Source organism: Bufo gargarizans, chromosome 1 (genome assembly GCF_014858855.1).
Source record: "Bufo gargarizans isolate SCDJY-AF-19 chromosome 1, ASM1485885v1, whole genome shotgun sequence".
In the NCBI taxonomy this organism is placed as follows: Eukaryota; Metazoa; Chordata; class Amphibia; order Anura; family Bufonidae; genus Bufo; species Bufo gargarizans.
In genome coordinates, this window is record NC_058080.1 from 576819793 (window position 1) to 577396508 (window position 576716).

At 43.5% G+C, this 576716-nt stretch overlaps 3 protein-coding genes across 6 annotated transcripts; 2 read left to right on the plus strand and 1 right to left on the minus strand.

Moving 5' to 3' along the window:
• Positions 1 to 16982: 16982 nt before the first annotated feature.
• Positions 16983 to 190961, minus strand: P2RX7 (purinergic receptor P2X 7). 3 transcript variants are annotated; one of them, XM_044275759.1, is made up of 14 exons: positions 190911 to 190961; positions 167398 to 167497; positions 137623 to 137755; positions 116607 to 116678; positions 110237 to 110309; positions 107152 to 107245; positions 79840 to 79920; positions 75854 to 75983; positions 71227 to 71363; positions 48773 to 48866; positions 42961 to 43026; positions 42749 to 42871; positions 30482 to 30589; positions 16983 to 18107 (listed from the first exon to the last, which is right to left on the minus strand). In XM_044275759.1, the coding sequence occupies exons 2-14, from the start codon at positions 167448 to 167450 to the stop codon at positions 17601 to 17603; spliced, it is 1671 nt and encodes a 556-aa protein (XP_044131694.1). In that variant the 5' UTR covers positions 167451 to 167497; positions 190911 to 190961; the 3' UTR covers positions 16983 to 17600. The 3 variants fall into 3 exon arrangements, with proteins under 3 accessions (XP_044131694.1, XP_044131693.1, XP_044131692.1); XM_044275758.1 differs by lacking the exon at positions 190911 to 190961 and adding an exon at positions 148940 to 149087 and having other exon boundaries at positions 167398 to 167444; XM_044275757.1 differs by lacking the exons at positions 167398 to 167497; positions 190911 to 190961 and adding an exon at positions 148940 to 149114.
• Positions 169595 to 325961, plus strand: IFT81 (intraflagellar transport 81). The gene is given in 20 exon segments (XM_044275756.1): positions 169595 to 169682; positions 171502 to 171666; positions 180908 to 181011; positions 215120 to 215300; positions 238874 to 238963; positions 239470 to 239535; positions 239844 to 239954; positions 240842 to 240926; positions 245771 to 245934; positions 253023 to 253115; positions 253552 to 253698; positions 260476 to 260625; positions 263576 to 263704; positions 276916 to 276945; positions 276947 to 277006; positions 278686 to 278772; positions 283920 to 283991; positions 284068 to 284153; positions 308589 to 308634; positions 324053 to 325961. Coding segments are annotated over 20 exon segments (2079 nt in total). The 5' UTR covers positions 169595 to 169652; the 3' UTR covers positions 324236 to 325961.
• A 148569-nt stretch (positions 325962 to 474530) lies between these two features.
• Positions 474531 to 516031, plus strand: ATP2A2 (ATPase sarcoplasmic/endoplasmic reticulum Ca2+ transporting 2). Of its 2 annotated transcripts, XM_044275761.1 has the most exons (21): positions 474531 to 475062; positions 475867 to 475884; positions 475967 to 476049; positions 481770 to 481874; positions 485699 to 485837; positions 487188 to 487268; positions 489053 to 489138; positions 489227 to 489691; positions 494168 to 494256; positions 495311 to 495413; positions 495853 to 495984; positions 497400 to 497522; positions 497865 to 498083; positions 498217 to 498552; positions 500568 to 500788; positions 500997 to 501199; positions 501966 to 502051; positions 502142 to 502275; positions 502595 to 502712; positions 502811 to 502931; positions 515242 to 516031. In XM_044275761.1, exons 1-21 carry the CDS (start codon positions 474945 to 474947, stop codon positions 515253 to 515255), a joined length of 2994 nt encoding a protein of 997 aa, XP_044131696.1. In that variant the 5' UTR covers positions 474531 to 474944; the 3' UTR covers positions 515256 to 516031. The 2 variants fall into 2 exon arrangements, with proteins under 2 accessions (XP_044131696.1, XP_044131695.1); XM_044275760.1 differs by lacking the exon at positions 515242 to 516031 and having other exon boundaries at positions 502811 to 504519.
• Positions 516032 to 576716: the final 60685 nt, after the last annotated feature.

Genomic DNA, 576716 nt, shown 5'->3' on the forward strand with positions numbered 1-576716 from the left:
CAGTTTCGCCAAAGGAAAAGCCAGGGCTTGTATTCGCCTTTGGATGGACAACGTTTCTGCTGTCCGTTACATCAACTCCATGGGGGGTACCCGATCCAGGATGCTAACTCATCTGGCAAAGGAGTTCTGGGACTTCTGCCTCTCCAACAATGTGTCGGTGGTGGCGGAATATCTGCCGGGTCTTCACAACACCCAGGCCGATTGGAGTTCTCGTTTCATGTCCGATTCCAGCGACTGGAAATTGGACGAGGAGATCTTCGCCAATGTGTTATCTCTATGGGGTCCCTTCTCCATCGACCTCTTTGCAGCTCGATGGAACGCCCAACTGCCCCGGTACTTCAGTTGGAGACCAGACCCGTCCGCGGAAACGGTGGATGCATTTCTGCAACAGTGGTCGGGGGACCTGATGTACGCTTTTCCACCCTTTTCCTGATTCCACTGGTTCTGGCCATGGTTCGCCACCAATTGGCAGACATGGTTCTGGTGGTCCCATTTTGGGGGACCCAGTCTTGGTTCCCGCAACTCCTGGAGATGCTGGTCGACAGACCCCTGCTATTACCCCAGTCGCCGAACCTGCTGCTGGGACCATTGCGTCAACCTCACCCTCTGGTTTTAGCCGATTCCTTGCTCTTGCTGGCTTGCAGGGTATCAGGGATCCCGGGCATCTCTCAGAAATTTCGGAAACGGCTAGATTCCTTCTGGAGAGTGCATGGGCCCCCGGAACCAGAAGGGCTTATGGGTCAGCCTGGCAGTCATGGGCTGATTGGTGCTTGCTTAGGGACCTGGATCCCACTACGGCTTTGGTGAATAATATTATTATTTTTCTTTCTTCCCTGTACAAGGATGGTAAGGCTTACCGCGCTATAAACGTTGTTAAATCTGCCATCTCTTCGGCACATAGGGGCTTTGAGGGATGCCCGGCTGGGCGCCATCCCCTCGTGTGTCGCCTGCTTAGAGGCTCCCACCTGACCCGCCCTCCGCGCCCCCGTTTTTCAAGTTTGTCAGACGTTACTACGGTCTTATCCTTTCTGTTGGCCTGGCCGGCTAATAATGAGTTTAGTGTTGATCACGAATATTCGAATTTCGAATTTTTATCGCGAATATAGGTACTTCGAAAATTCGCGAAATTTTCGAATATAGTTATATATATTCGTAATTTCGAATATTCGAATTTTTTTTTTCATATTTTTTTTTTTATTAATTTTTTTTTTTAAATCAGTACACATGATCCCTCCCTGCTTCTAGCTTGTGGGCCAATAAGAAGGCTGCAATATACTTGACTTTAGGAGTAGTAGTGTTTGCGAATTTTGCTCTATATTCGTTTTTTCGAATATTCGCTATATAGCTATATATTATTATTTTTAGAATATTACGAATATTCGAAAAAACGAAGTTATAGCAATATAGCGAATATTCGAAAAAAATCGAATATAGAGCAATTTAGCTAATATAGTGCTATAATCTTCTTTGTCTAGTAGTTGTAAGTTGAAAAATTCGCAATAAAAATTCGAATTCGAAAATTCGAATGTCGAAAATTCGCATATTATACAATCATTACCTTGCCGATTTTTCAAGTAAAAAAATATTCGCGAATTTTCGAATTTTCGAAATATTCGCGAATATTCTAAAAAATATTCGCGAAATATCGCGAATTCGAATATGACCCCTGCTGCTCATCACTAAATGAGTTATCATTACGCCAGTTGTCGGCGACGTTAGTTACCCTCCTATGCCTCATTTCTTGTAAAAGGGTCTCGGATGTTCGGGCGTTGGACTACGACGCCCACTCGTTCACCCCTGAAGGGGTAACATTTAATATCTCATGCCGTACTAAGACCAACATCAAGTCAGTGGCTTACCCAGCTTTGACGGGGGTTTCCGCGCTCTGCCCTGTTGCGTGTCTTAGGGAGTAGGAGGGTAGGACTTGTTCCTAACGTTCCCCGGCTCATCCTCAGCTGTTCATTTCATTTTGCCGCCTTTACTCACCGTTGGGTGAAATGGATCCTGTCCCTGTCCGGCATTGACACCTCCATTTTCACGGCGCACTCGGTGCGGGGTGCTTCTGCCACTTCTCTGGCTTTGTCAGGAGCTAATTTGGAGGATGTCATGAGTTTGGCGGACTGGTCTCGAGTCTCTACTTTTAGGGAGTCTTACTTCAGACCGGATCCGCATGTGTTTCCCTCCATTGTAAATAGGCTTTAAACTAGCAATAGGAGCCTCCATGTCTTGAGATAAAATTGTAGGATTTTACTAGTGTATGACGTAAAGTCATGATTTTATGAAAGACACGGAGCCGAGTATTGTCCCCCCCATATCACCCTCCTCTCTATATGGTCTATCTTTTCCTCTGTACTGTGCATTGTATTAGCTCTGGCTTAAGCCTGTGCGTTTTATTGTAATAGCACTCCTACGTAGATTCTTTTCTACTCGTTGCTACTTCTATTTATTTTCTTTCCAGGTTGATTCCAGGTTTCCTGCTGCCCGTGGCTGATCATGCCCTGGCTTTGTGCTTCGCTCCACCAGGACTTCAGATTTTGAGCCATTCTGTTTCCCCGGCATAGTTGGATGTCACGCCGATTCTCCGTTGAGTGTTGGACGTCCCAGTTTGAGTTGGAATTTCCGTTATCAAAGAAAAAGTAAGATGTGGTGTGAAGGAGGTCCCTATATAGGAGATCTAAGGGGAGGGACTATATCCTCATTGGTTAAATGTTTTTTCTGATTGTCTTCTTTGCTGCTGTGTTTCAGTAAAGAAAGAGTTAAGCAATACTCGCCTCCGTGTCTTTCATAAAATCATGACTTTACGTCATACACTAGTAAAATCCTACAATTGTGTCACATAACCGTGACATTGGTATATCACAGGTGAAATTAGGGGTATGGTTGGATAATTTAAAAAGATATCCCTAAATTAGGTGATGCTCGATGGGGAACATCTTAAGATATATAAAATAATAAATATTGATAATAGTAATAATGATGAATAGATTCACTGGGTATATAAATATATAAAAATGACAAAACTCGCTACACAAAACAGAAAAGCAATATTCTGTATCTATAAAAGGAATAGTGTATGCTCTAAGGGGTGAAAATGGTATTTAGAGACGCATGTATATAGCTTACAAGAAGTAAAAATTGGGGAATAAAGCATAAGTTGTTGTATGTGTCATAAAATACAAAGATGATATAAATATAAGTGGTAATTGATAAAAGGTGGTCTTTTGAGATAAAGGGTTGATAATGGGTTCCCATTAGAAAGAGAGACGCTGGAAGATGAGTCATATATAGTGATTCACCCGGACCCAATAAAGAAAGTACCATGTGAAGCTAATCTTGACGAGGTGCTATGGAGTATTAAATTAGGGTTAATAATTTGACTTAGTAGTTAACATGTTCCAATGTTTCATTAACCACCTCCCGTCCGCACGTTGACTATAAACATCCGGGAGGTGGTTCTCTATTTCTGAATGGACATTCCAGAACGTCCGTTCAGAAACTGCAGCTGCACGCTAATCGTGCAGCTGCTGATCGGGTTGCCCGCTGTCAGTGACAGCAGGGCAACCCAGAGAGAAGGCAGGGACAGTGCCCAGGTGTCCCTGCCTTCTGGATCGCTGCATACACAGCGCTCACTGAGCGCCGGGACCGGAGAGTGCAGGAGCTGTGTGAGGTCTTTCAGAGACCTCGATCAGCCCTTCACTGAGGCTGTACAGCGCTGTATTGCGCTGTACAGCCTCTCTGGGGGGTGTATTTCTCCTGTAACTGGGGCTACTATGTCAGCCCCAGTTACAGGAGAAATCAACAGTGACCTTATATGACCTTATAAGGGACGAAAAGTGTAAAAAAATAAATAAAAAAAGAAAGTGTTAAAAAAAACAGTCGGCTCTATAAATATATCACAAAATCGACCCAGTCTGATAAACAACATTAAAAAACAATAAAATAAAAAATAACTGTCAAAAAAAGCCATTTTTGTCACCTTACATCACAAAAAGTGCAACACCAAGTGATCAAAAAGGCATATGTCCCACAAAATGGTACCAATAAAACCGTCACCTCATCCCGCAAAAAATGAGCCCCTATATAAGAAAATCTCAAAAAATAAAAATAAAAATATAGCTCTTAGAACATGGAGACACTAAAACATAATTTGTTTGGTTTAAAAAATGCTATTATTGTGTTAAAGTGAAATAAATAAATAAAAAGTATACATATTAGTTATTGACGCATCCACAAAAACCACCTCTATAAAAATATCACATGACATGACCTAATACCTCGGGTGAACAAATAAATATAGCAGATGAATGTTGTAAAAAAAAAAAACTGTGCCAAAACAGTCATTTTTGGGTTACCTTGCCTCACAAAAAACTTAATATAGAGCAATTAAAAATCATATGTACCCCAAAAGAATACCAATGAAACTGGCACCTTATCCCCTAGTTTCCAAAAATGGGGTAACTTTTGGGGAGTTTCTACTCTAGGGGTGCATCAGGGGGGGCTTAAGGGCTGTTTCACACGAGCGGATGCCGTGCGTGACATCCGCTCCGTGAATGACAGTCAAGACCCGATGCAGACTGCAGAGGCACGGAGTATTAACTTGACTGATAATGCTCCGTGACCTCTTTACTACAAAATCACAGTGAGATAAAGTTGTCACTGTGATTTCGTAGTAAAGAGGTCACAGAGAGGCACGGAGCATTATCAATCATGTTACTGCTCCGTGCCTCGGCAGTCTGCATCGGGTCTTGGCTGTCATTCACGGAGCGGATGTCACGCACGGCATCCGCTCGTGTGAAACAGCCCTAAAATGGGACATGGCATCTAAAAACCAGTCTAGCAAAATCTGCTTTCCAAAAACCCTATGGCGTTCCTTTCCTTCTGCGCCCTGCCGTATGCCCTTACATCAGTTTACGACCCCATGTGGGGTGTTTCTGTAAACCGCAGAATCAGGGTAATAAATATTGAGTTTTGTTTGGCTGTTACCCCTCGATGTGTTAAAGAAAAGAATTGATTAAAATAGAAAATCTGCCCAAAAAAGTGACATTTTTAAATTTTCAGCTCCATGTTCCTTTAATTCTTGTGGAACACCTAAAGGGTTAACAAAGTTTGTAAAATCAGTTTCGAGTAGCTTGAGGGTTGTAGTTTCTACAATGGGGTAATTTTGTGGGTGGTTTCCACTATGTAAGCCCCACAAAGTGACTTCAGACCTGAACTGGTCCTTTTAAAAAGTGGGTTTTGGAAATTTTCTTAAGAATTGCTTCTAAACTTCTAAGCCTTCTAACGTCCTAAAAAAATAAAATGACATTTCCAAACTGATGCTAACATAAAGTATACATATGGGGAATGTTAAGTAATAAATATTTTATGAGATATCACTTTCTGTTTTAAAAGCAGAGAAATTGAAATTTAGAAAATTGCGAATTTTTAAAATTTTGGGGGAAATTTGGGATTTTTTCATAAATAAAGGTGAAATATATTTACTCAAATTTATGACTATCATTAAGTACAATGTGTCACGAGAAAACAATCTCTAATTGACTTGGATAACTAAAGGCGTTCCAAAGTTATTACCACATATAGTGAGATATGTCAGTTTTGAAAAATTAGACCTGGTCAGTAAGGGGGCAAATGGCCCAGATGGGAAGTGGTTAAGACCATATGGTGTGAGGGTGTTCATCTGGTAAATCTAGAACATCTCCTTCCGACACAATTGTTGGAAGAAAGATTGTCAGAAACCACCCTGATATAGTTTACCTTGCCCTCAAGTTTGCCCTCAGTCGAGATGGTGGATTATGTGTTTCCTAGTTGCCATCTCACTTCCTGTTCCTGTTCCTTTTTAAACTGGCCAGACCTTCCTGTCTTTGCTGGAGTATTGTGTTTGGCTTTCAGTCCGCAATCCTCTTGCTGGAACTTATTCCTCCGTGTGTTCTGTGCCCTAGCGGTTCTCCCTGCTACCTCCTGTTGCCGACCCGGACTGTTCTTAGACCTTCGTACCTGCTTGCCGCCTGCCCTGACCTTCTGCTCGTCTACCTTCCTGCCAGCTTGCCGCCTGCCCTGACTTCTGCTAATCCTGACCTCGGTTCTCGTCTACAGACTCTGCCTCATCTGTGCGGGGCACAACAACGTGGGTTCTGCTACATCCGTACTATATATACTCTGCTCCCAAGTCCTGGCCATCGGATTCCAGTTCTGTTGCACCAGTATCGTGACAAAGATGGAGTCTGCTCAAGGGGGGTAACTTTAAGGCCTGTGAGGTTTCCATCATATATTAGTGTAAAATGGTGTGACACGCTGTGGATGGTGACCTTCCTATTGATATTAGACCGGTGTTCGTTCTTACGTTCCCTAAGCGTTTGTGTGGTGTAGTTTACATATTAGAGATTACAGGGGCATTGTAGTAAGTATATTATGTTTTTACTCCCACATGTGATGATGTTGGAACTGTATTTTACCTTTAGGATATAATAATTTGACTTCTCTCTGAGCTGTAGTGATCATCTTACAGCATTTACACTTATGTGCTCCACATTTAAAGGACACCTTTGTTTCTGATTATAATTTTTTTGATTTGTTTTTGTGTTTGAGGGTGTTTGTTCTTTGGACACGAGGGGGCCAGCATATTTTTTATTTTTTTTGTTCATGATAATGCAAATGGATCCGTTTTGACTTACATTGAAAGTCAATGGGAGGCGGATCTGTTTTCAATTGCACCATATTGTGTCAGTGAAAACGGATCCGTCCCCATTGACTTACATTGTAAGTCAGGACAGATCCGTTTGGCTCTGCATCGTCAGGAGGACACCAAAACGCTGGTGTCTGCCTCTAGTGCGGAATGGAGGCGGAATGGAGCCAAACTGATGCATTCTGAACGGATCCTTATCAATTCAGAATGCATTGGGGCTAAACTGATCCGTTTTGGGCCGCTTGTGAGAGCCCTGAAACGGATCTTACAAGCGGACCCAGAAACGCCAGTGTGAAAGTAGCCTTATAAGACTGACCAGTGTTTAGTTAGAATATGTAGAATCAATTTGTGTTTACAGTCGTATCTGGTTATCAGGCCGGGTCTAAGGGATTCAAAGAGGTTTTTTTTTTACAGTTTTTTTGTTAAAAACTTTGTTTTTCGTTTATTTGGAGAGTTCTGTTTTTTTAATTTTTTTATGAGCTTTGGGGGGTATCCTTTGTCAATGAACCTTGTGCCAAGAGTGTCTGTTTCTTCATTGTATCACTATCTGTGCAGTTGCTTCTGATCCTTTTCATTTGACTGAATGGTATGTTAGTTTTCCATTTGTGGTAATGGCAACTTTTGAAATCTAAAAAACTGTTCGCATCAACGCTTTTGAAATGTGTGCTGGTGGAGATTGAATTGTTAGTGCTGTTGAGATGGAGGTCTAAAACAATAGCTTCCCTAGAGTTGGACTCTGAAGTGAAATGTAAATTCCAATTGTTATTATTTATTGTCTTAATATATGATTCCAATTCGTCAGTGCCCCCCTGCCAAATTAGAATCACATCATCAATATACCTTTTGTAAAAAAAAATATTGGGATGGGTAAGCAGACCAATGTGTTTTGCAAATGAGCCCATTAATAGGTTTGCGTATGACGGCGCGAACTTTGTACCCAGTGCCGTTCCTTTCCCTTGAATATAAAATGTGTCATTAAAAGAGAAATAATTGTGCTATAAAATAAAATCACACGATTAAAGAACAAAGTCTTTCTGTGTGGGGGGCATGGTGGTGTCGGTGTCTAAAAATTCTTTAGTGGCTTTCATGCCTATTGAATGTACTATATTGCTATATAGTGACATAACATCTTAGGTTGCCCAAATATAGTTTTCTTGCCAAACAACGTCTTCAAAATTTTGAATCAGATGTGCCAAGTCTCTTAGATATAAAGGAAATGTATTGACATATCTTTAGAGAATGCCATCAATATATTCTGACAAGTTTGAAGTAAAGGAATCTATACCGGAGATTATAGGTCGTCTGGGTGGGTTTACTAGGGACTTGTGTATTTTAGGGAGAAAATAAAAAAAGTGCAACAGTAGGGTGTGATACCTTGAGATATTTTTTATTTTTTATCTAGAACACCTGTAAGGGACCCATAGTCTATTAATTCATAGAGCTGTTTCTTAAAATCTCTAGTAGGGTCGTTGGTAAGTGGTCTGTAGTAATCGGTGTCTGAGAGGATTCTTAAAGCTTCATTTTCATAATAACTAGAATCCAAGATGACTATTTCACCATCTTTTTGGGTGTTTTTAATGACTTTGTTTTTATTTTGTTTGAGTTTTGGGTTGAGATCTGGCTTGAGATTATTTGGTTCTGGTTTGTATAATATTGATTTTCTCTTGCTATTGGAATGAGGGTTCTTGTGGCCCGAAGTAGGAAAGGCTATATGGGGGCCCCTGCTTTCTAGAGGATAGAAAGATGATTTGTTTTTTATTGGTGGTTTATGGTACTAGGTGTATAATAATAAACAATAAAAAAATAAATCATCTTTCTATCCTCTAGAAAGCAGGGGCAGGGGAGCTGCAGTCTCAGCTCAGTGGGCAAACCCAACCCTCCTAAGGTAAATACCCCAGTGGCCAGTCTGGCTAGGAAAACTTTTTCTCTGGTATTTGGTTATTCCCTGTTAGGGACACTATGGTCAGAAAGATTGTTTCCCTATTGAAACATAGTGATTCCTTGGCTATGGCAAAGTGCAAAGCAGCTTTTGCTTCGGTTATCTAGGGACATAGGGGATAGCTTCGCCAGGAAGGTCACTAAAATTGGGGGTCCGTTCGCAGAACCATATCTGTTTTTGTGGACCACAAATCGCAGGTCCACAAAACACAGATGCCAGCCATATGCACGGATGCCGCTTTTGAGGATCAGAACATCCTGCCTTTATTGGCAATGCCTATTCTTGTATGCAAAATGGACAAGAGTGGGACATTTTCTATATTTGTTGTGGGGCCCCGGAATGGAAGTACGGCTCACCTTGGGCTGTCCATATCTCTCCGTTCCATTGAAATCAATGGGTCCACATAAGATCTGCAAAATTATGGGATTTGTGTGGAAATAAAAAAATACAGTCGTGTGAATGGACCCTGAATGTACCTCTAAGTTCCATGTGATCCCCATAGGCACTCTCTGTGCAGAGGGACATTCTGGTAAAGCACCATTTTGTTCCTTACCATTTCATCTGTCTAGGAGGTTTCGTCCAAAATTAATAATATATAGAATAAATTTTTATTACAAAATGGGTCTCCTTTCCTCAATACACCTCTAGGTCTAGATTCGTTCTTGGCATCATCATTCCAAAGATCACCTAAGGGGGTTCTGAGAAGACAGACAAAGGAGATTTAGTTCAGAGTTTTCAGGCTCTCCAAGCACTAGAAAGTAGAAATTTGAAACAGGAAAACATAAAATATAGGACGTCAGGCTTACAGTGGGAATAAGATTACACAACCTTTTCTCAATTTGTGCAAAGATTACATCAGGCACAGGATAGAATCTTGTATTCAGAAAGGTTTCTCCCTCAGGTAGTGGAAATTGCCCCCAACGCACATATGTGGGTCCCACATGCCCAGTGGCTCAGTCCCACCACCCAGATCCTCCTGTCCTTGGGCACCTGAGTGATTCCTGACTTTGTGCAGCCCAGCCAATAAGGATAAATAGATTAGAATCAGCTTCCATTCACTGCACTAAGCAGATTATGAGAGAACTCTAAAATGGTTTCAGAAGACCACCAGGGGCCACCATAACAAGAATGTAACAGTGAACTCTAGACGAAGATTTTTTTTTAATTATTCCATTTGTTATATATTATCAAAAGAGGGAGCTTCATTTTAAAATGCATGTTCTGTCCACCTTATGTGTGAGTAGGGCATAAGGTAATAGACAGCTAAACTCCCTCGTAGCAACTCACTGACACAGGAGTAACATCAACTTAAACTTTTATTGCAAGCACAGGGTCAAACTGAAAAACAGAAAGAAGATACACTTTCTATAGTGAATGAGCATGTGGCAATATGCTATAACAAATTACAGTAATAAAAATTATTTAAACATGTGCATAAATACAGAATACATTCAATACAGCATATCAATATTCATGAATATATAATGACAACTAACAGTCTAAATGTGTTAGCTATGCCTCCATTAAAGGGGTTGTCCGGGCTTTTTAATATTGATGACCTAGCCTAATTTACACATTACTGCTTTATTCACAAGCACAATATATGATTATAGACACAAGTAATGTGTGTTGGCTTATAGGCATAGAAAAAAATTTGATCTCTAAGTGGTGATGCTGTAGCTTGGTGGTATAGTGGTTTACCATGCTTGTGGAGATCTTAGGTTCAAATCCCAAAAGAGAGATACATTTTCTTTCTGTTATTTTTTTCCTCTTATTGAAAACCATATTAAAAGGCTATACTATAATAAATAATATATAATCATATTATAATATCAATAAAAAAGGCCTTACTATATTGAAAATAGGGGGGGTTGCTAAAACCTATTACCTATTTATTCACAGACAATACATAATTAAAAAGAAACCAGTTATATTTATTAGCTCTCTAAAAAACATTATTCTCAGTATGATAGACATAGACTTTTGTTATGGGATAAATGTGGAAGAAAAAAAAATTGATGTCTCTCCCAAGATCGTGGTGAAGCTTTCAATCAATGGGAGGGGGGAGAGTGTGTAGAGCACAGAGGGTGTTACAAAGCAGTGCTTAGATGATTCAGCCTCGCTTCCGCGTGCTCAAAATTCTAATTTGCATATGAATAAAAACACAGGTACAGTTTTAATCAGCAGGATGAGTCCTACCAACCAGTATGCCTGATTTAGTAGGGTTCATCCTGGCCACAGGGCCCTATTAAAGCCAATGTACACCTTTGCAATTTTTTTATGATTGCATTTTACTCATTTTTGGCTAAAATCATATTTTCAATTGGCCTGTATTAAAGATATTGAGCCACTCTGTCACACAGTGTTAACTGGTTAACTGTAAGACTGGTACTTTCATTTTCCCTTTATGCCGTTCATCTAAATAAACCTTATCTCTAAACTACTAAGGGTGCATTCACATCACAGTTTAGCTTTCCGTTCTTTTGATCAGTCAAAAGAAGAGAGAGAAAAAAAACTGGTAAAAAATACAGATCCGGTTGTATCACTTATGCATCGGATCAGTTTTTTTACAGGATCCAGTGAAAAAACTGATCCTGTTGCATCAGTTGTCATCCGTTTGAGCCATTTCCGTCTGAGATCAGTTTTTTTTAGACGGAAACAAAAGTACTGCATGCAGGACCTTTTTACCCATCTAAAAAATAGATCTCAGACAGAAATGGCTCAAACTAATGACAACTGATGCAACAGGATCCGTTTTTTTACAGGATCCTGTTTATTTTTCTCTTTCTCTTTTCTTCTGACAGGTCAGAAGAACGGAAAGCTAAACAGTGATGTGAATGCACCCTAAGAGGTTATATATACTTATTTAAGCCACATTGTTATTAGAAGGATAAGACCTGAGCTATAATAAGTGTTTTTAATGTCAGAGAGCAGAGATAAGGACTAGAGATGAACCTTGCTCGTTCGCGGTGTGCCGAACAGGCGAACATATGGCGATGTCCACCGGCGCCATATTCTTTTGCATTGTGCAGAACTTTGACCCATGACACATCCATCAGGTGGGACAGGACAGACCAATTGAGACGTTTCAGGACATGGACACACCCCCTACCCTATAAAAAAACCTGATCTGGCAGCCATTTTAGATTCTGTTTTTTGCCAGTGTAGGGAGAGGTTTCTGTGTGGAGCAGGGACAGGCTGTTAAGGACAACAAACGTTAGCTAATAGGGCAACAAAAGTCCTTTTAAGGACTGGTATAGGTGTGCTATCGATAAGTGTGACATACTGAGGGGTGTGATATACTTATAATATACTTTCTAACATAGAAACATAGAAAACATAGAATGTGCCGGCAGATAAGAACCATTTGGCCCATCTGGTCTGCCCAATATACTAAATACTATGGATAGCCCCTGGCCCTATCTTATATGAAGGATGGCCTTATGCCTATCCCATGCATGCTTAAACTCCTCCACTGTATTTGCAGCTACCACTTCTGCAGGAAGGCTATTCCATGCATCCACTACTCTCTCAGTAAAGTAATACTTCCTGATATTACTTTTAAACCTTTGCCCCTCTAATTTAAAACTATGTCCTCTTGTGGCAGTTTTTCTTCTTCTTTGTGCTCTGTAGAGCGGCATGAGCACCTCCCTCTTTTTACTGGTAATGCCTCTCCCTATACACCCAAGCATTCTGCTAGCATTTCCTGCTGCTCTATTACATTGTCTGCCTACATTTAAGTCTTTAGAAATAATGCCCCTAAATCCCTTTCCTCAGATACTGGAAAGGGATATTCAGATACTCAGAAAGTATATTATAGAGCATTTGTATTGTGCAGCAGTTGTGTGTGGTTCTGCTGAGATACCGCAGCTAGATAGAGGGACAAACGCTATTGGAATAACTAATTGCAACTAGTGTGATATACCTGTTGCCCCAATTAAGGGGTTTGATATCCCTGCTTCCACAAAAAACTGATTGAGGGGTATGATACACTGCTTCCACAAAATATTGTTTGAGGGGTGTGATACACCGGCTTCCACCAAATTTTGATTAAGGGGTTTGATATACAAGCTTCCAGGAAATACTCATTAAGGGGTTCTATATACCTGTTTCCACAGAATACTGATAGAGGGGATTGATATACCCGGCTTCCACCAAATATTGATTGAAGCCAGCGATACACCGGCTTCCACCAAATATTGATTAAGGGGTTTGATATACCTGCTTCCACAAATACTGCTCTTCTATAGGGACTTTGTCACAGGGTCATTTTGAAAATGACAGGCAGAGGAAGAGGCAGGCCATTCCACAGGGGTGGTAGGGGTCTGGCAGGTTCACCAGGCCGGAGCCTAAGTGGGAAGTTGGGGAAGGTGCGTGCAATTACCTCAAAGGACACACCAGAGTTGGTTGAGTGGCTCACTAAACCTTCTGCTTCTGCACCCTACTCATCTTCTGTATCTGCACCCTCCTCACTCTCTGCTGTGTCCACCCCTAAAGACACCACCACCACCACTACAATAGCCCCTCCACTCAAGTCAGAGGAATTATTTTCCCATCAATTCCCAGACCTTACCGATGCGCAGCCATTCTCGGCATCGGATGAGGAAGAGGAGGTAGCAACGGCCACCACCCAGCGGTCTGACGACAGTACCCAGTTCAGCCCAAGGACGGAGGTCCCCACTGTTGCTGCCTACTCCGAGATCTCTAATGTCAGTGGTGGTGAAGGTGACCATTATGACGTGTCAATGGATGTCATGTGGGTGCCCACAAGAGAGGAAGAGAAGGGGAGTTCAGAGGGAGAGACAGAGCAGCAGATAGGGGGTAGAAGGAGAAGCAGGCAGAACTTGCAGTGCACAGGAGGTAAAAAGCAGACTGCAAATGTATCTGGAGCGAGCCATCCACCATGCCGGCACATGGCTCCGCAGTGTGGGCTTTTTTTTTTAAACGTGTCAACTGCTAACAATAGTGTTGCCATCTGCAGCCTGTGTTGTCAACGCATAAGTCGCGGTAAGCCCAACACTCACCTAGGGACGACCGCCTTAAGAAGGTACCTGGCCTCCCATAACCGAGCCCAGTGGGAGCAACAACGTCAGAACCCACAAAGCTACACTCCCAGTGCTCCACATTCTGCCTCTTCTCCATTTGTTCTCCACTCCACCTTCCACCGTGCCGTCGTCACGTTCATCTGGCAAAAGGCAGGCTTCATTGGCCCAAATGTTTGAATGTAAAAAGTTGATGACGCCGGATAACCCTCTTGCCCAAAGGCTGACCACTGGCTTGTCGGAACTGCTAGCCAGCCAACTACTGCCATATAAACTGGTGGACTCGGAGGCCTTTAGAAAATTTGTGGCCATTGGCACACCGCAATGGAAGGTCCCCGGAAGGAAATATTTCTCCCAGAAGGGCATCCCAGAGCTATATGGCTATGTTCAGCGGCAAGTGAATGTATCTCTGGCACGCAGTGTCGGTACCAAGATACAACTGACCACAGACACGTGGTCTAGCAAACACAGGCAGGGAAGGTACATAACTTTTACTGCTCACTGAGTGAACCTTCTGACGGCTGTCAAGCATGCAACCCCTGGCACCTGTGTGGATTTGGTGTTACCTCCACGGATTGCATGCAGGCCTGCCTCTTCTTCTCCTCCTCCTACTTCATTCTCCGTCTCCTCCTCGGCTGGCTCCTCCTTTTCCACTGCTACCGCCTCTTCCGCTGCACCCCCCAGGCTCCCCAGAACCTATTCGATGTGCCAGGTGAGACGATGCCATGCTGTTCTGTGGCTGTTGTGCCTGGAAGCCAAGAGCCACACCGGTCCTGCACTGCTTTCAGTTCTGCGGTCACAGGCCGATCAGTGGCTAACCCCACTCAATTTGACAGTTGGTAAAGTGGTGTGCGACAATGGTGCCAATCTGCTGAGCATGCTGAAACAGGGCAAAATTACAAACGTGCCATGCATGGCACATGTCCTGAACTTAGTCTTGCAGTGATTACTTGCCAAATACCCTGGGGTCCAGGATGTCTTGCAGCAGGCCAGAAAAATCTCTGGCCATTTTAGAAGATCTTACATGGCGATGGCTCGCCTTGCTGACGTTCAGCGGCGACACCACTTGCCCGTCAGATGTCTGATTTGTGATTGCCCGACGCACTGGAACTCCACCTTGTATATGCTTGATAGGCTGCTCCAGCAGAAACGTGCAGTTAACGACTACCTGTACTAATTCTGCAGCAGAACAGGTTCTGGGGAGTTTGGTTTCTTTTCACCGTGCCAGTGGCTGCTCATGCGTGACGCATGCAGACTTCTGTGGCCATTTGATGAGATCACCAATCTGATCAGTAGCAGCCAAGGCACAATCAGTGACATCGTACCTTACGCCATCTCTCTGGAGCGTGCATTGCCTTCTCTCGAGGAGCAGGAGCTGGAAGATGAGAAAGTCGCAATGCTGAATGAATTCCCAGGGGGGGCTACTCCATCTGAGACAAGTCAGCAGGAGTCTGAAGAGGAGTCAGTGGAAGATGGTGTCTGGGGGGAGGAGGAGGAGCAAGAAGAGCAGGCTTTAAACTTTTCTGGGATCCCTGGTGTTTTCTGTGGATGGGGGGAGGAGACCAAGGATGACATTCTCCTGGGCAATGAGCAGGAGCCAGGCCGCTCCACCGCTTCCAATTTAGTGAAAATGGGGGCCTTCATGCGCCAATGTTTGAAGAGGGACCCCGTATAAAAAGCATAAAGGGCAAGGACCAGTACTGGGTGGCAATGTACATAGGCCCCCGGTACAAACACAAAATGACTGACATGTTACATGTTACCAGCATCACAGAGGATGCAGAATGCAGCATTTCCAGGCCTTGCTGCCAAAGATGCTGCATTCTGCTTCTGCGGGTGCTGGCAGATGAATTTCCACCCACAGGGAAACAGTTGCGGGTACTAATCCTACCGCGCCTGCAAGAAGAGGGCGGTTTTAAGATGTGTTGGTCACTTCGGATATGAGATCATTCATGCAGCCAACCCATCGACAGCCGCCCTCCGGATCCAACCTCAGGTAACACCTAGACAGACAGGTGTCTGAATACATCGGGTTAACGGCCGATGTGGACGCTCTGAGAAGCAAGGAACCCCTTGACTACTGGGGTATGCAGGCTTGACCTGTGGCCAGAGCTGGCACAATTTGCCATGGAACTGTTGGCTTGCCCCTTGTCCAGTGTCCTGTCCGAAAGGACATTCAGTGCAGCAGGGGGAATTGTGACCGATAAGCGCACTTGCCTAGCTCACGACAGTGTGGACTACCTAACATTTCTAAAAATGAATGAGGCATGGATCTCAGAGAAATTCAACACCTGTGATTACCACGTTTAATTAAATTTCAACTATTCCGATAGTTTTTTTTTCAAGAGGGGGGATTTCGTTAGCCAAGTTTTTAATCTAATTTTATATTTTTAGTTCTTTTAAACATATGTATTTGATGTTTACTGTCACTTGATGTTTACTGTCCGGTGAATGCCTAATGTTTGGGGCCTGTAATCTAACTCGCCAACAGTAAAATTGCTATACGGTGACCGCCGAATGTACCTCCAGCCACATAATGACTCGATCTTTTCTGTACGTTGAATGCACAATTTTTGGGGCCTGTAACGTAACTGACCAACAATAAAATTGTTATACAGTGACTGCCTAATGTACCTCCAGCCACATAATCACGTATTCTTTTCTGTACGGTTAATGCCTAATGTTTGGGGCCTGTACTCCACTGGCCTGCAGTAAAATTTATATCCAATGACCGTCTAATATACCTCTAGCCACATAATCACTTGATCTTTTTTGTACGGTGAATGTCTAATTGTTGGGGCCTCGGAGGAATTCAACACCTGTGACAACCACGTGTTATCGAATTTCACCTATTATCATTTGGGGGTTTTTCAAGAGGGGGATTTCGTTAGCCATGTTTTTAATCCAATTTAATATTTTTAGTACTTTTAAAAATATATATTTGACATGTATTTGTACTGGCCTGCAGCAAAATTGATATCCAATGAGCGTCTAATATACCTCCAGCCACATAATCACTTGATCTTTTCTGTACGGTGAATGCATAATTTCTGGGGCCTGTAATCTAACTGGCCAACAATAAAACTGTTATTCAGTGACCGCATAATGTATTTCGAGCCACATAGTCACAATTTCTTTTATGTCAGGTGCATGACAAATTTTTTAGGGCCCGTAATCCCGTGGCCTAAAATAAAAATGTTCTAGGCTCCAGCAGGGAACATTTGAGAATTTCCCTTTGAGACGCATAAAAATGGCCCATGATTAAAATACATATTTTTTTAGGGAATTTTTGTCATTGATCCTCCTCTAGTATGTCATTGTCCATGTTGTGGGACTATTTGTGCACTTTTAGTAAGTATTTGGTGGCTGCAAATATGACCTGAGAGTTTTTTTGTTTGCCTGCCATTAAAGTGAATGGGGCCCGCCGCGATCTTGCAGTCCGCAAACATTTGACCGCTTTTGGGTGACCGCGTTCGCGAATTGCCCCGGCTGTTGTTCGCCTATCACTAATAAGGACACCATCATCTCCCCAATTGACAGAAAAGACAGAAAATCCATAAGCTGCTACTACAACATCTCAGCTAAGTACACAAAAAAGGATTCCAGATTCTTAATAAAGACCATTTTAAAAAATGACTTTAAGCTCCAAATAAGTTTAATACAATAATAAAAAAAATGCCCCCCAAGGTGTATATAGCCTTTAAAGGGACACTGACAGGCCTTATAAACACATTTAGTTATTCCTATGCAGTCATAGGTCTATTAAAGTGTACTTGCACAAAAGGCCACTAGATGGAGCTAAAACAACATGAATACTATCACACTAGATTTACCATACAGATAAATGTGTAAAAGGAGGTATGACAGTTCAATAACCTGTACATAATAGAAAAAATACTGTACATTAGCAAAGTTGCTACTGGTAGTATAATCATCACTAATAATGTTGTTTTAGCAGGGGTCTCTGTGAAGCATCTGATGATTGTACTTTTGCATCTAACAAAGTTTCTTGAATGTTACTGTCGAATACATTTCTAATCTCATATTGACAGCAGCTTGGGACTTTTGAAAATCCCATTGTGTCTTTATTAGACCCAAAACGCCACTGTATATATTGCTGCTCTGCGCAGTTTACAAGATTTTCACTAACTATAGAGTGTGTTTTTAATAATGGATCATTGTACTGAAGAATGTAGATCAGTGCTTGTCTGTCCAGGACCAGTCTCTTAAACATATCCGAGTTTGTAATGCACTCCCCTCTTTTTGATCGGCAGCAAAGCTGATTCTCAAACATGTTTTCCTTGTGGCATTTCAAACATTGACACCATGCAGGAATTTCTGAGGCTGTACTCAAGCCTTTTGTGGTTTCAGGTAATTGTTCTATTCTAATCGCTGCAGAATCATCCATCCATTTAAAGATTTCATTAGAAGAAAATGTTCCTTTCTGAAAAGTATAAAGTATTTAAAAATTGTTAAATAGCAACATAATTTATTCTGTTATTTTTCTATACTGTATGACTATTATTATTTCATGTATATTTCCCAATTCATGTATTTTTTTTTGTCCAATAGGATGAGTTTAAAGAGGACCTTTCACTAGTTTAAAAACTAAAAACTAACTATATCAGTGGGCGGAGCGGCGCCCAGGGGTCCCCCTGAACTTACTAGTAAGTCTGGGCGCCGCTCCGTTCGCCCGGTATAGGCTCCGGTGTCTGCAGCATCCTCTGTTGTACTGGGCGGAGTTTTTGTATTAGGCGTGTCCCTTGCTGCAGCGCTGGCCAATCGCAGCGCACAGCTCATAGCCTGGGACTCCGCTCTGCCCACAGATATAGTTAGTTTTTAGTTTTTAAACTAGTGAAAGGTCCTCTTTAAGCAACAATTAGAAATCAATGCAAAGCATTAGGAACAGTCTATGAATGAACACGTATGCTATTTGGTAAGGGGTTGTCCTATAATAACAACTTGTGTCCTATCCACAGGCTAAGGCCCCATGCACACGGCCGTAGTTTTGGTCCGCATCCGAGCCGCCGTTTTAGCGGCTCGGATGCGGACCCATTCACTTTAATGGGGCCGCAAAAGATGCAGACAGGACTCCGTGTGCTGTCCGCATCCGTTACTCCGTTCCGTGGCCCCGCAAAAAAAATATAACATGTCCTATTCTTTGCGGACAAGAATAGGCATTTATATTTAAGGCTGTCTGTGCTGTTCCGCGAATTGCCATCCGTGTTTTGCGGATCCGTGATTTGTGGACCGCAAAACACACCACGGTCGTGAGCATGAGGCCTAGGTAGTAAGTGTCTGATCACTGAGCATCTCACCTTTAGGACCGCCGCCAATCAGAAGGCTGGGGGTTTGTGTCCCCCCCGCTACTTGAATTAATGACCACACATGTGTGGCTATGCTTTATTCAGAGTCTATGGAACTGCCGAACTAGCACTGTACTAGGCTATCTTCATCAGCCTGAATGGGAGCTGAGCTGCAGTAACTCAGCACAGTCACTACACTTTGAATGGAGCTGTACAAAATGCTAGTTCCAGCATTGGTAGGGGTACCGGGTGCCTGACCAGCAAAGTCATGTGATATTGATGGCTAATCCTGAGGATAGGTTATCAATATGTGTAGCCTGGAAAAATGTAACTGTCAATTCAAATTATTTTTTGCCTTTTTAACGTATAGGGGACATAATTAGAAGTAATCTTCTAAAACAATTTAACTGATTTTATATATAAATATATATTATATAAAAATATTTATTAAATAATTAATAATTAAGGATATCTCCTCTATGTCTCTAGCTTGTCCTGGCAGCTAGTAAGTTAGTAAGCAAGCAAGGGAAATAGAGGCGAGGCGGCCTGTCAGCAATCAGTACTGATAATCAGTCACCGGGGGCAGGCAGTTCCGAGAACAGCCCGATGAAGGCCCCTGGCGGCTGTTCTCGGAACTGCCTGCTCCCGGTGGCCGCATTTGATTTCAGACTGGCTCCCGGCACAGGCACAGGTAAGGGCTTACCTGTGCATCGCCGGACTTGTAAGATGGCAGCCCGCATGTGTTCGCTGGCGAACACTGCGAACTGGCCATCACTGATGATAATATAAGGATTCCTTAACACTGCAGATTTTGTTGCAGAAATTTCTGCTATTGAAAATAAGTTCCATTCATCTGAACGGAGAGGCAAGCTCATGGATTTCTGCAAGCCCCATTCAGATTAATGGAACTGATTTTCAGTTGCAGAAATCTCTGCAACAAAATTCGTAGCATGTGAAGCCACCCTAAGGCTAGGTCTACACAACAACATGTGTCGCACAACAATAAGTCGCAACTACACTGCAACATGTGTCGTATAACCTTTTGTCGCACCAATGTCATGCGACAATTTTTATAATGTTCTATGGTGTCGCACTGCAACATGCTGCGACTGCGACGTGACAGCATGTTGCAGTGCGACACCATAGACTACCATTATAAAAATTGTTGTGCAACAAATATCGTTGTCTAGACCTAGCCTAATAGTCATGGAGACATGGAGAAAGTGTTTCAATGTGACATCGGGACAGGTAAAAATTTTTTTTGTGGGAGGAGAGGCGACCGAAAAACAACAAATTGGCCATTTTGACTTCTTTTCAGTTTTGCTGGTTTCCATATGGGATTAAATTTTTTATATTTTAATAGTATGGGCATTTTTGCACGATACCTATGATGTGCATCTCTTATTTTTATGTTTTGTTTTTGTTTTTCATTTTGGGGAAAGGGGAGTGATTTGAATTCTTATATTTTTTTTATTTATAAAATGTATAAATAAAAATATATATATTTATATATATTTTTTTACACCCATAGGGAACTATAACAAGCAATCATTGGACTGCTTTTCTTATAGACTCCAATACATTAGCATTGGAGTCAATAAGGACTTTACTGTATTTATATGGAGCCCTACCATAGACAGGAGCTCCATAGAAATTACTAATCAGTAGTCTCCTGTCACACACTAACACACCTGGCAGAGGAATTTCCACCCACAGAGAAACAGTTGCAGGTACCAATCCTACAGCGCATGCAAGAAGAGGGCGGTTTGAAGATGTGTTGGTCACTTCGGATACGAGATTGTTCTTGCAGCCAACCCATCAACAGCTGCCCTGCGGATCCAGCCTCAGGGAACGTCTAGCCCGATGTGGATGCTCTGAGAAGAAAGGAACCCCTTCACTACTGAGTGTGCAGGCTTGACCTGTGGCCAGAGCTGGCACAATTTTCCATGGAACTGTTGGCTTGCCCTCGTCCAGTGCAGCGGGAGGGGGGGGGGGGATCGTGACTGATAAGCGCACTCGCTTATCACAGTGACTGCCTAATGTACCTCCAGCCACATAATCACTTATTCTTTTCTGTACGGTTAATGCCTAATGTTTGGGGCCTGTAGTCCACTGGCCTGCAGTAAAATTGATATCAATTGACCGTCTAATATACTGTACCTCCAGCTACATAATCACTTGATCTTTTTTGTACGGTGAATGCCTCGGAGGAATTCAATAACTGTGACGACCACGTGTTATCGAATGCAAACTATTATCATTTGGGGTTTATTCAAGAGCCATGTTTTTAATCCAATTTTATATTTCTAGTTCATATGTATTTGACATGTATTTGTACTGGCTTACAGTACAATTCTTATCCAGCGACCGCCTAATGTACCTCAAGCTACATAATCTTATAATCTTATAAACTTGATCTCTTCTGTCTGTAAATGCCTAATGTTTGAGACCTGTACTCCACTGCCCTGCAGTAAAATTGATATCCAATGACCATCTAATATACCTCCAGCCACATAATTACTTGTTCTTTTCTGTCCCGTGAATGCCTAATGTTTAGGGCCTGTACTCCAGGGGACTACAGTAAAATTTTTATCCATTGACCGCATAATGTACCTCGAGCCACATAATCACAATTTATTTTATGTCAGGTGAAAGCCTAATTTTTAAAGCCCGTACTCCCGTGGCCTAAAATAAAAAAAATCTAGGCTCCAGCATTGCACATTTTTTGAGAATTTCCCTTTAAAAAATGTCCCCTGATTAAGATACATATTTTTTGTAGGAATGTTTGTCATTTATCCCCCTCTAGTATGTCACTGTCCATGTTGTGGGACTATTTGTGCACTTCTACTAAGTATTTGGTGGCTGCAAATATGACCTGAAGGTTTTTCAGGTTCGTCTGCCGTTAAAGTGAATGGGGCCCGCCTCGAACTTGCGGTTCACGAACGTTCCGGCCAATGTTCGCCCATCACTACTTATGGATTCTCCAAAGACAGGATCCGTTGTGTTTATAATTTTCTATTTCTTCTGATGGATCAAAAGAAAGGTAAAATCAAGGTAAAAGTGGTGTCAAGAAGGCCAAACAAGGTCACTAGTGGCCCCAGAACAGTCTGAGGGTGTCAACAGCATGAGGAGTCTGTTTGCTAACTCGGCAGTAGTCATCCCTCTGCCAAATAGTGATAATGCGGCTGTCACTTCGCAAGCAATGCAGTATGCATATGGCCACATTTATGAGCATTTGCTCAAGGACCTGAAGGAGTGGAATTACATCATTCATCCCATAGTCCTGGCGACTGACAAATAAAGTGATCTCCTCAAAGGGCTTGAACGGCAGGTGTCACGCATGAGCTGCCACCAGCTAACATCAAAATTACATAGGGGAGTACTCCTGTAAGCTGCATCATCAAGAAATCATTCACGGCTTTCCTTTGCTCAAATACTCGGTCCAACATGTGGAGGGTGGAGTTTCAATTTAAAGGGTAACTGTCATGTTTTCATCAAAAAATCAGTTAGCATATGTTACTGCTGCTGCAGCATTATGCACTTTAGTTTCTTCACATACCACTGTTTTCCTTGAGTTTTTCCCTTAGTTACAGCTGTTTAAAAATTTACAATATGAGGTCCTGCTCAAGATGGCTCCTCTGCCAGTTCTCTGAGGCCAAAACTGCTTTCCCTCACTTCCCATACACACTTGCTGTAGCCAGCAACTCCCTGCCAGCCAATCAGATTAGATTACTGAGAGACATGCCTCCTTACTCTGAAGCCTAATGCAGGCATGCAGTGTGAAGAACCGCCCCTCTGTCTTCTGTTTAGATTAAGTTGGGAGACAGACAAGCCCTAGTAACAGTCTTTTAAGGGAATAGTGAAAAGGGACAGAGGACATTAATGAAAGCTGTTATTATAAGGTAATTACATATCTTTTGACAATCATTCACAGACTAACTCAGGTATACATACCTAACTCTAATAAACTAGAAATAAAAAATATATGACAGTTACCCTTTAAGGATTCGATTTCTTGACGAAGGACACAGAGCAGTTCCTCCCCAGTGTTCGTCCAGGCTGGCCAGGTGCAGAACAGCATGACATTACCATGCTCTGCATAGGTGTTATGCTGGAGGACCACTCAGAACTGTATGTACAGTGGAGGCTGAGGATAAAGTGGAGACAGAGGAGGACAATGGCGTGGAAATCACAGCATGAGAACCCAGGGGCGGCATTGCCATCACCTGGCTAAGTTGCTGTTTTGCCAGGGTAGGAGCCACATTTACCCAATGGGCTGTAAAGGACATATATTTTCCTGGACCATAGTTACAGCTCCACACGTTGGCGCTGCCATGAATTGTACCAGACAACAACAGGCTCAAGGACTGGCCCACCTTCTGCTGTATGTACGTATGCAGGGCTTTTACAGCTTTTGTAGAGAAGTATTGATTGGTTTGGGACTCTCCACCTTGGCTTGGATGCAGCTATAACTAATATGTCTACCCAATTTGAGAATCAAGGCGTGATAGAATTGCTTATCTATTAAATAAGGTGGACACTCCAATAACAGTAGAACTAGACAGTTTAATCACACCAATTTGAGAATCAAGTTGTAATAAAATTGCTTATCTATTAAAAAAGGTGTACACCCCAATATCAGTAGAACTAGACAGCTTAGTAACCTCAATTTGAGAATCAAGGCCTAATAGTATTGTTGATCTATTAAACAAGGAGGACACAGTTTAATTAGATAGCTCTAGCACATATGAACAAGGGATCAACACAGCAAGAGTGTGGCTAGCAAGGTAGCTGGTAGAGGTGGAGTGACCAGTTAGAGAGGTCATACTAGCCATGGCCAGAACCAGAGGGGGAAAATGTCAAAATCAAATCAGTAACCAGTATCTACAACAGATAAGCAGGGTGAAACCAAGAGAGAAAATCAGCACAGAAATGAAAGGCAGGAGAATAGTCAGAAAACAGTCAATAGCAAACACTAGGAAGATGGTAAAAGAGTAGTTGAATAAATAAGCTGGGTCAATATACATGCATGGGCGGACTGACCATTCAGGCACTCGGGCATGGACCGAGGGCCCGCAGACACCAGGGGGCCCTGTCAGGGCCGTCTGCTGCACTCACATGTAATGGAGTGCTCTGATGGGGCGTGGCATGAAGTACAGTGACCATGCTGGGCCCCGCCAGAGCGCTCCTCAAACATGTATAATATGAGGCAGGGGAGGGTGTGACGCGCACTCACACACCCGGCAGTTCTTGTCACTGCCGGGCTGTTGTTTCCTCAGCGAAGCAGGGAGCGCTCTCCGTTCCCTGCTTCACTGTTGTGAGCGCTCCCCCTCCTGGCCACACATTGCGCTGCTGGCTGTGGGAGGAGCGATGAAGGCCCGGGAATCGGCCTCCAGCACAGCCAGCAGTGCGATGTGAGTGTGGGAGCCCGTCATCAGGAAAAAAGGTAAGTATGTGTTTTTGTTTTGTTTTTATAAAGCTGCAGACTGGGGGCAACAACTACTGTGAGTGGACTGTGGGCATAACTAATTTGAAGGGGCACATATCTTGGCATAACTACTATGCACATATCTGGCTTAAATACTGTGAGGGGGCACATATCTGGCCATAACCACTGTGAGGGGGCACATGTCTGGGCATATCTACTGCGAGAGGCACATAATCTAGCAAAACTGCTGTGAAGAGGCACATAATTTGGCAGAACTACTGTGAGTGGACACATATTCTGGCATAACTACTGTGAGGATAAACAAGAAAAAGACAGTGCCTCATGTGTGGTACCGCCTTATAGATAATACAGTTGTATGGGGCGTATTCCCCATATGTCTACTTTATGTTGGCATCATTTTGGAAATGTCATTTTATTAGGACGTTAGAAGGCTTAGAAGTTTAGAAGCAATTCTTACAATTTTTAAGAAAATTTCCAAAACCCACTTTTTAAGGACCAGTTCAGGTCTGAAGTCACTTAGTGGGGCCCCCATAAATGACCCCATTGTAGAAACTACACCCCTCAAGTTACTCAAAACTGATTTTACAAACTTTGTTAACCCTTTAGGTGTTCCACAAGAATTAAAGGAAAATGGAGATGAAATTTCTAAATTTCACTTTTTGGGCAGATTTTCCATTTTATAATTTTTTTTCTTTAACACATTGAGGGTTAACAGCCAAACAAAACTCAATATTTATTACCCTGATTCCGCGGTTTACATAAACACCCCACATGTGGTCGTAAACTGCTGTACGGGCACACGGCAGGGCGCAGAAGGAAAGGAATGTCATACGGTTTTTGGAAGGCAGATTGTGCTGGATTGGCTTTCTGAACGCCATTTGTTTTTTATTTTTCTGCCGATTGTCTTGTGCAGGGGCTAGTTTTTTGCAGAAAGTGTTGAAGTTTTTATTGGTACCATTTTTGGGTAGATAGGATTTTTTGATCATTCATTATTACACTTTATGGGGCAAGGTGACCCAAAAATTGCCTGTTTTGGAACAGTTTTCATGTATTTATTTTTACAGCTTCATCTGAGGAGTTAGGTCATGTGATTGTTTTATAGAGAAGATCGTTACGGATGTGGCAATACCTAATATGTATACTTTTTCTTATTTATTTAAGTCTTACACAATAATAGCATTTCTGAAACCAAAAAAATTATGTTTTAGTGTCTCTATAGTCTGAGAGCCATAGCTTTTTTATTTTTTGGGCGATTGTCTTAAATAGGGTGTCATTTTTTGTGGGACGAGGTGATGGTTTGATTTGGGGGTCATAAGCCTTTTTGATCACTTGCTGTTGCACTTTTTGTGATGTAAGGTGACAAAAATAGCTTTTTTGGCACTGTGTTTTCATTTTATTTTTATGGTGTTTATCGGACGGGGTCTATCATGTGATATATTTATAGAGCTGACACTCTCTGCTGATGGCGGCGGCTCAGTAATGGAGCCGCCGCCATCACACACAGCAGGGGGATCGGGGGCAGCGCTGGAAAGGGGGGGATCGGGGGCAGCGCTGGAAAGGGGGGGATCGGGGGGGTACCGCCGCCAATATTGAGGGAGCCTGGGGCAGGAGGGGCGGGTGAGAATGAATGCATGGGGCGGGGAGGGGGCGGACCGCATCAGGGCAGCTGCCTCTAGGAGATGAGCTGCAGGCAGACACAAGGGGGGGCTTGGAGGGGCACAGATGGAGGCACAGCCACAGATCGGGGGCACAGATCGGGGGGGGGGGGATTACGAGGACCCTACCTGATTTCAGGCTCTGATCTGCAGAGCGCAGATCAGAGCATGAAACCGGCATTTTTTTCACTGCTGCGATCCGATTGGTTAGTCTGCACAGACTAACCAATCGGATCGATTGTCGGCAAGGGGCCACTCTGATTGGTCCCTTGCCGGCATTACTGCACTGTATGCTGTCCGTGACAGCAGCATGGCAGGGGCAGAAGCTTTAATCCAAGCGCTTTGCAGCACTTGGATTAAAGAGCTGCCAAAACATTTATATACGTGGTAGCTGCACGGGGTATGTGCAGCTATCACGTATATATACGGATTGCGGTCGGGAAGGGGTTAACATTGGGGGTCTGATTGGTGGTCTGACCTGAGGTGTAATGAAAAATATTTTTTTTCTTAATGACCCCCTCTAAAACCTAGGTGCCTCTTATAGGTCTCCTGAACTGCAGAGCGGTGCCCACTTCCAGCCCTGAGCCCAGCTGCTCCCTGCCCAGAGCACGGATCCTGAGCCTGCTGGAGTCTTCAGAACTGTAAGTATTTACAGTAATTCACTGTAAGCTATATTATATATATATTACTTGTTTTATGTGAGTAAGGGTGCTGGGTGGTTGGAGAAGTTGGGGGGGGATGGTAAAGAGAAATTCTGTACCAAGTGTAGGTGGTGTGAGCGGTGCAATATGTTGGATGGGGCTGTGTGTGGGTGTGAGGGTGTGACTTGAGGGTGGGAGGGACACAGGGGCCCCATAATCTCTTATTGCCCGGGGGACATGAGTTGTCAGTCCGCCCCTGTATACATGAATCAACTCACAACATGCACAGAGAAACAAACAAGGGTAATAAATAACAACTGGCATTAAAGGGAATCTGTCACCTATTTTGACCATATAAAACCGTTAACATAGCAATGTGCAATAAAGTACCTTCTTACCTACATGTGTCTTCTTTCTTTTATTTAACTTTTCATCCATTAAAAAGCGATTTTTCTGATATGCAAATTAAGTCTCAAGGTGCCCAGAGGGGCGTTATTACTCTGCTCTAGTGCCCAGTAACGCCCCCCCCCCCCCCCTGCAGTGCCCAGCCCGCCTTTCTTCCAAGCCCTGCACGCCTCCTAAGAAATACATTTCCTCCCATATACTTGCCGTACGGCGCCGCCCCCTCCACTACGTGATTTAATTTATTCACTGCATCGTCTGTGCTCCCTCCTCTCTTTGCCTACGGCGCCGCCCCATCCCCACTACGACATTTAATTTATGGGTTGCTCCTCAGGACGCGCTTAGCAATATTAATGAGGGAGAGAGGACTCATAATATTGCACCACAAGGCATTTCTAGAGAGAGTTTCCTGCATTCCACTCCTTAGTCTTACTATGTCAAGAGATGTGTCACCTTCAGAGTATGGCCCCTTTCACACGAACGATCCGGATTAAGTCCGGATGCGTTCAGGAAAACTCGCACCATTTCGCAAGCAATTGCAGTCAGTTTTGTCTGCGATTGCGTTCAGTGGTTCTGTTTTTTTCGCGCAGGTGAAATGCACATTGATGCTTTTTTTCACAAGTGTGATAAAAAACTTAAGGTTTACAAACAACATCTCTTAGCAGCCATCCGTGAAAATCGCATCCACACTTGCTTGCGGATGCGATGCGTTTCTCAAGACGCCCCATTCATTTCTATTTGGGGCTAGCGTTGCGTGAAAAATGCAGAATATAGAACATGCTGCGATTTTCACGCAACGCACAACTGATGCGTGAAAAACAACGCTCATGTACACAGACCCATTGAAATTAATGGGTCCGGTAGTGCTGGCACAATACGTTCGCGTCACACATTGCACCCACGCGGAAATCACGCTCGTGTGAAAGGGGCCTAATGCTCACATGCTCACTTCACAGTGGTAATGCCTAGATGTGCCCCATTCAAAGTGGTAATGCCTAGATGTGACCCCTTCACAGTGGTAATGCCCAGATGTGCCCTCTTCACAGTGGTAATGCCCAGATGTGCCTCCTTCACAGTGGTAATGCTCACATGCCCCCTTCACAGTGATAATGCCCAGATGTTCCCCCTGCACAGGGGTTATGTCCAGATGTGCCCCTTTCACAGTAGTAATTCTTACATGTGCCCCCTTCACGGAAAAAATGCCCAGATGCGCCCCCTTTACAGTAAAAATGCCCATATGTGCCCCTTTACAGATAAAAATGCCCAGATATTTACCCCTTCACACGTAGTAATGCTCACAATGCACTACTTTCTGGCAAAGCTACCTGGTTCTGGCCCGTGAAATTTATACCATGTCTAGTGTGGCCCTCAAATGAAAAATGGTTGGGCACCACTGGTCTATTAGGATGAGCGACCACAGTAGCGATAGTTGCAATTACATGCACCAATTACCTCAAATGTATGGGGGAAAATGAGTACTACTGCAGTCCCCATACAGATTGATTGTTTATGGGCACCAAATCACTGTTTACACAGAACAATCTGCTGTCCGGAGTTTATGATATTTGGGTGCTGCATCAGCAGTGCTTTCACTAAATGAATTGGCATTTTCTCATGCATTTGGTGATTGGCAGCACTTTTACACAAGCCAATTATTGGGAATGATAATAAGAATATTCGAGTACTTTCCGATAGTTGGACTGTATAAAGGGGCCTGAATGCAGCTCTCATCTCTTATGTTGAGCAGGGAATTATCAGGAACCATTGCCTGCTTAAGTTGGACCATGTAAAGAGGCGTTTAAAGGGTTGGTACTACCGCACTTCCTATACTAATGGTAAGCATGGGACAAAAAGGTTAGGACCTTTGGATATAAAAGGGTGGGGTTAAAAAGAGCCCACATAGACCTAGAACATGCCCTGAGTTTAACCTCTTCACTGCCACTGATGTAATAGTACATACGTGGGGCACAATGGGCATATTGAGCCGCTTGCTCGATTCCCCTCCATACAGTGGGCAGATGCTGGCTGTGTAATACAGCTCACACACTTTGGAGATAACTCAGTTCTTAGTCATTTAACCCCTCAGATGTCACAGTCAATAGCGACCATAGCATATGGGTGGTTAAACAGATGAGGGGAACATCCCATTCTTTGATGCGGCAAAATCTTAAGGTACTGATCGATTGCTATGGCAGCCTAGTGTCTTGCTTTTAGGCCTGCCATAGCAAACTGCCTGTTTATGGAATAAATTAAAAAATTCTAATCACACCCCTTTCCCAGTTTTACATATAAAAAAAAACAATAAAAAATAAACATCATTTCACACAAGTGTATTCAGTACATGAAATACGCTCTGTGTGACAGCAGCTGTTCCTGCCCAATTGAAGCTGCACTAGTTTATACTCCCATAATGCTGTCAGTACAGTTCAGTACAACTCAGTTCAGTCAGGAGAAAACTGTCACTGTCTCTAACGTGATAGGTGTCAGAAGATCTAAAAGTAGCTGCATGTGATGTGATCTGATAGCCTCTTTGGTTTCACTTGTTTTCAGTGTTGTTGCTGGTAATGACCACACCTCTTGTCTCAGGTGTAGCTTAGTGGTCATTCCAACTCCTCTATTTAGTCTGGCTTCACACATCATGCTGTGCGGTTGATAGCTTCAGTTTGGTATTGGAAGTGCTGGTGTGGTCCTCTTCTGAGTCCCTGCTCATCCATTTACTTCAGAAGTTAAGTGTTACTGCCCTTTTATATTTTGTTTTTTCCCCTCTGTCTTTTGTTACTACGCCTCAGGGAGATGCTGGTTCTTTCATTTGAGAAGGAACCTGCCATCTCTAGCCCAGACACTACTCCAGGGCAATTAACGGTTAATTAGATAGATAGAGGCCAACAGCAGCCCCAATGACCATACATCGAATCCCCAGCCTAGTCACTTGTCATTATAATGAGGTAGACATTTTATGAGCACTCTACTCAGTCATTAATGAATTGATCATAATTTGTTATAATTAAAAAGTATGTCTTATCATCTGAAGCAATACATTTTTGTTACAGCAGCCACCAAGAGCAATACACTCACTCTCAATAGTGCTGTGCCTATCTTAACACAATACTAGAAGATGGGCAGTTTTTTTATTTTCAGTGCGAAACTACCTTAGTGAAGCACCACTTCTCCCTTTTTTCTCTTTTATAATAATTTTAGTATTACTTTGTAGGGGAAGTATTTTTTATTTTTTTTTGCCCATAGTACAATGCTCGCGACAAGGCACTGGTTACAAAGCAAATAAAATAGTGTAGGGTCCCTTTTAATATTACTAGGACTCTTGCGTATAGTTGTTTGCAATGTACTTAATTGTAGAAAGAACATACCTTTATTTGATGACCCTTTGTTTCTTGTAAACTTTTACTCAGCTTTGTATCCACCATGATAATATCATTTTGATCCACAAAGGACACAAACTTGAGATCCAGACATGACTAAAAACAAAAGTAAGTTTATCATGCAGTTAAAATTTATTGTGCAAGCACTAGGGACCAAATGCAAAATCTGTAATGGGGTCCCCAACTATAATGCATCATTTATGGGACTAGTCTCCAGAGGCTACTTTCACGTATGCATTAAAGCTATCCATCAGGCTGTTCTGGCATAGGAAAAACCTGCCAGAGTTCACTGTATCCGGCCGTAGCCAGATAGGATGAGCACCGCCAGACCCCAATGACTGTATTGGGACCTGGCGATTATGTAGTCAGTTACCGGCATGAGTGCTGGGATTCAGCAGAACAAAAACTAGTGCTTGCACTAGTGTTTGTTGGGCCAAATCCCGGCACTCATTACAAAAACCAGCTGGAACCCCACTGGGTCCCATTATAGTCAATGGGTTCTGGCGATGAACAGAAGTATTGGGCTATGCATATGTTAAACTAGCCTTAAATGAGGCAGAGCGACCTTCAGTAAAACTGCAACCTCTACATCATAGATAGTTCCATTCTTGTGTATAAAACATAACCCACTTCAGGTATTTAAGGTAATTATGGCTAATCACCAGCATACTGGAGATTTGGCTTTAAAACTGCAGATGTCGATTTCTTTCTGCTCCTGGTACAGACTGCTGTGAGTAACATACTGCTGTGGTAGGCTCAGCTCTCATAGGATACCTTTGTTTAGTTAGTGGCCAGATGGAATTCTGGAACTGAAAAGTAAATAAAACTGGTTGCAGCCAGTTGCACACATTGGGCTGGTGTGACCTGTGTTCCTGATGTGCCAGAAAGTGCCTAATCCAGGAGACAGCGGTCCAGGAGCTAATCCCTTTAAATACACGGTCGAGTGATATTATGACCAGCTAATATCCAGAGTATCCTCCGTGTGCAGCATGGACAGCAACTAGACAGTCTGGGAGTGACTCAATAAGGTCTTAGTAGGTTGTCACATGTATCTGGAGCCATGAGGACTGCATACAGCTGCAGGAGGGTGTTTAGGGGAGGATCCATAGAGCAAACACAATGATCAAGGTTGTCCCACAGATGCTCAATTGAAATCTAGGGAATTAGGGGGCCAGGGTAGTAATGGAAGTCTTGTCATGCTCTTTCAACCAATGTTGAACATTTCTAGTCGTGTGACATGTCGCGTTGTCTTGTTGGCAGATCCCATCCACCACCAGGGAAAACAATCAGTATGTAGGTGTGTACGTAATCTGCAAGGATGGATTCATACCCAAATATGTTGAGAGTGCCTTGAATGAAGAAGAAAACATGACTTATTGGGAACACCAACCATTTGCAATCAGCAGAGGTATATTCCGATACAGCCATGAACATTGAAGCATTTTATTCCAATGCAATTTTGTTAGCAGAGATGCAGTCACCATCCATCTGTCCCGGAGCACCATACTCAGTAGGATTTGTTAAACAGTTTTAGACACATGTCTGGTAACCCACTGGTTTATTTTGGCTATGAGCTGCTACACTGTAGTGTGTTAGTCTGCCCTCACACACCTTCCTAGCTGACGTTCACCTCTCACATCGATGGCACGTGGTACTCCACAGTTTCCATGACGCTTATTCGCAATGGTGCCATTTATCCACTCACTATACATTTTCCCAAAGCAGCAGGCAAACAGTTCAAAAACTGCACAGTTTCAGAAATACTGCCACCCTTGGCCCAAAAGCCAATAATCAGCCCTTCTTGCAACTCTGATAAATCACCCCTTTTACCTATGACAGCAACAAAAGATATGTTTGCAAACACATCTAATATACCCACCAATCCAGCTCATGACATGTGACTTTCTTCAAGATCTACATGCTGCCGACATCGAATTTAGAAAATGGTCATAATAATGTCACTCTACTGTGTAGATATATACAGTGGGATGCGAAAGTTTGGGCAACCTTGTTAATCGTCATGATTTTCCTGTATAAATCGTTGGTTGTTACGATAAAAATTGTCAGTTAAATATATCATATAGGAGACACACACAGTGATATTTGAGAAGTGAAATGTAGTTTATTGGATTTACAGAAAGTGTGCTATAATTGTTTAAACATAATTAGGCAGGTGCATAAATTTGGGCACTGCTGTCATTTTTTTGATTCCAAAACCTTTAGAATTAATTATTGGAACTCAAATTGGCTTGGTAAGCTCAATGACCCCTGACCTACATACACAGGTGAATCCAATTATGAGAAAGAGTATTTAAGGGGGTCAATTGTAAGTTTCCCTCCTCTTTTAATTTTCTCTGAAGAGTAGCAACATGGTGGTCTCAAAACAACTCTCAAATGACCTGAAGACAAAGAATGTTCACCATCATGGTTTAGGGGAAGGATACAGAAAGCTGTCTCAGAGATTTCAGCTGTCTGTTTCCACAGTTAGGAACAGATTGAGGAAATGGAAGACCACAGGCTCAGTTCAAGTTAAGGCTCGAAGTGGCAGACCAAGAAAAATCTCGGATAGACAGAAGCGACGAATGGTGAGAACAGTCAGAGTCAACCCACAGACCAGCACCAAAGACCTACAACATCATCTTGCTGCAGATGGAGTCACTGTGCATCGTTCAACCATTCGGCACACTTTACACAAGGAGATGTTGTATGCGAGAGTGATGCAGAGAAAGCCCACAGCACAAAAAGTGCCGCTTGAGGTGTGCTAAAGCACATTTGGACAAGCCAGCTTCATTTTGGAATAAGGTGCTGTGGACTAATGAAATTAAAATTGAGTTATTTGGCCATAACAAGGGGAATTATGCATGGAGGAAAAAGAACACAGCATTCCAAGAAAAACACCTGCTACCTACAGTAAAATATGGTGGTGGTTCCATTATGCTGTGGGGCTGTGTGGCCAGTGCAGGGACTGGGAATCTTGTCAAAGTTGAGGGACGCATGTATTCCACTCAGTACCAGCAGATTCTGGAGACCAATGTCCAGGAATCAGTGACAAAGCTGAAGCTGCGTCGGGGCTGGATCTTTCAACAAGACAACGACCCTAAACACTGCTCAAAATCCACTAAGGCATTTATGCAGAGGAACAAGTACAACGTTATGGAATGGCCATCTCAGTCCCCAGACCTGAATATAATTGAAAATCTGTGGTGTGAGTTAAAGAGAGCTGTCCATGCTCGGAAGCCATCAAACCTGAATGAACTAAAGATGTTTTGTAAAGAGAAGTGGTCCAAAATACCTTCAACCAGAATCCAGACTCTCATTGGAACCTACAGGAAGCATTTAGAGGCTATTATTTCTGCAAAAGGAGGATCTACTAAATATTGATTTCATTTCTTTTTTGTGGTGCCCACATTTATGCACCTGCCTAATTTTGTTTAAACAATTATAGCACGCTTTCTGTAAATCCAATAAACTTCATTTCACTTCTCAAATATCACTGTGTGTGTCTCCTATATGATATATTTAACTGACATTTTTTATCGTAACAACCAACGATTTATACAGGAAAATCATGACGATTAACAAGGTTGCCCAAACTTTCGCATCCCACTGTACATACAGTACAGACCAAAAGTTTGGACACACCTTCTCATTCCAAGAGTTTTCTTTATTTTCATGACTATCAAAATTGTAGATTCACACTCAAGGCATCAAAACTATGAATTAACACATGTGGAATTATATACATAACAAAAAAGTGTGAAACAACTGAAAATATGTCATATTCTAGGTTCTTCAAAGTAGCCACCTTTTGCTTTGATTACTGCTTTGCACACTCTTGGCATTCTCTTGATGGGATTCAAGAGGTAGTCACCTGAAATGGTTTTCACTTCACAGGTGTGCCCTGTCAGGATTAATAAGTAGGATTTCTTGCCTTATAAATGGGGTTGGGACCATCAGTTGCATTGTGGAGAAGTCAGGTGGATACACAGCTGATAGTCCTACTGAATAGACTGTTAAAATTTGTATTATGGCAAGAAAAAAGTAGCTAAGTATAGAAAAACGAGTGGCCATCATTACTTTAAGAAATGAAGGTCAGTCAGTCCGAAAAATTGGGAAAACTTTGAAAGTGTCCCCAAGTGCAGTCACACAAACCATCAAGCGCTACAAAGAAACTGGCTCACATGCGGACCGCCCCAGGAAAGGAAGACCAAGAGTCACCTCTGCTGCGGAGGATAAGTTCATCCGAGTCACCAGCCTCCGAAATCGCAGGTTAACAGCAGCTCAAATTAGAGACCAGGTCAATGCCACACAGAGTTCTAGCAGCAGACACATCTCTAGAACAACTGTTAAGAGGAGACTGTGTGAATCAGCCCTTCATGGTAGAATATCTGCTAGGAAACCACTGCTAAGGACAGGCAAGAAGCAGAAGAGACTTGTTTGGGCTAAAGAACACAAGGAATGGACATTAGACCAGTGGAAATCTGTGCTTTGGTCTGATGAGTCCAAATTTGAGATCTTTGGTTCCAACCACCATGTCTTTGTGCGACGCAGAAAAGGTGAACGGATGGACTCTACGTGCCTGGTTCCCACCGTGAAGCATGGAGGAGGAGGTGTGATGGTGTGGGGGTGCTTTGCTGGTGACACTGTTGGGGATTTATTCAAAATTGAAGGCATACTGAACCAGCATGACTATCACAGCATCTTGCAGCGGCATGCTATTCCATTTGCGTTTAGTTGGACCATCATTTATTTTTCAACAGGACAATGACCCCAAACACACCTCCAGGCTGTGTAAGGGCTATTTGACCATGAAGGAGAGTGATGGGGTGCTGCGCCAGATGACCTGGCCTCCATAGTCACCGGACCTGAACCCAATCGAGATGTTTTGGAGTGAGCTGGACCGCAGAGTGAAGGCAAAAGGGCCAACAAGTGCTAAGCATCTCTGGGAACTCCTTCAAGACTGTTGGAAGACCATTTCAGGTGACTACCTCTTGAAGCTCATCAAGAGAATGCCAAGAGTGTGCAAAGCAGTAATCAAAGCAAAAGGTGGCTACTTTGAAGAACCTAGAATATGACATATTATCAGTTGTTTCACACTTTTTTGTTATGTATATAATTCCACATGTGTTAATTCATAGTTTTGATGCCTTCAGTGTGAATCTACAATTTTCATAGTCATGAAAATAAAGAAAACTCTTTGAATGAGAAGGTGTGTCTAAACTTTTGGTCTGTACTGTGTATATATATATATATATATATGCACACACACACACACATTATTGTAAGAAAAAAGCGTAATGTAGTCTACCTGCCATAGGCATCTAGATCTGTAACTAGACGCGCTTTGCCGGCCCGCGCATGCGCAGTTCGGGCCGGCATTTCGTCAAGGGGGGTCGCGTCATCAGCTTGCCAGCCAATGATCGCGGCTGGCAAGCTGATGATTTTAAAAAATCCAATGAGAAGCCAGATAACAGATCATATTAGTAAATATGATCTGTTATATGGCTGCCCTGCTCCTCTGCTGGTCCTTTTCGTCGGTTGGATCCAGCAGAGGAGCAGGCTTCACAGTGAGTAGCACCAACACTACATACTTAGCCCCAGATCACCCCCTGCACCCCAATTAACCCTTTGATCACCCCTTTGATCGCCCCTGTCAATCACTAGTGAAAGGAAAAAAGTGATCAGTGCAAACTGTCACATTTTTTTTTCACTGGTATTGACCGTTAGGTTTTAGGATAGTTTTGGCCCCTTGGTTAGATAGTTTAGGGATCGGTTAGCGCCCAGCCCACCGCACCGCAGTCACTGATTCGCTGATTAGCGTATCGCTAATCAGCATTTGTACTTTTATAGTATCTGGAAGTGATCAAAACTGATCACGGTCAGACCTATAATTGTATTAGTGTCACTTTAGTTCTCCCTCCACCCAAAACGCAGTGTTTGCCCGATCAGGCCTGATTGGTCGCCCACACGTGCGTTCGCCCACACCCGCCCCACCACAGTGACCCCAAAAATATTTTTTTTGATCACTGCACATTCACTTTACACGCGCTGCGGCGATAAAAAAATCAGTTTTGGTATTTTTTATCAACCGCAGCGGCCTCCGGTACTTCGCTAGCCTCCCCTTTGTAAGACAGGCTTGCTTTTTTTCTTGGGTAGTCTCAGGGAATACCCCTAAATTTAGTTGCCCAAATGTCAAACAGGGGGTATTCTTCTGAAGAGGCCTACAGGCTTCTGACCCAGTCGGATGAGGAATGGGAACCCTCATCTGATGAATCTAGCGGGTCAGAATACGAACCTGTAGAAAGCAGTGGCTCTCTGACCTGACCCAAAGTTCGGACGAGGAGGCTGAGGTCCCTGATAGCACCAGGCGTACCCGGCCCCGTGTCGCTAGACCACGGGTTGCGCAGAATCCGCTTCAAGAGCAGCAGAGTGGGGCTGCTGCTGTCGGATTACGTGGTGAGGCATACACCAGCAGCGCAGCCCTCCCTGGACCTAGTACCAGCACTGCCGTACAACCTGGTGAAGTGGCGAGCACCAGAAGGGCAGTTGAAGCTGGTACGGTGGCACGAGCAGTAGTGACCCCGTCGCAGCCACCGCAAAGACGTGCCCGTAGAGCCCCTAGAATCCCTGAGGTGCTGTCAAACCCTGATTGGCAGTCCCCAACTTCAGCCGCACCTGTAGTTTTCCCTTTCACTGCCCAGTCTGGAGTTCGGGTTGAGACAGCTCAGATCGGTTCGGCCCTGGGATTTTTTGAGCTGTTCTTGACTGCGGAGCTCTTAGACATAGTTGTGGCCGAAACAAACAGGTATGCCACACAATTTATAACCGCCAACCCGGGAAGCTATTATGCCCAGCCTTTCCGGTGGAAACCAGTCCAAGTTTCCGAAATTAAAACTTTTCTGGGCCTTCTCCTCAACATGGGTCTAACTAAAAAGCATGAATTGCGGTCATATTGGTCCACGAACCCAATTCATCACATGCCCATGTTCTCTGCTGCTATGTCCAGGGCACGTTTTGAGGCCATCCTGCGTTTCCTGCACTTTAGCGACAACACCGCCTCCCGTCCCAGAGACCACCCTGCTTTTGACCGGCTCCACAAAATTCGGCCCCTCATAAACCATTTCAACCTGAAATTTGCAGATTTGTATACCCCAGAGCAAAACATCTGCGTAGACGAGTCCCTGATACATTTTACCGGGCGCCTTGTCTTCAAACAATACATCCCAAGCAAGCGCGCCCGGTATGGGGTCAAATTGTATAAGATCTGTGAAAGGGCCACAGGCTGAGGGAAAAGATCAGACCCTGGAGCCGGTCGGTTGCCCTGACTAACTGGGGAGCAGTGGGAAGACAGTCTGGGACTTGGTGTCACCCTTATTCGGCAAGGGGTACCATCTTTATGTGGACAATTTCTACACAAGTGTGGCCCTCTTTAGGCATTTGTTTCTAGAACGGATTGGCGCCTGTGGCACCGCGCGAACTAGTCGCGCAGGCTTCCCCCAACGGCTCGTTACCACCAGTCTTGCAAGGGGGCAGAGGGCCGCACTGTGTAACGAAGAACTGCTCGCGGTGAAATGGAGAGACAAGCATGACGTTTACATGCTCTCCTCCATTCACGCAGACACGACAATACAAATTGAGCGAGCAACCCGTGTCATTGAAAAGCCCCTCTCAGTCCACGACTATAACCTTCACATGGGAGGGGTGGACTTCAATGACCAGATGTTGTCTCCGTATTTAGTTTCCCACAGAACCAGACGCTGGTATAAGAAGGTGTCTGTATATTTAATTCAATTGGCTCTGTATAATAGTTTTGTTCTCTACAGTAAGGCTGGGAGAACTGGATCCTTCCTCAAATTTCAGGAAGAGATCATCGAGAACCTCCTGTACCCAGGAGGTTCCGTGGCCCCATCCACCAGTGTAGTTAGCAGTCTACACGAGCGACATTTCCCCAATGTCATTCCTGGTACCTCAACCCAACCGTCACCCCGAAAAAGATGTTGTGTCTGTAGCAGGAGTAGAATAAGGCGTGACACCCGCTATTTCTGTCCTGACTGTCCTGACCACCCTGCCCTATGCTTTGGAGAGTGTTTCCGGAAGTACCACACACAGGTGCACCTAGCATAGGGATCATCTCACCAGGACAGGCACACAGGGCTATTAGGGCCCATTCACTCACAGCTGCTGCAAACCTCTCCTTTCACCTGGGACAAAGTGCATAACGCACTTCGCCACATCTTTGGGCGATTTGCGCTTTGCACATTGACAGAGGTTTGTTCTATAAAAAGTGTCACACATGTTGTATCGCCGTACTCAGGAGAAGCTGGGGAATGTGTTTTGGGGTGTCATTTTACATATACCCATGCTGGGTGAGATAAATATCTTGGTCAAATGCCAACTTTGTATAAAAAAATTGGAAAAGTTGTCTTTTGCCAAGATATTTCTCTCACCCAGCATGGGTATATGTAAAATGACACCCCAAAACACATTCCCCAACTTCTCCTGAGTACGGCGATACCAGATGTGTGAAACTTTTTTGCAGGCTAGGTGGGCAAAGGGACCCACATTCCAAAGTGCACCTTTCGGATTTCACCGGTCATTTTTTTACAGATTTTGATTGCAAAGTACTTCTCACACATTTGGGCCCCTAAATTGCCAGGGCAGTATAACTACGCCACAAGTGACCCCATTTTGGAAAGAAGACACCCCAAGGTATTCCGTGAGGGGCATGGCGAGTTCTTAGAATTTTTTATTTTTTGTCGCAAGTTAGTGGAATATGAGACTTTGTAAGGAAAAAATAAAAAAAATAAAAATCATCATTTTCCGCTAACTTGTGACAAAAAATAAAAAATTCTAGGAACTCACCGTGCCCCTCACGGACTAACTTGGGGTGTCTTCTTTCCAAAATGGGGTCACTTGTGGCGTAGTTATACTGCCCTGGCAGTTTAGGGGCCCAAATGTGTGAGAAGTACTTTGCAATCAAAATGTGTAAAAAATGGCCTGCAAAATCCGAAAGGTGCACTTTGGAATATGTGCCTCTTTGCCCACCTTGGCTGCAAAAAAGTGTCACACATCTGGTATCGCCGTACTCAGGAGAAGTTGGGGAATGTGTTTTGGGGTGTCATTTTACATATAACCATGCTGGGTGAGAGAAATATCTTGGCAAAAGACAACTTTTCCAATTTTTTTTATACAAAGTTGGCATTTGACCAAGATATTTATCTCACCCAGCATGGGTGTGACCCCATTTTGAAAAGAAGACACCCCAAGGTATTCCGTGAGGGGCATGGCGAGTTCCTAGAATTTTTTATTTTTTGTCGCAAGTTAGTGGAATATGAGACTTTGTAAGAAAAAATAAATAAATAAAAAAATCATTTTCCGCTAACTTGTGACAAAAAATAAAAAGTTCTATGAACTCACTATGCCCATCAGCGAATACCTTAGGGTGTCTACTTTCCGAAATGGGGTCATTTGTGGGATTATTCTACTGTTTGGGCATTGTAGAACCTCAGGAAACATGACAGGTGCTCAGAAAGTCAGAGCTGCTTCAAAAAGCGGAAATTCACATTTTTGTACCATAGTTTGTAAATGCTATAACTTTTACCCAAACCATTTTTTTTTTGCCCAAACATTTTTTTTTTATCAAAGACATGTAGAACAATAAATTTAGCGAAAAATTTATAAATGGATGTCGTTTTTTTGCAAAATTTTACAGCTGAAAGTGAAAAATGTCATTTTTTTGCAAAAAAATCGTTACATTTTGATTAATAACAAAAAAATGTAAAAATGTCAGCAGCAATGAAATACCACCAAATGAAAGCTCAATTAGTGATAAGAAAACGAGGTAAAATTCATTTGGGTGGTAAGTTGCATGACCGAGCAATAAACGGTGAAAGTAGTGTAGTGCAGAAGTGTAAAAAGTGGCCTGGTCATTAAGGGGGTTTTAGCTAGCGGGGTTGAAGTGGTTAAAGGGGTTCTCTGGGAATTCATAAAATAAAATTACTGAAACTACTTAAATATTACTTTATTATATATACATTCCTAAGTACATTTCATTAGTTATAATGGCTCGTTTTCGAGACACAGCTGAAGTACAGAGGACAGATAGTGGTAATGTGTTGCTGTAGTGTAGGGCTGTGATAATGTAGCCGACTGCACACAAGTCCTTCACTGTCTCCTCATGCAGGGGCGTACATAGTAATCATGGGGCCCCATAGCAAAACTCTGAATTGGGCCCCCCTCCCAAAGGGTTAAAATGGCAGAACTGGATCTAGTTCACACCTGTCAGTTTGAGCAATATATCAGCTATATAGCTGACACCAAAAGGTGATCACTGTGCGATACATCTACAGAGCAGGAAACGGGTAAAGTAGAACTGGCTTAGTCAGTGTGATAAATATAAATATATATATATAGAGAGAGAGAGAGATCTCATTCTTTCTCTATCTATAAAAATATATATAGAGGGTTCAGTCTCTGTCTCTTATTGCACTATTAGGTTTCCTGCACACAAACGTGTGCTTCCCGTTGCTGTATTGAGGACCGAATTTGCGGATCCACAATACACGGGCGCCGTTCCGTGGCCACTCACTTCAATGGGTCTGCAAATCCAGACATGCGGAATGGTGCGGAACAGAAGCACGGAACGGAACCCTACTGGGGAGCACTACGGAGTCCTTCCATTGGGTTTTGTACCGTATCTCCGTTCCGCAAAAAGATAGAACATGTCCTATGTTTTTGCGGAACGGCCGGATCACGGACCCATTAAAGTGAATTGGTCCGCGATCCGCTGCGGCTGCCTCGCGGACTGCAGCACGACCAGGGGGCGCACACGTTCGTGTGCAGGAGGCCTTAGAAATACGCTATTTGTAATAGGGCAATGAGGGGCAAAGACTGAATTCCCAGAATTTCAATCATGTGTCTGTGAGTGGTAGAAAGCATATGTAGGCTCCTGTGTAGTCAGTAAGCAGTGTGTGTGTGTGTATATATATATATATATATATATATATATATACACACACACAGTATATAAACACACACACAGTATATAAACACACACCAAGCACTCCTACTAATAATCCTGTCCCTGCTACACATATATGACTCAGCCAGCAGACACAGCAGTCACCTATGATTATTGTAGTGAGCTCACTGTCTGCTGGGTCTGTACCAGCTTAGTTTGGTCCCTGGAAGAGTGAATCCCTACCTCTGCAGGTCACTGCTCGGTAGGAGGTTCTTAGAGCAGTGAAGCTCTGATGAAGTTGCCGGCCCCTCTCTGTAACGGAGCTCTGCTGGGCGCATCAGGCAGTGAAGCAGCAGAGTGAAGACTGGAGGACAGGTCAGGTCATGGCCCCGAAAATTCAGCTGGTCAACAAGCAGAGCAGGGAACACAGCATCTCCCTGCTTATTTACCATCCCGGTATCTTGGGCAGTTGGCAGCAGCTGCATGGGCCAGGAGGAAGGGAGCTGTGCATTTAGGTTGGAAAGGGGGCGGGGCCATTCAGCCTGGTTGGCCCTTCACACTCACGGGCCCCATAGCAACTGCCTAGTCTGCCTATATGGGCAGTACGTCAGTGTCCTCATGGACTCCATTCCTACAGAGACTCATCTAAAGGTCTTATCAGCTGTATTCAGGATCATAATCCCTGACAAGTAGAACAGTTAGGAGGCAGAGGAAGCTTTTTTGCTCAGTGTTCTGAAGTAACGTCCTTTTGTGTGATTAGGACAGATTTTTATTTTCCCTGATGATTGTTTCCTTGGCAAAAAGAGCCATTATAATTAATCAAATGCATCTGGGAATATATTTATAATAAAGAATTATTTAAGTATTTTCAGTCATTGTAGTATCTGAATTACCAGAGAACAACATTATGACCAAGCACTGTACATGTAAAACTTTTCACTTCGAAGGTGTGCTGTTCTAACAGGCTCCTAGTCTAGAGAAGAGACAGGTAGTGCCATGGCCTGTGGGAGCTGCAGAACCATATGTATGGTGTGAACTCTTGAGTACTGTGTAGTTAGTGGCCAGACAGCCTGGGATTTGTGCTGTATCCTGTGAATTGGACTCAAATCTACCATGTTGGAGTGGCCTCTTGATATATACCAACTGGCTTATCAAGAAGATGGTGATCCCAGAAATCTAAGTGACCCCCAAGTTGTCACAGTATATATACATGCATATTATATACAAACGTTGGCTACAGACATTAGACTAAAACATTTAGCAAATATTTAAAATTAATAACATAAATTGATTACTTTGAAGACACTGGGGCCTTCTATTTCTTTATACTTCTGCTCATCATAGTACTTCTGTCCTGAGTTCGGACTGCAGCAACATTGATAATATTGGCTTATGAGGAGATCAATCACTACTGAAGCCTACATGTAATAAACAAGAATAAAAGATAATGATATAAGTTGTTTTAGTTTAGATTACATTCTTAAACAGGTTGAAATGAAACACTCACCAGTCCAAAGTAGGATAGATAGGATCCAATGAATATCACCAATTCTAAAAATCTGAACTGTCCGCCCTGCACAGAGACAAATATCTAATGTATCACAAGTTCATGTTTTGTTCAAACATTTATGAATTCATCATGATCATCACTTCAATCTACTTATAGGGGTGGATTTACTAACATTACCATATTACAGCACATTCAACAAAGTCAATAGATACTTTTCAATTTTTTTTTATAAATAAGTCAAGTACAAATTCTTAACTTCCAGCATGATCTAATTGCCCATATTAAAAGGTTTTCCAGGACACCTATATTGATGGCCTATCCTCAGGATAGGTCATCATTATCTGATTGATGGGGGTTCAACTCCTGGCACCCCTGATGATTACCTGTTTGAAGAGGCAGAAGTACTCTGGGGAGGCCTGTTGCCTCCTCACAGCTATCCAAGCACAGTGCTGTACATTGTATAGCGGTTGTGCTTGGTATTGCAGTTAAGGACCATTCAGTTGAATGGGACTGAACTGCAACTAGGTCATGTGATCAATGAATGTGACATCACTGGCCTAGGAAGAGTCCAATGCACTCACAGGAGCTGATTACCAGGTCCCCACTATCATATATTGGTGACCTATTCTGAAAATAAAAACCAACACAAAAATGATAAACACATCCTGCATGATATGATAGATAAATAAATAAATGTACATGGCTACAATTAAAGACAAAACACAACAGCACTCTCAAAACTCTAAATGCAAAATAATACAACAGCACTCTCAAAACTCTAAATGCTAAATTGTAGCTGGCCAGCTAAGACTTGTCCTAGGTTGCTAATATAGCTTAACTGTTTATACCTCTCTCTCTCTCTCTCCATATATATATATATATATATATATATATATATGTATGTATATATATATATATATATATAATTACACCATGAGGGGTTGTGTCTGGCAAGGCAGGTATTTTCTTCCCAGCATGTGCGGCTGGGCTGGTTTCCAGCTAGGTGAGGTCAAATACCGGACCGGAGTTTAAGTGCTGTCCGGATTTTTGCAGCACCTGGCTGTCCTTAAATAGGCAGCTGGGCTCATCAGAGATGTCTCTGCTTTTGGGATCTGAGGCTTTGTGCCGTACTGGAGGGCTGAGAGCCGCATGCTGGGGAAACAGGCCCCCTAAAGCCTGCTGTGGACTACTGGAGGCAGAACTGCCAGCAAGGTGACTTGTGTTATATGAACTTTCCATTGTGTGTGAATTAACACAAGACTGCAAAGTTATGTGCTGTTTTGTGCAATTGCCTCAAGTGTGAATAAACACTGACTTTTTGAGTTAAGAACTTGTATTTTGCCTCTATACTGCGCTCGTTTACCCTATCTACCAGAGCGAAACCCCACAATATATACACTAATACTGTATTTTATATGATAAAAAATAGCAAATATATTTTGGTCAAAAATATCTGAACCCACCTACGGTACCTGGCCAGGTTACCTCATTCCATGCAGGAACCTACTCTAAATGTAATACCTATCTCTATGCTAGTGGGCATTTACGTTCAGGAGAGCACAACCTGCACATATACTGTGTTGCTATTTGTTACCTCTGCGTGCATTTACGCATCCAATGACAGGAAGAGCAAATGCTACATGTATCACCTAAATAGAGTAGGTTTTTGCCTGGTAAGAGTTCACATTGCCAGGGTAGGTGGGCTCAGATATTTCTTCATCAAAATATATTTGCCAAGAACTTCTGTTTTCTGTTTTATTCTTTGTAGTACATACTCGGAGGTGTGACCACATCAAAGTCTGAATGCACTCCTATTATCTCCCCTATTCCACATGCTGTTTTTAATTAGGTGAAGTGAGTTTGCTCTTTCTCTCATTGGATGCTTAAATGCATGTAAAGGCAACAAGTAGCAACAGGTTCTGTTCTCCTGAATGTAGGTGACCACTGGCATAGAGATAGGTATTAAATAGAGTAGGTTGCTGCCTGGAATGAGCTCACCTTGCCAGGTAGGTGGGCTCAGATATTTTTTATCAAAATATATTTTCCAACAACCACATTTTTTTTCATTACATCCAGTAATAGTTAATATACAGATTTGCATTTAACGTTTTGAGAGTGCTGTTGTGTGCTGTCTAGCCCAGTGGTGGGCAAACTTTTTTGTCAACTGAGCCAAATATCGCCAAAACCACGATTGAAATTTCTTTTGAGAGCCACATTTTTAAAACCTAAAATATTGCGTCAACAGTACCAGTGAGGACTATTAGGGCTCATGCACACGAACGTGTGCCCGCCGTTGCCATATTGCAGGCCACATACGGCGGGTCCGCAATACACGTGCACTGGCTGTGTGCAGCCCGCATCATGGACCCATTCACTTCAACATGCACTACTTTTTTGCGAAGCTGGCAGTCGGATGTGGATTGCAAACCCCATTCAAGTGAATGGGTCCGCGATCCTCATGCAGCTGCCCCATGGTCTGTGTCCGTGCATTGCGGACCGCTATTTGCGGTCCGCAGCACAGGCACAGCGCCCTTACATCTGTGGGCATGAGCCCAGAGTGTCGTTTCACATACTTTTATGTGTACTTTCTTTTATTTGGATCTTGATTATTATTTCATTTTATCTTTATCATTTTTTACTTTTATTAAACTTGTCTGCAGATGTGGATGTAATGTGGCTGACGCACTTATGGGGGATACAGTGGAGGAAATAATTATTTGACCCCTCACTGATTTTGTAAGTTTGTCCAATGACAAAGAAATGAAAAGTCTCAGAACAGTATCATTTCAATGGTAGGTTTATTGTAACAGTGGCAGATAGCACATCAAAAGGAAAATCGAAAAAATAACTTTAAATAAAAGATAGCAACTGATTTGCATTTCATTGAGTGAAATAAGTATTTGAACCCTCTAACAAAAAAGACTTAATACTTGGTGGAAAAACCCTTGTTTGCAAGCACAGAGGTCAAACGTTTCTTGTAATTGATGACCAAGTTTGCGCACATTTTAGGAGGAATGTTGGTCCACTCCTCTTTGCAGATCATCTCTAAATCCCTAAGGTTTCGAGGCTGTCTCTGTGCAACTCTGAGCTTGAGCTCCCTCCATAGGTTTTCGATTGGATTAAGGTCCGGAGACTGACTAGGCCACTCCATGACCTTAATGTGCTTCTTCTTGAGCCACGCCTTTGTTGCCTTTGCTGTATGTTTTGGGTCATTGTCGTGCTGGAACACCCATCCACGACCCATTTTCAGTTTCCTGGCAGAGGGAAGGAGGTTGTCGCTCAGGATTTCACGATACATGGCTCCGTCCATTTTCCCGTTTATGCGAATAAGTTGTCCTGTGCCCTTAGCAGAAAAACACCCCCAAAGCAAAATGTTTCCACCCCCATGCTTGACGGTGGGGACGGTGTTTTGGGGGTCATAGGCAGCATTTTTCTTCCTCCAAACACAGCGAGTTGAGTTAATGCCAAAGAGCTCTATTTTGGTCTCATCAGACCACAGCACCTTCTCCCAGTCACTCTCTGAATCATTCAGGTGTTCATTGGCAAACTTCAGACGGGCCTGCACATGTGCCTTCCTGAGCAGGGGGACCTTGCGAGCCCTGCAGGATTTTAATCCATTGCGGTGTAATGTGTTTCCAATGGTTTTATTAGTGACTGTGGTCCCTGCTAATTTGAGGTCATTAACTAACTCCTCCCGTGTAGTTCTAGGATGCTTTTTCACCTTTCTCAGAACCATTGACACCCCACGAGGTGAGATCTTGCGTGGAGCCCCAGAGCGAGGTCGATTGATGGTCATTTTGTGCTCCTTCCATTTTCGAACAATCGCACCAACAGTTGTCACCTTCTCTCCCAGCTTCTTGCTAATGGTTTTGTAGCCCATTCCAGCCTTGTGCAGGTCTACAATTTTGTCTCTGACATCCTTGGACAGCTCTTTGGTCTTTCCCATGTTGGAGAGTTTGGAGTCTGCTTGATTGATTGATTCTGTGGACAGGTGTCTTTTATACAGGTGACTAGTTAAGACAGGTGTCCTTAATGAGGGTGACTAATTGAGTAGAAGTGTCTAACCACTCTGTGGGAGCCAGAACTCTTAATGGTTGGTAGGGGTTCAAATACTTATTTCACTCAATGAAATGCAAATCAGTTGCTATCTTTTATTTAAAGTTATTTTTTCGATTTTCCTTTTGATGTGCTATCTGCCACTGTTACAATAAACCTACCATTGAAATGATACTGTTCTGAGACTTTTCATTTCTTTGTCATTGGACAAACTTACAAAATCAGTGAGGGGTCAAATAATTATTTCCGCCACTGTATCTGTGGCTGACGCACTTATGGGGGATATCTGTGGCTGAAACATATATAGCATAAGATGCTATATATGTGCCCTCCACAGATATCCCCCCAGAAGTGCCCTCCACAGATATCCCCCCCCAGAAGTGCCCTCCAGTAAGTAAAATAATGTATTAGTGGGGGGGAAGGGAGGAGGCAGGGACACTTGCTGCAGGGCTGGTGCTCCTACCTTTCTGCTGCAGGACATTTCGCTCCTCCTGTGCGGCGGCCTCTTCACCACTCCTCATGTGGCTGGTGTTCTGCCGAAAGTCCGCCGCTGCCCGCCCTTCTGCTGCTGTGCGCAGCGTGACATCTCACCCTCCGTCATGCGCCTCCTGCCCCGCCTGCCTGCTTCATTCATAAAGTGGAAGGAGCAGACAGACGGGCAGGAGGCGCATGACGGACATTTTGCAAGCAGCTTGAGCGGCGTGATATGGCTGCGCGGCCGCCCACCAGCCAGCCCGCACCAAAGAGCCGCATTCAAGGATCTAAAGAGCCGCTTGTGGCTCGCCAGCCGCACTTTGCCGACCACTGGTCTAGCCTGACAGAATCCTATCTCCTGATTTCTCCAGAAAATTCTTGGTGCAAGAACAATGCAGATGCCTACTATCATAATGGTTTATTAACCTAAAAACAGATCTTAGCTATTTTTATTGAATACACATATAATTATGATTGCTTCTGTATAATATATGGCTACTGATAGTATTGATTCTTGTATGTTCACAACATGGCTGTTTCTTACTTCCTTGTTTTGCTATGTCTTTTTGTAGCATGGAATTGCTCCTCCTGGTATACGGATGTGTTTTCATGTTAGTTTTCATGCTATGATTAGTATCACAGTATGCACTTGAAATATGTAAGCAGTTATGAATGTTTCTAATTATTTACTTTCCATGGATTTAATAAAAGGCAAGCTTTTAAAAGTCCTTTGAGTATACAGTACTGAGGATAGGTCATCAATATAGGAGTCTCAGAAAACCCCTTTAATTCCTGACTGCCATACCACAGCATTGTGAAGTAACTATTGCTCCATATTAACGGACTTATCCAGAATTAGAAAAACATAGCTGCTTTATTCCAAAAGAGGCCTACATGTGTCCATTGGTTGTGCCTGGCATTGTAGCTCAGCTCCAATGAATGAAATGGACTGAACTGTGATACCACACACAATCTGTGGACAGGTGTGATACTGTTTTGTCTAGTCCTAGATAGCCACTTTGGGGAGCCACAGACAGCCAAGAACACTGCTTTGTTGTGGCCGTACTGATACATGAGGTACTGATACATTTCCTGACCAACATATGCAAAATGAGAGAACTTGAGCAACACCTGTTAAACTCAGTTTTCTAGAATCACATTCAGCAATATACAAATAAGCCATTATGTCCTGGTCTGTCGGACGTGATGAATCACATCCTACTGGAATGTTTATTACCGGCTTAAAACCTAGTTACTTAAAAATAAATGAAATCATTACTGTGCCATAGACTTGAATGTCAAATCGTATCCCATATGCCTTTATTAGAGTCCTCTGCTCTGTCTGATCTGCGGCCTTGTAGTACTTTGCAAATCTGTAGGCAAAGAACATTTTACATTTTCTAAGAACATAGTAAGTGAAAAAAATAATATAGACAAAAAGATACTCAAATGCACATTAATGCTCTTTGTGCAGTAATTTATTCTGCTATCATATAAAAGACATTTTGGGTAGAAATGCTCAGTCACTTCTATAAACCTCTTAAAATCGGAAAAAAGCTATATTCTAAAATCATTAGACTGCACTCAGCACATATACCAAAGGCTTCACAATTTGGGCAACAATTAGATATAAAACTAAACATGTTTTCAAAATATAAATACTTATTCTCCATTATTGAAAATGAAAAAAGCTGTTGATTAGGAACTAGCAAATCAGTTTGTAACAAACCAGGTTAGTTACGAAATTTCCTAAATTTTGTCCAGCAGATCAACCTGAAGCTTTTCTAATCTCACAGAAAGACAATTGAAAATGTTCTGTTCCTAAATTAATAAAGCTCACTGCCTAAAAGAATGGTTAAAAGTAACATAACAGAACTTTATTGGATCAATATATACTAAAACACGGCTAATCCCTCTATTTTATGTATAGAGATAGGTAAATGGGTAATATGCTGGGTGAGGGTATATATGTGTACTCCCATCACTGTGCAAAAGACAGCGTATACAGACTGGTAGTGCTGATTGACATACACACTAGCCAGAGATCAGTCCGCAAGTCTCCCCAAGAAAAACAGGACAAAAATGGTCCACAGGATAGACTGGGCTGCTGTGATTGTGCAGTCCCAGTCGTGCAACCACTCAGCACCATATCAGGACCAGGCAATAGTCACTGTTCTGGATAAATATAGTGTGCCTAAATTGTAAAGGGGTCCAATTCAGTGTTCCGGGCTAGGCACAATGGTGTCAATGGATCCAATGACACCATTGTGCCTAGCCCTAACCTTACAAGAGGAACCCCATAATAAATAAAAATAAAAAAACACTGAAACAATTGCCATTTTTATCCCCTTCACCTCCACAATTTTTTTTATAAAAAGTAATCAAAAAGATGTATGCACCCCAAAATAATACCAATAAAAACTATAGCCCGTCCTGCAAAAAACAAGCCCCTACACTGCTACATTGGTGAAAAAATAAAAAAAGTTATGGACTTTAGTATATGACGATGCAAAATCTAATTTATTTTTAACACAAAAGTGATTTTATGCTGAAAAAGTAGTAAAACATAAAAAACTATATTAATTTAATATCGCCCTGCAGAATAAAATTATAATATCATATTTAATGCAAGAGGAACCCCATAAAAAGTAAAAATAAGAAACACTGACACAATCTCCATTTTACCTACTTCATCTCCACAAAAAATGTTATAAAAAGTGATCAAAAAGACATATGTACCCCAAAATGATACCAATAAAAACTACAACCTGTCCCGCAAAAAACAAGCCCTCACACAGCTACATTGGTGAAAAAATTTAAATGTTATGGTCCCTGAAAACAATTTCAGCAAATTATATGCAAGAAAATCCTAATGCCACTCCTTCCCTTCTGAATGCTACAGAGGGTAGCGTTTTAACTGTCTGAGTGATAACGTGAAATGCTAGGCCGAAATCTGTGTCAGGGCATCTCCAGACAGTTAGATTTTTTTTGGGGTGGGGGGGTGGTTGGAATAATAGCAATATATGTCTGTCTTACAATACAGATGGTGGCATTTTAAATCTCTGAGTGAAAAGATGAAATACTAGGCCAAAATCTGTATCTATGCATCTCCAGACAATTCAAGTTTTTTTGGGGTGGCTGGAAAAATAGAAATATATGAGTATCTTACAACACAGAGGGTAGTGTTTTGAATCTGAGTGATAATGTGAAATCCTAGGACAAAATCCGAAATGGTGCATCTCTAGACAATTCAAGTGTTGATGTGGGGGAGGGGGAGGGATAATTTCGTAGTAGGTTGACACTAGAAAAAGTTTTTTCCGAATTGCCATATTTGAACACACTTAAGAAATTTGGCCCAAATCCATTAGTAGCACCAATACTGCATTATTTCCAAAGTCAATTGTCAGTAGGAGTGTCTATAGTATGTTTGTGGAAAGAGAAAGGCATTTTATTGTGCTTCCTTGTCTTTAAAGGGGTTTTGCCATCTCAGACAATGGGGGCATATCGCTAGGATATGCCCCATTGTCTAATAGGTGTGGGTCCCACCTCTGGGACCCACACCTACAACGAGAACGGAGCTGGGAAATGAACGGAGGGCACACTGCGCATGCGCAGCCACCCTCCATTCATTTCTATGGGGACTCTTTTTCCGTCTGCCCCATAGAAATGAATGGGAGCAGGGGCCGCGCGTGTGCGGTGCGCTCCCATTCACTTGTATGGGAGCAAAGGGGCGTAGCTCTTGGTGGTGGACGGTCCTCCAGCCACAGCTCTCCCGGCTCCATTCTCCTTGTAGGTGCGGGTCCCAGAGGTGCGACCCCCACCTATCAGACAATGGGGGCATATCCTAGCGATATGCCCCCATTAAATGTGATGGGAATACCCCTTTAAAGGCTATGTACACCTTCAGGGACAATTTTTTTATGATTGCATTTTACTCATTTGGGGCTAAAAATAGTTTTTTCAATTGGTCTTTATTAAGATTATTGAGCCGTTCTGTCACATAGGGTTAACAGTTTTTCTAGTTGTGTGCTTCTTACTTTCACTTTGTGCAGGTCATCTAATAACCCTTATCTCTAAATTACTAAAAGGTAATAAACACTTATTTCAGCCACATTCTTATTAGTAAGATGAGTGTTTATAAGGTCTGAGAGCAGAGATAAGAAGCCCATCAGCTCCCTGCCTGACGGAGCAGAGAGAATATTCGGATCCTGCTAACAGATCATCTCAGCTCTGTACAGAGAAAAAGACTCCATATTTTTAATGAAGACCAATTTTTTTTTAAATGACTTTTTAGCTCATAATGAGTACAATGCACTGATAAAAAAAAATGCTCCCAAAGGTGTACATAGCCTTTAAGTTTCAGAAAACAGACTTGCAAACCGTTCCATACTTTGTGTTACTATGTACATTTGGCCCAAATGTCAAAAATACGGATGTGTTTCAAAAGAAAGACTCAGGGCTAAAGATGAGTGAATCGAAGCTGCCGAAGTGGAATTCGATCCGAATTTCAGGAATTATTCGATTTGCACCGAATCCGAGTTTCTTCACGCTCTGTGGTAACAAATCACATTTTTTCCTAAAATGGCTGCTGCACATGTTAGGACATAGAGCAAGAAACTCTGGGAACGAGGGATCACCCATAATGCCATGCATGCAGCCAATAAGCAGCCAGCCAGCCCTGTGATGTCACAGCCCTATAAATAGCCTCAGACATCTTGGATTCAGCCATTTTCCAGTGTACTTAGTGCAGGGAGAAACGTTAGCAGGTTCTAGGGACAGTGCTAGGAAAGACTTGAAAACTTATATTTTGTTCAATAGAAGTTCAGGGAAAGAGCATTAGAAGTGGAGAGAAAGGATAGGGGGGATTATTACACAGTATTGAAGCAGAACAGTGTTCAAAAGGGGTGTTTACAGCCTGGGTAATAGGAACAATCCTATTACACTTTGCTGCACTGACTGGGGATCCAAATTGCCATTATACTGCTGCTCATTTCAGGGTTGCAATACCTCTGTAATTTCAGCAAACCGTTCTTGTTATTGGGGTCTTATTAGCCCTTGTGTGATGCAGTTATATATATACATTGAGGAACAGAAGTATTTGAACACCCTGCGATTTTGCAAGTTCTCCCACTTAGAAATCATGGAGGGGTCTGAAATCAACATTGTAGGTGCATTCCCACTCTGAGAGACAGAATAAAATTAAAAAAAAATCAGGAAATCACGTATGATTTTTAAAGAATGTATTTGTCTTGCACTACTGAACATAAGTATTTGAACACCTAGAAACAGCTAGAATTCTGGCCATCAAAGACCTGTTACTGTGCCTTTAAAAGGTCCACCTCTACTCCACTCATTAATCTAACTTAGTAGCACGTGTCTGAGCCCTTTAAAGATACCTGTCCACCCCACAGTCAGTCAGATGCCAACTACTACCATGGGCAAGACCAAAGAGCTGTCAAAAGACACCAGAGACAAAATTGTGGACCTCAACAAGGCTGGAAAGGGGTACGGTGCAATTGCCAAGCAGCTTGGTGAAAATATATCAACTGTTGGAGCAACTGTTAGAAAATGGAAGAGGCTAAAGAAAGACGACTGTCCGTCTCCCTCGGACTGGGGCTCCATGCAAGGTTTCACCTTGTGGAGTATCACTGATGATAAGAAAGGTGAGGAAACAACCCAGAACTACAAGGGAGGAGCTGGTCAATGACATGAAGAGATCTGAGACCATAGTTTCAAAGGTCTCTGTCTGTAGAACACTACGCCATCATGGTTTCAAATCATGCATTGCACAGAAGGTTCCCCTGCTCAAGTCATCACATGTGCAGGCCCATCTGAAGTTTGCAAATGACCATCTGGATGATCCAGAGGAGGCATGGGAGAAAGTAATGTGGTCAGATAAGACCAAAGTAGAACTTTTTGGTCTAAACTTCACTCGTTGTGTTTGGATGAAAAAGAAGGATGAGTTGCATCCCAAGAACACGATCCCTACTGTGAAGCATGCAGGTGGTAACATCATGCTTTGGGGGTGCTTTTCTGTGAAGGGGACGGGACGACTGCACTGTATTAAGGAGAGGATGAATGGGGCCATTTATTCTGAGATTTTGAGCAACAACCTCCTTCCCTCAGTCAGAGCATTGAAGATAGGTCATGGCTGGGTCTTCCATCATGACAACGACCTGAAGCATACAGCCATGATAACCAAGGATCGGCTCCGTAAGAAGCATATCAAGGTTCTGGAGTGGCCTAGCCAGTCTCCAGACCTAAATCCAATAGAACATCTTTGGAGGGAGCTGAAACTCTGTGTTGCTCAGCGACAGCCCTGAAACCTGACAGATCTAGAGGAGATGTGTGTGGAGGAGTGGGCCAAAATCCCTGTTGCAGTGTGTGCAAACCTGGTCAAGAACTACAGGAAACATTTGACCTCTGTAATTGCAAACAAAGGCTTCTGTACCAAATATTAACACTGATTTTCTCAGGTGTTCAAATACTTATGTTCAGCAGTGCAAGACAAGTACATTTAAAAAAAAAAAATCATACAATGTGATTTCCAGATTATTATTATTTTCTCTCAGAGTGGGAATGCACCTACAATGTGAATTTAAGACCCCTCCATGATTTCTAAGTGGGAGAACTTGCAAAATCACAGGGTGTTCAAATACTTCTGTTCCTCAATGTATGTTCTAATCTAAAGCCTTTTGTCATGTATTAGTGGGGGGGGGAAAGGGGGCTTATTAGCCGTTGTGTGTTGAAGTGAGAAAATTACTGCCCCTTTTGGTGTGTTTTAGTGGCAAAAAAATGTTTTATTTACCGTTCACGGCCGCAGTTATATGTTCTAAAGCCTTTTTTGGCATGTATTAGTGGCGAAAAAGAAACAGGGCTTATTAACCATTGTGTGGTGAAGTGAGAAAAATAAAGCTCTTTTTGGCGTTTATTAGTGGCAAAAAATAAAAATTATTTGCAGCTCATGGCTGTAGTTATGTTATAAAGCTTTTTTTGGCGTGCATTAGTGGGGGAAAAGAAAAAAGGGCTCATTAGCCATTTTGGAGTGTATTAGTGGCAAAAAAAAAAATTATTTGCTGTTAACAGCCCCATGTATATGTTCTAAAGCCTTTTTTTGGGCGTGTATTAGTGGGGAAAAAGAAAAAAGGCTTATTAGCCGTTGTGTGGTGAAGTGAGAAAATGAAAGCCCTTTTTGTCGTGTATTAATTTGCTTTTTATTTACTTATTTGATCTAACAGTATGTCAGACAGAGAAGTGACAGGCCTTGCACAGGGGATGGGTACAGGCCTAAATGTTTCTGGTGTAGGCAAAGGTCACAGCAGAGTAAGGGGGAGTGGCAGCAGGGATCACTTCGAGAGGCCTGAGCTCCCAGTGTCAGCTAGCGGTCGTGTCTTGACCAGCAACCCAGAGGTTTTGAATGGTTGACTCGATCTTCAACTTCGTCGCAAGTGACATCAGACACCCTCAGCCAAGAGTCGGTGGGTTCATCAGACACAACTTAGTTGGCATGGCCCACCTGTTCTTAACCTGCCTCTGTCCTTTTCTGTTCCCTCAGCAAGAGTACTATATGCTGTGGGCTCAGCTCCACTATACAGCAAGGACGAGCTGCTAGAGGACAGTCAGCAGCTACTGCCCAGCCAAGATCCGGAGGAGACATCCGCTGCTTCCTCCAGTAGGCGGGCAAGTAGTCATGAGGAGAGTGGCATGGGAGCTGGTGTTGCGAGCGGTCAGGCTCCTGGATCAGAGACCGTTGAGGAGGACATCAGTGACATGCAAACAGTACTCGATGATGATGTAGCCGATCGCAATTGGGAGCCAGGTGAATTAGGGGCTTCATCATCATCTGGAGAAGAGGGTGGCACCTTGTGCGTGAGACAGCAAGTCGGTATGCGTGGCCAGGAGTCAGCAGGTTGTCAGAAGTGGGAGGTCGGAAGCCAAATGTGCCCGGGGTAGACCACCTGCTTCGCAGGAGCCTACCAGCCCGGAAAGTAGTGGTGCAGGGGTTCACGGATAGTGATGGACGAACATCAGCCGGGACCGTTCGCGAATGCACGTTTGCGATCAAATACTTACTAGAAGTGCACAAATAGTCCCACAACATGGACAGTGACATACCAGAGGGGGATCATTGGCAAAAATTCCCACAAAAAAATATGTATTTTAATCAGGGGCCATTTTTATGCGTCTTAAAGGGAAACTCTCAAAAATGTGCCCTGCTGGAGCCTAGAAAAAAATTATTTAGGCCACAGGAGTACAGGCCCCAAAAATTAGGCATTCATCTGACAGAAAATAACTTGTAAGTATGTGGTTGGAGGTACATTATGCGGTCACTGGATAAAAATTTTACTGTAGGCCACAGGAGTACTGTCACGGCTTGGTGGTAGTTTGCCATGAAACTTTCGCAGCTCATGATGGTTGCCGGTGGCTGGTTTGTATAGGGTTAAGGTGTGTGCAAGGTGGAGCTAGGTGTGGCCTCTTGGCTCTTATTGTTCTGAATTGTGAGCCTGAGGTCAGATTGTCTTCAGTGTCTTGAGGAGCTGGTGCTATTCCATCTGCCCAGTCCTTGAGGGCCACCTTATGAGACAAACTGTCACGGTGGGGAGTGGGGGATACCCCCCACCATACAATGTGGGGGAAAATAGGGTAGGAGCTAGGACTGGAAACAGGGAAAAGGGAGCTGGTAACCAACTACTGTAAGTATTCCTAAATACTATTACTGACCTCCTGACTGTATGAGCCACCCTCGATGGTAGGGGGGCTCATACAGTCAGGAGGTTAGGAATAAACCTTTTATGCCGCTGTATATACATATGACAAGTACTATTCTTTGTTCTGGTTGGTGGCGGATATGTGTGGGCTTGCATGAGGAAATTCAATTACACGTGGTCGTCACAGGTGTTGAATTCCTCTAAGATCCATGCCTCATTCATTTTTAGAAATGCGAGGTAGCCCACACTGCAGCAAAACCGCAAACCAATGCTGCACTACCCAAATGCACTATATAGAAAGTATATACTTGGAATATAACACCCCTGCTTCAATCAGTTTTTTTGTGGGGCAACTGGTATATCACACCAGTAGAAATTATTTGTTCCAATGGCATTTGTGACTCTGTGTAGCTGAGGTAACGCAGCTAAACCGCAAACAAATGCTGCACTACCCAAATGCACTATATAGAAAGTATATTATTGATATATAACACCCCTGCTTCAATCAGTTTTTTTGGGGGGCAACTGGTATATCACACTAGTAGAAATATTTTGTTCCAATAGCATTTGGCACTCTGCGTAGCTGCAGTATCGCAGCAGAACCGCACACAACTGCTGCACAATACAAATGCACTATAATATACTTTCTATGTTAGAAAGTATATTATAAGTATATGACACCCCTCTATATCACACCTATCGATAGCACACCTATACCAGTCCTTAAAAGGACTTTTATGGCCCTATTAGCTAGTGTTTGGGGTCCCTAAAAGTCTGTCCCTGCTCCACACAGCAACCTTTCCCTACATTGGCAAAAGACTGAATGTAAAATGGCAGCCAGATCAGGTTTATTTATAAGCTAGGGAGTATGTCTATGTGCTGTAACGTCTAAATTTGCTGTCCTGTACCACCTGATGGATGTGTCATGGGTCAAAGTTCTTCACAATGTAAAAGAAAATGGCGCAGGCGGACATCTCCATATGTTCACATGTTCGGTGAATCGCGAACGAGCAAAGTTTGCAGCAAAACAACCGCCGGGCGAACCGCAAGGCAATCTATATTCACCACCACTGACATTTGACATCTTAGAGAAGGCAGCAAGAGCGGGGACCACGCTCCTTGGGCTGACCTAGGTACTGTCGTCCGATGTCACAAATGGCTGCGCATCGGTAAGGTCTGGGAATGGATGGGAAAATAATTCCTCTTACTCTAGTGGAAGGGCTATGATAGTTGTGGTGGTGTATTTAGGGGTGCACACAGCAGAGAGTGAGGAGGGTGCAGATACAGAGGACGAGGAGGGTGCCTGGTGCACCTGCCCGACTCCTACTACCCCTGCGGAATGGCCTGCCTCTTCCTCTACCTGTCATTTTCAAAATTACCCTGTGCCTAAGTCCCTAGAGAAGAGCAGTATTTGTGGAAGCAGGTATATTGCAGGCCTCAATCAATATTTGGTGGAAACAGGTATATCGAACCCCTTAATCGGTATTTTGTGGAAGCAGATATTGTCTGGGAAGGTCTGGGAATGGATGGGAAAATAATTCCTCTTAATCGAGCAGAAGGGCTATCATAGTTGTGGTGGTGTATTTGGGGGTGCACACAGCAGAGAGTGATGAGGGTGCAGATACAGAAGATAAGGAGGGTGCAGAAGCAGAAGGGTGAGTGAGCCACTCAACCAACTCTGGTGCGCCCTTTAAGTAATCGCACGCGCCTTCTCCAACTTCCCACTTCGGCTCCGGCCTGGTGCACCTGCCCGACTCCTACTACCCCTGCAGAATGGCCTGCCTCATCCTCTGCCTGTCATTTTAAAAATGACCCTGTGCCTAAGTCCCTAGAGAAGAGCAGTATTTGTGGAAGCAGGTATATCGCAGGCCTCAATCAATATTTGGTGGAAACAGGTATATCGAACCCCTTAATCAGTATTTTGTGGAAGCAGGTATATCGCAGGCCTCAATCACTATTTGGTGGAAACAGGTATATTGAAGCCCTTAATCAGTATTTTGTGGAAGCAGGTATATTGCAGGCCTCAATCAATATTTGGTGGAAACGGGTATATCGAGCCCCTTAATCAGTATTTTGTGGAGGCAGGTATATTGCAGCCCTCAATCAGTATCTTGTGGAAGCAGGCATATCAAACCCCTTAATCAGTATTTTGTGGAAGCAGGTATATCGCAGGCCTCAATCAATATTTGGTAGAAAAGGGTATATCAAACCCCTTAATCAGTATTTTGTGGAAGCAGCAGGTATATCAAACCCCTTAATCAGTATTTTGTGAAAGCAGGTATATCACACCCCTCAATATTTTTTTTTTGCCACAACAGTTATATCACACCACCCTGTTTATTTGGGGCAACAGGTAAATCGCAGCTCTCAATCAGTATTTTGGGGCAACACGTATATATCACACCTGTTGCAAATAGTTGTTCCAATATATATAGCTGCGGTATCGCAGCAGAACCGCACACAACTACTGCACAATACAAATGCACTATAATATACTTTCTATGTTAGAAAGTATATTATAAGTATATCACACCCCTCAGTATATCACACCTATTGATAGCACACCTATACCAGTCCTTAAAAGGACTTTTGTGGCCCTATTAGCTAGCGTTTGGTGTCCCTAACAGCCTGTCCCTGCTCCACAAAGCAACCTCTCCCTACACTGGCAAAACACAGAATGTAAAATGGCTGCCAGATCGGGTTATTTTATAGGGTGGGGGGGGTGTCCATGTGCTGAAATGTCTCAATTGGCTGTCCTGTCCCACCTGATGGATGTGTCATGGATCAAAGTTCAGTGCAATGCAAACTAATATGGCGCTGGCAGACATCGCCATATGTTCGGTGTATCGTGAACGCGCAAAGTTCGCCATGAAACAACCGCCAGGCGAACCATAAGGCCATCTCTATTCACAGAGGCAGTGGTGGTAGCAGTCAGTCAGTGCAGAGTGTTGGGGGTAAAATCACCAACTCAGCGGTGTGGCAGTTTTTTTTTAAGCAGCTGGGGGAGATGAACATGGCCATTTGTCGAGTCTGTGGGCAGTAGGTGAAGCATGGCCAGGGTGCCAATGTTGGCACCACGGCCCTGTGTCAACATATGCAGTGTCACCATAAAGTGGCCTGGGAGAACCGTGGCTCCAATGTTGTGGTCCAGCCTGCCACAGCTACCACTGCATCACCCAGTGGTATGCACCCGATTTCAGGCAGTCAAGGCTCCACCAACTCAGCTGAAGGAAGCTATCTGTCCTTCCCATCATCTGCTGGTCCTGATGCTCCTGCTCCCCCTCCTTCTAGTCAGTCATTCCATCAGCAATCAATCACCAAAGCGATTACCAAATGAGACAACAGTATGTGTGTACTCATCCAACGGCGCAGAAGCTGAACATGCTCCTGGCCAAGTTGCTGGTGCTGCAGTCCCTCCCTTTCCAAATAGTGGACTCTGCACCTTTCAGAGAACTGATGGCTTGTGCCGAGACAAGGTGGAGAGTCCCAAGCCATCATTTATTTGCCAAAAAGGCAGTACCAGCCCTGCACACATAAGTAGAACAGAAGGTGAGACAGTCCTTGAGCATGTTTGTGTCTGCCAAAGTGCACGACAGCGCCGACATGTGGAGCCGTAACTACGTTCAAGGACAATATACAGTATGTCCTTTACAGCCCACTGGGTAAACGTGGTTCATGCCCAGCCAAACCAGCAACTTGGCCAGGTAACGCCGCTTCCGCCTCCACGTTCTCATGCCCCTGCCTCCTCATCCTCCACCTTGTCCTCAGCCTCCACTTCAGGGACAATTCACAGTGCCACATAAACATACCACATGTGCAGGGCACGGCGGTGTCACGCTATTCTGCACCTCGTTTGCCTGGGCGAACGGAGTCACACAGGGGAGGAACTGCTCCGCATCCTATATCAAGAAACCAAATCTTGTCTTTCTCCGCGACAACTGAAAATCGAAATCATGGTGACCGACAACGGGAAGAACATGGTGTCGGCGCTGCGTCAAGGAGGGCTGAGCCATGCTCCCTGCATGGCGCACATGTTCAATCTGGTTGTAAAGCGTTTCATGAAGTCTTCCACCCATTTGCAAGACATCCTAAAAATGGTCATTAAACTTTGCATGCACTTTAGCCACCCATACACCACCAAGCACACCCTCCTTGAGCTACAGCGGCAGAAAGGCCTCCCTCAACATAGGCTGATATGCAACGTTTCCACCAGTTGGAATTCCACCCTCCATATGTTGGACTGACTGTACGAACAGAGAAAGGCCATAAACGATTTCTTTTCGGACAGAGTTACTCCCCTGTGCAACTTTGATTTTAGCCAGTGGCAGCTCATGCGTGACACCTGCAGTTTGCACGGGCCCTTTGAGGAGGCAGCTTTATTTGTCAGTCACCAGGACTACGGGATGAACAACATCATTCCACTGATTCATATCCTGGAAAAAATGCTGGTAAATCTGGTTGGTCAGGGGACTGGAAACGTGGCGCCTACATCTCACGGCCACGTGAGCCCTGTGGGGGCTGAACTGGAGGAGGAGGACATTGGAATACAATGTGTAGCGAATTGAGTAGTTTTTCTACACAGGTGAGGAGGAGCAGGAGCAGCCGGAGGAGTAAGAGGGAAATGAGGAAGATGAGGCACACCGTGGCAGTATGCAATGGAGATGGAGGCATGCTCACTTGCTTATGTAGTGACAGCTGAATTGTCACCATTCGGGAGAGGGGTGACTACTGGCTCTCCATCATGTTAGACCCTCGCTACCGGTCTAAAATAGGGGCCTTTTTTTACACCAGCTGAGAGGGAGGACAAACTAAACTACTATAGGGACATCCTATGTAGTCAGTTGGCGACTGCCTATCTGCGCCATTGTCCATCCTCTCGCAGGTCTGACTGGGGGGGGCCCTCTGCGCCCACTTTCCACTGCCATGGATGCTGGAGGGAGGGGGGTGGCAGGAGCAGTAGCAGTTCCATCAGCAGCATCCTGAGTCTAGAGTCTTTCTTTACCCGCATAGTGAAGAAACTACTCACCAGCAGCTAGACATAGAGCAGAACCTGAACCAGCAGGTGGTGGCATACTTAGAGGGCACCCTGCCAGCCGTCATTAAAGATCCATTGGACTACTGGGCAGCCAAACTGGATTTGTGGCCGCAACTGGCCGAGTTTGCCCTGGAAAAGCTGTCCTGCCCTGCCAGTAGTGTGGCATCAGAGTGGGTGTTTAGTGCGGCAGGGGCATAGTTACCCCAAGGAGAACTTGCCTGTCCACCCAAAATGTGGAGAGACTGATCTTTGTCAAGATGAATCAGGAGTGGATTAGCCAGAATTTCTACCCACCAATACCTGATGCATCAGATTACATCGTCCATGCTGCCTCATCCAAACTATGACAAAAAAGATTGGTTTCTTCTGGCTACCTGCCTCAGCTATTATTCTGATGCTGCCACCCACCTGATGCCAAGTTGTCCTTCTTACACCCAGCATCTTCAGCAGGTACTGTTAGTGCCACCCACCTCCCCACTCTGTCACCGGGTCACTATGTGGTCTCCTGATGCTGCTGCCACCTCCACACTGTCACCTTGCCACTCTGTGGTCTCCTCATATTGCTTCCACCTCCACACTAGGTCACCTTTCCACTCTGTGGTCTCCTGATGCTGCTGCCACCCTCTCCACTCTGTCAGGGGGGCTCTACTTGTATAAGCGTTTAATAGAACAGGTTCTGTAGACATCTATGTGGAATCAGCTGACGTTGATGTTAAAAGAGTGCGCTCTTTCACGCTATAGGGGGATCTTGAGTCTCTGCACGGTTCTTTATACCTGACGCTAACATCGACCTGTAAGGTTGAGTTCACACTTGAGTTATTTGGTCAGTTTTGGCCCCGTAACTGCCCAAAGAAGTGAAGTGTGCTGTGATTCTAAGAGCGACGCCTGTCATCTGCATGTCTTACTGACTCACAGTATTGTTTTACCACCACAGCAGACTCACTATGCATTTTGCTGCAAGGCACAGTTTTCTACACCACTATACAGGCTCTCTGCAGCCAGGAAATAGCTGTTTTTTAAAGCAATTCGCCACAGATGAATTCGGATCGAATCAAATCTTTTCGGAAATTCCATGAACTGACCGAATTGAATTTTTGAGAAATTCGCTCATCTCTACCCAGGGCCATGCCTTGTTCTCCCAGAGCCAGATTGTGTGTAGTAGCAGCACCAACTATCTGGCCAAAAGTAGTAGTAGTAGGCTTCAGAATGGTGCAACATGATCATTAAGGAGAAAGAGGATGAGATTGTGGATTGGATGGCTCACTCCTCCTCTCAGCTATAGCAGGATGACGTGGAGGTGTCTGACACAGTGCCTTAGATCCAGGGGTCACAGCATTACTCCTGCTCCTCCTCCTTGCAGCCCCAGGGAAGGCTTTCACTGTAATCTTCTCCATTTTTACTGCCCCTTCCTAGTGGGGCACCGTTCTTTTTACTAAGAAGTGGCAAGAAAACTCCACTATGCCCTACAGCAGATAGTCAAGAGAGTTTTGCTGTTCAAAACGGCAGTCAGCATTCAGACTGCCGTGAGAAGGAGGTGGCTGTGATAGCCATGGCATTGGCAGTGGGGGCAGTGACAGTGGCAGTCAGGAAAATGTAGAGCAGAGGAGGGGGGCCAAGGAGCCCACCATAATATCTCACAGTCTGATAAAAGTGGCAGGATGGGTAAGGACTCATTGGGTGGGTAAGGATGTTGATTGTGTGTTGGACAGGACCTGGCAGCCATATTGGGGTGCTGAGACAGATGCAACATCAGAGGAGTAGAGTGGTGGCAGCAGCAGCAATAAAGAGTAGAGGCGATGTAAGTCCCAAAAAACTGCCAGGGGCATATCTGCTTTGGGATCTTGTGATGCCGCTGTGCCAGTGCAAAGACTAACTCGGCAGCCTCTAGCTCTGCAAGAGTATCACCCATCTGTCAGTTCTTCTCCACGTGTCACGGCGGACAAGCACTCAGACACACAGAGAAACCAACAACCAGGTTCTGAGCGAGAAGCAGGGGAAGGGTCACCTCCTAGCTAATCCCTAACCTCTCTCCCTGCACTGCTCAGCCCACAGGCAGACCTTGGTGGTAGGAATGCTGTGTCCTCGTGCCTGGGCTAATTCACCCTAAATTCCCTGAGATGGTGAAAATGGGAAATAGGAGCAGCCTGCTCGCACAGAACCTAGATGGGAGAGATGACGCAAACACAACTACAACAGCAAACAACAAAAACAGAAACCACACTTATCTTATCAGAGCTGGGACAGAAAACCTTCCTTCCTTGCTTGCTTGCTTCCTAGGCCAGACTGATTTCTATAACCCGCTCAGGGCACTGGAATTGAGAGCCATTTAAACTAATGACCCCACCCAGTGCACCTGATGGGAGGCGGATCCAGCACGACTCCAAAACAAACACTAAACACGTGCAGCTATTCTGGCTGACCTCCGCACATAGTCAGAGCCGGGCATGACACCACGCTGCCAGAAGACAGCTCTGCTGCCCTGTGAAAGATCTGCAAGAATAAAATAAGCCCTGGGCAGCGAAACACAAACATAGGCACCATAGCTCTATATTCACATGAAGCGGCATACCGTGGCAAACAAAGGTAAAAAACAGCTACTGCAACAAGAGTTTCGTCCTTCTCTTGATCTCCCTTGTGACAGTAAGGCAGCATCCATGGGTAGTACAGTGTAGTGCTTGCTTTCTACCTCTCCTACTCAGACTTTGCCTCCTCCTCTCCATTGTCAGCCATCGATAACAGAATGCATGGACAGGAAACAACTATACAAGCCCAGTAACCTGCTTGTGCGCAAGCGTAATTCCCACTTGGCCCAGCTGCTGGTGGTGCAGTCGCTGCCGTAACATTTAGTGTCTGCTTCCTCTTGGGAGCTGATGACATGCTCTCAGCCTCAGTGGAAGATACCTAGCCAGCATTATTTTGCACAATAAGACATCCCTGCCTTGTACTCTCAAGTGAGGTTGCTGGTGAGCTGGGTATCACAGGTGTCTTGATGCTACCCAGGGGGCGCCACAAAGTCTCCAGTACTATCAATAAAATTTTACAGTTGTAGTGGAATACACTATGAAAAAGTTACACTTACTTCACCGGGGAGGAGGGTATAGGATAAAGCTCAAGACACCTATACCTCAATCTTCCCCACCGAGGTCGCTTCAAATGATGTAGTAATAGCTTCCTGGTCCCCAAAAGGATGACACTGGGGCTCCAATGTATATAGGAAGTCTTTTATTAATTCAGCTCGACGCGTTTTCGGGAATATATCCCTTATATCCTTCCTATATACATTGGAGCCCCGGTGTCATCCTTTTGGGGACCAGGAAGCTATTACTACATCATTTGAAGCGACCTCGGCGGGGGAGGTTGAGGTATAGGTGTCTTGAGCTTTATCCTATACCCTCCTCCCCGGTGAAGTAAGTGTAACTTTTTCATAGTGTATTCCACTACAACTGTAAAATTTTATTGATAGTACTGGAGACTTTGTGGCGCCCCCTTGGTAGCATCAAGACACCAGCGATACCCGGCTCACCAGCAACCTCATTCTAACTTCAGTCCACCAGTTGGTACTGAATTTCCCCCCTTTTTTCTAGGGGGTCCTTGGGGAGCTGCCTATTTCTCTCCATCCTATATACATTCCTCTCAACCCTGTTCCTTTTTCCCACCAAATTGTGGTTATCCCTTGGCACCTTATTCATTTCCCTCTCCCCCACCCCCCTATTTTTGTACACCCGTGCAGAATATCCCGTCTTCAAAATCTTTTTTTCTCTTTGCATTGTACTCTCAAGTGGCGGAGAACGTGGCCCCCTCCACGCGATTCTCACTGTGCAGCAAGGTTCACTCCACGTTGGACACCTGGATGACCTGTCACAGGCAGGGACAGTACAGGTCTTTCACTGTCCACTGGGTCAATGTTTTTTGCAGCAGTGGTAAGGCAGCACCCTGGCAACAAGGTCAGTTCCTTTTGATGACCCAAGAACTACAGTCATGTGAAAAAATTAGGACACCCTTTGAAAGCATGTGGTTTTTTGTAACATTTTTAATAAAAGGTTATTTCATCTCCGTTTCAACAATACAGAGAGATTAAAGTAATCCAACTAAACAAAGAAAACTGAAGAAAAGTCTTTTCAAGATCTTCTGTAAATGTCATTCTACAAAAATGCCTATTCTAACTGAGGAAAAAGATAGGACACCCTTGCCCCTAATAGCGAGTGTTACCTCCTTTGGCTGAAATAACTGCAGTGAGACGGTTCTTGTAGCCATCTACCAGTCTTCGACATCGGTCTGAGGAAATTTTACCCCACTCCTCAATGCAGAACTTTTTCAGCTGTGAGATGTTTGAGGGGTTTCTTGCACGTACAGCCCTTTTCAAGTCACCCCACAGCATCTCAATGGGATTCAAATCTGGACTTTGACTTGGCCATTCCAGGACTCTCCATTTCTTCTTTTTCAGCCAATCTTTGGTTGATTTACTAGTATGTTTTGGGTCATTGTCATGTTGCATGGTCCAGTTCCGCTTCAGCTTTAATTTTCTAACTGATGGTCTCACATGTTCTTCAAGCACCTTCTGATACACAGTAGAATTCATCGTGGATTCTATGATGGTGAGCTGACCAGGTCCTGCTGCAGCAAAGCAGCCCCAAACCATGACACTTCCACCTCCATGCTTCACAGTTGGTATGAGGTTCTTTTCTTGGAATGCTGTGTTTGGTTTACGCCAAACATGTCCTCTGCTGTTGTGTCCAAATAATTCAATTTTGGACTCATCTGTCCAAAGAACATTATTCCAGAAGTCCTGGTCTTTGTCAACTTTATCTCTGGCAAATGTCAGTCTGGCCTCGATGTTTCTCTTGGAAAGCAAAGGTTTCCTCCTTGCACACCTCCCATGCAAGTTAAACTTGTACAGTCTCTTTCTGATTGTAGAGGCATGTACTTCTACATCAACAGTAGCCAGAGCCTGCTGTAGTTCTCGAGATGACACTTTAGGGTTTTTGGAGACCTCTTTTAGCATCTTGCGGTCTGCTCTTGGGGTGAACTTGCTGGGGCGACCAGTCCTGGGCATGTTGGCAGTTGTTTTGAAAGCCCTCCACTTGTAGACTATCTTCCGGACAGTGGAATGGCTGATTTCAAAATCTTTTGAGATCTTTTTAAATCCCTTCCCAGACTCATAGGCTGCTACAATCTTTTTTCTGAAGTCCTCTGACAGCTCTTTTGCTCTCACCATGGTGCTCACTCTCACTTCAACAGTCAGGAGCACACCAAACTAAATGTCTGAGGTTTAAATAGGGCAAGCCTCATTCAACATGCAGAGTAACGATCTACTAATTATGTGCACCTGGTGTGATATACCTGTGTGAGATCTGAGCCAATTTAAGAGGGAATACATGTGAGGGTGTCCTATCTTTTTCCTCAGTTAGAATAGGCATTTTTGTAGAATGACATTTACAGAAGATCTTGAAAAGACTTTTCTTCAGTTTTCTTTGTTTAGTTGGATTACTTTAATCTCTCTGTATTGTTGAAACGGAGATGAAATAACCTTTTATTAAAAATGTTACAAAAAACCACATGCTTTCAAAGGGTGTCCTAATTTTTTCACATGACTGTATGTGTTGGGCTGGCTTCCACTCTGGCAATTATCCATCTCCTCCACCTTCTCCTCCATGGACAGGATGATAATGATGGCACTGGCCATGACACCTAATTGTCTCAGTGGGGAGTGAAGCCAGAAAGAACTGGCTCCTTGGGAATGCTGGCCAGAATGGTGATCTGTGTGCTCACTTGCTTATGCAGTGAAAGGTGTATCATCGGCATCAAGTAGTCTGATGATTACTGGATAGCCATGCTTTTAGACCTTCACTATCAAAGCAAAATGGGAGAATATTGAATTTTCCTCCCACTGAAAGGGAGGCCAAATTAGTTATTACCAGGAAGCACTGTGTACGCAGCTTGCCGCAGCTTTTGGCCTGCCACTAGAGTGTTTGAATGGGAGGTCCCTCTTCACCTCCCACAGAGTTATCCACCTTCCACCTCCTAAAGCAGCAGAAGCCGCAGTTGCAGCAGCAGCCAGTTTAATCTCCCCAACATGATGGCGCAGTTTCTTTTCAATGCCGCACCAGGTTGAGGCAAATCAGCAAGCTGAGACATTCTACGCTCTGGCCTGTCTCCAGTGCATACTATGTTTCCTCACTCCATGGATTTCTGGGCAGGCAGACTAGAACAGTGGCCTGAACTGGCATAGTACACTCTCTTTCTCGCCCAGCCTCCAGTGTCATCTCGGAGAGGGTTCTCAGTGCCGCAGGGGTGTACTGACACCCAAACCGATGAAGTTGTCCTCCGCCCATTTCCAAAACATCACTTTTGTCAAAATGAAACAAGCCTGGATTCGGGAGGATATTCGCACTCCTCCGGCTGAGGTCAATGAATAGATCTGGCCTTGCTAGCAGTGTTCTATCTTGCCACTGTTGCTGTCTGCCTGCCTGCTATCGTGCCTATAATCATGTTCCCTGGCTACCATCATATTCCCTAAGGCTGCTGCTGCGACTGCCTCAATCATGTCACTATCGCCATCATGTCACTGCTGCTGGCTGCCTACTATCATGTTCCATAAGGCTGCTGCTGCATCTATCATGTTACTGCTGCCATAATGACACGGCTACTGTCTACCTATCAACATATTCCACACAACTGCTGCCTCCAACATGCCACTGCTGCTGCCTGCCTACCGTCATGTTCTGTATAGGTGCTGCTGTCTCCACCTTCCTGCTGCTGCATATGTACCATATGGCTACTTCTGCCACCATTGCCTTAGCTGCTGTTCCTAGCAGCTAATCCCCTACTGTCGCCAGCATTAACGCTACGCATCTGTCACTATTACCACTATCACTACTACTATGACTATTACTACTACCATCATAGACAGCCGATCTACTGCCTTGTATGTTCCATTCTATGCTGCTTCTACTGCTGCTACTATTGCAGAAACATTCCTCTAAGGGCTGTTTCACACGAGCAGATGCCGTGTGTATCATCTGCAGCGTGAATGACATCCAAGCCGCGCTCTGGACAGCAGAGACACAGAGCATTAACATGATTGATAATGCTCCGTGCCTCTCTGCGATCTTTTTACTGTAAAATCACAGTGAGATAAAGATGTCACCATGATTTTGTAGTAAAAAGATCACAGAGAGGCATGGAGCATTATCAATGATGTTAATACTTCATGTCTCTGCAGTCCAGTGCGGGGCTTGGCTGTCATTCACGCTGCGGATGACACGCACGGCATCCGCTCGTGTGAAACAGCCCTAATACCCTACCCTTTCCACATACACACTGTGCTGCTGCAGCTCCCAATTAAAAGGTGGAATTTTTCTAGGCTCGTTCACAACTAGCCACTTTTTCTTCTGATAACCAACACTTGTGCATTTTGTATGGGCAGGCATTCTTACCCCATCAAGGTATAAGGTATTTTTAGATGCTTAGTGCCCCAGCAAACCACTGTTTCTTTACTTTTTTAATCCCATAACACCATGTGTGCTTAAACAAAATATGGCCCTAATATGGGACGATTTTTGGAAGCTTTGGAATATGAAAAAGTATACCACGTGACAGTGTTTTCAATCCTTAGGATCCCAGCGCCATACATGTATAGTGCTGCGAGATGTGACTTAGGTCCCAGCAGGACTTAAAGGCTATGTACAGCTTTAGAGGCAATATTTTGCATTTTACTAATTTTGGGCTAAAAATCATATTTTAAATTAACCTTTAATAAAATTACTGAGCCATTCTATCACAAAGAGTTAAGTGTTTTTCTAAATGTGACACTGGTACTTTCACTTTCACATTGTACAGGTCATCTAATAAACCTTATCTCTAAACTACTAAGAGGTCATAAAAACTTATTTTAGCCACATTATGTTTGAGCCTTAATGTTTATAATGTCAGAGAGCAGAGATAAGGGCCCCCCATAAGCTCCCCAAAAGACAGAAAAGACAAAAACTCCACATGCTACTACTACAGCATCTCAGCTATGTACACAAAAAATGATTCCATATTTTTAATAAAGACCAATTTAAAAATGTATTTTTAGCTCACAATAAGTACAATGCAATAATATTTAAAAAAATAAATAAAAAAATTGCCCCCAAAGGTGTACATAGCCTTTAAGGGAAAAGCCCCTTTCCCATAGTAAAGTGTAAAACATAGAACAAAAAACCCAAGACATATTAGGTACCGACCCATCTGTAACGACCTGCTCTATAAAAATATCACATGTTCTACTCCCTGAGGTGAATGCCGTAAAAAAATAAATAAAAACTGTGCCAAAACAGACATTTTTGGGTCACTTTGCTCTAAAAAGTGTAATATTGAAGGATCAAAAAAACTGATGTACCCAAAAATGGTACTAATAAAAACATCAACTCTTCCTGCAAAAAACGAGCCTCCTACAATCGGGAGAAACATCGGGAGAAACATTAAAAAATATGGCTTTCAGGAAATGCTTTTATTGTGTAAAACCGAAATAAATGTAAAAAGTGGACATATTAGTTATTGCTGTGTCTGTAACGACCTTCTCTATTAACATTTCACATTGTCTACACCCTCAGGTGAATGACATAAAAAAAGTACGGTATAATAACTCTGCCAAAACAGACATTTTTGGTTACCTTGCCCCAAAAACATGTAATATTGAACAATCAAAAAATCATGTGTACCCAAAAATAGTACCAGTAAAAATGTCTACTCCTTCTGCAAAAAACAATCACCTACACAAGAGGATCAGCAGGTTTATGGGTGGTTTCTACTATGTATGCCCCACAAATTGATTTCAAAATTGAACTGGTGCTTAAAAAAGTGGGTTTTGGAAATTTTCTTAAAAATTTTAAGAATTGCTTCTAAAATTCTAAAACTTCTAACATCCTAAAAAAAAATATGACATTTACAAAGTAATGCAAACATAAAAGTAGAGTAATGGAAATGTAAAGTAATAACAATTTAATGGGGTATGCCTATAGATAAAGGTAAAACATATTGACAATGTATCACGAGAAAACTGTCTCAGAATGGCTAAGCATTCCAGAGTTATTACCACTAAAGTGACAAAAATCGGCCTGGGATTTAAGGTGAACAGTGGCTTAGTACTGAAGGTTCGTTAACGCCATCAAACATGCATTTACCCATAGCTATGTATGTCAGTGTCACTCAGACATGATTTACTATTGCTGTTATTGCGTTCAAGATCTTAGGGATGGGGGAGAGAAAAAGCAAACATTCATAAAAATGAACAAAAAGAGATAACATTCTGAGTCCTAGGAGACTAGAGGGTGTTATATACCAGTATCCATGGCGATTAGAGACAATCTGGTTTGGCCCAAACCGATTCAAGTCCAAACTGAAAGTTTTTTTAAAATTCAACAAACCTGGACCAAACCAAACCTCGACATGTTCGCTCATCTTTAGTAGGAACCAATGAGATCAATATCCAATTGCCAAGAGCCTGACCAGGCCCCCGCCAATCTTTGGAATAAAGTGTCAGCGGCACTATGAAAGCATTGGGCCACCTTGCCTTCTGGCACCTATGCTTGTTGCTTATCGTAGATTTTTTTTTTTATAGGTAGCTACATACTATTGATAATTATAGGGTGACCTAGTGGTGATGCCATTTTGTTCTAGTGATAGGGAGAAATCACAGTGGTCAGACCCCTAACAATCAGACCCTGATGGCATATTAATATCATTTTGCTCTAGGTTTGCTACGAATGACAGATGGTTTTATTATTTTACACCCCAGTAAATAGGGGAGAATAATGCTACATAAACCCCACAAGGGATAAAAAAAAATCCATCTCAACTAAGTAAAATATTGTAGTGGCAAAAATATCTCAAAATACTTCTTTTTCGGATCCACTCAAAAACTACACAAATACATGCACCGTGTAAACAAGGCATTTATACATAGCAGTAAAATATGTCATTCTTTTTGTCAGCATGATGTCCTATTACCTGAAACTTAAGCCAGGAAACAAACTCTCATCAACAGCCTTATCATCCAAACGTCGGAAGCTATATTCTGGGTGGCAACTGAAAGCCCAAGGGTCGAGATCACAATTCCAGTTGATTTCAATGCCCATTATGCCACCCTAAGGAAAAAAAATCATATAGATAAAGCAGCTTTATACATACAGTATAAAGACATAAGTACACATAATAGAGGAGATTTAGAGGAGATCTATCATCCCCCCCTACACCAGAAACTGGCATAAATGATGACTGAGATCCACATCGGAACAAGCTGGAGTAGGTTTTAGTCAGGAGCACAAACTGCCAAAGGATGCATTTAATTTATGGTGAGGCCTGAACTGTCATATGTTAAATGCCTCTGACAGTGCAGGGCCTATCAAAAACAGTATAGCACATAAAATTCTTGATACATCAGGGCCTTAGTATTGCAATTACAAAACTTTGTCATATTTTAAAAAATATGTTCATTGTGAGCAACATATTTATTCTCCCAAACACAAATTGGGGTCATTTATCAAACTGGTGTAAAGTAGAACTGGCTTAGTTGCCCATAGCAACCAATCAGATTCCACCTTTCATTTTCCAAAGGAGCTGTAAAATGAAAGGAGGAATCTGATTGGTTGCTATGGGCAACTAAGCCAGTTCTATTTTACACCAGTTTGATAAATCTTCCTCTGTGTGTCATGTGCACACAACCAACATGACAGAAGTGTGCGCCATACAGGCTCTGTAAAATTGTTCTTAGTTAGTCTCTTGAACACTTGTGTGTCTTGAAATTTTGCTATAGCCAGTTCCACAATGTCTACAGGCAGACCATATATATAGATTTCTACGTCTGGCCATAGGGTCTAGAACGAGGTCTGTGGGCCATCTTGACTGGTCCTTAGTCACTGGGAAAGCATTACTGATAAGAAAAAAACTGCACGCTTGGTTTATAGTAATAACATACAGTACAGACCAAAAGTTTGGACACACCTTCTCATTCAAAGAGTTTTCTTTATTTTCATGACTATGAAAGTTGTAGATTCACACTGAAGGCATCACAACTATGAATTAACACATGTGGAATTATATACATAACAAAAAAGTGTGAAACAAGAAAATATGTCATATTCTAGGTTCTTCAAAGTAGCCACCTTTTGCTTTGACTACTGCTTTGCACACTCTTGGCATTCTCTTGATGAACTTCAAGAGGTAGTCACCTGAAATGGTTTTCACTTCACAGGTGTGCCCTGTCAGGTTTAATAAGTGGGATTTCTTGCCTTATAAATGGCGTTGGGACCATCAGTTGTATTGTGGAGAAGTCAGGTGGATACACAGCTGATAGTCCTACTGAATAGACTGTTAGAATTTGTATTATGGCAAGAAAAAAGCAGCTAAGTAAAGAAAAACGAGTGGCCATCATTACTTTAAGAAAGGAAGGTCGGTCAGTCTGAAAAATTGGGAAAACTTTGAAAGTGTCCCCAAGTGCAGTCACAAAAACCATCAAGCACTACAAAGAAACTGTCTCACATGCGGACTGTCCCAGGAAAGGAAGACCAAGAGTCACCTCTGCTGCGGAGGATAAGTCACCAGCCTCAGAAATCGCAGGTTAACAGCAGCTCAGAATAGAGACCAGGTCAGTGCCACACAGAGTTCTAGCAGCAGACACATCTCTAGAACAACTGTTAAGAGGAGACTGTGTGAATCAGGCCTTCATGGTACAAACCGGATTCCAAAAAAGTTGGGACACTAAACAAATTGTGAATAAAAACTGAATGCAATGATGTGGAGATGGCAAATGTCAATATTTTATTTGTAATAGAACGTAGATGACAGATCAAACGTTTAATCCGAGTAAATGTATCATTTTAAAGGAAAAATATGTTGATTCAAATTTTCACGGTGTCAACAAATCCCCAAAAAGTTGGGACGAGTAGCAATAAGAGGCTGGAAAAAGAAAATTTGAGCATAACAAAGAGCTGGAAGACCAATTAACACTAATTAGGTCAATTGGCAACATGATTGGGTATAAAAAGAGCTTCTCAGAGTAGCAGTGTCTCTCAGAAGCCAAGATGGGTAGAGGATCACCAATTCCCACAATGTTGCGCAGAAAGATAGTGGAGCAATTTCAGAAAGGTGTTACCCAATGAAAAATTGCTAAGACTTTGCATCTATCATCATCAACTGTGCATAAAATCATCCGAAGATTCAGAGAATCTGGCACAATCTCTGTGCGTAAGGGTCAAGGCCGTAAAACCATACTGGGTGCCCGTGATCTCCGGGCCCTTAAACGACACTGCACCACAAACAGGAATGCTACTGTAAAGGAAATCACAGAATGGGCTCAGGAATACTTCCAGAAACCATTGTCAGTGAACACAATCCACCGTGCCATCCGCCGTTGCCAGCTGAAACTCTACAGTGCAAAGAAGAAGCCATTTCTAAGCAAGATCCACAAGCTCAGGCGTTTTCACTGGGCCAGGGATCATTTAAAATGGAGTGTGGCAAAATGGAAGACTGTTCTGTGGTCAGACGAGTCACGATTCGAAGTTCTTTTTGGAAATCTGGGACGCCATGTCATCCGGACCAAAGAGGACAAGGACAACCCAAGTTGTTATCAACGCTCAGTTCAGCAGCCTGCATCTCTGATGGTATGGGGTTGCATGAGTGCGTGTGGCATGGGCAGCTTGCATGTCTGGAAAGGCACCATCAAAATATATTCAGGTTCTAGAACAACATATGCTCCCATCCAGACGTCATCTCTTTCCGGGAAGACCCTGCATTTTTCAACAAGATAATGCCAGACCACATTCTGCATCAATCACAACATCATGGCTGCGTAGGAGAAGGATCCGGGTACTGAAATGGCCAGTCTGCAGTCCAGATCTTTCACCTATAGAGAACATTTGGCGCATCATAAAGAGGAAGGTGCAACAAAGAAGGCCCAAGACGATTGAACAGTTAGAGGCCTGTATTATACAAGAATGGGAGAGCATTCCTATTTCTAAACTTGAGAAACTGGTCTCCTCGGTCCCCAGACGTCTGTTGAGTGTTGTAAGAAGAAGGGGAGATGCCACACAGTGGTGAAAATGGCCTTGTCCCAACTTTTTGGGGATTTGTTGACACCATGAAATTCTGATTAAACATATTTTCCCCTTAAAATGGTAAATTTTCTCAGTTTAAACTTTTGTTTCGTGATTTATGTTCTATTCTGAATAAAATATTAGAAGTTGGCACCTCCACATCATTGCATTCAGTTTTTATTCACGATTTGTATAGTGTCCCAACTTTTTTGGAATCCGGTTTGTAGAATATCTGCTAGGAAACTACTGCTAAGGACAGGCAACAAGCAGAAGACACTTGTTTGGGCTAAAGAACACAAGGAATGGACATTAGACCAGTGGAAATCTGTGCTTTGGTCTGATGAGTCCAAATTTGAGATCTTTGGTTCCAACCACCGTGTCTTTGTGCGACGCAGAAAAGGTGAACGGATGGACTCTACATGCCTGGTTCCCACCGTGAAGCATGGAGGAGGAGGTGTGATGGTGTGGGTGCTTTGCTGGTGACACTGTTGGGGATTTATTCAAAATTTAAGGCATATTGAACCAGCATGGCTACCACAGCATCTTGCAGCGGCATGCTATTCCATCTGGTTTGCGTTTAGTTGGACCATCATTTATTCTTCAACAGGACAATGACCCCAAACACACCTCCAGGCTGTGTAAGGGCTATCTGACCATGAATGAGAGTGATGGGGTGCTGCGCCAGATGACCTGGCCTCCACAGTCACCGGACCTGAACCCAATCGACATGGTTTGGGGTGAGCTGGACCGCAGAGTGAAGGCAAAAGGGCCAACAAGTGCTAAGCATCTCTGGGAACTCCTTCAAGACTGTTGGAAGACCATTTCAGGTGACTACCTCTTGAAGCTCATCAAGAGAATGCCAAGAGTGTGCAAAGCAGTAATCAAAGCAAAAGGTGGCTACTTTGAATAACCTAGAATATGACATATTTTCAGTTGTTTCACACTTTTTTGTTATGTATATAATTCCATATGTGTTAATTCATAGTTTTGATGCCTTGAGTGTGAATCTACAATTTTCATAGTCATGAAAATAAAGAAAACTCTTTGAATAAGAAGGTGTGTCCAAACTTTTGGTCTGTACTGTATATCATTTTAATAAATTATTAAAAGGAAACTGTCACCATGAAAACTCAATGCAATCTGCACAAGTTATAGAGCAGAAGGAGCTGAGTAAGATAATATATAGTTTTATGGGAAAAGATTCAGTACAACCTGTCATGTATGCATTGAAACCTCTGCTCTTTCTGTACCTTAGGAATCATATGGACGTTGCTATTTACTGATTGACAGCTACCTCTTTATGCTAAATCATGCAAAGTCAGCAGTCAATCACTGTAGTTGAACCTCCTACATGACTCCTAAAGATAGGAACAGCAGAGGTTTAAATATATAAAATGCAAGTTGTACTGAATCTTTTCCCTCAAAACTATATATCAACCTACTCAGCTACTCCTGCTCTATAGCATGTTCCCTGCATATTGCACTGCATTTGTATGGCGACAGGTTCCCTTTAAAGGCAAGTTATTAACATCAATAGAATATACCAGAACTGCAACTTGAGAAAATGTCTCCCCCGCTTCTGTTACAATATCACCAAGTCTGAATATGGGGCATCGAGGAGCCATCACTTTGTTATACTTGCAGGTTACATTGTATTCTGGGAGGATGTTCTTCCTAGTATGGAAGCAAAATTGACATCATGGTGAAAACAGGATACATTTATACAACAGTAATAATGCCAATCCAAACAATCTTTTGATATGGGCATAGATACTGTATGTGTAAGGCTGACCATACATGTTAGAAAAAAGCCAACCAAATTTGGCTGCAGCTATCCCTCTCAACCTCCCCGACACGCAAGCATGCTTGATGAATACATAAAGAGATGTTTTTTGACCTTTTGTTTACTTTTATACTGTTCACATTTTACAATAAATAATTTGCTAAATTCGTTCATTCATTTATTACAGTCTTGTGGGTACCTAATAAGTGTAGGTATTTTTTTCTTTTATGCCAAGAATGCACAGTAAAATGTAGTTTGTACTTTTATATACTTTTAATTACAGTTAATACATTTTTAATCCCATCAATGGATTCCTACTTGCTGTATTTATTTTAAACGTATAATGTATTAGCATATTCCTGCATGCAAATTCATTATACACCATGTCATTGCTGGTGCCTTTTCCTATATTGCGCAAGCATGGCCATTACTGCTGGACTGTAGGGTGGTCGTAACCCCTGGATCTGAGCAGTGTATAATGCGATGAAAAAATAAATCAAGCCAGCAAAGGAAGCAATATGGACAATCACAACTTTGGCTGCATGATAAATTCAATTTGCTGAAGTAAGACAACTCCTTTAATAACTATTAGAAGCACTATGTGGTACGGGCATTATAACTACTGGGCCACTATAGGGGAGCATGATAACTGCTGGGGTCACTATACGGACCATTATAACTACTGCAGGCATGATAGTGCATAATAACTACAAGGGGCACTTTGGGGAAAATAATTTCTACTATGGGGGCATTATTACTATTGTGGGTACTATAGGAGACACAATTATTATTGGGCACACCATGGACAGTATTACTACTAATGGGGGCACACTAGGGGAGCATTGTCACTGTCAGTGGCACTGTTACTGAGGGTACTCTGGGAGAGAATTATGACTACTGGTGGAGCTTTTGGGTTTGCTATTATAATGGGGGGGCTATCTGTATAGCACTATTATTTCTGCAGTACAGTATTTTGGTCCATGGGGACCACAGCGGGCAGAATATTGAGGGTAGAATGGGCATAGGCGCACCCAGAGGAGGAGGATGATAGAAAAATGAAGAACCTAAGATGTCTGTGTAGGAAACTCCGTAGAGAAGACACATGCCTGAGAGAAATCATCACGGTGGTCTGGCCCAAATGGAGAAGATGAGGAAAGAGATTATAAGTTATTGCATGGCCTTCTCCACCTCTGTACCAAAAAAAATTTGACAGTCGCCCAAAAACTAAAAAATAAACTATGGCTTTCGGAATATGGAGACATTAAAAAAATCATTCAAAAAAAATACTATTGTGTAAAACTGAAACAAACAACCCAAAAAAGTAGTCATATTTTGTATTGTCGAGTCCGTATCAACCTGCTATATAAAAATAGCACATGATCTACCCTGTCAGATGAATGTTGTAAAAAAGAAATATAAAAACAGTGCCAAAACAGCTATTTTTTGGTTACCTTTCCTAAAAAAAAGTAATATAGAGCAATTAAAAATCATATGTACCCCAAAATAGAACCAATAAAACTGTCACCTTATCCCCTAGTTTCCAAAATGGGGTCACTTTTTGGGAGTTTCTACTGTAAGGGTGCATCAAGGGGGCTTTAAATGGGAAATCTGCCTTTCAAAAACCATGAGGCACTCCATTTCTTCTGCGCCCTGCCGTGTGCCCTTACATCAGTTTACGACCACATGTGGGGTGTTTCTTTAAACCGCAAATTCAGGGTAATAAATATTGAGTTTTGTTTGGCTGTTAACCCTCGATGTGTTAAAGGAAAAAAAATGGATTAAAATAGAAAATCTGCCACAAAAAAAGTGAAATTTAGAAATTTACAAAAGTTTGTAAAATCAGTTTTGAGTAACTTGAGGGGTTTAGTTTCTACAATGGGGTCATTTTTGGGAGGTTTCCACTATGTAAGCCTCACAAAGTGACTTAAAAAGTGGGTTTTGGAAATTTTCTTAAAAAGTCCTAAAAAAATAGAATGACATTTACAAAATAATTACCACATAAGTTATTACCACATAAAGTGACACATGTCAGATTTTCAAAATTAGGCTTTGTCAGGAAGGGGGTAAATGGCTCGGATGTAAAGTGGTGAAAAAACAGCATGTTTTCAAGGGAAAAAGCCAGACATGTGTCCACAAAAACCAGACAGACTGACCTTTTGGATGTCTGGTTTAGCCATGTTGCTATATCTGAAAACCTGTTTTTGTCTGGAAAGACTGCTGTGTCATTGCCATTGAGTATCACTGAAGCTCCAATGCAAGTCTATGTAAGACGGGAGTTGTAACATTGTATTTGTTTTTGCTGGGTTTATCCTCTCCACCCTCACCACTAGATGGTTCTAGTTTGGCCAGAAACTGTATATAGTTAGAGCAGTCAGAGCCCCTAGTGTTCTGTGGTTAGGGAACAGTGCTTAGAAGAGGAGACTCGCCAGACTATTGAATTACCAGAAGAAGACAATGAGACAGGGATACTCTGCCACAGACCCTGGATCACCATCCTTTGGCCAGGGTACCAGCCTTCTCAGAGAGAGAGGGACAGCTAGCTCAGTCCTTTCCTCATCATCAAACCCTTCTTCTGCCAGACTAGAAAAACCAGCCCTATGCCTCACCTGTATTATTTTGCACCTGAATTCCTCCAGTAAATAAGCACACTGGTTTACTGCAGACCCTGACTCTCTGGGCTTATCTCCAATTGGGGTTCACCATGCCTTACCACCTATTCCGGAGAACAGCAACACTTGGTGACACCTCGATGGTGTCCAGAGGCCACAGCGTAGCGTTGCTGCCATCCCAAACCCGGCCACTGCTTAGTGCAAGAAAAATATGCCATGGTATGTGCGCTGCTGATAACATCCCTTGTTAACCAGGATCAGGGTCATAAAACAGAAATTTTAGCATTACATTGCCAGTTATAATACACAAAATTCTTCTGAGATCAGTATCCACACTGTCAGTAAGTAATGGTGCTCCATGTCATCGGTCAGTAATAGCATTCATTCAATATAAAGGAAATCCACAGCGCTCACCATTAAAACTTTATTTTTAGGTAATACATGCGAGGCAGACACATAGGGAGTCATTTATTACACTGAAATACAGCCTATATTAGGCGTATTTCATGTGCAGATGGCAGCATAATGGTAAGTTGCGCTATCTGCAACTTTTCCCAGCTCACACCAGGGCTAAAATTGCAGGTTGGGAAGGGGACGGGCCGGTAGGCCCATCTCATTTACCATTTTGTACGCCTGCTTTAGGTGTAGAAAAAGGTCTAAATGTAAGACAGCTTGGAAGCTGTCTTATGTTTAGAAGTGGCGCTGGATCCTCCTCCAGCTATGGGGATTTATTTTAGATGCCGATCTTAATAAATGTGCCCCATAAAGATCAGCCAGTAACTGTTTTGTGTCTCCTGATGCTTTCTGCAGGGCAGTCTCCATGTGTATGTACAGATGTAGTAGAGTTAACACACATGCTTTATGAGACGTGTTATCTAAACTAAATGCGTTAAACAAACACCTTTCCAATGCTAACGTGCTGAGTTAAGACATTTGCGTTAAGGCTTTGTGTGTTAATCCTGCTACATCTGTAATAAGGCTTTCTGCTGTTATAATGGTTATTGATGCATGTATGGCGTGTATATGATGAAAGTGTATTTATGCATGGTGTAAATGTGTCATGATGCAGCATGTCTGCAATTCCCCTCTAAGTAAGGAACTTGTTAAAAATGTTAATCCCACTCCTGCTTTGACCTACCTTGTATAACCAAATGCTGCGAAGTGGATTGTGTTCTTTATCAAAACTGTGAAATGTTCTGCACTTGCCAAAATGGCAGGTCTAAAAGGGAACAAATGAGACATTTATTGTACACAGACATACAGTAACAATATAATGGTTTTGAATGTTTCATATAATTTAGAATGTAAAAAAATATTTCAATTGTGTTCAAAAAAATTTCATGGCAGCCCCTTATTACAAAGCAATAAGGTAAAGGATCCCAGCAGACGTGACTTGGATGCTTGTAAAGGTTTATTGTCAAAGTAACATTTGTCAAAGTAACAATGACGCGTTTCGGCTATATTAGCCTTTTTCAACAAAATATCCATCATACAGCACAGGTTTATATACACCTATAATGCCAGGGATAGGGTGCCGCCCCGTGACATCAGACCCCAAAAGGGGGTGGTACATGGGAGGTAACCAAAGAGTAACAGAAAATATATTTTGTATATAACAAAAGAAAACCATATTTTTGAAAAATGCAAACACACTATTGCTCAATTAAAATTTCAGGTGATAGAACGGGTAATGAGACCGCGAAGGGGAGGTGATGTGAAGAAGCTATTATTACCCCGAGAGGCCTATTGGATCCATACCCTAGATACCCTACATCCTAGAGGTCTGAATAGGGACTATGAAATTACACATATCTAGGATCCCATCTCAATTAATGCATTATTACTGTTTAATCCGGTGATCTAATATATATCATTATTATCATTATTTTTTAGACATCATCTACTCATTGAAGAATCTCTCATCTGAGATGGTATCTATAATATATAATATAAAATATAACACGTAGTGTTGCCGTTATATGGTTTTCTTTTGTTATATACAAAATATATTTTCTGTTACTCTTTGGTTACCTCCCATGTACCACCCCCTTTTGGGGTCTGATGTCACGGGGCGGCACCCTATCCCTGGCATTATAGGTGTATATAAACCTGTGCTGTATGATGGATATTTTGTTGAAAAAGGCTAATATAGCCGAAACGCGTCATTGTTACTTTGACAGATGTTACTTTGACAATAAACCTTTACAAGCATCCAAGTCACGTCTGCTGGGATCCTTTACCTTATTGCACGTGGAAATTGATCCTGATCCCACGCGGCGTGCATCAAGCGAGTGCTGACCAGCTACTTTCACCTTATTAAAAAGCAACTGATGGGGAATCTGTCAGCCCCAAACTAGAGTAAGCGATGTATAGGGTAAGTGCGGTATAGTGTAGTGTATAGTGACACTGAGTTCGGTTATGTCATTTATATCTTTATACTCACTTGCATTCCAACACTGTGCTCCTGCAATCCAGCAGTATAATGCAGAGAACTCCCCCTTGAATCCTCTGCATTGTGTGTGTGAGCTCAGGAGTCCCAGTGCAATTTACTATTTAAGATAAAAATGTCATAACCAGACTCAGCTTCAATTACAATATACATGGCCTAATCGAGCTTGCGGGTCTGTGTTGGGGTGACAGACCACTAAATCAAACCAAATTCATGAATCTGAGTTTCAGTCCCATTTTTTTTATTTATTTGGCCATCATTACAGTTGTGCATATAACCTAAAGTGCTACAACCATACAAACAACAAAAAAACATTGGAACACTAGACTGGAGAGTGGCTTACATGAAAAATATTTCTCACAATATGATAAAAAAAATTCCATGGACAATCAGTTAAACTGTGGGAAAGTATCATTTTTTATTGTCCCACATTTTTTTCTCCAATCTTAGTAAAGTATATGCTACCATTTATTAGCAGGTAGTAGTATTTACCAAAAATGAAAGGACATTATAAAGCATAAGAAGTGTTCAGACCAATGGAACGGATTTCTATAACTTGGAAATAACTGGTTTTAAGATATAGATAAAAAAAAGTTAGAGTTAAAAGTGTTGTCTGGCTGGTGTACAGTATATGGATAGCACTGTGCTTGGTAAGCTGCGAGGAGTCTCCTTCCACAACTAACTGGCAGGCAGTGGGGTACCTTAAATAAAAGCAGACCACGTAACTGCTTCTTCCTTAGGCCTCATGCACACGACAGTTGTTTTTCTCGGTCTCCGTTACGTTTTTTTGCGGATAGGATGGGGACCCATTTATTTCAATGGGTCAGCAAAAAAATGCTGATAGTTCATCCGTTTGTGTTCCGCGTCCACTGTCCGTGTTTCCCTTCAGCAAAAAAAATAGTGCATGTCCTACTTTTTTCACATTTGCGGACAAGGATAGGCATTTATTACAAGGGATCTGTGGGAAAAATCTGTTTTTTTTGGCGGACGCACAATTTGCGGATCCAAAAAACAACTGTTGTGTGCATGAGACCTTACTGAAATGCAAAAACTAGGGGGCTCAGTGTAAAGACATTATGATAACTTCCTTTGCACTGTATAAATTCCTAGCCACTGAGCTCCCCCTAGTGGTAAGCTGCAGGCAGCCAGCTTTGTAATATATGCGAATATGTAAGGTCGGAAAAATTGTATAAGGCCAAGGTTGAGTTTTTTATTATCATTTTTAAATTACATTTTTTACTGCTTAATAAAAATATTGTAAATTCATTAGAAATCGGGGGCACTGTGCCAGTCAATCTGAAATTGATGACCTATCCTAAGGAACGCAGGAAATATGACCACTCTATCAAACTGGCTGCATTACTAATATTGTTTGGCTGAGTTGTTACATTTCTGCTTCTCTCTCTTGCCACTCCCCCTCCCAGTGAGATTGACAGAACCAGGCATCCTCACTGCTCCAATTCATGCCCTTGACATTATTCATTCATGAGCTGGCAACAGTATCATCAATGCATGTGCAGTGAAGATCCCAGAGCATGAATGACCGCTCTGAGATCCTCACTGCACTGATGCATGCATGAGATTAGTATGCATGGAACGAATTATCAAGCATATTGTAAAGACTGTAAAAAACAAGGAAACTAGACTATATTAATCAGATTTTCATTGGCAGAAGTTTCTGCAATAAATCTGCTTGTTTAAATATACACTAAGGGTGCATGCGCATAAGGCCTCATGCACAACCATTTTTTTTTAAGGTACGCAAAAACGGGGTCCATAGTTGCGTGATCCGTGTCCGTTTTTCCTTCCGTGGGTCTTCCTTGATTTTTGGAGGATCCACAAACATGAAGGAAAAAGTCGTTTTGGTGTCCGCCTGGCCGTGCGGAGCCAAACGGATCCGTCCTGAATTACAATGCAAGTCAATGGGGACGGATCCATTTGACGTTGACGCAATATGGTGCAATTGCTAGCGGATCCGTCCCCCATTGACTTTCAATGTAAATTCAGGAGTACCTATTATACCATCGGATCTGAGTTTTCTCCAATCCGATGGTATATTTTAACTTGAAGCGTCCCCATCACCATGGGAACACCTCTATGTTAGAATATACCATCGGATTTGAGTTACATCGTGAAAACTCATATCCGACAGTATATTCTAACACAGAGGCGTTCCCATGGTGATGGAGACGCTTCAAGTTAGAATATACTAAGAAGTGTGTACATGACTGCCCCCTGCTGCCTGGCAGCATCCGATCTCTTACAGGGGGCTGTGATCCGCACAATTAACCCCTCAGGTGCCGCACCTGAAGGGGTTAATTGTGCGTATCATAGCCCACTGTAAGAGATCAGGGGCTGCCAGGCAGCAGGGGGCAGACCCCCCTCCCTCCCCAGTTTGAATATCATTGGTGGCCAGTGTGCGCCCCCTCCCCCCGCCCCCCCTCCCTCCCGCTATTGTATTATCATTGGTGGCCAGTGTGCGGTCCCCCTCCCTCCCTCTATTGTATTATCATTGGTGGCCAGTGTGCGGCCCCCCCCCCGGACCCCTCCCTCTATTGTATTATCATTGGTGGCCAGGGTGCACCCCCCCGGCCCCCCCTCTATTGTATTAATATCATTGGTGGCCAGTGTGCGGCCTCCCCTCTCCCCGATCATTGGTGGCAGCGGAGAGTTCCGGTCGGAGTCCCAGTTTAATCACTGGGGCTCCGATCGGTAACCATGGCAACCAGGACGCTACTGCAGTCCTGGTTGCCATGGTTACTTAGCAATATTAGAAGCATCATACTTACCTGCTGCGCTGTCTGTGACCGGCCGGGAGCTCCTCCTACTGGTAAGTGACAGGTCTGTGCGGCGCATTGCTTAATGATCTGGCACTTACCAGTAGGAGGAGCTCCCGGCCGGTCACAGACAGCGCAGCAGGTAAGTATGATGCTTCTAATATTGCTAAGTAACCATGGCAACCAGGACTGCAGTAGCGTCTTGGTTGCCATGGTTACCGATCGGAGCCCCAGCGATTCAACTGGGACTCCGATCGGAACTCTCCGCTGCCACCAATGATCAGGGGGGGAGGGAGAGGGGAGGCCGCACACTGGCCACCAATGACATTAATACAATAGAGGGGGGCTGGGGGGGCCGCACACTGGCCACCAATGATAATACAATAAAGAGAGGGGCCGCACACTGGCCACCAATGATAATACAATAAAGGGAGGGAGGAGGGGCCAGGGGGGCCACACTGGCCACAATGATATTAATACAATAAAGGGAGGGGGGCCGAGGGGGCCGCACACTGGCCACCAATGAAATTAAAACTGGGGAGGGAGGGGGGTCTGCCCCCTGCTGCCTGGCAGCCCCTGATCTCTTACAGGGGGCTATGATACGCACAATTAACCCCTTCAGGTGCAGCTCCTGAGGGGTTAATTGTGCTGATCACAGCCCCCTGTAAGAGATCAGGTGCTGCCAGGCAGCAGGGGGCAGTCATGTCCACAGTTCGTAGTATATTCTAACTAGAAGCGTCCCCATCACTATAGGAACGCCTCTGTGTTAGAATATACTGTTGGATCTGAGTTTTCACGAAGTGAAAACTCAGCTCTGAAAAAGCTTTTATGCTTTCCGTCTATATATAAGTAGCCTACGGACATGGATCACGGACACGGATGCCAATCTTGTGTGCATCCGTGTTTTTTCACAGACCCATTGACTTGAATGGGTCCGTGAACCGTTGTCCATCAAAAAAATAGGACAGATCATATTTTTTTGACGGACAGGATACACGGATCACGGAGGCGCATGACAAACGGTGCATTTTCCGAGTTTTCAACGGACCCATTGAAAGTCAATGGGTCCGCAGAAAATCACGGAAAACGGAACAACAGCCACGGGTGCACACAACGATCGTGTGCATGAGGCCTAACAGTGTAGTTTATGTGGATTTTCTGGGCAGATTTTGCCATAGATTTACCTCATATTTTCTGTTGCAGATTTTTTTATGTGGATTTCCCATAGATTTGCATTGCACTATGATTTGCCATAGATTTGCATTGCACTGTGTAAAGCCTGGCCTAAAGCTGCATTCACAGTTTTTTATCACATAGTTTGTGGTAATTACATGGTGTTTTTCAAAGACACAGTGGTCAGGTGTTACATCAAAGTCACCAGTTTTCTCCTGGCATTGTTGAGAGGTTTTGCAGTTTTTGGTTTGTTTTTTGAGAATTTCTATTCTCCAGCACAAAACTCAAGAGTCAATAAAAATTAAGGGGGGCATCTTCCACACCTGCCTTAAGCCCCCCTGTGCTGCTGGAGGAAGCGCCAAAGTTATGCAGAGGTGCAGGCTATTACATAAGTTTGCAAATCTACACCAGCTCTATTACTGGCATAAATTTAAGCCATCTTCCATGCCAAAAACTGCTGGCCCACCAGCTTTCCCACTCACACCATTCCCCCTTTTCTCGCCACTTCGGAAAAGTGGCGTGAGGGGAAAAAGTCACAGATTTTGCACCAAATGGCATGAGAAAAAATCTTCGACTTATACGTCACTATAATAAATGTCACCCTAAGGGTCCATTCACACGTCCGTAAGTGTTTTGCGGATCCACGGATCCCGCAGATCTGCAAAACACGGACACCGGCAATGTGCGTTCCGCATTTTGCGGACCGCACATCGCCGGCACTAATAGAATATGCCTATTCTTGTCCGCAATTTTTTTCAGGAACGGAATTGCAGACCCGGAAGTACGGATCCGCAATTCTGGATCCGGGCAGCACATCGTGCGTCCCCCTAGAAATGAATGGGTCTTCAATTCCATTCTGCAAAATGCGGAATGAAATTGCGGACGTGTGAATGGAGCCTAAGAATTTCAGCATCGTGCTGGGGCTACACAGCTACATGTGTCTCACAACATTAAGATTGTGATGTCACATTGCAAAATTGCATCTAAAAAACATAAATGGGGTCGCAATGCGAAACCTAACATGCTGCGACCGATGAAGAATTAAACTAATTCTTCATAATTTAGCTTGATTAGTTGGGTTATAAAATGGAGAATCTGAAAAGCACTCATGATTTCTATAAAACAGTGCAGTTACACAGCAAAATTTGTATGTTAAGCATTAACTAAAAAATAAATAGGAACTAGCAAGAAAGGCAAATAAATATAGTTTAATTAAGGAAAGGTTATGGCCACTCTTAGGGTCAAGTCACACGTCCGTATGTGTTTTGCGGACATGGACACCGGCAATGTGCGTTCAACATTTTGCGGACCGCACATCGCTGGCACTCTCATAGAAAATGCCTTTTCTTGTCAGCAATTGTGGACAAGAATATGACATGTTCTATTTTTTTGCGGAACGGAAGTGCGGATCCGGAAGTGCGGATCTGCAAATGCGGATGCGGACAGCACATTACGTCCCTATTGAAAATGAATGGGTCCGCACCTGTTCCGCAAAATTGCAGAACCGATGTGGACCCATTTTGCGGACGTGTGAATGGACCCTTATATACATCAAATGAAGAAGTTACTGGACTTTGTGATTAACATGACGTCTCATCTTACAATAATAAACAATTTGTGGTTCATAATTCTCATTGGATAAAAACTATGCATTTTTTGTTCTGTTCTACCTTGATCAGAGTATTGTAGCTACTAACAAACTTTTTTACTTTCAAAAGAAGGTGATGTCCTGGAGTCCTTCCTGAAGATTGAGAAGTTTTCTACAACAGCGACTGCAACATGCCTGTAGCAGGAAACCCCAATATAGAAAATTCAGGGGTTGGCAGCACTACTCATCCCACTCATTTGGGTACTGACCAGGAAATGGCTTACAAGCCAAATGGTGCGCGCAGATAGGGATCCTGGCTGGGGGCCCCAACGCATCCAGACAATTCAATAATCCGCAGCACTCGCCGGTAAATGATGAAAATAGTGGTGATTTATTCACTCAAGCAGCCAGTATACAGCGACGTTTCGACCTCAGTTGGTCTTTATCAAGCAGTGTTTGATAAAGACCAACTGAGGTCGAAACGTCGCTGTATACTGGCTGCTTGAGTGAATAAATCACCACTATTTTCATCATTTACCGGCGAGTGCTGCGGATTATTGAATTGTCTGTAGCAGGAAACCCAATACCATTGAATTTTGGATTCCAGGTCATTAATCAAATTGAACTAGACCAAAAGGCAAGGTTGTGCGACTGTAACCTGCTTGCAACATTTCTGTTATTTGGTTATGCTGCAGGAACATATTAAAAATCATTTTTACTGAGAAACCCCTTTAAATGGCGACATTTCTTTCCTCACTCCTATTCACAAATGAGCGCTTTCTTTCACTCACTGGTTCTTACCGCCTTATGGACCCCCAGATTTACTGTAGGTGCCCTGCAATAACCAGTAAGCACTTTCCCTGAGGGCTCATGCACACGACCATTGTTTTGGTCCACATCTGAGCCACATTTATTGCGGCTTGGATGCGGACCCATTCATTTCAATGGGGCCGCAAAAGATGCAGATAACATGGTATCCTTGTTTTGTGGACTGCAAAACATGGTATGGCCGTGTGTATGAGGCTTGATTGGTTAACCCTATAATTGCCTGGCCTGAAAAGGCCTTAATGACTAATCACTTTTTTGTGATTTAGCGAACGTGGTTCAAACACTTTTAACTTTTTTATTTGTTGGACTACCAAAACAACTTGCAACTTTTTATTACTAGACACAGGGCTTTTTAATATATTTTTTGTTTTATTAAGGGGAAACTGTACAAAAAAATGTAAAGTCTTTTTTATTCAAACTATAGCTCATTCTTTAAATATGCAAATTACTATAATTATTTCCCTATTTTGTATTGGATGATTTTATTATATAACATGTATAGTTACAAGTGATAATGGTGATGGTTTTGGTTGGTGTGTTTTTTTTTTCTTTTATGTATTTTATTATTAATCTTTTTTTACTTAAAGACTGTTGGGGACAGTTAATTTTCTTTTTGCACTTAATTTTTATTGTTTTCTTTTACTTTTAATCTATTTATTGATTTTTCAATTTTTTTTGTTATATATATATATATATATTTTTTTTTTTTTTTTTTTATTATTATATATATTTTTTTGCAATACTGTATGTCCCCCAAAAGGTCTGTAAAAGACCTCTGGGGGACACTTTTTTTTTTATATTTTGCACTTCTTCCTTTAGATATACCGTATTTTTCGCCGTATAAGACGCACCGGCGTATAAGACGCACCTAGGTTTTTGGGGAGGAAAATAAGAAAAAAAATTTTTTTAACCAAAAGGTGTGCTGTGGGTTTGGAACTAGGTGGTCTGTGGATGGCACTATTACTGGGGATCTGTGGATGACGGACACTGTTATGGGGGGATCTGTGGATGACGGACACTGTTATGGGGGGATCTGTGGATGACGGACACTGTTATGGGGGGATCTGTGGATGACGGACACTGTTATGGGGGGATCTGTGGATGACGGACACTGTTATGGGGGGATCTGTGGATGACGGACACTGTTATGGGGGGATCTGTGGATGACGGACACTGTTATGGGGGGATCTGTGGATGACGGACACTGTTATGGGGGGATCTGTAGATGACGGACACTGTTATGGGGGGGATCTGTAGATGACGGACACTGTTATGGGGGGAACTGTGGATGACGGACACTGTTATGAGGGAACTGTGGATGACGGACACTGTTATGGGGGGAACTGTGGATGACGGACACTGTTATGAGGGAACTGTGGATGACAGACACTGTTATGGGGGGATCTGTGGCTGGCACTGTTACAGGGGGGGGATCTGTGGATGGCACTGTTACAGGGGGGGGATCTGTGGATGGCACTGTTATACATGTGTCATCCACAGACCCTCCCAGCCCATAACTGTGCCATCCACAGATCCCCCGCCGCTCCAGTATACTAATATAATATGTCTTATTCAGTTAATAGTTATTAAATATGCCTCTTTATTCCTAAAAGTACCTTAAATCCTAAGCGCTTTAGTACAATGCCGGCAGGCCGGGCAGCCGGCGCGGCGCGTCACTCACTGACGTCACTTGCCTGCGCCGCCTGCTTCATTCATAAAGTAGGCGGCGCAGGCACGTGACATCAGGGAGTTACGCTGCCGCCCGCCCGGCCTGCATTGTACGGATGCGCTTAGGATTTAAGGTACCATTAGGCATAAAGGGGCATATCTAGTAACCATTAATTGAATATGACATTTTATTAGTACACCGGAGCGGCGGGGCGGGCCTTTAGTACAGTGACTGCACCGCCCCGCCGCTATTGCCGGCCCCAGCTCCTCCTCCCAGTCCCTCCCCGAGTCCCCGCTCGCTTTACATCGCATCCAGCGATGTAAAACTGACTGCATTCGCCGTATAAGACGCAGGGGCATTTCTCCCCCATTTTGGGGGAAGAAAAAGTGCGTCTTATACGGCGAAAAATACGGTATATATATATATATATATATATATATGTATTTTTTCCACATATTTTGTCCCCAAAAGGTCCATGAAAGACCTTTGGAGAGACAGACCTTTTTTTTTACTATTTTCACTGTTACTGGGGCATACACAGGAGCCCCAATTAGAGGGGAAAACAGCCTGCTGGGGGGTCTTTGTACAAGGCAGAGCTGATCAGGGTCTACATACCCTGCAGCTCTGCGCTCCTGGGCCCCAAGACACCAGGCGATCATGTGATCGCTGGGGTCCACCCTGCATAGCGCTCCTTGAAGAAAATGGCAAAAGCGTCTGCCTTCTCCTCGGCTCCCCTGCTGTCACTTACAACCAGGGGCTGACATGCTCCTGCTACAGTGCAGGAGCTGTCATCCATTGCCGTGCAGTGCTCCAAGAAGAAACACAGCTGATCTCAAGGCAGGGGCCGCAAACCGTGGCTCTGGGGGCCGCATATAGCCTGCAGGTTGTGCACCCCTGCTGTATAGTTTCATGGATATCACACAGTGGGGGCTTGTAACTGAGAGCACTATTGGTCAAAAAATGTTATTGAGCTCAAATAGTTTTATTGAATACAAATAAATTAATGTGATGGAAACGTTTCCTATGGGCCCTGCATGTGTTCACGTCTGTATTGTCAGATTTGTTTGTTTCTATGTGTGTATCGTTACATGTTGACTGTTACATGTTAAATGTTCTGATAACACCAGAGATATGTCCTCATGAATGGTTAAGGGTAGACTGACTAGAAGAGGGATGATCGCACCGTCAGACTAGAAGGAGTGAGCTTAGATGACCTAGAGGGGAGGGAGGAGAAAAGGGGAACGTTACAGACAAAGAGAGCCCTTTTGCCCATCCTTTAATTATAAGACACCCCCATGAAAGAAGACGTCCTTTGTGAAAAAAAAGTTAAGTTTTTCTGTGTTCTGTTGTATGCCTTCATGGTAAAAGACTATATATTTTGACATCAAGAAAAGCTGGGTACATCTGCAAAAATACCTAAGGGTGTCTGAATAAATATGAGATGAATGGTGTTCAGTTTTATGATTGACAATCAAAGGCGGATGTCTAAACTGTTATTATTGGTTAAGGGGGTTACATTGTAGAAGATACCAATGAATTATGACATATTACAACAAATGTATGTTTTTTGGTTTATGAATATTCAAATGTACTAAAACAAAAAAGAATTTGATAAATATGGCATTGTTATCTTGTGATAAGGACCATCAAAGACAATTGAACATTATTTTTAGCTATTGTGTTGTAGAATGAAGACGAGGATCACCATTACATGTAAATTGATATGTATAAGTTTTGGTTTAAAGTGTTATTACACATTGCATCAAATATTACTTAAAGTTGTTGTCCAGTTTAACAGCTAAACCCGGACATAACCCCTTCTTCACCCATTCACCTACTATGAGTGAAGTATTGGAGTATTTCATGCTCCAATGCTCTCCCTTGCCCTGCGTTGGGCAAGGGCTTTTTCTTCAGATCTGATGATGGGCATGCTAGGCAGAGGTTTTGTGTGAAACAGCCTAGGGCAGTGCTAAGGAATGCCCAAGGTGGAACCCTCTACCTAGCAGTGTGTCAATGTAAACAAAACATCCCTTGCCCTGCGCGAAGCAGCGCAGGGCAAGGGGAAGCATGGAAGCATAAAATGCTCTGATGCTCCACTCATAGGGGCTAAATGGGTGAAGAAAGGGTTAGAAACCCGGACAACCCCTCTAATATAAAGGCAATTACATGAGGTATAGCAATTAACTAAGTTTATTTTGCTTTGGCAGAGGACCTCTATGGTACCATTGGGAAATGTTATCCAAATGCAGTGAAGTACTTTTGTTTGTTGTGGTTAATACCTCTGATGCAGGAGTGGGGAGAAAACCATATTCACCCCATCAGCGGCTCATTCTGACATGGACTGTGTAATCTTTTAGAAATCCAATGGTTCCAAAATGTTTTTTATGTTAAATAACTAGGGTTTATATTATGTTATGTTACAGTACTATATTTTGGGATAGGTGACAATTAATAAAAGTGGAAGAACCAGGGGTGGAATGTGTTGTAAGGGTATTTTACATACTTAAGTACTGATTGGTTCTGCCCCCTTTAATTCTGTCCTCTTTTATATTATCTTCTATATTCTGTGTAATGATATTCCTTGTAATGTAGTTAGTCAGTAATAGTTAGATAGCTCCATTGTGCTGAGAAGGCCAAATTCCTGAGTACTTACCTCACATACATAAGTGCTGTACACTGGATATCCTTGGGAGGAGGAATGGAAAAGCTATACAGTCTTATGAACAAATACAGTTAATTGGCACTCCATTGAGGAATATCATCCAGGTAGGATGTTGTGATTAAAACATTATTTCTTTCTTGTATCATCATGGGCTGTAGGCCATGTGCTACGACCTGGTGACCAGAGTGCATCCCATATTGTGTGTCAATGATTGTTATTTACTTATTTACTTAATATTCTGCATGTGATTTGTCTGTTTTATATTTCTTATTATCACATTTAGTGAATATATTTGTTCACTTAGCCTGTGTAAGGTTATTTATTCTCAAATCTTTTGAATTCACGTTATAAAACACTGAAATTTATGCTGGAAATCGGCCAGATCACCCCGGACCTCATTGCATTCAATAGGGATCTGACAGAGAAGTAAAGGATCGGGCATCTATGAGAACTGGAGGGTTGCTCTGTGCCGGAATAACCTCCTGACTCTACAAACAAAGAGGTGAACGAAGCTTAAGCAAGATACTTTCCCGTTTTTGTACACTATTCCCTTACTAGAATAAGATTACACCCTTTTTATGAGTTTTTAAAAAAAGTCACAGTTGATAAATCTGGAGTTAAACTAAACATAGCTAACCATGCCATATTTACTGTAAAGGTAAGTTATCCAAATCTGTGGCACAGCTGCCCAATAGTAGTTCTGCAGACCACTGACTGTCTATATTCTGCTCACTGATAGTTATGGCAACCGATAGGGATTTAAAATGCATCTAGAAGTCATGCAGTATTTTAAGTTGTTTCTGTAACTATCATTAGGAATTTTAAAGGGCATCTGTCAGCAGATTTCTACTTGAAACTAGCTGACATGTTGTATGTGCTCTTGGCAAGTGAAGGTATCAGTGTTGGTCCCATGTCCACATTACTGAGAAAAATTATGTTTTAATATCTGCAAATGAGCCTCTAGCAGCAACAGGGAAGTTGCCATTACACCTAGCAGCTCTACTCTTTTACTGCCACACCCTCTCCACTTTGATTGACAGGGCCAGGCAGTGAAATCAAAGTGGAGGGGGCGTGGCAGTTGCAGAGAGAACTTAGCCTCTAGAAGTAACAGCAACATCCTCGTTGCTCCTAGAGGCTCATCAGCAAATATTAAAATATAATTTTTCTCAGCAATGTGGGCACATATGAACATGGGACCATCACAGATGCTTTCAGCTGCCAACCACACATGCAACAAGTCAGCCAGTTTCAATACAGTTCAGAGAATGTCAGAGAATGGGCATATAGGTAAATCCCTAAAATAAATGTCAAGTAAATCCAAAGTCCAAATTTACACATCCTAATAAATACCTAAAGGGGTTGTTCAGGATTAGCAAAAGGATCTGCTTTTTGCCATAAACAATACCACTCGTGTCCATGGGCTGTGTTTGATATTGTAGCTCATCCACGTTCAAATGAACTGGGCTGACCCTTTATACCAGACGCAGTCCATGGACAAGGGTGGTGTTGTGCCTGGAAAAAAACAACTTATCTTTTTCTTATCCTGGACAGCCCCTTTCACACCAGGTCTAAGCAAATACAGTTTGATTTGGTAAAAAAATGAAGTGATACCACATTTAGATGGAACTCAAAAAGAATCTGAGCCCAGATACAGAAACAAACATAAAATTACATATAGAGGCCTATCCAAAATAAAATGCCAGCCCTTGATATTCTATGTATTTATACTATGGTGACTCAGACTTGGAAATAGGAAAATCACATTGTCCTATTGACTAGATTTTTTTTCCATAAATTACAATTCCTGTTGGCAAAATCACTTACTATAAAGAGAACATGATGTGTGAATATGATGGTCGGGTGGACTATGGAGGACACAAGTTCACAACTAGAGATGAGCGAATCGAAGTAGACGAAGTGGAATTCGATCCGAATTTCCGGAAAAATTTGATTTGCACTGAATTTCCGCACGTGCTAGGACATGGAGCAAGGAACTCTGGGAGTGAGGGATCACCCACAATGCCATGCATGCAGTCAATCAGCAGCCAGCCAGCCCTGTGATGTCCCAGCCTTATAAATAGCCTCAGACATTTTGGATTCAGACATTTTCAAGTGTACTTAGGGCAGGGAGAGGCGTCAGCAGGTGCTAGGGACAGTGGTAGAAAAGACTTAAAAACTTTTACTTTGCTGTATAGAAGTTTAGGGAAAGGATAGGGAGGAATCATTCCACAGTATTGAAGCAAAACAGGGTTCAGTAGGGGAGTTTACAGCCTAGGTAATAGAAACAATCCTATTACACCTTGCTGCACTAACTGCAGATCCAACTTGCCATTATACAGCTCTGTAATTCCAGTAAAACGTTCTTGTTATTGGGGTGTAAGTGCTGTTTGATACAGCCATTAACAGGGTTTATTGCAAGGAAATATTTCTATTATTTGCCCTTGTGCTGTGCAGTTATGTGTTCTAAAGCCCTTTTTGGCGTGTATTAGTGGCAAAAGAATATATATTATTTGCCGTTCAGCGGTGCAGTTATATGTTCTAAAGCTCTTTTTAGCGTGTATTAGTGGCAAAAAAAAATCTATATTATTTGCCATTCAGGTGTAGTTATATGTTCTAAAGCCTTTTGTGGCATGTATAAGTGGGAAAAAAATAAGGTCCTATTTGCCGTTCAGCGGTGCAGTTATATGTTCTAAAGACCTTTTTGCCAAGTATTAGTGGAAAAAAAATATATTATTTGCCGTTCAGGGGTGCAGTTATATGTTCTAAAGCACTTTCTTACGTGTATTAGTGGCACAAAAAAAAGTATTTGTCATTGTGTGGTGAAGTGAGAAAATTACAGCCCCTTTTTGGCGTGTATAAGTAGCAAAAAATATATATTTGCCGTTCAGATGTGCAGTTATATGTTCTAAAGCCCTTTTTGGCGTGTGTTAGTGGCAAAAAAAAAATATATTTGCCATTCAGTGGTGCAGTTATATGTTCTAAAGTCTTTTGTGACGTGTATAAGTGGAAAAAAATAAGGCCCTATTTGCCATTCAGCGGTGTAGTTATGTTCAAAAGCTCTTTTTAGCATGTAGAAGTGGAAAAAAGTAAGAGCCTATTTGCTGTTCAGCAGTGCAGTTATATGTTCTAAAGCCCTTTTTGGTGTGTATACGTGGGAAAAAAGGGGCTTATTAGCCGTTGTGTGGTGAAGTGAGAAAATTGCAGACTTTTTTGGGGTGTTTTAAATTTCTTAATTTATTTGATTTAACATTATGTCAGACAGAGAAGTGCCAGGTCCTGCACAGGGGAGTGGCAGAGGCCTAAGTGTTTCTGGCACAGGCACTGGTCGCAGTAGAATAAGGGGGCGTGACAGCAGGAGTCGCAGCTAGAAGCTTGAGCTCCTGGTGTCATCTAACCGTCATGTCTTGACCAGCAACCCAGCGGTTCTTGAATGGTTGACTCGGTCATCCACTTTGTCCCAAGTTATATCAGACACCCCCAGCCAAGAGTCGGTGGGTTCATCAGACACAACCCTTAGTTGGCATGGCCCGGAAGAAGGCCCTGTGCCCTCACCTGTCTTCAACCTGCCTCTGTCCTTTTCTGTTCCCTCAGCCAGAGAATTATTATATACTTTGGGCTTAGCTCCACTACACAGCGAGGACGAGCTACTTAAAGGACAGTCAGCAGATACTGGCCAGCCAAGATGTGGAGGAGACACTCGCTGCTTCCTACGGTAGGCGGGCAAGTAATGATGCGGAGAGTGGCTTGGGAGCTGGTGTTGCGAACGGTCAGGCTCCTTACCCAGAGATCGTTGAGGAGGAAATCAGTGACGTGCAGACAGTACTCGATGATGATGATGTAGCTGATCAGACTTGGGAGCCGGGTGAATTAGAGGCTTCATCATCATCATCGGGAGAAAAGGGTGGCAGCTTGCCCGTGAGGCAGCAGTGGAGCCAGCAAGTCACTAGCGTGGCCCGGAGTCAGCATGGTGAGAGCAGTGGAAGGTCGGGAGCCAAATGTGCCCAGGGTAGACCACCTGCTTAGCAGGAGCCTACCTGCCCGGAAAGTAGTGGTGCAGGGGTTCACGGAAGCAGCAGCAGTAGCAGTCAGTCAGTGTGGCGTGTTGAGGGTAAAATCATTCACTCGGCGGTGTGGCAGTTTTTTTGTTAAGCCGCCAGCGATGAACATCGCTATTTGTAGAATTTGTGGGCAGAAGTTGAAGCATGGCCAGTGTGCCAATGTTGGCACCACGGCCCTGCGTCAACATATGCAGCGTCACCATAAAGTGGCCTGGGAGAACTGTGGCTCCGATGTGGTGGTTCAGCCTGCTGCAGCTGCATCAGCCAGTGGCACGCACCCGATTTCAGGCAGTCAAGGCTCTCTGTCCTTCCCATCATCTGATGCTCCTGCTCCTCCTCCTAATCCTCATCAGTCATTCTGTCAGCAATCGATCACGATTGCCAAGAGACAACAGTATTCGTGCACTCATTCAACAGCGCAGAAGCTTAATGTGCTCCTGGCCAAGTTGCTCGTGCTGCAGTCCCTCCCTTTCCAAGTGGTGGACTCTGCACCTTTCAGAGAACTGATGGCTTGTGCCGAGTCGAGGTGGAGAGTCCCAAGCCATCATTTCTTTGCCTTAAAGGCAGTACCAGCCCTGCACACGTATGTAGAACAGAAGGTGGGCCAGTCCTTGAGCCTGTCTGTGTTTGCCAAACCACACGGCCGTGCAGATGTGTGGAGCTTTAACTATGGTCAGGGACAATACATGTCCTTTATGGCCCACTGGGTGAATGTGGTTCATGCACAGCCACACCAGCAACTTTGCCAGGTGACATTGCTTCCGCCTCCACGTTGGTCCTGCGACAATGTCCGCCTCCTCATCCTCCATCCTGTCCTCCACTGCAGGGACAATTCACAGTGCCCCTCCAGCACACCACATGTGTAGGGTACTGCAGTGTCACGCTGTTCTGCACCTAGTTTGCCTAGGTGAATGGAGTCACACAGGGAAGGAACTGCTCCACATCCTTCATCAAGAAATCGAACCTTGGCTTTCTCCACGACAACTCAAAATCGGAACCATGGGGGCCGACAATGGGAAGAACATGGTGTCAAAGCTGCGTCAAAGATGGCTGCGCCAGGCGCCCTGCATGGCAGACATGTTCAATCTGGTTGTCAAGCGGTTCTAAAAATGTCCAGGAAACTTTGCATGCACTTCAGCCACTCGTACCCTACAAAGCAAATCCATCAATGATTTCTTGATGATCCAAGCAGAAAGGAGTACACCCTGTGTAACTTCGATCTAAGCCAGTGGCAGCTCATGCGTGACACCTGCCGTTTGCTCAGGTACTTTGAGGAGGTCACGTTTTTTGTCAGTCGCCAGGACTACAGGATGAACCACATCATTCCACTGCTTAATGTACTGGAACAGATGCTGGTAAATCTCGTTGGTCAGGGGACTGAAGAGATGGCACCTAGATCTCACGGCCACATGAGCCAGTGGAGGCTGAACTTGAGGAGGAGGACATTAGAGCACAAGCAATGTGTAGTGAAATGGGTGGTTTTTCTACACAGGTGACAGGAGGGGAGGAGCAGGAGCAGACAGAGGAGCTACAGGGCGATGAGGAAGATGAGGCAGAGTACCCAGACACACCGTGGCAGTATGCAGTGGAGATGGAGGCAGGGAGTCCCTCCGAGTCACTTGCACAAATGGCCCAATGCATGCTCACTTGCTTGTGTAGTGACAGCCGAATTGTCACCATTTGGCAGAGGGATGACTTCTGGCTCTCCAACTTGTTGGACCCTTGCTACTGGTCCAAAATTGGGCAATTTTTACACCCGGTGAGAGGGAGGACAAACTGAACTACTATAGAGACATCCTATGTAGTCTGTTGGCCACTGCCTATCTGCTCCATTGTCCATCCTCTCACAGGTCTAACTGGGGGGGGGGGGGTCCTCTGCGTTCTCATTCCACTGCCATGGCGGCTGGGGGGGGGGCAGGAGCAGTACCAGCTCTATCAGCAGCAGCCTAAGTCTAGAGTCGTTGATGAGCAGCTTTCTTCACCTGCATAGTGAAGAAACTACTCACCAGCAGCTAGACATAGAGCAGAACCTGAACCAGCAGGTGGTGGCATACTTGGCGTGCACCCTGCCAGCCGTCATTGAAGATCCGCTGGACTACTGGGCAGCCAAACTGGATTTGGGGCCGCAACTGGCTGAGTTTGCCCTGGAAAAGCTGTCCTGCCTGGCCAGTAGTGTGAGCAGGTGTTTAGTGAGGCAGGGGGCCATAGTTACCCCAAGGAGAACTCGCCTGTCCACCCAAAATGTGGAGAGACTGACCTTTGTCAAGATGAATAAGGCGTGGATCAGCCAGGATTTCCACCCACCAATGCCTGATGCATCAGATTAGATCATCCATGCTGCCTCACCCAAACCTTGACAAAAAATATCGGTTTCTTCTGTCTACATGCCTCAGCTACTATTCTGATGCTGCCATCTGCCTGATGCCACACATCTGATGCCAAGTGCTCCTTCTTACACCCATAATCGTCAACGGGTACTGTTAGTGCCACCCACCTCCCCACTCTGTCGCCAGGTGACTCTGTGGTCTCCTGAGGCTGCTGCCACCTCCACACTATGTCACCTTGCCACTCTGTGGTCTCCTGATGCTGCTGCTGCCTTCACACTATGTCACCTTGCCACTCTGTGGTCTCCTGATGCTGCTGCCACCTCCACACTATGTCACCTTGTCATTCTGTGGTCTCCTGATGCTGCTGCAACCTCCACACTGTCATTGTACCAGCCTGTGGCCTTCTCCTGATGCTGCTGCTGCCGCCACCTCCACGCTTTGTCATTGTGCCACTCTGTGGCCTCCTGATGCTGCTGCCACCTCCACACTGTCATTGTGCCACGCTGTGGCCTCCTCCTGATGCTTCCACCTCCAGACTCTGTCATTGGGCCACTCTGTGGTCTCCTCATACTGCTTCCACCTCACCAGTATGTCACAGGGCAACTCTGTGCACTTCTCATGCTGTTCCCACCCTCCCCTCTTCATGACTAGGCCACTATTTTGCCTTTTGGCCTGGCTAACATCATCATTTATTTGACCATTCTTCTGATCTGTCAGAAGAATGAAAAAATCAGACACACAACAGATCCTGTCTATAAACAGCTGTAAGGCCTACATGACATGGTCTGCATCAGAATTGGCTTATGATTTGGTAGCCAAAAGCAGGAGTGGTTACAAAACACAGAAGACATTCAAATATTCCATTCACGTGTCATCTCTGTATTGGATCCACTCCTGTTTTTTTTGCTTTAGCAATACTGGTTGATTACTGACCAAAGGCTGACCGAGTGAAGGCATATGCTCCACAGACAGAATCGTTTTTTGGGGGTTATTGTCCTGACGGATCAGAGGAAGGGCAAAAAAAACAAGTGACGTCAGCACAAACTTACTGCTGACACCCTCTCCACTCTGTCTGGGGGGGGGGGGGAGTCTACGCGTATAAGTGTTTAATAGAACAGGTTGTGTAGACATCTGTGTGGAATCAACACAGGCAATCAAATAAAATACAAATTTTATTCTAACATAAATTATTTAAAAAGGCCAAAAACATGTAGTATGAATGAGAGTAAGGATATAAAAGTCCAATTGATGCCTATTATGTTCTAGTGTTTTGACCTGAGGTGAGTATATTTAATACCCAACATATAGTGCATTTGCTTTAAGGCTACTTTCACACTAGCGTTCGTATTTGCTTTAAGGCTACTTTCACACTAGCCCTCATATTAATGCAGACGGTGGCTCCGTTCAGAACGGATCCGTCTGCATTATAACTTAGAAAAATTTTCTAAGTGTGAAAGTAGCCTGAGCGGATCCGTTCAGACTTTACATTGAAAGTCAATGGGGGACGGATCCGCTTGAAGATTGAGCCATATGGTGTCATCTTCAAGCGGATCCGTCCCCATTGACTTACATTGTAAGTCGGAACGGATCCGCTCGCCTCTCGTTCAGGTGTCCGCTCACTGAGCGGAGCGGAGGCTGAGCGCTGGCAGGCGGATGCATTCTCAGTGGATCCGCCTCCACTGAGAATGCATTAGGGCCAGACGGCTGCGTTCAGGGCCGCTTGTGAGCCCCTTCAAACGGAGCTCACGAGCGGACACCTGAACGCAGGTGTGAAAGGAGCATTACTTGGGTTAAAAATACACAAAAATCATACACAACAATTAAAAGACTTTTAACATTTTTAACTTATGAAAAAGTCCATAAAAAAGCAGACATATAGAGTTATCTTTTCCTTCTTTGGGAATCACTGATATATGGGCAAGTAATGACTCTGTCCTGAGGGGATTATCGGTCGATATTCTATTAAAATAGTTGGTTAAATGGGGGGCCAGGATATCTCTAAATTTTTTATAATAGCAAATCGCAAATCCATCAGGGCCTGGGGTCTTACCGTTTGCCATTGAATCAATTGTTTTTAACACTTCCTCAGTAGTGAATGGAGCAGTTAATTCGTCCGCCTGTTCTTTAGACAGTCTAGGGGTTTCTATTTTACTAAGGTAGTTATCAATAAAACGTTTTAAAGTGGGATCATTCCTCTTATCTGGGCGGATGTTATATAATTCTGCATAAATTTTTTTGAAGGAGTTAGCTATACCCTCTGAGTCATATACGTCCAAATTATTATCCGATTTTATTTTAGGTATACATGTTGTAACTCTGTCTTTCCGTACTGCATTTGCCAGGGTTTTACCACATTTGTTTGCATTTAGATAATGTTTAAACCTGGCCATAAATAAATATTTGTGGGAATTAACATCAAGCAGTTCCTTCAGCTTAATTCTAAGCTGCGCTAGTTCATTTTCTACCTTTTTACATAGAGAGACCTTATGCATACTTTCTAATTTCCTAATTTGTGTCATAATAGCATCTATTTCCCCGTTTCTCCTCTTCTTTTCTCTTGCGCCCAATTGTATGAATATTCCTCTAAGGACCGCTTTGTGTGCCTCCCATGTAAGGGAATCACAGCCACTACTGGCGTTGTTCTCCTCGAAAAAAACCTTTATCTGAGAGGCAATTGTATCTACGTTAACTTTTTGGGACAGTAGACTTTCGTTCAGTCTCCAAGATATATGCTTTTTGGGGTTTGAATTAAATTGTAGTCGAACCTGGAGGGGAGCATGGTCCGAAAAGAGAATGGAATCATATTCAATCTTTTTGATTGCATTAATCTCCCTCTGGGTAACTAAAATGTAATCTATCCTTGAATATGTTTTGTGAACCTTAGAATAAAAGGAAAAATCTCTAACTGTTGGATTGAGTATCCTCCAGGCATCAACCAAGTGATACTGTTGGAATAATTTCTTAATCCTTTTAAACTATAGGCCCATATCGTTGCTCAATAACGATATAAATTTTTTTGCGAAGGTATTGGCAACCAGACTGAAGAAATTTATGGGGTTGCTTGTAAAGGAGGACCAAGTAGGATTTATCCCGGGAAGGGAAGCAAAAGATAATACTATAAAAGTCTTACAAATTATCCAAGCGGCAAAGCTGAAGAAGGTCCCCATGTTAATGGTGGCTTCGGACGCAGAGAAAGCCTTTGATAGGCTGAATTGGGTTTTTCTGCGCTCAGTATTAAATAAATTTGCCTTTCCTTTGGGTTTTATAGAAAAAATTATGGCTCTCTACACTACCCCTTCTGCACAAGTTAGAGCTAATGGTACTCTTTCGGATACATTCAACATATATAATGGGACGAGGCAGGGTTGCCCTCTATCCCCCCTCCTTTTTGTCCTTTTGCTTGAACCCTTCTTGTCCAGGATCAGAGATAACCAGAATATTAAAGGGTTGACAACCAAATCGGGTAATCATAAAATAGCCGCCTTTGCGGATCACACCCTCTTTGCTTTAACAGACCCTCTAAACTCTTTGCCGGAACTCATTAAAGAGATTGAAGCCTTCAAGGAAGTCTCAGATTTTAAGATTAACCTTCACAAATCGGAAATATTTAATGTATCACTAGATAGCACCACCTGGGCGAAAGTAAAAAAGTTAAGTGATCTCAAACCGGCCCTTCAATCCTTTAAATATCTAGGAGTTAACATATGTTTAGACCAATCAGAGTTATATAACCTAAATTACGTACCCCTCTTAAAAAACATTGAGAAACAGTTGAAGGATTGGGAACCGCTATTTCTCTCTTGCTTCGGGAAAATTAACGTCATAAAAATGATGATTCTACCTAAACTCTTGTACTTGTTCCAGACCCTCCCGACTGAGGTTCCTAAAGAATTTTAAAAAAAAAATCAAACGTCTTCTCTTGAAATTTGTCTGGCAAAACAAACACAATAGGCTACCATACCACACCATGACAAAAAGTAAGAAAGAGGGAGGTACGGGTCTTCCAGACATAGAAGGTTATTATAAGGCTGCCCTGATATCGCGATTACTGGAATGGGGGGTCTCGCCAGCCCAAAAATTGTGGGTCGATATAGAAACAGATTGCTCGGAGGTAAGCCTGTTTTCTATGTTATGGAAGACAAATACCTATAACCAAAACTTGAGAAAGGTCAATAATCCTTTAACAAAATTTTCCCTCAAAAGATGGCATGCACTTAACAAAACACTTAATTTTCTTCCTAATACAAGCCCAGATACACCATTCATAGGTCTCGTCCCCAATGCCTGGCAAATTTGGCATAAGATACTCGCCAATAATAATTCCCTGGGTGAGACTCCTTTTAAAAACATTTATGAAAATGGAAAAATTTTGCCCCTAAATAAGCTGAAACTTATCTATAGTCAGGTTAACATCCCTACTGCCCAATACCAAAAACTTTCTGTTCTTCTAGATAAAGTTCACCCTGACCATGTTAAATCATCTGGAGACAATATAGTTTCATCTCTCCTACGTAGTCGTTCCTCCAAAGATCATCTGATCTCCTTATGTTATAAGTTAATAACAAGTTCATCTAAACCCTTAACTTACTTGGATCCATGGAGTAAGGACTTGAACTCCCCACTCAATGCGACACAAACTAACCACATACTAAAATATGCACACTCAATCTCGAAATGCTATTTATATCAAGAAATGCAATACAAATTGACATCACGGTGGTATAAAATACCTGCTTTATTACATAGAATAAATCCTGAAATCCCTGAGCATTGTTGGAGATGTGGAGGTGAGATAGGGACATACCCCCATATTTGGTATAAATGCCCTCTAATTGTCCCCTTCTGGGAAAAGATTAACAAAGTTGTTAATGAGGTCTTTAAAACCAATACGAAATTCTCTCTGCATCTGATTTTGTTTAATTGGTTTGATGTGTGTCATGTGGAAATCAAGTCGGAGTTATGTATTCTTTTCCTCAATGCGGCCAAGATACTAATACCGAGGAAGTGGTTGCAGAAAGAACCTCCAACGCTGAAAGATTGGTATCTGGAGGTCAAGAAAGTACAGAGTTTTGAAAAAATGAGGTGGACTTTAGCCTATAATGTACAAAGATTTGAAGAAATATGGGAAAAATGGACTTCTTACATGTCACCAGAAAAGACAAAGATGTTCTTAGAGGACTGTGCTTAATTGTTTAATTATGTTTATTTTGAGTCGAGACTAAACAGACTGTTCTCTGTTTCTATACTCCTTAGAGGTCTGTTTATAGATCATTCTCTAAAAGGTTTACTAATTTGCTAAATTGACTGGTAACCATTATCTTCTCCTTTACCTGTTTTTCCTTGTCTTATCCTTCCCTCCTCTCTCCCTCCTTCCCTATTCTTTCCTTGTTAGTCTCCTTCTGTTTTGTTGATCATGTATCAATAATGTTATATTTACATTGGAAAAAAATATTTCATTACCTTTTTATTTATTTTCCGGATATGTATATGGATATATATGTATATTATTTATCAGATATTTAGAGAAATCTTTATTATTATTCATTTGGAGTGACGTAACTCCAAAATATATATCCTTAAAATTCCTTTAAAAATAAAATATTTACACATAAAAAAGCAGACATTGGTGTATTTTTCTGAGAATATTTACAGTTGATTATATAAAGCTGCTTTGTTAGTCTGTGTTAACCATCCACATATCCAGTGTTCAAGTTCATATACAGTATATCCTGTGATTAGGTGAGTGGTTAAAAGGTTAATGATTCATCCCCAAAGGTAAGCAAGTGGTGAGTGGTTAAATGGTTAAAAGTTCCCAAAGGTAAGTAAGTGGTGAATAGTTAAATGGTTAAAAATTCATATCATTAGTATTACATATTGTCCATGATGTGTTATGCATATATTAGTCTGGCTGATTGCTCTCTATAGGCATGATATTGTTGCAGCAAGATTTTATGTGAGCTAATTTATTACTTTGTTACTCACTATTTGCTGGTATGGTGTCTTCATTGATACCGGTGGCATCCCACTCGGTAATCAGCAACACTCACTCTACTTATTAACTCTCTTTAGTGTCGAAAGCTGTGGCTGTGTTTGGAGTTGGTATCCGGCATAGTGTCCTCCTTGACTCTGGCTGTGCAGTTCATGCGTCCGAATCGGCGTCCCACGTGTTGCGCTTCATGTCACGTGGTTTCCTGCTCCCAGATCAGCTGTTCCTGTTTGCTACGCTTCTGTATGATAACCCCGCTCTTTCTTTTGTTAGATCGCAGTTGGAGGAGTTGGGCAATATTATAGAAAAATGATATCCCTTGAAGTGAGACAATATGGGTTTTGGTGGGTAGTCTCAATGATGCCAAGTAATGCCAGACGCGTTTCGAGGTGCTCCAACCTCTTCCTCAGTGGCCATATTTTAAATTGCAAGTTTTCCCTCTTATATACCCACTTAAAAAAGGCCCAATCAAAACCTTACATGGAGTCTATTCACAAGGATTTAGGCCATCAGGTAGCAATGTCTCAAAATCGTAAATACGTCTAGATTCCTGTCTTGACATACGTGAGATTGAGATGTGATCTCCTCCTTTCCAATTTATTTCTTTTTCAAAAGCTATATATATTAGCTGACTTGCATCCTTATTGTGGTAGTGTTTGAAGTGTTTCGATAGTGGTGTTTCTCATATCCGTTTTTTATGTTATTCATATGTTCGGATAGAATTTTTTTTTAATACTCTTTTGGTTCTCCCTACGTATGTACTGTTTTTTACAGGGGCACTCGATCATATACAGTACATTAGATGAGTTACAGGATAGAAAATTATCAATCTCATAAGTAAAAGAATTAGTCGTTGAGATTTTCGTTGTTTTTCTTGGAAAATTTGTATTCCTACAGTTACAGCTTCGGCCGCATCGATAGAAACCTTTTAGGTTGAACCAGTTGTGGGGAGTCTCAGTACTCTGTGTTTTTATTTTATTTTTTACTGTAGGTGCTACCTTAAGTGCCAAGTTGGGTGCTTTGGTATATGTAATCTGTGGTGTGCTATTCAAGAGAGGGCCGACTGGTTTGTCTTTTAATACATGGTGCCAATGTTTTTTGATAATTGTTTCCACTTTTTTGTATTGGGCGTTGTATGGTAGGATATTTATGAAATCATCGGCCTCTTCGTCTATCTTTATGACATTTGTTTCTGATTTGAAGAAATGCTCCCTTTCAATATCTCTGACTTTGGATAAGGATGTATCCAAAAGGTGGAGTGGATAATTCTTAAATAAAAACTCATCTGTAGTGCCTCTTTTTCAAAATCGTCCTCAGTGGTACAATTTCTTTTCAGACGTCTAAATTGTGCGGTGGGAATATTAAGCAGCCATATTGGTAGGTGACAGCTTGAATAAAGTATATAATTGTTTTTTAAAGCATCTTTTTGTAACCTTTGAACCATCCACCTAATCACTGGATATATATGAACATGAACACTGGATACAGACTAACTGAACACAGACTAACATAGAAGCTTTATATAATCAACTGAAAATATTCTCAGAAAAATACACTAATGTCTGATTTTTTATGGACTTTTTCATAAGTTAAACATTTTTCAAAATGTTAAGGTTCTGAAGTCTTTTAATTGTTGTGTATGAATTTTGTGTATTTTTAACCCAAGTATCTGCTAATGCAAATGCCTATATGTTGTGACATTGGGTATTAAATATACTCACCTCAGGTCAAAACACTAGAACATAATATCCTTATACTCATTTATACTATATGTTTTTGGCCTTTTTAAATAATTTATATTAGAATAAAATGTGTATTTTATTTGATTGCCTGTGTTGAGTCAGATGGTGAGTGCCTGTCTATTGTTCTTTTATAATACAGTCCCTTAACAAGTGGGAGGCACATATGCAAACTGTTGTAATTCCTACACCGTTCACCTGATTTGGATGTAAATACCCCCAAATTAAAGCCGACAGTCTGCAGTTAAAGCCCATCTTGTCCGTTTTATTTCAAATCCATTGTGGTGGTGTATAGAGCCAAAAATGTTAGAATTGTGTCGATGTCCCAATATTTATGGACCTGACTGTATATATGCTTTTAGTGACTGGGTGAGCCACTCCAGACAGAGCACCAACCCACAGCAATAGGATAGGAGAGCCGCTATAAACATTTTTGTTATCTTTGTGGAATCAGCTGCACCCAGAGTAAAAAGAGTGCACTTCTTCTTGACGCTAACATTGACCTGTAAGGCTGAGTTCACACTTGAGTTATTTGGAGAGTTTTGGCCCCGTAACTGCCCAAATAAGTGAAGTGTGTAGTGATTCTAAGAGCAATGCCTGTCATCTGCATGTCATACTGACGCACAGTATTGTTTCACTACCACAGCAGACTCCCTATGCATGTTACTGCAAGGCACAGTGTTCTACACCACTATACAGGCTCTCTGCAACCAGGAAATAGCCGTTTTTTAACGCGATTCGCCACAAATAGATTCTTATCAAACCAAATTTTTTTTAAAATTCGGAGAACCGGACGAATCAAATTTTTTAGCAATTCGCTCATCTCTAGTTTCAACTATGTACATCTTCTGGTCTCATGTATGCAATAAGGATTTCAACGGGACATGCCAAAGACAAGTGCACTAAGCATAATGGTATCAACTGAAAGAAAGGGAAAAGTCTGTGGAGATTATATTAATCATAAAGTGCATGATTCATTCTGTGATCTATGCTACGACATGTAAACACGAAAATGCTGGAATGTAATTATATCATAGAGACAGAGATGTCATTGTCAGAAGGCCTGCCTTCAGATTCACAAGTACAGTATACACAATGTACTATTGTGAGTGCATTGCAGCTGGTGGTAAATCCTATCTTGTAGCTAAAATGTCAACTTTTACTATGAGAAGATGGTTAGAGAACAGAACTTACTCTGGAGTTCTTCCGGACTCCACTGGGCACCATGCTCTAACCTGACACGTCTTATGAGATGAGTTGTATGCTACACAGAGCCCAGTCTGAATTCCTGGGACAAACATAATAACAGGGTTATTCATCCTGCAGATCTGCATGACATGATTTCATACAAAGTCAAATAAAACAGTTGGATTTATTTTATGCACTTATATAGCACTACTATATTCCACAGCGCTTTACAGATATTAGCATCAGGCTGTCCCCAATGGGGCTCACAATCTACGGTCCCTATCTGTATGTCTTTGGAGTGTGGGAAGAAACGGGAGCACCCGGAGGAAACCCACGCAAACACAGGGAGAACATACAAACTCCATGCAGATGTTGTCCTTGGTTGGATTTTATGAATACAATTTTCATCCACTGCCACCAAAATTCACCAAAATGAGCTATTTATTTATTTTTTGTGCAGCTTTGCGCCAATATTGCAGAGAGTTTTCTGCAGCTTCCAACCATTGCTTATAACAAGAATTCTATTATCCTGTAAACTCTCATAACCAGTCCCCTGCTCTAGTAAACTCTCTCATAGTTATAGACCTTGGTGCAGAAAACTCTCATATGGCAATGGTAAGCTGTATAAGGGCTCCTGCACACATTTGATCCGCTAAAAAATTGAGACACAAAAGATGCAGTACCCGCAAAAAAATAGAACATGTCCTTTTTTGTCGATATTAGGCTACTTTCACACTAGCGTTTTCAATTCCACTATTTAGATCCATCATAGGGTCAATGGGGACAAAACTGAACTGAACAAAACGGTGTGCACCAGAATGCATTCTGTTCCATTTGGTTGCGTCCCCATCACGGACAGAATAACGCTGCTAGCAGCGTTTTTCTGTCCACAATGTCGTACGGAGCAAGACGGATCCGTCATGAACACAATGTAAGTCAATGGTGATGGATCCTTTTCTCTGAAACAATAGAAAACTGAACCGTCCCCCATTGACTTTCAATGGAGTTCATGACGGATCCGTCTTGGCTATATAAGACATAATACAACCGTATCCGTTCATGACAGATGCAAACGGTTGTATTATTGTAACTGAAGCGTTTTTGCAGACCCATGACAGATTCGCAAAAAACGCTAGTGTGAAAGTAGCCTAAGGCTAGGTCTACACGACGACATTTGTCGCGCATCATTTTGTCGCACCTATGTCATGCAACAATTTTTATAATGGTAGTCTGTGGTGTCGCACTGCGACATGTGACATGCTGCAATTGCGACACGACAGTCGCAAAAATAAACATTCAAGATGGATTTTTCTGTGACTGTCGCGTCACATTCGCAGCATGTCGCATGTTGCAGTGCAACACCATAGACTACTATTGTTAAAATTGTCGCGCAATATTAATGTTGCATGACACATGTTGCAGTGTAGCTGTGCCCTATGTGTCGCACGACTTACTGTTGGTGACACATGTCGTCGTGTAGACTAGCCTTACAGACAAGAATAGGATAGTTCTACAGAGGGCCGGACATTCCATTCCACAAAATGCAGAATGCACACAGCCAGTATATGTGTATTGCGGACCACAAAAAGGGCTACGACCGTGTGCTTGAGCCCTAAAAAGGAGTCAAGGTTTGTGAGTTGATCAAAGGTTTCTGGTAGGCACCCTGATAATGTGGGGTTGGTACCCAGTGGTAGGACTATATCCAAAATCCTTTAGCGGGAGAAATATGAAACTCAAAATTGCAGTAAACAAAGGCCAGTTCCTTTTTTAAATTAAACCAGAGTAAAACCATTTGGGTTGATCGGTGCTTCATGTCACACTTCTGCGGAGGCCACGAACAAGGACTGAAATATTGTCCAGAACTGTATTTTTGAATGAAATTACGATGGATTAGTGAATAAAAGAAACTGATTTATTTACTGCAATTTTGATTGTGGTGGATTTCCTTCCAAAAGGTTTGTGAGTAGAACAGGGCATACAAATCCAATATCAGGAGAGGTCTTGACTTCAGGGAAAGATGTTTGTCACTACCAGAGCTTTGAGACGTTCTCACAGCTCTGTGTCTCCACCCCTGTGATGATGTCACTTAGAGTTTGGAGGTGTTCTCACTGTTCTGTTTCTCCGCCCCTGTGATGAGGTCTTTACTCCCAGCTGTCTCTCCTGCCTTTGATTTCCCTGCCTTTAAATCACCCCTCCTCCTATTGCAGGGCGTGGATTATATTTCTCTTTTCAGTTGTAGCTCTGCCTTGAGTATCTTCACTTCTTTAGCTACTAGTTCTCTGGACCTGTGTTCTGCTGCTGCAAGCACTCCGGATATTGCCAGCGGCCCTTGGATCCGTCTTCTCTGCGGCTGCAGCTCCATCAGCTAAGTGTGCAGACTTTGTTGTGTACCTGGTGATTTCCTGACTGGATCTGAGGTGGCCACGGTTCACTCCATATTCTGAGCAGGGCATCGGTGGCCGTGCCCCTTCCACTATTATAGGGGTTACAGGGCTCATCAGTCTAAGGTACGTGAGCATGCCTCGTTTCACCATTTGGATCCGGGCATGTGCTTTAGCAGCATAGGGAGAGTGTTGAGGGTCTGACAGGGGTCACCCTTTCTCTTCCCTAGTTTGGGGTCCGGTCAGTAGCTCTTCTTACTGTGTATGCTCTGGTTACCCTTAAACAGCCGTGACAATGTTATAGTTGTGGCCATGTGCTGAGAAGCTGAGTGCAATCAAAATCACACTGAGACAGGATAATCATTTTAGAAATGCAGTTCCTTAAACATTTAGCTAGGGCAATCGGTTTCTCTACCTGTGCAAGTTGTTTATATTTCATAAAGAAAATTAAAAACTCACGATCTCCCTCCACATAGGGCTCCTCATATTTTGGATGACCCAGCTCACCCATTTGTCACATGATTGGCCATTTATTTGAATAGCTTACATGTATTGCCAAATTTATGTAGCAATACATGTATCCCAACACATGCATAATGTATAGCAGGCTGCAGCTTTCCCTGAAGATAACAGCTGATTGACAAGGGTTTCTGTGACTACCCCATTACATTTCCTTTACCAACAGCAAAAAGCATTGTAAAAGTACATACCGTTACTATACGTATCAGCATAACCCTTCTTACAGATATTATCTTGAGAACAAATAGTTTTCCGATGAGGGTACTACAAAGAAGGGGACAGTATAATTAGCCATTAAAAGTGTTTTCGTTGTTGAAATATTCTAACACAACAGCATGTTAAAATTAAATAATTGTGCTACAACCTGAGTGAAAATTGAAAAATGTGTGAAAGTTACACAAAGGTTATAATTCACTCAGCAAACCATTGCAAAAAATATACGCTGAACAAAAATATAAACGCAACACTTTCGGTTTTGCTTCCATTTTGCATGAGCTGAACTCAAAGATAAGAAACATTTTCTACATACACAAAAGGATCCATTACTCTCAAATATTGTTCACAAATCTGTCTAAATCTGTGTTAGTGAGCACTTCTCCTTTGCCAAGAGAATCCATCCCACCTCACAGGTGTGGCATATCAAGGTGCTGATTAGACAGCATGAATATTGCACGGGTGTGCCTTACGCTGCCCACAATAAAAGTCCACTCTGAAATGCAGTGCAACACATCTCCGTCACATAGAGTTGATCAGGTTGTTGATTGTGGACTGTGGAATGTTGGTCCACTCCTCTTCAATAGCTGTGAGAAGTTGCAGAATATTGGCAGGAACTGGAACACTGTCGTATACGCCGATCAAGAGCCTCCCAAACGTGTTTAACCACTTCCAATCTGGGCCATTTGCCCCCTTCCTGACCAGGCCTAATTTTGCAAAACTGACATGGAACTTTGGAACGCCTTTATTTATCCAAGTCATTCAGAGATTGTTTTCTCGTGACACATTGTACTTCATGATAGTCATAAATTTGAGTCAAAATATTTCACCTTTAATTATGAAAAAATCCCAAATTTACCCCAAAATTTGAAAAATTCGCAATTTTCAAAATATCAATTTCTCTGCTTTTAAAACAGAAAGTGATACCTTATAAAATATTTATTACTTAACATTCCCCATATGTCTACTTTATGTTGGCATCATTTTGGAAATGTCATTTTATATTTTTTAGGACATTAGAAGGCTTAGAAGTTTAGAAGCAATTCTTCAAATTTTTAAGAAAATTGCCAAAACCCACTTTTTAAGGACCAGTTCAGGTCTGAAGTCACTTTGTGGGGCCTACATAGTGGATACCCCCATAAATGACCCCATTGTAGAAACTACACCCCTCAAGGTATTCAAAACCGATTTTACAGACTTAAAGGAAAATGGAGATCAAATTTCACTTTTTTGGCAGATTTTCCATTTTAATCAAATTTTTTCTTTAACACATCGATGGTTAACAGCCAAACAAAACTCAATATTTATTACCCAGATTCTGCGGTTTACAGAAACACCCCACATGTGGTCATAAACTGCTGTATGGGCACATGGCAGGGCGCAGAAGAAAAGGAACTCCACATGGTTTTTAGATGCCATATCCCATTTGAAGCCCCCTGATGCACCCTTACAGTAGAAACTCCCAAGAAGTGACCCCATTTTGGAAACTAGGGGATAAGGTGCCAGTTTTATTAGTACTATTTTTGGGTACATATGATTTTTTGATCACTCATTATAACACTTTATGGGGCAAGGTGACCAAAAAATTGGTTGTTTTAGCAGTTTCTATTTATTTATTTTTACAGCGTTCACCTGAGGGGTTCAGTCAAGTGACATTTTTATAGAGCAGATTGTTATGGACGTGGCGATACCTAATATGTATACTTTTTCTCATTTATTAAAGTTTTACACAATAATAGCATTTTTGAAACAAAAAAATGATGTTTTAATGTGTCCATGTTCTGAGAGCTATAGTTTTTTTATTTTTTGAGAGATTTTCTTATGTAGGGGCTCATTTTTTGCGGGATGAGGTGACTGTTTTATTGGTACCATTTTGTGGGACATACGCATTTTTAATCACTTGGTGTTGCACCTTTTGTGATGTAAGGTGACCAAAATTGCTTGTTTTGACACAGTTTTTTTTTTTTTTTTTTTTTACGGTGTTCACCTGAGGATTTAGCTCATGGGATATTTTTATAGAGCTGGTTTTTACGGACGCGGCAATACCTAATATGTATACTTTTTTTATTTGTTTCACTTTAACACAATAATAGCATTTTTGAAACCAAAAAAATTGTTTTAGTGTCTCCATGTTCTAAGAGCTATAGTTTATTTTTATTTTTTTGAGAGATTTTCTTATGGAGGGGCTAATTTTTGGCGGGATGAGGTGACGGTTTTATTGGTACCATTTTGTGGGACATACGCGTTTTTGATCACTTGGTGTTGCACCTTTTGTGATGTAAGGTGACAAAAATTGCTTGTTTTGACAGTTTTTTTTTTTAACGGTGTTCACCCGAGGGGTTAGGTCATGTGATATTTTTATAGAGCTGGTTTTTACGGACGCGGCAATACCAAATATGTCTATTTTATTACATTTTTTCTATTTTGAAATTTTTTTTTTTATTCCTTACTTGGGGACTTTTTTTTTTTTACATGTGAAACTTTTTTTATTTTATTTTTTCAACCCTTTATTTTTTATTTTACACTTTTCGTCCCCCATAAGGTCATACAAGACCTCTGGGGGACATTTACTTCACTTTTTCTTTTTTTTTTCACTGTTGATTTCGCCTGTAACTGGGGCTGACAGTTACAAAAGAAATGCACCCCCCAGAGAGGCTGTACAGCGCAATACAGCGCTGTACAGCCTTAATGCAGGGCTGATCGAGGTCTCTGAAAGACCTCACACAGCTCCTGCACTCTCCGGTCCCGGCGGTCACATGACCGCCGGGCCGGAACAGGAAGCGCATGTATGCAGCGATCCAGAAGGCAGGGACACCTGGGCACTGTCCCTGCCTTCTCTCTGGGTTGCCCTGCTGTCACTGACAGCGGGCAACCCGATCAGCAGCTGCACGATTAGCGTGCAGTTGCAGTTTCTGAAAACGTCCATTCAGAAATAGAGATCCACCCATAGGACGTTTATATCCTATGGGCGGACGGAAAGTGGTTAATGGGTGACATGTCCGGTGAGTATGCTGCCATGCAAGAACTGGGATGTTTTCAGCTTCCAGGAATTGTGCACAGATCCTTGCAATATGGGGCCATGCATTATCATGCTGCAACATGAGGTTATGGTCGTGGATGAATGGCACAACAATGGGCCTCAGGACCTCGTCGCGGTATCTCTGTGCATTCAAAATGGCATCAATAAAATGCACCTGTGTTCATTGTCCATAACATACGCCTGCCCATACCATAACCCCACCGCCACCATGGGCCACTCGATCCACAATGTTGATGTCACCAAACCGCTCACCCACACGACACCACATGCTGTCTGCCATCTGCCCTGAACAGTGAAAAACGGGACTCCGTGAACAGAACGTCTCTCCAATGTGCCAGATGCCATCAAATGTGAGAATTTGCACACTAAAGTCGGTTATGACGACAAACTGCAGTCAGGTCCAGACCCCGATGAGCATGCAGATGAGCTTCCCTGAGACGGTTTCTGACAATTTGTGCCGAAAATCTTTGGTTATGCAAACCGATTGTTGCTGCAGCTGTCCAGGTGGCTGGTCTCAGACGATCGTGGAGGTGAACATGCTTGATGTGGAGGTCCTTGGCTGGTGTGGTTACACGCAGTCTGCAGTTGTAAGGCCGGTTGGATGTACTGCCAAATATAGATGGCCTTGCGGTTCACCTGGTGGTCGTTACGCGGCGAACTTTGCGTGTTCGATTCGCCGAACATTCGAACATATGGAGAAATTCGCGCCCGCCATATTCTTTTACATTGTGAAGAACTTTGACCCATGACGCATCCATCAGGTGGTACAGGACAGCTAATTGAGACATTTGAGCACATGGACATACCCCCTACCTTATAAATACACCTGATCTGGCCGCCATTTTACATTCAGTGTTTTGCCAGTGTAGGGAGAGGTTTCTGTGTGGAGCAGAGACAGGCTGTTATGGACACAAATCGATAGCTAATAGGGCCACAAAAGTCATTTTAAGGACTGGTATAGGTATGCTATCGATATGTGTGATACACCGAGGGGTGCGATATACTTATAATATACTTTTATAATGAGTCAAAAACACATAGATCTATATAGTGATCACCTGGAAGTCAGGGGCCTAGGGGCTAAGGGCTTACTAGGGCCATTTTTATATAGGGTAAGGATCCGGGCGGGGTCATTCTTATCAGGGCGGGTGGTCTGTGGTTAGGCTATCAGGACCTGAATAGCACCCCCTGTAGGGCAATATCAGGGACAGTTCTTTGCCCACCCTGTCCTTCAATACTACATCATCATCTATCCCAGGGATGGATGTTTTTTTGCTTTCCCTCCTGGATTCATGGATGTGCACTGGAACCCCCCGGATTGTGGTAGGACATATGGTTTCTGATTTGGTGCTGCCGAGCACCTGATTTAGTGCCGCTGAGCACTTGTTATTGCCTACCCCATCTATACTTTTTTGCTTAACTTTAATAATTTTATTTTCATTTTGAGGGATATCTTTTCCATTCACACGTCCGCAAAATGGGTCCGCATCGGTTCCACAATTTTGCGGAACAGGTGCAGATGTATCCATTTTCAATGGGTCCGGAATGTGCTGTCCGCATCCGCGTTTGCGGATCCACATCCGCATTTGTGAATCCGCACTTTCGCATCTGTGCTTCCGTTTCTGAAAAAAAATAGAACATGTCCTATTCTTGTCCACAATTGCAGACAAGATTAGGCATTTTCTATTATAGTGCCAGCGACGTGCGGTCCACAAATTGCGGAATGCACATTGCCGGTGTCCCTGCTTTGCGGATCCGCAAAACACGTACGGACGTGTGAATGGTTCCTCATAGTAAAATTTTTAAAGGTTACGTTTTATCTTCATGTATATTCTAATGGATTACCTTCCTTGTACAATATTATAATATACTTTCTATGTTAGAAAGTATATTATAGTGTGTTTGTATTGTGCGGCAGTTGTGTGCGGTTCTGCTGAGATACTGCAGGTATATAGAGGGACAAGCGTTATTGGAACAAATAATTTCTACTGGTGTGATATACCAGTCGTCCCCCAAAAAAACTGATTGAAGTGGGGTGTTATATACCAATATACTTTCTTTATAGTGCATTTGGATACTGTATAGTCCTTTTGCGCATGCGCGTATGCGAAAACGATATTGCCGATATTTTGCATAATTTTTTTTTATGGAGATCACAAATTCGAATAATACATCTGGTATGTCACTATCCATGTAGTGGGACTATTTGTGCATTCTAGTAATTATTTCTTGGCTGCAAATATGAGCTGAAGGTTTTCCAGGTTCGCCTGCCATTAAAATGAATGGGACCTGCCGCGAACGTGCGGTTCGCGAACATTTGATCACGTTCGCGAACCGTCCCGGCAAATGTTCGTCCATCACTACTGCCAAATTATCTGAAACGCCTTTGGAGACGGCTTATGGTAGAGAAATGAACATTCATTGCACGGGCAACAGCTCTGGTAGACATTCCTGCAGTCAGCGTGCCAATTACTCGCTCCCTCAAATGTTGCAACATCTCTGGCATTGTGCTGTGTGATCAAACTGCACATTTCAGAGTGGCTTTTATTGTGGGCAGTCTAAGGCACACCTGTGAAATATTCATGCTGTCTAATCAGCACCTTGATATGCCACACCTGTGAGGTGGGATGGATTATCTCGGCAAAGGAGAAGTGCTCACTAACACAGATTTAGACAGATTTGTGAACAATATTTGAGAGTAATGGGTCCTTTGTGTATGTAGAAAATGTTTCAGATCTTTGAGTTCAGCTCATGGAAGCAAAACCGAAAGTGTTGCATTTATATTTGTGTTCAGTGTATTAGAAACTTCTATATGTTTTCTTTATACAATAAATAAGGCCTAAATCCCGTTTAAATGGGGCAATGATTCGGCCAATGGAGGAGAACAGGGTAAAAGATGTTATACTCTAATGAAGTACAGTCTACACAATCAACAGGAAACAACAAAGTAGATTCTATGTTAATTTTGGACAAGAAAGCCATAAAGGGGTTGTTCTACCTTGGACTTTCATGGTCGAGATGCAAATAACCACAGTAAAAGCCGACCTTTGGTGAATGGACTTATCGAAATGTCTGAGTGACCAGACTCTACAGAAACAGCGCAGCTAGCTGTACTATGCTGTTTGAGTTTCTCTCATTCACTGCTTTGGAAATTAAGGAAACAGTGTAGCACTGGACACTTGGACATTTCCATAACTCCCCCTCCCCTTGGCCCATGAAGGACCAAGATATTACCGCCAGTTTAATTCCCATTTTTCTACATAAAAAACATCCAAACCAAATAGGTGGAATTAGTAAGATTACTTTACCTCTGCACAGATGCTTTGTTTTTGATTTTCTGTTTTTACAATATTAGTTACTACAAAAAATGAAGAACCATCCTGTGAAAAGAAAAAAATAGTCTCCATGATGCACCTTTCAATATAGTGACAAATCATAGACAACAGTACAGTCAAATGGGCCCTTGTATTCTCAGACGTACCAGGCCTTATTCTAGGATGCCACCTTTTTATGGTGGCCTGAAATAAGCACTACACAGTTCTTCCGGGCAGCAGAGAGCAGGAGCTCAGCAGCCGTGCTCCTGCTCTAACGTCTAAATCAGGCTGAATAGTGACCATGGCATCTAAGTGAGGAGGGGGCTTCTCTGTTATGCATCAGCACCACACAAATGAAATCTTGGGATGCTGATATCTTTGCATGGCAGCTGGGGCCAGGAGCATAGCCTGATAGTGCCTGTCAGTATCCCACTGACAGTATAATACCCCGTATTACATAAGTAGTACAGTGTATTATTGAAGCAATCAAAGGATTGCATGTCCAAGTCCCTTTGTGGGACTAATAAGCAGTAATAAAAATAAAAAGTTAAATAAAGTTTCATTTAAAGGGAATCTGTCATCAGCGATCTCCCTATCCCACTGTTTGCATAGACGCATAACTGTGGTCGCCTGAATAAAACTCTGATTTTCTTTTGTTGATCCGAGGTTGCCTTCCCAAGTTATGATACTTAGGCCTCATGCACACGACAGTTTTTTTTCACGGCCCGCAAAAACGGGGTCCGTGGGTCCGTGATCCGTGACCGTTTTTTCGTCCGTGGGTCTTCCTTGATTTTTGGAGGATCCACGGACATGAAAAAAAAGTCATTTTGGTGTCCGCCTGGCCGTGCGGAGCCAAACGGATCCGTCCTGAATTACAATGCAAGTCAATGGGGACGGATCCGTTTGATGTTGACACAATATGGTGCCATTTCAAACGGATCCGTCCCCATTGACTTTCAATGTAAAGTCTGGAGTTCTGTTATACCATCGGATTGGAGTTTTCTCCAATCCGATGGTATATTTTAACTTGTAGCGTCCCCATCACCATGGGAACGCCTCTATGTTAGAATATACTGTCGGATATGAGCTACATCGTGAAACTCATTTCCGACAGTATATTCTAACACAGAGGCGTTCCCATGGTGATGGAGACGCTTCAGGTTAGAATATACAAAAAAACTGTGTACATGACTGCCCCCTGCTGCCTGGCAGGTGCTGCCAGGCAGCAGGGGGCAGACCCCCCCCTGTTTTTAACTCATTGGTGGCCAGTGGGCCCCCCCTCCCCTGTTGTTAACTCGTTGGTGGCCAGTGTGCGCACCCCCCTCCCTCCCTCCCTCTATTGTTTTAATACATTGGGGCCAGTGTGCGCGCGCCCCCCAACCCCCCCTCCCTCCCTCTCTTGTTTTAATACATTGGGGCCAGTGTGCGCGCGCCCCCCCAACCCCCCTCCCTCCCTCTATTGTTTTAATACATTGGGGCCAGTGTGCGCGCGCCCCCCCAACCCCCCCTCCCTCCCTCTATTGTTTTAATACATTGGGGCCAGTGTGCGCACCCCCCCACCCCCCTCCCTCCCCCCATTGTAATCATCATCGGTGGCAGCGGAGTAGAAGATTTTCATACTTACCTGGCTGCTGGCTGCTGCGATGTCTGCGTCCGGCCGGGAGCTCCTCCTACTGGTAAGTGACAGCAATGCGCCGCACAGACCTGTCACTTACCAGTAGGAGGAGCTCCCGGCCGGACGCAGACATCGCAGCAGCCAGCAGCCAGGTAAGTATGAAAATCTTCTACTCCGCTGCCACCGATGATGATTACAATAGAGGGAGGGAGGGGGGGGGGGGGGTTGGGGGGGGTGCGCACACTGGCCCCAATGTATTAAAACAATAGAGGGAGGGAGGGGGGGTTGGGGGGGCGCGCGCACACTGGCCCCAATGTATTAAAACAATAGAGGGAGGGAGGGGGGGTTGGGGGGGCGCGCGCACACTGGCCCCAATGTATTAAAACAATAGAGGGAGGGAGGGGGGGTTGGGGGGCGCGCGCACACTGGCCCCAATGTATTAAAACAATAGAGGGAGGGAGGGAGGGGGGGTGCGCGCACTGTGCCACCAACAGTTAACAGGGGAGGGGGGGGCCGCACAATGATATTCAAACTGGGGAGGGGGGGGGTCTGCCCCCTGCTGCCTGGCAGCCCTGATCTCTTACAGGGGGATATGATGGGGTTAATTGTACTATCATATCCCCCTGTAAGAGATCGGGTGCTGCCAGGCAGCAGGGGGCAGTCTTGTACACAGTTTGTAGTGTATTCTAACTAGAAGCGTCCCATCACCATGGGAACGCCTCTGTGTTAGAATATACTGTCGGATCTGAGTTTTCACGAAGTGAAAACTCAGCTCTGAAAAAGCTTTTATGCAGACGGATCTTCGGATCCGTCTGTATGAAACTAACCTACGGCCACGGATCACGGACACGGATGCCAATCTTGTGTGCATCCGTGTTCTTTCACGGACCCATTGACTTGAATGGGTCCGTGAACCGTTGGCCGTGAAAAAAATAGGACAGGTCATATTTTTTTCACGGCCAGGAAACACGGCTCACGGATGCGGCTGCCAAACGGTGCATTTTCCGATTTTTCCACGGACCCATTGAAAGTCAATGGGTCCGTGAAAAAAAACGGAAAACGGCACAACGGCCACGGATGCACACAACGGTCGTGTGCATGAGGCCTTATTCTTATTAACCAAATTAGGCCTTTGGTGCAATGAGGGTGTCACCATTGCTTTGTTGCACCCAAACTCCACTGATTTCTGTGGCCACAGCCTGACAACATTAATTAAAGTAGCCAGGTCGGAGCTGGCCACAGAAAGAAGTGAAGCTTGAGCTGCTAGATTGCAGCAAGAGCAAAGGTGACATCCTCATTGCATTTAAGGCCTGATTTGCGTTTATTACTATATTAAATTATCTTAATTATAATACTTTTTCTTACTATAATATATATAATTATCACAACTCGTTAATACAACCTCGGATCAACAAAAGTAAAACAGCGTTTTGAACCCCAACTATATGTCTATGCAAACTGTTGAATAGGGAGGCTGCTGGTAACAATCTCAAAATTAAAATACACCCTATTTCATTGAAAAAATGCATTTCATTGGAAAAAGATGCAAAAATGAAACCACCTCCACATCTTTGGTATCTCCCCATTCGTAGCAACCCACACTATACAATTATCATGTAATTTATCCCTCACGATGAACTGAGTGAACATAAATCAATAAATCAATAGATAAAAATAGCAGAATTGCAGTTTTGTTTTGCTTATTTGTAGAATGAAAAAAGTTATGAGTGCGGCGATGCAAAAACATATTTTTTAAACGATTTTTATTATAGAAAAGTAATAAAACTATGGGGGAGAGCTATCAAAAGTTGTTTAAAGTGTAACTAAACTAAATAGTCCTAAATGCCCTAATAATTTTTTTATATACTTTATTATATATAATATTATATTAATATAATAGTAATAATATATATATATATAAATATATATATAACTACTTTAACCACCTCCCGACCGCTGTACGCAGATATGCGTCCGGGAGGTGGTTGCTTTACTCCTCCTGGACGCATATACGCGTCATCTCGCGAGACGCGAGATTTCCTGTGAACGCGCGCGCACAGGCGCGCGCGCTCACAGGAACGGAAGGTAAGCGAGTGGATCTCCAGCCTGCCAGCGGCGATCGTTCGCTGGCAGGCTGGAGATGTGATTTTTTTAACCCCTAACAGGTATATTAGACGCTGTTTTGATAACAGCGTCTAATATACCTGCTACCTGGTCCTCTGGTGGTCCCTTTTGTTTGGATCGACCACCAGAGGACACAGGTAGCTCAGTAAAGTACCAGAAAACACTACACTACACTACACCCCCCCCCCTGTCACTTTTTAACCCCTTATGCACCACTGATCACCCCATATAGACTCCCTGATCACCCCCCTGTCATTGATCACCCCCCTGTCGTGGTTCACCCCCCTGTCAGGCTCCGTTCAGACGTCCGTATTATTTTTACGGATCCACTGATACATGGATCGGATCCGCTAAACACATGCGGACGTCTGAATGGAGCCTTACAGGGGGGTGATCAATGACAAGGGGGTGATCACGCACATAAACTTCCTGATCACTTCCCTGTCATTGATCACCCCCTGTCATTGATCACCCCCCTGTAAGGCTCCATTCAGATGTCCGTATGATTTTTACGGATCCACTGATACATGGATCGGATCCGCAAAACACATGCGGACGTCTGAATGGAGCCTTACAGGGGGGTGATCAATGACAAGGGGGTGATCACGCATATAGACTTCCTGATCACTTCCCTGTCATTGATCACCCCCCTGTCATTGATCACCCCCCTGTAAGGCTCCATTCAGACGTCCGTATGATTTTTACGGATCCACTGATGCATGGATCGGATCCGCAAAACACATGCGGACGTCTGAATAGAGCCTTACAGGGGGGTGATCAATGACAAGGGGGTGATCACGCATATAGACTTCCTGATCACTTCCCTGTCATTGATCACCCCCTTGTCATTGATCACCCCCCTGTAAGGCTCCATTCAGAGGTCCGCATGTGTTTTGCGGATCCGATCCATGTATCAATGGATCCGTAAAAATCATACGGACGTCTGAATGGAGCCTTACAGGGGGGTGATCAGGGAGTCTATATGGGTGATCACCCCTCTGTCATTGATCACCCCCCCCCCCCCGTAAGGCTCCATTCAGAGGTCCGCATGTGTTTTGCGGATCCGATCCATGTATCAGTGGATCCGTAAAAATCATACGGACGTCTGAATGGAGCCTTACAGGGGGGTGATCAGGGAGTCTATATGGGTGATCACCTCTCTGTCATTGATCACCCCCCCCCCCCCTGTAAGGCTCCATTCAGACGTCCGCATGTGTTATGCGGATCCGATCCATGTATCAGTGGATCCGTAAAAATCATACGGACGTCTGAATGGAGCCTTACAGGGGGGTGATCAGGGAGTCTATATGAGTGATCACCCCTCTGTCATTGATCACCCCCCTCCCTGTAAGGCTCCATTCAGAGGTCCGCATGTGTTTTGCGGATCCGATCCATGTATCAGTGGATCCGTAAAAAATCATACGGACGTCTGAATGGAGCATTACAGGGGGGTGATCAATGACAGGGGGGTGATCAATGACAGGGGGGTTATCACCCCATATAGACTCCCTGATCACCCCCCTGTCATTGATCACCCCCTGTAAGGCTCCATTCAGAATTTTTTTTGGCCCAAGTTAGCGGAAATTTTTTGTTTGTTTTTGTTTTTTCTTACTAAGTCTCATATTCCACTAACTTGTGTCAAAAAATAAAATCTCACATGGACTCACCATACCCCTCACGGAATCCAAATGCGTAAACATTTTTTAGACATTTATATTCCAGACTTCTTCCACGCTTTAGGGCCCTAAAATGCCAGGGCAGTATAAATACCCCACATGTGACCCCATTTCGGAAAGAAGACACCCCAAGGTATTCCGTGAGGGGCATATTGAGTCCATGAAAGATTGAAATTTTTGTCCCAAGTTAGCGGAAAGGGAGACTTTGTGAGAAAATACAAAAAAAAACAATTTCCGCTAACTTGTGCCAAAAAAAAAAAAATTCTAGGAACTCGCCATGCCCCTCACGGAATACCTTGGGGTGTCTTCTTTCCAAAGTGGGGTCACATGTGGGGTATTTATACTGCCCTGGCATGTTAGGGGCCCGAAAGCGTGAGAAGAAGTCTGGGATCCAAATGTCTAAAAATGCCCTCCTAAAAGGAATTTGGGCCACTTTGCGCATCTAGGCTGCAAAAAAGTGTCACACATCTGGTATCGCCGTACTCAGGAGAAGTTGGGGAATGTGTTTTGGGGTGTCATTTTACATATACCCATGCTGGGTGAGAGAAATATCTTGGTCAAATGCCAACTTTGTATAAAAAAATGGGAAAAGTTGTCTTTTGCCAAGATATTTCTCTCACCCAGCATGGGTATATGTAAAATGACACCCCAAAACACATTCCCCAACTTCTCCTGAGTACGGCGATACCAGATGTGTCACACTTTTTTGCAGCCAAGGTGGGCAAAGGGGCACATATTCCAAAGTGCACCTTTCGGATTTCGCAGGCCATTTTTTTACACATTTTGATTGCAAAGTTCTTCTCACACATTTGGGCCCCTAAATTGCCAGGGCAGTATAACTACACCACAAGTGACCCCATTTTGGAAAGAAGACACCCCAAGGTATTCCGTGAGGGGCATGGCGAGTTCCTAGAATTTTTTATTTTTTGTCGCAAGTTAGTGGAATATGAGACTTTGTAAGAAAAAAATAAAAATAAAAAATCATCATCATTTTCCGCTAACTTGTGACACAAAATAAAAAGTTCTATGAACTCACTATGCCCATCAGCGAATACCTTCGGGTGTCTACTTTCCGAAATGGGGTCATTTGTGGGGGTTTTCTACTGTTTGGGCATTGTAGAACCTCAGGAATCATGACAGGTGCTCAGAAAGTCAGAGCTGCTTCAAAAAGCGGAAATTCACATTTTTGTACCATAGTTTGTAAACGCTATAACTTTTACCCAAACCATTTTTTTTTTTTGCCCAAACATTTTTTTTTTTATCAAAGACATGTAGAACTATAAATTTAGTGAAAAATTTATATATGGATGTCGTTTTTTTGGCAAAATTTTACAGCTGAAAGTGCAAAATTTCATTTTTTTACAAAAAAATCGTTTTATTTCGATTAATAACAAAAAAAGTAAAAATGTCAGCAGCAATGAAATACCACCAAATGAAAGCTCTATTAGTGAGAAGAAAAGGAGGTAAAATTCATTTGGGTGGTAAGTTGCATGACCGAGCGATAAACGGTGAAAGTAGTGTAGTGCAGAAGTGTAAAAAGTGCTCTGGTCATGAAGGGGGTTTCAGCTAGCGGGGCTAGTGGTTAATAATGCTTCGCTAAGCTAAGAGTCGTGCATGTCAGCTTTTAGCTTAGTGAAGCAGGCATAGGCAGGAGCCTGCTTAGCTCAGCTAATTCTGGCATAGCACATGGTTACAGAGTAACCCGCAAAAATGAAGCCCTTGTATGGCTACATTGATGTACAAATAAAAAAGTTACAGCAATTTTGAATGCGACAATCAGGGCCGTCTTTAATATTGATTGGACCCTGGGCAAAAATTTACTTGGGCCCCCTGGATCCCGCCTTCCCACACCTTAGCAGGCAATCACTCCCTCCACCACAACACACACACAAAAAATCCACACATCTGGTAGAGTATAGTGAATGACTGTAAATACTTCCAGTTCTGAAGACTCCAGCGGCTCAGGATCAGTGCTCTGGGCAGCTGGGCTCAGGCTGGAAGTGGGCACTACTCTGCAGGAAGGAGAACAGGGCTCGGCTCACCCTAGTGTTACAGTGCACCCCAGCACGCCACAGTATGCAGTATAGTACCCTATAGTATACAGCAACCCACAGTATGCAGTATAGCACCCTATAGTATACAGCACCACACAGTATGCAGTATAGCACCCCACACTATACAGTAACCCACAGTATATAGTAGAGCAGTATAGCACCCCACAGTATACAGCACCCCACAGTATACAACACCTCACAGTATACAGTAGAGCAGTATAGCACCTCACCGTATACAGCACCTCAAACTATACACTATACAGCCCCCCACACTATACAGTACAGCAGTATAGCACTCCACAATATACAGCACCCACAGTATACAGTATACAGCCCCCCACAGTATACAGTACAGCAGTATAGCACTCCACAATATACAGCACCCATAGTATACAGTATACAGCCCCCCACACTATACAGCCCCCCACAGTATACAGGTGTTATGGACTATTGATACAAAATGGATACTTGCTTGTTGAGCTAAGATGGTGGCCAGGCATTCAGCCAACACCTATAAACTAGAATCTTACTTTGTGTTTTTATCATGTGTTTCTTTGTGGTTTCTGTTCAGCTCAAGCAAGCAGCTACAAAGAAAGAAGTAACGGTTTCACCCAGGGGGGAGGGAGGAGGAATTTCCTCTGGCCGTCAAGGTTACAGAAAAGTAGAGAGTTCATAGCCAATAGAAAATATATACTTTATCTTTCACCCCCCTCCCACTCCCTCCTCTCATGAAACCCATGTTGTTTTCAGAAATAAACCAGAGATACTGATTAACTCCATGTAGTGAGTTGTCTGTCTGATCTCTCCGTGCACGTATCTTAATTAATTAATTTGGAGCAGTACATCAACTGAACTGGCAGCTTTGTCAGAACCAGAACAATTTTGGCACCCAACGTGGGGCTCGAGGATTGGACCCTCTGTTCCCGTACCCCCAGAGACCAGACGAGGAGAGGCGCACTAACGGACACCGGGATCGCAACCCGTGATATGAGGTAGGAAAATTGAGTCATCTTGCCTATAAAGTGTCCCCTGGTGTAGCCTCTTGGTGTTCGTCTGAGGGAGGGGTGCGGAAGCAGTCTGGGACGTCCTCGAGGGCATGAAAGTAAGAACCCCATATGTTTTCTTAAAGTCTTGATGTACTGTGTTGTGCCTATAAGTTGTGAAGACCCTGTTGACAAGTATCATTGACTGAGACACGGAGTTCTCCTGTGTTCCTGTATCGGAGTTCAGCCCGGTGTCTGACTCGAATCTCCATAAAGGGGACGATCACAGATGGGTGGAGAGCGGTTCGCGGTAGCCCAGAGTGTGCTGACCGGGACTCAAAGGTCTTCACGTCCAGTGATTACTCTATGCAGAGGTCTTTAGGCGGCTTCAGTAGGTACGAGAGATAATGGGAAATGAGGAAAGTGTCCCGAAGGGTTACTGTTCACCTGAACAGTACGTGGCGGACAGGAGAGGCAAACGTTTCATAAAAGGATTAAGTAAGTTGGAGAAGAGTTAAAGGTGTCTGTAAAGGAGGCATCCTCATAAAAGGATTAAGTAAGTTGGAGAAGAGATAAAGGTGTCTGTAAAGGAGGCATCCTATGTAGTGCTACCTGGCAAGTGCTGTTAAACGAGAAGAGAGGGAAGTTAGAAGATGATTAATTGACAGACATGGTCCGTGTGTGGTTGGACTGTAGTAAAGAATTTGAACAGACCGGGGGGGAACTAAATTTTGATGAGAAAAGACAGAGATATTTCTGTAAGCCTGGTGTTGCATTGATACATGAATTGCCACCACCCTATAATGGCGCCGGGAAGAAAGCAGGTGGGTGGACCTGCAAAACATGTGGTCAACAGAATCCCTCCTCCCGTGATACGTGCCTTCCCTGTGGGGTTCCCCACCCACAAAACCACACCTTGGTAACTACTCCCCGGCACGTCCCATCACTTCCCGTGTTAGCTACAGCGCCATCTTGTCCCCAGGCAACGCCCATGAACGGACCTTTAATATCATTCGGTCCGGACCCCCCCCGTCACTCCTATGTCACCCTTGCCCCTTCCTACTACCTTGTACCCGATGATAAACCCGGACGGTACATTCATGCTACCCCACTCACCTGCCACCCTTACTCCTATAATGGTAGGGGGGCAACCTGATGAAGCAGAACAGGGGGATGCAGACGGTGCTGCAGAATCCACAATGGGCATACAAAATGCACCGGGTAATATGCAGACTCCTTCGCGGGGTACCCCGACAGACTACGGGGATCCGCCAACTTTACCCCTGGCACCACAGTGGACTGTACCCATGACCGTGCGCCCATCACGACGTTCACAAGATCAAATACTGCAGGGTCGGATTACAGAGTTACAAAAGAACTTACAGAAAATTGAGCAGGGAAACCTTGAGACACTGAAAGAAGCCCTAGCACTTAACTGGCCACAGGGACCACCAAAATATGTGTCTTTCACCCCACAACAGTTATTAACCATAGTGAATTTACTGCCTGACCCTGAGACCCATCCCATGCCCTTTTTCAGGAAGCTGTCCCAAGTGCATCAAACCTATGGGTGCACATGGTCGGACCTGCAAAGTATAGTGGAAAACAAGACAGGTGAATACTCCTCACTGATAATGGATCAAATCCACATCCCTGAACTTAAAAGGTGCTAACTTTGACCCCCAAGATCATGAGTCTGGAGAATTCTTTATAGAACAACTACAGAAATGGACAAAAGCTAAATTTGCAGATCATTCCATGCAGATCATTCCACCACATTGCAGGACAGCTGCGGGGGATCAGTTGACCCCCACCTTTTTTCTTTTCACAGAAATGTTAGTTTCTGCTGTGTTAGTTTAAGCTCCTCTTTCTGATAAGAAACTGTCTCGCTTCTTGGTCTTTGTGGTTTTCACTCAAATTATGTGACACCCACGGCTGCCGGATGTCTGACAATAAAATTCTGCACTGATTTATATGAGCAAGGGGATTCGCTGCAAACCATTTTGCACCTCATCCCCAATACTCTCTGGGCCAGAGGACCCCAGGATATTGGATACCTCAGTGTCCCACCAGTCACTGTGACCCTGAAGGACCCCAAAGTCCTACCATACAAAGAGACTGGACCCAGTAGCCAGAGAAGCCCCTTCCTGTGTCAGAGCTATCCATGCTGCCAGCTCTCTTCTAAACGTCACATCTGACGTTGTGCTAGGTCATCCCCTCACTATTCTGGCTCTCCATGACGTTTCTGCCATCCTCCAGCAGACTCAACCTAAACACCTCACTGCACAGCGCCACCTCCGGCTTCCGTGTAGTTTGCTTCTGCCAGATAATGTCACCATTCAGAGGTGCCGCATCCTCAATCCTGCTGCACTCCTTCCTCTTCCAAGGGGGGAGTATACTGGAGAATCTGAAGATTTTATTGATCTACAGGCACACTCGAGCTGACACCTCTGAAGCCAGAGGAAAGGCCCTAGCTGACCAAGCTGCGAAGGAAGCAGCAGTGAAAGAGGAAAGAGTCCAGTCAGACCAGATTATGATAACACAGGAAGACCTGGAACAAGAAGAAATCACATAGGACCTCCTGAAACAAATACAGAAACAGGCCACGCCACAAGAAAAATTGGATTGGCTAAAAGAGTCAGCCCAAGAAGAGAAAGAATCTGGACTGTGGACCCAAGGAAGGAGAGCATCTCTGCCCAAAGCTCTCTATCCTCTGATAGCTTCAATAGCTCATGGGCCCACCCACCAATCTAAGACCATCATGAAAGAACTAATAGACAATGGCCCCAGGGATAACCCCTGTCCTGGTGAGGCATACTCAGTCTTGCCTCATCTGTGCGCAGTGCAACCCGGGAAGACCTGAGCCTACACCAACCAAATGTCTCCCCAAAGCCCAGTACCCGTTCCAACGGATTCAAATTGACCACATCCAGATGCCAATGTGCCAAGGGTTTCAATATGTGCTAGTAGTGATAGACTTGTTCTCTGGGTGGCCAGAAGCCTACCCCGTCCGAAACCAGACAGCAACCACTACTGCAAAAAAACTGATGCAGGAGCTTGTCTGTAGGTTCGGAGTACCTGAGGTCATTGAGAGTGATCAGGGCCCAGCATTCACTGCTAGATTAACCCAAGAAGTCTGGAAGATGGTAGGGTCACACTTAGCCTATCACACACCCTACAGACCCCAAAGCAGCGACAAAGTCAAACGACTGAACGGGGTACTGAAGTCCAAGATGCTGAAAATGAATGGGGAGACAGGGCTCAGTTGGGTACAATGCCTGCCAATAGCACTATTTTCAGTTAGACACACCCCTAGGCCTCCACACCAAATTTTGTTTAGGACACGGCCTAGGATGGGACAGTACTTCCCACAGCAATTGCAAATGCATTATGAATCTGTTGCTAAATATGTGATTGCCCATAGTAAACAATTGTCTAACATATGTGCACAAGTTTTCTCTTCCATTCCAGATCCTGACTCCCTAGAGGGAATACACACTCTCAAACCTGGAGAGTGGGTGCTGGTCAAGAAACACGTTAGAAACACCCTCGAACCACGATACGAGGGGCCGTACCAGGTGTTGCTGACTACCCCGACCTCTGTGAAACTCGATGGAGGCTTACCTGGATCCACGCCTCACATTGTAAAAGAGTAAAGGCTGTCCCGACGATCCTGGAACAATAAGCCATGAGGATTCACATACTGATCATGACTTTGACAGTGGGCATATCAGCAGTGTTCACACCACTGGGTGATGAATGGGACAATTCACTGACACGGCACCATCAAATTCTAGTCCAGGGGTTGAGACACTCAGAGATTGTTGGATCTGTACCCACAGTCCCGTGAGTTCAACCAGTATGCCTTATGTTGCAATTCCCGTGGACCTTTCTGAACTGATTGACCTGTCTAATTCTACCATATTTCTCACTAGCATACACCAAGTTAAATCCAGTACAAACAAGGACAGGGAAGTAGCCTTACCTGTTGCAGGGTGGGCAGATGCCCCATGGCTCATGATAAACAGATCAGGCCCCTCGGTAGATTATAGCTCTACTCCTTGGCAAGAGGGACACTGGGCTAATGTCACATGTTTTCTAGCTGGACACACTGTTATTGTCTCCAAGTACAAACCAAAGGTATGACATTTAGTCCACACATACACTCAGGTTGCAATGATTCAAAAACAGACAGCCACGTGCAGTGTATTGGTGTAGATGCTGAGAACGGAAAGGATCTGCCCTGTAACAACCGTACTGTACAGGATCTCCTGACAGGTATATTAGCTAACGACACCGAAAGTCAGTCAAAAGGATATGAGTTGGCGAAAGGGACACAATTAGCCAAACTAATTACCCGATTATTCAATGGCACAGCAGTAGCAGTTCCAGACGACATATACTTAGTTTGTGGACACAAAGTGTACAAATGGTTATCCGAGAATGTCACAGGACTGTGCACCATCGCCAGGCTTACTCCTGCCACCTTTATAGTACCACACTCTGAAATTGGCATAAATGCAGTACCTAAACACACCTTGTATCATAGGGCCAAAGATAACACACCCAGACCAAATGGCAAGCCACATGTAGTAGAGATGAGCATTACCAACAAAATTGTTAGTTCCATCTTCATATATCCCATGATAGCGCAGATGTGGGATCATCTGGTAGTAGCAACAGACTACCTGGATGACCAAATATGGGAAGTGATGAGACTTATGAATACCTCAAACATTGTGCAAAACCAGTTAATCATTGTCACCAACCAACACACATTAGTTCTAGATTATGTTACAGCTAAAGATGGAGGTATGTGCCAGGTTGTGGGACCCTCTTGATGCCATTACATAGACCCGCAGGGTAATTTGCAAGTTAAGGTGGGTATAGAGAAGATGGCGGATTTAAGAGATAAATGGCTGGACGCACATAAAGCTGGTAAAGATACATGGTGGTCTGATACCTTCTCTTCCCTTAACCCCAATAATTGGTTCAAATGTATTGGGGGTTGGCTCATGGGAATTGTCCAGGTAATATTGCAGGTAGCCCTAATAATATTGGTGATATATGTAGTGATTAAGCTCGTTCTTATTTGTGTGACCCGCTTTTCAAAAAGAATGAAGAAAACTGATGAACGACCTATTATGCTCCTCTATGATGAAGAAGGACAGAAGGAAACATCGTTCAACACAGCTCCCCCTCCTCACAATGATGCCTGGCTGAGATAGGGTGAGATGAATCCCAGGGTATTACCACAAGTCCGAGCAACCGGGAGCCTACCTATAAGGGGTAGGTTGTCGCCACTGCGGGTGAAGAGGATACGAATGGTATGCCCAGGGGATTCGCTAGGCGAAGGGAAAGTCTACAATCAAGTCTCCAAGGGGGGACTGTTATGGACTATTGATACAAAATGGATACTTGCTTGTTGAGCTAAGATGGTGGCCAGGCATTCAGCCAACACCTATAAACTAGAATCTTACTTTGTGTTTTTATCATGTGTTTCTTTGTGGTTTCTGTTCAGCTCAAGCAAGCAGCTACAAAGAAAGAAGTAACGGTTTCACCCAGGGGGGAGGGAGGAGGAATTTCCTCTGGCCGTCAAGGTTACAGAAAAGTAGAGAGTTCATAGCCAATAGAAAATATATACTTTATCTTTCACCCCCCTCCCACTCCCTCCTCTCATGAAACCCATGTTGTTTTCAGAAATAAACCAGAGATACTGATTAACTCCATGTAGTGAGTTGTCTGTCTGATCTCTCCGTGCACGTATCTTAATTAATTAATTTGGAGCAGTACATCAACTGAACTGGCAGCTTTGTCAGAACCAGAACACAGGCCCCCACTATACAGCAGTTTACAGTATATTAGCATAACAGCCCCTGTCACCTTTTTCTGATGTAATCTTCACAAAAAAGCTCCACAGTTAAAGAGGACCTTTCACCGATTATGACACTGAACTAAGAATACAGACATGGAGAGCGGCACCCGGGGATCTCACTGCACTTACTATTATCCCTGGGTGCCGCTCCGTTCTCCTGCTATGCCCTTCGGTATCTCCGGCCACTAAGTTATAGTTGGCGGAGATTTTAGTCACTAAGTTATGGTAGGCGGAGTCTGCCCTTGTTCTGCTCTAGCGCAGAGCTCACAGCCTGGGAGGTTATTTTCTCCCAGGCTGTGAGCTCTGCAATCCGATTGGCCAGCGCTACAGGAGAACAAGGGCAGACTCCGCCTACCATAACTTTGTGACCGGAGATACCGGAGGGCATAGCAGGAGAACAGAGCGGCGCCCAGGGATAATGGTAAGTGCAGTGAGATCCTCGGGCGCTGCTCTCCATGTCTGTATTCTTAGTTCACAGTGTCATAATCGGTGAAAGGTCCTCTTTAAGGCAAACTTCTACAGCATCACTCCTGGTAGGACCTTGATGACCTCATAGCCATGTGACCAGTAATATTGCTAGGTCACTGGTCACATGGTGATGATGTCATCTAAGGTCCTAGAGAATCACAGCTTTCACAGTACGCTGCCTGGAGTGCCGGCAGGCATGGCAGCACCCCCTATGTCAGTGTTTCCCAACCAGTGTGCCTCCAGCTGTTGCAAAACTACAACTCCCAACATGCCCGGACAGCCTTTGGCTATTTCACTATTTCATCCATTACCCTTATTACTGTCGATCATTGGTTTTATTGTTTTTCATCATCGAAATTAATTGATAATCAATCCTTTCATATATTTTACTCCCCACTATATTTTTTGCACCAATTATGTTTATGTATTATTATCATTATTTCACCTGTTACTATCATTAATATAGATCATTGTCTTTTTAAATCAATTTTTTATCCCTCTTAGTCTCTCACTCGGCCACACCAATAAAGTCCTCCCCTTGATAAAAATAATATGTTTCATATCATAGATTTCCCTGCAGTACCCACCCCACCTCCCTTCCTTGAAGTTATGTCTACTTCAAACTCTGCTGCGCTAGTCTCCGCAGCACACCAGTGCGGCCACCAGCGTCCTGGTTACCCAGCAACCAGGTTGTTGTTTGCTGCCGGCGAGCTGCGATCACGTGATCGGGACCAGATCACGTGATCTTCCCCTTCAGTGTGAGCGCTCCGTGTTCAGGAGCATACAATCCGATCGGAGCACATTAATCACATTACCCTGGCCTCCCCACGCCACCAATGATATTACCTCCGCAATGATGATCAAAACTATTTTATATTATGATTATTAAATCAATGCACATCTGTTGGAGACCCATCCCCACAACCACTCCCCCTTTATTAGCCCCGCCTACTTTTTTGTTTTGGCGGGTTTTTTTTGTGTGTATTTAAATGCTGTGTGTTTGTGTAATTCATATGCAGAGTTATATACCTGATGAGGGGGAACTACTCCCCGAAACGCGTTGTACTTCTGCAATAAAAGTATCTTTTCACTATCACCATCTGGACTGGATTCTTGCGCCCTGGGATATCTTATCTATTTACCTCTGTATTGTATAGCTGGGACTTTTAGTCCTACACATACAACATGCTGCTAAAAATTCGAACAGTCAGACATGTCACTCAGAGCAGCACTTTTATTTACGCCCTTTGCAGAGCAGGAGGAGGGGCACAAATATTCATGAGGAAAACCTCAGAGATTGTTGTTATTGCAGGTAAACAAAGGGCCAGGAGATTACCAGGGAAATGAGGAAATAGATTTTTTTTTTGCCTAAAATGTACTTAGCTTAGTTATAAATTGCTGACCATCAGATTTACAGTGCTGTATATATTTTTTTCAGAACTCGGACAACCCCTTTAAATGTACAGTAACACTTTTGTCTAGAGATTTTACTCAAGTTTTTTTTATACCACACAACTACTGGAGTAAGAAGACTGTGACTTTTCTAAAACTCTGGCATACAACTAATTAACAGTGCCAACCACTTCCTCTTTTCTATTCCTATTTGCAAAGTGCTGATAGTCGTGTAAAATCACTGGGGGTCATTTATGAACATTTTTGGTGACTTTTTCAATGCACGTGCGTCAATATTTAGGCGCACAGGTGTTTTTGCGTCGTGCTTGACACTTGGGAAAGATTGGCAGGGGCTAGGCCGGGGCCGGAACAACAGCCCTAGCAAATTTCATAACATTTCCTTCTGGAAGCAAGTGTAAATGTTAGTGAAAAACTACTCCAGTCAGGGGTTGGAGTAGTTTTTACTCCTGGTGCACAGACTGCCAGAGATTATCACAAATTAGGCAAATCCTCCGTCAGCACAGAGGGGAAACATGCGCCTCATCATAAATTAGGTGCATCCTCAATCTGTGTGCATTGTGCACTCTCTGGGCCCGGACCAACACAATCAACCCCAGTCTCGCCAGGATCTCACCTTTTAAGGTCAGGTAGTCGGCAGCTTGATTATCGGGGATATCTAAAAAAAACTTGCTGGGGTCCAGACTCCAGGAACGGAGCGACGACCTCAGTCCACTATTCTTGGGGTAACTTTTCCCTCACGGCCACCATTTTCAAACACCGCCAGATATGTAGATAATATTAGGAAAGCAAATTACGCAAGACAAGTAGATATTTTGACTGAACTCTTCTAATAAACAAAAATGTATTGTAAGGGATCGCTCTCTCTCAAGGATCGCAATTACAGACGTCTCATCAGACAGTGGATTTAAAGTCCAAAATGGTCATTTATTTTGGCACCAGTACACACAAAACAGCAAAACAAACACCTGCCTGTCTGGGCTCTAACTAATACATATTACTTACTTTTGTCACTGACTCACCTCTAATCACAGCTTATAGACAGGGTCTCAGGCTCCAAGCCTTACCAGGTCTGCTCACCAAACACAAGTCCATACGGGCAGGAGATCTGGATACACGTAGCCTAGGGGCCCCTCAGCCCTCCTGGCTGAGACCACCCAGAGCATCTGTAGGCCTCTGTTTCCAAGTTTTCTCTTCCCCCAACTGACACACAGAGGGTGGGTTTTATCCCTCCTTGATTACAGCAGGCATCACCTGCGATGACCCGAGGCTAGGGAAAAACCTGCTGTGGAATGGGGGGTGGACTGGGAAGGTCTCACTACCAAACCTACCTTCCCAGTCCAAATAAAATCCAGCCCTTGTACTCCAACAAAACAAATAGCTCCAGCAACTATGTTTGCTGAAGCCAGTGCCATCCTCCTGGATTTTACTTATCTCACCAAGTTAAGGAACTTGGGTGAAATATACACCCCTTCCAGGACTTTTACCCTACACATCGCCACAGTATTAATGTCTTCATTAAATCGTTGTGGGATTAGATAAATTAAGTGAAAATCAAGTGAAAAAATTTAAACCTTACAAGTGTACATAAATTGCACCTAAAGAAATATTAATAATGAAACATAATCTCCTATCTCAAGTTGAGGACATCAGGAGTCCTGGTTTCCAAATTGAAGATCCAGAATGCCTCACAGCTTAGCAACTTGTACTGTATGTCTAATCCCTTCTGGAGTTTAAAAGATATGTTCTATTCCATAAGCCACAAATGAATTTACATTAACACGTGATCAGGGGCGTACATAGAAATCATGGGGCCCCAGGGCAAATTCAGAATTGGGCCTCCTCTCCTTCCACAGTAAGGACGCTTTCACATTTTCGTGTCTGTTTGACCAAACAACCATCCATGTTTCATCTGTGAAAATGTCTGTGAAGGATTCGTGTTTAGTACATGTTTCATTTTTTGCCCTCCGCGTGTTATCCATATTCAACAGACAATGCTCAGCTGAAAATTTATCATAATTTAACATTTTTTAAAGGCCCACAGTTGGCGGTGGTTCCACTGAATTTATGTACAGGCGCCGGCCTTTCCATAACTTTGGCGCAGCAGCTTCCGAGCTGTCTTACATTTAGACCATTTTCTACGCCTGTCCCCTTCCCCACCTATGCCACAACTACCATTTTAGACCTGGCGTGAGCAGGGAAAAGTCGCAGATAGCGGCGCCACTAACTGTTGCACCGCCATCTGCGCCTGAAATACGCCTAATTTAGGCATAACTTAGGCATAACTATGTGCATAACTTTTGTTTCATCATCATGCTGCATCTAAAGGGCTAAAATGCAGAATTGGTGCTTGCTCCAGTTCTGCCAGCTTAACGTATGTGTCAGCTGTATAGCTGACACCAACAGTTAATGGCACAGGCTCAACGCCATAACTGTGCTACCAATCTAGGTAGCAGTCCCTGCCTCTCAGTGTCCTATTAGAAATAGGATATTACTAATAGGGCAATAAAGGGCAGGGACTGAACCTCTCAGAACTTGAACATACAAGGGGGTCTATGGGGGGTGGGGTTATTATGTATACCAGGGATGGCCAACCTGAGGCTCTCCAGGTGTTTCAAAACTACAACTCCCAACATGCCCACACTGCCTACAGGTATCAGCCTACAGCAGAGCATGGTGGGAGTTGTAGTTTTACAACAGCTGGAGAGCCACAGGTTTGCCATCCCTGATGTATACTGTATATGCCCTATAGGTGTGTCTTAATATATCACACATTACACGCTCAGCCAGCAGAGGCAGCAGTCAGCACATTGAGTGACTGTAAAGAGACACTTACAGGACAGTGTGTGTGACTACACTAACAGTCACTTACAGAATTAATGGCTGTCTACCCCCATCTGTTCTGGCTGAGGAAGGGCTCCGGGAGTAGGACCTGTGCTTCTGATGGCTTCTTTCTGAGCTGTCTCCAGTCCAGTTTCCAGGCTACAGATCACAGTGGTCAAGAGTCAGGAGGAGGTCAGAGCAGCGGAGCGCTGCAGGATGTGGCGTGGGTCATCTATTTCTCTCTTGACAGGGCTCTGCTGCTTATTCTCTGCAATAGTGACAGATACAGCAGGCAGGTGAAGCAGCAGAGCCCAGAGAGAGAGAGATCAGGAGGCAGTGTTTAAAAATCAGCTGGCCAATAAGCAGTGCAGAGAGCGAACAATCTTCTTGCTTATTGGCCAGCTGTATATCCCAGGCACCATGGAGGAACCAATAAAATTAGACATTATGCAGTTGGTGGGCAGAGGCATGGAGGAAGGGAGGCAGGTATTCCAGTCAGAAAAGGGGAGGAGCTATTCAGCCTCACCGGGCACTCCAGACTCAAGGGGCCCCATAGCAAGTGTGTGGTCTGCCTCTATCGGCGGTACGCCAGTGCACATGATGAAATGCCTAGCCACATTTGAGATGTTACAATCTTTAGGTTGTATAATCCACTGTAAATATTTCTTAGAGCATAATTTGCATTCAATGACGTATACAACATTGTTGCTATTGCAGGTGATGTACTGTTTGACCAGACAATTGTAAGTATTGGTTGCTTAAAAAAGAGTGTTCAACAGAGGTGTGTTCAACCTGTGAAAGCTGTTTGCCATGTGATCTTTGTCATGTTATTTTATGTTGATATTTCATTGGTTTTCAACAGTTTACATTGGTTGTAGTTTTTTTTTACCTTTATGATTCAGGATAGGCTTGAGCGAATCGAGCTTTGGATCATAAATCCAAAGTCAATTTGTTCAAAAACATCTATGTTAATGCTGTTTCCATACAGCAATAAAATGTATTGGCTCCGTGGAGCCAAACTTGGTCTTGCCCGAAGTCACGCAAGACTTCAGTGAATGACTTTTGCATTCATATCTGTGTACTTAAAAACAATTTAAAATAGGAATCTGAAGTGGGCTTTGGTACTGGCTGGTACCTCTGTACCAAAGACCACTTCAGATTGCTATTTTAAAATGTTTTAAATACGCAGATATTAATACAGCCGTAATTCACCAAAGTCTTGCGAAGCTCGATTTCGCCAAAGCCTAATTCAGGACGTTGTAAGCGTCAGAAACATACAGGCTTATGCACTTTGAGGATTACAGTTGATTTTATAATGTTTCAATAAAGGATTGACTTTTATCTCTGGACTGGTGCTGGACTTACCTTCTACCTTGGATATGGGAAAAGTACTTGGATGCCTGTGGTCAATTGGGAAGATTGCATAGTATAGCCAGAGAGAGACTTAGAGGTGATTATCATACTGCCTTCCCCTATACACGGTCTTTGGGTAAAAAAAAACTACCTTGTGAAATGCAGCAGAACTGTGCATACCACTTACTTTTGCTCTGTGCCACCCATCATCCTCAGTAAAGTGTCATTCTTCTTGAACAAGCTGACTTGGTCATTGTCTCCACTATCTGCCAGCCACATCAGCTGTCTTACTGCCTTGCACCCCATCAGCCATTACTATCAATGACACCCTAGCCACCACCAGACCGGAGGCCCCAAGGCCATCACTGTGCGCGCAGCCTACGGAGTGCTGGAGCAGGGATTAGCCACTCGCGGTCCACCACCATTTTCTTCTACCTTGCATCTCCCCATCTGGCACTCTGCATATGAACAGTATTATCATTATTTGTATTATTTTAAAGCAGTCTTTCAGAGCAATGACCCTGAATCTCAGCTTCTCAGATCTCGTGGGGAGCCTGTACATCACTGCATAATAACCCTGAGGTTAATAGTGTCAACATGTAAATCGGATTCAATGAATATAGACTTACTGGTGATGGTACAGTATATTCGGCAGGATCCCAGATTCTAGAATCCGCTTCCAAAACTCCTTTCACCTTTGTGTGCACTGAACTGATAACGGTTTCCTTTTTCTGATAGCGTTTTTCAGTAAACAATATAACACTGGAAGAAAAAGGAGAAATTTATTGAGAAAAGTATAATGGGCTCATGTATAAAAACTAGTGCAAAAGTGCTACTGCTGTTTGTAACAACTAGCCAGGTTGCTTGTACCATTTTCCAGAAAGCATCTCTGCAACAGCATAACACTGGGTTCACACCTGAGCGTTTTACAGCGCGTTAAAACGCGCTGTAAAACGCTCAACACATGAAAACCAATGCTTCCCTATGGCCCTAGTTTACACTTGAGCGTTTCAAACGCGCTGAAAAACGCCCTGCGCTCAAAAAAGTCTTGAGCTTCTTTGGGGCGTTTTGTCACGCGTTCCCGTACATAGACTTTCGGGAACGCGCGACAACGGGTGTTCGCTTGTCTCTGTATGCGCAATTGCAAACGCCGGTACAATCGCGCATACAGAGCGCTCCATCGCGAACGCTCAGGTGTGAACCCAGGGTTAATGTAGACCTACCTGATGAGTGACGAAGCTTCTGACATGGCTGCAGAACAAACAGCAGACACCATCAGAGGTGTCTTAGTTGCCTGTGGTTTATAGTTATTCATTCCTTTCCTTTTTTAATGGGGATTGTCCTTACACACAGTGTAATGTTAGTTCCAAGTTTTCAATTTATCAAGACATTTCCAGTGGTCATATTAGAGTTAAGCAAAATTGAGATTGAAAGATGCTCCACCATTGTTATTTACCGAGGAGTACAATTAGTTACCAAATCAGACATATCAGGAGAGCTGACAGGTCCTCTCCAAAATAAATAAATAAAAAAAGCAGGCTTGCCTGATCCATGCATGCATTAGAGTGCCATTGGTGGAAAGCCTAGGAGAAATAGATAAATTCTTGGCCATCAGCTGTAATATATGCATGGCCAGCATTAGGCAAAGTATGGCACCTGTACAATGGAACACAGAGTCTCTGGAGGTCTGTATAACAAACTTGTAGGACCATCATATGCTGCTGTATGGTACCCGTAGTGCAGTGCATGAACCTTTAGAGGAGACATGGCTAGCCACTAACGCACCATGCCACCCTTTCACTGCACTAGCCATTGAAGCTCCATTAGTAGATAGAACCACTGGCTCTCCCCCAACCTGTTCAACAAAATAGTTTTCATGTTCAATATCTATAATTATTTCTTACACACACCAGTTCATAATGAACTCAGAAGAGTAAGAAGTGTTCATCTCAGGAAATAAAGAGTGTCATATCGCAGCTTCTCTGTTCTTTATTTACACCACTGATTCCTGATCTGTAGATGTGTTCAGAGAAAAGCCAATGAATGAGGCTTCATGTGACAGTCTGAGAATTCAGCATGTTTGACAAGTGAACCAATGGTGAGAGTATGTGTGTGCACGAATGTGTGTGTCTCTGAAGGACATTCAGGCAAACTATTTCTCCTTGTGGAGAGCACCTAGTAGGTGTCTTATAGGCAATGCAATGCTTCTCTGGGAAAAAGTTATGCAAATTAGAACAGAATGCCATGCTTCTTGTGCCCAAAAAGATTAGAATGCCATGCTTCTGGTGCCATGTGTTGGAGGGGGTATTATTTCTCAGTATAAAGAGAGCCTAATAGATGTAAGCCAGTTCTACTTGCTCTGCCCTGATGAGGAGCAATCAACCAGAAACATCTGTCTGCAGATGGGGTAGTGGCTTGGTTGTGATCCTAAATTATGTCTCAAGGCCTATTTAAAAGGTTGAACGTTTACTTTGTTGTGGAAATTTTATTAGGATGTGTATTTAATATATTGTGTATTGTCATCATGTCTCTCAGTGTCAGGGTAAACCATCGGAGTGGATATCTTCCAGTGTATGTCCTGTCACAGCTGCTACTCGCAGAGGTCTCCGTCGGCGAATGGTCCATGTGCTAAGCACTGGGCTGTGGGCCGGGGGAGACTGATGTGTTGAGCAGAGCAGTGTTTTGTTGGCTGATGTATGGACGCTGGCTAGGGCCCCCGCGTAAGACGCGGATTTATTGGCTTGGCATGGATGCATTTGTTAAGAGAACAATATATGAAAGGAACGGTGCGTTTGTTGTCTCTAGTGCGCCTGGAGATAATGACGTTGTCCTGTAAATAAACATGCATGAGGATCATAGTAATTTTATCTGGCATTGATCACTGAGCAAGGCTGGATAAAATTAGCTCCAGTGGTAATGGTAGATTATTGCATACATATGTTTGTTGGCTAGGGTATTCTTGTCTTCCTATGTCATCACTTCCTGTATGTCATCACTTCCTGTATGTCATCACTTCCTGTATGTTTGTTATGGGCCAGCCCCTTTTACACCTTTTGTGAGTAAATAAAAGAGAACAGACTGAGCAGGGCGGAGAGACTTCTCTTTCCTTATACAAAGTCTCACGAGAGCAGATTACAACTATTAATATTTAACAACTTATAGGATGGCAATAACAGCACTCCAGCTGTGGTGAAACTACAACTCTCAGAATGCTCCATTCATTTCTGTGGAGTTCTGAGAACAGCCATGCAAGAGAATACCTTGGGAATTGTAGTTTTACCACAGCTGGGGGGCTGGAGGTTAGCCATCACAGCTATAGAAGATTCAAACAAAAAAGCAGCAGCACTCACGTTAGATACTACCTGTTATGGTAGCATTTAAAATAAATCATTTTCGAAGCGGTGCAGGCAGTGTTCGGCTCTAGCTTCAAGGCCCCAGCAAAATCAAATAATGAGATTAACAGCTGCACTCCATAATCTCTTCAAATATTAGATACAACTTTTAATCGCCAAGCATTGCAACATTTTGACAATTGTTACGGATCGGCGAGTGTGGACCCACTGTGCCAACCAACCGGTTTAACTTGGTCTAACCCTAAGGATGTAAACCTGGCTCTTCCCTGGTATTCACCATTTAACACCTATACAGGGATTTGGACTTCGCTGCAGGGAAACAACTAGGCCGCTACCTCCTGGGATAGTCCCGCTGTGGTTGGCAGCTGACCCATTGGGATCAGGGTCTCCGGTGCAAGCAAGGCTCAGGTGCAGAAAGCACACCAAAACAGCAGGTATGTGTGAACAGGCACTTAGACAGGTTCTTGGTAACTTGAAGTCCTGGCTGTAGAGAAACATGAAGACACAGGGAGAAGCTTGCAAGCCGTAAGATGAGCAGATTCAGGCAATGCAAAAAGGCTGAAAACTAGATAGGAGCATGGACAATACAGATGAACTAGGTAAAGAGAACTTCACACTTAAAACTAGAGGTACTTGAACACATGGGTGGAGCAGGTGAACACTGGAGAACTCACAGGAACACAGTTGGGAGATAATGTAGGAATAATGCAGATAGGATGCAAAAGAGAATAGCAGAAGCACCAAAGGGTTAAGCAAGACGTAGTCTGAACACAGTCCAAGGTCAGGGCAGGCTGAGTGCTGCACATCAGATGGACGAAGGCAGGAAGTCATCATAGTCGTTGCTCAGCAACTAGTTCATATCCCACATCTTCCTAAGCAACTGGGAATTCTATTCACCAAGCATTGATAGCAAAAAGGGTGGTCTTTTTCTATTTGCAAATACCTTATTTGACAGGTTGCATCTTGTGCTAGTAGACCTTATAACCCCAACTTCTTCCTCCTCCCCTTTCCATTGTTACCTTAGTTTGTATGTCTTCTGTTATGACTATTCTCATTACCACAGAGGAAGACGCCTTAATACTACAGTATGTTGTCTTGGTTCCACGGCCTACTATTATCTATATGCTGTATTATACCGATCCAGAACCACAAATGTTTCTGTGTATTTATGTCACTGCTACATCTTTGACCTCTGTCATATGGTGCCAAATTATGTCAAATGTTCAAACTTTATTAGCTCTTTTTTCTTTCTTTATTAAAGAGGTTTTCCTGGAATTTTATTGGGATGACCTGGATAGGTCATCACTACCTGATAGGTGAAAGTCTGACATCTAGGACCCCCGCTGATCAGCTGTTTAGGAAGGCACCTGTGCTCGCAGTAGTGCCAAGGCCTACTCTCTGCAAACCAAGCACAGTGCCCTACCTTGTATAGAGGCTGGGCTTGGTATCGCAGCTCAGTCCCATTCACTTCATTGGGGCTATTGCGAGCACCCGTGCCTTCTCAAACAGCTGATTGGCGGAGGTCCTGGGTGTCAGATCCTCACAGATCAGATACTCCTAGCCTCCAGATAGGTCATCAGTGTAAAACTCTTGGAGAACTTCTTTAATAATAAAAGAGGAAGAGAAATTCTTTCACTTTGGTATATTTGGTCTGCTCATAATTGTGTTAAGATACTGCTATATGTGCTGTATATAGTGAATAATTGGGTTGCATGTTGCTCTCTGTGCCTGGCTTAGATGTGAGTATACCCTGGCAGTATTACCCATGTCCAAACTAAGTGAGCAGTGCACCTGATATGTGTTGTAGTCTAATTCCAATGTTGGCATCTGGAGCTGGCATGTTCTATGACTGGACAGAGGTCTAAGTCTGGCACCTCTCTTTACAGAAGGTGAATAGTTCTCTCTGTTATCTCTTGGGAGCTGAGTATTTGTTGCTATACTGTACATTACTTTTACTTGGGTATGGATGGTCCTCGATTTTAGAACTAACCAGCCTAAGTGGTGTTTGGACCAGATATGTAGTGGATGGATGGGTTTGGCACCCACAACCAAACCCAAAACCAAGGATTACATCAGAGAAAGGTACACTCATTTTCAAATTTACAGCCCATTACCTTGCCACCCTTTCTGGTATGCATGGGACATTCATGCATGCGGGGCCGTCTTTATCGCGGGCCAAAAGGGGCAACTGTCATGGGCACAGTTGCTTCTGGGGGGCCCAATGCAGCTGCCTGGTGTAGCGCGGGGAGACAGGGGGGCGTTGCCCCGGCGCAAAATTCCAGGGGGTACTAGCAGGGCTGCACCGCCAATTAGGCAAAGTGAGGCGATGACCCTAGGCGGTGCGGCCCTGGTGACAAGTGGGGGGTGGCGGCAGGGCACAGGGAGATGAGCGCTTCCATTGTGGAAGCACTCATCTCCATAGTCATCTGTATCACCGTCCTCAGGACAGCGATACAGATAGATGCGCTGCGGCAGGGAAGGGAGAGTCATTGCTTATCAAATAACAGTTGGGAGCAAATATATAAATTATTATTGCACATACAATCACTTTGCTTGAAAAAGAATAAAAGCTGCATCTAATATTTGAAGACAACATGGAGTACTGCAATTATCCTTATTATTAGATTATTTTTAGGATAGGTGCCATCCAACAGGTAGCGCTAGAGGCACAACTTTCTTTTCTTTTTTGGAAAGATAGTTCATTTGCATATCTGTGAAGGACAGAAGCCTACCTCTTTACCTATGTACCAGGTTTAAAATTAAGGGTCACCTACTTTTGTTGTTTAGCTGCCGTCTTAAAACCAGTGATGCTGCAGCGCTGGGGCTGGACCTCTGGTCCAGCCCCATTATAGTGAATGGGGCCTGAGCGGACTTCCGGTGGCACACATGGGCTAGCGTTAGTATGGATCTGGCAGGCTATTCCTCTGCCGAAACAGCCTGCTAGCGTAAGTGTGAAAGTAGCCTAAGTAGCAATAATTAAATGTACCATAATAGCACCATATATCTAAAACCCACATTATAGCAAAAAGCACTATGGCTATGGTCACGCCCATGGCCACAGGTCTTCCTACTGCCACACAGATGCACATTAGATATGCATTCTTCCATATACTAGCCCTCTTGTATTTGTTCTCCTTGGATAAAGTAAAAAAAAAAGGTTTAAGCAGCCAACTCCCACACATATCTGCTGTGAGCTTGTGTCACAGTCCAGATGTCTAAACACAAAGCATACAACTTTCATTTGTACTCAGCTAAAGTCTGTTTGTGCTGAATACACACAGTCGAGGCTCAGTAATCTAAGGGCAAATAAATGTAAAATAAAAAGTATAGAAGTGCATCTATTTCCATTAAAATATCTCCCCATTTAGGTAACATTTACACTCAGGCTATCCTCAGGATAGATCATCAATAGCAGATCGGCAGGGGTTCAACATGTGGGACCCCTGCTGATCAGCTGTTGTATAGTGGTTGTGCTTGATATTGCACCTCAGTCCCATTCAGTTAAATAGGATAGGCCACGTAACTGATGAACGTGACGTCACTGGCCTAGGAAGAGGATGCTGTGCTCACTTGAGTGCCACAGCCTCTTCAGACAGCTGATCAGCGGGGTGTTGGGTGTCAGACCCCTGCCGATCTGGTATTGATAATCTATAGGGAGGATAGGTCATCAATATAGAAATCTCGGATAACCCCTTTATCAAGTACATGCACTGCTACTTGTAATATTTTGCAATAAATCCAGACAATTAATGATCAAGGTGATTATGATTGTGTGCCATATCATTATAAAACACTTCTTGTAATATACACATCATCTCTACAATCTACCTCTATTAGTTCAGACTCAGGGCCTCAGAGTTGACAATCTAATACTCCATATGTAATCACCTCTGTCTGTATATTATGACCTACACTATCACCTCTGTTCTTGTGTAAAAAAAAAATACCTCTGCCCATATATTATCATCTCTGTACATATGTAAAATAGAATCACCTCAGTCTGTATATTATTGCCCCAGTCCATTGAGGTCTCTTCTTTAGCCTTCGGGGGGCTGTGTGGCTGCTGTAGTCACTGCTCAGGATTCAGTTCTAGGGTAGCCAGGGGGTGGCAGTGGTGCTCACAGGCGGGGCAGGGGGATGGGGTGTCCAGTAGTCACAGCGCTCCTGCTTTCTCCTTGGTGGCGCAGATGGTGTCTGTCACTGCTAGGGGGTGTGACTGAGCAGATTGGTGGAGCAGGAGTACCCACTCACTGCTGCTCCACCAATCAGTTTAACACTTAGCACCCCATTTAAGGGTGACCACTTTCATAACCTCCAAAAGGAAGACATCATACCTGGGACAGTGGGTGGCGATGCTACAACACACAGAAAGGAAACCATAATCTATATAGCAGCATCAGCCAAATTTCTGTAGAATTCTATAACATAGATCATTACTTTACTCACCAAACAAGGAGCCTACTTGTGATATTTTAGGTTATTTTTTCCTTTTTTGACCTCACAGTACAAGTTAACGTTTTAGTATTTTAATTTACTAACTGGTGGTCACTCAGGACCTGTTTACGTTTTTTGGATCATGTACTGTCTTGTAAAATTAAAACTTCACTTTTATTTGTTATTTTTAACATATATATAATATTATTACACTTCGAACATAACTGCTAAACTATAGACATTAAAACTCTCAGTGATGCGGTCTTATTCACTTTGTCCTACCTATATGCTCTGTATTTCACTGTTATAGCTGGCTTGTATCAATGGACTAAACAGCAGAGGGGTTGGAACTTGGGGGGGGGGGGGGGGACTGGAGGGGGTGAAGGATAGGGAATTGTGACAGATAGTGAATATAAGTGAGGTCCTTTATAAATAAGTTTATAGGTGGTGTTGCTTTCACTTTCGTTTGTGATTATTACAGCACGCGCCGCTCTTATTTTTCCTCCTCCTGCTCAGCTGCTGCTCCTATTTCTCCTCTTCCCTCTCTACTGTTATATCACTTGTCCTATATTTTCTATTATTGCCGCCGGCTATATAACTTTGTCGATATGCCCATGTATTTAAGCGTGCTGCCGCTATGTCACTGCCTAAAACCTAACACCTCCTACACTCTGCTTCCCAACATGTTTCGCTGTGTAACCAGCGTCTTCAGGGGACACATGCTTTATCCCCTGAAGACGCTGGTTACACAGTACATGATCCAAAAACGTAAACAGGTCCTGAGTGACCACCAGTTAGTAAATTAAAATACTTGTGATATTTAACACCTTTCCTCAATATCTCTATTAGACATTACAAGGAGGAGGTATAAGAGGAGCGGATTATAACTTCCAGTATGTCCAGGATGCTATGTGATATCAGAGGACATTGCAGAAGGAGGTATAAGAGGCGAGGACTATAACTCCTAGAATGTCCAGGCTGTTATTAAGTGATATCAGAGAACATTACAGGGAGGGGAGGATGTATAAGAGTAGATACAGTGGGGCAAAAAAGTATTTAGTCAGCCACCAATTGTGTAAGTTCGGCCACTTAAAAAGATGAGAGAGGCCTGTAATTTTCATCATAGGTACACTTCAACCATGAGAGACAGAATGGGGGGAAAGAATACAGGAAATCACATTGTAGGATTTCTAATGAATTAATTGGTAAATTCCTCAGTAAAATAAGTATTTGGTCACCTACAAACAAGCAAGATTTCTGGCTCTCACAGACCCGTCTACTCATTACCTGTATTAATGGCACCTGTTTGAACTTATCAGTATAAAAGACACCTGTCCACAACCTCAAACAGTCACACTCCAAACTCCACTGTGGCCAAGACCAAAGAGCTGTCGAAGGACACCAGAAGCAAAATTGCAGACCTGCACCAGACTGGGAAGACTGAATCTGCAATAGGCAAGCAGCTTGGTGTGAAGAAATCAACTGTGGGAGCAATTATTAGAAAATGCAAGACACACAAGACCACTGATAATTTCCTTTGATCTGGGGCTCCACGCAAGATCTCACCCCGTGGGGTCAAAATGATCACAAGAACGGTGAGCAAAAATCTCAGACCCACACGGGGGGACCTAGTAAATGACCTGCAGAGAGCTGGGACCAAAGTAACAAAGTCTACCATCAGTAACACACTACACCGCCAGGGACTCAAATCTGCAGTGCCAGATGTGTCCCCCTGCTTAAGCCAGTACATGTCTGGGCCCGTCTGAAGTTTGCTAGAGAGCATTTGGATGATCCAGAATAGAATTGGGAGAATGTCATATGGTCAGATGAAACTAAAGTAGAACTTTTTGGTAAAAACTCAACTCGTCGTGTTTGGAGGAGAAAAAATGCTGAGTTGCATCCAAAGAACACCATATCTACTGTGAAGCATGAGGGTGGAAACATCATGCTTTGGGGCTGTTTTTCTGCAAAGGGACCAGTACGACCGATCCATGTAAAGGAAAGAATGAATGGGGCCATGTATCGTGAGATTTTGAGTGAAAACCTCCTTCCATCAGCAAGGGCATTGAAGATGAAACGTGGCTGTGGCTGGGTCAGCATGACAATGATCCCAAACACAACGCCCGGGCAACAAAGGAGTGGCTTCGTAAGAAGCATTTCAAGGTCGTGGAGTGGCCTAGCCAGTCTCCAGATCTCAACCTCATAGAAAACCTTTGGAGGTAGTTGAAAGTCTGTGTTGCCCAGCGACAGCCCCCAAACATCACTGCTCTAGAAGAGATCTGCATGGAGGAATGGGCCAAAATACCAGCAACAGTGTGTGAAAACCTTGTGAAGACTTACAGAAAACGTTTGACCTCTGTCATTGCCAACAAAGGGTATATAACAAAGTATTGAGATGAACTTTTGTTATTGACCAAATACTTATTTTCCACCATAATTTGCAAATAAATTCTTTAAAAAAAATCAGACAATGGGATTTTCTGGATTTTTTTTCTCATTATGTCTCTCATAGTTGAGGTATACCTATGATGAAAATTACAGGCCTTTCTCATCTTTTTTAAGTGGGAGAACTTGCACAAATGGTGGCTGACTCCACTGTAACTACAACTCCCAGCATGGCTGTTATGTGGATATTAGAGGACATTACACGGAAGAGGTATAAGAGGGGAGAACGACAACTCCCAGCATTTCTCTTTGGCTCTTACACTGAATCCATTTTTCACCACACAGAGATCCTCCCTCATGTCACATGACATCATTACAGGTCCTACTCCCCACACTTCTGTTATTTACTGCTGAGCACCATCTCCCTTCTGCACTGATTACATGATGGTGACGTCATCACAGATCCTTCACCACTGCTTCTGTCTTCACTGCTGAGTTCGGCCCCCTCATTACATCATCACAGGTCCTTTACCACCACTTCTACTCTCCACTGATGAACTCCGCACCTCCTTCCATTCTTGCTTTAGACACAGCTGTTGTGTTTGGAGAGCTCTCTATTTCTCTTTGTCAGCCAACAGCATTCGCCACAGCCTTCCCAAACCTCAGTGGCCAGGTTACCCTATTGGCAGGGGGAAAATAAAAAATAAAAACACGTGCCCTTGGATGCCTTATTGTAAATAGGGACCTGAGAGCAAGCGTATTGTGAACACTGTTCAGACTTCCGTTTTAGCCATAGTTTGTTTGTTTACAGTGTCCATCAAATTCAGGAGAATCTCCTGACATATACCCCAAATAAATTCCACTGTGTAGTCCATAGAGTCTGATTTTATTTTATTTTTTAAAGCGTAGTATGTGGGGGGTTCCATTTCCATTTGCTACTGGGGGTGCAATATGCCTTATCTGTATAAGGCATCGAAATATCCTGGCCTGGCCCTGACCACAGGACACCTACAGAGGTCTGCGCATGAGCGTGCTACTACAGGGCAAGGAGAAAGGATGCTGATGCTTAACCTTGTCAGTTCAAGGGAGGAGGGTGTGGAAAATGGAAGAGCTTCGGTGCACTAAAGCCCTGCTTTCACTGGAACGGCTAAATGGATTTTCACCATTTAGTTAGGTTTTAACTCATGCACAGGTTTAAAGGGCTAGGTGCAATGATGCAGAGAAGACTGGCTATGAGACGCAAAAGCGGTGGGTTTATAGTGCACCGAGTGGCTTGGGGACCCTTTCTTGGTACACTTAAGTACTACTGTAATTTAAATATGGATTAAAACACAAATTTCTCTAGATTGTAGCATTGTATTTAACAGCAAAAGATACGTGTACAATATTCAGCCTTAGCATTGTGCAAAAAACAAAACACAAAGTTAGACCGCACATCCTGTAAAGGCACTGTGGTTAGCTTGAAAGTGATTTTTCAGTTGATAGACTCCCTTTAATGACCAACGCCTGTAAAGCGACAAATGTTATGCACACACACCACAAGAGTAACAGCTGGAAGAAACTTGTGGAAAACATGCATCAAACTTGTACTGCGGCTTCCATGAAGCTTCTCCAGAAAACCTGCTTATTGCTAGTACTTCATGGATTATCTCGGAAAGTGACACATCATACAATGACTATCTACTGTCTGCATTGTCTGCAGGTATGGCAAGGGAGTTCTCGCCTACAGACTCACCGCCAAGAAGTAAAACAAAGTGAGACTGTGTGTACCCACCACATGTACATGAAGACTCCTGCAGAGATCACCCATTTCAGCGTGCCCAGTGGTACACTCCTAATCCGGAGCTCCTTGTCAGTGCTGTATTCACAGAAGGACATGACTCCCGGTACGGCTGCTGCTCTGAACAAGTATTCAGTAGCTGCTGAAAATAAAAGCAACTTTCACAAGAAGCCTGACTCACACTGCCTCCTCACTGGCTGCTCGCCCTGCACAAGCGTATGAGACTGTGGTGGGAAGGGCTCTGCCCTGCAGAGTTGTCAGCCTGAAGGTTTCTTTAAAAAAGTTACCCCAAAAACATTTTTACAGACAAGTTAGAAAAACAAAGAATAATTGATAAAGATAATGAGACACAGTTACTATAGTGTCTGCACATGTTTTTAGGCCTAAAAATGCTATTTAGACTGTCATATTTTAGTCACAATTTACTACTGAAAGTGTGCCTGTTTTGGAGGCATCCTTTTTTTTTTTACAGGATCCAGCTTTTTTTATGTTCTTCTGACGGATCAGAAGATCAAAAAATGAAACAGTAATGCAAAGTTTTTGAGCCTAAAACAAGTGCAAAAATAGGTCAGAAAACAGTCACAAAAGTTTGAAAACTTCTGAATTACACAAAAAAATCAAAATAGGTGTCAGGCCCATAAAAGAACTGTCCTATCCTTGTCCATAATGTGGACAAGAATAGGACATGTTTTATTCTTTTGCGGCGTGTTGTTTGCATCTTTTTGCAGCCCCATTAAAGGGACTCTGTCATCAGATTTGTGCCCCATAAGCTAAACATATGGCCATGTCGGTGCTAAATCACATGAATCCTAAACTGCCCTTATTAAACCTGCTTGTGGCTCTATTAGCCCAAAAAAGATCCTGCGCTTGCGCACTAGGCTCAGCCTGATGCGCCGCGGACTCCTGGCAGCGGCTTCATTGAGCAAAGTGCGCATGCGCCGGCCTGATGCACTTCGCTCAACAAAGCCGCTTCCAGGAGTCCGCGGCGCATCAGGCTGAGCCTAGTGCGCAAGCGCAGGCGCAAGATCTGGCAGAGGGACGGGTGGATTGAGGCGGCGCTGAGGTGAGGAAGGCGGCGCTGGGCACCAGACGGCGAGGGGTGCAGGCGGGCATCCTGGATTAACGCAAAACCCCTTGGGCACCTTAGGTAGGTGAGTGACAGCTTATAAAAACCTGTTTTTTGGGCTAATAGAGCCACAAGCAGGTTTAATTAAGGGCAGTTTAGGATTCATGTGATTAGCACCGACATGGCCATATGTTTAGCTTATAGGGCACAAATCTGATGACAGAGTCCCTTTAACCCCTTAAGGACCGGGCTCATTTTCACCTTAAGGACCAGGCCATTTTTTGCAAATCTGACCAGTGTCACTTTAAGTGCTGATAACTTTAAAACGCTTTGACTTATCCAGGCCATTCTGAGATTGTTTTTTCGTCACATATTGTACTTCATGACACTGGTAAAATAAAGTAAAAAAAATTAATTTTTTTGCATAATAAAATACCTAATTTACCAAAAATTTTGAAAAATTAGCAAATTTCAAAGTTTCAGTTTCTCTACTTCTGTAATACATAGTAATACCCCCAAAAATTGTGATGACTTAACATTCCCCATATGTCTACTTCATGTTTGAATTATTTTGGGAATGATATTTTATTTTTTGGGGATGTTACAAGGCTTAGAAGTTTAGAAGCAAATCTTGAAATATTTCAGAAATTTACAAAAACCCAATTTTTAGGGACCACTACAGCTCTGAAGTCACTTTGCGAGGCTTACATAATAGAAACCGCCCAAAAATGACCCCATTCTATAAACTACACCCCTCAAGGTATTCAAAACTGATTTTACAAACTCCGTTAACCCTTTAGGTGTTGCACAAGAGTTATTGGCAAATTGGGATGAAATTTGAGAATTTCATTTTTTTGCCTAATTTTCCATTTTAACCCATTTTTTCCACTAACAAAGCAAGGGTTAACAGCCAAACAAGACTGTATCTTTATTGCCCTGACTCTGCTGTTTACAGAAACACCCAATATGTGTCCGTAAACTACTGTACGGCCACACAGCGGGGCGTAGAGTGAAAGGTGCGCCGTATGGTTTTTGGAAGCCAGATTTTGCTGGACAGTTTTTTTGACACCATGTCCCATTTGAAGCCCCCTGATGCACCCCTAGAGTAGAAACTCCATAAAGTGACCCCATCTAAGAAACTATACCCCTCAAGGTATTCAAAACTGATTTTACAAACTTTGTTAACCCTTTAGGTGTTGCACAAGAGTTATTGGCAAATTGGGATGAAATTTGAGAATTTCATTTTTTTGCCTAATTTTCCATTTTAACCCATTTTTTCCACTAACAAAGCAAGGGTTAACAGCCAAACAAGAATGTATCTTTATTGCCCTGACTCTGCTGTTTACAGAAACACCCCATATGTGGCCGTAAACTACTGTACGGCCACACAGCGGGGCGTAGAGTGAAAGGTGCGCCGTATGGTTTTTGGAAGCCAGATTTTGCTGGACAGTTTTTTTGACACCATGTCCCATTTGAAGCCCCCCTGATGCACCCCTAGAGTAGAAACTCCAAAAAAGTGACCCCATCTAAGAAACTACACCCCTCAAGGTATTCAAAACTGATTTTACAAACTTTGTCAACCCTTTAGGTGTTGCACAAGATTTAATGGAAAATAGAGATACAATTTCAAAATTTCACTTTTTTGGCAGATTTTCCATTTTAATATTTTTTTTCCAGTTACAAAGCAAGGGTTAACAGCCAAACAAAACTCATTATTTATGGCCCTGATTCTGTAGTTTACAGAAACACCCCATATGTGGTCGTAAATTGCTGTACGGGCACACAGTAGGGCGCAGAAGGAAAGGAATGCCATACGGTTTTTGGAAGGCAGATTTTGCTGGACAGTTTTTTTGACACCATGTCCCATTTGAAGCCCCCCTGATGCACCCCTAGAGTAGAAACTCCAAAAAAGTGACCCCATCTAAGAAACTACACCCCTCAAGGTATTCAAAACTGATTTTACAAACTTTGTCAACCCTTTAGGTGTTGCACAAGATTTAATGGAAAATAGAGATACAATTTCAAAATTTCACTTTTTTGGCAGATTTTCCATTTTAATATTTTTTTTCCAGTTACAAAGCAAGGGTTAACAGCCAAACAAAACATTATTTATGGCCCTGATTCTGTAGTTTACAGAAACACCCCATATGTGGTCGTAAACTGCTGTACGGGCACACGGCAGGGCACAGAAGGAAAGGAATGCCATACGGTTTTTGGAAGGCAGATTTTGCTGGACAGTTTTTTTGACACCATGTCCCATTTGAAGCCCCCCTGATGCACCCCTAGAGTAGAAACTCCAAAAAAGTGACCCCATTTTAGAAAGTACGGAATAGGGTGGCAGTATTGTTGGTACTAGTTTAGGGTACATATGATTTTTGGTTGCTCTATATTACACTTTTTGTGCGGCAAGGTAACAAGAAATAGCTTTTTTGGCACGTTTTTTTTTTTGTTATTTACAACATTCATCTGACAGGTTAGATCATGTGGTAATTTTATAGAGCAGGTTGTCACGGACGCGGCGATACCTAATATGTATACAATTTTTTTTATTTATGTAAGTTTTATACAATAACTTCATTTTTAAAACCAAAAAATTGTTTAGTGTCTCCATAGTCTAAGAGCCATAGTTTTTACAGTTTTTGGGCGATTATCTTGAGTAGGGTCTAATTTTTTGCGGGATGAGATGACGGTTTGATTGGCACTATTTTGGGGTGCATATGACTTTTTGATCGCTTGCTATTACACTTTTTGTGACGTAAGATGGCAAAAAATTGCTTTTTTTACACTTTTTTTTTCTTTTTTTTTTACGGTGCTCACCTGAGGGGTTAGGTCATGTGATAATTTTATAGAGCCGGTCGATACGGACGCGGCGATACCTAATATGTATACTTTATTTTTATTTATAAAAGTTTTACACAATTATTTTATTTTTGAAACAAAAAAAATCATGTTTTAGTGTTTCCATAGTCTAAGAGCCATAGTTTTTTCAGTTTTTGGGCGATTATCTTGAGTAGGGTCTCATTTTTTGCGGGATGAGATGACGGTTTTATTGGTACTATTTTGGCGTACATGCGACTTTTTTGATCACTTTTATTACCTTTTTTGGGAAGTAAGGTGGGCAAAATTTCAATTTTCTCATAGTTTTTATTTTTTTATTTTTATGGCGTTCACCGTGCGGGGAAAGTAACATGACCGTTTTATAGATCAGGTCGTTACGGACGCGGCGATACCTAATATGTGTAGTGTATTTTTTTATTTTTATTTTTATTCAGTGATAAATGTTTTTTTATTTTATCTTAACTTTTTTCACTTTTTTTAAAAAAAATTGGACCCAGACCCACTTGGTTCTTGAAGATCCAGTGGGTCTGATGTCTGTAAAATACAGTACAGAAACTATATAGGTTTCTGCACTGTATTTTACTTACACTGAACAGATCTATGCTTTCAGCACAGATCTGTTCAGCACCATGGACAGCAGGACGCCTGAGCAGGCGTCCTGTTGCCATGGGAACCTTCCCCGTCTGTCACAACTTCGCAGACGGGGAAGGGTGAGGACGGGGCTTCGGGGGGCTCTCTGGGGGCTCTCTCCCTCTCCCATCGGGGGGCTGCAAAGGCACAGCAGCCCCCCGATCGGAGAGGGAGGGAGCTCCTTGCGCTGTTAACCTTTTCCATACAGCGGTCCGTACGGACCGCTGCATGGAAAGGGTTAAACGGCTGACATCGCATCACCGATGTCAGCCGTTTATACCAGGGTGCCAGCAATGTGCTGGCACCCTGGTATAACCCACTAGACGCCAACGATTATGCAATGGGAGGCGGGCGGGGGATCGCGATCCCGCCTGCCGCACCGCCCGCCTCCCGCAACGCCCCCACTGCCTGCGACACCCCCCCTGCACCACCCGCCGCCATCAAATCATGCAGGGGTGCAGGGGGGGGTGCGCAATATTGATTTTAGGCACTCTGAAGTTTCTGATCCCCGCGGTCAGGGACCGCGGGGATCAGAAACTGCAAAAAGCGCAGCAAACCGCAGGTCTGAATTGACCTGCGGTTTGCTGCGATCGCCGACACGGGGGGGTCAAATGACCCCCCCCTGCATTGTTACGGGATGCCGGCTGAATGATTTCAGCCGGCGTCCCGTTCCGATTAACCCCCGCGGCGCCGGAATGCAGATTTTAAGTCAGGACGTACCGGTACGTCCTCGGTCCTTAAGGACTCGGGAAATAGGGCGTACCGGTACGTCCTCGGTCCTTAAGGGGTTAAAGTGAATGGGTCCGCATTTGACCTGTATACAATATGGATTAGATGCAGACTAAAACAATGGTCGTGTGAATGAGCCCAAACTCAGAACTGCCAATTCTCAGGCAGGGGATTGCTTCTCTCCAAGTGTATTATTTGGAAACACTGGGGCACATTTACTAAGGCTACTTTCACACTAGCGTTGTTTAAATCCGGCGTTCAATTCCGACACCGGAACTGCCCGCCGGATCCGGAAAAACGTGTTAAAACAGATTACATTTGAATCCTGATCAGGATTTTGATCACAATGAAAAAATGCATTGGAAAAAACGGATCCGCCATTTATGGACTTTAACTTTTTTTTTTACATTTTTCGGGTTTAACATGCAAAAGCCGGATCCGGTTTGACTGAACACACGGCGCCGGATCCGGCGTTAATGCAAGTCAATGGGAAAAAGGCCTGATTAGGCGTTCAGTCAAAGTGTTCAGGATTTTTGGCCGGAGGTAAAAATAGAACATGCTACGGTTTTCTGAAAAGCCTGATCAGTCAAAAAGACTGAACTGAAGACATCCTGATGCATCCTGAACAGATTGCTCTCCATTCAGAATGCATTAGGATAAAACTGATCAGTTCTTTTCTGGATTTGAGCCCCTAGGACGGAACTCCGCACCGGAAAAGAAAAACGCTAGTGTGAAAGTACCCTAAGGGCTCTTTCACACCTGCGTTATTGTCTTCCGGCATAGAGTTCCGTCGTCGGGGCTCTATGCCGGAAGAATCCTGATCAGGATTATCCCCATGCATTCTGAATAGAGTGAAATCCGTTCAGGATGCATCAGGATGTCTTCAGTTCCGGAACGGAACGTTTTTTGGCCGGAGAAAATACCGCAGCATGCTGCGCTTTTTGCTCCGGCCAAAAATCCTGAAGACTTGCCGCAAGGCCGGATCCGGAATGAATGCCCATTGAAAGGCATTGATCCGGATCCGGCCTTAAGCTAAACGTCGTTTCAGTGCATTGCCGGATCCGACGTTTAGCTTTATTAGAGTGGTTACCATGGCTGCCGGGACGCTAAAGTCCTGGCAGCCATGGTAAAGTGTAGTGGGGAGCGGGGAAGCAGCATACTTACCGTCCGTGCGGCTCCCGGGGCGCTCCAGAGTGACGTCAGGGCGCCCCAAGCGCATGGATCACGTGATCGCATGGCACGTCATCCATGCGCATGGGGCGCTCTGACGTCACTCTGGAGCGCCCCGGGAGCCGCACGGACGGTAAGTATACCGCTCCCCCGCTCCCCACTACTACTATGGCAACCAGGACTTTAATAGCATCCTGGGTGCCATAGTAACACTGAAAGCATTTTGAAGACGTATCCGTCTTCAAATGCTTTCAGTACACTTGCGTTTTTCCGGACCCGGCGTGTAATTCCGGCAAGTGGAGTACACGCCGGATCCGGACAATGCAAGTGTGAAAGAGGCCTTAGCTTGTCTACAGGCGTATTGGAAACTTTTGTCTTTCATTTGCGCCTTTATTATCCTTTCATAAATCCTTTTTTTTTTTTTGGTGTAAGTCTAGCATCTAGTGTTTATTTCAGAAAATAGGCGCAAAGGTTTGAAAACTTCTGAATTCATCTTAAAACTCAAAACAGGTTTGTGACTTAGAAAATAAGACAGTCGGAAACAGACTTTTTACTCATGAAAACAGGTGCAGACACTATAGCAAATGTGCCCCACTGAACTGCAGCTTCCATTGTTTTGACCGCTTTTCCAGTTTCCAATGAGAACACAGATAAAACACTATTAAAACTGCAGGTATTCTGTACATATATATATATAAAAATAATGGAGAAGATTTACTTATACTGTCTAAGGGCTCATGCACAGGAACGTTGCATGTTTTGCGCTCCGCAGATTGCGGATCCGCAAAGCACTCATACTCCTTGTGTGCATTCCTCATTTTCTGGAACAGCACATCCGGGCCATAGAACTGTCCTATCCTTGTCCGTACTGCGGACCAGAATAGGACATGTTTTATATTTTTGCAGATTTTTGCTCGTGTGCTGTCCGCATCTTTTGCGGCCCCTTTGAAGTGAATGGGTCTGCATCTGACCAGCAAAAAATGCAGAATGGATGCAGAGAAAAAATACCTTTGTGTGTATGAGCCCTAAAATTAAGGGCTCGTTCAGGTGAGCATTGTTTCAGCACTGAATTTAAAAAAAGAAGTCGTATCTGTCCTTTATATTTTCTCCTAATTTTGGCTTCCAAAGCTGAATCAGGAAGCATGCATGTGCCCGTACCCTAACATGTTGGGTAGTTATATATTGAAATGATTTAAATAATTTAAATAGACAAGATACAACAAGAATGAGTGCCCTGTACGTCAGCATGCTTACATTGTAAATAGGGGGAGGGAAACAAAGTTGTAGAACCAGAACTATCATGAGATCCTAGCACTATAAATCCAGCCCTGGTGTAACCATAAACTTTGTAGATCAGTGACTGACTGAGATTAGTTAATCTAATAGAAAAGTCACATGCATGCAGGACTTTCGTCTCCGCTCAAAAATCATGTTCTGAGAGGACACCGAACGGACCCCATTATAGTCTATGGGGTCTTTAGGCTCCATTACGTTCAGTTGGGTCTTAGTTATCTGCAGAATCCGTCCTTTCCGTACTCCGGCTCCTCAACGGAGCCGGAGATCGGAAAGGAGAAACGATGACGTGAACGAGGCCTAACCAGCACCAAATCTATATACATAGCTGTTGTAAGATCCTCACCTGCTTTGCACTCCAGGGGAACCAAGAGGGGTCCTCGTGGAGTTGCGGGACAGGTTATGCGTGTCTCTGATGCACCAGCGCTGACCCCTTTGCGAGCCAGTGCGGAGATGCGTTCGCGTGGACATCGGAGGGGAGGACCGTCGGAGTCCCGGGGACAGAGTGGCCAGGCGAGTGACAAGACGCCGCGACCAGGGTTGTCTCCGGTGTCTCCTGCGACTTCCGTTTCCGCATCTGGGTCCACGCGCTCGCATACTCACGCTGAGTCAATCATGCGTCCGTGCGTACGCACGAGGGCAGGTTCGCAAAGGGATACACGGTCGCGAGTACGCGCTTCTTATGCACTTCGTCGACCAGTGGCGCATATTATACTGACTCACAAGAGCAAAGTGGATTAGGGAGCCAGCCATGGGTTAATCAACTTGTGATTGCCTTAGGCCTTGTCCTCAGGTGCAGGGCAATTTGTTCACCTATGGTAGTGGACACTTGGCACCCTGGGATTGGTCAGCAGGCATTTAAAAGGAGGTCTCTCAGGGTGATCAGTGCCCACTGTTATTTTCCCTCAACCAGGTATAGGTCACAACTCCTAGTGACTGAAGACTGCCAGGAACTTTGTCCTTACAGCGGACCCAAGATCTGGAGTGACTCGACTGCCAAGTGCACAGCATCATTCAGCACTGGTTGGGACTATTCCTGGAATCTCCTTGCCTGGTTTTTTGTTATTATTCCTTGTTACCAGCAAGTGTCCTGGACGTTTATGTTTCTGGTGAATAAACACCTTTTTGCTTTCATCACTGGTCTGTTTGTTGGTGCCTTGCATTACAGCTGTGTTTGATTACTGAATAAACCACCTCATTATTCAAACTGGAGGAGTGCTGCAGTTTTCTTGCTTGTTTAATCCCCCACAGTCACATTAAAACTGAGGGGGAAAAACCCTCCCCCATTCTGCTGGACCTGCAAAGGGAAGATGATTTAGCTGCTTCCTGACGCCAGCTCCCTGCTCCTTCTGTTCGATGCTCCGTTTGACATCACCACAGCCACACGCTGGCCACGGCGGTGTCGAGCTCCTTTTGCGTCATGACAAATGATCACATGGTCGCAAGAGCATCCAGACAGCCTGTGATTGGCTTGCAATATATATCCCAGAAATATGTGGCCTAATTGATATTTTTTCCACGTGCTTCCTCCAGAGAACGCCTGGGAACTTCCATGGTGTCAAAATCAAATACATCCCATCTCAGTAACAGGTAGCAATTAGATAACTCCAGGCATCCTGCCATCATTACCTCTGCCATGTTTGGTACGCAAGTGTGCAGGACATTAGGACGGAGTGGGTGGAGGTAATATGAATTCCCGAAAAGATATTTAAATACAAAGATTTTGAGGCAGACTTGGTTTCCAGCAAGTGGTCGTAAAAGCTGTCACAATAGGTCATTACCATACTCGCTGACCTCCTCTTACGTCACAAGCGGGGGGGGGGGGGGTGAGGTTATAGGTAGGGGAGTTTACAGACCATCTTTTTTAAATAATTCTTTATTTGTAAAGAACATATCAATGATACGCTTTATGCGTGACAAGAAGTTACAAATGAGGTAAGGTAGAGCTTGTACAAAGTCACTGAGCAATCAAAGAGCAGAGATGAAAAAAACCCCATAAATAACAACATCTTGGTGAGGAACGACTATAAGCTTTAAAGTTGAATTGTCTATTTAAAGTAGTGCACTACAAAGGTGAGCATGGAATCCCACACGTGAAAAATAATCAGAAAAGGCTAAGGCTAGCCCGTTGATGAACTTCCGCGTTTCCTCAGGGGCAATGGAATCTAAGAGGCCTTGTATAAATTACTAGTGGTGTCCATGTTAATGGAGAGAGTAAGGCCTCTTTCACACGGGAGTCATGTTTTAGGGCCGGATAAGATGCAGGTGCGTTGCAGGAAAATGCGCGATTTTTCAGCAACATTGTAACTCGTTTTGCACGCGCGTGAGAAAACTTGGCATGTTTGGTACCCAAACCCGAACCCGGACTTCTTCACAGAAGAACATGGTTATAAGGGAAAATAATAGCATTCTTAATACAGAATGCATAGTACAATAGGGCTGGAGGGGTTAAAAAATGTTTATAAAAATTTAAAGGGGTTCTGCACTTTCAATTAACTGATGAAGCTTCTGATCGGCGGGGGTCTGACACCCAGGACCCCCGCCGATCAGCTGTTTGAGAAGGCAGCGGTGCTCCAGCAGCGCCGCGGCCTTCTCACTGTTTACCGCCAGCCGAGTGACGCCACGACTAGTATCAACTAGCGTGGGCGAGGCTAAGCTCTGTTCACTTGAATGGAGCTTAGCCCCGCCCACGCTAGTTGATACTAGTCGTGACGTCATAAGGGAAGAAATATTTTATACAAGGTACACAGCAAATTGCCAACAGTGGGGGAGGAGGAGGCAAGTTGTTCCATTATGAGTCGTAAGATTTTCAGTTAAGATTGATTAGTTTCAGATGATGGATTGTGCTGACAGATGGAGGTCCAGCAAGACCCTGCAGGCTCCCATCCTGAATCTAAGTCCCTGATTTTTTTGATTTTTTTTAATCATTACAGCTTTCATCGTACAGGTTACATACATTTATAGTTTAGAGTTTGATCATTTTGGGATGCGGCAATGCCTATGATGTTTTTCTATTTTTATTCTGGGGAAAGAGGGTGATTAGATTTTTTTTTTAGGGCCCCAAGAGGGTCTTTACATGCAATCATCATTTCTATTCAGTAATGGATTTAATTAATTGCTAAATAGAGAATTGCTGCCACCTGCAGGCCTACATTGGATTATATCTGTGATAGGCATCAGAGCCTTCAGCAGGCTCTGGCCTTTCACAAGCAACAAACATCTCTCACAATTGCTGTGTAGGGGAACCTTTCCAACCCTGGGAGCGCATCGCTCCCGGGGTAAAGCCTCTCCAATGCGATGGTCACATTTGACCGTGGCATCTGAGGGGTTGAATGTCTGCAATTGGCGTCATCACTGTGTAACGGTCACGTACACACACACAGGGGGGAGGATAGTGACCACTGCGCTCCACCCTCACCCCTGGCCCTGCCTACTTGCCTCACGAGTCCTGATGACAGGGGACAACTGGACAGCAGTCCCTAACTTAGGATACGTGCGGGAAGTACAGACAAGACAAATAACGGATAGTGAACGGACCGGGTCAAAACCAAGAGGACAACGCAGTACAGAGGGATAAGCAAAGAAAGTTCAGGAGAAGCCGGGGTCATAAATACCAGGAGAGTCGAGAAGTACCAAAGGAGTCTGCAAAGAATAGTCAGGTGGAAGCCGAGGTCACTATACCAGGTAGGATGCGCAGTACAGGAGGAGCAGTCAAAGGATCGTCAGGGAACAGGATCAGGTAAGTACACAGGTATCCAACAAACACTGGGAACCTAAATTAACAGGCAACCTGTGGCCAGCAGGCTGCCTGTATTTATAGTGGGGAGTGAGGGTCATGTGACGTGGCCAGCGTCACATGACCGACAGACCGACCAGTCGAGCACCAAGTGATCAGCTCGGCGCTCAAGGCAGACCTAGGAGCAGGGAGCCTCCCAGCTAGCAAAGCTGCCCTGGGAACGAGGTCAAACACAGATCCTCGCTCCCGAAGCTAAGCAGCAGGTCTGTGGCTGATGGGAGACCGAGTGCGCCTTCGGCACCCCGTTACAGTACCCCCCTTTTACGAGGGGCCACCGGACCCAAGAATTCAGGCGATGGCCTTTCAGGGTGTTCTAAATTAAATTTTCGAACAAGTCTAGGAGCATGAACCTCCCTGGCAGGTACCCAAGATCTCTCTTCAGGTCCATACCCCTTCCAGTGAATCAGGTACTGCAAGGAATTACGCACCTTCCTGACATCCACTATTTTAGACACCACATACTCGACAGCATCATTAACAAGAACTGGCAGAGGCAAGGCTTTTGATGGTACTACCAGTTCAAAATATTTTTTAAGTAGAGATTTATGAAACACATTATGAATGTGGAATGACTCAGGCAGCTCCAACCTAAATGATACCGGGTTAATCACCTCCGTGATCTTATATGGTCCAATAAAACGAGGAGCAAACTTTTTAGAATCTACCTTAAGAGAGAGATTCTTGGAGGACAACCATACCCTATCCCCAACCTGAAAATTCACCCCCCTTGAACGTCTCCTATCGGCCTTGAGTTTCTGAGAACTTTGAGCCTTTTCTAAGTTCGATTGAACCCGGGCCCAAACTGTGCACAGTTCAGAGGAGAGACTATCTGCCTCAGGGTTAGAGGAGGAGACGGATGACCCAGAATAAAAACGGGGATGGAAACCATGGTTACAAAAGAAAGGTGAAACCCCAGCAGAAGAATTTACATGGTTATTCAAAGCAAATTCAGCCAATGGAAGAAATTTAACCCATAATTGCTGGTCATCAGCAACATACAACCTCAAGAATTGTTCCACAGACTGATTAAGGCGTTCAGTCTGCCCATTACTCTCAGGGTGGTAGGCAGAGGAAAAAGACAATGAAATTTGACATTTTTGACAGAAGGCCTTCCAGAATGTGGACACAAACTGCACACCCCTGTCAGAAACAATATTTTCCGGGATACCATGCAATCGAACAATTTCTTTCACAAAAATAGACGCTAGGGTTTTGGCATTCGGGAGTTTAGACAGGGGAATGAATTGGACCATCTTGCTAAACTTATCGACCACTACCCAAACTACAGTCTTACCCTCTGCCGGCGGTAGGTCAGTTATAAAGTCCATCGAGATATGGGACCAGGGTCTACTAGGAATGGGTAGGGGTCGTAGGTTACCAGCAGGGCGAGTCCTAGGTGTCTTGGACCTTGCACAAACCTCACAGGCTGACAAGTAGGACTTGACATCCCTAGTTAGAGTGGGCCACCAATAAGATCTAGAAACCAGATCCTTAGTGTCCTCAACACCCGGATGTCCACAAAAGGCAGAATCGTGACACTCACCCAACAGCTGGAGACGAAATTGTCCGGGAACAAACAACTTATCTGTTGGGGTGGATACCGGTGCCAGATGTTGTTCAGACCTAATGCGAGCCGAGATATCCTGGGTTAGAGCTGCTATGAAGATTTTTGCTGGTAAGATGGATTCAGGTGGTACCTCAGTAGGTTGAAAAGCATGGAAGCTCCGAGATAATGCGTCCGCCTTCACATTTTTACTTCCCGGCCTGAACGTAATGGAAAAATCTAAACTAGTAAAAAACTGAGCCCATCTGGCTTGACAGGGATTCAACCTCTTAGCAGACTCGAGAAACATAAGGTTTTTATGGTCAGTGACAACAGTTACACAATGCCTTGCCCCCTCCAGAAAATGCCTCCACTCCTTAAATGCCCATTTAATGGCCAGAAGCTCCCTATTCCCTATGTCGTAGTTTCTCTCCATGGGAGAGAACTTCCTGGAGAAGAAGGCACATGGTCTCAGGTTAGTGAGGCTAGCAGGACCTTGTGAAAGGACAGCTCCTGTGCCGTCCTCGGACGCATCCACCTCCACAATAAAAGGTCTCTCCTGATCAGGTTGGATCAGAATGGGAGCGCTACTGAATGCCTTTTTTAATTTTTCAAATGAAGAAATGGCCTCAGTAGACCAATTCTCCAAATCTGCCCCTTTCTTAGTAAGGTTGGTCAACGGTTTAGCAATTATGGAAAAATTCATAATAAATTTACGATAGTAATTGGCAAAACCTAAGAACCGTTGTAAGGCCTTTAAGGATGAAGGTCTTACCCATTCCTTAATTGCTAGTACCTTACCAGGATCCATCTTGAAGGCGTGAGGAGTCAGAACATGCCCTAGAAACTGAATCTCCTGTACACCAAAGACACATTTCTCTTGCTTAGCGGATAGCTGATTCTCCCTCAACACCTAAAATACTTGTTTAACATGAGACACATGGGATTTGAAGTCAGAAGAGAATATCAAAATGTCGTCAAGATAGACAATAACAAATATACCTAAGAACTCCCTAAGAATGTCATTCATGAAGTTTTGGAACACAGCTGGGGCATTGCTGAGTCCAAAAGGCATCACCTGATATTCAAAGTGTCCTGCCGGAGTATTGAACGCCGTCTTCCATTTGTCTCCCTCCTTGATTCGGATTAGATTGTATGCCCCTTTCAGGTCAATCTTGGAAAACCAGGTTGCCCCCAGAACCTGGTTAAATATATCTGGAATCAATGGGAGGGAGTAACTATTCTAGATAGTGATTTTATTTAATCTCCGGTAATCGATACATGGCCTAAGACCACCATCTTTTTTCTTAACGAAGAAAAACCCCGCCCCCATAGGAGAGACAGAAGGTCTAATATGCCCTTTACCAAGGCTCTCCTTAATATAATCTTCCATGGCTTTGCGTTTGGGCTTAGAAAGATTATAAATTCGCCCCTTTGGAAACTTGGCCCCCTCTACTAGCTCTATAGTACAATCATAAGGTCTATGGGGGGGGGGGGGGTAGAACCTCCGGGGTTGGTGATGAGAATACATCTGAATATTCCCTAACAACAGTGGGTAAAGTATCAGACTTTACTGAGACCCCAGCCTGTACCACGGACAAGCACGAGTCACACTTAGGCCCCCATATCACCAACTCCCCCTTGGACCAATCTATAGTGGGGTTATGTAGTCGGAGCCAAGGCAACCCTAGTACGACCTCAGCTGGTAGGTTCTCCAGGACTAAAAGGTAACATCTCTCTGAGTGGCACACACCCACGGTTAGAGAAATCTCTGAGGTACATGAGCTCACCGTACCACCAATAAGAGGAGTAGCATCAATAGCCATGACATGGTTAGGAGTTGGTAAAGCAAACATTGGAATACCCAATCTTACAGCATACTCAGAGTCAATAAAGCTGGCCGCTGAACCAGAATCAATAAAGGCCTTACCCGGGCATTTATCTACCCCCAGAGAAATCGTAATGGGTACCAAAAGCTTACATTTAGAAAAATCTGGGTGTACCTGGTCTTGAGGTTGCCTTGCCTTAGGAGATTTGACAGAGAGGTCCTTCTTAGGACACTGATTGATCCAATGGTCAAGATCTCCACAGTAAAAGCATTCTCCACATCTGCGGCGAAGATTCCCTTAGGTCATGCCAACCTGCATGGGTTCCTCGGTGGAGACCTCAGCATTGTCTCTGGGATAGGCCTCTGGCTGGACCACCATCTGGGAAGAGAACTGTTGTTCCTGTCGTCTCTCTCTAACCTGTCGGACAACAAGGGTCATCATCTCCTCTAAGGTCTCTGGAAGTTGATAACTGACCAGAAGATCCTTTAAATTATCAGACAGACCTGACCTGACTCTTCAGGGCTGGTTCGTTCCATCCTGAGGGGACACACCACCTTCTGAATTGGGTGCAATAATCCTCTGCAGGTAGATTGCCCTGAACCAGTGCCTTTAGAGCCGTCTCAGCTACTAGAGCCCTGTCTGGTTCATCATAGAGGGTACCCAGGGCCTGAAAGAACCCCTTCAAGAAGTTAAACAACTGGCGCCAGCAGGTAAAGCGAACGCCCAGTCCTGGGGATCACCCTGTAGTCGGGAAATAATAATGCCCACGCGTTGACTCTCGGGGCCAGAGGACACGGGGCGCAAACGGAAGTAAAGTCTGCAACTCTCCTTAAAAGAGAGAAACTTCTTCCGGTCTCCAGAAAAGGGTTCTGGGAGCTTAATCTGGGGCTCAAAATGCAGACTGAAGGCCTGAGGAGAACCTTGCCCTAACTCAAAAGAACTGAGTTTTCCCCCTAGCTCCTGCACCATCTGCGTCATATTAGAGACATGGTCAGTCAGGGTCACCAGAGGATTCATTATATAGTGGTTATTGGGCCTGTTAATCTGTAACGGTCACGTACACACACACACAGGGGGGAGGATAGTGACCACTGCGCTCCACCCTCACCCCTGGCCCTGCCTACTTGCCTCACGAGTCCTGATGACAGGGGACAACTGGACGGCAGTCCCTAACTTAGGATACGTGCGGGAAGGACAGACAAGACAAATAACGGATAGTGAACGGACCGGGTCAAAACCAAGAGGACAACGCAGTACAGAGGGATAAGCAAAGAAAGTTCAGGAGAAGCCGGGGTCATAAATACCAGGAGAGTCGAGAAGTACCAAAGGAGTCTGCAAAGAATAGTTAGGTGGGAGCCGAGGTCAATATACCAAGAAGGATGCGCAGTACAGGAGGTGCAGGCAAAGGATCGTCAGGGAACAGGATCAGGTAAGTACACAGGTATCCAACAAATGCCAGGAACCTAAATTAACAGGCAACCTTTGGCTAGCAGGCTGCCTGTATTTATAGTGGCGAGTGAGGGTCATGTGACGTGGCCAGCGTCACATGACCGACAGACCGACCAGTCGAGCACCGAGTGATCAGCTCGGCGCTCAAGGCAGACCTAGGAGCAGGGAGCCTCCCAGCTAGCAAAGCTGCCCTGGGAACGAGGTCAAACACAGATCCTCGCTCCCGAAGCTAAGCAGCAGGTCTGCAGCTGATAGGAGACCAAGTTTGCCTTCGGCACCCCGTTACACACTGATTGCAAATATTAATATTAGTCCCAGATGTCTTCTGTGTGTAAGAGCAGGCACCATCTTTAAAGGGGTTTTCTTGGCTTTTAATATTGATAACATATCCTCATTATAGGTCATTGATATCAGATCGGTGGGAGTCTGACTCCCAGCACCCCTGCAGATCAGCTGCATGAAGAGATGGCCCCCACCCTGCGGGCATGCCGTCTCCTGTCTCTCTTCCTGCTCGGTGCTGCTGCTATGTCTATGGCAAGCAGAAAGAGAGACACGAGACGGCACGCACGAAGGGCGCGTGCCTTCTCTTCATACAGCTGACCGTAGAATAAAATAAAAAAACATAAATAACAAAAAATATAAACATCGGCATCACCGCGTCCGAAAACGCCCATACTATTAAATATTAAAAAAAATTCTAATATGATGAATGGCGTAACAGAAAAAAGGTTAAAAATAGCCAATTCGCCATTTTTTCATTGCTTCTCTTACCCAAAATTTTTTAATAAAATGTGATCAAAAAGTCCACACACACTCCAAAATGGTATCAATAAAACTACAGATTGTCCCGCAGAAAATGAGCCCCCACACAGCTCAGTAGATAACTATAAAAAAGTTATGGGGGTCAAAATATGGTGATGTAAAAAAATATATATCTTCAAACTCTGAATTTTTTTTTACACTATTTAGACATCAAAAAGCCTATACATATGTGGTATCGTTGTAATTGTACTAACCCAGAGAATGAAGGGCATGGGTCAGTTTTGCCGCAAAGGTAACGATGTAGGGGAAAAAAACGTAAAACAGTGGAGGAATTATGTTTTTTTGTTTTTTTTACTCCACCCCATTTGGATTTTTTTCCCGCATTCTACTACATTGTATGCCATATTAAATGGTGGCATTTGAAAGTAAAACTTGTCACGCAAAAATTAAGCCCCAATATGGCTATGTGAACGGAAAAATAAAAAAGCAAAATCGAAAAAACCTCCAGTATCCAAGGGGTTAATGGAGATATTAACTTCAAATTCAAGCTCCATTTTCCACTGCACTAATAAAATCTGATGGTTCTTGCAGATTATGTTTTCAGACTAATTGCATTTAAAAGCAGTTTGATTCTCACATGGTCACCTGTGGTTAAAGCCTGTTTTACACTTGCGTTCTGGCTTTCCGTGCCATTTAATACATCCTTTCTGCATTCGTATGTTCATTCCGCAAAACATAAAACACGTCCTAATCTTGGCCGCAAAATGCGGACCATGGACCCATTGAAGTCCATGGGCCCGCAAAAAAGACAGATGCAACGTGGACGTCATCCATATTTTGTGGATCCATGTTTGGAAGACCTCAAATATACATATGGTCGTATGAATGCACCCTAATACTAATGTTTGCCATCCTACCACTATCTACGTACTTTGAGGTGTGACTCATACAGACATGTCAGAAGATAGGGATGGATACTGGGGTGTCCAAAGAGCACTACAACAATGCTTCAGTGGCATGTCAAAAGATAGAGAAATATACTCTCCCTTTAAAAAGCTGAAGACATTAATTCTATACGTTCTCAATATCCGGTGTAAACGAGGTGCCACTTGTATAACGTCAAGTCTTCTACTGCAAGCTAAAAAAAAAAAGTTTAAGACAGCAAAGGAGACGTCTCAATATCAATATCATATTTCACCGCGAGGGGGCAGCACGCGACAAGCTGTGGAAGAGCGTTCCAATGCACCAGTGACACGCGTCCGCTTTGTCTCGTGGACTTCCTGTCATTACAGGATGTGACGTAACGCCGGAGAAGCGTCGCCTAGGCAACTGCTGCAAGCTACTTACACGATCAACGGAGAAGGCTTTTCTGTGTCAGGTATCTGTGTGTCTGCCGCCATTCCTGCTGCTGTTTATACACTCATTGTGGGCATACATGGCGTCCCGCCTAAAAGATGATGTAGAAAAGAATAGCGTGAATACAGTGCAGTTACTTAATAGAGTTTATCGAAGGGAATTTGGGAATTTACAGTACTGCTCATTTCTATTCTAAGTGTGTGTAGTACACATCCTGTAACAAGAACCCTCAGCCTGGTTTAAGATGTCGCCCCAAACATCAAGCTGCAAAGAATGCGTACAATTGCATCCTGAACCCATGTCACTGGGCTATGACATCAATATCCAGTCACTAGCCCTGACCACCACTGATTGACTTTTTCATGGCAGACCATTGCATAGTTCTCACAACCCCCTGATGCACAGGCTGGTCATAGACACTACTGAAGTGCACTGTGACCGCCCCTTTAATGCTGTACTTTTTGGTAGTTGTACGGGAAATGTGTCACTTGCATTAGTAGATGTGCCCAAAAGATAAATAATAAAGCTAAAAATATGTTATAAAACCGAGGGAGGCCAAACGGGGCATTGGCCAAGGGACCTTCAGCGCCCCAGTGCCTCCATCTTTTTCTGGAAACTACTATCAGCAGAGAGACATACTGAAAGAACAAACATTTTGTGGCAGAAGAGGCCATGGTGCAGCTTTGCTGGCTCTTATTATTATCGGTCGTAGCTCCATTCTTCTGGCTGTACTGCTTATTTAAAGGGGTGTACAAGCTTACGGAATTAACGGCATAGCTACAGGATATATGGCTGACAAGTGCAGATCTAACCTTTTGACAAGATGAAGTTCCAGGGAGGTAGGTGCTGGTTAGTGTTGAGCGAACTTGTGTTTTAAGTTCGGCGTCTAAAGTTCGGGTTCGGGTTATCGAAGAATCACGTTATGGATTCCGCTACCACGGACATGGTCCGTGGTAGCAGAATCCGTAACGTGATTTTTCGATAACCCGAACTTTACATACCGAACTTAAAACAAAAGTTCGCTCAACACTAGTGCTGGTCCCAGAGGTGAAACCACACCTATAAGACATTTAGAATATGCATAACTGTCAAAAGTGGGAATCCAATGATGGTCCATGGATGTTTATTGCCAAAGATGAAGGGTGATGAGCGACTGCCGGAAAAGCTCTCTCATGGCACTTGTATCCAAATTTAATACAAGATTAAGCGTGTTAAAATGTAACCTAAAATGCAACGAACAACAACAGATGCCGGGGAGAGTCGTGCTTTCACCTACATTTTAGATCCAGGGATGAGCGAATTGAGCTTCGGGTCCTAGATCCAAAGTCGCTTCACTCAAAACGTTTTAATGGTTTAATGCTGTATGAAGATCCGTCTCCGTACAGCATTAAAATGTACAGCCTCCGACGAGGCAAAGTCAGTTAGGGCTCATGCACGCGAACGTGACGTTTTTTGTGATCCGCAAGTTGCGGATCCGCAAAAAAACGGATGCCGCCCGTATGCCTTCCGCATTTTGCGGAACAGAACAGGAGGCCCAGTATAGAAATGCCTATTCTTGTCCGCAAAACGAACAAGAATAAGACATGCCTCATAATTTTTGCGGGGCCACAGAACGGAGCAATGGATGCGGACAGCACACAGAGTGCTGTCCACATCTTTTGCGGACCCATTGAAATTAATGGTTCCGTATACGGACCGTATATGGAATCAAAATACGGCCCGTATACGGAACGCAAAAAAACGTTTGTGTGCATGAGCCCTTATTCCCAAAGTTTCAAGAGACTTCCGGAAATAACTTCGGTATTTGATTTTTAAGCTGAAAAACCATATAAAAACTTGGATCCGAATTCGGGTTCGGTTCTGAGGTACCAGTTGGAACCGAAGCCAAGGGCACACACACACACACACGAAGTGAACAGGCTCTGGTTTTCCCCGACAGACCACCAGTAGAGAGGATTGATCTGCTGACAGACATGAGCAGCTCCCACAGTGTAGTTGGCACCATCCAGACATAGGTGGCGCCTTCATTACACACCCCTGCCTCTGGCCAGACTATTTCCAGGCGCTTAGCAGAAGGAAGTTTGGTGCTGTGACGCCCGTTATGTTTCCTGCCATTGACAGCCAGCCGCCGTCGCTTTTTTTTTTTTTTTTTTTTTTTTTTTTTTTTAAGTGGTGTCGTGAATAAGAAACCCGGACTGCTAAGGACTGGAACTGTATCATCTCTAGGTTCTGTTTGGGATCTGACCATGTTCAGGTTCAAACCTGGAGACTTTGTAGTGAGTGCTTCAGTCCTGCCTTTGCTGTGGAGCGACACAACCCCAACTGCTGGTGTGATGGGAGCAGGGCCGGTGCAAGGATTTTTGCCAACACAAGCGAAGCAAAATTTTGGCGCCCCCCCCCCCCCATGGCACATCATCGACCCCCCCCCCCCCCCCCAGCCCGGACGGCCCTGGCCATATCCATGATCACATCATTACCCCCCCGGCCCTGGGCCCATCCATGATCACATCATTACCCCCATTGTGTCACATTTCTCCTCCCCCCATGGCACATCATCCCCCCCCCCCCCCCCCCCCGCCCAGACGGCCCTGGCCCCATCCATGATCACATCATTACCCCCTATTGTGTCACCTTTTGCCCCCCCCCCCCCCATGGCACATCATTCCCCCACGCCGGCCCCCGCCGATCCTTCCTGGCGGCCTGGCCCCATTCCCATGTCACATACAGTGACATACTCAGAGTACAGACATTTACATTGTCCCCCCTCCCTCCATCATGTCACGGTCACACAAACTAGCGCCAGAGCAGAGGTGCTCAGGCTTAGCACGGCATCAATGATGTGTTTGTTTAAAAAAAGCAATTACAAAACAACAATCATTAATATTGGGGGGGGGAGACACCCCCCTCCCCCCCAATATTAATGATTGTTGTTTTGTAATTGCTTTTTTTAAACAAACACATCACGGATGCCGTGCTAAGCCTGAGCACCTCTGCTCTGGCGCTAGTTTGTGTGACCGTGACATGATGGAGGGAGGGGGGCCATGCTTTGCACTCATGGGCGCTCATCTCATCATTTTTAATTAATTTTAAATCAAATTATCATATTAATTATTATACCATTCAAAATTCAATTCGGACTTAACCTAACAAGTCCTCACCTGTCTGTCCTGACCACGTCTGCTGCTGCTGGTTGCCAGTGTGCGTCTGACTCTGATCTGAATCATCTGATCTAATCTTGCTGACGGCTGCCTGTGTCTGTCTGACTCGGACACAATCAGTCAGCTCGGGTCTCGCCCATTGTACCTGCGCTACCCGCCGCCGCCGCGGCGCCGCTTACACACCAGTCAGGCCCCCGTGGCAGGCAGCCTGAGCCTATGTTAAAGTGTTGTGTAATGTTGCCGTGACTACGAGCGCCGCGGCCGCCAGCCGGCACGCGCAGGCTGGTGCACTCCGTTTCGTTCAGTTCAGTTTTGTCCCCATTGACAATGAATGGGGACAAAACTAAAGTGTTTTCCCCCGCTATTGAGATCCTATGACAGATCTCAATAGCGGAAAGGGAAAGCGCAGATGTGAAAGTAGCCTTACACTTCCTTGGTCTGCCTGGTTTACAGATCTATAGCCAATTAGGTATTTATGGCACCAGCTTCAGCAGCCTACGATTGTGCAGGATCTATAGGCCCAGCTGCAACATCTATGGTCAAATATGTCGCAGGATACCATAAAGAACATGTAAGCCTTCATACCCAACTGTATCTCATATTCTATCAAGGATGGAGGCGGCCCACCAGGGTACCTCCTTTCATTGGTTCAGTTTTCCACAATAATCTTCACACATAGAAAGTTTTATTAGATTCGAACTGTTCCTTGGTGCGTTACTTGGTGCTTTATTGTTTTGTCAATGCGTGTATGTCACTGCCACTGCCACTGCAATGTTGCTTCTATTAAATGTTATGCTCAGCAGTCTCCACCAGCTTTGGTTTGGCCCTGTTATAGGATATTAGCACTATAAAGAATTGTGATTAGTGCTGAACCTTATTACCGTAATCGGTTTATTTCCTGTATCGGAATTGAAGAAATATCTTTTATTTTTTACAGATTTCAATCTCGCTATTCAAAATGAGTGACCAACTTAAATTCATTGTGGAAAAATTGAACAAGGAGCCGTTTAAGAAGAACCTGAATTTAATAACATTTGACTCACTGGAACCCATGCAGTTATTACAAGTCCTGAATGATGTCCTTGGAGAAATCGACCCGAAGGTAATGTATATTGCTTTTATTTGGGCATATACAGTTAGGTCCATATATGTTTGCACACTTACACAAATTTTGTTTTTATTACCTGTTTACTAAAACATATTCAAGTTATAGTTATATAATGGACATAGACAAAGTCCAGACTTTAAGCTTTCATTTGAGGGTATCCACAATAAAATTGGATGAAGGGTTTAGGAGTTTCAGCTCCTTTACATGTGGCACCCTGCTTTTAAAGGGACCAAAAGAAATTGGAAAATTGTCTCAAAGGCCTTTTCATGGGCAATTGTCTCAAACCCCTTCACAACAGCCAACCAAGTGAACAACACTCTCCAGGATATAGGCGTATCAATATCCAAATCTACCATAAAGAGAAGACTGCATGAAAGTAAATACAGAGGGTTCACTGCACAGTGCAAGCCACTCATAAGCCTCAAGAATAAGAAGGCTGGGTTGGACTTTGCTAAAAAACATCTTAAAAACCAGCACACTTCTAGAAAAACATTCTTTGGACAGATGAAACCAAGATCAACCTCTACCAGAATGATGGAAAGAAAAAAGGATGGCGAAGGCATGGTACAGCTCATGATCCAAAGCATATCACACCATCTCTAAAACACGGCAGAGGCAGTGTGATGGCTTGGGCATGCATGGCTGCCAGTGGCACTGGCTCCCTAGTGTTTATTGATGATGTGACACAGGACAGAAGCAGCCAGATGAATTCTGGGATTTTCAGAGACATACTGTGTGCTCATATCCAGCCACATGCAGCCAAACTGATTGGTCTGCGTTTCATAATACAGATGGACAATGACCCAAAACATAAAGCCAAAGCAACCCAGGAGTTTATTAGAGCAAAGAAGTGAAATATTCTTGAAAGGCCAAGTCAGTCGCCTGATCTGAACCCAATAGAGCATTTCACTTGTTAAAGACTAAACTTCAGACAGAAAGGCCCATAAACAAACAGCAACTGAAAACCGCTGCAGTAAAGTCCTGGCAGAGCATTAAAAAGGAGGAAACGCGGGGTCTGGTGATGTCCATGAGTTCAAAACTTCAGGCAGTCATTGCCAACAAAGGGTTTTCAACCAAGTATTAGAAATTAATATTTTATTTACAATTATTTAATTACTTTTGAGCCCCTAAAATGAATGGATTGAGTTAAAAAATGCTTTAGTTCCTCACATTTTTATGCAATCATTTTGTTCAACCCACTGAATTAAAGCTGAAAGTCAGAACTTCAACTGCATCTGAATTGTTTTGTTCAAAATCCATTGTGGTAATGTACAGAACAAAAATTATAAAAATGTTGTCTCTGTCCAAATATATATGGACCTAACTATATTATGTGGGCTAATATAGTATGTGTCTATGATGATTAACAGGGGTTGTCCAAGTTATTTACATTAATGACCTATCCTCAGGCGGGGGTCCAACATCGCAGTCTTCTCTTCTTTGTTTAACTGTTCGCCATCTCAACAGCAGAAGTGAGCAGGTGTAATTGCATCCCATTCACCAAAGTCATCCCATTCACTTCCATAGGATGGCTCATTCCTAAACACTTGAATATGAACGAGCCATCCCATTTAAGTGAATGGGACAGCTTCTTCTAATTACACCTGTTCACCACTGCTGTTGCTACGGCGAGCAGGTAAACAATGAAGAGAAGGCTACGCTGGCAAGGAGCACACCTTCTCTTCCACCAGCTGAGTGGCTGGCGTGCTGGGATTTGGATCCCCGCCAGTCTGATATTGATAACCTTTTCTGAGGATAGGTCATCAATGAAAATAACTTGGACAGCCCCTTTAACATACAGTGTATTCCTTTTTTGTGGCATATCAGCTATAAATATGCCAAAAGGACACTTCGTCTGGCTACTGTAACCTTATGTTTTAGTCACAGAGGGCATGGAAATAAAACATAACTTTTAAAGGGATTCTGTCACCTCCCCTAAGCCAAAAAACGATTTTAAAGCAGCCATGAAGCACAGCTTACCTGGATTAGGCTGTGCTCTTTTATCTTGTAATCCGTCCAGCAGTTACTCCAAAAAACGACTTTTATTGATATGCAAATGTATCCTGAAGGTGCCCAGAGGGGCGTTTTGTTCTTCTTAGAGAGCCCAGTACCGCCCCTCTTACAGTGCCCAGCCCGCCTTCCTTGCACTACCTAACCGCCGCCCCCAGCCTGCCACAGCCTCTCCTCCCTCTCCTCCCCCTCCCTCATGCCGAACGAACTCTCGCACAGGCGCAGTACCCACTGAGGGCTGCGCCTGTGCGATCAGCAGGAGACTGAGGGCAGGAGCTTCATCCTCGTCACTGGGCATGCGCCGAGCCCAGTGACGTCCGATGCTCGCTCTTCCCTGCTGACTGAGGGAAGAGCGAGCATCGGACGTCACTGGGCTCGGCGCATGCCCAGTGACGAGGATGAAGCTCCTGCCCTCAGTCTCCTGCTGATCGCACAGGCGCAGCCCTCAGTGGGTACTGCGCCTGTGCGAGAGTTCGTTCGGCGTGAGGGAGGGGGAGGAGAGGGAGGAGAGGCTGTGGCAGGCTGGGGGCGGCGGTTAGACAGTACAAGGAAGGCGGGCTGGGCACTGTAAGAGGGGCGGTACTGGGCTCTCTAAGAAGAACAAAACGCCCCTCTGGGCACCTTCAGGATACATTTGCATATCAATAAAAGTCGTTTTTTGGAGTAACTGCTGGACGGATTACAAGATAAAAGAGCACAGCCTAATCCAGGTAAGCTGTGCTTCATGGCTGCTTTAAAATCGTTTTTTGGCTTAGGGGAGGTGACAGAATCCCTTTAATACGTGTCATTAAAACAAGGAACTGATAGACTATGATCTGGCCGGGCCAAATGTACAGACATAAAACGGATACTAAAACAAGACTCCATAGTAATACAAGGGTAACGTAGATATGTGAGTGAGGAAAGAGGAATGGCAGGGAGGGTACTATCCCTGTGATGTCCCTGTCTACCCCTGATCACAGGAAACCACCCTGATGGGGGGTGGAGCCTGAACAGGAACCTACCCGTGTGCCCTGTTACACCCTAAAAAAGTATTACCTTATGGACACATTTATAGCTGTATTACACCTGAAGATAGTCGGCCAGATCATTGCTAGCAAGCTCTTGTAGAAACGCTGTGTAAAAGTGCAGACAATTACCCAATAAACGAGCAATCGTTCACCAGTCAATCGCCATTTTGACCTTCTGATCACAGTCTGCTGCCATCAAATAATGATTTTGTATGGGTTCGAGCTATGGCATTACCGATCGTTCCTCCCCATACTGTGGAGGAGATCAATGTATGTAATAGCTGCAGTCTCCTCAAATGACGAGCAGGTGATTGTCGGAAGGGACCTCATTTGCAGGACTAATGCAGGCCTTACTCTTGCATGTTGGAAATATTTTGATTGTATTCATACCCCTTGAATTGTTTCACATTACACCCACAAACATAATTTTTTTAATATTTTATTGGGATTTTATGTGATGGACCAACACAAAGTAGCAAGTATATGTGAAGTAAAAAGAAAATGATACGTGGTTTAAAAAAAAATATATATATAAATAAAAATCTGAATAGTGTGGAGTGCATTTGTATTCAGCCCCTGTACTGTGATACCCCTAAATAAAATCCAGTGTAACCAATTGACTTCAGAAGTCACCTAATTAGTAAATAGAGTCTACCTGTATGTAATGTATTCTCAGTATAACTGCAGCTGTTCTGTGAAAGCCTCAGAGGTTTGTTAGTGATCAAACAGCATCATGAAAACCAAGTAACACAGCAGACAGGTCAAGGATAAAGTTGTGGAGAAGTGTAAAGCAGGGTTAGATTATAAAATAAAATATCCCAAGCTCTGAACATCTCACGGAGCACTGTTCAATCCATCATCCAAAAATGGAAGGAGTATGGCACAACTGCAAACCTACCAAGACCAAATACACCTTAACTGACAGCCCAGGCAAGGAGAGCACTAACTAGAGAAGCAGCCAAGAGGACAATGGTCACTCTGGAGAAGCTGCAGAGAACTTGTGTACTCCACAAATCTGGAAGAGTGGCAAGAAGAAAGCCATTTTTGAAAGCAAGCCATAAGAAGTCCCGTTTTCAGTTTGCCACAAGCTGTGTAGGGGACACAGTAAACATGTGGAAGAAGGTGCTCTGGTGAAATGAGACCAAAGTTGAACTTTTTGGTCTAAAAGCAAAATGCTGTGTGTGGCAGAAAACTAACACTGCAACATCACCTTGAAACACATCTTTGTGGTAGCAGCATCATGCTGTGGGGATGCCTTTCTTCAGCAGGGATGGGAAGGCTGGTCAAAGTTGATGCAAAGATGGATGGAGCTAAATAGGGGCAGATTGGGAACCTAAAGTGGCCCTGGAAAAAATACTTTAAAGTGGCCCCATGTTGTAAGAGGGTGTAAATTGACACAAATCGGGGCAACAAAAGTAGAGGGGTCGGCAATACCATAATGCAAAATACCATATACCACAGTGGCGTTCAATGTACTGCCCCAAAACCTGTCTCTCTAAGTTGGTAATCGATAACTGCTATATTCTGTCCTCCTCCTCCAGTTGTCTCTGATTAAGATATCGAGAAGGTGGCTTAAGAGGTACGATGTGGGACATAGTTGAATTCAGGAGGTCATGTCGCTGGCCAGGTACATGAGTACCTGATTCTCAAATCGTTAATTTCTACAGCTTATAGTGGGCGCCACCCTAGGCATCGGACCACCAGGAAATTTCCCTGTAAGGTCTATGGCCAATTCGACCCTGGAGCTAAATACAGGGCAATCCTGGAGGAAAATCTGGTAGTGGCTGCAGAAGAATTGAGACTGGGGCTGCTGTTCACATTCCAGTAGGACGACCCTAAACATACATCCAGAGCTGCAATGGAACGGTTTAGATCAAAGCATATTCATGTGTTAGAATGGTCCATTCTCATTCAAAGTCCAGACCTAAATCCCATTGAGAATCTGTGGCAAGACTTGAAAATTGCTGTTCACAGAAGCTCTCCATCCAATCTGACTGAGCTTCAGCTATTTTCCAAAGAAGAAAAGGCAGAAATTTCAGCCTCTAGATGTACAAAGCTGGTCAAGACGTACTGTACCCCAATAGACTTGCAGCTGTAATTTTAGCGAAAGGTGGTCCTACAAAGTAGGGTGGCTGAATGCAAATGCATGCCTCACTTTTCCATTTTTATTTATTTTAAACTTTGAAAACCATATATCATTTTTCTTTTTACTTCATACATTCTGGCTACTTTGTGTTGGTCTACCACTTAAAATCCCAATAAAATACTTTTAAAGGGGTTATCCAATATCTAAAATATCCTCCCAATTCCCGGGCCCTTTGTACGGATTATATTTATCTATTCCCCAGCACTGGTGTCGCTCTGGATTCCTGTATGGGATGACCAGACTCAAGGGGACTCATCCCCGTCAAAGGCCTGCTGTTGGCTGTTCCCAACCCCCCATCACCTGATGTTTTGATCTGAGCGACCGGATGATGCAGCGGCGGCCGCGCAGGGATGCGGAGCGACGCGGGTGCCGAGGAGTAGGCAAGTATAATCCGTACAAGGGGCCTGGGCATTGAGGGGGGGGGGGGGGTATTTTAGATATCAGATAACCCCTTTTAAGTTTGTTGGTATAATGTGAAAAAAATTGGAAAAGTTCAAGGGCTCGAAGCGAGCAGAATTTCCTGGTCATTACACTAGGAGTCGTCTCCTGTGAAGTGGTGGCATAGTGTAATTACAAATACTCACTCCATTCAAGTGAAAGGAGCAAGTACTTATCATTATACCGCACTTCCGAGATGAAGTGCAGTGTAATGAACAGGAAGCGGCACTCGCATGGAGCACCACCTCATTTTCGAACAGCCGATAGGCGGGGTGCTGGGTGTCAGACCCCCGCAGATCAGATCATCAATATAAATCACTGCACAACCCCTTTAAGTATAGTATATGAGTACAAAATATATATTCAACAGTCCACAAAAGATTAAAGGGGTTTTCCCAAAGGATTAAAAAATCTGCATAAAACTTTATTCAGATAGTGTACAGTATGAATCTGCACAAACTAGATCCAGTCACTCGACAGTGAGTGGGGCCATGCACACTTTGAACACTGAAAAATTGCAGTACGTATATATCCTATCCTATTTTAATCCTTGGACTGCACACTGACTACTTTGTGGGTTGAAATTGAATATCGTCTGCAACACTTTTGGGGGGCTTTTACGCCTTTCACTGTGTGTGTTTCTTTTATTCTGCAGGTCAGTACAATTGCAGAGATACCAAAGTTATATATATTTTTTTCTTATGTTTTACTACTTAAAAAAAAAAATCATAATTATATAAAAATCTGCCTTTGTGTCACCATATTCTGATAAACATAAACGTTTTATATTTCCATCTACAGAGCCATGTTAGGTGTCTTGATTTTTGTGGGGAAAGCTGTAGGTTTTATTGGTACCATTTTTGGGCACCAAAAATATTTGATCACTAATTTAGTTTTCTTGGGGGGAGAAAAAGTGAGGCGACCAAGAAACTTTTGATTTAGATTTTTTTTTTTCCATCACAGTATATCGTATAGTTTTTATGCATAGTATTTTGTTTATTTTTAGATGTAAAATTGGGTACGTGGAGTGATTTAAAATTAGAATATATATATATATATATATATATATATATATATATATATAAAAAAAAGAAACATAATTTCCTTTTTCATTTTTGCTTTTAGTTTTTGCCTCCTCCGGAAACTTGCAATAATTTATTACACAAGGCTCCAAGCTCTCATGACAACCAATTGGCACCCCATGATTTTACCAAGCCCACTCGGTCTATTTAGATGCAGTGGTTGATAATGACCACAGAATCTGAGTGGTTAAGAGTCCATGATCGTAGTCAGCTCTGATCACATACACTGCTTTTAGGTGTCAGCTGTGTAACATAGATTTCACCCATCATCCTCTGTACATGTATGCTGGATGTCTCCAAGAGGTTCATGAATTTCCAACTGGGTGTTACTGGTACCTGCTCATTCTTACCCGGTCCAATCAGTGCTGCCAGTGTCAGGCTATGCATGAACACCCCCAACAGGCCCAAGTACAAATTTACTTATAAACATCTGGTAGGAATAACAGAGGAACAGAACAAACTGGAGTTATATGAAATGATGCTCCAGGAATGTTATTGCATGGGGAATGTGAGTAGTTATTAAAGAGGATAATTATAACAAGGATAGTAGCGCTTCCGTCTAGGTAGGGGGAGTCACCCACACTATGAAAGAATATACTGTATGTGGGGCGCGTCGCTGCAGGGTTCCAATAAGGGGATAATTGCCAAAACACCCCAATGGATAGGAAAACCTAATGATAATAAGAGAAAAATAGAACCCGCGCTGACTAGTTAAAAAGTTATTTAAAATAGGATAATACCGCAATCTGTGGAATATATTTGAATTAGCTGAATATATATGCCTACTCCTAAGATCATGTATTGCAATATCGCCGATATTTAGATGTATCAGTGGTCTTTAGCAAGTGTGAATCCAGTAGAGTCAAATGCAGTATATGTGTAGAAAAAGCCAGCAGGCACTTACTGATATGCGCACTCAGAGGCGCGTGTGTTGATACAGCTGGATTCGTTCGCCGCTTGTTGCGATTCTTCTGTTAGTGTATCTCCCAGCACTATCTTCTGCTCACCTCGTGGCACGCGCGTAACTCCGGCCGGTAGCTCGCGTGCGTACAGGGCAGCGATGTTTACTTGTTGTCCTGGAAACCTTTTGTGTTTCGTGGAAAGGTTTCCAGGACAACAAGTAAACATCGCTTCCCTGTGCGCGTGCGATCTACCGGCCGGAGTTACGCGCGTGCCACGAGGTGAGCAGAAGATAGTGCTGGGAGATACACTAACAGGAGAATCGCAACAAGCGGCGAACGAATCCAGCTGTATCAACACACGCGCCTCTGAGTGCGCATATCAGTAAGTGCCTGCTGGCTTTTTTTTACACATATACTGTATTTGACTCTACTGGATTCACACTTGCTAAAGACCACTGATACATCTAAATATCGGCGATATTGCAATACATGATCTTAGGAGTCGGCATATATATTGGGTATTCAAATATATTCCACAGATTGCGGTATTATCCTATTTTAAATAACCTTTTAACTAGTCAGAGCGGGTTCTATTTTTCTCTTATTATCATTAGTTATTAAAGAGGACCTGTCACCACAAAATGCAGTGTTGTCAGGCAGCAGGTTATAAAGAAGAAGGATCTGAGAAGATTTGATGTACAGTTTTGTGGGAAAAGATTCAGTAAAATGTGTAATTTATACATTTAAATCTCTTCTATTTCTCATCTCAGCTGTACACAGTGGCATTCTCTGTGTAAGTGTGTATACATAGATAGCTGTCAGTCACTGATAGTTGTACATGGGGGAGGTGTCTTTAGTGATTGATAGTATTCTCTGTGTAAGTGTGTATACATAGATAGCTGTCAGTCACTGATAGTTGTACATGGGGAGGTTTTATCAGTGATAGCATTCTCTGTGTAAGTGTGTATACATAGATAGCTGTCAGTCACTGATAGCTGTACATGGGGGAGGTGTCTTTAGTGATTGATAGTATTCTCTGTTTAAGTGTGTATACATAGATAGCTGTCAGTCACTGATAGTTGTACATGGGGGAGGTTTTATCAGTGATAGCATTCTGTGTGTAAGTGTGTATACATAGATAGCTGTCAGTCACTGATAGCTGTACATGGGGGAGGTGTCTTTAGTGATTGATAGTATTCTCTGTTTAAGTGTGTATACATAGATAGCTGTCAGTCACTGATAGTTGTACATGGGGGAGGTTTTATCAGTGATAGCATTCTGTGTGTAAGTGTGTATACATAGATAGCTGTCAGTCACTGATAGCTGTACACAGGGGTGGTCTTAATTTCAGAAAAAGCTGAGAAAATAGAAAAGTATAAATTACAAGTTTTACTGAATTTTCCCCCACAAAACTATACATCAATCTGCTCAGCTCCTCCTACTGTTATACCATGCTGCCTGCAGATTGCACTGTATTTTGTGGTGACAGACTCTCTTTAAACAGACATGTCAGGAACGGTGACAGGTCCGCTTTAAAAATGAAAGAAAAGATCTGTTTAGTGTAATTATTCTATTCCTTTTATTATTACTTTTCTAAGTCTGTAACATGTTGTCTATTTTATGTTAATGTTAATATTACCTTTTCAGCATTCCCTTGACATTCGAGAAGAAATGCCAGATCAAACCACGAAGAGGATGTTGAACATTCTAGGTATCCTGAAATATAAACCCCCCGGAAACACAGGAGATCTGTAGGTACCAATAATTCTGAACATTTAAAGGAGACCTACTAGATAAATCTTGAATTCCTAATATTTAATTAATTCCCAATATCTAACTTCTGTGCTGAGATACAGTATAATTGTTTGAAGTGATAGGTCGCAACCTGTCAGGTTCCTAGGACAAGATTCAAGACCATTTACACGACTGTGTCCGTTTTGTGGACTGCTAATTGCGGAGCCACAAAACAGAGAAACTGGCCACGTGGACGCCCCATCGCAGCCTGGATCCACTGATTTCAATGGGTCTGCAAGATGCTGCAAAGAAGACATGACTTATCTTTTGCTACGTGGCCATATGGACCCAGAAGCACATAGAAACCTGTGTGCCATGTGATAGAGGATAAGTGTATTTTTACGGGGGACCCCAGCGGTTGGAGCCCTAACAGTCAAACACGTATCCTTTGTCCTGTGGATGGGAAATAAGGTGACAACCCCTTTAAGACTTTGGATCTGCAATATAAACCATAATATAGAAGTAAAATTTGTTATCTACCAGTTGGTCCCCTTTAATTTCTATTTTGCCTGTCACTTGACTTTTATTGACAGCTGTAAAAATCTTGAAAGCAGTATGTCATTCATACACATACAAAATGTAGGTTGTAAAGTATAGTCCTGCCCATACCTGCTACATCATAGTTTGTAGGTGTCATTAAATAATAGTACAGTTTGAAAATGATTGCATGGAATTCCAATTATCTAAGGTTTTTCTGTTATCCAGTGAGAACCTCATAATTAAGTCACGTTCCCTGAGGTTAACAAGTTTATATCCAGGTTGTAGCAAAGCTTTTTATGCAGCTTACTTAAAGTATAACTGTCATATATATATATTTTTTTTGGGAGTATTGTATCCTTGGTGGCCCTATTTCAACTTTTCACTGTGTATTCAATTACCCCTTAATTCCACATTTTTGTTCCCTGTACGGCCTACTTTTACCTGTGCTTAAAATAGTGTTGGTAGGCAGGGTCCGTCTATGTGTTGAAGGATGTTGAATGCTTAAAGCCAGGTCCTCCCCAGCAGCGGATAACAGTTCCTGGGCTGTGTGCACTTCTTCTCCCTGTCCCTGCGCTTGGCAGACGCTCCCTCACTCAGCAGAGCTGGAGAATGCAGAGTTGGAGCAGCGCAGACCAGGGAAGGGAGATCTGCCATCTGCTCAGTGTATACATGAAAGCAACATGTGGTAAGAGGACCCCTTTGTGCTGCAGGAGATTAACCCTTTAGGGTGGAGGGCTCTGGTTACTGACACTTTTGGGGGGCTATTGTTACTGGCTAGTGAGGGCAGGCTGGATTAGCCTCAGGGTGAGGGCAGTGGCGGCCATCTTAACTGAATAGTGAAATTGCAGTTTTATGCAGACTGGTTGCTAAGGGCTGAATCTTCTTAAATATGGGGTAAGTCAGTCTAATAGTAACTGATTCTGGAATATCATGTTATTAGTAACTACATATATGAAAATTGAAATTAGGGTCTAAATGTGACAGTTATCCTTTAAGTCATTTTTGGTCTTTGACTTCATTTCCACAAATATACTTGAATAAATGTCTTGGGTCAAAGGCCTGTGAAATTAAAGGGTTTTTTCTGGGACCAACATGTTGTTGACCTATACAAAGACTAGGTCATCAATATCAGATCGGTGGGGGGCCGACACCTAGCAACTCGCCTTTTAATTAGCTGCCAGCAGCAGCTGCGGTTCCTGATGTGTAGTGGCTCTGTTCGATACCACAGCTCAGCTCCCATTCATTTGATTAGAAGCTGTGCTGCAGTACCCAAGAACAGCCACTACATAGTGTATGGAGCTGTGGTGTTTCATCTGCCTGTTTCAAGTGACTGCTTCCTTCTCTTCCTTCCCCCTCCTGCTCTCCATAGACTTCTATATAATATGATCCTTTAGTGAGTAGGCTGCACAACTTAATAATAATAATAATATTTATTTCTATAGCGTCACCATTTTCCACAGCGCTTTACAATTTACAGGGTTCATGTACAAAACAAAAGACATCACAACTTAACTGGCTAATATACAATTGAAACACTGGGAGTGAGGGCCCTGCTCACAAGAGCTTACAATCTATGAGGAAATGGGGGTGACACAAAAGGTAGTTGATTGTGATATGTCATAATTGAGCTATTTTTGTACTGAAATCAGTGGTGTAGGCCGATTTACTTTGGGAGTGTGGACTGTTACAAGATTAAGTTTAGGTCTGAGAAGTTGGGGGGTGGGAGGGATTACTCGGGGAACAGTCAGTTTGGGAAGTATGATAAGTCTGCCTGAAAAGATGTGTTTTTAAGGCATGTTTGAAGGTAGGGAAGGTGGGAATTAACCTGATATTCCAGAGCAGAGCATAGCATTCCAGAGAGTAGGTGTAGCTCGAGCAAAATCTTGAAGACGGGAGTGAGAAGTACGAATTATGGAGGATTTTAATCTTAGGTCACTGACAGAAAGGAGACCATGAGTAGGGTGGTAGACAGAAATGAGGGAGGAGATGTACGGAGTTGCAGCACTGTGGAGAGCTTAGTGGGTGAGGGTGAGATGTTTGAACTGTATTCTCTGGTGGATGGGCAACCAGTGAAGTCACTGGTACAGGCTAGTAGCATCAGTATAGCGGGTGGATAGGTAGATAAGCCTGGCTGCAGCAGTTAGGACAGACTGAAGGGGGGGAGAGTTTAATGAAAGACCAATTAGTAATGAATTACAGTAGTCAAGACGAGAATAAATCAAGGTAATAACAAGAGCTTTTGCCATTTCCACCGTAAGAAAAGGGCAGATTCTGTAGATATTTTTGAGCTACAGACGACAAGAGTGAGTAAGTAATTGGATATGGGGAACAAAGGAAATATCCGACTCAAACATGACCCCAAGACAGCGGGTGTGCTGCCCAGGAGTTATGAGAGTGCTGCAGACCAAAATTGAAATATCAGGTTTAGGTAGGTAAGTAGATGGGGAAAAGACAAGAAGTTCCGTTTTTGAGAGATTCCGTTTTAGATACAGAGAGGACATGATGTTAGAGACAGCTGACAGACAATTACTGGTGTGTTGTAGTAAAGTAGTAGGGATGATGTCAGGGGATGAAGTGTATAGTTGGGTGTCGTCAGCATAGAGATGGTACTGATAACCAAATCTATTGATAGTCTTTCCGATGGGGGCTGTGTAGAGAGAGAAAAGTAGAGGACCTAGGACAGAACCCTGAGGAACCCCAACATCAACCGGAAAAGGAGATGAAGTAAAGCCAGAGAATGATACACTAAATAAGCAGCCAGAGAGATAGGAAGAGAACCAGGAGAGAGCAGTGTCCTTGATGCCAATTGAGTGGAGCATGGTAAGGAGAAGTTTGTGGTCTACCGTATCAAACACTGCAGAGAGATCTAGAAGAATCAGTACAGAATAGTTGCCATTCCTTTTTGCTGTCAAGAGATCATTATACACTTTAGTAAGGGCCGTTTCTGTAGGGTGGAGAGGGGGCGAAACACAGATTGTAAGGGGTCAAGAAAAGAGTTTGCAGAGAGAAAGCTTATTAAGCTAAGTAGATGAGATGTTCCAGGAGTTTAGAGATAAAGGGAAGGTTAAAAACAGGTCGGTAGTTAGCAGCACAGTTCAGGTCAAGAGATGGTTTTGTTCAGTACTGGGGTTATATGAGAATTTTTGAAAGAGGATGGAAATATGCCAGAAGAGAGACAGGGAGGTTAAATATTGTAGTAAGGTGAGTGATAGCTGGGGAGAGGGACTGAAGAAGGTGTGAGGGAATACTGAATAGGATAACTGCTGCAGGTGTTGGGTCGAGAAGAAGAGAGAAGCCTGGAGACTTCTTCATCTGTTATAGGGTCAAAAGAGGAGAAAGATCATGTGGAAGTGTGGGAGGGAGGAGGATTGAAATTGGATGGGGACTGGAAGATAATTTCCTTCTGGATATTCCTTCCTTCTAATCTTCTCTCTGAAATATATGGCCATGTCATCAAATGGATGGATTTGAGCAGTGGAGTGTCAAGCTGCATTTACATCTCTGTTTCGGAGATCTGACTGCCTGATCTGGAGCAAATGCTTGCAAAGTTTTTTTGTCCGCCCAAAACCCGGCATTTATGCTGGAAATCGGCCGAATCACCACTGGACCTCATTGCAGTGAATAAGGATCTGGCAGTAGAGTAGAGGAATCCGACAGTCTTCTCTATGCCGGAACAGCCTGCCGGATCTCCTAACAAAGATATGAACGAGGCCTTAAGGCCTCTTCACACAGGCTGATGATCGGAGCATTTATGTTTAAGGAGCAATTTGCTGCCCAGAAACAATGAATCTGTAAGGACAAGCAATTGCAGTAGTAGATTATTGCTGTATGTAAATGCATCTCTGACAAGCAGGCAATTATTGAGCTAATTACCTGCTGAGTTGCCCTATATAAAAGGGCCTTTAGTGAAGAGGAGCTCGATGCAAAAGAGGAGTCTGATAAGAGGAGAAGGAAGCATATTTATACACATCTTTATTATAAAGTTTCCTGTATTCAACTCTATTATTCATTTTTTTTATTTTTTTATCAATGATAGTTACTCTTTAGAGGCCTGCCACCATGAAAATGCAGTCTAATCTGCAGGCAACATGCTATAGAGCAGGATAAACTGATGTATAGTTTTGAGGGAAAAGAGTAAACTTGTAATTTATTCACTATAAATTCCTGTTCATTCTGAGCTTAGAAATGGTGTGGGCAGTATTAATCAGGGACTGATGGAACCGCCCACATAACTCTTCAATTTAGGTTGCATCCACACGACCGTATAAATAGGTCTGCATTTCAATGTTCCGTTCCGCGGCCGCGCAAAAAATATAGAGCGCGATTTTAAGTTATATAGGGATTCATAATAGGATTCATAATACGATACTTCCTTAACACACATCAAAAAGGAATTAACATTGGTAGCACACAAGTACTGTCTATTCACAAGTATAAATCTAAAATCATGAGATATACTTATGGGTTAATCGACTCCCAATCTTCCTTTTGCAAAACACAACCATATGCACGATGGGAAGCGGATCTGGGATGTGTCTTTGAAACATAACAATAGGAATCTGCTCTCAAAGTAGTTCAATTAGCATGCAGATGCAGTGTGCGTTACGAAGCCGCCATGAAAACCTTTTCACGTTGGTATATGACACCTGACAGACTTCAGAAACTGTGGCCAAAAAGGCTCCTTATTACACATTTTATGGGCGTGTCCCGCCTTCAGAAATATTGGGAAGAAGTGTTTCGTATCTTGTCTTCCATTGTGGGACTCAAAATCCCTAACCGAGCACATATAGCGTTACTATACTTAGATCTAGAAAAACTGCCTCCAAGCAGTAGAACACTGGCTTGTAAGATTCTAGTGATGGGCAAATTAGTAATTACCAGGGCACTGGAAAGAAACATTGGCTCCTTCAATGGAAGAAATGATCTCTACTATCAATACCACTTGGCAATATGAGAGGGCGTTAACGCCTTCTATCTTGTCCTTAAAATATCTCAAGACTGTTTTGGCATTTGTGGTCTATTGGCACATTTAACTCGCAACCACAACATATGACAACGTCCACCGCTCTGTTTGGTCTTCAGTCTGATTGTCTCACACTTATGAATCTTATTGATATAATGCAAAAACCGAGTGTTCACTGATCTATTTTATTGTTGTCGATTTTTCATTTTTTTTTCTTCTTCGCTCTTTTCTTATCCTTAGACATTACATTAAGGTTTTGCTGTATACACCAGGGATACCATATAATCTAATTAATCCAGAAAATCTCAAGCTTTCCATATTGTACAATTAGGTGTTCAACCACTAATAGAGTGTAAATCAGGTCACACCTCAGTGGCCACAAATGCCAACAGGTCAGGATACCAGGTTGGTTACATCCAAGCGGATGTCCTGGAATTAATCTACAATGTAAAAACAATGTACACCTTTTTCCATTATTTTTCACATATGACTGTGTAGCTGGTGTGTTTATTGTCATCCCGGCGGCTGTGTCCGCTACCTTTGCTTAACATGTGTTTTATAAAACCAATAAAAAACTATTGGATCTAAAACAGCAGGCACCTGGCAGCCATCTTTAAAGTCCCGACCAGCAGGGGTTAAAGGAGTAGACAGCCCTTGTTTATTGCAGGACAGATACTTTTTTTTTTTTTCCTCAATGGAACCCTATGATGGAGGCGTATGACACTGTATGACCTCTGTCTGAGGCATCAGTTTAATGTATACGCTATGTGCATACATAAAGGCGTTATCCAAGACTTAAAAAGACCTCATAGAGAGGCCGACCTGTGGTGGGGTTCATGCTTACTTAATGGTGGTGGTGGGAACCACTGGGTTCCAGCTCCATTGCACCCCTCTGTCTCTGCAGCTCCGCGATGCTCAGGCATCAACATCTGGTTGACGGGCGCCAAATGACTGTTGTAGCCGATCAGTGGACACAGAGGATCACATACCGCACAGGTGACAGACAGGTCATGACGCTCACTGCCAATAACTTTCAAACATGGGAAGGGTTAAGCACAAACATGGATGTAAATGTTCTGGTTGTAGGCATGATCCAAAATGCATTTGGGTGCTGTTTATTATTGCTCTTATGCTTGAAATATCATCGTTGGATGTCTTGTTTATTTAAGCAAATTTCCGTGAAGGGTGCCAGTAACCCTGGAGCTGACTCTCTGTGTGTATATATCAGTACAAGACATCACAGTGTGATGCTAGACCAGAGCTGTCAGTCACACCTTCATCAGGACAGTGGTGCAGTTGACTGAATAAGGTTGTTTTTTTTTTTTGTTTTTTTTTTTGTTTTGTTTTTTTTACTTCAGATGTACAGTTCTCCTTGAGTTATTATAATATGCCATAATGAAAAAAAATCCTGAAATTCTACAATCCTGTAACATAACTGAAACTAACGGCACATAAAAATTCTATTGAAATCAATACTTTGCATGTAAAGCAGCGGCTGCACAGTGACTTTTGACGGGCGATTTCCAGTTCTCTCTAAATCATAAAACAAAGTTGAGCTACAACTAGTTGTGTATCCCCAGAATTATGAAAAGCACAGTTTCCCACACCAAAAATACACTATATTGTGGTAGCGATGTCATTTGACATAATGTACAGTATCGATGAAATGTGGTAATTTCCTCCCTGTTACTAGATCTAGTCGATGTACTATACGCTCACATTACCAGTGTTCAGCCACGCTTTACTGAATATGAGATGTCATTTAATAGACTTTAAAAGAAAAATATGTTTGTTATAAAGATCACAGCCAAAAAGTGTACATTTGTTCTTAAAGGGGAATTCAGGTTGTTAGAGGTTACACTCTATCTCTGTAACTCCCTTAGAAATTAATAGACCGGCCACATGCACGGGGCATTAATAGACCGGTTCCCAGCGATAGGACCCCACCAATCTAATAGTTTTCCCTTATCCTTTGGATAGGGGATAACTTCTAAGAACTGGAATACCCCTTTAAGGAGTAATCTGAAAATCATGGGTCCTTAAACATTTGGCAATAGGCCTTTAAACACGAGGATGTTTGCTGCATTCCTTACAGCCAAACAAGTATATCTTCAATGTTATCTAAGCAGTCTTACCATAATTTGCTTCACGTTTTGACGTTGTTTGTCCTGAATGTTTAATTAAACAGGTTAATATTGGAATTGGCTAACTGTTGGCCAATACTTATAGCGGAGATAAGTTAACTTGCATGATCTGTAACTAGCCTAGTTTTATGCAATGATCTGTTTTCTAATTTAGCTGTTCTGTATTATGGATCGCTTCTCAAAAACCCAATCTAGAAGCTCCAGTGCTCAAGGGTTGTATCACGGGTCAGCCAGAAGAGTGTGATATTTGATTAATGAAAGTGCCGACCTTCTCTGAGACAGCTTCTAAATCACTAGAGCAGGAGTCAGCTACCTCCGGCACTCCAGCTATTGTGAAACTACATCTCCCAGCATGCAAGCTGTCTAGGCTGTTCTTGGAACTTTCACAGCAGCTGTAGTGCTGGAGATTGCTGATCCCTGCAGTAGAGGAAATCCTTATAGAGGTTTCCAGGATTTTAATATCGATGACCTGTATACTACAGGTGAAACTCGAAAAATTTGAATATCGTGCAAAAATCCATTTATTTCAGTAATGAAAATGAAAAGGAATTGCATTAATGCAGCTTAAAATTAGAATTTTGTGAAAAGGTTCAATATTCTAGGCTCAAAGTGTCACACTCTAGTCAGCTAATTAATCCGTACCCCCTGAGCAAAGGGGACCTCAAAATTGTGACTTTGGGGTTTCATAAGCTATAAGCCATAATCATCCAAATGATAACAAAAAAGGCTTGAGATATCTCACTCTGCATGTAATGAGTTTCTCATATGTTAGTTTCACCTTTTAAGTTGCATTACAGAAATAAATGAACTTTGCACAATATTCTAATTTTTAGAGTTTCACCTGTATATGGCCTGTACTATATGACTTGCAACTTACACCAGGTAAAAACTTTATCACTATCACTTGGCTCTTCTAACAACGTTATATAGCATATGCTTGGCACCATAGCAATTGATTGTAATGTTTTAGTACATTTAACCCCTTTGTGGCTATTTTCCGTGTGACGAATACCAGACCTCGTGCCCACTTGACATCGCCTACGTCGAGCTCACGAGGTGCGGTATGGTCACGGGTTACCAAAGCGTGACGTTACGCCTTCCAGAGGAGCAGGTAAGGTCAACTTGGTACAGTTTACACAGACACCTCCTGTCCAGGCGGGCACAGAGAGGCAACAAGCTGAGAGAACCTTTTTACTGCTGCAGTGAAAACAGCGCTGTCTCAGCCCGGGTATCTGCCACCAGCTTCTCGTTTGATATAAGCCCGGTCCGCTAACGGGATTATATAGGATGAGAAACCAACCCGCGATAGCTTATAACTAGGCCAAAACACGGACGTGGGGATTCGTGATCGAGATACAAGATAGCACAAGAGGAAATTTTATATATTTAATCGCCTTAAGGGCACACTAGATGTAACACAATATACACAGAGAATATACACAGTGGTCTGAGGTTACAGATACAGATGATATCGGTACAACAGGGTTAAGCAGAGCAAGAGTCAGTTACCGGGTAAGATGAACGTTCCTTTGGGTTATAATGGTGGAATAGTCCTTGGCTGCAGTCACGTGGGGGCAGTGAGGTCGGCTGGTTCCCGGTCTCTCCAAACACATTGGCACGATGTGACCCCCTTCAGAAAAGACACCGCCCGCTGGCTTGCATGGGCTTATGACCTGTTGCCGGCCGCTTCCCTCCCCACCTATGGGTAGGGTCCACCCCTCCATCTCTGATGCTGGCAGCAAATTACCCATAAAACCCCTTAGGGCTCATAGCCCCAGACCAGAATGTCGCAGGAAGATGGTTCTGGGCCCAATGTATATCTACCCTCCTGGGCATCCTAGCTTTAAGCCAGGACCACGTGGATGTTCAGCTTTGCCCCAGGATCGCAAAAAGATAACCGAATTATGCAAATAAATGAAGTAATTGGAGGGCACACAAATATCTGACTACATTTAAGGCAGGATATCAATAATCCTAATTTATTCACATAAAACTAATGTATTGGCATAAAACTCATAAAATCTACATACATATAATATAAAACATAAATGTGTACATATGTCCAGGTGGTAATATTCAGTCAGCCCTGTGACCATGTATCATCGCCAGGTCGGCGTCAATCGTAAATGTCCATGCTAAATATAATCGCCTGGTGGCGCTTGAGTCACTTATGATTGTCTGCACTAGATCACCCGTTTAGGCATCTGCATGCAATAGGAATCACTGGTATAATATTTTCAAATGAGCCCCATAGGGCAGAGTACTTTACCCCTCTTCTGTTCCTGTGGGCTCAACCAGCAGCAGCTGCTTAAACTCACCCGGCGTCCCGAGCAGTTAGCAGGTCTCAAACATGGCGTCCCACGTGACCTAGCTGTATCTCACGTATTACACACTGCTCTGTGAAAGGCTGGTGATGCGCTGGGTCCTAGAGTCCGGACCGTATGTTGATCTTTATATCGGATGTCGTTTCACAGGGGGTCCGAGGGGTAGGATGCCCGATGCTGTTGGCACCTCAATATTCTATAGTGGAGTCCTGTTCTGTCATGAACCGTACGCGTTTCGGGGATCAAGCCCCTTCCTCAGCGGCAAAGGCTTGATCCCTGAAACGCGTACGGTTCATGACAGCACAGGGGCCACAAGGAGACGTTACACTGTATGGGGGCCACAAGGAGACGTTACACTATGGGGGCCACAAGGAGACATTCCACTGTAGGGGGCAGCCACAAGGAGACGTTACACTGTAGGGGGCGGGGGCCACAAGGAGATGTTATAATAAAGTCTTATGGCCACAGGCCGCCATACATACAATAATACTTTACGATATACTTTCCCCGCAGCTGCTTCGCTTGTGTGCTCTGATTCTGACATCAGATGTCGGTGGGCGGAGATTTGAATAGGAGAGCAAGGAGGGGGGAGAGCCGGGGATGGCCCACTGCAGGAAATAGTAAGTTTCTAATTTTGACATCAGAGCACATGAGCGAGGCAGCTATAGGAAAAGTCTCTCCAGAGACACCCAGTACTCACACAGAGTTCGCCACATAGAACCGGCACGGGTGGGTGACGGACGTTGATGTCAGATGGTGGGTGGAGTCTGGAGACTTGAATAAGGGAGGCGGATCAAGAAGGATCCAGGAGCGATTCTCAGCACTATGCAAGGTGCAGGGACGGGCGGACGCAGATTTAGAAGCGGTCAGCGCACATGACCGCTTTGATGATGTCACAAAATACTGCGGTAATTAGGAAACAGCGATATCGCCATATCACAGTTTTTTAATACCGCGGTATATCATGAACACCGGTATATCGCCCAACCCTAATTCACCCCCAGTCTGGCCAAAATCTCACCCTTTACTTTTTGGTAGTCGGCCGCTTGATTGTCCGGCAAGTCAAAATACACCGCGAACAGAGCGATGACCTCGGCCCACTGGTCTCGAGGTAGCTTCTTCCTTGTGGCCACTTTCTCTTACATCGCAAGGTAGGTTTTGATGTCTGCAGGTGTCATCTTAGGAATCACTGCACGTACTGCCTTCCTGGCATCGTGGACGGTCGGGGTTGCTCCTGATGTCTGCAAAGCCATCACATGTTATAGCAGCAATTAGTTGGTTTCTTGGCGCTGCTTATTAGCCTCCCGTTGATGCAGGTTTGTCTTCCGCTGCTGCAGATTAGCCTCCATGAGGGCGTTTTCACAACAGCCTCCATGTTGTTGTGGAGCACAGGTTGTAATACAGCGGGTTTAATGTATGTCATACAACTGTGCCTGAAAAATGCAGAAACTAAAAATATTGGCGTTCACGCCAGCCTCACTACTTTGCACGCATCCTCCACCAATTGTGGGGATTCGCTCTGGTAGACAGGACAAGCGGGTGCAGTATAGAGGCAAAGACACGTTTGTAACTCAAAAACTGCAGTGTTTATTAACACTAGTTGCAGGTTCACAGTATGGCAGTCCATTTTCAGTATTGGTGTTAGTTCACACCCAAAACAGTTCATTCAGAAAAAACATTCACCTTTGATCCTGGGTGTTTAATCCACACCTGGCTGAATGCTCAGCCTCAGAAAGTCTACATGCAGGCTTTAGGCGCCTGCTCGCCCGACACACTGTCTTCAGCTGTCAGCACACACACAAGTCTCAGATCTCAGCAGAGTTTCACACAGCTCCAGTGTCAGAGAGGAGTAATCCACCACCTGACACTGCTGGCTGTTTTTTATAGGCCTGTCAAAACCCGGCCTGGACCGTGGGGAGTAGTCACCCACCCAGCACTTTGACTACTTCCAGTAAAGAGCCGTTCTGCATCAGCTATTTACAGCCATACTAGATAGCAAGGTGTCACACAGCAACTGCTGCTGACACACAAAAAACTGTCTCTTACTCCACCGTGGCCAGGAACCTCGGTGACACATACCCATCATCTACGATGATTCCTTGTACCTTCTTACAGGCCTTTTACATTGGACGATAATAGCTCAAATGACCGTTAGATCAAATGAATGTTTACAGTCCTTGTTCTCTAAAAATTTCTGCAGCAAAGGAACAATCAGCGATAATTTTCTCTTTTTCATTCATTGCGTCTTTTATCGTTTGTTGGCAGCTCTTCTACCTGTGTAAACGGGCATCTGCCTTTCGTTTTTAATGGAAAAATCATGATTATTGTATCAGACAGTAGGACAGGTTACTTCAGAGCACTGAGCTAAAGAGCTGCCTCAGCCTCCTCTCTGCTCTGCTTGTCTGGAATTATGATCCTGAATACAGCTGATAAGATCTTCAACTGAATCTTTGTAGGAATGGAGTCCATGAGGAGACCGTACAGAGAGGAGAGATTGGGAATGTGGCTAATGAGCAGCAGCACTTGTATGCAGTCTGCTACATTACCAGAGCCCCACATTGCCACAGTCTGTCTTGTCCGACAGTGAGTCCTGATTACTCCTCCCATACATAGTGATTGACTGTTGTACCTGTTCCTTACATGCTCCCCTACTACTGCTGCCCAAAAAAATCACAAGTAAGGCCTCTTTCACACTTGCATTGTCCGGATCCGGCGTGTACTCCACTTGCCGGAATTACACGCCGGATCCGGAAAAACGCAAGTGTACTGAAAGCATTTGAAGACTGATCCGTCTTCAAAATGCTTTCAGTGTTACTATGGCAGCCAGGACGCTATTAAAGTCCTGGTTGCCATAGTAGGAGCGGGGAGCGGGGGAGCGGTATACTTACCATCCGTGCGGCTCCCGGGGCTCTCCAGAGTGACGTCAGAGCGCCCCATGCGCATGGATGACGTGCCATGCGATCACGTCATCCATGCGCCTGGGGTGCCCTGACGTCACTCTGGAGCACCCCGGGAGCCGCACGGATGGTAAGTATGCTGCTCCCCCGCTCCCCGCTACACTTTACCATGGCTGCCGGGACTTTAGCGTCCCGGCAGCCATGGTAACCACTCTAAAAAAAGCTAAACGTCGTATCCGGCAATGCGCCGAAATGACGTTTAGCTTAAGGCCGGATCCGGATCAATGCCTTTCAATGGGCATTCATTCCGGATCCGGCCTTGCGGCAAGTCTTCAGTTTTTTGGGCCGGAGCAAAAAGCGCAGCATGCTGCGGTATTTTCTCTGGCCAAAAAAACGTTCCGTTCCGGAACTGAAGACATCCTGATGCATCCTGAACGGATTTCACTCCATTCAGAATGCATTAGGATAATCCTGATCAGGATTCTTCCGGCATAGAGCCCCGACGACGGAACTCTATGCCGGAAGACAATAACGCAGGTGTGAAAGAGCCCTAAGCAGCACAATGAGCCCACACAGGTAGATAAAGTCAATGTCCGAAATATCTGGTGCATGCAGTGTCAGATCCTAGCTTAGAATCCCAGAATATATCAAGGAGGTAAATGCAGAACTCTTCCAGTTAAAGCAAAAGGTGATTTGTTTAACAACTGTCATCAAACATTTTCGACTTAAGCGAGTCTTTATCAAGCAAAGTGCAAGAGCATACGGCATTACTTAAATACTCAGAATACCACTCAGTGTACAGTATATATAAAAGAAATGTTTATAGTACATGATCATAAGGAAAATATCAAAACTGAATTACACTTAGGGCTCATTCAGACGGCCGTATGCTGTCTGCAAAAATGCGGATACGTTTTTTTGTGGATTAGATACTGTCCCATTCACTTCTATGGGGCACTTTTCTTCCATTGCACGGCTCAGCAAAAAATTTAACATGTCCTATACTTGTCAGTAAGAAATCATAACATGGCCCTGTTTAAGTCTATGGATCAGCAAAAAAAACGGAATGCAATCCATGTTTGCGGACAGCATATGGCCGTCTTAATGAGCCCTTACAGTGATATGTGCAATGAATAGAATCTGGAACAGGCATTCTATTCAAACTTTAGCCAAAAGGAGTATGTAGCGTCAAGAGGCCCTGACTGTGCTTGAGCCAAACATCACGGGACCAGCGAAAAAGTCCCGTTAGAAAGAGCACATGCCAGTGAGCCGGAAGTGACGTTGCCGTCTGGGAGAAAAAGTCCATAAATGACACACCTCATTCTTGCTCCCTAGCTGTTTTCCCTGGTCTGGTCCCTGTCCTGTCTTCTTCTGGAAAGGCAGGGTTATGTGTACCACTGAAGTCAATGACTAGCCTCTGCGGTAACATGTCCCCAAGTGGCATGTGTGGACAAGTTACCTCTGAGAACAGTCAGTGACTGCAGCTGTGGCCCTATCCGGATGGAGGTTTACCAAGGGAAACCAGAAGACCTGTGAAAAGAACCTGGGAGCCTAGGTGCTGGAACAGGACAGGGGGAGCAGGCCAATATGGATTTTTCCTAAGATACTACAACAAAAAGTTGGAAAACCCCTTTAAATGAACTGTGGGAACTGGTTCTCCACATGGACATATTTTATATTTTTAAGGTATGTTCTCAGATTTATTTTTTCTTCCACTTCCACTGTAGGAAAATGTGATTTGATTGTATAATAGCTTTAATCTCAGTCACAGATTTAGCTTGCTTTGTCTACTGTTTTTCATTTGGCTTTATCATTTAATCCTAAAATGTTGGCAACTTTGAAAGTGCTCCTTGGACCTAGCAATAATGTGGTCTTTGACGACTCTTGCATTGCGGCATCTGTGGAGTAAAGAGTAGGAAGCTAGTTGGATGGCATCCAGTAGAGAACTGGAGAAAAAAAACTGATTTTGTGCATGGTAAATCAAAAGAACAATTCACCAGCCTGCTGGGTAAGCTACGTATGAGTAATTCGACAGACAGGTAGGGTCAAGAGATTTAGTTTTTTCCTAACTATCCAAAAAGCAGTGCACAGCAGTGGAAGGATATTTGATCTGAGCATACTTTTCACTTGTATTTTTCAGGGAATAGATGAGGCACCTCAAGTAGCCCATACACATTAGATAAAACCTATATCAACCGGGTATGAAAAGGCCTTAAAGGGGTTGTTCACTTTAATACATACTTCTCCAGCAACTGTAAATGTAATTAAAATAAATTAAGTCATACAGTGTGACACAGTAAGAGGTTTGGGCCAAATGGTTCTTATCTGCCGACACATTCTATGTTTCTATGTTTCTATGTTTGGTCTGGGAAAACAGGTATTTTCCTCCAAGCATGTGCTTCAGGGCTGACTTACAGCCAGATGAGGTCAAATACCAGACCGAATTTTAAATGCTGGTCCGGGTTTTGGCTGCACCTGGCTGTCCTTAACCACCTCCCTTCCGCACGTTGACTAAAAACGTCTGGGAGGTGGTTCTATATCTCTGAATGGACGTTCTGGAACGTCCATTCAGACATCGCAGCTGCACGCTAATCGTGCAGCTGCAGATCGGGTTTGCCCGCTGTCAGTGACAGCAGGGCAACCCTTAGGCCCCTTTCACACGGGCGAGATTTCCGCTCGGGTGCAATGCGTTCACCTCAAAATGAATCCGGACCTATTCATTTCTATGGGGCTGTGCACATGAGCGGTGATTTTCACGCATCACTTCTGCGTTGCATGAAAAGCACAGCATGCTCTAAATTGTGAGTTTTTCAGGCAACGCAGGCCCCATAGAAATGAATGGGGCTGCGTCAAATTCGCTAGCATCCGCAAGCAAGTGCGGATGCGGTGCGATATTTTTTTTTTTTTTTTTAATGCATGGTTGCTAGGAGAATATCGGGATGGGGACCCGATCATTATTATTTTCCCTTATAACATGGTTATAAGGGAAAATAATAGCATTGTTAATACAGAATGCTTAGTAAAATAGGGATGAAGGGGTTAAAAAAAAAAATATATATATATATATATATATATATATATATATATATATATATATATAGATAGATATGAAAAATGGCGGCACTGACTGCTATACAGGAAAAATAGGGTGCACGTTCCAGGGGAATCGACTCCTTACCCCAATCAATGAATCCAGAAAAAGGACGGCACTCCGGTCAAGACCGGAGTGCCGTCCTTTTTCTGGATTTATATATATATATATATATATATATATATATATATATATATATATATATATATATAATTTAACTCACCTCATCCACTTGTTCGCGCAGCCCGGCTTCTCTTCTGTCTTCTTCTTTGATGACCTGGAGGAAAAGGACCTGTGGTGACGTCACTGCGCTCATCACATGATCTATCACCATGGTGATGGATCATGTGATGGACCACGTGATGTGCAGAGTGACATCACCAAAGGTCCTTTTCTCCCAGCTCATCAGAGAAGAAGAAAGAAGAGAAGCCAGGCAGCGCGAACAAGTGAATGAGGTGAGTTTATTTTTTTATTTTTTTTAACCATCCCTAATTTACTTAGCATTCTGTATTAAGAATGCTATTATTTTCCCTTATAACCATGTTATAAGGGAAAATAATAAAATCTACACAACACCTAACCCAAACCCGAACTCCTGTGAAGAAGTTCGGGTTTGGGTACCAAGCATGCCGATTTTTTTTCACGCGCGTGCAAAACTCATTAAAACGCTTTGCACTCACGCGGAAAAATTGTGCATTTTCCCGCGACGCACCTGCTTCCTATCCGGCCCTCACACGCGACACACGTGAAAGAGGCCTTGAGGAAGGCAGGGACAGTTCCCAGGTGTCCCTGCCTTCTAGATTGCTGTATACACAGCGCTCACCGAGCGCTGTGTGTACAGAGCAGGAAATGCTATGCGCTTCCTGTTCTGGCCCGGCAGTCATGTGATCGCCGGAGAGTGCAGGAGCTGTCGGGTTTTTCACAGACCTCGATCAGCCCTGCACTGAGGCTGTACAGCATTGTATAGTGCTGTACAGCCTCTCTGGGGGGTGTATTTTCCCTGTAACTGGGGCTACTATGTCAGCTCCAGTTACAGGAGAAAAAAAAAAAAGAAAAATGTGAACTTAAATGTCCCCCTGAGATCTTGTATGACCTTATGGGGACGGAAAGTGTAAAATAAAAAAAGAAAGTGTTAAAATAAAAAAAAAGGTTTCACGTGTAAAAAAAAAAAAATGTCCCCAAGTAAGAAATTAATTCTTATTCTATATTTATAAAATAGACATATTAGGTATTGCCGCGTCCGTGACGGTCGGCTCTATAAATATATCACATGATCCACCCAGTCCGATAAACACCATAAAAAAAAAACTGTGTAAAAAAAAAAAGCCATTTTTGTCACCTTACATTACAAAAAGTGCAACACCAAGTAATCAAAAAGGCGTATGTCCTACAAAATTGTACCAATAAAACAGTCACCTCATCCCGCAAAAAATGAGCCCCTACATAAGAAAATCATTTAAAAAATAAAACTGTAGCTCTCAGAACATGGACACATTAAAACATAATTTTTTTGTTTCAAAAATGCTATTATTGTGTAAAACTTAAATAAAGAAAAAGTATACATATTAGGTATCGCCGCGTCCGTAACAATCTGCTCTCTAAAAATATCACATGACCTAACCCCTCGGGTGAACACCGTAAAAAATAAAAACTGTGCTAAAACAACCAGTTTTTTGGTCACCTTGCCCCATAAAGTTAATGATCAAAAAATCATATGTACCCAAAAATAGTTCCAATAAAACTGGCACCTTATCCCCTAGTTTCCAAACTGGGGTCACTTTTTGGGCGTTTCTACTGTAAGGGTGCATCAGGGGGGTTTCAAATGGGACATGGCATCTAAAAACCAGTTCAGCAAAATCTACCTTCCAAAAACCATGTGGTGCTCCTTTTCTTCTGCGCCCTGCCGTGTGCCCTTACATCAGTTTATGACCACATGTAGGGTGTTTCTGTAAACCGCAGAATCAGCGTAATAAATATGAGGTTTTGTTTGGCTGTTAACCCTTGATGTGTTAAAGAAGAAATTGGATTAAAATTGAAAATCTGCCAAAAAAGTGAAATTTAAAAATGTGATCTCCATTTTCCTTTAATTCTTGTGGAACGCCTAAAGGGTTAGCAAAGTTTGTAAAATCAGTTTTAAGTAACTTGAGGGGTGTAGTTTTGACAATGGGGTCATTTATGGGGGTATCCACTATGTAGGCCCCACAAAGTGACTAGTCCTTCAAAAGTGGGTTTTGGCAATTTTCTTAAAAATTTTAAGGATTGCTTCTAAACTTCTAAGCCTTCTAACGTCCTAACAAAATAAAATGACATTTGCAAAATGATGCCAACATAAAGTAGACATATGGGGAATGTTAAGTAATAAATATTTTATGAGGTATCACTTTCTGTTTTAAAAGCAGCGAAATAGAAATTTAGAAAATTGCAAATTTTTCAAAATTATTGGTAAATTTGGGATTTTGAAATATATTGACTCAAATTTATGACTATTATGAAGTACAATGTGTCACGAGAAAACATTCTCTGAATGGCTTTGATAAGTAAAAGCGTTCCAAAGTTATTACCACATAAAGTGAGATATGTCAGATTTGCAAAATTAGGCCTGGTCAGGAAGGGGGCAAATGGCCCGAATGTGAAGTGGTTAAATAGGCAGCTGGGCTCAGAAGCCATGTCTCTGTGTTGGGATCTGGGAGCCTTGTGTCTGGATGAAGGCTTGCTACCTGTTTGGCGTGAAAACAGGTTGGTGCTGCTATCAGCAAGGACTCTTTCAGGCAGAATTGCTGCATGGTGTGAATTACCACCAACACTGCAAGGTTATTTTTTTTTTATATGACCGCTTGTTTTGCCACTTGCCTAAAGTGTGACTAAAACACTGAACTGTTTGATCCAAAGAACTTGTTGCCTCTATACTGCATCCGCTAATCCTATCTACCTGTTCCCTGCGTAAAATCCATCCCCGAAAATCATTTTTTCATTGTGTGTTACAGTCTCTAAACTTGTCATCCACCGCCTGTTGCCAAATGAATATTATCTTCATTTCCATTGACTCTAAAGACAAATTTAAACTAATGTGGACAGCTTTAGCGTCCTTGGTACACTCACATGTTTACAGAACCATGCGTTCACATGGTGTACCTGCACTGTTTCAACTGCATCTGCTCAAACTATAGCTTTTTAACAAAATTTACAAATTGAAAACAATATACAATTTTTTTTTTTGCGCTTTATAAAACAAACCTAGGTTGTGGAGGAGGAAAATAAGAAAAAATATATTTTTCATCAGACCTCAGAACAGATCCCCAATCTTCATTAGACTTCAGATCATACCTCAGATCAGATACCTATATCAAACCTCAGATAAACCTCCATATCAGACCTCCTCCACATCAGATCTCAAATCAGGCTACCATATCAGATCAGACCCCCGTGTCAGACCTCAGATCAGACCCCCGTGTCAGACCTCAGATCAGACCCTCGTGTCAGACCTCAGATCAGACCCTCGTGTCAGACCTCAGATCAGACCCTCGTGTCAGACCTCAGATCAGACCCTCGTGTCAGACCTCAGATCAGACCCTCGTGTCAGACCTCAGATCAGACCCCCGTGTCAGACCTCAGATCAGACCCCCGTGTCAGACCTCAGATCAGACCCCCGTGTCAGACCTCAGATCAGACCCCCGTGTCAGACCTCAGATCAGACCCCCGTGTCAGACCTCAGATCAGACCCCCGTGTCAAACCCTGCATCAAATTTATCACCCAGCCAGAGCCACTGTGATAAATCCAGTGAAGGTCTAGGCAGACTGTGTAATTTTACAGGCTTAGGAAATCTGCCCCATTGAGCGCTATATAGACTCAAAAAGAAAAGGCTATAAACTGTTTCTGTTTTCTCGGGGTCCCCAGCTGTGTGAGACAACCAGAGACCTGACCTGCTCCTGCTTCATAGCAAGAGCTTAAGGCTACATGCATACGGCAATGTAGTTTACGCAGATTTTCTGTGTTGTTTTTTGTGCAGACCTCGGATCAGACCCGCATGTCAGAGCTTAGATCAGACCCGCATGTCAGAGCTCAGATCAGACCCGCACGTCAGAGCTCAGATCAGACCCGCACGTCAGAGCTCAGATCAGACCCGCACGTCAGAGCTCAGATCAGACCCGCACGTCAGAGCTCAGATCAGACCCGCACGTCAGAGCTCAGATCAGACCCGCACGTCAGAGCTCAGATCAGACCCGCACGTCAGAGCTCAGATCAGACCCGCACGTCAGAGCTCAGATCAGACCCGCACGTCAGAGCTCAGATCAGACCCGCACGTCAGAGCTCAGATCAGACCCGCACGTCAGAGCTCAGATCAGACCCGCACGTCAGAGCTCAGATCAGACCCGCACGTCAGAGCTCAGATCAGACCGCCATATCTTATCAGACCCCTATGTCAGACCACAGACCAGGCCCCCATCAGACATAAATAAACTTACTTCTCCTGCTCCGCCACCACTCTGCAGGCTTGGCGGTCTCTCCGTCGCTTACTGCTCCAAGGTCATCTCTGGGCCTGTGCTGCACTGTGACCTGACTGAGTACAATGTTAGGTCATAGTGCGTGCACTATATCCTGACGCGCTCATAATGAAAGTGCTCACTAGTATTCGCTTTATAAGAGGAACTGCCATTTTTTCCCTACTTTTGGGGGGAAAAGGTGTGTCTTATAAGGTGAAAAATATGGTAATTATTATTAAAATGGCTTCTCTATTTTGTTTTTAGTTGTTTTTGTATATAATATGTACAAACCGGATTCCAAAAAAGTTGGGACACTAAACAAATTGTGAATAAAAACTGAATGCAATGATGTGGAGATGGCAAATGTCAATATTTTATTTGTAATAGAACGTAGATGACAGACCAAACGTTTAATCCGAGTAAATGTATCATTTTAAAAGAAAAATACGTTGATTCAAATTTTCACGGTGTCAACAAATCCCCAAAAAGTTGGGACAAGTAGCAATAAGAGGCTGGAAAAAGTAAATTTGAGCATAACGAAGAGCTGGAAGACCAATTAACACAAATTAGGTCAATTGGCAACATGATTGGGTATAAAAAGAGCTTCTCAGAGTGGCAGTGTCTCTCAGAAGCCAAGATGGGTAGAGGATCACCAATTCCCACAATGTTGCACAGAAAGATAGTGGAGCAATATCAGAAAGGTGTTACCCAGCGAAAAATTGCAAAGACTTTGCATCTATCATCATCAACTGTGCATAACATCATCCGAAGATTCAGAGAATCTGGAACAATCTCTGTGCGGAAGGATCAAGGCCGTAAAACCATACTGGATGCCCGTGATCTCCGGGCCCTTAAACGACACTGCACCACAAACAGGAATGCTACTGTATAGGAAATCACAGAATGGGCTCAGGAATGCTTCCAGAAACCATTGTCAGTGAACACAATCCACCGTGCCATCCGCCGTTGCCAGCTGAAACTCTACAGTGCAAAGAAGAAGCCATTTCTAAGCAAGATCCACAAGCTCAGGCGTTTTCACTGGGCCAGGGATCATTTAAAATGGAGTGTGGCAAAATGGAAGACTGTTCTGTGGTCAGACGAGTCACAATTTAAAGTTCTTTTTGGAAATCTGGGACGCCATGTCATCCGGACCAAAGAGGACAAGGACAACCCAAGTTGTTATCAACGCTCAGTTCAGAAGCCTGCATCTCTGATGGTATGGGGTTGCATGAGTGCGTGTGGCATGGGCAGCTTGCATGTCTGGTAAGGCACCATCAATGCAGAAAAATATATTCAGGTTCTAGAACAACATATGCTCCTATCCAGACGTCATCTCTTTCAGGGAAGACCCTGCATTTTTCAACAAGATAATGCCAGACCACATTCTGCATCAATCACAACATCATGGCTGCGTAGGAGAAGGATCCGGGTACTGAAATGGCCAGTCTGCAGTCCAGATCTTTCACCTATAGAGAACATTTGGCGCATCATAAAGAGGAAGGTGCAACAAAGAAGGCCCAAGACGATTGAACAGTTAGAGGCCTGTATTAGACAAGAATGGGAGAACATTCCTATTTCTAAACTTGAGAAACTGGTCTCCTCGGTCCCCAGACGTCTGTTGAGTGTTGTAAGAAGAAGGGGAGATGCCACACAGTGGTGAAAATGGCCATGTCCCAACTTTTTGGGGATTTGTTGACACCATGAAATTCTGATTCAACATATTTTTACCCTAAAATGGTACATTTTCTCAGTTTAAACTTTTGTTCCGTGATTTATGTTCTATTCTGAATAAAATATTAGAAGTTGGCACCTCCACATCATTGCATTCAATTTTTATTCACGATTTGTATAGTGTCCCAACTTTTTTGGAATCTGGTTTGTATATGTGTGAACTGGGCAGCTACTACAACAGTTTTGGCTGGCTTAGTGCTCTTTTTCTCTTGTTTGTATGCTATTTAATTGTTTTACTTTTTATATTTTCAACTTATAATATGACCATAAAAATTGGTCTTTTTAATTTTTCACTTATCCACCGTAACTGAGGCATCCATAAGAGTCCCAGTAGCAGGAAAACACACAGCCCTGTATGGAGCTACACAGGTAGAGCTGACCTTGGTTTGCTAAGACCCAGCAACTCTGCTCATGTAGTCACTGGGTCCAATAGAGCTGCAGCATTTGCTCCTCTTCTATTTGCTGCATTGTGCCATTGGCTAACATGTACTAATGTAAGTGCCACTATTTTGGCGTGATTCGGTTGAATTTGGTCCATCTACGGTTTGAGAACATTTCTGCACCTTCTAGAGAAAAGGGGTGTAGCTTACCTGAAAGAGATGTGGCTTCACAGGAAAGGGGCATGGCCTAAAATGTGACTTTTGCACCAAAGTTGTACCACAATTCTGGAATAAAATTCTGTCTCAAATTAACACAACTAATAGTTGATATAGAGTTAAACAAGTATCCAACCCTTATCATCAAGCCAGAGCCACTGTTATAAATCTGGTGGAGGTCTAGGCAGACTGTGTAATTTTATGCTTTCTACAGGCTTAGGAAATCTGCCCCATTTAGCGCTATATAGACTCGAAAAGAGAAGGCTATAAACTGTTTCTGTTTTTCTCAGGGGCCCCAGCTGTGTGAGACAATCGGAGACCTGTGTGTTGTTTTTTTTGCAGATTTTGCTGCATTTCTGCACAAAATCTGCAAATAGATTTCCCCCAGATCTCAGCGTTTGCATTGCAAAAGGTGAAATCTGCACTGAACAAACAGTTGAAGTGCTACATATTTCAAGAATATGAACTGTGTACCTGAAATTTGTAAAATCTCATTAAGCTTGCTTGTACTGAAAATCCTTGCAGAAAAACCATTATGCAGAGAGTTCGTATTGAACGTAGATTTTCCGTGCACAAAATCCAAAACTTAACACAGTACCAGCTAGGGATCGACCGATTATCGGAGTTACCGATATTATCGGCCGATATTCCTGATTTTTAAAGTTATCGGTATCTGCATCTAACCATGCCGATAATGCGTCCAGCGCGCACAGAACATGCTGTCAGCGCGCTCATGTTCCCTCAGCAGCACAGGGGAGAAAGAGTCACTCTCTCCCTCCCTCCTGTGCCGTGCTGCCAATGAGGAGAGACGGGAGGAGGAGGGGTGGGCGCCACCAGTGATAAGTAACGTCTAATACAAGGTGGTGCCCAACCTATATGACAGGAAGCTTCGATCAGCGGCAGTTAACCCCTCAGGTGCCGCATTGAGCCCTTTTGATGGAACTCAGTGCCGGAATAGAAAAACGCTAGTGTGAAAGTACCCTTAGGGTGCATTTGACATTTTGATCGCTTGGTATCACACTTTTTGTGATGTGAGGTGACAATTTTTTATGGTGTTCACCTGAGGGGTTAGGTCATGTGATATTTTAATAGACCTAGTTGTTACGGACGAGACAATACCTAATATGTCTACTTTTTTTTATTTTTTTCACTTTTAAAACAATAAAAGCATTTTTGAAACAAAAAAAATCATGTTTTAGTGTCTCTATTCTGAGAGCCATAGTTATTTTTTTTTTTTCCCGATTGTTTTATATAGGTGCTCATTTTTTGCGGGATGAGGTGACTGATTTGTACTATTTTGGGAGACATACATCATCATTTTACATAAGTTCCATTAGAGATCTGTTATTTTTGATGGTAGAAAAAGTCCTCCTAGTTGAACTTTAGCTCCCATTGAAATTAACAGATATGACGGAACTGACAGAAACATACAAAATGAGCATAACAGATGCTCAAAATAAAGGATCCATTTGTTTTTTTATATTTTTCTTTTCTTCTGATGGATCAGAAGAACAGAAAACAAACCACTGATGTGAATGTGGCCTCAACAGTTTAATTTTCTACCCCATACACATTGACATAGTGCAACCAATTACTTAAAATTACACTTAACAACCCCCACCACTGCGTTCCGCCAAGTGCAGGTGTCCGTCTGCCCCATATGGACACCCTGCCTAAAAGGCAACATCTGTCTTTTTGTGTACATCCAACTTTAGGGTTCCTTTTGCAAAGACGGAAGCAGTATAAATACCCTTTTAGCCGGAGCTACGATTTTGCATTTGTTTCATTTGCAGTTCTGTAGGGGATTTAGTTTCTTAGGCCCATGTACATATCTGTCCACAGTGCTGATCAGAGCCTCCATCAGGAGTTGCATTGGGGTTTCTGTCACTTAAAACATTCAGAGCTATTCTTGCCATCATAACTACTGAGAATCAGTAGGGTGAGACAGTCTCTGGTCTGATCTGTTAGAAAATGGATCTGTCACAGTAGTATGGCTTCCATTAGAAATAATATATAGAGCCTTAAACAATCCAAAATTAAAGGGGTTGTCTGAGATAATTCAAAATTTGAGCAATGCCCCAAATGATAGATGCAAACATTATATATGGACTAAGCCCACACTCTGATATGATAAAACCTGAGATCTCAGCCAATACATTTTTTTAAAAACACATCTGTGGCCACCTACCAGCGACAAGGTGGTCTCAGCCAGGCAGATCCTACCCTAAACCTACCTATGCCTTTGGGCATCTACATTCAGGAGAGCAGACCTTGCACATATAGTGTGCTGCTCCTAGTTACCTCTGTGTGCTGAGAGTCTCAGATTTGATCATATCAGAGTGAGCGCTTAGTCCATGTATAATTATGTTCCGTGATTTTTCTTTTATAAATGTACCCGTGCACATCCACATATTTAATTATCATATCGTTCAGGGTGTTTTGTATATTTTTTCTGTGATTTTTGATAAATTTATGTTCTTCAGGGAGTGGCACCTTCATGTATGAATGCGCTCCTATTTTATGTTGGGAGTAGTATTCTTGTGCACTTTTTAGGTGGTACATATAGCTGTGTGTGCTCCTCCTCTCATCAGTTGCTTAGTGCACACAGAGGTAACAAGTAGCAGCACACTATATGTGCTGGGTCTGCTCTCCTGAATGTAGATGCCCAACAGTAGTTTCTGCCTATACATAGGGCAATATATTTAGCTTTCAGATCTCCTGTAAAGGGGTTGTTGTATGAGGACAAACTCTGTACACTTGCCTTCTCCCTCTATCAGCTAGAACAAAGAACTGCTCAGTTCAAAAGGCTCAAGGGAAATTCCTGTCTCACCATTGCCTCCCCCAGCTACATCAGCTGTTTGCTGGGTGCCCATGGGCCTTATTCTGGAATAAATTGTTTATAAAAAAAAAAAATTTATGTTTTGACATGGCAAATTTGTTTCATACTGGTAAGGTCTAGTGATGATCGAGCACCCCGATGCTCGGGTTCTCTGCCCGAGCACACCGGGATGCTCGGGTGCTCTACCGAGCACCCGAGCCCTATAGAAGTCAATGGGAGGACCCGAGCATTAAACCAGACACCCCCTGCTCTGAAGAGGGGAGGGGGCCTGGTTCATAGAAAAAGGTCAGAAATTGATGGAAACAACACCGAAATGGGTTGGAGACAGCATGGGGAGGATGTCTGGATGCATGGACTACAATGTCGCTGCTGGTAACGATATTGCCCGAGTTGTACGCCACTTTTACAGACTGACCATAAAACTCACAAAACCGAAGATAAAAGCGATTTTAGATAAAAAATTGTTAGGAAACATTCTTTCCTGTATATTTACTTTTATATAAAGAGCAAGTTCAGACAAAATTTTTTATGATTTTCCGAACTGGGGCCATGAATAAGACAGATGGCTGGTGGTTTTGATTGTGTTGACCGGACTCTTAGACGATCAAACTGAACTCATTGGAAGAGGAATGGTCGGTGGCATCTGTATTGTACCTGTAGAGGTGAAATTCTTGTACCGGCGCAAGCTAAAACCTTTGTTGCCACGAATGTTTTCATTAATCAACAACTTAAGTTGGAGGTTCGAAGACGATCCCCGGCAGCATTATTCCCATTTCCCGCCGAGCATTTTCTGGGAAACTAAAGTCTTTGGGTTCCGGGGGGAGTATGGTTGCAAAGCTGAAACTTAAGCTAATTGATGGAAGGGCACCACCAGGAGTGGAGCCTACGGCTTAATTTGACTACGCACGGGAAGCCCCCACCCGGCCCGGAGATAGAAAGGATTGACAGATTGATACCTATTTTGCGATTCTGTGGGTGGTGGTGCATGGCCGTTTTGAGCGTGTGGATTGAGTCGATTTGTGTGGTTCATTCCGATAACCAAAGACACTCCTCCGTGCTAATTAGTTATGTGACCCCCGGTGATTACGATTGTGTTGACCAGACTATCATCTGATGATAATAAACTTGGAAGAGGAACAGACGTTGAGCTGACTGTGTAAAAGATTGTAGGTGAGGGCCTGCTGCTGCTTTGTTAACTCTAGATAACTTCTAAGCTGATCGCGTGTCCCCGGGATGTTGACAATCTATTCGGATGTCTGCTTTATCAACTTTCGATGTTCTTTTTTGCGCCTACCATGGTGACCATTGGTCTAGGATTGGTGAACACATTAGAAATATCAAAAAAGGCTTAGAAACACATAGTGTTTCAGCACATTTCAAAAGTGTTCACCAAAAGAATCCGACAGGTCTCAAATTTTTAGGTGCGGAGAAAGTGACAAGATTTTGGAGAGGAGGTGACCCAATCAAACAGATAAATAAAAAAGAGGCCCAATGGATTTTTGATATTGATTGTCTCCAACCTAAGGGGCTTAATATAGAATGGGATATTAGGGCAGCGATGTAGTTTTTTCTTAGGTTCTGCATTTTATTAGAATATATTAGGTTATTTTCCTGTGGTTCTTTTAGAATATATGCGATTATTTTATCTATATACAAGATATCCTGGTATTTTCTCCTATGCTTGTGAATATTGATTAGAAGATCTGTTTCTTGTTTTCTGCTTTATTAGGATACTCTATTTCCATCATGGACATGTGACTTTATATATTTCTGTGTTATTTATAGAAATGATGCATTATTATGAATGTAATTTATGAAATTTTACATATAGTTTTTTTAATATATATATATATATATATATATATATATATATGTGTGTGTGTGTGTGTGTTTTATACATATGTATTTATAATTGATTGTTTTTTATGTAAAGTATTTTTAAAAAAACATGGGATCACTGCCGTTGTTGAGGATTGATAAGGAGGCTTGCCGGACGTGTTAGGGTTAATACCTGACACGGAAGCATTCACCTGGATGTATAAATAGACAACAGCACATAGCTATGTAGAGCCCCTGACGAAGCCTTTGGGCGAAACCTGGGTCGGGCAGCGATATTTCAAATGGTTTTATATGCTGATTACTAGCGGTGCTTTTTGTAAGTATAATAAACCCTTTATTCTTTGACATATTCACGGGTACTGCACTATGTTGCTGATCTTTTGAAAGGTTACCTCTGCCCTGTGAAGTTTCGGTCGGCAGTTTGGCGTGTTCTTGTGGGGAAGTTTCAGCGTGGGATATGAACTAACTGCGCTTTCCTTCTACAAGGCGTTTCCAACTCTATCTCCTTAGAAGCGCGGACCTGGACTTTTGTTTTGTTGAATTGGGAATCGGGGTTCGTTTCCGGAGAGGGAGCCTGAGGGATGGCCACGGCTACCACTTCCAAGAAAGGCAGATGGCCTGCTGGTGACCCACTAAAACATTAGGGATGAGGGTCTTCAGCTGAGCTGACCATCTGAAACATTATGGGTGAGGGCCTGCTGGTGAGCTGACCATCTAAAACATTATGGGTGAGGGCCTGCTGGTAAGCTGACCAGCATTATGGGTGAGGGCCTGCTGGTGAGCTGACCATCTAAAAACTTATGGGTGAGGGCCTGCTAGTGACCTGACCATCCGAAAAATTATATGAGAAGGCATATACGTGATGGACGAGGAGGAGGATGAGAAAAGGAAGATTCAGCCATATACTCTTTTTTTGTGGTGGAAGGGGTGCATGGGAATACAGACTATTCAGTACATTCTAAACAACACATTTAAAGTGCCTTTATGTTCAGTCGTGGTTTTCCTCTGGTGGAGTGGAGAAGTCAGGGGCAATCCAGGCCTTGTTCATTTTTATAAGAGTCAACCTGTCAGCATTATCTGTTATAATGCCACTAGCAGCACTAAATACCCGCTCAGACAAAATGCTGGCGGCAGGCCAGCACCTCCAAGGCGTAGAGCGCCAGTTCGTGCCACATGTCCAGCTTGGACACCCAGTAGTTGTAAGGCACTGAGGACGCTGACAAGGTCTGCTACATACTCCTTTACCATCTTCCAAAACTTTTCCCTCCTTGTGACACCAGGACGTGCATCATGTTGAGGGTGTGGTGGGGTGTCATAAAACTGTCCCAGGCCTTGGATAGTGTTGGCATGCCTTTGCTGGAAGTGCTGTGTGTTTACCCTTGTCTTCCCACCTTGGTTTCCCAAGGAAGTACGGACTCTGCTGCCAGCGCTGTCAAATGGAAATATTTGCAGCAATCTGTCAACAAGGAACATCTGGTATAGCACCATTTCGCTCGTCCTCTCCACCGGAGGAATGAGAGGTGAAAAGTTCTCTTTGTAGCGGGGGTCCAGAAGAGTGAACACCCAGTAATCCCTGTTATCTAAAATGCGTATAACACGTCACGGGAAAGGCAGCCTGAAGTCAGCCATGTGTGCCAGAGTACCAGTGGGCAAGACTTCGCTTTCGTCATCAGGAGGATGACTGTCCATCTCCTCATCCTCTTCCTCCTCTTATGTCCACCCACGCTGAACAGATGGAATTAAAGTTCCATGGCTGCTACCCTGTGTAGCGGAGGCAACCGTCCCCTGCTACTCCTCCTCCTCCAATAGGCTCTGAGAAGATAAACTAAGGGTGTTCTGGCTATCACCCAGGGTCATGTCTTCTTCCCCCATTTCCAACTCTTCCCCACGAACAGCGTCGGCCTTAATTGTGAGCAGCGAGCGTTTTAGTAGACACAGAAGTGGGATGGTTACACTGACAATGGCGTTATCGCCGCTCACCATCTGTCGATTCCTCAAAATTTCTTAAAACCTCACAGAGGTCCGACATACATACCCACTCCTCGCTTGTGAAGAGTGTAAGCTGACTGGAAAGGCGAAGACCGTGCTGCAGCTGGTATTCCATTACTGCCCTTTGCTGCTCACAAAGCCTGGCCAACATGTGTAACGCGGAGTTCCAGCGCATGCTGGCGTCGCACAACAGCCGGTGATGACTTGCGGAAATGTGCACACACACGGCGCACCTTCGCCAGTAGGTCGGGCAAATTGGGGTAGGTTTTCAGAAACCGCTGAACCACTAAGTTAAAGACGTGGGCTAGGCATGGGATGTGAGCTTGCTGAGCTCCAAAGCCGCCACCAAGTTACGCCCATTATCACACACAACCATGCCTGGTTGCAGGTTGAGTGGCGAGAGCCACAGCTCAGTCTGGTCTCTTATCCCCTGCCACAGCTCTGCGGCGGTGTGCTGTTTATCCCCTAAGCATATCATCTTCAGCACGGCCTGTTGACGCATCCCCACAGCAGTGCTACACTGCTTCCAGCTATCAGCTGATGGCTGACTGGTGCTGCACGCGGAGAATTCGGAGGTGGAAGTGGAGGAGGAGGCGGAGGAGGAGGAGCCACTTACATAGGTGCTGGCGGTAACCCTGATGGAAGTAGGACCCGCAATCCTGGGTGTTGGTAGCACCTCTGCCATCCCAGGGTGCAAGTCGCTCCCAGCCTCCACTGCGTTCACCCAGTGTGCCGTGAGGGAAATGTAGCGTCCCTGGCAACAAGCACTTGTCCATGTGTCAGTCGTTAGGTGGACCTTAGCAGTAACTGCGTTGGTCAGGGCACGGGTGATGTTAGCAGACACATGCTGGTGTAAGGCGGGGACGGCACACCGGGAAAAATAGTGGCGGCTGGGGACTGAGTACCGAGGGACGGCCGCCGACATCAGGCCACGAAAGGCCTTGGTGTCCACAAGCCTAAATGCCAACATTTCAACCGCCAGTAACTTAGAAAGTTGGGCGGTTAGTGCCATAGCCTGTGGGTGGGTGGCTGGGTATTTGCGCTTGCATTCAAATGCCTCGGGTAAAGACATTTGGACGCTGCGCTGGGACAGGGAAGTGGATATGGTCGCTTATGGTGCTTGCGACAGTACAAGTGCCTGCGCCTTCGACAGGCGATTGGTCGTCACCCAACATAGGGGAAGAGGAGGCAGTGGTGTGACCCACGGACACAGATTGGTGGACCCAGGCGTTCCTCCCACTTATTTCGGTGCTTGACTGCCATGTGGCGGATCATGCTGCTGGTGGTGAGGTTGCTACTGTTCACACCTTGGCTCATTTTGGTGTGGCACAGGTTGCAAACTACTATTCTTTTGTCATCTGCACTTTCCGCAAAAAAGCCCCATACCGCGGAACACCTACCTCTTGGCAAGGGAGATTTTTCGCAAGGGGGTGCTCCGTGGAACACTTGCGGGCCTGTTTGGCGTGGCCCACCTTTTCCCTGTTGCCACACCACTGCCTCTTCCAGCCTGTTGCGGTGCTGCAGATCGCTCCCCCTCGGGACTGCTGTCCTCGCTCGCGTTTCCGCCTTTCCATGTTGGGTCAGTGACCTCATCGTCCACCAAGTCCTCTTCAACTTCCCCACTCCGATCATCCTCCTCATTTGCTGACCCCAACACAACTTCAGTGATTGACAACGGTATATCATCCTCTTCATCAACCTGTGCAGACAGTAATTGTGGTTGACTTGATGGCAACTGTGTCTCGTCATCATCCACCTCCTTAAACACATCCTCTTGTGAGTGTGAAGGCTCTAGAGGTTAAGAATCAGGGCACAAGATCTCATGTCCCTTTTCAAGAGTGCTTGAGGAGAGGGCCAAATTAAGTGATGGGGGTGAAAATAGCTCCTCAGAACATCCGAGTACTGGTTCGCTTGTTTGGCCAGACTCTACATGGTTGGAGGAAGGATGATCAGGGTGAGGATTGTGTTGTTGACCAGACTGTTGGCTACTGAGACTGGACTTGGTGGAAGACAGGGTTGTGCTTAACCCAGTGGAAGCATTATCTGCTGCAATCCAATCGACCACTTGGTCGCACTGGTCTGACTTCAAGAGTGTTGTCTTGCGACGCCCTGCAAACTGGGACATGAAGCTAGGTATCTTGAATGACTGACTGTTTTCCTTGTGCTCTGGGAGCAGGCACAGTTGCAACGCGCCCTGAGCCACGGCCTCTGTGTGAACCATCAGAATCACGTCCACTTCCCCGTCCCTTAATACTCGCCTTCTTCATATTGACAGTGGATGTCACTGATATTTGGATTAAATATCGGCCTCACCCACTGTCTAGAAATATGTGTATATTTGCTTCTCACTGGTCACAGCAAGCAGAGTTTGAACAATACAGAAACTGACTATAACTGCTATTTGGATTAAATATAGGCTTCACACACTGTCTAGAAATAAGTATAGATTTGCTTCTCACTGGTCACAGCAAGCAGAGTTTGTTTAATACAGGAACTGACTGTAACTGCAATTTGGATTAAATATAGGCGTCACACACGGCCTAGATATCAGTGCTGATTTGCTTCTCACTGGCCACAGCAAGCAGAGTTTGTATAATACAGAAACTGACTGTAACTGCTATTTGGATTAAATATAGGCATCACACACGGCCTAGATATCAGTGCTGATTTGCTTCTCACTGGTCACAGCAAGCAGAGTTTGTATAATACAGAAACTAACTGTAACTGCTATTTGGATTACATATAGGCGTCACACACGGCCTAGATATCAGTGCTGATTTGCTTCTCACTGGTCACAGCAAGCAGAGTTTGTATAATACAGAAACTGACTGTAACTGCAATTTGGATTAAATATAGGCGTCACACACGGCCTAGATATCAGTGCTGATTTGCTTCTCACTGGTCACAGCAAGCAGAGTTTGAACAATACAGAAACTGACTGTAACTGCAATTTGGATTAAATATAGGACGTCACACACGGCCTAGATATCAGTGCTGATTTGCTTCTCACTGATCACAGCAAGCAGTGTTTGTAGAATACAGAAATGGAATGTCACTAACGGTCGCCCTGACACAAAAAAATAATTCCACCAAAATAAATTTTGCTGCCACCTCTAACAATAGTCCTTAAAGGGACTTTTGGGTCTCTAAAAGGTTTGAGATCAAATTCGCTCTACACGGTCTGTCCCTTCCTAACAGCAGCTCTCCCTGACTCGCAATGAGCCGAACCCGCGTGACCGGGTGCTATATAGCTGCCGATGACGTGTCTCGGCCAGCCAATCACTGTAATCCCAGTAGAAAACATGTCTAATGGCATTACAGTGATGGCAATACTTACCAGCATGTTTATTGGCTGCTTAGAAGGCGCCAAACATTTGGGGAGGAGATTCGAGCATTGCACTCGAACACATGTGGTACTCGGCAGAGCACTCGGATCTGCCGAGCATAGCGATGCTCAAGCCGAACCGGTACTCGGCCTAGCATGCTCGATCATCACTATTAAGGTCCTTTTACATGGACTGACTATCAAGGATAAGCATTACTGAGAACTGAGAACTCTGTGGAAATGATGTATCTTCCAGTGGCAAAATCTTCATTAAAATCCCCATGTTTTTTTGTAACTTCATGTTAAAAACAAAAAATAGAGTGAGCATCCAAAAAAAACGTGTTTCAGATCAATCCCAATCCTTATTCATAGCGCGTGGAACATACATCATTCATACTTCTATTACTATTCCTAGGAATCCTGATCATTAGCCTGTGTAAAAGTGCCTCTGATCATCTATTGATTGAGAAAACGCTCTTTCATTGCGTGATCATATCTTTCGTCCATCACCCAAAATCATTGTTTCTGGGCATCAAATCAGCCAATGTAAATGAATGTGTATAGGGACAAGCACAGTAATGATTGCTCGTCTCCATTTACAGTGGATGATTGATACAACATTCTCCTTTTCTGACAATCGGGCAATTATCAGGAACGCTTTGCTGATTCCCAATAATTGCCGTCAAATTGTTCTGTGTAAAAGGAACATTAATTTACATGTAACACAAGTGTCCCGTCTGAACATAGGCTAATGGTCCTTTTACACAGGTTGGTTTCACAGGCCTATATCTGGAACAAACCAAATGTTCCTGATAATTGCTTGATCATCAGTGGAGGTGAGAGCTGCATTTACATGCAGCAATTATCCCATCAGTAGGAGGTTGAGTGATCACTTTTCCCCATACAGTTTAATTGTTTCTGGCCAGCAGATCCCTGTTTACACAGAACCATCTCCTGCCCAGAAACAATGATTATGGCTGCCGGTTAAAAGATGTGATCAACTGATGAACAAGGGTTTTATCATTCACTGAGTCATCAGCGGCACCTTTACTCATCTCTGATAATTGCCCCAATCGTCCATTTTTTAAAGACCTTAAAAAAAAAAACCTGGTTAAGAGATGACTGTTCTCTGCTGAATGTCTTGGGTTCATTGACCAAAAAATTATTCATCGGCAGGTAACACCGCTATGAAGTAACCCTTCATAAAAATCAACCCTCCCTGTGTTAAGCAGAGTGTTTCAGAAGAAAGGATGCTGTGAAATAGTCTGATAATTTACTAAATCTATCTGTGCCGGCCTTATGTTATTTTGTCCAAACTGATATGTCAATAGTAGTGAATTAATCTTTGATTGCATTTATCCTTAGGAACACTTTTCGCCAAGGTCTGGTTGTTGGAAGTAAACCCATTATTCACCCATTATTGTACTGGCTACTCCAGAAGACAAATGAATTAAAGAAGAGGGCATATTTGGCCCGGTTTCTGGTTAAAATGGACGTCCCGGCAGAGTTTCTCCAAGATGACATTGTTTTTGAAACCTACAAGCAGGTAGGATGATTTTTGGATTCTTTGGAGACTTTCTCCAAACTGGTGTCACATCCGTGATGGATTTGATGGTTACGCATTGATCTGTTTTTCGTAATAAATCCCGCTGTATCTCTTTGACTTTTAAAGGATTAATCAAACACAGTAGGCTGACTGCCAGAAGCAAAATAAACTTGACCGTTATGAGCCATGACAATAGTGTTAACAGAGTAGTATATTTATTATAAGATTTGTTATGGATTTATCTAGAGATGTAATGCAATGCTGGGTAACTAACATTAATGCTGGAACCTAATTAGTAAAGTGCTTTTTACTTAGGTCCATTGACATAGTTTTTGCAGTTGGTTGAACATTCAGGCTAGTTCCCAGGTTTCACTTTCTGTCTTCACAAGTCTTTGGTAAAATGTAATGGATACAAGGACTTGGCAAAAGAGTAAGCATAAAACCACTTTCAACCTTTCCCTGCTAAGGGCATATGTCAGTGGTGGCAAACCTATGGCATGGGTGCCAGAGGCGGCACTCAGAGCCCTCTCTGTGGGCACCCGCACCCTGGAAAAAGTCTATGGTGTACCAATATGCCTTTAGACTTTTCCTGCCATTCATCAGCTGCAGGACGCACTATGAGCGGCACAAGCAGCACATTGAATGTAGGCAGGCTATTAGACAGGTGAAAAATTAGAATATTGTGCAAAGTTCATTTATTTCAGTAATGCAACTTAAAAGGTGAAACTAATATATGAGATAGACTCTTTACATGCAAAGAGAGATATTTCAAGCCTTTATTTGTTATAATTTGGATGATTATGGCTTATAGCTTATGAAAGCCCAAAGTCACAATTTTGAGGTACCCTTTGCTCAGGGGGTATGGATTAATTAGCTGACTAGAGTGTTACACTTTCAGCCTAGAATATTGAACCTTATCACAAAATTCTAATTTTAAGTTGCATTAATGTAATTCCTATTAATTTGCATTAATTAAATAAATGGACTTTTGCACAATATTCTAATTTTTCGAGTTTCACCTGTAGCTAAATTATAAAGTAAATGGAAGATGTACTATATTGGTATTCAGGGTAAATTGCCATGTTGGCACTTTGCGATAAATAAGTTGGTTTTGGGTTGCAGTTTGGGCACTCATTCTCTAAAAGGTTTGCCATCATTGGCATATATCATACATCCTTGCAGTGTGGCACTTCAGTAGCAAAGAAATCCGGTCTTTAATTTAAACCAGCAGTATAATACAGCAACGTTTCGACTGCGGTCAAAACGTAGCTGTATTATTCTGCTGGTTTAAATTAAAGACCGGATTTTTTCACTACTGGAAGAGTGCTGCAGATTTCTATATATACCTACTTCACGCTGGGATCCATGGCCAGGATCCCTATCTGCGAGCACCATCACCCTTCTTAATGGTATTTATTATTCCCTTGCTGGGATTTGTAGTGCTGCTTATCATTCAATTTCCTTACTTCAGTAGCAAAGGACATATGGTACATCCTTGCCACTGATGGCTGGATCTCAGGCTGTGTAACATCTAGAGATTAAAGCCAGTTCTTGACATTCTCAGCTTTACAACAAGACCAAGATTGAGGTTCTAGCCATGATAAATTGCGAGGAGGAGCTCTTAGAAGAGGGTCTCAGGCTGCCTATAACTGCTGCTTTCCTTCCCCACCTGATTGTTCAAAGCTGAGATTTAAAAACAAAACTTGGCATTAATTTCTAGCTGTTACACAGCCCGAGATATGCCAGCAGAAAGTAGCCCTCCTGCCTACAGCCGGCTGGGATGTCAGCCAGCTGAGAAAGAGAGGTGTGCCAGTGGAGGATGTGTTGACAGGTTGTACAGGAGAGACATAGCTTGTCTCTCCTTATGCAACTGTTCATGTCCCCAGGAAGATAACATGGACTTCTGTGTAAGTTATCGACCCCCTTCCCTCGTCAATCAGACAGCATACCTGCTCTCTGATTGTCACATATGGCAGTCTTTTTATTGACCCCATGACCCAGATGTTTAACAGCATCCAGACCCATGGACTAAATAAGTTGCACACCACAAACATCAATAAAGTTTACATTTTACGCTGTCCCTGACCTGTCCATACCCAAACTATATTATACAGTATGCTTATTTAGAAATAACCGTTACATGCTGCAGTAATAGTGTTAATTATCGCTAAAGAGAAAAATATCTAATACATTTCTGACAGATGGAAAAAAATATTCATCAGTCAGAAAAGATATTTTGCTCACATTAACAATCGTTTTTCAGAGGCATGTAATACAGTGGCTTTTTTATTCCTATATTATGGATGCAGCACTTGGACTTAGCAGTTCATCAAAATCAATGGTATGACGCTATCTGTTTCTCTGATTAACTACAGAAGGTTCAGATGATGGATCCTTTATACAGGAGTTATAAAACACCCATATTATACAGTTTGCTGCAACGTTCCATTTAGGTGGTTGTGTGTATTAATGTTTAAGTTATATGTTTATACACAGTATGTAGATTTAGGTTAGGCTACTTTCACATTCGCATTTGGTGCGGATCCGTCATGGATCTGCACAGACGGATCAGTTCCGATAATACAACTGTCTGCATCCGTTCAGAACGGATCCGTTTGTATTATCTTTAACATAGCCAAGACGGATCCTACTTGAACACCATTGAAAGTCAATGGAGGACGGATCCGTTTTCTATAGTGCCAGATTGTGTCATAGAAAACGGATCCGTCCCCATTGACTTACATTGTGTGTCAGAACTGATCCGTTTGGCTCAGTTTCGTGGCAGCGTTTTGGTGTCCGCCGCCAAAGCGGAATGGAGACTGAACTGATGCAAACTGATGCGCTCCGGGCGGATCCTTTTCCATTCAGAATGCATTAGGGCAAAACTGATCCATTTTGGACAGTTTGTGAGAGCCCTGAACGGATCTCACAAACGGAAAGCCAAAACGCCAGTGTGAAAGTAGCCTAACCTAGAAGCAGTTTGCCATGTATAATATACACTTTTAACACATGTGGATGATGACCATACAGGTCCTTCTAAAAAATTTGCATATTGTGATAAAGTTCATTATTTTCTGTAATGTACTGATAAACATTAGACTTTCATATATTTTAGATTCATTACACACCAACTGAAGTAGTTCAAGCCTTTTATTGTTTTAATATTGATGATTTTGGCATACAGCTCATGAAAACCCAAAATTCCTATCTAAAAAAATTAGCATATCATGAAAAGGTTCTCTAAACGAGCTATTAACCTAATCATCTGAATCAACTAATTAACTCTAAACACCTGCAAAAGATTCCTGAGGCTTTTAAAAACTCCCAGCCTGGTTCATTACTCAAAACCGCAATCATGGGTAAGACTGCCGACCTGACTGCTGTCCAGAAGGCCATCATTGACACCCTCAAGCAAGAGGGTAAGACACAGAAAGAAATTTCTGAATGAATTGGCTGTTCCCAGAGTGCTGTATCAAGGCACCTCAGTGGGAAGTCTGTGGGAAGGAAAAAGTGTGGCAGAAAACGCTGCACAACGAGAAGAGGTGACCGGACCCTGAGGAAGATTGTGGAGAAGGACCGATTCCAGACCTTGGGGGACCTGCGGAAGCAGTGGACTGAGTCTGGAGTAGAAACATCCAGAGCCACCGTGTACAGGCGTGTGCAGGAAATGGGCTACAGGTGCCGCATTCCCCAGGTCAAGCCACTTTTGAACCAGAAACAGCGGCAGAAGCGCCTGACCTGGGCTACAGAGAAGCAGCACTGGACTGTTGCTCAGTGGTCCAAAGTACTTTTTTCGGATGAAAGCAAATTTTGCATGTCATTCGGAAATCAAGGTGCCAGAGTCTGGAGGAAGACTGGGGAGAGGGAAATGCCAAAATGCCTGAAGTCCAGTGTCAAGTACCCACAGTCAGTGATGGCCTGGGGTGCCATGTCAGCTGCTGGTGTTGGTCCACTGTGTTTTATCAAGGGCAGGGTCAATGCAGCTAGCTATCAGGAGATTTTGGAGCACTTCATGCTTCCATCTGCTGAAAAGCTTTATGGAGATGAAGATTTCATTTTTCAGCACGACCTGGCACCTGCTCACAGTGCCAAAACCGCTGGTAAATGGTTTACTGACCATGGTATCACTGTGCTCAATTGGCCTGCCAACTCTCCTGACCTGAACCCCATAGAGAATCTGTGGGATATTGGGAAGAGAAAGTTGAGAGACGCAAGACCCAACACTCTGGATGAGCTTAAGGCCGCTATCGAAGCATCCTGGGTCTCCATAACACCTCAGCAGTGCCACAGGCTGATTGCCTCCATGCCACGCCGCATTGAAGCAGTCATTTCTGCAAAAGGAATCCCGACCAAGTATTGAGTGCATAACTGAACATAATTATTTGAAGGTTGACTTTTTTTGTATTAAAAACACTTTTCTTTTATTGGTCGGATGAAATATGCTAATTTTTTTAGATAGGAAATTTGGGTTTTCATGAGCTGTATGCCAAAATCATCAATATTAAAACAATAAAAGGCTTGAACTACTTCAGTTGTGTGTAATGAATCTAAAATATATGAAAGTCTAATGTTTATCAGTACATTACAGAAAATAATGAACTTTATCACAATATGCTAATTTTTTTAGAAGGACCTGTATATATTACATGGCCTTTAAGAGCACAAGGTCTTGCTGATGTGTATGCTTGTGTTATATATGAGATTAGCACACATCCTGCTTGGATGCACATTTTTAGGTGCAAATGTTTGTTTGTTTTTAGTAATTCCTGTTTGTCACAAAGTTACCTGCTCCCCAACTAGTGACCCTGCTCCACCCTCCTCCTGTCACCCCACTAGTGACCCTGCTCCCCCCTCCGCCTGTCACCTCACTAGTGACCATGCTCCCCCTCCTCCTGTCACCCCACTAGTGACCCTGCTCCCCCTCCGCCTGTCACCTCACTAGTGACCCTGCTCCCCCTCCTCCTTTCACCCCACTAGTGACCCTGCTCCCCGATCCTCCTGTCACCCCACTAGTAACCCTGCTCCCCCCTCCTCCTTTCACCCCACTAGTGACCCTGCTCCCTCTCCTCCTTTCACCCCACTAGTGACCCTGCTCCCCCCTCCTGTCACCCCACTAGTGACCCTGCCCCCCCTCCTCCTGTCACCCCACTAGTAACCCTGCTCCCCCCTCCTCCTTTTACCCCACTAGTGACCCTGCTCCCCCTCCTCCTTTCATCCCACTAGTGACCCTGCTCCCCCTCCTCCTTTCACCCCACTAGTGACCCTGCTCCCCCCCTCCTGTCACCTCACTATTAACCCTCTTCTCCCCCACTAGTGACCCTGCTCCCCCTCCTCCTTTCACCCCACTAGTGACCCTGCTCCCCCTCCTCCTGTCACCCCACTAGTGACCCTGCTCCCCCCTCCTCCTTTCACCCCACTAGTGACCCTGCTCCCCCCTCCTCCTGTCACCCCGCTAGTAACCCCGCTCCTCTCCACTAGTGACCCTGCTCCCCCCTCCTCCTGTCACCCCGCTAGTAACCCTGCTCCTCCCCACTAGTGACCCTGCTCCCCCTCTTCCTGTCACCCCACTAGTGATCCTGCTCCCCCTCCTCCTGTCACCCCACTAGTGACCCTGCTCCCCCCTCCTCCTGTCACCCCACTAATGATCCTGCTCCTCCCCTTTTCCTGTCACCCCACTAGTGACCCTGCTCCCCCCTCCTCCTGCCACCCCACTAGTAAACCTGCTCCCCCACCAGTGACCCTGTTCCCCCCTCCTCCTGTCACCCCGCTAGTAACCCTGCTCCTCCCCACTAGTGACCCTGCTCCCCCTCCTCCTGTCACCCCACTAGTGATCCTGCTCCCCCTCTTCCTGTCACCCCACTAGTGACCCTGCTCCCCCCTCCTCCTGTCACCCCACTAATGATCCTGCTCCTCCCCCTCCTGTCACCCCACTAGTGACCCTGCTCCCCCTCCTCCTGTCACCCCACTAGTGACCCTGCTCCCCCCTCCTCCTTTCACCCCACTAGTGACCCTGCTCCCCCCTCCTCCTGTCACCCCGCTAGTAACCCTGCTCCTCCCCACTAGTGACCCTGCTCCCCCCTCCTCCTGTCACCCCGCTAGTAACCCTGCTCCTCCCCACTAGTGATCCTGCTCCCCCTCTTCCTGTCACCCCACTAGTGACCCTGCTCCCCCCTCCTCCTGTCACCCCACTAATGATCATGCTCATCCCTCCTCCTGTTACCCCACTAGTGACCCTGCTCCCCCCTCCTCCTGTCACCCCACTAATGATCCTGCTCCTCCCCTTTTCCTGTCACCCCACTAGTGACCCTGCTCCCCCCTCCTCCTGCCACCCCACTAGTAAACCTGCTCCCCCCCCCCCCCCACCAGTGACCCTGCTCCTCCCCTCCTCTGGTCACCCCACTGGTGACCCTGCTCCCCCTCTTCCTGTCACCCCACTAGTGACCCTGCTCCCCCCTCCTCCTGTGACCCCACAGGGAAATAGCTGAACAGACTCTGCCGACTATGATGGGATCCGTTCAGTTACCGTTCGGGATCTTGTCTTTTTTTACCTGGCAAAAAAGTGCTGCATATACCGTAATCAGAATCTGCAACAGAGGCTCCAAACGCGGCCTCCAACGCAGATGTGAGCAAGTGTAGGCCTACGTATTATGTATTTTAATTGCTGTAACTTTCGTACTCCTCCTTGGGTAAAAATACTCCTCAAAAATGGTCAGAGGAGTATTTTTACTCTTCAAAAAAAAAGTTGTGCGACCTCTGTGTACATGTAAATTTAAGCCTAAGTGGTATGTATGAACACTATGTCCATATAGACTGTACATTTCTGCTTGGATCACACTTTTACCCACTAATATCAACTTTTATGGAGTTTTATGAAAAATTACACTTTGATGCAAAGGTTTTTTGTGTGTGTGTGTGTGTGTGTGTTGGGGGGGGGGGGGGGGTTAAGTATGAGTTTTTATCTTGTAATTTAGGTTTTATTTGTACATGTCAAAACTGTGAAAATTGTCCTGGCTACCAGAGGTGCAAAATGTCATAATACCCCTGGCAGCAAAACTTCAATGGGTCTGCAAAAAAAAAAAAATGGAATTAATTGACTCTGTGTGCATTAGGCTTCTGTAATTAGAATAATTAGAAACCTAAAAATAGAAACATGTTTTTGCAATACATATTCGGTTGATACGGTACAGGCACAGTTATTTATGAAAGCCAGAATAACTCATTTTCTGTGCCAGTCGCAGTGCCCCATCATTATGCCAGCCACAGTGCCTCATAACTATGCCAGCCACAGTATTAATCTCCATGCCAGCCAGCAACAGTGTTCAATTACTATGCCAGCCACAACGCCACATATCCATGCCAGCCACAGTGACCAATCACCATGGTTATCATATTGCCCCATCACTATGCCAGCCACAACGCCACATATCCATGCCAGCCACAGTGACCAATCACCATGCCAGTCTCAGTGGTCCTTCACAGTGGCTGCCATAGTGCCCTATCATATTGTCCGCCACAGTAACCCAGACAGCATCTTGACTGCTATTAATTTAAGAATGTGGGGACCTGGCGTAGCAGCCACTGCACAGATTTAGGCCGAATGCACACGGCCGTGAGCGGTCCGTGGTATCCCGGCCTGGCATCCTTCTGAGAGCAGGAGCGCACGGCGTCATTGGTTGCTATGACGCCGTGCACTTCATGCCGCTGCTGCACTACAGTAATACACTCATATAGATTGTGGCGAAACCAACCTCGCCACTGGGTTTTGGAGAGGCCTGTTTACCAGCCTCTTGCCTCAGGATTATGGCCCTTTAAGATACTTTTACTAACTTTTAAACCCCTGAACCTATTCAAGTGAATTTTGGATAGGTTTGTCCCCAAGTTAAACTGGTTAAAGTGATATAAGTTATATGTATGTACAATGTAAACTCACAAAGTTGTAACAATTTATAAGAAGTGTAACTTTTCAGCGTAGGAGATAGTTGAGTAGATACAGAAATTGACTCCATTATCTCCTAGACAGAGGGTAGGAATATGCTGGGTGTGTTTCTATTGTCCCATTGTGTCCGATTGGTTGCTGTACTTACATTGTATGTGTTGTAATATATTGATTGGTTGTATTTCAAAACCCTGTGGGCAGTACTATGTTTGTGGATTGTGAATAAAAGAGGCTGTACGTGCAAGTACAGTCAGAGGCTGCTTTTATACCTTCATGAAGTTTGGGCTCATGTTTGGGGAATGCGATAACTACACTCTTGGGGATTGCTATATCACAATACTCCCCTGAGTATAAGCTCTTGTAAGAGCTTGGTCAAGGTTCCTGGTCTCTGGATGTAGGAGAGGTTCCCCCACTGGAAGCTGAAGCCCGGTCTTGGGTCCAGCGTGGGTGGAGGACGGTGAGCCCCCAACCGAGCTGCGGCGGTTCGTGGGGTCTGCAGTGTGTACGGTGTCAGGTGGAGTGCTTGGAGTCCTCGGAAAGCACTAGGAGCATCTATCAACGGAGGTACCCGGTCGGGTTCCGTTACATAGATCATACAAGTGTATTACTGTAGTGCAGCGGCGGCATGAAGCACACGGCGTCATAGCAACCAATGACGCCATGCGCTCCAGCTGTCAGCAGGATGCCAGGCCAGGAAACCACGGACCGCTCACGTCCATGTTCCACAGCCTTGTGCATTCGGCTCTACTGTGTAAAAATGTCTGGGTTATCGAGTCATTGAAAGTCAGTGAGTGTGTGTGAAATGTGACTGAGCAGATAGCCCAGACATCTTACACACAGCACAGTGCAGGTTTCCTCCACACATCTGCACTGTCAGGACCTTTGACTCGCATGCTCAAAGGTCCTGTCATTCTAAACACTGCCTGCACCCAGACTGTTAGAAGCACCAGCAGGTTGCACAGTTTTTAACGAAAAATCATGACTATAATAGTTTTAAAAAAATGCAGTATTACAGCTCTCCTGTGTTGACACCTCACAATTGAACAACTTTGGTGGTCAAGGATTATCCCAGGAATGGACTCCCAAGAAATGCAGCATTTTGGTTAAACACAGGTTACCTAAAGTCTATAAATGAATCTGCAGTATCTACAAATATGAGGCCTCAATTTTAGATGTAAAACACAGGCTGTGAGACACATTTCTGAGAACTAGGGCAAATTGTGTTTTTTATAGCATCAAATCCTAATCTAGATCAGGGAAGTTATTTGTGGCAGCAGTTATGCCATGATACGTTTATTTGAAGTGATGAGCATATCTCAGCAATGAGAAAGTCCAAACTTAATAGTACATTAGGCTCTCTTCACACCACATGTAATACCATCAAGAGACAGTATTCAGTCATGCTTGGATACTTTATTTCCCCTAACACATAATTTGGACTTAGAGGAGTTGTCCAAAAAGGAATATTTTTTAGTAAAGGTCTCAGGGTGGGTTAAAGAAAAAAAAAAAAACTTAGGGGGTCAGTTATCAAACTGGTGTAAAATAGAACTGGCTTAATTGCCCATAGCAACCAATCAGACTCCTCTTCTTCATTTTCCAAAGGAGCTGTCCACTACATTTTTCCAGAAAAGTAAAAATACTCCACTTACCATTTTTGAGGAGCATTTTTAGCCAAGGAGGAGTACGAAATTTGCAGTAATTCAAATACATAATACATAGGTCTGCACTTGCTCACATCGGTGTTGGAGGCTCCGTTCGGGAACTCAGTCGCAGTTTCTGTCAAAAAGATCAGACTAAAAAAGCCTTGTAGGATTTTGATAAAAAGATGAGATCCTGAACAGAAACTGAACGGACTCCATTATATTCAGTGGAGTCTGGTCAGCTCTGTTCCTGTCAGTTACTTGCCCGATCAAGCACTTCCGTTATTTTCATTGGTCTGTTCATTTAACAGAGCACAACAACAGAAATTATATAGGTGCGGTGTGAATGTGTCCTCCCATTAACTTCTCCAATATACAGTCCCATGTAAATAACCACCCCCTCCCATTAACTTCCTCAACATACAGTCCCATGTAAATAACAACCCCTCCCTTCAGTTTCTCCAACATACAGTCCTATGTGAATAACATTGCTCCCCCCCCCCCCCCCTCCAGCATAGGGTTAATAATCCCCTGGGAGGGATCTGGAGTGAATGCACAGCAGGTTATGATAGCCAAGTGATGAAGTACAGGGAGGATCCGCCATATTGGGCTGTACTTTATCACTTGGCCATATTAACCTACTGTGCATTCACTCCAGACCCAAGGCCGGCCGACTTATTAGAAGTCTGTGGGTGTCCTAATACCACTCTGTACAACCCAGCGGTAATGAGCCATCTATATACAGTCCCTGAAAAAGTCTTGTCGCTTCTCTATTTTGTAGAAACTCCTGCTATTAACCTGACTTTTTATTAATCAATCGGTGTTAGAAATAGCTCATATGAAAAGCTAAAGCCCTCCCAAATGATGTTTAATGCACTGAAATAAATTAGTTTCACTGAAAAAAGATTTATCATTTAATCAAGACATAAAGGTCAAATTTTGGCAAGACAAAAGTTTTGTCGCCTATAAAGAAATTGAACAACTTTACTGCAAATCCAAAAATATGTCAGCAAATTAAGTAGTGGTGCTGTGAGATCCAAATGTAATATCTTGTATGAATTCCATGAGCTTGAAGGACAGCATCCATGCGGTTTGGCAAGGATTCATACAATTTATTGATTAAGTCATCAGGAATAGCAAAGAAAACAGTCTTGCATGCCTCCTAGAGTTCATCAATATTCTTTGGTTTCGTCTTCCATGCTTCCTCTTTCATCCTACACCACATATGCTCAATGATGTTAATGTCTGGTGACTGGGCTGGCCAATCCTGGAGCATCTTGATCTTCTTCGCCTTAAGGAACTTTGATGTGGAGATGGAAGTATGCGATGGAGCACCATCCTGCTGCAGAATTTGGCCTTTTTTATGGTTGGGAATATAAGAGGTAGCTAATATTTCTTGGTATTTTAGACTATTGATGTTGCCTTCCACCCTGCAGATCCCTCGCACACCCCCATACTGTAACCCCAGACCATGATTTTGCCTCCACCAAACTTCACTGTTTTCTGGGTAAATCTCGGCACCATGCAGGTTCCAGTAGGTCTCCTGCAATATTTGCAGCGACTGTGGTGTAATTCAACAGAAGATTCATCTGAAAAATCCACCTTCTGCCACTTTTCCAGCGTCCATCCTTTTAGCAGGCTGTGGGCCTTGGCAAATGCCACATGGTTTTTCAATTGTCTTTTGTTTAGTGCGGGCTTATGGGCACTGATTCGACCATGGAGGCCATTTCGAGACAGAATCCGACAAACTGTTCTGGCTGACACAGGGACTTCAGGTGACCAGGTCTCGTGGAGCTCTGCTGCAATGGAAAATGGGCTGGCCTTGGATTTTCGAGCCAACAAACGGTCCTCTCAAGCAGTTGTCTTGCGAGGTCGGCCTGACCTGGCCTTGTCCATAACGTCTCCAGTCTCTTCAAATCTTTTTTTTATCCTCTGAACTTGACGCTGAGACACATTGAAGGTGTCTGCCACATCAGCAGTGGATCTGGTCTTCAGCCTCTTGATAATCAACACTTTAGTCTCCGGGTGAATCTTAGGCATGTTTGCAGAGGTCTAGTTGCAGTTCATGTGAAGGTCTAGTGTACTGGGGTTCTTTTTATACACACCTGAGACCTAATTGATCCATTATTAGTCACAGGTGAAGCTCATATGACAAGGCGACAACACTTATGTCTTGGCAAAAATTGATTCAATGGGTTTTACCAAGCTGTGAATATTAGAATACTTTTTGTCAGTTTCGTTTTGCATTGAAACATTATTACAAAAGCTGTTGGGATTAAAATGACCCATTTCTTGTAACAAAATCTTGATTAGAAATATATTTTAGCGGCACTTCAGGTCAATTTGTACACAAGCGACAAGACTTTTGTCAGGGACTGTATATACAGGTCCTTCTAAAAAAATTAGCATATTGTGATAAAGTTTATTATTTTCTGTAATGTACTGATAAACATTAGACTTTCATATATTTTAGATTCATTACACACCAACTGAAGTAGTTCAAGCCTTTTATTGTTTTAATATTGATGATTTTGGCATACAGCTCATGAAAACCCAAATTTCCTATCTGAAAAAAAGCTGAAAGCTGGTGCCTGTATATTGCAGACCCACTGTTTGCGGGCCGCAATATGGGCAACGGCTGTCTGCATGAGGCTTTAGACAGAAAAAACACACACCCCCCGACCCAGGGTTTGAAAAACTCCAGGCAGGCCCCCCTGTCTAACATTGAAAAGAAATCACTTTTTATTTAATTTTTTACACCCATGCTGAACATTATAACCATGAGTCTGAAGCCTCAGCCGAACGCGGCTTCCCCTCACTGTTGAGCGCTGTAGTTAAGACGGTCCCGTAGACTTTCTATTGAGGCCGTCTTCAGTACTGCACTCAGCAGGGAGGAGAAGCAGCGTTCGGCTGAAGCTTCAGACTCCTGGTTATAGAGATTAGCAGGGTTCACAGAGCTGTGACCCCCGCTAAAGCCAACTGCCCATCAAGACCCCTTACCCCACCAGGCGCCATCCGGTAAGGATCGTGTGACGCTGCCAGATTCTTCCCCCTCACTACAGAGCAGCGTGCTCAATGGTCGGCAGCCCGTTCAAACTGACCAATAACAAAGCTCCTTGATGTATGGAGCTTTGTTATTGGTTGTTTCAGGCAGCAGCAGCATTGCTGCTCTGCCTGCGCCGTTCACAGCACTTACTGCGCTGATGAAAAGCAGGGAAAAGTCTAAGGCATATTGGTACGCCTTAGACTTTTTTTTTTTAACGGGAACCTGTCATCAACTTTGTGCTGGCTATACTAACAGCAGAATAAAGTAGAGACAGGTGAGATGATTTCAGCGGTCTGTTATTTATAAGTTAAAAGTAAGTGGTTGCCGAGAACCAACATCACAATCATTGCAGACTGGGCCTGGAAAAGAGTCACGGCCACCTGAGAACAGTCATGGTTATTCATGAATTCCTGCTCTCCTGCCACCTGCTGATGACTGACCGTCTTCTACCTAGTTCTCTCTCTTTCTGTCTAGGAGAGAGCAGCCAATCATCAGCAGATGGACGGGAGAGCAGGAGATTAGGAATAACCATGACTCTTCTCAGGTAGATTTGACTCTTTTCAAGGCCTGGGCTGCAATGATTATGATGCTGGTTCTCAGCAACCACTTACTTTTAGTTCATGAGTGACACACCGCTGAAATCAGCATTTCTGTCACTATTTTATGCTGCCCTCAGTGAGGTCAGCATAAAGTTGATGGAAGGTTCCCTTTAAGGAGTAAAATGGCCTGAATAAGCGTCTCTGACGCTTGTACAGATGTTATTGCGACCTCTGCTTTCACCTAATAAATAAGTGTTTACTCGAACGTCGGGTGATCAGTGACACCTTCGCACAGATTAATTATCGGCAACAAGCATTCATACAAACCACGGTTGCCAACCATAAATTTTCTTTTTTCTGGACAAAGTATCCCAAAATCATGGACAGCCAATATTTTAATGGACAGTTTGGAAAACCATAACTGATGATAAAAATGGCAAGAAATACATGTCTAGAGCTCAATATATTGATGAGAACTCATTACCAGCATGAACTCATTACCAGCATTTACTGTGAGCTGTAAAATGCTGAAAATTACAAACAAAATAATCTAGTCAAATACCATCAGCCTCAAAAAAAAATCACGGACACATCTATTTTTTTTCACGGACACAGGAAAAAAGTCACCTATTTTTAAGGACTTTCCAAAAATTTTTGGACGGTTGGCAACCATTGACAAACATTGTTTGCCAATAATTGGCCGATAAAAAGGGGCCATTAGCTGTTCTACTCACCGTTACTAAGGCTACTTTCACACTAGTGTTTTTTGCTGGATCCGGCAGGGCTGAGCAAAAACTCTTCCGTTACTGATAATACAACCATCTGCATCCGTTATGAACGGATCCGCTTGTATTATCTTTAACATTGCCAAGATGGATCCGTCTTGAACCCCATTGAAAGTCAATGGGGGACGAATCCATTTTCTATTGTGTCAGAGAAAACTTGACTTGCATTGTGGGTCATGACGGATCCGTCTTGCTCCGCATCCCAGGATGGAAAGCAAACCGCAGCATTGCTCTCCAGTATGTGTACGGAATGGAATTAATTTTGGAGCATTCCGCTCTGTTCAGTTACGTTTTGTCCCCATTGACAATGAATGGGGACAAAACCAAAAGCGTTTTTTTTCCGGCATTCAGAACCTATGACGGATCTCAATACCGGAAAACATTAACGCTAGTGTGAAAGTAGCCTAAGGCAAGGTGACACATGGTCCTGACCACCAGCATAACTTGCTTTGCTACACTGTTTCTATACCTCCCATGCCCTGCAATGGGAGCCACTGAAATTGCGAGCTCCAGCATGCTCCCCGGTCTGCCGGCCAGCTGGTGGTTGGGACTCTGTCTTAGTAACGGCAAGATGACACAACCTCTGTGTGACAGTATGAACTGGGAGGGAGGCTGCATTATTTAATGGAGGAAACGTTTTCCGCTGCCATTTTGAAATTTGTCATTGAATTCAGCCCAGGTTTTTCCAATGGAAATAGGGTCTTATGATATATCAGTCATGGCTAGAATTTACCTGGGAACACAATGAAAGTGTCAGTTTTGGCATATCTTTATCTGTTTAGGAGGTCAAAGTTTCCTAAAGGGCTTTACATGAAGTGTTCTGTGTGTCCACCATTCTACCAGATGCGTGTGGTTTAATGTTTTAATCCAGTCTTTGTGAACACACTGAAGAACCACAGCTGATATTTCTTCACATCACTGTAGGATTTGCCATTTCAGGTGGGCCAAATTGTGCAACACGCAAAACTGGCACTTCCAGTGTGTTTTTGGGTAACTTATAACCAACATTGATATTTCACATGAGCCCCCTTCCCATTAGAAAAACCTGAGCTGAATTCAATATGGTGGATTCAAAATGGCAGCCAAAAACATTTCCACCTCCAAACAATGCAGCCTCCCTCCCAATTAATACTTTCACACGTTTGAAGATAATTTTCTACAAATGACACCGGTTAAAAGGCTGCGTCCAGACTTTTGCCTCACCCCATATTTTTGTATTACAGTGCATATTTTTAATATCTTCTCACTTTTATTGATCAAGTATTATTTGGCCCATTCTTCTTGGACACTCTTGTCACTGCTTTTGTTGTGTTGAAATGTGTACGGAGTTAAACATTATGAGAAGGGATAATTGAAATGGTTATAAAAACATTGAAGACCCAGATGGAAAACAGGGGGAATATAGAGGAAAGGTTTCAGTATACCTGATCTTTAAGAACAACAGGAGAACGTTCTACAGTGGACAGAAAGTACAGGCTGCATTGGAGAATTCTATAACTCGCCCACCTCCCGATGCCCACACACCACCACAAGAGTCCTCTATCTGTTCCTGTTAAAGCCAAGTCAGGCATTCACATTGAAATGACAGGCTGTGCAGAGCAGAATGTTTTCCTGCTCACTTCAAGGTTACAGAACTGATTTTTACAAATGCAGTATACCATTATTTTAAATAAAATCTTTTTTTATTTATTTGACCAGAACAGTGTTATACATATACACATCGAGTTCTAAAATTTAACAGAAAATAAATCCATTTGATATAATCCTCTGTGTATTGTCAAGTTATTTTATATTTATATAAACAAATATATGTAATTATATATAATTCTAGAGAAAACTACCACCCCTTCCCACCCTCCTTTAACCCTTGCCCCCCACTCACTCCGGCCCAGCAGTTTTATTTCTTTAGAGCCTAATGTGATTGAGACATCCAGTCACTCCATAGTTTATCAAACTTTTGTGGGCAACCTCTTATGAGAAATATAATTTTTTCACACACCAACATATTGGTGACTTTCATCCGAAATTCCTCTACTGTCGGAGGACTCGCCTGTATCCAGTGCAGGGCTATTAGTTTTCTAGCAACATATAACACTCTTCCCACCACTACTTTTATATAATCATCTGTCCCAACCTTTGAGACATAGCCTAAGATACATATCTTGGGATCTCTGTCTAGCCGCACTGACATTGTCTGATACACTGCCTGTCCCCCAAAAAAATGTCGCCACCTGGATTTAACTAAGCAAATAGTTATGAGCCTCCTATTGGATAATTACTGCATGGGCGATTATCTTTCAGCTAGCAACAAGTTATTTAACCCCAACTGGTGCAATGAGTTGCTTCTCATTTCTTAAACAATGTCGAAAGACACATCTCGTGGTCGTGGAAAAGATGTTAGTCTGTCTGAGAAGGGTCAAATCATTGGCATGCATCAAGCAGAGAAAAGATCTAAGTAGATTGCAGAAACTACTAAAATTGGGTTAAGAACTGTCCAACGCATTATTAAAAACTGGAAGGATTGTGGGGACCCATCGTATTCGAGGAAGAAATGTGGCGGGTAAAAAAATCCTGAATGATCGTGATCGGCGATCACTTAAACGTTTGGTGAAATCAAATTGAAGAAAAACAACAGTAGAACTCAGGGCTATGTTTAATAGTGAAAGTAAGAGCATTTCCACACGCACAATGTGAAGGGAACTAAAGGGATTGGGACTAAACAGCTGTGTAGCCGTAAGAAAACCACTAATCAGTGAGATAAACCAGAAATAAAGGCTTCAATTTGCTAGGGAGTAGTGTTGAGCGAACTTGTGTTTTAAGTTCGGCATCTAAAGTTCGAGTTCAGGTTATCGAAGTATCCCGTTATGGATTCTAAATTCCGTTATGGTCCGTGGAAGCGGAATCGATAACGGGATACTTCGATAACCCGAACTTTAGACGCCGAACTTAAAACACAAGTTCGCTCAACACTACTAGGGAGCATAAAGATTGGACTCTGGAGCAATGGAAGAAGGTCATCTGGTCTGTTGAGTTAAGTTTTACCCTGTTCCAGAGTGATGGGTGCATCAGGGTAAGAAGAGAGGCAGATGAAATGATGCACCAATCATGCCTAGTGCCTACTGTACAAGCCTGTGGGGGCAGTGCTATGATCTGGGGTTGCTACAGTTGGTCAGGTATAGGTTCAGCAACAGTATGTGCTTCAAGAATGAGTTCAGCTGACTACCTGAACATACTGAATGACCAGGTTATTCCATCAATGGATTTGTTCTTGCCTGATGGCACGGGCATATTCCAAGATGACAATGCCAGGATTTATCGGGCTCAAATTGTGAAAGAGTGGTTCAGGGAGCATGAGACATCATTTTCACATATGGATTGGCCACCAGACCTTAACCCCATTGAGAATCTTTTTTTTTTTTTTGGTGGCGACTTTTGGACAGGCAGTGTATATTGTCTCCAATATTCCCGTCCAGTACCCATCTAGACTCTGACATTGCCACATCATATGCAGCAAGTCGGCTGGTTCCAGTGCACATCTTGGACAGTGTCACTCCTGACACCGATATGATGTAAAAATATTGGTGTTTTGTACACCCTGTGTATAATGAATAGTTGGGATGGTTTCCCCTGTTAGCTTAACGACACCAGAAGGGGCCTCCTCTAGAATGTCTTCCCATTGATCTTGTGGCATCTCCCCTATATCTCTCTCCCATTTTTTCATTCGTGACAATGGATTGGAATTCAAAAACATATCCAATAGCAAAGAGTATAGCGCAGATATCGGGCCTCTCTTGTCTCCTCTTAAGAGCACCAGTTTTTGGTCTGTCTCTAGTTTAGTAATGCCATTACATTTTTTAAGCGTAGTATCATACTCATGGCGGAGTTGAAGATACTGATAGAAACTCTTACAGGGAACCTGGAATTTCTCCTGTATATCCATAAAAGACCTAAACACTCCATTATCTATCAGGTCACCCATCCTAAGGATCCCTTTAGATTTCCAATCCTGCAGTCCAGACAGTGAGAGAAATTCCAGTAAAAGGGGTTTATTCCATATCGGTGATAATTTACTAATGCCCCCTATACCTCTCAGCTGTTTAACTTTTGTCCATACTTTTTTCATGAGCACTAACAATAGTAAATTGTCCTCTGAGGTATGCTCCCCTGCACCCTCTAATATCCGCATAAGGTCTCTCTCACCTATTTTTTGTTGTAAAATCTGGCTAGTCATATCAGTCAATGTGTATTCCATCCCTTAAAATGTTGACACTGTGCTGCTACAGGCCCCCTGCCGTTTTATCATGCTGCAATGTTTCCAGTTTAATCCCCCCCCCCCCCTCCATATTAAATCCCTAATTATAGAATTAATTTTATGAAATCTGTCCAAAGGTAACCAGACCGGGGCATTATGGAGTTCGTATAAAAGTTGTGGCATCATTACCATCTTGAAGAGATTTACTCTTCCCACAACTGAGAGAAACAGCTTACACCAGGTTCTAACCTTCACTCTAAGTTTCGCCAAGAGTGGAAACGGGTTCAGCTCCTCATAGTCCATAATCCTGGGTGAAATTTGTATCCCTAGGTACTTGATCTTCTCAACACACGTTATTTTATTGTTGATAACCGTGACAGATACAGCTTGGCCATCTATAGGCATCAATGCAGACTTTTGCCAATTAATAGTAAGGCCCGATAGCCTACCAAACCTGTCAATAAGAGACACAGTGGCCGATATAGAAGATTATGTATCTCCCAGAAGTAAAAGAGTATCATCGGCATATAATGATATTTTATTATGTGTCTGGCCGTATTGAAATCCCTTTATATCCGGAGATTCTCGCACTGCTGCCGCCAAAGGCTCAATGGCTATGGCAAATAATAGGGGTGATAGCGGGCAACCCTATCTAGTTCCCCTAGCTAATTGAATACAGCCAGACACTCCCCCATTAGCCCTAATCCGTGCCTTCGGGTTAGAATACAGTACCTTTATCCATTTAATAAAGGGGTGTCTAAAACCCATACAGCTCAACGTACCCCAGAGATATCCCCACTCCACACTATCAAAAGCCTTAGGGCTCTTTCACGCTTGCGTTCTTTTCTTCCGGCATAGAGTTCCGTCGTCGGGGCTCTATGCCGGAAGAATCCAGATCAGTTTTATCCTAATGCATTCTGAATGGAGAGAAATCCGTTCAGGATGCATCAGGATGTCTTCAGTTCAGGACCGGAACGTTTTTTGGCCGGAGAAAATACCGCAGCATTATTCTGGCCTTAAGCTAAACGTCGTTTCGGCGCATTGCGGGATCCGACGTTTAGCTTTTTCTGAATGGTTACCAAAGTCCTGGCAGCCATGGTAAAGTGTAGTGGGGAGCAGTATACTTACCGTCCGTGCGGCTCCCGGGGCGCTCCAGAGTGACGTCAGGGCGCCCCATGCTCATGGATCACGTGATCACATGGCACGTCATCCATGCGCATGGGGCGCTCTGACTTCATTCTGGAGCGCCCCGGGAGCCGCACGGACTGTAAGTATACTGCTCCCCCGCTCCCCACTACTACTATGGCAACCAGGACTTTAATAGCGTCCTGGCTGCCATAGTAACACTAAACGCATTTTGAAGACGGATCCGTCTTCAAATGCTTTCAGTTCACTTCCGTTTTTCCGGATCCGGCGTGTAATTCCGGCAAATGGAGTACACGCCGGATCCGGACAACGCAAGTGTGAAAGAGGCCTTAGCAGCATCCAGAGACAGAACAGCTCTATCTCCACAGTTATCCGCAGAGACCTGTAGACTAGTGTACAGGGTGGGCCATTTATATGGATACACCTTAATAAAATGGGAATGGTTGGTGATATTAACTTCCTGTTTGTGGCACATTAGTATATGTGAGGGGGGAAACTTTTCAAGATTGATGGTGACCATGGTGGCCATTTTGAATCCAACTTTATTTATTTCAATAGGAAGAGGGTCATGTGACATATCAAACTTATTGAGAATTTCACAAGAAAAACAATGGTGTGCTTGGTTTTAACGTAACTTTATTCTTTCATGAGTTATTTACAAGTTTCTGACCACTTATAAAATGTGTTCAATGTGCTGCCTATTGTGTTGGATTGTCAATGCAACCCTCTTCTCCCACTCTTCACACACTGATAGCAACACCGCAGGAGAAATGCTAGCACAGTGTCACGACCATGGTCATGGTCGTGACTCCTGTAACCGCAAGCAGTTGCCTGCGGTCTTGGTTGTGTTGTCAATCACAGGTGAGGGCTGAAGTATGTTGCCTTACCTGTGGTTGCCGCTGGCAAAATTTTTATGTGGCAGCTTGCTGTTTGTGTATGCGGTTGGACCTGGCTACCTGTCTTTGTAGGTGTGCCTTTTATGTGTTTGGTGTGCACGAGGTTTAGGTGTGTGCACTGTGACACTTCCCTTCACTGGTGGCTGCCCGTGGCAACGTGTTCTATATTGTACATGTGGTGGCAGTGTCTCTGCCTTTTGGCTGACTCCCAGGACATGGTTGCCACGCATGTCATTGCCGGCGGTAACAGCTCCAGTATGTTTCTGTGTGTATTCCACTTTAAGTGGTTTCACTTCCCTGGTTGGTGTTGGAAGGGTTAATTCTCTTTCCTGTGTGTGTCTGTGTGGGTGTGTCTTTGGAGACCTGAAGCTGAGGGGTTCTTCAGCAATGCTTTGCTGGAGACATCCTCCTGGTAATTCACCATCTGCCAGTGGGGGCCACCCTTGTGGTCATAAGTTATGTCACACATGATGTTATGAAGGTGTGTTTTTGGTATGTTTGTTTATTGCAGCCTATTGTCCTGTGTTCCTGTGTGTTGTGTGGTGTGTGCTGTGTCCGTGTGTGTTCTTTGGACAGCAGCGCATCTGCATGGGTTCCAGGCTTTGTGTCTGTGGCAGGTAGGTGCTATACTTGTTGCATTTACCTGCCATTGCCATAAGTTGTTTATGTTTCCCCTTTATTGTAGCCTGGCCTGTGAGACTCCTGTTCCTCCGTGCCTAGGAGGAACAGGTCGTCTTACCCGGCTCCTAGTTGAGGGCAACCCTGGGGGCTAGTAGGGACTTCAAGGTTCCGGAGTATGAGCCCTCCTACCATCAGGGTCGGCTCATACAGCTAGAAGTCAGGGTCAGAGTTAGGGATATGATAGGAGGTGACCTGATCTCTGTCCTGGCCTTGCAGCGACTCCATCTTCTGGCATCGCATGGCTGAGGTTTTTCCCCATCCTCAGCCGTGACACACAGGCTTCCAGTATCCGTAGTTTCAGGTGCACATCTCGTATCTTCACAGCATATGCATATGTGCAGCACCTGAAACTACGGATACTGGAAGCCTGTGTTAGCATTTCTCCTGCGATGTTGCTATCGGTGTGTGAAGAGTGGGAGAAGAGGGTTGCATTGACAATCCAACACAATGAGCAGCACATTGAACACATTTTATAAGTGGTCAGAAACTTGTAAATAACTGAATAAAGTTACGTTAAAACCAAGCACACCATTGTTTTTCTTGTGAAATTACCAATACGTTTGATGTGTCACATGACCCTCCTTCTATTGAAAAAACAAAAGTTGGATTCAAAATGACGGACTTCAAAATGGCCGCCATGGTCACCACCCATCTTGAAAAGTTTCCCCCCTCACATATACTAATGTGCCACAAACAGGAAGTTAATATCACCAACCATTCCCATTTTATTAAGGTGTATCCATATAAATGGCCCACCCTGTATACTCTGTGCATGTTAATAGCTGTAGACTTCTGGGGCATAAAGCACATCAGTTTACCATTATTAGCACTATTGAGTCAATTTATTGTGGGCCTCGCAGTGCAGAATTATTGCCAAATATATTGAGAAAAATTAAGTGGATCAATTGCAACGTTGGTATCGGCTCACATGACAGTATACATTTATAATTCATAGCGAATTACGGCCGATCCTCGACAACTGTGCTAATATGCGCGTCTCTGTACTGTGATTTTCCAATTACACACATTAATAACCAGCTCAGCAGCCTTCTTCTGATGACTTACATTTACCAGGAAATGAATTTTGGAGTGTTTTCCTCATTTTTATCAACTACAGAATGTTATCAAGATCCATGGAAGACTGCCCAGCCTGCTGTTTACATGGCAATCTCAAGCACGATTGCCTAGCACAAGATGTAGTTAAAAGCCACAAACCTCCTCAGACATTGTATTTATATAAGAAAAGATTATTTTCCAGCCTTATAGGTAGACTTGGTAGTTATATCTTTTATAAGTGGGATTCTGTTTACTTTGGATTGACAATATATGGCAGTGCTATGGAATGAATGTGTTCATATCAGTTCTTTCAGTGTAGCATTTCTATTCTATGTAGCACTGCTATTCTTCAGCTTTGAGAGGAAATAAAACCAGTAGGAAATGTAAAGTTGTTTGGGCCTAAATATTGATAACATAGCTCTGTTTGTGACTTGTGAGGGTCTATCTACTGGAACGTCTACTGATCAGAAAATACAGCGCCGGTGTCATCCATGGACTGTCTAGTATCACAACGTTCTTAGGCAAGCGGGTCCCACTGTCACTGAACAGATTTCACTTGGGGCTACTCCTAAGGGCGTTACTCAAGTGGACCCACTGGTCTTCACCTTTTCATCCTATACAGGGATCCGGTCTCCACTGCAGGGGAACCGCCAGGTTACTACCTTTTGGAATAGTCTCAGTTCAGTGACAGCTGACCCACAGGGATCTAGAGACTCTGGTGTGTGGCACCATGGAGTCATGCAAAGTCGTAGTAAATGGATAGGCTGAATTCAGGGCAGGCTGTGTGCGCACAGTTTGGTAAATAGTCTAAAGGTCAGGGCTGGCAGCACGGGTTCAGAGGTCAAGCAGCAAAGTGCAAATCTAGCAAGCAAGAAGAGGGCAGGCATGGGCAAACAGATGAAACTGCTGGACACCTTTGCAAGGAATAGCAAGCTAGGTAACCCTTTGCTCAGTACACACCCAAAGGGGAAGGTTCCCTTATTACTTGAAAGAGGTCAGCCATAGGCTGGTGACAGATTAGGGTGTTCGCGCTGGAACTTTGAGAGGAGGACGCACACGCTGTAAGGGCAGGGAGACACAGTCAAACCGCACATGTCTGGTGGAAGAGGAGGGACCATCACACAACTGTTCTGCTGGCTGTGCCCACTGGGAAGATCTTGGTCAGGCACAGACAACTGGAGGCACAACAGCACCAAGGTGATCATCCTGGCGGCCATACCCAATGGAAGCAGATGGATGCTGACAGGCACAGACCAACATTGTTACAAGCACAGCTATAGGGCTAAGTTGTAATATCAGAAGCAGCCTATGGAAGTTGCATTATATCTAGTAAAACTATGAAGGGGTTTCTGTTATGAATGGTGAACTTGGACAAGGTCTCTCATTGATTATGTATCCTAGAGATTCCTTTAAATAACAGTTATAACATTGAAAATGAATATTTGGTCTAGATGGAAATAAAACCTATAGATCTAGTGCCGTGCGGCATCATTGATAGTTTTTATGGCTCGAGTAAATCTTGCTGGTTTGTTTGTGTTACAGTGTAATACATCATCATCTTTTCTGTTGTAAGCCATGTATTGTCTGTCTTTACAGTATGAAGAACTGATGGAGAACTTCAAAACTCTTCATAAGGAGTGTGAGCAGCTAAAAACATCTGGCTTCTCTACCGCTGAGATTAGACGGGTAATGTTAGTTTGGTGTGCTTTTTATGTTATTGGTGCTAGCATTGAAGATCTCTAGCCCTTTGATTGTGCAACATTTCGGGATTTTTTCCCTTTAAATTTAATTTTAGAATGTTTTGTTTCTTATCAGTTTGGCCCACCAGTTATTGACTAGATTAGAAGATTTTTTTTGACTGGGACTGGTATATGAAACAGGTTCACTTGAGCTAAATTTCTTCTTGTTGCTGATAAAGGATGAACATATTCAGCTCTGTACAAAGATTTTAACTTCTGCCCTTATTCTCTGAGCCCATCTGGTTTCATACACAAATTTCTGTGGCCAGATAACTTTTGACACGTAAAAGGGACATGATGAAATGTCGGAACGTACAGACTGATGCCCCTATTTTTTTCGTACAGATTTTCTTTGTAGTTAATATCTGAAGGATGCATATGTTGTCCTGTTACAGCAGGCCAAACATATATAACAACAACCTGGGATGTAAATTATGTTTCCGCCATCTTTAGGACATCAGTGCAATGGAAGAGGAAAAGGATCAGCTAATGAAGAGAGTTGAACGTCTTAAAAAAAGGGTGAGGATATATTTGTTACTGTAAGATTTCAGTGTCAAAACTGTTGGCTGAGGGAATGCAAACATGGATTTGGATCTGCATGTTGTTGTTTTAGTAAGGAAGATACAAATGCAACTGACAGAAAGAAGATCTCCTTAGGCTGAAGGCCAAAGCTTTTAAGGAACTTGAACCCAAGAACTTTCTGTCAGCTGCCGAGAGTAATTGACATGAATAGGAAATGCCAAGAGAGACTTGTGGTACATATGATATGTCTCCTAATTTCCTTAAGAATCTCACAATCATTTGCACCATTGGATTGTTTACTGTAGGTGGAGACAGTTCAGAATCATCACCGGATGCTTGAAATAGCAAGTCAGCTGCGTGTCGAAAAAGAAAGAGAAGAATCTCTGGCCCAACAGAAGCAGGAGCAGAGAAATCAGGTACCTTTCTTGCGCATTGTGTACTACTCTCAGTCATTATGCACCATAAGGACAGCAAGATATAGTAAATGAGAAGAAACATAAACAGATGTGGGCTTATTCTATAATATATGAGACTGTCTTTTGGCAAGACCTTCTTGCTATTTATTTTATTTCTGCTGAGCTGGTATTTACACAGTTACATTAGGATGCAACTATGGTTAGTAACTGAATCATAATCCCTGAGTAGAGCAGAGAGGAGGCTGAGGCAGCTCTTTACCTCAGTGTTGTGAAGTAACTTGTCCTCCTGTGTGATTAGGACAGGTTTTGTGTGCACTAATAGGACAGCGGCCATTTTATTTCTCCTAATGATTGCTCCCTAGACAAAACAAGACATTATAACTAATTAAAGGTATTTGGGAATTTATAATAAAAAATACTATTTATTTTGAATGTTTTCATTTTCTTTATTCTGTTGGTTATTTCTGCATCTACTGAGCAAACCATCCCAAGCTTGTGGTTTTACAAGAAAATACGCCTAATCTAACAGATTAGGATAGGACAATAGGACCACATGGTCGTATCAGCAACACTTTATTATGTAAAATGCTGTGTATACAATCACACTGTCCATTGTAACCATTGTATAGATGTCATTCTGAACAGAGGCTTGTTACCCTTTAGTTAATGGGACCTGTATGCATTTTCTCTAGTCCATGCCTGTCCAATCTCTGTGTCACAGATAATCCCACTTTCTGAAGCAAAAACAGAACTGACGCATAAAAATATAAATTAAAAGCTTCATCTTTGGATCCTCCATACTTTGTGTCAGGATCTACTTCCTTAATTCAAGTACGAAGATGTTTTTATACTGTTCATAAGTATAATAAAGTCATCTCAATTTACAGCTTTTCAGTGCAGAGCAGAAGCTGCAGAGAGCCCAGCAACAGTTGAAAAACATGCGACATGCAGCCGCTGATGCGAAACCGGAAGGTAAATTAAATGAATGAAGTTATATACATGCACAGGGAAGACATAACTATACATCAGTATGCTCGGCCCCTCCTGCACTGTAACCTGTTGCCTGCAGATTGCACTGCATTTTGTGGTGACAGGTCCTCTTTAAGTGCATTTAAAAATAGTAAAACAAGGAGTTCTGTATTTTAAGAAAAAAGCATGTAAACAAGATGGGTCAATTTAAAAAATTAAAAACACAAACCCATCCAGATAGTGCCTAACCACATCAGCTATACCTGATTCTAATTGAAGAACTCCTGCTAATAGGAAAGCACGTCCTGGACGAGATGTCTAGGCCATGCCCTGGCAACCCCATTGCACCCACGTCATGTCACATGCATGGAGTTCAGAGGCAGGATAGAGATAGGGTTTATTAGAAAAATGAGCCCATCCTGATTCTATCCATTTGGGTGGTGGTGGGCAAAGTTGGAAAAAATTAAATTTGGCTGTTGCATTACATTGTATGAAGCTGGCACAATGACTGAGAGCGGTGAACGCGTCGCCCACCATCAGTTAACCCCTCAGATACTGCATTCAACACTAATCTCTGCATCAAAGCGACACATTCAGCCTATCAGGGTTAATCATTTTATTTATTTATTTCTTTTAAAATACATACTAACCTAATCCATTTTATCGCAGTGAGGCCGTTGCACCCACCTTGATAGAAGAAAACACACCAATTCTTGTGCGCGCTGACGTGATGACGTCGTCACGCTGGGCAGATGCAGTGAAGTCATCGGATGACATTACCGCGCCCGCCCAGCGTGTTGATGTGGAGCTCTAGTATCAGAGGCATCCGTTTAACAGATACATTTTTTGTATAAGGTAAACATAAGATAAAAACCTTGGTGACAGGCACCCTGATCTAGGTACTTTATCACTTAGGAGTTAACGTGGAGATAAGCAGTGAGCCAGCGAGGAGTCTGCTGTATTCATGACATTCGCGCTCCCCCCCTGCCGCTGATTGACATGTCTCTATGTATTTCTATGCATATGGAGAAATATGTTAATCCACCTTTGGAGGGTGGGGGAGCTTGCATGTCATGGACTCCTGTCGTCTCATGTCATTGGACTCCTTTCTGCAGAGCTACCTGTCCTCTGCAGAGTTTAATTTGTGAGTTCTCAAAAACGGCTTCATTCTTACTGAAGTCTACTGAAATCAGCATGCCTGTCACTACGCTATCTTTTAAGAGAGTCTGAGCATACGACTCTGCTGCTGACAGCTCTAGGTAGGGGCTGGGTGGAGCAGGGCACACATATCTTTTGTGCTAGTCGTAATGTGAATATGAGCTTTTATTCTGTAAGGTTCTACTCCTGCAAGTACACTGGAGATGGAACTTCACTCTGCATTGCACTGCTTCACAGCCACGCCCCATCTACTCTGAGTGACAGCTATAGCGTGCAACCAGGCGATCACTACAGAGCAGAAGGAGAGAGACGATAAGGGTCCATTCACACGATCCGCAAAACACCGGGCCGGCACCCCTATAGAAATGTCCATTCTTGACAAGAATAGGACATGTTCTATTTTTTTTTTCCGGAGCTGCGGACCGGAAGTTCGGGACCACGCATGGGTAATGCGGATGCGGACAGCACATCCGACCCCATTGAAAATGAATGGGTCCACACCTGTTCCGCATAATTGCGGAAAGGATCCGGACCCATTCAACGGACGTGTGAATGGACCCTAAAGCAGCTTACTGAGGAGAACAGTTCACAGTGGAGCTCTGCCGCTAGTGAACCTGCAGGAGCAATGTCTGGCAGAAGAGAAAAGTTCATATTCATACTACTCCTGATGATAAAAGCTTACCCTGCTCGCCAAGCCCATGCCCAGTGCTGTCAGTAGTTCTACACAGTCAGAACTTCTGACAGACATATTCTCTTTAATGTACATACACCATTTAGTGTGACATGACCTGTACTTTTTGTATTTACAGTGTTCCACTGGGTACAAATAGTTTATTGCTCTTCTAGCATTAAATTATCAGATAACCTAATGTAAAGTCAGCTTGGAAAATGTCCTGTGTGAGCTTCACATGAGCCATTTTATTACCATAGGCAGCCCTGTACATTAAGAACTGCTAACTTAATCCTACAGTTTCTTGTCAATTTAGATATCTTGTTTCCATTATATTCATGCAGGCTAGTCTAGGAAAATTATTATGATTTATTTTGATAATCCTACTTGCCTATAAACACAGGTCTAAGTGCTGTAGAGTAATGTGTGGCGTAATTGCTCTTTCTGCTGATGCCAACATGGGAAATATGTTTTTTTTGTGCCTGTAGTTTCTCTTTCTTTAACTTTTGCTACTTAATGGTGAAACTTTGCTTTTTAAATTATATTTGACTTGCTTGATTGTTAATAGTAATACAATATGTACAGTGCACTTGAATTCAGTTAAAATATGCCTCCGATAAGGAAGGACAGCTTTACACAGGGGCTTCTTAAAGTGTAACTATACTTAAAAAAAACACTTTGATTTGCTATTGTGACATATCAAAAGTCTTTTAAGGTGGGAGTCTGAATACTGAGACCCCCACCGATCCCTAAGATAAGGCGATAGAGGTGCATACACAGAATCCTTCCTCTCTCCTCACTGCTGAAGAAAATCTATGAATCCGTCTCCAGTAGCCAGCTCAGTATGAGCACTTCTGTCTTCTCAATACAGCAATCGGTGGGGGGTTCAGCACCCCACTTATCAAACCTTGTGATATGACTTATCAAAAGGTTTTTCTTTAGAAATATACATTTTTAAAGGGCGAGTTTGCCCTAGCCTATGATAGACCTTGTTAGGGTATATAATGCACCCATCCCCATTGAAGGATGCCTGAACAATAGTAGTTTCCTGCAAAAGTGTGTCATTCACTTGTTTGGCTTTCCTGTGTATTGTCTTCAGCCTTTTTTCTGGATTTTGGCCCTTCATTGTTTGACCTGACCTCTGCCTGACTTCCTTGTTAACGCTGAGCTGCTTGCCATGAACTTTGCCTGTTTTCTGGACTTTCATAAACTCTGTCTGCCCTGACCATGGCCTTTTACTGACTACAATTTACCTGTCCCTTTGGTGTTACACACTGGTGTTTCTTGACCCCTGTAGGTCAGCTGTCAACCAAAAATAGACTACACCAGGAGGTAGCGATATGGTGGTTCCCCTGTAGCTCAGCCCAGTCCAGATCCCTGTTTAGGTAATGGACACGTGGCTTTATACGTGAAACATGCGATATAAGAGACTGTAGAGGAGAGTCATGGATGCCAAGAGGAGTTGTCTTGGCCATTAGCAGATTATGGTGTGGAGCTATAGTCATGAATTTGTGGCTGTGACTGGACCTGCCACCATGGAAGAACAGGCCCATGCTTTTGTGCAGAGCACAAGTGGTCATGGTAATCAGCAGAGTTACATGACTGTGATGCTGGTATAATGTCAGTCATGTAACCTCCTGAGCAGCATACCGACTGGACTATGCTAGCATCATACAAACAGTTAGGTCTTATGTGTTTGCTGATTGCCATAACAACTCCTCATGTTAGTTTTATAGCCACATCCAGTTGATAGGTGATAAATCTTGTTTGTGGGCAAACTCCTTTAAAGGAGTATTCCAGATTTTTGCTATCAATGACCTATCTTTCGGATCGGTCATCAATATCAGATCGTTGTGGGAATAACACTGATCAGCTGTTTTCAGCAACCCCATCTTCTGAATCTAAACAGTGGATGGAGCCAAAAGTGGAAGTCTCCATCCGCTGTGTAGTCGTCGTGTGGCTGTACTACATCTCAGCTCCCATTTACATCTGACTCAGTCCACTGTCTAGTTCCCGGCACCGGCAGCTGATTGTGGGAATATTGGACCCCCATCAATCTGATATTGATGACCTATCCAAAGTATAGGTCAACAATAGCAAAAACCTGGAATGTCCCTTTAACTCAAACTGTTGTCGATATGGATACTAAAATGTTAGTGGTGTTACTTCCCAGCATTTCCTTGTTCTTTGGGATCATAACTTCTAAATTGAGATATACTAGTTCCTTCATTCCTGTGCAATCTGTTTTATACCCATGTATAAGTAAGCACTTGGTTGGGAAGTTATTACTTGGAAGGAAATCTCAGGGCATCTGGCCAAAATCATTAATGTGCTGTATGTCTGCATATTCTGTAAACCATGGTTATGTACAAATGGAAAACAAACTTGTTATGTAATGGAAAGACTTCATTTGCCTACGCAATCTTAAAAAAAAATAATTCTGGGAATAGTGGATCCTTTACTTGCAAACCTGCAAAAAAGTAAATAATAGATTTTTAAAGTTGTTGAAGTTTTTGTGACGCAGCAGCATATTAGGCATTTTTCTTACATTTGGTATATGTTTGCAAATACAGATCTAGCAAACTTTGAAGAGGTTGTCCATCCAATAGCCTAAAAAATGATGTTATACCGAGCCCTTTCTCCAGTGCTGTTCTCTATTGCTCTGATCAGGTCCTCCTGCTGCCAGCCACTAAGAGCAGGGGCACTAGAAGTAGCAGCTTCTTATCAGCACTGGACACATTAGGTGGATGCTCTGAGAAGGAATCAAAATACCAGCAAGGGGCACCATAACAAGCATGTCCATGTAATATCCAGACCAAGCTTTTTTTGTAAATTATAACAGTCCCAGTATTCATACATTTTGTTACAGAATTAATACATTTTCTCTGCCCATTGTTTGAGATGTATTGATCTGCAGGAGAAACCACATTATATCTTTTGGTCCATCATGTTTTATCTGCTGTTGGTATTGTATAGGTCTTTGCAGAAAGGTTGCAGATCATTTTTATATTTTCTTTAGGACTTATGAAAAGGATTGAAGAAGAAATTAAATTTAATTCATATATGGTATCTGAAAAGCTTCCAAAAGAGCTGGAGAACAAGAGACTGACCCTGGGCTTCATGCAGAGAGTTGTGAATGAGCAAGTAATTGACCAAGCTGATCTCACAGAGCTGGAAGCCAAGGTATACATAGAACTTATTTCGCCATTATTCTGTGTGGCTTTACACAGTTAGAAATATTGCCTGTTAGATTATGTTTAATATACAGTATCTGAATCTCTCTAAAAAGTCTTGAAAAATGCATGATATTCTTCATTTCCAAGCAAAGGGTAGTTTCCTTGAATAATAATAAACAGTGTGTGCCAGCCTGATTCCCAGTGTATTTGAAAGCATGGCATATACACATGCATAGATTTACATCCAGTGCTTTGTGAAGCTAAACGGAAATGAGGGACCAGCACATGACTGTTATCACTATGCAGTCATATTTTCTACCAGTATTTATCAGATTGAACACAGTTCAAACACCTACTGTACCAAATAATAACACAGCATCAGTGCACCACCCTCATCTTTGCTAGAGCATGTCTCATTTTTTTCTCTTTCTCACACTATCCCACTTGCTGTCACTCAATCTTAGAATTTCTCTCACTCTTCCTTTACCTCTATTTTTTTCACATTCTCAAATCACTATGTGGAAGGCATGAACAGTGTTTAGGCACAGCAATTTCTCAGTATCTGAACAATTTCTTTAGTTTAGTGATTCCCAATCTTATTACCACCAGGGTAGTGTCACGGACATACCGAGATATACGGACGTCCCGGCGACAGTAAGTGTCAGGAGATCTGTTACACTGGCAACACCTGGTTTGATCTGACAGGTTTTCCTTGTGGATAGGTGTCTCTGTTGTTTCTGGTAATGGCCACAACCCTTACCTCCAGGTGTTGCTTATGTGGTCATTTAAACTTCCTTATTTATAGTTGCTTCTCCCACTATGCTGTGCAGTTTATAGCTTCTGTGCCTGTGGATTGTTTGTGGTTGGATCTCGGATGAGTTCCTGGTGCTTCCATAGCCTCTTTTGAAGTTAAGTATTTCCTTTCCCGTTTTGTATTTTGTTTGGGTTCTGTGTGTTGTATTTCCCTATTGTTTGTAATAGGCCTGAAGTAGACTCCTGTTCGTCCATCCTTTTGGATGAACAGGTAGTCTCGCCCCTGCCATCTGTTCATACTGGTAGTCAGTCAGGATTTTGGTTAGGGTTTTCATTAGGAGGTGTCCATCTTCCTTCCCTAGTTCTCAGGCCTGATTCCCTCTTTCCCCCTTCTCTCCTATGCTCGGTGTGTTGTTTCCCTCCCACATCAAAGCGTGACAGGTAGCCCCTGAAAAAATGCTTAAAGGCATTCCTATCTCAAAGAAGCTTGGTGTAAATAATTGCATAATTCTTGTGATTTAGCTCAAATATGCTTACTGCTTGGCATAGGTTCTTTGAACAGGATGAGATCAGCCCTCATAATTGTAAACGTGACAAGTCCTCTTGTTGCTGTGGTCTAGATAACTCCAAATCAGGGCTCAAAGAACCCCAGGTTTAAGGAATCCTGGTTGGGAACCACTGCTTTATAGTTTTGAAATAAAAGGAAAAGTTCCAGCACTTCGTATTCCGGTTATTGCTTCATCTTTATTTCATTATTGGTTGCAGATTACATCTCTTGGAAATCACATCCCACCACTCCAACAGGTTAACATGTTTCGAACTCCAACGTTCTTTTTTTTTTTAAACTCGTTTTATTGAAGTTTAACAAGAAAGGCCTGTTACATTAGCTTAAGCAGAGAAGCATCAGATCCAGATTTGATCCCACGCAGGGGAAATATTGCAAGCACAACAGTACAAAACAGTATTGCATTACACCCGATTCGGCAATGAGGTATATAAGTCAGTTGACTACGAAGGATTGCAAGATAAAGGAGACAAGTGCCTCCATACGCAGGCATTTTACTACACATCGGCAGCTGAGTACATACACGCATCATGCACAGTCAAAGGGGACGCACACCAATCACCCCACACCTTGTCAAACTTTTGTGGGCACTTCCTATGAATATAGACAACCTTTTCCAAGCTGACAGCCTGATTGACCAAAGCTTTCCATTGACTCAGTGTAGGCGTTCTATCATCCATCCACCTCAGAGCGACGGCCTTCCTGGCAAAGAATAGGGTTTCGCTCAGAAAAATCCTATGATGATGACCCCAAACCTCCTCATCTAGGATGCCGAGTAAGCAGCCCTTAGGGCACAGCGGTACCGCATTAGGGACTAGTGCGGATAGTACTCCTACCACAGCCTCCCAGAAGCCTCTCAAATACGAGCAGTCCCACATGAGATGCCAGAAGTCCGCTCCATCCTGATGACACCTGTGACACCTATTATGAGATAATCTGCCCATTTTTTGCAATCGGACGGGTGTAAGGTAGCTTCTATGTAGAATAAACAGTTGGATCAGTCTATTAGTAACTGACGGAGAAACCCGCGTAGGAGACAACAGTGCTTCATTCCAATCATCCGCCGATAGGGAGGGGATGGAATTCTTCCATTTCCCTTCACCGGCAAGGGGGTTCATCAGAGTGCAATTATTAAGCAGGTGTGTGTAAAGAGCAGAAATGATACCTCTCGGACCCTGCGACCTAAGGACTCCTATCAGGGGGTAGTTAGAAATTTTGCGACCTCCCGTCCCAAACTGTGCCGTCAGCGCATGCCTCAGCTGCAGATATCTAAACAGAAAGGAGCGAGGCAACTCAAACCTTTCTTGCAGCTGGGAGGAAGAGCACAGACTGCCACCCGTGTAGACGTCACTCAGTTTGTTGACACCCTGTGCCCTCCACCAACTAGCTCCCTCTAAATCTTTCAAATGGGTAAACATGGGGTTATCCCACAGAGGGATGTCATCCGGGATGTCTCGGAACGACCTCAACTTGGCAGCTGACCACACCTGATGGGCCATTCTATGGATGGGGAGCAAGTGCGTGGGTATGAGACGCGGTCCTTCCAAAACCGGCCACATAGAGGATAGGCCCAGGTGCTCCCTGAGATAGTATTCCGCATTGGGCAAGGCCAGCGGCTGAACCCAAGTGGCTAGAAATTTCAACTGCCCGGCCAGGTAGTAAAGGAAGAAATCAGGTAAAGCAGCGCCACCCTCTAGCTTGGGTCTCTGCAGGACCTGAAGGGACAACTTCCGTCTGGACTTCCCCCACACAAATTTAGTCACTAAAGAATGGATGCGGGTAAAAAAAACCTGCGGTACCGGGGTGCACGCATGCGCTAACAGATACAGCCCTTTAGGCAATAGTGTCATCTTGACTAGATTCAATCTTCCCATAATGGATAGTGGTAAGGCCCGCCACGTCCTAAATTTATCCATAAACAGGGTCTCCAGGGGGGCAATATTCAGGGAGTACGCCAACTGGGGATCTTTGGTGATAATAACCCCTAAATATTTGAAGGAGTCCACAACTGGCAGGTTGCAGTACTGAGGGGGCCACGTGTGCGACCATAGGGGCATGAGCGCCGATTTCGTCCAATTTATATGCAACCCCGAGAACCGTCCAAACTCGCCAATTACATCAATCGCTCTAGGGAGCGTCATCTCGGGTTCGTCCATAAAAAGGAGGAGATCATCCGCGTAAAGTCCGACCTTGTCCGCTCTGTCACCCATAGCAATTCCTTTAAAGACCGGATCCTGCCGAATTCTCAAAGCAAGGTGCTCAATGGCTATGGCGAACAAAAGTGGTGACAGGGGGCAGCCTTGTCTAGTTCCCCTGTGGAGTCCAAAGGACTCAGACAACTCCAACGTTCTTAATCATAACCCAGGGTTATGACTAAGAACGTTGGAGTTCGAAACATGTTAACCTGTTGTGGTGGTGGGATGTGATTTCCACGAGATATAATCTGCAACCAATAATGAAATAAAGACGAAGCAATAACCAGAATACGAAGTGCTGAGAGGACTTGTCCAGTTCGTTCCGTGCATGGGGAGGATTTGGTGAGCTGGAATTTACCTTTTTTGTGGACTTTATAGTTTTGACTAGAGTCTGACAAGAGTAGGGCAGCTTCTTTAAGACTTCCACCTGTAGAGACTTCCAAGCTAATGTGCATGAGCCAGTAAAAGACATCTAATGTTAATGGGCCTGGCAAAGACTTGCATAGTTTGAATTATTACCTGTCCAGTCTAATTATTACCCTTGAGATAAGCAGCACTATAGGTTTCTGGAAGGAGCTTATCCTTCCACTGACCCTTTATGCCAAATCATGTACATGAACGTCATTTACGGTTAAGCAGTATATGCAGTATATAAAGTATGAGTATAATGAGTATATGAAGTGGGCTCACAGGCTGAGCTCGCTCCATAAACGGCAGGTGCCAGCTATGTAATACAGCTGACAGTAGTCAGCAATGACCCACATCTGAGATTACTCAATCCCTGTCATTTAAAGCCTCAGATGCAGCAGTCAACAGTGATTGCAACCTCTGAGGGTTTAGATGGCAGGAGGGGGTTCTCTCTGTCCTCCAATTGAACCCCCACAGCAAAAACGCTGAATTTGGTTACTATGTGGCCTTGTGAAGGCCTCCAGGTCTGCCTTAGGGCTGATGCACATGAACGTATATTTATTTGTGGCCCATATGTGGATCTATTCACTTCAATGGGTTTGCACAAAAATGGAATTTACTCAGTGTGCATTCTGTTTTTGCTTGGCCATTCTGAAAAAAAAAATGGAACATGTCCTATTATTGTCCATATTACATAAAGGAAAGGACAGTTCTATTATGGACTGGAAGTTCCACTCTGCAAAATGCGAAATGCACACGGCCGACAATTCATGAGCCCTCTCAAGCTGTACCTGCAAGAATCCCTTAGACTGTAAGAATTTCATAGATTGCAATAAGTATAATGTCCAGTCCATGGCACAAGTAATAAGAAGATCACATGTTCAAGTCCCCTAAGCAAAGGAAAAATTACATTAAAAATATAAAAAAATCAATATATGAAAAATTTTAATAACTCCCAATTTTACATAAAAATAAACAAAACTGGTATAGTTTCATCTAAAAATGTCACAACTATTAAAATATAAAAATATTTATTGTTTACAGTGAACATTGTAACAGATAAAATCTAAATGGCTGATTTGCTGTTTTTTGGTCACATTGTCCTTGAGAAAAATTGATTAAAAAGTGATCATAAAGTCGTATGTACACCAAAATGATACTACAGCTCGCCCCTCAAAAATGAGCTCAAATATATTTACTCTGTAGATAGAAATATAAAAACCTTATGTATATGGTGCAAATGAACATTTTTAAAGGTTTTTATTTTTTTAAAGTAGTAGAATAAAATAGAAACTATATAAAGTTGGTATTACTGACCCACAAAATTAGGTCAACGTGTAATTTTTGGTACAAAGAATCTTTTTCCTGTTATCTAATACAAGCTATGGTAAATAAAAAAATACACCTTGTTCCACAAAAAACTAAGACCTTGTATGCCCTTGTGAATAAAATATTAAAATAGTTATGGCTCTTGGAAGGTAAAAAGGAAACAATGAAAGCGCAAAAACAAAAATTGGCCAGGTCCTTAAAGGAAACCTGTCACCAGGATTTTGTGCATAGAGCTGGGGACATGGGCTGCTAGATGGCCGCTAGCACATCCGCAATACCCAGCCCCCATAGCTCTCTGTGCTTTTATTGTGCTAAAAAAAAACGTTTTGATCGATATGCAAATGAACCTGATATGTGTCCTGTATCCGGAGATGAGTCCAGCGGAAAGGAGCCCAGCATCGCCCCGCGTCCTCCGAATCTCCTCCTTGCTGGCTGACGTCACAGAGCTGGAGCGCCGAAATCTCGCGATGCGCGAGCTAGCGCATGCGCAGTGTCGGCATCATGTTCATTCCCTGTGCTGGCATCAGCACAGGGAACGAACTACGCATGCGCTAGCTCGCGCATCGCGAGATTTCGGCGCTCCAGCTCTGTGACGTCAGCCAGCAAGGAGGAGATTCGGAGGACGCAGGGCGATGCTGGGCTCCTTCTCTGGTAAAGAGAAACCCCTTCCTAACAGCCAACCAAGTGAACAACACTCTCCAGGATATAGGCGTATCAATATCCAAATCTACCATAAAGAGAAGACTGCATGAAAGTAAATACAGAGGGTTCACTGCACGGTGCAAGCCACTCATAGGCCTCAAGAATAAGAAGGCTAGGTTGGACTTTGCTAAAAAATAACATCTTAAAAAACCAGCACACTTCTAGAAGAACATTCTTTGGACAGATGAAACCAAGATCAACCTCTACCAGAATGATGGGGGGGGGAAAGGATGGCGAAGGCATGGTACAGCTCATGATCCAAAGCATATCACACCATCTCTAAAACAAAGCGGAGGCAGTGTGATGGCTTGGGCATGCATGGCTGCCAGTGGCACTGGGTCCCTAGTCTTTATTGATGATATGACACAGGACAGAAGCAGCCGGATGAATTCTGGGGTTTTCAGAGACATACTGTGTGCTCAAATCCAGCCAAACTGATTGGTCAGCATTTCATAATACAGATGGACAATGACCCAAAACATAAAGCCAAAGCAACCCAGGAGTTTATTAAAGCAAAGAAGTGGAATATTCTTGAATGGACAAGTCAGTCACCTGATCTGAACCCAATAGAGCATTTCACTTGTTAAAGACTAAACTTCAGACAGAAATGCCCATAAAGAAACAGCAACTGAAAACCGCTGCAGTAAAGTCTTGGCAGAGCATTAAAAAGGAGGAAACGCGGGGTCTGGTGATGTCCATGAGTTCAAAACTTCAGACAGCCATTGCCAACAAAGGGTTTTCAACCAAGTATTAGAAATTAATATTTTATTTACAATTATTTAATTAATTTTGAGCCCCTAAAATGAAGGAATTGAGTTTAAAAAATGCTTTAGTTCCTCACATTTGTATCCAATTATTTTGTTCAACCCACGGAATTAAAGCTGAAAGTCTGAACTTCAACTGCATCTGAATTGTTTTGTTCAAAATCCATTGTGGTAATGTACAGAACAAAAATTATAAAAATGTGGTCTCTGTCCAAATATATATGGACCTAACTATATGCTTAAACATAAAAACATGACAATAGGTAATTTTGTGATGACATTACCTTAAAACTTCTTCCATTATTTAGTAGTACGTTTTATCCCATGTCTTCAAATAATGCAAAAATAAAATAATTTATTACTTATTCTCTTATTTTAGATCCAAGACGTTAATACTGAAATCAACCATCTGATTGAAAAGAGGATGAGAAGCGATCCGGTGGATGACAAATTGACTCTTTTTCGTCAGCAGGTGTGTATATTACTATTAAGGATGAGCAAATTTCATATTTTGAAATTCATTTTCGTTTCGTGTTGTGGTATTTACTGGAGTAAGGACCAGGATTGTGGGGTCCGAAACGCGTAGATTTACGCTGTATTCTGCTTATGGGTTTTACCGCTTGAAATAAAGAAAATTGCATTTTAAAGAAGCTGGACTTTATCCATTTGTTTGCAAGTTGTATTACGGCCGAGTCCAGGCTGTGTCCGTGCTTCGTAAGTATCTAACGCAGGTGAGCGCTGCAAAAATCTTTTCATGTTTTGATCGCGATTACAAATCTTACCAGCCTGCTCATTGTGCCTTTGGGAATGTTATAGCAGTTCACAAAAAACAGCGTTATATCCTATTCTTGTTGAATGTAATTTATGTCAGTTTTGTATATCGAAGACTCAATTTATTGTTTGCTTAGGCGGCTATCATCTCACGAAAGAAGGAAACAAAAGCTGAAGAATTACAAGATTCAAAAGAAGAAATTGCTAATCTGGAGAGAGAAATAGCGCAAAAGTCTAGCCAGGCACGAGACAGTGATGGCTCTGAAATGTTAAGAGGAGATGAGGTGAGAAGCTCGTTGTACAACATGTAAAGAAATGTCCCAACTGCTGAACTCTGTACAAGTATACATGCCGGGAGAAGCGTTAGCAAATGTCTAACCCTTCACCTAAGAAATACAGTTGTCCAAATAGTGTTTTTCTTGTTACTCCCCTGCCTCTGTGCTTTGTTGGTTGGTTCATCTCCTTTTCCCTGTCACCATTCACAGTGCACTTTGGGGTCGATTTATTATTACTGTCTTAAATTCAGACAGCTTAACATGAGATCAGACGAGCAGAAAATGTGCCAAGCCATGCCCCATTTTTTTCTTTGCTACAGGTGCCTTTCCTAGACATTTTTTCAAAACTAATTAGTGAGGCACTAAAAATGTCAAAAACACATGATAAATTTGGTTTATGGGATGTACGCCAGAATTTTGGTGCATTTAGCTTAGTAAATCTCCTTTTTATCTTGGCTTTTGATATACAAGCCAAACACTAGTCACATGATTAGGATACATGTTTAAGAGAATGTGTCACCTATCATTTGTATGACACACATCCCTTTTTCTAGTCAGAAAGGGACCTCATTGAGTTTTCTACGCATGCTCTGGAACCTGTACTGAGGTCATTGTACAAGGAAAGAATAGATTTTTTATAAATGGTGGATTCTGTGATACGAGTATAGGTCTTTTTCTGTCATCGTAATGTTGCCTTTCATGATAATGAGATGACTGCTGACGAGTGAGTTCTACAGGACAGGAAGTGTCAGCCTATTAATAGACTTAGTGGCCAGTGGAAAAACGGACGGATTTTTCGGATTTTCTTTAAACATAAATTATGACATGGAAAATGATATTTAACATAAAAAGTGGATAAAAGCAATTGATTATTTTCTGATGATGTTTCCTTTAAAGGGTTATTAATTTATTTATTTTTTAGCCAATCCCTTTTTTCTTAGTAGTATTAGTAGTAGTTGTTTTCTTTGTAATCTTTTAAAAATTACGCTCTTATACCTTTTCTTGTTAGTAATGTAACTTTTCTAGCATACAAGCGTGTTCATGACATATTAGTACAGTAACTGATTATGGGGACACGTTGTGATCATTGTAAAGTCATGGGACTCTTTTAACAAGTAAAAAAAAAAAACAGAGAACCCCTTGAATCTGTGTGCATCTACCTCCATGGAATACGGCTGGCCTGCAGTTTTGAACTCTACATATGCCCCAGATATATCCACCTTTCTGTATATACAATAACCTACATCTGCCAGTGATTCCCATCTTAAAAGAAAAATGTACATATGTGTCAATACTTTTCAGTATAGTTAAAAGTATACTAGTATACAGTTAATGGAAATCTACAGGCATGTTAGGCATAGTCACCCATTTGGGGCCTCTGTCACAGATTTTGTCAAAAATAGTGAAACCAAACAGATCCCATATAGTCAATGGGATCTGTTTGGCTCTGTTCCTGTCATAACGAAGCAGAACAGTGGAAATAAAGAATACTCATGTGAATGAGCCCTTGGACTCATATACTTTCTTCTATTTTCAGTTCATATTTTATCTTATTTTTCATCAGTAGAAATAAATTAATAAATTTTGTGCATGAGTGATTGTAGCCTTCTATCTTCATAAAGCAGAACATTAAATGGCATCTTTTTCTCCAAACAGAGCCTAGGAAGGCTTGACGGGTAAAAGGCGCTGTGATCAAGGGCATGTTACCTTGTCTCATGAGTCCTTTGCTTTTTGACTGTACCTTTACCTAGTATTGCATAACATATACCGTATACATTTGCATCTAAGGTGTATACAAATGTGTGTTTGCATCTAAGGTGTATACAAATGTGTGCTGTTTAATACAGACCCGCGGTGGTAATTACTTACCTAATCTCCGCCACTGGGTCCCAGCCCCATTGCTGCCCCTCCGGCTCTGCAGGTTCCAGGTCTCCCTGCTTTAGCATCCAGTTTGACGCTAGAAAATGTAACCACTGCAGCCAGGATGTTGACACGGGTAGACCCGGGACCTGCAGAGCCAGTGGGGCAGCAATGGAGCCAGACCACAAAGTTGAGGATCAGGTAAATATATTTACCGCTGTCGGTCTGGCCATGCTGGGGGGGTCTGTAAGTAAGGTGAACAACCACTTTAAGGAAAGTATTACTTATCATTTAGAAGTTCCATCATCAGTTGTCATTCAGTTACGCGTTGAGCATATGCATCCTTGTATTGAGAATATATATTGGTTGATGACAGGAAGAGAAAGAAAGGAGCACATGTGACACAAAGCACTAGCTCGGAGTTGCATTCTGTGCGTTGCAGCTCTCATTCCATCATGTGGCTATTAGTAGACTAGAGATACTTTAAATTGTTTCCAAGAATACATTATCCACCATGGTCAGTTGAAACAAAGCCTCCAAGAACAAAGGATTTGTCTCTTGGTAAATGTAACAAACGTCAGAAATAAAAAGGTTACATATTCCCTTAGGTTTCAAAAGCACTTCTAATTGCAGGTAAAATAATACAGAGGCGAATAATATTCAGCTTCTTCTTATGGTTTTTCATTATGACCCTGAAATTATTAGAATTAAAGCAGACTATGAAAAGTTAAAATATAATTTAATATTTCATTATGTAAATGTCTAGAAGAAGTTTAAGAATGGCTGAACTCAAGCCAACTGAAGCTGGGCTAAGGCTGAACTTGTGATAGTGATTAGTCCTGATTTGCATTGATCAGCCTGTTTCTTGAAGGAGATTGCCTGAACATTGCATTGCATACATGTGCTAACAAATGTTCCACTTAATTTTCACACCAAGACAGTTCTCCACTTTCTTTCCTTGGCCATCCGATAAAATGGAGAATTTAAGATTGCCTTCTTAATTTTAAAAAGTCAATGACCTTGGCCTCAATACACTTCTCGCACTCTGTTCCAACACTTAGGACTACTAACCTGAGTTTGTGAATCTCTGTCTCTCTGAACTTGAAAACTTAAAGTGATTAACCTGAGATTGACAAAGAATAAACAACTACTGGTGCTTGGTTAATGAACACACGACCAAGGGTGTGTGTCCTTTACTTTGGGTTATGCAGCAGGCTGCCACGCTGGCATGGTAACAGATGATGGATATCCTCCTGAGGTATGTTATTCCAAGCTCTTTCAACTTGGACCCATAGTTCAGCAAAGATGTTTGTTGGCTATTGTGTATGGGAGATCCATCTCCCCATCCAGTCTCAGGCATTCTTTATTGGGGAGAGATCTGTCAGTCAAGCTAGCCTGGAATGCTGCTGGATACCATGAAGAGTGCATTGTGCGCTAGATAGTGCAGGGCACGGGCTCTTTTGTTTACAATAACACACTGCCGGGCTGAGGCTTCCGCCTGGCTCTGATGGGTGTGCTTTAGCGCTGCCCTAGCTGTTTTACTGGCTAGGGCAGCGCTAAGGCCCGTCGATCAGTGCCGGTGATGTCATCGGACTTCCTGGCAGCCCCATGGAGAGCCCTGGTTCGTCACCGGAATGCTTAAAAATGCCTTTGCCTTGCGCGATTTATCGCAGGGCAAAGGAGAGCATCGGAGCATGAACTGCTCCGCTGCTCAAGTCAGGGGGGCTGCCTGGGTAAAAATGGAGGTATGTCTGGGTTCAGAGTTCAGTCCTTTGAGTTACAGGAACTCTCTCTTGATCTGTCTTTCTTGACCGTCTAGAACATCTCTATATGTGTTAGTGCCCTCCTCTGGCCACTGTCAACGCCACCAATGCACTACAGAAACTTCTCCTCCAACTCTTTCCAAGATTTGACAGATGGACCATCCAGCTTCTTGAAGTCCCGATATTTGGCCCTTTTAAAAGTCTGTTAATTGCACACATGTGCACACCTACATCTAGCAGGCATAGTGAACAGTTTAACAACACCTAATCAACAGTCCTGTAAGAGAGAAGATGAATAACAGTGCTGTCAGACAAAAAAACAACAGTGCTGTCCGACAGAAAACAACAGTGCTGTCCGACAGAAAACAACAGTGCTGTCCGACAGAAAACAACAGTGCTGTCCGACAGAAAACAACAGTGCTGTCCGACAGAAAACAACAGTGCTGTCCGACAGAAAACAACAGTGCTGTCCGACAGAAAACAACAGTGCTGTCCGACAGAAAACAACAGTGCTGTCCGACAGAAAACAACAGTGCTGTCCGACAGAAAACAACAGTGCTGTCCGACAGAAAACAACAGTGCTGTCCGACAGAAAACAACAGTGCTGTCCGACAGAAAACAACAGTGCTGTCCGACAGAAAACAACAGTGCTGTCCGACAGAAAACAACAGTGCTGTCCGACAGAAAACAACAGTGATGTCAGACAAAAATTCTGTTGATCATCTGTATCTAAAGTAAGGATCTTGGAACTTTGACTACTACATGTGACAGATAGATAGACAGACAGACACCATATAAATACAACTGCAACCGCCTTATGCTCCAGATCCATATAATGATATGATCCAGTTCAAATAAAAAGCTGACATTCCTGTCAGTTAGCTTTGTGGCATAATTGGCTTTCTACAGTACAGACCACTACACACATTACATTGGAACTAGTCTTTAAAGTGAACCTAAGCCTTTGCTTAACATGGATATGTAGTTGTCAAGCACATAACAGACGTATAGCATTTCTTGATTAGTGTTCTTATTCGTGCTGCTCCACACGTTTTACTGTTCACTGCTCCCACTGAAGTGAATGGGATCAGTATTTCAGTTACCAGGTTTGTCTGCTACATAATAGATGAAGCTGTGTAGTTCTGGCGCCAAAGCTACGACAGCTAATCGGCAGGGGCACATGGTGTTGGCCCCCACTGATCTGATACTAATGCCCTATCCTGTGGACAGGCCACCAATATCAAAATTCTGAGGAACCTCTTTATGGAGACAAATCCTCTTCAATGAGCCAATCTTAGCATACTTTAACGTGACGTAAAACAGAGTATTCTAACTTTCCTAACATGGGAACCTTTTGTACAGATGGGAAAGTTCACGACGGACGCTGCAGGTTAAATGTTTTGCCAGGGGCCTACTCGCAGTCTTATCTTGAAAGCACAAAGCAGTAACAGCTGAAGGCTTCCAAAGTGTACTTGTCTTGACAAGCTACGAGCTCAGGATTTCATGTTATATCTTGTACACAACTGTATAAAATATATTCTTTCTGATTCTTGTACCAGTCATGTTTACCTCGGTATGGAGAATGAAAGGCTTTGGAGAGGAGCCATCACAAACATGCTTTAGCGTTAGGACAGGATACACGCTGAAGATGCTACATTCTGTTTTCGGCTGACAGCCCATGTCACTTGCATAGGACATTAATAGAATGTTGTTCATTTGTTTTATCCCTAGATGACTATTTTTAATAGGAACTGTTCTTCTGTCTATTTATATTGCCTGATATCATTTATAATAGTGAAGGAAGAATAAGCAACGACAACTAACTGTACGTTCTGTCCTGCTGAAAATCCACAGCAGAAGAGATTTCCTGTGAGCACGATTTTTTCCTTATAATTATGCCAGCACTTTAACTGGGAATGAATATAGGGTTGGAGAAAAGATCAGAACGTTTTTTCCCATCTTGTAACATTTTAAGCTTCTGTTTTTCAGCTTGTTTCCTTAACAGGTTTGTCTAAGAGATGTACCGTACATGGGCCCTGTGGTATATGGACACTATTCCTCTAACTGTTCCCTTGCCGCTTTACTGTTCTACCCACAGTTTAGTTTATCAATGTTAGCCACCTAAATTGCTGTTTGCTACAATCAAGATGATCAGTCTCAAATAAACCGATATAACAGTACATGATAATTAAAAAGTATAGCTCAGAAAAATATAAAGCCATAATCATATGTACATTTATTTATGGTGAGTGAAGTAAAATAGGAATCCATAATAGAAAGACTATTTTCCAGCTTATTGATTTTTTTGCCCAAAATGACACAGAAAAAAATCAAACTGACTTGTGCAATAAAAAAAACAATATCATATAGCTACATTCATGGCTGTTAAAATGGGAGGCAAAAGCAGAATGAGAATTTCTTCTAGTTGCTAGAACACCCAAATTAGGCTAGTTTCACACTAGCATTAAACTCAGGGTAACAGTGTCCCGAAGTTCATCGTATCCAGCATAGCCGGCAGGGGCCGGAGAACCACCAGGCCCCATTGACCATAATGGGACCCAGTGGGGATCCAGCCTGTTTCCGTCATTAGCGCCAGGATTCTGCAGGAGAAAAGACGGCTTGCAGTGATTCTTCTATTAAATGTTAGTCAGTGCAGAGAAATAATTGGAGATCGTTGAAATTGTTTTTAATGCCTCTTGGGAACGTATAAGGAAGATAAGAAGACTGCTAGCCAGGTCTCTGTAGTGTGAGTGACTTATTCTTCTGTGCAGATATATCAGTCTTTACGCTTGGTATTTTTAAATGCTGTAAGTTACTTGTATTTCGATATAGGTGAGATTTAACAAAGCTGGTGTAAAGGAAAACTGGCTTAGTTCCTCATAGCAACCAATCAGATTCCACCATTAATTTTTCAGAGTTCCTTTGGAAAATTAATGCAGGAATCTGATTTGTTGATGTGGGCAACTAAGCCAGTTTTCCTTTACAATACCATAATATGGACCTTCTTGATACCACCCTGCTTTAACCACTAGGGTGTCCAGATATCTGGCTTCAGAGCGGACAGTCCATTTCCCTGTCTCCCTGTCCGTCATCCAGCGCAAGGTCTGCACAGACGCTGGGGTTGCATATCCGCTCTAACTTTTTACATTTTCTTCTTTTGTAGTTTAAACGTTATGTTAGCAAACTTCGGGGGAAAAGCTTGGTCTTCAAGAAAAAGAGGCAAGAGTTAGCAGAATTTACAGCAGAATATGGTGTTCTACAAAGAACAGAGCAGGTCCTAAAGCAACGCCATGACAGCATCCAGCAGCAACTGGTAAGGTGGAGATTCTCTACAGTACAGGCATTAACCTAGCTTCCTTTGAAATTGCTGTTTTCATTCTTCTCGTCAATGTCATTATAATTGTAAACTAAATCGACAGAATATTACACATTTTAGCAGTAGTATTTTAATATGATGATAATATTAAAAATGGCATAAATAAAGTAAAACTAGCTTTAGTATTTTAATATGATGATAATAGTGATAAAAGGATGTGAACAGCATGAGACAAAAACAGGAAGTATGTTTATTTCTTATTCATAACTTCTGTTACACATGACAATCTTTCCCTATATTAAAGGTGTTGTTGGAGCTTAGGTAAAAATGGGGCTCAGGCACTGGATGGTGTAAAATGAAAAAATAAGCATCACTTGCCTATTGAATTGCCGACATACTCCAACACCACTGTTCCGGTCTTCCCTGGAGGTCTTTGTTTGCAAGGCTCCATTACTGACATCACATCTACAACATGTGACTACTGGAGCCAATTACAGTACTATACTCAACAGTGTTCCTTTCAGGCCAGTGATTGGCTGCAGCGCTCACATGTTGTGGACGTTACATCAGCGCTGCAGCCCTGTAAACAAAGAATTAGGGGGATGACCAGAAGAGTGGCGTTGGATTGGACATGTGGGCGATCCAACAGGTAAGTGGTCCTTATTTTGTTATTTTAGGCCATCCAGTATCTTTTGCTTATCCTGGGCAACACCTTTAAAGGTTCACACTTGCTTAAGTTCTCCTGTGTAGGGTTTGTTGTATTTTGATGTTATAGTTTAGCATGCTGCGCCGGGAAAAAATGGATACCTGATGAACCCACTAGAAGTCAGCTAAGGTAAAAAAATAAAAATAAAATGTAGTCTGTGACATCGGTATGAACAGCCGATAATGCTCACTGTATAATGAGCAGCAGAGATGAGTTCTGACTGTTACTGCTAATAAAATTATGTGTGAAAACCTATAACAGCATGCACGTTTTGGAGCAGAATTAAATAGATTTTGCAGCGCTCTTTGGATATAGAGATATCCGCATTAATCTTCAGGCAGAAAGGAAATATGTGAAATAATATCTTGTGCAAACAAAGCTGATCTCATGAGCCATTGCAATCAAGATAGGAATACATTGTAAAAGTAAATGATTAAATTGTAGAACTGCTTTGCAGATCCTTTCCAATAAAGGTTGCATTGTAAAGACATTTTGATCAGCAATGCCTTCTCAACACGGACTCTTCCTATGGTTAGTAGCCTAAGAGACTCTGGAATATGTTGACGAGTATTGACATGGCTCTTGATTACTTGGTAACTTGTGGAGTGGGTTAGACAAAGTGCATCACTCCAGAGTTGACAAGAAGCCAAATGTAGCTTCAAATACTGAGATACAGTCAAAGGATTTAGTATGTCGATTAAAATACCCCCTCTAGAAAAATAACTAGAACTTGATACTATGACGTGGAAACTTTAGGATTTGACTATACATGTAGTGCCGTTTTCTGGAAATTCCATCAAATACCATAAATTTATTTATGGTAACAGTTTCGTAAAGAAGTGGTTTGTGTAGTCTGTGACTGCCTGGAAGGATCTGTCATGGTGGACTAAGCAATTTCTATGTCGCTGGAGATAAGATCTAGTAATAAAATCCCACCAGACACATCTCAATACCTTTCCCATTCAGTAATAATATTTCTTTTTATCAGTTATTTGGAGTACAATAAGAAGGTGTGGGCACAGAAGGACATTTGAGGAATCCCACTGCGTTTTTACTATATGCCTATAAATTGCTTTCATCATAATATGTTAACATGAGAGCAGTACAGAAAAATAATGAAATATAGAAACAATGGCCCACATGCGCTAATATGAGTGCTCCGAGAATTTACCAAAATTTGAAGTGCACCACATTTCAACACATCTAAGTTTAAAGAAATGATCAGTGCCTGGTCCCACAAAGGGGGGTTACATAGTTAATTTTACATAGTTAATACGGTTGAAAAAAGACAAACGTCCATCAAGTTCAACCAAGGGATAGGTGGGGACGCGAATCCCAGAAGGAAGTGAGTCTCAGATTTCTACACGTTTTCATAAGCATTAATGTTTTTTTACTTTTAAGAATTCGTCTAAACCCTTTTTGAAACGGTCCACTGTTCCTGCTGTGACCACGTCCTGAGGAAGTCTATTCCACAGATTCACAGTTCTTACAGTAAAGAAGTTTTGGTGACTGAATGGAAATGGGTGTGACTTTATGTAAAGGCGTGTGACCTTATGAGTGCTGCATGTTGCACCACAATTCCGGTGTAAAATTTGGTCTCAAGCTAAGCCAACTGATAGGTGAAGTAAAGTTAGACAAAAGTGTCTATTCCTGCACCAGATCTATCATCCAACAGGAGCCTCTGTGATAATTTTTGTCCATGTCTAGGCAGACTAAGGTTACGACATCTGTAGGATTAGTAAATCTGCCCCAGTGTCTGGAAAAAGGAAGTCTCTGTTGTGGTCTCGCATGGTAAGTTTGGATTCCTGCAGGCTTGGATATGGCTTGAAAGAGCTCTCTGCGTTCCCTTGACAAAACAACTGAAATGGAAAATATATCAAATGCTTCCTATACCCTCCAGATGATTTTGGCAAAATGCTTGAAGGCCTATACCAGCATTGGCTATTGTTATGCCATTCTTCGATTACAATTGCCTTAAGAGCACGGTTCCTGCAAAACACTGGCTATCCATATGTCCTTACAGGAGATATGGACATTATGGGGGGACATTGACAGCACATGCTTGTCCTGTTCTCCAGCTTGGGCTTCATTGTAATAGTGTGGACCGCAGAGGTCAGCCTTACTTTTAGAATCACTCCTTTATATATGATATTCCTAAGATGCAAAAAAAGACTTTTCTAATCTACTGTATATGCTGTATACTTTGCGTGTAAAGTGAATTCAATCTTTATTCTTTTGAAGCAAACCATAGAACAAAAAAGGGGAATATCAGGGTTCAGCGACACCCAGGAAGAACTGGAGAGAGTGTCGGCCTTAAAGAGCGAAGTGGATGAAATGAAGGGACGAACGCTAGACGACATGTCTAACATGGTAATTCTTTTCATATTGCACAATTATGCCGTTTTCTTGTTGTGTTTCAGGTATATGGCACAGGTTCCTTCTATGCCGGTTTCCCGAAATTCCTAATTAATTATTTTGAGCTACTACAAGATTTTATTTTACTTTGCAATGTCTTCTGTGAAATCCAACTAAAGTACATCGAACAGAAAAGCAGGATGGGTCACTATTTTTAGCAGGGATTATGCTGGATCCATAGAGCAGGCAAGGGAGACTGAGGTTTTACTGTGATATATTTATAGATGGCATATTTTTATTACTATAGATAGCACAGGCAAGCTTCTAGCCTTTGTCTTTTATATCTAGTTAAAGAACTTTTGACCATGACCAAAACTATTTCTTCATGGACTAAAAACAGAGCGTTAAATTAACATAATGTAACTGGAGACCTTGAGGATCATTTAACTAAGGACTGCCAGATTTTGTAAAAAGTCAGCTGATGTAGAGACATAGACCTCCCAATAAATTTGTTGCATCTGTGATGTAGGTGCGCCAGAAACTGGGCCCTATGTCAGCTAGAAACTGACATAGATTTCATTTATGATTTTAGAACAGTTTTATGGCGTAACTTATAGTAAATGGGCAGGACGATGGTGGCCCTGCCCATTCCATTAAAATCTGCCCACTTTTAAAGAACATGGCGTCAAAAAGTGGTACGTTTTTGTGCAAAATGCTCTTTGTGCCAAAATGTGCAACTTTTGAACACAAGCAAATTGCCATACACACTAAATTAACTCCATTATGTTTTAATACTTGGTTGGTTTTCGAGTAATACAATTATGATAAAAGCATAATAATGTGATGTACAGGTCAACTCAAGTTTCCCTTATAAGTGTTTTAGTAAGTCTACTTTCACACTGGCGTTTTGGCTTTCCGTTTCTGAGATCCGTTCAGGGCTCTCACAAAATGGATCAGTTTTGCCCTAATGCATTCTGAATGGAAAAGGATCCGATCAGGATGCATCAGTTTGCCTCCGGTCCGCTTTGGAAAACGTGACTCATTGGAGAAGGCAACGCTTTGCCAATCAGCGGAGGTCCAATTCCGATACTACCATAAAATTTGAAGACTTTTCTGCCAATTCAACTTTGTTAGCAGAGGTGCAGTGATCATCTGTCTGCTTAGGAACCCCGTATGAAGTACAGTTCGCTAAACTGTTGTTTTAGACACACGTCTGTTAGCCCCCTAGTTAATTCTGGTGGTGAGCTTCTCCACTATAGACTGTGTGCCCGCCCTCATCCATCTTCGTAGCCAACATTCACCTCTTACATCAGTGGCACGTGGTGCTCTGTGGTTTCCATGTCGTTTATTCAAAGTGGTGCCATTTTCACCACGTGAACAGTTTACAACTGCGCAGTGTCACAAATACTGCCACTCTTGGCCTGAAAGCTAATAATCATCTCTTTTGCAACTCTGATAGATTGCCCCTTTTACCCTTGACAGTAACGAGAGATATGTGTGCAAGCAGCCTATCGCACACCTTATATACTCACCATGCCAACTTAAAACACGTGAGTTACATGCTGCTGACATCAAAAGTATATAGTGGTCATAATAATACTGGTTATAATAGTAAAGGATGTCAAAACTGTCAAACCATAATGACAGCTACTAAATTATTGTATACAGCATAAGTGCTCATGCACACGGCCGTTGACCTGCCATTTCTGTATTGTGGCCCCCCGCAATATAAGGGCACCGGCTGCGTGCATCCTCCATCACGGATGCGGACCCATTCACATGAATGGGTCCTCAATCCAGAAGGCCGAGTGCCAAACAGAGGCATGCACTAATTTTTGGCGGTGCAGAGAGATCATGGACCCACTCAAGTTGAATGGGTCTGGATCCATCTGCGGAATCTGCACGGATGTTGCCTGTGCATTGGGGACCACAAATTGTGGTCTCCACTGCATGCAATGGCTGTGTGCATGAGCCCCAACACAAAACAGTAACATGTAGAAGGAGAATGGAAGATAGCAGTGAAGAACATAATTAAAGGGTTTGTCCAGAAATATGTGACTGCTGTCTTCCAAAAACAGTGTGATACCTGTCCACAGGTTGTTTGTGCCATTGCCACTTGGTTCCATTGAAGTGAATAGGGAAAAGATTCAGCATAAGGGCTCATGCAAATGGCTTTATTTTTCTTCATTGTGTCATCAGTTTTTACACAAAGCTAATGAAATTGGTCGGGACAAAAATGATGGTACCCTTTTTTTTTGTTTTTTGAAAAAAATTATTTATTATTTTCTAAGCCATTTTCATTACATACAATCTAAAAATAACGAATAATTATACAAAAATCAATATAATTGACCCCATTCCCCCATCCCACCCCCTTGGTTTACTGCTGCACGACCCGACTATACCCTTGTTACCACTTGGAATCTGTTTCCAATACCATATATGACCGAAATCTTAGGAGCGAAAAAGCCGCTCTTTCAAGCATTACTCTGATTTTCTTGCTATTCTTCTATAGGCATCTATGGTATCTATCCGAGCCCTCCACTCGGGGAAACTGGGGCTGTTTTTAGTACCCCAATATTTAATAATTAAGGCCTTTGCGGCCATGAAACCCTCCAAACGCACTTGTTTCTGATAGGGCGTTAAATTGGTGGGGGAGAAGAGACTTAATATTGCCTGCATAAAACAACAATTCAATTTAATCTTATATCTTCTATATAGTTCTTCATAAATGCTGGTCCAAAACCCACCTATCTCTGGACAATTCCATAACAAGTGACTTAGACCCGCATTTTCTGCCGAACACTTCCAGCACGTATGCTTCTTTTGCTTATATATTTTTGCGAGGAAGGCGGGGGAGTAGTATAGGCGATGTACAATTTTGAACTGCATCAATCTATATCTTTGGGAGATCGATACTTTTTTTATATTTTGATAGACTACATCCCAATCCAAATTGCTCCTATCGCCCAGTTCAGCTTCCCAGCCTCTCTCGCTTTTGAATGTTGTTGTTTCACCTAAGCAGTCCTGAAGTCTGTGATATATTTGAGAAAGAGTGAGTTGTGTGTCCTTAAAGGGAACCTGTCACCGGGATTTTGTGTATAGAGCTGAGGACATGGGTTGCTAGATGGCCGCTAGCACATCCGCAATACCCAGTCCCCATAGCTCTGTGTGCTTTTATCATGTAAAAAAAATGATTTGATACATATGCAAATTACCCTGAGATGAGTCCTGTACGTGAGATGAGTCAGGGACAGGACTCCTCTCAGGGTAATTTGCATATGCATCAAATCGTTTTTCTTACACAATAAAAGCACACAGAGCTATGGGGACTGGGTATTGTGGTTGTGCTAGTGGCCATCTAGCAACCCATGTCCTCAGCTCTATGCACAAAATCCCGGTGACAGGTTCCCTTTAAATTTAAAACAATAATCCAAAAAGGAATTTGCCCTTATAATCAAAAGACTTTTATTCTGAGTGCTCGTAAATGCATGACTAATTTGTGCATATCAAACTCTATCTAAAAAAGTAACATTTGTATCCTTCATCAATTCGTCTATAGAGGTGATACTACCGTGTGATATTATATGAGTTAAGCGGTTAATGTTTTTAGCTGGGTGTTTTGGGTCATTATCCTGTTACTGAGACCAAGCTTTCTGACACTGGGCAGCACATTTCACGACAGAATGCGTTGATCCTCTTGAGATTTCATTGTATCATGCGCAAATTCAAGTCACCCTGTGCCAGATGCAGCAAAGCAATTCTAAAACATAACTGAGCCTCCTCCATGTTTCATAGTATATACAATGTTCTTTTATTTGTATGCTTCATTATTGTGTGAACATAGGATCTTAATAAAGCCCCATAGCTGGTGGAGGACCCGCCGAAATTATGAAGAGGCGCAGGCCTCTCCATAACTTTGGCGTATCCAGCGCCAGTCTAAATGCAAGACAGCTTCTGAGCTGTCTTACATTTAGACCATTTTCTACGCGTAAAACAGGCATAGAAAAGGATGAATGAGATGCGCCTCCTCTTCCCCGCCCACGATTTTAGAGCTGGCGTGAGCAGGGAAAAGTCGCAGATAGCAGCGCAACCAAACGTTGCACCGCCACCTGTGCCTGAAATACACCTAATATAGGCGTATTTCACATTAATAAATGACCCCCATAGAGTTGATGTGACTTGCCAAAAAGCTCCAGTTTTGTCTCATCTGTCCAAAAAACATTCTCCCAGAAGCTTTGTGGCTTGTCAGTATGTATATTGGCAAATCCCGCTTTTTTTATTATTTGCTTTCGATAGTCATTTCCTCCTTGTCTTCCATTAAGTCCACCTTGGCTAAGGTAGCGACGGATTTTTGCGATCTGACACTGATGCATCTTGACCTTGGAGTTCACCTCTAATCTCTTTGGAAGTTGTTCTGGGCTCTTTGGTTTCCATTCTTATTATCTGTCTCTTCAATTTGTCATAAATCTTCCTCTTGCGGCCACGTCCAGGGAGGTTGGCAACAGTCCTGTAGACCTTAAACTTCTGAATATGTGCAACTGTAGTAACAGGAACATCAAGCTGTTTGGAGATGGTCTTCTAGCCTTTACCTTTAACGTGTCTAATTTTCTTTCCAATCTCCTGAGACAACTATCTCTTTAGCTTTCTTTGTTCCTTGTTCACTGTGATGCCAAACAGCAAAATAACTACCGATACTTTTCACCCTTTAAATAGGCAAACTGACTGATTACAAGTTTAAAGACATCTGTGATGCTAATTACAGGACACGCCTAAGGCTACTTTCACACTAGCGTTTTTTGCGGATCTGTAACACTTCTGTTACAATAATACAACCGCATGCATCCGTCATGAACGGATCCGGTTGCATTATGTCTTCTATAGCCATGACGGATCTGTCTTGAACACCATTGAAAGTCAATGGGGGATGGATCCGTTTCTATTGTGCCAGATTGTGTCAGAGAAAACGGATCCGTCCCCATTGACTTACATTGTCTGACAGGATGGATCCGTTTGGCTCCGCTACGTCAGCCGGACAGCAAAATGCTGCAGGCAGCCACCAGAGCGGAATGGGGACTGAACGGAGGCAAACTGATGCATTCTGAGCGGATCCTTTTCCATTCAGAATGTATTAGGGCAAAACGGATCTGTTTTAACATGTCCCTGTGGTCAAATTATTTTTAGTCTTTTCTAGCGGTACCACCATTTTTGTCCAGGCCACTTTCATTAGTTTGCTTCATAAAATGATCCTGTTGAACCACAATTCAAAAGATATACAGTATATATACAGGTAAAACTCAAAAAATTTGAATATCGTGCTAAAGTTCATTTATTTCAGTAATGCAACTTAAAAGGAATTACATTAATGCAACTTAAAATTAGAATTATGTGAAAAGGTTCAATATTCTAGGCTCAAACTGTCACACTCTAGTCAGCCAATTAATCCGTACCCCCTGAGCAAAGGGGACCTCAAAATTGTGACTTTGGGGTGTCATAAGCTATAAGCCATAATCATCCAAATTATAACAAATAAAGGCTTGAAATATCTCATTTGCATGTAATGAGTCTATCTCATATGTTAGTTTCACCTCTTAAGTTGCATTACTGAAATAAATGAACTTTGCACGATATTCTAATTTTTTGAGTTTCAACTGTGTGTGTGTGTGTGTGTATATACAGGTCCTTCTAAAAAAATTAGCATATTGTGATAAAGTTCATTATTTTCTGTAATGTACTGATAAACATTAGACTTTCATATATTTTAGATTCATTACACACCAACTGAAGTAGTTCAAGCCTTTTATTGTTTTAATATTGATGATTTTGGCATACAGCTCATGAAAACCCAAATTTCCTATCTCAAAAAATTAGTATATTTCATCCGACCAATAAAAGAAAAGTGTTTTTAATACAAAAAAAGTCAACCTTCAAACAATTATGTTCAGTTCTGCACTCAATACTTGGTTGGGAATCCTTTTGCAGAAATGACTGCTTCAATGCGGCGTGGCATGGAGGCAATCAGCCTGTGGCACTGCTGAGGTGTTATGGAGGCCCAGGATGCTTCAATGCGGCGTGGCATGGAGGCAATCAGCCTGTGGCACTGCTGAGGTGTTATGGAGGCCCAGGAGGCTTCGATAGCGGCCTTAAGCTCATCCAGAGTGTTGGGTCTTGCGTCTCTCAACTTTCTCTTCCCAATATCCCACAGATTCTCTATGGGGTTCAGGTCAGGAGAGTTGGCAGGCCAATTGAGCACAGTAATACCATGGTCAGTAAACCATTTACCAGTGGTTTTGGCACTGTGAGCAGGTGCCAGGTCGTGCTGAAAAATGACATCTTCATCTCCATAAAGCTTTTCAGAAGATGGAAGCATGAAGTGCTCCAAAATCTCCTGATAGCGGCTGCATTGACCCTGCCCTTGATAAAACACAGTGGACCAACACCAGCAGCTGACATGGCACCCCAGACCATCACTGACTGTGGGTACTTGACACTGGACTTCAGGCATTTTGGCATTTCCCTCTCCCCAGTCTTCCTCCAGACTCTGGCACCTTGATTTCCGAATGACATGCAACAGTCCAGTGCTGCTTCTCTGTAGCCCAGGTCAGGCGCTTCTGCCGCTGTTTCTGGGGAATGCGGCACCTGTAGCCCATTTCCTGCACACGCCTGTACACGGGGGCTCTGGATGTTTCTACTCCAGACTCAGTCCACTGCTTCCGCAGGTCCCCCAAGGTCTGGAATCGGTCCTTCTCCACAATCTTCCTCAGGGTCCGGTCACCTCTTCTCGTTGTGCAGCGTTTTCTGCCACACTTTTTCCTTCCCACAGACTTCCCACTGAGGTGCCTTGATACAGCACCCTGGGAACAGCCTATTCGTTCAGAAATGTCTTTCTGTGTCTTACCCTCTTGCTTGAGGGTGTCAATGATGGCCTTCTGGAGAGCAGTCAGGTCGGCAGTCTTACCCATGATTGCGGTTTTGAGTAATGAACCAGGCTGGGAGTTTTTAAAAGCCTCAGGAATCTTTTGCAGGTGTTTAGAGTTAATTAGTTGATTCAGATGATTAGGTTAATAGCTCGTTTAGAGAACCTTTTCATGATATGCTAATTTTTTTAGATAGAAATTTGGGGTTTTCATGAGCTGTATGCCAAAATCATCAATATTAAAACAATAAAAGGCTTGAACTACTTCAGTTGGTGTGTAATGAATCTAAAATATATGAAAGTCTAATGTTTATCAGTACATTACAGAAAATAATGAACTTTATCACAATATGCTAATTTTTTGAGAAGGACCTGTATATATATATATATATATATATATATATATATATATTTTATTATTATCATTGTAATAATCCCTGTCCCCGACCTGCAGAAGTCACCAAAGGTTCTATTATTGTCTGTCTGTTTTTGTCTTCTCTTTTCATGGGAGGAGAGAAAACACAATGTTTTTGCAAATCTACTTTTATGAGACTTAGGCCTCTTTCACACGAACATATGCGCTCCGTGGCCGTATTGTGGACCGCATTTGCGGATCCGCAATACACCACCGCCGTTCCGTGGGCATCCACTTCAATGGGTTCGCAAATCCGGAGATGCGGAACGGAAGCACTGAATGGAACCTTACGGAGGCACTACGGAGTGCTTCCATGGGGTTTCGTCCCGTACTTCCATTCCGCAAAAAGATAGAAAATGTCCTATCTTTTTGCGGAACGGGCGGATCGCAGACCCATTAAAGTGAATGGGTCCGCGATCCGCTGCGGCTGCCACACGATTGGTGTTCGTGGATTACGGCCCACAAACGTTCGTGCGCAAGAGGGCCTTAAAGTCAGACACAGCCATGTGTGCCTCCAAACTTACTACGTATTTTAATCTTTTAAAACCCTGCTCTTTCAATAGTTAGGAGCCCAGTGGCCTGTTTTCAGTGACTGACAGCCTTCCTTGTATTAGTGTACATATAGAAATAGCTGTTAATCATGAAGTAGTGTCGGCATCTGAACCTCTAGCATAGAAGAGCAGGTATTTAACCCCTTCTGGACCTTTGACTGACATGTAACAAGTGTTCGGCAGGAAGTTGACCAGCCAGATTGCAACTTCCTCACTGTGAAAACTAGTGAGCTAGCTTCAGGTGGTCTCAGAGAATTTCTAATTTAGAAAATAGCTAATTTTTCTACATTTTCTGTAAAATTTAGATTAAAAAAATAATAAAGGTACAACATATCGACTCAGCTTTACAACTAACATAAAGTCCCGTACACTATGTCATAAGAAAACCTTTTTAGAATAGGTTGGATAAGTAAAAGCAGTCCAAAGTGTAGGAGAGTCCCCAGGATAATAATGGACGGACGATACGTGCCACCAGAGGTCCTGGCCTTGGTGGAGTAAGAACCGGATCATTGCGGTTACAGCGGCGAATGCTGGTAAAGAGCAGGGTGGGTGCCTGTTACCCATGGCCAGCCCAGGTTTTTGGTGGAGCTGGGCCTTTGAAGAACCCAGCCTGCTGAAGATGGAGGGGGTGTCAGTGCTGGTGAAGGAAAGTCTGCGCAGCACAGTGTGGGAAGGAGGTACCACATGTCGTAGGAGTGGGGAGACGGCTCCCTTATGCCGCAATATTGGGGAGGGACTTTCCCCTGTTCTGGACTTTGTGGAGGAACGGGTTGCCTACCTGTGGGGAAGAAAAATGTCTGGGTCCCGAGCCCGAGGACCCCGAGGGGTCACTGTAGGGGAGGTGGAGTGTAACCCCGACCGGTTTCCCCTAGAAGTATTGGCGGGTGAGACAGTAGAAAGTTCGTCCATCCTGGATCTGGAGGTACCCTGAGAAACCTTTCGGGACCGCACAGCTCCAGGATTCAACGTTATTGTGGGCTAGAGAAGGTGTGTCAGTAATCAATGGAGTTGCCCAGCGTCCCGGGGCCAATACCGTATTTCCTCACCTGGCCTATAACCAGGATGGACAAGGTGAGGCAGGAGGTGGTGGAACAACTGGTGGTGCCCCAGCCTTACTGGCGAATTGTCTTGGATTTAGCGCATGCGCATGTGTTGGGAGGGCATCTGGGGGTTAAGAAAACGCTGGAGCGAATTCTACAACGGTTCTATTGGCCTGGGATATATGAGGAAGTCCGGAGGTTCTGTCAGTCCTGTCCAGTGTGTCAGGTGACTAGCCCCCAATCTCAGTATCTCAGTCCACTGGTACCTATGCCCATTATAGAGGTGCCCTTCGAAAGGATCACCATGGATCTGGTAGGCCCCATTATTAAATCAGCCCGAGGTCACCAACACATCCTGGTAGTTTTAGACTATGCCACGCGGTATCCAGAGGCGGTCCCATTGCGCCATACGTGGGCCAAGGTAATAGCTAAAGAGCTCATGAGTATGTTCGCCCGGGTGGGTATACCAAAGGAGATTTTGACAGACCAGGGGACACCCTTTATGTCCAAAGTAACAAAGGAATTGTGTAAGCTATTAAATATTAAACACCTGCACACATCAGTCTACCATCCCCAAACCGATGGGTTAGTAGAACGGTTTAATAAGACCCTAAAGTCCATGCTAAAAAGAGTCGTAGCTAAGGACGGAAGAGATTGGGACTTACTGTTGCCCTATGTTTTGTTTGCGGTACGGGAAGTGCCCCAGGCGTCCACGGGGTTCTCGCCCTTCGAGTTGTTATATGGGCGACATCCCCGTGGGCTACTGGATATCGCTAAGGAAGCATGGGAGCAACAGCCTACGCCTTATAAAAGTGTGATAGAGCACATTGGAAAAATGCAGGACCAAATAGGGGTCGTTTTGCCGATCATCCGTAAGCACATGGAAGCGGCACAACTGGCCCAGAGTCGGGTATATAACCGATCCGCCCGGGTAAGGACATTTCACCCGGGTGACCGAGTTCTTGTACTCGTACCCACGAGAGTAAATTCTTGGCCTGGTGGCAAGGGCCCTATGAAGTTAAGGAGAAAGTGGGCCCAGTTGATTACAGGATATACCAGCCAGGATGGCGGAAGCCCGAACAGGTAAGTCACGTGAATCTACTAAAACCTTGGAGAGACAGAGAGAATTTGTATGGAGTCAGCCTGCCCTCTGTCTGGACGGCAGGGAGTGACCCGGGGTCACAAGGGGTTCCGGAGAACGCCGCTGGGGTGACGATAGGGGACGGACTGTCGACCAAACAGGCACAAGAGGTGAGAGAATTCGTTAGTCGGAATAGGGACGTATTCTCTGACCTTCCTGGACGTACCACCTTGATCGAGCATGACATTGTCACCGAGCCCCGGGTGAAAGTCCGCCTATAACCATATCGAGTACCGGAGGCTCGGCGACAGGCCATTTCAAAGGAGGTAAGATCGATGCTATGTCTAGGGGTCATAGAAAAGTCAAAGAGCGAGTGGGCTAGCCCGATTGTCCTTATTCCCGAACTGGATGGTTCATTACGGTTCTGTAATGATTTTAGGAAATTAAATGAGGTATCAAAATTTGACGCCTATCCTATGCCTCGGGTGGACGAGTTGATGGAGCGGCTGGGAAAAGCCAGGTATTTTTCGATCCTAGATCTCACGAAAGGCTACTGGCAGGTACCTCTGACGGAGGCGGCAAAGGAGAAGACGGCCTTTGTCACCCCGGAGGGGCTTTTTTCAGTATCGGGTGTTGCCTTTTGGGTTGCATGGCGCTCCGGCTATGTTCCAGCGTCTGATAGATGTCGTCCTCAAGCCCCGTCACCAGTATACCTCCTCGTATCTGGATGATATAGTCGTGTTCCGCCCGGACATTTTTCAAAACTTTAGGCAGTGATAGATTCTCTCAGGAAGGCAGGGTTGACCGCCAACCCAAAAAAATGCTCGGTGGGACTAGAGGAAGCTCGCTATTTGGGGTATGTGATTGGACGCGTAGTCATTAGGCCCCAAGTGAATAAAGTCAAAGCAATCCGGAATTGGCCCAGGCCTCGTACGTCCAAGCAAGTGCGGTCATTTTTGGGCCTGATTGGGTATTACATGAGGTTCATTCCCAATTTTGCCACCTTGGCAGCCCCGTTAACCGGACTCTTGAAGGGTAGAAAGTCGGTGATGGTTCGCTGGGAGGAGGAGGAGGCGTTCTCCCGTTTGAAGTCGGCCCTATGTGAGTCCCCGGTTCTGGTGATGCCCAACTTCAAGCAGGAGTTTGTAGTTCAAACAGATGCCTTGGGAGTAGGATTCGGGGCTGTGCTTTCCCAGGAGCTCAATGAGGAAGAGCACCCCGTGTTTTTTCTAAGCCGCAAGCTTACCCCAGCAGAAACCCGGTATAGTATCGTGGAGAGAGAGTGCCTCGCCATGAAGTGGGCACTTGAGTCTCTCAGATATTACCTTTTAGGAAGAAGGTTCCGTCTGGTGACCGACCACTCCCCTCTCCAGTGGATGAGTTGGGCTAAGGAGGAGAGCGCTCGGGTTACCAGGTGGTTCTTGTCCCTCCAGAACTTTAAGTTCACTGTTGAGCACAGGGCCGGCCACTTACAGGGGAACGCAGATGCCCTGTCCCGGGTACACTGCTGTGCATGTGTTCACCCCCTCAGGCTTGAACAGTATGTTCAAGCCCTCAGGGGTGAACAAAGGGGGGAAATATGTAGGAGAGTCCCCTGGATAATAATGGACGGACAATATGTGCCACCAGAGGTCCTGGCCTCGGTGGAGTAAGAACCGGATCATTGCGGTTACAGCGGCGATTGCTGCTGGCACAGCGTGTCCGAACCGGTTTTTAATGGGAACAGGTAAAGAGCAGGGTGAGTGCTACCCACTGCCAGCCCAGGTATTTGGTGGAGCTGGGCCTTTGGAGAAACCAGCCTGCTGAAGATGGGGGGGTGTCAGTGCTGGTGAAGGAAAGTCTGCGCAGCACACATTGAAGGATAGCCCTGGGACCTGTGGTGCTACTAGCCGAAGGGGCTCTGGCCTGAGGGAGACAAAGGCAGGTAGCCTAGAAGCCTGCAGGACTGATGTGGTCTGTCCAGAAACAAGGTGACTCAAACCTGCTGTTTATTTTCTATGGAAGGACTTTTGTTCTATGCACCTGTGTGGTCTGCACATTGCCTGTTATGCCTTTGATGTGAATAAAGTCACGGTGTATCACAAAGACTGTCTGTGATTGCCTCAATACTGCCTCCGCTGGTGTAGCCTACCACGAGCACATCCCCACACAAAGTTATTACCACGTGACACATGCTTTTCAAAATTAGGCAGGGTCAGGAAGGGGAACAATGACTGGGTTCTTAAGGGGTTATCCAGAGGATAGGACATCAATATGAGATTGACGGGGCTTCAAACCTCAGGACCTCGTTGAGGAAGCGGCAGTGCTCACCAAAGCTCCAGTGAATGCTGCGGCCTCCTGTCAGTTCTCCGAGCACAGTGCCGTATATTGTACTGGCTGTGCTTGGTATCGCAGCTCAGCCCCATTCACTTGAATGAGGCTGAGCAGTGGCTAATCTACATTGCTGATGTACTATGGTGATGTCACTGGCCTAGGAAGAGGCCTAGGCGATCATACAGCCCCCATTGACCGGGGGTCCTGGCAGTTGGATCCCTGCTGATCTGATATTGATGACATACCCTGAGGAAAGGTCATCAATTTTACATTCTTGAATAACCTTTTTAAAATAAATAAAATACAGGTTTTGGTTATTTTCCCACAAAAGTATAGATTGATCTGCTTAGCTTTTCCTGCTTTATACCATGCTACATATAGGACTGCATGTACAACTCTTGTGACTAGGGACAAGCAAACTTTAAGTTTTGAAGTTCGGGTATATGGTGAATTGCGTTATGGATTCCGTTACCACGGACCATAATGCAATTCAATGACGGAATCTGGTCATAATAGAAGTCTATGGCCAGCAGAGCAGAGGATTCCTAAAAAGTCTTGTCGCCATCTGCAAATTTTAAGGCACATTGGCGACCGTTTTGGTCGCTATCTGGAGCGCTGTTTTGTAGTCTGATGCTGCAGTCATATGTTATTCTCTTCGAACTGCCTTCTATTCCACTGTCTGTAGGAGTTAGATAGAAAAGCAGACTTACACATACATTTTTTGTAGTCTATATACATGCAGACACATACGGTGGGATGTGTTTAATCCAGACTATTTACATGCTTGATGACCATTTACTTGCTTTATTTTTTGTAACATTAGATAACATGCAATACACTAAAAATTTGTGTACAAGGACAATCGTCAATAAATAAATTCCTTCCTTAGTCTTTTTATGTTTTTCTTTAGGTAAAGAAGCTAAACTCCATGATAGAAGCTAAAAAAGTCAGCATTGGCTCCAGTTATAAAAGAGCTGAGGCCTTTACGCCAGAAATGCCAGGTTTGTACAAATATGTTAGATTTTTTTAAATGTAAAACGTGCCTGAATTATTTGGTATTTGTATGGATTAGCTAGTTTAATGACAGCTCTTATCTATATAGATAGAAATTTAGGGTGCAGCCACATCCCTGGATGGGTGGCAGCATTTTTTGCAGTAAAACCTATGTGAATATACCCCGGAAAATACTACAAAACCATAATAGACCCACTATGTGTGGACTTACCTTTAATCAGTGACAAATGTTGTTAGTGGTTTTGTGTATATTTATGCGGGTATATTCACACATACACTCGGAATAGTGTACATTACATGTTCCTCCATGGTAAGTGCTACCTATTGTTTCCCAACGTTCTCCTGGTGGACCAACATACTTAGAAGCTTCCCTGCTCCCTTCTTCCTCCCAGTGCCGATATAGTAATCTCATAGTGAAGCACCTCAGACAAGATTCATCCCTAAATTCATAGAAATATATAGCTATATCGTTTGATGGAAAATGGAGAATTTCTGGGGCTGTGTGTGAGAGGCTATTTTCTATGCAGTGGGAAAACACAGGAGAAGGAAGGGGTTAACAAGAGCTGACTGTAAAATGCATTCCTAGTAAAGCGCCAGGGTCTTCCTGTGCTTGACGAGAATGGGCGCCAGGGTACTTACCTGTTCTGTAGCTTTCCTACTCTGGTGAGCCGTACCGGCTGACATCACTTAGGGCACGTGTGCTCTCTGTGGCTCTAAAAGGGCCAGCGAGCATGTCATACTGACCTTGAGCTACCTGCCCTGAACGTTGGCCTGTTTACCGGATTGAAGACATTCTGCCTGCCTACTTCAGCTGGTTCACTGACTACGACATTACCTGTCCTGTTGGTGCCACTCACCGTTGTCTCTTGACCCATCTGAGTCAGCTGTCACTGAACAGAGACGACTCGAAGAGGTAGCGACTGGTGGTTCTGCAGTGGAGACCAGATCCCTGTGTAGAGTGAAAGGGAGACCAGCTGGGGGGCCATTTAGGTAATAAACTTAGTTTTAGCCCAAAGCCAGGTCTGCTCAGTGACACAGTGGGTCCACACTCGCTGTGTTACACCTGAGAGATGCATTTGCTTGATTGCCACATGTGACAAGCTGCTGCCCACCCACAGAAACTGAAGAAACCAGAGCAGCAGAGGAGTGAGTAAAAAAAATTCTAAATGGTGAAAATTACACTGGAGATCAATGCTTTTTTGCATTACTGTAGTAAAAATAAATACAGCAGATATATTTATTTTTAATTTGTGGAATAATCCCATAAATGTGCATTTCACTTATGAAATATTTTACTTATGTAGTTACATTGTAAAAATGATATCTATAGGTAAATCCGCTATGGATGAAGTCCAACTTAATGTAGTCATTCTGTTTTAATAGACCCAGTTAGCATTAGATCGGATTTAGAGGAAAAACTTTTTAATGCCTTGCAACAGGTCATCATACTAGTTGCTTCAGAACAGCTTGGAAAGCATGTGTCTGTCTAAAGTATCAGACAGTACTCATACTCCCCCGCCATGTGTGAAAGCGGAATCATACACTTCTGCTGGGTGCCAGGATGACAGGATCAAGCTGCTGACTGACAGGAACTTACATTTCTCTGTGCCATGTGCTGAGGTATCACAGTACGCGCTGACATGAATCTCTGCCCTTTTCACATTAGGAGCTGACCCAGGAGTACGATGAAAAGAAAGCGCAGTATGACAGCTGCGCCGCTGGTCTGGAGAGTAACTGCTCCAAGCAAGAGCAGGTATCATTTTCATTACCCTTTACTAATAAACACCGTGGATGCTTAACCGGAAGTCTGTATGTATGTTATGCATACAAATTGTATTAAATATCACATGCGATGCAATATTTAGATGGTCGCTAAGACTCTCCATTATTTACTCTTTAAAGTGTAGAGCTGGGCAAAAAAAAAAAAAACATTTTGACAGGCTGTGCATGGAACCTTAATTTTTGTGTGTTTTTTTTTGTCTTGTGTAGACAGTCACTATCCGTATACTCTTTTCAATGGCTTCTGTGGAAAACTTCAAAGGGTTCTCCCAGATTTAAATACTGATGACCTATCCTCAGGATAGGTCATCAGTACCTGATTGGCGGGGGTCCAACACCTGGGACCCCACTGATCAGCTGTTTGAAAAGGCACCAGCTCTCCTGTGAGCGTCGCGGCCTTCTGCGTGGTCACCAAGCACAGCGCCGTACATAGTACAGAGGCTGTGCTTGGTAGTGTACCTCAGCCCCATTCACTTCAATGGGGCTGAGCTGTGCCTAGGCCATGTGACTGTTGAAGTCGTCACTCGGCCTAGGGAAAGCTGTGAGAAGGTCGCGGCTCTGCTGCGAACACCGCCTTCTCAAACAGTTGATTGTCAGGAGTACCGGGTGTCAGACCCCCACCGATTAGGTACTGATGACCTATCCTGAGGAGTATTTAGGTCTCGGAAAACCCTTTTCACTTCCCCAAGGTTGCCGCAGAGAAAAGAAGGACTTGCTGGCAGCTTTCCATGCAAGGATTCCTGACAGTAGGATGCCTGTGAATCAGCGCATAGTCTGTGGACCTGTTTTATACTTAAGTGTATGTTCATATGGCCGAAAATACACATTAGAAAAATCCAATGTGTATTTGGCGTGGAATCCGTGGCAGAAATCTGATGGTGACCCTTGGATTCCTGCCACAGATTTGCAGGTTATGAGGACACACGATCCAACTGCAGATAAGCCCAATTCAGTGGGGCCAATCCGCATGTGGCTACCCAGCCCGAGTTTCTGCATGGACTTTACATGGATTCCGGACTTGTGAACATCAACTTGGATTCACATTTAAAACAATAGAGTCCTGCTTTGACGTGTTTTTCAAATAGATTTTTGCACAGATTATGCATGAAATTTAGACCATGTAAGTATACCCTTAGGGGCAATCCCTTTAAACCTTATTTACGTGGAGCTTCACAATGCAGAGAAATTGGGCTCTTCCTGGCCTGCATTTTTCTGGTCATAAAATGCATATAATTGTGTCATGATAAAGTTGGTCATTTTTAGAAAGCAGTATTTCCTCTATGCTTTTTGATGAACAGGCAATGCTGATTGATGAGCACTGCAACGTCACATTTCTCTACAATTAAAAAAATACCTGACGGGGCTGAAAGGAAACTTGTCTAGACTCAGGTGGCAGGTGGATGGGGTCCTATGGTTTACATTTGTCCTATGTATGCCTGTGAGCTTTCTTGGGGCATACACAGAATGTGCAGATCAGATGCATTCTGAACATAGCCTTGAGTCCTGTTTACACCTCATTTTATGTACTAATCAGAGGTATATGTTGAGACTGCTGAAAGAGTGTCTTTTTGACAAATGCTGGAATGCATGGACATAACTTTTTTTTCACTTTACAGACAATATAAACTATGTTTTCCTATACAGACCGGGTAACTAAGCCAGGGGGGCCCAGTAGGCCCCCCTTTCCAGTGGTACTGTACTTTTCCCTTTATAAGATGCAGTGCATCTTAGAACGGGAATACTAGTGAGTGCTTCCACTAGTAGGCAGGAGGAGGAGGCGGGGGTGAAGTGCTGTGAGCGCTGTACTTACCCCTCCTCCTGCTTACTCTTCTCAGATCCCGCGGTGCTGTGTCCTGGCTGCCTGCAGCGTCAGGACGTACAGAGCGCACTCTGACCTGATGCTGCAGGAGGTCAGGTGACTGTGCAGCACGGGCCCTGAGAAGAGAGCCAGGACAGGGAGAGTGGCGGCAGGAGACAGGAGAGGTAAATGATTTTATTATTTTACAGTCTGATCTGAGGTCTGATATGGAGGTCTTATTGGGGGTCTGGAGAGGTTTAATGGGGAGTCTAGAGGTTTTACTGGGGGTCTGAGGTGGTCTGGCTAAGGGTTTGGAGAGGTCTAATGGTGGTTCTGGAGGTCTGAATGGGGTCTGTAAAGGTCTAATGGGGGGCCTGGAGGTCTTACTGGGGGTCTGGAGAGGTCTAATGGTGGGTCTGGAGGTCTGACTGGGGGTCTGGAGAGGTCTAATGGGGGTATAGACATCTGAATGGGGGTCTGGAGAGGTCTAATGGGGGGTCTAGAGGTCTGACTGGGGTCTGGAGAGGTCTACTGGGGGTATAGACATCTGATTGGGGGTCTGGAGAGGTCTAATGGGGGTCTTATCTGAGGTCTGATATTGGGTCGAGGTCTAACATGGACGTCTAATGGGGGGTCTGATCTGAGTTTTAAAACCGGGGTCTGACCTGAGTTTTAAAACCGGGGTCTGACATAGAGGTCTAAAAGGGGTTTGGTCTTAGATGGGGGTCTCATTTAGGGTTTTATATGGGGGTCTGATCTGAAAGGGGTATTTTTTGTACTGGCGTACAATATAAAGGAGTGTTTTTGTACTGATGCACTGTCTGTGTGGTACCAGTATTTTCAGGGGGACTGTTTCTGCAGGATAACAATGGGGGCACAGCGGACATAGTATTGAAGGGTCGCAGGCTGGGGTGTTGAGAAGGTGAGGAGAATGATGGAGAAGTAGGAAAGTAAGATGTCTGTTTGTTAAACTCTGCCGAGACGAGGCATGGCTGAAAGAAGTCACTATGGCGGTCTGGTCTGAGAGGAGAAGAGAATTTCTACATCAGAGAAGATACATCGCTGGATGGAAAAGGTACATATGTGGGGCTGTATTACCCTGTATGTTCTGTAGTGCTGTATGTAATGTTTTCCAAGTATGTCTTTAAAGGGGTTGTCCGCTTTCTTTTTCCGTACGAGCGCTGCCTTTCCTGCTCTGTTTACCTGCAAATGCTACGGCGAGCAGGTGAACAGAGCAGAGAAAGCAGTTCATATGAGCGCTGCCCTCTCTTCAAACAGCTGATCGGCGGAGGTGCTGAGAGACCCTGCCGATCTGATATTGATGACCTATCCTGAGGATGGTGCAAAAAACATTATGTAGAGCAGCATCTATACCTTCCAGACTCCTTCAGACATGCATCAGCCAATATAAAGCACCAGATCCGTGGTGCTTCACAGATCAAATTTCAAGATGAAAGACGATGGCAGCATTTTCGTCCAAAGATCCTTTATTTACAATTAGTCCATGAAGATATGTACAAAAAGGTGCATAAAAAGCAGCAGCCTGACAAAGACTAGGTATTAGTCGAAACGTTGCTACTTTTTATGCACCTTTCTGTATATGTCTTCATGGACTAATTGTAAATAAAGGATCTTTGGATGAAAATGCTGCCATCATCTTTCATCTTGGAATACTATCCTGAGGATAGGTCATCAGTAGTAATAAAGAGGATAACCCCTTTAACAGTAGAAGTGGAGGGAAGGGGTTAGGTTGAGAATTTGGCATGGGGGGCCTTTCAATTTTTGCCTCGGGCAGCAGAAAAGCTAGGTGCACCAGCGCTGAGTGAAGGGGGAGGGGGCCCAAGCTAACCTCTTGCACCAGGGCCCATGAGCCTTTAGCTACGCCCCTGTATACAGCAGATGTACGTGTACTGCAGAGTATATGTTTTCTTTTACAATGGGAGCCAGTGGGCAAGTTGGCTGGGATATTTTGGAGCCTTCCATCATAGGTATATCCTCCCATTATTTGAACTTAACTTTAGTTGTTCCATTGAATTTTTTAGTTGTAATTTTTGTTCTTTAATATACCATTTTTAAAGGAGCATTAAACTTTTATTTATATATTGATGATTGAGTAAATCTTCAAATATCGATAACATAAGGAAGGTGCAATTTGATATTTCTCAGTGTTGTACTAGTAAATCTCACCTGACAAGAACAATCTTACATACTAGTACTGTGATAGCTTGGTGACTCGCAGAGTTGCTTCTGCAGAGCGCCCTTTACATTGTAAAGGAGTCCTATGTGTTCACCCAGTGCTAATTCTTGCTCCCCATATTCAGTGTGTTGCTTGCAGGGCGGGGGGATATAGAAGCTTGCAGGGCTGGGTGCAGCAGTGAAGCTGTAGGAGTTTTCTTCCTGGATGTTCCATTCAGGAAGTCCTGTATTAAGTGTAATAGGCTGTTTTTGCCAGATAAATCTTCAAAATCAAGATATCAGGGGCATGCACTTGTGCAATTCTGACATTTTTCCCTGCAAGCCCCAAGCCAGAATTGGGATGGGGCACAGGATAGAAATTTGCACTCTGATGTACTGGCAGTCCATGTCCGCCGGAACCTACCCACCACCTCAAAGGCATGGTCGCCAGAACACTCATCCCTGCAGAAATTCCTGCATGGTGGCAGCCTGTACCCACCAGTCTTTCTTTCTGCCTTCGAGAGACACAGCCTTGGTGTGCTTAGTTTTCTGTCTGTTAGGCCTCTTCCCTTTTCCCTATTGCGGTTTCTAGAGTATGTACTCTCCCAGGCTCTTAAAGGGCCAGTGCGCATGGCTCAGTCTGTCTCTGACCCTCGAAGTAACCCGGAACCACCTACTCTTACTTATTTCATGTATACTGGATTAAACAAACTCTTTCAGCCTTGACCTCGGTCTGTCCACTGAATATGCTTTAGCTTGTCCCCTTGGTGCCATGCACTGGTGTCTTTTGATCCACCTGGTTTAGCTGTCACTGAAAAGAGACTACTTCTAGAGGCAGTGCCCTAGTGGTTCCCCTGCAGCAAAGTCCAGATCTCTGTACAGGGTTAAAGGGTAAAGACCAAAGGGGCGACTTACAGTTAATAATACAAATCTGTTCAGTGGGTCCACACTCGCTTCGTGAAGCCCGATTGCGTCCCCCCAAGATTGTATTACAGTGTAGTTTAATTTTATTTTATAAGTATGAATTTGCATGTAAAACACCGTTTTTTGGGGGGGATTTACACTAGAATTTTTCATTTTCTGCTGTTTTCATTTCGTGTTCTGTTTTTATTCCAGAATAATTATGTAATTATTTATGTTTAACTCAGGAAGTCCGAGGACTTCAGGAGGAGTGTAGCCAAGCTGAGACACAGTATCATTACATCAACTTGATGAAAAAGGTTAGACTACGCAGATTTATTTAACAACTTTCTTTGTGGTTTTGGACATAAATAGTCACTCTGTATTCTTTGTTAGATTGGTGAAGTCCAGATACAGCGAGCAGCAGATGAGATGAAAGCTTATGTCTCCCCAGACTCACAGGAAAGAAGAAAAGCTCTCAGGTAGGTGTACTGTATTCCAGTTTCCATCCGCAAAATACTGATGTTTGTTGACGCCTGTATGGTGTCACAATGCATCTATCTTTTTCCCGGACCCTCTCACTTGAATATTGCTCCATTCACATGTCCGCAAAACACGGACAGAGGCAATGTGCGTTCCGCATTTTGCGGTCCGCACATTGCTGGCACTATAGAATATGCCTATTCTTGTCCACAAATGCGGACAAGAATAGGACATGTTCTATTTTTTTCAGGAACAGAATTGCAGACCCGGAAGTGCGGATCCGCAATTCCGTGTCCGGGCAGCACATCGTGTTGCCCCATGGAAATGAATGGGTCTTCAATTCCATTCCGCAAAATGCGGAATGAAACTGCGGACGTGTGAATGAACCCTAAATGAGACTTGGATGGAAAACGGAATGGTGCATGTTGCAAAAAACTGACACATGAAATGCACCATTTACTTTCTGACAAGAAAATGGCCAGGGAGGGTGAAAAGTTAAAAATAAGATGTCTCCTGTCATGGAAACTCCAGGTCCAATGTTTCCTCTTCCTCTGATTCCAGTCCCCGCTGGACTGGAAATGTGACATGCTGCTTACATGCATGTCACCAATCAAGGACCTCAGTGGTGACCCTTTCAGGCACAACATGTGACCGCTGCCATTGTTGTGGCCGCTCCATACAAATGGGGGGACTAGAAGGCTAGGAAAATGGATTTTGGCACTGGACCCAGAGCACATGTGACAGATGAGCCTTTTTTTTTTTTTTTTACTTTTGTACCCTGCACAGCCATCTTCACAGGGGTTCTCGGTCTCAGACACCCCCTGTAATATGTCTGTGTGCTATGCGTGTACGGTCCGGATAGCACATGAATGGGAAAGACTGTAGTTCGAATCAGTCCATAAAGTAAAGTATTACAGTTTCCGCAACTGTTCATTGTCCAGTGAAAAATTATACTCTTTCAGTCAGCCATATTGTGGCACATTATACCATCCCAGCAGAGCCAAATACCACAGTCCATCACAAAATACTGCCAACAGCAGAAAATACATCCCCAAAAGCTTCCACTGGCCGGTCATGAGGAGGGCTCAGGCGGCCCCCTGGGCATCGGCCCACCTGGAGATTTCCCTGTAAGGTCTATGGCCAATCCACCCCTGACTTCATGCTTGGAACTCTGCTGCTTAGACATAAATTGAAAACGTAATATTCTGGATGTCGGTAACTGCCACTAGAGGAAGCTTACTATATACAGTGTTATTATTGAGTTCAATTTATAACACTATGCAGAAAGCTCATAAGTGCCCTCTAGTGGCGGCTGAATGTAGCCAGAACATAGATCACATTGGCTTACAATTATTGAGACTGTTTTTTTCCTACAGCAGTCTAAGTCAAAATAAGGTTGGAGTGATTTCCTCCAAAGTTAAATCAGCAATTCAAATCTATGCCTGCTATGAGAGGGCATAGATTTGCGCCAGTTCTCATCATTTTGTGGCTTCCCTATTAATAAATCTACCTAAAACTTTTACATGCTCAGGCCTCATGCACACGACAGTTTTTTTTTCACGGTCCGCAAAAACGGGGTCCGTGGGTCCGTGATCCGTGACCGTTTGTTCGTCCGTGGGTCTTCCTTGATTTTTGGAGGATCCACGGACATGAAAAAAATGTCGTTTTGGTGTCCGCCTGGCCGTGCGGAGCCAAACGGATCCGTCCTGAATTACGATGCAAGTCAATGGGGACGGATCCGTTTGATGTTGACACAATATGGTGCCATTTCAAACGGATCCGTCCCCATTGACTTTCAATGTAAAGTCTGGAGTTCTTTTATACCATCGGATTGGAGTTTTCTCCAATCCGATGGTATATTTTAACTTGAAGCGTCCCCATCACCATGGGAACGCCTCTATGTTAGAATATACTGTCGGATATGAGCTACTTCGTGAACCTCAGATCCGACAGTATATTCTAACACAGAGGCGTTCCCATGGTGATGGGGACGCTTCAGGTTAGAATACACTACAAACTTTGTACAAGACTGCCCCCTGCTGCCTGGCAGCACTCGATCTCTTACAGGGGGATATGATAGCACAATTAACCCCTTCAGGTGTGGCACCTAAAGGGGTTAATTGTACTATCATATTCCCCTGTAAGAGATCAGGGCTGCCAGGCAGCAGGGGGCAGCCCCCCCCCCTCCCCAGTTTGAATATCGTTGGTGGCACAGTGTGCGCCCACCATCGCCCCCCCCTCCCTCCCTCTATTGTAATAAATCGTTGGTGGCACAGTGTGCGCCCACCATCGCCCCCCCCCTCCCTCCCTCTATTGTATTAAATCGTTGGTGGCACAGTGTGCCAACCACCATCGCCCCCCCCCCTACCTCTATAGCAGTAACATTGGTGGCAGTGTGCGGTCTCCCATTCCCCCCCCCCCATCATTGGTGGCAGCGGAATTCCCAATCGGAGTCCCAGTTTAATCGCTGGGGCTCCGATCGGTAACCATGGCAACCAGGACGCTACTGCAGCCCTGGTTGCCATGGTTACTTAGCAATAGTACAATTGTAGAAGATTCATAGTTACCTGCTTGCTGCTGCGATGTCTGTGAACGGCCGGGAGCTCCTCCTACTGGTAAGTGAAAGGTCTGTGCGGCGCATTGCTAAAGAACTGTCACTTACCAGTAGGAGGAGCTCCCGGCCGTTCACAGACATCGCAGCAGCAAGCAGGTAAGTATGAATCTTCTACTGTTGTACTATTGCTAAGTAACCATGGCAACCAGGGCTGCAGTAGCTTCCTGGTTGCCATGGTTACCGATCGGAGCACCAGCGATTAAACTGGGACTCCGATCGGAACTCCGCTGCCACCAATGATGGGGGGGGGGGAATGGGAGACCGCACACTGCCACCAATGTTACTGCTATAGAGGGAGGGGGGGGGGGGGGCGATGGTGGTTGGCACACTGTGCCACCAACGATTTAATACAATAGAGGGAGGGAGGGGGGGCGATGGTGGGCGCACACTGTGCCACCAACGATATTCAAACTGGGGAGGGGGGGGGGTCTGCCCCCTGCTGCCTGGCAGCCCTGATCTCTTACAGGGGAATATGATAGTACAATTAACCCCTTTAGGTGCCGCACCTGAAGGGGTTAATTGTGCTATCATATCCCCCTGTAAGAGATCGGGTGCTGCCAGGCAGCAGGGGGCAGTCTTGTACAAAGTTTGCAGTGTATTCTAACTAGAAGCGTCCCCATCACCATGGGAACGCTTCTGTGTTAGAATATACTGTCGGAAATGAGTTTTCACAAAGTGAAAACTTAGATCAGAAAAAGCTTTTATGCAGACGGATCTTCGTATCCGTCTGTATGAAAGCAACCTACGGCCACGGATCACGGACACGGATGCCAATCTTGTGTGCATCCGTGTTCTTTCACGGACCCATTGACTTGAATGGGTCCGTGAACCGTTGTCCGACAAAAAAATAGGACAGGTCATATTTTTTTGACGGACAGGATACACGGATCACGGCCTCGGCTGCAAAACGGTGCATTTTCCGATTTTTCCACGGACCCATTGAAAGTCAATGGGTCCGCGAAAAAAAAACGGAAAACGGCACAACGGCCACGGATGAGGCCTCACTCTGTAAAAACCACACTTAGGCCTCATGCACACGACCGTTGTGTGCATCCGTGGCCGTTGTGCCGTTTTCCATTTTTTTTCGCGGACCCATTGACTTTCAATGGGTCCGTGGAAAAATCGGAAAGTGCACCGTTTTGCAGCCGAGGCCGTGATCCGTGTATCCTGTCCGTCAAAAAAATATGACCTGTCCTATTTTTTTGACGGACAACGGTTCACGGACCCATTCAAGTCAATGGGTCCGTGAAAGAACACGGATGCACACAAGATTGGCATCCGTGTCCGTGATCCGTGGCCGTAGGTTGCTTTCATACAGACGGATCCGAAGATCCGTCTGCATAAAAGCTTTTTCTGATCTAAGTTTTCACTTCATGAAAACTCATTTCCGACAGTATATTATAACACAGAAGCGTTCCTATGGTGATGGGGACGCTTCTAGTTAGAATACACTGCAAACTTTGTACAAGACTGCCCCCTGCTGCCTGGCAGCACCCGATCTCTTACAGGGGGATATGATACCACAATTAACCCCTTCAGGTGCGGCACCTAAAGGGGTTAATTGTACTATCATATTCCCCTGTAAGAGATCAGGGCTGCCAGGCAGCAGGGGGCAGAACCCCCCCCCCCTCCCCAGTTTGAATATCGTTGGTGGCACAGTGTGCGCCCACCATCCCCCCCCCTCCCTCCCTCTATTGTAATAAATCGTTGGTGGCACAGTGTGCCCCCACCATCGCCCCCCCTCCCTCCCTCTATTGTATTAAATCGTTGGTGGCACAGTGTGCGCCCACCATCGCCCCCCCCCCCCTCCCTCTATAGCAGTAACATTGGTGGCAGTGTGCGGTCTCCCATTCCCCCCCCCCCCCCCCCCATCATTGGTGGCAGCGGAGTTCCGATCGGAGTCCCAGTTTAATCGCTGGGGCTCCGATCGGTAACCATGGCAACCAGGAAGCTACTGCAGCCCTGGTTGCCATGGTTACTTAGCAATAGTACAACAGTAGAAGATTCATACTTACCTGCTTGCTGCTGCGATGTCTGTGACCGGCCGGGAGCTCCTCCTACTGGTAAGTGACAGTTCTTTAGCAATGCACCGCACAGACCTTTCACTTACCAGTAGGAGGAGCTCCCGGCCGGACACAGACATCGCAGCAGCAAGCAGGTAAGTATGAATCTTCTACAGTTGTACTATTGCTAAGTAACCATGGCAACCAGGGCTGCAGTAGCGTCCTGGTTGCCATGGTTACCGATCGGAGCCCCAGCGATTAAACTGGGACTCCGATCGGAACTCCGCTGCCACCAATGATGGGGGGGGGGGAAATGGGAGACCGCACACTGCCACCAATGTTACTGCTATAGAGGGGGGGGGCGATGGTGGGCGCACACTGTGCCACCAACGATTTAATACAATAGAGGGAGGGAGAGGGGGGGCGATGGTGGGCGCTCACTGTGCCACCAACGATTTATTACAATAAAGGGAGGGAGGGGGGGGCGATGGGGGGCGCACACTGTGCCACCAACGATATTCAAACTGGGGAAGGGGGGGGCTGCCCCCTGCTGCCTGGCAGCCCTGATCTCATACAGGGGAATATGATAGTACAATTAACCCCTTTAGGTGCCGCACCTGAAGGGGTTAATTGTGCTATCATATCCCCCTGTAAGAGATCGGGTGCTGCCAGGCAGCAGGGGGCAGTCTTGTACAAAGTTTGTAGTGTATTCTAACCTGAAGCGTCCCCATCACCATGGGAACGCCTCTGTGTTAGAATATACTGTCGGATCTGAGGTTCACGAAGTAGCTCATATCCGACAGTATATTCTAACATAGAGGCGTTCCCATGGTGATCGGGACGCTTCAAGTTAAAATATACCATCGGATTGGAGAAAACTCCAATCCGATGGTATAAAAGAACTCCAGACTTTACATTGAAAGTCAATGGGGACGGATCCGTTTGAAATGGCACCATATTGTGTCAACATCAAACGGATCCGTCCCCATTGACTTGCATTGTAATTCAGGACGGATCCGTTTGGCTCCGCACGGCCAGGCGGACACCAAAACGACTTCTTTTTCATGTCCGTGGATCCTCCAAAAATCAAGGAAGACCCACGGACGAAAAAACGGTCACGGATCACGGACCCACGGACCCCGTTTTTGCGGACCGTGAAAAAAAACTGTCGTGTGCATGAGGCCTTAACTGGTGATTGCCAAGAACAGTCAGTCTTTAAAGAGGTTGTGCCACAAAAATATTCTACATTTCTCAAACCAGCACCTGGATCTGAATACTTTTGTAATTGCATGTAATTGAAAATTTAGCATAGCCAGTGAGTTATTCAATAAAATGTATCCGTATAGCGCCACCTGCTGTTTGTTATTTTCCCTGTTTCTTTGGGAAAAAGACAGGGATGGGGAAAGAGTTAGAACAGAAAGGACATACCTCCTGTGAAAGCACATGCCCCCTGAACGGTGATAGAGCTACAGCAGAAAGGACACGCCCCTGAGATGCTTGAAATAAATCTAGCAGAGCAATGGATGGAGAGAGCTCTGGATCCATGTGAAGTACAGGGCTGGTTCTAGCTTTGTTAGAAAGATACCGCCATGTACTATATGATGTCGACAGGACTGTTTTCCGTCTTGCACAACGGGACCCAGACAGGCTCCGTTATGCTTTCCCATAGACTTCTATTAGGACGGAATGCCTTTTAAAGGCTTCCATTTTGCATTCTGTCTGGGCGTTCGGTTATTTTCCGTTATAAACATGTTATAGCGGAAAGCCATATCGGAATCCCTAACGCTGTGTGTGAACCCACCCTAATACGCATTTTAGGAATCATTGCGCTCCCTCTGGATAAGATGCGCTGCGTCTAAAATAAGGTTACTATTTTAAGGTTGTCACTAAAGTCCAGTGGGTTAGTTTTACCCACCATCTACAGCACATTAAATAGATTAGTATTTTTTTCCTCTTACGTGTGCATTGCTAGTTTTCTTCTTAAGCCTACATAAGAAAAGATTTCATTAAGATAGGAAGATTAAAATCAATCTGATCTCTTTAATTCAAATTTTCCATGATAAAAATGCATCCATCATCTGAGCGCTGACAGAATCTGAACTGTGTATTTTGGTATCTAAATTTAGAAGGTTTTCAAACCTATGAGGCATTCTTTCCGAGGTCAGAATTATAAATAGCAATACAAGAAATCTAAATAATACCAAGCACCATGTCCCAACTGCTTGTTCCCCTGCTGTCATTTCCACCGATCTAGAGGTCCCTAGTGTTCCAGGGGTAGCGGCTGAAGCTGTGCGCGAGCTATGGTAAAATATAATATTATTCCTAATTAGTGTGTTCATACCGTCTGTCAATGACATTATTGATAGGGGTGAAGTTTTGCATTTTTTAAATATTTTTTTCCAAAGTGCTGCACGCTGCGTTGCATTTATGGTCCTGTTTTGCTCTATTGACTGCATTATAAAAAATATACATTTTTTTACATGTGCTACGATGGACCTACCAAGAACTACTTCTGTAAAAAAATAAAAGCACCATGGCATTATCCGATGGCTCGCACATGTAATGGCCCTGTACCCATGAATTTGCACTAGCTTTTTTTGCCATTAGCGCCATATAAATCACAGTTTTTTACATACCACATGCAGTGATGTTTTCTTGTCTTTGATCCAGGGACTTACTCTGATTGGTGTTGCAGTGTAGTTGTGCCCTATGTGTCGCGCGACTTATTGTCGTCGTGTAGACCTCGCCATATAAACTATGTTCTTAACTGACTACGTGAATCACTCTTTTTTTTTTTCTCCCTATAGAGAAGGAAGTGTCAAAACAGCAGAACAAAACGGCAAAAGCTTCAGCATGCTTTGTGTTTTTATAAAACACCATAGACCCCAAAAATGCCACCTAATTAACAAAAAGGCCAGTAGAGAAAAAAAAATTGCTTGCAATTCATATTTCGTATACACTTTTAGATAACATCTGGAGCTAGAAACTAGAAACCTCTGTGTGAACCCATCCTAAAGAGAGTATATGTATAATGGTATCTTATTAGGCAGTTGCAAATGATGCAGTTTTCGGATGTCACCTTTCAAGTGGTAGAATTGAACTCCTCTCAGACATGGGGGCATATCACTAGGATAGGTGGGGGTTCTTTTTTTTTTAATCATATATTTTTTATTAAGATTATATTTTTTTTAACATGTAAGTCATTTGGACTCAAAAAGACATCATATAGACAAGGCAATCGTAGTTAGTCTAGAAATAATCCATGAGTGCAATCCCACAACAGTTCCCCTGCCCCCTGAGACAACATATCATTCGTTGGCTAATATAAACCATACATAGGGAGCCGCAGTTTAGAATAACATACATTTATTTCTCAATTAAAAAGAAAACCTGGGGCGATGGTGCGCCCCAGGGGGCAGTGGCAGCATTCCATCAACTTTTCCTACTGAAAGATATCTTCCTATTATGCTTACTAGACTTCTATTAAGAGCCAGCCAAGGGGTACATACTCCGGATCTATGCATCCAGAGACCCCAAATACTCTCAAACTTTGTAAGGCAATTTCATTTGAGATATACCCCCCTTTCTAACCGAATCACTACATTCAGCCTACCGGTAAACTCTGCTACAACTGGAGGAAGCGGCTGTATCCACTTCGCTGCCAGTGTTTTACGTGCCTGGTATAGCATTCATAACATATGGTGTAAAAAAACTGCCAAATTTGCTGTCTTTTCCCATTCGTCCCACTCCAGCCATAAATAAAAAAAAATTTATCAAATAATCATATGTGCTCCAAAATGGGTCCAAAAACCCCACAACGTATCCCACAAGAAACGGACTCTCATTAATACCTGTAATAGCAGGCGGCAGTAAGTTGTCCGCTTCAAAAATACCAAGTAGACACATTTTGGGGTCAGGGGAGAAGTTTGCGCTGTATATTTTATTTATTAGGCTACTTTCACACTAGCGTTCTGCTGTCCGCTCGTGAGCTCCGTTTGAAGGAGCTCACGAGCGGAGCAGAACGCAGCCGTCCAGCCCTGATGCAGTCTGAATGGATGCGGATCCGCTCAGACTGCATCAGTCTGGCCACGTTCAGCCTCCGCGCTGCTTGCAGCGTTCAGCTGTCCGCCTGGCCGTGCGGAGGCGTGCGGATCCGTCCAGACTTACAATGTGGCTCAATATGACAAGCGGATCCGTCCCCCATTGGCTCAATCTTCAAGCGGATCCCCATTGGCTCAATCTTAAAGACACCATATGGCTCAATCTTCAAGCGGATCCGTCCCCCATTGACTTTACATTGAAAGTCTGAACGGATCCGCTCAGGCTACTTTCACACTTAGAAATTTTTCTAAGTTATTAATGCAGACGGATCCGTACTGAACGGAGCCTCCGTCTGCATTAATATGATCGGATCCGTTCAGAACGGATCCGATCAAACGCAAGTGTGAAAGTAGCCTTAGTTGTATAATGTCATGTCAGTATACTTTCCGGGTACCACAGCTCCACAACATGTGAAATAAGTGAGCCCCTGACTCCCCACATTTCAGACAGCAGGAGTCACTTCTATACCCGGTTTTAAAGAGAAATATCCTAGCGTTTCTTCCCATTGGGTATCAGTGATTGTTCCCACATCTTTTTCCCATTTCGTTTTAATCTGAATCGGGAACTTCTTCAAGAATTCCCCATGTAATGAAAGATAGACCTTTGAGATAGCCCCCTTTACTGATCCTGTTGCCACCACAGTATCAAGCGCCTGGTTAGCTGTGTACTGTAGGTGTGGGTTCTAATTCTTGAACCCGCACCTATCTTTAGAATGGAACGTGCAAAGTGAAGGAGGGCGTGCTGCCCTCCATTAATTCATTTAGGAGTGCCGAAAATTTTCGGCAGTTCCATTGAAATGAATTGGAAGCACATTGCGCAAGCACAGCCAGCGCTCGGCTATTTTTGGTGCTCCCTTAAGAATGAATGGAGGGCAGCTGCACATTTGCAGTTCACATCCTTCACTTTGCGGGCTCAGTTCTAAAAGTAGGTGTGGATCCCAGAGGTGCTTCATTTACATTGTAGTGAACATTGTGTAGTATTGAGCAGAGTACAGAGTAGAGAGCGGCCCATGGCTAACATCAAAATGTGGTCTCTCTTGAAGGTGGTTCTAACACCAACTGTATCAAGGACCTGATGTTCTTTTCTCCTGCCTGCTCCTTTCCATCTCTTTTAGAGGAGAAGGGCTTCTTCCTTGGATACTAAGCTTATAGTTCCCTTATAGAAGGGAGAAATTAGCCTTAGATACTTGCCCCTCACCATGGGCCACATAGCTGCTTGGGTTGCCTCTGAGGAACCTTGATGCCCTTGATCAAACCTGTGAGCAAATTTCCCACTTGGGTACTGCTCCAATTTTAGCCTCTTTCATGGGTGAGAAAAGAAATAAAAACTGTTCAAACTGAAATAAGCTTGACTTTTCTGTTGCTGTTGGGAGAGCTTCCAAGTAAGGCCTCAAGAACACGGCCGTGAAACACGGCTGTGAGCGGTCCGTGGTATTCCGGCCTGGCATCCTACTGACAGCAGGAGTGCACGGCGTCATTGGTTGCTATGATGCCGTGCGCTTCACGGCGCTGCTGCACTACAGTAATACACTGGTATGATCTATACAAGTGTATTACTGTAGTGCAGCGGCGGCATGGCAACCATTGAAGCCGTGCACTCCTGCTCTCAGCTGGATGCCAGGCCGGGATACCACGGACCGCTCACGGCTGAAACAATTGTCATCAGGCAAGTGACACAGGATAGCAATGTAAAAATTGAATTATAATCTTTTACCACAAGGTATAGTAGTCCTACAGTAAGTTCAAAGTCCACCAATTTCCATAACCCCTTGATATCTGGCCTTATATGTATATTTTTTCAGGTTTAAGCAATTTAGCACAATTAAAAAAAATGTTTTTATGTAAAAAAGAACATAACTATTTCCCATATAAGTAGCAGTGTGAGAGTCTGTTTCTTGTGGGATACGTTGTGGGGTTTTTGGACCCGATTTTGGAGCACATATGATTATTTGACTAATTTTTTTAAATTTATGGCTGGAGTGGGACGAATGGGAAAAGACAGCAAATTTGGCAGGTTTTTTTTACACCATATGTCATGAATATTAATGTGGATCATTATGATTACAACATTGTCAAAAATGCATTTTGTTATGGTGTACTGTTTTAAGAAAAAAACTTTTGTACTTTTTTTTTGTCCAAGCAGAGGACTTAAAGTAATGTTTTGTAATGCTTAATATTTGTCACCAACTTACCTGTCCGGGCTCCAGCGATGTGCTCTATGGCTGTGGCGCAGCCGTGCTGTGTGAGACGCATTGCCTGGCCACGGCCCCTGAGACACGCTGCACTCTGGTGACACGAGCACATCTGTAGTAACGGAGTGCGCTCGCTGTGTCCTCCCCACAGTTTTTTTTACTTATCTGGAGGACTTGCTTGTCTTTCTGTGGGTGGGCATCAGCTCATCTCCCATTGCAGTTAGCTCTCCCCGGCGTAGAAAATAGTTCCTTACATATAGCCCCAGAGATGCATATGGTATGTAATGCCCCCACAATTCCGCTGTCTAGGGCGATATAGTTATATATTTCACTTCACCTGCTTCTCTATGCGATCATATAAGAGATTAGTGAGGGGAGCAGGAAGCTAATGACCATGTTAGTCCACCGCTGAATGCAGGGGAAGGTGGACCAGAACCATAGACAGCAGGAGGCGCTACCAGGTAGAAAAATTTAAATAAAAAACCGTACAATATTTTTATTGCAGGTATGTTGCCATGTTACTTCATTTAAAATGCCCTATTTATTGAAACATAGAAACATAGAATGTGTTGGCAGATAACCATTTGGCCCATCTAGTCTGCCCAATATACTGAATACTATGGATAGCCCCTGGCCCCATCTTATATGAAGGATGGCCTTATGCCTATCCCATGCATGCTTAAACTCCTCCACTGTATTTGCAGCTACCACTTCTGCAGGAAGGCTATTCCATGCATCCACTACTCTCTCAGTAAAGTAATACTTCCTGATATTACTTTTAAACCTTCGCCCCTCTAATTTAAAACTATGTCCTCTTGTAGCAGTTTTTCTTCTTTTAAATATTCTCTCCTCTTTTACCTTGTTGATTCCCTTTATGTATTTAAAAGTTTCTATAATATCCCCTCTGTCTCTTCTTTCTTCCAAGCTATACATGTTAAGGTCCTTTAATCTTTCCTGGTAAGTTTTATCCTGCAATCCATGTACTAGTTTAGTAGCTCTTCTCTGAACTCTCTCCAAAGTATCAGTATCCTTCTGGAGATATGGTCTCCAGTACTGCGCACAATACTCCAAATGAGGTCTCACTAGTGCTCTGTAGAGCGGCATGAGCACCTCCCTCTTTCTACTGGTAATGCCTCTCCCTATACACCCAAGCATTCTGCTAGCATTTCCTGCTGCTCTATGACATTGTCTGCCTACCTTTAAGTCTTCTGAAATAATTGCATAGTAATACTTTTTGTGGGATAACCCCTTGATAGATATGGCAATAAACCAGTCACAATTAGCTCAGCCTCAACTTGACAATTCAGAGTTCTAAAAAAAAAAAAATGCCCTAGAATCATTATTATAAAAGACCACAGGTATTTACTAAAGTATACATGTCCAAGTGCATGAGTCAGGTGCAATTTAAAGGAGCTGTCAGGTTTAGAAAATACATATTAAATTCCCTTGTTTGGGCATTCTGAGTTAATAGAATGGGTCCCCCATTTAGAGTTTTATCTATTACAGTAGAGAAAGACTACAAAGAACATATCTATTCCTGGAAGACCTCCCACATACCACCCACATTACAAGGATGACCCATGGATGGCAATGAGCACCATTTCATGTTTCGTATTCCTTTTAGAATTTAAGACTTGCTGCTGGGCTACCTACCTAGCAGTGTAGAAAGAGTCCCGGCACAATTCTTGTAATGCAAAATAAGTGAGAATTTATTTATTCAGATCATATCACATGATCCAAAGTTAATAAATGGTCAATACTTATCAGCATACACCATTGTAGGTATTTCTAGATTACATTCTGTTCTAGTCAATGACTTGTCTCAAGACCCCTGATCCACCGTTATGGTGTCTCCCATGTATCAATATTCACATAATTGAAGTAAGTGGTGGTGGGTGAGGAATAGCGGTTAGCCAATCAAGAGAGCATTGAGTGCTCATAACCATCTGCATGAAATCACTTGACCACTTCATTTACTATTTCTACTATAGCATGTGTATTGTATAAGTTTCTTATGGGCAGTAAAAGGGGTTATCCGAGACAAAAAAATTTCCCCCATATGCCTGGGCCCCTCACACTAAATCTACTTACCTGGCTCCCCGCTCCCTGCACCGCTTCTGGTCCCCGCACCACTGCTGCTTCTCCCCGTGCGCAAATGAAAACTTCCTGTGTTGTGGGGGAAGAGGCAAATGGCAGGCGGTGACGAGGACGAGCCTCCTTACTATTGCAGGTGATGCTAGGGAGGCTTGTCTCCGTCACCACCTGCCATTGGCTGCTACCCCCCGACACCAGATGTTTTCATCCACCCACGGGAAGAAGCAGCGGCGTTGCAGGGACCAGGAGCGGTGCAGACAGCGGGGAGTCAGGTAAGTAGATTGTGTGAGGGGGCCGGGCATATGGGGACATTTTTTAGTCTCGGATAACCCCTTTAATCTGGAGAAAATGGCATGCGGACTAGTGGCCACCGCAAGCCTACAGCCACAAACTCCCTACTGGACCACAAAAGCTTCCACCCAGATAACGTTAAGAGGTCAGTACCCTATGGCCAATTTATACGGTTAAAGTGTATAAATAATACTGAGGAGGGGTACAATGGACAATCAGAAGAATTAAAAGGTAGATTACTCAACAGGGGATATAGAGAAAAGGACGTAGAAGCAGGATCCTTCCCTCAGCAGGATCCTTCCCTCAGCAGGAGTTGTTATATAGAAATAGAAGAAAGGCCCATGATAAAATGGAAAGATTTGTATTCACATTCAAATACAGCCCAGCTGCTGAACTTATCAAACGCACGATTTGCAACAATTGGGATATTTTGAAAAGTGAGGAAGGGCTAGAAAGGATTGTGAACAATAGACCACTTATAGCCATACCATTAAAGACAAAATAGTGAGGAGTAGATTTAGGAACAAAAGGGCAAGCAATTGGCTGTCATCGAGCAGACCCGTGGGCAATTATAAATGTGGCAATCGCTCCTTCTGCAGCTATAATAATCTAAATAAATCCCTGTCATTTGGTGGGGTGACACGCTTGGTGACACAATGTATTACCTGCAGAAGTAACTATGTTGTCTACTTGGTCACATGCCATTGTGGTGCCTTTTATATAGGGAAAACCATTCGTCCCCTATTTGAAAGGTTCAGCGAGCACTTGAATTCTCTGAAGACCGGAAAAGGATGCACCAGGCTTATTGAACATGTGCGCAATGCGCATGGTGGAAATCCGCAATGGATTTCCTTTGCTGGGATAGAGCAGGTGCCGTTTATGCCCTGAGGTGGGGACAGGCATCGGGCACTCCTGCAAAGGCAATCAAGATGGATAATGAGAGCCGATGCCTTAGGTCCCTTGGGACTAAATGATAGAAATGACCTAAGTGTTTTTCATTTGACATGTTCAATTCGCTACCTATTGACCGCATAGATGCGATTTTACTCAGCTGTGATAGCGCATACTTATGGTTACAAGAGAGATTAGCATCTGGGTTGCCTAGGTCACCGGGTGCTTTGACGTGTATAAACTGCGCGTGATAGCGCAATGAGGTCACTGGCCTGATGAAGTGCAAGTTAGCGCAAAATGTCTGTCTCCGTTTGTGTATACCTGCACTGTATGCTCTAGCCCGAAGATTTTACACATGAACGAATAAAGCATCGCTTTTATCTACACTGGTGAGTGCCGCCTTTTCTATTGTTCTACTCTTGGTTGCTATACCTGTTTTTGAGGCTGTGCACCACCGGATGTGTTTTTAAAAGACAGGTAGTTGAGGACCTGGTGTATATGTCAGTGACGTTCGGCAGTGCCGCCTTATCTCTGGTTCCCTCCACAATTGCTTAATCTAAATTGTACCTTGTAATAAGTCATTTCTTAGTTACCATCCTGCAACCTATTCCCTTATCTATATTGAGGCAGCACATATTAGAAATTATGAACCTCTTGCTCTGTCCTTCAAAAATTTAAACTCATTGGGCCTGATTTATCATTAGCTCAAGTCAGAATAATGGAGTGAAAAAGTCGCACATTTTTGCGCAATCGCTTAAACTGCGCAAAAATTTGCGACTTTTTTCTGCTCTGCACTATGCTCGCCAGTTTTCTGAAAGTGGGCGTGTTTTCTTATGTAAATTAATCTCTAGACAGATTTACTATTGGGACTATTTAAAAAAGTCACAATTTCACTCCAGTGAGGACCATGCTTATCTTATAAGACTGTTTAATAGAACATGCGACTTTTTCATAAAAACGTGCGACTTTTTCATAAAAACGTGCGACTTTTTCGTAAAGCTGCTTACTGACGGATAAACTGCTACCGTCAAACCACATTTATTACAGTCTTAAAGGGCCGATCATAAATCTGACTTGGCTAAAACTGACTTTAGCCATATGTTAAAGTGGAGTGAGCTGTCAGAGTCATGATAAATCTGGCCCATTGTCTATATGGAAGTGGAAAAACGTATCTGAAAAAACAAGCTTTCTCATCTATGTCTAAAGCTGGAGCTGCACATGTTGCAACCTGTAAGAGTCCCTAATCATGATGCTGCAATCTTAGGCCTTGTGACCTGTGTTGAGGCCAAAGTCACCAACATAGTCCCAGCCTTAGGGCTCATGCACACAAACGTATTTTCTTTCCGTGTCCATTCTGTTTTTTGGGGGGACCGTATGCAGAACCATTCATTTCAATGGGTCCGCAAAAAAAACGGAAGTTACTCCATGTGCATTCCGCTTCCGTATTTCCGTTCCGCCCCAAAAAAAGAACATGTCCTATTATTGTCCGCATTACGGACAAGGATAGGACTGTTCTTTCAGGGGCCAGCTGTTCCGTTCCGCAAAATACGGAATGCACACGGACGTCATCCGTCTTTTTTGCGGACCGCAAAATACATACGGTCGTGTGCATGAGGCCTTAAGAGGGGAAGTGACAGTAAGCAGACTATAATGTTAAGCAGTGAAACGTTTCAGGTCACGATTATTGGATGAGAAGCCGTATGTGTAATTTTTTTTTAATAATTTGTGATCTCCATCTTATTGCAGATGTTATTAGTACTGGAAATCACATTGCCCCTTGAGGCATGGAATTCAAAAAAGCAGAAATTGTGTTAAAAGCTTACATAGACTGTAGATTTCCCGTGACGTTACATTTCTTCTCTGGCAGGTAATTAGCTTTGGTGTACCTTGCCAGCACGCTGTGTTAGTTTGCATGAGCGGAGATCTGCTATTTTCAGCTGCAGAGGAAATTACATGACATTAGAAATGCCCATGATGTGGATTTGACCACCATGTATGGTAAAAGAGCTTTGCAGCCCTGATTACTACCGCATTCATTACTAACAATGATGATACAGACGGATAAAGCCATTATCCGTTCATTTATTCATTTATAATCTGCATGATCTGCTTAGTAGAAAGAGCACGTCACTGATTTAACAGAACCGCCTATGAGAAGATAATGATCGTAAAGCTAAAATGGAGATTTATAAGCACCTACCCATCTTCACGCAGTAATGGGAAATATTGCTTTCTCAGTAACAATGCAAAATATAGCCACTGTCTACTAAGGCCTCCTGCACACGACTGTATGGCTTTTTCAGTGTTTTGCGGTCCGTTTTTCACAGATCCGTTGTTCCGTTTTTTGTTTCCATTGTGTTTCCGTTTTTCTGTATGGCATATACAGTATACAGTAATTACAATAAAAAATTGGGCTGGGCATAACATTTTTAAATAGATGGTTCCACAAAAAACGGAATGGATACGGAAGACATACAGATGCATTTCCGTATGTGTTCTGTTTTTTTGGGGGGACCCATTGACTTGAATGGAGCCACGGAACGTGATTTGCGGGCAATAATGGGACATGTTCTATCTTTCAATGGAACGGAAATACGGAAACGGAATGCATACGGAGTACATTCTGTATTTTTTTTTTTGCGGAACCATTGAAATGAATGGTTCCGTATACGGAACGCAAAAAACGGCCAGTAAACGGGGGGGAAAAACGGTTGTGTGCAGGAGGCCTAAGGATAAACATCATGATGCTTCTTATTATTGAATTAAATATCAAATCTATAGGATTACACTACTTTTCATGTATAGGAAATATGTTTTTTTTATATTCTTGTCCCAGGTACTTCTTTATGAGGACCCTTTATGCTCCTGACATATCTGCTTTAGTAAATACTTGCATTCCTCATGAAATTATTTTAGAGCACCATTTTGTAGTCCTGTTCCTCCGTTATTCCTCCTGGATATGTATAGATAAGGTGACAGTTAGTCCTTCCCATCAGTGGGGCTTGTCCTTACACAGACACCACACATAATAACCGTTCTAAGCAGTGGTGTAACAATAGGGGGTCACAGCGATCACCAACAGGCTCTGAGACAGGGGAAGAAGATTAATGATGCTGGACATACCCCACTGTCAAAAAAGAGATCATTAACCAGTTAGTGCCAAAAGTAGCAGTGGGTCAGTATACCAAGGAATGGAAGCTGTGGAGAAAATGTAAGTGTCAGTTGTAAGGGGTACAGTGTTGAAACCAATGCGCCCACTTTTTAATGGTCGTTAAGACTGAAGTGCACCTGTCTAACGACCGTTAAAAAATAATCTAATAAAAAATAAAAAACCTCACTGCAGGAACATTTGCTGCGCACTGGAGACAGCAGTATCTAACTAACTCAGCGTTATAAAGTCACATGATCACTTCTTCTAGTGCGGAGCGAGTGTTTCAAAGGGCCTGTGGTGTGGTTACTACTTATTTTTTATTATTTTTTGTCAGTATATATATATAGGCATAAAGATGGACAATATACCTAGGGCACAAAGGGGGACCAATATGTATACTGGGCCCACTACAGAGGAGTAGTATTTATACTGGGGGCACTGTAGGGGGCATTGATATATACTGAGGCCACTGTGGAGGGAGCATAATATATACTGAGGTGGACAGTGAAAGAGGACCATATGGTGGCCGTTTTTTAATGACCATCACACGACCATTTTAGAGGGCATCTGTCAGCAGACTTCTACCTATGAAAGTGGCTGACCTGTTGCATGTGCACTTGGCAGCTGAAGGCATCTGTGTTGGTCTATTCATATGTGCCCGCATTGCTGAGAAAAATTAGGTTTTAATATCTGCAAATGAGTCTCTAGAAGGAACAGAGCATTGTCCTAGAAGCTCTGCTCTCTCTGCAACAACCGCACCCTCTGCACTTTGATTGACAGGGCCAGACATGATGAAGTGGAGATGGTGCAGCAGTTGCAGAGAGAGCAGAGCCTCTAGGTGTAATGACAATGGCCCCATTGCTGCTAGAGGCTTATTTGCATGTATTAAAAAAATATTTTCCTCAGCAATGCAGACACATATGAACATGGGACAAACACAGATGCCTTCAGCTGCCAAGCGCACATGTAACGGGTCAGCCAGTTTCATAGGTACAGATCTGCTGACAGATGCCGTTCAAGACGAATGGTAGTCTATGAGGTTATTCAGACTGCCGTTTTTTGGATGGCCTGTGAATAAAAACCGGGAAAAAAATAGCACATGTCCTATTTTGACCGTTTTCATGGACCAATAGCCTCCATACAATTGAAAGTAACAATTTTTAAAGGGATTTTCACCAATTTATCTAACAACATTGCACCACAGAAGATTGCAAACACATCCAAACCTACCTGTATGCACTTTGTGTCGTTATTCCATGGCCAGAAAAAGTGCTGTAACCGCTCCCAAGTGCCCAGCTGGCAGGGTTTGCAATCTTCTGTGGGGCAATGCTGTTCGGTATATTGGTGAAAATGAGGTGACAGACTCCCTTTAACAGCTGTTTTTCAGAAAGGCATCAGTGGAAAAAATGTACTTTTGTGCCATTTTTAACAGCCTTTTTTTTCACTGTCATGTGAATGTAGCCTTACAGAAGTGTTTGTAGCAGATCCACATTGATATATATATATATAGCAAAGAAAGTCCGCAGCACTCCTTGAAGTATAAAAAATGTGTAATTTTATTCACACATGTCAAAATAAGACAACGTTTCGGTTCTCTCACAGAACCTTTCTCAAGTCAGGTGAACATAAAGTGCAAGTATAAGTACATCATCACATTGTTACCAATTAATTCATCAACCAATGCAAAACCAGTGCACTCCCATATTTAAGGCATGTTACAATTCATTCATTATCTCAATGTGTACAGATAAAGACGGATCACAGTGCTTCCTCATCATTTCAATGTCGATCATGATTATTCATCACCATACTGAGTGAATAAAAGTGCATAAGATAAAGTGCAAAGTGCAGTGTAAATCCTACATACTAAAATACCTTGCTGTGGCTTCATGTGGTGGAACAGAAGGAGATGGCGTCTAAACTTCTATGGAGGCACGCCACTACTCTGCGTCTCTCCCTCCTCAAAGCGCATGTGTCAATTCCTTCCCCACTAACGACGCAGTACATAACTCCTATGCGTCATCCGTAGGCGGAGACCCAGCGTCATGACGTCAGATCCCTCCGTCAGCAGCTATCACGCGCGCACGCGTGCCAGTACGCTGGGGAAGTAATCCGAGCCCTGTAGTGGCGTGCCTCCATAGAAGTTTAGACGCCATCTCCTTCTGTTCCACCACATGAAGCCACAGCAAGGTATTTTAGTATGTAGGATTTACACTGCACTTTGCACTTTATCTTATGCACTTTTATTCACTCAGTATGGTGATGAATAATCATGATCGACATTGAAATGATGAGGAAGCACTGTGATCCGTCTTTATCTATGCACATTGAGATAATGAATGAATTGTAACATGCCTTAAATATGGGAGTGCACTGGTTTTGCATTGGTTGATGAATTAATTGGTAACAATGTGATGATGTACTTATACTTGCACTTTATGTTCACCTGACTTGAGAAAGGTTCTGTGAGAGAACCGAAACGTTGTCTAAATTTTGACATGTGTGAATAAAATTACACATTTTTTATACTTCAAGGAGTGCTGCGGACTTTGCTGTTTTCGTCCTAAATCGAGGGACCACCGCGAGCACCTTACAGCTACAGCTGCATGTCAAGGGAGTGCTGCCTGACTTTTTCTATGGATATATATATATTGTCTGTTTTATAACTATGGGCAGTACAATAGACATTTATCATTAGCATTGCAACTTTCCAAAAATGTCACTGACTATTATTACAGTCATTTTTACATACAGGCAGGTAAATATGCGGTATAGTTCCACAGTGTTATATTACATTAAAGGGGTTGTCCCAAGATTTAAAGTTATCCCTTAGGATTCATGCACACAAACGTATTTTCTTTCCGTGTCCGTTCCGTTTTTTTGCGGAACCATTCATTTCAATGGGTCTGCAAAAAAACATTTACTCCGTGTGCATTCCATTTCCGCATGTCCGTTACGCAAAAAAAATAACATGTTCTATTATTGTCCGCTTAACAGACTAGGATAGGACTGTTCTATTAGGGGCCAGCTGTTCCGTTCCGCAAAATACGGAATGCACACGGGCGTCATCCATATTTTATGCGGCTCCGTGTTTTGCAGACCGCAAAGTACATATGGCTGTGTGAATGATACCTTCTCCACATCATTGGGAATAAACATCTGATTGATGACGCTCCGCTGTCATCAGCAATCCCACAGAGAGTGAATGGAGCGACAAGCACTTATCTCCCATCCTGTAGTTAGGTAATGAATTTATTTCTTGGGACAACCCCTTCAAAATTACTGCTCAGCTCTCCTGCCATTTCTGTTTTAGTAAACACTTGTATTCTTTATGAAATGTTAGGAGAGGTAAGGGGGTTTTCAAGATATCTTTTACGGATGAACTATCCTCTGGGTAGATCATCAGTATTTGATCGGCGGAGGTTCGAGACCTGAGAACCCCACCGATCAGCTGCCGCGGCTTTCCCGCAGTTTTCCCTATGCCATGTGACATCACATTCATTGGTCACATGGCCTTGGCGCAGCTCAGCCCTATTGAAGTGGATGGGCTGAACTGCAAAGAGGTTTTCAAGCAGATTTTTAGCCTATTATAATTTAAAAGCAAATCTGCAGATAAATCCACAGTATGTAAAATTAATTTTCCAATCTTTTCTTCTGCGTGAACTCCTCAGAAGCTCACATACTTTATCCATCACTGACCTTGAATGTCCATCATTATTTTTTTAATCTCATGAGCCACATTCAATACTGGGAGCGTAGCCATGATCATGGTAGAAGTGTGTAGAAACCACTCTATAAGAAATACTGTATGGATTAGACCCACAAGCCACAGGTGGCTCTCAACCTTTGGGTTAGGAACAACTGGTTTAGACATTAGTTCATCAAAAGTGTAATGGTACAAACCATTTTATTGTACATTCGAACCAGTCAGGCACTTTTCTTAGTTTGGACAATCCGAAATATGATTTATTACTATGGGTAACTCCTAATTTTGCTTTACTTTTGTTTTTATATCTCTCCCTTATCTTTGTGGGTTTGTGCACAATAGGCTAAAAGAGGTCCTCATGGTCTGAGAAGTAAAGTTTTAACACTGATGGATGTCTTGTTTTATTACTAATGTTACATTGATGCTATAGTACTATAATATAACTGTTTAGTAAATGTCTACTCTGTACCAGTAGAACATTATATAGAAACTTTGTAATAAGCTATGGTCATTTCATTGGGATTGAGCATTTGACTAATGTGAACTGCTGCTCGAGATAACAGAAGGTTTCCATGACAACTTCCTACACAGTCGTTTGCCCACATGAAGACTGCAGACAAAATTTGTCTTTAATGTAAAGTTTTTTCTTTCACTGTAACATCTAATATCTGAGTTTTTCATTTACAATTTTTTTTTTTTGAGTGACACCCCCCATGCACAGTGTATCTGGATCCACCTTATTCATACCCTTACAATTTCTTCCACAAACCTGGCAACATAGATGACCAATTTTCCTATTCCATGTTGCCACAGAGATAGCTGTTATATATACAATTGCATACAGTGCCTTGAAAAAGTATTTTATGTGATAGACCAACACAAAGTAGCAAGTATGTGTGAAGTGTAAAGAAAATACATGGTTTTCAAAAAATGTTATAAATAAAAATCTAAAAAATTGTGGCATGCATTTGTATTCACCGCCCTTTACTCTGATACCCCTAAATAAAATCCAATGTGACCAATTGCCTTCCGAAGTCACCTAATTAGTAAATAGAGTCCACTTGTGTATAATGTATTCCCAGTATAACTACAGCTGTTTTGTGAAAGCTTTAGAGGTTTGTTAAAGAACATTAGTGATCAAACAGCATCATGATAACCAAGGAACCCACCAGACAGGTCAGGGGAAAAGTTGTGGAGAAGTATAAAGCAGGGTTAGGTTATTTAAAAAAAAATATCCCAAGCTCTGAACATCTCACGAGCACTGTTCAATCCATCATCCAAAAATTGAAGGAGTATGGCACAACTGCAAACCTACCAAGACATGGCCGTCCACCTAAACTGACAGCCCAGGCAAGGAGAGCACTAATTAAATAAGCAGCCAAGAGGTACATGGTCACTCTGGAGGAGCTGCAGAGTTCCACAAATCAAGTGGGAGAATCCGTCCACAGGACAACTATTAGTCGTGTACTCCACAAATCTGGCCTTTATGGAAGAAAGCAAGCCATAAGAAGTCCTGTTTTCAGTTTGCCACAAATCATGTAGGGGACACAGCAAACGTGGAAGAAGGTGTTCTGGTCAGATGAGACCAGCATTGAACTATTTGGCCTAAATGCAAAACACTATGTGTGGCAGAAAAATAACAATGCATATCACACAGAACACACCATCCCGACTGTGAAACCTGGTGGTGACAGCATCATGCTGGGGATGCTTTTCTTCAGCAGGGACAGGGAAGCTGGTCAGAGTTGATGGGAGCTTGATGGAGTGAAATACAGGGCAATCCTGGTGGAAAACCTGGTAGTGGCTGTAAAAGACTTGAGACTGGGGCCGAAGTTCGCCTTCCAGCAGGACACCAACCCTAAACATGCAGTCAGAGCTACAATGGAATGGTTTAGATCAAAGCATATTCATGTATTAGAATGGCCCAGGCAAAACCCAGAACTAAATCCCATTCAGAATCTGTGGTAAGACTTGAAAATTGCTGTTCACAGACACTTTCCATCCAATCTGACTGAGCTTGAGCAATTTTACAAAGAAGAATGGGTAACAATTTCAGCTTCTAGCTGTGCAAAGCTGGTCGAGACATACCACAGAAGAGTTGCAGCTGTAATTGCAGTGAAAGGTGGTCCCAAAAAGTATTGACTCAGGGGGGCTGAATACAAATGCACATCATACTTTCCAGATTTTTATTTATTAAAATGTTTGAAAGCCATGTATTATATATTTGTTTCACTTCACACATACTTGCTATTTTGTGTTGGCCTATCACATAAAATCCCAATAAAATACTTTTAAGTTTGTGGGTGTAATGTGAAAAAATGTGGAAAAGTTCTAGGGGTATGAATACTTTTTCAAGGCCCTGTAGGCTGCCAGTAACTGCATACAGATCAGCCCCCTAGTGGCTCCTACAGACTGATAAAGAAATACAGTTGTCCTTCTACAATATGTTATAGTTCTGAACATTTCACATCACTTTCTTGCTGGATTGTTAGTTAAAAGTTTTTTTTAAGACTTTCATTTGTTTTTGTTTTTAATTATATACAAGACAAAACACAAAATGTCTGGATGCGCTGATACAGCTACTAGATATAACAAGTGGCACAGAGTAAGAAATAACTTATAATGTTATGCCACATCCAGAATCTAAATCCAAATCCCCCGCACCCGTTGAAAAGTTTTTCTTTTTAAAGTGGATACTTCTTCATTCCTTTGTTCTTTTGCAGCCTGCCTGTGATGTCTGGATCTGGCACTGCAGGACGATACCTTATACCCACCAGCAAACATGCCGAGAATCGGCCGGACTAAAACATCTGCACGCAGCAGTTTTAGTCTGGAAAATTCTCTACATATTTGCCGGATCTCTGCCGGTCCCCATTATAGTTAATGGGGCCAGACGGCAATGCGGACACTTCTGGCAATGTCGGAATGCAGAGAGAGTGGACCGAACACACCCTTTGAAGTCTGATCTTTGAAAACCACTGACACAACACGGATGGTATCTGTGCTCTGCCTGTGGTTTTCATGGAGCATTGGTAGGAGATGCTCTGGAAGCTAATTTTCAGCCTATCAACATCCATGGAATACAGATGATACACAGAGCGCAAAAAAACGGATACCTGGACCAAACCCAGATCCTTCATGGACCTCTTCACAGATGAACCAATGACCATCTTGCCACAGATGTCATCACGGAAATGTGAATGAGGCCTTAGGAAGTGCTGGTACATTTGTCTTAGACTGTGCAATTACTATGTTAGAAAACTGCAGAACGTTTTAGGATGCCGTGAATAAGCTTTATTTGCTGGAACTGGAGCATGCGTTAAAACTAGCTATCACGTCATCAATTTAGTTTTATTATGAAACCTCTAAAACATGTGTACTTTAACTTTTAGGGACCAATATTCCAAGAATATCCAAGAGCAAGAAAATTTGGGAAAGGTAAGAAATACATGTTCTATCTCTATAATCTGATTTATAATACTGCCTTCTGTTTTAGCTACCGCCTCCAAATTCTTAGAACTCATATTAGCCGTCTATTTACTTTAGCTTTATGATACATTTTGCTTTTGTGGTACTAATGTAGTTTATCTAAAAATATTAGGTTTATTTACCTTTGCTTCTTCAAAGGATATGAAATTGTGTCTTAATGTAGAATGTAATATCTGTTTGGAATATGATCCGTCGACACTGGGGAATACAGGATGTATAATACAATGATGGTAATAGACTACAATATTTGTCAGACATTTCCTTTTACAGTAAAACTGTCAGTGCCTGCAGTTCCCTCTTATGCTTCTTTGGTCTGACGAGATGCTGTGTGATTGACATAATTGTTTCTTCAGCTACAGATATGCAGTTGCAAAGGAAATTTGTGGTTAATTTATTTTAAAACCCATGGTTTAATTTTTAACATTTAGATGATAGTGAGAAAAGCTGAAAGTGAAAACTGCCACTTATTTAGGCCTTTATTTAGAGCACATTGACAATATACCAGGAGACTTTTCTAAGGGTTCATGCACATGGGCAAGGAGCCTAAGGGTATGTATGACCAGATGGTATGGATGTGGTTGACCGCATGCACCCCCCAGCAGCAGGGGCGGACACAGACAGCAGAGGGCCCCTGTGCAAAGAATGTGCCTGGGCCCCCTCCTCTCCAAGCCAAATTCTCAACATAACCAATTCCGTCCTAACATTACTTATAGCAATACAAAACATACAGTGTCACTGTGATTTTGTAGTAAAAAGGTCACAGAGAGGCAAAGAGCATTATCAATCATGTAATGCTCCATGTCTCTGCTGTCCGGAGCGGGGCTTGACACTCTTTCACGCAGCGGATTACCCGCACAGGATCCGCTCGTGTGAAAGAGCCCTAAGCCCAATGCATGGCTACACTCCTTGTGGCCCCTCACAGCAGTTATACCTACATATGTGCCCCCTCACAGTAGTTATGCCCAGATATGTGCCCCTCACAGTCATTATGCCAGTTATGTGCCCCTCACAGTGGTTATAGCCAGATATGTGCCTCCTCAGTCGTTATGCCCAGATATGTGCCCCCTCAGTCGTTATGGCCAGATATGTTCCTCCTTCACAGTTGTTAAGCCCAGATATGTGCCTTCTTCACAGTCGTTATGCCCAGATATGTGCCTTCTTCACAGTCGTTATGCCCAGATATGTGCCTCCCTCACAGTCGTTATGCCCAGGTATGTGCCCCCTCACAGTCATTATGCCCAGATATGTGCCTCCCTCACAGTCGTTATGCCCAGATATGGGCCCCTCTCACAGTTGTTATGCCCAGATATGTGCCTCCCTTACAGTGGTTATGCTAGATATGTGACTCTCTCACATCAGTTATGCCAGATATGTGCCCCTCACAGTATTTATAGCCAGATATGTGCCTCCTCAGTCGTTATGCCCAGATATGTGCCTCCTCAGTAGTTATGCCCAGATATGTGCCCCCTCAGTCATTATGGCCAGATAAGTGCCTCCCTCACAGCAGTTATGCCAGATATGTGCCCCTAGTTATGCCAGATATGAGCCCCCTTACAGCAGTTATGCCAGATGTGCCCCTCACAGTGGTTATGCCAAATATGTGCCCAATGCCCATAGCTACGCCAGATATGAGCTGCCTTATAACAGTTTTGCCAAATATGTGCTCCTCACAGTAGTTATGCCAGATATGAGCTGCCTTATAACAGTTATGCCAGATATGTGCCCCTCATAGTAGTTATGCCTATATATCTGTGCTCCCTCACAGTAGTTGTTTTACCCAGATATGTGCCCCTCACAGTGGCTCTTTTGTGCCCCCTCACTTTAGTGGTTGCCTTCTGTTTGCAGCTTTATGGGGAAAAAAAAACGAAACGTAATACTTACCTTCTTCCCTGATGACGTGCTCCCACACTCACATCGTGCTGCTGGCTGTGCTGGAGGCAGATTCCCGGGCATTCAGCGCTCCTCCCACAGCCAGCAGCGCAATGTGCGGCCAGCAGGGGGAGCGCCTGAGCTCTGAATATCAGTGAAGCTGGGAGCAGAGAGGTCTCCCTGCTTCACTATAGAAACTAACAGCCCGACAGTGACGAGAACTGCCGGGCCGGGTGAGTGCTCCCCCCCCCCCTCCTCCTTGCCTCTGTGCCACCTGTTTGAAGAGCGCTCTGACTGGGCCCGGCATTCTCACTGTACTTCATGCTGGGCCCTCATTACATGAGTGCAGCGGGCCCCCTCACCCGCTAGGCCTGTACGCCCCTGCTTGGGCCCCCCAGGAACAACTGGGCCTGGGGCAGCTGCCTTTGCCCCGCTTTAATGACGGCCCTGGGAGTTTCTTATCTCCCCCTGCAGCCGGTAAGAAGGGGCCCCCTCCTGCTCTGGGCCCCTGTGCAACTGAACCGGCTGCACATGCGGTATGTCCGCCCCTGCCCCAGCTATATCCACATAAGCCAATGACCGAACAGTTTGCCACAAAATCATGCCGCCATTGGCTGCTGCAAGTGGGTGTGGCTAATTGCACCGGTTGGTCTTACAGACAGGTGGCCTCAATGCACTGCCATAGAGACTATGTTGAATGTTTTTTTTTTCTTTTACAATATAAACTATTGCTTTCATCTCATATATAAACCCCTTTCACATTCTTTTCCAATTCTCTCTCACTTGCAAGTTCTTAATTTGCTATAAGTTATAACATATTGTTTTATCTTTCACTTTTTTTCATACAATTGAAATAGGCACTAGAGAAAATCTAAAGCTTCCCAAGGGAAAGCTTTATTCTTCTCCTATCTATGGGATCCATTCCACAGTGAGATCATACACACTCCATGCAGATATTGGCCTTTGGTCTCAGTGAGCCATAGTGGGCTGCTTGTTCAAAGTAGAATAAATCCCTTTAATATTTGGGATTAATTTGACAGTTTCATTTCTTCTATTTAAGGCTCTACCTACAATATACCATGCTTCTATATTCCATACATCACGTTTTTTCCATTCTTTTAACGTATCCCAAAAACGTATACGTTAAACGGATGCCTCAGACTGATGCCATACAGTGGCATTCTTTCACCATAGAGTTCTATTGTAAAAAATAAATAAAAATGTATACGTTTTTTTTTTTTTTATGTAACGTATACGTCAAACAGGGGCATAAAACATGATGTGAACCCACCCTTACACTACGCTATTCAGTACCATAAAGAAGAAATAGTATACAGCGGTACCTGTCAAGTATGACAAAAATATTATTTTAACATATATTTTCTCTATAGAATTCTTAAGGAATGTTACAGTATATGTCAGGCGTATGGCCCAAAAATGATGTGAACAGAGCTTAACTGCTATTTTAATGAGGGTTTTTTTTTTACCCTGTGATGAATGCTTACAGTACTTGTGAAGGTTCCTACATCATTCTGTCTGAATGTTTAACCAAAGAGAATCTGCAGAAAAAGAAGCTTCCAGAGGACATTTATAAAAAAAAAAAAAAAAAAAAAGAACATTTTTGCATCAATTTGAAATTCATTTCTACTAAAAGAAAACTTTACCGTGCCTTTCAAAAGATTTAAACCCCCACCCTTTTTTTCTTCTTTTGCTTCATTACAACCTGAAATAAAAAATTTTGCCCACTACTTTGAAAGTGTAAAATATTTTTACTGTGAAGTAGACAATAATTAAGATTAAAGAAATTATCACGAACCAGCTGGTGTGAACCCACTGTGCCACATGTCCTACCTCCTCTAAGGGTGTGGTCTAAGTCAGTGATGGCGAACCTATGGCACGGGTGCCAGAGGCGGCACTCAGAGCCCTCTCTGTGGGCACCCGCGCCTTGGAAAAAGTCTATGGCGTACCAATATGCTTTAGACTTTTCCTGCCATTCATCAGCACAGGACGTACTATGAACAGCACAGGCAGCGCACTGAATGTAGGCTATTAAGCCATTATAGCTAAATGATAAAGTACATGGAAGATATACTATATTGGTATTCAGGTTAAATTGCCGTGTTGGCACTTTGCGATAAATAAGTGGGTATTTGGTTGCAGTTTGGGCACTCGGTCTCTAAAAGGTTCACCATCACTGGTCTAAGTGAACCCCTGGATCTTCACAGTACCCCTGATGGTGGGGATAGACTTTCCCTGGGGGAACACCAGGTCTCTACCTCTTGAGGAGGATAGGCACATGAGGCAGCTGGTCCAGGCGGACGAGGAGGTACCTGAGAAAGATACCAGAGGTGCAGGACCGAAGTATGAGGCAGAGGTGTAATCAGACAGGCAAAAGGTCAGGGCAGGCGGTACAGGTCAGGCAATCCAGGTCGGCAACAGGAGAGTCAAGACAAGCAGATAGGGATATAACAGGTAACGGAGTTCAGGAATACAGATACGAGTCAGGAACACAAGCTGAGCTTGGTTAGCTGAGGGAAAAAAAAAAAAAAAACATTCTTGGGAACTTGTCACCCAAAAATGTTCTGCCAGTTAAACCTTAAAAAGTGACAAACATTTTTTTATTCTGACTTGTTTTTACTTTCTGATTGCTCTGAACATGATGGGGGGGGGGCTGCCTTGCCTGAGCTGTTCTTAACAGCATTTAAAGGTATGCTTTACAGAAGCCACCATGAGCCATAGACACAATGAACAGACACTTCATTTTATTTTTAATTAATATTGATATTGACATAGAAAATTAAAACTAACATCACCAAAAATTCCTTAAAAATGTGTTCAACATATAAAACTTGATTTAAACTCTGTCATTGTCTGACATTTTCTTTAAAACACTCCAGTTTATCTTTCGCAGTATGTTTAGTTTCATTTTTCTGCTTGAAGGTGAATCTTTGCCCCAGTCTCAAATTTATGGCAGAATGACACAAACTTTCCTGAAGAATTGGCCTTCATATACTACCAGCCAGCTATCCTATGTTATGGATCGGCGAGTGTGGACTCATTTTGCCAATTAACCAGTTTGATGTTGGCTAAACCCTAATGGTGTTATTGCGGCACTACCCTGGTATTCACCCTTTAATCACTGTACAAGGATCTGGCCATCACTGCAAGGAAACATCCGGACTGCTACCTCCTGGAATAGTCCCAGTGTAGTTGGCAGCTGACACACAGGGGTCAGAAACTCTGATGCAAGAACCAGAACCTCAGAATGCAGAAACACAATTTGAATGCAGGTTTCTGAAGTCCAGACAGCACACTTGAAGCATAGATGGTGGGAGACAAAGTATAAACGGACAGACATGGGTGATAGTGAACATACAGACGAGGCAGGGTGGCTGGATACTTGGCAGGAACACAAATGAAGCAGACGGACAGGGTTAACTAAAACAAAGGCAGAACTGAAACTGGAAGTGCTTGAAAAAAGGCTGGGCAGGTGCAAGCTGAAGCACTGAAAGGAACAAACGCAAGATGAACTCAGGTAAATCGCAACAGCATAAGACTATCAGAACACCTTTGCTGCTCAACAGGGAATCTAAAGCGCAGCCACCCTCTGCCTAGAGAGGGAACCCTCAGCCATTGGCTGGGGAAGGATTTAGAAGCACACACCCTAAGGAGCCAGAGGCTGGAGCACAAGGCAGAAACATGGAGGCAGCAGCATGATGAATAGCGTAGGTATAATGCCCACAGGGAAGAGCAGGCCAGCAGCAGACATAGACAGCTGACCTCCTTATGTTCCCTCTTCTTCAGGGTGGCTCTAAGCAGACATTTCTTTACAAGAAGACAAGAATCAGTGTTATCTTTGGATACCCAAGACTCTTCTCTCTTCACATCAATAATGTTCTTGACTTCACAGGCATGCTTCGAACTGACCGGAGCCACAATCAACACTTTTGATCGATGGTATGTTGTGGCTTCTTCTCCAGGACAATGAGATCCAGAGATCTAGAGAGAGCTTTAAAGGGGTTCTGCAGTTTTTTTAAACTGATGATCTATCCAGCTGCCAATCAGCTGTTTGAGAAGGCAGCGGCACTGGCAGTAGCGCCGCGGCCTTTTCGCTGTTTACCGCAGGCGCAGTCACGACTCGTATCAATGGCCTGGGCGGGGCTAAGCTCTGTACACTTGAATGGAGCTTAGCCGCTAGTCATGACGTCACTGGGCTTGCAGTAAACAGCGAGAAAACCGCAGCGCTGCTGCCTTCTCAAACAGCTGATTGGCGGGAGTCCCGGGTGTCGGACCCCCACCGATCAGATGCTGATGATCTATCCAGAGGATAGATCATCAGTTTAAAAAAACTGCAGAACCCCTTTAAAGCTCTCTCTAGATCTCTGGATCTCATTGTCCTGGAGAAGAAGCCACAACATACCATCGATCTTGCCAAAGTGTTGACTGTGGCTCTAGTCAGTTCTAAGCATGCCTGTGAAGTCCGCTTTAATGTTTTTTGTTCCTCTTACAAGGACTTATCAGAAACATCAACACAATGGGAGTAGGCTACTGGTACTTCTTGCAGGTGTAGAGATACAGATGGAAGTTGAACAGACTGAATTGACTTTAGACACTTGACGGGATAATGTAGTTCCCAGTGAAGAACTTGACCAGAACTCCAATCAATAACCAGATTATGCGTGCTTAGCCATAGCATCCCCAACAGTAGAGCACTGGACAACTTTGGAAGCACAAGTAGAGAAATCTTCTCAGAGTGGGATGCACCCAATTGCAGATCCAAGTGTATGGTATATGGAAGAAGATAAAGACCTAGCTGACTGCCTCAATGAATACTTCTGTTCAGTTTTTACAAAGGAAAATGAAGGAAAAGGACCTCAGTTAGGAGAGAAGACTAATGAATATTTTGATGCATGTGTCTTTACAGAGGAAGAGGTTCTAAGTCAGCTGTCTAAAATTAATACACATAAGTCACAGGGGCCTGATGGGATACACCCAAAGCTATTAAAAGAGCTCAGCGGTGAACTATCAAAACCATTAACAGATTTATTTAACCAATCACTGGCAACACTAGTCGTCCCAGAAGATTGGAAATTAGCAAATGTTGTGCCCATTCACAAGAAAGGTAGTAGGTAGGAATCGGGCAACTATAGGCCAGTAAGCCTGACATCAATAGTGGGGAAATTAATGGAAACCATACTTAAGGAGAGGATTGTGGAACATCTAAAATCCCATGGATTGAAATATGAAAAACAGCATGGGTTTACTTAAGGGAGATCATGTCAAACTAAGCTTATAGATTTTTTTGATTGGGTGACTAAAATAATAGATGGCAGAGGTGCAGTAGACATCTCTTATCTAGACTTTAGTAAGGCTTTTGATACTGTCCCACATAGAAAGCTTATCAATAAATTGCAGTCTTTGTGCTTGGTTGGACTCCCATATTGTTGAATGGATTAGGCAGTGGCTGAGGGACAGACAACAGAGGGTTGTAGTCAATGGAGAACATTCAGACCATGGTCTTGTTACCAGTGGGGTACCTCAGGGATCTGTTCTGGGACCCATATTGTTTAATATCTTTATCAGCAAAATTGCAGAAGGCCTTGATGGTAAGGTGTGTCTTTTTGCTGATGACACAAAGATTTGTAACAGGGTTGATGTTCCTGGAGGGATACACCAAATGGAAAAAGAATTTAGGAAAACTAGGGAATCAACAAGGTAAAAGATGAGAGAATATTTAAAAGAAGAAAAACTGCTACAAGAGACATAGTTTTAAATTAGAGGGGCAAAGGTTTAAAAGTAATATCAGGAAGTATTACTTTACCGAGAGAGTAGTGGATGCATGGAATAGCCTTCCTGCAGAAGTGGTAGCTGCAAATACAGTGAAGGAGTTTAAGCATGCATGGGATAGGCATAAGGCCATCCTTCATATAAGATAGGGCCAGGGGCTATTCCTAGTATTCAGTATATTGGGCAGACTAGATGGGCCAAATGGTTCTTATCTGCCGACACATTTTATGTTTCTATGGTAAGAAACTATGGATTTGGACAGAGTCCTTCCATCAACAGACTTCACAACCACTGGATAGATGACATGGAGTCGAACTGATATCTGGTACTGATCCACCACAGCATGATGTAGGAAGCTACCTGCCAAACCGGAATCAAGGAGGGCCGACATGAACCACCACACAACAATGTCACAGGCAAGGACAATCTTGGAGACAACAGATCTTCACCCAGGGTTATCTATCCAACCAAACCTAAGCTCTGGGGACTCCCATCTTTTTAGGGACAGGTGCAGGCAAAGTAACCCTCTGTAACACAGAACACACACAGTCCATTGGTGCATCGGTCTTTGCGCTCTACTTCTGTCAGCCTTACTCTATCCACCTGCATAGATCTGGTACTGTAGCTGTGAGGAGGAAGAAGAAGATGGATATAGCGGCTCCTAAGAAACCGGTGCTAGTTGAAGGGGGTCTTCTCTTTCTGGCCACTTCCCATGAAACCGTAGGTCAATTCAAGTAGCCAAAATTATCAACTTATCCAGACAGGTAGGAAGATCCAGGCCTGCTAGCACATCTTTAATTTGATCAGAAAGCCCCTCCCCGAAGTCAGAAATCTAAGGTGCATTATTTCAGGCCAGCTCCAAGGCTAGGGTTCAGAACTGGGCTGCCTGTTGGCTGACCGTAAACGGCTGTGACGAATGTAAGACATTTATATTTGACTCTTTGTGTTTCCTATATCCATGCTTAATGTTTCAAAGGGTTAATGGCTGAATTGTAGTGTGTGATCAACCCCTGCTGTTTAATGGCCTCACATTCCTCTGGAGGCTGGGCAGGGGGGTGGAGGATTAAGGGATTTTCAGGCTTCATCTTGCCTTTGTTTGACGAGAGTGAAGATGAGCCTCAAACTCCTTTTCCAAATGGATTGGCTGGAGGGCAGGACACAACAGATGACATTCTTGGTAAACCATATGATTGGGCAAAGGAAATATAGGGTGTGTTTACCTAGCTGGAGTTTTAAAACGTCCACCCGGTCAGGTGTGTGGGAGAGACTTGTGTATGGATCAATGCGATAACTTCAGACCACAGCTCCCTGGATAACAGACAAAGAACTGAATGCCACACTCCACTTGCAGGAATACATGAACCACATCTTTAGGGATGTGAGTTTAGGTTTTTCTGTAATTCCTTTTCTTTTACCTGTTTTTGTATTTTCTGTCTGTAAGAGTAACTTGTATGTAATGTTGTTAAATCACGTTAAACTGTTACATTTTGTAGCTGCTGTGTTGTCCTGTTGATGGAACCCGGTTAAATGTATTAATGCAGTACAGTGTACAGCAGTGTATTGGCTTGCCTGCAGTTGCTGCACAGTGGGTGGGAATAGTCCTAGCATAGATAGGAGTTTCAGCAGAGTGGGGTTCAATCGAATAGAGAACTGTATTTGATTTTGCGCAGTCTAAGGTGTTCTGGGAGCAGCCTTATGTATCAACCCACAGGGAAGTGAGAACCTAGGCCTTCTGAAGGAGTAAGGGGTGAAAGGTGGTGTGGTGTGCTGTTGCACTGAACCTCAATGTAGGTGTAACATTGAGGAGGCTGCCGAGGAAGCACATTCAAAATTCTTTGGAAAGAGTCCAAGAAAAGTTGAAAGTTACTTGCAATTGGACCACTCTTCTCCCATATAGGGTTTGCTCATGGACCGCTTCTTTGGCCAGATGAGAAATGCTCACTTAGACGGAAATTGGTGCAGCAGCAACTCAAAATAAAGAGTGCATTGATTTAAAAAAACACTGCAAGACTTTGTGTAAACATCATAATGTGAAGGCATGGACAATCGAGGACAGTTCCTCCAAAAGAGAGACTTGTCAATAGGATAATATCTGATCCTGACTTCTATGTAGACAATAAAGTTCTTGGCGAATTTCTGGCAGGTCCATTTGGGCTGGGCCAGCGGGATACATGGCCTGAGCTTACTGTTGTGGATCAGCAAGTGTGGACTCACTGTGCCAACTAACTGGTTTGACTTTGGGCTAAACCCTAAGGGTGTTGTTCTGGCACTCCCCTGGTATCCACCCTTTAATGCCTGTACAGGGATCTGGTCTTCACTGCAGAAAAACAACCAGACTACTGCCTCCTGAGATATTCCCAGTGTAGTTGGCAGCTGACCCACAGGTGTCAGGAACTCTGGTGCAAGCAGCAGAAGCTCAGGGTACAGAAAACACGCCAAAAATGCATGTATAGACTGAACAGTCAGTAAGACTTGAATGCAGGCTCTCCAAAACAATCCAGACAGCCCACTTGAAGTGCAGATGATGGGAGACACAGGATAAACAGGCAGCAGGGTAATTGTGAAGGGACAGGTAAAGCAGATGGACCAAGTTAAATAAAACAGATATAACTGAAACTGGAAGTGCTGAAACACATACACAGGGTAGGTACAAGATGGAGCACCAACAGGAACAAATGCAGGATAAACACAGGCAAATCCCAATAGCACAAGACTATAAGAACACCATTGCTGGTCACCTGGGAACCTAAAGCTTGATCATCTTTGTTTCTGGTCTGTTTGGAGATCCCCTTGGTCTTCATGTAACTTGCTTAGTAGTTGTACAGACCATTGTTAGAATGGCCTCCCAGACGACCAGAGGATCCTCTGGTGGGCCCAGGATCTGATACCGTAGTGACCCCAAAGGTCCATGAGAAAGCAACCCATTTGGGGCTGCTTTTTGAGCCAATCATTTGCCACTAGAGTCTATAAAACCTATTAGACGTTATTGATGATACGAGGGTTGGGCCCAGAGATAAATTTAATCTGCTGGGCCCAAGTAATCCCAGTCAAACACTGTTGCAGACTTTGTGCCGGGGACAAGCCTCCCTAGAATCACCTGCAATGCTAGGGAGGCTCGTCCCTGTCGTGGCCTGCTATTGGCTGCTCCCCCACCTATTGCCAGATGTTTTGGTCCGCGCGATGGGGAGATGCAGCAGCGCCTGTGGGATCAGGAGCGACGCATGTGGCTGGGAGCAGGGTAAGTATCACCTATATGAGGTCCTGGGGGGTCATTATAGGGGTGGGATATCTGCTTTAATGTTATTCCTTTCTAAGAAATCATCTAAGCATTTTTGCTTGTTGCTTTTCAGGGTGTATATTACTAGAATTGTTAACATCGCATAAAACTCCACACCTAAAGTATTCTATAATATCTCTTTTAGAAAACTCTAAAAAATGTTACAGAAAGTTTCCTGTAAATTTCTTGTAAATTAAAAATACATATAAAAGAAAACTCTTACACATGACTTTGTTAGTACACATTGTTTAAAAACTCTTTTCCTCTTTAGACGAAAAGTAATATAAAAATGACTACACAGTGCGGGAGTCTATTTTCCTATGTCTATTTATAGTAGACAGGACTTTATCATAACCCAGAGCAACTCTCGCTAAACTGTACTTGCTGTGCTCTTCAGATGTCTGTTTCCCATGCCCTCTGTTGGATAAACCAGCTTTTCTCAAGTTTTTAAGCCATATATTTGTTCTATGCAACCCCCAGTTCTGTGAGAAACAGGCATTGTGCTGGCTTTTGGGTAGAGGCAGAGGGTCGTGACGTCAGCGGAGGTTCCTGCAATGATTCATCAACTGTAATGTGATCCGTGTCGGTTGCATTTCATATAAATAATGGAAAGTCACTCTCCATGGAGATGTTGTACGCATACAACACCTTCTTCATCATCCCAATTATAAGTCACACCTGTCCTTCAGACTGCACAGTAATCCTATTAGGGAAAGGCAGGTTCTGGCAGTTTGGAGCTTCTATGTATGTATCTGTGGTTGGAACATACTATCCCACATTTTTATGCACAAATTAATAGTTACTTTAGTCGAATAGCAAAGACTGTCATCCAAATAACGTGAATAAACACATTCACAGATATATCTTTGCTTGTAAAATGACTATCTATGGCAAACATTATGTGGGCATTGTCTGGAGAGAAATTGTTAAAGAGGTCATCAATATGAAATCCCATCTTCAGCATAGATCATCTATATCAGATCATCAGGGGTCCAACTCCTGGGACCCCTGACGATTAGCTGTTGGATAAGGTGAGTGCAATGGCCTCTTCCTAAGTCAGTGACTGCATGTTCATAAGTCATGTGGCCTAGGCGCAGCTGAGGATAGGTCTTCAATTTCAAATTCCTGGATATCCTCTTTAGGTTCCATTCACACGTCCGTAACTGTTTTGTGGTCCGCAAATACACGGACACCAGCCATGTGCGTTAGGCATTTTGCGGACCGCACATGGCCGGCACTATGATAGAAATGTCTTTTCTTGTCTGTGGTTGCAGACAAGAATAGGACATGTTCTATTTTTTTGCGGGGCCGCGGACAGCAGAAAATTACGGAACAGATACGGACCCATTTTGCGGACGTGTGAATGGACCCTTAATGAAATTGTGCAGTTCTACAAATGATGGCAGATGTGTGTATTTTTTGTGTATGATTATATTATATTATATTGCAATTTTGCAACATGCCAAGACAAAGTCCTTTATAGTGTGACCATGCCCTCATATGGCATAGTTCACATCTTGTAACCAGGCTAAAGGCAGCCCACCAGGGTACTAAAGCCTCATTTCAATTGTACAGTTTTCACCAATAAACGTTACATATATAATCATTATATTCACATATACAAACTTTCAATTGATTCCAACAACTCCTTCTTGGTGAGTTACTTTGTGCATTATATCTTTTGTCAATGAATGTATTTACATGCTTACTACTGAAAAAGACATATGTTTGTCAAGTTCAACCAAGGGATGGGAGAGGATATAGATGAAGGGGAAGGTCACGGGTATACTAAAATATTTTCCCCCCTATTAATCACATCAGAAAACCTGAACCTGGAAACCGAGCCTTATTCTTTTAATCTTTCCTCACAACTAAGATTGCCCTTTATCAGCTTAGTTGCTCTTCTTTTTACTTCTTATACCTCCAGGGCATTGTGTGTATAAATTAGTGCCCTGAACTGAGCTGTTTATTGCTGATGAAACCTCACTAATAATTTGTAGTAATATAGTATCCTATAGTCCATATCCTGTGAGTACTGCATGCCAATAAGTAGTCTTTGATTACAAGTACACCCAGATCCTATTCAACAAAGTAACTTCCCTAGTGTCTGCCCATATGTTGCATGTAGATTATTAGTACTCACAACTTAAAGGGGTATTGCTATCACAGACAATGGGGGCACAGGGCCGGTGCAAGGATTTTTGGCAACACAAGCAAAGCTACATTTTGGCGCCCCCCCACCTCGCAGCTCACCTGGCCCTGGTCCCATCTGCAGCAGCTTCTCCTCTGTGTGGTCCTGGTATCTTCTCTCTGCTTCAGACAATCACTAGTTTGAGGACCGTATTTTTCGCCCTCTAAGACGCATCTAAGTTTTAGAGGAGGATAATAAGAAAAAAATAATTTCCATTACACCTCAGGTCAGACCAGCAATCAGACCCCTTATGTTAATCAGACCTCAGATCAGACCCCATGTCAGCCATCATGCCCCCATGTCACATTTCTCCCCCTCCATGTCAAATCACCCCCCTATGTCACATAAGCCCTCCATGTCAGATTTCTCCCCCTCCTTTTTACATAATCCCCTGTCACATTTCTCCCCATGTCACATTTCTCCCCCTCAATGTCACATTTCTCCCCCTCAAGGCCTCAATGTCACATTTTCCCCCCTCCATGTCAAATCACCTATGTCACATCAGCCCTCCATGTCACATTACTCCCCCTCCTTGTCACATTTCTCCCCCTCCATCCATGTCACATTTATCCCCCTCCAAACCATGTCACATCACCCCCTTCGTGTCACATCATGATCACATCATTACCCCCTATTGTGTCACATTTCAGTCCCCCCACCCATGGCACATCATCCCCCCCCTGGCTGGCCCTGGCCCCATCCCCATCCCTATGTCACAGACTACAGACATTGTCCCCCTCCCATCATGTCACGGTCACCATCCCCCCCCCCCCTCCATTTGATTGTTGTTTGTATAATAATTTTTTTTAAACACATTTATGCGCTAGTGCGCTCATCAGTGATCACCTGTCCTGCTGCTACGGCAATCTGGCTGTGTGTGAGTCAGACTTACAGACACAGTCAGCTCCAGTCCCTGCTGCCGCCCGCCGCACCACTCGCCAGTCACACCCCCCTGGCCTGACCCTGTGACTGTGTTGCCGGGCCTGTGCCACTCTGTGAGTGAGGGCCAGGGGCGCACGCAGGCTGGTGCCTGGCGGCCCGGTGGTGCTGCGGCGCAACTCACAAGTAAGTTATAAAAAAAGAAAAAGAAAAAAAAAATAAGGTTCATTTTTCCGCCCTCCCCCAGGGTGCGCCCTAAGGCAGCTGCTTGGTCGGCCTTATGGTAGCACCGGCCCTGTGGGGGCATATCTCTAGTATATGCTCCCATTGTCTGATAGGTGCGGGTCCCTACACCAAGAACAGAGTGGGGAAAGTGGTGGCTGGAGGACCCCAGGTTTCCCGGGGTCCAGCCACCGCCAAGCGCTCTTCCCATACAAGCAAATGGGAGCGCACCGCACTTGCGCGGCCACTGCTCCCATTCATTTCTATGGGGCCAATGGAAATTTTCGGCAGCCCCATAGAAATGAATGGAGGGCGACTGTGCATGCACAGTGCGCCTTCCACCACCTTTCCTCCCTCCGTTCTCGGTGTAGGTGCGAGTCCAACCTAGCGATATGCCCCCTTTGTGATGGGAAAACCCCTTTAACATCTATTCACACTGAACCTTATTTGCTAATCATTTGGCTTGTATATCTTGATGGGCTACATTATACTACGTAGCTTAGTGTCACCTGCAAATATAGGAACTGTGCTATTAATACCATCTTTTATATCATTAATAAATAGGTTAAATTCTAGAGGACCTAGCAGTGAGCCTTGTGGTACATTCTTTTTAGCTTTAGTTATTTATTTTAATCCAATAAAAAGGGGGAAAAGGAAATTAAAACATTTACAGAACATTCTGCACAATGGGTGGTCAAATAGCCCTTATGTTGTGTGTGTGGGAGGTCATCATTTGACTTCTCTAATAAATTGAAGTGGTACTGATTTGGCTGCCTGCTTTAAAAGGATTGTCCCAATTGTACAATCCTTGGTAATTTGCCATACTGTAGCATGGGAATGTCATAGAAGGAGGTTCACTGTCCAGGACCCCTATCTAGTAGCCACTAGTGGAGAGCCACTGGTGGCTTCTACTCTGGAGGACTTAGTGTCCATAGGACATAAGTGGTTTCCCACAGCTGTTATTAGGGATTTCAGATAGACCTGTATCAATCAGCTGACATTAAGGATGGCTTCCTTTAATAAATTAATTGTTCAAGTGATTAGGCATGTGTTTGTCCACCCATCCTAAAAACATCTCATTCTAGGGAATATAATTTATCAAAAGTTCTGTTACAAAACTGTTATTGTTTTTTTTATGACAGAAATTAAGAGAGAAGCAAAAATCTATAAGAGAAAGCCATGGGCCTAACATGAAGCAAGTGAAGATGTGGAAAGATTTTGAACAACTGATGAAATGTAAGAAAATGTGTTTTCTGAAACAGCAAAATCAGTCATCAAGTGAGCGCATTATTCAAGAAGGAGGAGAAGACCGTCTTATCTTATAAAGTTCTTTGTAAACTTTCAGATGTTCTTACATTATATATATAAACTGGCTTCAAATGTATGTGTGTTCTTGTAGTAAAGATGTTTCATGATTATGCCACCCTAGTGGACCATGAATCCAGAAATTCTCAATAGACAGAGCTGGTTCTCCAGCTGGTGAACATAGATGTAACAGGAGCATGACAGGTATTTATGAGTATGAACCCTTTGCCTTTGGAGAACTGCCAGATTCATTTCTTGTCAAACAATATGTGTTAAAGAGTAACATTTCTAGTAATAGTGCACACATGCCACAGCAGGATAGAGATCCATCACATACAGTTTGTGAGTTAGATAAGTGCAATGTTTCGGTAATAACCCTTCATCAGACATGCACATCAGAGAATGTCCTAGATGGGACCTGTGTAGCTATGCCAGTGATTATCTAAAATATGATAAATGCGCTAACTCGTCTGCCCTGCTTCTGTATAGGTTGTGTTCCAAGTTGGATTTGTTTGCTTCTCAGCTTGAGAAATATTTTTTCCAATTACACACATTAAAGTATGACAATTTATTTCAATAACAAACATCAATGAAAGTAAGTTTAATATATTATTAATTGAACATTAGTGTATCTAGGCCTCTTGGTTTTTTAAGATGTCATTACATCCATTACACTGCTTGCCAGCAGTAAAAACTCCTCTTAAGGATAATTCTGATTAAAAACGTCCAACTATGTTTCAGACTAAAAAATTGGTTAGTGATTTCAGAAATTGTTCCATGTAAATGGCCCTTTAGAGTTGTAAACAATCTGTGTGTGTGCCGAGTCTAGTTGACATAAAAAGAAATGACCAAACTTTTATGCACTTATTCTGTTTAAGCAGTCTTCAACATGAGGATCTCTAGCTGTTGTGAAACGATAAATTCTAGCATGCCATGGAAGCTGCAAATACTAAGGGCATTCTTAGTCTGCAGAACTTAAAGGGATTTTCCATTCATATAAAATGTATGGCATAGAGATGCAGAAATGGTTAAATGCCTCTTAGCCAATCAGTGGTTACCATGATCGTGGCTGCAGGAAGTGATTGGCTAAGCAACATTCCCAACCTGCTGTGTTAGGACAGGAGAAAAAATGGAGTGGAGAACCCAGGCACCGTTAGATCAGGTGAGGGATCGGTGAGGTGTGCATAGGCTATATTTTTTTTAAGCTATTTGCATTCCCCTGCCACACTTTTTATGGAAGGGAAACCCCTATTAAAAATATAATCTCCCCAGTGATCGACTTAGCAGCTAGGCAAGTTGTGCAATGTAATCCAGTCATGATATCACGTAGGATCGAAGTAAATGCATGCTGGATATTAAGACTCTTACTTTAAAAAAAAAACAATGTAGGAGAAAGCTTATGTGTGTTCAAGCAACAGGGGCCTGCCTCTTGCTTTTAAAGGCATCTGTCAGCAGATTGGTACCTATGAAACTGGTTGACTTGTATGTGCGCTTGGTTACTGAAGGCATCTGTGTTGGTCCTATTTTCATATGTGTCCGCATTGCTGAGAAAAATGAAGTTTTAATGTATGCAAATGAACTGGGGCATTGCCATTACTCCGAGAAGCTCAGCTCTCTCGGCAACTCCCGCACCCTCCCCACTTTGACAGGACCGGCAGTGTAAGGGTCCATTCACAAATCCGCAAGACAGCGGCAATGTGTGTTCCGCATTTTCCGGGCCGCACATTGCTGGCACTAATAGAATATGCCTATTCTTGTCTGCAATTGCGGACAAGAATAAGACATGTTCTATTTTTTTCGGGAACGGAATTGCGGACCCGGAAGTGCTGCCTCATAGAAATGAATGGGTCCGCCATTCCGTTCCGCAAAATGCAGAACAATATTGCGGACATGTGAATGGACCCTATAAGGTGATCACACCAGCCTGGCTCGGTCAAAGTGCAGAGGGCACAGCAGTTGCAGAGAGAGCCGAGCAATCTAAGAGTTATGGCAACACCACGTTGCTCGTAGAGTCTCATTTGCATATATTACAATTTATTTTTCTCAGCATTGCGGGTACATATAAACACAAGACCAACACAGATGCCTTCAGCTGCAAAGCACACATGCAACAAGTCATCTAATATCATAGGTTAAAATCTGCTGACAGATGCCCTTTAAGTTGTTACTAGCGTTGTTACATTGTGCAGAATATCAGAAGTAAAAAAAAAGGTAATAGACATTGGGTACTTTATATTCTGGGGAATAGGGTGAGTCTTCATTCAAGATTCTGTTGGTTTGGTGTTTTAACCCTGGGCAGCACGGTGCTCAATGATTAGCACTGTAGCCATACTGGTAGGTTAACTGACTTCCTATGAAATTGGACCTAGAGTGTGTGCTTGAGACAGGAAAATTGGTAGGGACTGATGTATTTGAATACATTAAATGTAAAATGCTAAAATAACATGAATCTTTTAAGTTATTCTAATTAATATAGGATCTGAAATGTATGCCAATTTAGGTGTAGGTATCTGATATTTGATTAACATAAACACTTGAGAACCATTTGCTGTGATCTTTAGTAAAGAATGTCTTCCTTTTCTGGTAGCAAAGCTTTTCTGGTTGAGCACTGTCTTAGTTTCGATCCAGTGCTTTGGTTATACAAGTAGATTTGAGTGTTCTTTGAGTCTTTGATTTGCGTTTCTTCTAATTAATAGCAGGCCTCTTTCAAAACTGTATTTCTCAACACGCAAGATACAAACCTTGGTCAAGTTCCCATAAAAATAAATATAATTTCTTAGTAGACCAGCATTTGTCACATTATCAAAAAAAAAGAGGAACGATATTTATATTTTGGGGTTGACATAATAGGCCACTTTTGGGAACACCTTCTTTGATTGGATGCTGTGTGACCGAGCGCGTACAATTACACTGAACGGCCAGAGCACAAAACCAGGAAGTGTCATCAGGTCGCAGGCAAATCAGCTCTTGACATAGATGGTATGAAAGGGTCCTTCTAAATGGCTCAAGCATAACGACTATTGCCCAAGCATAATTTATATTGATGACCTATCATATGCGTCGTCTCCCTTGCAGCGGCGTTGTGTAATTACAATTTCTCACTCCTATCAAGTGAATGGAGCGAATACTTGTAATTACACTGCACTTCCGTGATGACGAGCAGTGTAATGATCCTGGGATAGGTCATCAACATAAAACCTCTGCACAAACCCTTTAAGTGATCCGATCAGCCAACAATTTGTAGGTCAGCTGAGGACCTACAAATTTTTACTGGCCAATTATAGGGAATAAGTGTTCGTACTCCCATCTGCTGGAGTAAATGAAGTTCTTAATCACTGAAGATGCTTTACTTTAGATCATCTTGTCATTCCCCTTTAAGGCTCACTTTAACCACTCTGTGTAACATGCCCGCTACTGTGTGCCAAGTAGGTAATTAAATTAATTGTATAGTGTATCCTGTATGATTTCAGGCCACCAAATACACATGGAAACCTGGAAGCAGTGATACATTCCACTGCCCACATATAATCCTCGCCAATAGGCATTGTTGCCTATATTTATTTATTAACTGTGAATACTTCCAAAAATATACTTGTCACTTGTGCCAGTATCACAACACATGGGCCTTTGTGTATTTTTTACGGACGGATCTATAAAGGGATAGAATAGCCACCAGCTGCTGTACAGAACTGGAACCAGACCAGGTTGTTATTAAGAATGCTATTATTGACGTAGGTAATTGTATCTGCTCTGTTGTGAGAGCAACGGATGATGTTCAGGCAGAATTCACTCTTTGTAATCCACATATCACAGTGATCTGTATTAAACATCTCCCTCCTTTGCCCTAGTTTAAAAAAAATATACAAAGAAAATCATTATGCAGCCCGTGCTTGTGAAACCAAATCTACTTTAAACAGTTGGCATCTACAAAGCACATCTTGTTTCCATCAGGACAACATTGTTATTATTTGTGCCAGACAGCTCTCCTTGGCCTTTTAAAGGGATCCACTTGCTGGTGATTTGGCAATCTCAAGCAAATTTTAGACTGACACTTCTAGAAGAATTTGATTGAAACTATATATGTCTAGATAACATTCAAAGCAGTGTTCCTGCCTTTGTTTCAGGATTATTTTTGGAAACAACAGTAGTGACCTTGGTCTCAGCTGCTTTTCCAATTTAGGCGTTTTGTGGTTCTATTGTAATACATATATGTGCACATGTGTGTGTAGGTTTCCTGGGACATTAAGCATCATTAGGACAGTGGATCTTGTCTGTTCTGAACGTGTACATATTTTCTGTTAGAAAGAGGTAAAAAATACAATCTGGTTATAAAATCAGCTATACTATGTACAGTATAATGTACTATAAAATGTTAGTTTTTTTTGTTTATTCCAATTGCTAGTTTTTTGCCACACAGTAGATTTCTCTTTGCAGTATGAACAAGCAGTAAGTAAGAAACATAAAAATACTAATGCATTTAACATTTGTTACTGACGGAAAAGTTTGATCACAAGCCAAGGCACACTGAGCCATGTACAGTCTAAATGAGGACAGAGAAAATCTGTCAGGATTCCTGCTATTGCCACCTGCCCAGAGCAGATGAAACGACGTTACAGAAAAGCAAAAAGAAAATTCACTTGTCAAGTTTAACGATTTAATGCCAAGTACACAATACTTATTAACAGTAGATTTTAAAGGCCCTCATTATTCACAAAAGCCTACATACCACAGTGAAAGACCACCAGCTACCATGGGGTGCAGATTCCAGGTTGGTCTTATCTACTTTGTGAGAACCTGTCCAGGGCCTCTTCTCCAGAGGAACTGCATTGTTGTAAACAAGGGGTTAGATATTAGCCAAAGAGCCTTTTAGTTTGTGTAGAATGTGAAACAAATACCATGTCCTTCTGTCCTGGGTGGCATACCCAGCACCATAGTGGAGGGAGGCAATTTTGATATTTATTTCAGGGACCTCTCTCTCCTATGTATTCCACTTAAACCATATACATCTGATTATATAATAGTTTTATTGCGTCATGCACTCCTTTAGGCCGAATGCACGCGGCCGAGAGCGGTTCGTGGTATGCCGGGCTGGATTCATGTTCAGAGCAGGAGCGCACGGCGTCATTGGTTGCTATGGCGCCGTGCGCTTCATGCCGCCGCTGCACTACAGTAATACACTATACGAGTGTATTACTGTACAGCAGCAGCGGCGGCATGAAGCGCACGGCGTCATAGCAACCAATGACGCCAAGCGCTCCTGCTCTGAACATGAATCCAGCCCAGCATACCACGGACCGCTCTTGGCCGCGGAACACGGCCGTGTGCATTCGGCCTTAGTACCATAAAATGAACAATGTATTGTGTAGGGGTTACCATTTCCCAATTGCTCAATTTTTCCATGTGGTGTTAGGTGTCTACTGTGACTCGACTATTACATCAGCCTATTGTTTTTTTAACAGTGGGTGTGGTGGAACATTGATGTCCACTGATGTGATCTTACCTAATCACCAAGATGTTAATAGATCACATATATATATGCTATGCTGTACATGCTATATCTGGCCATAGAAGTACACTACCTTTAAGTACTCAAAACTAAAGGATTTCTTAACTTTTTTCTTACTAATAATCTATTCTTTGGATAGGTCATCAGCATCTGATTAGCAGGGGTCCAACACCCGGGACCCCCACCGATCAGCTGTTTCAGAAAGCAGCAGACTGGGCGCAGCTGCTTTCTCGAACAGCTGATTGTGTGGGGGTCCTAGGTCAGTGGATCATCAGTAAGAGAAAGGTAAAGTACCCCGTTAAAGCTGTGTTGTGATTTGTTGCTTTGGGCAATAAAGAATTTTTTTCTTTTAGGTAGTTTTCATAACTCTTCCCCTTTGTCACAGATGGATCAATTCCTGGATATGTGATGTACTGATTCGATATGCACCCAAATTGAATCTACTCGACTCAAAGTTATTCCAGATGCCCTACGAATTTTGCTCTCCACCCCCCCCCCCCCCCCTCCCTAAGCTCTTGAACGCAATGACAGCAGTAGCAAATAATAATATAGCTATGGGTAAATGTATGTTTGACGATGTTAAAAACACACTGCCCCATCACACATGTTATGCTTTTCCATATTACAAAACTTCAAAAAATTGTCTTTTATTTGGTGCAGATGGTGTTTAAACACACACAGCAAAAGACTCAGCCCTTACACTAGATGGCAACCCTTCATTTTACACATGTGATAAGAGGAAGGGGGATTAGGAGCGATGCTCTGTAGTGAAGGAGGCAGATAAGCGGTTGATGCGGGAGGGTCCTCCAGGCCTTCTTGCGGCTGTGCTTCCTCACCGTGAAAAGCATTGACGCAGTGGGCCGTGATAGACATGTATTACTGTCCCTGCCTGTAACAGCTGCTCCAGGTGTCCACTGTGGCATCGACCTTGCAGCGTGGCAAGAATTGCAAGGAGCAGCCCATGTTGTCCACCCAATGAGAATTCAAGGCAGGGATATTATATATTTTTTTTATAATGCCAGCTTGGTACCTTTCAGCAAGCACACGCCATCATCTCTCTAAGTAATAAGATTCTACTAACTGGTGTGGCAGAGACTGTACCACCAACAACTTGGCCACGTGGAAGTTAAGCCTGTGCACCAGTGGATTGCTTCCTGGCCACACATTCCATTATCAATGGCTGATAACTAATGTTGAGCGAAGCGAGCTTCGGATGCTTAGTTCAAAACTTCTGAATAATACTGTATGGTGATCCGTCTCCCTACACAATTAGAATGTATGGGTTCCGATGAACCGAAGTAAGTTATTCGCGATTCGTTGAATAACTTCGGTAGTTGATTTTGAAAGTGGAAAACCACTTTAAAACTTGAAACCGAACTCTGCTTCGGTTCTGAGGTACACAATCACCCTACCCGCCACTTTTATCAGACTGTGTCATAGTGAGCTCCTTGCTACCCTCCCGATCTTCTGCTCTGTATTTGCTCTGAGTGGCACTGTCGCTACCACTGCCCCTTTTCACCACCACCGTGGCTATGGGTGCTACTACCACCGCTAACACAGCTATGCATGGGGTACCCCGCCTCTCCCTGAACCTCCTCATGGCAGTAAAAACACTGTCTGTTCTAACACAACTTATTAACAGGGAAACTTTCTTGACTATCTTCCGTAGTGCATAGTGGGATTTTGCTGCTTCTTAGGTAAAAAGAAAGTGTCCCACTAGTCGCGGGCAGTGATGACAGAGAGGATACAACTGAAAGGCTTCTCTGGGGTTGTAAGAAGGAGGAATGCTGTGATCCCAGGCTCCAAGGCCGTTACGTCAAACTCAGAAGTGACCTCTACGTTATCCTGCTGTTACTGAGAGGAGGAGTTAGCCATCCAGTCAACAATCTGGATGGCTAAGAAGCCAAGGAGAAGTGCAACCTACTACTGGATGGATGGCTGGTGCTGCTACCCACATTCTGATTCTGGGAGGACGAACCCTGGGTCTTTCATTTTGCACTTGTCTATTTCCAGACATTTTATTATGCGATGTGACAGATTTGGTACATATACAGAATATTAAATTGTACTAGCAAATTTGCAAGTGTTATTATTTTATTTTTTTATTCAAAGATAGTAAATGTGCCGAACTCCTTCCACAAACACACTGTATGCTGGTATTTACAATGGTAATTAACATCATTTGTGCAGTGAAACATGTTTGAACTACACGCCCTAAAGCAGTAATACTGGCCTTTCACTAAAAAAAGACAGTTGTGACTGCATTTCTTTGGCATTGTTGACAGACCTCTTTTTAACTAGATGCGGTTATAATTTGTGTTACTGCGCAAAATACTTTATACTAAGGCCCCTTGCAGTCGAGCGTGTCCGTATAAGGTCCGGATGCCTTGCAGGAAAATGCACGATTTTTCCGCGTGAGTGCAAAACATTGTAATGCGTTTTGCACTTGCGTGAGAAAAATCTGCATGTTTGGTACCCAAACCCGAACTTCTTCACAGAAGTTCGGGTTTGGGATCGGTGTTGTGTAGATTGCTATTATTTTCCCTTATAACCATGTTATAAGGGAAAATAATACATTGTTAATACAGAATGCGTAGTGCAATAGGGCTGGAGGGGTTAAAAAAAAATACAAAAAATTTAACTCCCCTCATCCACTTGTTCGCGCAGCCCGGCTTCTCTTCTGTCTTCTTCTTTGAGGAATAGAACCTTTGATGACGTCACTGAGCTCATCACATGGTCCATCACATGATCTTTTACCATGGTGATGGATCATGTGACCGACCATGTGATGAGCGTAGTGACGTCACCACAGGTCCTTTTCCTTTGCACAGCAAAGATGAAGACAGAAGAGAAGCCGGGCTGCATGAACAAGTGGATTAAGATGAGTTAAATTTTAATTTTAATTTTTTTAACCCCTCCAGCGCTATTGTACTATGCATTCTGTATTAAGAATGCTATTATTTTCCTTTATAACCATGCTATAAGGGAAAATAATAATGATCGGGTCCCCATCCCGATCGTCTCCTAGCAACCGTGCGTGAAAATCGCACTGCATCCTTGCTTGCGGATGCTTGCGATTTTCACGCAGCCCCATTCACTTCTATGGGGCCTGCGTTGCGTGAAAAACGCACAATATAGATCATGCTGTGATTTTTACGCAACGCACAAGTGATGCGTGAAAATCACCGCTCATGTGCACAGCCCCATAGAAATTAATGGGTCCGGATTCAGTGCGGGTGGAATGCGTTCACCTCATGCATTGCACCAACGCGGAATACTCGCCCGTGTGAAAGGGGCCTAACTCACCTGGCTCCACACAACTACCAATACTCGAGAGCTTAGTATTCACTTCAGAGCACCCACAACTCTCTCTCTCTTTTACCTCATACCCTTTAGGGAAATAGGGAACTATGTTATTAGTTCATTTCTTGTTCTAATTGTTAACTGTCATGTTTTTATAATTATGTTACTTACTATTCCTGATGTCGCACCTCAGATGTAAGCACGTTTTTGTACTATTGTGTGTTTGTCATTTGCACTCCATCTTCAATTAAAAAAAGATATTTGATAAAAATAAAAAATAAATTGTATTAGGCCTCATGCACACGACACGTTGTTTTTCTCAGCCTCTGTTCCTTTTTTTTACGGATAGGATGGGGACCCATTCATTTCAATGGGTCAGCAAAAAAATGCTTATAGTTCATCCGTTTGTGTTCCGCGTCCGTTGTCCGTGTTTCTCTTCAGCAAAAAAAATAATGCATGTCCTACTTTTTTCACATTTGCGGACAAGGATAGGCATTTACTACAAGGGATCTGTGGAAAAAAACGGATCCTCCCAAAAAAACGGATGCCGCATTTTTGGGGCGGACGCACAATTTGCGGATGCAAAAAACAACTGTCGTGTGCATGAGGCCTTAGTGATATGAAATGTGTTTGCTGCTGTCCTCCACCCCTTTCTTTTAGTGCAGCATGTTCAGTAACACGGCTATGCTAATGGCATTCTGATTGCCATATTTTTTTTATTGCAGTAAAATTATTGAACGCTTTTTTAAAAGATTAACACACATTCACTTTAGAAAGAAAAAAAAAACTATTTTTTGCAGGAATCTGTAATGTAGAACTACATTATTAGCCTGCCAGTAAATGTGCCTGATAGTGGCCAGTTCTCACTCCCTCTCCCTGATTACACCCCTTAATATAACCCAAATTCCCAAACATAGCTCCTAGTCTCGCCCTATAATCTTCTTTTACTGTCCAAGCTCAGTATATGAGTTTGTAGAGGCAGAGAACCAGCACAGCGTCCTTCCAGGTTGCAAATACAAAGCAGAATGATGTTCTGCTCATTCTGCACAGGCGCTCCCCTGATTGGCTGATCCAGGCTGTATGTCCGCCTCTGAGCCAATAAAGCCGAGCACTCCACTTCTTCCCAGTGTCATGTGACCATCCTTCTTCATTTCTCGTGGTTTTGCCCGCCAACATGGACAGCAAAACTGCGTTACGCAGTTTCATATGCATCATCTGAAACAAATCAAAAACGCTTTGAATTTGTTTGTCAGACTAATTATTGTGAAATTCTCAATGAATCCAGTTTATTCAGAATCAATTCTTCGCTCATCCATAATGCAGACATTTTTTGGATTTCGATAATAGCGCTTCACAATAAAGTTTATCATGTACTTGCAAATTTTGGTGTGATTATTTGTAGTATAAAAAATTATATAACGTCAATGCGAAGTCACAACATGGGACTGGCATTCAGTGGCTTACTTGTGACATCACCAGTAGATACATTGTGGTTGGGTACACCACATGAACAGTTAAGGATTGTACTTGCTATCCCCAGCTACTAAATATTCCATTGTAATGACACCCACTGGCATGTCTAATGTCTATAAATAATACTGAGTTCTGTGAACTGTATAAATGCACTTGGCCTGCGTCCTCATGCTTTTATTTGGTCACAGAACTCCTCAGTAACTTGTAATATTCTTAGAATTTACTGTAGGGAGCACATGAATCCATATATTATGTACTCAAGTGTGTGAAATTAAATCAACTGGGAGAAAAATTGATTTATTTGAAAGGTCAATGGTAAAGTTCCAAAAAATCTAAACATGGATTGCACATCCACATGCTCTGCGTTGATCTATTGCTTCTCAGCATAATTAATAGTATACAACACCTTAATCTCTGTACTGTATGCAAGGCATTTGTATGCACAATTCGCATAAATGCACTCACCACATCAAGTTTTGAGTGGGTACCTACTGTAAACTGGTGCAGCACCACGTGGTGACCTCTGATGCCACATCCTGTGCCAGCAGGTGGCATGACCCAGTAGTCCAACAGCACCCCTGCTATCAGACTAAGCCCCCTTGGCACCATCAACCAAGAGAGACCGCATCAACAGCAACCATACAGTACTGCACCATGTGAATAGATGTACATAAATGCCTTGTGTCGTTGATCAATGCATAGTATGTGTATGTGACATGTTTTCTTTTTTTGGGAATTTTATTAGTACATTGCTTTCTTTCATGGTATCAGCACTCCTCTCATTCAGTACATAACGGACTACAAGGACATATAAGCTTCTGACATCTGTTCACATGGTACTGTACTGCTTGTTTGCTGTTGTGCTTTTCCTGTGGGTTGGTGGTACCCAGTGCCAAAGGGGCTTAGTCTAACAACAGGGTTACTGTTGGACTGCTGGGACACGCCGCCTACGGACGCTATGTTGCAGAGGTCGCTATGTGGTGTTGCGCTAAATTAGAGTACCAACTCGAAAGAGGCAACCTTGACCATGGTGAGTAGACTTATGCATTTTGATAAAAATATATACAAAAGTCTTGTGTACAGCTTATTAATTATACTGAGAAGTAATGTAAATTATGCTGAGGAGCAATAGATTAATGCAGGGTTGTGATGTGCAATCCATGTATACATTTTTTACTTAAATTTAATAGTAAAGGATTTCAGTTGAAAGGCCACCTTACTTTCTGTAACCTGGACACTATAAGACTTCAGGTATCTTTGTGGATAGGGAGGAATGTCAAGAGCATGGAGTTAAGTCTTGGTCATTTTTCCTTACAAACCGTTGTAGATACTAGCGTAAATGGTTGGGTAGGTTAGCTCCTAGACCGCTCCTCTTTCACTCTTTTCCATGCTGCCAAACTGCTCATAGTGTCAATTGCACATCAATATTTAAAAATCCAGTTGCCGGTGGCCCACCTCTCCTTTTTCAGAACTCCCTTGAAGACTGCTTCCATGGTCCCTTCTTACAGACAGACTGCTGTTCATGGTCTCCGCTCTCACAGACACCTGCACACAAACTTATCCTTATGCCCCTTTTCTCAAGATGCTTCTTATGCTGCCCACCACACAGATTTTTCCTTATTCCCTCACTCTTTCACACTACCTTCATCCATTGCATGAAGCCGAACTATGATTGTTCAGATTTCTGTTTCCATGCACTGATCAGAACGATGAGTCCAGGGGGGAGACTAGGGCAGTTCTCTCTATCATTGGGTAGAGCTATACAGAAGTGTTCTGCCCAATCATTAAGGGGCGTGTTCAGGGAGTCTACTTGAAAGCAGGCTTTCCTTGAGGGGTTAAGCTGCGCAGCCCACAGCTTAAATGGGTTGTCTCTTCATGGATAATGGGGGCATATCGCTAGGATATGCCCCCATTGTCTTATAGGTGGGGGTGGGACCCGCACCTATATCGAGAATGTAGCCCCGCAAGTGAAGGAGGGAGCACTGCTCATGCGCAGCCGCCCTCCATTCATTTTCTATGGGGCTGGCGAAAATAGCAGAGCATAGCTCGGCTATTTCCGTTGGCCCCATAGAAATGAATAGGAGCGGGGGCCACGCATGCGCAGTACACTCCCATTCACTTCTATGGGGAGCTGGCATGGTGGTGGCCGGACCGGAGTCCTCCAGCCACCACCTTGCGATGCTCCGTTCTCGATATAGCGATATGCCCCCATTGTCCATGATGAGACCACCCCTTGAATGACAGGACTGGTCTTGGTGTTGACCCTTTTTTCTTTAAAAGCAACGGGAGCCTTGTGCTAAGGCTGAGTAATTGTAGCAATGCACAGTAAACTGCTCAAATAGTTCAGAGAAAGTACTATGCTATGTGTTTTATACACTAAAGCATCTGAAAACATGCAATGTTCATCTATTGACTCATTGATTCATGTTACCAAGTAAAATAGAAATGGCTGAATCTAGAGTGCAAATTAAATATATCATAGAATGTTCCCTGTTGTTGACAGAGACAACTTGAAGCTCCTAAGCCCCCAACCTACTATGTGCCATTTATAATGTTTGTGTTTTCTTGTGTTCCAGGGCCAATATGTTGCTATTACCTCTACACTCCCTATAGCTGCACCCCCCAGTATTCTTTCTCTGAAACCAAACATGTTAACTTTTGCAGGAAATATGTCTGCAGCATTTGGGCAGCACGGTGGCTCAGTGGTAAGCACTGCTGCCATGCAGCGCTGGGGTCCTAGGTTCGAATCCGACCAAGGACAACATCTGCATGCAGTTTGTATGTTCTCCCTGAGTTTACACAGGTTTCCTCCCACACTCCAAAGACATACTGATAGGGAACTTAGATTGTGAGCCCCATTGGGGACAGCATAATACACTGCGGAATATGTCAGCGCTATATAACTGCATAAAATAAAAAAAATTGTATCCACCATTACTCTTTTTGCTGAGTTTAGATGTTTAATTGGACCCGCTCTTCTGCTATAAAGTTTACCTTTTGTTCCATATCTGTGATGACAGGGTTGTATCTGTTTCACAGAATATTGTCTATGAACATAATTGGTTCCTGTAAAACATTTAACACTAGAAGTAGAAATGTGTTATTGCTGACTCCGGTTACCTGTGACTGCGCAAAATTGACTCTGTGATTGAGAACAACTGCCTTTACTACCTGATGTATGAAAGTTAATTATTAATATTTAGTCTTACAATTGTTCACGGTGTAGATAGTAAAGAACAAAGTGCACTGTAATGCAGGTCTAATGTTATTTTAGTGTGTGTGTCTGACAAGTGCCTGCTTAGTGTGGAGTAACCTTTGTTCATGCTCGAGATGGTAGCTTCTCTGCATATTTTGTTAAACATTGCAGATTTTTTTTTTTTTCATGATATCATCATGGTAGGAAGTCTAAAAGTAACTCACACAAGCACCCAGATGTATTCATAGACCTATGGATTGGAAAGATGTGGGTATGAGCTCTAGGCAGAAGTCGACTGTTTTTAACCCGTAGAGGACCACGCGTCGTATATGTACGGCACAGATATCCGTGACTTAAGGACCAGAGCAGTACATGTACAGCACTGTGATCAGGCGGGTGCAGGAGCTGCGCCCGCCTGATCCGTGGCAGGGGTCCAGCAGTTACTGATAGCCAGACCCCTGCTGCATGCGCCGGCATGGGATGTCCTCACGGGATTCAGCGCTGCCTTTGGGTCCCTGTGCTGCTGTGACTGGGACCCGATGGCACGGTGGAGAGCCTGTGAGATCCAGCCCCCTGGATCTCACAGGCAGGAAGCTGTATGTGTAATACACACTGTATTACACATACAGCCAATACAATCCAATACAGAAGTATTGGAATGCATTGTAAAGGGGATCAGACCCCCCAAAAAGTAAAGTCCCAAAGTGAGACAAAAAATAAAGTGAAAAGAAAGTTGGAAAAATAAAGTTTTCCCCCCCAAAAATTAAAAGTTTCAAGTAAAAAAAAAAGTCATTTTCCCCAAATAAAGTAGCAAAAAATAGGGAAAAATTTGGGAAAAAAAGAAAAGTAGACAATTTAGGTATTGCCACTTCCGTATCCACCGGCTCTATAAACATATCACATGACCTAACCCCTTAATCAACACCGACAAAAATATTAAAATAAAAGATGAGTTAATTAAAACATTTTTTTTGTCACCTTACATCACTAAAAGTACAATACCAAGCGATCAAAACTATGGCTCAGAATATGGAGACACTAAAACATGATTTTCTTTTTGTTTCAAAAATATTATTGTGTAAAACTTACATAAATAAAAATAAGTAGAGATATTAGGTATCGTCGCGTCCATAAAATAAAAATATCACTTGACCTAACCCCTCAGGTGAATACCGTAAAAAAAAATAAAAAAAAAAGTGTAAAAAAAAAAATACTTTTTTGTCATCTTACATCACAAAAAGTGTAATAGCAGGCAATCCAAAAGTCATACACACCCCAAAATTGAAAAAAAAAACTTTTTTTTTAATGCTTTGTTATGCAAAACTGAAACAAACAACCCAAACAAGTCATATTTGGTATTGTCGCATCTGTAACAACCTGCTCTATAAAAAAAATACCACATGATCTAACCTGTCAGATGAATGTTGTAAATAGCAAAAAATAAAAACGGTGCCAAGACAGCTATTTCTTGTTACCTTGCCTCACAAAAAGTGTAATATAGAGCAACCAAAAATCATAAGTACCCTAATATAGTACCAACAAAACTGCCACCTTATCCTGTAGTTTCTAAAATGGGGTCACTTTTTTGGAGTTTCTATTCTAGGGGTGCATCAGGGGGTCTTCAAATGTGACATGGCAGCTTAATATTATCCCAGTGAAATCTGCTTTCCAAAAACCATATGGCATTCCTTTCCTTCTGCGCAATACCGTGTGCCCATATAGCAGTTTCCGACCACATAGGGGGTGTTTCTGTAAACTACAGAATCAGGGCCATAAATATTACATTTTTTTGGGCTGTTAACCCTTGCTTTGTAACTGGAAAAAATTGATTCAAATGGAAAATCTGCCAAAAAAGTGAAATTCTGAAATGTCCTCTCTATTTTCCATAAATTCTTGTGGAACACCTAAAGGGTTAACAAAGTATGTAAAATCAGTTTTATATATCTTGAGGGGTGTAGTTTCTAAAATAAGGTCACTTTTTTGGAGTTTCTACTCTACGGGTGCATCAGGGAGTCTTCAAATGTGACATGACAGCTTAAAATGATCTTAGTGAAATCTGCTTTCCAAAAACCATATGGCGTTCCTTTCCTTCTGCGCAATACCGTGTGCCCGTACAGCAATTTACGACCACATATAGGGTGTTTCTGTAAACTACAGAATCAGGGCCATAAATATTGAGTTTTGTTTGGCTGTTAACCTTTGCTTTGTAACTGGAAAAAATTGATTCAAATGGGAAATCTGCCAAAAAAGTGACATTTTGAAATGTTATCTCCATTTTCCATTAATTCTTGTCGAACACCTAAAGGGTTAACAAACTTTATAAAATCCGTTTTGAATACCTTGAGGGGTGTAGTTTCTAAAATGGGGTCATTTTTGGGTGCTTTCTATTATGCAAGCCTCACATAGTGACTTCAGACCTGAACTGGTCCTTAAAAAGTGGTTTTGAAATTTTCTTAAACATTCCAAGATTTGCTTCTAAACTTCTAAGCCTTCTAACGTCCCCAAAAAATAAAATGGCATTCACAAAATGATCCAAACATGAAGTAGACATACTATTTTTAGAGGTATTACTATCTATTATAAAAGTAGAGAAATTAAAATTTGCAAATTTTTCAAAATTTTTGGTAAATTTTGCATTTTTTTAAAATAATTTTTTATTTATTTTTTAACTCAATTTTACCACTGTCATGAAGTACAATATGTGACGATAAAACAATCTCAGAATGACCTGGATAAGTAAAAGCGTTTTAAAGTTGTCACCACATAAAGTGACACATGTCAGATTTGCAAAAAATGGCCTGGTCCTTAAGGTGAAAAATGGCAGGGTCCTGAAGGGGGTTTTACAGCATGTACCATCACTAGCAGCTGCTTACTTATTTCTTTGTAACTGAATCCCGATATCCAGAAATCAGAATATTTATCACATGAGTTAAAGTCAACCTACACAACAAATAACTGTGGCTGTGTGTATTAAAACCTAAGCAGGCACTAGAAGACATTATTATAAGCAGCAGTTGACACTCTACATGTTATTGCTCAAACAATACTGCATTATATGTAATTTTATATATAGTCTAGTGTTTTGCTCACATTTTTCATTTAGGAAGCTAACATTCGGTAACCATAACCTAGAAATGTATCTTGACAGCTACAGGAATACATCATAATTTATATCCATGGTTCAGCTTTATACAACGGACATTTTAAATAAGGAGTCAATTTGCGGAAAATAAATCCCATTCGATTATTAGATACCATGCTTAGCAATAAGGTCATTTAAAGAGAATCTGTCACCAGCGACCTCCTTATCTCTTTGTATAGCCACAAAGCTTATTCTTCACCTGATTAAAATACTGCTTTTCTTTTGTTGATCCGAGGCTCTGTTCTTAAGTTTTGATACTTTTTCTTAATTTGCAAATTAGGTCTTTAGTGCAATGAAGATGTCCCCATTGCTCTTGTTGCACCCAAGCTCCGCTCATTTCTGTTGCCAGATCCTGCTGCTGCTTTGATTAACAGGGCCAGGCAGTGGCAAAGTAGCCAACATGGGCCTGGCCACAGAAATGAATGGAGCTTGGGTGCAAAAAGAGCAATGATTACGTCTCCATTGCACCAATCTGCCTAATCTGCACATAAAGGAAGTTATGAGAAAGTGTTCACCACTGTAATTACTCATTCGGAATCAGGAAGAATAATAGTCAAGTCAAACTGTTAAGCTGCCCATACACTTGAGGCAATGATCAGCTGCAGCAGATCAGTTGTCCATAGGATCGTTTGTATGAATGATCCCACCAGCAACATGCCAGACTAAGCTAGCTGACCAGGGAGTCATTTAAAAAAAATTGACTCCCTGGTCATTGAGCATAATGGCAAATGATTGGCTGAATTTGGCTGATCATGACATAAACATGCAGTTTCGGCGACAACAGACTACATTTTCTATCGTGGTCGATTACATTTACGGCAGACAAAAGTCTGCCGCTGGCCATCAAGATACGATCATTTGTGCTAATGTTTTAAACAATAGTTAACTGAAATTGGCCATTTTGTCTGACTTTAGTCTTATGAGTATGGCCAGCTTTAGCTAAGCAAATAGGCTGCTGCTTAGTGTTATCAGACACAGCCTGCAGGTGACAATGGCAGAATGGTACATGTCTGGCATCATTCGAATAGAGAGGAAGGGTTCATAGGGTTCACCTTATTTCTAGTATCTGTTTGCAGTTGCCAGGTAAAGAAAAATGGAACCAAAGATGGAGTTCATGGTTACTTGATCATTTATGATGTTTTCTACAGCTTTATTGAAGTGGGCTTATGATGGTATTACTCTGCCCGATCTTTGGGCAGTGCAAGCGTAGATGGATGATAATAGGTCTGATTGCACAGGCTGATGCAAACTTTGAGTGAGAGAGGAACGATTGTTAACCACAGTCATTCTTTCCTCATTCTCTTCTATATATCATTGTCAGCACGTCCCTGATTACAGTGGGGGATGTGCTTCCGTTAATCGGGCATTTTTCATCCTGATGATGCCCAGCAACCGATGAACAAGCACTTTCTTGTGCATTTGCTGATCGATTTATATGGGTCACTTATCTGGAATGAGGGTTTGTATCCCTGATAATTTGCCTGAAATCGTGTAGCCTAATAGGGCCTTAAGAGTTGGATTGACAGACTTTGTATTCACCTGTTGGAGGATCTGTATCATTTACCCAAGTGTGGAAGTTGTTGCTGATATGAACTGAATTGTATTTTATTTTATAGTTGTTGAGAGCTACAGCAAGTCTGTACATTCTGATCAGTGCTAAGCATAATGGAAAATAACTAAAATATTTCTGTGTTAATCATAGGTTAGTGCCATATAAACTATGGTCCAATATAGAAGGGCTGCACCCTGAATTTAGGGAAGGTGCTAGGTGAAATGGAATATCCCATATCTAAAATGAGGAATACTGTCTCCAGGATGATGCTCATATTCTCTCATCTTTTACTAAACTCATGCAAAGTAAAGCTCTGAATAATAACAGTAATATGTTGAGAAAATAGAAAAGTATCTATAAATTGGAATGTTGAAGAATGTGACATAACTGTGGAAATATACAAATATAATAATCAACACCTGTAGTTTTTATTCATGTTGATGACAGGATTAAGATGTTACTGTGTTGCTTTGTATGATTTATGACTCATTCAAGTCATTATAAGTCTGATTGAGCTGTTCCCCTGGTGGGCTCTTCTACACATATCATTTTAAGTCCCATCAATCCCTGTCTGAGTATCATCCTTCTCTGACCTTGCAGTGTGCAAAGCAAAGGTCTGCAGTCAATGTGCACCACACGTCCCACTTCAAAGCTCCTTATATAGGCAGTGTATGATATGAACCCCTTACTCAGCCTCCTGTAGGGTTCTACGATTCCTGACGGTTGTGTGTAATCCCTGGATGCCAGCTCTCCTCTGATAAGTACATGTGCAAGCTTCACACAAGCACTTCCACTTAGCAGTATGTAGAGATGACAACACTCATCACCTCACCCTGATACCACAGGAAAGAAATAATGGGCCGTATCCCTGCTACCTTATCCTGTTGGAGACGATATTAGACCTTCCTTCCAAGTCACTTTTGTTTCATTGTATGTTTAACCTTGCCTTTTAAAATGACTGCCTGGCATGAAAAATAATGAGAATTTACAAAGGTGTTGAGAAATGACTGGAACATCCATGTTGTACTAGGTAGAATTCTGTTATTTGTAATGCTGAAATATATACTCTTCATGCCCGTGGCTGCAATTGATGATAACTGCCGATTAGAAGACTGAGAGAGCTGTATAATGGTTTTGCAGTGAACAGCTGAAGCATTGGACCTGTGATTACAAATGCTGTAACCTTCAAAGAAAACCTTTTGTTACGTGTGGTGCTGCAGTATGAGAGGAGAATACAAACTTACCTAGCTTTTGCTCTGAATACTAAAATCTGCAGGCTCTTGATGCCTCTCACAGTGTGGGAAGAGAGCAGGGAATATTGCATTAGATAGTGTTGTGATTAGATGCTTCATTAATCATACATCACTAAACTGAGAAAGCTCATCAAAGCTAAACATTTAATTTCACTTGTTAACATGTAATAATAAATGCCCATAAACAAAGAAAAAAAAAAACAATCTTCACATATACCATAATAGCATGTTATACCTCCTATGGCGGGTTTACACGGCCAAATAGTTGGGCAGATTATTGGGGACAAAAGTTCCTACAAATGCTCGTTCCTGACAATCATCCCATCTAAAGGTACAGCTGATCAGCCACTGGGCAAGCAAAATGCTCATTCATCGGCTGAAACTGTTATTCATGCAGGCATGTAATGAAAATCTATTTGCACCGCACACCGAGAGATCCAACACCTAGACTCCAGTAAGAGTGTTCCACATATAGGGCGCCACTGTGCCCACAGAGAGGAGGTTCTCTGTAGAGGGATTGTATTATTGCTTTAATAAAAGTAGCGGTGGACTTTAAGGTCTAGCTTGCCTTGCGATGGATCTGTAACCTGTATTGTATGTCCAGCAGTAATACTTTAAGCGTTAGCTGTTTTTGATCCAGTAAGTGCTAAGTTACAGTCAGGTCCATAAAAATTGGGGCATCGACACAATTATAACATTTTTGGCTCTATAGTGGATTTGAAATAAACCAAACAAGATGTGCTTTAACTGCAGACTGTCAGCTTTAATGTCAGGGTATTTACATCCAAATCAGGTGAACGGTGTAGGAATTACAACAGTTTGCATATGTGCCTCCCACTTGTTAAGGGACCAAAAGTAATGGGACAATTGGATTCTCAGCTGTTCCATGGCCAGGTGTGTGTTATTCCCTCATTATCCCGAATACAATGAGCAGATAAAAGGTCCAGAGTTCATTTCAAGTGTGCTATTTACATTTGGAATCTGTTGCTGTCAACTCTTAAGATGAGATCCAAAGAGCTGTCACTATCAGTGAAGAAAGCCATCATTAGGCTGAAAAAAAAAAAAAAAACATCAGAGAGATAGCAAAAACATTAGGCGTGGCCAAAACAACTGTTTGGAACATTCTTAAAAAGAAGGAACGCATCGGTGAGCTCAGGAACACCCAAAGACCCGGAAGAACAACTGTAATGGATGACCGAAGAATTATTTCCCTGGTGAAGAAAACACTCTTCACAACAGTTGGCCAGATCAAGAACACTCTTCAGGAGGTAGTTGTATGTGTGTCAAAGTCAACAATAAAGAGAAGACTTGACCAGAATGAATACAGAGGGTTCACCACAAGATGTAAACCATTGATGAGCCTCAAAATAGGAAGGCCAGATTAGAGCTTGTCAAACAACATCTAAAAAAGCCTTCACAGTTCTGGAACAACATCCTATGGACAGATGAGACAAAGATCAACTTGTACCAGAGTGATGGGAAGAGAAGAGTATGAAGAAGGAAAGGAACTGCTCATGATCTTAAGCATACCACCTCATTAGTGAAGCATGGTGGTGGATGGAACTGGGTGTCTTGCATTTATTGATGATGTGGCTGCTGATAAAAGCAGCAGGATGAATTCTGAAGTGTTTCGGGCAATATTATCTGCTCATATTCAGCCAAATGCTTCAGAACTCATTGGATGGCGCTTCACAGTGCAGATGGACAATGACCTAAAGCATACTGCAAAAGCAACCAAAGAGTTTTTTAAGGGAAAGAAGTGGAATGTTATGCAATGGCCAAGTCAATCACCTGACCTGAATCCGATTGAGCATGCATTTCACTTGCTGAAGACAAAACTGAAGGGAAAATGCCCCAAGAACAAGCAGGAACTGAAGACAATTGCAGTAGAGGCCTGGCAGATTATCACTGGGGATGAAACCCAGCGTCTGGTGATGTCTATGCGTTCCAGACTTCAGGCTGTAATTGACTGCAAAGGATTTGCAACCAAGTATTAAAAAGTAGAAGTTTGATTTATTATCATCATTATTATTATTATGTCCCATTACTTTTTTCCCCTTAACAAGTGGGAGGCACATATGCAAACTGTTGTAATTCCTATACAGTTCACATGATTTGGATGTAAATACCCTCAAATTAAAGCTGACAGTCTGCAGTTAAAGCACATCTTGTTCGTTTCATAGTAGTAATGTATAGAGCCACAAATGTTAGAATTGTGTTGACGTCCCAATATTTATGGACCTGACTGTATATGCACCAGTTAACCTGTAACCTGAATATACAATGAAAGGCATTTTCCAAAATGATTTGGTAGAAGATGCTAATGGAAACACTAGAATCTATAGAAGTGGATGTGTTAATGGGCATATTTCTGAGTCAAGTACCTGCCAATATTTACCATTGAATATACAAACCCCTTAATAAAGACCCCAGATCAGACCCCAAAAATAACTATAGACACCAGACCACCTTAGTAAATAAATAGTAAATAAAGACCCCAGATCTCTTAAAGAAATATGGACCCCATAACAAATACATAGCCTCAAACCAGATGCCAAAATGCAGAACCCTGTATAAATACATAAACCAGAATAAATACAGACCTCAGCTTAGATCCTAAAATAAATAGAACCTCAAAATAAAAACAGACACCAGGCTAGGCCCTCTTAATAAATACTGACTTCACACCAGACCCACTAAATTAATACAGACACAAGACACAGCTCACACTCTCCCCCTTTGTGGAGCTCTGTACCTATTTTCACTGGCTTGGGGACCTTCACCTATGGTTATGTGATCACAGGTCCTTCAACAGTAAAAAGGTCCTGCAAATATTTGTGCTGTTATTTTGTTGCAGTTTTTGAAGCAATTTGCTACCAAAATGCAACAAATGAACCTGTATTTTTAGTAAATTGTGCCCCTCAATCTTTGTTGCAAGTTGGCAGACTAGGAAAGCACCTACCCTTGCCTAACACTTCTCCTGGACGTGTTCCAGTATTACACATTGATGTTCTATACATTTATCAATGTGTGATTGGTAGGGGTCACTGGGATCACACCTACATCACCCACCACATAATAATGACATGTCCTAGGACATGAATTTGTATTCCTGGAAAATCCCCTTAAGGCATTATATATGCCAAGTGATTCCTGTGAATGTATTTAGAGGATATTTTTCATGGTTATAAGTGCTTGCATCAGGTATTAAATAGGTTTTTGATGCATAGGTTAGTAGGAGGAGAACAGTCCTTCAGTGTCTTCTTTCATTTGGATAATGCAACTGTCGTTTTGCATAAAATAGGTCTGTATGTTCCCATATGCTCCGATTATATTTTAGTAATTAGCAATAAAAAGTGTATATTCATCTGTATGGATGTAAAGGATTTGCTGTAAAATTGTGCAGAGAATTTACTTAAAGTTCATGGCGCTGGTAAAAGACAGGTGGAGTTTCAAATAAGTTACAGTCCAGGTACATTTACACTTAAGAGACTGTATAAATCATGTAAAATAACAGAACCAAATCTGCTTGATCGGTATTTGGAGGTATGCCAGGGTTGTAGTCACACTTCAGCTATTGTGTAACCGGATGCTGATTGTAGCATTTCAGCTGACTTTTTATTACATGCCTTTCTGAGCACTGTTACTTTAGCCCATCTGAATACTTGAAACTATAAATCAGGATCTGTTGAGCTTTTTACATATTTAGAACTCTTTACAATATATGAGTAATATGAAAGTGCTTAAAAACATGGCATGCGTCATATGCAGTGAGCAGCAGGACATTTCCTCTTTACTATCGTCACATATACAATATTATGTTAAAAATGACCTAAAATGGTACAGTTAACATGGGCAGAAAGCTCAGAAATCAAGGTTAACTTTATGTGTCATTCTCTAGTCTACTTTTAGAAAGGAGGGAAAAAAAACATGGAGTTAGTACCTTCAGGTACAGTGCTGTGAAAAAGTATTTACTCATCTGTATTTTCTCCCTTCTAGGTGTTCCTTATTCTTGCACATTTGTCACTCTAAATAGTTTTAGATCTTGAAAAGGAATCTACCACCATGATCTTAGACTATTATCTGCAGTACAACACGGTAGTACTGCAGATAAGGAGTCCAGATTGCTATTTTTTTTATTTTCCTTCTGCCCCTTTTCCCCACTGTCAGTGCTCAAAGTTGCACTACATAAGTATCCGTACATAATAGGGATAGCTGGTATAGCAGTCCCGACAATATGTTTCAGCACAACTTTGAAAAATGACAAAGAGGGTTTGGGGGGACAGCACGAAAATAATAAAAATGTGATCTGGACTCCTTATCTGCAGTACTACTTGTGGCAGGCGCAGCACTATGAAGTGCTTTTTGCAGTGTGGCATTAGAAGAATTTTGATATCTCTGACTTTTTAGTCTAATCAGACTGTCTATTACTCTGTAATTCCTCTAGCGTCGTTCTATGGAAACAGTAGGTTTAAAGGGTACACCAAATGCTTGAAATAACTTCTTTATTAACTTCAACTTTTCTTCATATATAACACTGCAGCAGATAGTCCATGTACATAACACGTGTTGAAAAGATATCACAAAATGGCAGTATGCATTAGATGGTGGTTCAATTGTTCAATCTTGTCATTCAATATAAAATGGTGGATATATTTCTCTCTTGAGTATCTGTACTCACAATTTAAGTTATTTAAGCACTTTATGATCTCTCTGAGAGGTATATCTGAGGTCTAATTAACAGTTCACTTGCTGAATATGCAGTTAGCAGTAACTATTTGCAGATTGGTTGAGTATGATCTGTTATGGTTATATGCGATTTGGATTGCAATATAGAATTTGAATTTGGATTGTGAACTTTATAGTTTGCAATTGGTGGAACTGTAAGTAAGCACACATATAACTGGTTCAGTATACAGTTCTAATCACTATATTACCAGTAGGAACATTATATAACTGTTTTAAATACCTATTTTAGCCTCTCTGCTTCCATAAAACACAGCTCTTAGTGGAGTAAATGTCTGTTCAGCTTCTCTCCTCCGGTGTAATGATTCTAGCAGCTCCTGCTAGGGGAATTTCCCACACAGGCTGTGTGTGAGGCTGGCTGTGATTGGTCAAAACTCTTGGCCAGCAACGACAGTTTAACTCTATGCTTTCTGTTGTTTCTGCTATGTCATTGAGCTTACTTTACATTATATAATGAATCTTAAAGGCATATTATCTTTTCTGCTTCTTTGAACACAATATATAACAGTTTTATGACATCCAAACATGAAGTCACTGAAAATAACTCGGCTTTTGTCTTTAACACACAAATATAGGAACTGTATTAAGGTTATTGGCAGGTTTAGCTGTATAAACATATAAGCTATATTAGCAACCTAGGACAGGTCTTAGCTGGCCAGCTACACTCCCACCAACATTACCTATAATTTTATGTTCTCAGTAGTAGGACTTAAACATGAATTTGAGGAATTATCCATCATGTTCTCAACTCTCAAGTTTCTTTTACTCTCAAGTAAAACAACTAATTTCTGTATAGGACGTTCCAACTTGAGTGGAGTAGTGAGACATTTTCCTTTTTTGTCAAGTTTTGAGTCTCCTACTTGTCTCTTCCACCTTGGCCTCAAATTTTCTGGTATGGGTTCATCCCATCCTAACTTCTGGCTGCATAATTCTTGCAGTATTTCTCTGGCTTTGAGGATCACTGGGGCCAAGAATCCCAATGGATCAAATATAGAAACCACTGCGGAAAGAATGGTACATCTAGTTGCAATGTTCTCTTCAATAGATACTTCGAAGGAGAACTTGTCATTCTCTACATTTTATCCCAATCCAAGTACGTTTTGAACTAGAAGATGATCATAATTTATATCTACATGCATCATTGATGATGCACGTTCAGAGTCACTGATGGATTCCAGTACCTCTCTGTTGTTTGAGATAAATTTATGAAGGCACAGGTTTCCACTTGCGCATAACTCTTGGCTTTCTTTCACTAGTTTGATTGTAGATTCTGTGGACTCTAGACTTATGAGACCATCATCTACATAAAGGTTTTTCTTCGGAAAATTTGCTGCTGATGGGCAATCCTTTTTATTCTGATTGGCCAGGTACTTCATACCATAATTGGCGCAACCTGGAGACGATGCTGCTCCAAACAAGTGTACTTTCATTCTGTATTCTGCTGGCTCTGTATCTGTATCTCCATCCTCCCTCCATAGAAACCGCAGGAAGTCTCTATCTTAATTTGTCACATGAAACTGGTGAAACAACTTTTCAACGTCACACATGACCACTACGGGATATTTTCTGAATCTACAGAGTACTCCAGGCAGAGTGTTTGTAAGATCTGGACCTTTTAGTAGATGATCATTCAATGCAACACCATTGTACTTTGCTGAGCAATCAAATTCTACTCTAATCTTATCAGGGTTTTTTTTTGAGTGATAGACACCTTGATGTCAGATGTACCACACTTCTCCTTCTTTATGTAGGTTATTAACTTTCTCTGCATGTCCTTCTTCATGGATGCCTTCCATGAATTTCAAATAATCATTCTTGAGTTTAGGATCTCTTCCCATACTTTTCTTCAAACATTTCAATCTTGCTAGGGCAAGATTTCTGTTATTTGGCAGTTCAACACCAAACTCCTTCAGCTGGGACATTTCATGTGATATGACAGATAGGTGCTCCCATATATTTGCTGTTTCACAGGTAGGTATGCGATCTCGGTCTAGAGGTATATCGTCTTTTGTATAAGCTGGAGGTAGATCTAATGTGAAGTTTGAATGAAGTCCTCTAATTTTCAGTCCTTTGACTGTTCACTAATGTGTCTCTCCCTGTCATTGTGGTGAGTTTGAGCTTCACTGGTTCTGTAGCCACTTGTAATTTCTTTCAGATTTCTTGATCAATAATAGTGACGTCACTCTGGGCATCCAGTAGCGCATAGGTGTATACCTTCTTGTTCCTCCTTTTAGGATTTGAAATGCACATTGGTACAACCATTGATGTGCCGTTGCTTTCTCCTTCCCCCACTCTGCAAGAGAATACCGATACTTTCTTTCCTTCCTCAGTATCTTTAGGTATTGAGGATTTATCTTTCTTTGGACATTTTTTATGTAGTGGTGTAGGATGGCGTCCTTTACAAACACTGCATGTGGCCTTTTTCTTACACTCCTTAGTAACATGGCTTTTTCTTAGACAACTGAAACACAGTTGATTATCCAGTACAAACCTTTTCTTTTCATCTGGTGACTTCTCTTTCAATTGTTGGAACTTGTGCATGGAGTGGTTCTCTCCACAGAACATACATTTGAAGGTAGTCTGAAGATTTGTTGGTTCTGTCTCTCTACTGATCCCAGTAGTGACTTTGGACTTGTTCTCGTAGGTATCTGGACCTTCATCTGCTGTGTTGGTTGCAAAGCTAGTTTCTCGTGCGCATCTTATCTCTCTTGCAGGCCTTTCCTCTAAGGATTTTAAGATGCAAGGTGCTGTTACTGGATTACATGCTATCCGTGCTTCCTCATTGATGAACTCAGGAGAACTCTTTAAAACTTGGGAAGTCCTTACCTAGCTCTAACTGTTTAGTCACATAGCGATTCCATCTAGAAGCCACTTCTTGAAGTAGCTCAGTTAGCATCCTGTGGTTTTGAAACTAGAAGGGGGCAGTTACTACATAAAACTTCACTTTTAATATTTTAAGGTAAAAAGGGCCCCTGTCCCTCTTAAGAGGGGGATACCCACTGGTCAATACCTCAGATTGAAAAGGAATTGCTCAGAAAAGGCTGAGTTTAAACGCCAGGCATGGGACCTAAGAAATAAGTTCCAGGAAAGGGGATACCCTGACAAGACTTTAAGATCTGCTTACCAACGCACACAGGGACTCACACGCACTGAATTTCTCCATCCTATGACACATGTAGCACAAAGATTACAGGATACTGTACGAATCATAGGGACATATGATGCAGCCGCATCTCAGGTAAAAAGTATCCTAGAACGCCACTGGGATACTTTATTGATGGACCCGGATTTGGCGGAGGTCCTCAGTCCCCATGTATCGGTGACCTTTAAGAGAGGTAGTAATCTGAGGGACAAACTGGTACACAGTCACTTTAGTCCCCCCAGAGAGATCCCGCACGTGGCTTGATACACCCGTGACGGGTTGCTACAAATGCGGCCATTGCAGCTTTTGTGACCTCCTTACACAAGGCAAATCTTTTAGAGGGGAACCTAACGACACCATTTATTACATACGAGACTTCATCAACTGGCGTAATTTATCTCCTCACATGTGTATGTGGTTTACGATATGTTGGGAAGACACATAGGGAATTGCGCAAGCGCATGTGCGAACATATCAGCGACATATGCAACAATAGGGATACTCCCATAGCGCGACATGTACAGGCTTCCTATAATGACCGGACCTCATCGGTTCAATTCATGGCCATTGAACATATTAGAAAACCACAACGGGGGGAGATTGGGACAAACATATCCTCCAAAGAGAATTCTGGTGGATATTCACACTCAATACCCCTACTCCCCATGGCCTAAATGAGCAGCACAATTTTGGCTGCTTTCTATGATTGCCCATGAAGCGCCGTGGCTCCGCGCACACATATACCTTTGGCCCTATCTCAGTTCCGGTAGGGCTTCCCTTAGTATTCCTGTCTATACTTTGGTTCTTTATCCTGTCAATTAATACCCCTTTCTATGGTCCGCTTGGAGTTTTTATTTTATTTTATTATTTCCCTCAGCATATTTGAATCTTAAGGCTTGGAGTTGTAGCCTGCCTCTCAACCAATTGTTCGAGGCGCTCCTCCTCCCCTTTTATTTTCACCATAAGGGCAACATCCTCCTGTTTGGCCACATATATACCATTGGTGACCACCAGGAGGCGCCCTCTACATCATGTGCCATATTGTACATTCATTAGTGTCAATATTGGCTTAGTTTTAGCAGCGGTCACCGTGTCCTCTCTATACATTACTATTTGTGATGCTCCTGAGGCTACATCTAAGTCTGGAAAAAATGCCAGCCTTATGGAACCGCCGTTTTGAGTGTGCGCATGCGTGACTGCGTCACAGCTTGACGCCCGATCACGTGACTATGGAAGCGCCCGTGCACCCTCTGAGGTCATCACCCAGCGCCTAGTCACGTGACGACGGCAAAACGCCAGGCGCATGCTTTCCACCAGGTCGCTCCTTATATTGCGGCTGTGCAGCCTCAGATGCTGCCGGGTTATTTACTGAAAGGGGACACCATCACCTTGGTGACCTCCTCACCTGGTTTACAGCCATACGCTGACTGCGGTCATCTAACAGTGCCACTTCCTCTCTCATCCCCTATTTAGGCGATTGAGTTTTTTTTTTGGTCAACATCCTTATATGGCTCTTTTCTGTTATGTGTTTTATTCTAGGTTACACCCAATTGCTGAGCCATACACCTGCCTCGGGTAATATCTATATGCCCCGTGTCCCCTGAAGAATCTAGGGGCTTACATTGAGGAAACGTGTCGGGACACTCTTTTCTTATTTCACATGCATAGCTTTGTAAGCTTTTTATGCCCCCGGATCCGGCATATGGTCCGTTTATGTTCTGCATTGGGCCTCTCAGGGCCTTCAGAATAGGATCAGGTTCCAGCCGGGGACACCCCTTGCAGGGTTTTTGGACCCCGTTCCTAGGATTACATGTAGGGTGAACCAGGCCAAGTAGGGCTTTATAGGGTCAGTTTACATCTACTACCCCTTACCCCCTTGAGCCTCAGCCACCCGCTAGTCCATTCCAGGTGCCTGTGTGACATTAAGTTCTGTACCAATCTTTTGGAAACACTCTTTCCATCATGGGGGGACAATAGGATCTTGCCTTCCCTGGTCCATTAGACGGTGTGGGCACCCACCCAGCCATTTTGATGGTCATATCTGACACTCTTGACGGTCCTCCACCGATGACAAGTTGAGCTCTGATTTATTTGTTTGTAGGGGCCTTTTTTACCTTAAAATATTAAAAGTGAAGTTTTATGTAGTAACTGCCCCCCTTCTAGTTTCAATTTTCTCAGCTTTGGAGCAGTATTCAGGGTAGGCATATAATTATCTGTCTCCCCTGATTGACCAATTTATTTACACGTCTTGACTCTATAGGGGTATGGCAGGATTTCTGACCACTGGTCTAGACAGGAACATTTGGCTGACCGAGGCCAATGTGGTTTTCTCGGAGCAGTCATTTGTTCAGAAAAAATATACCACCACTCTTAACGGGGCTTTTTCTGAGCTCACCAGAGTATACAAAGAGCATATCAGATCCTGGTGGGAGGTGCAGAGACCCGAACACTACATCAGACAAGGCATAGTGCCTTGAGGCCTCCGCATCACCCTCACCCCAGCTAAGCGGATTAGGAATTCCGATCTCCTTAAAAAGTGGGAAAGAGAGGCTACATCCAGTTTACTGCGATTCATGCAGTTACTTTTGGATGAAGAAAGGGTTGTTCTAGAGTGAGCAGAACGTAGCTTTGTCAAACAAATTGAGACCACGGAGACTGAGGCCTCTGACACGGAGAGGGACAGACATCCTAAAACTAGAGGCCGAGGACGAGGAGGTTTTAGATCAAGGGGACGCGGGGGTCGCCCAAGGAGTAACCCTTAAAAATCCCCCTCAACCCCCGCCTACTGTACCCTCAACCTCCCCTTTTTTTATATCAGGGAGCACATTGCCCACTGAGGAGCCGGAATACTCAGCAGTCAACAACACATCTATAACTGTCTCTGACAAACTAGTTATTAACCTATCCTCTCGCCCTCTGACCGTAACTGAAACAAGGACTTTCCTTTGTCCCGACCAATAGATTTGACTTGTTTCGTTAGACCCGCGATCTCCATCTCTTTGCCCGTGAGCTTAGGTGTCAACCAAAACGACCTCTTGCAAAGTTGGATCATTTTTTTAGATGCATTAAAGCAAATATAAAAAAGAATGTTTGCTGATTACATCTTATATATTCCACTACTCTAAAGGCAAAATATAAATAGCAGTTAATTTAATCATTTTGGCAGCAAAAAGATCACTTATTTCTCTGGCTCTCAAACAGACTTCTGGCAAAGTGACCAAATCTATTGAAGAGCATAGATTTGTTATCTATAACTAGTCAAGATTGTACAAAAGAGAAGTAGAGACTGAGAAAAAACATTTTTCTATATTTCATCTTGGAGGGATGAATGATATACTATAGGTATGAGCCTTTGCACTGTACTGTATTACAGATTTTTTTTAATAATAATAAAAAAAGTTACAAAACGGTATATAACAAGTTCAGAAAATTCCATGTGACAAATATGGAATAATAAGGTACATTTTACACATCTATTTTCATATCACTGTACATAGAAATCCTTAAAGGGGTAGTCTGAGTTTAGAGCTGAACGCAGACATAACCCCTTCTTCACCCAGGCAGCCCCTCTGAGTTGAGCATTGGAGAGCATTTGCTCCAATCTTGCCCTGCACTGAATTGCACAAGGACTAGGACTTTTTCAGCAGATCCGGTGACATAACGGGTCTCACCATGGGAATGCTCGGCAGAGGCTTCCATCTAGGAGTGAGTCCGGTGACGTCACCCGCACAAATGGGCGGGATTTAGCGCTGCCCTAGCTGGTAAAACAGGCTAGGGAAACACTAAAGCCCGCCCATTAGTGCCGGTGATGTCACCAGGAATACTGCTGGGCGGAAGCCTCCACCTAGAAATGTAAAAAGGTAATTAAACATCTCTTTCCCTGCTCAATGCAGCAACGGGTAGCATCGGAGCATGAAATGCTCAACTCAGAGGGGCTGCCTGGGTGAAGAAGGGGATATTTCCCGGACAACCCCTTTAACCCCTTAAGGACCGAGGACGTACCGGTACGCCCTATTTCCTGAGTCCTTAAGGACCGAGGACGTACCGGTACGTCCTGACTTAAAATCTGCATTCCGGCGCCGCGGGGGTTAATCGGAACGGGACGCCGGCTGAAATCATTCAGACGGCATCCCGTAACAATGCAGGGGGGGGGTCATTTGACCCCCCCGTGTCGGCGATCGCAGCAAACCGCAGGTCAATTCAGACCTGCGGTTTGCTGCGCTTTTTGCAGTTTCTGATCCCCGCGGTCCCTGACCGCGGGGATCAGAAACTTTAGAGTGCCTAAAATCAATATTGCGCACCCCCCCCCTGCACCCCTGCATGATTTGATGGCGGCGGGTGGTGCAGGGGGGGTGTCGCAGGCAGTGCGGGCGTTGCGGGAGGCGGGCGGTGCGGCAGGCGGGATCGCGATCCCCCGCCCGCCTCCCATTGCATAATCGTTGGCGTCTAGTGGGTTATACCAGGGTGCCAGCACATTGCTGGCACCCTGGTATAAACGTCTGACATTGGTGATGCGATGTCAGCCGTTTAACCCTTTCCATGCAGCGGTCCGTACGGACCGCTGTATGGAAAAGGTTAACAGCGCAAGGAGCTCCCTCCCTCTCCGATCAGGGGGGCTGCTATGCCTTTGCAGCCCCCCGATGGGAGAGGGAGAGAGCCCCCAGAGAGCCCCCCGAAGCCCCGTCCTCACCCTTCCCCGTCTGCGAAGTTGTGACAGACGGGGAAGGTTCCCATGGCAACAGGACGCCTGCTCAGGCGTCCTGCTGTCCATGGTGCTGAACAGATCTGTGCTGAAAGCATAGATCTGTTCAGTGTAAGTAAAATACAGTGCAGAACCCTATATAGGTTCTGTACTGTATTATACAGACATCAGACCCACTGGATCTTCAAGAACCAAGTGGGTCTGGGTCCAATTTTTTTTTTAAAAAGTGAAAAAAGTTAAGATAAAATAAAAAAACATTTATCACTGAATAAAAATAAAAAAATACACTACACATATTAGGTATCGCCGCGTCCGTAACGACCTGATCTATAAAACGGTCATGTTACTTTCCCTGCACGGTGAACGCCATAAAAATAAAAAAATAAAAACTATGGGAAAATTGAAATTTTGCCCACCTTACTTCCCAAAAAAGGTAATAAAAGTGATCAAAAAAGTCGCATGTACGCCAAAATAGTACCAATAAAACCGTCATCTCATCCCGCAAAAAATGAGATCCTACTCAAGATAATCGCCCAAAAACTGAAAAAACTATGGCTCTTAGACTATGGAAACACTAAAACATGATTTTTTTTGTTTCAAAAATAAAATAATTGTGTAAAACTTTTATAAATAAAAATAAAGTATACATATTAGGTATCGACGCGTCCGTATCGACCGGCTCTATAAAATTATCACATGACCTAACCCCTCAGGTGACCACCGTAAAAAAAAAGAAAAAAAAAGTGTAAAAAAAGCAATTTTTTGCCATCTTACGTCACAAAAAGTGTAATAGCAAGCGATCAAAAAGTCATATGCACCCTAAAATAGTGCCAATCAAACCGTCATCTCATCCCGCAAAAAATTAGACCCTACTCAAGATAATCGCCCAAAAACTGTAAAAACTATGGCTCTTAGACTATGGAGACACTAAACAATTTTTTGGTTTTAAAAATGAAGTTATTGTATAAAACTTACATAAATAAAAAAAATGTATACATATTAGGTATCGCCGCGTCCGTGACAACCTGCTCTATAAAATTACCACATGATCTAACCTGTCAGATGAATGTTGTAAATAACAAAAAAAAACGGGCCAAAAAAGCTATTTCTTGTTACCTTGCCGCACAAAAAGTGTAATATAGAGCAACCAAAAATCATATGTACCCTAAACTAGTACCAACAATACTGCCACCCTATTCCGTATTTTCTAAAATGGGGTCACTTTTTTGGAGTTTCTACTCTAGGGGTGCATCAGGGGGGCTTCAAATGGGACATGGTGTCAAAAAAACTGTCCAGCAAAATCTGCCTTCCAAAAACCGTATGGCATTCCTTTCCTTCTGCGCCCTGCCGTGTGCCCGTACAGCAGTTTACGACCACATATGGGGTGTTTCTGTAAACTACAGAATCAGGGCCATAAATAATGAGTTGTGTTTGGCTGTTAACCCTTGCTTTGTAACTGGAAAAAAACTATTAAAATGGAAAATCTGCCAAAAAAGTGAAATTTTGAAATTGTATCTCTATTTTCCATTAAATCTTGTGCAACACCTAAAGGGTTGACAAAGTTTGTAAAATCAGTTTTGAATACCTTGAGGGGTGTAGTTTCTTAGATGGGGTCACTTTTTTGGAGTTTCTACTCTAGGGGTGCATCAGGGGGGCTTCAAATGGGACATGGTGTCAAAAAAACTGTCCAGCAAAATCTGTCTTCCAAAAACCATACGGCATTCCTTTCCTTCTGCGCCCTGCCGTGTGCCCGTACAGCAGTTTACGACCACATATGGGGTGTTTCTGTAAACTACAGAATCAGGGCCATAAATAATGAGTTTTGTTTGGCTGTTAACCCTTGCTTTGTAACTGGAAAAAAAATATTAAAATGGAAAATCTGCCAAAAAAGTGAAATTTTGAAATTGTATCTCTATTTTCCATTAAATCTTGTGCAACACCTAAAGGGTTGACAAAGTTTGTAAAATCAGTTTTGAATACCTTGAGGGGTGTAGTTTCTTAGATGGGGTCACTTTTTTGGAGTTTCTACTCTAGAGGTGCATCAGGGGGGCTTCAAATGGGACATGGTGTCAAAAAAAACTGTCCAGCAAAATCTGGCTTCCAAAAACCATACGGCGCACCTTTCACTCTACGCCCCGCTGTGTGGCCGTACAGTAGTTTACGGCCACATTTGGGGTGTTTCTGTAAACAGCAGAGTCAGGGCAATAAAGATACAGTCTTGTTTGGCTGTTAACCCTTGCTTTGTTAGTGGAAAAAATGGGTTAAAATGGAAAATTAGGCAAAAAAATGAAATTCTCAAATTTCATCCCCATTTGCCAATAACTCTTGTGCAACACCTAAAGGGTTAACGGAGTTTGTAAAATCAGTTTTGAATACCTTGAGGGGTGTAGTTTATAGAATGGGGTCATTTTTGGGCGGTTTCTATTATGTAAGCCTCGCAAAGTGACTTCAGAGCTGTAGTGGTCCCTAAAAATTGGGTTTTTGTAAATTTCTGAAAAATTTCAAGATTTGCTTCTAAACTTCTAAGCCTTGTAACATCCCCAAAAAATAAAATATCATTCCCAAAATAATTCAAACATGAAGTAGACATATGGGGAATGTTAAGTCATCACAATTTTTGGGGGTATTACTATGTATTACAGAAGTAGAGAAACTGAAACTTTGAAATTTGCTAATTTTTCCAAATTTTTGGTAAATTAGGTATTTTATTATGCAAAAAAATTATTTTTTTTACTTTATTTTACCAGTGTCATGAAGTACAATATGTGACGAAAAAACAATCTCAGAATGGCCTGGATAAGTCAAAGTGTTTTAAAGTTATCAGCACTTAAAGTGACACTGGTCAGATTTGCAAAAAATGGCCTGGTCCTTAAGGTGAAAATGAGCCCGGTCCTTAAGGGGTTAAACAAGTTTTTCCAGATATTGTGTTAAACCTGATGCCTGATATAGAGATCTGGAAAGCTTCCTATCATCATCTTTTCAGTTCTGCTTTAAATGGTACTGTATCATCTACTGGGGTCTGTTCTGAGGTCTGATGAAAAATATTTTTTTTCTTATTTTACTTCTCTAAAACCTAGGTATCATCAATTGTATCTTATAAAATGAAAATATGGTACATCAAATGAGCAGATCAGCTTTTTTGCTGGATCCAACAGGGTTCAGCAAAAAAATCTTCTATCATGATAATACAACTGGCTGCATCCGTTATGAACAGATCCGATTGTATTACCTCTAAAATAGCCATGACAGATCTGTCACTAAAACCATTGTAAGTCCATGGAGGACGGATCCATCTTGCTCCGCTTCCCATGTCGAACAGGAAAACGCATATTGCAACCAAACGGAACAGAATCCAGAATCAGAAAAAACGTGGTTGAGCTCTTCTATAAAAAGCACCAGATCTGTCCACAGGTTTTATTTGCACTGCGTCTTATAAAGCAAAAGATACCATAATTGGCAGTGTGTTTCTGGCAAGCAGCGCCCCGTGGGCCCCCCTGGCTTAGGGGCCTTGTCTCAATTGCGACAGTTGCGAACACCATAGCTACACCACTGCTGCTAGGGCCCAAACTCAGAAGGACTGAAGATTATATTGTCAGAGCCCCCTCAACAGTATTATACAATGACATTATATGCAGGAACAGTATATACATGTAGAAAACGGATGGAAAAAAATTCTGGGCCTGAGAGAGCAATCTAGAGTAGCCACAGGAGTGAGGGTTGCTGGGGAGGGAAAGAGGCCCCTTCAAAAATGTGTTTTGGGGCCCAGACACTTCTACCTACATCACTGAGTCCATTGTTATTACTTATCCAAAGGTGGAAAACAATTGTAGAACCGCTTGTCCGGCGCTGCCAGGTACATTTCAAACTGGCATCAAGGATGAGGGTGGAAAAAGCTTTATTCAAGTGCTGTCAGCGCGTTTCGAGGGTAGGCACTACAGAAAAACTGCGGTTGCAACCTGGCCAAGACCCGCTGCTGGTTGATCTGAAAAATTACCAGCAAGGCTCTCTACAGTGGTTGTGACTTCTCACAACCCCTTATGGTAATAGTATTCTAGCTTTCACTACTCTTATTTTCACTCACTGACATTGCACATGTGGTGCTGCCTCCTCTTTCTTTTATTTTACACACCATTATTACTTTACAGACTCCATTGATATTAAAGCTGCAATAATAAAAAGCACAAAATGCTAATTTACACTTGCAGTAGGGAAGTTCAATTTGCATTATATGTAGCGGCAAAAAATCAACGACGATGAATAACGTAAACTGTACAGTAAATTACAATGTAGCCATGTACTGCCTGGGTTCTGTTTCATAACAATGTGTTGCTAGCTGGTATTAACCCATTGTTGCATATACCTGGCATATTACACCATGTGAGGAGACTACAGTGATGAGATTTTACCATCTCTGTGTCTTTATTCCCCCATTTATCTAAAGATGAGCACAAATGTTACAATAATTAAACCACTATCTCACCACCCTTTAGTAGGCCGGCAGTCCTTGGATATCTACAGTCTGGGTGTGTGTGTGGGGGGGGGGGGGGGGGTTGGCACGTGGGAGTTCAACATGGCCAATTCATTGTTCCCACCAGAGATGAATGGTGCCTAAGGTGCCTGTCAGGCAATTATGCATGCATGTCCAATCTAATGGGACATATTTATGGGGGAGTCAGGAGAGAAATATCTGTTGCCCAATACATAAGTGTGTTTGGCCATCTTAATAGTTTGTGCTTTTTTGCAGAATGTTTGCTGTCATGGAAAAATCTGCATCATGATTGAACATGACTGGCCAAGAATTTTATGCGCAAGAAATTGTAGAAAATTAAAAAAATCTCAATGTTCCTTCTGTGGTCATGTTCCATTTAGAGACAACTCACTGCTAAGGCCAGGGAATAACTGCAGCAGTCCACGTGAACACAGACAGGACACCATCACTTCTGGTCCGCCAAGGACTGAAAGCAGCATGGAGGGGGGCCTTGGTAATGGAACAAAGTGACTGAAAATGTGAGTAGGCTTCTTTCTGTCCGACAGTTTCATGGCATTAGCCTTTAATGCTAGGAGCATCAGGTATTTATGCACCTGGCAAGCAGGTGTCCCCCTGAATGGTAATAGGGCAGTATTTTGTGCTGGTCCTGCCTACTTGTGTTGCCCTGCCTTCTGTCAATTTTGATTTGCCAACAACTTGAAGCCACATTTTTTTTTTCCCAGGTCCACTTTAAGTTCCCAGGTCCCCGCGTCTACATTCTTGTTCGAGCGATCGTGCGAGTACACCTGAAGCCCCAATATATTGCCTAACTTTTCACCAGGCATGAACTTGTATAAGCTCGATTTCGTTACATAAACGGTTCTGTCAATCTTGTCGTATCTTGGACGCAATTGATCAGGCGGTATTTTTATAGAATCAAGTTTGTTATTAATGGCTTTGATCAGCTCATTGATATTAGGGTAATAACCCGATTTAAAAAAAAACTCTCTGACAGGGTCATCTCGCCGGGCGACGCAGAATACACCATCGCTGGTCCCAAAGTTTTCCCACGTATGGGGATACTGAATCTCTACTAACACCGCTTCATAAGGACCGCGAAGATGGACGTTTTTTGCTAATTTAGTGGTGAAATCGGCGATGGCATTTTCGGGGTAAAGTTTGGCGGAGGCGTTGCAGGGTAGCGTAATAAAAAAAGAGCCATCTTCCATAGTTTACACACTTACCAAATGCTTTTCAGGAACCCAAGAGTTAAACTATTCGGGGTAACCAACACACTTTACAAAATACAGCGTTTTCCCCCTAAGCTTTTTCTTTTTCATGATTTTTTTCTATCCAGTAAACACATCGCTTATCAAGGGGTACTTTTTGGACTTCTTCCATGTAGAACGATCCTTCAATGATCTCGTCGTACAGGTCTTTCAACTTATAAAGGGGTCTGAGGCCCCTAGTGTTTACGGCGTAAATGGTAAATATCTCGTCCGTATAGGTTTGTTCATAGCCCTTCGTGAACGTCCCCTTATAGCTTTCAATTTTGACGTGGTCGCCTATTTTTAATAACGGTTAAACCTTTTTAATAGCGGCGTAATCTCTTTTGTTTCATCAACAGGGCGACACCTTATGGTTCTGTGGTATGTGCTATTATAACTATACACCAGGTCTTGTAACTTGTCAATGTATCTGTGTTTTTCTCTCTAAGATAACACCACATTCTTGTTTTCAGTGTTCTATTAAAACGCTCCACCAACAACGCTTTGACCGTATTCAAAGTTAAAAAATGATGTATTTTAAAGGCTTCACAAAGTTTTCTCCATAAGTTTGTTTATAAATTCGCGACCCCAATCCATCTGATGTTTCCTGGGGGATCGCTGCTTAATGTAAATATCTGTTGAAAAACGTCTGCCACAGTCGCACCATATTTATTGGGAAGTTCGGACACCCAAGCGTATTTTGAAAGAATATCGACTGTTAGCAAGTATTTTACACTATTATTTTCTTTAGATAAATCTATCATCAACACAAGATCGGCTTTCCATTGGTTGTTTATATCAGACACCATGACTTTGTTTCTTTTAAATGATTTTTTAACCGATTTGTGCAATGTGTAAGTATCTTCCAATTTTTTACAGCGTCTTTTCTTATTCCAAATTTTTGTACTTCTCTAGATAAGGGTTCAACACCACCGTAAGAACAGACAGCTTTTGGCATGTAGTACTGTTTTCTCAACATTTCAGATTTCGTTGTCATTTTAGCAACGTTTTTAAACACCTGCTATCGCCGACGCGCCCTCGCTGTTTATCAAGATAGTGTATTTATTGTAAAAAGAAAAACGGAATACCTTTTTATTTAAAAAGTCATTTTATGTAAAACATTGAGATATTACATACAAATACATTTTTACAAGACGTCTGTAACAAAGTTATGTAAAACAAATAAAAACATTATCAGGCGCTACGTACAAATACATTTAAAGTAAAAGTTACAACGTTAACCAAGTTCACTGTAACACAGGTGGCATTCTCTTTTTAGGTAATAAAGAGCCTCGCGCCAACAACGGTGTTGTTGTTGCGAACGGCTGCTGTCCAAAAGGGGGATAAACGGCTTCAAAAGTTTAGTCGCTCGACCCCCTTTTTAAATTATCATAAAGTTCTCTCATTTTTGTATTACCAATCATGGTTAATGGCACATTCAGTTCGGCGATGGTTTCCATAAAGAAGTCCCACCCGCGAGGCGTTTTAGCCTTAAGCAAACTATGACTCTGTGTCACGGTGCGACTCAGTGCGTCAATAATGTTGGATCCTGGTATAACTTGATCTTTGTAAATTAATTCACCCCTAGCGTTCCAGTACGGCTTGTTACCCGATCGTCGCAGTTTGTTCAACAAAAGTCCAGCATTTTTCCTATACCTTATATTTACAGTGTCAATTATCTCTTTAACATCGTCTCCGCTAGAAGAGTCATTTGTCAATCGTTGTTGATCTGGTTGCGGCTGTGTAGTCAAAGTTAAGGGTGACATTACTTTATTGGCCTGTTTGTTGAGCGTCAAGTATCTCTGTAACACATTAGTGTATTTAAAAAAAAAAATCATCATCTGAAAGGTGATTTCTTTGTAGTATTTTGCTAATTTCGGCGTCCAAACGACGCATAGTGGTTTGGCATATGTCTGGTCTTTCTACAGCTGTTTTTTTAGGCGGTCCAGCTCATGTTTGGAAACCAGGAACATTTTCTCCGCATACACCATTATAAGCTGTCGACTCTATTTGCTATCAAGTTAGTGATTAAAGGTATTGAAAAGCCGAGCAGCGAACCTATAAAACCGCTGCTCTGGTTCACAATGTGCTTCTTGTCTTTAATGGGGGGACAGCTTTTATCGCTTAATTTCTTTATAGCCTTTTGGCCATCTTTTCAGTATATTTTTTTGTCGCTCTCTAAGAGGTATCTTTCCTTTAAGGATATTGAGAGCGATCTCGCCAAAAGCTGATATCAAATTATTACTGGCGCTGCGTAATATATTGATTTTCGGACCATTGGTTTTGTTTTGACCAACGCTTTTAAAAGATTCCAATTATGTCGGATCCTGTTCGACATCTTTATAGGAGCGACGAAGCTACCAAGAATGACCGTCGAGATGAGAAATATCGCTTTTTAGAACTTTTTTTTGCACACATAAACCACCAGAAGATCTGGTGGGACCAAACCGGTTCTTAGCCGTAGTTCCTTGGGCGTGTCAGATCTTAAATATACGATTAAATAGCCATAAGGCGCGTGTGTAGCATCTTCAAAAGCTTTTACCGGGGTACATTTGCCAAGCCAACATAATAACCTGTAATTTATCACGCGGGTTTAGTGTTTAAATTTATGGTCCAGCTTTTCTTACCCTGACAGAAAACGTTTTGAATGAGATACATGATTCTCAAATTGCTGTGGTGTACATATTTGGTGAAAGCATTTGTATTTCAAGATATTTGCAAGCCGCCTCCATAAGATCATCGAAGACCGCCAAATTTACCTTGTCCTGTGGGAATAGGTCATCATCTGTAAAATTTTGCGGTATTCCCTCGATAAACCTGATAAACGAAAGGGCGAGCTCGTTGTACAATTTATGCCAACACGCGTAAAAACAAATGACATTGTTGGGTTTGTGTAGCATTAGCGTATCCACTTGTATTAACAACCGTTTTACAAAAAAAAAAACTCTTTCTGGAATTGAAGGGCCCTGCTAAAATACAAGACAACGGGTGTTGAAACTGCGCTGCCCTGTTTAATAGCTGAAAGGTAACGTTATAAAGTCAGTCGTCTCTTTGTGTAGACACACTTTAGCTTTTTACGTAACGATCCTGTCCCTATGGTCCAACGCTTCCTATTTCTGAAGAATGACGTTTTGCTCTATACCTATTGTTTTCTGCGTCTCGGGATCAGGGATTGCGCGAGTAATCCAAGAAAACGTCTTTTAAGCTGTTAAAATTAACAAGTCGAGTGTTAGCAACATTGAAATTTATACTCTTAACCTTTAATACGTTTTTTCCCGATGTTGAGTTTGTAACCGTACGTCTTTGGACCCGCAGATACAAACTCGGTAATGTCCGTGTTGCGGGTATTTCGCTAGTTAGTTCGTTGAAAAAAATCGCCCAACGGTGGAGTTCAGTTGCCGTCTCTACCTACAAATATGACGGAGTTTGTGTCGTGATAAAGACAACGTTCTTGCAGTCTGTCTAGGAGTGTGTATAATTAGAGATATTAAAACGTAATTGAATTAGTGACGCGTTATCAGATCTAAGAGAATAAATGGGGCTTTGAATGAGCGGTAATTAGGCGTGGTTTGGGGCGTGCGATGGGTGGTGCTTTGGGAGTTACTGGGAGGGGTTGTGGGAGGAGTGGGCGGGGTTATTAGTCAGGAAAGGGGTGTGTCCACCTGTCACTTTTAGTTTGACAAGCAGTGTTGCTTCTTACTACTAAGGGGTTTTAGGCAGGGAAAACCCTTATTTTCACCAGAGAACACAGAACAATTACTTAAACAATAACGGATACTCTGCATATTGAGGCTATAAGAGAGCCTAAATCGGTTGAGGACTCATTATTTGCAGAATTAGGGGCTCAGATAAACACAGGGTGTTTCGAGTCCATAAAACTATTCAGGATTTAATTAAAAAGGAATGGAAACATCCAGAGAAAAAAAATCATATGTATCTAGGACGATAAAGCGAAGGTATCCTTTTGAAGAAACCGAGACCTCTGCATGGGATAGACCTCTAAGTAAGTTGTTGTTTGTGTAAAGTATCAAGAAGAAACTCCCTCACGTTTAAGGATATGGATCTGTTAAAGGACTCAATGGATCGTAAGGCAAATGGATTTCCTAAAAATTTATGGGAGGCAGCGACTGCGTCTTTTAAACCTAGTATTGCAGCCACTTACACCTCCAGGACTATGCTTATTTGGTTATATCAGTTAGAGTCGCAGCTAAGTAGTAATGTGCATAGAGAAGAAATTTTAGCTGCGTTACCAACCATTAAGACGGCAACAGAATTCATTACTGATGCAACTACGTACACGGTCAAGCTGGCAGCCAGAGCTTCTGCTTCAGCAAACTCATCACACAGGGCCATCTGGTTAAAGACATGGTCAGGGGAGTTAGCAGCAAAAAAAATCAGTTGTGTAGAAATCCCTGTAAATTGCGATTGTCTTTTTGGCACACATTTAGGCGACCTCCTGGCCAAAGCTGCAGACAATAAAAGGTCCTTTCCCCAACCCCATACAAAGCCCGTAATTTTTTTATATTTTTTTTTCAGAAGAACAGACAACAACAAAAAAACCTAGGAGGGGCACAAAGGGAGTAATTTGAGAATTTGTTTGGAGGGAAAGGATCTTGTGGGCGGAACCAGATTTTTTTCCAGAATAGGCAGACATCTCCAACAGCCAATGGGTGCTCTGTGTTATACAGGAAGGCTTAAGATTAGAGTTCTCCTACTATTGTCCGCAAAATGGGGTCTGTGGTCTTATTGTAGTCAATGGGTCAGCAAAAATGCAACTGTGGATCTGTTTCCAGGAAATAGAAATACACTTTTTTAGTACCCTACCAACATATATTCCTCCTTCCGTTTTATTTTGTGTAAAAAATAAATAGATGCGCATATACAATTGGTATAAATGAAAGGGTTTTGTGGAAACACGGTTCTGCAAAAAAACGAACGAAAATCTGGAAAAGAAAAATACTGACGTGTGATGGACCCTAAGGGATTGGGATGGGGACTCTTGGAATCTAGAGAAGAAATTCACTCTTTCCCAGAGCACAGTGAAGTTTCTAACCTGGTGGACTGTGATGGATCATCTAGTCAGAGGAGTACCTGGTCCACAAAAGATCAGATATTAATGACTACAGATGCCAGCCCCTGGGGGTGGGGTGGCCATATGGAAGACAAGTTTTTTCAGGGCAACTCTAATGCCAAGGAGTTAATAGCAATGGACAAGGTGTTGACCTTGGCCCTCCCAATAAAAAAGGGAAGGAATGTCAGAATTCTATCGGACAACACCCCAGCAGTAGCACACATAAATAGGGTAGGGGGACGAGGTCTCCACTTCTGCTAGAGATTTCACAGTGGACTTTCCTTATAGCAGAAAAAAAACCTGACATCATTATTGGCAGTATACTAAAGGGGAGCATGAATCAGAAGGCATCCTTCGTAATCCATCGCTGTATAGATCAGGGTGAATGGTGCTTAAGTCAGAACATTTTCAACATGATAGTCTCTCTTTGGGGTCAACCAGAGGTGGACATCTTTGCCACCAGAAAGAACAGAAAATTCAAGGAGTTTTACTCTATACACAAAGGAGACAACCCAACAGTCGTAGATGCACTGGCTCAGAAATGGAGAGGGAACCTGGCTTATGCATTGCTGTTAATTTCCAGAGTCCTGAAAAAGATCAGGGAAAGCAGGACAAGGAACATTCTAGTAGCTCCTTTTTGGCCCAGAAGGGCTTAGTTTACTTGGTTTAAGAGACTAGCAGCACTGGACCCATGGATACTTCCAGAAATAGAGGTTTCTGTGAGGGACAGATGGGAAGATTCCAACCTTTCAAGTGGCTCAGGTATTAGCGTTCTTACAGGCCGGTTTAGATAGGGGTTTCTCCTGATCTACCTTAAAGGTACAGGTGTCAGCTCTGAGTGTTCTGTTTCAGAAAAGCTTATATGATGAACCTTTGGTGGGCAGGTTTATGAAGGCTGTTTCCAGATCTCAGCTCTCTTCCATCTTAGGGTTCCCATGTGGGATCTCAATACAGTTTTAAATTTCCTCTGTAAAGATCCATTTAAACCTCTGAATAAAATATTGTTAAAATGTCTGACCTTTAAAACATTTTTTTTAATGGCTATCACTTCAGCCAGGAGAATAGGGGAATTACAGGCCTTGTCATGTGCACAACCTTATATGGAATTTAGAAAAGATACAGTAATTCGTAGACGTGATCCTACTTTCTTACTAAAAGTAGTCTCTAGATTTCATTGTTCACAGAAAGTAAATTCTACCATCCTTCTGTGATAATCCCCATAATAAGAAGGATAAATAATTGAATTGCTTAGACATTAGGAGATGTCTTCTTAAGTACCTAGACAGCACAGGGCAATTTAGGAAATTGAAGTCTCTATTTGTCCTTTTTTCCAGCCAGAATAAGGGAAAGAGAGCAATTAAGGATTCACTTGCAAAATGAATCAGATCAAACAATTTGCAAGGCCTATTTATTGACCAAGGCTACTCCACCAACATGGATTAAGGCCAATTCCACCCGGACTATGGCAGCCTCTTGGGCTGAAAAGGGCAATGCTTCTATTGATCAGATTTGTAGAGCTGCAGTCTGATCTTCACCTTTTACTTTCTTTCGTCACTATAGGTTGGACTTGGGACTTTTTTAACTTTCCTTTTGGGTGGAAAGTTCTGCATGTGGTGGTCCTACCCTAATTTTCTGTTCGTATATCTCTGTGGGTGCTGGCATGGAAGAGGGGGAAGATGATACTTTCCAGTAATTAGATTTTCTTGAGCCCATGACAGCACCCTATTTATTCCCACCCTTTATATATTGGTTGTGGTTCTGTAGGTGATGGTATTAAAAAAAAAAAATACAAATATATATATATATTTTAGGGTTCTTGTATGTGCATGGTGGTTAGCTTCTGAGGGTGCTGTCATGGGCTCGAGGAAATCAAATTACCAGTAAGTATCATTATACTTATAGTGCCCCTATATGGAGTATATAATGGACCAAGCCCTCCTCCATAATGTCCCCAGTAGTAGTCACAACTCAGGGGAAAAAAAATACTCAACTCCCTCTTTCTGTCTGTGATGCAGGCCTCTTCCAACTTGCTGCCTCGGCTCCCTGCGTTAGGGTACAGGTGTTTGCGAACGTCATTGCGACCACCTGCGCCGGATGTCGTGATGATATTGTAACGTTGCCTGTGACCCTATGCAGGAGGTTACGATGATGTCATCACGACCATCCTACACCCTTAGCACTGCCTGATAGGCCTTAGGCCTAGCTGCCTTCAGCCTATGAGACTAAACAGCGGGGCACAGAAGCCAACAGTTGCTGTATCCACCGTTCAACTCCGGTGCTCCCCAAGGACCAGTACCAGATGATCCACGGCCCGCTGCTGGTCCGTGGCCCAGTGGTTGGGGACCGCAGATCTACAGGATTTCTCATGTGCATCCCCCAGGTTCTGGAACTCCATCACAACACATACGACTCTCCCCCACCATTCAAACTTTAAAACGCAACCTGAAAACTCACTAATTCAGGAAAGCCTTCAACCTGCAATAACCCTGCTGGTACTGCACAGCTATATGAGCTGCTTCTACCTTCACCTAATGTCTTCTTCCCTCTTCTCTTGTACATTCTAATCCCTCACAAGAGGGTGCTTTTTATTTCTGTCCTGGTCAGTTAGTTCATGCTTAATGTTCTTATAATATGTATATATGTACTGTGCTTTAAAATACAAAATCCGGGGGGCGTGGCCAAGCTGCAGAGGGAGATGGACGCGTAATCCTGAGCTCCCGCTCCTGCACTGCGACTATCACAGCTAAAGCCCTTCAAAGTGCTCCTTTTTGAGTCACAGCTCGTCTGCCAGACACCGGCAAAGACCCCCATGATGACCAGGGGAAAAAGAGTGTCGAAAGCGCAAGGCAAGCTGGAATTTTTCTTCAGCAAAGACCAGAGCAAAGATGGCGCCGGCGGGGAGAGCGCATCAGCAGCCCTGCACACGAGCAGCGACGGAGGGATCACGCCGTCGCCTCCAAGACAAACAGAGGTGAGGGTCGGGAATCGTAGCCCAGAGACTGCCGCGACTTCCACAGCGTCGACTTCTCCCTCCCCCTCTCAGGTCAGTCGGCCTAGCTCGGGCGCGGGATCCCCGCTCACAAGGTCTGCCTTACCGCCGGTTAGCCCGGAACAACGAAGCCCGAGGATCCAAGAATCAGGGCACGATATACCGACCACACTGGAGGAGACAGACTCTCCTTATGCGGTGGAGACGCTGCAAGCCTTCCCCACTGACGACTTACCTGCTTCCAGCAGCTTGATGAAGCAAATGTTGCTAGTATTTAATAACTCCATGACCGCTCACATGTCGAGTTTAATAATGCCACTGCAGGCCACAGTCACAGACTTGAGCAACAGGACGCTGCATGTGGAAGAGAAAATGGGGGAGTTTGCCACCTCTCATAATAATCTGATTGACGACCATGAGGTATTGGCGGCTGAAGTATCATACCTTAAGGCCAAGGTTGCGGATCTTGAGGATAGATCCCGCAGAAATAACCTTAAACTACGGGGGATCCCAGAGACTGTCTCATCAACAGATCTGTCCGAATATATAAAGTGCCTGCTGAAAGCGCTCATACCCACCTGTTCAGACAGGGACTTGATTATCGATAGGGCACACAGGGTCGCTAGGCCTAAACATCTTCCAGAAGGTTCCCCCAGAGACGTCCTGGCCAGGATTCATTTTTATCATATAAAAGAAATGGCACTGGCAAATGCTAGGAAGAGAATCTGTTTGCCGGATCCTTACCAGTCTGTCCAGCTCTTTGCGGACTTGTCTGCGGCCACTCTACAGCTCCGCCGCACATTTTTCCCCATAACATCAGCTCTGCGGGCCCACTCCATAGTATACCGTTGGGGATTCCCAGTCAAGCTTCTTATCCGTGAGGACGACTCGGTGGTGGTGGTCAAGTCCGTGGAAGAGGGGAAGAAATTGCTATCTACCTGGGATATCCAGACGGATCCTTCCCATGAGTTGCCACCCAGGAGCAGGATCCCAACTGAAGAAGAATGGCAGGTGGTGGAAAGCAGGCGTAAGAAGAAAAACCGCTGAAGGACTTTGATTCACCGCTTCTGAAGGTGTAGGAGTGGTTGAGTAGTCATTTCCCCATATTGGCTGACTATGTTTTCCCCCAACATACTTGAGAGGCAATTCTACCTGCCTCCATCCTATCAGCCTGATCGCCCGAGTTTAAAGGCGACTCCGGCTTGGATAGTTTTGTTAATATTATGTTTAGTGTTTTCCTTTTCTTCTCCCTTTTATTTTACTCCCCCAGGGTTTCCAGGCTTGAGTAACGACATTCCAGATGATGGTATATATTTTGCTTCTGTGGTTATGAGAGGAGGTTCCTCTATCCCGAAATATATGTATAGGTTCTTAACAATGCTATGTGATATTAACGATGGTACTTAAATTGGGCTCCCTTAACGTCAGAGGCCTAAACAGTCCATTTAAGCGCCGTATGCTATGGAAAGAGGCTCTTGACCTTAAGTGTGACATTTTTTGTGCGCAAGAGACGCATATTCTTGAGAAAGACGCCCACAGGCTCAAACACAATAGCTTCCCAGTGATCTTACAAGCTCATGATACAAAAAAGAAGAGGGGGGTCCTCCTAGCCTTTAAAAACACGGTATATGTAGATATATCATCCACATCTGTCACCTTAATAATGTGCTTTACACAGTGGTGGGACTATATGCCCCAAACAAGAGACAGCACAGATTCATACAAAGACTCTTTAACAAAGTAAACTCCGTACAGAAAGGCAGAGTCATTATATGCGGAGACTTTAATACCGTTCCTGACCTTTCCCTTGACACCACTTCCTCCTCCAGAAGTGTCTCTGCAAATCTTGCCCAATTATTGCTACTTAACTCCCTTTATGATATTTGGCGTATTCTACATGCCTCGGAAAGGGATTATACATACTTCTCGCCCTCCCACCACTCCTACTCCCGAATAGATCTGATATTAGTGGATGGAAGATCCATTGGCCAAATACAAAGAGCAGATATTGGATTAATAAGGTGGTCTGACCACGCAGCAATTACTGTGGAAATTAAGGAACAGTTCCAATTCCCCCATAGTCAGCTTTGGAGAGCGAATGATTTCATTCTATCTCATTCCCAATATTCCAAGGAGATTACTAAAGAACTAGAAGAATATTTCCTCTACAATTCGGCCTCGGTGTCGGACCCTTCCATGGTGTGGCTCGAGCACAAAGCGTATATAAGAGGAGTCTTGATAAAATTTGGCCACATTGACAAAAAACAGAGGGAAAAATCCCAGAGGGATTTATTATCCCAAATAGAGCAGTTAGAAATAGTTAATAAAACAGCTCCAAGCGTAAATACATCACACACCTTGCAGACCCTCAGGTTAAAGCTAAGAGAACTCCTTTTACATTCTTACGAACATGCCCTGAAAAAAACTAAAGCTAGATATTACTCCCAAGCCAATAAGGCAGGAAGATTACTTGCAAATAGAATTAAAGCAAGAGCCTCTAAATCCCGCATAGCCTTTCTATGGAACTCTACCAAATCCCAAAAAATATATGACCCTAAGCACATTGCCAATCGATTTAGAGAATTTTATTCCCACCTATATAATCTCGAGCATGACCCCCTCATCACACCTCCTTCTTCCTCTGACATAGATAAATTTTTAGATTCATTGTCCCTTCCCACCATCGACACAGAGAGGAAAAAATCTCTCACTTCTCCCATAACAGTAGAAGAAATTCTCGGCATAATCCGCCGTCTCCCAAGCCACAAAAGTCCGGGCCCAGACGGCCTATCCAATATGTACTACAAATTGTATGCCCCAATAATAGCTCCCCACCTACAGGCCTCCCTGTCTCGTGCCGCATCGGATGGAAGGATGCCAAGGGAGATGTTAGAAGCTATTATAGTGACCTTGCCGAAGCCAGGGAAAGTCCCAGACACTCCAGAAAATTTTCGCCCAATATCACTCTTGAATGTGGATCTTAAAATATATGCAAAATGTATAGCGAATAGGTTAGCCCCCATTATTCCGACCTTAATTAACCCAGACCAAGTGGGTTTTGTGCAAAAAAGGCAAATTACGGACAACTCAAGGAGAGTCCTAAATTGAATAGATTATGCTAACAGATCTGCTACACCAGCACTCTTCATTACCCTGGACGCTGAGAAGGCATTCGACCGGGTCAATTGGTCGTTTGTCTTCTCGGTGCTCGAGAAAATGGGTTTTCCACACCAAATGATGAGAGCAATTGGGGCACTATATAAAGACCCCTCGGCAAAGGTCTTAGCTAATGGCACCCTATCAGATTCTTTTGCTCTGTCCAACGGCACCAGACAGGGATGCCCCCTTTCCCCACTTATTTTTATTTTATCCATAGAGCCTTTAGCCCAGGCGATAAGGAGGTCCCCGGAGATAACGGGCATTCAAATTGGAGATAGGCAACACCGCATTTCTTTGTATGCGGACGACATCATTCTGTCTCTTACTAACCCTGATAAGTCAACATCAGCGGCGATGAAAATAATACGCGAGTATGGCGCTCTGTCTTATTATAAAATCAATGAGACTAAGTCGCAGGTCCTCCCGCTAGGATTATCTTCAGATGAACTGATTCACCTGCAGGGAAAGTTTCCCCTAGACTGGAGATCTGATGATATCTCGTACTTAGGAATCCGTCTTTGCTCCACCCCTCATAACCTCTTTAAAGTTAATTTTTCCCAGTTGCTACCATCACTTCAATCTGAACTTAACAACATGGCGAAAGCAGAGCTATCATGGCTGGGGCGGATAGCTGCGTTTCAACAGCACGTCCTTCCAAAAATGCTATACCTGTTTAGAACCATCCCTATCCCCATCCCAGACTCCTTCTTTAAGCTGTCCAATAAAATGCTTAATAAATTCATTTGGCAGAAGGGTCCACCTAGAATTGCTAGGGGTATAATGAATAGACACAAAAAGAAAGAAGGTCTTAGTTTACCGAACATCTCTGACTATTACATAGCCTCCAGAATCAACCAATTGAGGGAGTGGTGGGTGGGCGATGAGTCTATACACTGGGTTCATATTGAGCAATCCCAGGCTCCCTCACACAACCTTAAAGCCTTACTTTTAGCATGCATTAGCAAAACATCCCCTATCCCGACCCAATCATTCTTTGTCTCCTCTTCACTAGTCATGTGGAAAGCATATGCAAACAAGGCGGCAAATGACCAGGTATCATTTTCACACTTGGCTCCAATAGATTACTTATCTCTGCTTACCCCTGATTTGCAATTAGCGGTTTGGAAGGAGAGAGGAGTGCGTACGGTTGGAGAGCTGTTGACAGACTCGCTGATTAAACCCTTTGAGGTCTTACAACAGTCCTACAGCATTCCGAGTGGAGAATTATTTAAATACTTGAGGGTTAAGCATATCCTTAATGATACTCCTATGACAATGGGCAATGGGGTCTTACAACTGCTGAAACATTGGAACCTTCCCAATTCATCCTCCCCAGGAATTAAGGCTACTTATTCCCTCCTAGGTAACAAACTTTCCTTCGTTAAAACAGCCCCGTTCATTGCATGGGAGAAAGACCTAGGTCAATCATATACTACTGCCCAATGGACTACTGCCATTGGTGCCGCCTCGTCCCACCTGCATTGTACTACCCATTTTGAATCATACGCAAAGACGATGCTGAGATGGTACTATACTCCACTCAGACTTAGGCAGATATACCCGGGAGTGTCACACGCCTGCTGGAGAGGATGCGGAGGGATCGGGTCCTTGTTTCATATACTTTGGGAATGTCCTAACCTCAAGGAACTGTGGGCCCAGATCTTTAAAACAATTTCTCTTTTGACTACAGCCCCAGTTTTTCCCGATCCGGCTCTAGCCTTGTTATTTCTAAGGTTAAGCGAGATTCCCAGAGAAGCAAGAGTGATAAGCTTGCACGTTTTTCTAGCAACAAAGTTACGTATAGTGACCTACTGGAAAAGTAAGAGAATACCGTCCCTTTCTGAAATAATTGATTCAGTGGCCGCTACCTCTGTGTATGAGAAAATGATGGCATATAAGGATGCTAGAATTAGCAGGTATGAGATAGAGTGGGCAAAGTGGGAATTCATAAAGGATCAGTCTAGAGCCCTATCCGGTCCTGGACCTACTCCATAACATTCGTGACACTTGGGGTGGGTTTAAACATCCTACTAGGGGTCAAGTCTCACTCATTCAGGTCTTAGGGCGATGGTATGGATCATAGAAGATTGTACTACTATGGTATGTGGCATCCTCTGGAAATTCTCATCATACAGGAAACCCTAACCCCTTTATTTCCTTTTTCCCCTTCTAAGTATTCCCTTTTCTATTTTAATCTTTGTTTATGTATCATTTGATTCATGCTGTAAAACAGAGAAATATGGCGTGATATATATTTCTGTATTACCTTTTCTTCAAATACAATAAAAACAATTGACAAATAAATAAAATACAAAATCCTAATATCTGACTCCTGTGTTTTTGGCTTAAAGCACGGAGTTTGGTTCCAGCCCCATATGCTAGTAGACAGAGAGTGAAACCCAAGATAGACCATGTCCTTTCTGGAGAAAGAACATACAATCTGTGAACATTTATAAACTGTGGCAGACTTACAGGTATAACCAATATTTGTCTCTTTTGCAATTTCTTGTGAAAAGAAGTGGATTTTACTTATAAACTTATACTTATAAAATAAACTTGGCTTTGCTTAGTACATTTATCAGGCATCTAACTGTATATCTGTGGCATCGTACACCTACGCCTGGTACAAAGGATGCTTTTCTTTCATACACGCTATTGTGTGGTCATGTAAGAGATGTTCAGTACATATAGTCACCCTCTTGCCACTAATGGAGAGAGATAAGCTGCTTGTTCCAGTCTATTGTTCAAAAGGCTGCAGCATTTATTCAATAGCGATAAATTAATGTCACAAGGACACCACTTCTGTCAGCATGTCTATAATTAAATGTTTTGATCGACCATGAAGCATCTTGCTGGAATGATGTATATCCTACATCGTACAAGTGAAAGAATGCTGACTTCAACTGATGGGCTAGTCTTTTACGCATACAGACCAACTCCCCCTACACCAGTAGAAGAAAGGGGGCTTAAAAATAGATACCTCTGCATTCATCCAAACTACTCTATTTCTGTGTGCGCACTTCATGGAAAATGTATTATATGGTCAGAAAATAGTGCCAGTCAAATAACTTTTTCATCTGGCAGCACATTTTTTGTTGAAGGTAGCAGAGCTCTTATACATTTAAATGTAAGGAGAAATTTCACCCAAATATTAAAAATGCCCATATATTTTTTGCAGGATAACAGGCTGAACTGGATGGACAGATGTCTTTTTTCAGCCTTATAAACTATGTTGCTATTAGTAATTCAAGAAATAAAGAGGTTGTTTCATCTGAAATTTTGGTGGCATATTGCTAGGGTATGCCATCAATGTCTGGGACCCGCAGCTATCTCTAGAATGGGGCCCCCTAAGTGAATGAATGTGAACCGTGCAAGCGCAACTACCTCCATTCATTTCTATGTGAGTTCTAAACATAGCCGAGTGCACTTGCCTGGCTTTTTATGGAACCCTCATAGAAGTGAATCAAGGGTATAACCTGCTTAAAGATAAGTGCGGGTCCCAGTGTGTATGTGGGCCTTAAAGGGGTTGTCTGGGAATACATAATTTCTACCCGGTGCTGGCAGCCTGCTGCCCCTACTGAAAGGATCATACTTACCTGCTCCCTGCCGGCCTGGTCCTCCACACTGGACTCTCACATCGCTATCTTCCAGACTGGGGTTTGTTTTCTTCCCCCCTGCATGGACACAGGCACCTGACCCTCTTCAGCCAACCGATGGCTTCAGCAGTGATATGTCCACAAGAGGCACGTCACCAATGAAGCCAGATTGTGATGATAATGACTGTAAAGTGCTGTGGTATAGGTCAGCACTATATAAGTGAAATAAATAAGAGTTTTTGTTTTTAATATCCTTATTAGTTCATTTGTTATATTACAAAATAGAAAGATATATGCTTAATTATTACAGATTTTCTTTTTATCTATGTCCCCTCTCCCCACCCACCATTCAACCAATCCTCAATGTCATCTCTGAAATAGCAGGAGGGGCTATGTAGCCTCCTCCTTAATCTTCTAGTTATTGGGTTCTGAATCACAGATTGAATATCATTTAGATACCTTAGAATTTCTGGGTTCCCAAAATCGTATACTCCTTTTTATTAAATCACCCATTTCGTCTTCACCTTATTATAGGGTTTTACTTCTCCTCCGGTCTGATAAGCAGTTATTTCCAATCTCAGTTTATGTAGCAGATTGTCCTCAACCATGGCCATATTTGGAGTTTCTATCTTTAACCAACATAAAATGTCCTTCTATGCTGGCAAATGTACTATATTTATCATTGACAATTCACTTTTGGGCATATTTTGTTTTGAGTAATGAAATAAACATGACCACACATTCACTTCCATTCTATTATAAACTACCTTGCTTGTAATATTGATAAATCCTGGAAAGATATAACCAATTACAATACACTACCAAAGGTAGTGGAACAATGTTGCTCTAGGTTTATCACACTTAGGACAGGCCCTCTTATACCCCAGAAAGCCATTCTCCAGAGGAGTGGTAAATCATAGTAAATGTGGTTTATAATTCAGAATTATAGTTCTCCAGTTTTCCGATGTAATCGTTTAAGTAACCATTTGGATCCCATAGAGCAGTCTTTCAAAAATCTCCTCTGCCGATAGTTCTACCCTCATATCCCTTCTCCAAGCTTCTGCCTCTCCCAAAATTCGCCACTACAGGATTCCCTTGTTTTAATTATCTGATAAATGGCTGATAATGACTTTGAGTTGTCTGAGGTAATTCAATTCTCAATCTTTTTTTTTTTTTTTTTTTTTCCAGGGTTTACCTCTCATCAATTTAGGTCTAAAAATGCTCATAAAGGAGTTCTCTGGGAATTAAGAAAATGAAAATAGGTAAATAATACTTTATTATAAATATATTCTCAAATACCTTTCATTATTTATAATGGCTCGTTTTGTCTGGGGAGTAATCATCAGGGAGAAACAAAATGGCCACTGACCCATTAGTTTACACAAAGCCTGTCCTGATCACACATGAGGACAAGTTACTTCACAACACTGAGGTAAAGAGCTGCCTCATCCTCATCCTCCTCTCTACTTGTCAGGGATATGCTCCTGGATACAGATGATAAGAACTTGAGCTGAATCTCTGAGGAATTTAGTTCATGAGAAGACATGAAGTACAGAGAGGACGGACGGGACAGACTGTGGTAATGTGGGGCTGTGGTAATGGAGACTGTAAACAAGTGCTGCTGCTCATTACCCCCACCCCATCCTCCTCTCATATCTACTCATCTTCTCCATTCCCACAGAGATTCACCTGTATTCAGGATCATGATTTCTGACAAGCAGAGCAGAGAGGAGGATGAGGCAGCTCTTTACCTCAGTGTTGTGAAGTAACTTCTCCTCCTGTGTAATTAGGACAGGTTTTGTGTGTTCTGATAGGATGGCAGCCATTTTATTTCTCCTAATGATTGCTCCCCAGACAAAACAAGCCATTCTAAGTAATGAAAGGTATTTGTAAATATATTTATTATAAAATAATATTTAAGTATTTTCATGTTTTTAAATCCTAGAGAACCCCTTTAACTCTCGATACGCAAACTATGGCTTTGGTTTTAATTACTTGTATTAAAGGTTTTGTAGAGACAGTCAAATTTTGGCATGTCTGAATTGTTTATTGGTGAATTGTTTTGCCGACAGCTACATTATGTATATGACTGCTGCCGTTAGATAACCTTTGATTCTGCCCTTTCAGACCATACATCCAAGCCCCCCATCCACTTCCTGCTGCCTCCACCTAAAAAAAGACTTTCTTGCTCTTTCCTTAACCACTTCACATCCGGCCCATTTGCCCCCTTCCTGACCAGGTCTAATTTTGCAAATCTGACATAGATAATTTTATGTGGTAATAGCTTTGGAATGCTTTTACTTATTCAAACCATTCTGATATTGTTTTCTCATGACTCATTGTACTTCATAATAGTCATAAATTTGAGTCAATATATTTCATATAATACTAAATATTTACCTTTTATTTATGAAAAAATCCCAAATTTACCAAAAAATTCAGAAAAATTATAAATTTTCAAAATGTCTATTTCTATGCTTATGAAACATATCTCATAAAATATTTATTACTTAACATTCCCCATATGTCTACTTTATGTTGGCATCATTTTGTAAATGTCATTTTATTTTTTTAGGACGTTAGAAGGCTTAGAATTTTGGAAGCAATTCTTAAAGAACTTAAAGAAAATTGCCAAAACCCACTTTTTAAGGGCCAGTTCAGGTCTGAAGTCACGTTGTGGGGCTTAAATAGTGGATACCCCCATAAATGAACCCATCGTAGAAACTACACCCCTCAGGTTACTTAAAACTGATTTTACAAACTTTGTTAACCCTTTAGATGTTCCACAAGAATTAAAGGAAAATGGAAATAAAATTTAAAAATTTCACTTTTTGGGCAGATTTTCCATTTTAATCAATTTTTTTCTTTAACACATCGAGGGTTAACAGCCAAACAAAACTCAATATTTATTACCCTGATTCTGCGGTTTACAGAAACACCCCACATGTGGTCGTAAACTGATGTAAGGGCACACAGCAGGGTGCAGAAGAAAAGAAGCGCCATATGGTTTTTGGAAGGCAGATTTTGCTGAACTGGTTTTTAGATGCCATGTCCCATTTGAAGCCCCCCGATGCACCTTACAGTATAAACTCCCAACAATTGACCCCATTTTTGAAACTAGGGGATAAGGTGCCAGTTTTATTGATACTATTTTGGGGTACATATGATTTTTAATGACTGTTTTGGCACTGTTTTTATTTTTCACAACATTCATTTGACAGGGTAGATCATGCTATTTTTATAGAGCAGGTTGTTACGAACGCAATGATATCAAATATGTCTACTTTCTTTGTTTGTTTGTTTAAGTTTTTCATAATAAAGCATTTTTGAAAAAAAATTATGTTTTTGTGAAAACATTTTGTGAACGCCATTTTTTTATTTTTCTGCTTAACGTCTTGTGCAGGGGTTCGTTTTTTGCAGGAAGAGTTGACATTCTTATTGGTACCATTTTTGGTGCATATGATTTTTTGATCATTATAAAATTTTATGGGGAAAGGTGACCAAAACATTTGTTGTTTCAGCACAGTTTTTATTTATTTATTTTTACGGCGTTCACCTTAGGGGTTAGGTCATGTGGCATTTTTATAGAGCAGACTGTTATGGACGTGGCGATACCTAATATGTATACTTTTTCTTATTTATTTAAGTTTTACACAATAATAGCATTTTTGAAACAAAAAATTAGTTTTTTTTGTCTCCATCGTCTGAGAGACATAGCTTTTTTATTTTTTGACCGATTGTCTTATTTAGGGTCTAATTTTTTTGCGGGAGGAGGTGACAGTTTGGTGCTATTTTGGGGGGCATACACCTTTTTGATCGCTAGGTATTGCACTTTATGTGATGTTAAGTGACAAAAAATGGCTTTTTGGCATAGTTTTTATCTTATTTTTTTACGGTGTTCACCCCAAGGGGTTAGGTAATGTGATTTTTTTTATAGAGCTGGTTGTTGTGGACACGGCGATACCCAATATGTATACTTTTTTTATTTATTTCACTTTAACACAATAATAGCATTTTTAAAACAAAAAAATGATGTTTTAATGTGTCCATGTTCTGAGAACTATAGTTTTTTTTATTTTTTTAGCAATTTTCTCATGTAGGGTCTCATTTTTTGCGGGATGAGGGGACAATTTTATTGGTACCATTTTTTGGGACATATGCCTTTTTGATCACTTGGTGTTGCACTTTTTATGATGTAAGGTGACAAAAATGTCTTTTTTTGACTCTTTTACGGTGTTCACCTGAGGGGTTAGGTCATGTGATATTTTTATAGAGCTGGTTGTTACGGATGCGGCGATACCTAATATGTATACTTTTTTCATTTATTTCACTCTAACACAATAATAGCATTTTTGAAACAAAAAAATGATGTTTTAATGTGTCCATTATTTTTGGAGCTATTTTTTTATGTAGGGGCTCTTTTTTTGCGGGGTGAGGTGCCGGTTTTATTGGTACCATTTTGTGGGACATATGTCTTTTTGATCACTTGATGTTGCACTTTTTGTAATGTAAGGTGACAAAAATGGCTTTTTTTGACACAGTTTTTTTTTATGGCTTTTATCGTACTGGGTGGATCATGTGATTTATTTATAGAGCCGACCATCACGGACGTGGCAATACCAAATATGTATCTTTATTTATTTATTTTCAGTTACTTCTCTATTCGTTCCTATGAGACTGACATTGAGGCTCCAATAGGAATACATAAAGAAAAAGGCTTCCTGTCCACACATAAGATGCTGCAAACAGTGGCAAAACGAAAAAGGGACAGGCGCTCATAGGGTGATATGTATGATCAGGTGGAATTAAAAACAGAAAACTGCACTCACCTTTCGGTGTTGTGCAATCATAAGCACAACCACAGTAGAATGAAATCATTTTTCTCTATTGTTAACCTTGGTGACAACGTGTTTCAGAGTTTAAAACTCTGTTGTCAAGTCTCTGAGGTGAGATACAGTCATGGAGGAGCTCAGAACAGGATCTCCTTGCAGAGACTGTACATCTTCTGAAGAAGAACATTTTCATTCTACTGTGGTCCTCTTTGCGCCAAGACATGTCAGAATTGTGCAGGCTATCGATTGTCTTGTTTACATTACATACACATAAGATGCTGTGTTATTTGGAAAGTCACAGTGTTGGTCACATGACACAGCTGAGAATCAGAAGGGAGGGTATAACTCAGAAATACAGTTGACATCATGTACCTTTCTAACAGGTCAGAAAATAAACATTTTTGTCAGAGTGCTTCTTTAACCTTGAATCATCTAAAATACTCTTACATGCTAGTATATGCACTCCTCATCTCCAGGTTAGACCACAACATCCGTTTCCTGATGTCGCCCACTGTCAGACTAGGTGTACTGTGGGAATACATATCAGGCACTGTAATGTTGTGTCAATTAAACACTTACCACACCAGCTGCTTGCATGCTGCAGTATTATTACTGTTCTGGGTCAGAGTAACCTTTTTCCTTTCCAGTAAATCTTATTCTGTAGATCATATCTTATTGAGAGTGCATTTTCAAATTTACTGAGTATAGTGGGGGAGGATGGCAACACTTAGGTATTGTTAACTTGTCTACAGGGGGCAGATACCTGAGTTCTGATTTGTAATAGCTGGTACATTGTAGCCTAGTCAAGCAGACATTTGCTTACACAGCCTGTTAACAAATTCAACTCTGAGGGTACAGAATGTATTAATGTGCAAGAAACAGCTGAGAAAGTTTATTTTTTTCCTTCGGGAGAGTGACAAGGCTGCACTAGACTGCTGGTTCCTTTGATCAATTGAAAGAACATTTTGGCATATGAAAAGTGTAATTGGGTGCCCAAATTTTTTAGACATAATTTTTTATCCTTTTCTAAAAACTTCTACAGCACCCAATGAAGGAAACAACTGTCTACAGCGGTGTTCTCCAATCAGTGGCTCTAGGGGCCTGTGGCTTCCCAGCTGCATATTTAATTCAGCAGCACCAGGGAAGACATAGTATTATTAGCACATGGCAGTTAACACTAAAGGGTGTATTAGACACCCCGATCACACAGATGACGATTATCGTGAGGGAAGCGTTCCCTCTCTCCAAATGCCTGCTCGCTTGCTGTTACATGCAGCGATCTTCTCAGCAACATGAGGAGTGATTGCTATGCCACTGCTCGTCCCCGTGCTGTACAGTGTTTTGACGGCGGCAGAACGTAATAAGACAGCAAGATTTGCCACCGGTAAATCCTGATCTTTCAGAATGCTGAAACATCTGGATTGTAAAATTAACGAGTGTTTGCTTGTTTATCGTGCAATTGTCTGCAGTTTTGCACTGCAAGATGATCGCTAACAAGCGTTTGCATGAAAGTCTGCTTGTATAATACACCCTTAAGCTAAAAGCCATATCACTTTCAAAGTTTTCCCAATTTTTCAGACTGACTGACCTTCATTTCTTAAAATAATGATGGCCACTCGTTTTTCTTTACTTGGCTGCTTTTTTCTTGCCATAATACAAATTCTAACAGTCTATTCAGTAGGACTATCAGCTGTGTATCCATCTGACTTCTCCACAATGCAACTGATGGTCCCAACCCCATTTATAAGGCAAGAAATCCCACTTATTAAACCTGACAGGGCACACCTGTGAAGTGAAAACCATTTCAGGTGACGCTTGAAGCTCATCAAGAGAATGCCAAGAGTGTGCAAAGCAGTAATCAAAGCAAAGGGTGGCTCCTTTGAAGAACCTAGAATATGACATATTTTCAGTTGTTTCACACTTTTTTCTGTTATGTATATAATTCCACATATGTTAATTCATAGTTTTGATGCCTTCAGTGTGAATCTACAATTTTCATAGTCATGGAAATAAAGAAAACTCTTTGAATGAGAAGGTGTGTCCAAACTTTTGGTCTGTACTGTATATGTGTATATATTATATATATATATATATATATATATACATGTGTGTGTGTGTGTATATATATATATATATATATATATATATACGTGCAATAAGCGCAATAGGGTTGTGGGCAACTGCCCTGTAGGAATGGTGTCATTCCTACAGGGCAGTTTCCCACATCCCTATTGCGCTTATATAAAACTGAGCCCCTATGCCCCCAACCTGAGTACCACACTGGGCCTGTGTCCCACTTCAGCCACTCTTATTGGGCCCTTGTGCCCTACTTTAAGCTATCTTCCTCCTCCATCGGTGCGGCTCATCAAGTATCTTGCCAAAAACATTCAGTAATTATCTGCTGGATACCCACTTGATTAATAAACATACACTTAAGGCAATCCGGTAGTGTACAGGAGTTTATTTTTACTGTTATTGCTCGAACTGGGAACCATCTTCTGCTACCAACAAAACACCCAAATTGGAGTGCCACCTAATCTTGTACTCTCACGTGGCAGACAACGTGGCTGTTCCCTGCGATGCACGCTGTGCATCAAGGTTCATGCCGCGGTGGACACCTGAAGCAGCTCTTGCATGCAGATACAGTACAGGTCTTTCACTCCCCACTAGGTCAATGTTTTTTATGGCAACGGCGAGGCAGCACCCCGGTAACGAGGCAAGGTCCTTTTGACCCCCCACGATTGTGTCGGCCTGGCTCCCACACCAGGCATTTATCCGCCTCCTCAATGGACACGTTCCCGTCCCCAACAGCAGCTGGGTATAGGGTCACTCTCACTACCCCTACTTCCTATCACATGTGTCAGGCCAAACGTCGCCACGCTGTGTTGGTACCTGGAGAGAGTAGTCACACCAGTAAGCAGTTGCTCAAGTACATCAAGCAGCATACATCCCACTGGCTCTCACCCTGCTTGGCCTGCTGACTCCAATTGGGCAAGGTAGTCAGTGACAATGGGTGGAACATCCAGGCCTGAACCTGGGCAAAATAACACATGGTCCCTGCAAGCTCACGTCATCAACCTAGTAGTGCAGCTCTTACTAAATAAGTACACTGGCTTGCACAAGGTGCTGGCAAAGTCCAATAGAATGTAATGTGGCGAGGAACGTTCTTCTGGACCTGCAGCGACAGAACGATCTGCTGCTACACCGCTTAATCCAAGACATGCCAACTCGATGGAATTCGACATTGCACATGCTCAAGCATCTGTATTTGCAGCGGAAAGATGTGAACAGTTTTGTCATGCACCAGACAGCCTCAGCAGCAGGAAGCATGTGTTGTTTTGAGGTCAGGCAGTGGCAGCTCATCCAAGATGACTTTCAGGTCCTGAAGTCCTTTGATGAGGCCACAAAGTTTGTCAGCATGGACAACTGCAGCAGGAACGACGTCATCCCTCTCATATTTATATTAGAACAGATGCTGACGCTCATGCAGCAGGGGACCAAGGTGGAAGAAGAGCAGCTGATGCACCTTATTGTCCGCCCTTTAGCTGTTGGAGAAACACAAATAGGATATGCCATGGAGCAGGAGGAAGATGAAGATGAGGAGCTGCCACGGCAAGTGAAGGAGGAGCAGTCAGAGATGGAGGAGCAAGAGGACGATGATAAGGATGGCACTGTCCAAGACACCCAATCGTCTAAGTGGGAGTCAGAGCCGGAAATAACTGGGCATGCTGGCCAGAATGGCCACCTGTATGCTGGCTTGCTTACATAGTGACAGGTATATCGTTGACATCAAGCAGTCTGATGATTACTGAATAGCCATGCTTTTAGACCCTTGCTACCAAGGCAAAATGGGGGAATGTTTTCCTCTGGCAGAAAGGGAGAAAAATTATGTTACTACCAGGAAACACTGTGTATGCAGCTTGCCGCAGCTGATAATGAGCAGATCCCTGCCGCCAGCGTGTCTGAAAGAGATGCACCCACAGAGTCACCCCCCTCAAACTGCCACGAGCAGCAGAAGCTGCAGTAGCAGCAGCCATTTCAGTCTCTTCAACATGATGTAATAGTTTTTCCACACGCCACGCCCGGCTGAGGATAGTCAGCAAGCCTACAGCTCCCACCTCAAAGCCCAAGTTTAGGCCTACCTACCCAGTCTTTGTACATACCCAGTTCCTTGACCTCATGCATTTCTGGGCAGGCAGACTAGAACAGTGGCCCGAACTGGCACTTCTGTATCTTCTTTCTTGCCCTGCCTCCAGTGTCATCTCGGAGAGGGTTTTCAGCACTGCGGGGAGTGTGGTGACACCCAAACAAAGTTGTCCTCCACCATTGTCCAAAACATCACTTTTTCAAATTGAATTAAGCTTGGATTCAGGAGGATTTTCACACTCCTCTGGCTCATTTCAATGTATAGACCTTGCCCACCTAGCCTTGCTGGCAGTGCCCCATTTTGCCACTGTTGCTGTCTGTCTGCCTATTATCATGTTTTGTACGGCTGCTGCTGTGGCCTGCATTATGCTACTTGTGCCTCTCAATCGTCAGTTTACGTATATTCAATTTCCACATAGTTGAAATTCTAAAATTCTGTATGTCATTGCTTACAGATCAAAAATGCCAAAATATTTTAAAAAAATATGGGGGGAGGTAGTTACATTTCTTTAAGGCGCAGCATAAATATGTGATTACTGCATCAAGGTCGACATGCCACTGTCACTAATGTCTGAGGGTCATTTGCCATGATCACTTTCCACACGGTTGAAATTTAATTTATTTATGTTTTTTTTTTTTTTTGGGGGGGGGGGGGTTACATTTATTTAAGCAGCATGAATATACAAGCTGCATGCTGCGGCCTGCATCAAGCCACTAATGCCTATCAATCGTCAGTTTACATGTATTCAGTTTCCACACGGTTCAAATTTTAAAATCTTTTGGGGGTGGAGTTAAATTTATTTAAGCAGCATACATATGTGATTACTACATCAATACTGACATTTTCTCTCCGCTCAGGCTGTTTTCAGATGAATAGACTCATTTTGCCGGTGGTGCTCCATCTTGCCACTATTGCTGTCTGTTTGCCTACATCAAGTTCTGTACAGCTGCTGTTGCGGCATGCATCATGCCACTAATGCCTCAATTGTTCATTTACGTGTATATGCAACGGGCAGCCTCCGACCAAGGCCCTCTATATTGCGTCCCAGGTTTAGTAGGAATGCTGAGTGGTGTAGTGCGGCCTAAATGTTTCTTATTGTGTGTCACGGTGCTCCTACCTGGATACGGCTGGACCCCAGGCTTAGGCTCCGAAGCAATAAATAGGGGGAATAATTGAGGGATTTGAAGAAATAACTTCAGTCCAGACCTTGAGATGAAGTTCAACAGCAGCTTTACTTTGAATAAACGTTTCTTCCAACAGCTTACAGGCTTTGTCTTGGTTCCAGCGGGCTTTAGCATGAACTGGCAGGCAAATTCAACTCTGCTTTATCTCTTTCCCTCGCTCTGCTGTACTGACAAGCTAACTGAATAACTTGGCTTATTCTCTATGCTGCACTTCTCTCTTCTTAGTCAGACTTAGATTAGGCCAAGGAACTATGCTCTTGGCTTCTGAGGCTTTTAAGTGTCTGCCTCCATGGCCAGCAGAGCTTAGGGTGCTCTGGCTGGCGTGGGCACGTCCAGCAGAGATGTGCCCCTGCACACCCTTCCCCTAGCTGGGGTTGACCTAAACTAACTGGTCCCCACCCTTCCTGCAGGACGTAGGACTAGCCCACTTGTCTCCAGAGGGGAGTTAGAATGAAATGTAATCTAAGTACAGCTCTGCCATATTTGCTGCCACCTGCTGGTGAGCCAGGCACATTACATATAAACAATTGCATAACAACAAGAATAGGAATGCACATTGTGGAGGACCTAGACCAACATACATAAGATGACATTGTGTTAGCCCATTAAAGACAGTAGCAGGGTGCAGGAGTGGTAACATCACTCTGGGGTGTTACATATACAGTTTCCATATGGTTGAAAATTAAAAAAATTTTGGGGAAAGGGTTGAATTTCATTAAGCAGCATACATACATCATTATTGAATCAGTCCCAACATTTTCTCACAGCTCGGACTGATTGTGAAAAATACAGATTGCCTTGCTGCCGGTGGCCCATCTTGCCACTGTTGCTGTCTGTCTGTCTAGCTACCATCACGCTCTGCACAGCTGCTGCTGCGGCCTGCGTCATGCCACTAATGCCACTTGCCAACCATCACATTCCCCCAAGCCACTTAAAAAAAAAAATCTTAATCATATAACATTGTGTGTGTGTTTAAACACCATCTGCCCTGATAAGGGACATTTTTTTTAAGCTTTGGAATATGAAAAAGCATGAGACGTGTGCTGGCGCAGTGTGTTTTTAAACACGTTGTATGATAACATTGTTAAATGTGCATTGCTGTCATTGCGTTCCTGAGCTTGGGGAGGGGAAAAAAAAATGCAAAGAGATGACAAGTTTTCCTAAAAAAAATATGAGTCCTAGGAGACTAGAGGGGGTTATATACCAGCTCTTAGGGCAATTGGAGCTACTTTGGTTCAGCCTGAAGCAATTCGGGTCTGAACCGAACTTTTCGAAAAAATTCGGCAAACTGGACCTGAAACGCTCATCTCTAGCATTCCCCCCCCCCCATCCCCCCATGTGTGCTATTCCATTATTATATTTGCCCTGTACGGAATACAGTCATTTCTATTACTGATGTTTGTATTGAGACAAAGACAATTAAAACATTAATGTCTAGAGTCTCAGGCTTTGAAAGAGACTTGTCTCAATGTTCTCTTTTGACATACATTAATTAACAATTCTTTATAATTGCTGCTACTCCCACTATATTTTCTCACTCAACAGAAAGCACATATGCCGTTTCTCCATGTAGTTATTATGCACAAGATCATCTGTTTAAGGCTAAGCTAATGTAATAATTGCACAATTTAGAAATTCTAAAAGTCAGAAAAAGTGCTAGTTTAAACATACAACTAAAGGGTATTCATCTTAAATGTTAATATAATCAGCAGAAACATTATACTTTCAAAAACAAGTTCATTATACCAGTTAGCCTTTTGTGGATTGAATACCCTGCTGAAATGTTCTTGCTGGATTATCTGTATTTTTAGATTGTCACTTTCTCATTAGGAAAGTTAGGAGAGTTTACTTTTATGACTGTATGAAATTTGCCAAGTGCTAATTTATCTTTCTTATGATTAACACTAAGTAAACCCAGAAAGGAACTGTGTGATAATGCTGTGCAGTAATTTAGGTCATGCAGAACTATAATGATAATATACGCATAGGCATCAGTGGATCACTAAGACCTCTAGACTGTATCTTCCTACATTATGGCAATCTGATGACGAAAAAAATCTGCCTCACTCTATATGCCTGAATCCATTTTGTTACCGACAGCAGGTAAGGAACCCCAGAACACGGCACAAGCTAATATAAATGATGGATGATATTATAAGCTTATGGAAAGCCAGGCATTTGTACAGAATCCAGTCATATGTGAAATTATGCAACAGTTCAGATGAACATTAGTGCAAACATGAAGTTCTCTCCAACATCTGAATAGTTGAAATGAATGATTATAATAATTCAATACTAGCACAAATATTAATATAAGCGGCAAAGGCTTTCAAGCAAAGAGATCCAAATGCCAGAGAGCCAGAGAGGTTTTTGAATGTTAAAACACCACTTTTATGGCATTTTTGAAATTACCAAAAAGGCCATGTGTGAAGGCAGAAAGACATAGGAACTCCATGTTCTGCTGTCTCATGTCTTCGTACAGCATTGCATTACTGGGAGAAGCATATGAGAAAAAAAAAATGTCCTACTGAGCATGACAATTTGTTTTCTGTCAGGTTTGTACAGGGAGTGCAGAATTATTAGGCAAGTTGTATTTTTGAGGATTAATTTTATTATTGAACAACAACCATGTTCTCAATGAGCCCAAAAAACTCATTAATATCAAAGCTGAATATTTTTGGAAGTAGTTTTTAGTTTGTTTTTAGTTTTAGCTATTTTAGGGGGATATCTGTGTGTGCAGGTGACTATTACTGTGCATAATTATTAGGCAACTTAACAAAAAACAAATATATACCCATTTCAATTATTTATTTTTACCAGTGAAACCAATATAACATCTCAACATTCACAAATATACATTTCTGACATTCAAAAACAAAACAAAAACAAATCAGTGACCAATATAGCCACCTTTCTTTGCAAGGACACTCAAAAGCCTGCCATCCATGGATTCTGTCAGTGTTTTGATCTGTTCACCATCAACATTGCGTGCAGCAGCAACCACAGCCTCCCAGACACTGTTCAGAGAGGTGTACTGTTTTCCCTCCTTGTAAATCTCACATTTGATGATGGACCACAGGTTCTCAATGGGGTTCAGATCAGGTGAACAAGGAGGCTATGTCATTAGATTTTCTTCTTTTATACCCTTTCTTGCCAGCCACGTTGTGGAGTAATTGGACGCGTGTGATGGAGCATTGTCCTGCATAAAAATCATGTTTTTCTTACCTTGCAGACTTCTTCCTGTACCACTGCTTGAAGAAGGTGTCTTCCAGAAACTGGCAGTAGGACTGGGAGTTGAGCTTGACTCCATCCTCAACCCAAAAAGGCCCCACAAGCTCATCTTTGATGATACCAGCCCAAACCAGTACTCCACCTCCACCTTGCTGGCGTCTGAGTCGGACTGGAGCTCTCTGCCCTTTACCAATCCAGCCATCTGGCCCATCAAGACTCACTCTCATTCCATCAGTCCATAAAACCTTAGAAAAATCAGTCTTGAGATATTTCTTGGCCCAGTCTTGATGTTTCAGCTTGTGTGTCTTGTTCAGTGGTGGTCGTCTTTCAGCCTTTCTTACCTTGGCCATGTCTCTGAGTATTGCACACCTTGTGCTTTTGGGCACTCCAGTGATGTTGCAGCTGTGAAATATGGCCAAACTGGTGGCAAGTGGCATCTTGGCAGCTGCATGCTTGACTTTTATCAGTTCATGGGCAGTTATTTTGCACCTTGGTTTTTCCACACGCTTCTTGCGACCCTGTTGACTATTTTGAATGAAACGCTTGATTGTTCGATGATCACGCTTCAGAAGCTTTGCAATTTTAAGAGTGCTGCATCCCTCTGCAAGATATCTCACTATTTTTGACTTTTCTGAGCCTGTCAAGTCCTTCTTTTGACCCATTTTGCCAAAGGAAAGGAAGTTGCCTAATAATTATGCACACCTGATATTGGGTGTTGATATCATTAGACCACACCCCTTCTCATTACAGAGATGCACATCACCTAATATGCTAAATTGGGGAGTAGGCTTTCGAGCCTATACAGCTTGGAGTAAGACAACATGCATAAAGAGGATGATCTGGTCAAAATACTCATTTGCCTAATAATTCTGCACGTAGTGTATAGAACACAACAGAAAAAAAATGGCATCCCTCAATCTGAAACCAGCCTATGAAAGTACACAAAGAACCCATGGAACATTATTGCACTGATTTTGTGCATTAGCCTTAAAGGAAATGTGTTATAAAATACCTAAAATCTTGCAGTTTTTGCACTGGCCATAAGGTCTAGTAATATGTTGATACCCCCTGTCCTGTACAGGTAACTTTTCAGGAGCCATCGCATTATAATCAGAGGAAGAAACACAATGACAGATATCACCTCTATGTCAATAACACAGAATACACCATTCACAATAGATTATATTGGGATTTGTGCCCCCACCTATCCCTTGGTTGAACTTGATGGACTTATGACTTTTTCAACCGTATTAACTATGTAACTATATTACAGGTTATCTACTCCCTGCAGACCTCTGCACAGATCACAGAGCATACCCAGAAACCTCCCCCAATGTGGTTGCTCTCAAAGAACAGGAAACATTGACAGATTTTAGGCCTAATGGCCAGTGTGAAAACTGTATGATTTTAGTAGTTTTTTTAAAATATAGATGGTGACATGGAAAATGAAAAAAAAAAAGCCACACCAACAATTGTAAAATATATATATATACAGTACAGACCAAAAGTGTGGACACACCTTCTCATTCAAAGAGTTTTCTTTATTTTCATGACTATGAAAATTGTAGATTCACACTGAAGGCATCAAAACTATGAATTAACACATGTGGAATTATATACATAACAAAAAAGTGTGAAACAACTGAAAATATGTCATAGTCTAGGTTCTTCAAAGTAGCCACCTTTTACTTTGATTACTGCTTTGCACACTCTTGGCATTCTCTTGATGAGCTTCAAGAGGTAGTCACCTGAAATGGTTTTCACTTCACAGGTGTGCCCTGTCAGGTTTAATAAGTGGGATTTCTTGCCTTATAAATGGGGTTGGGACCATCAGTTGCCTTGTGGAGAAGTCAGGTGGATACACAGCGGATAGTCCTACTGAATAGACTGTTAGAATTTGTATTATGGCAAGAAAAAAGCAGCCAAGTAAAGAAAAACGAGTGGCCATCATTACTTTAAGAAATTAAGGTCATTCAGTCCGAAAAATTGGGAAAACTTTGAAAGTGTCCCCAAGTGCAGTCACAAAAACCATCAAGCGCTACAAAGAAACTGGCTCACATGCGGACCGCCCCAGGAAAGGAAGACCAAGAGTCACCTCTGCTGCGGAGGATAAGTTCATCCGAGTCACCAGCCTCAGAAATCGCAGGTTAACAGCAGCTCAGATTAGAGACCAGGTCAATGCCACACAGGGTTTTAGCAGCAGACACATCTCTAGAACAACTGTTAACAGGAGACTGTGTGAATCAGGCCTTCATGGTAGAATATCTGCTAGGAAACCACTGCTAAGGACAGGCAACAAGCAGAAGAGACTTGTTTGGGCTAAAGAACACAAGGAATGGACATTAGACCAGTGGAAATCTGTGCTTTGGTCTGATGAGTCCAAATTTGAGATCTTTGGTTCCAACCACCGTGTCTTTGTGTGACGCAGAAAAGGTGAACGGATGGACTCTACATGCCTGGTTCCCACCGTGAAGCATGGAGGAGGAGGTTTGATGGTGTGGGGGTGCTTTTCTGGTGACACTGTTGTGGATTTATTCAAAATTGAAGGCATACTGAACCAGCATGGCTACCACAGCATCTTGCAGCGGCATGCTATTCTATCCGGTTTGCGTTTAGTTGGACCATCATTTATTTTTCAACAGGACAATGACCCCAAACACACCTCCATGAAGGAGAGTGATGGGGTGCTGCGCCAGATGACCTGGCCTCCACAGTCACCGGACCTGAACCCAATCGAGATGGTTTGGGGTGAGCTGGACCGCAGAGTGAAGGCAAAAGGGCCAACAAGTACTAAGCATCTCTGGGAACTCCTTCAAGACTGTTGGAAGACCATTTCAGGTGACTACCTCTTGAAGCTCATCAAGAGAATGCCAAGAGTGTGCAAAGCAGTAATCAAAGCAAAATGTGGCTACTTTGAAGAACCTAGAATATGACATATTTTCAGTTGTTTCACACTTTTTTGTTATGTATATAATTCCACATGTGTTAATTCATAGCTGTGATGCCTTCAGTGTGAATCTACAATTTTCATAGTCATGAAAATAAAGAAAACTCTTTGAATGAGAAGGTGTGTCCAAACTTTTGGTCTGTACTGTATATGTTTCATAAAAAAACATTAGTCATTCTCTGATGACATATTTCCTTTAAACGAGTTATAGGGGTTTTCCAGGCTCCTGATGTTGATGATTATCAGAAGAGGCCTTCAATATCTGATCAGTGGGAGAACAGCCTGCACCCCCCTGATCAGCTATTCCCTGCAGTTTCCCGTTCCTGGAAGCACAGCTTTGTTAAACTTATAGTGGTCGTGCTGGGTTACTGCAGCTCAGAACCTATTCACTCCAATAGGAGCTAAGCTTCTGTAAGCCAGAACAGGCTCCACACTTTGAACTGCTCTGTGCTTCCTGTACCATTTAATGTGCTAGTTCCAGTGCTTGTGGTTTCATGGAACAGTTGATCGATAGGTTTGCAGGGTGTCAGACCTTTACCAATTCGATATTAATGAACTATTCTGAGGATAGGTCACCATTATCAGGACCCTGGAGAACCCCTTTAATTCTCTTCATTGGCCGTTTCAGCCTATTTGAGTTCAGCTCTCACCAAGCTGGACTGCAGACAAGATCATTGTATTAAGAATGATTGTTATGTGCATCGGAGAACATTTGTCTCTAAGGCTACTTTCACACTCGCGTTTGGTGCGGATCCATCATGGATCTGCACAAACGCATCCGTTCAGATAATACCAACGTCTGCATCCGTTCAGAACGGATCCGTTTGTATTATCTTTAACATAGCCAAGACTGATCTGTCTTGAACATCATTGAAAGTCAATGGGGGACGGATCAGTTTTCTATTGTGCCATATTGTGTCCGTGAAAACGGATCAGTTTGGCTCAGTTTCGTCAAACGGACACCAAAGTGGAATGGAGGCGGAACAGAGTCAAACTGATGCATTCTGAGCGGATCCTTATCGATTCAGAATGCATCAAGGGCAAAACTAATCAATTTTGGACCTATTGTGAGATCCCTGAACAGATCTCACAAACGGAAACCAAAACGCCAGTGTGAAAGTAGCCTAAGACAGTTTTCATAAATGAAGTCCACTGTATATCAATTAAGTTGCTCATCAGTATGTGTACAGCCTCTCCTAGAGGGCACTGAAGTGGCTAACAACAAGGCCAAGGACTTCAGAGGGGAAAAAAAGGATGGAGAGTTGTGAACGCCAATGGAGTTTGAGAATGTTAGAGGAGGAGTTTAATATGGTCATAGAGAGTGGTGGAGAAACGGCAGAGCACCCTCCTCTGTGCTTTTGTGATTCATCTCTTGGAGATGTGTTTGTTGTGGTGTTGGCTTTGTGTCTGGCCTTGTGCTTTCTCTCTTGTTTCAGATGCCATACTTGTTACAGATGTCATAGCATTGGCGGATTTATCCTTGCCCTGGGAGGATGTCTAATGCAGCTGTCTACATACCCACAGCCTTGCAGCAACCTGACATTTCGGAGCTGGAGATTAAACTATTAGGCTAATCCAGGCACGGATGATGGGTTTTGTTGTTCATAATTGCTAAGAAATATGTGGCCAACCCCACTTAATCCACAAATGGTTATCAGTTATTATATGTGGGTGTTTCATGCCTCCCTGCTTTATCTGCTGTGTATTTGGAGGAACTGTTCTACGTAGACAATAGTGACTGTTAATTGATGTCACTGAATGTCGGAGATGTTTCCCATAACCAACTATGTTGAAACATGCCAGCTGGAACACAAAGGTGTCAATTATTTATTAATAATGGGTTAATTAGGAACATTAGGCCATGGAATGGTGAGATGGATAAAACCATTTGACAACAATTAGTGATGCATTAAATGTCCTCCACTTTCAAAGGCAAACCTTTGACAGGACATACCAAATATGAGATTGTGTAAGCTATCATTCAACTATTCATTTATTAATTCAATATTAATGTAACCCAAAAGGTGAGCATAATCGATACATACACAAAAGATAAAATGAGATACCATCAGCCTGCTGCTTAGCTTCGGGAGCGAGGATCTGTGTTTGGCCTCGTTCCCAGGTCGGCTTTGCTAGCTGGGAGGCTCCCTGCTCCTAGGTCTGCCTTGAGCGCTGAGCTGATCACTCGGTGCTCGACTTGTCTGTCTGTCACGTCACATGACCCTCACTCCCCACTATAAATACAGGTGGCCTGCTGGCTACAGGTTGCCTGTGATTTTCGTCCTATAGGCTGTGTACTTTATTGTTTTTAAGCTACCTCTGGAATTGAACCTCGATCCGCCTCTTGACACCTCTTCTGCCTGCTCCGTGTACCTTGACGCTACCTCTAGGATTTTGACCTTGACTTGTTTACGGATTTGTCTTTGCCTCTTCCCTTGTTCTGACGTGACCTCCTGGACTGACCTCAGCTAGTTGACCCGTCTCACCTTCCGTTTTTGTTCTACCTCTTGTCCGCTTATTGTAACTTCTCAGTGGCTGTCCACTTCCCTGCTGTCTCTTTCTCTCTGCTTGCACTTAGTAGGTTAGGGACTGTTGCCCAGTTGCACTCCGTCACCTAGGGCAGGTGGTGCGAGTAGGCAGGGACAGGGGACCGGGTGGCAGCTCAGGGGATGCACCTCCGCTCTATCTTGATTCCCGTGACTCTACCCGTGACAGCTCCTGAATTATTACCACTTAATAATTTTGGTGCATTATACTCTAGTGGGGTTTGTTATTAAGATTCCAGTCTTAATACATTCCCCTGAGGATATGGCCAAACAGTCAGTTTGCCCCATGCATTCTTGGAAGCCAAAACGAGAAGTGATTTTGGCTTCTAAAACTGCATCAGAAAACCTGGATATACCCTAAAGGCTGTATTATATAGCCCGACGTGGCAGACGATTGTCGGGAGGGAAGCGTTCCCTCCCAGCAGGGAGGGAAGCATTCCCTCCCGGCAATCGCCTGATCGCTAGCAAAGGAAAGATGCTATGCCATCATTTGTCCCCATGCTGTATAGTGCTTTACCGGCGGCAAATCGTGGTGTCTAATAATGATGTCTGCAAAAAACATGTCAAAACATTTTAATTGCTCGTTGATCGAGCATTTTCTCATTCATCAATCGGCAGCATAAACGCTAATAATCTTTCATGCTAATGCTCGTTAGCGATTATCTGCCATAAAATAAGGCAATGTAATACAGGCTTTAGGGTTTTTGGACTTCCAGCAAATATATTTATAACTTAATACATTATATGAACACATTTTCAGAGCATCTCTTAGTTGCTACAGCAACTCTTCCGGCACATGAATGATTGTCATTACAGGTGAATTGTAAAATTGTCTGAAATTTTGAGGTACATAGCACTAAGAATAATTTCTAAGAATAATTATATTATTTTAAATTCTATTTAACCCTTTCAGGACCGGGCCATTTTTCATCTTTCTGCCCGGGCCATTTTTAGCAAATCTGACATGTGTAACTTTATGTGGTAATAACTTTAAAATGCTTTTACTTATCCAGGCCATTCTGAGAATGTTTTCTCATCACATATTGCACTTCATGACAGTGGTAAAATTGAGTAAAAAACTTAATTGTATTTTATTTATTAAATTAATAAAAAAATACCCAATTTTTTTTAAAATAGCAAATTTCCATTTCTCTACTTTTATAATAGATAGTAATACCTCCAAAATTAGTTATTACTTTACATTCCTCATATGTCTACTTTATGTTTGGATCATTTTGTGAATTACATTACATTTTTTGGGGACTCTTGAAGGCTTAGAAGTTTAGAAGCAAATCTTGAAATTTTCTGAAAATGTTCAAAACCAACTTTTTAAGGACCAGTTCAGGTCTGAAGTCACTTTGTGAGGCTTACATAATAGAAATCACCCAAAAATTACCCCAATTTAGAAACTACACCCCTCAAGGTATTCAAAACTGATTTTACTAACTTTGTTTCCACAAGAATTAATGGAAAATGGAGATTAAATTTCTGAATTTCACTTTTTTGGCAGATTTTCCATTTTAATCAATTTCTTTCCACTAACAAAGCAAGGGTTAACAGCCAAACAAAACTCAATATTTATTGTCCTGATTCTGTAGTTTACTGAAACAACCCATATGTGGTTGTAAACTGCTGTACGGGCACACGGCAGGGCACGGAAGGAAAGGAACGCCATATGGTTTTTGGAAGGCAGATTTCACTGGGATAATTTTAAGCTGCCATGTCACATTTGAAGACCCCCTGATGCACCCCTAGAGTAGAAATTCCAAAAAAGTTACCCCATTTTGGAAACTACGGGATAAGGTGAAGGTTTTGTTGGTACTATTTTAGGGTAAATATGATTTTTGGTTGCTCTATATTACACTTTTTGTGAGGAAAGGTAACAAAAAATAGCTGTTTTGGCACCATTTTTATTTTTTGTTATTTAGAATGTTCATCTGACAGGTTAGATCATGTGGTATTTTTATAGAGCAGGTTGTTACAGACGTGACAATACAAATTATGTACACTTATTTTGGTTGTTCAATTTTACATAATAAAGCATTTTTGAAAAAAATCATGTTTTAGTGTCTGCATATTCTGACAGCCATAGTTTTTAAATTTTTTGGCCGATTGTCTTAGGCAGGGTCTAATTTTTTGCGGTATGAGATGACGGTTTGATTGGTACTATTTTAGGGTGCATATGATTTTTTGAACGCTTGGTATTACACTTTTTGTGATGTAAGGTGAAATTTTTTTTTAGTGTCTCCATAGTCTGGGAGGCATATTTTTTTTTGGGGGAGGGGGTGATTCTCTTAGGTAGGGTACCATTTTTGCGGGATGAGATGACTGTTTGATTGGTACTATTTTGGGGTGCATATGACTTTTTGATCACTTGCTATTGCACTTTTTGTGATGTAAGGTGACAAAAAATAGCTTTTTTGACACTGCTTTTATTTTATCTTTTTCATGGTGTTTACCTAAAGAGTTAGGTCATGTGGTATTTTTATAGAGCAGGTTATTACGGATGCAGCGATACCTAATATGTCTGCTTTTTTTTTTACATTTAACACAATAAAATCATTTTTGAAACAAAAAAAAATATCATGTTTTAGTGTCTCCATAGTCTGAGAGCCATAGTTTTTCATTTTTTGGGCGATTCTCTTAGGTAGGGTATCATTTTTGCGGGATGAGATGACTGTTTTATTGGTATGATTTTGGGGTGCATATGACTTTTTGTGATGTAAGGTAACAAAAAATGGCGCCGCTTTTATTTTATCTTTTTTACGGTGTTCATCTGAGGGGTTAGGTCATGTGGTATTTTTATAGAGCAGGTTATTACGGACGCAGTGATACTGTTTTTATTTATTTTTACATTTAACACAATAAAATAATTATCTTAGGTAGGGGCTCATTTTTTGCATAAAGAGGTGACGGTTAGATTGGTACTATTTTGTGGGGCATACGCCTTTTTGATCGCTTGGTGTTGCACTTTTAGTGATGTAAGGTGACTGTGTAAGCACAGTTTTTATTTTTTTTATTTTTTATGGTGTTCACCTGAGGGATTAGGTCATGTGATTTTTTTTTTTTATAGAGCCAGTCGATACGGACGCGGTAATACCTAATAAGTCAACTTTTCTTTTTTTCCCTATCTTTTAACATCGTTTTTACTTTATTTTCGGAAATTATGCTTTTTTTTTTTTTTTACTTGAAATGTGCTGTGGTCTGTGGCACATCAAGTGTTAATGCGCCGGCATCTGTGATTTCACCGATGTCAGTGCATACAGCAGGACAGCAGGGGTCCAGCTATCAGTGACTGCCAGACCCCTGCCGCTGATCAGGCGGGCGCAGCTCCTGCACCTGCCCGATTAGTGCGCCATACATGCACGGTGCTGGGCGTTGAGGGGTTAATAAAAGGAACCCCAACATTAAAGGGGTTTGCTCACTTCAGCAAATGGCATTTATCATGTAGAAGTTAATACAAGCCAAATCCTAATGTATTGTTATTATTCATATTGTTTCCTTTGCTGGCTGGATTCATTTTTTCCATTGCATTATACACTGCTTGTTTCCATGGTTACCACCACCCTGCAATCCAACAGTAGTGGCCGTGCTTACTTACTATAGGAAAAAGCGTCAGCGCATCCACAGTCCTGACCACCAGAGATGCCAGAGCATTTTCCTGTCGCGTGCAAGCACAACCACCGCTGATGGATTGCAGGGTGTCAACCATGAAAACAAGCAGTGTATAATGTGATGGAAAAATCAATCCAGCCAGCAAAGGAAGCAATATGGAAAATCACAATACATTAGTAAGTGCTTTGTATTTAAGAAGTTATCCAACCCGCATAATGCCCCCCCAAAATGCCGCTTCCCGGAACCCGCGTCGCTCCTGATGCCCGTATGGCCGCTGCCGCATCTCAATAGCAGGCTGCGACAGGAACGAGCCTCCCTAGCGTCACCCCACCTAATGCCTATGGATCCAGCAAGTATCCACAGCAATCTGCTAAGCAACTGGATGCCCTGCTGTGTGCATTCTCCTTTTCCTTGCTCCATTGCTATTGTTTCTGTGTCATATTGATTATGATTCCATCACATCATCTCATTACAGGAGTTTTGGTGGGTTTCTGCTCTCATTCAAGTGAATGGCAGCAGCATTGCAGTATTTAGGTACGGTCGGCCACTACACAGTGGACAGTGCGGAGTACTTTTTAGCTTGGTTTTTGTGCTGTAGATTGTGAAAACAGCTGATTCAGATCTTTGCTGATTTTATATCAATAGCCTAAGCTACAGTTAGTTCATCAATAAGTTCCAGAAAACATCTTTAAGCATGAAGAATAGAGGGATTATTTTAGACGCTTCACAACTGTCTAGACAGCAGCAAACCAACTGCCCCCCGTGGTCGTGCTGCGGCCCGCAAAATGCAGGCCGTAATAAACAAACACAGTCCGTGGGGCAGCCGCAAGTGAATGGGTCCGCGATCCGGCCGTTTCGCTAAAAGATAGGACACGTTCTATCTTATTGCGGAACGGAAGTACGGGACGAAACCCCACGGAAGCACTCCGTACTGCTTCCGTAGGGTTCCATTTCGTGCTTCCGTTCCGCACCATTCTGCATCTCCGGATTTGCTCCGCAATACGGCAACGGGAAGCACACGTTCGTGTGCAGGGGGCCTTAGGCCGAGTTCACATTTCAATAATTTGGTCAGTGATTTCCATCAGTGATTGTGAGCCAAAACCAGATGCAGGTCAAAAATCACAGAACAGGTGCAAATCTTTCCATTATGCCTTATCTCTGTGTAGGCTCCATGTCTTGTTTTCGCTCACAACCACTGATGGAAATCAATGACCAAACTGTAGTGTGAAACAGGCCTGAGGCCTCCATCGCATGTCAGTAAATCACAGACAGCACATGGATTCATTGACTTTAATCAGTTTATTCACATATTAGTGTTTTTCCACTGACCTTAGGTCAATTCAAACACAACAGAGACAACATGCACTACTTTGGTCCGAGATGCAGACCAAACACGGACACTATAGTATATGATCGCATCTATGTTTTGTCAGAGGTTTTTACTGACCGTTGGTAGGAGACGTTCTGGAAATCCCTTTTTCAGCCTAAGGCCTCATGCACACGACCGTTGTTGTGTTCAGTTCTGCAAAATAGGGTTCCGTTGTTCCGTGATCCGTTTTTGTTTCCGTGTGTCTTCCTTTATTTTTGGAGGATCACCAGACATGAAGGAAATAAAAAAAAAAGTCTAAGTCAAGTTTGCCATGCAACTGATAGGAAAAAAACGGGCGCGGACGCGGATGACAATCCTATGTGCCTCCGCGTTTTTTCACGGTCCCATTGACTTGAATGGGTCTGCAAACCGTTTTTTGTGAAAAAAATAGGACAGGTTATATTTTTGGGACGGACTGGAACCACGGATCATGGATGCGGATGACAAACGGTGCATTAGCCGAGTTTTCAACTGACCCATTGAAAGTCAATGGGTCCGCAGAAAATCACGGAAAACGGAACAACGGACACGGAATAAAACAACGGTCGTGTGCATGAGGCCTAACAGTGCATGTGGATTATGGATGACACACAGAGGACACAAGATGCACAAATGGACTAAACACAGATCCTTTACTGACATCCTCATAGATGAACACCGACTGTCTTGTCATGGACATCATCACTGACACGACATGTGAAAGAGGCCTTAGTTGTAGCTGTAGCTGGTTAATAGCCAATATAGCTGAAATTCATAGCTCACATTGGTTGTTACCCAGCCTTTTCATACTACTGAACGGCAAATCAGCCTATTTATCATGCTGTGCATTCCGCTCAGAGGCCCAGCTTGAAGCTTCTGAGCCAAATGCAATATGTGTATCTGTGTGATTCATAATACATAGAAACATAGAAACATAGAATGTGTCGGCAGATAAGAACCATTTGGCCCATCTAGTCTGCCCAATATATCTGAATCCTATGAATAGCCCCGGCCCTATCTTATATGAAGGATGGCCTTATGCCTATCCCATGCATGCTTAAACTCCTTCACTGTATTTGCAGCTACCACTTCTGCAGGAAGGCTATTCCATGCATCCACTACCCTCTCAGTAAAGTAATACTTCCTTATATTACTTTTAAACCTTTGCCCCTCTAATTTAAAACTGTGTCCTCTTGTGGTAGTTTTTCTTCTTTTAAATATGCTCTCCTCCTTTACCGAGTTGATTCCCTTTATGTATTTAAAAGTTTCTATCATATCCCCTCGGTCTCTTCTTTCTTCCAAGCTATACATATTAAGGTCTTTTAACCTTTCCTGGTAAGTTTTATCCTGCAATCCATGTACCAGTTTGGTAGCTCTTCTCTGAACTCTCTCTAGAGTATCTATATCCTTCTGGAGATATGGCCTCCAGTACTGCGCACAATACTCCAAGTGAGGTCTCACCAGTGTTCTGTACAGCGGCATAAGCACTTCACTCTTTCTACTGCTTATACCTCTCCCTATACATCCAAGCATTCTGCTTGCATTTCGTGCTGCTTTATTACATTGTCTTCCCACCTTTAAGTCTTCTGAAATAATTACTCCTAAATCCCTTTCCTCAGATACTGAGGTCAGGACTGTGTCAAATATTCTATATTCTGCCCTTGGGTTTTTACGCCCCAGGTGCATTATCTTGCACTTATCCACATTAAATTTCAGTTGCCAGAGTTCTGACCATTCTTCTAGTTTTCCTAAGTCCTTTTCCATTTGGCGTTTCCCTCCAGGAACATCAACCCTGTTACATATCTTTGTGTCATCAGCAAAAAGACAAACCTTACCATCGAGGCCTTTTGCAATATCACTTATGAAGATATTAAACAAAATTGGTCCCAGTACAGATCCCTGTGGAATCCCACTGGTAACATGACCTTGTTTTGAATGTTCTCCATTGACTACAACCCTCTGTTGTCTGAGGGAGTCTTATGTGGCAGACAAGGCCGGCATTAGGGGGGTGCAAACTGGGCAATTGCCTAGGGCCCCCATCCTCTAAGGCGCACCCTGCTTCAGTGCTGCTGTTCAGCTGAACGTCCTTGGAAGTGGACAGGCAGACAGCAGAAAAGCTGCACCTTACAATGCAGTATAAGGCCCCCTCCCTGTACACATAACAAGTCATTACCACAGTACTGCTCTGCAAACTGACAGCTCCGGACACTCTTCTACTGGAGCTGTAGGACCTGCCATGATGTCACCTGCAGGAGGCAGAGCTCAGCAGAGAAGAGGGGGATGAAGGACCTGTGTTGACCTCACCATCATGTGACCAGAACAGGAGGCGAAGCTAAGCAGTGCAGTAAAGTAATGAAGAAGAAGACCAGTGATGCATGGGAAGAAGTAAAGTATTCAATGTAAGTGCCAGGGAAGTGTTGGGTAATATCAGCGTACATTGCAAGATGAGGTATGAGGAGAGGACTAAAACTCCCAGCATGTCCAGCTTGTTATGTAATATGACGGTACATTACAAGAGGAGGTAAAACAGGAGATCACTACAACTCTTAGCATGTTCAGGCCATTATTATTATGTTATTAATATTATTATGTATTATGTACATTACAATACCCTGGATATACTGGGAGTTTTAGTCCTCTCCTCTTATACTTCCTTTTATATTGTACTCTGATATTACATAATAATGGCTAGGACATGCTGGGAGTTGTAGTTCCATCCTCTTATACGTCCCCCTGTAACGTGCTCTGATATTAAATAATAATGGCTTAGACATGCTGGGAGTTATAGTCCTCTCCTGTTATACCTCCTGCGGTAATGTGCTCTGAATTATGGCCGGGACGATGGATAGGGGAGGGTAGTCATCCTCCTAGGGCGCCACTTCGCTACCAATAAAGAGGGGGCACTCATGGCCGTCCAACTCCACAAGCCTCATGCCGCTAGGCCTCAAGCCTGTAAGGCATTAGAACAGCGCAAGAAGCAGCAATGACATCAATGCGACCTCCTGCGCTGGGTCTCGCATGCATCAGGACACAGCAACACAAGCCACAGATAACACTGTGGTCTGCATCACAGACAGCGGCAGGGAAAATGGGAGTGAGGTGTTTTGTTTTTATACTAAATGTCCGCACTGCTGGGGGCACCAGGGAAGGGGGGAAGGAGATCATTATATATACCTTGCACTACTGGGGAGGAATGGAGGAGCATTATATACTGGCACTACGGGGTAGTACATTGGGGGGGAGCATTATATATTGGAACTAGTGGGGAGCACTACAGGGGGGCATTAGAGACACTGGGAGCATTATGGTCATCAGCCGATCAGCTGTGCGCACGTGCTGTCTCCTTTCTCTCTTCCTCCTCACTGCTCTATGTCTATGGGACAGCAGCAGTGGACAGCACGCGCTATCTGCCCAAACAGCTGATTGGCGGGGGTGTCAGGTGATGGACGTCGGACTGTGTTTTTAGAACATTATCACAAGGTTTGGGGCAACACTTTTGCCTAGGGCCACATTTTGTCTCAAACCGGCCCTGGTGGTAAACTAGCTTTTGGGCCACCTCAGACATAAGGCTCAGGTATGATTGTTACCTATGCTGACCCTTATAGCTATACCCTAATTCTCCTCTCATTCTGACATGTACAGGCAGCTCTGCTATCCTGCAGTCTCACAAAGCTGACTGACAAACAATCTGGGAGCTGTAATGATAATTACACAATCATATTGGTTATCACACTTTCCCAGAAACAGATCCAACTAAGAAATGGCTGAAGTCATGATAGAGGACTTAACTCCTTAAAGACAAGGCCTCTTTGTCACGTTTTTTTGTATTTTTTCGTTTTTTCAGTCGATGTAGCTGTTTAAGAGCTTGTTTTAATGGGAATGTGTCATCAGAAAATGACCTATTGTTTAAATCAAGTTCTTATGTTTAACATATTTAAAAATGATTTTTGATTATGTTATTTTTAATTTTCCATGTCAATATCTATATTTAAACAAAAAAACATAAAATCCTGCAGTTTTAACACTGGCCAATAATAGACGCCACGTGTTGGTCTGTACAGGTCACTTTACTGCAGTTATCTGCTTATGTGTCATTCTAATCCTGCTTGTAATGATATCACCTCTGTGTACACATAAGACAGGATCCGTTATTTACAATAAGTGATATCACATCTTATTTATTCTTTCCTTGTACAAGTCACAGAGTATGCATAGAAAACTCTCCCATAGAAGTCAGAGGTCCCCTTCAGACCATTGCATCTATGGCCCATGTGGCCGCCATAAAGCAATTTTCTTAATGCTTTCTAAATACTGTTAAGAGCAGCTCAGGCAAGATGGCCGCCCCCATAATCATGTTCAGAAATACAATAAATAAATCTGCAATTAGAAAATAAAATCAGATTAGAAAAAGAAAAAGGATATGTGTTGCTATCTGGTTTTAACTGGCAGAAAACATTTTTGGTGACACACTTCCTTAAAATTTTACCATTTTGGGAAACATATAATCTATTGATTAGCTTTCATTGGGCCCTATAGCAAGAGTCTGAATTGGATCCCCATGCCCTGCCTTGGCCCCTCACTTTACCTGCTCCTAGCCACTCCCACTACGTGCCCTGGATCCCTCCCGCCCGTCTTTTTACCAATAAAGCAAAAATTTACCATTCAATCTTATCAACCACCACCCAGCCATTCATGAACTGCAAGTTCCAAATATCGGCAAACTTCCCCACCCAATCTTGGACTGCTACAAACTTATAAATGTATTACCAGCTCACCTTGCTATTGGGTGCATAGAACTGCCAGGAACACAGTGTAGTAGAAAGAAGGGTAAATTTCCAGCTTCCACATCTTAAAATGAAATGTAGACTTTATTGGAACACTAGCAGAAGGACCCGGCTTCGCACGGGTATATTTAATCTATTTCATTTAATGTTTGTGTGTGTCATTGAAGGATATCGACAGTATCCACTATAACAGTGATATGTACAGTACCCCGCCCCTTTAACAGTGACCTCCACAGTGGCCACCCCTTTATTAGTGACCTCCACAGTACCCCGTCTCGTTAACAGTGATTTCCACAATAACCCGCCCCCTTAACAGTGACTTCTACAGAGCTCTGTTCCCTTAAAATGTGACCTCCACAACACCCCGCCCCCTTAACAGTGACCTCTACAGCACCCCCCCCCCCCCCCGCCCTTAACACTGACCTCCATAGCGGACCGTCCCCTTTACTGTGATCTTCACAGTTTACTGTCCTCTTAACAGAGACGTCCACAGCGCCCGCCCATTTAATAGTGCCCTACACAGCAGCCCGCCTCTTTAACAGTGACCTTGACAGCGTTGTGCCCCCTTAACAGTGACCTCCACAGCAGCAGCCCCTTTATTAATGACCTCCACAGTACCTCATCTCCTTAACAGTGATTTCCACAACACCCTATCCCCTTAACAGTGGCCTCTACAGCAATCTGTCCCTTAACACTGACCTCCATAGCAGCCTACCCCGAGGGTGGCCAGAGGTCCGGTTTTAGGCAGGACAGTCTGGCTTTCCAACTCTCTGTCCTCCGTCCGGTGCAGGGCCTGGACAGACACAGGGATGTTCTTTTGAAGAGCTCACTCTCAAACAGTAGCACTGTGCTGTCTGAGCATGAGCTGCAGGGAGAAAGTCACCCTCCCTACCACCCCTCATTTTTATCAATCCCCATCGGCTGCGGAGTGGGAGGGGGCGTGGCTTTGCGGGACCTGGGGGAGGGGTTTTTAAGTCCGTCTTTTGAGGGTGGAATGGCCACCCTACCTACCCCTGAACTGTGACCTCCACAGCACTGTGCTCCCTTAAAAGTGTCATCCACAGCGCCCTGCCCCTTTAAAGCTGACCTACAGTAGTGAAGAAAAATGGCTGGGTTGTTATGGAAACCTGGTGTAAAACTGTGTGTATGTGGAGAGATAAGGGTCATGTGACCAGGCTTCTATTGGCTAATGCATTTTTGGGGAATATCTCACACAGGGATGTCCTTTTGAACAGCTCACTCTCAGACAGCAGCACTGTGCTGTCTGAGCGTAAGCTGAAGGGAGAAATTCACTGTCCCTCCCACCCCTGCAGCTGACAGAAGTTAAAGGGGTTGTCCGGATTCAGAGCTGAACCCGGACATATCCCCATTGTCACCCAGACAGCCCCTCTGACTTGAGCATCGGATGAGTTCATGCTCCGATGCTCACCTTTGCCCTGAGCTAAATCGAGCAGGGCAAAGGCATATTTTAGAGATCCGGTGATGTACCGGGCTCTCCATGGGGCTGCCAGGAAGTCCAGTGACGTCACTGACACTGATGGGCGGGACTCAGAGCTGCCCTAGCCAGTAAAACGGCTAGGACAGCACTAAAGCCCGCCCTTTAGAGCCGGTGACGTCACCGAACACACTGCCGGGCCGCCCGTGCCCTGCGCGATTTAGTGTAGGGCAAGGGAGCGCATCGGAGCATGAGATGCTCTGATGCTAGCTCAGGGAGGCTGCCTGGGTGAAAATAAGGGTATGTCCAGGTTCAGCTCTGAACCTGGACAATCCCTTTAATTTTTACCTTCATTTTTTCAATCCCTGTTGGCTGCGTAGTGGGAGGGGCGTGGCCTAACAGAATCAGGGCGTGGCTTAGCGGGACCTGGGGGTGGGGTTTTTAAGTCCATCTTTTGAGGGTGGCCTGAAAGGCCACCCTACCTGCCCCCTGAACTGTGACCTCCACAGCACTCCGCTCCCTTAACAGTGTCATCCACAGCGCCCTGCCCCTTTAAAGCTGACTTACAGCAGTGAAGAAAAATGGCTGGGTTGTTATGGAAACCTGGTGTGAAACTGTGTGTTTGTGGAGACTAAGGACCTGCGAGCTTCTATTGGCTGATAAGGGACATGTGACCATGTGTATGGCAGTTGGGATATGAAGAGAAAGACCTGCAGGCTTTTATTTGCTAATGTAAGTCATGTGATGTGCCATATTTGCATTTTTGGGGAATATCTCAGGAACGGTACATGCTAGAGAGCTGAGACCTGGTCTAAAACTTTCCCGGACACCTGTTGTGTCAAATTTCGTGATTGTAAATGTGACGGTGCGGATTCCTTTAGCGGACACACATACATACACACACACATACATACATACATACATACACTCAACTTTTTTATATTATACTAGCTGAAGGGTATATTTAATCTATTTAATTTAATGTTTGTGTGTGTCGTAAAAATATATTAACACTATCCACTATAACAGTGACATCTACAGCACCCCGCCCCCAAAACAGTGACCTTCACAGCCCCCACCCCTTAACACTGCCCCCCTACAGTGCCCCGTCCCTTAAAATTGGACCTCCACAGCAGCCCACCCCCTTAACTTTGACCTTTACAGCAGCCTTCCCCTTTAACAGTGACTTTCACAGCATACCACCCCCTTGACAGTGACCTCCACCGGGGCCCTCCCCCTTAACAGTGGCCTTTACAGCAATATGCCCCTATAACACTGACCTCCATAGCAGACCATCCCCTTAACTGTGACCTCCACAGCAGCCTGCCCCTAGGGTAGCCAAAGGTCCGGTTTTAGGCTGGACAGTCCGGCTTTCAGACTCCCTGTCCTCCATCTGGCGTAGGGCCTGGATGGATACAAGGATGTCCTTTTGAACAGCTCACTCTCATAAAGTAGCACTGTGCTGTCTGAATGTAAGCTGCAAGAAGAAAGTCACCCTCCCTCCCACCCCTGCAGCTGACAGAAGTTGATTTTTTACTTCATTCCCTGCCGGCTAAGAAGTGGGAGGGGCGTGGCCTAGCTGAATCGAGGGCGTGGTCTAGCTGGACCTAGACGTTGATTTTTAACTTCATTTTTCCAATCCCTGTCGGCTAAGGAGTGGGAGGGGCGTGGCCTAACCAGATCAGGGGCATGGCTTAGCGGGCCTGGGCACGGGGTTTTAAGTTCATCTTTTGTGGGTGGACATATTGCGGCAGGGGGCGTGTCTGGGCTCCTTTCTGGGCACCTTACTGGCTCATTTGCATACCAAATAAACTGGATTTTCAGAGGATAAAAACATCTATTGCTGGAACAAAGGCACATATTGAAATAAGGTACTAAGTGCTATTAGGCCATGGCTTTACTTCAATAGTGATTATCCTGGTGACAGATTTCCTTTAAAGCTCTACTACAGCAGTGAAGAAAAATAGCTGGGTTGTTATGGAAACCTGGAGTAAAACTGTATGTGGAGGCTGGAGGACCTGCAAGCTTCTATTGGCTAAGTATAAGAAGTCTAGCTCTTTATTTAGCTTAAGATGTTCTGTAGCCCCTAATATACAATCTACTGGGTCTTCAAAAACTTGAACATCCAGAAATACTAATACAATCTCTGCAATTTCTTTCCAATACCTAAAAAGTTTGGGGCATCTCCAAAAACAATTTATGAGATCCGCCTTCTCTCCCCTACATTTTGGGCACTTATCAGAAGTTCTCACACCCATTCTCTTTAACACCCAAGGAGATCGATGGAAAAAAAACTGTGATATCTTATGTGAGCCCCTTTCCGACACCGTAGTATAACTTCTAAGAGCATTATTCCATTTTTCTTCAGTAAAAGACAGATGCTCTTTTTCCCATTTTCCTCTGGCAAGTATTGTAATCCGTTATTTTTTTCCTTCCATCAAAATCCCATATCTTTTTGCCGTTATTCCTCTTTTTTCTGCTCCATTAATAAATTTGTCTATTCTATCTGATTGTTCTTTTCTATATTTATCTAAATGCACCGATGTCTTCATAGCATTTTTGAGCTGAAAATATTTATAGATATCCTTTTGGGGGATCCCAAACTCCCTAACCAAGGTGTGAAAATCCTTCAGGTTATCTTCCTCAAATACTTGACCTAGATATTTCATCCCCTTTTTATCCCAGTCTATATAAGACCTAATCGTTTGCAATTCCTTTAATTTAATATTTTTCCAAATAGGTGTATACTGCAAATAACCTGCTGATAAGGGTCATGTGACCAAGCTTCTATTGGCTAATGCATTTTTTGGGAATATCTCAGGAACGGTATGTCCTAGAGAGATGAGACCTGTTCTAAAACCTTCCCGGACACCTGATGTACCTGTGTGCCAAATTTTGTGATTGTAATTGCGACGGTGCGGATTCCTTTAGCGGACATACACACACACATACACTCAGCTTTATATATTAGATATTCAAATTCAGATAGGACAGGCGTGTTTTGCTTATGCGTTTTGACTGACGACGGCCATCTTAGTCATATAATGTGCAAAACACCCCTATCCTGTCTGGTTTTTAATATCTTAAGACGTGGAAGCTGGACATTTATCCTTCGTTCTGTTACAAACTTAACAGCCACATGCCCTCACCCATCATCATGAACTACCACAGTCCTCAGCCCGCCCATGAACTGCAATGTGGATGCAGTCTTATGAGCCAGTTAAATATTACAGCTTGTTTTTGGTGGCTCACCTGGTTTCAACCATGCATCGGGTGCTCAAAATCTATATGATTCACCTAATCAGTAAGTTTGAATCTGAGATAAAATGTATAGACGAGCACTCCTCATTCGGTCTTATGCAGAAATTGATATTTATTGGTTAAAAAGGGTATATAAGGGTATATAAATAGAATCTTTTTTAAAACAGAATATATAACAGATATGATGTAAAAATGGCGTATACAAATACCGTACTTAATTGAGTTCCCACACAGACATAATAATTGATATGAGCTTGATTGTACTAGTGCAATCCGTGCAAAAAAGTGCATGTGCTGTGATTTAGATCAAATAAAAAAGTAAAAAAGAGAAAAATAAAAAATATAAAATATATAAATTGGAATAAAGTGTTCAATTCTATTTGGCAAATTGGTCCTAGTGCAGGTGAGTTAATTGATGTTGATATTCTTGATAGATGATCAGAGAAAATAGAAAAAAATATGTGTAGAAAAATATATCGCAGTGATGCAAATAGTCCAATAACTTCTTCTGTAAGTTAATGTTCTCCTGTGTAGTAATTTCTATTCTTCTATGGTGATGAATGCTGTTAATGCTCTTAAATAGCTAGCTATTGTAATGTCCCAATTGGTGAGTGAACTTCAGCTGAATACTATTACTCTACCGGGTGGGCCATTTATATGGATACACCTTAATAAAATGGGAATGGTTGGTGATATTAACTTCCTGTTTGTGGCACATTAGTATATGTGAGGGGGGAAACTTTTCAAGATGTGTGGTGACCATGGTGGCCATTTTGAAGTCGGCCATTTTGAATCCAACTTTAGTTTTTTCAATAGGAAGAGGGTAATGTGACAAATCAAACTTATTGGGAATTTCACAAGAAAAACAATGATGTTCTTGGTTTTAACGTAACTTTATTCTTTCATGAGTTATTTACAAGTTTCTCTTTGTTTGACATGTCGCCGAGGTTAACACGTGCGGAGCGGATAGAATTTGTGTTGATGTCTGGTGACGTCGTGGGTCAGTTGAATGTCCCCCAAGGTCTCCCAATCTGACCCCCTTAGACTTTTAACTTTGGGATCATCTGAAGGCAATTGTCTATGCTGCGAAGATATGAGATGTGCAGCACCTGAAACTACGGATACTGGAAGCCTGTGCTAGCATTTCTCCTGCGGTATTGCAATCAGTGTGTGAAGAGTGGGAGAAGAGGGTTGCATTGACAATCCAACACAATGGGCAGCACATTGTTTGTTTTAAAATTGTTTTTTATTGGTTTTACAACAGCAGGACGTACAATCTTTGTTTGCCTTCATAGGCGCAAATACAAGAATGCATCTGAGACAGTACTGTCGTATGATAAAGTGCAAATCACATAATAACAAACAATAAGGGGGAGACAAGAACATAGGAAGGTCTGAGGGGAGGAAAGGGTCGGGAGGGGGGGGGGGGAAGAGAAAAATCCCCATGTTGCCACACGGATGGACTATTACCAAATACTTGTTGTTGTGCTACCGTTGATGTTTGCGAGAACCCTACAGCTGTACAGGTCAGATCGAGAAACCTCTATAGTCTTTCCAAGGTTTCCAAATCGTTTCAAATCTGTGTGGTGTTTGGGCCTCCCAGTGAGCTATCTGCTCCAGGCGGTACAATTGGTCACATCTATTGACCCATTGTTTTAATGGGGGAATCTCCGCCTTTTTCCAGTAAACGGCAATGAGTAATCTGGAAGCCGCCAGTAAAATTTGGCTCAACTTTCGCGTGTCTCTAGGGCACCTGAGATCCCCGAACACCCCAAAGAGGCAAACTTTCGGAGAGACCGGAAATGGTATCTTACATATCTCAGACAGGACTCTACATATTTTCTGCCAATAGGGAGTAATCTTTGCACACTTCCACCATAAATGGCTATGAGTGCCTATATCCTGTCCACATCTCCAGCAGTTTGGGCTGCTTTCAGGGAACATGCGGTTAATTTTTTGTGGTGTATAGTACCATTGAGTGAGTACCTTATAGCTATTCTCTTGTAGTTTGACACACCTGGACACTCCATGAGGAGCTATTAATACACAATGCAGTTCTTTCGCTGAAAACTGAATACTTAACTCACTCTCCCACTTAGATATGAAAGGAAACTTGTCTGGGCGGGATAGGGCCATTAGCAGGCTATACAATTTAGATATCTTACCCTTTGAGTCTTTTAATTGCAGAGCCATTTTTTCAAAAAGGGAGTGTTCTAAAGGGGCACTTAAGGTTTTAAGATGGGACCTCATGGAGTGAAGAAAATGTGCTTTTTGGAAGTCCGATAGGCACGCTACTGTCGGGTGGTTTCCCAGATCTTCAAAAGTTGGGACATCATTATTTGGGCATAACGCCAAAACCGGAGTGGTAATAGCTTTGGCTCTGTCCGATACAGTTTCCCAAAACTGGGTCGAGGAGTGGCAAAGTACATCCCGAACCTGCATTAGGGTGAGGTAATTAGACAGTAGATGCTGTGTCCATTTGGAATCTTTCCATATGTCCAAAGCATATTTAGTGATGTTGCTACACGTTTGTAGTTTGGCGTGTTTTGGGGAATGATCCAAAAAAATGAGAGAGTGAAGCGGGAGATTTAGCATATTATCCTCTGTATTCAGATCTAACCGCTCTGAATAGGGTCTCAACCACTCTAGGCATCTAAGTGCAATCACTGCTTTATGATATGTATACAGATCTGGGATACCCAAACCCCCATTCCTAGGGTGTTGCACCATGAGAGTGAGAGGTAGTCTAGCTCTCTTTCCACCCCAGAGGAACTTAGATAGAATTCCCTGCAGTTTTGCAAAATAAGTTTTGGGGATCGGAATCGGCAATGCTTGTAGGTAGTATAGAACTGTTGGTAGCAGTATTGTTTTAATCAGTGTTCTTCGCCCGAACCATGAAACAAATGGGATATCCCAAGAACCCAGAAGATCCTCTAAACGTTTTGGCAGTGGTTGGAAGTTATCCCGAAACAAGTTTGAAAAATTTGGGGTCAAAGTTATCCCCAAGAAAACTATGGATTCATTGGTCCACTGGAATGGGGTGGTTTTCTGTAATGAAGCCATAGTTTTCGCCTTCAGGGTCACATTTAGCACTGTGGATTTTGATAAATTCACTGAGAAGTTGGATAACAAGTGGTAAGTTTGAAGAGTAGACATAATTGCTGGAAAAGCTCGGATTGGGTTGGTGATGAGTAAGAGAACATCATCAGCGAAGGCGGCCGATTGGTGTATAACCGTACCCAATTTCATTCCTTCTATTTCAGCATTTTGTCTAAACGATTGGAGAAGCGTTTCTATGACCAATACGAACAATAGGGGTGAAAGGGGGCATCCTTGGCGCGTTCCATTAGAGATCGCGAATACTGGGGACAAGGTACTATTCACCAGGATGCATGCTGTTGGATTGCTGTACATTGCCATAACCCCCCGACAATGGGCAGCACATTGAACACATTTTATAAGTGGTCAGAAACTTGTAAATAACTCATGAAAGAACACCATTGTTTTTCTTGTGAAATTCCCAATAAGTTTGATGTGTCACATGACCCTCTTCCTATTGAAAAAACAAAAGTTTGATTCAAAATGGCCGACTTCAAAATGGCCGCCATGGTCACCACCCATCTTGAAAAGTTTCCCCCCTCACATATACTAATGTGCCACAAACAGGAAGTTAATATCACCAACCATTCCCATTTTATTAAGGTGTATCCATATAAATGGCCCACCCTGTATTTCAATATAGTGATGTTGAATGGGTAAATGTAACTTTTAAGTGTAATATATTCACACTTATTTCAATTTGGTTATAATATTTCAATTAGTGATATTCACACTTATTGAAGCTTATTGTAGCTTTCAAACATAGGGTTGTCCGATTCTGCTAAATACTGGTTATCATATTTCAGTGCAGTGACATTCTTATAGGTAAAATTATCTTCTAGGCAGAGGGTTGTTAGCCCGGCCGTGGCGTCCCACGTGGCGGTCAGTAACAACTCCTACTGCCGTTACCTGAATGGTGTATCCACGGTCATCCTGCTTGTATTCGCTCTTGTGGAGTCTGTTTTTCTTCTTCAGACTCCTTCCTCAGTCTTATGATCCAGCCATAGCACCCCTTAGGCTACTTGAACATCTGCTGCAGGGGTTCCAGCAGGAGTCTCCATCACAGATTCCAGCAAAAATAAAGGGCAACAGATTGCTGCATACAGCAAAATTTCAACCAACAAAATGCAGGTAAAAATGCCTGTACTCATGCCGGTTCCCATTACTGTGAATTCTTCTACTCTGCTCCTATGCTGGAACATAATTCCAGAATCTCATCATAAGTGTGCATTTACCCGATGAACCGTGCCCGCTGCTGCTGCTTTTTAAATAGTGTGCCATCCTTTCCCCCATCGACTGTGCCTGTTGCTCCTTATTATATAGTGTGCCATTCTTCTACCATGGACTGTGCCTGCTGCTCCTTATTACACAGTGTGCCCTCCTTCCTCCTTGGATTGTGCCTGCTGCTACTTATTACACAGTGTGCCCTCCTTCCTCCTTGGATTGTGCCTGCTGCTACTTATTTTATAGTGTGCCATCCCTACCCCCATGGACTGTGCATGCTGCTGTTTCACCCCCCCCCCCCCCCAATGCTGACTTATTGTGCGTGTGATGGTGTAAGTTGGCTGTCACCGTGGCAGACAGCAGTCAGTGCCTGGGGCAGATCTTCACAGTGCTGGACTGACATCTTGACTGGTGACGCTGCTGGATCAGATCAGTCCAGTCCGGTCAGTCAGGTCTTTTGGTATCCTAGGCAAATTAGGTCAATGGCGCCCCTTTGTAGAATAAATTAAAAAGTAAAGCAATTTAAGAATTTAATCCAGTCACTCACTATAGATATATATATATATATATATATATATATATAGTAGGGATTCGCTCTGGTAGGCAGGGTAAGCGGACGCAGTACAGAGGCAAGAACACGGTAGTAAAGCAAAAGTCAGTGTTTATTCACACAACAAGGAAAAAAATAACACAAACACTTGGCAGAGTCTTGGTGTTAATTCACACCACAGGAATTTCTCGTGTTTTTTCACACGGCCCAAAGTCCACAGAACGCAAAATAAACACGTCACCTGGATATCCACAGCAGGCTTTAGGGCGCCTGACTTCCAGCTGGTGGCTCATGCAGCTCCTAGAGACACTGAGCCTTCACATCTCCACTTTCACTTGGAGGAACATACCACACCCAGCTGAGCTGCTGGCTGGGTTTTTAAACCCCAGCCCAAATCCTGGCCTGGAAGTGGGGAACAGCCACCCACCCTGCTCTTTGGCTGCTCCCAATAAGAACCGTCCCGGATCGGCTTTTTAGCCACACTAAGAATAAACAGTGTCAGCGAGCACTAGCTGCGGCTGACACACAAAATAACCGGTTCTTATCTCACCGAGGCCAAGAATCTCGGTGACACGTACCTTCCGTAAATGACGGACCCTTGCGCCTTCCTACAATATATATTGTAAAAGTTAGGTAGCAGGGTGGTCGTCTCTGGGATCGACAAGCACTCTCTACCGAGCACAGATTCCAGGCAAGCTCAGTTTTCCACCAACTGTCCAGATTTATTGTCAGTAGGTGGTACATAAAATAAACATTAACAAAACAAAATTCTATGCCTGTCCGGCTCTAACTATACAATCAGAAATTCCTGACTAACCTACACTCGGCACCAAACATAACCATATCGTTTGTATCACCTGCTATGCTCTCAGAGACTCCTAGCAGTCCTGTTCCTAGGCAGAGTCAGAGAGACATGTCTGCATTCTCAGTCTTATTCAGGCTAGCACACCTGAGGAGTGATTAGCTGACAGCCCAAAACCCGGACTGTCTGAAGTCTTATCCAGCAACACAGGCCCTAAAAAAAGTTTTTTTTATACAAACCCAAATTGCAGAGAAGTCTGCATAGACCTCTGCTGAGCATTTCCCTGGTTGCTCTTTTAAATGACAGAAGTGAGGAACCTTGGGCACACATAGACCCCGTACACTACTTCTCCAGGATATATATATAATATATATACAGGGAGTGCAGAATTATTAGGCAAGTTGTATTTTTGAGGATTAATTTTATTATTGAACAACAACCATGTTCTCAATGAACCCAAAAAACTCATTAATATCAAAGCTGAATATTTTTGGAAGTAGTTTTTAGTTTGTTTTTAGTTTTAGCTATTTTAGGGGGATATCTGTGTGTGCAGGTGACTATTACTGTACATAATTATTAGGCAACTTAACAAAAAAACAAATATATACCCATTTCAATTATTTATTTTTACCAGTGAAACCAATATAACATCTCAACATTCACAAATATACATTTCTGACATTCAAAAACAAAACAAAAACAAATCAGTGACCAATATAGCCACCTTTCTTTGCAAGGACACTCAAAAGCCTGCCATCCATGGATTCTGTCAGTGTTTTGATCTGTTCACCATCAACATTGCGTGCAGCAGCAACCACAACCTCCCAGACACTGTTCAGAGAGGTGTACTGTTTTCCCTCCTTGTAAATCTCACATTTGATGATGGACCACAGGTTCTCAATGGGGTTCAGATCAGGTGAACAAGGAGGCCATGTCATTAGATTTTCTTCTTTTATACCCTTTCTTGCCAGCCACGTTGTGGAGTACTTGGATGCGTGTGATGGAGCATTGTCCTGCATGAAAATCATGTTTTTCTTACCTTGCAGACTTCTTCCTGTACCACTGCTTGAAGAAGGTGTCTTCCAGAAACTGGCAGTAGGACTGGGAGTTGAGCTTGACTCCATCCTCAACCCAAAAAGGCCCCACAAGCTCATCTTTGATGATACCAGCCCAAACCAGTACTCCACCTCCACCTTGCTGGCGTCTGAGTCGGACTGGAGCTCTCTGCCCTTTACCAATCCAGCCATCTGGCCCATCAAGACTCACTCTCATTTCATCAGTCCATAAAACCTTAGAAAAATCAGTCTTGAGATATTTCTTGGCCCAGTCTTGACGTTTCAGCTTGTGTGTCTTGTTCAGTGGTGGTCGTCTTTCAGCCTTTCTTACCTTGGCCATGTCTCTGAGTATTGCACACCTTGTGCTTTTGGGCACTCCAATGATGTTGCAGCTCTGAAATATGGCCAAACTGGTGGCAAGTGGCATCTTGGCAGCTGCACGCTTGACTTTTCTCAGTTCATGGGCAGTTATTTTGCGCCTTGGTTTTTCCACACGCTTCTTGCGACCCTGTTGACTATTTTGAATGAAACGCTTGATTGTTCGATGATCATGCTTCAGAAGCTTTGCAATTTTAAGAGTGCTGCATCCCTCTGCAAGATATCTCACTATTTTTGACTTTTCTGAGCCTGTCAAGTCCTTCTTTTGACCCATTTTGCCAAAGGAAAGGAAGTTGCCTAATAATTATGCACACCTGATATAGGGTGTTGATGTCATTAGACCACACCCCTTCTCATTACAGAGATGCACATCACCTAATATGCTTAATTGGTAGTAGGCTTTCGAGCCTATACAGCTTGGAGCTTGGAGTAAGACAACATGCATAAAGAGGATGATGTGGTCAAAATACTCATTTGCCTAATAATTCTGCACGTAGTGTATATAGACAGGAAACCGGACAGCACTCCAGATAAAAAAAGTGATGGTTTATTCACCCATGTGGTGTAGGCAACGTTTCAGCTCATACAAAGAGCCTTTTTCAAACCTATATATACTGTATATATATAAAACTGTAAGCTAAAGTCGTCACATTATAATGTGGACAGCACTGCTTTATCTTGGCAGTTGACCATACTCTTAATAGTGCTTTTGAAAAGTAATCAATGTAACTGAAGGGTATATAACCCCAAGTTCCACTAAATAGCTTTCATTTGGAGACATGCCCGGCCGTCAGTGACAATATGAAATACTGCTGCTATGGTAACTTAAATTGGCAAAATTACAAGTAGCACTAAAAATTATAATGAATAACTCATTGCTTCTATTATTTAATGAGATTTTGTGTACATGGCCCTGAGGACATAATGTTTTTTTTTGTTCATAATAAAGCAGGGCTGGACAGGAAGGCACCAGATTAACCCTATTTGTACCACAAAATATACAGTGAAAAAAAATACAATGCAACAGCACTCTGCAAACCAAATAAAATACAAAAAAGTATTCTGATGCTAATGATATGCTTATTGAGTAAATTTGAGATTCTTAGCAAATACATTTTGTACAAAAATTATTTGGGCCCGTCTGCCACACGTCAAGGCGATCTCTGTAAGACGTGAACCTAACACTAAATTCTACCTGTTATGTGCCATGACGGCTATCATAAAAAGCAGGGAGTGCAGGATCCCCATGTATGCTGTGCCCACTCTGATTTTTGTAATTTTTGGTGACAAAAAGCCAAAACATAAGACCGTACATCCTTAGACAAAGTGGGCCACCAGAAAAATCTCAGCAGCAATTCCTTAGTGGCAGCAATACCTGGATGACCAGAGAGCACGGAGTCATGACATTCACCAAATAGTTGAAAACGAAAGCACTCAGGAACAAATAATTTATCTGCCAGTGTTTGTGGAGGAGCAAGTTGCTGAGCCTGTTGAATCTTAGAGGAAAGATCCGCAGAAACTGCTACCACAAAGATGCTTGCCGGCAAGATGGGTACCCATCTGGCTTGTCTAGGATTAAGGCGTTTGGCCGCCTCAAGAAACACTAAGTTCTTAAGATGGGTGAGGACAGTAATACGGTGTCTAGCCCCTTCTAAAAAATGCCTCCATTCCTCAAATGCCCTTTTTATGGCCAGTAATTTGAGAGAAGAAGGCGCATGGCCTTAAATTAGTGAGGTTAGAAGACCCCTGAGAAAGGATGGCCCCCACACCATCCTCTGAGGCATCAACCTCCACCACAAAAGGTTCCTCGGTATCTGGCTGAACCAAGGCTGGAGCCATCGGAATTTTTTTTTAAGGGTATCAAAAGCCCGACAGGCCTCCAATGACCAGTTAACCAGATCAGAACCTTTTTTAGTTAAGTCAGTAAGGGGCTTGGCAATAACAGAAAAATTATTTATGAATTTACGGTAAAAATTGGCAAATCCTAAAAAGTGTTGGAGTGCCTTTAAGGAGGATAATCTTACCTAGTCTTGGATAGCCTGAACCTTACTGGGATCCATTTTAAATGAATGAGGAGTAAGAATATAGCCAAGATAAGGAATCTCTTGAACGCCAAACACACATTTCTCAAATTTAACGGACAGATGATTCTCCCTGAGGATTTTAAGAACCAATCTGATTTGAGACACATGAGAATCCCAGTCAGGTGAAAAGACAAGAATATCATCGGGAAAACAATCATAACTTTGCCGATGAGTTCTCTAAAAATGTCATTCATGAAATTCTGAAACACAGCTGGGGCATTGCAAAGACCGAATGGCATAACAAGATACTCAAAGTGTACCTCTGGAGTATTAAAAGCAGTTTTCCACTCATCTCCCTCCTTAATACGAACTAGGTTATACGCTCCTCTCAAATCAAATTTAGAAAACCACGAAGCACCCAAAATCTGGTTAAACAAATCAGGTATCAACGGGATGGAATACTGATTCCTAATAGTGATTTTATTCAAATTTCTTTAGTCAATGCAGGGCCTGAGACCACCATCCTTCTTTTTAACGAAAAAGAATCCTGCTCCCAGGGGAGAGGTGGAGGGCCTAATATGTCCCTTCTTGAGACTCTCCTGGATATAGTCTTTCATGGCCCTGCACTCAGGACCGGAAAGATTATAAATCCGTCCTTTAGGAAATTTGGACTCGGGTACCAAGTCGATAACACAGTCATAAGACCTATGGGTAGGGAGAGTATCTGTCTCAGTGGTGGAAAAAACATCTGAATAATCAGAAATAAAATGAGGAATAATATCTGATGAAACCCCAGCTTGAACTACGGTTAAGCAAGAACTACAATTAGGCCCCGATCTCTCTAACTCGCCTGAACTCCAGTTAATGACCAAATTGTGTTGCTGAAGTCAGGGCATACCAAGGCCTTCCTGAATAGGAAGATTCTCTAAAACAAAGAAAGAGCATTTCTCTGAGTGGCAGATCCCCACAGACAGGATAACCTTCGGAGTACAGAGTTTTACCGTGCCCCCTAGCAGGGGCGTAGAATCGATGGCGACAATCTGGATCGGGGTGGACAATTCTAGTATATGAATTCCCATTTGTTCAACAAATTTGCAATTAATAAACTTACTTGCAATTAATAAACTAAAAAATGACTAAAAGCTGACCCTGAATCCACAAAGGCATTTCCTGACCACTTTAAGACTCCAAAGGCAATAGAAACCGGCAACAATAATTTACTTCTTGACACCTTGTCCTTGGATCCTTCAGACTTAGATGACTTTCCAGAAGGCGGAGCTTTAGGATACTGACGAATCCAGTGGTCGGGATCCCCACAATAAAAACAAGAGCCCCAACAACGGCGACGATTCCCCTGAGTGAGGGCCTTAAGATTGGATTCTGCCACAGAGGCTCGGTCGGGTTCATCATAAAGAACCCCTAACGCCTGGAAAAAGAGGTCCACAAAATTAAGACAAGGGGAATCCAGAGGCAAAGAAAAGGCCCATTCCTGGGGGTCCCCTTGAAGCAAGGAGATGATAATACCATACCTCTGTGGATCAGGACCAGAGGAGTGAGGTTGTAGTCGAAAATAAAGTTTACAGCTTTCCTTGAAAGCTAAAAAACTTTAGCGGTCACCCGAAGACCGATCAGGTAATTTAATGTGTGGTTCCACCTGAACGGTGGCGGGAGGAAGAATGGGGGGAGTTTGGACGGTCTCCTGAACCTGTAGTCTCTCCCCAAGTTCCTGTCCTATTTGAGCAAGACCCTGCACATGTTTGGTGAGACTCTGTAGAGGGTCCATGCTAAATTAAGGCCTGTGATTCTGTCACGGGGTAGCGTAACGGGTATAAAGATAGAGCGGAGGTGCACCCCCTGAGCTGCCACCCGGTCCCCTGTCCCTGCCTACTTGCACCACCCGCCCTAGGTGATGGGGCACAACTGGGCAACAGTCCCTGACCTGAGTAAGTGCAAGCAGAGAGATAGAGACAGCAGGGAAGCTGACAGCCAATGAGAGGTAGCACTCGAGCGGACAGAGAGGTGGAACAAGCAAGGTACCACCAAAAACGGAAGGGCGAGGTGGGTCAACTAGCTGGGGTCAGTCAGGGGGTCACGTCAGTACGAGGGAAGAGGCAAAGACAAAATCCAAAAGCAAGCCGAGGTCAAAATCCGAGAGGTAGCGTCAAGGTTCACGGAGCAGGCAGAAGAGGTGTCAGGAAGCAGATCAAGGGTCAAATCCAAAGGTAAGCTAAATAACAATAATAATACACAGCCTAAGGGACCAAAATCACAGGAAATCTGTAGCCAGCAGGTTTCTGTATTTATAGTGGGGAGTGAGGGTCATGTGATGTGGCCAGCATCACATGACCGACAGACAGGCAAGTCGAGCACTGAGTGATCAGCTCGGCGCTCAAGGTAGACCTAGGAGCAGGGAGCCTCCCAGCTAGCAAAGCCGCCCTGGGAACGAGGCCGAACACAGATCCTCGCTCCTGAAGCTAAGCAGCAGGTCTGCGGCTGATGGGAGACTGAGTGCGCCTTCTGTGCCCCGTTACAATTGGCTGAGGCCGTTAGGGGAAATTCTTCTTATGATTGCATTTTACTCATTGTGGGCTACAAATCATTTTTTTTGTTGGTCTTTATAAAAAATAAAAAATGTTCAGCCGTTCTGTCACAAAGGGTTAACTGTTTGTCTAGTTGTGTGAATCGTACTTTTACTTTGTGCCCGTCATATAATAAATCTTATCTCTAAATTTCTAAAAGCCCATATTTAAGCCACATTCTTATTAGTATGTGTTTAGGAGCTCAGAGATAATGAGCCGTCAGCTGAGCTGCCTGACGGAACATAGTAAAGATACTGAGCCGTTAATAGAGAATCTAGAGGTTATACAGAGAAAGAGGCTAAAAAAAATTAATAAAGCCCAAATAAAAAAAATATTTTTAGCTAAAAAGTGCAGTGCAATAATAAAATAAATTACCAATAAAGGTGTACATAGCCTTCAAGCAATTGGCTACTTTTTGCTACTAATAAAATATCATTCACGGTGTTGGGTGATACATTTTCAGCAAGAGGCAAGTGATATAGCAGAGACTAAGGCTCCAAGAGTACCTTTAAATGCCACTTATTGGCAATTAACTTTATTATGTCAGACCAGAAGGTTTCTGTATACGGCATGACTACATGCTGTGTACTATATTTGCCTTCTTCAAACCGCATACCAGTAATCTATCCAGACAGTTTTAGTGTGGAGGAATATTAAAGCTGAGCATTAACTTAATAAATGTTTTAATTGTTTGCAGAGTGTTGTATGTTTTAACATCTACATAGTAAGGTTAGTAGTATACTCTGTGCTGTGGCCATTCTTATGTACTGCAGCTTAGCTCTGATTCACTTAAAGGGGTTTTCTCATCTCAGACAATGGGGGCATATCGCTAGGATATGCCCCCATTGTCTTATAGGTGTGGGTCCCACCGCTGGGACCCGCACCTATATCGAGAACGGAGCCCTGAAAGTGAAGGAGAGCGCACTGTGCATGCGCATCCGCCCTCCATTCATTTCTATGGGGCCCCCGAAAATAGCTGAGCGCTGGCTCGGCTATTGCCGTCTACCCCATTGAAATGAATGGGAGCAAGGGCCGCTTCATTCTCGATATAGGTGCGGGTCCCAGCACCTATCAGACAATGGGGGCATATCTTAGCGATATGCCCCCATTGTCTAAGATGGGAATACCCCTTTAAATTGGTGCATCAGCTGCAGTACCAGACAACGGCCACTACACAGTGTATGGAGCAGTAGTGTCGAGACATGCGCACGAATGTCACTGTTGTGATCCGCGATGTCATCGACACTGAACTGGTTAAACCACCAATCAGAATGGGCGACTGGGACCGACTTCTTCTGCAACGCGAGACACGCTGGATTTTTCTACTACATACGGTCTCGCCCACTGGACTTAATGAGCAGCTGAACTTTAGCTGCTTTATTTGAATATCCCCAGGCTACATCGCCTTTCATATGTAATTTATCCCAAGTTGATAGAGCGCCCTTTGTGATTGATCTATATCCTAATCTGCGCTCTTCATTCGGTACCTCTCCCTAGTTTATTTACTTTTTGTTTATTTACTTATTTATCTGTTGTGGTCACAATCTAAATATTGATCTAATCAATGGCCTCTAATACATGTATAATTGGCATGTTTCTGATTCTCCATATCCAGATTCCAATTTCCATTTATGCTACAAATGCCCTTTTTTACATTACATCGCCCCGACTGGGACCGTGTAGGAGTTGGTTGCTGGGGACACACCCTGGTTGCCCAGCAACTCGACTCACTATTGACGGTACCGCTATCCGCACTGTCTGACGTGTTTACGAGATCACATGATAGTGGCGTCATCACGTCATGAACCCTATGGGTAAGCTGTGGATAAGCAGTTAAAAGCTGGCGCTTCTGACAGCAATGGCGCCATCCATTGCCTTCGGCTGTTACCATGCCTCGTGTTTGAGAAGTCAGGGAGTTTTATCTAGCTCTCCCTGTACCCTTGTCTCCTCACATCTATTGGGTGGTGAGGTGTGTTATAACTGGTATCACCTCTCCATCCACAGAGGGAACAATTGATCACACCGTTGACTGCGTGGGGCTATTGTTTATATAGCCCCACTGCAATCTTCCCTTGTCTTGTTACTTGCCTAACATATCCTGATGATTCCCCTGATAAGTGAATACGAAACGTGCATGTAGGGATTGGGATTAGGATTGGGTTGTATCAGGGCCAGCGAACAGGGAAAGGTTCCAGATGGGGTAGCCCTTTTAAGGACGAGTGCCCTGTGGTTGAGGCTGCTCTAATATCAAGAAATTAGCGTCATTCCACCACAGGTCTACAAAAGGGATAGAATAGACCCCAAATCCCTACAGGTATCGCAGTATACAGTCTCTTCTAAGTGGACGCATTGATACTTATTTGGATACTGGCCGCACACTGGATCCTGACGACAGAGTGATAGGAACAAGGTTTTCCATATCAAGTGCCGCCGTGCACTAAGTTTCCTATCCATGAGAATATCTATGTGTTTTTGCTTACTAGCAGCTATTTTGATTTATACTATTATTATAGGGCCCATTTTATTGATGTAAATATTAAAAGTTATGTTTTAGCTCAACAATTGATCACTGTTCTCAGGGGCTACTTTCACTTTTTCCCAGTGACTTTAATACATTTGTGATATTTTCATTTTAAGGTATTTTTGCAAACATACTTGCACAAGCCCATAAACACAGTGCCAATACTCATTTGCAAAGGATCCCGACCCAGAGATACCTAAATAGGTGAAATACACACTACAAGAAAAAAAAAAAAAACAGAAAGGCAGTGGAAGGGCAGAAACTAGTATTAGGCTACTTTCACACTCGCGTTTTGTGCGGATCCGTCTTGTATCTGCAGTTCTGCACACACGGATCCGCACCAATAATGCAAACTCTTGTATCCGCTAATAACGGATCTATTTGCATTATTCATAAAAAGAAAAGTCTAAGTCAAAACGGAAAGTAAATGGAGGACGGATCCGTTTTCAATTGCACCAAATTGTGTCAGTGAAAACCGGATCCGTCCCCATTGACTGACATTGTAAGTCTAGACGGATCCGTTTGGCTCTGCATAGTCAGAGGGTCACCAAAACGCTGCAAGCTGCGTTTTAGTGACAGTCTAAAAAGCGCAACGGAGGCCAAACGAAGCCAAATTTATGCATTCTGAACGGATCCTTATCAATTCAGAATGCGTTGGGGCTTAACTGATCCCTTTTGGGCCGCTTGTGAGAGCCCTGAAACGGATCTCACAAGCGGACCCAGAAACGCCAGTGTGAAAGTAGCCTTAGCAAGAAACACGATAAAAGAGACATATACAGGACAAGGGCTCAGGGGTACATATTGCTGTGCAAAATGTGAGCAAATTGCAAGTTGGGAAACCCAAATCCTGCATCTAAATGAAGGAATTTCAAAACTCAGATACCTTGAAAAGGAGTTTGCTTCCCATTGTGCGGGCACTCGATTGGGGTAGATGGGGGGAGGCTGTTAGTATGGAGAACCAGAAAAGTGAGGTAGCTAGTTGAGAAACATTCACACGACTGTATTCTGTACTCCGCATGTTATCCACAGTTTTGCGGATAACATGCGGACCCATTCATTTCTATGGTGTGTAAAAAGAAGGCAGACAGCACACCGCAAAACAAAACGTCAATGTCCTATAGTTGTCCGCAAAAAAAAGTTCTGTGGACCCATAAAAGTCTATGGGTCTGCAAAAATGCGGATTACTACGGAAATATTTCCGTATGTAATCCACATTTATGCGGAACCATGTCTGCAATTTTATTGACCCTGCCCCAAATAAAAATTTATACTTTATCAGACTATCAAGTCTAGACAAAATCAGGTAGACAAAATCCATTTTGTCAGTTGGCAGACATGGCTTTCTCTGTAGAGCGTATGAGTGTGCTCATCCAGGAGAGAGTTGAGTTGTGGGAAACACGTTCTGATTTACACCACGACCGTGTCCGTAAGGATAGGTCGTGGTACCAAGTTGCAGAAAATCTGAAAATTTCACCCAAAAAAAATCTTTTACTAGTTGTAAAATTATTATTTTTTTATTCCTAGTAAAAAATCTGAAGACGCACTGGCATCCTGCCAGGATCAGTTCCGGCGCAAAAAACATCCCGTAAAGGCAAAAGATAGTGGTGGAAAGAAAAAAAAAATATATCTGTACACACAGCAGCTCTAATTTGTGAGGCCTATCTTTGAGCAGAGATCGTAAGTTGTAATTTTGTTGATCTTTTTGGATTATGCAAATACAAATTGCCAATCCACAAAAATGTATTTTAATTCTTTTTATTTTCTTATCAAGGACCGTTTAGAGCCTCGAAGATGACCCTGCAGCAAGTCACCAGTCTGCCAAAAGCACTCTGGTAATGTCACCACAGGAGCCCTCCTCTCCAGCCCACACTCCGCCAATGGCAGCAACACCACCAGCAGAGATTTTGACAACACCCGAGGTCCTGTATCCACCGGCTGACATTACCAGAAGGGCTACAAAGCATAAAAGGGGTCTTCACTCTCATGCGCGAGTACTCGAGACCTGACTGACAGTCAGGTTCTCAGGTATTTACCCCGAAACCGACCTGAGTGTCTGGAGGACAGCATTATGCTGGGCATGGGGCCTTTTTTTTTATAAAGGGTACCCAGATCCAGACAGCAGATGTGCGTGGCTTCATTGACTGCTCTTCTGGAGCTGTTTGCAGGCTGAACTTTGCCTATGCATGTCTTCAACCACCTCAATGATACAAGGAAACAATTGCATCAGCCAGCAATGTATCAGATGCATCATTCCTTTCATCCTTCCATTCCTCAAGGTTCAAGTGCTACACGGGTCTTCCCGCAGCCCTCTACCTCCTCTTCTGACCCGTATTCTTACACTCGGGACCTGTATGAGTTATGATTTTTTTTATTAATTTCTGTTATATTTTATTTTTTAGGTTCAGAAAAAAAAGAATTTGTTTTTATTTAAAAAAAGGTATAATTTATTACCATGTGTTAGAATAGCATTTTGAAAGTATGTTTATAACAAAAGGAAATTACATACAATGTATTTTTCTAATGAGGTATTAGTCAGTTTTTTATAAAAAATGTAATGTTTTTACAAAAAACCTTAGCTCACAAGCCCACGTCCATGGTCCTCATTCTCTTGCGAGTCCCTAATCTAATCTAACAATATGTGAACTATTTAAAATTTGAATAAATTTCAATAACCAAACCCATTAATAATCTACGAGTGCCACGAATGCTGTCAAGCTGCCATGATAATGCACTCTCTGTACTAATGAAGTAATCAGCAAAGAGTTCCCAAACTGCTAGTCCAGCAGATCCAGGTCTTCCATGCTGATTATGGTCTAATCCAACAGATGCGGGTGTCGGAAAAAGGGGCCACTTCAGGTTCAGAGGGTGCATCATGAATCCTGGTGAAGTTGTGTAAAATCACACATGCCTGTATCACCAGGGTGGCATTTTGCGGACTCATTTGCAAGGATAACATGAGCCCTCTCCATTTATTAGAAAGTATTCTGAAAGCACATTCAACATATCGACGTGCACGAGACGATAATTGAATATGTGCTTCCGGTCATCCTAATCGCGTTGTGGAAAAGCTCGCATTACATGTAGAGATAATGCAAACCCTTCATCTGCCACGATTACAAATGGAGCCGCTGAAGCAGAAGAACCTGGTAGTCGTCTGGGCTCTGGCAAGGCTAGTTGGTTGGCGCAAAGCCGTTCGCCCATTCTAGAAGAACAGAAGGTGCGGGCGTCAGCTGTGCTTCCATAGGCCCCAATATCAACAATACTAAATCTATAATTACTGTCAACCAAGGCCAACAGCACTATAGAAAAATATTGTTTGAAATTAAAATATTGTGACCCTGAGTGAGGCGGCTTCTTGACACGAATATGCTTGCCATCCAGTGCCACTATGCAATTAGGAAACTGCGCAGATTGATAAAACCCGTCACCAATTCTCAGCCAATCTTCTGCCTTGGGTTGGGGCATCACCGCATCTCTGAGTCTCTGATTCTCAACAGATACTCATAATGCAATGAAGCAAAAGAGTTACCAGTGGCAAGGAACCTGTGAAGAGAAAAAATACTATTATCAGTTCATGAAAATTGCGGAACGGATGCGGACCCATTTTGCGGACGCGTGAATGGACCCTTATTGTGTTGTTCTAATAAAGTATATATTTTTTGCTTACATATGGTCGCTTTTTCTTTGGTGATTTACAAATCACTAGTCAGACCACACATGAAGTATTTTGTACAGCTCTGAGCGCCTGTGCACAAGAAAGATATAGCAGAGCTGGAGACGGTTCAGAGGAGGTCAACTAAAGTAATCGAAATTAGGGTTATTCACTTTAGAAAAAACACAACTGAGGAAAGATCTAATAACTATGTATAAATATATCAGGGGTCAGTACAGAGATCTCTCCCATCATCCATTTATACTCAGGACTTTGACATCTAGAGGAAAGAAGGTTTCTACACACACAGAAGAGAATTAAACTATGGAACTCTCTGCCAGAGAAGGTGGCGATGGTGAACTCACTAAAAGAGTTTCTGTTATAGCTACTAGAATTCTGGAGAAGGGTCGTAGATCTTGGGAGTTATATATATTGTGTGACTGGAGTTGGGGAGAACTTTTTTCCCCTAAAAACATGAAAACTGTTTTCTATTTCATGAAAGTTTTTTGTCTTCCTCTGGATCAACATTGCAGGATAACAGGTTTAACTGGATGGAAGTATGTCTTTTTTCAGCCTTATAAACTATGTCACTATGTAACACCCCTTTCACATAGGCAAGTTTTACACCCATAGAAGTGAATGGGGCTGCGTGAAAATCACAAGCATCCGCAAGCAAGAGCGGATCTGGTGCGCTTTTCACACATGGTTGCTAGGAGACGATCGGGATGGGGACCCGATCATTATTATTTTCCCTTATAACATGGTTATAAGGGAAAATAATAGCATTTTGAATACAGAATGCTAAGTAAAATAGGGCTGGAGGGATTAAAAAAATAAAAATAAAAATTTAACTCACCTTAATCCACTTGTTCGCGCAGCCGGCATCTCTTCTGTCTTCATCTGTGAGGAAAAGGACCTTTAATGACGTCACTACTCTCATCACATGGTCCATCACATGATCCATCACCATCATGCACCATAAAAACTGAACAACGGAACGCAATCGCAGTCAAAACTGACTGCAATTGGGTACCCACTCAAGCGGGTTTGCCGCAACGCATCCGGACCTTATCCGGACACGCTCGTGTGAAAGTTTTGCACCCCCATTTCTGGATGCTTATACTAAAGTTAGCTAGAAAAGTGCAGTGTAAGGAAAATTGCTTTATCGATAAATCTCTGCCTATTAACTGTTACTGTAGCCGTGTAATCTGTAAGAATTTGGAAATTGCACATTGTGTAAGAACTGCTAGTCCATGCATGCAGTGAACTTAATTCTTCAGTAACAAACTGTTCTACTGCAAAACTGCCTCATCATTTCCTCCACCACTGCAGGGAGCCCTGCCTTGCACCTCACAATTCATCACCATCAAGGGCACCTGAAATCCTCATTAGGCAGGAGAACCAGGTTGTGCCCTGAGGGGAAGAAAATTGAGCCCCCCCATCACTGCATGACCCAGGGGAGAATCAAAGTGAGTAATGACTAAAACCACCATTCTGTGGCCTCTTGCACATGACCGTGGTTTGGTTCCGCATCCGAGCCGCGGCTCAGGTGCGGACCCATTCACTCGGTGTGCTGTCCGCATCCATTGCGCCGTTCCGTGGCCCTGCAAAAATTATAGATCATGTCCTATTCTTGTCCATTTTGCGGACAAGAATAGGAATTTCTATAATAGGCCGTTTGTTCCGTTCCGCAAATAGCGGAAGGCACACAGGCGGCATCCTGTTTTGCGGATCCGCAATTTGCGGACCGCAAAACATGGCATGTTCGTGTGCAAGAGGCCTTATCCTTTTCTCTCTCCTCTCCTAGGTTGCTGCGTGAACTCAACACTTAATGGAGGTGAACCTTTAGGACAGAACAAAAGTTGCATTTGCTTGTGTAATAAAAGCCCATTGGGATAGATGTCCTCTAGAGGTTGGTGACAAAGCTGAGCATGCAGCCTTCATTTGCAACAAAGGCAAGAACAGTTGATGTTCACTATCAGGTCAGACAAGGCTAGAGGGACAAACAAAAGACATGGTGCACAAATGTGCACATGAAAGAAGATTGTAAATGACTAGAAAACTGAACTACAACTCAATGAGAACTAGTACCCCCCTGAGCTACCTCTAGGGCATCTCATCCATCCAACTAGTGTCCTGCTCTGCACTGATGAGTGGCGTGAACCCCAAAACAGCTGTCTGCAGGTGAGTCATTTTTCTATTTTGGAGGAGTCTCTGGTTTGGCTGACATGGGCTAATTTACATACTTTTATCCCCCCCAAGTCTCTGTACATCCACTATTATCCCTTTTTAATGAGGACCAGTACCCCAACACTGATTTTATGATTTAAAAAAATGAGAAATGATTAATGTAATAACAAAGGTTTTAGATAAAGTGGAATATGGTATCAAGTGCCTCATATGAAATCATATATTATAGATAAATACTGTTATGTCTGAGTGTTAGTCGACCTCTATAGGTCCCTTTGGTTAGTACTTGCTCCTACAGGAGCCTCCGTTAGTCGGCCTCTGACACCGTGACCCCAGCAGAGGCTTCAGCTAGTGCCTCTAGCAAGGATACCCATCCCTGGGAATTGCCGTTCTGTTGTTAGCTTTATGTCTTTGGTTATGTTCTGTGTTGTCTACCCCCCCTCTTGTTTCCTTTTCTCCTTCCAGCCATCGCGTATACCTGGGACACCGGCCTCTCGAGTTCTCACTCCAATATTGGACTGGACTTCATCTAGCAGGTAGCTAAGCGGTTGACAGACGATGAATGTACCGGATCATGCCATGTATATATTGGTGATCTGTATTGTCCCTATGGGGCATTTTCCTTTACACCATCATGGTTCAATGTGTAACCCTAAATGTTAAGGGGCTCAACTCCAATGCCAAGAGGAGACTTTTGCTTTTGGAGTTGAAATCCATAAAAGCGGACATAGTGTTAATCCAGGAAACCCACTTTGATGACACTGGCTCCTTTCGCTTTGCAGCTCACCAATATTCCACTGTATACTTAGCTACCCATTCCCGCCGGAAGGCTGGAGTTGCAATACTTATATCTGCGCACTGTCCCATCAGAATAGAATCTTTAGTACTAGATCCTCAGGGGCGCTACGTTATCTTGAGAGGTAACCTCTTGGGTAAACCAATTACGATCTGTAACTTATATGCCCCAAAAACTGTACTTTCCAGCTCCATTTTCTGAACAGAGTATTTAACAAGGTCTTCAAAGGCTCTGACTCATTGGTCCTATTGGGGACGACCTTTGGTGAATCAACCATCCTACAGATAGGTCCTTCTCATTCTACTTCACCCCCTATGGCACGCATACCAAAATTGTAAAATTTTTTGGAACCATCTCCACTCTGAGCGTACTGAAGGGAGCCTACATGGGACAAATCACCTGGTCTGATCATGCCCCGGTAGCGGTCCGACTAGATGTTCGTTCGGGATATACCCGCCAATATCACTGGCGTCTGAATGACACCCTCCTTAAGCGGCCACTGCTCAGGAATGAGCTGCGTGGTCACCTTAAATCCTACTTTGAGCTCAATGGGGGGGTTAGTTAGCGATGTTCGTTGCCTGTAGGAAGCCCATAAGGCTGTTATGAGGGGGCATTGCATTGCCTTGGGTCACAGACTTAAGAGGGACCCTGCAGCCACTGCCCAGTCTCTGAAGTCATGTCTGCAGTGCTTGGAGAAGGCGATGGCCGCTCATCCTACACGCCGTACTCATATTGTAGACACCCAGGCCCACCTACAGAAGATAGCCCTGGGCAAAGTTGATAAACTAATGCTATATACCCGGCAACGCTATTATGCCTGAGGGAATAGGCCCCAAATCTGTTGGCAAAAACAACTTTGAAACCGACCCCCACAGACGAGTCCGCACGCTATCAGGGAGGCTGATGGAACAGTTCATTATGACCCCAAAGAGATCTCAGCTCGGGTCTCCACTTACTATGCTGCCCTTTTTTAATCTGCCTAGTGATCTTCCCGCAAATGAGCGGCCCAGAGAGCGTTTGCTACAGGCATATCTGACCTTGTGCAGTCTTCCCACCCTGTCTACAGCAGACATCAATGCCTTTAACGGTCCTATTATCACTGAAAAAGTGGGAGAGGCAATTGACCATCTCCCCGAGGCTAAGTCTCCAGGACCTGATGGCTTTCCCTACTACAAGAATTTCAAACCAGAACTGATCCCCCACACATAACAATATCTCTTTAATAGGTTCCGGGGCTTATACTTCTCCCCCACAGTGACAATCAAACTTCCACACACGGAGTCGCGACCAATCTGCATTAATAGTAGAACGAGACATGGATGTCCCCTATCCCCTTATTGTTTGTGATGTCTATCGAACCCCTAGCAGCTAAAATTAGAGCGTGTCTGGATGTCCGAGGTGTTATGGTCAGAGATAAAAAGTTCAAGTTGTCCCTGTGCACAGATGACATCCTACTTTCCCTCATTAACCTCCACACCTGCCTCCTAAATCTTCACTCCTTGCTGCAGGAGTTTGGACGTCTGTCGGGGTATAAGGTCAACACCCATAAAACTGAGGCCCTCCCTCTTAATATTCCCCAGACAACTCTCAACACCCTTTAGGCTAACTTCCCTTTTAATTGGAGGGGGATTCCTTGTGGTACCTGGGTGTGGACCTTACCCCCCGTTATGTGGATCTGTACAAACACAATTTTCCTCCCATTTATAGAGAGATTAGAGAACTGTTCACCAAATGGCACACATTGCCTATATCTTTCATGGGCCGCATTGCGGCAGTAAAGATGACAATGCTGCACAAAGATTTTGTACTTGTTTGAGACCCTACCCATCTCTGTCCCTCTTGCAGACCTGCGGTCGATCCAGTCACAGCTCTTAAAATTTATTTGGACCAAAAACACACCACAGGATTCCTAGGTCGGTGATCTTTTTCGGCAAGTCTCAGGGTGGTTTGGGGGTCCCGAACATGATTAAGTACTACTGGGATGCCCAGTTACGCTGCATCCCGGCATGGGCATCTTTACAGCCTTATTCCATCTGGATGCAAATAGACAGACTCTGGCTGGCTCCCATCCACCCTAATTCTCTGCTATGGTCAAGCCCTTATAGTCCACCATTCACTAGAGAACTCTTAGGTCCAATGCTCTGCACCAAATCCGTACGGTGGTACTGTAGTGGTAGATATCCCTTGGCTTCCCACCATTCCTCTTTGACTTCCTTTTTATATCACCCCTTACTCCTAGCTAGTCTTACCACGTCGGTGACAAGGCTGTGGTTTCAGCGGGGTGTTTTCCGCTATGCGGACATTGTAGACCCATTCTCAAGGGAACTACAATATTTTTCTGCTATTTAGGCTAAATACAACCTTCCATCCTTGACTAATTACTTCTATCTTCAGGTCAGACAGTTGGCCCAATCTGCCTTTTCTGGTTAACTGTCTCACCACCGACAGCATTTGAACACCTCTGTAGAAAAGGGGTACATATGAGGGGATTAATATCTGACATTTATGCCATTCTGCTAAACCCCTTCCCAGATCGTGTTACCAGGCACTCTTACATGGTCCATTGGGAAGAACTCTGCTGGACGCAATGTGGTGCCTTGTATGGAGGGGGTCGTAAAGTCTTCAATGTCAGTTCTGTCTCAGGAGAACCAATATAAGATACTAATGTACCAATACCACACTCTTGATCTCCTCCATAGATTGAACCCAACAGTCCCGGGAGTCTGCTGGAGATGTGGGCTATTTCAGGGAACGCTTCAACACGTTTTCTGGGATTGCCCCCTTATACACCCCTTTTGGTCTGATATTAGTACTCTCTTGAGTGATCTTTTTAGATGCAGTCTATCACCCAATCCCTTATCCTTTCTACTAAATATTACACCTACGACCATAAGGAAACACTCACTTAAACTGTTAATACAAGTGCTGACTGCGGCCCGCTGTCTTATTGCTCATTTCTGGAAATCCTCTGACCTCCCGAGGATCTCTGACCTTTACGCCAAGTTATCAGAAGTCCGGACCCTAGAGTATATCACAGCTCTGTTTCAAGATAAGGTGGACCTACTTCACGCCATCTGGGACCTATGGGACACCTAATGGTCTACCGGACAACCCTGAGGCAAACCTTGGAGGGTAGTAGACCCCTTCCCCCCCCCCCCCCCCCCATCTCCTAATGTGTCTTGGTCCATATAGTCAGTGTCTTTTTTTATCTTTTTTGCTTTCATGCATTGTTCTTTATTTATTGTCTTTAATGCTCTAATGAGATGCAGTGCGGTCTATCTGCATACCATTATTATATTTTTTGTAGCTATCTCCTTAAGAGCATCTTCTTTAGACTGGGACACTGTTGAAGGTTATACAGTCTTTTCTTTTTTCAAAATGATTGAATACAACAGGAAGCTTGGTTATCAGTTAGCCTTTATTTGTATCTGAGAGATATAGATTGCCTTAGATCCCAGATGTATGATCTGTGTTACCTCGGATACGTGAACTGCACACACTGTTTTGTTTATATCTCTGCATATATTATGTAAATGAATGAATATGTGCCATTGTATTTCAATAAAAACACAACTATATATAAAAAAAATATAAAAACGAACAAGAGGAATGAGGGCCCTGCTCGCAAGAGCTTACAATCTATGAAGAGTTTACAATCTATGAAAGCCAAGGAGAGAGTTGTCTCAGGAGATTGTCTAATTTTATTTATAATTTTCTTTCCAAACATGTTAAAGGTAAAGGCTATAAGACCATCTCCGCTATAAGATCTGTAGATGGAGCTGAAACATGGGGTCTGGAGAAGGCACACTTCAAACCTGTGACAGCTGGTGATCCTCACGAGCAGTGAGCCAAAAGACAGTTACAGAAATTGCTTAATTGCAGTGATTGTCTCAAAAAGTTGTCCAACAAATTAAGTTAAGAGTATCATTATTTTTGTCCAAGCCAGTTTCATTAGTTTGTTTTATAAACTATTCTGTTGAACCACAATTGAACTAATTTACATTACCGTATTATTCGCCCTATAAGATTTACCTGCTCATAAGACGCACCTAGATTTTAGAGGAGGAAAATAAGAAAAAAATATTTTTCATCAGACCTCTGGTCAGACCCACAATGTTAAGATATCATCCCACACCCCAATGAGACCCCAGAACAGACCTCCACATTAATACATCCCCCAATCAGACCTCAGATCAGACCTACATATTAATAAGTCCCCCAATCAGACCTCAGATCAGACCTACATATTAAGTCCCCCAATCAGACCTCCGATCAGATCTACATATTAATAAGTCCCCCAATCAGACCTCAGATCAGACCTACATATTAAGTCCCCCAATCAGACCTCCGATCAGATCTACATATTAAGTCCCCCAATTAGACCTCAGGTCAGGCCTATATGTAAATGATCCCCAATCAGACCTCAGATTAGACATCAGGAAGTTCCCCAATTAGCCCTCAGATCAGACCTCTATGTGAATTACCCCGATTCATACCGCAGATCAGACCTCCATGCTCAGATAAGATAAAAAATACAACTTACCTCTCCTTAGGATGCCGCTGCAGCTCTTCACATCCAGCGCTCTTCTTCTTCCTCCTGCCGCATACTATTTTGTGACTTGATGCGCACAGCGTGAGGTCACAGAGCACCGAAGTCCTCATGCTATGTGCTATGTCACAGCACAGCGAGCGGCTGAGGAAGACCAGGAAACGGTAATTACAGAGCCCGGGTAGCACTGCATTTACCGCTTCCCAGTCCTCCGGTACTAATGAGAGCTTCCATAATGGAAACGTCCATTAGTATTCGCCCCTTAAGACGAACTGACCCCCCCCCCCCCACACACACACACTTTGGGGGGGGGGGGGGGGGGAGGGGCGAGTGTATAGTTGATTTTCAGTGACCATTGTAGGTTTTTCTTTCTTTAATGGAAGGGTACCAACAATTTTGTTCATGTTTGTAGCTTCTCAGCAAAATTAATAGTATATAGCCTCGTTATATACATGCTGTACACAAGGCATTTGTATACCTTTTGATCAAAATGAATAAGCTCATTCACCACTTAAAAGGTTGCCTCTACAAGCGGGTATCTACTCTTATTTGGCGCAACACCATGTGGTGGCCACCAACGCCAAAAGGGAGCTGAACAGACCCCACTGACTACAATGGAGTCTGTTAGGTTGCCATTCAGAATCCTGTTTTTTACCAGCCGCAAAAGGCATTCAGGACTTTTTCATCTGGTCTTTTTAACAGCATCTGTGATGGAGGCCCCAAACTGAGCCTCTAACACAGATATGAACTCGGCCATACCTGTCTATTTGAACATGTGGCAGCAACCTTATAGCATTACATCAAATATCAAGGACTATAAACAAAGAGGCACATTTATTAAGACAGGCGTAGAAAATGGTGAAAGAGATGGGCCTGCCGACCCGTCCCCTTCCCCGCCCACAATTTTAGACCTGGCGTGATTGGGGAGAAGTCGCAGATAGCATCGCAACTCACTGTTACACCTCCATCTGTGCCTGAAATACGTCTAATATAGGGGTATTTCAGTATAATAAATCACCCCCAAAAACTGTAAATGATCAACGAATATTGGGGGTCATTTACTATTCTGGGGTCATTTACTAAGTTAGGTGTATTTCAGGTCCAGATGGTGACGCAAAGGTCAGTTGCGCCGCTATCTGCGACTTCTCCCCAATCATGCCAAGTCTAAAACTGTGGGTGTGGCGTGGGTGGGGAAGGGGATGTCTCATACGTAATTTTCTACGCCTGTTTTAGGAGTAGAAAATGGTCGAAATGTAGGACAGCTACGAAGCTGTCTTAGGCCTCATGCACACGACCATTGTGTGTTTTGCAGTCCGCAAATTACAGATCCGCAAAACACGGATGGTGTCCGTGTGCGTTCCGAAATTTGCGGAACGGCACGGCTAGCCATTGATATAACTGCCTATTCTTGTCCGCAAAACGGACAAGAATAGGACAGGTTATATTTTTTTTACAGACCACGGAACGGAGTAACAGATGCGGACAGTACACAGAGTTATGTCCGCATCTTTTGCGGCCCCGTTGAAGTGAATGGGTCCGCATCCAAGCCGCAAAAACTGCGTCTCAGATGCGGACCAAAACAACGGTCGCGTGCATGAGGCCTTACATTTAGAACTTGCGCTGGATGTGCCGAAGTTATGGAGAGGCTGGCGTCTCTTCATAACTTCAGCAGAACCATTGCCAGTTATGGGCCTTAATAAATGTGCCCCATAGTATCTTTATATAGTTCCCAAAAAGTTTTAAAATGCCTTTTAAAAGAAGGGAAAGAAAGGGGTGGGGAGGCGTGACCTAACTGAATCGGGGTCGTGTCCTTTTGAACAGCTCACTCTAAGACAGCAGCACTGTGCTGTCTGAGTGTGAGCTGCAGGGAGAAAGTCACCCTCCCTCCCACCGCTGCAGCTGACCTTCATTTTTTTCAATCCCCATCAGCTCAGGACTGGGAGGGGGCGTGGCCTAACCATATCAGGGGCGTAGCTTAGCAGGGCCTGGGGGCGGGGTTTTAAGTCTTTTCAGGGTGGACACATTGTGGTAGGGGGCATGTCTGGGCTCCTTCCTGCAAGAGTGACGCCCCTGTGGGCACCATACTGGCTCATTTGCATACCAAATAAACTGGATTTTCAGAGGATAAAAACATCTATTGCTGGAACAAAGGCACATCTGGAAATAAGGTACTAAGTGCTATTAGGCCATGGCTTTACTTCAATAGCGATTATCCTGGTGACAGATTTCCTTTAAAACTCATCTACAGCAGTGAAGATAAATGGCTGGGTTGTTATGGAAACCTGGAGTAAAACTGTGTATGTGGAGGCTAACGACCTGTGAGCTTCTATTGGCTGATATGGGTCATGTGACCAAGCTTCTATTGGCGAATGCATTTTTGGGGAATATCTCGGGAACAGTACATCCTAGAGAGCGGAAACCTGCTCTAAAACCTTCCAGGAGACCTGATGTACCCGTGTGCCAAATTTCGTGATTGTAAATGCGACGGTGCGGATTCCTTTAGCGGAAATACACACACTCAGCTTTATATATTAGATTAATCTGTAAGCACAGAATAGGCTGTGTTATATAGAGGTTAAAATACAACTATGACCAGATAATTTTCTTTCAGAGCAATAAATGATAACTTATTATGACATGATTGCAAGTGGGTCTTTGTCATTGCTTTAGAGTTAACCTCCTTACCGACTCCTTCAAGTGTGACTGCTATGAAATGAGTATGAAGAAAGCAGTCCATTTGAGTCATTTATCGCTTGCTGCACTAGCAGGAGGCATTCTTCCTTGGGAAGAATTAAGCTCTCATTTGAAGCAGATAAATTGTCTACCTTGTGGCATTTTGAATATTTTCCTTCTAATGGAGATTGCTATCTCAGACTAATTCCTCTAGATCATATCTTCTAATATTACAGCTTTCCTCCATTCATCTGATACGATGGATATAATCAGTGTTCAGCCTAGCCTCACAGCATATGCTAGAATAGCATGAAGAAAGAGTCTGCCTTATCCTTATTTGGTTAAACCTACTGCCTTCTGTCCTTCTACAATCCACTAAGTACATGCAAGTGTTCTTCTTGCCGCCCACTTCTTATATATCCATATCCCTGGATAGTGTCCTTGAGTGTCATCTACATTAAAAGTCACATTGTGAATGTGTAGGATAGAGAAAAGGATCAGACGGTAGACATTTCTTTTTCCTGTGATGGATTATAGTGTAATATTTCCTCTGGAATCCCTGCAGCTAGTAACAGGCTATATATATGTAATTGGGACTGTCATATATGGCATATTTCCTTCCTCTTCTTTGTAAAGGGAAAAAAAAAGTGTGAAAAAAACCTAATTTTACAAATGTGAATAAAAACATCCACAGGAAAAAAACACCATAAGGGCTCATGCACATGCATGTTTTTTTGTCCACAATTCGATCCACATTTTTTGCGGGTCGGATGCTGACCCATTCGCTTCAACGAGGCTGCAAAAGATGCGGCTTCATGCGGTGGACCTGTAATATGGCATTGGACACTATTTTTTTTGGTCGCGGATCCTAATGGAATAAAAAAAAAAAAAAAACACTGTGGCCCAGATTTACTAATGTATCCAAGTTAAAAATCTGTCTAAAAGGTAACACAATGTGGACCAGCTAGCTCAGTACACTCTTGATAACATGCTCAACAAGGGGATGGGGCTTCATGAAGGTTGTGGAGTGGTCAAGGTCGAAGATTCACCATTCTGCGACAAACTTTCAGAGCAATTCTGGTGTAAAAATCTCTCTGAAAGTAAGCAAACCAATAGTTGGTATAGAGTCAGAGAAAAGTGTATATGCCTGCACCAGATTTCTCATCCAGCCTAAACCCCTATGAGATATCTGGTGCAGGTCTAGACAACATGTCCAAGCTTACACCATGCTAAAGGTTCATTCCGATGACCATATCTGTTTTGCGGTCCGCAAATTGCGGATCCGTTAGACACGTATACCGGCCGTGTGCGTTCTGCATTTTGCGGAACGGAACAGCCAGCCCTATGATAGAAATGCCAATTCTTGTCTGCAAAAATGGAATAGGACATGTTTTATCTTTATTTGCAGGGTTGCGGAACGGAAGTACGGATGCGGACAGCACACGGTGTGCTGTCTGCATCTTTTGCAGCCCCATTGAAATGAATGGGGCAGCATCCGTTCTGCAAAGTTGCAGACATAAATATACGGTCGTCTGAATGAGCCTTTAGGATTAGTAAATCTGGTCCAGTGTGCCTCCATGCTAAATCTGAGGTGCCTTATTGGCACAAACATTTCTACATTATTACAGATCTGTAATAAGCCATATACCACTCTCTATTATCATTGTATTAGTCTACACACAAATCTTGCTGGTAGAAATGCTCTTGTAACAATTCATTTTTTTGAATCTGCCATCACTGTTGTTTTTTGTCTGACAGCACTGTTTCTTGTCTTCTCTCTTATAAAACTGTTGATTGGATGTTGCTAAAGTACAGTATTCCCTATTTCTGCCAGATGAAGGTGTGCACCAATTGTGCGATTAACAGACTTTGAAAAGGGACTTCAATAGTGGAACTTCGAGAAGCTGGGTGGTTCGTACATGAAATCTCTGAAAATGTTGGACAAGAAGTTTCTGTAGTGCATCAGTGGTGTAGACAGTGGTCAGAGAAGGGCACTCATACATGTAGAGAGGGTTCTGGACACTCAAGACAGATAGATGCAAGGCAAGATCGCCGTATAAGAACAGTTGCTGTATCTCAAATAATATCCAGGGCATCTCACTAATTCATTCTCCAGTATCCTGCGCAGTGACTGTTTGGACCATAAATGCACTTGTAAAGGAACCGCAGCACTCTCCAGTCTTTAATTTCCAAAGTTTTATTCACCAACACAATGCGACGTTTCGAATTTTGAATATGTAATTGTTAATTAACATACTTAATTGGGTCATGTGACCTATCTGAGAGGGTATATGTATTTGGCTTTGTTCACATTGTCAGTTGCTTGAAAAAGACCACACAGGTCGAAACGTCGCATTGCATTGGTGAATAAACCTTTGGAAATTGAAGACTGGAGAGTGCTGCGGTTCCTTTACAAGTGCATCTAAGTTTGGGGGAGTTCAGGACTGACTCCCGACACGGCAGGCACCACCACAATAAGGAACGGTATTTACCCCTTTTTCCGTTGTGCTGCTACACTTTGTTTTTTCATGATTGGACCATAAGAAACCATGGGGGTCATCTATGAAGAACGATATGCAACCTTTTAAAGCATTTTAGGCGCAGATTTTGTCACAAAGGGGTTTTGTGGCAAAATCTGCTCCTTTTCCCCCCCACTTATGACACTTTTCCAAAGTGGCAGAAAATGGGTGTGTTGGGACTGGATGGGGTAACAGATCTCTCATGCACAGCAGTCAGCAACCACTTTGGAAGAACTACAGGTTCAAGCTTGAAAGAGCTTGGAATGACATCCCGCAGTAGGATATCCAACATCTGTATGACCTTTACCATGGCAGAGTGGCAGCCTGTATCACAGCAAGGGGCGATGCCACCCAGAATTAATGTGACCCTAACTCAACCAACACCCTGCTGCCGAACCCAAAATAAGGACGCACCACCGTGGTTCTGTGATCATTGACAAGCACCACTAGCCAGTGGCGTAGCGTGGGAGGGGGCGCTGGCCTGGCCGTCAACTAACTTTTAATTTGATTGCTAAGTAGTGTGTGTTGTCTGACATGTGCTGAATCTTGCTAAAAAGCGCAGGCTGCGGCCACTGCGCTGCGCAGCCAGTGGACTCCACAATGCTGACTAGCGGTATCAGCCTGACTGAGCCTTGTCCTCTGATGAATCATCAGGCGCGCATGGCACTCCTTTGTCGGCGGCGCCCCCCTTCCAGAGCTAAGTGTGAAGCCTGCCGCGCTGCCTGACTGAGCCTCTCAGCCAAGTTAGTAAACAGCAAGCAAGCGAGTAAACAGTGCCACACCGACAGTATCACAGTAAGGTAGGGAGGCTGTGGTATTTTGCTTCAGTTAAGGCCTGGGCTTGTTGCCCAGAGGGGAAATTTTCCAGGGGAGAAGAGGTCTAATTTGCCAATTGCTTCCAGGGCATTTAAATGGGAGCCCTAATAGGTAGTGACAGTCTGTGTGAGAAATGGGGATTGTTACTGTTGTGGCCAGAGCGGAGCGTGCAGGCCAGGCCTATGGAAATTTTAGTAGTACTACTCACTGTGCATATTATTTTCCACCTAAGCCACCTACAATAATAATCCTCTATTATTAAGACGCTTAACCCTTTGGGTTATGTTTTAATTTTTCTTCCCTATTTTCCTTGAGCCATAACTTTTATATTTCCGGTCACATAGCTGTATGAGGGCTTATTTTTTGCAGGGACAGGTTGTACTTTCTAATGCCACCATTAATTATGGCATAAAATGTAGTGGGAAGCGATAAAAAAATTGGCTGCACAGGGCATCGGTTTTTGCGCATTTAGATGCTGTGATTTCGCTTGATCACGGCATCAAAAGCCTTTAATTACTCTGATCGGCATTATTGCCGGTCATGGCAATTAGCCGCAGGTCTCTGCTGTATGAAACAGCAGAGACCTGCCGGCCATGGCGCCCGCTGCTCGTGTTGTACATGTACGGCGCTGGTAGCGAAGGGGTTGATAATGGAGGATTATTATTGTTGGGGGCCTAGGTGAAAAATAATTTGCACACACTAGCACAGTATTGGGGGTAGCTGCAGGATGACAGTGTTGAGGCACCAGGAGGGAGAGGCCAATAGTAAAGTGAGGAATCTAAAAATGTTTTCTGCGATAAACTCGGCAGAGACGAGATACAGCTGAAAGAAGGTATCATGACGGTATTTCTTTTTTTCGAATGAAGACGCTGAGGAAAGTCTACATCACAGGAGATGTCACTGGATGTAACATGTATGGTGCTGTATTCTACTGTATATTTCATTGCAATGTATGTTATGTCTATCCATATATCTGTTTTGGGGGGGGGGGGGGGGGTGGATATAGAATTATAGAATTTGCCCCACACTGCCGCATCCTGGCCCCAGACTTCAGGTCACACTGTGTGTGTTCTGAATACTGGGGCCTCACACCCATCTACTGCATTATCTGTACTCAGAGTTATCCCTGTGTTATCTGTGGTGTTACATAGGACTGCAGGTGACATCTACTGCATAATTTGTAAAAAAAAAAAGGGGTGTGGTCACAGGTTGGGGGGTGCAATACTTGGCATTGCAGCGGGTGCTGGCAACCCACACTACGCCACTGCCACTAGCAGCTTATACTTTGTCAGTCTCAGCTCAATCACATTAAAGTTTATATTACTAGCTGCACATGTGGTTGGAATAGAACATGCATGCAGCTAGTTATAGGCGTTATTAAACTACCAGCACTGATGTCCGATAGTTTAAGATGGATAAATACCGTTTACACACAGGTCCTCTGAGCTGCATGCTGGGGGAACATAGCCGCTGATGGAGGGTTTCTCTATTCACTTAGGGTCCATTCACACGTCCCGTATGTGTTTTGCAATTGTGGACAAGAATAGGACATGTTCTTTTTTTTGCGGACAAGAATAGGACATGTTCTATTTTTTGGCGGAACGGAAGTGCGGATCCGCAAATGCGGACAGCACATTCTGGCCCAATTGAAAATGAATGGGTCCGCACCTGTTCCGCAAAATTGCGGAACGAATGCGGACCCATTTTGTGGACGTGTGAATGGACCCTGAAAATGGGGACGGACTGCACCTGAGCTGTTTGTTCCCAGGTGTACAGTAAGTAAATAGGAAGCCACTGATAGGACAGAACCCTCCATCAGATGCCATGTTCGCAGTTCAGCGCCAGCATGCAGGTCTGTGGACCTACGTGTAAACATGAATTATTCTTAGTAAACTATTAGACATCAGTGCAGATAATAATGCTTATTACTAGCTGCATGCATGTGTTGTTCCCTGCAATGGTGCAGCTAGTAATAAAAACTGGCCAGGTGTTCTTTTTTCATTTTCCAGTAGTGTATCATTGCTATATACCATACCGTACAATTAACCTGCAAAATCATGCACCCATTCTCCACTGTATGTGGATATGGTTTGGTCAGGTGCATTCAGCCATGACCGGGCTGCTAAGCCAAAGAGCTCATAACAGAGCACCCTAGACATATGTGAAGGCACTTTAACATAATTATTTACAGTTAGTCTTTTATGACTAATGGTTGCCTTATTGTAACTAGAGATGAGCGAATAGACTTTGGAAGAAACATCCGAAGTCGATTCGCATAAAACTTTGTTTCAATACTGTACAGAGCGAGCGCGCTGTACAGTATTAGAATGTATTGGCTCTGATGAGCCGAAGTTATTACTTTGCAAAGTCTCGCGAGGCTTCGCACAATAACTTCAGAAATTGATTTATACTGTAAATAACCATTTACCGAACATGGGTTCGGTTCCAAGGTACCACTTGGAACCGAACCCGAGTTCAGGAAATGGTTTTTGCAGTATAATTCAATTTCTGAAGTTATAACTTTGGCTCATCTGAGCGCTTGCTCTGTACAGTATTGAAACAAAGTTTAATGCGAATCGACTTCGGATGTTTCACCTGAAGTCGATTCGCTCACCCGAATTGTAACATATGTCTGTTACACTTGATCATAAAATTTAACATTTAATTCTGGCTTGATAAAATAGCTCTTGTAACCAAAACCTAAGCCAGAGAGGCCCACAAGAGCCCACCTTGCCAGTGGTGCACTGCCAATTACGGTATCTTTTGCTGTATAAGACACAGTGAGTCTTATAAACCAAATACTAGTGAGCGCTTCCATTATACAAGCGCTCGCTAGTCTGCAGTAAGCAGCGGGAGTGCGGGCGAGCGCTGTACCCACCCTCCCTCGTCTTCTCGCAGCTGTGAGCGCTATGACCCGGCACTGTACACCAGGGGTGGGGAACCTCCAGTCCAGAATCATTTTATGTGGCCCCCGGCCCCCTGCCAGAACATATTGTGAAAATGCTAATGACTGTTTCCATTATGGAAGCGGTCATAAGTATGCGGGAGGCAAGGGAGGTTCGAATAGCACTGCACTGGGTGTCCTCACCTTCCAGGTTCTTCTTCCGGCCCCACTCTGTGTCCTGACACTTACACGGTCAGGACATAGTGCACGTGGACGTGCACTATGACCTGACGCTGTGCGCTGTCAGGTCACAGTACAGCGGACCAGGGAGAGTAAGTGAATCTGCCAAGAGGCACCACCATCTGGAGCTGGAGAGGTAAGTTTATTTATTTATTTTAAATGTCTGACCTGAAGTCTGATTGGATGCTGGGGAGTCTGATGGGGGCGGATCTGAGGCTAGGGAGGGTCTGATCTGAGGCTGAGGGTCTGATCTGAGGCTGGGGGGCCTATTGGGGGTCTAATCTGAGGCTGATGGGGCTGATCTGAAGCTGGGAAGGGTCTGATAAGGGTCTGATCTGAGGCTGAGGGTCTGATCTGAGGCTGGGGGGCCTATTGGGGGTCTAATCTGAGGCTGATGGGGCTGATCTGAAGCTGGGAAGGGTCTGATAAGGGTCTGATCTGAGGCTGGGGGGGTCTGATATAAGGATGGGGAGACTCCGATGAGGGTCTGATCTGAGGCTGGGGGTCTAATCTGGGTCTGGTCTGAGGCTGGGGGGTCTGATGGAAGTGTGTCCTGAAGCTAGGGAGGGTCTGATTGGGGTCTAATCTGAGGCTGGGAGGTCTGATGGGAGTCTGATCTGAGGCTGATGTAGGCTGGGGGTCCGATAGGAGGCTGATTTGTGGCTGATAGAGGTGGGGGGCAGATCTGAGTCTGAGAAAGGGACAAAGGCAGGGAGAGTTGTGAAGAAAAAGGCAGGGACAGTGGCAGGAAGAGTGAAAGTTGGGTGAACCCCTCTCTGGGTTTAGCTTCCTGCCATTAATGCCAAATAAAGAATAAAAATTAGACTGCTATGTGTGGTGAAAATGGCAACTGTACTATATGTAATATATATATATATATTTAAATTGAAGCACAATTTCTGTAACTTACCCCTAAGTCAATTATATGTTAGACCAAATATAGCAGTCAAATTTTTAAGCTGAGAGTTTTGTATGGTCCGCGAATGATGTTACAAATTTCCAAAAGGCCCTCGACAGCGAAAAGGTTCCCCACCCCACAGTCAGGTGCCGAGCAAGCGGGAGAAAAGGGCACCGGACCTGGAGAGCTGCAACGGAGCAGGAGAGGTAATTTTAATTATTTTGGGCCTGATCTGAGATCTGATGTGGGAGGGGGGGAGGGGGGTCTCAGGATCTTATAAGGGGTTCTGAGAATCTGATATGGGGGTCTGAGGATCTGATATGCGGGGTGTCATCTGAGGTCTGATACAGAGGTATCTGAGGATCTGATATGGGGTCTGACTCTGGTATGGGGGTCTCAGGATCTGATAAGGCGGTCTGAGGATCTGATGAGGTGGTCTGCGGATCTAATATGGGGGGGTCTGAGGATCTTATATGGGGGTCTGATTTGAGGTACTGGCACACATTGTAAGGGGGTATTTTATACTAGTGCACATTATAAGGGTGTATTTTTCTACTGGCACACATAAGGAGAATTATTACTACTGGGGTACTACGGGGAACATGATTACTAGTATGGGCACAGTGGGGGCATTATTACTATTAGGGGCACTGTTAACATTAAGTGCACTCTGGCAGATAATTATTTCCATTGGTAAGACTTTTGGGGATCACTATTACTGTGGTGGGCAGCCTGGCAGGGGTGTAGCGTGGGGGGGCCATTGCCCCGGGCGCCACACTGCAGGGGGGCACTGTCGGCTGGCACAACAAAATCCTAAATCGTTGACGCTGTGTTCTTTTTATTTTCTCTCACAGCGCCACAGAGCAGAGCACGGCAGTTAGTTCACACTGATACGCTCCGCCCAACTTCCAGGCGGGAAAGACAGTGCGGAGGCGGAGCAAGAAGAAGGAGAAGATGGCTGCCACACTGTTGCTTCAGGACTGAGACAAGAGAGTTTGTCCAGAGACAGAGGCAGCCTGAAAGCGACACTGACAGTGAGTGACAGTCAGTGTCCCTCCCACCCTGAGCGTGTTAGGCGTGTTGGCATGGGCTGAGGGCAGGGGTTAGGGGTAATATATGAGTGAAGTTCCACTATGCCAGTGCCATGAGAGCCAGGCCAAGGCTGCCAAGCAGGTGGCAGTCAGGGTGCTGGTGAAGGATGACCAGCCCAAGGACACTGACTGAGACAGTATGCCTCTCTGGGATGCCATCTGCATTCTGCCCATCTCTGCTGTCCATATACCAGGCCTACCGTGGTATATAGAGTGGACAGCAGAGATGGGCAGATGGCATCCTCTGGGCAGTACTGTCTCTCTGCCACTTGCTTGGCCTGGCTCTCATGGAACTTCACTGCCTGGTGCTTGTCTATCTGACTCACACTCAGTGCTGATAGCCAAGCGCCAGGCAGTGAAGTGCCATGAGAGCCAAGCCAAGTAAGTGGCCGTCAGGGTGCTGGTGAAGGATGACCAGAGAGACAGTACTGCCCAGCGGATGACATCTGCCCATCTCTGCTGTCCATATACCAGCCCAGGCCTACCAGCATTACCCCTAGATATACCGCCTGGTCACCTCACCTAACACTCAGGGAGACAGGTGACTCAGATTGTTAGGTGTGGGGTGACCAGGGGGGCAGGCGGTATATGAAGGGGTAATAGTGGTAGGCCTGGTATATGGACAGCAGAGATGGGCAGATGGCATCCTCTGGGGGTTGTATCTTACATGGGACTATATGCGGGAGGAGCTGAAGGGAGTGTGATGTATTTTACATGGGACTGTATGCTGGAGGGGCTGAAGGCAGGGGAGTGATTTATCTTACACGGGACTGTATGCTGGAGAGGCTGAAGGGGGCCATAATTATTACTATAATACAGAGGAGGACATAATTATTACAATTATACTACAGAGGTGGTCATTATAATAATACAGAGGGGGCCATTATATATTATAATTATACAGGGGGCATTGTACTTATGGGCACTACGTGGGGAGGGGAGGTCTGTTATCTGAAGATGATAGTAAAGTGAGGAATCTAAAAAAAAAAATCTGTGAAACTTTGCAGAGACGAGACGCTGTCATGGCGGTCCTATCTCCGAATGAAGACGCTGAGGAAAGTCTACCTCACAGAAGATGTCACTGGATGTAACAGGTATAGTGCGGTATTCTCCTGTATATTTCATAGCAATGTATGTTATGTCCATCCAAATATCTGTTTCACGGTAGGGTGGGGGGGTATATAGAATTTGGCCCACACTGCCTCAGCCTGGCACCAGACTTCAGGTCACACTGTGTATATTCTGAATTCTGGGGCCTCACACCCATCTACTACATTATCTCTGTGTTATCTGTGGTGTTACGTAGGACTGCAGGTGATATCTACTACATTATTTGTAAAAAGAAGGGGGCATGGCCACAGGTTGAGGGGGGGGGGGGGGGGGGGGGCGGCGCAAAACTTGGCTTGCTCCGGGTGCTGGCAACCCACGCTACGCCACTGCACCCTGGCACAGTATTAGTTTAGCACAATTATTTTTGGGGGACATTATGTTTATAATATTAGTCTCAGCGATACTATTTGCTTGGTGCAGTTACTTTTTAGGTTATCAATATTTATTACCAGTTAACCCCATTAGACAATTAAATCATAGCTCTATAGCCAAATATTTATTTAGTGCTTTACTCTGGATATGTAACCATCGCTACTGTATGATTGCGTTCTCATCCTCCATTAGTCTCTTCCAGGCAGCACTCTGCACAGCTTCAGTTAGAGCACTGATCAGCGAGTGCAAAGTCAGTGTTGTATAACTGCGGTGAATAATGAGTTACTTCACTTCCTTCTACTATTGTGGGAGGATTAAAGGGAAATTAAAAGGAAGGTTGTTGTATAATGCACTTGTAACGCACAGCATATCATGAATTAGATATCTCTGTATTCCTACTACTCAATGGATTCATTTTACAGATAATATGGAGAGATTCTGTGTTGGACTGGATTGACAAATGACCTTCGCAGGGCCTGTTCTCCGAATATATAGAAATGTATAGAAGTGCACAGACCCTTTTTTTAATCAGTGTCAGAATCACGACTCAGGATGTGAGCTTAAAAGGTCACCCAGATTTAAACGTCAACTTCCCTCTCTGCTACTCTGAGCCACAGGGTGGTTACACTAAATCTTTCCCCTTTAGCTGATATCTATCTCTAAAGGATATTAGCTGGCACCACTTGTTATACTGTATTAGGTGGACAACACGCCTTGAACTATGGAACTCACAATTACCCACTCAAACCCACTATGCTCTCTAGCATTCACAGGGCTAATACACAAATATGCATATTGCTTCTTCTAAGGTCATGGGATAGTTTAGAACACAAGAAGGCTTTTATTTTTTTTTATTTTTTTAAATATCCACAGGACAGTGCGTACAAAAATGCAGTTATCAAAATGTAAAAATATGTCATACAAAAACAATGCTAAAAAATTTGGAAAATTAAAAGGATAAAAGAAACATAACTTAATACGTTACGAGATGGTAGAAGTCAGATTGCCTGGGGGTAGCATGAAATTCGGAAAGATCTTCAAACGAGTTGTCACCCAAAGAAATGACCATTTGCTAAAGAGAGACACACCTTAACCACTTCAACCCCGCTAGCTGAAACCCCCTTCATGACCAGAGCACTTTTTACACTTCGGCACTACACTCCTTTCACCGTTTATCGCTCGGTCATGCAACTTACCACCCAAATGAATTTTACCTCCTTTTCTTCTCACTAATAGAGCTTTCATTTGGTGGTATTTTATTGCTGCTGACATTTTTACTTTTTTGTTATTAATCTAAATTTTACGATTTTTTTGCAAAAAAATGACATTTTTCACTTTCAGCTGTACAATTTTGCAAAAAAAACGACATCCATATATAAATTTTTCGCCAAATTTATTGTTCTACATGTCTTTGATAAAAAAAAAATGTTTGGGCAAAAAAAAAAATGGTTTGGGTAAAAGTTATAGCGTTTACAAACTATGGTACAAAAATGTGAATTTCCGCTTTTTGAAGCAGCTCTGACTTTCTGAGCACCTGTCATGTTTCCTGAGGTTCTACAATGCCCAGACAGTAGAAAAACCCCACAAATGACCCCATTTCGGAAAGTAGACACCCTAAGGTATTCGCTGATGGGCATAGTGAGTTCATAGAACTTTTTATTTTTTGTCACAAGTTAGCGGAAAATGATGATTATTTTTTATTTATTTTTTTTCTTCTTACAAAGTCTCATATTCCACTAAGGCCCCATGCACACGGCCGTGTTTCACAGCCGTGTGCGGGCCGTGGAACCGCGGCCTGGATCCCTCCTGAGAGCAGGAGCGCACGGCGTCACTGGTTGCTATGACGCCGTGCGCTCCCTGCTGCCGGCACAGTACAGTAATACACTGGTATAGATCATACCAGTGTATTACTGTATTGCGGCGGCAGCAGGGAGCGCACGGCGTCATAGCAACCAGTGACGCCGTGCGCTCCTGCTCTCAGGAGGGATCCAGGCCGCGGTTCCACGGCCCGCACACGGCTGTGAAACACGGCCGTGTGCATGGGGCCTAACTTGCGACAAAAAATAACAAATTCTAGGAACTCACCATGCCCCTCACAGAATACCTTGGGGTGTCTTCTTTCCAAAATGGGGTCACTTGTGGCGTAGTTATACTGCACTGGTAATTTAGGGGCCCATATGTGTGAGAAGTACTTTGCAATCAAAATCTGTAAAAAATGACCGGTGAAATCCGAAAGGTGCACTTTGGAATGTGGGTCCCTTTGCCCACCTAGGCTGCAAAAAAGTGTGACACATCTGGTATCGCCGTACTCAGGAGAAGTTGGGGAATGTGTTTTGGGGTGTCATTTTACATATACCCATGCTGGGTGAGAGAAATATCTTGGCAAAAGACAACTTTTCCCATTTTTTTATACAAAGTTGGCATTTGACCAAGATATTTTTCTCACCCAGCATGGGTATATGTAAAATGACACCCCAAAACACATTCCCCAACTTCTCCTGAGTACGGCAATACCAGATGTGTGACACTTTTTTGCAGCCAAGGTGGGCAAAGGGGCACATATTCCAAAGTGCACCTTTCGGATTTCACCGGCCATTTTTTACACATTTTGATTGCAAAGTTCTTCTCACACATTTGGGCCCCTAAATTGCCAGGGCAGTATAACTACCCCACAAGTGACCCTATTTTGGAAAGAAGACACCCCAAGGTATTCCGTGAGGGGCACGGCGAGTTCCTAGAATTTTTTATTTTTTGTCACAAGTTAGCGGAAAATGATGATTTTTTTATTTTTATTTTTATTTTTTTCCTTACAAAGTCTCATATTCCACTAACTTGTGACAAAAAATAAAAAATTCTAGGAACTCGGCATGCCCCTCACGGAATACCTTGGGGTGTCTTGTTTCCAAAATGGGGTCACTTGTGGGGTAGTTATACTGCCCTGGCAATTTAGGGGCCCAAATGTGTGAGAAGTACTTTGCAATCAAAATGTGTAAAAAATGACCAGCGAAATCCGAAAGGTGCACTTTGGAATATGTGCCCCTTTGCCCACCTTGGCTGCAAAAAAGTGTCACACATCTGGTATGGCCGTACTCAGGAGAAGTTGGGGAATGTGTTTTGGGGTGTCATTTTACATATACCCATGCTGGGTGAGAAAAATATCTTGGTCAAATGCCAACTTTGTATAAAAAAATGGGAAAAGTTGTCTTTTGCCAAGATATTTCTCTCACCCAGCATGGGTATATGTAAAATGACACCCCAAAACACATTCCCCAACTTCTCCTGAGTACGGCCATACCAGATGTGTGACACTTTTTTGCAGCCAAGGTGGGCAAAGGGGCACATATTCCAAAGTGCACCTTTCGGATTTCGCTGGTCATTTTTTACACATTTTGATTGCAAAGTACTTCTCACACATTTGGGCCCCTAAATTGCCAGGGCAGTATAACTACGCCACAAGTGACCCCATTTTGGAAAGAAGACACCCCAAGGTATTCCGTGAGGGGCATGGCGAGTTCCTAGAATCTTTTATTTTTTGTCACAAGTTAGCGGAAAATGATGATTTTATTTTTTATTTTTCCTTACAAAATCTCATCTTCTCACGCTTTAGGGCCCCTAAAAAGCCAGGGCAGTTTAAATACCCCACATGTGACCCCACTTTGGAAAGAAGACACCCCAAGGTATTCAATGAGGGGCATGGCGAGTTCATAGAAATGTATTTTTTTGGCATAAGTTAACGGAAATTGATTTTTTTTTTGTTTTTTCTCACAAAATCTCACTTTCCGCTAACTTAGGACAAAAATTGAAATCTTGTGGATGAAAAAATCTCTGCCAAAAAAAAAAAAAAAGGAGGGGAAAGGCGTCTGCCAGGACATAGGAGCTCCGCCCAACATCCATACCCACAATCGATGTGGATGAATAAATCATTGCCGGGATTTTTTTTTTTATATATATACAAAGTGTTTGCCAAAGCATAGGAACACCGCCCCTCAGCTCGTATGCATCGGCAAACGTATCTGTTACTGCAGAGTAGAAATCTCTATTGAGCAATCTCATGGTCAATCGACGTGTACAAGCTGCACACATCGAATGATACCAGGGTGGCCCCCACAGGAACATGAAGGTCGTCAATTTTCGACAAAAAATCACCTGTATCCCTGATGTAAGATTTAGAGGAGATAGCATACTTACGTAAAAGTTTATCTAAAAAAATAGCCACATTGCAAAATAAGGAGCCCCTCCCCGATACAAACGTATCTGTTACTGCAGAGTAGAAATCTCGTCTTGCAGCGCCGCATACACTGACTTGCGTGTAATCTGACAGCAGCGCAATGCTTCTGTCAGAAAGCACATCAGTGCTGCAGCTAGTAGATCGGTTGGTCCACCTGGAAGGTTAAAAAAAAAAAAAAAAAAAACAGGCCACAACGCAATAATTTTATTAACTTTGGAACAGAATACATAAACTTTAACTTTTTGAACTAAACATTAACCTTTTTGCTTACTGGTGTTTTTTTATTTTTTTTACCTTTATAGAACAAACCTCTCCTTCCCCATGGGTCAATGTGCAAAGCGCAAATCGCCCAAAGATGTGGCGAAGTGCGTTATGCATTTTGTCCCATGTGAAAGGAGACGTTTGCAGCAGCTGTGTGAGTGAATGGGCCCTAATAGCCCTGTGTGCCTGTCCTGGTGAGATGATCCCTATGCTAATAGTGTACCTGTGAGTGGTACTTCCGGAAACACTCCCCTAAGCATAGGGCAGGGTGATCAGGACAGAAATACTGGTTTAGTTTACCGGTAAATCCTTTTCCAGGAGTCCGACATGACAGCACCCATGGAGGTTGTCCTATTGGTCTCTGTAGGGACAGGAAGCGAGAGAGATTAAAAGGCCCCCTCCCCTCCCACTCTCCAGTGTTCTTTCAAATTACTACACCGGATAGGATCCAACACCTTTATTAATACAATGTTATATTCACACTGCTTACAAGGCTGGAACCAGTATAACAGGGAGGGTAGTACAGGGTGCTGTCATGTCGGACTCCTGGAAAAGGATTTACCGGTAAACTAAACCAGTATTTCCAGGACGTCCCTCCATGACAGCACCCATGGAGAACTAACAACTGAATCTCCTAGGGGGGGACTACTGCCTGAAGGACTTTTCGCCCAAAGGCCAAGTCCTGTCCGGCCAATACATCAAGCCTATAATGCTTAGCAAAAGTCAGGAAGTTAGACCAGGTTGCAGCCTTGCAAATCTGGTCAACTGTAGCGTCGGCCCTTTCAGCCCAGGAAGTTGCCATCGCTCTCGTGGAATGTGCCTTCAGATTTAAGGGGCAGGACATATCCTGCAGTCTGTATGCTTCTCTGATGGTGTCCTTAATCCACCGTGCCAGCGTCTGTTTTGATGCTTTCAAGCCTCTATTCTTCCCACCGAACTGGATGAACAGATTACTTGATCTCCTCCAGGAACTGGTTCTGTCCAGATAGGCTAGGATTGTTCTTCTAACGTCCAGCCTCTGGAATCTTTCCTCCTGTATATTTTTGGGAAAGGAACAAAATGAAGGGAGTGTTAGCTCCTGTTCTCTATGGAAAGTAGAGACCACCTTGGGAAGAAAAGCTGGATCCGGCCTCAAGATTATGCGGTCATCCAGAATCCTTAGATAAGGTTGTTTAATTGATAAGGCCTGGATTTCCCCTATCCTGCGGGCTGTGGTTATAGCCAGAAGGAACACCGCTTTTAGAGACAGAAATTTTTCGGATATCTGCCCAATCGGCTCAAAAGGAGGATCGCATAACCCTTCTAAAACTAAGTTTAGACTCCAGGGGGGGACCGACTGTCTCAAGGTGGGTCTCAATCTAGAAGCTGCTCTTAGAAAGCTTTTAATCCACCTATGGTCTGCAAGGGGAGTATCGAGACAACAGCTGAGAGCCGAAACCTGTACTTTGAGTGTGCTGGGTTTTAGACCTGCATCGAACCCCTCCTGAAGGAACTCTAAAATACAACCCACCGTGGGGGATCCGGAATCTGTATGGTTCTGTGACAACCAGGATGAGAATTTCTTCCAGACCTTGTTGTATATTGCTCTTGTGACAGGTTTGCGGCAGCTCTGTAAAGTTGAAATTACCTTGTCCGAGAGCCCTTTATTCCTTAAGGTCTGCCTCTCAGGATCCATGCTGTAAGGTTCAGTTTGTCCAGGTTGGGGTGAAACAGAGGACCTTGCGATAGAAGATCCTGTCTTTTTGGAAGGGATATTGGATCCCTGATGGACATGGTCTTTAGAACCGAAAACCAGGCTCTCTTGGGCCAAGCTGGGGCTATCAAAATCAGCGTGGATGAGCACCCTCTCAATTTCTTCAGGATCTGCGGTATGAGGAGAAGTGGGGGAAAGGCGTAGGCTAGACTCATGTCCCAAGGTTGGGAAAGGGCATCCACCGCCAGTGGTCCTCCTCTTGGGTCTAGCGAAAAGAAATAGTCCAGCTGAGTATTTCTGCTGGACGCGAATAAATCCACCTGGGGTCTCCCCCACTGCTGGCAAATCAACTGGAATACCTCCTGGTTCAATTTCCATTCCCCTGGCCTGACTAACTGTCGGCTGAGAAAGTCCGCTGTGCGATTGAGAGATCCTTTCAGGTGTGTGGCTGAAATGGATAAGATCTTTTCCTCTGACCAGCTGAAGATGAGATCCGCTAGCTGCTGGAGATGAGGATTCTTCGTCCCCCCTTGTCTCTTTATGTACATGACTCGGGGTAGGGATGTCTGCGCTAGTATCCATAGCTGACATCTGGACCTCCATACCACGTTTGGACAACAAACTGACACACAATTTATGTCCTACCTGGTCCACCCGTTGCCGCGCGGCTCCGCCTCCTTAAATCCAGGTGGGGGGGGACTCATTCAAACGAAGAGTCGACCCCCCCCTTGCGTGCATTCCGCCGGGCTCAGCGTTCCCTGGGCGCCGCCATCTTTCTTCCGCCCATGTGACCCGCACTTCCGGTCACATGGGCTTGCACGTCAAACGGGAGGAGCGCCGAGCGCAGGAGCCGCAGCCGATCCCAGAGCTCCCGAACCCGGAAGAAGCGGCTTCGGCTCCCTGATACCGCGGCCACCCACAGAGCTTGCTGCGGGAAAGAAACAGGTATCGGGGGAAGCTAGGGGACCTCTACCCAGAGAGGTGCTAGCCCCAGGGCCCTCCAGAGCCTGAAGAGGAGAGGGAGACCCCCCCGACCAGGCTCGGCCCTGAAATAGATTCCCAGAGTAGGGAAAGATTCTCTCTGCTCCGATCCCTGTAGGGACAGGAAGAACACTGGAGAGTGGGAGGGGAGGGGGCCTTTTAATCTCTCTCGCTTCCTGTCCCTACAGAGACCAATAGGACAACCTCCATGGGTGCTGTCATGGAGGGACGTCCTGGAAATAGCGGGTGTCACGCCTTATTCCACTCCTGCTACAGACACGACATTTTTTTCGGGGTGGCGGTCGGTTTGAGGTACCAGGAACGACACTGGGGAAATGTCGCTCGTGTAGACAGCTCACTACACTGGTGGATTGGGCCACGGAACCTCCTGGGTACAGGAGGTTCGCGATGATCTCTTCCTGAAATTTGAGGAAGGATCTAGTTCTCCCAGCCTTACTGTAGAGAACAAAACTATTGTACAGAGCCAATTGAATTAAATATACAGACACCTTCTTATATAAGCGTCTGGTTCTGCGGGACACTAAATACGGAGCCAACATCTGGTCATTGAAGTCCACCCCTCCCATGTGAAGGTTATAGTCGTGGACTGAGAGGGGCTTTTCAATGACACGGGTTGCTCGCTCAATTTGGATTGTCGTGTCTGCGTGAATGGAGGAGAGCATGTAAACGTCATGCTTGTCTCTCCATTTCACCGCGAGCAGTTCTTCGTTACACAGTGCGGCCCTCTGCCCCCTTGCTAGACGGGTGGTAACGAGCCGTTGGGGGAAGCCCGCGCGACTAGTTTGCGCGGTACCACAGGCGCCAATCCGTTCTAGAAACAAATGCCTAAAGAGGGCCACACTTGTGTAAAAATTGTCCACATAAAGATGGTACCCCTTGCCGAATAAGGGTGACACCAAGTCCCAAACTGTCTTCCCAATGCTCCCCAGGTAGTCAGGGCAACCGACCGGCTCCAGGGTCTGATCTTTTCCCTCATAGATCCGAAATTTGTGGGTATAGTGTCATGGAACCATGAACCAGACGTACAACAAGAGATAAGTGGAAATAAGAAGGCTTTATTGAAAATCAAGCTGTAAGCAAAAGTCCAAACGGATGGCTAAACCGAAGCAGGGTCTTGCGTAGCCAGAGGTCAGGAACCAGAAGGGTAGTCAGACGAAGCCAGGATCAGGAACCAGCGGGGTAGTCAGACGAGGCCAGGATCAGGAACCAGAAGCAGCAGCAGTCTTAGAAGCATGTGAACACAGGAGGACCAAGCAAGGAACTGAAGCCACAGACCTCCTATATATATATGAGCTAGGCATCCAGCTCCTCCCAGTGGGAAGGAGAAGCCGCAGGGTGGGAGGCTACAAGAAACCCAGAAACCAAGATGGCCGCCAGCACATGTCAAACGAAGGAGAACAGCAAGAAGGTAAGACCATGACAGTACCTCCCCCTCAAGGGCCCCTCCTCCGCGGAGTAAGGAACGGTTTCTGAGGGAAGCGTGCGTGGAAGGCTCGGAGCAAAGCAGGAGCATGGACATCTGCGGAGGGAACCCAGGAACGCTCCTCTGGACCATAACCACGCCAATGGACCAAAAACTGCAACCGACCGCGGACCAGGCGTGAGTCCAGGATATTGCTCACCTCATATTCCTCACGATTGCCCACTTGGACCGGACGGGGCCGAGGAACCGAGGAAGTGAAACGATTACACACCAATGGCTTCAACAGGGAGACATGAAACACGTTGGAGATCCGCATGCCAGGAGGAAGCGCAAGGGCATAGGCTACCGGGTTTACCCTGCGAAGCACTCGGAAGGGACCAACAAAGCGAGGCGCCAGCTTGGGAGTGGGCACTCGAAGGTTGAGGTTGCGGGTGGACAACCATACACGGTCTCCGACCTGGTAGGAAGGAGCGGGCGCTCGTCTGCGATCAGCCTGGAGTCTCTGGCGCTGCGCAGAGACCTCAAGGGACCTCTGGATCTGTACCCAAGAAGCACGTAGGACGGAAAGGTGATCCTCCACAGCCGGAATATCCTGGGGAGAGAATACCTCCGGTAACACGGCAGGTTGGAACCCATAATTGGCCATGAAGGGAGACGTCCCAGAGGAAGAGTTCACCGCCGTGTTCCTGGCAAACTCAGCCCAAGGCAGGAGGTCAACCCAATTGTCTTGGTGATCGGAGACATAGCAACGAAGGAATTGCTCCAAGGCCTGATTGGATCGTTCTGCGGCCCCATTGGACTGAGGGTGGTAGGCCGAGGAGAAAGAGAGATGAATCCCCAACTGGGAGCAAAAGGCGCGCCAGAACCTGGACACAAACTGACTCCCCCGATCCGACACAATCTCCTTGGGCAAACCGTGCAACCGGAAGACCTCCCTGGCGAAAATCGTGGCCAACTCTTGTGCAGAGGGTAACTTCTTGAGAGGAACACAGTGGCACATTTTGGAAAACCGATCCACAATCATGAGAATGACCGTATGGCCTCGGGATGCAGGGAGGTCCACAATGAAATCCATCCCCAGGTGTGACCATGGGCGCTCCCCGGTGGCTATGGGTTGCAAAAGGCCCAACGGAAGGTGCCGAGGGGACTTACTCTGGGCACAAACGGAGCATGCCGCTACATATGCGGCGATGTCGGAACGTAGAGAAGGCCACCAGAACAGACGTGAAACAGCCCAGGACAGCTGATTCTTTCCAGGATGCCCCGCGGCCTTGGAGTTATGGTAGGTTCGCAACAACCGAGTGCGCAACTCCTCAGGCACAAAACATCTGCCGTTGGGTCTCCCAGAGGGAGCACCAGATTGAGCCGCCAAAATCTGCTCACCCAGGGGAGAGATCAGGCTGGTGCGAATGGCGGCCAGGATCTGATTCGGAGGTATGACCGAAGTCGGAATCGACTCCTCCCCGGACAGCTCGGAGTACTGCCGTGATAAGGCATCCGCTCTGATGTTCTTGGAACCGGGTAGGTAGGAGACCACGTAATTAAAACGTGACAAGAACAGAGCCCATCTGGCCTGACGTGGTGTCAATCTCTTGGCCTCAGAAAGGTAGGTCAGATTCTTGTGGTCCGTCAGGATGAGAACCGGAACCACCGAACCCTCGAGCAAGTGCCTCAATTCTTTAAGGGCCTGCACGATGGCCAATAACTCCCTGTCACCAATCTGATAGTTGCACTCCGCGGAAGACAGTTTCCGGGAGTAAAACCCACAAGGAAGCAGAGGACCCTCTGGTGTTCTACGCTGAGACAGAAGGGCGCCTACTCCCGTCTCAGACGCGTCCACCTCGAGGACAAAGGGCAACCCAGGGTTGGGATGCGACAGAATCGGAGCCGACACAAAGGCGGACTTTAGAGCCTCAAAAGCTCGGATGGCCTCGAGCGGCCAGACCCGGAAATTACTGCCCTTCCTGGTCAGATCCGTGAGAGGCTTGGCTAGCATAGAAAAGTCCCTGATGAACTTCCGATAATAATTGGCGAAGCCCAAAAAGCGCTGCAGGGCACGGAGACCACTGGGCTGGGGCCACTGTAAGACAGCCGAAACCTTCTCAGGATCCATGGAGAACCCCTCAGCGGAAATGATGTAACCTAATAAGGTTACCTGGGATCGGTGAAATTCGCATTTCTCAAGCTTACCGAACAGCCTGTTCTCTCGTAACCGTTGCAACACTCGTCTGACATCCATAATGTGGGCCTCCATGGATTCAGAATATACCAAGATGTCATCCAAATAGACCACCACACACTGCTGCAACAGGTCACGGAAAACATCGTTGATGAATTCCTGGAAGACTGCGGCGCATTGCACAACCCAAAGGGCATAACCAAGGATTCATAATGACCGGTCCTGGTGTTAAACGCGGTCTTCCACTCATCGCCCGCCTTGATCCTTACCAGGTTATATGCCGCCCTCAGGTCGAGTTTGGTAAAGACCGTGGCCCCTTTGAGGCGATCGAACAGCTCGGAAATCAAGGGTATCGGGTAAGCGTTCTTGATCGTGATGCGATTGAGACCCCTGTAATCGATGCAAGGCCTCAACTCACCGCCCTTCTTTTTCACAAAGAAAAATCCAGCCCCTGCCGGGGACGAGGATTTGCGAATGTGTCCGCGTGAAACCGCCTCCCTCACGTACTCCTCCATGGCCTCATTCTCCGCTACCGACAGTGGATAGACTTTGCCACGAGGAGGAACGGCACCAGATTGTAACTCTATGGCACAATCGTATGGGCGGTGCAGAGGTAGGGCAACCGCGCGCACCTTATCGAATACATCCCGGTACTCTTCGTATTCAGGAGGCAACAGAGAGTCCGAGGAAGTACACAGCAACTTGACAGGCCCATGAATGCAACTAGCCCCACACTGCGGTGACCACGAGAGGATCTCGGCCGATCTCCAATCGAAAGTCGGATTATGCTTCTGGAGCCAGGGGTACCCCAAGACCACCGAGTAGTGTGGAGACGAAATCACCTGGAGACAGACCGACTCTCTGTGAACGGCACCAATGGCTATCCCCACTGGAAGGGTCTCATGAGTCACGTGTGGCGGCAGAAGGGGTCTGCCGTGTATCGCCTCAAGAGCCAGTGGGGAACCTCGAGGCTGCAGAGGAATGGAATTGGCGGCAGCGAACACACTATCAATGAACAAACCACCAGCACCAGAGTCCACCAACGCCTGGGTCGTCACCGAGCCCCCGACCCAGGAGAGGACAACAGTGATCAGTGGTTTGTCAACACGGGAAACCGGGGACGAGGAGACTCCACCCAAGATCTGCCCCCGACAGGATCTCAGGTGCGAGCGTCTCCCGGACGGTTCGGACATGCCAACCGAAAATGCCCACCGAGACCACAGTACATGCATCGGCCCTCGCGTCTCCGGAGTACCCTCTCCCCCTCGGACAGGCGAGCAAACCCCAGCTGCATGGGTTCACCCCCAGACAAGTCATCCCCAGGAGGTGTGGGAGGAGAGGGAGGCACGGGTGGGACAGCAAACGTAGGCGCCAATCTGTTAGAAGGCCTCCGCAGGCTCTCCTTAAAGGAAGGTCTCTCCCTGAGTCTGGTGTCAATCAAAATCAGGAAAGAAATAAGAGACTCGAGCTCCACTGGTAGGTCCTTAGCTGCAACCTCATCCTTCAAGGCATCCGAGAGACCATGAGAGAAAGCAGCGACCAGAGCCTCATTATTCCAGCCCACCTCTGCTGCCAGGGTACGAAACTCAATGGCGTATTCAGCTACGGATCGTGAACCCTGTCTGATGGACATAAGGAGCTTCGCAGCAGAGGCAGCACGAGCCGGCACATCGAATACCTTCCGAAGAGAAGCAACAAAACCGGAAAACTCGGCAACCACCGGATTGTTGTTCTCCCATAAAGGGCTGGCCCAGGCCAAGGCCTTGTCTGAGAGCAGCGAGATCAAGAAGCCCACCTTTGATCTCTCAGTAGGAAAGGCATGTGGCAGCAACTCGAAATAAATGCCCACCTGGTTAAGGAAACCTCGGCACTGAGTTGGCTCTCCCCCAAAGCGCTGTGGAAGGGGGGCAGAACCGGTCATACCCCGAGACACCGCAGGCGCAGCAACAGGTGTCGGGGTAGACTCTGGCGCAACAACCGGAGCGGCAGTAGGAGCGGGCCCAGGAGCGACAACCGACCCATCGGCAACGGAAGCGAAATGAGCCGTGCGTTCAAGCAGGGTTTGCAACGCCACAGCGAACCGACCCAACAGGTGATCCTGCTGATCAAGTCTGGCAATCAGCGTAGGTAGCGAGGATGGCCCTGTACCGTCAGAATTCATGGCTTGGTCCTAATGTCATGGAACCATGAACCAGACGTACAACAAGAGATAAGTGGAAATAAGAAGGCTTTATTGAAAATCAAGCTGTAAGCAAAAGTCCAAACGGATGGCTAAACCGAAGCAGGGTCTTGCGTAGCCAGAGGTCAGGAACCAGAAGGGTAGTCAGACGAAGCCAGGATCAGGAACCAGCGGGGTAGTCAGACGAGGCCAGGATCAGGAACCAGAAGCAGCAGCAGTCTTAGAAGCATGTGAACACAGGAGGACCAAGCAAGGAACTGAAGCCACAGACCTCCTATATATATGAGCTAGGCATCCAGCTCCTCCCAGTGGGAAGGAGAAGCCGCAGGGTGGGAGGCTACAAGAAACCCAGAAACCAAGATGGCCGCCAGCACATGTCAAACGAAGGAGAACAGCAAGAAGGTAAGACCATGACATATAGCCTGTGGCCCTTTCACAGAGCTTATACAATTTGACCCCATACCGGGCGCGCTTGCTTGGGATGTATTGTTTGAAGCCAAGGCGCCCGGTAAAATATATCAGGGACTCGTCTACGCAGATGTTTTGCTCAGGGGTATACAAATCTGCAAATTTCAGGTTGAAATGGTCTATGAGGGGCCGAATTTTGTGGAGCCGGTCAAAAGCAGGGTGGCCTCTGGGACGGGAGGTGCTGTTATCACTAAAGTGCAGGAAACGCAGGATGGTCTCAAATCGTGTCCTGGACATAGCAGCAGAGAACATGGGCATGTGATGAATTGGGTTCGTGGACCAATATGACCGCAATTCATGCTTTTTAGTTAGACCCATGTTGAGGAGGAGGCCCAGAAAAGTTTTAATTTCGGAAACTTGGACTGGTTTCCACCGGAAAGACTGGGCATAAGAGCTTCCCGGGTTGGCGGATATAAATTGTGTGGCATACCGATTTGTTTTGGCCACGACTAAGTCCAAGAGCTCCGCAGTCAAGAACAGCTCAAAACATCCCAGGGCCGAACCGATCTGAGCTGTCTCAACCCGAACTCCAGACTGGGCAGTGAAAGGGAAAACTACAGGTGCGGCTGAAGTTGGGGACTGCCAATCAGGGTTTGCCAGCACCTCAGGGATTCTAGGGGCTCTACGGGCACGTCTTTGCGGTGGCTGCGACGGGGTCACTACTGCTCGTGCCACCGTACCAGCTTCAACTGCCCTTCTGGTGCTCGCCACTTCACCAGGTTGTACGGCAGTGCTGGTACTAGGTCCAGGAAGGGCTGGGCTGCTGGTGTATGCCTCACCACGTAATCCGACAGCACCAGCCCCACTCTGCTGCTCTTGAAGCGGATCCTGCGCAACCTGCGGTCTAGCGACACGGGGCCGGGTACGCCTGCTGCTATCAGGGACCTCAGCCTCCTCGTCCGAACTTTGGGTCAGAGAGCCACTGCTTTCTACAGGTTCGTATTCTGACCCGCTAGATTCGTCAGATGAGGGTTCCCATTCCTCATCCGACTGGGTCAGAAGCCTGTAGGCCTCTTCAGAAGAATACCCCCTGTTGAACATTTGGGCAACTAAATTTAGGGGTATTCCCTGAGACTACCCAAGAAAAAAAAAGCAAGCCTGTCTTACAAAGGGGAGGCTAGCGAAGTACCGGAGGCCGCTGCGGTTGATAAAAAATATCAAAACTGATTTTTTTATCGCCGCAGTGCGTGTAAAGTGACTGTGCAGTGATCAAAAAATAATAATTTTTTTGTCACTGCGGTGGGGCGGGCGTGGGCGAACGCACGTGTGGGCGACCGATCAGGCCTGATCGGGCAAACACTGCGTTTTGGGTGGAGGGCGAACTAAAGTGACACTAATACAATTATAGATCTGACCGTGATCAGTTTTGATCACTTCCAGATACTATAAAAGTACAAATGCTGATTAGCGATACGCTAATCAGCGAATAACGGACTGCGGTGCGGTGGGCTGGGCGCTAACTGATCGCTAAACTACCTAACCAAGGGGCCTAAACTATACCTAAAACCTAACGGTCAATACCAGTGAAAAAAAAAAAGTGACAGTTTGCACTGATCACTTTTTTCCTTTTCACTAGTGATTGACAGGGGCAAGAAGGGGTGATCAAAGGGTTAATTGGGTGCTGGGAGGTGATCTGGGGGCTAAGTGTGGTGTAGTGGGTACTCACAGTGATGTGTGCTCCTCTGCTGGAACCAACCGACCAAAAGAAGGAGCAGAGGAGCACAGCAGCCATATAACCCCATCATATTTACTAATATGATGGGTTATGTGGCTTCTGATTGTTTTTTTTGAAAATCATCAACCTGCCAGCCAATGATCGTGGCCAGCAGGTTGATGACGAACTTCTTCTTTGAATTTTGCCGGCCCGCGATGCGCATGCGCGGGCCGGCTTCCCCGGAAATCTCGCGTCTCGCGAGAGGACGCACCGGCGCGTCCACCCAGAGCTGCACGACCGCCGAGAAGACGCAATCCTGCGTACGGCGGTCGTGAGCAGGTTAAGAAGGTCTCCAATAGCCTCCCTTCCTCTGATGCCATAGAGAGGCTATTGTGTATGCTGATGACCCTTTACAAGTTTTTGAGTGAGTTTAAAGGGGTTTTCCGAGATATTTTTTTTATTGATGACCTATCCTCAGTATAGGTCATCAATATCAGATCGACGGAGGTCAGACGCCCCTGCTGATCAGCTTTTGGAAGAGAAGGCTGCATGCCGTGCCAGCGCAGTCTTCCCTTCATTGTTTACCTGCTCGCTGTCAACATCACAGCAGAGAGCAGGTGTAATACACTTGTATAGGAAAGAGACGTTCCACTGAAGTGAATGGGTCGGCTTCTTGTACACTACTGTCGGCTGAAATTTATGGAAAACCTAAAAAGTGCATGCTACAGTGATATTATATATTATATTAAAAGTTGGGCATTTAAGGAGAAGCATGCAATGGTGATTTCATCTCAAACTATTTATTGAAACAAAAGCCAACACCAGTGGTGGTGGGTATAACCCCACAAAAATGTCAGCTTCTCAAAAACCTTGAGCATCAATTACAGCTTGACAACGACGTCTCATGCTGTTCACAAGTCGAGGCCTTCTCTTCAACCAAAACAAAAACACTATCACGGACCTGCGCTCTTTGAAACAGGTAGAGTTCTTTTCTTTCAAACTAGACGCCCTCCACAGGAGCAGGGTTCACTTTCAGATTTCCTCCTCAATGTTATTTCAAACTCCAGCTCCCTCTATTCCACTCGAATATGGCTTTACCCACGTATGGCTGGAACCTCCGTGCACTCTTCCTCAAAAGAGATACGAAACAAATCTACAACAAAAGGCTCAGCACGAGACACTTTCATAACTTACAGAATAAGTCGCTTGGTCAGCATGTCAATTTATACAGCGGATTTCTCTTGCAGTTTTCCCCCTTTCCAATGGATAGGGTGAAATATGATGACTTTTCCCGCAACATAAACGGCATGTAATACATACGGTTTTATTGCGGGTTTTTGTGTCTGGGACGTTCCCGCTGACTTACATTGTGTGTCAGAACGGATCCGTTTGGCTCAGTTTCGTCAGACGGACACCAAAGCGGAATGGAGACGGAACGGAGGCAAACTTAGCCAAACTGATGCATTCTGAGCGGATCCTTTTCCATTCAGAATGCATTAGGGCAAAACTGATCCGTTTTGGACCGCTTGTAAGAGTCCTGAACGGATCTCACAAATGGATAGCCAAAACGCCAGTGTGAAAGTAGCCCAAGTCTTTCCTTTCCCTTTTGTATTCTGTTTGGGTTCTGTGTGTTGCATTTCCCTATTGTTGTATTAGGCCTGAGGGAGACTCCTGTTCATCCTTTCTTTTGGAGGAACAGGTAGTCTCGTCCCTGCCATTAGTACCAGGGTCTCATAGGGCTAGATAGGACTCTATGTATTCCTGTGTATGACCACACCTACCTCTGGGGTCTGTTCATACTGATAGTCAGGATTTTGGTTAGGGTTTTACTAGGAGGTGTCCATCTTCCTTCCTTAGTTGTCAAGCCTGATTCCCTGTTCCCCCCCTTTCCTCTTATGCTCGGTGTGGTGTTTCTGTCACAGTGTAGGGGAAGGGGAGGAACACCAGAAAGACAACAGAAGGAAAATGACCAGGAACTAGGCCTCAAGGCTAGGGAAAGGGAAATGGTAACCTTCTAAGGAAACCCTAAACCTAGCCCTGACTCCTGTCAGTATGAATAGACCCTGAAGGTGGGAATATTCATACACCGGAAATCTAGGCCCTAGAAACTAGGGCTGCAGCTAACGATTATTTGAATAATCGATTAGTTGCCGATTAATTTCTACGATTAATCGGGAAAAACGACAAAATTACAAAACAGAGAGGTTTATATGATCTTACTTGAAAAATTATGTTCAAAGGCCATATTAAAACAAATTGTGGACGACACTATTATGGGGGGTCTGTGAACGACACTATTATGGGGGATCTGTGGACGACACTATTATGGGGGATCTGTGGACGACACTATTATGGGGGATCTGTGGACGACACTATTATGGGGGGTCTGTGGACGACACTATTATGGGGGGTCTGTGGACGACACTATTATGGGGGATCTGTGGACGACACTATTATGGGGGATCTGTGGACGACACTATTATGGGGGATCTGTGGACGACACTATTATGGGGGATCTGTGGACGACACTATTATGGGGGATCTGTGGACGACACTATTATGGGGGATCTGTGGACGACACTATTATGGGGGATCTGTGGACGACACTATTATGGGGGATCTGTGGACGACACTATTATGGGGGATCTGTGGACGACACTATTATGGGGGATCTGTGGACGACACTATTATGGGGGATCTGTGGACGACACTATTATGGGGGATCTGTGGACGACACTATTATGGAGAGGGGATCTGTGGACGGCGTAGTTTTATGGAGAGGGGGATCTGTGGACGGCGTAGTTATGGAGAGGGGGATCTGTGGACGGCGTAGTTATGGAGAGGGGGATCTGTGGACGGCGTAGTTATGGAGAGGGGGATCTGTGGGTGGCGCAGTTATGGAGAGGGGGATCTGTGGATGGCGTAGTTATGGAGAGGGGATCTGTGGACGGCGTAGTTATGGAGAGGGGGATCTGTGGGTGGCGCAGTTAGGAGAGGGGGATCTGTGGATGCGTAGTTATGGAGAGGGGGATCTGTGGACGGCGTAGTTATGGAGAGGGGGATCTGTGGGTGGCGTAGTTATGGAGAGGGGGATCTGTGGGCGGCGCAGTTATGGAGAGGGGGATCTGTGGGCGGCGCAGTTATGGAGAGGGGGATCTGTGGGCGGCGCAGTTATGGAGAGGGGGATCTGTGGGTGGCTCTGTTATGGAGAGGGGGAACTGTGGATGGCGCTGTTATGGAGAGGGGGATCTGTGGGTGGCGCTGTTATGGAGAGGGGGATATGTGCACTGTTATGGGCATAGCAGTGCCATACACAGACCCCCCCTCCTCCCCATAGCAATGCTATACACAGACCCCCCTCCCCATAGCAGTGCCATAGACAGATCCTCCCCCCTCCCCATACCAGTGCTATACACAGACCCCCCTCCCCATAGCAGTGCCATAGACAGATCCACCCCCCTCCCCATAACAGCCCCGGCCCCGATGCTTATAAGTCGGACTAATCACTGCATCTTTATTTTACCTTTTTACAATGACGCTCCTGTAACAGCCAGGCAGAGCGGACGGCGGCGCAACGTCACTCACTCACGTGACACGCCTGCTCCGCCCACCTCATGAATGAAGGAGGCGGAGCAGGTGCGTCACGTGAGTGAGTGACGTTACGCCGCCGTCCGCTCTGCCTGGCTGTTACAGGAGCGTCATTGTAAAAAGGTAAAATAAAGATGCAGCGACTGCCCGCATAGCAACGAATCGGCGATTATTCGATAACTGGATTCGTCGACAACGAATCCAGTTATCGAATATAATCGATTACATCGATTAATCGTTGCAGCCCTACTAGAAACCCTGAAAATCCCTAGGATTAGTGACAGGATCTGAGACTACTGGTTCCTTCCCAGATGAACGAACAAAATACCAAGAGAAGTACACTTATCTTCAATAGAAAATGGATGAGCAGGAACTCAGATGAGAACCACACACCAGGTCTTCCAACTCCAGGCAGAGAATATCAACCGCAAGGTAAGAAGTGTGAGTCCAGACTAAATAGAGGAGCAGTAATGACCACAAGCTACACCTGAGACAAGAGGTGTGGTCATTACCAACAACAACACTGCAACAAGTGAAAACAGATAGGCTGTCAGATGACCTAACGTGCAGCCAGTCCCTCAGATCTACTAACCTCTGTCACTGGAGGGACCGTGACAGTTTCCCTCCCACACCGAAGCATGACATTTTGCTGTGGAAATGCTTCAAAAACCGCAGCAGATTTTTTAGCAGGATCTTCCATCACGTGTGTCCCTGGCCTTAATAGGCAGAAATTACCCTTCTGGTCTGGTATAATATTATCTAAATGCCCAATGCACAGGGACTATCAGTAACCAGATACCCAAAGATTCACAGCAAATATATTTTAGGATCCATTACATACACTTAACCACTTCAGCCCCGCTAGGTGAAACCCCCTTCATGACCAGAGCACTTTTTACACTTCGGCACTACACTCCTTTCACCGTTTATCGCTCGGTCATGCAACTTACCACCCAAATGAATTTTACCTCCTTTTCTTCTCACTAATGGAGCTTTCATTTGGTGGTATTTTATTGCTGCTGACATTTTTACTTTTTTTGTTATTAATCAAAATGTAACGATTTTTTTGCAAAAAAATGACATTTTTCACTTTCAGCTGTAAAATTTTGCAAAAAAAACGACATCCATATATAAATTTTTCGCCAAATTTATTGTTCTACATGTCTTTGATAAAAAAAAAAATGTTTGGGCAAAAAAAAATGGTTTGGGTAAAAGTTATAGCATTTACAAACTATGGTACAAAAATGTGAATTTCCGCTTTTTGAAACAGCTCTGACTTTCTGAGCACCTGTCATGTTTCCTGAGGTTCTACAATGCCCAAACAGTAGAAAACCCCCACAAATGACCCCATTTTGGAAAGTAGACACCCTAAGGTATTCGCTGATGGGCATAGTGAGTTCATAGAACTTTTTATTTTTTGTCACAAGTTAGCGGAAAATGATGATGATTTTTTTATTTTATTTTTTTCTTACAAAGTCTCATATTCCACTAACTTGCGACAAAAAATAAAAAATTCTATGAACTCGCCATGCCCCTCACGGAATACCTTGGGGTGTCTTCTTTCCAAAATGGGGTCACTTGTGGCGTAGTTATACTGCCCTGGCAATTTAGGGGCCCAAATGTGTGAGAAGAACTTTGCAATCAAAATGTGTAAAAAATGACCGGTGAAATCCAAAAGGTGCACTTTGGAATATGTGCCCCTTTGCCCACCTTGGCAGCAAAAAAGTGTCACACATCTGGTATCGCCGTACTCAGGAGAAGTTGGGGAATGTGTTTTGGGGTGTCATTTTACATATACCCATGCTGGGTGAGAGAAATATCTTGGCAAAAGACAACTTTTCCCATTTTTTTATACAAAGTTGGCATTTGACCAAGATATTTTTCTCACCCAGCATGGGTATATGTAAAATGACACCCCAAAACACATTCCCCAACTTCTCCTGAGTACGGCGATATCAGATGTGTCACACTTTTTTGCTGCCAAGGTGGGCAAAGGGGCACATATTCCAAAGTGCACCTTTCGGATTTTGCAGGGCATTTTTTACACATTTTGATTGCAAAGTTCTTCTCACACATTTGGGCCCCTAAATTGCCAGGGCAGTATAACTACGCCACAAGTGACCCCATTTTGGAAAGAAGACACCCCAAGGTATTCCGTGAGGGGCATGGCGAGTTCCTAGAATTTTTTATTTTTTGTCGCAAGTTAGTGGAATATGAGACTTTGTAAGGAAAAAAGAAAAAAAAAGAAAAATCATCATTTTCCGCTAACTTGTGACAAAAAATAAAAAATTCTAGGAACTCGCCGTGCCCCTCACGGAATACCTTGGGGTGTCTTCTTTCCAAAATGGGGTCACTTGTGGCGTAGTTATACTGCCCTGGCAATTTAGGGGCCCAAATGTGTAAGAAGTACCTTGCAATCAAAATGTGTAAAAAATGGCCTGCGAAATCCGAAAGGTGCACTTTGGAATATGTGCCCCTTTGCCCACCTTGGCTGCAAAAAAGTGTGACACATCTGGTATCGCCGTACTCAGGAGAAGTTGGGCAATGTGTTTTGGGGTGTCATTTTACATATACCCATGCTGGGTGAGAGAAATATTTTGGCAAAAGACAACTTTTCCCATTTTTTTATACAAAGTTGGCATTTGACCAAGATATTTTTCTCACCCAGCATGGGTATATGTAAAATGACACCCCAAAACACATTCCCCAACTTCTCCTGAGTACGGCGATACCACATGTGTGACACTTTTTTGCAGCCTAGATGCGCAAAGGGGCCCAAATTCCTTCTAGGAGGGCATTTTTAGACATTTGGATCCCAGACTTCTTCTCACACTTTCGGGCCCCTAAAAAGCCAGGGCAGTATAAATACCCCACATGTGACCCCACTTTGGAAAGAAGACACCCCAAGGTATTCAATGAGGGGCATGGCGAGTTCCTAGAATTTTTTTTTTTTTTGCATAAGTTAGCGGATATTGATTTTTTTTTTGTTTTTTTCTCAAAGTCTCACTTTCCGCTAACTTAGGACAAAAATTTCAATCTTTCATGGACTCAATATGCCCCTCACGGAATACCTTGGGGTGTCTTCTTTCCGAAATGGGGTCACATGTGGGGTATTTATACTGCCCTGGCTTTTTAGGGGCCCTAAAGCGTGAGAAGAAGTCTGGAATATAAATGTCTAAAAATGTTTACGCATTTGGATTCCGTGAGGGGTATGGCGAGTTCATGTGAGATTTTATTTTTTGACACAAGTTAGTGGAATATGAGACTTAGTAAGAAAAAACAAAAACAAACAAAAAAATTCCGCTAACTTGTGCCAAAAAAAATGTCTGAATGGAGCCTTACCAGGGGGGGGGGGGGGGGGGGGTGATCAATGACAGGGGGGTGATCACCCATATAGACTCCCTGATCACCCCCCTGTCATTGATCACCCCCCCTGTAAGGCTCCATTCAGACATCCGCATGATTTTTTACGGATCCATGGATACATGGATCGGATCCACAAAACACATGCGGACGTCTGAATGGAGCCTTACAGGGGGGTTATCAATGACAGGGGGTGATCAGGGTAATCGGGGTGATCACCCCCCCTGTAAGGCTCCATTCAGACATCCGCATGATTTTTTACGGATCCATGGATACATGTATCAGATCCACAGAACGCATGCGGACGTCTGAATGGAGCCTTACAGGGGGGTTATCAATGACAGGGGGTGATCAGGGTAATCACCCCCCTGTCACTGATCACCCCCCCTGTAAGGCTCCATTCAGACATCCGCATGATTTTTTACGGATCCATGGATACATGTATCGGATCCACAGAACGCATGCGGATGTCTGAATGGAGCCTTACAGGGGGGTTATCAATGACAGGGGGTGATCAGGGTAATCAGGGTGATCACCCCCCTGTCCCTGATCACCCCCCCTGTAAGGCTCCATTCAGACATCCGCATGATTTTTTACGGATCCATGGATACATGGATCGGATCCACAAAACGCATGCGGACGTCTGAATGGAGCCTTACAGGGGGGTTATCAATGACAGGGGGTGATCAGGGTGATCACCCCCCTGTCACTGATCACCCCCCCTGTAAGGCTCCATTCAGACATCCGCATGATTTTTTACGGATCCATGGATACATGTATCGGATCCACAGAACGCATGCGGATGTCTGAATGGAGCCTTACAGGGGGGTTATCAATGACAGGGGGTGATCACCCCCCTGTCACTGATCACCCCCCCTGTAAGGCTCCATTCAGACGTCCGCATGCGTTTTGTGGATCCGATCCATGTATCCATGGATCCGTAAAAAATCATGCGGATGTCTGAATGGAGCCTTACAGGGGGGGTGATCAGTGACAGGGGGGTGATCACCCTGATCACCCCCTGTCATTGATCACCCCCTGTAAGGCTCCATTCAGACGTCCGCATGTGTTTTGCGGATCCGATCCATGTATCCGTAAAAATCATGCGGACGTCTGAATGGAGCCTTACAGGGGGGTGATCAATGACAGGGGGTGATCAGGGAGTGTATATGGGTGATCACCCGCCTGTCATTGATCACCCCCCTGTAAGGCTCCATTCAGACGTCCGTATGCTTTTTGCGGATCCGATCCATGTATCCGTGGATCCGTAAAAATCATACGGACGTCTGAACGGAGCCTGACAGGGGGGTGATCAATGACAGGGGGGTGATCAGGGAGTTTATATGGGGTGATCATGGGTGATCAGGGGTTTATAAGGGGTTAATAAGTGACGGGGGGGGGGGGGTGTAGTGTAGTGTTTGGTGCGACTGTACTGACCTACCTGAGTCCTCTGGTGGTCGATCCTAACAAAAGGGACCACCAGAGGACCAGGTAGGAGGTATATTAGACGCTGTTATGAAAACAGCGTCTAATATACCTGTTAGGGGTTAAAAAATTCGGATCTCCAGCCTGCCAGCGAACGATCGCCGCTGGCATGCTGGAGATCCACTCGCTTACCTTCCGTTCCTGTGAGCGTGCGCGCGTTCACAGGAAATCTCGCGTCTCGCGAGATGACGCATATATGCGTGACTGTGCGCCAGCCTGCCACCTCCGGAACGCACATGTGCGTTAGGCGGTCCGGAGGTGGTTAAATAACAATCTCCAGAACACTTTCTGAAATAGGGCTAACTCCTTATAATCCCAAACCATATGTAGCAGCTGGGCCTCCTCCAAGGCACACCTCAGGCACCCCATTTTGCCTTGCAAAAATTTATAAAAGTGGAAGACAGAATTCCTCCTTGGGCTGACCACTTTCTGGTTATTGTTGACCAATGTGTTTTTAAGATGACTATTTGACCCTTAAAAATATGGCCTTTGTTGAAATTCTGCACTGAAGGGGATTGTCTCTGAGGAGACAATCGCTTAAAGGGGTTGTCCAAGATTTTGATATTGATGGCCTATCCTCAGAACAGGTCATCAAAATCTGACTGATGGGGGGCTGAACCGTCTGATCAGCTTTTTGAAGAGGCCGCAGCCTCTTCCTAGGCCAGTGACGTCACGATCATTGTTCACAGGAACAATGTGAATGAGCCTGAGCTGTAATACTAGGCTGTTTGTAAGCTGCGAGGAGGCTTCAGCACTCACCGGAGCCCCACTGAGCACTGTGGCTTCCTACACAGCTGACTGGCAGGGATGTTGGGAGTCATACCCCGCCGATCTCATATTGATGTCCTATCCTGAGGACAAGTCATCAATATGAAAATCCCGAAATACCCCTTCAGGCCACTTTCACACAGTCAGTATTTTTCATCAATATCTGTAAGCCAAAACCAGGAGTGGAAACTCAAGAGAAAAAAAGCATAATGGAAAGATTTGCGCCTTTTGTGTGTTTTGGGTGCACTCCTGGTTACAAATACTGCAGAAATATACTGACCAAATACTGACCTCGTGGACTAGGCCTTAGGCTAATTTCACACAAGAGCGTCCAGTCCAGGGAAACACGCCCTGTGTGATGGCTGCATTTCTGTGACCGGACACTCCTCCTCTAATATGAACTCGCAACATCAAAATGATTCATGAAGCTGTCAGATGGCGGGTCTACTGGCATTATGTGAGTACAGAGGAACAGGGGTCAGACAGGAACTCTCAGCATCATAAGATATTATGATGGTGTGAGTTCACGTTAGGCCGGGTTCACATCTCCATTGAGTTTTCTGTCTTCTGATCTATCAGAACAGAAAAAAAAAAGAAAAAGCCCAGATCCTTTATTTTGAGCATCCGCTGTGCTCATTTTGCATACGTTTTTGTCACAGATAAGTTATTTTAGACGGGAGAAAAAGTCCTTTGTGGAATGAATGAAAACCATGGCTTCATCAAAGTGGAATATATCTGGATTTACCTGTACGGAGCCATTTTCCATCATAGGCATACTGTTGTGAGGGCATTGTGGCTGGCATAGGGGTATTGTGGCTGTCTTGTTGGCATTGTGAGATTCCTTAGGGTTATTGGGCTTGTCATGAGGACATTGTGGCTGGCATAGGGGGTATTGTGGCTGTCTTGGAGGTACTGTGAGTTTGCTTAGGGGTATTGGGCTTGTCACGAGAGCATTGTGGCTGGCATAGAAGGTATTGTGGCTGTCTTGGAGGTACTGCGAGTTTCCTTAGGGGTATTAGGCTTGTCATGATGGCATTGTGGCTGCCATAGGGGGGTATTGTGGCTGTCTTGGAGGTACTGTGAGTTTGCTTAGGGGTATTGGGCTTGTCATGATGGCATTGTGGCTGGCATAGGGGGTATTGTGGCTGTCTTGGAGGTACTGTAAGTTTCCTTAGGGGTATTGGGCTAGTCATGAGGGCATTGTGGCTGGCATAGGGGGTATTGTGGCTGTCTTGGAGGTACTGTAAGTTTCCTTAGGGGTATTGGGCTAGTCATGAGGGCATTGTGGCTGGCATAGGGGGTATTGTGGCTGTCTTGGAGGTACCGTGAGTTTCCTTAGAGGTATTGGGCTTGTCATGAGAGCATTGTGGCTAGCATATCCACCATATTGCAGCTGCATTGGAGGAATGGTGGAATTCCTTAGGGGTACTGGAGCTGCCTTGGAGGCACTGTGACTTACCTTAGGGGTACTGGAGCTGTTGCGAGGGCATTGTGGCTGTCACATGGACATTCTGATGGTCACGGAATGTATATGGTATAAAAGCGAGAGGCCGAGGAGCGTCATAGCTGGCGTTTGCCCTCACATAGGTCAGATGAGGAAAGGGAATGACCACAGTTAGAGAAGACGTCACCTCTGAGTCACCGAATTCAATTTCTATCATCTAAGGGTGCCTAATCAGCGCCATATTTTCCCGTCTGGTGCTGCTGCCTGGTCATGCTATGGCGGCATTATTTATATTTAGAGGCATGTCTCCCACGTCATTAGCAGAGCTAACACAAGACACTAGAGTATGCAGACCTGTCCCGACCCTAAGCAGCTGCCTGAGATACACCGTGTCTACCACAGTTTATGGAGAGGGACAGATGGTAAAATAGCCCAGTGCACAGGCAGAAGGAAGAGAGCAGTGCTGGAGCCGGTGACAAGGAGCCCGCCCCTGCAACCTCAGCTGAGCTCACTCAGGTCCAACTCCCCCACCGAGGCGCTGCGAGCTACGTCATCGTGATCCGGGATCCTGCTGGAGAAAAGGGGGCGGGCCTTGATGACGCGAACCTCGACCAATGAGAGTCGTCCACATGCCGAGATCGTGAGCCCGGAGCAGCCTCAGAATAAAATGCTATAGCGGCTGCACGGCTCTGTCACTAGTATCGGCGGCAGAGGAGCGCACAGGCCGGACGTGCTGAAGGGAGAGACCATAAAAGGGAGGCCGCAGCTCCGGGAGAAACACTAAGGGAACCGACTGGGGGGAGACGCCGCCCGGGACCTCGCTGTACACACATCCCCCGACTACCTCGGCTCATCCTGGTCTGAGAACCCCCGCGAATCGATATCGTCGCGGGCAAGGGATCTCAGGGCGACGCAGGCATCAGTCGCTTTGTATGAACACGTCCTTACAGCTAATAGCGACCGATACCTGCCCCTAGCCCAGAAACCGTGCCCGAGGCTCGTATGGGAAGAGCCTTGTAGACACACCGCCGAGAAGAAGCGAAACACGGTGACCAGAAGGGGGGAGCGATCCGGCCATGGAGAACGCACACACCAAGACGGTGGAGGAGGTGCTGGCGCATTTCAACGTGAACGAGAGCACGGGGCTGGGACTGGAGCAGGTCAAGAAGCAGAAGGAGCGATGGGGGCCCAACGGTACGTGCCCGCCTATTGTGTGCCGAGAGGCTAGTCATCTCCATCATGTCAGCACTTCCTGTCCGGGCCTAGCCCTTCTCCAGCCGGGATCACGCAGAAGATGGCTGCCTGGATGCCACCTCGTGTGTCCTCAGAACCGGTCTCTCCACTTCCCTCAGCCTGTGGCCCTGTAGGTGCCTGGGTCATATGATTGCAGCCTGGAAGCCTTCCCCCCATTAGACCACCCCTGATGTACAGGGACCACCCATCTAGTAGACCGTAGTTTAAGGCTTTGTGCCTTGTAGAGATGCTGCAAATGGCTGATCTATGACAGGTAGTGCCTGCCAGATGGACTACTTCAGGAGTCATTGATTCAAGTTTTTTATTCCCTTTTTTTTGTGACCCAGTAATAGACATGACCATGACTTGGTTTCCACCAGCAGATGTCTAACATGGCATAGATTCTGATTCTGGCACCCTGGCTGTGGTGAAACTACAACTCCCAGCATGTTTTGTCCACATCTATGGTAGTTATGAGAACAGCCAAGTGAGTGTGCATGCTGGGAGTTGTAGTTTCACCACAGCTGGAGGCTGCTGAGCCCAGGGTATGGAACCAGTACTGGTTTGTCCATTCAGTGTAACGATGGTAATTGCACCGTCTGCGGCCTGGATGATAGGAACTGATGCCTTGGCTCCTGTAGGGTCAGGATATCTTCCTTACAGACGTCTCACATCTTGGCTTAATGCTCATGATTCCTTTTTTTCCCCTTTACTTATTTTTCTTCTTCTCTCCCCACCATGCTCCCCGATCTTTGGCCTAATCAGAATTACCTGCAGAAGAAGGTATGTACGACCTACCACGTCTGAGAAGATGGCCCTGCGTTGTGCGAGCCCATGTGACAAGTGCTTCTTTCTCTTTCTTTAGGGAAAACACTATGGGAATTGGTGATTGAACAGTTTGAAGACTTACTAGTTAGAATCCTGTTACTTGCTGCCTGTATATCGTTTGTAAGTATCCGCAAAAGCAAAACACCATTTCTGGGAAGACTTTTGGGGCGTAATGTAGATGTTTTTAAGAGCAGATAATATAACAATGTTTTTCTGGAGGTTCTCCGGTAGTGATCACCGGGCTGGATAGACCACCTTCGGCCATTTCCTAGCCTGACATGACTGATAACTGGGTGACAAGTGTTTATATGTAGAGTCCAGTATTGTGTGGGTAACAAATATGAGGCCAAGAAAGCACATTAGTCTGACCTATAGGTGGACACTAGAAGAACATTGGTGGAACCCACAGATTTTGATGGGCCTGGCTGACCATGAAATGTGTATGGTGGTGTCCTATCTGGAAATGTGAGGAGAGATGACTTGGGCATGGTGGATTTCAGTATGTCCAATCCAGAGTTTTCATGGGAGGTAATGTCCCCCATTCAGGACCATGTACATGTCTGCTTGGCTGAGCGTGCATGTGGTGTTGGAATGGCGTCTGGCTGAACGAACCTGATGGTATCTAAGGCACGTATGGCTAGATAATATGTATAAAGGTGTCGTCTGGATAGACCATTCCGGCATGTTCTAGAAGTCCTGTGCCTCCTATGGTTAATGCCAGCTGTAGAATTAGACTGTACTGACGTGTAATGTGCTGATCCTGATGGCTCCATGTCAGGTGACAATTGGTGACGGCGACTCATTTCTTGACCAAATTTAGTAACTGACCTTTAATGAGGGGAGATCTGGAATAATATTTTCCTCCTGGGCCTAAGACCATGGCACAGTTAGTGTTCTGTATCGGCTTCACACAACTAGCTACACCAATGCAGCGAGCGGCATCCTACGTGTGACTCCGTCAGCTGGATCACCCTGGGCAAACACAATGACACATCTACTTTGTATTGTCACATACACGTGTCTCAACACCCGCTCGGACATGGCAGGATAGTAGGTGGCTCTATGCGAGGAGCTCATATTTGTTGTTTCACCGCCTTGCTTGAGGAGTTGCGTAATAGTTTTATATCGCAGTGCGCACAGTACTTCACTTGTTCCATATTTCATGCATCTTTTAGGGTAGGATGCACATTCATCCTGCTATCTATAGTTCTCTAAGTAGATGCGGCACGCTTAGGATGCCATCTATAGTTCTCTAAGTAGAGTATACCATGCTTTGCCACTGCAACCTCTAGATATTGGCATAGAATTGGAAATTGGCTTCTCATGGACAGGACAATTTGCATTTCCTTCTCATTCCAATTTTTAGAACAGATAAATGGTTGCAAGGTAGGAGTAGTAGTACTCAAGGGCGGTGTCTTGAGAATTTAGGAAATTAAAGTAGTGACTAAAGAAAATAACTCCAGTTTACATATAGTCAGTGGAGGCAATGACTGAGCTCTATGAGCGCTTCTAACCCCTCCAATCAAAACCTATGCGTACGTTTTTATAACTTACAGAAGGAATATTTTTATTTTATTACATTACTCAACTGTTAAAGGGCCCCACAGACAATGGGGGCATATCGCGCTTCGACCACCACTCCCATTCATTTCTTTAGGGTCAACGGCTCGGCTGTATTCTGCGGCCCCATAGATATGAATAGAGGGCGCATGCGCAGTGCGCCCTCCGCCACTTTCCCTGCTTCGTTCTCTGTGTAGGTTCAGGTCCCACCTCTGGGACCCACACCTATCAGACAATGGGAGCATATCCTAGTGATATGCTCCCGTTGTCTGTGATGGGATTATCCCTTTAAATCTCCCGACATTCCAGCGATTGTTACATGCACCCACGTGACCGCAAGAGCCAATCGCCAGTTTCGGAGGTCATGTGCTGTCCATGCTGACAACACCTGAGGCCAGTGATTTGGCTGCTGCATGTACAGCGTTGCTGGAACATAAAGGTTGTTGACCACTGGTGTCACAGGGCTTTAAGAGATGTATAAGGGCTCATTCAGACGGCCGTATGCTATCCGCAAAAAATGCAGCTCTGTTTTTTTTTTGTGGATTAGATGCTGACCCATTCACTTCTATGGGGCCCTTTGCTATTCCACGGTTCCGCAAAACAAATGAAACATGTCCTATACTTGTCCTTGAAAATCAGGACATGGTCCTATTGAAGTCTGTGTCCGCAAAAATACAGAATGCTATCAGATTTTTGCGGATCCGCAAAAAAAGATGGCATTCACTATTTTTGTGGACAGCATACGGCCGTCTGAGTCCTAACTCTTATATTTTTAACATTTCCCACCGTTGATTTATTTTGTTAAATTCTTGGACGAACCCCTTTAAATATTCACCTTGTTTGGCTGCGCTATGCAGGGTATAAAAAGCTTAGATATTCATGGATGATTCTGCAGGAGGACATCTGTAGTATTTGGCTAGGGGACTGAGGGGATTTAGCGGCATAACAAGATGGAAATCTCACTGGGAGCAGACTTGAACATGTTGGCAGTTCATAGAATTGTGAATTCTGCCGAATGAATTAGTGGATTCAAGCTGGCCTTGCCTTAATAAAAATGGAAATTCTAGCAGCGGTGGAAATGAATGCGTTTGTCATGTAGCGCCAACAAATCTGCAGCAGTGTACGGATTGTAAACCGGTCACACCAGCTCCTACTCTCTCTAATGCTGTGGTCAGGCGCCAATGTACCCATGTGGGAGGAAATCCTCAAGTACCTGGGAACAGCCTGATGCTGCAGGTGTAATCTGTGAGGCGGTGTACTGGTTTACCGTTACATAGGCCACCATGGAGAGTTTCTACCGCTCATCTCCCCTCTATAGGGGATGTGCGTATAAATGGGGTCAGGACTGCTGGCCAAACATAGTATATATGGCCGACATGCTGGTGGTGGTGAGGTTGCTAATCCATCCAGTTCGGCCTGTTAGTAACACAGTAACATAGTACACAAGGCTGAAAAAGACATTTGTCCATCCAGTTCGACCTGTTATCCTGCAAGTTGATCCAGAGGAAGGCCCAAAAAGAAAAACTTGAGGTAGAAGTCAATTTTCCTCACTTTAGGGGAAAATAATTCCTTCCTGACCACAATCAGGCAATCAGAATAACTCCCTGGATCAACGACCCCTCTCTAGTAGCTATAGCCTGTAATATTATTAAGCTCCAGAAATACGTCCAGGGCCCTCTTGAATTCCTTTATTGTACTCACCATCACCACCTCCTCAGGCAGAGAGTTCCATAGTCTCACTGCTCTTACCGTAAAGAATCCTCTTCTATGTTTGTGTACAAACCTTCTTTCCTCCAGACGCAGAGGATGTCCCCTCGTCACAGTCACAGTCCTGGGGATAAATAGATGATGGGAGAGATCTCTGTACTGACCCCTGATATATTTATACATAGTTAAAGACATCAGTCGTCTTTTTTTCTAAAGTGAATAACCCTTGATAATCTTTCAGGGTACTGTAGTCCACCCATTCCAGTTATTACTTTAGTTGCCCTCCTCTGGACCCTCTCCAGCTCTGCCATGTCTGCCTTGTTCACAGGAGCCCAGAACTGTACACAGTACTCCATGTGTGGTCTGACTGGTGATTTGTAAAGTGGTAGGACTATGTTCTCATCATTATGCCCCTTTTGATGCAACCCATTATCTCAGCAGCTGCCTGACTGGTTTCTGTTCACTAAAATTCCTAGGTCCTTTTCCATGTCTGTGTTACTGAGTGTTTTACTATTTAGTATGTACGGGTGACTTGCATTATTCCTTCCCATGTGCATTCTATGCCGGTTTTCATTCTATGTAAGGCTTTGTTCACATCATGCCTATTTTTGGCATATACTCTTAGAGAAGCTTGTGGCATATATATGAAAGGCATCATTAGGGCTCAATTTACCGGTTTCCTTTTGGACCATGTTGGGCAGGGATGGTATGGCGTGTGGTACTTTCACATGTGCGGCACAGCTCTCCAGCAGGTTGTTCCTGCAGAGAATGCCTGGAATCAGGCGAACAAGAAAAACGTTGTGTGCAGCACTTTTTGTCCTGCCAGATCTCCTTATAGTTAATGGGTTCCAGTAGGCACGGTGGCGCTATCTGGATATACCAAATCCAGAGAACTGTACGAGACGTGTGAAAGTAGCCGTAGTGACTTATCCATCTCCATCCCTTTGCTGTCGGATGTATATCTCCACCTTTTTTTGGAGGTAATGTCGGGAGGTTCTTCTAGTGTAGGCTGGAACTGTAATGGGAGAAGAATCTTAATTACATGGATTAGCAAATTGTTTATGATGAACCAATGCTGGGAAGAAATTAGCTGAAGTCTGCATTTATTCTCAAGCTTGTCTACATAGAGATGTAACTGGAGCAGTATTATGGCTCTTGGGATATCTTGATAACTTACCTATGTTGTAGAAGATTGCAGGGCCTTTGGGGTGTCCCATAGATATTTGATTACTGGTAAGACACATCTGATATAATATGGAGTCTTGGGCAAGCTTAGAGTATTTCCATCACATACAATGGGGGCATATCGCTAGGATATGCCCCCATTGTCTGATAGGCACCGGTCCCACCTCTGTGACCCGCACCTACAACGCGAACGGACCGTGGAGAGCTGTGGTTGGAGGACCCCGGATTTCCCTGGGTCCGTCCACCACCAAGCGCTGCTCTCATAGAAGTAAATGGGAGTGCACCGCGCACGCACGGCACCTGCTCCCATTCATTTCTATGGGACAGACGGCGGCCCATAGAAATTAATGGAGGGCTGCTGTGCGACATGCCCCCATTGTCTGGGATGGCAAAACCCTTTAAAGGGCTTGTCCATAATTAGGGGGGTTGCTTTTTTTTAACCCAGGAAACAATGCCACACTTGTCTACTGGATGTGATGTGTTGTAATTCAGCCCTATTCAATTAAATGGGGGGAAATCACAGCTCCTCAAGTGGCGGTACAAGTCATATCCCATAGACACACGAGAGTGAATACTTCTTTGTAATCCTGGAAAGCCTTTTCACAAATGTATGTATTGGGAGTGGCCCGTGGTAGGAATTTAGTGACGGATCCGAACACTTGCAGACCATCGCCTCCCTGTTGTAGACGCAGGCCTAGATGTCCTCTTACATGGAGCCGTACTAGTGCACGCTGTGTCCTCTTCCCCTTGGGAATCTGCAGTTGATTCCCTGGTGGGAACTTTGGTATTTTGGACATGGGAACTCCGCAAATAAGCCAGTCAGAGGAAGTGGCGTAATATGTACATCATACTGTTGTGTAAGGACAGAAACCACATCTGGTTTGGTATGTGCCCTCTGCCGTCTTCCATGTTCTCAGAGGCTTGTGTGTGAATTGGCTCCTCTGTAATGTCCCATGTACCAGCAGGATCTACACAAGCAAGGGACCAGGGAAGCCTGCCTTTGACGTGACTTTCACATGTCTGGTTCCACAGTAACCTTTGAGGCGCACGCCGAGCGTTGTTACGGCTTCGTACGTTAAACATTCCTAGCTTGTTAGTACTCCGGTTATTTGGGACGTTTTACTTTAGAAGTTTGGAGCCTTCTCCAGATGTTTCTACCAGAAGAGTTTACTGTAAAATGCTAATAAATTTACTCTTGAAAATCCCTGCCCGCGTATTGGCCTGACGATTGAAGTGTTGCTGTGCCTAACCGCTCACGCAGAAATCAAAGCAGGCACCACTCAACCCGCTACTGTACCTGACTGGCAATGGAGAAAGTGCCAGCAGATTCCTTGTGAGGACACGCAGGTCTTGGCTTTGTTTTTGATGCATTTCCTTCTCTATTTCAGGTATTGGCGTGGTTCGAGGAAGGCGAAGAAACGATCACAGCCTTTGTAGAGCCTTTTGTAATTTTACTTATATTAGTAGCAAACGCCATTGTGGGCGTCTGGCAGGTAAGTCATTCTGCAGTGTGGCATTGGCAGCCGTTAACTTTCTTTGAATCCTCCATGGATTTGCTTCCATATATTTCGTTTTTATACATCTCTGTTCCAGATGGCACCGATAAGTCTTTGAATGCTGTCACATTTTCATGACTATTTTATTATTATTATTTTTTATGCTGTTTTTGAAGCTAAAACATTTTTCCCCTTTTGTGGGGATTCACTTTAGACTTTGCCTTAAAAATGTGTATCGAAAATATAAATAATAAAAATTATAAAAGTATCAGTATCTGGTCAGTGAGGGTCCCAATCTCGGCACCTCTGCCAGTCAGCTGTTTGAAGGGGCCACGGCACTTGGAAGAGTGCTGCAGCCTCTTCATGGAATACATTGCCCCCCATACATTTTGCAATGGCCGTGCTTGGTATTGCAGCTTTGTCCCATTCAAGTGATCAGTTATTTTTGGTACAGCTCTGTCTTTTGTTTCTCCTTCACATATAGTCCCATGTGTGATAGAGGACCCAACAAGTCTGTTTTACTAAACATTTGCTTTCCCCATTAAAACATTTTTTTGCATCTTTTCTTAACTATACTTGGTGCTGGTCCTCTGTTCTTCCAACTGGAAATATATGAATACATTAACAACAAGCTGATACTTGCTTTGGCACTTTTAAAGTTGGCACAAAACTTGTTGTTTGTGAAAAGTGCAAACATATGAATATGCCAGCAGATTCCATCATAGGTGAAGGGTTGTACGCTCTGCCCCTTCTTCTGAGAAGCGTCATCTACTCATTGTCCTGAAAGTGATCATCCAATAACGCTCCCTCTTTCCACACGTGCTGCAATTTCCTGTTGCACAAGTCGAAGTTCTGCAATCGGCCAGCTTGTCAGTGTTCCCAGACGTCTTGTACAGTGTTCTTACTCTATTCTGTTGGATTCCAAAAAACAATGCCACACCTGCCTACGGACTTAGGAATGGCATCTTAAGTTCATGGGGCCTAGCTGCGATAGCATCTTGTACACGTGTATCATTAGAAGTGTACATGGATTGTATGTAGAATCCCTTTCTCGCTTTGTCACAGGTCTGGAGGTTGTGTCCCCTATAGGTTTGTTGCGTTGTTAATGCAGATGTAACCTTTGGGCCTTTACCAGATAGCGGAATACGTTTAAACTTTGAAAACGAGTCTCTCTGCCTTTTTATTTTTGGCTTTTATATTACCGCTTTTGGTATTCCAGGGATTAGAGGATTTTGATATTGATGGCCTATTCTCAGTATAAGTCATCAATCAGATTCTAGTGAATGGGCCTGAGCTGCAATACAAATTGCAGCAGCTAGTCAACGGATGGCGCTGTGGTTGGTATGCTGTGAGGGGGCCGCAGCAGCCTGGTCATAGGGGGTGCTGGGACTTGGACCCCTGCCGATCTGATTGATGATCCATCCTGAGGACAGCCCATTGATATCCAAAATCCTGGGGAACCCTTTGAAATATTTTTATTTTTTTTGGCCTTTCTCACTTTAGTGTTCTCTACACAATTACACGGTTTAAATTCAACTTTGCCTTTCTATAGATTGCGTATTCCTCTTGTAATTCCTTACACCCTTAGAAGTGGCATACATGTAGCTGTGTCAGTCCATTGTTTTGCTACCCGGTTTTACCACCATGTTGGAAGGCTTGTGTCACAAGTCCTTTTAGCTATACTTGCTATCTTCCTGCAAAGCCTTAAAGGGATTGGCCATATTCTGGCTACTTTTGACCACTGTGTTTGTAAGATGATTAGATGGCTGTATGGCCCCTTGTTTACAAAGTCTTGTGCTGTCCACAGGGTGGTCCCATCCATAAGATGGCCGCTGATGGAGGGTCATGTGACCCTCCATGTGATGTCTCCTCCATTCAAAAACACTGTCTGCACTAAACTCCCAACAAGACAAGTTCAGATGGCAGGTGCAGTGTATTTGAATAAAGGACACATCACATGGAGGCGATTTGCCTGCTCGCATGACCCTCAGTCGGCAGCCATCTTATGGACAGGACCTCTGTGTGGACAGCACAAAATACTTTCTATACAAGGGAGCGCCCCTCGTGAAATATAGAAAATGGTGCAGGATTTCAACGAAGGCCATATTAGTGCCATGTGATCCTCTTATTAGTGAACAATAACCGGAAAGTGGTCAACCCCTTTAAGACTATGCTTTAGAGTGGAGCCTATAGCAAAGGGTCAGGCAATATTTTTGGGTGCAGGCAAGGTAACTGCGCAAATACTAAGCTTACAGAAACTGACCCCAGCACCCACTTGGACTGTTTTCTGACAGTTCAAGCTAAAACGGAAACTGCCGAGAATTTTTTTGTTTTATTCATTACCCTAAGGCCTACATCTAACTTATGACTGTAGAATTTCATAATATATTTTTTTCCTCTTTAAAGGGACACTGACAGGCCCAATAAGCATAATTTTATATATATATATATATATATACACGCGCGCGCACAGGTCTTCTAATGTGTATTAAAAAACATATAAGTATACCCCCTGTCCACCTTATAAATACAGCAAACTCATGTTTTATAACCTGATGTAATCGCTCTTCTTTCTGCCCAGGGGGCGGCAATTCAGCTTCACTTGCGCCCAGCCAGCCGCGCCCCAACCGCTGTTTTGAAGCGCCGCCCAGCTCATCAATATTCACTTCGCTGGGCGGCTTCTGCTGTCCCCGACGTTCCAAGATCCCGCGCATGCCCAGTAGAAAGCTGTGGGATCTCGGAACGTCGGGGACAGCAGAAGCCGCCCAGCAAAGTGAATATTGATGAGCTGGGTGGCGCGGCTGGCTGGGGCGCAAGTGAAGCTGAATTGCCGCCCCTTGGGCAGAAAGAAGAGCGATTACATCAGGTTATAAAACATGAGTTTGCTGTATTTATAAGGTGGACAGGGGGGATACTTGTATGTTTTTTAATACACATTAGAAGACCTGTGCATGCATATATATAGATAATTATGCTTATTGGGCATGTCAGTATCCCTTTAAATAGATGTCTTTCCGTGGTTTCATTTGCTTGTACAACATTTGGGAGGGATGTCTTTGTCAACTTTTTGAAGTTTTTGATCTCCAGTTTAATAGGGTGGGACTGGGAGAGAAAGGGGTTAGTATGTTAGACTGTCCTCCTTTTAGCGCCACTTTCACACAGTCAGTATATGGTCAGTATTTTTTCATCCGTATTTGTAAAGCAAAACCCGGTTCCACTTCTGGTTCTGGCTTAGGCCACTTTCACATGGTCTGCATTTCCTCAGCATTTGTAAGGGAGGAAACTGCATGCAGCTTTAGAAGCCAAAGCCAGGAGTGGATTCAGTTAGAGAAGTTGTCTGTTCTGCCCTGTTGTGATCCACTTCTGATTCTGGCTTCCAAAACTGCATCAGGTAAACCGTGTGACCGTATCCGTACAAGTTTTCCTTCTGTTATGTGCATTTCTGCAACATATCCACACCAAAATCTGCAGATTTTAGATGTGGTTTTTGCCGCAGTTCTCACCCTTTGTTGGTAAAGGATGAAATCTGCGATTAAAACCGCAAACGTAATTGACATGCTGCAAATTTGGAAATCCGCAAGGCAGGTGAATTTCCGCAAAGTGTACATGAGATTTGTGTAATCCCATACACTTTGCTGGTTCTGTACTATGCTGCGGTTTTTCCACACGTATTCCGCGATCGTGTGCAGGTGGCCTTACAGTGATCAGCATTTGTCTCTTCATTTACCCAGCTTTATGTTTGAGGCGGCTAAATCTTTTTCATGTTTTTTTTTTTTTTTTCACACGTTCTCTTCGCCCTCACATCTCTGCTTCCTTAACAGGAAAGAAATGCTGAAAACGCCATTGAAGCCCTCAAGGAGTATGAACCTGAGATGGGCAAAATTTACCGACAGGACCGAAAGAGTGTCCAGAGGATTAAAGCCAGAGATATTGTCCCCGGCGACATTGTCGAAGTTGCTGGTGAGCTTTTCTGTCTAATCTATCGTAACGCGGTGGGCTTGAAATCTGTTGTATGATGGACTCTATTTTAAGCTTCATTTCTGTGTGTAAGGTTAACTCTTTCATTAGATGGCGTTCACTTGCGTAGATGCGATTCCTGGCTCGGGGTAAAGCTTGCAGTGCACAACTTCCTTTGATGAATTCCCTGTGCGGTGCAGGGCTCTGCAGGCTACAAGCTTTAATATGTCTATAAATGTCAGATTGCTTTTAAGAGCAGACATCGGCACAATTTATTGTGGCTCTACACCGCTCATGTTACGCAGCTGATGTATGTGGAGCGTGCTACTAATACCTTTTATGTTTAGTATTGTATGGACTTTGCCATAGAATTTGTAGAGAGATGTCCATGTAGGGAATTGCAGCACTTCACCCAGGGATGCATATCTGGAAATGGAATTCTAGGCCGCACGCCAATGACATTTGTATGTCAAAACCGGTCTGCCTTATGGTGACAGCGCTGAAAATGACGGACTGTGATAAATCTCTTTTTATAATGCTCGTTGTGCGGGGCCTTTTATAATGAAATGATTGCAAGTGCAAGCAACTTTAGCGCTTTCTACGACTGGTCCGTTGTTGCATTTTTTTTTTAGTGCAGCCGGTTTTAACCCTTTAACGTTGTTTTTGCTGGTCATGCGTGCCCGCGGGGTGGTGTTTCGGCTCTGTATAGTTATACAAAGAATCCATTATATTATATTAAGGATGCCTCGTAGGTGTTTTATTTAACCTGGTATGGTTTCCTGCAGGTGTTTAAGAACGCAAGCCTCAAAACAAGCTATTACTTCTAATTGCATAAGGAGTCCCACCAGGGACTACTAGCACATGCCGCTCCCTGTGGTACGCCGGAGTCAAATTCACCATGCCAGCCTTTTTGTATCTGCCTTGCAGCTATCGGTGGAGATCTTGCATCTTTCACTGGGACATTGCATTTATTTTTTATAGTGAGGCATGAGTGAAATAATATTGCCCTGTTTATAAAAAGAACAGCCTTTCGAGCATGGTGAATAATGTAAATCCTGGAAAGACCTTTTTCTTTAACATGAGGCAGAGGTATAATTGTGGTATATGCGCATTAATGTAGCTAGCTATTTTAAACTTGGCATTTCTTCCTTACACACGGGCCTGCAATCATTTCTGGAAAGACTTCTTTATCCGCTCAGTAAATTGTATTAGTGCTGCCGGTAAGGGCCGCAGGTGCCATAGTATTCAGCCATGAAGTACAACTCCCTATAAGCTGCTGTCGTTCTGTATAGTTAAATGGTTGTATGTACTTGTGTGTCGTGGTATTAATAAATATATAATATATTTTTCTAGTTGGAGATAAAGTCCCAGCAGACATACGACTAACTTCCATCAAATCCACCACCTTAAGAGTAGACCAGTCTATCCTTACTGGTACGTATACTACTGTAATGTTCAAATATTCTTATGGTAAATTGTCACCTCAATACCGTGAGAAGCAGCGGGTCTGTAACGTCGATCTCTGACACTTTTGCCCGGTTGTTGGTTTATAACGGTGCATTCGCATGACATGGATACCAACCTGTTTGCTTTCTGCAATTTGTGGACCGCACATGGCCGCCACAATAATAGAAAATGCAAATTGCGGGGCAGCAGATTGGAACTACGGATGCGAACAGCATACTGTGTGCTGTCTGCATCTTTTGCGGACCCACTTGTACGGTGAATGAGCCCTTATACTAACAGAGTTAGGAAAACATGGCTGCTTTTACACAAAAAACTGTACCATCCCTGTCCACACATTGTGTGTGGTATTGCAGCTCTGCCCCATTGACTCCAGTGGAGCTGAGCTGCAATACCAGACACGACACAGGTTTTTTGGGGAAAAAAGCAGCCATGTTTTTCTAATCCTGGACAACCTCCTTTAATTTATTATTAGAGAGCAAGGGAACGCTGTAATGCACATAAAAAAATTTAAAGTGTAACTGAGAGGCAGGTCAGATGTTTACGGACTTGTGGACTTTCTATATGCCCTCAGCTGAGCTCTTCTGCCTTTTTGTTTCATGATCAGTGAGGGTCTCAAAACTCCACCTTCTGATGTGACATAAGTTTTGTAAAATGGTAGGTTTCAACCATAAAGGGATTCTGTCACCAAGTTTTAGGTTATAGAGATGCAGACATGCACGGCTAGATCGCCGCTAGCATGTCCGCAATATACCTGTCCTATAGTGCTGTGTGCTTTTATTTTCTTTAAAAAAGGATTTTAGAGATTTGTAAATTAGTCTTGTAAGGTGCCCAAGGGGCTGTACTAACCTTCCTGGTGCCCAGCCACGCCCGCCTATGAAGGAGACCTGCACTGCCTATGTCCTCCGAATCTCCTCCTTTCGTCACAGATTGCCATAATCTCGCGATGCGCGAGCTCGTGCATGCGCAGTGCCGGTATAGTGTTCCTTCCCTGTGCTGGCATCAGCCTCAGGGAAGGAACTGCGCATGCGTGAGATTACGGCAATCTTTCGGTGACGAAAGGAGATTTGGAGGACATAGGCGGTGCTGGTCTCCTTTGCAGGTGGGCGTGGCTGGGCACCAGGAAGGTTCGTACAGCCCCTTGGGCACCTTACAATACTAATTTACATATCTCTAAAATCCTTTTTTAAATAAAATAAAAGCACACAGCACTATAGGACAGGTATATTGCGGACATGCTAGCGGCGATCTAGCCGTGCATGTCCGTATCTCCTATAGCCTAAAACTTAATGACAGAATCCCTTTTAAAGAGCAATTCTTCTAAAGCAACTTTGTCTTAGGCCCCATGCATTCAACTGTATTTTTTTTGTGAATCGGATGTGGACCCATTCATTTCCATGGAGCTGCAAAAAATGTGTACAGAATGCATCTGTCCGTTCCGTGGCCCTACAAAAAAGCTAGAACATGTCCTATTATTGTCCGATTTTCAGACAAGGATAGAACATTTCTACAGGGGATGAAAAAACATGGCTGGCACCAATATTTTGTGGATCCATGATTTGCAGACCGCAAAATAAATACGATTTTGTGCATGGGGCCTTAAGATGTTTTGCCCAAGCAGTTTTCTGGGTGTACGTGGTTAACATGGCTAATAGCCTGTAACATACGGTGTATATTTTAATTTCGCTGTAGTAAGTGAATGTAAGATGAATGGTTTAATGTTCTCACTGCAATGTCGTCTGTTTATTTTGTAGGAGAGTCCGTGTCTGTAATCAAGCACACTGACCCAGTCCCTGATCCCCGAGCTGTAAATCAAGATAAGAAAAACATGCTGTTTTCTGTGAGTTATCCTTTTACATGGTGCAATATGAGCTTGTTTCTTCTGTGCATTTCTCAATTTTCATTTTTTTATTTTTTTCCTCAATCAGGGTACAAATATTGCTGCTGGTAAAGCCATCGGTGTGGTGGTGGCAACTGGCGTCAACACTGAAATTGGCAAGATTCGTGATGAAATGGTAGCTACAGAGCAAGAGAGGACTCCTCTGCAGCAGAAGTTGGATGAGTTTGGGGAGCAGCTTTCTAAAGTGATCTCCTTAATCTGCATTGCTGTGTGGATCATCAACATTGGACACTTTAATGATCCCGTGCACGGTGGCTCTTGGATAAGAGGAGCAATCTACTATTTCAAAATTGCTGTTGCCCTGGCTGTTGCTGCTATTCCTGAGGGTTTGCCTGCAGTCATCACCACTTGTTTGGCTTTGGGTACTAGAAGAATGGCAAAGAAAAATGCAATTGTCAGGAGCTTGCCATCAGTTGAAACACTGGGCTGTACATCAGTTATTTGCTCTGACAAGACCGGTACTCTAACCACTAACCAGATGTCTGTCTGTAGGGTAAGAGATCTCATCATGTTTACTTTTTAGGAAATAAAAATGTCATTGCTTTTTATTAAAGACTACTCCTACACGGTGACATGTTGCACAGTATGAGGATCCCATTATCTCATTGAGACTAGTCGTATGGGTGGCAGTGTGACCCCCCCCACACCCCCCACCTAGTCAGTCATAGACTGCATTATTATTATTATTTTTTTTTTTGCTGTCATCCTAAAATATTTAACATTAAAGGGGTATTCAAGTTAGCTCATCTCCTATCCACAGGATAGAGGATAACTATTCAGACAAGTTATCAGACAAGATTGTGGGGGTCCTACTGTTGCGACCCTCATTGATCACAAGAACAGGGGCTCTGTACCCCCTGCAGCCTCCCCTTAAATGAACGGCTGATCGGGCGTGCTGCTGCTGCTCCATTCATTCTTTTGGGACTTCCAGAGAGCTGAGCGCTGTACTCGACTGTCTCCAGAACTCCCATAGGAATGAATGAAGCAGCCAAACAGATGTGCAACCGGCTGCTCTACGTTGCGGGCCCCCTGTTCTTGTGATTGTGAGTCCCAGCAGTAGGACCTCCACAGTTCTAATAGTTATCCACTGTCCTGTGCGATGGGGATAACAATCTAGCCGAAATACCCATTTAATATACTATTTTGTGGTTGTCTTGAGGAGTATCTTGGGCAAAATTTTCGCAGATTTAGGCCTCATGCACAAACCCCGTATGTATTTTGCAGAACTGAACAGCTGGCCCCTAATAGAACAGAACTATCTATCTTTGTCCATAATGCGGAACAGAAATATGGACAAATGGAATGCACACGGAGTATTTTTTATTTATTTTTGTGTGGACCCATTGAAATGAATGGTTCCGTATGCGGTCTGCAAAAAAGGAACGGGGACGGAATGAAAATAAGTTTGTGTGCATGAGGCCTACTCTAACACCTGTGCTTTGATAGAGAGTGACTGGATTGGCAATGTGCATGCACGACCTGCTTCATTAGAACGGGGGAACGGGACCCCCATTCTTCTGATTGGTGGGGGTCCCAGTGGTCGGACCTCTAGTTATCCCCTATCCTGTGGACAGGAGAACTTAAAAATGTGGCACAATCCCTTTTAATGAAGACCCTTTTTGTGGCAGGAGCATGACGGCAGCGTTTTGCCTGCTTTATCAATGTCACCTTGAATGTGAGCGGGGTGTAGTACGTTTCCTGCAGCAGCATCATTTTGTAGTCCGTTGTGCCTGTGGTTCATTGCCTTGTTAAGCGAGTCATGGATGAATGGGCAATTTCTGCTTCCATCTCTTGCTGCATTCTAAGTAGAAACGAGATTGTGCCTTTGTCAGAATATGAAAGAAAAGCCTGAAATCGGTGGGCTGCGGGGGGAAAGTATGATTGACTCCATTTTTCATGTTTGTGCTGTAATTCATCAGTGGCAGCTGGCAGGCCTGGATTGTGGACCTTAAAATGAAAACCTCATTAGGCTTTTATAGAAGGCCTGGCCAGTCATCTTGACCTAGTCCGCGCTCGGCAAACACTGATCAGTATTCCGGAGGAGACCAGTTGCAGTCTTGTTACATAACTGCTGTAGTCAGGGTGAGGGTTTTTTCCTCTAGTGCTTTCCAAGATGTCACAAAGCATGATCATTCTCCAATTTTAGCGTTCAAGGTGTGGCGACGGCAACCTGCCTCTTGTATGGGATGGCGGCAGCCAGCTGAGGATTTGTCAATGGGTGCAGTGATTTTTGTGTGTTCACACTTGCGCAGTCCGCGTTCTTGAGTTTAGCCAACGCCGGCTATTCATCACAGATCTTTTGTACAAGGCTTGATGTAGCCAAGCTTTGAGATTAATCCATCACTATTTGGAGTACGTAGCCTTTTGACAAGACACTGAGCAAGAAAGTCAGTAAGTTTCTCCTGCGGTGTTCATGATGTAGTCTGTTTTCTTTAGGTCCTGAGCATACGTTCTATACTGGAATGGCGAACAATCGCTTATCCCAAAGCCTTGAACTACTGACAGTCTGAATATTGCTGTGTATAGAGGGCCTTAGGGGCTGACGGGTTCTGTAACATCGCAGCTGCTTATGACCTGAGCCACGGTCAACAATATTAGGCCGGGTCCACGTTGTGTCATAGCCCCTAGCAAGGCTATGACCAGATGTATACCATAGGTCAAGTGGAATCTGTTTGTGGTGAACTGTGCTTTTCAGAATCCCAGTGGAGGGTTAAAACACAATGGTAACCCATTGTTAAGGGGGTTATTCAGCATTGGGGATTTGTTTTCAATGGCCTCTGCAGCGTATTGTACCTAGGGAGAAGATCAGACTCCCCTGCTCCATTCTGCCATATTCTGGTTCCCAGCGTATAAGGTCATGTGCGCTGCTACAGCCAATGACTGGCGTTACCAGTGATGAGCCCAGTCATTGGCTGCAGGGGTGCATGTGACCCCGTCCAGAAGTTTACAGGCCAGGGACTGGGGAGCGTGTGACGACAGCCACAATTCCAGACAAGCCCTTTAAAGAGGTTGTTCAGGAGTAGAAACAGCACCACTCCTGTCCATGGACTGTCTCTGGTATAGCAGATCATTTCTAGTCAGATTAAGGGTCCATTCACACGTCCAATTCAGTTCCGCAAATTGCAGACCCATTCATTTCTATGGGGCCGCACGATGTGCTGCCCGGATCCGGAAATGTTCCCCCAAAAAATAGAACATGTCCTATTCTTGTCTGCAATTGCGGACAAGATTAGGCATATTCGATTATAGTGCCGGCGATCTGCGCACATTGCTGGTGTCTGTGTTTTTTGTGGATCCGCAAAACATACGGATGTGTGAATGGACCCTAATGGAGAACACAGCCCATGGGCAGGAATTTGCACTGTTCATAGATAAACAGACACTTTTCCTAATTCTGGACAACCCCTTTAAGCCTGTAACATAATAACATAGTATATAAGGCCAAAAAAAGACATTTGTCCATCCGGTTGGGCCTGTTATCCTGCAAGTTTAGACTTGAGTCAAAAAACTGATTTCTCATAGAGTTTAGCAGAAAAGAAAAACTATGAATTTAGGTGCCATCGGCTATTGGCCACTGCTCCTGGGATATTCGGGCGTGGGGTAGTACCTAGTATTTCTTACAGGAATAAACTTGCTGTTTATCGGGTTCTGTGATATTGGAGTTGCAGGTTATGCAGTGAATGGGTGACTTCTGTTATCTCTTGCTGCATTTGGAATGAAATTAGATTGAATTATTGTGGCAGTGGAAATCTGAGGTTTGGTTTTGGTGCTGAATGGAGCTGCAATCATTTAGTATTTGTCAGGGTCTCGGTCCTTGCCACTGCCGTGCCCACGTACTGTATGTATGTTGACTGATGCTGCTAGAATAACATTTAACAGTGTGAACATGGCCATCAGATCTGCCCTTTTACTGGTCAGGAGAATGTCTTTTAAAGGGATCCTGTCCTGTTGTGTTCGAGCTGCAGACTGCATGTTATAGAGCAGGAGACGCTGAGCGGAGATTGATATATAGTTTTATGTGGAGAGGATTCAGAATTATAAATTAGACCTTTTTATATTCCTGCTCATTCTGGGCTTTAAAGTCAAGGAGGCGGACCCATCAGTGATTTACAGCCTTCCCTCTGACTATGTATAGAGAGCTGTCAATCACTGATGGGACCGCCTCCTGGACTTCAAAGCCCAGAATGACCGAGCTATAAAGGCATAAATTGCAAGTGTTACTGGATCTCTTCCCATAAACCTAGATATCGATCTGCTCAGCTTCTCCTGCTCTATAACATGCTGCCTGCAGATTGCACTGCCTTTTAATAGTGACAGGTTCACTTTAAATCACTAAATAACACTTTGGAAAGAAAAATGCATAAAAGGAATGAGTCCAGTGTAAGGGTACAGCCACACTTGGCACATTGATGTTACCCAGCGGACAATCTGCTGCGGCTGCAAAGTGAATGGGATCTTCACAAATCTCACCCTCGTGCTGCAGCAATTTTCCAGCAGAAAAATTCACACACAACTTGACATGCAGTGTGGTTTTAAAATCTGCAGCATTTCCGTTTATGGCGCAGTTTTCTGATGCTGATTTCGCCATTTGTCATGCACAGTCGTGGCTAATCCTGCACTGTGTGTAGTCCATATACTAAGGGGGGTTCAGATGGTAAAAGTACAGTTCAGAAAAATCTCTTTATCGGGGAACCTGCAGCAGAAGTCATAGGCTGACCCTCTATCTGCTGCAGTTTGTATATCGTGGACATGCGCTGCACCAAGAAGGCGCCTGTCCTTGCTGCTTTATGGTGTCCGTTTTAACTGCAACGTTTTGTGTGTGTATATACTAGCATGTGGGTTTCCCATTGAATAAGGGGAGGGCAGCACAGAATGCACACAAATCTGACAATTCAACCTGGCTTTATGGTTATGTTCTCTAGTTTCCCCTAAAATTGCCCATTCTGACTGTCTTCTCGTCTTTCCACAGATGTTTGTTGTCGACAGAGTTGAAGGCGACTCCTGCTTTCTGAATGAGTTTTCAATAACTGGCTCCACTTATGCTCCCACGGGAGAAGTGTAAGTTGTTTTTTTTTCTCTCTCGTCTTTTTGGCTTGCAATTCACACCAGTTTCCTAACAAAAACGTTATGCTCCAGGAACTTTTCCATTTTAGGAATATTTGTAATTCTTTTCTGAATGCAGCCTCTGTTTTTAACTATTTTATACTTAAAGGGGATGTCTGAGATGATGATAAATCCTGGACAAGCTCCCTGATTGCCTAACATGTCTTAGGCATTCTCAGCGGAGGCGGATCCACTGAGAATGCATCTGCCTGCCAGCGCTCCGCTCAGTAAGCAGACACCTGAACGCTGCAAGCAGCGTTCGGGTGTCCGCCTGGCCGTGCGGAGGCGAGCGGATCCGTTCCGACTTACAATGTAAGTCAATGGGGACGGATCCGCTTGAAGATGACACCATATGGCTCAATCTTCAAGCGGATCCGTCCCCCATTGACTTTCAATGTAAAGTCTGAACGGATCCGCTCAGGCTACTTTCACAGTGTTCTAATGCAGGCGGATCCGTTCTGAATGGAGCCACCGTCTGCATTAATATGAGCGGATGCGTTCAGAACGGATCCGATCGAACGCAGGTGTGAAAGTAGCCTTACTCGCTCCGTTCTCTGCGGAGCTGGATGGTCCTTCTGCCACTGCTTGTTTAAATACGGCCGAGGACTGAGACTGGCTGCAGCGGTCACATGCCATATGTTTGCATGTTACCCCCTCATTTTGAAAGCAAGCAGTTATATGAAAATATGCACCAGATTCATTATTACTTTGGGACTGAAAGTAGATACTAACAGACATATCTGCAGAGGTGACAGGTCCTCTTTGATATCTATGGGTAATGTCTATAATGCCCAAAATGCATGCCAGGGGGAAGGGGTTAAAAAAAGCAGCCGCCTGGGCACAGGCAGTTCTGGCAGTGTAGTCTTGGTATGAGAACATGTCTGCAGCTTAGACTGTAATGTAAACTACATTTGCAATGAAGGAAGTGGCAAGTATAATATACATGTCCTATCGCTATGTGTTACCTTGTTTGACATGTAGATATTTTTTTGTCCATGTACACCATTAGGCTAAAAGATGATAAACTTGTGAAATGCCACCAGTATGATGGACTGGTAGAGCTGGCCACGATTTGTGCACTTTGCAATGATTCATCTCTGGACTTTAATGAGGTTTGTATGACTGAAGTATATTTAATGCCTGATACCTGGTGCAGTGCGATATAAAGGGACCATTTATCCTCCAATAGTTCCACTATCTGTCCATTAAGTAATGTGATGCAGAATGAAAAACGGACAGCTGGCGTGTAGACAAGGGCGAGCGCTTTCTTTAGCCAACTGATGACTTTCAGTTTTTTTCACCCTGTTTTCTATTCTACATTATGAAGTCATGGGGCTCAAAAAAGGAAGCCGGTTATGGCATTCTGAAGTATGAAAGTGACTTTTATCAGACGGGATTTTCCCTAGCTGTGACTATAGGCCTCTCTGCCGAAATTTAAGGAAGTTGTACATGTTGACTTTTACTTTAAAGACTATATGAAATGCAGTGTGTTACTCAAGAATCATTATTTTTATTATTATTCCTTTATGATTGTCTTTTCATGAAATATAGGCTAAAGGAGTCTATGAGAAAGTTGGGGAAGCTACGGAGACTGCTCTTACCTGTTTGGTTGAAAAAATGAATGTGTTTGACACAGATCTGAAGGGACTGACGAAAATTGAGCGTGCTAATGCTTGTAACTCGGTAAGCTGCCCTTTACCTAAACACCTGTTTTACAGTTATTCTTGGAGTTATTAGAAGGTCTTGACCAATGTACCACCTGTATGTATAGTACTAGGGTCAAAGGAAAAACTCCATATGTTTATTATGAAATCATGGCGTAATCTCGAAAGTAGGAAAACCACTGTGGGATCTCTGCAGATTATTCTAGATACAGGATAAAAAGGTTATTCTTTTAAAGGGAACCTGTCACCAGGATTTTGGGTCTAGAGCTGAGGACATGGGTTGCTAGATGGCACATCCACAATACCCAGTCCTCATAGCTCTGTGTGCTTTTATCGTGTAAAAAAAAAACTATTTGATACATATGCAAATTAACCTGAGATGAGTCAGGGACAGGACTCTTAGGTTAATTTGCATATGTATCAAATTGGTTATTTTACACAATAAAAGCACACAGAGCTATGGGGACTGGGTATTGCGGATGTGCTAGCGGCCATCTAGCAACCCATGTCCTCAGCTCTATACACAAAATCCCGGTGACAGGTTCCCTTTAATTTCATTATCTATGAATACAGCTGATGACCAAAAGTCTTTAAACAGTATTGGTAATAAAAGGCTATGTGCACCGTGAGGAGCATACTTTATTGCATTTTTACTCATTTTGGGCTGAAGATAACTTTTTCAATTGGTCTTTACAAAAAAAGCAGCAGTTTCTGAGGTACAATAGTTAGAGGACCTTTGATCTGTTTTACTTATAGGAGCTAAATACCTGACTTGCGTGGTGCCCCCCGCTGATGCTGCCACCCATGTCTTTATTATTATTTATTATTTATTTATTATTATTCGCCCCGCTGTGCTCTCCTGAAGTTCGTGCGTTCATTGGTACAGGGAGGAGGAGACGCCAGGGTTTCTCAATGGGCGTCTCCTTCTCCCTGTGCCACGATCCAATCACAGCGGAGAGCATTACAGCCAGGGAGGTTTTTCTTTGTATCCCATCAGCCCAAGAATTGAGCTGTGAGTTTGTGGTCAGGAGATCGGCGATAAGAGGTACAAATGAGCCATCAGCTGAGGTGATTCAAAGAAAGAAAAGTGACATCTTGCAAAATGGCTTTTTTTTTTTTTCTTTTTTAGTCTTGTATCTCAGAAAATATTTATCCCACAATAAGTAAAATACAATCCTAAAAATGCCCCTGAAAGGTGTACATAGCTTCAAAGCCTAAGTACCTTTGTACTCGCGGCTGTTGTGGTGTCTGATAAACCTGTTGCATCAAACATGACTGTCTAACTGGTCTGATGCTAGAAGATAGCCAAGTGGGGCATGGTGACTATTCTATCTGGTTGCAGAAAATGTAGTCCGTTCTTTCTAGAATAGTTGTGGGATGAGATGTGACTTTGAGGCAGAGCGCTGATGATGATGATTTCGATCCTTTTTCCAGGTTATAAAACAACTTATGAAGAAGGAAGTCACATTGGAATTCTCAAGAGATAGAAAATCAATGTCGGTGTACTGTACGCCAAACAAGCCAAGTCGTACCAACATGAACAAAATGTTTGTCAAGGTAATTGCCAACTCAATTATTACAGTTTGTAAAGTCAAGAATCTGTACTCTTACCTTCATGATGAAAAGTGATCCAAATGTGGGCAGTGTGATATTGATAATTGATAGCCTTACTAATATTTAGGTCAAGGGAAGAGGAGAGCATAACTGGAAAATGTGGTTCCTTGTGTGTTTGTCACTTTACCAGTTACTAATGGTGGGGAGCTGACGGAAGGGACATTGTGAAGCCTAACGTTCTAGTCATATGTAACGGGTTCTGGATATCTCACTCATTGGTGGCTACCTTTTGGAATTTCTATCTTAGCCTTATCCTTCAGCATTTTAACTTTATCCCTTCTCTAGGGTGCCCCTGAGGGCTTAATCGATCGCTGTACCCATATCCGTGTTGGTAGCGGAAAAGTCCTTTTGACTCCAGGAATTAAACAGAAGATAACGAGTGTGATCAGAGAGTGGGGTTCAGGCAGAGACACCCTGCGCTGCTTGGCGCTGGCAACGCATGATAACCCACCACGGAAAGAGGACATGAATCTGCAAGAATGTACCAATTTTATCAAGTATGAGGTGAGAGGTTTTGTAGCAGTAGCCATGTTTTAGCTTAATTGTCAAATGAAATGTTTACAACCACTAATTTAGCTGTGTGCATATGTCGTGCTGCCTTGAGATTAAATACGCTGTTTTTATTCTTCGTCTTTAGACCAATCTGACATTTGTTGGCTGCGTTGGCATGTTGGACCCTCCAAGAACAGAAGTGGCAGCATCAGTAAAGATGTGTAGGCAGGCTGGTATTCGCGTGATCATGATTACGGGTGATAACAAAGGAACGGCCGTCGCAATTTGCAGACGTGTTGGTATCTTCCGTGAAGATGAAGATGTTACGGAGAAGGCTTTCACTGGCCGTGAATTTGATGAGCTATCTCTAGCTGCTCAGAGGGATGCTTGCATGAATGCACGGTGCTTTGCTCGTGTAGAGCCTTCGCACAAATCAAAAATTGTTGAATTTCTACAGTCTTTTGATGAAATTACTGCTATGGTAAGTTAGTTTACTCTCTAATAAATGGGGACCCTCTAGCACTGCTGCCTTGCTGCTCTCGAACCATGAGCTCGCAGACGGACAAAACTTTAGTTGGGAACTTTGTTGGCTGTTTTTTATTAAAAAAAAATTCTCCCACGTTTTTTTTCTCCCTCGCGTTTTTTGCCAGAGAGCAATTTTTTTAAAATTTTTATTGGGAGCAGGATGCTCCCAATAAATTTTTTTTAAAAATTGCTCTTTGGCAAAAAATGCTCCAAAATGTGCATGCATGAATCTAACCTGTCAAAAGTATATCCTAAGGACCGGACTCTGTAGCCCTCTCCTATGTTTAAGGCTGGGTTCACATGTCCAGTTCCGTTTGAAGGCTCTCACAAGCGGCCCCGAACGGATCCGTACAGCCCCAATGCATTCTGAGTGGATGCGGATCCGCTCAGAATGCATCAGTTTGGCCTCCGCTCAGCAGGCGGACACCCGAACTGCAGCTTGCAGCGTTTTCGTGTCCGCCTGGCTGTGCGGAGCCAAACTGATCCGTCCAGACTTACAATGCAAGTCAATGGGGGCGGATCAGTTTGACGTTGACACAATATGGTGCAATTTCGGATCCGTCCCCCATTGACTTTCAATGTAAAGTCAGGAGTCCCTATTAATATACAATCGGAGTTTTCTCCGATCCGTTGGTATATTTTAACTTGAAGCGTCCCCATCACCATGGGAACGCCTCTGTTAGAATATACCATCGGATTTGAGTTACATCGTAAAACTCAGATCCGACAGTATATTCTAACAGAGGCGTTCCCATGGTGATGGGGACGCTTCATGTTAGAATATACTGAGAACTGTGTACATGACTTCCCCCTGCTGCCTGGCAGATGCTGCCAGGCAGCAGGGGGCAGACCCCCCTCCTCCTGTAATTAACTTATTGGTGGCCAGTGCGGATTCCCAGTATTAAATATCACCAGTGCGACCTCTCCCTCCCTCCCCAGTATTAAATATGACCAGTGCGGCCTCCCCCTCCCTCTATTTATTGGTGGCCAGTGCGGATTCCAAGTATTATGACCAGTGCGGTCTCTCTCCCTCTCCCTCATTAAAATCTCTCCCCCCCCCCCCCCCCCCATCATTGGTGGCAGCGGAGAGTACCGATCGGAGTCCCAGTTTAAATCGCTGGGGCTCCGATCGGTTACCATGGCAACCAAGACGCTATTGCAGTCTTGGCTGCCATGGTTACTTGGCAATAAATACAAGCATTATACTTACCTGAAGAGCTGCGATGTCTGACCGGCCGGGCGCTCCTCCTACTGGTAAGTGACAGGTCTGTGCTATAGGGGGTTGATTTTAATTAGGGGGGCGGAGAGGGAAGGCTGCACTGGTCACAATACTTGGAATCCGCACTGGCCGGCCACCAATGAATATAGAGGGAGGGGGAGGCCGCACTGGTCATATTTAATACTGGGAATCCGCACTGGCCACCGATGACTATAGAGGGAGGGGGCCGCACTGGTTACAATTAATACTGGGGAGGGAGGGGGGGGGCCGCATTGGCCACCAATAAGTTAAATACGGGAGGGGGGGGGCAGCATCTGCCAGGCAGCAGGGGGCAGTCATGTACACAGTTCTCAGTATATTCTAACTTGAAGCGTCCCCATCACCATGGGAACGCTTCTGTGTTTAGAATATACTATCGGATCTGAGTTTTCCGAAGTGAAAAATCAGATCTGAAATAAACAGTTATGCAAACGGATCCGTTCTGAACGGATGCAAGCGTTTCCATTATAGGAGCGGATCCGTCTGTGCAGACACCAGACGGATCCACTCCTAACACAAGTGTGAAAGTAGCCTAAAACTTAGAGGTTTCTAGGACTCTGATAATGGTGGTCTATCTTCTAGATATGCAATGTGAATAAAATAAGTGTGTTTTCACAAATGTTCGATTTGTAGTGTGTGGGGGAATGTAAATTTTTTTTTTTTTTTTTTTTAAGGTTTCAAGTGCGAGTAACCCATCTTTCTCTCCTTTTCAGACAGGTGATGGTGTAAATGATGCCCCTGCTCTCAAAAAAGCAGAGATTGGAATAGCTATGGGGTCCGGAACAGCAGTTGCTAAAACGGCCTCAGAAATGGTTCTGGCTGATGACAACTTCTCCACTATTGTAGCTGCTGTGGAAGAGGGACGGGCGATTTACAACAACATGAAGCAATTCATCCGCTACCTCATCTCTTCTAATGTTGGAGAAGTGGTTTGGTGAGTGACACTTTTACCAAAAGATTTTGTTGGCTGTAAAGTTGACAGAACATTTACCTGGTTCCACAGGTCTACACTATATTTAAATAAGTTTGCTTTTTGTTTTGTTTTTTGTTTTTAAACAAAGAAATATTGAAAATCTGTTAATATTTGTTACCGATTTTATATATATATATATATATATATATATTTTTTTTTCTTCCACTAGTATTTTCCTGACTGCTGCCCTTGGCTTCCCAGAAGCATTAATTCCTGTTCAACTGTTGTGGGTGAATCTAGTAACAGACGGCCTTCCTGCCACTGCATTGGGCTTCAATCCTCCGGATCTGGACATTATGAGCAAGCCACCACGTAATCCCAAGGAACCTCTGATCAGTGGCTGGCTATTCTTTCGCTATCTTGCTATTGGATGTAAGTTTGCTTCATCTCAGTAAGGGTCCATTCACATGTCCGCAACTGTTTTGCAGTCTGCAAATTGCGTATGCGCAAATCATGTACTCCGGCCATGTGTGTCCCGCTTTTTGTGCAGCGCACATGGCCAGCACTATAATAGAAATGCCTTTTCTTGTCCATGTCTGTGGAAAAGTGTTCTATTTTTGCAGGGCCACGGAACTGAAGTGCAGATGCGGACAGCACACAGTGTGCTGTCCGCATCTTTTGTGGCCCCGTTGAAAATGAATGGGTCCGCACCCATTCTGCAAATTGCAGAACGTATGCGGACCCGTTTTACGAACGTGTGAATGGACCCTAATAAAACAGACGATAGAACCGCTTTTGGATCAAATCTCAATTGCCTTGCAGTAACCTTGTAAGAAGGGTTTTTGAAAGTGGAACTTATGGCCATTTTCACACACAGGTCCTACAGGATGATAAATGCTGGTTAAAAAGGCCTAGTTTTGGTCTTTTTATTGTAATATTTTGAATGTTTTTATTTTTTTTGTTTTTCTGTCGTTTTTTTTCAAGTTCTATAGAGAAGCGTATGAAAAGAAAATTGTATCTTTTAGAGCATACCAAAATGTATTGTATGTAGTGATTTTACTAGTCCGCTTTAGACTTTAAAGTAACTTCTGGACACAAAAAAGCCATTGAAAACGCCAAAGAAAATCCTGCTAAATTACTAAGATACAAAATGTTTTATTTGCATTGCTGGATCTTATTGTGGCCTTCTATTAAACAGGTTATGTTGGTGCCGCTACAGTTGGAGCCGCAGCCTGGTGGTTTATTGCAGCTGAAGATGGACCAAGAGTTACTTTCTACCAACTGGTATTCATCTTGACTCTTATTTTTTTTTATATCTCATTTCATATCTCAAATCATATCATAATCCTCATATATACTGATTTCTCATTGTAGAGCCACTTTCTTCAGTGCAAACCGGACAACCCAGAATTTGCAGACGTTTCATGTGAAGTCTTTGAGTCTCCATACCCAATGACTATGGCATTGTCTGTCCTAGTTACTATTGAAATGTGTAACGCTTTGAACAGGTAACGTCTGCTGCTGTTTTCTGTTTTTTAAAGGAGCCTTTTAGACTTGCCTTTGCTATTTAATGTTTCCATTGTAAGAAGCTAAGATGCCATTATTCTGTCCATTCACCTGTAAACGTACTACCCATGGATAAATGCATCTCTGGTAAGTGGTATGGACGCCCAAGCTCACTATTATGTCTGTGTTCCACCTTTTGTGTCTTTGTAACCTGTTAAGAGCAAATCATTTTGGATGAATTTGTAGCGGTTTATTGAATATGGCGCTCGCAGAGACTGTTAGGACTCCTAGTGTCCAACTTTCATTTTCTCTTTCTTACAGCTTGTCTGAAAACCAGTCCCTTCTGAGGATGCCTCCATGGGAGAACGTCTGGCTCCTGGGATCCATTTGCTTATCCATGTCACTCCATTTCCTAATTCTTTATGTAGAGCCATTACCGGTATGTTCACATCACACAGCCAGTAATGATTGAGGTAGTTCTATCAGCCGGAGCTGACCTTCTTCTTACCTTCTGACCTTTTTTCTCCTTCTCTATAGCTTATCTTCCAGATTACCCCGTTGGACTTGATTCAGTGGTTGATGGTGCTGAAAATCTCATTACCTGTTATACTTCTGGATGAGGCACTTAAATTTGTTGCCCGTAACTACTTGGAACCTGGTAAAGAGTGTGAAAAGCCTGCCGCCAAACCGTGCACTTTTTCCGCATGCACTGAGGGGATTTCTTGGCCGTTTGTGTTCATTTTCTTGCCTTTGATTATCTGGCTTTACAGCACCGACACTAACATTACTGAGATGTTCTGGTCTTGACTGACATTTTTACAGAATGGAAATGTTTAACTTAACCTGTTCATTTTTTTTTGTTTTTTTTATTGTTTAAAGCAACTGTCTATTTCTGCTGAATTTTCACATGAACTTAGTGCTGGTGAAGGCAAGTTTGTTTCTCATACTAGGTCTTATTTTCTCATTTTGCTCCCATCTACCCCATCCAAACCTCTTGACAGCCAGCTATTTTTTTTTATTTTTTTATTTTTTTTTATACATAATGTTCTTTGCCGTGTACAGAGGACTAACTATTTTATGCAAATATTTTTTGTAGATGGAAAAAGCATGTACAGTGTTCAGTTTCATAATATCCATTCTCATTTAAAGAAGCAAAAAACTAAAAAAAAAGGAAGCAAAAAGGAACTCTTAATTTGATCCAATGGACATTATCTGCCGAAAATTGGTAGCAGATTTAGGGAATGTGTGACAATAATTAACTAAAATTACAAAGCATGCTCTGTGTTTCTGCATGGTCATTTGGTTTTGATTCTCATTATACTGTCTGTCTGATGGGCTTTTTTTTTATATATTAATTTAGCCATAAGCCAGTTTTCTTTTCTGCACTAAGCAGATAACTGCTACCTCAGTCAGTATTTTGTGTTCCAGTCTCTCATTTCACTTCTTTTCTGTTTACACCACTCTGATTCTCTGTAAGAGGTATGCCCATTCTTGCTTGTGCAGACTTCCCAACAAGTTCAAATCGTTCAAATTCCTTCCATTCATTTTTAAGGTTATTTATTTAAATGTCTAATGTATTTTTATTGTAGCCACCCCCCCCCCCCCCCCCCCCCCCCAGTGTTGCCCATTTCATGGACTATACTTCACAGCCTAGTAAAAAAAAAAATAATAAAACCTTTTAATGGACAGAGCAACATGTCTTGTCTTACGAATGCTTTATCACCATAAGTTCCTTATGTTTTCTTTTTTAATAATTCATTTTCTATATAGAACGTTATGAATGCGTGTAATCAGAAAATTGCACTGCAACGAGGCAGCTGGATTATATTTCAGTTGGCGAGCGACCATTCATCTGTTATCATTGCAAGTTATTCTTCTAACCTGTATTAACCAGAGTTGGGGAAATAACTTTGTATTTAACTTCCTGTTTTATTTTGTAAAACCTGTAAATAGCACATGACCAAATGAACATATTGTATAGATCTATTTTTATTTTAAAGTGACACTAATAACCTTCATTTAACTGTTAGAGCATGTTTTCAGGTTGACTTCCCTCAGCCACCAAAGTTTAGGTCATTAAACGTCCTAATTGTGGTGTTTTTCTCCAAATGCCTTCCAACACTCAATCAACTAAAGTGAGTATTCATTGCCTTTGAAACACTCCGTCGTAGCCGGTTCATGTAACGATGCAAGAAATTACAGTCTGTATTGTTGCTAAAGAATAAAAGTGGTTAAGTTTCCCATTACTTTGAGTCTGTCCTACACTTACATTGCACATCCAGGTATATTGCTGCTGGCTTGAGCTGAAATCCTCACAATACAAAGGGCTTGTGCCCTTGTCATGGGGTCCTGGGTCACTACAGTCCTCCATAAGCAACCATCAGTCACCTTGCTTTGAATAGTTTTAGACAGGTAGGGTATTCCAAATCACCAGCTGTAGGACGCATGGAGGGTTGATCTTCCCTTTTGGTTCAGAGCGGTGTAGAAAGTAAGGTGAACACTTTATGAAGTGTCGTCCCTCCCCCGGCCCAGACTGAAAAGGCTGCTTTTGGCCACATTATTGAACTTTACTAGGCCTTTTGGTTTTGTGTGTCCGATACCCCTAGTGGCTTTATCTGCAGCATGATAAAGGACTGAGGATCACGGGACAGTTGCTTTTAAGGTAAGTGGAATTTGGGGTATGTATAACTCTGTAAATAGGGAATTGAGTTTTTGCCTTAAAGTGTAACTGGCGTTTTACACTTTATTTTTATTTTTTCTAATATGTAGGGACAGGGATAAGAAATGTTTTTTCTAATCTACTTTACTTTTATTTAGCGAATTTGAACAATTCTAGTAGAAAAATTGCACTGAAGTGTGTGTTAGCAGCACTCTAATATAAGCATTGCTAAGACGCTGGGCTCATTGCTTTTGCCCTCCCTTCCTCCTATATATGCCTAAAAATGACTGTGTACTTATCTATCACAAATGGTCCTTTTTAGGCAGATCAATGAGGGCAAAAGCGGTGAGCCCAGAGTCCTCACTGTACTGTGCAGATGGAGAGCGCTGCTAACGGACACTTCAGAGCAGTTTTTCTTCTAGGAATGTTCAAATTCGCTAAATAAAGAATATTAAGGGGGGGGGGGGATAAAAAATTCCCTGTAGCTATAAATGGCGGTAATACTTTAAATGTAAGGTGTGGCATACATGAAGATAAAATACAGGCATGAGGGGATGGCTTTGACTAGTATGCCCTTTTTAAAAGAATGTCATTAACTGCAGCAAACGGACACATTTCAGCCGTCACTTGTTGATGGCCGTCTGCTTTTGTGGGGACAACATTTTACAGTGAAACCACATGAGTGGCGATAATTGCAAACATCTACTCTGTTTTGCGATGGGCTGGTTAGTATTCTGTACGTGTTTTGGCGCCTTACTCAAGTCTTAAGAAGTTTTAATGGGTTGCCAGGTTACTAAGGTGCCTGTTTAGACTACACCAGAAATCAAAGGCATGTCCTTACGAAAGTGGTTGGCACATAAAACCTTGTATGTGAGCATATAAACATGAAATGCTGTATATATGCACTGCTGCAAACAGGAGAGATTGGTTTGTATATTATGCTGCTTTTACATCATCTGAAGAGTAAGAAAATGATGATGATCATAGGGGAAAAAAAGAATCTGTTTGTGGGGAAACCTGATGGAACATCTACTATACCAAACTGGAGTTTGGGTGGTTAGTTGGCTGCACATGCTTCTGGAAGCTGCTACGGTCGGTCAGCAATCCCTTCTAATTAGTGATGCTGGTAGCACAAGATCTTCTGACGTGTCCTCCAGAAGCTCTGCTCCATGCCTACGAGTGTAATTCCAGTTGGGCATCTTACAGCATGTTCACGCTTCTTCATGTAGCAAATGCTCAGCTTTGTAAAGTACCAGCACAGTGGATGAGATTGTAAGAAATCCCATTCATACGCTGCTAAGAGGAAAAAAAATAATGCAGTGTCAATTGTCCTGTGGTGCAAATGTGAAATCTGCATGTCCATTTATGTTGCAGACCATGTTGTAATTCATGTTTTGTTTTTGCCACTATTTTAGATTCTGTGTGGATGTAGCTTTTATAGAGCATGGATTGACGGCGGTTGTCCTGCCATGAACACATGGACATATCCTCTAGCCACAGGATAGGTGATAAATGTCTGATCACTGGGGACCTTACAGGGTTCACTAGAATGGGGGTTCCAAGCACGCTATTCGGTCATCCCCACAGACATTGACTGGAGTGGCAGGGAGCTTGGATGACCACCACTCCATTCAAACTCCTTGTTTCAGTGTTCCTCCAGTGAGGAGGAAGAGGGTTCTCTGTACCCTGTTCTCGTGATCCCTGTGGTTCACCAGCAGTCAGATATTGATGACCTATACTGTACATAAATGGTAAATGTTCTCTGTTGTTCAACCTCTTTAAAGTGTTAGTGTTTGTGCGGTGCCATCTGCCGTCTTTTTCCTTATTTCTTGTCTACCGCACACGCTTAGTTTAGATCTTCAGCTGCCACCAGCCATGTTATGTCTTCTGTGGCAGTTACAGGGAAAGAGCTACAGCAGAAAGAACATGCCTCCTGAGCTGTGATGGGGAGAAAGCTGCAACAGTGTGTGTTGGTGTACTATGATGTCTCATTTTTTTAGGTCAATCATCATATAGCTGCTTTAAGTGTGTATGTGGCACTAATGAAATTGAATGGTTGTGAAAAATTTAAACTTTTGCAAGTGCTTTATAAAGGAGGTTTAAAATTTTAAAACTTTACTCGCTCCCTCACCAGTCCCCCCACTTCTGGTCCTGGCTTGATTTGCCCAAAATGTGAGGAAAAGCCTGTTCAGCTGCTACAGCCAACCAGTGGCTGAGCAGACCTTACCTGGCATTCCAGCGTGTGAAGCAGCAGGGACAATTATGGGTCAGGGGTATGTTTTTTTTTTTTGTTTTTTTTTACCAGTTCCTCTCGTTTTTCAAGATCTCTGCTTGTGCACTTTAACTGGAAAACTTCAGTGTCTGCTTAATGAGAAGGAAGATTAGCCCTGGGATTGTGGTGACATCTTGTTATAGAACGCGAGCTGTGTCTTTTAACAAGCTCTGCATCTTTAGAGATCTTGATACGAGTTAATGTGTTAGGCTAGTTTCATACTAGTGTTAAAATCATCTGGCAGAGAAACTGCCTGCTGGAGTTCATCGTATTCAGCAGGAAAGGGCCAGACCACTGCTAGGCCCTATTGACTATAAAGGAATCCGACCTGTTTCTGCAATAGTGCCGGGATTTTTTGTTAATGTCGGTGTGAAACTAGCCGAATAAAACACCAAGAAATGCAGTCATATTCTGCACTCCAGAGTCTGTTGGACCAGTGAACAGCAGGTTTTATTGAACTCTAATGGTCTGTTTCTATTTATTCATTTAAAGGGGGCTGTGCAAGGGTAGAATACTGATGACCTTTCCTCTGAATTAGGTCATCAGTATTAGGTTGGCGGGGCTCACACTCCTCTGCCGTTCAGCTATTTGAAGCACCTTGACCCTTCAAAAGGTAGAAGGGCAGGAGTGTGACCCCTGCCAACCTGATATGGATTACCTAAACTGAGGAAAGCTAATCAGTGTTAGGCCTCTTGCACATTAACGTTGTGTACCCGTGGCCGTATTGCGGCCCGCAATACATGGGCACCAACCTGAATGGGTCAGCAATGAGAGATGTGGAACGGAAGCACTACGGAGTGCTTCTGTAGTGGTTCTGTCGTGCCTCTACACCGCATAAAAATAGAACTTTTTTTGCGGTGCGGCCGGATCACTGACCCACTCAAGCTGAATGGGACTCAATCCGTACCAGCTGCCGCACGGATGTTGCCCGTGCATTGGGGATTGCAAATTGCAGTCCCCAATGCACGGAACGGATGCAAAACATTTGTGTGCAAGAGGCCTTAGACTACTGCACAACCCTTTTCAACCAAAAATTTTTGTACTGGAACAAGTGGGTGACTTTTGAACCTCATTGATGCCTCCTACATTATATTTTGATCCTTCAGACATCAATCATGTTACTGTCTGGCTTGAAGGAAGCCCAAATTTGGATCAAATATTCTTTTTAAGGTTTTCACTACAAATGAGTTAAAAAGGGGGAGGATTTTTTATATTTTTGTTTTGCTTTTTGCACCATGTTCAGATAATAAATGAAAGAACTGCAGTCTTGTGGCACAGAAGAGCTTCACATGTTATAGTAAATTGTATTTCATTAGTGACATTTTATTTTTAGCTGAAGCATTGCTGCTTTTTAATTATTTGGTTAGATTTGGCTGGAAATATAGCGACCATCTTTAGCAGTTTAACTCTAAGCATTTTTGCTAGAAAGAGGTTCAAGCCTACGATGTCCTTAAATGGATGCATAAAAAGCGAGCATTCCTAGTGACCAAGCTGTGTTTAACTCTACAGTCTGAGACATCAGAGCTGCCAGGAAAGTCTTGTATTACTATTTTTTCCATTTTATTTCACCAATCTTTCATAATATATTACCTAATTATACTCCTTAAGCAGGAGAATTATTCTTCTGAATACCTTGTCCAGTTTAGGGGATTTTAGAATATTAGTTTCCATGATTTATTTTTAACTTTACCAGATAAAGCTTACACTTGGCATAATGTGCCTTTTTTGTAGCTTGACACGCTCTTCAATTTCAAATTTAGAACTCCTTAGGCAATCAGGTTAGGGCTACTCCGTGACTTTTCATTGCTCACAAGTAGCAGTAAATTTCAGAATTGGCTAAATGCATCCTCAGTTTTATGGTCAACCTTGCAACTTTTGAAAAAAGTCTGACCTACGTTGGAATTTTTTGTGATTGTTTGAAGGTTGTCCTTTTTCCTTGTCATACCTCAGTGTTGCAGTATTTGTGTGACCACATATCTTCATGTTCTAGCCTAAAGTAGGATTCGCTAGAATTGTGTACTAAAATGTGAAGCTAATGGCTAGCAAGTGGCACTTAATTACTTGCTTTGGCATGCTGAAGATATTTCTTTTTCTTATTCTTTTGTTTTGTACAGCAAGGTTTCACTACCTGCAGTCCTCTATGCTTGTGTTTTTTTGCAGTTCCCTGCCACCATGGTGGCTTACATGCAGTTTCCATGTCTGAGAAGGGGTGACACACTTGGGCTGTATTAATGGTGCATTATGTAGCCATCTCTAGATCACCCATATGTCAGGAAAATCTGGTTCCTTGACCCTTGTCTGGCACTCCAGTTGTGTTGGGGAGGTGGCAGTCTGTATGCTGTTACCACCACACCATCATTTTCAATGGAGGGTGCCTTATGAATGCATGGTCTTATCCTCTCGGTAATGATTGGGGGGAGATGGGAACCTCCCATTCATCCATTAAGTGGGAGTCTTGGAAGAAGAACCCGCATCCATTTATGGCATAAAGCTTTGTACTGTACTTTGTTGAGCCTTATATCAAAGACTGTTGTGCACCCTTATTGTCCTTTTTTGGCATATTTGTGGCCTATGAACAGTGGTATGGCCTTCCATTGAATATAATTGGAGGTGGAATTTTTAGAAAAACCAAAAGTGAATTCAAAAGGAGGGGGAAATAAATAGAATTATATAAAGTACTCTCCTTCCTGCTGGATCCACTTTGTCTCAGATCAGCAAATACAGTGACTTTAAATGGGTTCATCCCAGTGAGTTACTGGATAATCTTTCTCACTAGTGGATTAGTAATCTGTACTTTTATAATCATTCTGGCCTTGCTCTCCAGCATTGACTTCCTGTTTGCACCAGTGTCTACTGGTTTCATGTTTGGGGGGAAAATATTCACAATGTTTGCCAACAAATGTTTGGTTCCATCTTAAAATCTGACATAAGACATGCACCTGTTATGGTGTAGCTTACTGTCCCAAAGTCTAGTCTATCTATCTACAAATCAGCAAAAATTGTAGTGTGGGACAGGGTGTGTATATTATATTATATATATATATATATATATATATATATATATATATATATATATATATATATATATATATATATATATATATATATAATCTCAATATCATTCAAAGATGGTAGCAAGTCAAAGTTTCTTTAGTGATCAATTTACAAGTTAACTCCATTTCCCCATCCATCGGCAAGCTTATCGCAATGTCATACACTCATGAATCTAGCAGAAAAAAAAATTGTAGCATGCTCCTTTTGGATTTAAGATGTATAAGTTTCTCCCCCAGAAACTATGCTTACATTATGTACGGTGGCATAGACAACCTCTGTGCACTTGCAGGGTCCGTGCACTCTGCTTTCACATAGCTGAACCCCTAATCTGCTGGGTTTTAATTCTTGTAGAAATCGTTCTGGTAACAGAGGTGTTAGTTTATTCCTTATCACTTCTTGTTTTAGCTGGTGGGACTTGAGGGCTGCAGCCTAGGGTTCCTGACCATCTAATCCAGGCAGAGCAATGGGCTGCAGCCTAGGGTTCCTGACCATCTAATCCAGGCAGAGCAATGGGCTGCAGCCTAGGGTTCCTGACCATCTAATCCAGGCAGAACAATGGGCTGCAGCCTAGGGTTCCTGACCATCTAATCCAGGCAGAGCAATGGGCTGCAGCCTAGGGTTCCTGACCATCTAATCCAGGCAGAGCAATGGGCTGCAGCCTAGGGTTCCTGACCACCTAGTCCAGGCAGAGCAAGCTTCTGCTGCAGCCAATTGTCTTGCAGCCAGAAACGGTTGTGATTATCGAAATAACTGGCACACACAGCAGTTCTTTATATATTCTTGCTGTTCTGAATATGACTGCCAAGGAACAAAATCCTGTAGAATAGAAAAATGATCTATGTTCATGTTGATCACAAGAAGAGTAAAAGAAACGGGTCACTGAAATACATGCCTGGTTATATTCTAAAGTGTGACAAATCACTACTTTTAACCTTTCACCTCTACTACTTTACCTGGGGAAATTAACACACCTCTTCATCCACACACTAATGGACATGTTTGAACTTCACCGTGCACATGAATGCTCTTAACCACTGATATCAAATTGTGTATGTAGGCTCATGGAACAATGAAGTGAAATACTTTTAGGAAGCAATTCAGAAATCAAGCCATGCACCATACCGGTGTTTAGGGTTTTTCAAGATGTCTTTCTAGTTAAAGCATTGACCATTTGAACCAGGTTGACAGCTAAATTAGTTTAATATTCTCCATTATTTGAGAACTACTGATAATCTTCTGAGTGGTAGTAAAATATAACCAATATTGCGATGGCCATGTTCCGGATTTTTTTTTTTTTTTTTTTTAAAGGGCATCTGTCAGCAGAATGGTACCAATAAAACTGGCTGACCTGTTACATGTGCGCCTGGCAGCTGAAGGCATCTGTGTTGGTCACATGTCCCTATGTGCCCGCATTGCTGAGAGAAATGTTTTAATGTTTGTAAATCGGCCTCTTGGAGCAACGGGGGCGTTGCCTTTGCATCTAGTTCTGCTCTCTCCAACTGCTGTGCCCTCTGCACTTTGACAGGAACAGGCAGTGAAAAAGTCACACCTGCCCCTGTCAATCAAAATGGAGAGGGAGCGGCAGTTGCATGGAGAGCAGATCCTCTAGGAGTAACAGCAACGCCCCCATTGCTCCTAGAGGCTCATCTCGGTAATGTGGGCACATATGAACATGGGACCAACACTGATGCCTTCAGCTGCCAAGCTCACATGTAACAGGCCAGCCAGTGTCATGGGTACAGATCTGCTGACAGATGTCCTTTAAATAGAACTGCATTATTGGGTCCTTTGTAATATTGGCCCTACCATGCATTCTCACTGCTGTTAGAGCATACAATGGAACTATATATGCATAGTTAAATTCTTCTAGATCTAAATTTTCTAAAAAATTCACACTTGCAAATTGTAGACTTGTGTTTTATGTTTAAAACTGGTCCCAAATACGCATTGTGTTTTTAATGCAGAATATAGTCCATCGAATTTCAGATGATGGCTGTTTTCTCCATGTAGAAGTAAAAACTGATCCATGTACCCCCTACTGTAAGTTGAAAAGAATATTGGAAATAAGGGGTTTATTGCCAATAGAATAGACTGCAGGATGACTGAATTTATACAACTCGTCTAAAGGGGTGGTTCCATCCATGACTTTTTTTTGAAAGCAGCGTACAATGGTGTAAAACAGCAAAGATGTAATACAACCATTGCCACCCTCCTGAGGTCTCCCTGGTCCCCTGCTAGTTAGTTAGTATCTGCTCTCCATGTTCTAACGAGGACTGCAGAAGAGATGACGTCATGAAAACACCTGAAATAACAGACTGGTGGGTTAAGTGTGACCCTTTTGTTATTTTAGACTATTTTTGAGTTTTCATTAATGAATGGCAAGAGGTTATTTAGGAAGAAGTTAGTTATCAGTTAACCCCTTAGTGACCAGCCTGTTTTGGCCCTTGCTGGCCAAGCGTTTTTCTTATCGTTGTGTTCCAAGAGCTATGACTCTCTTTTTTTTATTTTTCCGTGTATATAGCTTTTATATGAAGGCTTGTTTTTTGCGGGACAAGTTGTAGTTTTAATGGCGCCATTTTTGGGTACACATAACTTTATGATTAACTTTTATTAACTCTTTCTGGAGGGAGATGGGAAAAACAGTAATACTGCCACTGCGTTTTTACGTTAAATTTTACAGCGTTAATTTTTCGGTATAAATAACCATCTTTGTTCTCTGGGTCAGTACGACTACAGTGATATCAAATACATAGTTTTTTTTTTTTTTTACAATATACAACTTTTTTGCAATAAACCCCTTAATTTATTTTCCTTTAAAAAAAAAAAATATTAATTGTTGCATTGCCGCTGCCCAAGACCATAACTTTTTTTTTTAATTTTTGTTTCTATGGAGTTGTGTGTGGGCCTGATTTTTGCGGGACAACTTGTATTTTTCATTGGTATCATTTTGGAGTAAATGCTGCTTTTTGGTGGCTTATGTTTTTTCGGTGGCAACTAAGAATAAATTAGCAATTTTTATTTTTTACCACTTAATAGCCCCACAAGGGGACTATAACAGACCGCTTTCTTATTGCTTTTAAAATGCAATGCACAATCCCTATAATGCATTTTGTTTTAATTGCAATGCTATTCTAACATTGACCAGCAGGCTGCGCCAGAGAGGCGCAGCCCTCGCACGCATTGGCGATCCGCAATCGCCTTTGCGGGGTGCCAATGGGAGACAGAGGGAGTCTGCTCCTTCTGTCAGCACTTTAAATGTGGCGGGTGCCATTGCCCACGGCATGTAAAGTGTTAAACAGCCCGGATCGACACGCCTTCCAGTCCGACACACCTTTCAGTGGCGGGCGGCTCTTGTGAGAGCAGGGTCCCCACTGCAGGGGGGACCCGTGCAGTGTTAAGACTGGGCTGCTGTAAAAAAAGTGGTGGCCCAGCCTAAGGCCCTTAGTGACTGCTGTTAAAAACACGGGTGGTCACTAAGAGGTTAATAAATATTTTTGCTGTCCATTCGTTATAGAAATCGTTGCTCTTTTGCCCTAATAGCATTTACACTGCTAACGATAATCTTTTAGGTAGATTTGTTGACTTACGGCAAACAAATGATTTCTTGCTCCTCGTTAGATTGCTCATGCTGTTGGGCTAGTTTTACACTGCGGAATGCCGCAAATCAGTCAAACTGATTTTTGACAAATTTGTGGGGTAGCAGCTGGATCTCTGTCGTACCGCATTAGTCAGTAGGGTCCAGGTGGCAGTATCCAGTAATGCGGGGAACTCTGGCAGTCTGTTCTGTGCCGGAACAGCCACAGATGTGAAAAAAATTCTAATAATTATACAAAAATATAACTATGCTCAATTCATCTCGTAGGTCCTTTATAGATACGTGTGCTGCCACCCTTTACAGATATTAAACTGCCTAATCCAACCCGAAACAGCTGAGGTCTTGTATTATGTTTTGTTGTAGCAGGAAGATGGAACTGAATATTACACACTGCAGCTGCTGAACAACCTCTTGAGGGGTTGCTTTATCTGTCAGCATAAACGTCAGATTCATACGGATTTTCATTGATATGCTTTATATACATCTGTGGACTCCTTTATCAAACACTGGCGTTCGCTACGCCAGTCTTGATATCCCCTGCGCAGTCGGAGGATGTGCAGAATTTGACAACCTGCATGTCTTGTAAATGACGCACAGTCTGTGCACTTATAATAAAATCTACAACAGCTCCTTAAAGAATAACACAAATCCAAAGCTAAATGCAAAAACAATCTGAATTGTGGAGCTTAATACAAACCAAATACAATGTGCAAGTGTGAATGTAACGTTACTATGTCAATAAACCATCATTGGATCCTAGAGTAGACTTGTATTAAGAGGATTGTCCTGTCTTGGAGCCAACTGCTCGATCATCCTGACCTGTGTCCTTGAACAAGAAAAAAGCTGACTCCTTCCCGTGGTCCCACTGCTGCTTCGTTCCCAGCTACTTCTAGTCCCCACAGGACCAGGAAGCAGCTGGGTTCTGTGACTGCTGTGGCCAATCACAGGCCTCAGCAGTCATATATATTTTTCTTGAATGCCTTTAATCACAGCTGGGAAGTACCCTTCAAGCTTATGTGGGCCAGGCATTCGCAGGACCCAGCTGCTTCCTTGTCCCACGTGGGCCAGAGACGGCTGGTAGGTGAGGCTGCTTTTTTTTTTTTTTTTTTCCTCCTTCTCTTCCCCATAAACCCCCCCCCCCCCCCCCCCCCATGTTCAAGGGATAAGGGTTGTCTGCTCCAAGGCAGGATAACTTTTGTAATCGGGTGGCCTGTAGTAAAGACCATTTATGTATTTGATCTATTCTTCAATAGGCTATTCCTTCGGCCAAATGTCTTGTTCTTAGAATCTAGTCTTGGGCTCCAATATGCGTATTCAGGTGGGAAGTATTCTCTGATATTCTGCAGACTTCCAAACCGCTGATGTATTATTTCTTCTTTCCTTTTCAGAACAACTGGAGTAATCCCCTCCTTAAACAATTGTGCAGAGATGTAAGGTTGCTTTGTTGCGTGCATGCGTGTGTTTAGAGGCAGTTTTCAAAGTAAATGGAGACAAGAAAAGGCATGTGCTTCAAATTGTGCTACAATACAAAATCGCCCTCACAATTAAATGTGTTGGAAGATTCCAAGGAGGCGTTCCGAGATTCAGTGCACAGTGAAGATGCAATACAATTTCTTTTGCTGCTGGAGGGGAAACCCGGCGTGTAGAGCCGGAGGCCCCTCTAGCAACAAATGGAATGAGAAGATAATCTAAGCAGCCAAGTTTCTGTGTTTCGCCATGTAAAATGTCATCCGTTCATGTACAATATCATTGGAGTGCATGCTTTCAGTTGTAAGTAGCCAGAGATCTGTACTGTATAATTTCCTTTCTAAACAGCTATGTACAATATGCACTTGTTCTATTTATAAACTCCAAAAGCTACAGATGTTGAATGTTTAAAATGTAAATCTCTAGGTCACCATTTCATGAGTTTTTTAGTTTAGTTTTTTTTTTTTTTTTTTACTGGTTTTGAGTGTGCAAATGTCACTTTTGCACTGTAATAATGTAACTTATTAAATTCTAAAGCAGATAACCTTTTGGTGCAATACAACTTACTGTGATGCTTCTCTTACAAGAAAACAATGTCAGTCACTGCAAACGCATGTTTGGCCGCTAGGCACTTGTAAATACATTCAGTTGTTGCCGACTAGTATCATACAGACATGGTTTCCGATAAATAAAAGTTTGTTCTACTATAGACACACTGGTTGAGTTGTCTGTTCTTTCTCTGCATGGGGTTCCCTCGTATAAAATGAGCCGAATGGAGTCAATTTCGCAATAATCGGACAAGATGAATTATGTCCACAGCATATTCCTCATTCAACCAGCAATAATGAAAGAGGATCCTCTGGCCTTCTGTCTGAATGGAGCGGTACTGCACATGTCAGGCCATGACTACATTCACTCCTTTGGGGGAAACGTAAATGTGGTCATCTGTTTTGTAAGGATCATCCAGGTAAATCTCTTGCTGACCCCCTATCTTTGCTAAGCATTCCCCTTCATCCAGCCACCAACCGTTTAGCCCTTTTGCAGACAGGACAGCAGGGAGGCTTGTTTTACAGCCAGTTGTCTTACAGCTTCTCACAGGACTGTGAAGAGGACATGGCTGATATCCTGGGACAGAGAATGTGTTTGTAACTGTAATAGGAGACACGATATGAAGGGAGGACATGCTAGGCTACTTTATTTCTTTAGGCATTTTAGTGACCACCCCCGTGTTTCTACGGCCGTCGCTAATGGGCCTTAGGCTAGGCTGCAGCTTTTTCACAGTGGCCCAGTCTAAGCGCCGCACGGGTCCAGCTCACATGAGAACCGTGGTCCTGCTCTAACAGCCTGGACCGGCAGGAGTGCTGATCCGGGCTGTTTAATGCTTTACATGCCGCGGGCAATGGCACCCGCCATATGTAAAGCGTGCTGACAGAGGGGGAGGATAGGTCCGCAATATTATTTCCAGGATAATCCTCTTTAACCTAAAGGCCTTGTGTGACTTTTCTGGGGATACTAGATCTCCTTCAGGAGAGTCTCTAATCTGTGTGTGGAATCTTATAGGCCTCGAGACTTGTTTCAAAGGTTGAATATTGACTTTTACCCTAAGTTCAGACCTGAGCGTTTTACAGCGCGTTCCTACGCGCTGTAAAACGCTCAACACAGAGAAACCAATGATTCCCTATGGGAATGGTTCTCACCTGGGCGTTTTACAGCACGTACGATCGCGCTGTAAAACGCCCGACGCTCAAACAAGTACAGGGGCTTTTTTTGGCGCGTTTGACGCGCGTTTGGGCCATAGACTCTTTGGACAACACTGCTGTCAATCACCCAAACGCGCGTCAAACGCGCGTTCACTATTAAAAAAAAAACGCGCATAAAAACGCGTGACAAACGCGCATAGAAACGCGTGTTTGAGAAACGCCTAGGTGTGAAACCAGGGTTAGGATAGCTACCTTACATATGGTGACATTGATGTTCTAAGAGCTCATTTGAACGCCCTCTTCTCAGAATTCTAGGAGCATTGCCTGGCCTATAAAACTTCTTACGTCAATTAAGTGCTCCACAAAAGGAGAGATAGTATGCCCTGGATCCAGACCTAGGCCTCTCATTCAGTTAAGTCAGTACTCTCAGCTCTGCACTGAGGTGCTGCCAAGTCCTGTCTCAAGGCCTGTTTAGGTTGAACAGTGACTTGGGCTACTTTCACACTAGCGTTCGAGCGGATCCGCTCATATAATGTAGACGGAGGCTCCGTTCAGAACGGATCCGTCTGCATTATATTGTCAAAAAATGTCTAAGTGTGAAATTAGCCTGAACGGATCCATCCAGACTTTTACATTGAAAGTCAATGGGGGACGGATCCGCCTGAAGATTGAGCCATAGTGTGTCATCTTCAAACGGATCCGTCCCCATTGACTTACATTGTAAGTCTGGACGGATCCGCACGGCCAGGCGGACACCCGAACGCTGCAAGCAGCGTTCAGGTGTCCGCCTGCTGAGCGGAGCGGAGGCTGAACGCCGCCAGACTGATGCATTCTGAGCGGATCCGCGTCCACTCAGAATGCATTGGGGCTGGACAGAAGCGTTCGGGTCCGCTTGTGAGCCCCTTCAAACGGAGCTCACAAGCGGACAGCCGAACGCTAGTGTGAAAGTAGCCTTATAGGATAACTATCTTACATCTGGTGGCAGTAGAGGCAGAGCTTGCTAAGAACTTAGGCCTCGTTCACATCAGCGTTCAGCCTTTCCGTTCTCCTGCTCAGTTATAGGAGCAGGAGAACGGAAAGGACGGATTGGGCACATAACTGAGACGAGCGGAGCATGCAGGACTTTTGTCTCCGCTCCAAAATCATTTTCTGAGCGTAAACCTAACGGACTCCATTATAGTCTATGGGGTCCGTAGGCTCCACTCGTCTCAGTTATGTGCCAATCCGTCCTTTCCGTTCTCCTGCTCCTATAACTGAGCAGGAGAACGGAAAGGCTGAACACTGGTGTGAACTCAGCCTTATTTGCAAACCCTCTTCCCAGACCTTGTGTGTTCTATTGTGGTTTTCATGCAGAATTTTGCATAGCTGTGAGTGTTAAGGTTAATCTGATCACTGTATGTTTTATTTTCCCAAACTGAAACATTCAGGCCACTTTTAAACTACAATGATGGTACCATACCGGTTTTCAGTAAAATGGCTTTTGTAGGAATTGCTTTTCATGGTGGCTACATAGTTCTAATAATCCTTGCTCATGGCAAAATCAAGTTGTCACTGTCTGGGGTTTTAAGTTATGCATATTCTTTCTCCCTTCCTTTTACCATGGTCATACTATTATTTTCAATTGCTCTATGGACAGCTAGTCAAAAAGTAAATGATCACTGCTCCCTGACAAGGGGTTAAAAGCTATTCAGAAATAGTAACTCCAGACTAAATTCCAAGAGGCAGTGTTTACATCTCCATGAGGTGTGTGCTGATCTGTGTCCCCTACAGCTAGTAAATCATCCAGGCACAGATTTCTTGCCAAGGTCATGCTGGTTGAAACCACTCTGATATACCAGTCAGTTGTACTTACAATAACGGAAACCAACACGTCCTGACAATTTAAAGAGCATCTTTTAGCATGATCAAGCTTGATGGGGTTGATCACACAGAGTGAAATACAGGGCTTCCATCAGTTATGGGCCCTGAACAACTGAAAGGGTCTGGGCCCAGCCACTTCGGTTCTGAGACATCAGCCTAATTAGTAATTACAAAAATGGTTGTCTGCCTTCTAATAACTGATGAACTATCCTTTAGGATAGTTCATCAAATGTCTGATTGTCTGTTTGAGAAAGCAGCGGCGCTCGCAAGCTGCTTGAAGCTTCCTGCAGGCCAGTGACGTCACGATTATAGGTCACGTGGCCTGGGCGCAGCTCAACCCCACTGAAGTGAATAAGATGCTGATGACCTATCCAAAGGATATATCAGAAGTAAGAAAAAGGCAGACAACCCCTTCAAGTGCAGTGAATACTAATGAAACTGTGTGGCTCTTCTGTTCCATATGAGTTGGGGGAAGGACCCTCATTTACAGAGCTTTTTATTAAACAAATTGTTTTACGGAAAAATATAACTTATTTTCCAGCTTGTCTTTTACCATTAAAAAAAAAAAGTTGGACAATAACTTTTCTGCCCAAATCTGCACTAAAAGTGCCTAAAAAGCTACTATACGGTAATACTATGTGCTTAATATGCACAGAAAATCCAACCCTTGTAACAGTTTAGTACTATAGTATAGTGGTAAGCTTGCTGCCTGCCATGTGCAATGCTCTAGGGTTCAATTCCTATTAGACATGTAAAATAATTTCTTTACTAAAGGTTTTGGCAAAAAGATGAAACTTGCTTTCCAGCTTTTCCTTTATGGTAAAAGAAAAGCTGAAAAGTGAGTCACACTTTTCTGTAAAGTTAAATACTATAAAAAATAGTTATTGAGAAAACACCATTACAATAAATTCTGTAATGTAATTACTATTAAATATCACAAAACATTATCTCTTTAATTATAATAGCCTGTACAATATAGTAAACATTTATTTATGGTGATCAATAAAATGTGCAGATAAAAATTGCACAACAGTTTTTTACTTCATTTAAGCTGTATTAAAAATTCATAGAAATCAAAATCTTTCCAATGTGTGTGCCAAAATGACCTGATGCCAAAAAAAATTAAAATGTTATGGCCCCTTTGACTATAATTGTGAGAAGGGATGTTTGGGGGATGGGGGGCACATGGTTTGCCTGTATGAAGCCCTGAAATTCCTGAAGGCAGCCTAAGTGGAACACACTCTTCCTTGCAGTAATCTGTTGTACTGAGAAATTTGTACTTTTATTATTTTGCTACTTTCATGTTCAGAGCAACAATAAAAGAAAAATACTATAGGAAAAATGACAAAAATAAAGCCCCCTTTATCATCGAAAAAAGAGCAAAAATGTTTCACATAACCAAATAGAAAAAATAGAAATGGTGGTAAATGGTCAAAGTGCGAATGGGGTTGATCATGCTGAAAAGTGCTTTTTCAACCTGGGGTACTGCCAGCGCGGCTATTCTGTATTATGGATGCGGCAAAAAACGCATGCTGTTTTTGCAGCAGCATACCTAAATTACAATAATCGAATTCTACTTTGTAATTAATGTTTAATTCAGTTTTGTTGTGTGTTTTCCCAGTGCTGGATGAAAACGCACCGAAAAAGTACCGTAGGTACATTTTTTTTGCAAAAACCACGTGCATTTTTATTTTTGTTTTGTTGCAGCTAAAAAAAACGCAGCACAGCCACATGTGCCAGCAATCTTACCTGATTTAACATATCACATTGAGGATTGTCAGTTGTATTTGGCATCATCGCATACTATATTAACATGCAGGACCACAGTTGTGCAGAAAACCAGCTTTTAAGGCCTCATGCACACGACAGTGTTTTTTTCACTGTCAGTGATTTGGCTTCAGTGGTCCGTATCCGATTTTGCTTCAGTTGTGTTTCCTTGTGTCTTCCTTTTTTTTTTTTTTTTTTTTTTTTTGTCTGACAGGGGGAAAAAAAGGAAGGTTAATGAAAAGTGTAATTTTATTGCACCAAGGTCTTGTAGAAAAAAACCGGACACGGACGACATATCAGTTGTGCATCCATTTTTTTTGACGGGCCCATTGACTTGAATGGGTCCGTCCTCCGTTTTCCACTGACAAGAATAGGACAGGTTACATTTTTTTGATGGACTGGAATCGCGGATCACGGACGTGAAGAAAAAACGGAGGACTATCAGTTTTTTTTTTTCACAGCTCCATAGAAATGAATGGGACCTGCGCTAAACTGTGAAAAATAACGGAACGGAAGCGGATGCACACAACGGTCGTGTGCATGAGGCCTAATACAGCATAAAATAGGCATTTCTGTTAGAATTTTTTTTTTCCCTAGATCATTTGGACAATAAATAATATTTAATGTAAAAAATACTCATGAATTCATTGCTACCAGAATGAACAAAACCCTATGTTGGCTATACAAATGTACCATGTGATACTTAACATATACTTATGTCTGTATGCACACAAATACTACTGTTTACATAAAATATGTGTAGAATATATACACACAAGTAGAGCTGAGCGAATTTTCACTTATGAAATTCGTTCACACTTTGGTAGTAAAAGGTGAATTGCTTTATGGATTCCGTTTCCACGGATCATAACGCAATTCTATGACTGAATGCATAAAGGAATGCCTTTAGATGCATTCCGTAATTCAGTCAGTCATAATAAGTCTATGGGCTGCAAAACTGACCCGTTGTGTAGGAGAGGACTCCCCTGCATAACGGAAATGGGACGGATCTGTTTTGCAGCCTACAGACTTCTATTATGACGGAATGCCTCTAAAGCATTCGGTCATGGAATTGCGTTATGATCCGTGGTAACGGAATCCAAAACTCAATTCACCTTGAATATGAAATTCACTCATCTATACACACAAGTAATGGTATATAATTTGTATATAAACAAATTTACATTAAAAATACAGTTCAATTTGATAGTCAGTGCGTATTTTTCATGTGCCACATTACAGCAGTCAGAGCTGTCACGAGCTTGACCCTAAACATACAGCTAGCTAGACCTACAATGGAATAGTTTAGATCAAAGTATAGTCATGTGCTAGAATCCAGACCTAGATCCCATTGAGAATCTGTGGCAAGACTTTTTGCTGTTCACAGACACTTTCCATCCGATCTGACTGAGCTTGAGCAATTTTGCAAAGAAGAATGGGCAAAAAATGTCAGCCTCTAGATGTGTAAATCTGGTAGTGACATACCCCAAAGGACTCTGTAACTGCAGAGAAAGGTGGCCCTACCAAGTACTGACTCAGGGAGGCTGAATATAAATGCACGTCACACTTTCCAGAAATGTGTTTATTAAACATTTTGAAAAACATGTATCATTTTCTTTTTACCTCACACATACTTGCTACTTTGTGTTGGTGTATCACATTAAATCCCAATAAAATACATTTAGGTTTGTGGGTGTAATGTGAAAAAATTGGGAAAAGTTCAAGGGGTATGAATACTTTTTCAAGGCACTGTATGTGTCAGAGGCTCCATGAAAAATATCAGACATGGTCCTGACGCCGTCTGGTAAAATAGCGAAAACCCAACAGATTCCGTTATAGTCAGAGGGGTCCATCTAAGGCTAGGTTCCCGTCAGTTTTGTTTTCCATTCTTCTGATGCGTCAGAAGAACAGAAAACAAACAAAAAACTAACCAATCCTGTATGTCAAGCATATGCACATTTTGTATAACTGATCTGTTATTTTAGATGGGAAAAAAAGTCTTACACAAAGTACTGTATTTTTTCACCCTATAAGACGCACCTAGGTTTTTGAGGAGGAAAATAAAAGAAATTTTTTTTTGAAACAAAAGGTGTACTTTTGGTGGGTTTTGAACTAATGGTGGCCTGTGGATGACACATACAGTTGTGTTCAAAATTATTCAACCCCCAACGCTGTAAAGGGTATTAGGGAATTTAGTGTACATTTGTAATTGTGTTCAGAATGAAATCTTACAAGGACTTTTTAAAGAACCAAATGCAACTAAAATGACATCAATTGTTTTTGTAATACAGTATTAAATGTTTTTTTTTTTGTGATTTCTTCATTTACACAATTATTCAACCCCTTAAAGACTACCACTCTTAAGAACAGAGGTTCATTCAAGTGTTTTCGATCAGGTATTGAAAACACCCGTGGATGTCAAGGAGCAGCAATCAAGCATAATAAGCACCAATTAGGCAGATTTAAAAGGACTGTGATACTCAGCTCCTTCTAGACATTTACTGGTGTGTTTACAAACATGGTGAAGTCAAAAGAATGGTCCAGGAAGACAAGAGAAGAGGTGATTTCTCTTCACAGGAAGGGCAATGGCTATAAGAAGATTGCAAAGATGTTAAACATACCAAGAGACACCATAGGAAGCATCATTCGCAAATTCAAGGCAAAGGGCACTGTTGAAACGCTACCTGGTCGTGGCAGAAAGAAGATGCTGACTTTGACTGCTGTGCGCTACCTGAAGCGCAAAGTGGAGAAAAGTCCCCGTGTGACTGCTGAGGAACTGAAAAAAGATTTGTCAGATGTGGGTACTGAAGTTTCAGCTCAGACAATAAGGCGCACACTGCGTAATGAAGGCCTCCATGCCAGAACTCCCTTGCTGTCTCCAAAGAATAAGAAGAGTCGACTGCAGTATGCCAAAAGTCATGTGGACAAACCACAAAAGTTTTGGGATAGTGTTCTGTGGAGTGATGAAACAAAATTAGAACTGTTTGGGCCCATGGATCAACGCTATGTTTGGAGGAGGAAGAACAAGGCCTATGAAGAAAAGAACACCTTGCCTACTGTGAAGCATGGCGGGGGGTCAATCATGCTTTGGGGCTGTTTTGCTTCTACAGGTACAGGGAAGCTTCAGCGTGTGCAAGGTACCATGAATGCTCTTCAGTACCAGGAGATATTGGATGAAAATGTGATGCAGTCCGTCACAAACCTGAGGCTTGGGAGACGTTGGACCTTTCAACAGGACAATAATCCCAAGCATAGCTCCAAGTCCACTAGAGCATGGTTGCAGATTAAAGGCTGGAACATTTTGAAGTGGCCATCGCAGTCACCAGACTTAAATCCGATTGAGAACCTCTGGTGGGCTTAAAGAAAGCAGTTGCAGCGCGCAAGCCTAAGAATGTGACTGAACTGGAGGCTTTTGCCCATGAAGAATGGGCGAAGATACCCGTAGATCGCTGCAAGACACTAGTGTCAAGCTATGCTTCACGTTTAAAAGCTGTTATAACTGGAAAAGGATGTTGTACTAAGATTGAATGTCACTTGGGGGTTGAATAAAACTGATAATGATGTGAGCACAGAAAAGACATTTGTGGTTATTTCATTATAAATGTTATGTTATATTTGTCTGACTTACAAGTTCCTCTTTGATTTAATTGTAAACAAGAGGACTGACATGATCAAAATCAATGTCAAACTGGCCAAAACACTCAATTTCAGTGGGGGTTGAATAATTTTGAACACAACTGTATATAGCATCCAAAGATCCCCCTCCATAACAGTGTCTCTGCAGTGTGAATGACCCCCAATACAGGGGCTGGGGGTGGCATCTGGATTAGGAATGACAGCGGAGACCGGTGCAGTCCCTTTATTCTAATGCACCGGCCCGCTCACTGTTGTATAATCTTATCTAACCTGCATTGTTAAGATATAATAATCATGTGTAATCCAGCTGTATTACTTACAACTAAGTTCCGGAGGAGGGGGGAGGAGGCAGGGCAGGCGACGCGTCACTCACTATGTCACGCGCCCGTGTCGCCAGATTCATTCATAAAGTGGGGGGCGCGGGCACATGACATAGTGACGTGCCGCCTGCCCACCCTCCCTGCCTGCTCCCTCCTCTCTGCTACTGAACTTAGTTGTAAGTAATACAGCTGGATTACACATGATTATTATATATTTACAATGCCTACAGGTTAGATAAGATTATACAACAGTGAGCTGGGCCGGTGCAATAGAATACAGGGACTGCACCGCTGCAATTCCTAATCCAGATGCCGGCCCCCAGCCCCTCCTCTCTCTCAGTTGATACACCCGCTGACCGTGCAGTGCGGCATCCCGGCAGCCGTGTATCATTGTAAATTGCAGCATTCGCCCCATAAGACGCACTGCTATTTCCCCCCACTTTGGGGGGGGGGGGGGAGTGCATCTTATAGGGCGAAAAATACGGTATTTTTTTTCCATCTAAGGCTATTTTCACACTCTCGTATTGGCTTTCCGTTTGTGAGATCCGTTATGGGCTCTCACAAGCGGTCCAAAGCGGATCAGTTTTACGCTAATGCATTCTGAATGGAAAAGGATCCGCTCAGAATGCATCAGTTTGCCTCCGTTCAATCTCAATTCCGCTCTGGAGGCTGTCTGCAGCGTTTTGCTGTCCGCTTGACGAAACTGGGCCAAACAGATCCCTCATGGCGCACAATGTTAAGTCAATGGGGATGGTTTTCTCTGACACAATCTAGTACAATAGAAAACGGACTTTCAATGGAGTTCATGACGGAGCCGTCTTGGCTATGTTACAGATAATACAAACTGATCCGTTCATGACGGATGCATGCGGTTGTATTATTGTTATGGATCCGTTTTTGCTGATCCATGACAGATCCGCCCAAAACGTGAGTGTGAACGTAGCCTAATATAATGGATGCAAAATGTGTGTAACTGAGGCTAGTTTCACACCAGCACTGCCGGATCTCTTTGCATTTCAGCATTGCATTTGCAAATAGGGATCGGCAGAGATCTGTCTGCATTCCGGCAAATATGCCGAGAATTGTCCGGGAGAAAACTGCTGCACTGAAAATAAAAAGCTCTGAAAAAATAATTATTTCTTTTTATTGCCATATTCTGACTTACATAACATATATATATATATATATATATATAGAAAAAGCAATGTGGGCAGCACCACTATCCGTATTCTGTAATGGGAGTGCCAGCGGCTGAGTCGGCGATCCACCTCCAAATTATAAAATAAAGAAATTCCGCAGCACATCCACGTAGTAGAAAAATAAAAAGACTTTATTCACCCAGCACGCTGGGTGAATAAAGTCTTTTTATTTTTCTACTACGTGGATGTGCTGCGGAATTTCTTTATTATATATATATATATATATATATATATATATATATATATATATATTTACATCTACAGAGCTGTGTGAGGACACTTTTTTTTTTTTTGAAAGATGATCTGTAGTTTTTATTGATACCATTTTGGGGGTTTGTATAACTTTTTGATCACTTTTTATGCAATGTAAGGCGATGCCTATGATGTTTATTTTTTATTTTAATTCTGGGGAAAGAGGGATTTTAATTTAATTTTTTTTTTAAATAGGCACCCACTTCTATTCAGTAAGGGAATTTAGTTGCCCGCATTAATGATGATAAATGTGCTGGGGCCGACGGTTGCTCCCACACCCCTCTCTCGCCACTCCCCCTTTTATAAAACCGGCGAGGGCAGAGAAAAAAAATGTTAGTTGCAACTTAAAAAGTTAAGTTTTGTGATTTTTTAACATTAGAAAACTGCCGTAGGGTGAATGATGATAAATTCTCTAACCCCCCCCCCCCCCCCCCAAAGTTTACAGTCATTAAACTTTTTAAAAGATTGGATTTCAGCATTGTCCACTATTCAGCAAATTACAGCAAAAACTGGTTTATGAGAATGATGTGAGTAGTAAGCAACAAATAAATAACTGAATGGGTCTGAGAGAAACGATTCCCATTAGCTGATTCTTGAATGACTCTCCTATCCACGTATTTTGGTGGGGTGTCATCATGAGAAATACAGAGCTGTGCTCATTACAGAACATCTTAAGAAATCCACATCTGTGCTGACGTTTCTTTTATTCTGTTCCATAAACAGAACAACAAAATAGGGAGAAAAAAAATTGTTTTAGTCCTCACCGGTAGTGATGGACGAACATCTGCCGGGACAGTTCGCGTACGCGATCAAATGTTTGCTAACCGCAAGTTCGCAGCAGGTCCCATTCATTTTAATGGCAGGCGAACCTGAAAAACCTTCAGCTCATATTTGCAGCCAAGAAATAATTACTAGAATGCACAAATAGTCCCACAACATGGACAGTGACATACCAGATGTATTATTCGAATTTGCAATCTCCATTTATAATTTTTTTCAATGCGACATCGGCAATATAATTTTGCGAAAATGCACTATACAGTACCCAAATGCACTATAAAATAAGTATATTGGTATATAACACCCAGCTTCAATCAGTTTTTTGGGGGGCGACTGGTATATCACACCAGTAGAAATTATTTGTTCCAATAACGCTTGTCCCTCTATATACGTGCAGTATCTCAGCAGAACTGCACACAACTGCCGCACAATACAAATGCACTATAATATACTGTCTAACATAGAAAGTATATTATAACATTGTACAAGGAAGGTAATCCATTAGAATATACATGAAGATAAAACCTTTAATAATGTTACTATGAGAATCCATTCACACGTCCGTAAGTGTTTTGCGGATCCGCAAAACACGGACACCGACAATGTGCATTCCGCAATTTGTGGACCACACGTTGCCGGCACTATAAGGCCCCTTTCACATGAGCTTGACGGATTAGGTCCAGATGCGTTCAGGGTGCGTTCAGTGAAACTCGCACTATTTTGCAAGCAAGTTCAGTCAGTTTTGTCTGCGATTGCATTTAGTTGTTCAGTTTTATCCGCGCGGGTGCAATGCGTTTCGATGCGTTTTTCACGCACGTGATAAAAAACTGAAGGTTTACAAATAACATCTCTTAGCAACCATCAGTAAAAAACGCATCGCACCCCGCACTTGCTTGCGGAAGCAATGCGTTTTTCATGCAGCCCCATTCACTTCTATTGGGCCAGGGCTGTGTGAAAAACACAAAATAAAGAACATGCTGCGATTTTCACGCAACGCAGAACTGATGCGTGAAAAACAACGCTCATGTACACAGACCCATTGAAATGAATGGGTCAGGATTCAGTGCGTGTACAATGCGTTCATGTCACGCTTTGCACCCGCGCGGAAATCACGCTTGTGTGAAAGGGACCTAATAGAAAATGCCTAATCTTGTCTGCAATTGCAGACAAGAATAGGACATGTTCTATTTTTTGGGGGAAACAAAAGCACAGATGTGGAAGTGCGGATCCGTGAATGCGTATGCGGACAGCACATTCCGGCCCCATTAAACATGAATGTAAAATTGCGGAACGGATGTGGACCCATTTTGCGGACGTGTGAATGGAAAAGATATCCCTCAAAATGAAAATAAATTTAATTATTCAAGTTAAAGGGGTTCTGCACTTTGTTTTAACTGATGATCTATCCTCTGGATAGATCATCAGCATCGAATCGGCGGGGGTCCGACACCCCGGGACCCCCGCCGATCAGCTGTTTGAGAAGGCAGCGGCGCTTCAGCAGCGCCGCGGCCTTCTCACTGTTTATCGCTGGCCCAGTGATGTCACCACTAGTATCAACTAGTGTGGGCGGGGCTAAACTCCATTCAAGTGAACAGAGCTTAGCCCCGCCCAAGCTAGTTGATACTAGTCGTGACGTAACTGGACTAGCGGTAAACAGTGAGAAGGCCGCGGCACTGCTGAAGCGCCGCTGCCTTCTCAAACAGCTGATCGGCGGGGGTCCCGGGGTGTCGGACCCCCGCCGATTCGATGCTGATGATCTATCCAGAGGATAGATCATCAGTTAAAACAAAGTGCAGAACCCCTTTAAGCAAAAAGCATAGATGTGGTAGGCAATAACAAGTGCTCGGCGGCACTAAATCAGAAACCATATGGCCTCTTTCACACGAGCGTTGCGTGTGAGGGCCAATAAGATGCGGGTGTTGCGGTAAAATGTGCAATTTTGAGGGACCATGTGATTGGACCATGTGATGTGACGTCACCACAGGTCCTTAGCCGGCAGCTCAACATTACAGAAGAAGACAGAGATCCGCAACTACGCGATCAAGTGGACTCGGTGAGTTAATTTTTTTTTATTTTTAACCCCCCATCACTATTTTGCTTTGCATTCTGTAAAATAATACAGATCGGGTCCCCAGCCCGATCGTCACCTAGCAACCATGCGTGAAAATCGCACCGCATCCGCACTTGCTTGCGATTTTCATGCGGCCCCATTCACTTCTATGGTGCCTGTGTTGCGTGAAAAACGCAGAATATAGAGCATGTTGCGATTTTCACGCAACGCACAAGTGATGCGTGAAAATCACAGCTCATGGGCACAGCCCCACAGAAATGAATGGGTCCGGATTCAGTGTGGGTGCAATGCGTTCACATCACGCATTGCACCCGCGCGGAATACTCGCCCGTGTGAAAGGAGCCTATGTCCTACCACAATCCGGGGGGTTCCAGTGCACATCCATGAATCCCGGAGGGAAAGCAAAAACCATCTATCCCTGGGCTAGATGATGATGTGGTATTGAAGGACAGGGTGTGCAAAGAACTGTCCCTGATATTGCCCTACAGGGGGGTGCTATTCTGACCCTGATAGCCTAACCACAGACCACCCACCCTGATAAGAGCGACCCCGTCCGGAACCTTACCCTATATAAAAATGGCCCTAGTAAGCCCCTAGCCCCTAGGCCCCTGACTTCCAGGTGATCACTATATAGATCTATGTGTTTTTGACTCACTATAAAAGTATAAGTATATCGCACCCCTCTGTGTATCACACATATAGATAGCACACCTATACTAGTCCTTAAAATGACTTTTGTGGCCCTTTTAGCTAGTGTTTGGTGTCCCTAACAGCCTGTCCCTGCTCCACACAGCAACCTCTCTCTACACTGGCAAAAGACTGAATGTAAAATGGCGGCCAGATCAGGTTTATTTATAGGTAGGGGGTATGTCCATGTGCTGAAATGTCTCAATTGGCTGTCCTATACTACCTGATGGATGTGTCGTGGGTCAAAGTTCTTCATAATGTAAAAGAATATGGCTGGCGCGAATTTCTCCATATGTTCGCTTGTTTGGCGAATCGCGAACGCGCAAAGTTCGCCGTGAAACGACCGCCGGGCGAACTGCAAGGCCATCTCTACTCACCGGTATAAATGAGTGCTTTTGAGTATCTGTCGTGCTGAGTTATTGTCTGGCACTGTTTGTTTTCTGCAAATTTTAGTGGAAGAAAAAGACCTTTCTTCAGGACTTTTCTTTCCGTCAAAAATAATGAATACTTGGTGGGACTGCATGATCATATGCCCCTTTTGGGCTGAAATTGAACGTATAATAAAATAAATTCTGGGTACACAACTAAAGTTGACTCCGGTCCTGGTTTTACTTGGGTCTCCTCTGTCGGATGCAAGCCAACACCCATCAGCCTTGATTAATCATTTTCTGGCAGCGGCCAAATCTTTAATCCCCTTGAAATGGCTAAATACTGTTCCCCCCTCCACCAACGAATGGCTCGAAAAAGTACATCAAATATGTAGGTTTGAAGAGATGTCCAGTAGATCATGTCGCACTCATCATAAATTTCTCAAAACTTGGGATGCTTGGTTGAAATCATCATACTGTGATGAGGCACGTACAAATCTTCCCTCCTAATACCGGAGGGGATGGGTTCCTGAAGTATACTTACTGAAAATCAGGCCGGTTATCGATCACTTCAGGGCCAAATTTTTGGAGGCCTATGTACCTGGAAGGGAGGTCTCTGTTGATGAGTCTCTCTTTGCTTTCAAGGGGAGACTCATTTTCCGCCAGTATGTTCCCTCTAAGCGGTCGAGGTATGGCATGAAGATGTACAAACTTTGTGAGAGTACCTCAGGGTACACATACAAGTTTTGTGTGTACGAGGGGGGAGATTCCCAAATTGAACCCCTAGAACATCCCCCCACTCTGGGTGTGTTCTAGTCCCTTGCCGCCAGAACCACGTCCGCTTATGGGACCATTCGGAAAAATCAACGTGGCCTCCCTACCCACCCCCTCCAGGTACCTATTCTCAGGGGTGAGACCCGTGCCCTTACCAGTGGAAACCTGTTGCTGGTCAGATATAAGGACAAGAGGGATGTCCTTGTACTGTCCACAATTCACGGTAACGGCATCACCCCTGTCCCTGTGCGAGGTACCACGGCAACGGTCCTCAAGCCCGATTGTATCGTGGACTACAATCAGTTTATGGGAGGAGTTGATCTCTCTGATCAAGTCCTCAAGCCATATAACGCCATGCGCAAAACCTGGGCATGGTACAAAAAAGTTGCGGTCTACTTGGTACAGGTTGCCTTGTACAACTATTTTATGCTGTCCCAGAGCGCTGGCAACACAAGGACATTTCTGCAGTCCTCAAGGCCCTGATCGTCCCTGGCCAACACTTTCCAGGTGTGGTCCCCCATATTGGAAAGAAGGGACAGTCCCGAAAAAAGTGCAGAGTGTGTCACAGGAGGGGTATGCGGAAGGACACCACCACTCAGTGTGACACGTGCCCCGATCATCCGGGCCTCTGCATTGCTGGTTGCTTCAGGGAGTACCACACTTCCATGGAGTACTACATTTATAATCCCCTTCCCCAATTTTAATTCTATTTGGCCACAGACAATCGCCCAGAAAAAAAAAAAAACTATGGCTCTCAGACTTTCAGACTTTGGAGACACTAAAACAAATAAATTATATTTAGTAAAACTAAAATAAATAAAAAAAAGTATACATATTAGGTATCGCCGCATCCATAAGAACCTGAACTATAAAAATACCACATGACCTAACCCTTCAGATGAACACAGTCCAAAAAATAAAATAAAAACGGTGTAAAAAAAGCCTTTTTTTCACCTTACATCACAAAAAGTGTAATAGCAAGTGATCAAAAAGTCATATGCACCCCAAAATAGTGCCAATAAAACTGTCCTCTCAGCCCGCAAAAAATGAGCCCCTACCTAAGACAATCGGCTAAAAACAAAAACAAAAAAACGGACTCTCAGATTATGGAGATGCTAAATGTTAAAAAAAAGGATAATATTTTAAAACGTAGACATATTAGGTATTGCCGCATCCATAAGAATCTGCTCTATAAAAATAACATATGACCTTACCCCTTAAATGAACACAGCCAGAAAAATAAAATAAAAACTGTGCCAAAACAGCTATTTTTTGCCAAATTTTCCATTTTAATCAATTTTTTCCGTTAACAAAGCAAGGGTTAACAGTTAAACAAAACTCTATATTTATTGCCCTGATTCTGTAGTTTACAGAAACACCCCATATGTGGTCGTAAAATGCTTTATGGCCAAACGGCAGGGCGTACAAGGAAAGAAGCGCCATATGGTTTTTGGAAGGCAGATTTTGCTGGACTGGTTTTTTGACACCATGTCCCATTTGAAGCCCCTCTGATGCACCCCTAGAGTAGAAACTCCATAAAAGTGACCCCATCTAAGAAACTACACCCCTCAAGGTATTCAAAACTGTTTTTTCAAACTTTGTTATCCCTTTAGATGTTCCACAAGAGATATTGGCAAATGGAGATGACATTTCAGAATTACATTTTTTTGTAACCTTGCCTCACAAAAATGTAATATAGAGCAACCAAAAATCATATGTACCCAAAAATAGTCCCAACAAAACTGCCTCCTTATCCTGTAGTTTCCAAAATGGGGTCACTTCTTTGGAGTTTCTACTCTAGGGGTTTCTATAAACTACTGAATCGGGGCAATAAACATTGAGTTGTGTTTGGCTGTTAACCCTTGTTTTGTTACTGGAAAAAATGGATTAAAATTTAAAATTTGCCCAAAAATTTAAATTCCTGTGGAACACCTAAAGGATTAACAACTTTTGTAAAATCAGTTTTGAATACCTTGAGGGGTCTAGTTTCCAAAATGGGGTCACTTTTTGGGAGTTTCTACTCTAGGGGTGCATCAGGGGGGTTTCAAATGGGACATGGTGTAAATAAACCAGTCCAGCAAAATCTGCTTTCCAGAAACCATATGTTGTTACTTTCCTTCTGCGCCCTGTCGTGTGCACGTACAGTAGTTTACGACCACATATAGGGTGTTTCTATAAACTACAGAATCATGGCAATAAATATTGAGTTTTGTTTGTCTTTTAACCCTTGCTTTGTTACTGGAAAAAATGGATTAAAATGGAACATTTGCCAAACAATTGAAATTCTGAAATTTCATCTCTATTTGCCAATAACTCTTGTGGAACAGCTAAAGGGTTAACTAAGTTTGTAAAATCAGTTTTGGATACCTTGAGGGGTGTAGTTTCTAAAATGGGGTCATTTTTGAGTGGTTTCTATTATGTAAGCCTAACAAAGTGACTTCAGACCTGAACTGGTCCTTAAAAAGTGGGTTTTAGAAAATTTCTGAAAAATTTCAAGATTTGCTTCTAAACTTCTAAGCCTTGTAACGTCCCCCAAAAATAAAATTGCATTCCCAAAATGATCTAAACATGAAGTAGATATATGGGGAATGTAAATTAATAACTATTTTTGGAGGTATTACTATGTATTATAGAAGTAGAGAAATTGAAACTTGGAAATTGGCAAATTTTTCTAAATAGTTGCTAAATTTGGTATTTTTTTTATAAATAAAAATGCTTTTTTTTCACTCCATTTTACCAGTATCATGAAGTACAATATGTGACAAAAAAACTATCTCAGAATGGCCTGGATAAGTAAAAGCATTTTAAAGTTATTCACACATAAAGTGACACTGGTCAGATTTGCAAAAAATGGCCTGGTCCTTAACGGGTTAATTCCTTCAATTCCATGTTGGCAAATCGAAAGCATATATGTTATGTGTGCAAAACTGTTTAAAGGGGTTCTCCAGTGGCATAATACATCTTTTTTTTTTATCTACCCAGAGTACCCCAAACACTCCATATTTTGTGCCCCATATCCCTGTTGTCAACACCTCTCTTTCCATTTTCTTGGACTGAAGCATTCTATAAAATTCCAGAGTGCAAACACATAGGGTGATACCGGAGAGAGATGATGATAAGTAATAGATGAAAGACTGCTCTCCTCTGGGTGTTGTGACAAGTCACAACAACTGGGAGTGTATATATAATCCACAATGCAAAGAGGCTTTCAAGCTGGAGATGATGGGCCACAACAGTGGAATTCCGTGGGATTGCAGATGTGAAGACAATCAAGGATGTAATAGAAGGGGGGGGGGGGGAAGAAAAAACCTTGGATCCAGTGCTTCCAGTGATAAACATTTATTTGATATGGATAAAAATGAAATAAAATAAATAAATAAAGTGTGTGTCAATAGTATAGATGAAATGCATTTTTTTAAATCAAATTACAGGGAAGCACTGGATCCAAGGCTTTTTTTCCCCTCTAATGAATTCTTGACTTTTCCTTTTATTGTCGTCGCTCCTCCCTGGCAGGATGTTTACATGTAGAACTTCCTGTTTTCCTCACCTTCCTACTTGATTTTCTAATCAAACAAGCATGCTTTGCTCTGCCTGGAACACTTCTCTTTGCAGTAGTCATGCCCCCTGCACCTCACCATGTCAGGTAGGCAAAGCAAGGCCTGTGAAATATTGCAGAGAAAAGCATGCTGGGTTTAGTTAGAAAACCCACAGCAAGCGGATGAAAACAGGAAGTTCTAGATGGAAACATCCTGCCACAATGCAGTGATGCTGAGGAAAGGGGAACTAAAGTGTTGACATTAAAAACAGTATATGGGGCAAAATATGCAGTGTTTGGGGTACTCTATGGCAGATAAAAGAAAATAAGTCATCATGAAATCAGAAAACCCCTTTGATGGTTGTGTTACACAAATGTTGTGGCAGTTTTTAAAGGGAACCTGTCATGTGGATATTTGATTATAATCTAACTAATTATATACAATCATTAACTACTAAAAAGTACCTTAGATGTACTCACTTAGTGGTGTGACAGATGGTTACCTCATAATATACACACAAAGATGCCGCATGCTAATGAGCTGATTTGAGTCCGGTGTGATGTCATTGAGTCCAGCGTATATTTAATTCAGAGCTATAGCCACTCCCCTGCCCACCTGCTGCTGATTCATATGGAAAATAACTGTCAATCAGCAGCAGGTAGGCGGGGAGAGTCAGGAGCTCATGAATATTCTGGACTCATTATTATGAGCTGGAGCTTTTCAATACAAGATGTTGGCAGATTGACTGGGTCAATTAAAGAAAGTGACCCAGCATTTTGCTAAGAGAATCAGTCACTTATTTATGTTGCCCTTAGTTAGGACACCATAAAACTGTCGACAGGTTCCCTTTAATGATTCAGTTTTTCAGCCAAAGCCAGAAGTGGGTCAGAGGGGAATGAGAAATATTAAGGCAGGATTTCTAGTCTGTCCTACTGAATCCATCAAAAACTGACACACAAAGTTGTGTGTGACATCAACCCTACACACAAAAATTTGGACTGCAAGACAAGTTGATTAATTCAGAATTATCTTGTGATAACCTCTTCTTCATGAGGCAATCTGTACTTGAGGATAATTGTTAACATAATAATTGTTAAAACTTTGTGTCACAAACACTATTATGCTGATCTAAGTTTTGCATAAAATCGAAGAACTGCAGCATCTAAACTCTTTTCTGTACAATTGTTTGTAATAAGAATAATAATGGTCAAAACTGTGGTGCATAAAACCAGCCTTTGTATAAACAAAAACAAAAAGATAAACAAGAAACAAAAGCATAGACAGGCACATAGAGTTCCAAGTGTTCGGTACCCTGTTTCTAGAAAGTAGTGGCTTAACATGTATGGACTCTCATCTTTTAATTTTTTCCCTCGGAATAATTTCATCAAAGTGGTTTGATTAGTGTGCATACCAACGACTAGCTATCCATGCCCTCCCGGCTTTTTGGAAATTTGTCATAGAGGGCTGTTGTGAGTGAAACATTTTTTTCATACATACAGGTGGAGTTTACTAGAGTGATCACTTCAGACAACAGAGGGGTATGAGAACTACTCCAGTGTCGGGTGATGATCAATTTAGCCGCCATAAGTATGTGGGCAACCACTAGTCTATAAGGGGGCGCTATGTTATTGATGTCAATAAAAAGAAGGGCCATTTCTGGGGTCAACCCTGAGTTGAGTGAGGTAAATTCGGCTATCAGGTTTTTAACGCTCTCCCATAGTGGGGAAATCCTAGGACAAGCCCATAAAATGTGGAGGAGAGACCCGCTACTTCAGCAGTTCCTCCAAAAATTGGGAGACGAGGTGGGAAACATTATGTGAAGCCTGGTGGGCATATAATACCATCTTAGGCTAGTCTTGAATATCGCTTCCTGGTGTGTTACGCAGCGGAAAGCTTTAGTGACCGTTTGGAAGGCAGAGTGCCATTGGTTCAACGTAAAGGTTTGCTGTAGGTCTATCTCCCACTTAAATTGGAATTGTGTTTTAATCTGCTCCCTCTCCAGAACAAGGAAATTATAGAAGAGAGATCTTCTGGGAAACCCATCATGAAGGTATCGCAGTATCTCTTTAGGGATACCTCTTGCTATTCTTTCCATTTTGCTCCACAGGGATCTGATTTGCAGGAATTTATAAAATTCCCTATGTGGGATTTGATAATTATCATGTAGATGTGAAAAGGACAGCACATTGTCCTTATCCATCATATCCTGTACCGTTTTAACTCCTCTGGCCATCCAGCTATGAAGATCTAATCCAGGGATGTGGTCTGTTAAACAAGCTATAGGTACCACAGAGGCAGGGACAGTCCTTTCATCCTTTGTCGACTCTAGGAATTTTTACCAGGCCGCCCTGGATATTTTTACTGCAGTTAGAGGGGATGTATATGGGCCTAGTTTCCAGGCCATACCTATCAGCAAGGAGCGAAGAGTAGAGAGGAGAAGTAAAACCTTCTCCATTGAAACACAGTGTTTGTCCGCTGGATCCTTCCACCAGTGGACTAATTGATCAAGGAGGCATGCTGTGTAGTAGTGTCTTAGATTCGGAACTCCCAGACTACCCTTGTTTTTGTGCATAGTTAATATTGAGTATGCTGTTCTAGGATGCTTGGAATTCCAAATGAAATTCATAATTTATTGGCTCTCCCAAAAAAGGTATCAGGGATTTGGATGGGGAGTGTCCTAAAAAGGTAAAGGATCTTGGGCAAGAGTAGCATCTTGTATGCCGCCACTCTGCCAAACCAAGAAATCAGACAGGACTTCATGCCCTTTATATCAGCTTGTAATTCATTCAATAAGGGGAGGAAGTTTGTGTGAAACATTTTTGAGGTGGGATAAGTAAGTTGGATGCCTAAATACGCTATACTCTCCTGCTGCCAATCCAGAGGAAATAGGTGTTTAAGTTGCAGTAATTGATCATGGGGAATGTTAATGGGAAGGCTTTGAGATTTATTGGTATTCAGTTTGTAGTATGAGATTTTGCTAAAGTCATCTAGTGTTGCAAATATTCTACTAAGGGAATTTTTGGGATTGGTACTGATGACAATTATATCATCTGCAAATAATGCAAGTTTGTGTTCTGTGGTTCCGATCGTAAGGCCAGATATATTTGGGTCTTGGCGGATCATTTCAATGGCAGTGATGGGAGGTTAATTTTGTGCAAAAAGGAATTAATATCCTCTTTTGTGGGCTGGGGAGTATTAGTATCTTCACCCAAGTTATATAGGCGGGAATAATAGTCTCGGAAGGCGTTGGCTATATCTCTACGGGCGTATACTGGGCTGCCAGTAACGGGATGGTGGAGGCATTGTATTCTTGATTTCAGAGTTAGGGACTTAAGTCGTCCTGCTAGAAGTGCACCTGCTTTATTGTCCTGTGCATAATATTAGAATTTAAGCCGCCTAAGGGATTTTTCATAAGTGTACATGAGGAGGTTCCGCAAATGCAGTCTGGCCTTAGAGAGCTCTGTTAAGTTAGCCTCAAATAGGTTTTCCTTGTTCAGAGTCTCAAGCTTTTGAATTGTATGCATAGTGCTTTGGATACTTTTATCCCTTTGTTTGCGCCATATGCTACTCTGCTTTATAAGAATTCCCCGCATGTACGCCTTGTGGCAGTTCCAAAGAGTATAGGGTTGGATTTCTGGGGTGTCATTTATAGCAAAGAATTCCTTAAAGGACGTCTCCACCTCGTTGCTGACGGATGGCACGGACAAAAGGTATGTATTAAGCCTCCATACATAATCTGAGGTTTTGGAGGGAGATTCCTCTCTAGTGTCAACAGTATTGGAGCATGATCAGACCATTGAATTGATCCAATCTCTGCTGTTGAAGCTTTGTCTGTAAGGGGCCTATTAATCCAGAACATATGAATGCGAGAGTAAGTTTTATGAGCTCCTGAGTAGAATGTATAGTCTCGTTCATTGACATGCAGGAGAGGCCATAATCAGGGTTTTGCCAGTTCTAGGGTCTGCAGTAGTGTCCAGAGAGGTATTGCAGATGGCGTTAAAGTCTCCACATATCACCACATTTCCCTTTTGCACCTTTTGTAATTTACATAATAAGTGCCTAAGGAAACGTTCTGTATGGGAGTTTGGTGCATAGATATTCACTATTGTGTATTCTACGTTGTTCAGAAAGCAATGCACTATTATGTATCGGCTGTATGGATCAATCCATGATTGACATATCTGGATTGCTATCGATGCTCTGAATGCTATGAGTACTCCCCTCTTTTTTTCTAGGAAAGGACGAGTGGATGATATGGGGATAATCTATGTGATGTAGTTTGGGTGGGTTGGAGGATGAGATATGCGCCTCCTGCAAGCAAGCGATATGACATTTCTGAGACTGTAGTTCTCGCCACAATACAGACCTTTTGAGAGATAACAATTTAAGTACCATTGGTGGATGTTAAAGCGAGATGTGAAGGTAGATTAGTATTAGCTCTTTTAAAACTTAGGCCTTGAGTTACTACATCTGTTAATTCAATACGGTTGAGGCCATCAGTGGAACAACTGTCTATGTCAAGCATGCTCAACCTGCGGCCCTCATAAACTACAACTCCCATAATTCCCGGACAGCCTACAGCTATAAGCCTACAGAAGGGCATGGTGGGAGTTGTAGTTTTACAACAGCTGGAGGGCTGTAGGTTGAGCATGCCTGGTCTATGCAATAAACAATCAAACTGTAGAAGCATGAACAGAAACAAATATAAAGCAAACTGCTACAGAATAATAGTGGTACCCAGACTGCAGGCTTAAGTGCGGCTTCAGGGGTACCTGTAAAAGTGGGGTACAAAATACTATACGTATCGAAGTAGTTCAGGGGATGGTCCGCCATCTCCCTCCCCTAAAAAAGGGAACCACAGAGGAAGGGTGGGAGGAGAACAAGAAGATGCATCTGAAGGAATCAGATCAGGGTACTGGCACCTCGTTCCCCTCCACATCCATCTTTGAAGGGGGGGTGTTCTTCAGCAGTGGAGTGTCCTCATCTAGTGGAATGTGCCATCTGGTTAGGAGGTCTCTTTCTTCTTCTACCGTTGCGGCTGTGTGAAATGTTCCTTTGCGGTTGATAAGGATTTTAGTGGGGAATCCCCAGCAGTATTGTATGGCATGCTGTCTCAAAAGAGATGTAAGTGTTCCCTTTACCTGGCCACCTAAAGGCATAACGTATTTAGGGATTAAAGTGACAGCAGACTTCTCACGACTTCATAAATTGAACTTCGCGCCCCTCCTCTTACAGTTCCAAAAAGACTTAGACGGATGGTGTAAACTGGATTTTTCTTGGTTTGGAAGGATTAGTATAGTAAAGATGACCCTTTTGCCAAAACTACTGTACCTTTTACAGACTATCCCCCTTCACATACCGTCCACTTTTTGGTCCCAACTCCGTAGGTGCTTCACGCAATTTGTATGGGCCCCTGGCCGACCGCGGATAAAATGGGAGATAATGACTCGCACCAAGGAAATGGGAGGAGTGGGTCTTCCAGATTGTAGACTATACTCTCACTCTGCAGCATATGCCCGACTGTTGGACTTGACGCATGCTGATTCTCCCAAGTCGTGGGTACAAATTACAAGGGATACTTCATTGTTCGCGGTATCAACCCTCCCATGGCTAGTGGGCTCTCCACACCAAACGTCGTCACATTTGTCCTTCTCTGCTCACCATACCCTTGCAACTTTAGCATCCATTAGTCGCTCAACCTCACTGATTGACCCTAAAGGCCCTCTGGTACCAGTCACGGATCACCCTAGATTCCCTCCAGGACACTCTTCTAAACATTTTCTTCAAGGCTCAAGAACCCCGACCGATCAGGTTTTGCCAGGTTTTCTCTGGCCCCGCACTAAAACCCCTGTCCCAGATTTTAGAGGCTCCACTATCCCGCAATTCCTTTGAATACTTGCAGCTCCAACACTTTTACACCTCTCTAAGTAGAACCCACACTCTGGCCAGGAAACTCACTGATTTTGAGCGGATGTGTGTCTCCTCCTGAGCGACCTTATACCCCATATCCTCAGTATACAAACTACTGATACACCAGCGATCCTCGTGCCTTCCTCCATATTGTCAAGCCTGAGAGCGGGATCTGGGGAATCAATATACCCCAGCCCAGTGGAACAGATGCTTCCTTCTAGCACACAAATCAACGGTTTCGGCCAAAGCTCAGGAAACGAGCTACAAAATTATATCTAGATGGTACAGAGTACCAGCACTACTCCACAAATGGTTCCTGAAGGTATCGGACCGTTGTTGGAGATGTCTTACAGAGGAAGGCACGATGGTTCATGTGTGGTGGAACTGTAGCGGCTTACGGGCCCTTCTGGAACTTCGTTCATAGAATAATTAAAGAAGTCACGGGTGTCCCTATCCAAAATTCCCTAGAAGCTCTTTTATTGTTCGACAGTGTCTAGAAATCCCTCCTAAAATATATGGTTCAGGCAGCAAAGGCGGTGATTCCCAGGCATTGGAAATCCCCTTCTCCCCCTTCGCCTGAGGAGTGGTTTGACGAAATTGCTCTGTATCAGAGGCTGGAAGATCTCATTAGTATTACGCCCGCAGACACCGCACGATAGGTGAAGATATGGGGCCCCTGGGAAGCCTTTCGCTCTTCAGCCGCATTTCGTGATGCGCAGGTTTAACCGCTTCAGTAGAAAATGTACCCCTCCCCCTTCCTTTCCTCCCCCCTGCTCCCTTGTCCAATGTCTTGTCTGTCTGTATGTTACTGCAATTTTACATGTCTATTTAGATATGTCTAACTCATATTCTCCCGTGAGCTATACTGTGTGATGACGGATGTATACCCAACACAGTTCTGTGGACATCATGTTTGAACTGTTAACACTGTTTGAATTTGCACATGTCTATATTTTGGTTGTACCGAAAAATTTCAATAAAACCTAAATTAAAAAAAAAAAAAAAAAAAAAAAGAGATGTAAGTGGTGCGAGACGTCTGCGGGCCTGTAAGGTGGCAGCTGATAGATCTGTGAAAAGCTTTAAAGAAGTATACGGATCCGGTAATAGTTGTTGTTTTCTTGCAGTGTCCATCAATTTTTCCTTTACATGGTAAAAGGTATATCTGGCCAGTACATCCCTAGGCACTGAGTCTGGCAGATTAGGTGGTTTAGGGACCCCGTGTGCCCGATCTATGCTGAGCTTGTATGCTGCGCAGGCAGGAAGCAAGACTGCTGTGAACTTTTGCAGGTATTCACGGAGTTCTGCGCCTGAGACGAATTCCGGAATATTTCGGAACTTGATGTTGTTCCTACGGCTGCGATCCTCATGTTCTACCAGCTTGCCTTGTAGCATGTCCACTTTATCGCTTAGAACGTTGTGGGAATCTACCAGCTCATTATGTGCCCCCGCAAAAGATGCCATCTTAGACTCTGTATGAGAGACTCTCTCCCCTAGATCAGTGAGTACTGAATGCTGAGGTAATAGAAGCTTTGTGAAATCCTTGTGCAGGGAGGAGCGAAGAGCCAGCAGCATGTCTTTTAGGGTATTCTCAGATGCTGCCTTGTCCGATGTCTGAAACTTGGAGAAAATGTCAGAGTCCTCTATTGAGGTGTTTAAAAGAGATGAGGCTGCATTTTTGTGTGGCTTTTGCATATGATGGTGCAGCTTCTGTGAGCTCTTCAGTGCAGAGTCTGAGTCCGCTATGGGAGTGGAGGAATGGCTGCCCTTCCCTCCAGGCACTGAGTGTTGTCATTGCCTCTGTGAGGCTACTAAGTCGTGATTAAAGTTGTCCTCGCCCTCAGCGCCAGAGGACAGGGGCGATTCCACGTCACCCTGTAAAGAGAACTGACGGCAGCAGCGGGAGTCAGGGCTTGATCTGCCTCGTGGTGTGATGCTTGCGGCGGGATGTCCGCTGGTGTGGCTCTGACCGCCCGCGCAGTGCCGGCTGCGCCATCTTTGCTGCCCCCGTCTCCGTAAAAGAAGTGCTCCAGAGGCACCGTACCTTTTCCTCCCCACTTGCTGCGTGGCCATTTCCACCTCTGTGTATGCGCCATGAGCCGTTGAATGAGTCGCTAGGAGAGGGAGATGAGCTGTGTGGTCCGGAGCTCTCACACTATGCGGCCATCTTAGGGGCCGACCGAGCCACAACCCCTCCTTTCATCAGTATTTTTAAGACAAAACCAGGAGCAGGTCCAAAACACAAAGGAGGTTCAGTTTCTATTATACTTTTTCTATGTAGGTTCCACCCTTGGTTTTGGCTTACAAATGCTGATGAACAATACTAACTTTATTTCTTGCCAATAGGAAATTATAAAATACGCTACAAACACAGCTTTTTGGTTGTACCATTTTGTTTGGCTCCCTTGGAATGTTTTTTTTCCATACACTTCTCTTTGGTGAAGAAAAGACACACAAGAAAACCGTGTAACTTTAAAATGCACAACAAAAAAAACTGCATGATAAATGCATGGCTTTTAGGTCAGTTTTTTAAGTAAAAAAAAAAAAACCTCCAGGAAAATAGCATTGCTTGGCAGCACCTTGAGAAGATGAGAAGTAACAGAAAATTGCATTCTGAATGGATAAGGATCTGCTCAGAATGCATCAGTTTGCCTCCGTTCCGCCTCCATCCCGCTCTGGATGCGGACACCAAAATACTGCTTGCAGCGTTTTGGTGTCCGCCTGGAGATGCAGAGCCAAACGGACCCGCCCTGACTTACAATGTAAGTCAATGGGGACGGATCCGTTTTCACCGGCACAATATGGTGCAATTGAAAACGGATCCGTCCCCCATTGACTTTCAATGTAAGGCAGGACGGATCCGTTTTGACTTAGGCCTCTTTCACACTTGCGTTGTCCGGATCCGGCGTGTACTCCACTTGCCGGAATTACACGCCGGATCCGGAAAAACGCAAGTGTACTGAAAGCATTTGAAGACGGATCCGTCTTCAAAATGCTTTCAGTGTTACTATGGCACTCAGGACGCTATTAAAGTCCTGGTTGCCATAGTAGTAGTGGGGAGTGGGGGAGCAGTATACTTACCGTCCGCGCGGCTCCCGGGGCGCTCCAGAATGACGTCAGAGCGCCCCATGCGCATGGATGACGTGCCATGAGATCACGTGATCCATGCGCTTGGGGCGCCCTGACGTCACTCTGGAGCGCCCCGGGAGCCGCATGGATGGTAAGTATGCTGCTCCCCCGCTCCCCGCTACACTTTACCATGGCTGCCAGGACTTTAGCATTCCGGCAGCCATGGTAACCATTGAGAAAAAGCTAAACGTCGGATTCGGCAATGCGCCGAAACGACGTTTAGCTTAAGGCCGGATCCGGATCAATGCCTTTCAATGGGCATTCATTCCGGATCCGGCCTTGCGGCAAGTCTTCAGGATTTTTGGCCGGAGCAAAAAGCGCAGCATGCTGCGGTATTTTCTCCGGCCAAAAAACGTTCCTGTCCTGAACTGAAGACATCCTGATGCATCCTGAACGGATTTCACTCCATTCAGAATGCATTAGGATATTCCTGATCAGGATTCTTCCGGCATAGAGCCCCGACGACGGAACTCTATGCCGGAAGACAAGAACGCAAGTGTGAAAGAGCCCTTAGACTTAAAAAAAAAAAAAAAGAATAATACAAAAAAATCCGTTCTGAATGGATACAAGTGTTTGCATTATAGGTGCGGATCCATCTGTGCAGATACCAGACGGATCCGCACCTAACGCAGGCGTGAAAGTAGCCTTACTATCAGTAGCCTCTAAGTTGACAGTAAATAGTTTACTTTGAAGACTCATGTGTCCAAAACAAACCATGGATACAGTAATATAAGCAACATTTACTGAAACATTCTTTTTATTTTTTGATTGTACATTTTTTACATTCTTTTTTTCATGATGTGATTATGGGAGAAGCCATTATGCCTGAGCTGCTGTAACAGCATTTCCTGATCTACTTTTACAGCAGGCGCCTGAACAAAAGAAAAAAAATGGAGTGACTTTTGAAGTGAAGTGTTTGGGCATGTTTGCCTTCTCTCCCGTGCTAGGATCCTTCCTTCTCCAATTGTAATGAAAACCAACATACGTGAGAGTGGATCTCTTGAGTGCAATGTGAATGCAGCCTAAGTGCTCATACACATGACCGTGGTTTGAGTCTGCAGCATTTCTTGCAGGTCGGATGTGGACCGTTCCGTGCAAAATTATAGAACATGTCCTTTTCTTGTTCACATTTCGAACAAGGATAGGACTGTCCTGTTCCGCAGAATGCACGTGGCCGGTATCTGTGTTGTGAGCAAAACAGCCAACTGTCATGTGCATGAACTCTATGGCACCTTTCACACGGGCGTCATGTTTTTTGCCTGGATAAGATGCGGGTGCTTTGCGTTAAAATGCACGATTTTTCCACGCGAGTGCAAAACATTGTAATGCGTTTTGCACTTGCGTGAGAAAAATCTGCATGTTTGGTACCCAAACCGAAACCCGGACTTCATCACTGAAGTTCAGGTTTGGGTTCGGTGTTGTGTAGATTTTATTATTTTCCCTTATACCATGGTTATAAGGGAAAATAATAGCATTCTTAATACAGAATGCAAAGTAAATTAGGGATGGAACTTACCTGCTCCATAGCTGCCGGTCTCTGTTCTATCTTCAGGACCTGGCAAAAGACCTGTGGTGACGTCAATGTGCTCATCACATGGTTCATCACCATGGTAAGGGACCATGTGATTGGACCATGTGATGTGCTGTCACCACAGGTCCTTATCCGGCAGCTCAACATTACAGAAGAAGACAGAGATCCGCAACTACGCGATCAAGTGGACTCAGTGAGTTAATTTTTTTTTTATTTTTAACCCCTCCATCACTATTTTACTTTGCATTCTGTATTCAGAGTGCTATTATTTTCCCTTATAACCCCTTTCACACGGGCGGAATACTCGCCTGTGTGAAAGGGGCCTATGAATTTCTGTGTCCATTTGATGTCCATGTTTCATCCATGAAGGATCCGTGTTTGGTCCATGTGTTTTTTGCCATCCTTGTCTCATCCATATTCCACTGACACTGCACAGCTGAAAATTAATTTCAAAAGCATGGATGTCATCTGTGTTGTGTCCAGGATTTTAAAAGGGGTTCTCCAAGAATGAAAACATTTTTAATACTTAAGTATATTTTTTATAATAAATAAATTCACAAATACCTTTCATTACTTAGAATGCCTTGTTTTGTCTAGGGAGCAATTATCAGCACACTCAAAACCTGTCCTAATCACAGAGTAGGACAAGTCACACCACAATGAGTCATAGAGCTGTCTCATCCTCCTTTCTGCTCTTCTTGTCAGGAATAATGATCCTGAATACAGAATCTCTGTGGAATGAAGATAATGAGGAGACATGAGAGGAGGGTGAGGTGTGGATAATGAGCAGCAGCACTTGTATGCAGTCTCCATTACTGTAGTCTGTCCTGTCCGTCCTCGCTGTACTTAATGTCTCCTCGTGAACTCCATTCCCCAGAGATTCAGCTAAAGTCTTTATCATCTGTGTTCAGGATCATAATCCCTGACGAGCAGAAAGGAGGATGAGGCTGATCTTTACCTCAGTGTTGTAAAGTAACTTGTCCTCATGTGTGATTAGGACAGGTTTTGTGTGAACTAATGGAACGGTGGCCATTTTGTTTCCCCTGATGATTGCTCACCAGACAAAATGAGCTATTATAAATAATGAAAGGTATGTGAGAATGTATTTATCATAAAGTAATATTTAAGTATTTTAATTTTCTTAATTCCCAGAGAACCCCTTTAATGGACCCATATAGTTCAATGGGTGTGCTAGGTCCACATCACAGACCAAAGTAGAGCATGTCTCCGTGATTTTTTCCCCTGGGCCACAGTCAGTAAAAAACTAGTGATGGGTGAAGAGACGCATTCAAATCAATGGGTACGTGTGCTGTCCGCAGAAAATGTGGAAAATTGAAAAATGTGTCAGTGAAAAATGGAAATGTGAATGAGGCCTAAGGCTTTCACACGAACAATGTTTCCGTCTGAGTGCTCATCTCTAAAGGCAGTAAGCATCCCTCCATTTGCAGAGCTTTTATTTATATTCTCTGTACTCTGTACGCCCCTCTCCCTTTCTCAAGGGTATCGGGGCTAGTGGGGGGGTATAGGGAATATTTATAGACTGCCTTTCAATATGTCTTTCAAGAAGGAGCGCCACTGTAAGCCAATCATCTTCTACGCCAGGGGCTAGAGTAGATATCCGTATCGTCACACAGACTGGCAGATGCGACACCTAATTTATGACGAGAAGTACGAAGCCGGGCTACGATAAATCTCCCCCAATGTTCTAGACTTCGTATCTTAAATGACCGCTGAACTAAACCCATTGGGCAGTAAATGAATTAATGCAGAGTGTAGAGACAGGAGCAGTCACTGCAGTGTTGTAATATACATTTGCAGTATAGCTTCCTTCAGTGAATCATGCTCCAACCTGCAGGTCCAGTTGTTTGCATTACCTATACCTTTACATTTCCTAACAATTAATACACGGCTCACGCCCAGATTCCTGTGCAGCGTTCAGGTAAAGTCCTCTATGACAGATAGCCTCACAGTCTCTCTACTGCACACAAAGATCCGTGAGATCCCTCCAGTATGAAATTCTTCTTCTCTGGTCTTTTCTGGCGGTTTCACTTGACTCTGCAAATATTTAGTTTCTAACAGGTTTACATCTCTGAATGGCAGCGGCAGTTAGAGTAAAACCTAAGCAAATCTTCCTTATTTGGTGCTCTATAGCTTTATAGATGTCCGTGCATGCATGCTTCAGAGAAGCGCGCTGACTAGAAGTGCACATAAACCTCCAAGAATTCATATACATTCTGTAGAGCAGCGCTCACCCTACTGCCAGGCGGAGGGTGTAGTATAAGAGCTTGTAGTAGTAATGGGGCATGAAGAGGGTTATATAGAGCTCAAATGTATAGTTTATAGCTTCCGTAGAACCCCCTGAAAAGTGTAGTAACTTTATAAATGCATGGAAATTTATCAATCAATATAGTTTCTATTTTTTGCTGGAAATACATTGAAAAGCAAGGCATTCAGACGACGTTTTCCAACACGTTCCACCATATTGGGAAAAGAGAGAGGGGGCTTCAGAATCGTACATGTTGCAGTCAAGCTTTTCCCCACCACTTTTCTGTCTCCTTTTTCCATCCAAAACTTCAGCCAGGTACAAGATGTATTTACACATGCTTGTTTTGTGGCATTATATTTCCCACAACTTTTCTTCAGAGTGTCTCCATTAGGGTTCATGCACACGACTGTATGTATTTTGCGGTCCGCAAACAGTGGCGGATCCAGAGCCTGGTCTCGGGAGGGGCACTTCCCTGGGCAATAGGAGATTATGGGGCCCTTGTGTCCCCGCCCCCCCCTCAAGTCACACCCACACACAGCCCCACCCATATTTCGCGCCCATACCTCTTACATCCAGTGACGTCTCTTTGATGTAGATGTTCTCTTTCATCGTCTCCATTCAGACCAGACCACCATGATGATTTCTTTCAGCCATCTCTCATCTCTGCAGAGTTTGACAGACAGACAAACATCTTAGTTTCCTACTTTTCCTCCCACCTTCTCAACATCCCATTATGCATCCCCAATACTGCAACGCTGTGCCCTCCAAAACTATACTGTAGAAACAGATAAACCCCCTGAAAATACAAGTTACACACTGATAGCACCCCCTTTAATAATTATTGGAACACAATGCCGTAAAAAATAACTGCACCCAGCAAATAGTGCCCCTGACACTAATAGTGTAACCATAATGTCCCCCCAAAATAACTGTGCTAAGCTGATACTGTGCCAGGGTGCCCCCACAGTAATACTGCTCCCCAAAATCCCAACAATAGTAATAATTCTGTGCCAGAGTGCACTTAGTAGTAATAGTGCTCCTACAGTGCCCCCAACAGTAATTGGGAGCATTATTACTTCTAGGACACATAGTCCCCCAGTTATAATAAAGCCTCCTTATAATATGCGCCAGTACAAAAAAAATGCTCCGTTGTGTGGCAGTAAAAAAAAACAAAAAACCTCTTAGTGCCCCCAGTAGACTCAATGTCCCCAGAGTGCCCTCATGTGATCCAATGACCCATACTGTGTGCCACTACAAAAATCACATAGTGCCTCCAGTTGAGCTAAGGTGCCCATAGTGCCTGTATAATTTGTGCCAGTATAAAATATTCCTATATAGTGCCCCCAGAAGATGCCCCATAGTGCTCCTCCCCATCCTATATAGTGCTCCCAGAAGATGCCCCCATAGTGCTCCTACCCGTTCTATATAGTGCCCACATAGTGCTCCTCCCCGATCCCCATAGTGCCCTTCATAATGTGGCAGGATAAAATGCCCCTATAGACTGCCCCACATAGATGCCCCCATAATGCTTCTCTCCCCCCTTCCCCATAGTGGCACCAAAATGGGTGCCAGTATTAAATGCCCTTATATAATGCCCCCATAGTGCTCTTTTCCCCCCTTCTCCATAGTGCCCCCCCTAATGTGCCAGTATATAGGGCCCCTATTAGATGCCCCCATGGTGCTCCTTCCCCCCTCTCCATAGTGCTCCGCCCATAATATGCCAGTATATAGGGCCCCCATTAGATGCCCCATAGTGCTCCCCCCCATAATGTGCCAGTATATAGGGCCCCACCCCCACTTCTTGCCATACTGTACTAAAAATAATTAAAACAATAAAGACTTATACTTACCTCCATGACACTGCGATGCAGGCCTCTTCTGGCCTGTGTCCCGCTCTGTACAGCTCAGGCGGCACTGCCTGCACCGGCCTCTGAAAGGCTTCTCCCCTGCTCCTCTGCACCATTCATCTGTATCGCTGTCCTGAGGACGGCGATACAGATGAATATGGAGATGAGCGCTCATCTCTCCCTGCCGCTGCCGCTGCCACCACCTCCGGACCTAGAATGTTAAGTCCACTGTTCGCCCCTGGCTCTCACTACATTCTCGGGGGGGGGGGGGGGGGAGAATTTCCCCGTTGCCCCCCCCCCCTGGATCCGCTGATGTCCGCAAAACACACGGACATCCGTATTACATCCTTTTTTTTTTTGCGGACCCATTGTAATAATGCCTATCCTTGTCCACAAAACGGACAAGAATAGGGCATGTTCTATCTTTTTTGCGGAAAGGTCATGCGAACATGGAAATGGAATGCACAAGAAGTCATTTCCCTTTTTTGTGGACTTGTTGAAGTGAATGGTTCCGCATACGGGCGGCAAAAAAAAGAAACGGACACGAAAAAAACAACTGAGTTTGTGTGCATGACCCCTCAGTATCCTCCTCCTCTAGCCTCCACTCTTGAGGCTGTGTCCATGTCTGGCTGCTGAATGCATCTCCTGTCTGGACCAGTCCCACACATGACTACACCAAATCCTGATGCTGCTGAAGTTCCCTTTGGCAATCCTGGCACAGGGGAAACATCCAGTCCAAATAGGAAGTAATCTGATATTGCATACATCATTCTTATGCAAAATTACCAGCATTTGATACTGCAGCAAATACTTTTTTACTGCCACTGATGTATAGTGGCATACTCACCATGGAGGCAGACCACACCACTGTTACAGGGCTTGTGCGGAGAGTGGGTCAGCATTCCTGCTTCCATCATAGAGTCACTGCTTTTTCCTTTGGTCACAACTACGGAGAGTCAGTACAAAGAAGTCTTTACACCTTCAATTGAGTTCAGTGGTAACTTTATACATTCATACACATGGAGCACCCTCTAGTGGTCGCTGCCTGCAGACAGTTTTATCATGTAATGTAGGGAGTCAGAGGATTTATAGCTCTATAGAGTAACTTTATCAATGTATTTATGCCGGTTGTCTGGTGTAAATGCATTGAAAAATTGTGTTCAGAGTGAGAACCATAATTTATAAAAGAGTTTTTCAGACAGAGCTTGGGTAAAATGGGCAAAGCAGAACACAACTTTTTTCCATTCAAAATGCCTCCAGGGAATAAGAGATTCATCTACTGGGTTTGCACCCTGTTGTCTACACAGTGAGGGGGTTACGGGGGGTGGGGGGAGGTTACAGTATTTTTTCTGTTAGTTAAAACCAGGTAGCGACACATAATCTTTTTAATCTAGTCTGTTTTTAATTTTTGATTGCAGATTTTTTTATACTGTTTCCTATGGGGGCTGCCATCTTGCCAGAACTGTTCTTAACAGCATTTAGAGAGATGCTCTACAGCAGCCACCATGGGCCATAGATTAGAATAGACTGGAGAAAACTGACATATATAGGAGAGTTTTCTAGACATGCTCTGTGACCTGTGCGGAGGAGGTCATTGTGCAGGGAGGGAGATTATAAACTGTTTATATCATCTATTTTGAATTAAGGATCCTATGTTATCACTACATAGGTGCTAACTGTAATTGTTATCCTACCTGTGATGATAATGAAATGACTGCTTAAAAATGATCTGTTCAGACCATGAAGTGGCACCTATTATGAAAGAGGCTTAGTGTCCAGTGCAAAAACTGCAGGATTTTAAGATTGAATTTTTTTTTTTTATAGTGACATGGAAAATGAAAAAATATCACTAACATTTGTTAAAACATAAAAACTTGATTTAATCAATAGGTCATTTTCTGATGACACTTTGCTCTGGTAAAATTATAGCTGAGCTCTGATTGGTTATTATTAGGGATGAGTTCAGTTTCCATTATGCTGGACGGATCCGTTTTGCAGCCCATAGACTTCTATTATGACAGAATGAATAACGGAATACCTCTAAAGGCATTCCGTTATGGTCCGTGGTAACGTAATCCATAAAGCAATTCACATTATACCACAACCCGAACCGACTACGAATTTCAAAATATGAAATTCACTTATCCCTAGTTATTATGGAAACACAGACATTTTTTTTACTGTACGATTTTTTTTCTTCAATGAATGAGACCCAAAAAGCATTCTACTGTAGAAACTACATTAGGGAAACAGGTCTGTTTTTTGTGGCACCTGCACTTTGGGCCGAACTGTTCAGCTGACAGCTATTGAAGGTTTCTGTCATTCCTTTCATTCTCTATGATATTGCTGGAGATGGCCGAGTGCTGTACTTGACTATGGCCAGCAGTCCTATAGTGAACAAATGGAACAGCAGCTCTCATCTGCAACCTGCTCCTCTATTCACAGGCCCCAGTGAAGCCCACAGACCAATCAGATACTTATTCCCTCTCCTATCGATAGGAGATATGTTCAGGACATGACACACGGCTTTAGGACAATATGAAAAAATCTGCCCCATTGTCCAGTTACCTTTTAGTAGCGCATGCGATTCAATACATTTCAGTTTTTCCTACATCGGAGTTCCACCACACCCTGTTCAGACAGTCAAAGTCAAAGCAGTTTAAAGGGGTTGTCCAGGTTCAGAGCTGAACCCGGACATCCCTCCATTTTCACCCCGGCAGCCCCCCTGACATGAGCATCGGAGCAATTCATGCTCCGATGCCCTCCTTTGCCCTGCGCTAAATCGCGCAGGGCAAAGGCATTTTTCTGAGTTCCGGTGACATACCGGGCTCTCTATGGGGCTGACAGGCAGCCCGGTGACGTCACCGGCACTGATGGGCGGGATTTGGCTCTGCCCTAGCCAGTAAAACGGCTAGGGCAGAGCTAAAGCCCGCCCCTCAGAGCCGGTGACGTCACCGAACACACTGCCGGGCGGAAGTTACCGCCCGGCAGTGTGTTATTGAAAACACAAGAGCCTGTGCCCTGCGCGATCTAGCGCAGGGCACGGGAGCGCATCGGAGCATGAGATGCTCCGATGCCAGGCTCAGGAGGGCTGCCGGGGTGAAAATAAGGGTATGTCCGGGTTCAGCTCTGAACCCGGACAACCCCTTTAAGGCCTCTTGCACACGACCGTATGGCTTTTTCTGTTTTTCACAGATCTGTTCCGTAGTTCCGCAAAAAATCTCGGTATGGTTTCCGTATGCGATCCGTTGTTTGCGGATAGCAAACAGAAACATTAACTTTTTTATTGACAAGAGTAAAATTAACAATGATAGCAAATACTATTATTGTCAAATACAGTGTAAACTTGCATGCCATTTCCATTTCCTCAATTTCTTTTGTTCATTAGTACATAATAAACTTAAAACAGAAACATTTTGCAATTACTTCCAATCAGCCAATGCATTTTGCCTAACCCTCAAGTTCTGTGTCTAGCGTGGTATCAGGTAGTATAATCAGACAGCCCCATTAATCCATCTGGCCTAAGTTACCCCGAGCCGACAATAGGGCTTGTCGCATTCTCGAGGTTGTGTACATAGGGTGTGGTGACTCGCTCCAAATACCCAAGACTCTATCAAAGTTTTGTGGCTTATTACGGTGTTTAAACGCTAGTACTCAATATGGTAAGATCTGACAAATTTGTGATTTCCACATAGTCAGAGTTGGTGTTGGGACTATACCATCTCAAAGCAATACATTTCCTTGCCATAAACAGGGCTTCTCTTAAGAATATTGTCATATAATGATCCCGATTTTCTTCGTTCAATATCCCAAGCAAGCAGATCTCAGGGATACAAACCACCCGTGCCGGCAACAAAGAAGAAAGAAAATCGGTAACTTCCTTACAAAATGTAGCTATCGGATTACAGCTCCACATCATATGCCAGAAATCTGCTTCCAGTTCTCCACATCGCGGGCATGCCGTGGATGCGGCTCTGCCCATTCTAAACATCCTAGTTGGTGTTAAATATGTCTGATGCATGATATAAAGTTGGGTTATTATGTTGTTAACAGCTGGTGACATGTAAGTGTGATTCTAATAAAGTCGTTATGGACTCTTCTGTGAGTGTGGTTATCAATCTTCTCCATTTATCTATTACTGGAAGGGAATTTGTCTTGATCTTTGTGCATACTAGGTATGAGTAGATTGCTGATACTAAACCCTTGGGGCCCTGGGTTTTGACAACTCCTACAAGTGGATATTTGGAGATTCTAGTGCTGTTGGTTGGGTACTTTCTCTGCAAGGCTGCCCTGAGTTGTAAATATGAAAAGAAAAGAGTACGAGGAATATTGTACTTTTATGACAAAGTCTCTCATTATTGCTCCTTGATCATATACATCTCCAAGGGTTTTTGCCCCCGCTGTTTTCCATCTGTCAGCTCCCATTACCACCTGTACCTGTGGCAAAGATGGGTTATCCCATGAAGGTATGTCCTAAACTACTTCAGTGAAATTGGCCAATGATTTAGCCTCCTTTCACACCATCTGGCCCACTTTGTGTATAGGCAACAATGGTCTCTGGAATTTTGGGGACCCCTCCAACACCGACCACAAAGTGCTACAATTTAGGTATAGTGATAAAAAGTACTCTGAGGTAGGCAGGTCTTCTGTTGTATACCATGAATTAATAAGCCTTAATTGACCAGCTAAATAATATATAAAAAAAAGTCTGGTAAAGCCATGCCTTCTGTTTTGGAGCGTTTCAGTGTATCCAAACTGAGTTTAGCCCGTGACCTGCCCCAAAGGAAGGTTTTAGTCATAGAATCTAATTCTTTAAATATTGATTTGGGTATATGTGTTTCTGAGTGCTGAACTGCATACAGGACTTTGGGGAGTATTATTATTTTAATTAAGTTGATGCGCCCTGCCACTGATATGGGTAGTGGTTTCCAACTTTTCAATTTGTTCCGTATGTGATCAATTAAGGGGCAAATATTGAGTGATATAGCCCGGGAGTATTGTTTAGTGATCTTGACTCCTAAGTATTTAAATGTGTCCACTACTTTTTATTGAGCAACATGGGACGGCCCTTTCCAATCTGACTTACCCAGAGGCATGTAAACAGATTTTTCCCAGTTCTTTCTGAATAGTCCCCAAACTCATCAATCAGGGCCTCCACACCTCTGAGAGACGAATCAGGTGATCACATCTATAGGATCATACAGAAGAAAAATCAGCCGGCACTCCGTATGTATAATGAGTGGTGCACGCGTCCAGGGTTGGCGTCCCATCAATCCAAGAACAAAGAAGACCGGCACTCACTATTTTGGATGCAACTTTTATCCTTTTAATGCGCACATGTTCCTCCATGTGCGCATTAAAAGGATAAAAGTTGTATCCGATATAGTGAGCGCCGGTCTTCTTTGTTCATGTATAGGATCATGTCATCTGCATATAGTCCAACCCGGACTTCCCTGTCTCCCATGGTCACTCCATGTACAGTGTTACTATTTCTCACTCTAATGGCCAGAGTCTCAACTGCCAGGGCAAATAAGAGTCGTGACAGGGGACATCCCTGTCTTGTCCCTCTATAGCGAGGGAAGGTTTCTGACAATTCTCCGCTAATTAGTAGTCTGCTTACCGGATTGCTATACTAATCCACCTAAGGAATTGTGGGCCAAATCCAAATCCCCATTGGCATCAAATCAAATATGGCCACTCTATTGAGTCGAATGCCTTAGCAGCATCAACTGATACCAAAGCCCAATCTGCATTCAGGGAGTAACCCATCTGTGTGACCACCTGGACCCTTCTTATATTTAGTGGTGGATTTTCCCGGCATAAAACCTGTTTGGTCTTGATGAACTAATGACAGGATTACCTGGTTAAGGCGAATCGCCAATATTCTTCTGGTCAGGATTTTATAATCCACATTTAACAGAGCTATGGGCCTATAAGATCCACACTCAAGGGGATCTTTATCAGGTTTGAGTAATAGAATGATAGTATTTGCTATCATTGTTAATTTTACTTTTGTCAATAAAAAAAGTTAATGTTTCTGTTTGCTATCCGCAAACAACGGATGTTTCAGCTTTGTCTTTATGCACCGCAAGATATTGTCTGCCCGCCTGGAGCCAAGCTGTCCTATTGGCATCAGTCGGATGACTAATGTATTATTGTTCCAACGCGGTACACTGAGATTCTAGCTCCATTTCAGATCGCTTAGTGTCTTTTTTATTGTATGTTATGTTAGAGTGTAATGCCCAACGAAGAAATGCCTTTAGAGTATCCTACACCAAAGCTAGATTGGGTTTGTCAACATGTGCATTCAAGAATTTCTGCAGTTGGTATGAGGTCCCATCTGTTGAACCCATAAGGTTCAGCCAGAACGGGTGTATATTTATCCTGTATATTGTTGATGGAGCTCTGCGTATTACCATGCCTAGTATTGGGGAGTGATCTGATATTCCTACCTGGGGTAGGTATGTTATGGATCTGATATTTACCATGTAAGTCCATTGCCTAGCATATAATCTATCCTGGTTAAGGAGTCGCGACCACCACTATGACATGAATACACCCTAGATTCAGGATGTTTTGTTCTCCATAGAAAAAAACATCTGAATTCAGCTAAAAATCTATTGAGTTTTGAGATATTTCCTGTATTTGAATGGTCTGCCGCAACTAGGAGTCGGTCCAACAAGAGGTCTAAAATCATTTTTAAATCTCCCATACATATTACTTTGGCATGGGGCTATGTTGCCGCAAAGGTAGCTGCTAGGTGTAGGACCTGCAGAGAACCTGGGGGAGAATTATAAATACCTAGTAAGACTTACTGTTCGTTATCAATAAGAGCATGAACAAAGACAAATCTGCCTTCTGTATCTGTGACTATTTCTTTTAACATTCAGTGTAGTTGTTTATGTATTAGCAGGGACACCCCCTTGAAGAGGAGGTATGATACGAGTCTGTGGCCCATTGTACCCATGGTCTCTTTAGGGCCCCAGAGGTGTTAGGTAGTAGATGTGTCTCCTGGAGGCACAGAATTTGCGGGCCGGAATGTCTGATGAAAGCGAACACCATTGATCTTTTTTGTGGGGTACCCAATCCTCTGACATTCCATGATAGGATTTTGAAGTCTGCCATGGTATCCGGGGTAAGCCTATAATATCAGGGGCTGCACTTACTGCAATGGCTATAGTGGCATATATTATAGTGTGGTTAACAGTAGGTAACCGAAAAAACTGTGAACAAATTGAACAACCCATGTTTGCAAACGGTTAAAACCATGTAAACATATATTACATGTAGTATAACCTGCCTCTAACCAGACTATGGGCCAATTAAACTGGGATGCCTCTGTCTTTGATATTTTGACATTGGCATGCCGGCTGCGGCCACTACTATGATAAACTGAATAAGTATATATGGTGTCTCTCAACAATGTTTGCTTATATGTATATAGGTGCAACCAGAAACTGTAATTAACTATAGCTGAAACAGTTCAACTTATCCTAGCCAGTCCATTGGCGCCAATCGATGTTCTACCCTTAGGCTCTATCAGGAGTCTTAGCGTCTCGGTGATCTTCGCCTCATAGCTAGCCATCCAGTGACTTCTCCAGGGGAGGGAAAAAAAATACTGCTCAGTCGCCATCCACCACTCGTAGTTTTGTAGGATAGCCCATGGAGTATGGTATGTTGGCTTCTCTCAGGTGTCGCTTGACATCCCTACAGGTGGATCGTTGTTTCTGCAGTTTCATAGAAAAATCCGGCAATATGGATACTTTGGTGTTGTCGTATTTGATTTCTTGTATTCTCCTGGCAAAAGCCAATATCTCTGTCTTTGCAATTGAGGAATTTTGTGAGCATGGGTCTAGGAGGGGCTCCAGGTGGAGGTGGTTTTGCCGGTACTATATGAGCTCTTTCCACTGCAAAAGCTGATGAGAAGTTAGCATCTAGAAAAAGTTCTTTTCAGGGGATCCTGATGTTATTTATGCTGAGCCTATTTTCAAGGTCATCTGCTTTCTGTTTCCAGAGCTCCGTTTTAGTGTTAAGGTCAGAAATAGATCTGGGAACAGTGGCGGTAGCGTCTTCTATGCGTGATATACGCTCTTCAGTGTGTTGAACGCTTTCTCGTAAATTGTGCATGTCTTGACGCAGGAGGCCCAGATCGATCTTGACTTCGTCCAATTTCCCTGTGAGAGATGTTTTACATGCAGTAATAGCTTCTAGAACCTGAGCTGTTACTTGCTTAAGAGTAGGTTCATCTTGGACTTCGTCAGAAGCATTTACAGGAGCTGTTATATCTCATGCAGTGCTGGCTCCAGGATGCATATTCCTCAGGTTGTCTGGCAAATTCTCTTAATTTGTCTGCAACACTTGGTGCTTTTTGTGACCCCATTGCTATGATCGATGATGGAGTAATAGTGAGTATAGTTGTGTCTGGGGCTGATATATTGCAGTGTGTTTTCTTGTGAGTTCTAAAGCTGCCAGTGGATCTGGCAAATCCTTTCTATGGAGCTGACTTATGCTTCTATGGGTATATCTCGTCCAGGCAGTCTGGGGTTAACCCTTATTTTTTGTGTGAGGGAGCTTAGCTGTACTGTGTAGCACAGGATTGGCAGTGGGCTTCACTGTGGATAGGCTCTGCGCTGACCGGAGTTCTTTCTTTCTCCCAGTACCAAGGTGGAGCTCCCAATATGGCAGTTTGGCGGGAAAACCATTGGAGGTGCGCAGCTTCAATCGCGCCCCCATTCTCCACCGCAGCAGCGCTCTGAATAGTGTTCGCTTCGCGATCCCCTCTCTCCTCCTTATCTGTGCTCCTTCTGTCTTTCCCCGTTGCTCTCACCATGCCCGCAACTCAGCCTCCTCCTTTCCCCTCGTCTCACTGGTCCCGGCTCTGCACGCTCCGGCGCCCGCTTAGGATGTTTCTCAGGGTGTCTTGCTGGCAGATCAGTATATCATACCCTCAGAAGTCGCGATAGACTGTTGGAGACTACATTTCTTGAGGTCTGAAGGCCAGCCTCGGAGCACCGCTCATCTAGCCATCTTGGCTGCTGGCCACACCCCCCAAAACATAACATTTTGAATCATTAATGTAATGTACAGTAATGTGTTTTAACAGTATACACATGGCAAAAGTGGGCATGGATCCGCAAAAAACGGATGACATACGGATGTGTTCCGTATGCATTCCGTATTTTTTGCGGACCCATTCACTTGAATAGAGCCACGGATCGTTATTTGTGGGCAATAATAGGACAAGTTCTATCGTTCAGCGGAACGGATATATGGAAATACGTTATCGGAATGCATATGGAGTACATTCTGTTTTTTTTTTTACGGAACCATTGAAATTAATGATTCCGCTTACGGACCGCAAAAACACAATGGAAACGGAAAATATAAATGTTTGTGTGCAACAGGCCTAATATAGTGAGTCAAATGATTGCTACTCACAGTTCCTTTAGTTCAAACAATGCCTTCAATTCTTTATTAAAAGAAGTTGTGTGACATCAGCGAAAGGCATTTATCGTGTAGAGGACGTTAATACAGGCCACTTACTAATGTCATGTGATTGTCTATATTGTCTCCTTTGCTGGCTGGATTCATTTTTCCACCTTATTATACACTGGTGCTATCCTGGGGTTATAAGATGATCCGAAGTTAATTTGTTAAAAAATGTTTTTGTTTTTAATGCTGTTTCTGTACAGCATTAAAATGTATTGGCTCCATGTTGGGAAACTACGGTATTCCAATCTGAGTATTTAAAAATATTGTGAAGCAGAAATAGAAAACCTCGGTATCAAAGCCCACTTCGGATTCCTATTTTAAAATACGCAGATAGGAAAACCGTATAAATTCACAGAAGTCTCGTGCAACTTTGGGAATACGAAGTTTCCCTAAACTGAGCCAATACATTTTAATGCTGTAAGGAAACAGCATTAAAAATGAAGTTTTTGAACAAATCTCAAAGCTCCGCTGTGTGGTGACCCCAATATCCAGCACTCAGCTCTGCTGTGTCCCCCAATATGCCACGCTCAGCTCTGCTATGTGGTGACCTCGATATTCTGCACTCAGCTCTGCGGTAAGGATGAACTGCTCCTGATGATTTGTGCGCGCGTGCGCACTCAGGGGTAAGGAGAACACTTTGCGCTGGAAAATCTACCTACCCCCAAGTGCGCACACGCGGTGTACGGTTTCATGCATGCGCATGAAGTGCTTCTCCCGCGGCGCTGCAATGATTTTTTGGTAATCCAGTGGATGTGTGCTTGCGCAGCGTCGCACACACCCTCCTTCAGCTGATTCCTGTCGCTTCCGGTGCGGCTGCGTCACTTCCAGTATAGCGTTTTGGCAAGGTATAGGAATCTGGCAGAACACCGGCACCAGGAGCGTGTCCTTCACTCACTGCGTCTGTGCCGAATACAGAAGTGGACGGCGCAGGAGCGGGATTTCCTCAACGATGCATGGAACTTGGACATCAATCAAGAGGAGTGGGGCGGGCAGAACGGAGGACCTGAGCGGGATACATGGTTAGTTTTTCGAGCCTCTAGGTGCTGAATCTACGCCCACATAGCACCTAGAGGCTCATTAGCATATTGTAAAAGTGTGTATTTTAGCAGAACGGCTGCAGGGACAAATGTAAAAAACACACTGTAAGGCTCGATTCAGACGTCCGTAACGTGTTTTGCGGATCCACGGATCCGCGCAACACGGACAGCGGCAATGTGTGTTCAGCATTTTGCGGACCGCACATTGCCGGCACTTAGAATATGCCTATTCTTGTCCGCAATTGCGGACAAGAATAGGACATGTTCTATTTTTTTTCGGGAACGGAATTGCGGACCCGGAAGTGCGGGTCCGCAATTCCGTATCCAGGCAGCACATCGTGCTGCCCCGTAGAAATTAATGGGTCCGCAATTCCGTTCCACGGAACGAAATTGCGGACGTGTGAATGGACCCTTATGTAGTGCTGACATTAGCACATCACTAATGTCAGTCAGCTACATAACAGAAATTCTGATGGTAGAAACCCTTTAATAAAAAAGAGGGGGTCATTATATTACTAATACAGAGGGGGCCATTATAATATACAGGGGGAATAATATTATGGGGAATGGGGGACTATATGTCTGGCTCTAGCACAGTATTGGGGGCAGCAGGATGACAGTGTTGAGACACCAGGAGGGAGAGGATGATAGTAAAGTAAGGAACCTACATTTTTTTCTGTGAAACTGCAGAGGCGAGAAGCGGTTGAAAGAAGCGATCATGGCGGTCTTATCTCTGAATGAAGACGCTGAGGAAAGTCTACATCACAGGGGACGTCACTGGATGTAACAGGTATGGTGCGGTATTCTACTGTAATAATAATGTCCATTCACATATCTGTTTCACAGTAGGGTTGGGGGAGGAGATTGAGAATTTGGCCCACCCTGCCGCATCCTGGCCCCAGACTTCAGGTCACACTGTGCATGTTCTGAATTCTGGGGCCTCACACCCATCTACTGCATTATCTGTACTCAGAGAGTTACCACTGTGTTATCTGTGGTGTTACATAGGACTGTATGTGACATCCACCTACATTATCTGTACTCAGAGAGTTACCACTGTGTTATCTGTGGTGTTACATAGGACTGCAGGTGACATCTACTACATTATCTGTACTCAGAGAGTTACCACTGTGTTATCTGTGGTGTTACATAGGACTGCAGGTGACATCTACTACATTATCTGTACTCAGAGTTACCACTGTGTTATCTGTGGTGTTACATAGGACTGCAGGTTACATCTACTACATTATCTGTACTCAGAGAGTCATTACTGTTATCTGTGGTGTAACATAGGACTGTAGGTGACATCTACTACATTATCTGTACTCAGAGAGTTATCACTGTGTTAGGCCTCATGCACACGACCGTTGTGTGCATCCGTGGCCGTTGTGCCGTCTTCCGTTTTTTTTTGCGGACCCATTGACTTTCAATGGGTCCGTGGAAAAATTGGAAAATGCACCGTTTGGCAGCCGCATCCGTGATCCGTTTTTCCTGGCCGTGAAAAAAATATGACCTGTCCTATTTTTTTCACGGCCAACGGTTCACGGACCCATTCAAGTCAATGAGTCTGTGAAAAAACACGGATGCACACAAGATTGTCATCCGCGTCCGTGATCCGTGTCCGTGATCCGTGTCCGTGATCCATGTCCGTTTTTTCCTATCATTTCAATAGCAAACTTGACTTAGATTTTTTTTTCATTTTTCATGTCCGTGGATCCTCCAAAAATCAAGGAAGACCCACGGACGAAAAAAACGGTCAAGGATCACGGACCTACAGACCACGTTTTTGCGGACCTTAAAAAAAACGGTCGTGTGCATGAGGCCTTATCTAGAGAGTTATCACTGTGTTATCTGAGGTGTTACATAGGACTGCAGGTGACATCTACTACATTATCTGTACTCAGAGTTATCACGGTGTTATCTGTGGTGTAACATAGGACTGTAGGTGAGCTCTACTACATTATCTGTACTCAGAGTTATCACTGTGTTATCTAAAGGTGTTACATAGGACTGTATGTGACATCTACTACATTATCTGTACTCAGAGTTATCACTGTGTTATCTGTGGTGTAACATAGGACTGTAGGTGAGCTCTACTACATTATCTGTACTCAGAGAGTTATCACTGTGTTATCTAAAGGTGTTACATAGGACTGTATGTGACATCTACTACATTATCTGTACTCAGAGAGTCATTACTGTTATCTGTGGTGTTACATAGGACTGCAGGTGACATCTACTACATTATATGTACTCAGAGTTATCACTGTGTTATCTGTAACCCACGCTACGCCACTGCTGTAGATACAACTGATTTATGATGAGGCGCAGGCCTTGTCATAAATTATGCGCATCCTTCAGCAGCGCAGGGGGGAAATCAGAGACTGGAGTAAAACACTGGTCTTGGTAAATGACCCCCATTATCCCTAAGATAAACCAGACAAACCAGGGCTGAGAGCAATCACAAAAATACTCAAAAAACTGCACACCTCGTTTAACCTTTTGGGTGCCTGCACACGATGCAGACTACATGCACAATACAGTACCAGCAAAGTTGTTTTTTTTCTCAACATCTGCAGCATGTCAATTGTTCATTTTTTCTTTTGCAGATTTCACCGTTTTTCAATATAAAGGATGAGATCTGCAGATAATCTGCATCAAATCCACACCAAAAAAGTGTGTTTTTTAATGTGGATTTCATGCAGATTTTCTGCCCTCTAATCTGCAGCCTTCAGGTTCTAGAGTGTCCATTTTCACAATCCAATAGTCCTTTGGTTGTAAAAACCTTCTCTTATTCTCAGTATCGTTATGGACTGAGACCATCCACCTAAGGCCTCTTGTTTGTGTGCGCACCGTGGCCGTGCTGCGGCCTGCAAATTGCTGGCCGCAATGCACGAACACCCACCGTGGGGCAGCCGCAGCGGATGGAGGACCCTTTCACTTTATTGGGTCCGCGATCCGGCTGTTCTGCAAAAAGATAGGACATGTTCTATCTTTTTGCGGAACAGAAGTACGGGACGAAACCCCACAGAAGCACTCCGTAGTGCTTCCGTTCCGCATCTCCGGATTTGCGGACCCACTGAAGTGAATGGGTCCGCATCAGTGATATGGAATGCACATGGAACGGTGCCCGCAGGGGCGTAGCTATAGGGGGTGCAGAGGTAGCAGTCTCTACCGGGCCCAGGAGCCTGAGGGACCCCAAAGACCCTTGTACCACATGAGAAGACAACTGTTTTATAGAAGGTGCATGCTGGTCAAGTTACACCTCTGGCTGGAGGGAAGGTGTTAGGTCAAGAATTTGGCATGGGGGGGGGGGGGGGTGCAGTTTAAATTTTTGCCTCAGGCAGCAGGAAGACAATGTGCTTCCCTGCCCCTGGCCACAAAGCAATGAGCGATGGGGGGCCCAAGCTAAACTCTTGCACCAGGACCCATGAGCCTTTAGCTACGCCCCTGGGTGCCCGTATATTGCGGATCCACAATACGGCCACGGAGCGCACACGTTCTTGTAAAAGAGGCCTTAAGGCAGTGGTTCTCAACCTGGGGGTCGATCGGCCCTTTCCGGGGGGTTACCTGAGGCTTCCTATTGTGGGTCGCCCGCACAATGGCAGCGGCCCCTTATCCTCGCGCACAGGAAGTGATGTCCTATCACTGCCTGTGCTTGAAGGAGCCTGACGTCTGGACGGGTAAGTCGGGCCGCCTGTCTGCTGAGGTCCGAGTTTTTTCGTTAATGACACCGCCGCTGAGCACCACTGCCACCAATGATTTAATTGAGCCTGGCTAATTTTATTTTAATTATTTGGCTGAGCAAGGCTTAATTTATTTGGGGGGACATGAAGCACTTCTGATTTATTTATTTAAGGCTTAAATAAATAAATCAGAAGTGCTCAGGGTCCCCCAAATAAATAAATCAGCGGTGCTTCATGTCCCCCCAAATAAATAAATCAGAAGTGCTCAGGGTCCCCCAAATAAATAAATCAGCGGTGCTTCATGTCCCCCAGAATAGGACATGTTCTATCTTTTCACGGCACGGAAATACTGAAATACTGAAACGGAATGCACACTGAGACACTTCAGTATTTTTTGCTGAACCATTGAAATGAATGGTTCAGTATATGTTCCGCATACTGAACTACAAAAACGGCCAGTATACTGAACGCAAAATACTGTCGTGTGCATGAGGCCTTAGGGCTCTTTCACACCTGCGTTATTGTCTTCCAGCATAGAGTTCCGTCGTCGGGGCTCTATGCCGGAAGAATCCTGATCAGTTTTATCCTAATGCATTCTGAATGGAGTGAAATCCGGTCAGGATGCATCAGGATGTCTTCAGTTCCGGAACAGAACGTTTTTTGGCCGGAGAAAATACCGCAGCATGCTGCGCTTTTTGCTCCGGCCAAAAATCCTGAACACTTGCCGCAAGGCCGGATCCGGAATTAATGCCCATTGAAAGGCATTGATCCGGATCTGGCCTTAAGCTAAACGTCGTTTCGGCGCATTGCCGGATCAGACGTTTAGCTTTTTCTGAATGGTTACCATGGCTGCCGGGACGCTAAAGTCCTGGCAGCCATGGTAAAGTGTAGTGGGGAGCAGCATACTTACCGTCCGTGCGGCTCCCGGGGCGCTTCAGAGTGACGTCAGGGCGCCCCAGGCGCATGGATGATGTGATCGCATGGCACGTCATCCATGCGCCTGGGGCGCTCTGACGTCACTCTGGAACACCCCGGGAGCCGCGTGGACTGTAAGTATACCGCTCCCCCGCTCCTACTATGGCAACCAGGACTTTAATAGCGTCCTGGCTGCCATAGTAACACTGAAAGCATTTTGAAGACGGATCCGTCTTCAAATGCTTTCAGTACACTTGCGTTTTTCAGGATCCGGCGTGTAATTCCGGCAAGTGGAGTACACGCCAGATCCGGACAACGCAAGTGTGAAAGAGGCCTAAATTATGTTCAATTTGTAGCAATAAAAATACATCCTGCATATCAGATATTTACATTACAATTCATAACAGTAGCAAAATTAGTTATGACGTAGCAAGGAAAAAAATTTAATGGTTGGGGGTCACCACAACATAAGGAACTGTATTAAGGGGTCACGGCTTTAGAAAAGTTGAGAACCACTGCCTTAAGGCCACCTGCGTGAACGCACATAAGATCCATGCAAAATTCAGTGCGGATTTATGTGCATTTCTGAAGCATATCCGCACCAAAATCTGCAATGCAATGTTTTGGTGCGGATTTGATGCAGTTTTGGTCTCGCCCTTCCATTGAAAAGGGCGAAATCTGCATCTAAAACTGAAAACATAATTGACATGCTTCTTAATTAAAAGTCTGCATGGCAGGTAAATTTCCACACAGCAAAAATCTGTGTGATCTCATACACTTTGGTGGTACTATAATACGCTATGGTTTTTCTGCACGGAAAAACCGCATGTATTCCGCAACTTGTGGAGGTGGCCTAATATTCAATACTGCGATTCCTCAAAAAAATGTCTGATGCAGTTTCTCCATAACACGTAGTTTTCATTTCTTCCTCACGCCCAAATCCCTGTTCTTTCCGTTCACATTTCTCTTTTTGTCATTTACCACATTGACATTTTTGCTTTTACAAGCAGCATAGTCCTTTATAGGCATTTTATAGCCGTGTAGTGGGTGGTGTACATTCACCCTTCACAATTGCCCCACATTTCTGGCAACCTAAGATTTTATAAGGTGTCGGTTCTTTTTTTCCTTATCACCTCCTGTCTGATGTCAGTATAATGCACTGGCCTGCGCTGTGTGCACAGCCTCCTATATGAAGCTACATAGCACTGCTTCTCCAGGACATCATTAAGGTAACACCCTGTTTTCGGCCATGTTGTCACATCAAGCTTCTTGTTTAGTAAATCTTGCCAGGCAGCTCAGGGAAAGTGGCATTGGAAGCTCCCGATAGCATAGACAACCGCATAGCCTATTTTTTTTTCCTAGAAACAGACACACTGACTGTAAGAGAATATGGTAAACCCTTTGATACAGGACAGATCAACTAAAACGAGAAAGCTGGGTAGAAGACAGGATAAGGGCTGTTTCACACGAGCGGATGCCGTGCGTGACATCCGCTGCGTGAATGACAGCCAAGACCCGATGCAGACAGCAGAAGCACGGGGCATTAACATGACTGATAATGCTCCGTGCCTCTCTGTGACCTCTTTACTACGAAATCACAGTGAGATAAAGTTGTCACTGTGATTTCGTAGTAAAGAGATCACAGAGAGGCACGGAGCATTATCAGTCATGTTACTGCTCCGTGCCTCTGCAGTCTGCATCGGGTCTTGGCTGTCATTCACGCAGCGGATGTCATGCACGGCATCCGCTCGTGTGAAACAACCCTAACACGTTTGCACACTGCATCTGCAGTGTCTGATTAACCTCCTGGCACAGAACCATAGGCCCACATTGTACCAGCGGATGCCAAAAGATGAAGGTTTACTTGTGTTAGTTAGGGGGTGAATATGTCATTAGTTTGTCTGTGTGTGCATCTGTATGTCTTTCTTGTAGGCCTTCATTTTCTTGCTGGCCAGCAAACCTATCTCTCTGTCCACTATTATTGTATTTTCCTGTGTATAAGACTACTTTTTAACACATGAAAAGTCGGGGGTCGTCTTCTATGCCAGTATACGGCATACTGAAACTTACTTCCTAGCCGGACTAGAGAAGCTGTCCTTCTCCAGCTTCAGGGACAGGCGCCCTCTAGCTGAGCCACCGTGTGCTGCATCCCGGCCAGCAGCTCCTGAAGCAGCCCCCCTCTTCCTGCTCTCAGTGGTTTTTCTCATGCCGGCAGTATCACATTGCGTACTACCACTCAGATCATCTTGAAGACAGGGAGAGCTGACCCACCCAATCCAAGCAGGCTTTGTATGCAGTGTGCACAGAAAATACCGGTACATCGCTTGCCGTGATTGGCTGGTTGTTGTATACTGGGTTGGATTGGTGATTCTGAGGGAAGGCAGGGGGGGAGCAGGAGCAGCTGCACTTTAGCCAATTCTAATGTTGGAACGGCGGATCTCTAAGGGTACTTTCACACTTGCAGCAGGACGGATCCGTCCTGCCGCAAGTGTGAAAGTACCCCAATGAAGTTTGGTGTGCATCTTATCTGTGGTGAAAAAACTGAGTCCATCTGGGGAGCAGATACATGTGGTGGTGAATACAGTACAGCACCAGTATTTGTACCAGTTCATACAGTACAGCTTTAGATGCTGCAGTATTTTCTCAGTCCAAAATTCCGGAACACTTGCCTGAATGCCGAATCTGGCATTAGTTTCCATTGAAATGCATTAATGCCGGGTCCGGCCCCAAGTGTTCCGGAAAAACGGACCCGCTTTTGTGGTCTGCGCATGCGCAGACCTTTAAAACGGTGAAAAAGATAAATACCGAATCCGTTTTCCAGATGACAACCAGAGAGACGGATCCGGTATTGCAATGCATTTGTGAGACGGATGGTATCCATTTGCATAAAGATTGACGGATACGGCAGGCTGTTCTGGCGACGGAACTGCATGCCGGCCGGAATCCAACAACGCAAGTATGAAAGTACCCTTAAAGGTAATGTGCTAGGAATCCATCTTCGGTTCAGAGTGTTAGCTGGACACTGGGGGAGCTACTTGCTACAAAGGTAGTTGCAAATACCCATGAAGATACTATATTTTGCTGTTATTTTTTATTGCTTTATTTTTGCTCAAAATAAAAATGAGCATTGCTTTTGCTTAAAACTAAGTTTGGACTGTTTTTAACGGTATATACTGTATTTGGGCTACTTTCACACCTGCGTCTAGGTGTGGATCTGTCTGGTATCTGCACAGACGGATCCGCACCTATAATGCAAACGCTTGTATCCGTTCAGAACGGATCCGTTTGCATTACCATGAACAAAATTGTTCATGATAATGCAAACAGATCCGTTATGACTTACATTGAAAGTCAATGGGAGGCGGATCAGTTTTTATTTGCACCATATTGGTTCAGTAAAAACGGATCCTTCCCCATTGACTTACATTGTAAGTGAGGACGGAGCCGTTTGGCTCAGTTTTGTCAGACGGACATCAAAACGCTGCAAGCAGCGTTTTGGTGTCCGTCTCCAGAGCGGAATGGAGGCGGAACGGAGGCAAACTGATGCATTCTGAACGGATCCTTATGCATTCAGAATGCATTGGGGCTGAACTGATCTGTTTGGGGCCGCTTGTGAGAGCCTTGAAACGGATCTCACAGGCGGACCCAGAAACGGCAGTGTGAAAGTAGCCTTAGCAGAGCAGCAGCTTACGTTTTTCCAGAGTCATTAAAAAAAAAACATCTATTGCCTATGGGGGTTCAATGTCAATCAAAGGCATTCTTTAAACGTATGGAAAAGAATTCCATGCAAAAGGAAACCTTCTGAGGACACTGCAGACACGCTGCAATGTGAAAGAGGCCTAAGGGGAGAGACTGAGCTCAAAATGGATCTTTTTAGCTTTTGCTTGTGGCTAGGGCTAACATGGCGACATTTGTTGCACAACAAGAATGTTGCACGCGATTTCAAGTGATGTATTTCAATGGTGCCGCAATGCAACATACTGCAACTGCGACACTCGCAAAAAATCCATTTAAGGCCGAATGCACACAGCCGTGTTTCACGGCCGTGAGCGGTCCATGGAACCACGGGCTGGATTCCTGCTGAGAGCGGAAACACGGCTGTGTGCATTCGGCCTTAGATGGATTTTTCTGTGACTGTCGTATCGTATGACATTGCAACACCATTGAAATACATTTTATGAAATGTGGCTGTGTAGCCTAACCCTCTTTTTGTCACGCAACACACGTTGCCCTAGCCTTATGGTATATGGACTGAAGTCTAAACATTCTGTATTTATTTTGGTGTCTGGTCCGGGATCTGTATTCATTATAAAGTCTAAATTCCTTTTGGGCTGTTAAGGGGTCCACATGCATTAGGTTGGCTGGCCAATTTAGGGGGGGGGGAAGGGGGTGTTCTTTATAAATGGGTGTAAACTTCATAAAAACAAAAAAAAAATGCATTCCTTACAAGGCATGGGGCTTATCACAACAATACTCAGAATCACTCTGTCCCTGCTCAAAAATTAGGGAATTTTCATGTTTTCAAAAAATTTAAAGGATAAGTAAATGTATTTTATTTCCCCCAAACAAAATTATTACAAATTCAGTATTCAGCATGTAGGCATGCCATAGTAAGTAATAATATCAATATAAAAAACACCATTAAACCCTATAGAACAGGAGAAACATATTAAACCGCCGTAGACATTTAGTATCATTGTGACGGTCATATTTCTACAACCACTGATTACGCACAACAATGGTTTTGCTACTGAGAGAAAAACATGTTATTTGTACAAAAATGAGTGAGCCAATTCCAAATATGAACTCGGAATTTGCCTGACACGTCTAGATTTTAAGTTATACATGCTGTGTTTCAGAACTTTATGAACAACATTTTTAGAGAACGTATCGGCAAAGTTATGATTGTTTATCTTGATGATATTCTTGTCTTTTCACCTGACTGGAATACCCATGTATCTCATATCAGATCTGTTCTTAGAATCCTCAGCGAGAATCATCTGTCGGTTAAATTGGAGAGATGTGTGTTTGGAGTTCAAGAGATTCCCTATCTTGGGTACATTCTTACTCCACATTCATTTAAAATGGATCCCAGTAAGGTTCAGGCTATCCAAGACTGGGTAAGACCATCCTCCTTAAAGGCACTTCAACGCTTTTTAGGATTCGCCAACTTTTATCGTAAATTCTTAAAGATTTTTTCTGTTATCGCTAAGCCCCTTACTGATTTATCTAAGAAAGGGTCTGATCTTGTCAACTGGTCATTGGAAGCCTGTTGGGCCTTTGAGACTTTAAAAAATTGTTTTCAAGTGGCCCCAGTCTTGGTTCAGCCTAATCCTGAGGAACCTTTTGTGGTGGAGGTGGATGCCTCGGAGGATGGTGTGGGGGTCATTCTTTCCCAGGGGTCTTCCAACTTCACAAATTTAAGACCGTATGCCTTCTACTCTCGCAAGTTCTCTCCTTCGGAGAGAAATTACGACATTGGAAACCGCGAGTTACTGGCTGTAAAATGGGCATTTAAAGAATGGAGGCATTTTTTAGAAGGGGCTAAACACTGTATTACGGTCCTCACTGATCATAAGGCTAAAGGACTTAATCCTAGGTGGGTTCTATTTTTTACTCGCTTTAATTTCTCTGTTACTTTCAGGCCAGGAAGTAAAAATATTAAAGCAGATGCCTTGTCCTGGAGTTTTAATGCCATCCAACTTCCTGACACTCCTCCTGAACCCATCTAAGATTGCAAGCATCTTTGAGGCAGCAATATCCTCTGAAATTCAACGAGCTCAGCAACTTGCTCCTCCACAAACTCCTTCAGATAAGTTGTTCGTTCCCGAGCATTTTCGTTTTATGGGTGAGTGTCATGACTCTGTTCTGTGTGGTCATCCAGGCATTGCTGCCACTAAAGAATTGCTGCTGAGGTCCTTCTGGTGGCCTACTTTGTCTAAGGATGTACGATCTTATGTTTTGGCTTGTGAGGTATGTGCCAGATCTAAGACCCTGAGAACACATCCCGTTGGTGAACTGCAACCACTACCCATTCCCTGCAAACCATGGTCACACATTTCCATGGATTTTATTTCTGACCTGCCCTCTCCGAGGGGAAGTCAGTGGTTTGGGTAGTGATTGACCATTTTAGCAAGATGGTGCATTTTGTTTCTTTAAAGAGGACCTTTCACTACTTTAAAAACTAACTATATCAGTGGGCAGAGCGGCGCCCAGGGGTCCCCCTGCACTAGTATGTCTGGGTGCCGCTCCGTTCGCCTGGTATAGGCTCTGGTGTCTGCAGCTCCCTCTGTTGTACTGGGTGGAGTTTTTGTATTAGGGTTGTCCCTTGCTGCAGTGCTGGCCAATCGCAGCGCACAGCTCGTAGCCTGGAGTCCACTGATATAGTTATTTTTTAGTTTTTAAACTAGTGAAAGGTCCTCTTTAAGTAAGCTCCCTGATGCGAAAATCTTAGCATCCTTGTTTATTGAACATGTGGTACGCCTGCATGGTGTCCCTGAAAATATCATCTTTGATAGGGGCGTTCAGTTTGTTTCCGGATTCTGGAGAACTTTTTGTCAAAGATGCGACATCTCTTTATCCTTTTCGTCTGCTTTCCATCCAGAGACTAATGGGCAGACGGAACGGGTAAATCAGGCAGTGGAACTTTTCCTGAGGTGTTATGTATCACACAATCAGCTTTTATGGGTGAGATATCCCCTGTTGGCAGAGTTTGCCATCAACAATCGGGTTAATTCGCCCATGGGACTATCTCCTTTTTTTTGTAATAGTGGTTTTCATCCTCGTTTTAGCTCTAATTACTCCGTGTTCTCACTCAACCCACAGGCAGATGCTTTCACCTCTAGACTGTGCACAGTCTGGGCACAGGTTCAAGCAAACCTGAAAAAGGCCCAGGAGTTTCAGCGTAGACATGCCAATAAGAAACGTTCCAAGGGAGTAAATTTCGTACTCGCTGATAAAGTATGGTTCTCTCCGCGTTTCATAGGACCATATCATATTATTGAGGTTATTAACCCGGTGTCTTTTAGAGTAAAACTACCCGACTCCCTTCGTATACATGATGTTTCATAAGTCTTTACTCAAGAAATATGTTTCGCCAGTGGTTCCTTCTAAAAAAAAAAAAAAACTCCCCCACCTGTGAAGGTTGAAGGTCAGGAAGAATTCGTCATCTCTAGAATCATGGATATTAGAAAGGTTAGAAACTCCTTTCAATACCTGGTCCACTGGAAAGGTTTTGGACCCGAGGAGAGGTCCTGGGTACCTGTGTCCAGGATGCATGCTTCCAGGTTAATTGGCAAGTTTCAATTGCACTTGATAGTGATGGAAATTTTTTCCAGTATTTGAAGGCAAAGTTTATAAAGCACACAGAAAACTGATGCTAAAATAAAGGCTGGAATTTTTATTGGCCCCGAAATCAACAAACTAATGCATGATGACACATTCAGAATAAAACTCAACTCTCTGGAACTTGCAGCTTGGGATGCATTTGTGCTAGTGGTGCAGAACTTCCTTGGGAACAGACGAGCTGCAATCTATGCTGAATTAGTAGACAACATGCTTACAGCATATGAACAACTTGGCTGCCGAATGGCAATTAAAGTGCATTTCTTACATTCCCATCTTGACTTTTTCCCACCCAATTTGGGACACGTAAGTGACTAACATGGAGAGCGGTTCCATAAAGATAATTCTACAATGGAGAACAGGTATCAAGGCCGCTGGAATCCCAACATGATGCAACGGGAAAATATGACAGTTTTCACAAATGCAAAAGCAGATGCCTGAAGCACTTTTAACAGTACTGGGCCTTGCTCAAGTAAGACTTTTAAACTGAAAAACTAGGCTTTCTGAAATTTTGTTATTCCATTACAATTTCATACACTGTTTACTATGCAAACTTTGATGTAGATCAGGTAATTGTTAGAGTAAAACTCGTTCTGTTCAAAATAATGTAATGCATTCCAAGTGCTTAATTCATTTAGGCATACTTATGCATAGCAAAATTTTGTGACGTGTTACAACAATTCTGACTTCGGATTTGTAATCCGCACACTGGATTTAGTATAGGACAATGTTTTTTGCCCAGTAGCAAAAATCTTTTGGGGTTGCGTGGTGTTTTATATGCTGTGTTACGGTGCAAGACGGTACTGAGTATTATATCTGTAGATAATGACACGTGACAGAAAATCTAGGTAACCTTGAAACGATATTAACAGTTTCATCTACTCCTTGTCCCTAAAGTGTTTTTAATTGTAATGGAAAAAAATAATTAGATCTAATAACCCATTTAACTTTCAGGACAGCAACATGATACACTCCCTGTGGGTCAGGACAAATCAGTGCGTTATCGAAATAAAATTTTAACCATTTTTATCAGAACCGATAAGGATTTTTTTGGTGCTTTGGCACACTGAATGGACATAAACTATTTTCAATAACAAATTGCTAGGGCTAGATTTCACACAACCGTTGTGTTTTGCGGTCCGTGAACTGCGGATCTGCAAAACACGGATATGTTCTGCAATTTGCGGACCGCACATGGCCACCACTATGATAGAAAATGCCTATTCTTATGGTATATTACAGTACATATAGTGTATAGTACATGCTCTATCTTTTTTGTGGGGCCGTGGAACGGAACTACGGATGTGGACAGCACATGGTGTGCTGTCTGCATCTTCTGCGGCCCCATTGAAATGAATGGGTCCACACCTGTTCTGCAAAATAGCGGAGCGGATGCGGACCCATTCATACGGTTGTGTGAATGAGCCCTAAAGAATATATTTTACACAGTACAGTCATGGCCAAAAGTTTTGAGAATTACATAAATATTGGAAATCTGAAAAGTTGCTGCTTAAGTTTTTATAATAGCAATTTGCATATACTCCAGAATGTTATGAAGAGTGATCAGATGAATTGCATAGTCCTTCTTTGCCATGAAAATTAACTTAATCCCAAAAAAAACTTTCCACTGCATTTCATTGCTGTTATTAAAAGGACCTGCTGAAATCATGTCAGTAATCGTATTTTTAACTCAGGTGAGAATGTTGACGAGCACAAGGCTGGAGATCATTATGTCAGGCTGATTGGGTTAAAATGGCAGACTTGACCTGTTAAAAGGAGGGTGATGCTTGAAACCATTGTTCTTCCATTGTTAACCATGGTGACCTGCAAAGAAACGCGTGCAGTCATCATTGCGTTGCATAAAAATGGCTTCACAGGCAAGGATATTGTGGCTACTAAGATTGCACCTCAATCACCAATTTATAGGATCATCAAGAACTTCAAGGAAAGAGGTTCAATTCTTGTTAAGAAGGCTTTAGGGCGTCCAAGAAAGTCCAGCAAGCGCCAGGATTGTCTCCTAAAGAGGATTCAGCTGCGGGATCAGAGTGCCACCAGTGCAGAGCTTGCTCAGGAATGGCAGCAGGCAGGTGTGAGCGCATCTGCACGCACAGTGAGGCGAAGACTTTTGGAAGATGGCCTGTTGTCAAGAAGGGCAGCAAAGAAGCCACTTCTCTCCAAAAAAAACATCAGGGACAGATTGATCTTCTGCAGAAAATATGGTGAATGGACTGCTGAGGACTGGGGCAAAGTCATATTCTCCGATGAAGCCTCTTTCCGATTGTTTGGGGCATCAGGAAAAAGGCTTGTCCGGAGAAGAAAAGGTGAGCGCTACCATCAGTCCTGTGTCATGCCAACAGTAAAGCATCCTGAGACCAGTCATGTGTGGGGTTGCTTCTCATCCAAGGGAGTGGGCTCACTCACAATTTTGCCCCAAAACACTGCCATGAATAAAGAATGGTACCAAAACACCCTCCAACAGCAACTTCTTCCAACAATCCAACAACAGTTTGGTGAAGAACAATGCATTTTCCAGCACGATGGAGAACCGTGCCATAAGGCAAAAGTGATAACTAAGTGGCTCGGGGACCAGAATGTTGACATTTTGGGTCCATGGCCTGGAAACTCCCCAGATCTTAATCCCATTGAGAACTTGTGGTCAATCCTCAAGAGGCGGGTGGACAAACAAAAACCCACTAATTCTGACAAACTCCAAGAAGTGATTATGAAAGAATGGGTTGCTATCAGTCAGGAATTGGCCCAGAAGTTGATTGAGAGCATGCCCAGTCGAATTGCAGAGGTCCTGAAAAAGAAGGGCCAACACTGCAAATACTGACTCTTTGCATAAATGTCATGTAACTGTCGATAAAAGCCTTTGAAACGTATGAAGTGCATGTAATTATATTCCACTACATCACAGAAACAACTGAAACAAAGATCTAAAAGCAGTTTAGCAGCAAACTTTGTGAAAACTGTAATATGTGTGAAAACTTTTGGCCACGACTGTACTTGCACATCCCTTGCTACCAATATAAATGGCCACTCTACTTTTAAGAAGGTTTGCATAACTGAATAGTACAGGTGAATATAAGAAACCTTGCAATACATCTTATCAGAGACGAATGCCTTTTTCTCCCTCTAGCAGCTCAACTCTTCCTCACCCCTCCCCTCACCATAAACTTCTATGGGCAGCACGTAATTGGAACCTTCAGTGGGCTGTCAGTCCATCTTGTCCGTACAAACTGGTTCGGCAGAGAATGTGCTAAGTGTACTGAAAGTACATTGACCATTTATATGCTAATGCTAACATGTGAGCAGACTATGAATGACTAATATGAATTATTTCATACATAACTGTCATGTCTCCTAAGGGTTAAAAGCATTTTCTTAATGAAAAAATGTCTCACGCTTGCCACCTGTGAATTCAATTCATGTCTACATGCAATGACCTGATCATGTTTTACGCACTGTAGTGCAAGTTTTTTTAAAATTTTTATAGCATACAAGGGTGACCTTTTATTTGGACATGATCATGGCAGCTTCTGAATCCAATCAAGATTGCTTCTATTCACTGACAGAAAGCAAAGATCTGGCAAGCCATGAGGAATTAAGTATGTTAGTTGCAGGATCTGTATGAAAGGCGCAGTCATTGTGCAAGCACTTGGCTTTTCTAACGCTGGGTTACAGCCAACATTAGAGCCGTGGTATATGGTGCAGAGGTAACAATCACAACCAGACCCAAACTCCTGAGGGTCCCATAGATCAGTGTTTCCTAACCAGTGTGCTTCCAGCTGTTGCAAAACTACAACTCCCAGCATGCCTGCACAGCCAAAGGCTGTCCAGGAATGCTGGGAGTTGTAGTTTTGCAACAGCTGGAGGCACACTGGTTGGGAAACACTGCCATAGATCACAGATTTATGGATGGTGCAGAGGTGTGAGCCGAGCCACAAATAATGTCACAGACAGTTCAGGTGCAGCAGAAGAAAACAGTTCAACTTTGTGCTACAGCAAAATAGCAATATGGACATGGAGGGATGGACAGAATGTTCCCCAAAGGGATGCACACAGCCCAACTTGCAGATGGGGAAATAGTAATCTCTCAGGCTCGGTGTCTAACGGTCTATACTCAGGCTGCAACTGTACACTCAATGCCCTTACCATGGCCTCTCTGCAGGCATGCACAGGCTGAGGTCCAGGTCCTCATCTAGCCTTTCCATACAATTGCGGAAAGGCTCCCTGACTACCCCACCTCTCAAATTAACCCTGGTAGACCAACAGGGGTGTACATATATTTCATAGGGCCCCATAGCAAAACTTTGTATCCTATGTCCAATATGCCATATTAAATTCAAAGAATTGCTAAAGTGAAGGCCTATGTGAGCACACACTCATTCACAGAAACACAGGCCAAGTTCTGGACCTTCCTGTGTCCGAGCTTCCCTTCTTTGTTGCAGAAATGCAGGACAGGATAAGAAGCCTGAGGAAATCAATGAGACAATTATTCCAGAAGGCGCAGTGTACTGAAATTGCTTCACCTGCAGGGTCAATTTTGCAAGAGTTAAATGGAAAGTTGGACTTGATTGTAGAGAGACATTTGAACCTGTTGCAATACATCCTGTCCAATGAAGCGAGGTTCCATCTAACATTTGCAGAATAGTTACTGGTACATAAAGTCACACAAAATGCACTAACAGCCAATTCATGATAAAAAATAATAATAAAAAATTACATTTCTGTGTGTCCCTATGGGTATGTGGATTATAATATAAAATATAATTTTCTACATCTGAAAATCAGTTCCAGTCATCTGAATGGGGACTGCAGAAATTCACATGCTTGCCACCCTATTCAAGTGAATGGAACCGATTTTCAGTCGTGGACAAAAATACCCGAAAAACTGCATAGTATAAAGGCAGCCTAAAGCAAACAGCAGGTCCGCAATATACGGGCATTTGAATGGGTCCACAATCCAGAAGGTGTGGTGCAGAATGGAGGTACCAAAACCCACGGTGCTTCTGTGGGTTTTCTGCCCGTGCTTCCGCACTACTTTTTTGTGATGCGGATTGCGGACACTATTCAAATGAATGCCCTAGGGTTGCTGCTCGTGCATGGGCACCGGACAACAACGGCCGTGTGCATGAGGCATTAGGGAGACAAGGTTCTGTTTTTCACGGTACACGCTTTATAAACAGGGTCCGATAGACCCCTTTCCGCATTTTCACATGCATGTACGTGATGGGATCGGGTGGGTGCAGGAGCTGCACCAGCCCGATCCGCAGCAGGAGCCCGGCTGTT

Bases quoted from the DNA above. Each gene is read 5' to 3' on its own strand.
- P2RX7 (XM_044275758.1), bottom strand. From the start codon at position 149,043: ATGTCCTTCTGTGAATACAGCACTGACAAGGAGCTCCGGATTAGGAGT. The intron at 137,756-148,939 runs GTGGGTACACAC...TTTTTCTTCCAG, and splicing joins GGAGTCTTCATGTACATGTG to TGTTATATTGTTTACTGAAA. The intron at 30,590-42,748 runs GTAATCAATTTA...TTTTGTTTTTAG, and splicing joins AAGGCCCCAGTGTCTTCAAA to TCATGTCTGGATCTCAAGTT.
- ATP2A2 (XM_044275760.1), top strand. From the start codon at position 474,945: ATGGAGAACGCACACACCAAGACGGTGGAGGAGGTGCTGGCGCATTTC. The intron at 489,139-489,226 runs GTGAGTTATCCT...TTCCTCAATCAG, and splicing joins AGAAAAACATGCTGTTTTCT to GGTACAAATATTGCTGCTGG. The intron at 498,553-500,567 runs GTAAGTTAGTTT...TCTCCTTTTCAG, and splicing joins TTGATGAAATTACTGCTATG to ACAGGTGATGGTGTAAATGA.